This window comes from Phyllobates terribilis, unplaced genomic scaffold, assembly GCF_046119375.1.
Source record: "Phyllobates terribilis strain yellow unplaced genomic scaffold, ASM4611937v1 Scaffold_7__3_contigs__length_470593459, whole genome shotgun sequence".
Taxonomy (NCBI): Eukaryota; Metazoa; Chordata; class Amphibia; order Anura; family Dendrobatidae; genus Phyllobates; species Phyllobates terribilis.
In genome coordinates, this window is record NW_027362767.1 from 396,645,620 (window position 1) to 397,222,335 (window position 576,716).

Genomic DNA, 576,716 nt, shown 5'->3' on the forward strand with positions numbered 1-576,716 from the left:
TTCCCATTCTTCAAGAACAAGGTCTTTTAGAGCCTGGATGCTGAATGGAGAGTGATGACAACTTGTCTCTTCAGAATTCCCCATAGATGTTTGGTTAGGTTCCGATCAGGAGACACCGGATCACTGAATCCCTTTTGCACTGTTTTTCTTCAGAGATGCAACAGAACTGTGTTTTCGATCATTGTCATGTTGGAAAAGTGTAAGGTCACAGAGTGATGATGCAACTTCACTTTCACTATAAAGCAATATATCTGTAAATTCATGATACCATCAAAGAAATGTAGCCCGCGACACCAGCAGCACTCATGCCTCCTCAAATAAGGATACTGCCTTCACCCTGTTTTACTGTCGGCACCATGTATTTGTAAGGCAGGTAACTAGATGCAACATCAGAGGCACCAAGTGAAAACAACTATTTATTTCTTGAATTAACAATATGAAATGGGAGCAGAGATACTGAAATTGACAAATAACAAAAGGACAATATTTGCAGAGTATTTGACAAGCAATTAAATAACAGAGGTATTTGGGTTTGTATACAATAAGGAATGCCTAAATCAGCTCCAAGTTTTTAATTCAAACAACTTCTAATGGGGGAGGAGCAAGCACAGTATTTAGCGGGAACAGTCTTTAGAAGTTGCTGCGGCTTCCTGGGCCTTGACTAGGGCCACTGCTCCGTCTCGCTAGCCGCAAATCTTCCTTACAAAGTCTATCAATGCTCTCTGGGCTGCTCTAGTATCATCCGGACAGAATCAGGTCCGTAGCCCTCCGTCTGCTGGCGCCCGGTATCATAAGTTCAAGCAGGAAGTGATGACCTGTCTCACACATCTCCTTTGATCACTGGTCCAGGCTGGAGTCCTTGGCCAGGTGTTCTTAGGGCCTCTTCGATGCTTTACTGTTTACAAGCATCTCCTCAGTCCGTATCAGTGTGGGCTGGTCTTAGACTGTTGCCCAGTGTTGTCTAGGTCGAGAACCTTGATCGGCGTAGTTAAAAAAAAAATATTTAGAAAAATGTATGATGCCAACAATGAAACATTGTGGAAGAAGTGTCCTTATGTAGGGCAACCTTTTGGAAGAAGCCCTTTTTAAGAAAATATTTAAACTCTTCTAAATATTATCTATGAAAATGCTGGCAATGATGTAGACATAGGCTATTTTGCTGTGTACCTGACAGCTCCACATCATGTTCTTTTACATACTTTCTAGCTGCCTGTTTGAGAATGAAGATGCTAGATGAATTTTTTTTTTTTTTGTTTATTTGACTATCCAAAAACTAACATGACTATGAATAATAGAGGATTATTATGGTCTGAAATGGACATCTATTTATTTAACAAGAGTTGTTCAAGATGAGACCATTTTCATCTGCTTAAATATTAGGGGAAATATCATCATGATTCACCCCTTCCAAACATACATTAATTTCTACCAGTACAAACTCCTTGTCCCAGCCCTGCCAAAACCAGGCCATACTTGTTAGATTACAGGGGTACAGGGGTTCCCTGCTTTCAGAAACCCTAATTTCCAAAGCCACAGTTTGTTTTAAACAAATAAATTATTCTTTGCCCACCTTCCCTGTGTCCAGCACTGTGTTTCCGCTGCCGCTCTCAGAGTCTGCTATTATCTGCATTGCTGACATCATGTTGACTGTGCTGCAGCCAATCACTCAGCTCAGTAGCTTTACCCACGTAGACACTCAGCCTCTGAGTTCACTGATTGGCGGCAGCATGGTTGACATTAGAGATGAGCGGTGTTCGACTAGAACTGTTCGCCAATCTCAAATTCGAGCTGTTTTGGGCGGTGTTCGAGTTGTTCGACGAACCCGAACGATTTGCAAAAAATTCGGCTGTTCGAGGTTATGTTCGATAACTGTTCGTGCACCAAAAGCTTGTCCTGCATGTCTGGCGCTATTTAGAGCACCAATCATGCAGGGATTGTCTGCCACTCACTGTAATGCCACAGCCATGGTGGTTGTGGCATTACAGTGATTGCCCAAATCGATGGGAACAGTGTCAACAGTGAAACATGAAAAGCCGGCAATTCAGCAGCGGCATACACCGGTACCCGACAATTTAGAACCGAAAGAATAGAGCATCACACATAGATTAGATAGATATAAACATGTCAGCCACATATATACGAAGTACAGTGACAGTGCTGCTTACTGTACTTGTCATTTAGTGTAAAGGATTTATCAAAAAAAATAATAGTGTTTTCATGCACCGTCTCTTTAAAAAAGCCGGCCGGCAATTCAGCAGCGGTACCCGACAATTTATAACAGACAGAATAGAGCTTCACACATAGATTAGATAGATAGAAACATGTCAGTCACATATATATGAAGTACAGTGATAGTGTTGGTTACTGTACTTGTCATTTAGTATTAAAATAAAGGATTTATTATTAAAAAAAAATGGCGTGGGGTTCCCCTTAATTTTAGGCTCTAGCGGAGGTTAAGCAGACGGCTGGGGCAGATGTTTGAAGCCTGGGAAGGGGGTAATACCCACGGAGCTTCCCAGGCTACTAATATCAGCCCCCAGCTGAATACCTAGCCTTTACTAGCTATTAAAATGGAGGACCCCCCCCAAAAAAATGACGTGGGGTCCCCCCTAATTTAATAGCTAGCAAAGGCTAGGCAGACAGCTGGGGGCTGATATTAGTAGCCCAGGAAGGGAGCCATGAATATTGGCCCCCTCCCAGGCTAGAAACACCAGCCGTCAGCCGCCCCAGAAATGGCGCATCCATAGGATGCGCCAATTCTGGCACTTAGCCTCGCTCTTCCACGCTGCCCTGGTGCGGTGGCAGGGGGTAATAGGGTTGGGGTTGATGTCAGCTTATAATGCCAGCTGACATCAAGCCCAGGTTAGTAATGGAGAGGCGTCTATAAGACACCCCCATTACTAACCCCATAGTCAAAGTTAAAAAAAACACAAACACCCAGAATAAAGTCCTTTAATTGAAATAAAGACACAATCCTTTATTGTTCTAAATTAAACCATACTTACCGTCACGCCCATTCCAGCTGAAGCCAACGATCTCCTGCAATAAAAGAAAAATAATAAAGCAACCTCATCCTTACCTTTCCATGGTTCCCACGACAGCTTCAGCTCTGCTACATCGAGATGACAGGCTGGACCGCAGCAGAACGCTGCCATCCAGCCTCTCATCCCGCAGACACTGAGAAGCGCAGGCTTACTTGCGCTGCTCAGCGTCTCTCTGTGACGACATCCAGATGAGCCGAGTTCATGTCCAATGAACTCGGCTCACCTCATGCACGTCACTGACAGCGTGGGAAAATTCTCACGCTGAAGCGGTGAGTGCAGGAGAATTCTCCCACGCTGTCAGTGACGTGCATAAGGTGAGCTCATGTCCAATGAACTCAGCTCACCTCCTGCACGTCACTGACAGCGTGGGAGAATTCTCCTGCACTCAGCGCTTCAGCGTGAGAATTCTCCCGCTGAAGCGCTGAGTGCAGGAGAATTTTCCCACGCTGTCAGTGACGTGCATAAGGTGAGCTCATGTCCAATGAACTCAGCTCACCTCCTGCACGTCACTGACAGCGTGGGAGAATTCTCCTGCACTCAGCGCTTCAGTGTGAGAATTCTCCCACGCTGAAGCGGTGAGTGCAGGAGAATTTTCCCACGCTGTCAGTGACGTGCATGAGGTGAGCCGAGTTCATTGGACATTAACTCGGCTCATCTGGATGCCCTCACAGAGAGACACTGTGGAGCGCAAGCAAGCCTGCGCTTCTCAGTGTCTGCGGGATGACAGGCAGGATGGCAGCGTTCTGCTGCGGTCCAGCCTGTCATCTCGATGTAGCAGAGCTGAAGCTGTCATGGGAACCATGGAAAGGTAAGGATGATGTTGCTTTATTATTTTTCTTTTATTTCAGGAGATCGTTGGCTTCAGCTGGAATGGGCGTGATGGTAAGTATGGTTTAATTTAGAACAATAAAGAATTGTGTGTTTATTTCAATTAAAGGACTTTTTTCTGGGTGTTTGTGTTTTTTTTAAATACTTTACTAGAAATTCATGGTGGTCATGTCTAATATTGGCGTGACCCCATGAATTTCGGGCTTAGGGCCAGCTGATAATGCCAAGCTGGCCCTAACCCCTTTATTACCCAGTGAGCCACCGCATCAGGGCCCTGGATGAGTTGGGTACAGCGCCAGAAGATGGCGCTTCTATGAACGCGCCATTTTCCGGGGTGGCTGCGGACTGCAATTTGCAGCGGGGGTGGCCCAGAAAGCTTGGGCCTCCCTGCGCTGCGGATTCCAGCCCCCAGCTGCCTAGTTGTACCTGGCTGGACACAAAAACAGGGCGAAGCCCCACGTCAATTTTCTTTAAATTATTTCATGAAATAATTAAGAAAAAAAGGGCTTCCCTATATTGTTGTGTCCGGCCAGGTACAAATAGGCAGCTGGTGGTTGGGGGCAGCCCGTTCCTGCCTGCTGTACCTGACTGGACACAAATATAGTGCGAAGCCCCACGTCAATTTTTTTTAAATTATTTCATGAAATAATTAAGAAAAAAGGGCTTCCCTATATTGTTGTGTCCGGCCAGGTACAAATAGGCAGCTGGTGGATGGGGGCAGCCCGTTCCTGCCTGCTGTACCTGGCTGGACACAAATATAGTGCGAAGCCCCACGTCAATTTTTTTTAAATTATTTCATGAATTTCCTGAAATAATTTAAAAAAATTGAAGTGTGGCTTCGCACTATATTTGTGTCCAGCCAGGTACAGCAGGCAGGAACGGGCTGCCCCCATCCACCAGCTGCCTATTTGTACCTGGCCGGACACAACAATATAGGGAAGCCCTTTTTTTCTTAATTATTTCATGAATTTCATGAAATAATTAAAAAAAATTGAAGTGGGGCTTCGCACTATATTTGTGTCCAGCCAGGTACAGCAGGCAGGAACGGGCTGCCCCCATCCACCAGCTGCCTATTTGCACCTGGCCGGACACAACAATATAGGGAAGCCCTTTTTTTCTTAATTATTTCATGAATTTCATGAAATAATTAAAAAAAATTGAAGTGGGGCTTCGCACTATATTTGTGTCCAGCCAGGTACAGCAGGCAGGAACGGGCTGCCCCCAACCACCAGCTGCCTATTTGTACCTGGCCGGACACAACAATATAGGGAAGGCCTTTTTTTCTTAATTATTTCATGAATTTCATGAAATAATTAAAAAAAAAGTACGTGGGGCTTCGCCCTATTTTTGTGTCCAGCCAGGTACAACTAGGCAGCTGGGGGCTGGAATCTGCAGCGCAGGGAGGCCCAAGCTTTCTGGGCCCCCCCCCGCTACAAATTGCAGTCCGCAGCCACCCCGGAAAATGGCGCGTTCATAGAAGCGCCATCTTCTGGCGCTGTACCCAACTCATCCAGGGCCCTGGTGCGGTGGCTCACTGGGTAATAAAGGGGTTAGGGCCAGCTTGGTATTATCAGCTGGCCCCAAGCCCAAAATTCATGGGGTCACGCCAGTATTAGACATGACCGCCATGAATTTCTAGTAAAGTATTTAAAAAAAACACAACACCCAGAATAAAGTCCTTTAATTGAAATAAAGAGACAATTCTTTATTGTTCTAAATTAAACCATACTTACCATCACACCCATTCCAGCTGAAGCCAACGATCTCCTGCAATAAAAGAAAAATAATAAACCAACCTCATCCTTACCTTTCCATGGTTCCCACGACAGCTTCAGCTCTGCTACATCGAGATGACTGGCTGGACCGCAGCAGAACGCTGCCATCCAGTCTGTCATCCCGCAGACACTGAGAAGAGCAGGCTTGCTTGCGCTCCTCACTGTCTCGCTGTGACGGCATCCAGATGAGCCGAGGTCATGTCCAATGAACTGGGCTCACCTCATGCACGTCACTGACAGCGTGGGAAAATTCTCACGCTGAAGTGCTGAGTGCAGGAGAATACTCCCACGCTGTCAGTGATGTGCATGAGGTGAGCTCATGTCCAATGAACTCAGCTCACCTCCTGCACGTCACTGACAGCGTGGGAAAATTCTCCTGCAATCAGCGCTTCAGCGTGAGAATTTTCCCACGCTGTCAGTGACGTGCATGAGGTGAGCCGAGTTCATTGGACATGAACTCGGCTCATCTGGATGTCGTCACAGAGAGACGCTGAGCAGCGCAAGCAAGCCTGCGCTTCTCAGTGTCTGCGGGATGACAGGCTGGATGGCAGCGTTCTGCTGCGGTCCAGCCTGTCATCTCGATGTAGCAGAGCTGAAGCTGTCGTGGGAACCATGGAAAGGTAAGGATGAGGTTGCTTTATTATTTTTCTTTTATTGCAGGAGATCGTTGGCTTCAGCTGGAATGGGCGTGATGGTAAGTATGGTTTAATTTAGAACAATAAAGGATTGTGTCTTTATTTCAATTAAAGGACTTTATTCTGGGTGTTTGTGTTTTTTTTAACTTTGACTATGGGGTTAGTAATGGGGGTGTCTTATAGACGCCTCTCCATTACTAACCTGGGCTTGATGTCAGCTGGCATTATAAGCTGACATCAACCCCAACCCTATTACCCCCTGCCACCGCACCAGGGCAGCGTGGAAGAGCGAGGCTAAGTGCCAGAATTGGCGCATCCTATGAATGCGCCATTTCTGGGGCGGCTGACGGCTGGTGTTTCTAGCCTGGGAGGGGGCCAATATTCATGGCTCCCTTCCTGGGCTATTAATATCAGCCCCCAGCTGTCTGCCTAGCCTTTGCTAGCTATTAAATTAGGGGGGACCCCACGTCATTTTTTTTGGGGGGTCCCCCAATTTAATAGCTAGTAAAGGCTATGTATTCAGCTGGAGGCTGATATTAGTAGCCTGGGAAGCTCCGTGGGTATTACCACCTTCCCAGGCTTCAAACATCTGCCCCAGCCGTCTGCTTAACCTCCGCTAGAGCCTAAAATTAAGGGGAACCCCACGCCAATTTTTTTAATAATAAATCCTTTATTTTAATACTAAATGACAAGTACAGTAACCAACACTATCACTGTACTTCATATATATGTGACTGACATGTTTCTATCTATCTAATCTATGTGTGATGCTCTATCTTTCTGTTCTAAATTGTCGGGTACTGCTGCTGAATTGCCGGCCGGCTTTTTTAAAGAGACAGTGCATGAAAACACTATTATTTTTTTAAATAAATCCTTTACACTAAATGACAAGTGCAGTAAGCAACACTGTCACTGTGCTTCTTATATGTGTGACTGACATGTTTCTATCTATCTAATCTATGTGTGATGCTCTATTCCTTCTTGTCTAAATTGTCGGGTACCGGTGTATGCCGCTGCTGAATTTGCCGGCCGGCTTTTTTAAAGAGAGTGTCTTCTGAGCAGTTTGTCAGCTTTTGGACACCTTTGCAGGTGTTTTCTATGTGTTTCTATGTGTTTTTGTTTGCCTGCCATTGGTTTTAACGGTGTTCGACGGTGTTCTAAGGTGTTCGACGAACAGTTCGACGAACAGTTCCTCGAACATCCCGGTGTTCGACGAACCGAACCGAACCCGAACACTACGGGGGTGGCTCAACACTAGTTGACATGATTTCAGAGCTGCAGACAATAACAAGCACCGGGAGCAGCAGCAGAGTCATGGAGACTCAGCCACCGATCTGGGAAGGGGAGAGTAAAGTGCACTTTTTTTGCTTTTTTTATGAAGAAACTGTGGCTTTGCAAAGGTGTTTTTTAAAAGCAGAAAAACCCTTTCATATTAGATAATATGTTAAAGGGATTATTCAGGAATTTTTTTAATGTATTTTTTATTTTTTTACAAATTATGTACAACATAAAAGAAAATAGACACAATTCAGTCCAATATTTTCATAAACATAAAATGATTGCAGATGTTGAAATTTATATTATATTGTGTAGAATACTATTGTGGCAGGACAGTACTAAAAAATACAACAAAAAATATATCTGATTTATTGTACAAACAAGTCTTTGTAGTGTTTTATCACTTGATATCCTTTGAACATTAGAGCAGCCATCCTATTTTGTAAGTCCTTGAGCTTGTAGGTTTTCTTTTTGCAAGAAGCTCATCTTCAGCTAAAAATGAGATGTGAAGACTCGGGGGTCTTCCGTGAGTGTAATACTACTAATACTAACAATATTTTGTTGAACCACAAAACAGGCAATAAATAGATAGAACAGTCCAAGCGAATACCCAAGATGGCACAACATTATACAGGCTCACCATTCCATTGACCCACCTGGGATAGAACAGTGAGATATGTGGCTAGGTGACCTGAGTGTCCCAAACTGGATTTATTCATAATGTCTCTAAGAGTTTAGTGATATTCACTGGAGCAGATCTGTATTCCTCATGATGTTCTGCTTGCTGTCCTCAAGTTTCCTTTGGTTGTGTTTTTGTAAAAAGACTCTGATACAGAGGCAGAGAACCCTTTTATAATTCACAATTGTCCTTTTAGACATTATCCACAGGTCAGAGGGGAGGTGAGATAAGTTTAACTTACATTGTTAGAACATCTAATTGATCTGCAGTTGTTCTCCTGTGTAGCTAGTCAATAAGGTAGCTGGCCTAGGACAATATGTAATCAGCATTTTAGTAAACATCATTTTTTCATGACCCTCAGTCCCTGTCACAAGAGATAACAGACCATAAGTTTCAGTAAATATCAGCTCAAGAGTCAACATGCAGGCTTACACAAACAATAGTATGTCCTTCTTGACCAACCAAAAAAAACACATAAATTCAAAGTCAACATAATGATAATAGTGTATTTCTCATGAATTTATATGTCTGGGTGATTAAAAGAAATGCTGTGTTTTCACACGAGGTACTTTATTCATCTGGTATGACTGAGGTCTTAAAGCATTAGTGTTGGGCTTGTGTTTTTGCTCAGATTTTTTCTTACTACAGTGGGCTCCAAGGTGAACTTCTGCAATATGGTGGTCAGGAAGAGGAAGAGCTCCATGCAAGTCAGGCCTTTTCCCATACACTTAATAACAGAAATCCCAGATACATAATGGCTGGAGGCACATCAACACTCATAAGTGAGAGTGTGCCACAGCAGCAACATCACTCCAAAAAGCATGTAAAAACAGGAGAAAAATAGAGTTTTTGGAAGTAATTAGAATGAAAAAATCTTTGTTAAATACATATTTTACATATAAAAAACATGTGAAATGCACTAAAATACAGTGTGCTAAGAACAGAACAAACACCCAAAAGAGTAACCAGCCAAGGGTAGTAAGGATATAAAACTATTAAGGTACAAAGTAATATTTAAATTCATGATTACACAAGCCCAAACATATAAAAGACTGGCACAGGGATAACCTTTAAATTATATAGGATTAATATTCCATAAAGTTTTTTTAGCCCAAAAATTTAAAGAGCACTTCCATATAAAGCATTATAAACCTATAAACGACTGGAAGATTAGCACCAGTATAATAAAAATGGAATTTTTATTGACATATACTTAAAATACAACATAAAATAAATAAAAAGTAGGAGGGAAACTAGAACAGAAAAGAACTACACAAGCCAGTCATAACATGATATATCCACCATATAGAGCAAGTACTCAAAATCACAAAAATTACTGAACCATAATTATGTTGATTAAATATATCAAATTATAAGAATTGAGGAATATACCAATATGAATATTTAGAAAGATCAAATCACATAAAGTGCCATTCACTATAGTGCAAATCTGCTACCATTTAAATAGAGTACAAATTAATAGTGCAAAGAGAATAAGCACCACCTAGAGGCCACAAATACTGCAAGTGCAGAAAAAATCACAAAAAGTGCATATGGGAAAATGTGCAAAAAAGCTACAATTATAAGGTGCAAGTAATGCAAGCACCTTCTCAAGGCCACAGATATTACAAGTGCAGAATATAATTCATATTAAGAGCATATGAACCAATGTGCAAATAAGCTGCCATACATATAAAGTGCAATCAATAGAATCACAAAAATGCTAGCACCTCCATAAGACCAAAGAATAATGTAAAAAACTTTAACTGTGATCAAAAAATGGTGGAGGGAATAATATAAGTTAATCATCAATAATTAATAATTATATGACCTGGCTGATGAAAAGACCTCGACCACACGTTTCGCGGCTTGCTTCTTCTTAGGGGATGAATATAGAAAGCGGAGATCGCATCCATCTTATATATACACAATACCAGGAAACAATCCATTTAATCAATAGGTGGCGTACCCCATGTGACCGGAAGTTGCGTCACAGAGTGCGTTCCAAGCCTCAATGTGGGGGCTGGAACGCAGGCGCACAGCATACCCAGGTGCAGCATGCAGCGTCAGTGTATGGTGCACTCCAAGCCTCACTGTGGCATTCCTGTTTAGCATCTCCGGTATCCAGATCTCCCAGCACCAATGGTGAGCATCCTGGGTCACGCATCCACACACCCGTCCGATGTCAGGACGGAGGTGCGGTCTGCATAAGGCTAGTGGAGCATCTCCATGGTAAGATATGAAGCAGGACAATAGTGATATACTATAGAAGAGTGCTTAGTAAAGAACTGATCCCAAATAATGGAAATATTAGGTATAGTATGTGATCATCCATAATGAGATGAACTAAATACTTGAGTAAAAGTGAAAATAAATATAAATGAAAATAAATATAAATAAAAATAAATGTAAACTAATAATAACCAAAAATATGTGACAATTAATAAGATAAGTAAAAATTAATAGAAGGGGTGCAACAATGATAATTATATAATGGTATATAACAAAGAATATTAAAGTGAACAATCAAGATTATATGAATAAACATATATAATAAGTGAAAAAAATATATCAAATTTGACAAGTATTTAAATAAGGATTACAGAACAAGTGATGAACCATACAGTGCTGAAATTAGAAAAAAATAAATGGGGATTTTTTTTTTAAATATAATAAATAGTAAATATAAATATATATAAATAATAATAAATATAAAAGGATAGGAGAATTCATTCATTACACCAAAGATAAAGGAATCATATGGATAGATTCACCATAGCACCTAAGTTTGGAAAAAATTACAAAGACCACTGTCAAATATAAAATGACAATCTTTATTAATGAATGAAGATTAAAAATTCATTATCAAATGATCACAAGGTTTTAAAATTGTTTAAAAGAGGAAAAGGATGAAACACAAACAAATAGGCACACATGGACAAATATAATAATGTAATTTATGGTTAATTTCAGTTCCCATGGGTAATGCTGCCTACAAGGAGGGACTAAATGGGATAACAAAAATAGTATCTCCCATATTGTTTAATGACAAATAGATATATAGACTGTCGCAGTGCGCATGCGCCTGTCGGCGCCATTTTGTAGAAGTCCGTTCTACATCCTCAGAGCGTAGACAAACGAAAGCATAGTGCTTATCCACCCCTAGAGCCACCAACAAGTAATCAGAAGGTAAAAACACCCCTATCGATACAATTCACGAGAGAGTATATGACCCCGAAGAAGCCCACAGGAAATCCCTATCGCGGAGAGACGTGTCCCCGTATAGTATCTCCCGCTATAGAATATCATGTGATATAATGTAAATAATCTAGAAAAACAGGGAAAAACAAATAAAGGGGTAATGAGGCAAAAATTGTGAAATGGTACCAGCAGAAATGTATTAACATGTTAAATTTACATCCATGTCCATCATAAAATACAATAGACCCATACAGTATATATCATTTATGCAGTAGGTACACATCAAAAGTAAAGGGGTATCCATTGATGTAAAGATGACACTTCCAATCTACTGATTCATTGTTGGGGTTCAGATGGATGGGGGGTCCAGATAGAAAAAAGCCCAAGGCACATTGAATTCAGATGCTTCCCATATATCGATCAGTCCATGTTATCACAAAGTGGAAATGGGTCATTATTGCTCAAGTATAGAGGCATAAAGAGGAAAAAGTTAAAACCACACCAAACAAGAATGCTTTTTAAAAAAACAGAATTAAAAATATAGAGATTATAAGAAAGGCGAGAAACTGATTTTCTCATTTAATCCAAATTGTGACATGGTCCCCAGATTGGTGATCCACTTAAGCTCAAGTTGAGCTAAGGCTTTTTTTACATCGCCCCCCTCTGATCCTGCAGTGGATTCGATCAATCCCCCTTATTTTGAAACCCCGGGGGTCTGAGTTATGACAGATCTTAAAATGTTTCGCAATGGTCTTCATGGTCATTAGTTCCTCAACCTCTCTTGCCGCAATGATGTCCCTAATGTGCTCCCGAGTTCGGATGCGCAACTCCCTGGATGTTAGTCCGACATAAATCTTCCCACATGTGCATACCCCATAGTACACCACATAGGATGTACTGCAGGATATGTAGCTGGTGACCGCAAAGGTCGAGTCCCATCTGCTGTATCGAAAGAAGTGGCTCTAACGATATTGCCCCTTGTACAAGCAAGGCAGTCACCGCAGGGAAAGCATCCCCATCTCTGTTTAGTAGTCCCAAAGTGATTTTTCACTTTCGCCACAAACTGGCTTTTGACTAGATGATCCCGAAGGTTTTTACTGCGTCTTGCCGTCATAAGTGGGACCTCAGGGATATCCTTCTTCAAGACCGGGTCAGTGAGTAAGATAGGCCAATGCCTCATAAGAATGTCTTTCATAGAGTACCACTCACAATTAAAGGTGGAAATAAATCTTATTTTCGGAGTGTCTGATTTTTTCTTAGTGGTCATGAGAAGTCTCTCCCGCGGTACTGCCCTTGCCCGATTAAAGCCCTTCTTAATCATTCTGCGGCTATAGCCCCTATCTAGGAAATGATCCTTCAAGTCATGGGCCTGTTGTGTAAATGCAGTGATTGTGGAGCAAGTTCTTTTAGCCCTCATGAATTGTCCAGTGGGGATAGCCCTGATGGTTGATGGTAAATGCGCAGAAGAAGCATGCAATACAGAATTTACAGATGTGGTCTTGCGATAGATGCTAGTCTGGATCAGGCCCATCTGATCAACCGACATCGCAATATCCAGGAAATCAATCTCTTTTCTGCTATATTTATATGTTAATTTGATATTGTAATTATTTGTGTTTAGTTCTTCAAAGAAGGCATTCAATTCAAATGTAGTTCCCTGACAAATTATCAAAAGGTCATCTATATATCGGAACCAGTGCTGCACATGGCTAACGGCACGCGCCCCGTCATCGCAAAAAAATCTCCCTTTCCCAAAGGCCGAGGAAGAGATTTGCGTACGACGGGGCACATGCTGCGCCCATGGCAGTACCTCGTCTCTGCAAATAAAACCGATCTTTGAAAACAAAAAAATTATGTTTGAGAATGAACTCCAATAATTCCAAAATCAGGTTGACCATGGGCCTGTCCAGACTGCTTGTCTCCAAAAAGAAGCGGGTAGCTCTAATTCCGTCCCTATGATCTATACAGGTGTATAGGGACTCCACATCTGCGGTCACCAGCCACATGTCCTCATCCAGGGAGCTACCATCTATTTTCCCCAGGACGTCCGAAGAGTCCCTGATATAGGAGGGTAGTGTCTCGACCAGTGATTTCAAGTAATGGTCGATAAATTTGCATACTGGTTCACATAAACCTCCAATGCCAGAGACTATCGGACGCCCCGGGGGGTCCACTGGATCTTTGTGAATTTTTGGAAGTAAATATAGTGTAGGTAACTTTGTAAATTTAACTGTTAGACCCTCCAATACTTTTTTTGGGATGATTCCTGCCTCATATGCCATAGTCAGAATTCTCTGAAGTTCACAGCCAAATTGAGATGTTGGATTGCTAGGGAGGATAGAGTAGTTCTCTTTAGCCCTGAGCTGTCTATATACCTCCTTCTCGTATTGATTAACAGGCCAGATCACGACATTTCCTCACTTGTCGGCTGCCTTTATGACCACATCGTCGAAGGCTTTTAGTTCTTTCAAGGCTTTTCTCTGTAATGGATGTAAATTATCTCTCCTAATCCCACATGGGATTTTCTTAAAGTCTTCCATAACCATTTTGGAGAATATTTCAATTGGTGAGCAAACCGACAAGGGGGGAAAAGTGGTTGATCTGGGCATGATTGTTTTAGGAAAATCAGTATTCGGACCTTGTTCTAAGAAAAGATCCTAAATGCATCCAGTGCCTCCAGTTCCCTGTCATTTATAGAACTCGAATCATGCTCAGGCCTATGGTGTAATTTCTTCAAAATTAGTTTGGGGCAAAAGAGGTGGAGATCCTTGACCGCCAGAAAGTAGTCGAATCCACTAGCGGGTGAGAAGGACAAACCCAGTTTCAATAATTCATAAAGTATGGGAGACAATTCATGCTTGGAGAGATTAATTACCTCCATATTGTTGCTCCTGGTTTTCTTAGTGTATTGGTATGAAGGAGTAATTTTTCTCTTCGAGTAAGATTTGGTCCTGTTTCTTAATTCCCTTGTGATGCCCATATTAACAGTGTTCTCAGATTGAGAGTCACTGGTAGTGGGACGTGCTTCATCCATTGAGGTATGGGATGAGACTGAACCAGAACGGGACCTGATCATAGATCCCTTTCTAGATACCCTGTTACTCCACCGGTACATCATGTTATTCTGGAGATCTGTCATATCTCTCTAGAACTTTTTAGTTTTTGCCGTACATACTTCGTTTTCCCATTTAGCAAAATTGAGTTACAGCTCCTTATTAATTTCTTCCAGGGCCTTATCAGGAAGGTCCTTTTTGATAATGCTTTGAATTTCCTCAATTTCCTTCTCAACATCTTTGAGGATTTTTTCATCCAGCTGTATCAAAATCTCCATAAAGCCGCAGGAGCAATCCCCAGCAATTTTTTCCCATCTCAATCTTAATGTCACCAGTTGGTTTAAATGAGAAAATCAGTTTCTCGCCTTTCCTATAATCTCTATATTTTTAATTCAGTTTTTTTAAAAAGCGTTCTTGTTTGGTGTGGTTTTAACTTTTTCCTCTTTATGCCTCTATACTTTAGCAATAATGACCCATTTCCACTTTGTGATAACATGGACTGATCGATATATGGGAAGCATCTGAATTCAATGTGCCTTGGGCTTTTTTCTATCTGGACCCCCCATCCATCTGAACCCCAACAATGAATCAGGAGATTGGAAGTGTCATCTTTACATCAATGGATACCCCTTTACTTGTGATGTGTACCTACTGCATAAATGATATATACTGTATGGGTCTATTGTATTTTATGATGGACATGGATGTAAATTTAACATGTTAATACATTTCTGCTGGTACCATTTCACAATTTTTGCCTCATTACCCCTTTATTTGTTTTTCCCTCTTTTTCTAGATTATTTACATTATATCACATGATATTCTATAGCGGGAGATACTATACGGGGACACGTCTCTCCACGATAGGGATTTCCTGTGGGCTTCTTCGGGTTCATATACTCTCTCCTGAATTGTATCGATAGGGGTGTTTTTACCTTCTGATTACTTGTTGGCGGCTCTAGGGGTGGATAAGCACTATGCTTTCGTTTGTCTACGCTCTGAGGATGTAGAACGGACTTCTACAAAATGGCGCCGACAGGCGCATGCGCACTGCGACAGTCTGTCCTTTGTCGGGCGAAGGCCTCCGTCATTTCCGGCACGCACATATGACGTCAAACGGGGATTTCCCTAATGCGTGCTGGAAAGGAGAGCGGGACCCCGCACTTCCGGTTTCTCTGTCGCAGCGCTGGCGTACGGCGCATTAATTGGTGGACAATGGATGTGAACGGGTACAAATATGGTGAGGCATACACAGTCTTTATCACACTCCCCTTGAGAAAGCACTGGGTGTGTGAAACGCGCATTGGGGCGCTATCTATTGGCACGGGACTTTGTTCAGGGATAATCCTCATGGGTAAGTTCAATGACTCTGGTCAGTAACTTTGATGTTAATAATTTATCATTGACTCTTTTGTGAGTTTGATTATTTGACAATATGGTGCCTTGATCTATGATCTGACCTATATATCTATTTGTCATTAAACAATATGGGAGATACTATTTTTGTTATCCCATTTAGTTCCTCCTTGTAGGCAGCATTACCCATGGGAACTGAAATTAACCATAAATTACATTATTATATTTGTCCATGTGTGCCTATTTGTTTGTTTGTTTCATCCTTTTCCTTTTCTAAACAATTTTAAAACCTTGTGATCATTTGATAATGAATTTTTAATCATCATTCATTAATAAAGATTGTCATTTTATATTTGACAGTGGTCTTTGGATTTTTTTCCAAACTTAGGTGTTATGATTGGGTATCCACTGCATAGTTTTGCCTATGTTAATCAAATGGTGAGATATGATGCTTCTATCTCTAGCCAATATGTACTACTTATGTCTTTGGAATAGTTTTCTGTATAGATTCACCATAGGTAGTACCAACACAGAAGATACACCGTCCCATAGAATATAAAAGTATATAAATAAATTTTATTTATTTATTTTACTCACTTATATAGCGCCATTAATTCCACAGCGCTTCACAGACATTATTGGCACTGTCCCCATTGGGGCTCACAATCTAGATTCCCTATCAGTATGTCTTTGGAATGTGGGAGGAAACTGGAGAACCCGGAGGAAACCCACGCAAACACTGGGAGAACATACAAACTCCTTGCAGATGTCGTCCTTGGTGTGATTTGAACCTAGGACCCCAGCGCTGCAAAGCTACAGTGCTAACCACTGAGCCACCATGCTGCCCTAAATATACAGTAAACATAAATAATTAATAATAGGAAGGCTATAATATAAAGAGTGTCCATGATTATATGAATATGCATAGCTCCGCAATGTCCATAATTAGAAAAGTATGTCCAAAATAATCCAGGGGTTGTATCCAGAGTATTTCTTATCCTTGTGAGGATCAACACGGAAAACACCACCAAATCCATCCACATCAGAGTCACCCAACACCGGAGATACCAACGGTCCACATCAAAGACCCAGGTAAGTAGGGAAACGATACTTCAGCATTTCTAAAACTCTAAAATCGGAGAGAGGTATTAAAAACATATAAACACACACACTTAAAAATATATATAAGCATATATATAAACAATTACAAGAAAGGGGCAAAACTCAATATCTCATTAAGGCCTCGTGGTTGAACTGATCCAATTTTATAAATCCATTTAGCTTCCAATTGTGCCAAATCTCTTTTCCAATTGCATCCTCTTTTGGTCACGTTGACCTTATCAATCCCTTTGACCTTCAGTAGTTTTGCATTGGAATTATGATGAATTTTGAAATGTTTAGGTATTGGCTTAAGTAGATACAGGTCATTAACCTCAATCGCATTCAGAATGTCACGAACATGTTCACAAACTCTTATTTTCAAAGGGCGTGAAGTCAATCCAATATAAATTTTGTTACATGGACACACAGCATAGTAAACCACCCCAGTTGTATGACAGGTGATGTGCTGTGTGATCACAAATCTCTTCGTCCCATCGCTTGAGTCAATCTCTGATGCACAGGTCATGTTGGGACATGCTATACATCCACTGCAGGGAAAGAAACCCCATTTCGGGCCCTTAGATCCAAAGGTGTTATCAAAATTACGTCCAGCATGATAACTATGAGTCAGTTGATCCTTGAGATTTTGTGATCTCCTGTAAGTCACTGATGGATAATTACGCATATATTTCAATAAAGTGTCATCCACTCTTAGGATCTGCCAATATTTCTGCAGTGCATTTCTGACTTCATGCCACTTTTAATGATAGGTGGAGATGAACCTCACCTGTGCTTTCAAGGGGGTCTTTTGTTGTTTAGGTTGTAGCAGTTCAATACGTCTAGTCGACAATGCTCTCTGGTAGACTTTTTTGATACTTCGTCTCGAATAACCCCGTTCCAGGAATCTGGTTGTCATGTCACGGGCCTGTGTGCGAAATGTACAATCAGTAGAACATATTCTACGTGCCCTGAGGAATTGTCCAGTTGGTATCCCATTCAACAATGGTTGTGGGTGAGAAGAGGTAGCATGGAGTAGGGAATTTACTGCTGTTGCTTTCCGAAAAATATCAGCCTGTAGATATCCATCGTTTCCCCTGAATATACGTATATCCAGGAAATCGATGGAGATCTGACTGTATAAACAGAACAATTTGATATTTAAATTGTTAGTATTCAGAATCTTCACAAATGATAAAAGTTCCACCATTTTTTTTTTTAGTCACAGAAATGATTCCCAATTTAAATATAGGAGGACCAGAGGGTTCAATGAGAATGCTGCCACATCGTCTAAATTAGAGGTGATAAACCTCTGTGATGTAGAATTAACTGAATCTCAAAATGAGGTACTGAGTCTTGGTCTTACATTTTCCCCTACCGCCCCTTTTGATTTATTTACAGCAGTAAAGGATCTACAGTCGTGACGGGGGAGGGTGTACAGGGCTGAAGGGATGTACAAGCCGCTCTCCTACTGCTGATTTCCAAGGTCAGGACTCCCCCACTGCTGCCACTGGATAAATGCTGATGAAGAGAGTAAGATAAAAGTTCCCGATCAGACGATGCTTCTCAGCGGTCGGACCCCACGATCGAATCCAGCTGACGCACACAGCAGTCACATCATACCGAGCAAAAAATCCAGCATAATGTGAAACTGCCGATTCTGAAATGATGAATTCATCCTAGAAAGCATGATACATATCAATTTGTGAGAAAAAATAGTAGACCCTGCATAATCAGTAACAACATTTACTAGATCGCAGAGGCATATGGGAAAAGAAGAATAGTCTGTGTATGGGTATATGTTTTTCACTCCTTGTGTGATCTATCCTGAAAACTGCCTTGTATTTCCATGCAATGCTCTGCAGCCTATCACTGGTATATATTTTTTCACTCCTCTACGTTGTTTAATCCATGATACTTTAAGGTCATCACACTTACTTTAAGAGTTTATGATCCATGTTGAGTTTGCCATTTTTTTTTTTCTGCAGTTTTATTGTCTCCTGTTGTCTTAAGCTAGTGATTGATTGCTAACAAGTTAAATCTGTGTAGATCTAAGCAGATACGTCCCTATATATTAAGACATAGTCAAGGGGCAGCATTTATGCGGGGACATTTATGCATATAGCATTTATGCATACTTTATCAAAGTGTCATAATTTATCAAAGTGCCCCGGCAGTTAGAAAATGGCAGTTGGACAGGGCAGGAGACAGGTAAGACATGCAAGACAATTAAACAAACTTGCTTCCAGGTCATCTTTTTGGCAAACAGTATTCACCATTTGTATCTGTGCCATTTATATTCTGACTGCTACAATCATCCACATTCACCGTTCTCCCACTGATTCGGCACACTTCATCCATATTAACCCCTCTCTCCTCTCTTCTCCTATGTACAGTTGTCATGCTCTCTTCACAATGTTATACCACGCAGATGCATTCATTCCCACCATACAACACAGGAAACGCTCTCACAAATCACTCAACCATCTGCTCACTCTCTGTATCTTCCTTCTATTAGTCGCATGTGATATTTCTCCCAACCCAGGACCCTCCAGTAATAATAACACTAACTCTTTCCCTGTTACATTCAGAAACTCTGCTAATCTCATTAATATTCCCTGCATATCTTCTGTCTCATTCAACTGTGCCCTTTGGAATGCGCGCTCAGCTTGTAATAAACTCTCTTACATCCATTACTTTTTCCTCTCTAATTCCCTCAACCTTCTGGCTCTCACTGAAACCTGGATCCAGAAGTCGGACACCACCGCCACTGCAGCTCTATCCTATGGTGGCCTACATTTCTCTCATACCCCGCGACCTGACAACAGATCAGGTGGAGGTGTTGGTCTGCTTCTTTCAACAAAATGTACTTTTCAGGTTATCCCCCCTGTACCCTCCCTTATCTTCCCGTCTTTTGAGACCCACACAGTCAGACTCTACCGACCCTTTTCCCTGCGAGTGGCGGTTGTCTATCGCCCTCCAGGTCCCCCCCCCGTCAATTCCTGGATCACTTTGCTGCCTGGCTTCCAAATTTTCTATCCTGCGACATCCCCACGATAATCTTGGGAGATTTTAACATCCCAATTGGCGATCCTCTTTCCCCATCTGCCACTCATCTTTTATCACTAATAGTGTTGAGCCACCCCCGTAGTGTTCGAGTTCGGTTCGGTTCGTCGAACACCCGTGTGTTCGCCGAACTGTTCGTCGAACTGTTCGTCGAACACCTTCGAACACCGTTAAAACCAATGGCAGGCAAACAAAAACACATAGAAACACATAGAAAACACCTTCAAAGGTGTCCAAAAGCTGACAAACTGCTCAGAAGACATAACTAACACATGGAAAAGTGACAAGTACATATAGTCATGCGAAAATAAAAGAGGTGGAGGAGTAAAAGGAGGGGGAGACACAGATATAGGCATGTCATGCCCTTCTAAAATCCAAAAAGTGAGAAGCCGACACGGCCAGTCCGCTCCTGCCCGTGCCACCTCCGTGTCGCCGGGTTTGTGCCAGAGCCGCGGTGAACCCTGATGGCCAGCCCCCCTCTCCCAATACTGGTGCCTGTCCGCTGGTGGGTCGAGCGAGCCCCCCTGTGGTGGCGGCAGCTCTAAGCTTTTTAATTTAAATTGTCTCTCTAATTTGAATGAATACACTTTAAATCCATTTACAAGGATCTATTGGAGGGCAAGTCTCATGCCAGCAGCCGCGTAATTCCAGCTCCAGTAGCGTCCACTAAAGCTGCTGCAGTTAAAAAGCTTTTATAAGGATCAAGCTCGGCTGTCCACCGCAAGGCATCCTACTGCCAGTCCCAGCCCCTATGCCTTGGGGTGCCTCCTGATGCTCTTCACTGAGTATCCCATGGTCCCGAAGCATTTCCTTTGAAAAAATTAAGTGTCTAAACTACAGGTGGTGTAGCTTGCTTAACAGCCGGGATAATCCCCTGACTAGCAGACACTGCTACTAGGCACAAAGTATTTCCTGGGCTAGATGCAGTTAAAAATTTGTAATTAGATACTCTCGTTGGATGCTGAGAAAGCATTCCATAGAGTCTCCTGGCACGCCATATATGATTCTCTTAAAAAGCTTGGGGTAGGGGTCTAGGGGACCCTTTTATAGCCAAAATCATTGCCCTGTATCGCAATATGTCACCTAGGCTGAAGATAAATGGAACTGTAGCACCCTGAGGGCTCGGTTGCTACAGAGGTATTGCACCTCACCCAGAGGTGTGATATCTCACTCTCAGGTAAGGATAGAGTGTGGATCAGGACCTGACACCTGCAGGCATTACACCACATTGCCGTAGGGCAGGGCGACCAATATGCCTCTGAGATGGGCACGACAGTCCCTGTCCCTGGCTGGAGTGGGGGGAGGGAACACTGAGGAAGGGGAACCCTGTAGTGCAGGAGCAGGGAGGAAGCAGTTCCTGGGTGCATTGAGAAGGGAGTATAAAAGGTGGGCACCATCTTAGTTCAGTGCAGAGAAGTCTGAGCAGAAGTGGCAGGGAGCAGGGGCTCTGCATGAGCTCTGCTCCGGAGGCGGGCCTAGTAACAGAGGCCCAGGCCTGGAAGAGGGAGAAGGAAGGAAGAGGAGCGGAGAAGGCTCCAGGAACGAGGAATGAAGGGATCCCAGGGGTGCGGACGGGCGAGTCGCCACCGCACGCCCGAATCCACCTGCGTGGAGGGGTCAGGCCAAAGGGGGAGACCGGTCCCCGAAACTAGTGGAGGCAGGAAACGACCCTCAGCTAGAAACCGGAGGCTGTGACATTTTATGTGGCGCAGCCCCTCGCTACACCCGCTAGGAAGGCACCACATAGGGTCAGGGAAACTGGCGCCAAGTTTACCAAGAGGAGGCCCGAGGTAGCCGGACAGAAGGGTTGGTAAGAAAGGCCAGACAAAGGACACACAAAGGGGGTCCTGTGAAGCGCTCCAAAGTTATCTGGGAGTTGTCTGAGCCCCTCACCTGGTGAGCACAGTACGACGTGGGCAGCCGTTACCTGCAGACGTGGTCTGGATAATAAGAACTGTGAGTAAAGGCCCTGGACTGCATCACTGACTCTGTGTCGTTACTGCTGCTGCCCTGCACCATCACCCCCATCCTCCGCATACACTGCCCTGAGGCTATACTCCTCCCGTGGGGAGTTATGCTACGCTCTGCTGCACCCACAACACCAGCCTCAGCGGTCTGCCCTGCAGCGGCGGTTCACTCTGACCGCAATCTACGGGTGGCGTAGTCGGACATTTAAACATCAAAACCACATAAATAGTTCCGCCACTGGTTTGACCACCCTGAGCCACGGAAGCGGGTCGCCGCCACGAAGACTACAACCACCAGCATCCACCAAAAAGGGTCCGGCTCCGGTTGTCCCAAGGCCCAGGGGGTGCATCAGAACATTTTCATCACCTTTCACAATCACCAATGGGACAAGGCAGGGATGTCCTCTGTCCCCTCTCTTATACATCCTAGTGACGGAGCACCTGCTCTCATCAATTCGCCATAACCCCAATATTAGGTGGATTGAGGTGGGAGGCACCGAGTACAAGTGCTCTCTATTTGCTGATGATGTCCTAGTATATATCACTCAATCACATATTGCTGTTATGGCTGAAATAGATCACTTTGTTACATGGTCAAATTTTAAAATCAATGCAGCGAAGTCTGAGGCCCTCGATGTCTCCCTCCCCAAATCCATATAGGATTCCATCCAGTCCAACTTTCCCTTTGCCTGGCCCTCACAGGGTATCAAATACTTAGGAATTCCTATTCATAGAGACCTCTCCCATCTATGTTATCTTAATTTTGGGCCCTTTATTGAACAACTCCATACAGACCACGGTTGGCAAGTTAGAACTGTAAGATTCACTATGTGAACCACTGGTGTTTTGTCGAAAAGCACATGTACACTGCGTTCCAAATTATTATGCAAAAAGTGTTTAGGAGTGATAAGGGAAGAATTTGTTTGTTAGTCAGTTAAACTCATTGATGGTGATGTGTGTCAGGGCTCTTTATATCACTGTAAGCAATTGCAGACACCTGTGCTAATTAGTTTGGCAGGTCTGTCCAATGAAAGGCAAGACTACTTAAGAAGGCTGTCTCACATTATTAAGCAGCCTACATTTTCTGCCAAAATGGGAAAGAAAAAGGATGTGTCGGCTGCTGAGAAGCAACAAATTGTGGAGTGTTTAGGTCAAGGCATGACTACAATCAACATTGTGCGATGATCAGGATGAAGTGTCTTGGCAATCAAGAAGTATGTAGCTGATTCACAGTACACACGTGTGCGTGCTGATAAGGGCAAATTGAGGACTCTTTCCTACAGGCAATTACGTCAGGTTGAAAGAGCAGCGGCAAAAAAGCCTTGTCATAGCAGCAGACAAGTTTTTGAAGCTGCTTGTGCCTCCAACGTCCCCCGAACAACAAGATGCAGGGTCCTTCAGAGGTTTGCAGCTGTGCATACGCCATCCTGTCGACCTCCTCTATCCACTTCACACAAGCAGAAACGGCTCCAGTGGGCCAAACATTACATGAAGACTGATTTCAAATCTGTTTTGTTCACGGATGAGTGCTGTGCAGCGCTCGATGGTCCAGATGGATGGAGTGGAGGATGGCTGGTTGATGGACACCCCACGCAAACACGGCTACAGCACCAACAAGGAGGAGGTGGAGTAATGTTTTGGGCTGGAATCATGGGGAGAGAGATTGTCAGCCCCTTTAGGATCCCTGAAGGCGCTAAAGATGAACTCCATAATGTATGTGGATTTTCTCAAACAGCACTTCCTGCCATGGTTCAAGAAGAAGAACCGTGTATTTCACAGCAAGATCATTTTTCTGCATGATAATTCACCATCTCATGCTGCACATAAAACATCTGCATCTCTGGCTGATATGGGCATAAAAGGGGACAAACTTATGGTGTGACCCCCATGCTCCCCTGACCTGTACCCCATTCAGAACCTTTGGAGCATCATTAAAAGGAGTGTCTATGATGGCGGGAAGCAGTTCACATCTAAGCAACAGCTCTGGGAGGGTATTCTGTCCTCATGCAAAACAATTGAAGCAGAAACCATCCAAAACCTGACAAATTCAATGGACGAGAGAGTTCAGAAGCTCCTTTCGAACAAGGGGTCCTATGTGAAAATGTAACATCACCTAGAATAAAGTTTTGAGTTGAAAACTGTTTGATTTCAGTTTCTAACAACCTGCTAATGCTTATAATTTCAAAAATGACCATTTTTTTGGTCTTTATTAAAATGAAAAGGTTGATCGAAAAGTTTGGGGGATCTAAGAGTGTGGCAACCCAGTCGTCATGATTAGTTCGAATTCTGACAATATGAGGGTCATGCTGCAGGTAGTGCAGCAAGAAGGCACTTATGTGTCTTGCGCATCTCGGAGCCCCAAAATTATTTTCCGGGCTAGATGCAGCTAAAAATTATTATTAATTTTAAATCTGGTGAAGCTTTAGTATAGATGGCCTAATAGGATCAGTGCTGCACACTGCTACAAAGCCCAAATTATTTTCCAGTCAAGATACAGATAAACATGATTAGTAATTTTAAATCTGGTGGAGCTTATTATAGATGGCCTAATAGAATCAGTGCTGCACACTGCTACAAAGCCCACATTATTTTCCAGCCAAGATACAGATAAACATGATTAGTAATTTGAAAGCTTAAAACGGTTGGTAGGGTGATTTTAACCAATCATCAAGCTTTTACTCTCCCCAGGATGACACAGGGGTAGAAAAGTCTTTTCGGATCCATGATTTGTTCATCTTTATGAACGTGAGTCTGTCTACATTATCAGTGGAGAGCCGCGTGCGCTTATCTGTCAGCACACCACCAGCAGCGCTGAACACACGTTCAGACAGAACGCTGGCTGCGGGGCATGACAAGATCTCCAAGGCGTAAGTGGCTAGCTCCGGCCATTTATCCAGATTGGAAGCCCAAAAAGAGCAAGGGTCCAGTGACACAGTCGTGGCTTCAATGTTTACTTGGAGATACTCCTGTACCATCGTCTCTAGGCGTTGACTATGTGTCAGACTTCTTGTCTCCTGTGGCCTTGCAAAGGATGGGCTAAAAAAGTGGTGAAATGATTCTGCAAAATTGATGTTACCAGCAGATACTGTGGTTCTGTTACGGTTTGAGTGCTGAACACTTGACGGTCCCACGGTTGGCAAGTTGGAACTGTGAGATTCACGACGTGCACCACTGGTATTTTGTGGAAAAGCACATGTAAGATTCTGCAACAGTCTCTGCTGATACTCCTGCATGCGTGCATCCCTTTCTATGGCAGGAATAATTTCTGCAAATTTACTTTTGTACCGGGGATCTAACAGTGTGGCAACCCAGTAGTCAGGATTATTTCTAATTCTCACAATTCGAGGGTCATGTTGCAGGTAGTGCAGCAAGAAGGCACTCATGTGTGTTGCGCATCCAGGAGCACCAAGTCCCTGTTGTGTTGGTGGCGAGGTAACAATCATGCTTCCTTCCTCTGTCCTCTCCCCCCAACCTCGCACAACAGAAATGTGATCAAGGTCTCCCTCATCTGATGAGTCTTCCATCAGTTCGTCCTCCACTTCTTCCTGGGCTCCTGCACCTTCCTCACTAGTTTGGCTGCTACCATGCGCCCTGGTAAAACCATCTCCCCCACCCTCACATGCCTGCCGCCTTGGTGCTGCCGACCGTCTGGACCTTGCAGATGTTAGCCCTTCCGCATACAACTCCTCCTCCTCTACTTCCTCCACCTCCTCTTGTGCCACCACCTGACTCCGAATTCTGTTTAACATGTGCTCCAGCATGTAAATCACCGGAATAGTCATGCTGATAATGGCATCATCAGCACTAAACATCTTCGTCGCCATTTCAAAACTGTGCAGAAGGGTGCATAGGTCCCTGATCTGAGACCACTCCTCCAGCGTGATTTGCCCCACCTCTGAATCTCGTTGGCCCAGGCTATACGTCAGAACGTATTGCACCAGGGCTTGTCGGTGCTGCCACAGTCGCTGCAACATGTGCAGAGTTGAATTCCACCGGGTAGGCACATCGCATTTTAGCCGGTGAAGTGGCAGGCCCAACGACTTCTGTAGAGATGTAAGTCGCTGAGCTGCGGGATGCGAACGGCGGAAGTGAGCACACAGCGACCGTGCCCTCTGCAGAAGGCCATCTAGTCTGGGATAGTGGGCTAAAAATTGCTGGACAACCAGGTTCAACACGTGAGCCATACAAGGCACGTGTGTGACATTGCCCCGGCGAAGGTCCGCACCCAGGTTTGCAGCATTGTCGCACACGGCCCTCCCTGGTTTCAGGTCCAGTGGAGACAACCATTCATGAAATTGGTTCTCCAGAGCTGACCACAACTCCTCAGCTGTGTGACTCACATTTCCCAGACATTTCAATGTAAAAACCGCCTGATGACGTTGAGCCCTACTGCCAGCAAAGTAAGGAGGTGTGCAGGATCCCTTCTGCGCAGTTAGAAAGCTTGTGGCATGACCAGACAGGCTTTGGGTGCAGGTGGAAGACCGAGAGGAGGTTGAGGAGGCAGAAGCAGTGGAGGAACTTTGACATAAAGAGGATTGACGCACAACTCGTGCGGACGGCGAGACTTGGACAGCAGCCCCTTGTCCTGCTGTCACCATAGTTACCCAGTGCCCAGTCAGCGACATGTAACGCCCCTGTCCATGCCTACTCGTCCAAGTGTCTGTGGTGAAATGCACCCTGTCACACACAGAGTTTCTCAAAGAAGCGGTGATGTTGTGTGCGACATGCTGGTGGAACGCAGGCACACCTTTCTTTGAGAAGTAGTGCCGACTGGGCATCTGGTACTGGGGCACTGCGACGGACATAAGGTCTCGAAAATCCTCTGTGTCCACCAGGCGGAAAGGCAGCATTTCTGTAGCCAAGAGCTTGCAGATGGTGAAATTCAACCTCTTAGCTTTCTCATGGCTAGGAGGAAATGGTCTTTTACTTGTCCACATCTGAGGGACCCAGGGCTGGCTATTGTGCTTAGACGGGGTTGATAAGGGTGTCCCCGGCAAAATGCCCTTTGTGAGGAAGATGCAGGCGGACATGTTAGGCTGCCTTGATCCAAAGGTGGTGCTATCGATGTCGGACAGCGCTCAACACCAGCTGGTGTTACCACCTCCAAAGAAAATGATGACCTGCCAATCACGCTGGCTGTTGCGGGTAAAGAGGTGGCAGGTCTGCGCCCCAAAACAGGTGTGACTGCTGTCCCCCCAGTCACAGAGGATGAAGAGGCCGCGGATGCACAAGATATGGCAGACGGTGGTTGGCCCGGCCGGCTAGGCCGCATTGTAGCACACTGAGCTTCCCACTGCAACTTATGCTTCATGTCCATGTGCCGGTTCATGCATGAAGTACTCAAACTATGTATTTTTTGGCCTCTACTTAGCTTTTGCTGACAAATGATACAGATAACACGAGTTGGGTCATCTTTATCGATCTGAAAAAATGCCCAGGCTATGCAAGGCTTAGCACCCATGCGACCTGAAGAGCCACCACGACTTGTGGTGAGAGGCAGAGTTGTGTTTGAGGATGCAGTTGTTGACGTGCTTCCAGTACTACGTCTCTGTCCAGGAAGGCGCAACCTGACCTCGTCGTCACTAGCATCTTCCTCCACCTCCTCTGCTGACCTCATCTCTTGGCTGACTGTGGGTTGACAGTAAGTGGGATCTCCAACCTCATCATCATCACCCTGTGCGTTATCACACCCGTCGTCCTCAGAGCCAACCTGTTCCTGCCCTGACAAAAAACTAAAGTTGTCGCTCCAATCAGGTATTTGAGTCTTATCATCGTCTTCCTCATTGTCTCCACCAACAGGAGTTACAGTTTGGGAATGAGGGTCTACATTATGGTCAGAACCTTCTGCGTCTGGTCCTGGATCCGACTCATAAAGATTCTGGGCATCAGTGCAGATCATTTCCTCGTCTGGATTCACAGAAGCGCTGGAGTCGACCTCTGATTCCCAGGCTATAGTATGAGTAAACAGCTCTGCAGACTCAACCATCTGTTCTACCTCATACTCAGACGGGCAGCTGGAGATTTGGGAGCTGTGAGGAAGCAAGTGCGATTGGGGTGACACCTTTGAGGACTGGAGTATTTGTGATGTTGAAGTTGATGTGGAGGAGAGCCCACTTAAAGGAGCACTTGATATTCGTTGAAGCACCTGCTGTTTTTGTGCCTCATCTGGAATTTGTAGCGATTGGCGTGGCTGTAAGAAAGGGATCTTATCACATTGTCCGCTAAAAGAAGTAGACATTATAGTTTGGCTGGAAGATGGTCTTTCTTCTGCAGATGTTACTATTGCTTTAACACCTACCCCACGGACACAACCTTTTTTCCCCTTCCCAACACGCCTATTCCCCTTTCCACCAGCAGCAGGCCTTTTTCCACTCATTTTGGTGGTTAACTAATTCACAACTCTGGAGTTGTTTGCACAAAAAAACAATGGATGGGAACCGAGCAGAGCTGAGTGGCCAAACTGTGGTATTAGGCAAAAACTATTGGCTGGGTTAGATGCAGAAAAAAATTATATTCAATTTGCAACCTGATGGAGGTCAGTATAGATGGACTAATACAACAAGTCCCACACACAGCTAGAAGCCCAATATTTTTTCAGAGGTAGATGCAGAAAAAAATATATTCAGTTTGCAACCTGATGGAGGTCAGTATAGATGGACTAATACAACAAGTCCCACACACAGCTAGATGCCGAATATTTTTTCAGAGGTAGATGCAGAAAAAAATATATTCAGTTTGCAACCTGATGGAGGTCTGTATAGATGGATTAATAGAACAAGTCCCACACACAGCTAGAAGCCCAATATTTTTTCAGAGGTAGATGCGGAAAAAGATATATTCAGTTTGCAACCTGATGGAGGTCTGTATAGATGGATTAATAGAACAAGTCCCACACACAGCTAGAAGCCCAATATTTTTTCAGAGGTAGATGCAGAAAAATATATATTCAGTTTGCAACCTGATGGAGGTCTGTATAGATGGATTAATAGAACAAGTCCCACACACAGCTAGAAGCCCAATATTTTTTCAGAGGTAGATGCAGAAAAAAATATATTCAGTTTGCAACCTGATGGAGGTCTGTATAGATGGATTAATAGAACAAGTCCCACACACAGCTAGAAGCCCAATATTTTTTCAGAGGTAGATGCAGAAAAAAATATATTCAGTTTGCAACCTGATGGAGGTCAGTATAGATGGACTAATACAACAAGTCCCACACACAGCTAGAAGCCCAATATTTTTTCAGAGGTAGATGCAGAAAAAAATATATTCAGTTTGCAACCTGATGGAGGTCAGTATAGATGGACTAATACAACAAGTCCCACACACAGCTAGAAGCCCAATATTTTTTCAGAGGTAGATGCAGAAAAAAATATATTCAGTTTGCAACCTGATGGAGGTCAGTATAGATGGACTAATACAACAAGTCCCACACACAGCTAGAAGCCCAATATTTTTTCAGAGGTAGATGCAGAAAAAAATATATTCAGTTTGCAACCTGATGGAGGTCTGTATAGATGGATTAATAGAACAAGTCCCACACACAGCTAGAAGCCCAATATTTTTTCAGAGGTAGATGCAGAAAAAAATATATTCAGTTTGCAACCTGATGGAGGTCTGTATAGATGGATTAATAGAACAAGTCCCACACACAGCTAGAAGCCCAATATTTTTTCAGAGGTAGATGCAGAAAAAAATATATTCAGTTTGCAACCTGATGGAGGTCTGTATAGATGGATTAATAGAACAAGTCCCACACACAGCTAGAAGCCCAATATTTTTTCAGAGGTAGATGCAGAAAAAAATATATTCAGTTTGCAACGTGATGGAGGTCTGTATAGATGGATTAATAGAACAAGTCCCACACACAGCTAGAAGCCCAATATTTTTTCAGAGGTAGATGCAGAAAAAAATATATTCAGTTTGCAACCTGATGGAGGTCTGTATAGATGGATTAATAGAACAAGTCCCACACACAGCTAGAAGCAAAATATTTTTTTCAGAGCTAGATGCAGAAAAAAATTATATTCAATTTGCATCCTGATGGAGGTCAGTATAGATGGACTAATAGAATGATGCTATGCCCAAAAGATTTTACTTCACTAGGTGCAGTAAAAAAATTGGTATTCTATACACAGGTGGTATATCTTGCAACACAGATAGGCTACTCCACTGACTAACACACTCTGCAATAGGCCAAAAAGGATTAGCTTTGCTAGATTCAGCCAAATGCTGTGAAAAAAACTTGCACAGTACTGGCACAGACCTTATTGGCAAAAACTGATAGGAACTGATGTAACCTAGTCCTGAAAAGGACTCCAATTACAATTAGTCTTTACTCCCACAATCTATCTATTTAAGAGCACAGACCTGCCTGATAAAAGTCGTAGGAAATGCTGTAACCTAGTCCTTAAAAGGACTGCAATCACAACTATTCCCTACTCCCAAGCTATCTGTAGATTTGTGCAAAAATTGGCTTGAAATTAACAAGGTATAGCACACACAGCAACAGCGGTGCCGTCTAACACGCAGCTGCAGCAGTGAGAAAATGGTGGCGACGGGGAAAATGGCTTGGTCTTATAGGGCAAGGACATGTGACATACACTGCCAATGACACATGCCCTTGCTTGTGTGAAAAAAAGCACTTCGCTCCGTGTGTGCGCTGCTGATAGGCTGACAGATTGCACCTCCCCACTGCAAATGCGGGAAAGAGAAAAAAAAATGGAGATCTTCATTGTTCCTGCAGAGATCCATCCCCTGCACCTCCCCCCACCCCGCTGTACACTCAAACTGCGCATTAACATTAATTTTCATCATTACTGAGAAAAAATCCAGTTATGATTTTGGTGCACGAACAGTTATCGAACATAACCTCGAACAGCCGAATTTTTCTCAAATTGTTCGTGTTCGCCGAACGGCTCGAACACCGCCCAAAACAGCTCGAATTTGAGATTGGCGAACAGTTCGAGTAGAATAACGCTCATCTCTAATCACTAACCTCCTCCTTCGGCCTTTCACAGCTTGCTAACTCTCCTACACATGAGGACGGTAACACATTGGACCTGATCTTCTCCCGGCTTTGCTCAGTACATGGCTTTACTAACTCTCCCCTTCCACACTCTGACCATAATCTTCTTTCATTCGCTGTCAAGAACTGTGACTCTACTCAAGACACTCCCACCGTCAACACTTATAGAAATTTACGCGCCATTAACACCCAGAAATTTATAAAAAAGTGGCAATCATCATTGGCCCCAATCTCCTCCCTCTCATGTCCCGACTCTGCATTGAAGCATTATAACGAAATAATGCTATGCGCCCTGGATGAAGCCGCACCTTCTACACAATGAACAATTCGGCATAGATGGCGACAACCCTGGCACAAACCTCTAACACGTTTCCTCCAGCGGTGCTCCTGGTGCGCTGAAAGGCTGTGGAGAAAATCAAATCTGCCCGAAGATTTCCTCCATTAAAAATTTATGCTGAAAACATATAACTCCTCCCTTCACCTCTCCAAACAAACCTACTTTAACAACCTCATCATCTCACTTTCCAATAATCCTAAACGACTCTTTGACACGTTTCATTCTCTCCTCAATCAAACAACACAGGCCCCGACCACCGACCTCAGCGCTGACGATCTGGCCTATTATTTCAAAGAAAAAATTGACCATATCCGACAGTAAATTTTCTCCCAATCCCCAAATGTTATGCATGCTCTCCCCTGCCACATTGTATCTTGCTCACTTTCTGACTTCGAAACAGTCACGGAAGATGAAGTGATCAGGCTCCTTGCATCTTCTCGCCCTACCACCTGCACCAGTGACCCTATTCCCTCACATCTCCTTCAGTCCCTTTCTCCAGCTGTCACCACTCACCTAACTAAAATTTTCAACCTTTCCCTCTCATCTGGTATCTTTCCCTCTTCTTTTAAACATGCCAGCATACAACCATTACTTAAAAAACCATCCCTTGACCAGAACTGCACGGCCAACAACAGACCTGTTTCCAATCTTCCCTTTATCTCTAAACTCCTGGAACACCTGGTCCACTCCCGTCTCATCTGCTATCTCTCAGACAACTCTCTTCTTGACCCTCTACAATCTGGTTTCCGCTCTTTACATTCTACTGAAACTGCCCTCATTAAAGTCTCTAATGATCTACTAACAGCTAAATCCAATGGTCACTACTCCCTGCTGATTCTCCTGGATCTCTCTGCAGCATTCGACACTGTGAATCACCAGCTCCTCCTCACTATGCTCACTGTTGGCCTCAAGGACACTGTTCTCTCCTGGTTCTCCTCCTATCTCTCTGACCGCTCCTTCTCTGTGTCTTTTGCCGGCTCTCCCTCCTCCCTACTTCCCCTTACTGTCGGGGTTCCTCAAGGATCAGTCCTAGGCCCCCTTCTTTTCTCCTTATACACCGCTCTTATTGGCAAACAATCAGTAGATTCGGTTTTCAGTACCATCTCTATGCTGATGACACCCAATTATACACCTCTGCTCCGGACATCACCCATGCATTACTGCAAAAGACCAGTGATTGTCTTTCTGCCGTGTCTAATATTATGTCCTCCCACTACCTAAAACTTAATCTGTCAAAAACTGAACTACTCGTCTTTCCTCCCTTCACTAACCTACCTGTGCCCGATATTGCCATTTCTGTTTGTGGCTCAACCATTACTCCCCAGCAACAAGCCCGCTGTCTTGGGGTCATTATTGATTCAGATCTTTCTTTCACTCCTCACATCAAATCACTCGCTCGTTCATGTCATCTACACCTCAAAAACATCTCAAGAATCAGGACTTTTCTCACCTTTGACTCAGCAAAAACTCTTACTGTAGCTCTTATTCATTCTCGTCTTGACTATTGCAACGCTCTACTAATCGGTCTCCCTCTTACTAAACTCTCCCCTCACCAATCCATCCTTAACGCAGCAGCCAGGATCATATTCCTCGCCAACCGCTACACCGATGCCTCTTCCCTGTGCCAGTCATTGCATTGGTTGCCCATCCAATATAGAGTTCAATTTAATCTTATCACGCTTACCCACAAAGTGCTCCATGCTTCAGTACCCCCCTACATCTCCTCCCTTGTCTCAGTCTACCACCCTACACGTGCCCTCCGTTCTGCAAATGACTTAAAACTAAAATCCTCCATAATCCGAACTTCCCACTCCCGTCTCCAAGATTTCTCGCATGCTGCGCCAATTCTTTGGAATGCACTACCCAGGACAGTTCGATTAATTCCCAATACCCACAGTTATAAGCGAACCCTAAAAACACATTTCTTTAGACTGGTGTATCGCCTAAGCACACTCTGTCCATCCCAGTTTTCCCGAATATTAAAATCTTCTTCAACTTCAGGTTCATACCAACCATGCACTCAATAGCCTCTGTCAGGATGGTACACATACTGGCAGGCGACCAGTCCATGTATTATTTATCCTATTTAGTATATCAAGGCTGCATTATACAATATATGTACATTCTACCTTTTGTGTCTCCCCCATTTCTTCATAGACTGTAAGCTTGCGAGCAGGGCCCTCACTCCTTTTGATATGAGATGTGCTTATTCTGTACTGTCTGTATATGTCCCCCCTAAAATTTATAAAGTGCTGCGGAATATGTTGGCGCTATAAAAATAAAAACTATTATTATTATTATTATTATTATTACATCTTTTTGCCCGTAATCTTGTGTTAAAGAAGTTACATGACAAGACAGATAAGGGTATGATGTGAACAGAAAGAGAACGTGAGGCTTTGTCCATTTTGGAAGAGTTGGGCGGTGAAATGTTCAATCAGATGTTCAGGGTAAGTTTAAAATCGCAACCCCAAAAAAATTTCCCCCGCTGAATTTATATCCTGACATAGAACTATTTGTGAAACTAGTTACCAGTGAATTTGAAAAGATATCTACCAGAGTGTCTAATGACAATTTATCTCCTCAACAGAGAGAAGCTCTATTAGAGTTGAAACGCAATAAGGAGATAGAGATAAAGTCAGCAGATAAAGGAGGAAATATAATGATTAGTGTTGAGCGAGCACAAAAATGCTCGGGTGCTCGAAGCTCGGGCCGAGCTCACCGTGTTACTCGGTTGCTCGACCCGAGCAACGAGCCCAATGTTAGTCTATGGGAGACCCTAGCATTTCTGCGGCAGCACCCCCGGCAGTCTGTAGAAAGCCTAAAAAGTGCTCAAAACGATAGTGACAGTGCTCAAATTACATGGGGACAGCATGGGTATCGCCCCAGGAAGCATTTTTGACCCCCATGTCACTGATGTCAACAACGTGGTTAGAGGTATTTAGCCACTTTTACGGGCTCACAATAAAACGTTCAAAAACGAAACTGAAAGTGCTTTCCTGTGTAATATGTTAAGGAACATCCTTTCCAGGGAAAAGACTTGTGTATAAAGTAAAATAAATAACAAAAAACAAAAATACTCCTCTACACCTTGGGCTATGTTCACAAGTAGCAGTTTTTATGCGTTTTTGCACTTTTGTATTGCTTTCAACCGTGACAAATGCATTCACCGGGAAATGTCATTTTAACATTTTACAACCTTATCTGGCCATGTGCTGTGTGACACATGCATACAGTGCTGAAAAGACATGGGAACAGCATGGGGAAGACCCCTGGAAGCATCTCTGACACCCAGGTCATTGCCTAAAAGTGTGCCCATCAGAAGTGATCCTTGCCACATCAGAAGATGCAGACTTGCAACTATCCCCGTGCAAGTCCTTGTCCCAGGGCAGTGTTCAATTGTACCTCCCCCATTCCTTGCAATGCAAGCGCAAGTATGCAGCCTGCGACCCACCCACCCCCAGGCTGCAATACCATACTGCTTGCTTGCTTGCACTTGAAATTGGGCCTTTTAGGCATGTGGAGGCGGAATCTGGCCACCACGTCATGGCTGCGTCAGCGGCCAGGTATCCATACTCAGTCCCCAGCCGCCCGGCGGCCGGGTGTCCACGCTTGGTCCCCAGGGACCAGGGGGCGGCCGGGTGTCCATACTCGGTCCCCAGCCACCCCTATTTGTCCCAGTAACCTTCCCCACACTTTTCTTAGCCTGGCCTGCTTTAGAGCAGCACTGGCTGAGCCCACCTGACAACCAGACTCCTCCGGTGGGCCCTGGCTTCTCCATCAGTGGAGTTGAGAGTGCGAAGGTGAGGAAGTTAGCATCTGCTTTGTTTTTTTGGAATGCAAGCGTAAGTATGCAGCCTGCCTCCCACCCACCCCCAGGTTGCAATACCATACTGCTTGCTTGCACTTGAAATTGGGCCTTTTAGCCATGTGGAGGCAGAATCTGGCCACCACGTCATGGCTGCATCGGCGGCCTGGTATCCATACTCAGTCCCCAGCCGCCCCTATTTGTCCTGGTAACCTTCCCCACACTTTTCTTAGCCTGGCCTGCTTTAGGGCAGCATTGGCCGAGCCCAACAGACAACCAGCCTCCTCCGGTGGGCCCTGGCTTCTCCATCAGGGGAGTTGAGAGTGCCAAGGTGAGGAGCATGATGATGATGATAGAAGTTAGCATCTGCTTTGTTTTCTTGGAATGCAAACGTAAGTGTGCAGCCTGCCACCCACCCACCCCCAGGCTGCAATACCATACTGTTGCTTGTACTTGAAATTGGGCCTTTTAGGCATGTGGAGGCGGAATCTTGCCACCACATCATGGCTGCGTCGGCGGCCTGGTTTCCATACTCAGTCCCCAGCCGCCTGGCGGACGGGTGTCCAAGCTTGCTCCCAAGCTGCCAGGGGGCGGCCGGGTGTTCGTAAACAGTCCCCAGCCGCCCCTATTTGTCCCGGTAACCTTCCCCACACTTTTCTTAGCCTGGCCTGCTTTAGGGCAGCATTAGCCGAGCCCACCAGACATCCAGGCTCCTCCGATGGGCCCTGGCTTTTCCCTCAGGGTAGTTGACAGTGCCAAGGAGAGGAGCATGATGATGATGATAGAAGTTAGCATCTGCTTTGTGTTCTTGGAATGCAAGTGTAAGTGTGCAGCCTGCCACCCACCCAACCCCAGGCTGCAATACCATACTGCTAGCTTGCTTGCACTTGAAATTGGGCCTTTTAGGCATGTGGAGGCGGAATCTGGCCACCAAGTCATGGCTGCGTTGGCGGCCTGGTATCCATAATCAGTCCCCAGCGCCCAGCGGCCGTGTGTCCACGCTTGGTTCCCAGCCGCCAGGGGGCGGCCGGGTGTCCATACTCGGTCCCCAGCCGCCCCGTGGCCGGGTGTCCACACTCGGTCCCCAGCCGCCAGGGTGCCGGGTGTCCACGCTTGGTCCCCAGCCACCAGGGGGTGGCCAGGTGTCCATAAACGGTCCCCAGCTGCCCCTATTTGAAGGACAGCATAACCACAAACACGTGGACAAGTGAATGTGGCTAGGGATGGTCCATCTCACTGACACCTTCACACTGGGTTATTGTTGTGGAAGCCGGGACACAGTTGGATACTGGGATGCAACACGTCATCCAGACATAGAGGATTGCGGCTCCTGGGTCAATCAGGCTTCAACACAAAGTTCAGAAGGTAGGCAGCAGCAGTGGTCGGCCTCCTACACAACGAGTAAATTATTCATGATCATGAGACCATCCATCTCCTTAGCTTTCTGTTCCTTGGAATGCAAGCACATGTATGTAGTAGCGGCTAGGCATGAGGTGGTCAGCGTTTTGGCGCATATCCTACCTCCTCCGAGGATTGCTGGATGCTTTCCTGCTACTATCCCAGTTCTATGACTCCCGTTAAAACAAAGCTTCAGGTGATGTGATGAGGTGGTGGCAAAGGAGAAAGAGCAGGAGTAACAGGGACCATTCACATCAATATCAGGCCAGTCAACCACACATGTCTTGTAGGATATGTTTCTGTACCAAAAGGAGCGGTTCGGCAACACAGTTATAGGGCACACAGTGAGTGCAATGCCTACCAAAAATTTCGAGGCACTCCAATGCCCCTTGGAAGTGACATGGAGGTCAGAGGGCCTTAACTAAAATGTTTTTTCCATTTAAGCAACTGGGTCTCCTGTACACTGTTGGCCTAAGCAGTGAATGGAAGGCTTTCCAAAAATTGAGGAACTGAAATGCCCCTTGAAACAGACGTGGATTACAGCGTACTAAAAACCTTCTACCCATTATTGGGGAATGGGTCTCCCTTAGTGTTCGCCTATGCATTGAAAAGCAAAAGCTGACTAAAATTAGGAGGAAATGCAATGCCCATTGGAAGAGTCGTGGAGGTTAGAGGTACTTAAAAACAACATATCAATGCCATCATTGGAAGAGCTGTGGAGTTCAGAGTGGTTTAACAAGACGGTTTTAATGCCCCTTGGAAGAAATGTGGAGGTCACAGTAGCTTAACAAGACAGTTTTAATGCCCCTTGGTAGAGCGGTTGAGGTTGCAGTAGCTTAACAAGATGGTTTTAATGCCCCTTGGAAGAGAGATGGAGGTCGCAGTAGCTTAACAAGACGGTTTTAATGCCCCTTGGAAGAGCGGTGGAGGTCGCAGTAGCTTAAAAAGACGGTTTTAATGCCCCTTGGAAAAGTGGTGGAGGTCACAGTAGCTTAACAAGATGGTTTTAATGCCCCTTGGAAGAGTGGTGGAGGTCGCAGTGGAATAAAAACACAACATAAATGCCCCTTGGAAGAGGGGTGGACGTCACAGTAGCTTAACAAGACGGTTTTAATGCCCCTTGGAAAAGTGGTAGAGGTCGCAGAAGCTTAACATGAATGTTTTAATGCCCCTTGGAAGAGTGGTGGAGGTCGCAGTGGAATAAAAACACAATATCAATGCCCCTTGGAAGAGTGGTGGAGGTCGCAGTAGCTTAACATGATGGTTTTAATGCCCCTTGGAAAAGTGGTGGAGGTTGCAGTAGCTTAACAAGACGGTTTTAATGCCCCTTGGAAGAGCGGTGGAGGTCGCAGTGAAATAAAAAGACAACATCAATGCCCCTTGGAAGAGTGGTGGAGGTCGCAATGGAATAAAAAGACAATATCAATGCCCCTTGGAAGAGTGGTGGAGGTCGCAGTGGAATAAAAAGACAATATCAATGCCCCTTGGAAAAGTGGTGGAGGTCGCAGTAGCTTAACATGACGGTTTTAATGCCCCTTGGAAAAGTGGTGGAGATCGCAATTGTTAGAACCCTCCTGTTAGTTTTTCCTATTTTGTGGTCACGTGACCTTCTGCCTATTTACTCCAGCTCCGCCCTCCTGGCTATGTTGGACTTCAGTGTTACTTTGACTCTTAATCTAGCCAGGTGCTTTGTACCTATCTCTAAAGTTTGCTTGGTCCTTGGACCTCTAGTACTTTTTGTCTGTTTTTCTTTTTGCTCCGCTACAACTTCGCTAGGAGGTGTCCAATTTTGTCCCAGTCCTTAGTTCTTTTAAGGACCCCTCCCTTATATCTACAGGTCTGCATTCAGACTAGCTGAGGACGAAGGTGGGTCTGTTCACAAGGAACAGGTTGCCCGCAGCATCGTAGGGAATCAGCTTAGTCCTATTGTAGGGACAGTTTTCCCTTCTTTCCTTAGTTCTTGTAGCAGATCATAACAGTAAGTCCAGCCCAAAACAAAAGAAACTCTTAGGAAAGAAATCCAGAGATCTGCATGGTGTCTGTTCAGGAATTGGCTCAACACCTGCAGGGATTGTCTCTAGAGGTGGCCGATCTCCAGCAACACGTGAGTAGCTGTCCTGGAGCGCATTTTGTGGAACCGAAGGTAGGACTGCCTGATTTTTTTTATGGTAAACAACAAGATTTTTTTCCATTTAAAAATGCTTGTTTATTATATTTTTGTTTGAGACCCAGGTCCTCTGGGAATGAATCACAGCGCATTGGGTTTATCATGTCACTTTTGTGCAAGGAACCACAGGGCTGGGCCTTTTCTCTCCAACCTAATGATCCATGTTTTAGATCAGTGGAGGATTTTTTTTCTGCTATGGGGTTGTTGTATGACGATCCTGATCGAGTCTCATCTGCTGAGACAGAACTGAGACAATTGAAGCAGGGGTCAGGTGATGTTGAAAATTATTGTACACACTTCAGAAGGTGGTCTTCTGAAGTGGAATGGAATGATTCGGCGTTAAAATGTTCATTTCTTGCTGGTCTAAGTGAAAGGGTTAATGATCTGCTGATTGCTTTCCCTGCACCTGGAACCTTGCAAGAAGCCATGCAATTAGCTATACGTGTGGACAGGAGAATGCGTGCCAGGGTTAATGAGGAGAAAACTCCTGCTATAGCAGCTCCTAGTAATCAGAGGGTCTGCTCGGACGACAGAGAACCGATGGAGGTTGGGGCGATGTCACTCCACTCTCAGGAAAAAGACCACAGGTTTTCCAAAGGATTGTGTTTTTATTGTGGTAAATCTGACCATTTTATTAAGAACTGTGAGCTTCGGTTAAACAAAGAAAAAAAAAAGGTCAGTTACGCCAGTATTGCTTGTTTAAACTCTAAGGGAGTATTTCTTTCAGGGAGTACCTCAGTGCAGGAGGAGTTGATTTAATATCAGGTATTTGTGGATTGTGGTTCAACACTGAATGTGATTGATAAGGGATTTTTGGAAAAACTTAAATTAGAATCCAAACCTTTGTCATCTCCTATTTCTGTGGTTGCTGTTAATAACACTCCTTTGAAATGTATTACTCGCAAGGTTGCTGAATTTCCCCTCAATATTAATGGTATTCATCAAGAGAATTTGGATTTGGTGGTATTGGATAATTTACCTTCTCCAGTAGTTTTAGGTTTGCCTTGGTTAAAACTGCACAATCCTTTACTAGACTGGTCTACTAATGAGATTAAGTCTTGGAGTCCTAAGTGTTATGATAAATGTTGTAATGGTCGCATTGCTGCTGTGGAAAAAGGGGAATAACCTGTACCCATTCAGGATTTTTGGAAGTTTTTTTCAGAGGAGGAGTCAGAAATTTTACCTCCTCATAGGGATTATGATTGCACCATTGAGTTTATTCCGGGAGCTACTCTTCCCAAGAGTCGTTTATTTAATCTGACTATCCCTGAAAGAAAGGCCTTGAAGGAATACATGCAGGCGAGCTTGGCTGCTGGTCATATCAGACATTCTAAGTCACCTGTGGCTGTTGGATTTTTTTTTGTAGAAAAAAAGGACGGCGGTTTACGTCCATGTCTGGACTTTCGCGAAATTAATAAAATTACCGTATGCAATTGTTACCTACTGCCGTTAATTCCTGATTTGTTTAACCAGTTAGTGGGGACCAAGTGGTTCTCTAAAATTGATCTCCGGGGGGGCATAAAATTTGTTGCGAATGAAGGAGGGTGATGAATGGAAAACTGCTTTTAACACTCCGGTGGGTCATTTTGAGAATCTGGTTATGCCTTTTGGTCTTACCAATGCACCAGCGTTTTTTCAGAACCTTATTAATGACATCCTGAGACCTTTGATTGGTAAGAATGTGGTTGTGTATTTGGATGACATTTTGATTTATTCTCCGGATCTGGAGTCTCATTGGCAGAGCATACGTGAGGTATTGCAGTTATTAAGTGACAATTCACTTTTTGCTAAGCTGGAGAAATGCGAGTTCGCTGTGCAGAGGATTAGTTTTTTGGGCTAAATTATCTCCAGCGAGGGCTTTGAGATGGACCCGGTGAAGGTTCAGGCTGTGCAGGAATGGCCTAGGCCTATTGGTTTGAAATCGATACAGAGATTTTTGGGTTTCGCCAATTATTACAGAAAATTCATTAAGAATTTTTCTATAATTGTTAAGCCACTGACTGATCTCACCAGGAAAGGTGTGAATACGGTCCAGTGGACTACTGAGGCCATTGAAGCTTTTGTGTATCTCAAGGAGAGGTTCAGTTCTGCCCCCATCCTTATGCAGCCTGATGAGACCAAGCCTTTTTTGGTCGAGGTTGATGCTTCTTCGGTGGGGGTCGGTGCGGGTTTGTCTCAGGAGAACAAGGATGGAGTTCATCCCTGTGCCTTTTTTTCGAAAAAATTTTCTGAAACTGAACTTAATTACGAAGTTGGTAATCGGGAATTGCTCTCTATTAAACTCGCATTTGAACATTGGCATCATTTCTTGGAAGGTGCTAAATTTCCCATTCAGGTTTTCACTGATCATAAGAATCTGATCTTTCTAGATGCTGCCAAGCGCTTGAATGCCCGTCAGGCTAGGTGGGCACTTTTTTTTTCGCGGTTTAATTTTTCCGTTGCTTACATCCCGGGTACTAAGAATGTTAAAGCCGATGCTTTATCTCGCAGCTTTTCTCCCATGGTTGGTACCGAGGAGGAGGAGAGCATTTTACAGGAAGCCGCATCTAACACTCCCCATGGGAGGTTGTTTGTGCCTAGAACCTTTAGGAGAGATTTGTTTGTTGAGTATCATGAGTCTCGGTTGGCAGGTCATCCAGGAATTTCTGAGACTAAGAGACTTGTATGTCGCAGTTTTTGGTGGTCTGGGTGGCAGAAGGAAGTCATTAAGTGGGTGCGTCAATGTACTTGTGTTTGCTAGATCAAAGGCTTCATATGCTCCTGCTGCGGGGTTGCTATGCCCTCTGGAGGTTCCTAGTGCACCTTGGACACATCTTGCAATGGATTTTATTACTGACCTTCCTGTGTCTGAGGGTTTCACTGTCATCTGGGTGGTTGTGGACCGTTTTAGCAAGATGTGTCACTTGGTTCCTTTCATTAAACTACCCTGCGCTAAGACACTCGCTAAGGCTTTTGTTAAGGAAATTGTCAAACTCCATGGCGTTCCCACCGACATTGTTTCTGATAGCGGACCCCAGTTTGTGGCTCGTTTTTGTCGTGTCTTTTGTGACAGGTTGGGAGTCCAGTTGTCATTTTCGTCTGGTTATCATCCTGAGTCTAATGGACAGACTGAAAGAAAGAACCAGGATGTTGAACAGTTTTTGCTTTGTTTTGTGGCAGACAATCAAGAGGGGTGGTCTGAGCTTCTGCCACTTGCTGAATTTGCTCTTAACAACCATACATCCTCTTCTGCTGGGTGTTCTCCGTTTTATTGTTGCACTGGGAGACATCCGTCGTTTAGTTCGTTCTTCAAATTGGTGTCGGCTGTGCCGGAGGATGAGAATTTTTCTGGTGATTTGGAGAGAGTTTGGACTGATGTACGTTGTAACCTTCAAGAGGCTAACAAAAAGTCCAAGAAGTATTTTAACAGGAAACGTCAAGAGGTGTTGTTTACGGTTGGTGACATGGTTTTGTTGTCCTCAAAGAATCTGTGGTTGAGGATTCCTTCTAAGAAATTGGTTCCGAAGTTTGTGGGACCATTTAAGGTGCTTCAGGTGGTGAATAGTGTTGAGCCACCCCCGTAGTGTTCGGGTTCGGTTCGGTTCGTCGAACTCCTTAGAACACCGTCGAACACCGTTAAAACCAATGGCAGGCAAGCAAAAACACATAGGAACACATAGAAAACACCTTCAAAGGTGTCCAAAAGCTGACAAACTGCTCAGAAGACGCTTTCTTTAAAAAAGCCGGCCGGCAATTCAGCAGCGGCATACACCGGTACCCGACAATTTAGACATGAAGGAATAGAGCATCACACATAGATTAGATAGATAGAAGCATGTCAGTCACATATATATGAAGTACAGTGACAGTGTTGCTTACTGTACTTGTCATTTAGTGTAAAGGATTTATTAAAAAATATAATAGTGTTTTCGTGCACCGTCTCTTTAAAAAAGCCGGCCGGCAATTCAGCAGCGGTACCCGACAATTTATAACAGACAGAATAGAGCTTCACACATAGATTAGATAGATAGAAACATGTCAGTCACATATATATGAAGTACTGTGACAGTGTTGCTTATTGTACTTGTCATTTACTGCAAAGGATTTATTAAAAAAAATAATAGTGTTTTCATGCACCGTCTCTTTAAAAAAGCCAGCCGGCAATTCAGCATCTGTACCCGACAATTTATAACAGACAGAATAGAGCTTCACACATAGATTAGATAGATAGAAACATGTCAGTCACATATATAATAAGTACAGTGACAGTGTTGGTTACTGTACTTGTCATTTAGTATTAAAATAAAGGATTTATTATTAAAAAAAATTGGCGTGGGGTTCCCCGTAATTTTAGTCTCTAGCGGAGGTTAAGCAGACAGCTGGGGCAGATGTTTGAAGCCTGGGAAGGGGGTAATACCCACGGAGCTTCCCAGGCTACTAATATCAGCCCCCAGCTGAATACCTAGCCTTTACTAGCTATTAAAATGGAGGACCCCCCCCAAAAAAATGACGTGGGGTCCCCCCTAATTTAATAGCTAGCAAAGGCTAGGCAGACAGCTGTGGGCTGATATTAATAGCCCAGGAAGGGAGCCATGAATATTGGCCCCCTCCCAGGCTAGAAACACCAGCCGTCAGCCGCCCCAGAAATGGCGCATCCATAGGATGCGCCAATTCTGGCACTTAGCCTCGCTCTTCCACGCTGCCCTGGTGCGGTGGCAGTGGGTAATAGGGTTGGGGTTGATGTCAGCTTATAATGCCAGCTGACATCAAGCCCAGGTTAGTAATGGAGAGGCGTCTATAAGATACCCCCATTACTAACCCCATAGTCAAAGTTAAAAAAAAACCACAAACACCCAGAATAAAGTCCTTTAATTGAAATAAAGACACAATTCTTTATTGTTCTAAATTAAACCATACTTACCATCACGCCCATTCCAGCTGAAGCCAACGATCTCCTGCAATAAAAGAAAAATAATAAAGCAACCTCATCCTTACCTTTCCATGGTTCCCAGGACAGCTTCAGCTCTGCTACATCGAGATGACAGGCTGGACCGCAGCAGAACGCTGCCATCCAGCCTGTCATCCCGCAGACACTGAGAAGCGCAGGCTTGCTTGCGCTACTCAGTGTCTGGCTGTGACGGCATCCAGATGAGCCGACAATGAACTCGGCTCACCTCATGTACGTCACTGACAGCGTGGGAAAATTCTCCTGCACTCAGCGCTTCAGCGTGAGAATTTTCCCACGCTGTCAGTGACGTGCATGAGGCTTCGCACTATATTTGTGTCCAGCCAGGTACAGCAGGCAGGGACGGGCTGCCCCCAACCACCAGCTGCCTATTTGTACCTGGTTGGACACAACAATATAGGGAAGCCCTTTTTTTCTTAATTATTCCATGAATTTCATGAAATAATTTAAAAAAAAAATGCGTGGGGCTTCGCCCTATTTTTGTGCCCAGACAGGTACAACTAGGCAGCTGGGAGCTGGAATCCGCAGCGCAGGGAGGCCCAAGCTTTCTGGGCCCCACCCGCTGCAAATTGCAGTCCGCAGCCGCCCCAGAAAATGGCGCGTTCATAGAAGCGCCATCTTCTGGCGCTGTACCCAACTCATCCAGGGCCCTGGTGCGGTGGCTCACTGGGTAATAAAGGGGTTAAGGCCAGCTTGGCATTATCAGCTGGCCCTAAGCCCGAAATTCATGGGGTCACGCCAATATTAGACATGACCACCATGAATTTCTAGTAAAGTATTTAAAAAAACACAACACCCAGAATAAAGTCCTTTAATTGAAATAAACACACAATTCTTTATTGTTCTAAATTAAACCATACTTACCGTCACGCCCATTCCAGCTGAAGCCAATGTCTTCTGCAATAAAAGTAAAATAATTAAGCAACCTCATCCTTACCTTTCCATGGTTCCCACGACAGCTTCAGCTCTGCTACATCGAGATGACAGGCTGGACCGCAGCAGAAAGCTGCCATCTAGCCTGTCATCCCGCGGACACTCAGAAGCGCAGGCATGCTTGCGCTCCTCAGTGTCTCGCTGTGACGGCATAAAGATGAGACAAGCTCATGTCCAATGAACTCGGCGCACCTCATGCACGTCACTGACAGCGTGGGAGAATTCTCCTGCACTCAGCACTTCAGCGTGAAAATTCTCCCACGCTGTCAGTGACGTACATGAGGTCAGCTGAGTTCATTGGACATGAATGAGCTCACCTCATGCACGTCACTGACAGCGTGGGAAAATTCTCACGCTGAAGCGCTGAGTGCAGGAGAATTTTCCCACGCTGTCAGTGACGTGCATGAGGTGAGCTCATTCATGTCCAATGATCTCAGCTCACCTCATGCACGTCACTGACAGCGTGGGAAAATTCTCTTGCACTCAGCGCTACAGCGTGAGAATTCTCCCACGCTGTCAGTGACGTGCATGAGGTGAGCTCATTCATGTCCAATGAACTCAGCTGACCTCATGCACGTCACTGACAGCGTGGGAGAATTCTCACGCTGAAGTGCTGAGTGCAGGAGAATTCTCCCACGCTGTCTGTGACGTGCATGAGGTGCGCCGAGTTCATTGGACATGAACTCGTCTCATCTTTATGCCGTCACAGCCAGACACTGCAGAGCGCAAGCATGCCTGCGCTTCTCAGTGTCTGCGGGATGACAGGCTGGATGGCAGCGTTCTGCTGCGGTCCAGCCTGTTATCTCGATGTAGCAGAGCTGAAGCTGTCGTGGGAACCATGGAAATGTAAGGATGAGGTTGCTTTATTATTTTTATTTTATTGCAGGAGATCGTTGGCTTCAGCTGGAATGGGCGTGACGGTAAGTATGGTTTAATTTAGAACAATAAAGGAATGTGTCTTTATTTCAATTAAAGGACTTTATTCTGGGTGTTTGTGTTTTCTTTTAACTTTGACTATGGGGTTAGTAATGGGGATGTCTTATAGACGCCTCTCCATTACTAACCTGGGCTTGATATCAGCTGGCATTATAAGCTGACATCAACCCCAACCCTATTACCCCCTGCCACCGCACCAGGGCAGCGTGGAAGAGCGAGGCTAAGTGCCAGAATTGGCGCATCCTATGGATGCGCCATTTCTGGGGCGGCTGACGGCTGGTGTTTCTAGCCTGGGAGGGGGCCAATATTCATGGCTCCCTTCCTGGGCTATTAATATCAGCCCCCAGCTGTCTGCCTAGCCTTTGCTAGCTATTAAATTAGGGGGGACCCCACGTCATTTTTTTTGGGGGGGTCCTCCATTTTAATATCTAGTAAAGGCTAGGTATTCAGCTGGGGGCTGATATTAGTAGCCTGGGAAGCTCCGTGGGTATTACCCCCTTCCCAGGCTTCAAACATCTTCCCCAGCCGTCTGCTTAACCTCCGCTAGAGACTAAAATTACGGGGAACCCCACGCCAATTTTTTTTAATAATAAATCCTTTATTTTAATACTAAATGACAAGTACAGTAACCAACACTGTCACTGTACTTCATATATATGTGACTGACATGTTTCTATCTATCTAATCTATGTGTGAAGCTCTATTCTGTCTGTTATAAATTGTCGGGTACAGATGCTGAATTGCCGGCCGGCTTTTTTAAAGAGACGGTGCATGAAAACACTATTATTTTTTTTAATAAATCCTTTGCAGTAAATGACAAGTACAGTAAGCAACACTGTCACAGTACTTCATATATATGTGACTGACATGTTTCTATCTATCTAATCTATGTGTGAAGCTCTATTCTGTCTGTTATAAATTGTCGGGTACCGCTGCTGAAATGCCGGCCGGCTTTTTTAAAGAGACGGTGCACGAAAACACTATTATATTTTTTAATAAATCCTTTACACTAAATGACAAGTACAGTAAGCAACACTGTCACTGTACTTCGTATATATGTGGCTGACATGTTTCTATCTATCTAATCTATGTGTGATTCTCTATTCTTTCTGTTATAAATTGTCGGGTACAGATGCTGAATTGCCAGCCGGCTTTTTTAAAGAGACGGTGCATGAAAACACTATTATTTTTTTTGATAAATCCTTTACACTAAATGACAAGTACAGTAAGCAACACTGTCACTGTGCTTCTTATATGTGTGACTGACATGTTTCTATCTATCTAATCTATGTGTGAAGCTCTATTCTTTCGGTACTAAATTGTCGGGTACCGGTGTATGCCGCTGCTGAATTGCCGGCTTTTCATGTTTCACTGTTGGCACTGTTCCCATCGATTTGGGCAATCACTGTAATGCCACAACCACCATGGCTGTGGCATTACAGTGAGTGGCAGACAATCCCTGCATGATTGGTGCTCTAAATAGCGCCAGACATGCAGGACACGCTTTTGGTGCACGAACAGTTATCGAACATAACCTCGAACAGCCGAATTTTTTGCAAATCGTTCGGGTTCGTCGAACAACTCGAACACCACCCAAAACAGCTCGAATTTGAGATTGGCGAACAGTTCTAGTCGAACACCGCTCATCTCTAGTGGTGAACCAGTCTGCTGTTAGGTTGGAGGTTCCCACCTCCTGAAAGATTAATCCGGTGTTTCATGTTTCCTTGTTGAAAAAAGCTGATGTATCGGATAGGGATGCCACTGTCACAGTTCTTCCGGTGGTGGAAGACGGTGAATATGAAATTTCTCGTATCCTGAATTCCAGAAGGCATAGAGGGAGATTGCGGTATCTCATCGCTTGGAAAGGTTTCGGTCCTGAGGATAACTCCTGGGTAAGGGCAGATGATGTCTACTCCTAGACTTATCAGAGCGTTTCACAGGAGGTTTCCTGATCGACCTGGGCCTGGAGGATCCAGAGGATCCTCATAGAAGAGGGGATACTGTTAGAAACCTCCTGTTAGTTTTTTCTATTTTGTGGTCACGTGACCTTCTGCCTATTTATTCCAGCTCCGCCCTTCTGGCTTTGCTGGACTTCAGTGTTACTTTGACTCTTAATCTAGCCAGGTGCTTTGTAACTATCTCTATAGTTTGCTTGGTCCTTGGACCTCTAGTACTTTTTGTCTGTTTGTCTTTTTGCTCCACTACAACTTCTGCTAGGAGGTGTACAATTTTGTCCCAGTCCTTAGTTCTTTTAGGGACCCCTCCCTTATATATTTAGGTCTGCGTACAGACTAGCTGAGGACGAAGGCGGGTCTGTTCACAAGGAACAGGTTGCCCGCAGCATCGTAGGAAATCAGCTTAGTCCTATTGTAGGGACAGTTTTCCTTTCTTTCCTTAGTTCTTGTAGCAGATCATAACAGCAGTAGCTTAACAAAATGATTTTAATGCCCCTTGGGAAAGTGGTGGAGGTCGCAGTAGCTTAACAAGATGGTTTTAATGCCACTTGGAAGAGCGGTGGAGGTCGCAGTGGAATAAAAAGACAATATCAATGCCCCTTGGAAGAGTGGTGGAGGTCGCAGTGGAATAAAAAGACAATATCAATTCACCTTGGAAGAGTGGTGGAGGTCACAGTGGAATAAAAAGACAATATTAATGCCCCTCGGAAGAGTGGTGGAGGTCGCAGTAGCTTAACAAGATGGTTTTAATGCCCCTTGGAAAAGTGGTGGAGGTCGCAGTAGCTTAATAAGACGGTTTTAATGCCCCTTGGAAAAGTGGTGGAGGTTTCAGTAGCTTAACAAGACAGTTTAAATGCCCCTTGGAAGAGTGGTGGAGGTCGCAGTAGCTTAAAAAGATGGTTTTAATGCCCATTGGAAAAGGGGTGGAGGTCGCAGTAGCTTAACAAGACGCTTTTAATTCCCCTTGGAAGAGTGGTGGAGGTCGCAGTGGAATAAAAAGACAATATTAATGCCCCTTGGAAGAGTGGTGGAGGTTGCAGTAGCTTAACAAGACAGTTTTTATGCCCCTTGGAAGAGTGGTGGGGGTCGCAGTGGAATAAAAAGACAATATCAATGCCCCTTGGAAGAGTGGTGGAGGTCGCAGTAGCTTAACAAGATGGTTTTAATGCCCCTCGTAAAAGTGGTGGAGGTCTCAGTAGCTTAACAAGACGGTTTTAATGCCCCTTGCAAGAGCGGTGGAGGCTGCAGTAGCTTAACAAGACAGTTTTCATGACCCTTACAAGAGCCATGCAGTACAGCATATTCAAAACATTATTCCCATTATTGAGGAGTGGTTCTCCCATAGTCTTTGTCTATGCCTTCCAAGCAAAAGGTGCCAAAAATTAGGACGGAGGAACTTGCAGTGCTGGCAAAACGGACCAACGGTCATCCTTGTGGTATAGTGGTGGTGGAGGCTAAGGATAAGGAGAAGAGCAAAGTACAGCCGAAATGAGGAAGCGTATACCCATGTGTGGGTGTGAAGCGGTGCATGGGAATACACCTCCCGAAACAACACAGTGGATTTGACTTTATGTTACTCTGCTGTCATTTGGTGGTGATGAGAAGTCTGGCCCAATCCAGCCCTTGTTCATTTTGATAAGGGTCAGCTTGTCAGCATTGTCAGTTGACAGGCGAGTGCGCTTATTAGTTATAATTCCCCCAGCGGCACTAAAAACACGCTCCAATAACACGCTAGCGGCAGGGCAGGCCAGGACCTCCTAGGTGTACAGAGCGAGTTCATTCCAAGTGTCCAACTTGGATACCCAATAATTAAAAGGCACAGAGGAATCACGGAGGACGCTGATAAGGTCGGCAAGGTACTCCCTCACCATCTTTTGAAACTTCCCTCTCCTTGTGAGAGTACCCCGCACCTCAGGGCCTGTAAGCTGGGCGGGTTTCAGAAAACTGTCCCAGAATGTTGACAGTATTCCCCTGCCTCTGCTGAATTGGAGTTGCGTCTCTCTTGCTTGCATGCCTTGGTTGGGCAACGAACTGTGACCTCTGACGCTAGCGTGTTCCGATGGGAATTTTTTTAACAGTTCTGCAGCAAAGGCCTTCAGGTACTGCCACATTTTTGTAGACCTCTCCACCTCAGGAATAAGAGAGTGAAAGTTCTCCTTGTAGCGGGGGTCTAAAAGTGTCACCAACCAGTAATGACTGTCACCCAACACTTTGACAATGCGAGGGTCACGGTTAAGGCAGCGTAACATAAATTCAGCCATGAGTGCCAGACTGGTACCGGGCAAGACTTCCCTGTCCTCACCAAGATGACGACTGACCATGCTCTCCTCCTCCTCCTCCCCCATGTCCTCAGGCCACACACGCTGAACCGACGGTGTGACAGTTGTTCAGGTACTACCGTCTACAGCGCATGATACCAGCTCCTGTTCTTCCACCTCCTCCTCTCCCTCATTGTACCCCAATGCACGTTGGGATGAGATGAGGCTGGGCTGTGTGTAATCACCCATTACGGCATCTTGATCCATCTCATCATACTCTGACTGCAATGCCTCCTCTTTAATTCTCTGCAGAGAGCATTGCAAAAGACCGACAAGAGGGATGCTGATGCTAATGATGGCATCATCACCACTCACCATCTTGGTGGACTCCTCAAAGTTTGTCAGGATGGTGCATATGTCAGACATCCAGGTCCACTCCTGAGGTCTTATGTGTGGAGTCTGACCTGAATATCGACGGCCTTGTTGCAGCTGGTACTCCACAACTGCTCTCTTCTGCTCACAAATCCTTTGCAACATGTGGAGGGTAGAGTTCCAACGTGTGGGGACATCACACACTTGTCAGTGTGCTGAAAACTGCAAACGCTGCTGCAACACACCAAAAGCAGCGGAAGTTGTAGCCGACTTGCGAAAATAAGCTGACAGGTGGCGTACTTTGACGAGCAGATCTGGCAACTCGGGGTACGATTTAAGAAACCGCTGAACCACGAGGTTAAGCACATGAGCCAGGCATGGTACGTGTGTGATCTCGCCTCGCCTCAGAGCTGCCACCAAGTTACGGCCATTGTCACTCACGACCATGCCTGGATGTAGGTTCAGTGGTCTCAGCCACAGATCTGCCTGCTCTTTCACAGCTGTCCACAACTCAAAAGCAGTGTGAGGTTTATCACCTAAGCTTATGAGTTTCAGCACAGCCTGTTGCCGCTTGGCTGAGGCAGTACTGCAGTGCTTCCAGCTTGTAACTGATGTGGTGATTTCTGAGAAGGAGGCTGAACATGAGGAGGAGGAGGAGGATGATGTGCTGGAGCTGTACACTGTGGGGGCAACTCTGACTGACATAGGGCCCGCAATCCTCGGTGTGGAGAGGATGTGTTCCGTCCCAAGGTCCGACTGGGTCCCGGCTTCCACTATGTTTACCCAGTGTGCCGTCAGGGAGATGTACCGTCCCTGGCCACAAGCACTTGTCCACGTGTCCGTTGTCAGGTGGACTCTCCCAGTAACTGCGTTGTTGAGGGCACAGCAGATGTTTTGGGACACGTGCTTGTGTAGTGCGGGGATGGCACACCGGGCAAAATAGTGTCTGCTGGTGACTGAGCACCGAGGGATGGCCACCGCCATAAGGTTGCGGTAGGATTCCGTCTCCACCAGCATAAATGGCAGCATTTACAACGCAAGCAGTCGTGAACTGTGCGAATTTAGGGCTGTGGTCTGTGGGGCGTTGGCAGCAAATTTTTCGCTTTCATTCAAAGGTCTGGGATATGGACAATTAAATGCTGCGTTGTGACGTGGACGTGGACGTTGATGCTGTTTCTAGAGAAACTGAAATAACAAGTGAAGACTGAGAGGAGGGTGCATCTTTGCATGCAGTATGGACAGGGGATTGCCTTGCACGCACAACAGGGGTTTCTCTTACACGCATAACAGCGGAAGAAGCATTGGTGACACTGGCTGACACTGGTCGTGTACCCTGGGATTCTCCCCACGAAGTCGGGTGCTTTGCTGACATGTGCCTGATCATGCTGGTGGTGGTCAGGCTGGTAGTTTTTTCACCCCTGCTGATGCTGGCATGGCAGGTGGTACAAATGGCCTTTTTGGGGTTATCAGCAGAGTCTTTAAAAAAATTCCAGACTATGGAAGACCTACCGGTTGTACTGGCAGCGTCCCTCGTGTTGGTGTTACGCAGAACTGTTGCCCGCCTTCTATGTGCGGCCACCACACTGCTTCTTCCTGCCTGTTGGGGCACTCTGCCTCCCTCCCCCTGTGTGCTGCTGGCCTCGCTCTGCGTGTCCTCCTGCCACGTTGGGTCAGTTACTAGATCATCCACCACCTCCTCCTCTTCCACTTGCGCACCACGATCCTCCTCCTCACTTCGTGGCAATTGTGTCTCGTCATCATCCACCTCTTGTGACAAATTGCCAACGTCGACTTCCTGTGGCCGTGGCTGTTCAAATATTTGGGCATCGCTACTTGGGATCTCCTGTTCCACCACTTCAAGCAGAGCAGGCGAGGGGCACAAATATGGAAATGGACCAGTGAACAGCTCTTCAGAGTGTCCAACTGTGGGATCAGTTGCTGTCTGACGACACTCGGCATGGTGAGAGGAAGGAGCATCAGGGTGAGGACGAGTATGCGGTCGAGACTCACGGCTACTAAAACTTGACCGTGTGGAAGACAGACCGGAGGTGGTGGTGCCCTGGTAACTGGAAGTATTATCTGCTATACAATTAATAACCTGTTCACACAGATCAGTTCACAATACTGGTGTTGTAGTGTGCTTCCCTAGTAATTCGGTCAAGAAGTGGGAGCGAGAATATGTGGCTGTTGGTTGTGGCACATTTTCACCTTGGCCATGGCCCCGTCCTCTACACGCACCATCACCAGAATGTCTAGTTCCACGTCCCTTGCCACACGCCTTGCCTATTGTGAATGAAGTAAAATAGCTTACACTCGCACTATCAATGGAAAAAGGGTAAAAAAAAGGAGATTAGAACCGTGGAAGAGGAATACTACAGTTCTATTTCTCTGGCCTACACCAGAATCTATTAAACAGAAATATTTCTGTCTGAACAGTCAGGGAGACACTATTACTGTTTTTTTTATGGAAAAAAGGCCAAAAGCAGGATAATACAGAGATTTGAACCGTGGAACAGCGAAACCACAGTTATAGTTATCTGGCCTACACCAGAATATTTTAAACAGATATATTTGTGTCTGAACAGCCAGGGAGACACTATTACTGTTTTTTTTTATGTAAAAAAGGCCAAAAGCTGCATAATACAGAGATTTGAACCGTGGAACTGCAAAACCAAACTTCTAGTTATCTGGCCTACACCAGAATATTTTAAACAGATATATTTGTATCTGAACAGTCAAGGAGACACTATTACTGTTTTATTTATGTAAAAAAGGCCAAAAGCTGGATAATACAGAGATTTGAACCATGCAACTGGAAAACCAAACTTCTAGTTATCTGGCCTACACCACAATATTTTAAAAATATATATTTGTGTCTGAACAGTCAGGGAGACACTATTACTGTTTTTTTTTTATGTAAAAAAGGCCAAAAGCTGGATAATACTGAGATTTGAACCGTGGAACTGCAAAACCAAACTTCTAGTTATCTGGCCTACACCAGAATATTTTAAACAGATATATTTGTGTCTGACCTGTCAGGAACACACTATTACTGTTTTTTTATATGTAAAAAAGGCCAAAGGCTGGATATTGCTGAGATATGAACTGTGGAACTGCAAAACCAAACTTCTAGTTATCTGGCCTACACCAGAATCTTTTAAACAGATATATTTGTGTCTGAACAGTCAGGGAGACACTATTACTGTTTTTTATATGTAAAAAATGCTAAAAGCTGGATAATACTGAGATTTGAACCGTGGAACTGCAAAAGCAAACTTCTAGTTATCTGGCCTACACCAGAATATTTTAAACAGATATGTTTGTGTCTGAACAGTCAGGGAGACACTATTACTGTTTTTTTTTATGTAAAAAAGGCCAAAAGCTGGATAATACTGAGATTTGAACCCTGCAAGTGCAAAACCAAACTTCTAGTTATCTGGCCCACACCAGAATATTTTAAACAGATATATTTGTGTCTGAACAGTCAGGGAGACACTATTGCTGCTTTTTTATTTAAAAAAGGCCAAAAGCTGCATAATACAGAGATTTGAACTGTGGAACTGCAAAACCAAACTTCTAGTTATCTGGCCTACACCAGAATATTTTAAACAGATATATTTGTGTCTGGACATTCAGGGAGACACTATTACTGTTTTTTATGTAAAAAATGGCCAAAAGCTGCATAATACAGAGATTTCAACCGTGGAACTGCAAAACCAAACTTCTAGTTATCTGGCCTACACCAGAATATTTTAAACAGATATATTTGTGTCTGAACAGTCAAGGAGACACTATTACTGTTTTTTTTTATGTAAAAAAGGCCAAAAGCTGGATAATACTGAGATTTGAACCCTGCAAGTGCAAAACCAAACTTCTAGTTATCTGGCCCACACTAGAATATTTTAAACAGATATATTTGTGTCTGAACAGTCAGGGAGACACTATTCCTGTTTTTTTTTATATAAAAAAGGCCAAAAGCTGCATAATACAGAGATTTGAACTGTGGAACTGCAAAACCAAACTTCTAGTTATCTGGCCTACACCAAAATATTTTAAACAGATATATTTGTGTCTGAACAGTCAGGGAGACACTATTAGTGTTTTTTATGTAAAAAAAGGCCAAAAGCTGCATAATACAGAGATTTGATCCGTGCAACTGCAAAACAAAACTTCTAGTTATCTGGCCTACACCAGAATATTTTAAACAGACATGGGGGGGGGCAAATACCATAAGATAAATAAGACGCGTATTTGTACAGTCTGACAGAGGAAAAAAAAATACAGGATTTAGATGAAAAAAAAAGGATTTTTCCTGGCCCCTGAGACTGGGGGATAAGTCAAACAATTTGACCAGCAGGAGCTCACAGGACTGTAATGCAGTGTTTGTTGGTATAACCACTGCGTCTCCTATACAGCCTGCCTGCCTGCTTGCCTGATATCTGGGATGGATATTAGTCCTGAGAAAGACTGTTTGTTTGATTTGGTAGGCTTTAGAGACCCTACACTAACTATTTTGCAGTATAAATCTCTCCCTAGCTCTGCAGCACTGACCCTACACTGTCTGATCCAGAGCGACTGTGTCCAAGATGGCGGCGCCCGGTTTTAAATACTCGAGGTGACGCTGTGCGGCCAGCCAATCACTGTAATGCCCACAAACAACATGGCTGCGGCGTTACAGTGACTGGCTGGCAATCCCTGCATGTTCATTGGCTCTGTAAAGAGCGCCAAACGTGCAGGGCGGAGACCCGAGCTCCCACCCGAGTAACCCGGAAATGCTCGGTGCTCGCCGAACATCCCGAGTAGCGAGATGCTCGGGCAAGTACCGAGCAGTGCCGAGCATGCTCGCTCAACACTAATAGTGATATGGCCAGTTCTCAAGTACGAAAAGGAATCATTCAGACAGCTGAGGGATCCCATTTGTTATAAAAAACTTACTTTTAATCCCACGATAGCTTTTTGGAATGAACTTATTGAATTCTTAGATGAAGCCTTTGAAATGGGAACTATTACAAATGAATTGAGGGAAAATTTGGTCCCTGAATATCCAAAAATTGCCTATATTTACTTCCTCCCTAAAATTCACAAAGACCCCAAAGTACCACCGGGGAGACTTATTGTTTCTGAGAATAGTAATTTGTGTGAAGGAATAAGTAAATTCCTTGATTTCCATCTGAAACCTTTGGTTCAGGATCTACCCTCTCATCTAAAAGACACCGGGATGTTTTGAGGAAAATTGATGGGATTCCCATGAACATATAGGAAATTGCTTACCCAGAGTCTGGAGACCCCCAAAAAGGATAAAGAAAGGTGCTGTTGAGGGTTCCCAACCCTCGTTTCACGTTGACCGTGCGTTGCTTTTTCAAGGGAAGGTACTGAGATTGCCCCTCCAGGACCTTTAAGAAGCCATAGCAACCGATCACATGGGAAGTCATGTGATCGGCGGTGGGCCACTGGTGCTGCTCAGACTTGTGCATGCGCGTCCGGCAGGCTACGCCCCCCCCGCCGCATGCATGGCAGTCAAAACCACTGAGAGCGCGCACCGCAGACAGCCCACAAAGATTTTTTTCATTCTTATTACATCCAAAAACTCCATTTGTCTCCTGTTTTAACATACTTTTCCCATACACGTACATTTGCCTGAGAAAACAGAACAAGAGTACACAATAGGAAATCAAGCTGAAAGTAAAGGGGTCTTCTCAAGTTTGAAATATATCTCTTATCCATGAGATAAGGACAAACTTTTCGAAATCTGGGAGTCAAACCGCCATGGCCTCCATGAGATCTCATAAATGGGCTCCAATGAGCCCTGTGTGAAGAAGCAGTGGTTGATCATGTGCACTACTGCTCCATTCACTCTTAATTATAGAACCAAAAATTGTCAGGTATTGCGCTCGGGTCATCATCGATACTCCCATTAGAATGAACAGAGCGACAGTGCACATAATCGACCAATAGTTCATGATGAAGAGCACCAGTTAACTGTATTATCGGGGGGGAGCACCGATCAGAAAATTATCCCATATCCCACAGATAGAGGATAACTTTCAAATTTGAGCATACCCCTTTAAAGAGTAACCAATATTTTATTTTCCTATAAATGAATAGTTCACATGAACCTTTGTAATATATCTTATTTGAGAGGATGTTTTTGTTGTGGGTGAGAGAGAATTGAGTTGTAACTGGCTGCTAATCCTCGGTAATCATAATTGTGGTGGTTGTTTTTTTTTCACCCAGTTGGATAAAAATTACATTTGGGCGAACCACTATACAGATGAAAGAATTAATTGCCTTTAATTCTACCTTCGTGGTAAATGTTTTTATGTGTTCATGTTATTTTTTTATAATGGAGGAACCATCAGATCTATGGTTTTCAGTGGCTTATCTGTCTGTCGAAAAAATAAATGGAAACCGCACAATCTTTATCTTCCTTGATATCATGGCTTGGAAGAATTAGAAGGCCTCCATACATATTAGATGGTTGGTGGGCTTTAATATAATAGGGCTTTAAGCTGGCTACTGATAAGATTGCTATCGTTAGAACATTACCTCTCTTGACTCCACCATACAGCTGAGCATTCACGTGTTTTCAATGGAGAAAGAGACAAAGCATCTGCCACACATCACTTGTTGAGGCTTATCTTCCCTGTAAATTAAAAGATTGATTGTTGAAGTTCCATCTGCCCGATCCTTCTTTCTCCCTGACATTATCTGCTGGAGGATAGATGTGATGACTTTATGCACATCAGATGGTAGGACAGTCCACTGAAATCAGTCGGTTTGGCCGACTTTGTTCTAAAGCTTTTAGTATTGTGTCTTTCTTCAAAGAATAAAAGCTCAGACCTGTTCTAAGATGTTATACAAATATTGCACATGCTCAGTCTCTAGCCATGACTTTTTAAAAAGAACAAAACATAGGCTGTACCTTAAAATTCGGCTGTTTCATTTATTATATTTGTAAGAACAAGATAAAAAAAATAATTCCTAAGTCTTATCAAGTTGTGTTATTGGTCTTCCTAATCCCAGCCTATATCTAGTGGCAGCCAAATCAAATTAGCAAATTGTCATATTCTAAAGACTAATTAATCGTATTACATTAGTCAACAATTGCACAAGGAGCTGCCAGGATCTTGATGATTTGTCCAAGTACATTAAAAGTGGCGAAACATTTTATGTATAGCACCCTTCATCCCTGTATGTATGGCCCTCCTCATCCCGGTATGTATGGCCCCCCCTCATCCCTCTTCCTAGTATGTATGGCACTCTTCATCCCTCTTCCTGGTATGTATGGCCTTCCTCATCCTGGTAAGCTTGGCACCCCCTGATCCCCATCACGTTGCACCGAAAAAAAATAAAGAATTATACTCGCCTCCTCTGTCCTCCAGCTCTGTGTCCCACTCTGTGCCGGAATAGTCACTGCTCCTCACGCCAGGACTGAGTGCATGGGGAGTAGTGACCATTCATTCTTCCAAATAGCGCGCACACTGTAGCCGCAGCGTGGCTCCTGCTGCGCTTGGCTGTCAGCGTGCCAGCTATTAAAGGCCATGAATATTCACCACACCCATGGGAGTGGCCTTTGGAGTATAATTGTTTATTTTTTTCTGTGCAGCGTGACAGAGATCATGGGGTGCCAAGCATACCAGGATGAGGGGGGGGTATACATACAGGGATGAAGGGTGCCATACATACCAGCAAGAGGAATGAGGGGGGCCATACATACCGTGATGAGTGGGGCCATACATACCGGGATGAGGGGGGCAATGCATACAGGCATGAAGGGTGCCATACGTACCAGGAGCTGTGCTGCAGGCACAGTGTGCTGGCAATAAAGGAAAATGAATATTCACTGCTCCCCACACCTATGAATAAATGAAATATTCATTTTCTTTAGAAGTGGGCATAGTGTAGGCTGCAGCAGGCGGCTGCTGCCTTCTGTGTCCCGCTACTTAGCCGCTGTCGCTTCCCCCATATCCCCCACCACCCACAGTATTTATGTATATCGGACTATAAGACGCACCCCCCACTTTCCTCCAAAATTTTGGAGAAAAAAAGTGCTTCTTATAGTCCAAAAAATACGGTAAATAGTAGTCTACTACCATCCAGCTATTGTATATATTTTATTAGAATTGTATGGCATGAATATATCATTATAGCATAATTCACAGTGAAATTATCAATTTATTCTAATCACTCATTTAACCCCTTCATGCCATGGCTATTTTCCCTTTTATCATTTTGTTTTTTTTCCTACCCTTCTTCCAAGAGCCATAACTTTTTTTATTTACGTCAATATAGCCATATGAGGGCTTGTTTTTGCATGACGAGTTGTAATTTTGAATGGCACCATTACCATAAAGAGTACTAGAAAATGGGAAAAAAATTCCAAGTGCGGTGAAATTTATAAAAAGGTGCAATTCCATGATAGTGTTTCGAGTTTTTTATTTACCATGTGTAGCGTCGGCGTCCCTGCCTCCTGCCAGACAGGGACGCCGTTCCCCTCACCTCTCTGCTCCGTGCCCGGCGGCTTCCTCCCGCTCTGCTGGCAGTGCGCGCTGCTTCCCAGCCTCTGTGCTTAGGGCGCGCGCTCCCCCTCTCTAAAAGGGGCCGCGCGCGCCGTCCTAAGGAGTCCCCGGCCAATGGCCGGAGGACCTCACCATATATAAGGCACCTCCTCCAAAATGGAGGTGCCCGAGCAATGTTTTTGCAAAGCCTTTCAACTCTGCTTCAGCCCTCAGGTCCCGTTACCAGTTACCTGCCAGTCACCTGCCAGATTCCTGCTTGATACCTGCCTGATATCTGCTTACCTGCTTGCTATCCTGTGGTCCGACAGTCTGCCTACCAGCACCTGCCAGTCTGTCTATGGATCAGTCCGCCTGCGGACCAGGAAGTACCTGCCAGATACCTGCCTGCTAGCCTACCTGGAGGCTTTGCCGTCACTTGCTGTGACCACCTGCCTGTCCAGAGACTCTTACTCACTCACCTGGGAGCGCTTACCTGCTACCTACCTGCTAGCCTACCTGGAGGCTTAGCCGTCACTCGCTGGGACCACCTGCCTGTCCCGAGACTCTTGCCCGCTCACCTGGGAGCGCTCACCTGCTACCTGCCAGATAGACTACCTGGAGGCTCTGCCGTCACTTGCCGTGACCACCTGCCTGTCCTGAGACTCTTGCCCGCTCACCTGGGAGCGCTCACCTGCTAGCTAGCCTACCTGGAGGCCCTGCTGTCACTTGCCGTGACCACCTGCCTGTCCTGAGACTCTTGCCCGCTCACCTGGGAGCGCTCACCTGCTAGCTAGCCTACCTGGAGGCCCTGCCGTCACTTGCCGTGACCACCTGCCTGTCCAGAGACTCTTGCCCGCTCACCTGGGAGCGCTCACCTGCTACCTGCCTGCTAGCCTATCTAGAGACTCTTCCCTGCTGTCACTTGCCGTGACCAACTGCCCGTCTAGAGACTCTTTCCCTGCTGTCACTTGCCGTGACCACCTGCCCGTCTAGAGACTCTTACCCTGCTGTCACTTGCCGTGACCATCCGCCTGCCTAGAGACTGTCCCCGTGACTTGCCGTGACTTCCTGCCCCTTCTACCCAGAGACTGTCCCTGTCACTTGCCGTGACTACCTGCCCGCCTTCCCTGGGAGCCACCCGCTTCCTTACAAGGACTGCCCCTTTGTATAGTTGCTCAGAGGTTCCACCTCCCAGACCCGTTACAGTTTGCTCGGGCCATGGAACCCGGTGGCACCCAAGCTCCCTCGCTCTCAGACCTTTGCCATGAACTGTCCCGTCAGAGGTCCCAACAGGAGTCCATCCTGAGCCACCTGCATAGTGTTAACTCACGCCTGGACACACTGACTACATCTTCGAGACCGGCTTCCAGTCGCACGACTCCTACCCCGGCAGCGCCGCTCCCCATCAATTCCATGGCATCTCTTCCCGGTCCCCGCCTCACCACCCCGCCTCGTTTTGGCGGAGATCCCGGTCAGGCACGGGGCTTCATTAACCTGTGCACTCTGCACTTCGAACTGTTGGCACACCAGTTTTCCACCGACCGAGCCAAAGTAGTCTTCATCATATCCCATCTCACGGGGGAGGAGCTGGCTTGGCTAAATCCTCTATGGGAGAGAGGAGACCCCCTGGTGTCCAATCTGCCAGCCTTTCTCTCGGCTTTCCTGAAGGTCTTCGACGAACCAGGACGGAGGTCCTCATCCGCCTCATCTCTGCTACGCCTCCGCCAAGGAAGTCTCACCGTGGGCCAATATGCCATACGGTTCCGTACCCTTGCTTCGGAGCTTGCCTGGGATAACGACGCCCTGGTCTCTGTCTTCTGGGAGGGTCTGTCCGGCCGTATTAAAGATGAACTCGCCGGTCGGGACATTCCTACCACTCTCGACGACTTAATTTCACTTGCCACCCGGATTGACATCCGGTTCCAGGAGCGCACCAAAGAGGTCACCCGTGAGAGGAGGTTTCCACGCCTTGCCCCTACCTTCCAGAGATCCGTCACTTCCTCCGTTACTCCTCCGGCGCACTCACCCGAGCCTATGCAGGTCGACCAGACCAAGATGGTCAAGACCCGTCAGGAATTACGCCGTGCCGAGGGGAGCTGCTTCTACTGTGGCAGTAAGGAGCACCGGATCCGTTCCTGCCCAGAGAGGTCGGGAAACACCTGTGTCTAGGATCGCTCAGAGAGGTCACCCTAGACAGAAATAAACCCTCTCCATCTCTAATGCTGTCAGTCTCTATCATCTGCAGGGAGAACCGTTATTTTGAACTGGCTCAACTTGACTCTGGTGCTGCCGGAAATCTCATTTCTCAGTCCCTGGTAGAGAAATACCGCATTCCCACCAAATCTCTGGCTGTACCCTTGTCTGTCGCCGCCGTGGATGGGGGCCTCTTACCACATCCCATCCAACTTATCACCGAATCCATAACTCTGCAGGTGGGAATGCTGCACTCTGAGAGCATCTGCTTCCATGTTCTGCCTGGGCTCTCTCACGCCCTCTTGCTAGGCCTACCTTGGCTCCAGAAACACGCACCCGTGCTTGATTGGCAGACCGGAGAAGTTCTTCGCTGGGGACATGACTGCCATAAGACTTGTTTAGTTCCCGTTCATCCTGCTCGTCCTTCTCCTACCCCAGCCAATCTACCCGGCCTACTGGCTCCCTATTGGTCTTTTACGGACGTCTTTAATAAAAGAGAAGCAGAGACATTACCCCCTCATAGACCATACGACTGCCCAATTGACCTGATGCCCTGCGCTACTCCTCCCCGTAGGCGTATTATCCCTTTGTCCGCTGCTGAGACCCGGTCCATGTCTGAATATATTGAGGAGAATCTGGCCCGGGGATTTATCCGGAAATCTACCTCCCTGGCGGGAGCAGGCTTCTTCTTCGTCAAAAAGAAGGACGGCTCACTCCGTCCCTGTATAGACTATAGAGGCCTTAACCTGATCACAGTGAAGAATAAATACCCCCTTCGGCTCATTCCTGAATTATTTGACCGTCTGAGGGGGGCTAGAATCTTCACCAAGCTGGACCTCCGTGGGGCGTATAATCTGGTCCGTATCCGTCAGGGGGATGAATGGAAGACGGCATTCAACATCCGGGACGGCCACTATGAATATCTTGTAATGCCCTTCGGTCTCTGTAACGCTCCCGCCGTCTTTCAAGAATTGGTCAATGACATCTTCCGTGACCTTCTCTACTCCTGCGTGGTGGTGTACCTGGACGACATCTTGGTCTTCTCTCCGGATCTTCTCACTCACCGGAGGGACGTTCGTCAGGTCCTGCTCAGGCTCAGGCAGAACCACCTCTACGCTAAATATGAGAAGTGCCTCTTTGAGCAGACCTCGCTTTCGTTTCTGGGCTACATAATCTCTCAGACCGGCCTACAAATGGACCCTGAGAAACTGTCTGCCATCGAGAAGTGGCCCCGACCAGAGGGGTTGAAGGCTATTCAGCGGTTCCTGGGCTTCGCCAACTACTACCGCCTCTTCATTCCGCACTTCTCTTCCCGGACTGCCCCTATCTCGGCGCTCACCCGTAAGGGCGCTAATCCCAGAGAATGGCCGCCCGAAGCAGAGGAGGTCTTCCTTTCTTTAAAACGAGCTTTTTCCTCCGCCCCTGTGCTGCATCGTCCGGACGGCAACAAACAATTCTTTCTAGAAGTCGACGCTTCCTCCTCCTCCGGAGCGGTACTTACCCAAAAGTCGTCTCCGGAAGAATGGTAACCTGCGGCTTCTTCTCCAAACTCTTCTCCTCATCTGAGCGCAACTATTCTATAGGAGACCGAGAATTGTTGGCCATTAAGCTGGCACTGGTGGAGTGGCGTTACCTGCTCGAGGGGGCTCTTCACCCGGTAATAATTTACACGGACAACAAGAACTTGGCTTACCTCCAGAGTGCCCAGAGACTTAACCCGCGCCCAGCCCGGTGGTCCTTGTTCTTCGCCCGCGTTAATTTCATTCTACATTTTCGCCCGGCTGACAAGAACATCAAAGCTGATGCCTAATCCCGATCCTTTTTGGTCTCTGGCGGGGTCGATGATGTGTTTAGGCTCCTCCTCAAGATCAAAGTAATGCAGGTGGCCCCCGTGAATCTAAATCGTCTTCCACCCGGTAAGACATTCGTAACTGTTCCTGATCGTGAGAAGGTTCTACACTGGGGACACTCGTCCAAGCTAGCTGGCCACATTGGTCAGAAAAAGACCCTCCAGCTTATTTCCCGGCATTATTGGTGGCCTACCCTGCACAAGGATGTAATAGACTTTGTTTCAGCCTGTGTGTCCTGCGCCCGCAACAAGGTTCCGAGACATCTGCCAGCTGGCCGTCTCCTTCCTCTTCCTGTACCTGCTGCCCCATGGCAGCATATAGCTATGGACTTTTTAACGGACCTCCCTGTCTCTGCCGGTTGTACGGTCATATGGGTGGTCGCTGACCGCTTTTCCAAAATGGCTCACTTTTTTCCCTTGCCGGGTCTCCCGTCTGCATCAGAGTTAGCTAAAGACTTTATCCATCATGTCTTCCGTCTACACGGTCTTCCTCTCCACATCGTATCCGACCGAGGGGTTCAGTTCACCTCTCGTTTTTGGCGAGCCATGTGTAAACTGCTGGGGGTCACCTTGGACTTTTCTTCTGCATATCACCCACAGTCCAATGGCCAAGTAGAATGGATCATCCAAATTTTAACCAGTTACCTCCGGCACTTTGTTAATGCTCACCATTCCGACTGGGTGGATCTTTTACCGTGGACCGAATTTTCTTACAATAATCACGAGAGCGAATCTTCCTCCAAATCCCCGTTTTTTGTAGTCTTCGGTCAGCATCCTCGGATCCCGTTTCCCGTCTCCACCTCGGTGGACAATCCGGCTGCGGAATCTCTCATTAACGAATTTTCCTCCATTTGGGAAAGTACCAGATCCGCACTTCTTCAGTCATCCGAGCGGATGAAAAAACAGGCTGACAAAAGACGTCTGGATTGACCACAATTCCGTCCTGGAGATAAGGTCTGGCTCTCGTCCAAGTATGTCCGGCTCAAGATTCCTTCCTACAAGTTAGGGCCTCGGTTCATCGGCCCACTGGAAGTTATCAAACAAATCAACCCGGTGGCCTATAAATTGAAACTCCCAGCCAACTTGCGGATTCCTAACTCCTTCCATGTATCTCTACTCAAACCCGTACTTAACTCTTTTTCCAAGTCTACAGGTACGCCTCCTGCTCCGGTTTCCGCTGAAAACGAGTTTGAGGTAGAGAACATTCTGGCCACCAAAAGGTAAGAGGAAAGTCCTTTTTCTAGTGGATTGGAAGGAGTTTGGTCCTGAGGAGAGAACATGGGAGCCCCAGGAGAACATCCATGCCCCACTCATCCTTGATAAATTTCTCTCTGGCCTAAAAAATGGGGGGCCTAAAGGGGGGGGGGTACTGTAGCATCGGCGTCCCTGCCTCCTGCCAGACAGGGACGTCACCACAACTCTCCGCTCCGTGCCCGGCGGCTTCCTCCCGCTCTGCTGGCAGCGCGCTGCTTTCCGGCCCCTGTGCTTAGGGCGCGTGCGCGCTCCCCTTCTGTTAAAGGGGCCGCACGCGCCGTCCTAAGGAGTCCACGGCCAATGGCCGGAGGACCTCACCATATATAAGGCACCTCCTCCAAAATAGAGGTGCCCGAGCAATGTTGTTGCAAAGCCTTTCAACTCTGCTTCAGCCCTCAGGTCCCGTTACCAGTTACCTGCCAGTCACCTGCCAGATTCCTGCTTGATACCTGCCTGATACCTGCCTGATATCTGCTTACCTGCTTGCTATCCTGTGGTCCGACAGTCTGCCTACCAGCACCTGCCAGTCTGTCTATGGATCAGACCGCCTGTGGACCAGGAAGTACCTGCCAGATACCTGCCTGCTAGCCTACCTGGAGGCTTAGCCGTCACTTGCTGTGACCACCTGCCTGTCCAGAGACTCTTACTCGCTCACCTGGGAGCGCTTACCTGCTACCTACCTGCTAGCCTACCTGGAGGCTTAGCCGTCACTCGCTGGGACCACTTGCCTGTCCAGAGACTCTTGCCCGCTCACCTGGGAGCGCTCACCTGCTACCTGCCAGCTAGCCTATCTAGAGATTCTTCCCTGCTGTCACTTGCTGTGACCACCTGCCCGTCTAGAGACTCTTACCCTGCTGTCACTTGCCGTGACCATCCGCTTGCCTAGAGAATGTGGCCCCGTCACTTGCCGTGACTTCCTGCCCCTTCTACCCAGAGACTGTCCCCGTCACTTGCCGTGACTTCCTGCCCCTTCTACCCAGAGACTGTCCCTGTCACTTGCCGTGACTACCTGCCCGCCTTCCCTGGGAGCCACCCGCTTCCTTACAAGGACTGCCCCTTTGTATAGTTGCTCAGAGGTTCCACCTCCCAGACCCGTTACACCATGTTCACTATATTGTTAAACTGACCTAGCAGTGTGATTCTCCAGGTCAGTACGAGTATGCAGATACCAAACATGTATAGCTTATTTTTTATTTAAGTGGTGAAAAAAAATCCCAAATTTGTATGAAAAAAATGTTTTTGACTTTGTCTCCTTTTTTTCCGAAACCTGTAGCGTGTATTCTTTCGGGATCTGGGGCCGTGTGAGGGCGTTTTGTCTTGTGCCTTCAGCTGATGTTTTTACTGATACCATTTTGGGGTAGATACAATGTTTTGATCGCTTCTTATTGCATTATATTTCAATGTTGCGGCGACCAAAAAAATGTAATTCTGGTGTTTCGACTTTTTTTCTTGTTACGTCGTTTACCGATCAGATTAATTTAATTTATATATTGATAGTTTGGACTTTTATGAACAAAGCAATACCAAATACGCCTATTTTTTAATTGCTTTATTTTGAAAGGGGGAAAAGGGGTAATTTCAACTTTTAGGTTTTTTTTTTTTTTTCATATTTTTAAAAACTTTTTTTAATCTAGTAAAAGTACTTCAGGAGACTTGAAGCGGCGATCATTTGATTGCCTGTGCTAGACACAGCAAGGCTTCAGCGCTGCTATTTGTAGCAGAAATTACAATCTCCTATGAACGCCGGCCATGAGCTGGCATTCACAGGGGATTCACAATGACAGGCACAGGGGTCTTTTGCAGACATATGGCTGTCATGGCAACCTATTGGCAGCTCGTGATCATGTGACAGGGGCGCCAATGTGCTGCCGGAAAGACGCGCTTCCGGTAGGCATGTGCTAAACCTCGTTGTCAGAGATTGACAGTGAGATTTAACTTTTTATCAGCCACTGGTTATTCTAAGATCTAGTGAATAAAATTAACTTTTGTTTGTGGGACAACCCCTTTTATGGCTGTCTTTTTTTCAGCAAATTGTACAGCTGGTATAAACTGTTATAAATTATGTAACCTTACCTTAACTAATGACTGTGGGGGATCCATGTTGCTGATTTGAGGAATATTTCCAAAGAAGGGCAGAGATGTAGGTTCTGGGGGCAGGACCTTTTGATTGACCCCACGATTTAATGAGATAAATAAGGAGAGTGACTCCAGTCGCCGGGAGAAGCGCTTCTGCGATGATCAGAGCCATCCTGAGCCCCAACCCTACAGCTCGGGCTGTACTGTGTCCCTGTGTATTATGTTCGGTTGGGCGTAAGAAGGTCAACATTCCAACTTGTCATTGGTGAGAACAGGCTGGACAAGTGGAGTGCACGGTGCAGATTTACAGCACTATTGTGCAATAGGTTGTAAAAACTGCAATAATTGCTTAGATTAATTTCAGGCACTGAAGAGAGAATTTCTAATGGCACATTTAGACGAACCTATACTGATTCATCTATATATGCAAGCAATCACACAACAAACGAGAAAAATGTTTGTATGTGAGGTCACTAGATTGTTTACACTAGTATAAAATTCAGGAGTACATTTCCACATATAACCAATGGATGTGCTGCCAGTAACATGATACGGGGTATGGTTACAAAATTATCGTTGTAACGATCTTTATGTTCCAATTAGTTTGTATAGGCTTGTAATCGATAGTCAAAGTGCAACCATATTCTAAGTAGATTATAAAAAGAGCTGTTTATATAGTTCTTAAAGTTATTAAACCTCTAAAGAAAAATTACCCATGCCATAAATAGTTTAAGACCACTAAGGGACAAAAGTTATAAAACAAAAAACATAGTAAAGCTGGATCAAGCTAACTGCATCACCTCATGTGTCTGTGCCTGATGTGCGTTTCGCCGTTGCTTCATCAGGGGGCAGATACCAAATAATTCTTCATGCGCCCACACACACTAGAGCAAAGTTGGTCAGATCTCAGAATTTCAGCAGGACCAGCTGACTAACCCATGTGTAAGGTGGCCTCCCAAGTTTGCCCCAACAGATGATGGTAAATGATTAGATAAAACTCCAGCACCTTCTCCGTATCCATCACAAGAAATATTAAATTAAAATGTCCATTTTATTAGTTCCATTAAAAAAACACATGAAAACATGTGTCAGGCAAACCTTACGCGTTTCGAACCAGGCAAGGGTCCTTAATCACAGGGGGAATTTCTATGACAGTTTTTTTTTTGTTTTCAGGGAAACTGTCACATCTCTACCAGGACCTGTTCCTACGACATCTTCTTCTGTTACCAGGCACTGCCATATTCATTCTGCGGGAGCTACTGGTGATAGATGAGATGTTGGACCCAGATGTTCAGCTCTGTCAAGTACTTTAGATTAAGGTGGTTGGGACCTGCAGTGCCATCCAGTTTGACATAATGGGTGTGTGTGCTGTCCAGCTGGAGTTATCAGCTCCTTGATCCAGCCAATTGGAAAGCACCACACTCTACTTAAGCTTCCAGAGGCTGCAAGATATAGTCTTGTTTTTATGTTTATCTGGTTTAGTCCTGCCTGTTTAACTCCTTGTTGCATCATTGTTCCTTGTTTTGACCTCGGCTGGTGTTTCTGACTATTCCGATTTTGTAGATTTCCTGCCCTTTTAGTTCTGACTCAGCTACCTGCCCACTCCTGCCAGTCTGCTCCACAGAACAGCAGCTTAACCACCATGAATGAGGAGGGCACCATCTAATGAGCGGGATCTACCTACAGCATCTCACAAACTAGCAAGTATGAAAAACAACAAAGAAAGAGGAGATGCTAACTGGCAGTGATAACCCAAATAATCAAGAGTAACCAAATAATTATCAATGGCAATAATGATCTATAAAAATATATCAATTTATTAAACACAAATAATTCCTGACACATATGCACATAATGACAAACCAACAAACAAATAAAACACCATTAAAAATAGTGGGAAAAGACCACTATCAAAGGGGCATGTGCCCCTGATGAAGCCAACGTGAGTGGCGACACGCGTCGGGCACTGCGGCACCAGCTGTTCTCTCTTACGCACAGGCTCCCACTATATGGTATTACCTTCTCTCTTGTTTCAGGCCCCGCTGCAGACATGTGTACATGTTAGCTTTGGGGGCAAATTTGGCCACCCACAGCGACTGTGCATCTATTTATGCGGGGGCACTTTCCAGTGTGGGGTAAAAGATATTGCTCTATTGGATTATTTATTTATGCATTATCATTTCACTGGCTTGGCTCCCTGTAATTGGTAATGGTTGCATCAGTCTGTCTGTAGGCACCTTATGCTACATCTCGCTTTTCCAGCCATTGGTGTATTTTACACGCCTTCTGTTAGTTACTCTCTTTTCTGATACATGCATTGCAGGGTCTGGGTAGTATTGACCATCACAGATATTGTGTTGAGCCTGTGCGCTCTGTATTACGCATTTCTGCCTTATTTTTGTATTATTATATATTGCATCATTATATACTATATTTCATTTTAGTGCATCAGCTGGCTCCTTTGATAGTGGTGTTTTCCCACTATTTTTAATGGTGTTTTATTTGTTTGTTGGTTTGTCATTATGTGCATATGTGTCAGGAATTATTTGTGTTTAATAAATTGATATATTTTTATAGATCATTATTGCCATTGATAATTATTTGGTTACTCTTGATTATTTGGGTGATCACTGCCAGTTAGCATCTCCTCTTTCTTTGTTGTTTTTCATACAGAACAGCAGCTTCTTCCGTGGCCCCAGCCCAGGGGTCCACGTTTAAGTTCAGATCCATGTAAAGGGATTAAAGGTTGAAGGTCAGAAAACCCTTGGAATATGGTAAGCTGAGTAGCTTGTGCTACGTCTTTCCGGAGAAGCCATTTTAGAGTTGCCAGGCGACCACTGACAGAAAGTCCTTACAGAAGCTTAACTACCACCAGAGGAGCCTTGCAGCAACTTATTCCCCTCTACTCAGTTAAAATACCTACATTCATTCAAACCTAACATGAATGTGTAGCATTTTCCAAATGTTTTTTGAGATTATGTAAAAGAACAGTCAGGATATCATCAGGGGACAATAAATAGCATTCAACTCTAAATCAAATGTAATGTGATAATGAGATGGCTTAGAATTAGTTTTCCTTTATCCCTGCTGTTCTGTTCATATTGGCTATACACTTGTACTGTTTGGGTCAATATGACTCGACTTATTAAAGTTTATTAATTTTAATATTTAGCTGTATCTAACTGTATGTGAACATGGTTGGTCAAAAACAAATGAAAAATAAAAATCAAAACTTCAGTTTTCTAAAGAAAATAAAGCTAAGTGTTGTACAGGTTCAGTTATTGCTATATTCAAACATTCTTACATTCTGCACAGAAATAACTCACATGTTCTTTACATAAATATTTACTACAACTAGAACATGCAATATTTGTTTTATCACATGAAGATGGACAAAGGCTGCATTTTCCCTTTTTAGGATTTTTCCAGTGCTGGTGGAGGCCGTGGGTTCGCTTTGTTGAGCTGCTGGATACGGTTTACTATGGCTGCGGCTTCTTCACTTCGGGGTTGTTCTTCCTAAAATAGATGGCAAAACATCTTCAAGAAAGAGTCTTCATTTATGCAGTTTATTCGTGTTACGATCGGGGTTTATTTCAGGCATTAAAACAAATGCATTATAGGCAGATACATCAAAAATGTTATAAAATAAAACCATTGGCCACCGATTGGTTTTGCGTTTACTTGTGTACGTAGCTATTAGATGATCTAGTGTATCAACTGCCCCTTTGGTGGAATTATAATCTAATGTCATCAGTAATATCATCGATACTACTTACTGCATTGTCATGGTGCATCGTGCTCATCTGAATCACCTGTTAGTTTTTTTGGGGAATATAAGAATCCATTGATGTATCTACAGTGAAATAAAACGTTGGAACTATCTTCTTTTACCAAGAATACCTTGCGGCAGTTCAGGCTTTTCCTTACAGTGCCCATAATTGGAAGTTTTTAGCAACAGCTGCCCCAGTTGGTGCAATGTAAAAAAGTTGTCAAATATCACATTTTGTCCTCTTAGTCCATATGTCAAATCTGAAACAAGTCGCATTCCCTGACTCTTTTCAGGTTTTTCTCCAGGCTTCTTTCCTGTATATACCTGAGCATTTAGAGAGTTTGAACTGCTGCTGTCACAAAGTGTCCATATCTTGATGCCGTACTTTGCTGGCTTACTCAGTATACATTGTGTGAACGGGGACCTACCTGGGAATGCCAAAAGTTGTTCATCCACAGTGACATTTTCACCAGTTTTGTATAATTTTGGAAGAATCTCTATACATTTATTCCAAACTTCTCTAATAGCAGCTAGTTATTAGAGAATTCTCTGAAGTTAGCAAAGGACAATTTTCCTGCCTCGTCTGAAGGCTGCAAGTTCCAAATTACATTTTTGTTTTTAGACTGAATTGCTTACCTCGGACTAGTTGTTTGGGTATCGTGCCTCATCAAATTCAACTTCAAAATCAGAATTCTCATAATCATTTCCCCCCCACATATTTGGTCCTCATCTTTGGACACTTTCTTCAGTTGGATATCTTCTTCAGAATCTGGGGCGCTGGCAAGGTTTTACAACTCAGCTTCACTCAATGGACGTCTTTACCACATTTTTATCCAACTTTCCAAATAATGGACACTCACGACTTTCAAGAGGTGAAATCACCATTGTGGAATACAATAGTACTAGATAAATAAACAATAATGATATTGCAACAAACACTAACCAGTTTAGTAACAATAATAGCTTATATACTGCAGCAAAAAAAGACCTGTACTCAAAGCCCCTGCATAAAAATGTATCGAGCGCACTGACCGGCAGGAACTGGAGAAGTCGATAAACAATAGTAGATGCAATTGATAATCCCCAATTATACTATAAATTGTTTATGTGACTGAAAATATGGCGGGAGATCTGTAAACAACACTATCGGGTCATATTGACCTGAACTGTACATATGTAACAATTAATATTTCATACAGAAAAAGATAAATAATAAAAAAAACTCATAATAACAACACCAATCCATAATCAAACTCACCTAACCACGATTTGCAGATCCTCTTAATAAGTAATTTGCAGCTTTCCAAACTTTTTTTTCAGGTCAAATAGACCCATACAGTACAGCAGGGTTAGAGGGGCTATCCTATTATTTTAATTCACACAGTATATTGAGGAAATAATTTTGTGGCACATATTATAGGTTCAGTGCCAATTTACCCCTTTGTGGAGCACTGCCTACTTCTTAAAGCTGATACAGATTGTAATGTCTTCCTGATCTCAAAAAGGCAGTCAATGCATTGGTTAAAGTTATCCATTAGCATCTTCGGATTAAAAATTAGAAAAACAATTTTCCCATGTGCATTTTTATTCTTGATTTCCTGAACTGGTCATATGCTTTTTCATCTGCTGCCTTATGGGAATAGAAAAGCTGTCTATGAGGAAAGCTGGATAAGATAGCCGAGATTCTCATAGGAGAGCTTGTAGTACCACAAATTCATATCCTCAATAGGGATGAGCAAATTGTTTCATAACTAATCAAATATATTACAAATTTCCCCCCAAATTTTAATTTGCAAGAAATCTTATTTTTTGGTGGGTGTGGGGAGGTGAGGGTGGGGGGTGAGGGTGGGGAGTGGGGGGTGAGGGTGGGTGGTGGGGCAATGCAGATTGCACTAATCCAGCAAAATAGAATTTATCCCGCCTTTATTTTGCTGTATTCTATTAATGCCAGCAATGGGTTAACATAATTAAAATAAAAATCTTTTTAATCACTTTTCCTCACTTGTTCTTGTGCACCACCGCAGCTTCCCTGTCCACAACATGTGTTGTCCCCACCTTCAAGTATCAACAAAAGGCTCCTAATAGGCCTCAGTTTGGCCTTAGCACTGGAATGGAGTGATGGGTGAACAGAAGACCATTGCGGAGGACCGGGGAATTATGGCAGCCCAAAGGCTGCCTCTTCACAACAATCAGGGCATTTTCGACCAAATCTATTCAGACTGAATCAAACCTGCTTGCCAAATTCGATGGAATTGATCCAAATCAAATTTAAGAAGATTCACATATGATAAAAAGGACCATGTATATTAATATATTCCTGGCCCTCACCAGTCACTACGTGCAGCTACTGGCCTGTCCTCTTCTATATGTCTTCAGTCCTCATCAAGATATCTCCAGTCCTCTTCTAGACATCTCAACTTCTTTTTGTCGGTGCTCTAGTAGATGTCTCCAGTTCTTTTCTAGATGCCTCCTGCCCTCTTCCATCTTCACAATGGTTTTTGGCACCAACAGACCTCTGGCGTTGACTTGACCTAAAAACATCATGAATTTGCAGAGCGACTCATGTCATGATGTTGCCTAGTCATGATGTTGCGCTGATGATAACTATGAAGATGTTATGCTCTGGAGTCTCTAGAAATCTCAAAGAATCTTATGGCACATTTCATTCACTTTGAATAAATTCGATGCAAGTCACATTTACCTGTCAAAAGTGAATTTCAGCAGATTCACTCATCTTTAAACAGTACCTCTACTTTTAGCTTTATCTCAACTAGTGTTGAGTGAATTTGTTCGACATTTCAAATTTGGGTTCGTGTGTGGGGTTCCGGCTTGATCACGCCAAAAAATCGACTCCGCCCATGAACATCCCTGATTTGCCACGCTGTCACGCAAATGTTATCTGCGTGACAGAGTGGCAAATCAGGGATGTTTGTGGGTGGAGTTGATTTTTTGGCGCGAACAAGCCGAAACCCACGCTGTCACGCAGATGTTATCTGCATGACAGCGTGGCAAATCAGGGATGTTCATGGGCGGAGTCGATTTTTTGGCATGAACAAGCCGGAACCCTGAACACGAACCCGAATTTGAAATGCCGAACAAATTTGCTCAACACTAATCTCAACTCTATCAGTTTTCTCTTTCTGTACATTATTAGTGATTTTGCCAAAGAATTAAATGGAAAAGGTTAGAGAAGGCAAGCTATTTGTGGCTGCTTTGGTTGTGAGATTGGAAAGTAATTTTCATGGCCAGGGAGATGAAAGTTGATAATGAGGTAAGGACTCATTGACTGTATTATGAGCTTGTTGAGAAATAAAAGTTACGTTTTTCTATTTTTACATTTCTATATACATAATAGGTTGCTAACGCCAAAAAGAAAAACAACTGATTACTCTGAGTACAACTAATCTTTTAGGGTGTGATATATACTCAATGATGCCGTATGCACAGTGCTCAACAATGCTAAATACACAGTACCACTAACTGATACTCATTTCTGTATAACATAAAAAACATTAATTTCCATCATGTGGCAATTAATATTTTTTTTTATTCTTCTTTTATTCTAATAGTTTAGTTGTTTTCTTTAGGGGAGACAATCTGTAATTGTATTAGCAAAAAAAAAAAAGACTACCAAAATGTTACACTATATACGTTCTTCTAGAAGGGGCTGAATTCATTCAAAGCAGAAGCTATAATTGATGACTATAAAAGAAATGGAAAGAAATATCTGTGTTAGTGATGAGCGAGTATGTTCTGTTAACTCTTTCGGCAAGCATGCTCAGGTGCTTGCCGAGTATCTTCAGCGTGCTCGAGTGTTATGTTTCAGGCATTCCTCACATGTATTAAAGCTGTCAAATAGTCGCAAATCATACACACGGAGTGACTGAAACATAACACCGAGCATGCTGAAGATACTCGGCAAGCACCTGAGCATGCTCATAAATCTCGAGTAACAAGCATGCTCGCTCATCACTAATCTGTGGTCATTAAAAAGGGTTCAATGTATGTTATTTTGTATAATATTATTACAGCAATTTCATCCTGTTTTTACATTTTACTACTTGCTTGTATGTAGTGGAATTTCAAGTCAAGTACTAGTGAACCTTAAAGGGGTTGAACTGGATTAAAACAACAAAGCTTCCCCTTTCCAAGAACGGCCACATCTGGATAAAGGCTGTGCTAGGTGTACCGGCATTGTCAGTGGCATAATTAAAGTCCTATGGTCTCCAGTGCAAAATTTGGACCTGGACCCCCACCAGCATGTTGGTCAGATGTAATAATATCTTTGTTCTGGCCCTTGTACTATAATTAAGTCTCCGATCCTGGCACCTATTATGTAATAATGTGGCCAATCCTGTTATAATGTCCAATGTCCTAGACCCCGTCCTGTAATAATATCCTCTGTCCTTGCCCCCATCCTGTAATAATGTTCTTCATCCTGGGAGACATTTAAGCCCTGCCACCCAGGACCATCCAAGAATGTCCCAAAAATGACCATTTTTTGGCATAGTTTTACTAAGTATTGCCCCTTTGCGACCCATTTCATAGAACTTTCTTGGAAAAGTGGGACCATTAGCAAATGTAAGGGACCGAATTCTGGGAACCCCATCATTCTTTTGAAGGAAAAAATGAATTCTGCAGCTCTCTACCTATTGAATGGTGTATCAGTTCCCTGAACAACAGGTGCACAGGTGAGCTGTTGTGCAGGAGTTAAAGCCAAAGAACCTTTGGCTGCTTTGTTTTGAGGAACCACATGGTGATCCACATGGATTCCAGAAGGTGGAATCTGTTTTATATATTACAGACCCCTATGACATGGAAGTGGAGGCATTTCTTAATGAAAAGTCAACAAAATGTTTTATCATGGGAAGCCCATATTATCATGGGGTCAGACTCATTTACATTCAATTGTTTATGTATTAAGTATTCTGGTTAATAAATATAAATTATTGTAGGAAGTTCTCCAAAAAGTATAAATGTGAATGGTCATCTGAGGACAGCACACATCTCATAGGGCCGAGGTCTAGTTCCATTGCTGTTGGGTTCTGGAGTGATCTCTATATTCTTCTTGTCCACGGTGGGTATCAATGTAAACTTCTGCAGTATGGTGGTAAGGAAAAGGAAGACCTCAGTACGTGCCAGACCTTCTCCCATACATACACGTTTACCTGGAAAGACAGAAGATAAGAAGGCTACTTCATTAAAGTGTTACGCTGGAAAAGCTCATAAAATACTTTGAAAAGTCACATAATTTTTATGCAATTTTGCGACTTTTAATATTTTTGTGCCATTTAAGGACAGATCCACTAAAATGAGTGGAGGAACCACTCATGAAAAGTTGCGGCGTTTCTTGTGCCAGAATTATTACTCCATTCCCTGGAGTAAGGAACCTATCTTAAGGATAGGCCATCAATAAAAAAGACATGGACAACTCCTTTAAGATAAATCTAGCCCATTGATCAGCTGATTGGCCATAATCTCACTCCAGAAAGCCCTGAAGATCAGTTGTGGCCATTACCCCCCCTCTATGACATTTATTTGCCCTAATGCGGTAATCCTAGTGGACAGTGGCTCATGAGTAATCAGTATAAAATGTGTATATAAATACCTGTTGAAAATGGGATGAAGGCATCATTCTTTTTAAAATTTCAATTCTCATCAAGAAAATGGGATCCTTTAAGACGGAAGATAACACAGAAATGATCAGGGTTCCCTGAAACAAGGAAAAAAATACTTTTTATATTTTATTAATTATTCACAAAGGATATGGATATGAGATATAAAACGGTCCAGGCTGGGAGTTAACAGCAGAAACGTATTATAGAGAGATGGAGAAAAAACAGCATACTGCAAAATCCTGCACCACAATCTCTTTGGTTTTAAAAGTGGAGGTAGATTTCAAGATTTGGACATCTTTGGGGACAATTTTTTTTATTTACTTAAATGCATGTTTTTATTAATTTTTGGACTAAGGCTATGTGCCCACGATGCAGAAATACTCCAGATTATTCCTGAGCATTTCTGCATCTCCCTGGCAGAAAAAACGCATGCGGATTGTACATGCGGATTGTACATGTGGATTGTACATGCGTTTTTCCTGCCAGGGACAAGCGGATGTGAAGCGCTCTTCACTTGCATTTCCGCATGCGGGTTGTCAAGCACTTTCCAAACGATTTTAGCATCACTTGGAAAGTGCTTGACAACTTGGTCACACTATATAAATCCATGCAACCGGCATGGATTTATATAGTGTGACCGTAAAGAATGTTAAAAAATAAAAAATAAATATTATACTTTTTTCTGATTGTCCCCGATGTCCTTGTCTCGGCTTACCAGCAGCTCGCGGTAGATTAAAGGACCTACCGACGTCAGTGGTCGCGTGACCCGTCACATGACTAAATGATGGCACCACAGGTCCTTTTAGTCTACCGCGACCGGCCGGCAAGCCGAGACGCATTGCTAAGGACACCCGGGGGCCATCAGAAGGTAAGTATAATATTTATTTTTTATTTTATTCTTTCTTTTAGAGGTACTATGGTACTCGGGTCCGGAGGAGAGTCTCCTGTCCTCCACACCCGGGTACCATCTGCACATTTAAATGTTTGGATTCCACATGTACAGATGCAGTGATGCGGAATCCAAGCGTTCCAATGCAAGTCAATGGCGGCGAAAACACAGCGCTTCCTCAAAATAATTGGTAGTGCTGCGGATTTTTCAGCAATGATAATCCGCAGCGGAAATTTCTGCAGTATGTGCACAGCACATGCTGATTATCATTGGGAACATGGCAGGCCTTCTACCATGTGTTTTTTAAGCGTTTCTGAAGCCGGATTGCGGCTGCGGAAATGCTTAAAAAACGCATCGTGGGCACACAGCCTAATTCGTAAGAGTCCTGGAGAAGGAACCACCCACTTTAAAACTCTCAATTGAGCATATTTTGTTTATTAATAGATGTACTTTTAACAGTTAGTAATGTCCATTAATGGTTCCCTGATGATTAGAGTTGACTGTAATCTTAGTCGTGTAATTCACTCATTGTCAGTGGGCTTTAATAGAAGGATTATTTGAGTTTATATTGTGGAGTTGGGGGTTAAAAAATAAGTTTTTAATTAGGATTCAATAAATTTCTTTCACTATTTGACTTTTTATGGACTTTTTAATTCCCTGCACACTGCTGGCCCGATTAAAAACATATTTTTTTAACCCCAAGTCCACAATATAAATTCACATAATCCTTCTATTAAAGCTCACTGACAATGAATCAATTGCACGACTAAGTTTATGACCACAAATCTCATCAAATTTGAACTGAACCTTAGGGCTCAGAATATTCAGATGTCTGCTTTCCGTATGTGCCACCATCTGCACACAGAGTGCACACACACCCATTATAGCCAATGTGCCAGTACACATGTACAATTTATCACATGGACCAATGGTCTACATAGAAAAAATCACAGCATGCAATATTATGGTCCAGACTAGTGCGTGTAATAGGAGGTAGCTCCAGTGTCTGTCCACAATGTAGACGAGCACACGAAAATGAACACAGAGCTAGTTACTAGTGATGGGTGAGTATGCTCGGCACTGCTCGATACTCAATTGAACATCGGAATACTCTAACAGTTCCGAGTATTGTGTGGTACTCTGGTGCCCGTAAGCTTAGCGCACCGCACTGAAGCCTGGTCAGCTGGACTTTTTGTATGCGTGCTCTGCTGATCTCTCTCTCTCTCTCTCCCTTGGCCTCACAAGACCATGAGTCAGGAGCCTCCGGAAAAACTGCTCAAGTTCCCCCTTTGACTTCAATTATGTTCGCTACTCGAATCGAGCATATCCGAGTCTTCAACATGCTCGATTCGATTAACGAGCGCTCAAGCATTTCACTGCTCGATCATCACTACTAGTCACATCTGCAATTGCAAACCTAAGTGCTCCAAATTTTCATATGGCCACCTGAACCCAGCATTAATGTGATCTTAAATCAGCTGAGAGGTGTTCAGAAAAAGACAGATAAAACAGTTATTCCCTCATCAGAACAAGTTCCCAAACAGATCACTTTTGATCACTCATTATAGTTTTCTCTACTGCAGTTCTAGCAGAGCTTGGAATACTGAGCCCTGTATAACCCCGCCCACTCCACTGATTGGTAGCTTTATGTATACAACTTACATTGACAGAAAGTTGCTAATCAGTGGTGGGAGCAGGGTTGGCAAGGAGGCACTAGACAACTAGTCTTGTGTTGATAATCTCCTGCTGATAAAACATTGCTTTTATTGAAACAGCAAAACAAATCCCAGTAAGTGACACAACACTGGAATAAGCGTCTCTCCTACTACATCATGCTCCTTTCAGATTGTATAGCAAAAATTTGCTGCCAGCTTTCGTTTAATAAAGAACAAACTTGATGATAAAGATGTTAAGTAGCTGAAGTTTCCATGTGCGCGCCCTCTAAGCCTGTTCCCGGATGGTGGTTATTAACTAGTTACAGCAATATATTCTATAAATATTTTATTTAAAAGATCTCAAGTGGTCGACGCTACCCTATTGTTCCTCTTGGACATTGGGTATGTATAGCTTCAATAGAGCAGTGGTGGATACACAACATCAGTCTTCCAAAGGAGATACAATAATCAAGGCAGTGCGAAAGCTCCACATGGTGTGAAACGATCGTCGGCTTTCTGTGCTTTTCGCTCTCCTGCCATTGTATGTGCACGAAATAAAGAGGACTTTTATGAATTGAAAGCAAATGGAGGAATGCCACATATTATTTTTTACTGTTGGAATATACTACAGTATAACATACTGGGAACATCCTCCTCAGAAATTAAATTCATCCTGAACCTAATAAAAAAGAAAATCTGATTCCAGACTAAAAATATCCAACAAACTTGAATATAAATCTTGTAAACTGTTACAAAATAACTCACTACTTTATTAAGTCCACATAAACTTCATGTAAACTATATTGGTACTGGCAGAGCTCCATTTCAGACAGCACAACACATTCTCCTCGGATGACCCAGTGAACCATCGACAGCCAAAACAAACATGTGCTAAAGCCGAACCTACTGGATATAATATGATGATATTGTAATAATTCTTTTATATTGTTATAAATTGTTATAAATCCTCATCAGGAGTCAAAGTTCTACATTGCAAACTCTGTTGATCCCTTCTGTAAATCTTGTTGACAGCGAGGAAATTGCATGACTAAGGCTACAGGCAACTTGGGTCACCTTAAGAGCCATTCATGGCCAAGATAACAGCTGGCAATGAAGGAAAAATACTCGATAAAATATTTCACTAACTTAAAGGGAATGTCTTTACATTTTAAACACCCTTTTATGGAATTGTGAGTTTTAGAGGGAGAACAGTGCCTCCTGAGACAGATTTGCCAGATAATGACTATAAAAAGTGTTTTGGAGGACCCAGCAGTACACTACAGTACACAGACTGCCCAGTTATTTCAGTAAAAATAAATGTGTAATACTCCATCTTTCCTGTAGGAGCACTGCTGGTAAATCAAACACTTATTGTAGTTGATAAACAGAGGTCGTAGCAGAAAAACTCTGCCGAGGTCAGTTTATAAAGGGATAGTTTTAAGCCTACAACACCTTTAAGGGGATTTATCCAGTAATGTTATTTTGTTACAAAATAAAGTAAAATAATGTTATCATCAGGAAATGATCTGTTGTTTCAATTAGGTTTTTGTGTCATATGTATTATTAAAAATAAAAAAAAACAAGATTATACAACTTGCGATTTTCACACTGGTCACTTGGGATTTTTAATCTCATACTTCGTGTCCTTCCAAGAAGAGTTTTCAGCAGGCTCATCATCACAGGCAGGATTAGAATAAAAGGCCACACCTCTATACAAGTCTTATAGCACAGGATGAAACAACCAATCATAAAAGGCGATGTCATGGCTCCTCTTCCCTTCACAATGATATTTTCATATGCTCATTAGATGCTTTAATACAAAAAAGTTATCGTCTGAGTCAGTTTCTTGCTGCTAACGTACTTGTGAATTTCCTGAAATCACACTAAGTTAAAGTTTAAAAAAGCCCTACAGGCCAGTGTGAAAATTTCAAGATTTCTAATTTTTATTTTTTTAATATAAATTGTAACATAGAAAAGTAAAAATTGCCAAAAAAAATTATTTAACCCCCCAAAAAACTAATTTAAGCAATGGGTCAATTTCTTCACTTTCACTTTTTATGCTAAAAAACTCTAGATTGCAGTATTTGGATATTTTTCTTTTATTTCCACCAGATTTTTAAAAATGTTTTAGATGACCCAGCAAGTCATAGGAAAAAAAACAATAGTTTCCAGTGATTTTTGCCGACCTTTGGAATGTGATATCCTCTGAATGTTGTATCTCTGCTGGCAGCGTGTAATAATCCTAGTGGTGCTATATCAGCAAATCTGTGGATTTCATGACAAACAGCATCTGTATACGGCATCTTGGACCTGTCTTCTGTCGACGGTATACGTTCTTGGCCAATGACATGGTCAATCTCTCTTTGGACCTTTTCTGCAAGTTAAGTTAGTAAGTTGTAGGAAGACTGCGTGAAAATAACAGTGAATATAACAGGAACGTAAAACAACTGGCAGTCAACTGGTAAAAGATTGAGCTCTGAAGTTTTACCCTGTCCTTATTAGAGATGAGCGTTGTTCTACTCGAACTGTTCGCCAATCTCAAATTCGAGCTGTTTTGGGCGGTGTTCGAGCCGGTCGGCGAACACGAACAATTTGAGAAAAATTCGGCTGTTCGAGGTTATGTTCGATAACTGTTCGTGCACCAAAATCATAACTGGATTTTTTCTCAGTAATGATGAAAATTAATGTTAATACGCAGTTTGAGTGTACAGCGGGGCGGGGGGAGGGGCAGGGGATGGATCTCTGCAGGAACAATGAAGATCTCCATTTTTTTTTCTCTTTCCCGCATTTGCAGTGGGGAGGTGCAATCTGTCAGCCTATCAGCAGCGCACACACGGAGCGAAGTGCTTTTTTTCACACAAGCAAGGGCATGTGTGATTGGCAGTGTATGTCACATGTCCTTGCCCTATAAGACCAAGCCATTTTCCCCGTCGCCACCATTTTCTCACTGCTGCAGCTGCGTGTTAGACGGCACCGCTGTTGCTGTGTGCGCTATACCTTGTTAATTTCAAGCCAATTTTCGCACAAATATACAGATAGCTTGGGAGTAGGGAATAGTTGTGATTGCAGTCCTTTTAAGGACTAGGTTACAGCATTTCCTACGACTTTTATCAGGCAGGTCTGTGCTCTTAAATAGATAGATTGTGGGAGTAAAGACTAATTGTAATTGGAGTCATTTTCAGGACTAGGTTACATCAGTTCCTATCAGTTTTTGCCAGGCAGGTCTGTGCCAGTGCTGTGCAAGTTTTTTTCACAGCATTTGGCTGAATCTAGCAAAGCTAATCCTTTTTGGCCTATTGCAGAGTGTGTTAGTCAGTGGAGTAGCCTATCTGTGTTGCAAGATATACCACCTGTGTATAGAATACCAATTTTTTTACTGCACCTAGTGAAGTAAAATCTTTTGGGCATAGCATCATTCTATTAGTCCATCTATACTGACCTCCATCAGGTTGCAAACTGAATATAATTTTTTTCTGCATCTAGCTCTGAAAAAATATTTGGGCTTCTAGCGGTGTGTGGGACTTGGTCTATTAGTCCATCTATACTGACCTCCATCAGGTTGCAAATTAAAAATAATTTTTTTCTGCATCTAGCTCTGAAAAAATATTTGGGCTTCTAGCAGTGTGTGGGACTTGGTCTATTAGTCCATCTATACTGACCTCCATCAGGTTGCAAATTAAAAATATTTTTTTTCTGCATCTAGCTCTGAAAAAATATTTGGGCTTCTAGCAGTGTGTGGGACTTGGTCTATTAGTCCATCTATACTGACCTCCATCAGGTTGCAAATTAAAAATAATTTTTTTCTTCATTTATCTCTGAAAAAATATTTGGGCTTCTAGCAGCGTGTGGGACTTGTTCTATTAGTCCATCTATACTGACCTCCATCAGGTTGCAAATTAAAAATAATTTTTTTCTTCATTTATCTCTGAAAAAATATTTGGGCTTCTAGCAGCGTGTGGGACTTGTTCTATTAGTCCATCTATACTGACCTCCATCAGGTTGCAAATTAAAAATAATTTTTTTCTGCATCTAGCTCTGAAAAAATATTTGGGCTTCTAGCAGTGTGTGGGACTTGGTCTATTAGTCCATCTATACTGACCTCCATCAGGATGCAAATTAAAAATAATTTTTTTCTGCATCTAGCTCTGAAAAAATATTTGGGCTTCTAGCAGTGTGTGGGACTTGGTCTATTAGTCCATCTATACTGACCTCCATCAGGTTGCAAATTAAAAATAATTTTTTTCTTCATTTATCTCTGAAAAAATATTTGGGCTTTTAGCAGCGTGTGGGACTTGTTCTATTAGTCCATCTATACTGACCTCCATCAGGTTGCAAATTAAAAATAATTTTTTTCTGCATGTAGCTCTGAAAAAATATTTGGGCTTCTAGCAGTGTGTGGGACTTGGTCTATTAGTCCATCTATACTGACCTCCATCAGGTTGCAAATTAAAAATAATTTTTTTCTGCATCTAGCTCTGAAAAAATATTTGGGCTTCTAGCAGTGTGTGGGACTTGGTCTATTAGTCCATTAATACTGACCTCCATCAGGTTGCAAATTGAATAAAAAATTTTTCTGCATCTAGCTCTGAAAAAATATTTGGGCTTCTAGCAGTGTGTGGGACTTGGTCTATTAGTCCATCTATACTGACCTCCATCAGGTTGCAAATTGAATAAAAAAATTTTCTGCATCTAGCTCTGAAAAAATATTTGGGCTTCTAGCGGTGTGTGGGACTTGGTCTATTAGTCCATCTATACTGACCTCCATCAGGTTGCAAATTAAAAATAATTTTTTTCTGCATCTAGCTCTGAAAAAATATTTGGGCTTCTAGCAGTGTGTGGGACTTGGTCTATTAGTCCATCTATACTGACCTCCATCAGGTTGCAAATTAAAAATAATTTTTTTCTTCATTTATCTCTGAAAAAATATTTGGGCTTCTAGCAGCGTGTGGGACTTGTTCTATTAGTCCATCTATACTGACCTCCATCAGGTTGCAAATTAAAAATGATTTTTTTCTTCATTTATCTCTGAAAAAATATTTGGGCTTCTAGCAGCGTGTGGGACTTGTTCTATTAGTCCATCTATACTGACCTCCATCAGGTTGCAAATTAAAAATAATTTTTTTCTGCATCTAGCTCTGAAAAAATATTTGGGCTTCTAGCAGTGTGTGGGACTTGGTCTATTAGTCCATCTATACTGACCTCCATCAGGTTGCAAATTAAAAATATTTTTTTTCTGCATCTAGCTCTGAAAAAATATTTGGGCTTCTAGCAGTGTGTGGGACTTGGTCTATTAGTCCATCTATACTGACCTCCATCAGGTTGCAAATTAAAAATAATTTTTTTCTTCATTTATCTCTGAAAAAATATTTGGGCTTCTAGCAGCGTGTGGGACTTGTTCTATTAGTCCATCTATACTGACCTCCATCAGGTTGCAAATTAAAAATAATTTTTTTCTGCATGTAGCTCTGAAAAAATATTTGGGCTTCTAGCAGTGTGTGGGACTTGGTCTATTAGTCCATCTATACTGACCTCCATCAGGTTGCAAATTAAAAATAATTTTTTTCTGCATCTAGCTCTGAAAAAATATTTGGGCTTCTAGCAGTGTGTGGGACTTGGTCTATTAGTCCATCTATACTGACCTCCATCAGGTTGCAAATTGAATAAAAAAATTTTCTGCATCTAGCTCTGAAAAAATATTTGGGCTTCTAGCAGTGTGTGGGACTTGGTCTATTAGTCCATCTATACTGACCTCCATCAGGTTGCAATTTGAATAAAAAAATTTTCTGCATCTAGCTCTGAAAAAATATTTGGGCTTCTAGCGGTGTGTGGGACTTGGTCTATTAGTCCATCTATACTGACCTCCATCAGGTTGCAAATTAAAAATAATTTTTTTCTGCATCTAGCTCTGAAAAAATATTTGGGCTTCTAGCAGTGTGTGGGACTTGGTCTATTAGTCCATCTATACTGACCTCCATCAGGTTGCAAATTAAAAATAATTTTTTTCTTCATTTATCTCTGAAAAAATATTTGGGCTTCTAGCAGCGTGTGGGACTTGTTCTATTAGTCCATCTATACTGACCTCCATCAGGTTGCAAATTAAAAATAATTTTTTTCTTCATTTATCTCTGAAAAAATATTTGGGCTTCTAGCAGCGTGTGGGACTTGTTCTATTAGTCCATCTATACTGACCTCCATCAGGTTGCAAATTAAAAATAATTTTTTTCTGCATCTAGCTCTGAAAAAATATTTGGGCTTCTAGCAGTGTGTGGGACTTGGTCTATTAGTCCATCTATACTGACCTCCATCAGGTTGCAAATTAAAAATATTTTTTTTCTGCATCTAGCTCTGAAAAAATATTTGGGCTTCTAGCAGTGTGTGGGACTTGGTCTATTAGTCCATCTATACTGACCTCCATCAGGTTGCAAATTAAAAATAATTTTTTTCTTCATTTATCTCTGAAAAAATATTTGGGCTTCTAGCAGCGTGTGGGACTTGTTCTATTAGTCCATCTATACTGACCTCCATCAGGTTGCAAATTAAAAATAATTTTTTTCTGCATCTAGCCCAGCCAATAGTTTTGGCCTAATACCACAGTTTGGCCACTCAGCTCTGCTCGGTTACCATCCATTGTTTTTTTGTGCAAACAACTCCAGAGTTGTGAATTAGTTAACCACCAAAATGAGTGGAAAAAGGCCTGCTGCTGGTGGAAAGGGGAATAGGCGTGTTGGGAAGGGGAAAAAAGGTTGTGTCCGTGGGGTAGGTGCAGAAGAAAGACCATCTTCCAGCCAAACTAAAATGTCTACTTCTTTTAGCGGACAATGTGATAAGATCCCTTTCTTACGGCCAAGCCAATCGCTACAAATTCCAGATGAGGCACAAAAACAGCAGGTGCTTCAACGGATATCAAGTGCTCCTTTAAGTGGGCTCTCCTCCACATCAACTTCAACATCACAAATACTCCAGTCCTCAAAGGTGTCACCCAAATCGCACTTGCTTCCTCACAGCTCCCAAATCTCCAGCTGCCCGTCTGAGTATGAGGTAGAACAGATGGTTGAGTCTGCAGAGCTGTTTACTCATACTATAGCCTGGGAATCAGAGGTCGACTCCAGCGCTTCTATGAATCCAGACGAGGAAATGATCTGCACTGATGCCCAGAATCTTTATGAGTCGGATCCAGGACCAGACGCAGAAGGTTCTGACCATTATGTAGACCCTCATTCCCAAACTGTAACTCCTGTTGGTGGAGACAATGAGGAAGACGATGATAAGACTCAAATACCTGATTGGAGCGACAACTTTAGTTTTTTGTCAGGGCAGGAACAGGTTGGCTCTGAGGACGACGGGTGTGATAACGCACAGGGTGATGATGATGAGGTCGGAGATCCCACTTACTGTCAACCCACAGTCAGCCAAGAGATGAGGTCAGCAGAGGAGGTGGAGGAAGATGCTAGTGACGACGAGGTCAGGTTGCGCCTTCCTGGACAGAGACGTAGTACTGGAAGCACGTCAACAACTGCATCCTCAAACACAACTCTGCCTCTCACCACAAGTCGTGGTGGCTCTTCAGGTCGCATGGGTGCTAAGCCTTGCATAGCCTGGGCATTTTTTCAGATCGATAAAGATGACCCAACTCGTGTTATCTGTAACATTTGTCAGCAAAAGCTAAGTAGAGGCCAAAAAATACATAGTTTGAGTACTTCATGCATGAACCGGCACATGGACATGAAGCATAAGTTGCAGTGGGAAGCTCAGTGTGCTACAATGCGGCCTAGCCGGCCGGGCCAATCACCGTCTGCCATATCTTGTGCATCCGCGGCCTCTTCATCCTCTGTGACTGGGGGGACAGCAGTCACACCTGTTTTGGGGCGCAGACCTGCCACCTCTTTACCCGCAACAGCCAGCGTGATTGGCAGGTCATCATTTTCTTTGGAGGTGGTAACACCAGCTGGTGTTGAGCGCTGTCCGACATCGATAGCACCACCTTTGGATCAAGGCAACCTAACATGTCCGCCTGCATCTTCCTCACAGACCGGCAGTTTGCCGGGGACACCCTTATCAACCCCGTCTAAGCACAATAGCCAGCCCTCGGTCCCTCAGATGTGGACAAGTAAAAGACCATTTCCTCCTAGCCATGAGAAAGCTAAGAGGTTGAATTTCACCATCTGCAAGCTCTTGGCTACAGAAATGCTGCCTTTCCGCCTGGTGGACACAGAGGATTTTCGAGACCTTATGTCCGTCGCAGTGCCCCAGTACCAGATGCCCAGTCGGCACTACTTCTCAAAGAAAGGTGTGCCTGCGCTCCACCAGCATGTCGCACACAACATCACCGCTTCTTTGAGAAACTCTGTGTGTGACAGGGTGCATTTCACCACAGACACTTGGACGAGTAGGCATGGACAGGGACGTTACATGTCGCTGACTGGGCACTGGGTAACTATGGTGACAGCAGGACAAGGGGCTGCTGTCCAAGTCTTGCCGTCCCCACGAGTTGTGCGTCAATCCACTTTATGTCAAAGTTCCTCCACTGCTTCTGCCTCCTCAACCTCCTCTCGGTCTTCCACCTGCACCCAAAGCCTGTCTGGTCATGCCACAAGCTTTCTAACTGCGCAGAAGGGATCCTGCACACCTCCTTACTATGCTGGCAGTAGGGCTCAACGTCATCAGGCGGTTTTTACATTGAAATGTCTGGGAAATGTGAGTCACACAGCTGAGGAGTTGTGGTCAGCTCTGGAGAACCAATTTCATGAATGGTTGTCTCCACTGGACCTGAAACCAGGGAAGGCCGTGTGCGACAATGCTGCAAACCTGGGTGCGGCCCTTCGCCGGGGCAATGTCACACACGTGCCTTGTATGGCTCACGTGTTGAACCTGGTTGTCCAGCAATTTTTAGCCCACTATCCCAGACTAGATGGCCTTCTGCAGAGGGCACGGTCGCTGTGTGCTCACTTCCGCCGTTCGCATCCCGCAGCTCAGCGACTTACATCTCTACAGAAGTCGTTGGGCCTGCCACTTCACCGGCTAAAATGCGATGTGCCTACCCGGTGGAATTCAACTCTGCACATGTTGCAGCGACTGTGGCAGCACCGACAAGCCCTGGTGCAATACGTTCTGACGTATAGCCTGGGCCAACGAGATTCAGAGGTGGGGCAAATCACGCTGGAGGAGTGGTCTCAGATCAGGAACCTATGCACCCTTCTGCACAGTTTTGAAATGGCGACGAAGATGTTTAGTGCTGACGATGCCATTATCAGCATGACTATTCCGGTGATTTACATGCTGGAGCACATGTTAAACAGAATTCGGAGTCAGGTGGTGGCACAAGAGGAGGTGGAGGAAGTAGAGGAGGAGGAGTTGTATGCGGAAGGGCTAACATCTGCAAGGTCCAGACGGTCGGCAGCACCAAGGCGGCAGGCATGTGAGGGTGGGGGAGATGGTTTTACCAGGGCGCATGGTAGCAGCCAAACTAGTGAGGAAGGTGCAGGAGCCCAGGAAGAAGTGGAGGACGAACTGATGGAAGACTCATCAGATGAGGGAGACCTTGATCACATTTCTGTTGTGCGAGGTTGGGGGGAGAGGACAGAGGAAGGAAGCATGATTGTTACCTCGCCAGCAACACAACAGGGACTTGGTGCTCCTGGATGCGCAACACACATGAGTGCCTTCTTGCTGCACTACCTGCAACATGACCCTCGAATTGTGAGAATTAGAAATAATCCTGACTACTGGGTTGCCACACTGTTAGATCCCCGGTACAAAAGTAAATTTGCCGAAATTATTCCTGCCATAGAAAGGGATGCACGCATGCAGGAGTATCAGCAGAGACTGTTGCAGAATCTTACATGTGCTTTTCCACAAAATACCAGTGGTGCACGTAGTGAATCTCACAGTTCCAACTTGCCAACCGTGGGACCGTCAAGTGTTCAGCACTCAAACCGTAACAGAACCACAGTATCTGCTGGTAACATCAATTTTGCGGAATCATTTCACCACTTTTTTAGCCCATCCTTTGCAAGGCCACAGGAGACAAGAAGTCTGACACATAGTCAACGCCTAGAGACGATGGTACAGGAGTATCTCCAAGTAAACATTGAAGCCACGACTGTGTCACTGGACCCTTGCTCTTTTTGGGCTTCCAATCTGGATAAATGGCCGGAGCTAGCCACTTACGCCTTGGAGATCTTGTCATGCCCCGCAGCCAGCGTTCTGTCTGAACGTGTGTTCAGCGCTGCTGGTGGTGTGCTGACAGATAAGCGCACGCGGCTCTCCACTGATAATGTAGACAGACTCACGTTCATAAAGATGAACAAATCATGGATCCGAAACGACTTTTCTACCCCTGTGTCATCCTGGGGAGAGTAAAAGCTTGATGATTGGTTAAAATCACCCTACCAACCGTTTTAAGCTTTCAAATTACTAATCATGTTTATCTGTATCTTGACTGGAAAATAATTTGGGCTTTGTAGCAGTGTGCAGCACTGATCCTATTAGGCCATCTATAATAAGCTTCACCAGATTTAAAATTAAAAATAATTTTTAGCTGCATCTAGCCCGGAAAATAATTTTGGGGCTCCGAGATGCGCAAGACACATAAGTGCCTTCTTGCTGCACTACCTGCAGCATGACCCTCATATTGTCAGAATTCGAAGTAATCATGACTACTGGGTTGCCACACTCTTAGATCCCCCAAACTTTTCGATCAACCTTTTCATTTTAATAAAGACCAAAAAAATGGTCATTTTTGAAATTATAAGCATTAGCAGGTTGTTAGAAACTGAAATCAAACAGTTTTCAACTCAAAACTTTATTCTAGGTGATGTTACATTTTCACATAGGACCCCTTGTTCGAAAGGAGCTTCTGAACTCTCTCGTCCATTGAATTTGTCAGGTTTTGGATGGTTTCTGCTTCAATTGTTTTGCATGAGGACAGAATACCCTCCCAGAGCTGTTGCTTAGATGTGAACTGCCTCCCGCCATCATAGACACTCTTTTAATGATGCTCCAAAGGTTCTGAATGGGGTAGAGGTCAGGGGAGCATGGGGGTCACACCATAAGTTTGTCCCCTTTTATGCCCATATCAGCCAGAGATGCAGATGTTTTATGTGCAGCATGAGATGGTGCATTATCATGCAGAAAAATGATCTTGCTGTGAAATACACGGTTCTTCTTCTTGAACCATGGCAGGAAGTGCTGTTTGAGAAAATCCACATACATTATGGAGTTCATCTTTAGCGCCTTCAGGGATCCTAAAGGGGCCGACAATCTCTCTCCCCATGATTCCAGCCCAAAACATTACTCCACCTCCTCCTTGTTGGCGCTGTAGCCGTGTTTGCGTGGGGTGTCCATCAACCAGCCATCCTCCACTCCATTCATCTGGACCATCGAGCGCTGCACGGCACTCATCCGTGAACAAAACAGTTTTGAAATCAGTCTTCATGTAATGTTTGGCCCACTGGAGCCGTTTCTGCTTGTGTGAAGTGGATAGAGGAGGTCGACAGGATGGCATATGCACAGCTGCAAACCTCTGAAGGACCCTGCATCTTGTTGTTCGGGGGACGTTGGAGGCACAAGCAGCTTCAAAAACTTGTCTGCTGCTATGACAAGGCTTTTTTGCCGCTGCTGTTTCAACCTGACGTAATTGCCTGTAGGAAAGAGTCCTCAATTTGCCCTTATCAGCACGCACACGTGTGTACTGTGAATCAGCTACATACTTCTTGATTGCCAAGACACTTCATCCTGATCATCGCACAATGTTGATTGTAGTCATGCCTTGACCTAAACACTCCACAATTTGTTGCTTCTCAGCAGCCGACACATCCTTTTTCTTTCCCATTTTGGCAGAAAATGTAGGCTGCTTAATAATGTGAGAGAGCCTTCTTAAGTAGTCTTGCCTTTCATTGGACACACCTGCCAAACTAATTAGCACAGGTGTCTGCAATTGCTTACAGTGATATAAAGAGCCCTGACACACATCACCATCAATGAGTTTAACTGACAAACAAACAAATTCTTCCCTTATCACTCCTAAACACTTTTTGCATAATAATTTGGAACGCGGTGTACATGTGCTTTTCCACAAAACACCAGTGGTTCACGTAGTGAATCTTACAGTTCTAACTTGCCAACCGTGGTCTGTATGGAATTGTTCAATAAAGGGCCCAAAATTAAGATAACATAGATGGGAGAGGTCTCTATGAATAGGAATTCCTAAGTATTTGATACCCTGTGAGGGCCAGGCAAAGGGAAAGTTGGACTGGATGGAATCCTATATGGATTTAGGGAGGGAGACATCGAGGGCCTCAGACTTCGCTGCATTGATTTTAAAATTTTACCATGTAACAAAGTGATCTATTACAGCCATAACAGCAGGGATGGATATATGTGATTGAGTGATATATACTAGGACATCATCAGCAAATAGAGAGCACTTGTACTCGGTGCCTCCCACCTCAATCCACCTAATATTGGGGTTATGGCGAATTGATGAGAGCAGGTGCTCCGTCACTAGGATGTATAAGAGAGGGGACAGAGGACATCCCTGCCTTGTCCCATTGGTGATTGTGAAAGGTGATGAAAATGTTCTGACGCACCCCCTGGGCCTTGGGACACCCGGAGCCGGACACTTTTTGGTGGATGCTGGTGGTTGTAGTCTTCGTGGCGGCGATCCGGTTCCGTGGCTCAGGGCGGTCAAACCAGTGGCGGAACTATTTATGTGGTTTTGATGTTTAAATGTCCGACTACGCCACTCGTGGATTGCGGTCAGAGTGAACCGCCGCTACAGGGCAGACCGCTAAGGTTGGTGTTGTGGGTGCAGCAGAGCGTAGCATAACTCCCCACGGGAGGAGTATAGCCTCAGGGCAGTGTATGCGGAGGATGGGGGTGATGGTGCAGGGCAGCAGCAGTAACGACACGGAGTCAGTGATGCAGTTCAGGGCCTTTACTCACAGTTCTTATTATCCAGACCACGTCTGCAGGTAACGGCTGCCCACGTCGTACTGTGCTCACCAGGTGAGGGGCTCAGACAACTCCCAGATAACTTTGGAGCGCTTCACAGGACCCCCTTTGTGTGTCCTTTGTCTGGCCTTTCTTACCAACACTTCTGTCCGGCTGCCTCGGGCCTCCTATTGGTAAACTTGGCGCCAGTTTCCCTGACCCTATGTGGTGCCTTCCTAGCGGGTGGAGCAAGGGGCTGCGCCACATAAAATGTCAGAGCCTCCGGTTTCTAGCTGAGGGTCATTTCCTGCCTCCACTAGTTCGGGGACCGGTCTCCCCCTTTGGCCTGACCCCTCCACGCAGGTGGATTCGGGCGTGCGGTGGCGACTCGCCCGTCCGCACCCCTGGGATCCCTTCATTCCTCGTTCCTGGAGCCTTCTCCGCTCCTCTTCCTTCCTTCTCCCTCTTGCAGGCCTGGGCCTCTGTTACTAGGCCCGCCTCCGGAGCAGAGCTCATGCAGAGCCCCTGCTCCCTGCCACTTCTGCTCAGACTTCTCTGCACTGAACTAAGATGGTGCCCACCTTTTATACTCCCTTCTCAATGCACCCAGGAACTGCTTCCTCCCTGCTCCTGCACTGCAGGGTTCCCCTTCCTCAGTGTTCCCTCCCCCCACTCCAGCCAGGGACAGGGACTGTCGTGCCCATCTCAGGGGCATATTGGTCGCCCTGCCCCACGGCAATGTGGTGTAATGCATGCAGGTGTCGGGTCCTGATCCACACTCCATCCTTATCTGAGAGTGAGATATCACACCTCTGGGTGAGGTGCAATACGTCTGTAGCAACCGAGCCCTCGGTGCTACAGTTCCATTTATCTTCAGCCTAGGTGACGTATTGTGATACAGGGCCGTGATTTTGGCTATAAAAGGGTCCCCTAGACCCCTACCCCAAGCTTTTTAAGAGAATCATATATGGCGTGCCAGGAGACTCTATGGAATGCTTTCTCAGCATCCAACGAGAGTATCTACTTACAAATTTTTAACTGCATCTAGCCCAGGAAATACTTTGTGCCTAGTAGCAGTGTCTGCTAGTCAGTGGATTATCCCGGCTGTTAAGCAAGCTACACCACCTGTAGTTTGGACACTTAATTTTTTCAAAGGAAATGCTTCGGGACCACGGGATACTTAGTGAAGAGCATCAGGAGGCACCCCAAGGCATAGGGGCTGGGACTGGCAGTAGGATGCCTTGCGGTGGACAGCCAAGCTCGATCCTTATAAAAGCTTTTTAACTGCAGCAGCTTTAGTGGACGCTACTGGAGCTGGAATTACGCGGCTGCTGGCATGAGACTTGCCCTCCAATAGATCCTTGTAAATGGATTTAAAGTGTATTCATTCAAATTAGAGGGACAATTTAAATTAAAAAGCTTAGAGCTGCCTCCACCACAGGGGGGCTCTCTCGACCCACCAGCGGACAGGCACCAGTATTGGGAGAGGGGGGCTGGCCGTCAGGGTTCACCGCGGCTCTGGCACAAACCCGGCGACACGGAGGTGGCACGGGCAGGAGCGGACTGGCCGTCTCGGCTTCTCACTTTTTGGATTTTAGATGGGCATGACATGCCTATATCTGTGTCTCCCCCTCCTTTTACTCCTCCACCTCTTTTCTTTTCGCATGACTATATGTACTTGTCACTTTTCCATGTGTTAGTTGTATCTTCTGAGCAGTTTGTCAGCTTTTGGACACCTTTGAAGGTGTTTTCTATGTGTTTCTATGTGTTTTTGTTTGCCTGCCATTGGTTTTAACGGTGTTCGAAGGTGTTCGACGAACAGTTCGACGAACAGTTCGGCGAACACACGGGTGTTCGACGAACCGAACCGAACTCGAACACTACGGGGGTGGCTCAACACTAGTCCTTATGCCCTTAAGTCCTCAACTTGTAACCTCTCTTCATGTGCAAGAATGGATAGCCCATATAGTGAACCTGGCACTGTAGAAGAATGTATGACTAGACAACAGTAATCGTCAAGTTGGACTTGACTTATGGCAAAAAAGAGGTCATCTTCATTAGACAACAGCTTTATGGAGTCTATTTGAGGAACGTTTTTTGTTAACCAGTACAATAAATGATAAGGATTTAAGGAGTTCACTTGTTTTGAGAATTATCATTACATTCCAAAATTCAAGGTGCCCAACTCAATCCATGTACATCTCACGTAGTATATATTGCCCTCTTCTTTGAGAGAAATGTCCCAATGCTTTTCATACAGGTTTCACTGTTTATGATTATGAACTGATAGGTTACCTTGTATTTCAGGGTACTTGAGCAGGATCAGGAAAGCATATGTCATGGTCATACTTATAGTCTCCGTCCCAGCAAAGACAGGTCAGTAACCGTCCCCTGTAAGTTGTCCTCATGAAACTCGGTTTTTGGAGTATTTTTTTCCTGGAAGTTGCAAACATTTGGTTATTTATTTCTTCCCACCATCTAAAATGCACCAAAACATAAAAGCCTATCTCTAAATAACCTATAAGATATAAGAATTCTTCTACATGTCGTGATTTAAATTATTGTCTTTAAGGGGTAAAATTATTAAAGAAAGTCCTGTTAAAAATACTCAACTTTTCAAAAAAGCTTGAAAGCGGCTAAAAAACTATATAAGGCTATGTGCCCACGATGCAGAAATGAAGCAGAAATTTTCTGCTTCATTTCTGCATCTCCTTGCCCTGAAAAACGCGTGCGGAATTTGACACGCGTTTTTCGCGCATTTTGCACATGCGGAATTGCCATGCGTTTTCTAATGCAGAGTAGATGGCATGCGTAAACGCACAAATAATGGACATGCTGCGGATTTCTGAGCGTATCAAAAATGCTGCGGAAAAATCCGCAGCATGGGCATTGAAAGTGTGGAATTCCATTGGGGACCATGGGGGAAGGATTACCAAGCGTTTCCCAAGCATTTACGCTGCAAAAATTCCGCAGCATAAACGCTTGAAAAATGCATTGTGTGCACGGACCCTAAAATCCCAGAATAGTTCTCAATTTCCTTCTATCCTTCTGCTTGCCAGCTTGCTTTTCTCAGCAATAGGTGCAGCTAAGGAAGAAGTTAGCAGAATAGTTTGTTAAAGAATAGAGCAGTCACATATTTTGCAAGACGAGGATTGTTTAGGTTGTTTCGCCTTCTTTCTACTTGTCTCCGTAAATCTAAATTTGCCTGAAATTGTTTGTTGCGGTATGCCAAGGTGAGGAGACTTTTAAGCCTTGCAGTGCTCCTCTGGGAAATTAAATATGCAAATTTTATCTTCAGACTTTAGGATTGCTACTTCTAATTGGTGGCACTAGAGTACTAGTCCTCTTCCTCTCTGAAGAGACAACTTGCATATTTAATTTCCCAGACGAGCATTGCAAGGCTTAAAAGTCTCCTCATCTTGGCATGCCAGGCTTGATATATCACTCTCTGCAATGGGAAACGTTACCACTTCGATCATGTTCAGACACCTCTCACCAAGTCAAACCAGATCTCGCACTTTGTACTGATGAGGGCGGTACCCTGAAACACAGTGTCTGAAAATTGAGATTCTGGTTTGACTTTTATCCTAAGTCATGTGACAAGACTTGTTAAAGGGTCAATATTGACTTTTAGGATTGCTACTTCCAATATTGACACTAGAGTTCTAGTCCTTTTCCTCTCTGAAGAGACAATTTGCATACTTCTTATGAAAGCTCTCAAGCATACAGAGGAAATGATTATGCAGCCGCATCCCCCTCCTTCCTCTCCTCCATTGGATCTTTGATGGAGAATTAAGATTTTCTAGATTTTTAGAGGAACTAAGGTTTAATTTGTATTTCATTTTTTGTTTTACACCTAATGTAAAATGTTAAATCTATTTTATATTTTATCCAAAATCTGAACCACTCAGTCAGTACAGATTTTGTTGCTGCAGATTTTCCTCTGCTGAAAAACAGCAATAGATATAGAGTATATCATGTGGATGTTCTCTTAAGGTTAGATTATAAACTCACCTCCTCCATCTTTATGAGAAAGCAGTCAATAAAGTCCCTCGGACAGTTCTTGTCTAGTGTAGTTTGATGAGATTTGATTATTTCCTTAACAAAATCTTTTAGCTTTTGAAAAATTACAAATAAATTCTGATGTGGTCCGGGAAGGATTTTCATTACATCTGGATATATATTGAGCAGCTTATATAACACAAAAGTATCTATAGAATTACAATATGAATGTTGTGCTTCTATGAAGCTTTTTTATATGCAGCGTGTTGGAAAGGAATTGTAAAGTGGAAAGTCGACTCTATTCTTCACTATCATACTTATTTTCAGTAGTTACCATTAGAGATGAGCGTTGTTCTACTCGAACTGTTCGCCAATCTCAAATTCGAGCTGTTTTGGGCGGTGTTCGAGCCGTTCGGCGAACACGAACGATTTGAGAATAATTCGGCTGTTCGAGGTTATGTTCGATAACTGTTCGTGCACCAAAATCATAACTGGATTTTTTCTCAGTAATGATGAAAATTAATGTTAATACGCAGTTTGAGTGTACAGCGGGGTGGGGCAGGGGATGGATCTCTGCAGGAATAATGAAGATCTCCATTTTTTTTCTCTTTCCCGCATTTGCAGTGGGGAGGTGCAATCTGTCAGCCTATCAGCAGCGCACACACGGAGCGAACTGCTTTTTTTCACACAAGCAAGGGCATGTGTCATTGGCAGTGTATGTCACATGTCCTTGCCCTATAAGACCAAGCCATTTTCCCCGTCGCCACCATTTTCTCACTGCTGCAGCTGCGTGTTAGACGGCACCGCTGTTGCTGTGTGCGCTATACCTTGTTAATTTCAAGCCAATTTTCGCACAAATCTACAGATAGCTTGGGAGTAGGGAATAGTTGTGATTGCAGTCCTTTTAAGGACTAGGTTACAGCATTTCCTACGACTTTTATCAGGCAGGTCTGTGCTCTTAAATAGATAGATTGTGGGAGTAAAGGCTAATTGTAATTGCAGTCCTTTTCAGGACTAGGTTACATCAGTTCCTATCAGTTTTTGCCAGGCAGGTCTGTGCCAGTGCTGTGCAAGTTTTTTTCACAGCATTTGGCTGAATCTAGCAAAGCTAATCCTTTTTGGCCTATTGCAGAGTGTGTTAGTCAGTGGAGTAGCCTATCTGTGTTGCAAGATATACCACCTGTGTATAGAATACCAATTTTTTTACTGCACCTAGTGAAGTAAAATCTTTTGGGCATAGCATCATTCTATTAGTCCATCTATACTGACCTCCATCAGGTTGCAAATTGAATATATTTTTTTTCTGCATCTAGCTCTGAAAAAATATTTGGGCTTCTAGCAGTGTATGGGACTTGTTCTATTAGTCCATCTATACTGACCTCCATCAGGTTGCAAACTGAATATAATTTTTTTCTGCATCTAGCTCTGAAAAAATATTTGGCCTTCTAGCAGTGTGTGGGACTTTCTCTATTAGTCCATCTATACTGACCTCCATCAGGTTGCAAATTAAAAATAATTTTTATCTGCATCTAGATCTGAAAAAATATTTGGCCTTCCAGCAGTGTGTCGGACTTTCTCTATTAGTCCATCTATACTGACCTCCATCAGGTTGCAAATTAAAAATAATTTTTATCTGCATCTACCTCTGAAAAAATATTTGGCCTTCTAGCAGTGTGTGGGACTTTCTCTATTAGTCCATCTATACTGACCTCCATCAGGTTGCAAACTGAATATATTTTTTTTCTGCATCTACCTCTGAAAAAATATTGGGCTTCTAGCTGTGTGTGGGACTTGTTCTATTAATCCATCTATGCAGACCTCCATCAGGTTGCAAACTGAATATATATTTTTTTTGCATCTACCTCTGAAAAAATATTGGGCTTCTAGCTGTGTGTGGGACTTGTTCTATTAATCCATCTATACAGACCTCCATCAGGTTGCAAACTGAATATAATTTTTTTTCTGCATCTAGCTCTGAAAAAATAGTTGACCTTCTAGCAGTGTGTGGGACTTTCTCTATTAGTCCATCTATACTGACCTCCATCAGGTTGCAAATTAAAAATAATTTTTATCTGCATCTAGCTCTGAAAAAATATTTGGCCTTCTAGCAGTGTGTGGGACTTTCTCTATTAGTCCATCTATACTGACCTCCATCAGGTTGCAAATTAAAAATAATTTTTATCTGCATCTACCTCTGAAAAAATATTTGGGCTTCTAGCTGTGTGTGGGACTTGTTCTATTAGTCCATCTATACTGACCTCCATCAGGTTGCAAACTGAACATAATTTTTTTCTGCATCTAGCTCTTAAAAAATATTTGGCCTTCTAGTAGTGTGTGGGACTTTCTCTATTAGTCCATCTATACTGACCTCCATCAGGTTGCAAATTAAAAATAATTTTTATCTGCATCTAGCTCTGAAAAAATATTTGGCCTTCTAGCAGTGTGTGGGACTTTCTCTATTAGTCCATCTATACTGACCTCCATCAGGTTGCAAATTAAAAATAATTTTTATCTGCATCTACCTCTGAAAAAATATTTGGGCTTCTAGCTGTGTGTGGGACTTGTTCTATTAGTCCATCTATACTGACCTCCATCAGGTTGCAAACTGAACATAATTTTTTTCTGCATCTAGCTCTGAAAAAATATTTGGCCTTCTAGTAGTGTGTGGGACTTTCTCTATTAGTCCATCTATACTGACCTCCATCAGGTTGCAAATTAAAAATAATTTTTATCTGCATCTAGCTCTGAAAAAATATTTGGCCTTCTAGCAGTGTGTGGGACTTTCTCTATTAGTCCATCTATACTGACCTCCATCAGGTTGCAAATTAAAAATAATTTTTATCTGCATCTACCTCTGAAAAAATATTTGGGCTTCTAGCTGTGTGTGGGACTTGTTCTATTAGTCCATCTATACTGACCTCCATCAGGTTGTAAACTGAATATAATTGTTTTCTGCATCTAGCTCTGAAAAAATATTTGGCCTTCTAGCAGTGTGTGGGACTTTCTCTATTAGTCCATCTATACTGACCTCCATCAGGTTGCAAATTAAAAATATTTTTTTTTCTGCATCTACCTCTGAAAAAATATTGGGCTTCTAGCTGTGTGTGGGACTTGTTCTATTAATCCATCTATACAGACCTCCATCAGGTTGCAAACTGAATATATTTTTTTTCTGCATCTACCTCTGAAAAAATATTGGGCTTCTAGCTGTGTGTGGGACTTGTTCTATTAATCCATCTATACAGACCTCCATCAGGTTGCAAACTGAATATAATTTTTTTCTGCATCTAGCTCTGAAAAAATATTTGGCCTTCTAGTAGTGTGTGGGACTTTCTCTATTAGTCCATCTATACTGACCTCCATCAGGTTGCAAATTAAAAATAATTTTTATCTGCATCTACCTCTGAAAAAATATTTGGCCTTCTAGCAGTGTGTGGGGACTTTCTCTATTAGTCCATCTATACTGACCTCCATCAGGTTGCAAATTAAAAATAATTTTTATCTGCATCTAGCTCTGAAAAAATATTTGGCCTTCTAGCAGTGTGTGGGACTTTCTCTATTAGTCCATCTATACTGACCTCCATCAGGTTGCAAATTAAAAATAATTTTTATCTCCATCTAGTTCTGAAAAAATATTTGGCCTTCTAGCAGTGTGTGGGACTTTCTCTATTAGTCCATCTATACTGAACTCCATCAGGTTGCAAATTAAAATTAATTTTTATCTGCATCTACCTCTGAAAAAATATTTGGGCTTCTAGCTGTGTGTGGGACTTGTTCTATTAGTCCATCTATACTGACCTCCATCAGGTTGCAAACTGAATATAATTTTTTTCTGCATCTAGCTCTGAAAAAATATTTGGCCTTCTAGCAGTGTGTGGGACTTTCTCTATTAGTCCATCCATACTGACCTCCATCAGGTTGCAAATTAAAAATAATTTTTATCTGCATCTAGATCTGAAAAAATATTTGGCCTTCTAGCAATGTGTGGGACTTTCTCTATTAGTCCATCTATACTGACCTCCATCAGGTTGCAAATTAAAAATAATTTTTATCTGCATCTACCTCTGAAAAAAATATTTGGCCTTCTAGCAGTGTGTGGGACTTTCTCTATTTGTCCATCTATACTGACCTCCATCAGGTTGCAAATTAAAAATAATTTTTATCTGCATCTAGCTCTGAAAAAATATTTGGCCTTCTAGCAGTGTGTGGGACTTTCTCTATTAGTCCATCTATACTGACCTCCATCAGGTTGCCAATTAAAAATAATTTTTATCTGCATCTACCTCTGAAAAAATATTTGGGCTTCTAGCTGTGTGTGGGACTTGTTCTATTAGTCCATCTATACTGACCTCCATCAGGTTGCAAACTGAATATAATTTTTTTCTGCATCTAGCTCTAAAAAAATATTTGGCCTTCTAGCAGTGTGTGGGACTTTCTCTATTAGTCCATCTATACTGACCTCCATCAGGTTGCAAATTAAAAATAATTTTTTTTCTGCATCTACCTCTGAAAAAATATTGGGCTTCTATCTGTGTGTGGGACTTGTTCTATTAATCCATCTATACAGACCTCCATCAGGTTGCAAACTGAATATAATTTTTTTCTGCATCTACCTCTGAAAAAATATTTGGGCTTCTAGCTGTGTGTGGGACTTGTTCTATTAGTCCATCTATACTGACCTCAATCAGGTTGCAAACTGAATATAATTTTTTTCTGCATCTAGCTCTGAAAAAATATTTCCTTCTAGCAGTGTGTGGGACTTGTTCTATTAGTCCACCTATACTGACCTCCATCAGGTTGCAAATTCAAAATAATTTTTTGTCTGCATCTAGCTCTGAAAAAATATTTGGCCTTCTAGCAGTGTGTGGGACTTTCTCTATTAGTCCATCTATACTGACCTCCATCAGGTTGCAAACTGAATATATTTTTTTTCTGCATCTACCTCTGAAAAAATATTTGGGCTTCTAGCTGTGTGTGGGACTTGTTCTATTAGTCCATCTATACTGACCTCCATCAGGTTGCAAATCGAATATAATTTTTTTCTCCATCTAACCCAGCCAATAGTTTTGGCCTAATACCACAGTTTGGCCACTCAGCTCTGCTCGGTTCCCATCCATTGTTTTTTTGTGCAAACAACTCCAGAGTTGTGAATTAGTTAACCACCAAAATGAGTGGAAAAAGGCCTGCTGCTGGTGGAAAGGGGAATAGGCGTGTTGGGAAGGGGAAAAAAGGTTGTGTCCGTGGGGTAGGTGTTAAAGCAACAGTAACATCTGCAGAAGAAAGACCATCTTCCAGCCAAACTAAAATGTCTACTTCTTTTAGTGGACTATGTGATAAGATCCCTTTCTTACGGCCACGCCAATCGCTACAAATTCCAGATGAGGCACAAAAACAGCAGGTACTTCAACGGATATCAAGTGCTCCTTTAAGTGGGCTCTCCTCCACATCAACTTCAACATCACAAATACTCCAGTCCTCAAAGGTGTCACCCCAATCGCACTTGCTTCCTCACAGCTCCCAAATCTCCAGCTGCCCGTCTGAGTATGAGGTAGAACAGATGGTTGAGTCTGCAGAGCTGTTTACTCATACTATAGCCTGGGAATCAGAGGTCGACTCCAGTGCTTCTGTGAATCCAGACGAGGAAATGATCTGCACTGATGCCCAGAATCTTTATGAGTCGGATCCAGGACCAGACGCAGAAGGTTCTGACCATAATGTAGACCCTCATTCCCAAACTGTAATTCCTGTTGGTGGAGACAATGAGGAAGACGATGATGAGACTCAAATTCCTGATTGGAGCGACAACTTTAGTTTTTTGTCAGGGCAGGAACAGGTTGGCTCTGAGGACGACGGGTGTGATAACGCACAGGGTGATGATGATGAGGTTGGAGATCCCACTTACTGTCAACCCACAGTCAGCCAAGAGATGAGGTCAGCAGAGGAGGTGGAGGAAGATGCTAGTGACGACGAGGTCAGGTTGCGCCTTCCTGGACAGAGACGTAGTACTGGAAGCACGTCAACAACTGCAACCTCAAACACAACTCTGCCTCTCACCACAAGTCGTGGTGGCTCTTCAGGTCGCATGGGTGCTAAGCCTTGCATAGCCTGGGCATTTTTTCAGATCGATAAAGATGACCCAACTCGTGTTATCTGTAACATTTGTCAGCAAAAGCTAAGTAGAGGCCAAAAAATACATAGTTTGAGTACTTCATGCATGAACCGGCACATGGACATGAAGCATAAGTTGCAGTGGGAAGCTCAGTGTGCTACAATGCGGCCTAGCCGGCCGGGCCAACCACCGTCTGCCATATCTTGTGCATCCGCGGCCTCTTCATCCTCTGAGACTGGGGGGACAGCAGTCACACCTGTTTTGGGGCGCAGACCTGCCACCTCTTTACCCGCAACAGCCAGCGTGATTGGCAGGTCATCATTTTCTTTGGAGGTGGTAACACCAGCTGGTGTTGAGCGCTGTCCGACATCGATAGCACCACCTTTGGATCAAGGCAACCTAACATGTCCGCCTGCATCTTCCTCACAGACCGGCAGTTTGCCGGGGACACCCTTATCAACCCCGTCTAAGCACAATAGCCAGCCCTCGGTCCCTCAGATGTGGACAAGTAAAAGACCATTTCCTCCTAGCCATGAGAAAGCTAAGAGGTTGAATTTCACCATCTGCAAGCTCTTGGCTACAGAAATGCTGCCTTTCCACCTGGTGGACACAGAGGATTTTCGAGACCTTATGTCCGTCGCAGTGCCCCAGTACCAGATGCCCAGTCGGCACTACTTCTCAAAGAAAGGTGTGCCTGCGTTCCACCAGCATGTCGCACACAACATCATCGCTTCTTTGAGAAACTCTGTGTGTGACAGGGTGCATTTCACCACAGACACTTGGACGAGTAGGCATGGACAGGGGCGTTACATGTCGCTGACTGGGCACTGGGTAACTATGGTGACAGCAGGACAAGGGGCTGCTGTCCAAGTCTTGCCGTCCCCACGAGTTGTGCGTCAATCCTCTTTATGTCAAAGTTCCTCCACTGCTTCTGCCTCCTCAACCTCCTCTCGGTCTTCCACCTGCACCCAAAGCCTGTCTGGTCATGCCACAAGCTTTCTAAGTGCGCAGAAGGGATCCTGCACACCTCCTTACTATGCTGGCAGTAGGGCTCAACGTCATCAGGCGGTTTTTACTTTGAAATGTCTGGGAAATGTGAGTCACACAGCTGAGGAGTTGTGGTCAGCTCTGGAGAACCAATTTCATGAATGGTTGTCTCCACTGGACCTGAAACCAGGGAAGGCCGTGTGCGACAATGCTGCAAACCTGGGTGCGGCCCTTCGCCGGGGCAATGTCACACACGTGCCTTGTATGGCTCACGTGTTGAACCTGGTTGTCCAGCAATTTTTAGCCCACTATCCCAGACTAGATGGCCTTCTGCAGAGGGCACGGTCGCTGTGTGCTCACTTCCGCCGTTCGCATCCCGCAGCTCAGCGACTTACATCTCTACAGAAGTCGTTGGGCCTGCCACTTCACTGGCTAAAATGCGATGTGCCTACCCGGTGGAATTCAACTCTGCACATGTTGCAGCGACTGTGGCAGCACCGACAAGCCCTGGTGCAATACGTTCTGATGTATAGCCTGGGCCAATGAGATCCAGAGGTGGGGCAAATCACGCTGGAGGAGTGGTCTCAGATCAGGGACCTATGCACCCTTCTGCACAGTTTTGAAATGGCGACGAAGATGTTTAGTGCTGACGATGCCATTATCAGCATGACTATTCCGGTGATTTACATGCTGGAGCACATGTTAAACAGAATTCGGAGTCAGGTGGTGGCACAAGAGGAGGTGGAGGAAGTAGAGGAGGAGGAGTTGTATGCGGAAGGGCTAACATCTGCAAGGTCCAGACGGTCGGCAGCACCAAGGCGGCAGGCATGTGAGGGTGGGGGAGATGGTTTTACCAGGGCGCATGGTAGCAGCCAAACTAGTGAGGAAGGTGCAGGAGCCCAGGAAGAAGTGGAGGACGAACTGATGGAAGACTCATCAGATGAGGGAGACCTTGTTCACATTTCTGTTGTAAGAGGTTGGGGGGAGAGGACAGAGGAAGGAAGCATGATTGTTACCTCGCCACCAACACAACAGGGACTTGGTGCTCCTGGATGCGCAACACACATGAGTGCCTTCTTGCTGCACTACCTGCAACATGACCCTCGAATTGTGAGAATTAGAAATAATCCTGACTACTGGGTTGCCACACTGTTAGATCCCCGGTACAAAAGTAAATTTGCCGAAATTATTCCTGCCATAGAAAGGGATGCACGCATGCAGGAGTATCAGCAGAGACTGTTGCAGAATCTTACATGTGCTTTTCCACAAAACACCAGTGGTGCACGTAGTGAATCTCACAGTTCCAACTTGCCCACCGTGGGACCGTCAAGTGTTCAGCACTCAAACCGTAACAGAACCACAGTATCTGCTGGTAACATCAATTTTGCGGAATCATTTCACCACTTTTTAGCCCATCCTTTGCAAGGCCACAGGAGACAAGAAGTCTGACACATAGTCAACGCCTAGAGACGATGGTACAGGAGTATCTCCAAGTAAACATTGAAGCCATGACTGTGTCACTGGACCCTTGCTCTTTTTGGGCTTCCAATCTGGATAAATGGCCGGAGCTAGCCACTTACGCCTTGGAGATCTTGTCATGCCCCGCAGCCAGCGTTCTGTCTGAACGTGTGTTCAGCGCTGCTGGTGGTGTGCTGACAGATAAGCGCACGCGGCTCTCCACTGATAATGTAGACAGACTCACGTTCATAAAGATGAACAAATCATGGATCCGAAACGACTTTTCTACCCCTGTGTCATCCTGGGGAGAGTAAAAGCTTGATGATTGGTTAAAATCACCCTACCAACCGTTTTAAGCTTTCAAATTACTAATCATGTTTATCTGTATCTTGGCTGGAAAATAATTTGGGCTTTGTAGCAGTGTGCAGCACTGATTCTATTAGGCCATCTATAATAAGCTCCACCAGATTTAAAATTACTAATCATGTTTATCTGTATCTTGGCTGGAAAATAATTTGGGCTTTGTAGCAGTGTGCAGCACTGATCCTATTAGGCCATCTATACTAAGCTCCACCAGATTTAAAATTAATAATAATTTTTAGCTGCATCTAGCCCGGAAAATAATTTTGGGGCTCCGAGATGCGCAAGACACATAAGTGCCTTCTTGCTGCACTACCTGCAACATGACCCTCATATTGTCAGAATTCGAACTAATCATGACTACTGGGTTGCCACACTCTTAGATCCCCCAAACTTTTCGATCAACCTTTTCATTTTAATAAAGACCAAAAAAATTGTCATTTTTGAAATTATAAGCATTAGCAGGTTATTAGAAACTGAAATCAAACAGTTTTCAACTCAAAACTTTATTCTAGGTGATGTTACATTTTCACATAGGATCCCTTGTTCGAAAGGAGCTTCTGAACTCTCTCGTCCATTGAATTTGTCAGGTTTTGGATGGTTTCTGCTTCAATTGTTTTGCATGAGGACAGAATACCCTCCCAGAGGTGTTGCTTAGATGTGAACTGCCTCCCGCCATCATAGACACTCCTTTTGATGATGCTCCAGAGGTTCTGAATGGGGTAGAGGTCAGGGGAGCATGGGGGTCACACCATAAGTTTGTCCCCTTTTATGCCCATATCAGCCAGAGATGCAGATGTTTTATGTGCAGCATGAGATGGTGCATTATCATGCAAAAAAATGATCTTGCTGTGAAATACACGGTTCTTCTTCTTGAACCATGGCAGGAAGTGCTGTTTGAGAAAATCCACATACATTATGGAGTTCATCTTTAGCGCCTTCAGGGATCCTAAAGGGGCTGACAATCTCTCTCCCCATGATTCCAGCCCAAAACATTACTCCACCTCCTCATTGTTGGCGCTCTAGCCCTGTTTGCGTGGGGTGTCCATCAACCAGCCATCCTCCACTCCATCCATCTGGACCATCGAGCGCTGCACGGCACTCATCCGTGAACAAAACAGTTTTGAAATCAGTCTTCATGTAATGTTTAGCCCACCGGAGCCGTTTCTGTTTGTGTGAAGTGGATAGAGGAGGTCGACAGGATGGCGTATGCACAGCTGCAAACCTCTGAAGGACCCTGCATCTTGTTGTTCAGGGGACGTTGGAGGCACCAGCAGCTTCAAAAACTTGTCTGCTGCTATGACAAGGCTTTTTTGCCGCTGCTTTTTTAACCTGACGTAATTGTCTGTAGGAAAGAGTCCTCAATTTGCCCTTATCAGCACGCACACGTGTGTACTGTGAATCAGCTACATACTTCTTGATTGCCAAGACACTTCATCCTGATCATCGCACAATGTTGATTGTAGTCATGCCTTGACCTAAACACTCCACAATTTGTTGCTTCTCAGCAGCCGACACATCCTTTTTCTTTCCCATTTTGGCAGAAAATGTAGGCTGCTTAATAATGTGAGACAGCCTTCTTAAGTAGTCTTGCCTTTCATTGGACACACCTGCCAAACTAATTAGCACAGGTGTCTGTAATTGCTTACAGTGATATAAAGAGCCCTGACACACATCACCATCAATGAGTTTAACTGACAAACAAACAAATTCTTCCCTTATCACTCCTAAACACTTTTTGCATAATAATTTGGAACACAGTGTACATGTGCTTTTCCACAAAACACCAGTGGTTCACGTAGTGAATCTTATAGTTCTAACTTGCCAACCGTGGTCTGTATGGAGTTGTTCAATAAAGGGCCCAAAATTAAGATAACATAGATGGGAGAGGTCTCTATGAAAAGGAATTCCTAAGTATTTGATACCCTGTGAGGGCCAGGCAAAGGGAAAGTTGGACTGGATGGAATCCTATATGGATTTGGGGAGGGAGACATCGAGGGCCTCAGACTTCGCTGCATTGATTTTAAAATTTGACCATGTAACAAAGTGATCTATTTCAGCCATAACAGCATGGATGGATATATGTGATTGAGTGATATATACTAGGACATCGTCAGCAAATAGAGAGCACTTGTACTTGGTGCCTCCCACCTCAATCCACCTAATATTGGGGTTATGGCGAATTGATGAGAGCAGGTGCTCCGTCACTAGGATGTATAAGAGAGGGGACAGAGGACATCCCTGCCTTGTCCCATTGGTGATTGTGAAAGGTGATGAAAATGTTCTGATGCACCCCCTGGGCCTTGGGACACCCGGAGCCGGACCCTTTTTGGTGGATGCTGGTGGTTGTAGTCTTCGTGGCGGCGACCCGGTTCCGTGGCTCAGGGTGGTCAAACCAGTGGTGGAACTATTTATGTGGTTTTGATGTTTAAATGTCCGACTACGCCACCCGTGGATTGCGGTCAGAGTGAACCGCCGCTGCAGGGCAGACCGCTGAGGCTGGTGTTGTGGGTGCAGCAGAGCGTAGCATAACTCCCCACGGGAGGAGTATAGCCTCAGGGCAGTGTATGCGGAGGATGGGGGTGATGGTGCAGGGCAGCAGCAGTAACGACACGGAGTCAGTGATGCAGTCCAGGGCGTTTACTCACAGTTCTTATTATCCAGACCACGTCTGCAGGTAACGGCTGCCCACGTCGTACTGTGCTCACCAGGTGAGGGGCTCAGACAACTCCCAGATAACTTTGGAGCGCTTCACAGGACCCCCTTTGTGTGTCCTTTGTCTGGCCTTTCTTACCAACCCTTCTGTCCGGCTGCCTCGGGCCTCCTATTGGTAAACTTGGCGCCAGTTTCCCTGACCCTATGTGGTGCCTTCCTAGCGGGTGTAGCGAGGGGCTGCGCCACATAAAATGTCAGAGCCTCCGGTTTCTAGCTGAGGGTCGTTTCCTGCCTCCACTAGTTTCGGGGACCGGTCTCCCCCTTTGGCCTGACCCCTCCACGCAGGTGGATTCGGTCGTGCGGTGGCGACTCGCCCATCCGCACCCCTGGGATCCCTTCATTCCTCGTTCCTGGAGCCTTCTCCGCTCCTCTTCCTTCCTTCTCCCTCTTCCAGGCCTGGGCCTCTGTTACTAGGCCCGCCTCCGGAGCAGAGCTCATGCAGAGCCCCTGCTCCCTGCCACTTCTGCTCAGACTTCTCTGCAATGAACTAAGATGGTGCCCACCTTTTATACTCCCTTCTCAATGCACCCAGGAACTGCTTCCTCCCTGCTCCTGCACTACAGGGTTCCCCTTCCTCAGTGTTCCCTCCCCCCACTCCAGCCAGGGACAGGGACTGTCGTGCCCATCTCAGAGGCATATTGGTCGCCCTGCCCCACGGCAATGTGGTGTAATGCATGCAGGTGTCGGGTCCTGATCCACACTCCATCCTTACCTGAGAGTGAGATATCACACCTCTGGGTGAGGTGCAATACCTCTGTAGCAACCGAGCCCTCAGGGTGCTACAGTTCCATTTATCTTCAGCCTAGGTGACGCATTGTGATACAGGGCCGTGATTTTGGCTATAAAAGGGTCCCCTAGACCCCTACCCCAAGCTTTTTAAGAGAATCATATATGGCGTGCCAGGAGACTCTATGGAATGCTTTCTCAGCATCCAACGAGAGTATCTAATTACAAATTTTTAACTGCATCTAGCCCAGGAAATACTTTGTGCCTAGTAGCAGTGTCTGCTAGTCAGCGGATTATCCCGGCTGTTAAGCAAGCTACACCACCTGTAGCTTGGACACTTAATTTTTTCAAAGGAAATGCTTCGGGACCACGGGATACTCAGTGAAGAGCATCAGGAGGCACCCCAAGGCATAGGGGCTGGGACTGGCAGTAGGATGCCTTGCGGTGGACAGCCGAGCTCGATCCTTATAAAAGCTTTTTAACTGCAGCAGCTTTAGTGGACGCTACTGGAGCTGGAATTACGCGGCTGCTGGCATGAGACTTGCCCTCCAATAGATCCTTGTAAATGGATTTAAAGTGTATTCATTCAAATTAGAGAGACAATTTAAATTAAAAAGCTTAGAGCTGCCTCCACCACAGGGGGGCTCGCTCGACCCACCAGCGGACAGGCACCAGTATTGGGAGAGTGGGGCTGGCCGTCAGGGTTCACCGCGGCTCTGGCACAAACCCGGCGACACGGAGGTGGCACGGGCAGGAGCGGACTGGCCGTGTCGGCTTCTCACTTTTTGGATTTTAGAAGGGCATGACATGCCTATATTTGTGTCTCCCCCTCCTTTTACTCCTCCACCTCTTTTCTTTTCGCATGACTATATGTACTTGTCACTTTTCCATGTGTTAGTTGTGTCTTCTGAGCAGTTTGTCAGCTTTTGGACACCTTTGAAGGTGTTTTCTATGTGTTTCTATGTGTTTTTGTTTGCCTGCCATTGGTTTTAACGGTGTTCGAAGGTGTTCGACGAACAGTTCGATGAACAGTTCAGCGAACACACGGGTGTTCGACGAACCGAACCGAACTCGAACACTACGGGGGTGGCTCAACACTAGTTACCATACTCAAGACTCATTACATATTTCCAAAAAAATATTAGTTAAACATTAGCATTTATGGCACTGGAAACAAGCGGCTAATGACTAGCGGCCGGCACTATAAGGCTGTGTGCCCACGATGCGTTTTTTAAGCGTTTCCGCAGCGGCAAAAACGCTGCAGAAATGCTTAAAAAACACATGGTAGAAGACCTGCCATGTTCCCCAATGATAATCCGCATGTGCTGTACACATGCTGCGGAAATTTCTGCTGCGGTTTATCATTGCGGAAAAAAACGCAGCACTACCAATTATTTAGCAGAAGTGCTGCGGTTTCACCGCCACTGACTAGCATTAGAATGCATGGATTATGCATCACTGTATATGTAGATGCGTAATCCACGCGTTCTAATGTGCGGATGGTACCCGGGTGTGGAGGAGAGGAGACTCTCCTCCGGACCCTGGTACCATAGAACCAGTAAAAAAAAAAGAATAAAATAAAAAATAAATATATACTTACCTTCTGGTGGCCCGCGGTGCGCTCCTCCTCGCATGCCGGCAGTTTGCGATGGAATGAAGGACCTGCGCTGACGTCATAGTCATGTGACGGGTCAAGCGACGCTGACGTCGGCAGGTCCTTCAGTGTACCGCTGCTGGCAAGGGAGAACGGAGGGAAGCAAGACAGTGCGGGCCCTCAGAGGGTAAGTATATATTTATTTTTTATTTTTTACCATTCTTTCGGTCACACTATATAAATACATGCTGTTTGCATGGATTTATATAGTGTGACCAAGTTGACAAGCACTTTCCAAGTGATGCTAAAATATCTAGGAAAGCGCGTGTCAACCCGCATGCGGAAATGCAAGTGAAGAATGCTTCACATCCGCATGTCCCTGGCAGGAAAACGCATGTACAGTCCGCATGTACAATGCGCATGTGTTTTTTCTGCCAGGGAGAAGCAGAAACGCTCAGGAAAAAATCCTGAGCATTTCTGCATCGTGGGCACATAGCCTAAAGGTATGGCATAGTGTCAACACTGGTAAAGGAGCGCTACCTACAACATCACCCATAGGAGGACGACTAGAATGATTGCTGCCAACCAACAGGTACTTGGAAGGTAATTCTGATCCCAGTCTCTTCATGCCTTAGATGCAGCTGTACATACAACTATTGCATCTCAGCTATGTAATTAGTGAGTGAGGATTTCCTTAAAGCGCACCTGTCAGCAGGATTGTGCTTAATAAACCACATACACTGTCAGGTTGGTGACATTACACTGAGTAAAATGATACCTTTGTTGATGAAATCCGTCCTGTGATTCCTGCACCCAAATTATTTTTCCAAAAGCAAAATGGCGCCTCTGTGTGCACAGTAGCATATCTCAGCAATCTCCACTGATCATAGAAATACAGAGACTGTCAGACATTATTACTGTTATCATGCACGATACCTGATTAGATATAAAATCCGATGGTCATGGTAATCATAACTGGATGAAATATTTGCCTTAAACTGACGCTCAAAATATTTTGACATTTTTCTTTGTGTGACCATAGTCATGAAGTTATAAGTGACTGTCATAAAAATATTAAGAAAATATTAAGGGTTTCTATCTCCCACTGAAATTCCTCACCCCCCCCTCCTCCTTACCATTTGTCAGAGCGGTAGTGGTATCTATTTTACATCTTTTAATTCAATAAACTTCTACCTTTTAATTGAACTTTGTTGTATCTTTAGTCCTGGCAGTTTTTTATATTTTTGGATCTAATTCTAAATTGGGCAGCGCTATTTGGTATTACTAAGAAGGATTGTGCATGTTCAAATCCAGTATGCCTGACCCTTCTTCTCCTAACATCTGTCATTTGGGAAGAATTAGAGCACCCACATACACATTAGATGGCAGCCAGTTTGGGCAACATTCATCTAATGTTTATGACTCCCTAAAAATGTCAGCATGGAAAAGGTGGTACACTTGCATCTACTTAGGGCATTAGGTTTGAGATGAGGCAAGTGACGAGCCCCCTGGGCCTGTGTTGTGCAGGGGAACCCAGAATCAGGCCTGTTGTAGAATGCTGGGGGTTGTAGTCTCCGTGTGGTGGTGACCCGGTCCGTGCCCAGGGTGGTCAAACCAGTGGCAGTCTTAATGTATAGCAAATGTCCGACTACGCCACCCGTGGATTGCGGTCAGTAGGGACCGCCGCTGCGCTGCCGACCACTGAGGCTGATGTTGTTTGCGCAGCCGAGTATGGGATAACTCCCCACGGGAGAAGTATTGCCTCAGGGCAGCTAATGTGAGAGATGATGGGAGTGATGGTGTGAGGGTCCCAGTGCTAATGGTGCTGGTGCGGCAAGTAATCACAGAGACGTGAGGTGCAGTTCAGGGTCTTTACTGATGGTACAAGGCAGACCCTCCCGGGAGTACTGGCTAGTATAAGGGGCCTGGTCAGTCTGCGAGCAAGCAGGAGTTCCCCTTGCCAGGTGGAGTTGTAGGCCTCCCCGTTTATCTGCACTCTTCCTGGCTACCTTGCTGTCAGCGGTTACAAGTAGCCCACGTCCCTGAGTATACCGTGTGGTGCTCACCCGTATGGCTGGTGACTTGGGGCCTTCTGTTAGCCTCCGCTCCTGGATGGCGGCGCTGGTCCCTTCTTTGTGACTGAGCCTCCGGGCTTCTATGGCCAGAGGACCTGGAATCCCCTGCCGGTTGGTTTCTGCTGCTGGGTATATATCAGTCCCCACAGCCTCGGACTCCTGTGTCCGGTTTTAGTAACTTCAGCCAGGGCGAGCTATATCTCTGCTCAAAGCCCCTGGCCTTCAGCTGCTGCTCCTACAGAGCTCCTGTTCTCACTTTCCCTCTCCAGGCTCTGACTGCTCTGCTTGTTCTGCAGGCTCTGTCTCACCTAATCCCGCCCCAGACCCAGTTTATAAGGGCAGATTCCTCCCCTCCCAGGTCTGGGTGGGCCGTGTTGCATGCTTAGGGCTCATGACCAGAGAAACCTCCCACTTGCTCTCAGACATAATATCTCTATTACTGTGGCAACCAGACCCCTGGGGTGTCACATTCCCCCCTAGTAAATTTTAGTACTCCGGGACTAAACACATTTTTAAAACATAATAACAGGGTATAAACAATAATACGATAACATATTTACAAGAAGCTTTAGTTCTTTAAAGGTCACGGCGTGTCCGCAACCGGGTGTCCATATCACCCAAGGTGAAGTTTTTGAAACAAGAGGGTGTCCATGTCACCCAAGGTGAAACTTTAAGCGAAGTACGGGACCTGTCCAAAGCAAACCCCTTGCGTTGTCCTTGGGCGTGGCTGCAAGGGTAGACTAACTACTTTGGGCCGCTTGGAGGCCACGCCAGACAGGTTTTCTCTTCCGCGGCCGTCTTCGCAAGAGGCACCAAGGTGCAACTATCTACAAAACTGTTCCGGTTATCCAGCGTCCATAACCTGTTAGTCCATAAAAATCTGCAGGGTAACTGAGAAACCTAATTAATAACAGGCAACAAACATAAACCATAAACAGTTAACAGATAAATTCGCAGTGCATTAGTTTAGATTCTCCAGCGAGCGGGCATCTGACCTCTAGTGACTCTAGTGGACCTACGGAGCTCACTAACTGGTTCTGCACTACAGGGTGTAGGAGGTGTTATGGGTAAGCTGGGCAGCTGTCTGCGCACTCTTTGGCTCACTAGGGGCACGGCAGGCTCACTACTAGCAGAGGGTTGATCCTCCTGTACTGCTGGTGTGGACTCTTCTGCCTCTTGGGCCGGCTGCTCTTCCAGCTCTACCGGTTCCTCTGTAGGCACTCGCGGGGCTGGCTGGAGAAAGGTGAGGACGGGTACCACGACAGCGCCGTTTACTTGTGTCCAAGACCGGGGGAAGTCTCCGAGTACGGTACTGATCATTTCTTCCCTTTCCTCTGCGGGTTGAGGGTTTCCTTGATCTTCTTCAGGGCTTTGCAGCTGCTCGGGACACTTCTTCAGGTGGTCTCTGGAGACAATGGCTGTGGTTTCTCCTCCATCCTTACTGATTACGCAGATTTTTGGGTTCTCATGGCTTGATGGCAGTACGGTGTACGGGTCCTTCTCCCACTGGTCGTCCAACTTGTGGAGCCGCCTCTTCCTCTTCAAGACCTGCTCTCCAGGTACCAGGGGAACAGCGGGAGCATACTGGTTATAAGCCTTCTCTTGCCTTTCTCTAGCTTGAGACAGACTTCGCTCGACGCTCTCCTGTACTTTCCGATACTGCTGCTGCCGTTCTGTATCCCAGTCTGCCTCTGGCGAGGTGTCCTCAGGCGTCAGGACTCCCATATCCAGGTCAATAGGCAGCTTACCAGGTCTTGCTCTCATTAGGTAAGCCGGGGTACAGTTGGTGGAACCTACAGGGATGTGGTTATACAGGTCCACCAGATCGGGCAGTTTCTCAGGCCACAGACTGCGTTCTTCCAGGGGCAATGTTTTTAGCAGATCTATCACCACCTGGTTCATCTTCTCGCAGAGTCCATTGGTTTGAGGGTGATAGGGCATGGTTCTTATCTTCTTGCAGCCATACAGGTTGCAGAACTCCTGGAAGACCTCCGCTTCGAAGGCTGGTCCTTGGTCTGTCAACACTTGGTCCGGGTACCCGTGTGGACGGCAGAAGTGCTGCTGGAAGGCTCTAGCTGCTGTTTGAGCCGTTAAGTCCTTGACCGGGACCACCACCAGGAACCGGGAGTAATGATCTACGATTGTGAGGGCGTAGACATACCCAGATCTGCTTGGAGCCAGTTTCACATGGTCCAGGGCTACCAGTTCCAGTGGCTGTCTGGTGATGATGGGCTGCAGGGGGGTCTTCTGGCTGGCTCGGTCTTTTCTTCTCAGGTGGCACGGGCCACAGTCTCTGCACCACCTCTCGATGGCTCCTCTCATGCCTACCCAGTAGAACCGTTCACGCAACAAGAACTCCAGCTTCTTCCATCCGAAATGCCCTGCTCCGTTGTGGTATGCCTCCAGAACCATAGCCGCGTCTCGTCTTGGGACCACTACCTGCCAGGTCAACTCATGTGTTCGAGAGTTAACCATTCTCTGGCACAGCTTCTCCCTGTAGAGGAACAGCTTACTTTTCTCCTTCCACAGTTGCTTGGTCTCCTCCGGAGCATCTGGGTCAAGACGGGCATCGGCCTGGGTCAGCATTTCCTTCACCAAATGGACTGCGGGATCACTGTCTTGCGTCTCCGCCCAGTTGTAGTGGGGCAAGGGATTGAACGTCACGGAGCGCCTGTCCTTCACACGGTGGGAATACAGGGTAATCCCATGACGGTGGAACGCAGGGAGCTCAACTTCTTCCAGATCTTCTGGATCTTCCCCTACGTCCGGTAAGTTCGGCATTCTAGACAGGGCATCCACGTTGGCATTTGAGCGTCCTGCCCGGTATTTGATGGTGAATTCAAAGTTGGACAGGCGGGCCATCCATCTCTGTTCCAGGGCACCGAGCCTTGCAGTGTCCAGGTGTGTCAACGGGTTGTTATCCGTGTACACAGTGAATTTGGAGGAGGCAAGGTAATGCTTGAAACGTTCGGTCACTGCCCACACTACTGCTAGGAACTCCAGCTTGAATGAGCTATAATTCTCAGGGTTCCTCTCCGTGGGCTGTAGCTTTCGGCTGGCGTAAGCGATTACCTGTTCTTTCCCTTGCTGGATCTGGGACAGTACGGCTCCTAGCCCGATGTTGCTTGCGTCCGTGTGGAGGATAAAGGGCTGGCTGTAGTCTGGATATGCCAGGATTTCATCCCCCGTGAGGGCCATCTTCAGCTGGCAGAAGGACTCCTCTTCCAGCTTTTCCCACCTAAAGGGCGGCTTCTGGTTTTTGGCTTTCCGAGATTGACCTATCAGGAGATCCTGCATAGGGGCTGCCATTTTGGTGAAACCGGGAATGAATCTTCGGTAGTAGCCTACCAACCCGAGGAACTGCCGCACTTCCTTTATGCTGGAGGGTCTTGGCCAGTCCTTAATCACGGTGATCTTATCAGGGTCAGGAGCCACTCCGTCAGCACTCACCACGTGTCCCAGGTATTGCACCTTTGGTTTCAGGAGGTGACACTTGGAGGGTTTCACCTTTAGGCCGTAGTTTGCCAGAGCTTCGAACACTTCTGCCAGGTGTTTCAGGTGGTCCTCGTAGGTCTTGGAATAGACGATGACATCGTCCAGGTATAACAGGACCGTCTCGAAGTTCCGGTGTCCCAGACAGCATTCCATCAACCGTTGGAAGGTTCCTGGTGCGTTGCAGAGCCCGAACGGCATACAGTTAAATTCGCTGAGACCCATCGGGGTGGTGAATGCGGTCTTCTCCCGGTCCGCCTCTGCTACAGGAACCTGCCAGTACCCGCTAGTGAGATCCAAAGTAGAGAAGAAGTTAGCAGATTTTAATGCAGCTAAGGACTCTTCTATCCTTGGTAACGGGTACGCATCTTTGTGTGTGATACGGTTGACCTTCCTGTAGTCTACACACATTCTCATGGTGTTGTCTTTCTTTTTCACTAAGACTAGTGGAGCTGCCCAGGGGCTACAGCTGTCCCTGATTACCCCAGCCTCCTTCATGTCTCTAAGCATCCCCTTGGCGTGTTGGTAGTGTGCCGGGGGTACGGGTCGGTATCTCTCCTTTATGGGAGGATGGTCTCCCGTTGGGATGTGATGTTCTACCCCCTTTACTCGCCCAAAGTCTAGCGGGTGTTTGCTAAACACTCTCTCGTACTCTCGAACCACCCGATAGACTCCCTGTTTCTGGTGTGAGGGAGTGGAGTCAGTACCCAAATGTAGTTGCTGACACCAGTCCTCCATTGGTTTCTTAGAGCCGTTACCTTCCTCTGGTTGAGATGGAGGCAAGGGTTCCAGGGCCTGTACAGAATTCTGGTTTATGGTGAACAATTTGGCTAGCGTGGCATACCGGGGCAGGTATACTTCTCTCTCCCCGATATTTATGATGCGAACGGGCACCCTCCCATGGTGTACATCAACCACCCCCCATGCCGTCAAAATGGTGGGCCTACTGTCTGAGTAGACGGGTTCTACCATTGCTTGGTAGTCTCTACCTCTTAGACCAATAGCTGCCCGGCACCAAATCATCATCTCACTTTTTGGGGGCATGGCAATAGGGAACGGGTCACACATTCTCACGCTACCTATCTCACCACCAGATAGTTCCACCTGTTGCCGCTTCATCAGTGCCTGGATCTCTTTTTGGAGCACACGCTGCTGGCCGGAACTGGCGTTCTTGGCAACCTGCTGTAAAATGAGAATCACCTCTGCAAGACAATTTTCAATCACATTAGTTCCCAAGGTTATTCTAGGGTGACTCTCATGACGGTCTATGTCCACTATAATCAGTCCTTGTGCCGCCAGTTCGACTTTACCGATCTTAATGGTCACCTCTTTGAATCCCACCTGCGGCACGGGCTGAACATTGCTGGCGATGATACTCAGGTCATCATCTGGGTAGCGGGTTATGTCCGAGTCATTCCAGTACTGTTTAAAGAGCACGTACGGGATGGTGGTCACCTGTGACCCAGTGTCTAGTAGGGCACTCATAGGAATGCCATCCAGTACCACAGGCAAGATTGAACGTCCCCCTACGTATTTATCACGCCAGTTTGATGGGCCTGATGGTCTTATGCCTCGGGGTTGGCCCTCTACCCCAGGTTGTGCCCATTTAAATGACAGTACCTTGCCACATGTCCAGGTTGATTGCAGCGGCGGCAGATGGGTCGTCCGTCCTCGTTGTATCTGTCGCTGGGTCTTCCTCTGGCCGGTGGGGTCCTCCTCAGTCGGCGCCACGGGACGTCCTCCGGTCCGGATGCCAGCTGGATCTTTCCTGAAGAAGAGACCTGTAAAGACTGCACAGTTCTGGTTAGCGCGGCAACGCTCTTAGTCAGCTCTTGGACCTGATGGTGCAGGTCTGTAGCCTGGTCACTGTTTAAAGCCTGCGCATCAGCTCCCACAGGCCCTGCAGACAAGGGCGCCGTCTCCTGGTGGTAAGTGATAGCAGGGCGCCTGTGGGTCACAGCGCCACCTGGTGCCGGTTCTCGGAGCACCCGGATGGCTCTGTCCTTGAACTGTGCAAAGTCCAGGTCAGGGTCCTGTAAGGCCATTGCCCGCAACTGGGTTCGGTGGGCATTGCACAGTAGACCCTCAATAAATTGTTCAGTCAACAGCTTATCTTCATTTCCCACGCTGTTAGGGTCTGCCTGCTTAATGGCTCTCAGGGCCTCTTGTAGGTTTAGAGCATAGTCTCTTATACTCTCATGTGCCCGCTGTTTACACCCGTAAAATCTGAGCTTTATTTCGGCTGAAGTGCGGGTATCAAATGTGTCTTTCAGCCGGGCTAGTATTTCTCTGACAGTCCTCTTCCTCCCAGGTGGCCAGGACTTTACCTCCCTTTGGGCTGCCCCGATTAATTGGGCCACCAGGATGCTCACTTTGTGCTCTTCTGTGAGGTGGTACACCTGGAAGAGGCTATCCAGTCTTTCTCTAAAGTCATTTAGAGTATGTGACTCCCCTGAGTACTGGGGTAGCCAGGTTGCCCCCGGGATATAGGGCATGGTGAATGGCATGACTGCTGCAGCGGTTGCGCTGGCGGTGGCTGTGGCAATGGAGCTCCCCTCGGTATCCGGCATCCTCCTCCCCCCTAGTGGACCGTGGCCTACCTTGCGATGCTCTTCTTCCGTAGGCCGCGGCTCCGCAGTCGATCGTCGGGGTTGAGGACCTGGCGTCGCGCTCCGATGACGTCAGCGTCGCTCTTTCTCCCTTCCAGGACCTTGCGCAGCGTCAGAGCGTGGGGCGGAGCTTCGTATCTCGCTCGCTTTCGGCGTCCACGCCCCTCTTCTTCCCGTGCGGCGTCCCGAAGATGGCATCCGAAGGCGGGAAGCAGCTGCGGATGGCGGGAAGAAGGCAGAAGACTGCGGGAAACGGTCCAAGATGGCGTCTGATGGCGGGAAACAACTCCGGACGGCGGGAAACTTCACCACAGGTAAGTATAAAAGTCTCTTTTTCAGACACGCAGTACCCGGTGGTTGCGGGCACGAAATCCTGCCGACTACGCCAAAGTTGACGCGCCCCCTGGGCCTGTGTTGTCCAGGGGAACCCGGAACCGGGCCTGTTGTAGAATGCTGGGGGTTGTAGTCTCCGTGTGGCGGTGACCCGGTCCGTGCCCAGAGTGGTCAAACCAGTGGCAGTCTTAATGTATAGCAAATGTCCGACTACACCACCCGTGGATTGCGGTCAGTGGGGACCGCCGCTGCGCTGCCGACCGCTGAGGCTGATGTTGTTTGCGCAGCCGAGTATGGGATAACTCCCCACGGGAGAAGTATTGCCTCAGGGCAGCTAATGTGAGAGATGATGGGAGTGATGGTGTGAGGGTCCCAGTGCTAATGGTGCTGGTGCGGCAAGGAATCACAGAGACGTGAGGTGCAGTTCAGGGTCTTTACTGATGGTACAAGGCAGACCCTCCCGGGAGTACTGGCTAGTATGAGGGGCCTGGTCAGTCTGCGAGCAAGCAGGAGTTCCCCTGGCCAGGTGGAATTGTAGGCCTCCCCGTTTATCTGCACTCTTCCTGGCTACCTTGCTGTCAGCGGTTACAAGTAGCCCACGTCCCTGAGTATACCGTGTGGTGCTCACCCGTATGGCTGGTGACTTGGGGCCTTCTGTTAGCCTCCGCTCCTGGATGGCGGCGCTGGTCCCTTCTTTGTGACTGAGCCTCCGGGCTTCTATGGCCAGAGGACCTGGAATCCCCTGCCGGTTGGTTTCTGCTGCTGGGTATATATCAGTCCCCACAGCCTCGGACTCCTGTGTCCGGTTTTAGTAACTTCAGCCAGGGCGAGCTATATCTCTGCTCACAGCCCCTGGCCTTCATCTGCTGCTCCTACAGAGCTCCTGTTCTCACTTTCCCTCTCCAGGCTCTGACTGCTCTGCTTGTTCTGCAGGCTCTGTCTCACCTAATCCCGCCCCAGACCCAGTTTATAAGGCAGATTCCTCCCCTCCCAGGTCTGGGTGGGCCGTGTTGCATGCTTAGGGCTCCTGACCAGAGAAACCTCCCACTTGCTCTCAGACATAATATCTCTATTACTGTGGCAACCAGACCCCTGGGGTGTCACACAAGCACCCAAAGATTTGGCTTTGCCCACTCTTCTACCTTAAGTAATTTCTTAAAAAGAGGCTGTTATATGGAATAATTTCAAAATACTCCTTTTTTGTCATAGGATAGGGAGAAAATGGTAGTGTGTAATTAGCTCTGGAAACAGTGCTGAAGCCTGATATTGGCATATAAGCACATAGGCTTTTGACATCCAGCGTCTGCCTGTGCACATAACCCTGTTGAGCAGATGAAAATTCTCTATGGAAAAATCAAACAATGCAAAAGAAAACTTCTAAAAAATCTCAGTAAATGGCTAAAATATGTCTATGGGGTCCAATGGGTGCTGACAATATCCGTGTTTTGAAAGATCCATCAAAAAGTTGAGTTTCCATAAAAAGCGACATGAGTAGCGCATTACATAGTATATCTATGCTCCTTAACATTGAGATAGTAACACCAAGAAGAAAAAAAGTTGCGGAATTATGTAAATCAGAGGATGGATAGACATGGTAATGGTCTGAAAATCATGAAAAAATGGAAATTACATTTTCAAAACATCTCGATTTATTCAGTATTGATTATGATTGCCACAATCAGAAATCCCTGCACTTAGAATCTTGGCAGTCTTGTACAATCTTTATATTCCCCCTACACACCTTTGTACTTCATGAATCTCTCAGCCAGACATTGAGTCTCTTCTTGGATCCTCTCCTCAACGCTCCTTTTGCCCATACCAAAACTCCCCAAGGTAATAAGAGAGAATCGTCGTATTGTTTTCCACCTCTCTCCATTACTCAGGGAGATACCTACAACAAGATGCAGAAGAAAGGTGTCATGACTCTGTTGCGGGTATCCCGGGGCCAGGGTCTCCTTCCCTGTCCCTAACTCTAGAGGCGCTCTAGCTGGCCCTGTAACCCGGATTACTTCTGAAGGTGTAGATGCTGGGGCCATGTACCTTGTCTGAGCGCCTCAATCCACCCTCAGTCTGATCCCTTCCCCCACCCAGGGAAGTGTGGAGTAGTAGTGTATGGCGGGACACCAACCAGACTAACAAGGTAATACAAACCGGGCTAAAGGAAAATACCAATCATACTAATATATGCACACAAACAATAGAGGTTAACACCGGGGAGTTGAGGATTGGGAAAAAAAAAATAGGAGAAGAAGAGGATTACACACAACCTAAACTACACAACAGTCTTCGCTTAAATCCTCCAAACGTCTTCTGAAACAAACAACTCTCCACCACACTCCTAGCACCATTCAGCAGAAGCTAGATCTGGCAATGACTCCAAGCCAAAGCCCACAATATATAGGATAGGGGAGTGGCTAACACTGGACAGCTGAGAGCCTTAATGCAGGTAAGCTTCCAGGAGCTCACAACTGAGCAGATTAAACTCTGCCCTGCTTAAAGAAACCTGCACCATTAAATATGAAAGTGAAAGTCTTCTAGTGAGTGTAGGAGTGGGGGGAATCAGAGGCTGCTGTCTTCTGGCTCCTCTCTGTCACGGTAAACTCGTGATAAAAGGCAACTGAGCCATAAACCTTGCAGGCACTTTCCAGTGATGGTGACATCTCACGTTCTGCTCCCTATTCCCTCTATCTTTACAAATCACCAAATATGTCCAAAATACATGTCCAGACAAATGAAGCAATGGATTGTGTACTTTTTAGCTTACCATAATCTTTAAACAATATTTTGTTCATTTTTAAGTTTCCTCGGTCACTAAATACATCACTATGGTCCACCAGGGCCTCTCTAAAAGTGTTGTAACCAATAAGTATGATCCCACGGTAGTTGGCGAGATAGGTGGTGTACACGGGTCCATAGATCTTGCTTAGCTGTAGAGAGAGATGAAATGATAGTAAAAACAGCGTGTCCCTGTAATGTAAATGACACCGTCTTTTCATTTTGGAAATTTAGTGAGTCTGTAATAAGCTTTATGCTGGGGAAGATTCGGAAGACTTCTATGCACATGTAGTTTTGTGATGCAGTTTTCGGCCGTGCCTTTTTTACAGATGACTTTTAAAAATTTACATTTGTAAACCATAAAACCACAGCAAATCACAGTAAAACAAAATGGAGTTTAGGATGAAGTATTGATGGTGCTGTCAAATACCTGTCATTTAACTATTCCCTTATACCGATGGCAGAACTACCATACAAGCATACCTGCCAACAGTCCCAATATTGCCACTGTCTCAGTTTGTTTTATATTCAATGCCAGAAAATTTAGAGTAAAAAAGGGACAGCGTTCATGTGAACCCCAGCAAAAATTGGGCATTCTGTAGCCCTATGGGAGAAATCACAACTTGACAAGGGAGATCAGTTCTCCAAGTTCACTTGGTTTCCTCTATAAGAAGGCACAACCTCTACACTACAAAATCAGAAGAAAGAATAGAAGAACAGTCTCTCAAAAGTTTTGAGATCTCCTTTTCACAGATGTGCTTGCCCAAGTGTCAGCTCTTTGACTCGGTATCTCACAAGTTCATTCAGGTCATCCTCAGTTATCACTTAACTCTCAATTCCTCACAAACATTGGTTCTTCTGCTTCAGTAACTCACTCCTTTGCAGTATCCTTTCTTACAGCAACCTCACATACAGACTGTCTGGGGGCTCTGTCAGTGGTAGGCTGGCAGCACCTAAAAGGGCTTCCATGGACAGGCTTTGCTCTGGTGACTTCATCTAACAGATCCAAGTCGTATCCTTTATGGATCTTGACTTAACAAGGGCCTCTAGGCTGACTCCATGAAGTGGCTGTGGGCAGTGGAGTAAACTGTCAGAGGATGGTCAGAAAGCCAAGTCAGTGTCAAGAGGTCATAAATAGGGACAGAGTCATCAGGCAGAAGATTAATCAAAACACAAGCGAAGGTCAGGAACAGGAATTAAACGGATTAAACAGGAGTCGGGAAATGGGAGCAGGATAAGTAGAATTTATAACTGGCAGCTTAAAGCGGGGAGCTAGGGGTTTATATAATGAATAGCCCAGACCAAGGCTCACAAAAGAGAGTACATGAGAAGACCAAGTTGAGGAATTAACCCCTTCGCTCTCTGCCTGGATGGCACTACAAGGTCCAGAATCTCAAACAGAACTCCTACATCGTGATCCCATGTCACCAGCAATGAAGACCCAATGCTGCCCAGCGACAGAAGTAGAGGGAGTGGCTACATAAATGGGTGCTGTGGATAGGCATTCACATCTTGAGAACTCACTTTGTATTCCTTTACTGTCACAGAATGGTAGTCACTCTCTTCTTACAGACACTCAGTGTTCTTCACCCACTACAATCACAAGTACAATCTCTTCTCCAGTGACATAGTCTGGGGCTGCACACTGTAAACTACTAATGTGCCTGTCTTCCACCTACATTGCACATGCTATTCAGGATGCGGATCTCCAAACTGCTGAAAATGCCCTCTGAGACTGACCCCAAGTGGCAGGAAATGGAGGCCTTTATATCTCCTGACATACTTGGAGCGTTCTGACGTTTACTGCCTCACTCGTCTAACATACATCAACACCGATCAGCATTTACTCACAACATACAGGCAACGTGTTACTACAACCACTAATTGAGAAGTTCACAGAGCCACTTTTGCCCTCCCATGGGATAGCAGTCTGGAGCCACATGGCTGAATACCATCCCTGCACACTTCCCAATTGGCATCCACTACAGTTGAGCAAAAGCCTTAGCCTGGAATTCAGTCTAGTCATCTGTGGTAGCTGAACAGGTGGAGTCTTCACTTTTGTGGCCAACAACCTGGTCCAGGCGTCCTCCTGGCGCCTCGGGCATCTATAAGCCCCCGTGACAATGTACATTTTGACTTTGTGGGGTTTAGTAAATATCTAGTATGCAGAAGTAAAGAACTCCTGTGATACAAGGATGACCAGGGAAGCACAAAAGGTATTGCTCAGCTCTGCTGCCCACTCATACATATCATAAATGCAACAAGGCAAATTTAATAAGTATGCAGAGAGTTTGGTTTGCCCATTCACTAACACGGAGGAAGCATCATTTAAATGTAACAACAGTGAGTGGGAGAAAGACGGCCCAACGACAACATCACAAGCTGTCTCTTGTGAGAGAATTTTGAGTCTGGGAAGACCACCAGGCCATTGAAGCTGCGATCTTAATCAACTAATGTTTGGTCAAAAGCATCTACTGGGGCATCATATTGTGGTCATTTCAGCGAATGTTCATAAATACATCTTGTAGCATTACTGTATGAACCTCTAGCGCCCTCTAGTGGTCACCTTATGACAATGGAGCTAATAGCGCTAAATTTAATCAAGTCCTATGACATTAACCAGTCAGGGTGAGATATTGACCCCAAGAGCATACAAGTCATTCGGAGCATTACAGCTACAGAGAGGACTGGGAATATAATACTTATAGTACTCAACAAGAAATGTCTCATGGCTAATGTCTTTCCTGTATTAACTAAACGTGAAATGATAAAAATATGGAAATTTACCTTAATGAAGCACTTTGGCATTTCTGTGGTGCTGATCTGTAAGGTATTCCCCAGGACGGGTACAGGGATGGGACCAGGGGGCAGGTTCTTCACATTTACCCTTTTCCACCATTTTAGCAGGTAGATAATCAGGGTGACCACTGTGGTCAGGATCAGAGTAGATGCAATATTCAGCACCATGATCACACAAAATACAAATACTAAGAGAGAGAGAGCGCAAAGCCCAATAGGGTTACACCTATAGGCATAGGGAATAATAGTAAAATGGTGGTTCTCACCTGGTTGGGTTGTGTGAGGACACAACTACCATAACATATAAAAGGCAGCTGCAGCGGATCTCCAATAGGTGTCCCACTGGACCAGAATAAATCCAAAGGCGGTGAAGGTAGAGATATACGTCCGCGCCGCTGAATAATCCTCAAATCAGGAACATATAATAAAATCCATGTTTATTGGTAAATGCCTACGCGTTTCTGGGTGTTCTACACCCCTTTATCAGGGCAGATATATCTGTTGGTGCCCTGATGAAGGGGTGTGGAACACCCAGAAACGCGTAGGCATTTACCAATAAACAAGGATTTTATTATATGTTCCTGATTTGAGGATTTTTCAGCGGCGCAGACGTATATCTCTACCTTCACCGCCTTTGAAAATACAAATACTGGAAGGTCATGGAGTTGTTTCCGTACAGTTGCACGTGACCGAAAAGAGTAGACAATGATCTTTGCAACAAGGAGCAAGCCTCTTTAACATGTAGCTATTGTAAACCGGTCAGGTCTGGGATCATATTACACTTGGATTGCATAAGACCAGGCAGCCTCAGCTATTATGTGTAGTAGTAATGCAGTGTCTCATTTATTCAGGTGCGGACACAGATAGAAGAGGCCACTGTGCAAGAACAATATATGGGCCCTTTGCAGTCCAATAGGTCATTATGCGCAATGCCACCTGCTTTGGAGATGGTACTGGTCCTCCTTACCTCTTGGACCACTGTGCAGCTGCACAGGTTGCACCAATGGTGTATCTGCCCCTACATTTAGTGCTATACATTATAGGTGGTGTTTACATGTGCCCCCCATAACAGTAGTCTGCATTATCTGGAGCACAGCTAGGCTTAAAATACTTCCGTTCTTGAGAAGAGAGTGGATATGATAAATTGCAAAGTTTGTTTTTAAAAACACTTTGCAATTTTACCCATTGGAGACCTTGACAATAAGAGGTGATTCAGACGTCAGTGATTTTTCATAGGTGTTTGAAGGCCAAAATCAGGAGTGGAACATATAGAGAAAAACTATAATTGAAAGATTGACACCTGTTCTGTGTTTTGGAGACTCTCCTGGTTTTGGCACAAAAACATTGATGAAAAATTACTGACTTCTGAATGAGCCCTAACCCTTTATTAAACTTTAAGAAAAGTGCAGACGGCCGTAGATTCTCCTCATCCGAGATAATTGGGCCGATTATGCAAATCACACTCTGACCGGAGTTTGATCAGAGTGTCAGCACAGTGTGATCCGATTTTTTTGAATGAGGAGAAGATGGAGAAAAAAAATTCATCATCTTCTCCATTCTGTCAGTCCATGGAAATCGGATTGCACTCAGATGTCATTTCAGTAAAGTCTGATGTTTTCCACGCACTCATTGACTTGCATGGTCAAGTGCGATAAGAATATCAGATCAAACTTGGGCATGAAGCGACAAAGACAAGGATAAAATTTGACATGTGCATGGCCCCATAGACTACCATTGGTCCAAGTGCGATCCGATGTTTTGTCGGATGGAACTCATACAGCAAAAATGCTTGCCTGCGCCTGCTCTAATGTGAAATAACGATTTAATTAAACCCCAATAACTTTACATAATAAAGTGTGTTGCTGAATTAAGCAAGCTTTCTTGTTGAGTGCAGCGCTGCATCTCATTGTGTGTGTAGAAAGCAGTCACACTGTTATTATGAAGCAGACTTCCTGTCCTGTCTACTCGTGACCTACTAAGGCTGCCAAGATGGATCTGAGAATGCAAAGAATGCTTCCAAAAAAATAGAGAGACTATGAGAAGCCAAAGTGTTTACTGGAGCAGGGCTAGGACTGCAGTCTGAATATCAGTTGGGTAAAAGGAATGTCCAGCAAAACAACTTTCTTGCCCCTGGCAATAGGAAGATCACAAACTGTCCTGCTGCTTTGACACCCGGGAATGAAGTGTCTGGAATCTAATAACACTGCTCTTCACATAATCTTTATGTATATTTCAATGTAATTGATACATGGATCTTCTGGGTACTTCATTACTTAATGCTCTTATCTCTCGTTATACTGTCCTTTTACAGTTCTGAATTGGTCACATTAATAGCTGCTCAACCTGTGCTGTAAGTACTCATAGAGAATGGTCTCTCAGCAGATATTTCAGATATCTACTCTAAAGGCAGAATAGACTAGAGGGGGAGTGTGGCGCCCCTGAGAGTTCGGTCACCACAGAGGTACTGCACCTCTCCCAGAGGTGTGGTGTCTCCCTTCTCTCAGGTAAGGAGGGAGTGCTGCATGGAACCCCAACACCTGCATCCAACACTACACTACCCTAGGCCAGCAGGAGGGGCAAGACGCAATGTAGTTTTCTGCTGAGCCCTGACCTGGGCTGGGGTGGGGGGAACCCAATGTTAGGGGGAACCAGTAGTGTGTGTGGGTGAAGGAAGAAGTTCATGGGAGCGCTCATACAGTAAAGATATAAAATAGGGAAGCCATCTTAGGGTGGCAGTCTAGTAGTTGGTGAGCAGCTTGGGAGCAGAGTCTCTCTAGGAGCTCTGCTCCATTTCAATGGCCCGGGACTGAGGCCCAGGAGGGGAGCAGGGAGTAGGCTCCAATCTACTGAAGGGATCCTAGGGGGTACGGCTAGTGCAGGCGGCACCCGTACACCCCGAACCTGCCAAGTGTCAGGAGGATATAGGCCGCAAGAAGGGGACCAGCCCCTGGCCCAGTTGTGCAGCTTCAAGCCTCGGCTGGAAAAACCGGAGACTTCAGACTTCTATAGCAGAAGCCAAACCTCTCACTTCAATCCAAAGTAAGGTCGAGAAGGTCTGAGCAACTCCGACGGACAGGGGGACCCCGCAGCACCCGAATAGGATTCACAGTGAGAAGCGCAGGGCAGGAGGGAGTAAAGACCCAGCGTGAAGTCGGTCTAGGAAGGTACATATGAAAGTGGGGTTCTGCCAGGTACACCCGAGCTGCCTGAGAAAGGACTGAACCCCTACCTGGTGAACGCAGCGAGACGTGGGAGGCTAGCACCAGTACTGTACACCTGAGGAACTTGAACAGAACTGTGAGTAAACTCAGATGACTGCACTGAACTGCCTCCGTTCCTTCATTTCGCCGGTACCTTTTCCCTCCCTGCACTACAACGCCCAGCGCACCTCCTCCATTTTCTATTTTACACTGCCCTGAGGCCCGCTCCGCCTGTGGGGAGCCGTACCATCCTTTAGCTGCCCTGACATCTGCCTCAGAGGACTGTTGCAGCGCTGGTGATCCACACCAGACACCAGAGGTGGCGTCACGAACTCTCTGAACTTTCTACTAATAAGTGATACCCCTTTGTGCACTGACCGCCCTGGGCCAGCCACCGTGATCTCTCCCAAAGAGTACTCCACGGCCCTGGGGGCGAGTCATCTAACTGGCGTCACCAACAGGATACGTGACCAACCCGCCATCTGCGGGTATTGTGCGCCTAAAGGAGTGTTTTCCGTTCTGAATGTGGCGCCCGCCCCAGAAGAACGGGCGCCATTATGGGCGTGTTAAAGGACAACAAAATGGAGCCTCCCATCGTGGGCCGGGTCCCAGAATGGCGCCAAAAGCAGGCCCTGCCCCTTGCAACAGTGACTGTCCGCCTAGATGTGTCCGTCAAAGCGGGTGGGCCGTCACAGTGAGTGACCGACAGCAGATAGCCATGGGGCCGCCCCCAAAAGAGTAGAGGAGGCGGAGAGAAAGAATGGAGACAGGGGGTGGTCTCCACCTGTCTGGTCAGACCGCACCCAGCAGCCGAGATGGAAGCACGTGAAAGCTTAGCCTCCGCCTCAGGCCTGCCACGGCAACAAGCGACCCCCCTCACCAAGGAGGGAGAGAAGGAGAAGCTGTCCCTGGAGGACATGGAGTTCCTCGAAAATGAGGTTCTCGAGCTGGGCCAGCAGGTCGAGAGGGCCCAGCAGGCAGCGGTCGCCAAATGGAAAGGCGAGCTGCTGGAGAAGCTAAAAGCACGGCGGAAGGCAGCACCGGAAGTCAGCAGTGACGTTCCAGCCCCAGCGGAGAGCCAAGAGGCCGTGAAGAATACAGGCGTGCAAAAAGATAGTGGTCAATGGGGGTCGCCTGAGACTGCAAAAAGCACAACATATTGAATAAAGAGGTTAATTTTCTTTTAATAATCCTCCCAGGTGCTTTTTGCAGTCTCTGGCGCCCCCCATTGACCACTCTCTTTTTGCACACATATTATCGTTCCCAATTGGAGTCGTGGCTCGGGGCTGCAGGGAACTGCATGCACTCGTTATAACCAGGACCTTGATGATGTCATCGCCCATGTGATCGGATCTGCACCACGTGATCGGCAACCCGGCAACGATCATCATATACTACACATTGGGCACGGTGGCCATCACCTCCAGCACCAGAGGCTTCCAAACCTGGGTTGTGCGGTGTGCACAACCCATTCAAGGTGAGCAGCCCATTGTTATTTATACAAGCACTGCATTGTATATACAGGTTCACACAGGCACAGCGCTTCTCCTCCCCACCCCCTTTGTTTTTACGTGAAGAATACAGGAGCAGGTAGGAGAGAATCCCCAGTCCCGGACGCTGCCAGCGCCGACCTGCTCCTGGGCCTCTTCCACCCGCCTTCGCCATATACTGCCGTGCCCTGGTGGGAACAGGTGTGCCGCCTGGAACCTTCACCCCCGTGCGCGGAACCAGAGGGCTACCCACCTGAAGCTGTCCTGGAACTGCCGCCCACGGGCGCTGCACTGGAAGATCACATGCATAACGCCCGTCCGGAACCTCTGATCCCGGGCGCTGAAACTGCGGGCCTATTGCTGGGAGCCCTCCCGCCACCTCCTCCTCCGGCGCTGGAGTGGATCTATGGCGCGCCAGTCTTCGACTGGTCCACCCGCTACGAGGACCAGCAGCCGTGTCCACTCCTCCCGATGCCAGCGCCCCCGGTTGCCTGCCCTGGCGGAGAATAGATGTGCTGGGACAACCGGGGGGGGGACCTGATGGGGTTCTCCCAGGAAACCGAGACCGCCGCCCGGCAGAGGAAGGAGTTCTGTCGGCGGGAGCTCAGGCAGCTCGAAAAAGAGTGACGCGTGCGGGAGGTGCGCAGTGAGCGCCTGGAAGACCGAGACAAGGCCGCCAAGGCGCAAGCCCGTCAGGCGGAGACAGCCCACCCCAGCCCCGGTGAGGAAGGCCTCATCGTAAAATTTAATCTCAAGGCTGGGTGGGGCTTCATCCGTAGTCCCGAGTTTGACAGGGACATTTTCGTTAACCGGCTGGATGTGGAGCCCGAGTTGGAAGAAGGCCATCCCGACCGGAACCTGCATCTGGGAGATCATGTCACATTCACCCGGGATCATGGTGAACGTGACTGGTATGCCCTGCAGGTGTACCACGTCAACAAGGATACACCCCTGAAGGAAGTCCCTCATGACCCGGCTGGGTCAGGGAAAGTGTTATGATCTGCAAAATAAACTAAGGAAAGATAGGGGAAAGCTATCCCTACAGTAAGACTAAGCTGAATACCTACGATGTAGCGGGCTGCCTGTTCCTTGTGAACAGTCCCGCCTTAGTCCTCGGCTAGTCTGAACGAAGACCTATAGAGTTAAGGGAGGGGTCCCTAAAAGAACTAAGGACTGGGACAAAAAAGGGACACCTCCTAAACAGAAGTAGATGCAAAGCACAAAAGACAAACAGACAAAACGTACTAGAGGTCCCAGAGGACCAAGCGAAATAGGCACCGAAGCACCTGGCTAGAGAGACAGTCAAAAAACACAGAAGTCCAGCAAAGCCAGAAGGGCGGAGCTGGAATAAATAGGCAGATGGACACGTGACCGCAAAACACAAGATAGCAAAAACTAACAGGAGGGTTCTAACAGTACCCCCTCTTCTATGAGGATCCTCCAGAACCTCCATGCCCAGGCCTATGAGGAAACCTCCTGTGGAAAGCTTTAACAAGCCTAGGAACAGAGACATCATCCATCCTTACCCAGCAGTTGTCTTCGGGACCAAAACCCTTCCAGGAGACAAGATACTGTAATTTCCCTCTATGCCATCTAGAATTCAAAATACCACAAATTTCATATTCGCCGTCTTCCACCACAGGAGGAACTGAGACAGTGGCGTCTCTATCAGATACGTCAGCCTTTTTCAACAAGGAAACATGAAACACAGGATTAATCTTCCAGGAAGTAGGGACATCCAACCTAACAGCAGACTGGTTAACAACTTGAAGCACTTTAAATGGACCCACAAACTTAGGACCCTGTTTTTTTAGAGGGAATCCTCAACGCAGGCTCTTCGTTGACAACCAAACCATGTCACCCACAATAAACAAAACCTCTTTACGTTTCCTGTCAAATTACTTCTTGGACTTCTTGTTAGCCTCTTGCAGTTTACAACGTACATTAGTCGAAACTCTCTCCAAATCACCGGAAAAATTCTCCTCCTCCGGCACCGCTGACCCCAATTTGGAGAACGAACCAAAAGACGGATGTCTCCCAGTACAACAAAAAAAGGAGAACACCCAGCAGAGGAGGATGTATGATTGTTAAGAGCAAATTCTGCAAGAGGCAGAAACTCAGACCACACCTCTTGATTGTCAGCCACAAAACATCGCAAAAACTGTTCTACATCCTGGTTCTTTCTTTCAGTCTGTCCATTCGACTCAGGATCATAACCAGACGAAAATGACAAATGGACTCCCAACCTGTCACAAAAAGCACGCCAAAAGCGAGCCACAAACTGAGGTCCTCTATCAGAAACAATATCCGTGGGAACGCCATGAAGCTTGACAATCTCCTTAACAAACGCCTTAGCGAGTGTTTTGGCGCAGGGCAACTTAATGAATGGAACCAAATAACACATCTTACTAAAACGGTCCACGACCACCCTGATGACAGTAAAACCCTCGGACACAGGAAGATCAGTAATAAAATCCATAGTGAGATGCGTCCAAGGCACACTAGGAACCTCCAGAGGGCAAAGCAACCCCGCAGCAGGAGTATGTGAAGCCTTTGACCTAGCACATACAGTACACTGACGCACCCACTTGATGACTTCCTTCTGCCATCCAGGCCACCAAAAACTGCGACTGATAAGTCTCTTAGACTCCGAAACTCCTGGATGACCTGCCAACCGAGACACATGACACTCCACAAACAAATCTCTCCTAAAGGCTCTAGGCACGAACAACCTCCCATGGGGAGTGTTAGATGGAGAATCATCTTGAGCATTCAGAATCCCATTCTCCAAAACGGAGTCCAAAGCCGCCACCACAACTCCTTTCTGCAAAATGCTCTCCTCCTCGGCACCGACCGTAGGAGAGAAGCTGCGAGATAAAGCATCGGCTTTAACATTCTTAGTACCAGGGATATAGGTAACAGAAAAGTGAAACCGAGAAAAAAAAAGTGCCCACCTAGCTTGACGGGCATTCAAACGCTTGGCAGCATCCAGATAGATCAAATTCTTATGATCTGTGAAAACCTGAATAGGAAATCTAGCGCCTTCCAAAAAATGACGCCAGTGTTCAAACGCAAGTTTAATAGCCAGCAACTCCCGATTTCCAACATCATAATTCAGTTTGATTTCCGAAATTTTTTTCGAAAAAAAGGCACAAGGATGTACTCCACCCTTGTTCTCTTGAGACAAAACGGCTCCGACCCCCACTGATGAAGCATCGACCTCGACCAAAAAAGGCTTAGTCTCATCAGGCTGCTTAAGGATAGGGGCAGAACTGAACCTCTCCTTGAGATACTCAAATGCTTCAATGGCCTCAGTAGTCCACTGGGCCGTATTCGCACCTTTCCTGGTGAGATCGGTTAGAGGTTTAACAATTACAGAAAAATTCTTAATGAATTTCCTGTAATAATTGGCAAAACCCCAAAATCTCTGTATAGATTTCAAACCAATAGGCCTAGGCCATTCCTGCACAGCCTGAACCTTCACAGGGTCCATCTCAAAGCCCTCGCTGGAGACAATGTAGCCCAAAAAACTAATTTTCTGCACAGCGAATTCACATTTCTCCAGCTTAGCAAAGAGTGAATTATCAATCAAAAACTGCAAAACTTCACGTACACTCTGCCAATGGGACTCGAGATCTGGTGAATAAATCAAAATGTCATCCAAATGCACAACCACATTCTTACCAATCAAAGGTCTCAGGATGTCATTAATAAGGTTCTGAAAAAATGCAGGTGCATTGGTAAGACCAAAAGGCATCACCAGACTCTCAAAGTGACCTACCGGAGTGTTAAAAGCAGTTTTCCATGCATCACCCTCTTTCACACGTAACAAATTGTATGCCCCCCGGAGATCAATTTTGGAGAACCACTTGGCCCCCACTAACTGGTTAAACAAGTCAGGAATTAACGGCAATGGGTAGGAATTGCATACTGTAATCTTATTAATTTCACGAAAATCCAGACATGGACGTAAACTGCCGTCCTTTTTTTTAACAAAGAAGAATCCAACTGCCACAGGTGACTTAGAAGGTCTAATGTGACCAGCAGCCAGGCTAGTGTGTATGTACTCCTCCAAGGCCTTTCTTTCAGGGATAGTCAGATTAAACAAGCGACTTTTGGGAAGAATAGCACCCAGAACATACTCAATGGCACAATCATAATCCCTATGAGGAGGTAAAACTTGCGACTCCTCCACCGAAAAAACCCTCCAAAAATCTTGAATAGGTACAGGTAATTCTCCCTTTTCCACAGCCGCAATGCGACCATTACAACATTTATCATAGCACTTCGGACTCCAAGACTTAATCACAGTAGTAGACCAGTCCAATAAAGGATTGTGCAGTTTTAACCAAGGCAATCCTAGAACAACTGGAGAAGGCAAATTATCCAAAACAACCAAGTCCAAAATTTCTTGGTGATCTCCATTGATAGTGAGAGGAAATGCAGCAGTTTTGTGAGTAATACATTTCAAAGGAGTGTTATCAACTGCAACCACAGAAATAGGTGATGACAAAGGTTTGGATTTCAATTTAAGGTTTTCCAAAAACCCTTTATCAATCAAATTAAGCGTTGAACCACAATCCACAAATACCTGAAATTCAATCAAATTTCCCTGCAGAGTAGTACTCCCAGAAAGAAAGACTCCTGCAGAGCGTAAACAAGCTACACGGGCGTAACTGACCTTTTTTTTTTCTTTACTTAAACGACACTCACAATACTTAAGCAAATGATCATCTTTACCACAATAAAGACACAAACCTTCGGCGAATCTCCGATCTCTTTCCTGAGAGCAGAGTGACATTGCCCCCACCTCCATTGGTTCTCCGCTGTCAGAGCAGATTTTCTGGGAACTAGGACCTGAAGTTACAGGAGTTTTTACATCATTAGCCCTGGACCTCAGTCTCCTGTCCACAGGAACAGCTAACTGCATAGCGTCCTGCAGAGTCTCAGGTGCAGGGAATTCAATTAGCAAATCCTTAACCCTTTCACTCAGACCAGCAAGAAATAAACATCTTAGTGCAGAATCATTCCATTTAACTTCTGAAGCCCATCTCCTGAAGTGTGTGCAATAATTTTCAACATCATCTGACCCCTGATTCAAACGTCTAAGTTCTGATTCAGCAGATGAGATTCGATCAGGATCGTCATATAATAGCCCAATAGCAGAAAAAAATTCTTCAACAGAACTTAAACACGGATCATTAGGCTAGAGAGAAAAGGTCCAACCCTGTGGTTCTTTGCGCAAAAGTGATATAATAAAACCAATGCGCTGTGATTCATTCCCAGAGGATCTTGGTCTCAAACAAAAATATAACGAACATGCATTTTTAAAGGAAAAAAAATCTTGCTGTTTACCATAAATAAAATCAGGCAGTCCTACCTTGGGTTCAACAAAATGCGCTCCAGGACAGCTACTCATGTGTTGCTGATGTTCGGCCACCTCCAGAGACAATCCCTGTGGGCGTTGAGCCAACTCCTGGATGGAAACCATACTGATCCCCGAATTTCTTTCCTTTTAGTTTTTTTTTTTTTTTGGGCTGGACTTACTGTTATGATCTGCAACATAAACTAAGGAAAGAAAAAGGAAAGCTGTCCCTACAGTAAGACTAAGCTGAATCCCTACGATGCAGCGGGCTGCCTGTTCGTTGTGAACAGTCCCGCCTTAGTCCTCGGCTAGTCTGAATGAAGACCTATAGAGTTAAGGGAGGAGTCCCTAAAAGAACTAAGGACTGGGACAAAATAGGGACACCTCCTAAACAGAAGTAGATGCAGAGCACAAAAGACAAACAGACAAAACGTACTAGAGGTCCCAGAGGACCAAGCGAGCTGGACAGAGATAGGCACCGAAGCACCTGGCTAGAGAGACAGTCAAACAACACTGAAGTCCAGCAAAGCCAAAAGGGCGGAGCTGGAATAAATAGGCAGATGGTCACGTGACCGCAAAACACAAGATAGCAAAAACTAACAGGAGGGTTCTAACAGAAAGATGAGGAGTACCCCAGGTGGGGATCACATTATTAATAGCCTTTGGACTAAATGTGTGTAGTCACCCGTGAGGGTGCAGTGTTCTAGTTGTGTTATATAGTGTAAAAGTTTAAAAATTTTTCTCAAAAAGTGTGTGTTTCTACCATTACCCATCAGGGTATACAGGCTGAGGACTGTGAGCAGCCGGACATTGACATTGTACATAGTTTAGCACTTCTTAAAGTGCACCTTCTTGGTTTTATACTTGAAACATAGTACCTCAGAACAAAAACCCGTTTGGCGTGGCGGAAGACGAGGTCCAGTATCTGGATCATCTATGCCCTGCAGCCACGCCCAGGGCCTACGTTGGGGGTTTGCGGACGGGTCCCTCATGCTGCTACTGTTGCACCCTGGTGCAGGAACTCTCTTTAAAATGTTTCATATGAAAAGTGCTCTTATAATCTTGTATAAAGGGAAGAAATGTTATGTGTTTGTGATCTTATATGCGGATGCATCTTAAAAAATTTTGCATGTTATTTATTCTTTGTTTTGCTTTGTTCCAGCCCGCGGACGTGCTGTGTTTCACCGGGGGGGGGGTGTGGCGCTCCAGGCCAGCAGTAGGGGCAAGACGCAATGTAGTATTCTGCTGAGCCCTGGCCCTGGCTCGAGTAGGGGGGAACCCCAAAATAGGGGGAACCAATAGTGGGTGTGGGTGGAGGATGCAGACCAGGAAGCACTTTTACAGTAGATATAAAAGGGAAGCCATTTTAGGGGGGAGTTCAGTAGTGGAGTGAGTCGAGTTTAGTGAGGGCTGTTCAGAGGAACAGTCCTGGAGCAGAGGCTCATCAGGAGCTCTGCTCCACAAGTTTGGGCCCAGGATAGAGGCCCCGGGGGGGAGCAGGGAGTAGTCTCCGTTCTAAGGAAAGGATCCAAGGGGGTACGGCGCGTGCAGGACGTCACCCGTACGCCCCACTCCTGCCAGGTGTCAGGAGGGATCAGTTGCTTCATTCTAATCTCCAGGGGGTCATGTTGGTCTCGGATCCAACGTACAGGAAGGACTTCAGCATACCCAAGTGGGATTGAGAGTGGGCAGCGTAGAGAAGGACCAAGTGTGAAGATGGTTAAAGTAGGAACAAGAGAAAGTGGGGTTCCGCCAGGCATTCCTAAGCTGCTTGAAGAAGGATTGAACCCCTGTCCGGTGGACGCGGCGCGACGAGGGAGACCTTCACCTGTAAAGTGAACTGTAAGTAAAATCTTGGATGACTGCATCGAACAGCCTCTGACTGTTTCTTCACCGGCAGCATTCTTCCTCCCCCACACTACAACGCCCAGCGCACCATTCATCTATTTTACACTTCCCTGAGGCCCTCTCCGCCTGTGGGGAGCCGTACCATCCTTTAGCTGCCCTGACATATGCCTCAGAGGACTGTTGCAGCGCTGGTGATCCTCACCAGACACCACAGGTGGCATCACAAACTCTCTGAACTTTCTACTAATAAGTGATACACCTTTGTGCACTGACCGCCCTGGGCCAGCCACCGTGATATCTCCCAAAGAGTACCCCACGGCCCTGGTGTCGAGTCATCCAACTGCCGTCATGAACAGGATACGTGACAAGCCCGTTATTAGCGGGTATTGTGTGCCTAAAGACTGTTTTACTACATTGAATGTGGCGCCCGCCCCAGAAGAACGGGCGCCATTACGTGCGTGATCAAAGACAACAATATGGAACCTCCCATCGTGGGCCGGGTCCTATAATGGCGCCAAAAGCATACCCTGCCCCGTGCAACTGTGATTGTCCGCATAGATGTGTCCGTCAAGGCAGGAAGGCCATCACAGGGAGTGACCGACAGCAAATCGCCATGGGACCGCCCCCAAAAGAGGAGAGGAGGAGGAGAAAAGGAATGGAGACAGGGAGTGGCCTCAACCAGTCTAGCCAGACTGCACCCATCAGCTAAGATGGAAGGGAGCAAAAACCAAGCCTCTGCCTCTGGCCTGCGGCTGCACCAAGCCACCCCCTCCACCATGGAGGAAGATATAGAGAAGCTGTCCCCGGAGGATGTGGAGTTCCTCGAGAGCGAGGTCCTTGAGCTGGGCCAGCAAGTGGAGCGAGCCCAGCAGGCAGCGGTCGCCAGGTGGAAAAGTCAGCTGCTGGAGAAACTAGCCGCCAGCCGGAGAGTGAGACCGGACGTCAGCAGCCGCACACCAGCCGCGGCGGAGTTCGCAGGAGACCAGGAGGCCGTGTGGGACACAGGAGCAGGTAGGAGAGAGTCCCCAGCCCCAGGCATTGCCAGCGCCGACCTGCTCCTGAGCCTCCTGCCCCAGCCCCCGCCATATGCTGCCGCACTCTGGCCAGTACCGCTACGCAGCCCGGAACCTCCACCCCCGGGGGTGGAACCCAAAAGCTCGCCACCAAGGGCCTTCCCAGAACCCCCACCTCTGAGCGCTGCACCGGAGGGTTCCCCATACAGCGTCCTTCCGGAACCTCTAATCCCGGGCACTGAAGCTGCGGGCCTGTTGCTGGGAGCCCTCCCGCCACCTCTGCGTCCGGCGCTGGAGCGGATCTATGGCGCGCCGGTCTTTGACTGGTCCGCCCGCTTCGATGATCAGCAGCCGTGCCCGCTCCTCCCAATACCAGCGCCCCCGGTTGGCTGCCCCGGCGGAGAGGAGTTATGCTGGGACAACCGGGGGGGAATCTGATGGGGTTCTCCCAGGAGACCGAGGCAGCCGCCCAGCAGAGGAAGGAATTCTGCCGGCGGGAGCTCAGGCAATTGGAGAGGGAGCGACGCACGCGGGAAGCATGCAGTGAACGCCTGGAAGCCCGTGACAAGGCCACCAAGGCGCAAGTCCGCCAGGGGGAGACAGCCAACCCCAGCCCCTGTGAGGAAGGCCTCATTGTCAAGTTTAATCTTAAGGCTGGGTGGGGCTTCATCCGTAGTCCCGAGTTCAACAGGGACATCTTCGTAAACTGGCGGGATGTGGAGCCTGAGCTGGAGGATGGCCATCCCGACCGGAACCTGTATCCGGTAGACCAAGTCACGTTCACCCGGCATCATGGTGAGCGTGGCTGGTATGCCCTGCAAGTCTACCATGCCAGCAAGGACGCACCGCTGCAGGAAGTCTCTCATGACCCGGCTGGGTCAGGGAAGAATGAGGAGTACCCCAGGAGGGGTCCCCAGTACTAGGAGTAGTACTGGGACTGCACATAACTGAATATAGTCACCCGTCCGGGTGCTGAGTTTATCATGTTGTTGTTGTAATATGTTTCCTTAGGTACCCGTAAGGGCATAAAGACAATAGGGAAGAGGACAGTGATCTCCCTACAAACTTTCCATTGTAAATAAGTTTAGCACTTCTTAAAGTGCACCCTATTGGTTTAATAAGAGCAATCGTTACCTCAGAACAAAAACCCGTTTGGCGTGGCAGAAGACGAGGTCCAGTATCTGGATCATCTATGCCCTGCAGCCACGCCCAGGGCCTACGTTGAGGGTTTGCGGACGGGTCCCTCATTCTGCTGCTGTTGCACCCTGGTGCAGAAACTCGCTTGAAAATGTTTTATATGAAAAGTGTTTTATAGGAATAAGTGCTTTTAAGATATTTTATATTCCATAATGTAACATTTAAAGTGATGTGCCTCCCATAAAGGGAAGAATGTTTTTACAGTCTTACATGCGAATGCATTCTAAAAACTTTGTATGTCATATATCCCTGCTTTTGCTTTGTTCCAGCCCGCGGACGTGATGTGTTTTACCGGGGGGGAATGTGGCACCCCTGAGGGTTCGGTCGCCACAGAGGTACTGCACCTCACCCAGAGGTGTGGTGTCTCCCTTCTCTCAGGTAAGGAGGGAGTGCTGCACGGAACCCCAACACCTGCATCCAACACTACACTACCCCAGGCAAGCAGGAGGGGCAAGACGCAATGTAGTTTTCTGCTGAGCCCTGACCCTGGCTGGGGTGGGGGAAACCCAAAGTTAGGGGAAACCAGTAGTGGGTGTGGGTGGAGGAAGAAGTTCATGGGAGCACTCATACAGTAAAGATATAAAATAGGGAAGCCATCTTAGGGTGGCAGTCTAGTAGTTGGTGAGGAGCTTGGGAGCAGAGTCTCTCTTGGAGCTCTGCTCCATTTCAAGGGCCCTGGACTGAGGCCCAGAAGGGGAGCAGGGAATAGGCTCCAATCTACTGAAGGGATCCTAGGGGGTACGGCGAGGGCAGGCGGCACCCATATACCCCGAACCTGCCAAGTGTCAGGAGGATCTAGGCCGCAAGAAGGGGACCGGCCCCTGGCCCAGTCGTGCAGCTTCAAGCCTAGGCTTCTGACTTCTGTAGCAGAAGCCAAACCTCTCACTTCAATCCAAAGTAAGGTCGAGCAGGTCTGAGCAACTCCGACAGACAGGGGGGACCCCGCAGCACCCGAATAGGATTCACAGTGAGAAGCGCAGGGCAGGAAAGAGTAAAGACCCAGAGTGAAGTCGGTCTAGGAAGGTACATATGAAAGTGGGGTTCTGCCAGGTACACCTGAGCTGCCTGAGGAAGGACTGAACCCCTACCTGGTGAACACAGCGTGACGTGGGAGGCTAGCACCAGTACTGTACACCTGAGGAACTTGAACAGAACTGTGAGTAAACTCGGATGACTGCACTGAACTGCCTCCGTTCCTTCATTTTGAGGTACCTTTTCCCTCCCTGCACTACAACGCCCAGCGCACCTCCTCCATTTTCTTCTACGCTGCCCTGAGGCCTGCTCCACCTGTGGGAAGCCGTTCCATCTTAAGCTGCCCTATCATCTGCCTCAGAGGACTGCCGCAGCGCTGGTGATCCTCACCAGACACCACAGGTGGCGTCACAACAAATCCCCTATAAATATCCCCTTTTTGCACTGACCGCCCTGGGTCACGGACCAGGCCAGCCACCGTGATATTCCCCTGAAAGCAGCCAGAGGCCCGGCTGCCGAGTACCCCACGGCCCTGGGGGCGAATCTGGAGACTTTGAGATTTTTTTAATTAAATATTAAATCTTGCTTCCTCCTCCCACTCATAAAGAAAGTCTGTGAGTCCTTCTTCCTCCGCCCTTTCATAAAGAAAGTCTGTGAGTCCTGCTTCCTCCGCAAACTCATAAAGAAAGTCTGTGAGTACTGCTTTCTCCATCCACTCAGAGAGAAATCTTGTGAGTCCTGCTTCCGTCACCCTCTCATAAAGAAAGTCTGTGAGTCTTGCTTCTCCCACCCACTCATAGAGAAAGTCTGTGAGTCCTGCTTTCTCCTCCCACTCATGGATAAAGCCAGGGAGTCCTGCTTCCTCCACCCACTCATAGTTTGCTGTGCGCGCGCGCCCGGTGCATTCAGTTCCCCGGCCTGGACATTCGGCGCTCTTCTCGTCCGTGTGTGTGCAGCCCTTTGCTGCGCGCTCCCGGATGTGACCGCCGGGTGTCATGTGCCGGGACTGCTCTGCCCCGTGCGCGTGCGCCGTACACGCGATCCTATTGGCTGGTTTCCGATCACGTGGTGCACCACGTGACCGGTAACCTAGATACTTTAAGGTCCTGTCACGCAGTCAATTTACCTTCCCTTGAGAAAGCTGTTTGGTACTCCACGCGAAACGCGCGTCGGGAAGCCAGTACCACCCACACTACTCTTTGGAGGCGCATCACTGATAAGGGGTAAGCGGCACCGAGGTTTACTAAGCTTGTGTGTTCATGTTATTGGTTTTTAGGGTATTACCCCTGATTATATTGCCACTGCCTGTGCAGCTTACTATATTGCAATATATATATATTAATTGTCTACTCTCTCAGCTGTTTCAGGAAGTGTGGCTTTAACAAAGGCTTGTGCACACGGGTACCTCTTATTTTAAATTTTCCAAGGTGCTGTCATTTCCTTTTCCCTTATCATTGTTTTGCGCCTCTTGCTGCTATTTTTCATCCCCCTCCTACTCAGATCTTGTCTAATTTTACAATTTTGTACTAAAATAACTATATGTATTAATAAAGTTGAATTTATCTTTATAGTAAAATTGAAAAAGACTCCGTGTTGTTCGCTTTTTGTAACTGTCTTGTGGAGTTTCTTGTTTGTATTGGTGCACAGTTGGTCCAGACGGATTCATGTGCCCACAAACAATATGCGTTTGGGATTATTTGTTACCACTCATAGAGAAACCTGGGAGTCCTGCTTCCTCCACCCACTCATAGAGAAAGCCTGGAAGTCCTGCTTCCTCCTCCCATTCATAGAGAAAGCCTGGGAGTCATGCTTTCTTCACCCACTCATAGAGAAAGTCTGTGAGTCCTACTTTCTCCACCCACTCATAGAGAGAGCCTGGGAGTCCTGCTTCCTTCACTCACTCATAGAGAAAGCCTGGGAGCCCAGGTTCCTCCACCAACTCATAAAGAAAGTGTGAGAGCCCTGTTTCCTCCACCCACTCATAAAGAATATCTGTGAGTCCTGCGTCCTGTGTAGTTTCTCAGAACTGTACCGAGAATTAGGAGGAAAATTCAGGGGTCATTTAGATTTCTCTTTTGTTCATTCACTTTGCATTTTGTCAATTGATGAAAATAAACTATTGACATTCCTATGGGCAGCATGGTGGCTCAATGGTTCGCATTGTTGCTTTGCAGTGCTGGGGTTCTGGGTTCAAATCCCACCAAAACTTTTGAACTTTTGCACAGTACTGTATGTCAGTGAACTCTTTAACTCATTGGGAAAAATTGCTTTCCTAGAGTCATGTATCAGGCATTTGTAGAGAGATGGACAAGAGAGATTAAGTAACTGTAAGCAAACATCACCCCTTGCTGGATTAAACTGAAAGTGAAACAAAGAATTGTGTTAGCAGGAACCAAATGTTGTGTAGCAGATTGGCAGGGGGAGAGACTTTGTGGCTGGACCTGATCCTGTGACCCAGAGGGTTTCCTGCGTATAAACGCCCTGTGTGCCAGATTGCAGGGGTCATTTGGCACCAAGAGAGCGCAGGATGCGGATGTGTACCGGAGGAGACGCTGCATCCAGAGATTTGGCACCAGGCTGCAGAGCGGAGCAGACATGCTCCAGAGGGACAGAAGAGCCCAGCGCGACAGGCCTAAGCTGGAGGGCTGTGCTACACCAGAGTTTGACATTGCCTGAGAGGCTCCACACTCCTCATAGAATCGCCCTGAGCCCTGCGCATGTTGATCAGAGTCTGGACCTGCGCCCCACACTAAGTTCCCGGGATCCGACGCCGCCTGGCAAGAGCCGAGGTCGAGACCACATTCCCCCAAGCGTGAGAGACTATCGTAGATGGTCAAGCTGAGAAAAGCTGAGAGAGGACTGCGACAGGAAAGACGCGCCAGCAGCAGTGGAGGAACTGCGCAAGTGAACAGAGCCATCACTTACAACTCTCACCTACGGTACAGGGAACAGTTGGTATTAGGATCTCAGGTTAGGTGGGGGCTGTTTGGTGCGTGGGATGCTAAACGGGCTCTAAATAGACTTTATATGGAAGAGACTTGCGGTCAAGCGGGAAGAACCGGTGACCCCCGCTATGGCCTTATAAAGAGAAAGAGAACTCACGTGGTGTCTCCCACGACTGGGTGCATCACACTGTTGCAAAGAACTGTGCTGTTATTCACTGAAATATTTCTCATTGTTATTCCAAGTTGCTGTTCATTACGCTTGCTACTAACCCCCTTTGTAGAATAGTTGCTATATATATAAAGTGGTCATATCAACCTTTGACTGTTCTCGTCTTGTGTCTCTGTGCGTTGCAATTCGGTACTTGCATCTCACATTGACTGTAGGGTTTCAACCAGGTATGTTTGACTCTGCAAGACTATAGCCGGGGACAAGGCTGCATGACAGACTACTCAGACAGGTTGGTCCCTGGTGGCTTTTCCCTGCCTTCTGCCCTGGATTGACAGGTCTCTCCCTATACACGCATGTAGCGCAGTAGTCAAACATATACAGTACAGCATCTCTGAAATCGCACAACCAGTGCCTAATCCATACTGCCTCTGGATCTTCAGCATATAAATCAGCTGTCAGTTTCCTTTTAAAAGATGACTCAGTTTATCATGAGATCAGAAACATCCATTTGTAAGACAGCACAGTTTCCAAGTTTTAAATACTCATCAGTATTGCGTAGCGGCTTCCACACATGTTAGCCAAGAGTCTATTGTTCTGGGCAGCATAAGCTGCCACCAGAAGAGTCTGATAGTGGCTCTCTTGCAGAGAACACAGGAGCACTTGGCAGAGTGATTGCTCCTGTGTATGGAGTTGTTGGGAGAGATAGCTGCCAACCAATCCATCGTATGGCCCACAGCTATCTATTGTGTAGGGGCCCCTAGGACTCGGGTTGACTGTATCTGTGGCGCCCCTGCGGGTTCAGTCGCCAGAGAGGAACTGCATCTCACCCAGAGGTGTGGTATCTCACTCTCAGGTAAGAATAGAGTGCTGCCCGGGACCCTAACACCTGCATCCAACATTACACTACTCCAGACCGGCAGGAGGGGCAAGATGCGCTGCTCCTCTGCTGAGCCCTGTCCCTGGCTGGAGTGGGGGGAACGAAAGTAGGGGGAACCATGTAGTGGGTGTGGGTGAAGGAAGTAGTTCAGGGGAGCTCAGTAAGAAGTGATATAAAAGTGAGGGTGGAACATTCTAGAGGGAGTCTGAGTCTGAGGAGATTGAGTCAGAGGAGGAGTTGGGAGCAGGAGCTTTGCAGGAGCACTGCTCAGGGAAGCGCAGGCCTGAGTGAGAGAGGCCCAGGAGAAGGAGAGGAGGAAGGAACGAGAGCAGAGGGAAGGCTCCAGGAGTGAAGAAGGGATTCCAGGGGTAAGGGCAGTGCTGGAAGCAGCCCATATGCCTGAATCTGCCAGGCGGTGGAGGGATTGAGCCGCAGAAGGGGACCGGCCCCTAACTAGTGAGAATTACAACGTTTAACTAGGAACCAGAGGCTTCTACTCTTTCAGGCTGAGAAAGACATCTACTGTAGAACGGGGTCCTGTCAGGCACCCTGGAATTACCTGAGGGATTGCTGAACCCCTGCCCGGTGAACGCAGCACGATGTGGGGGGTTATAAGCTGTCAGTTGTAACCAGGAGCAAAGAGAGAACTGTGAGTAAACCCTGAAGACTGCACCCCACTGTCTCTGTGAATTATTGCTGCGCCATCACCCCCTGCACTACACTGCCCAGCATCATCTACCTTATACAACATCTACACTGCCCTGGAGCTAAGCTCTGCCTGTGGAGAGCTGAACCAACTCTGCTGCATTAACAACAGCTCCAGAGGACCTGCTCCGCAGCGGCGGCTCCCTTTAGCCGCATACCCCAGGTGGCGTCACGAACGTTATACAAAAACTATAATCCCCTTTCCCAAATAACCATTTTATTGACCGCCCTGGGTCACGGACCGGGTCACCGCCACTGTGACATCTCCTCTAGCAACGACTGGCCCGGCTACCGAGTACCCCACGGCTCAGGGGGCGCGTCATATCAGTCTCTGACATGGCTGGTAACCAACTCCATGAATGGTCAAACATTGACTTGGTTGCAACCTATACAGTAAGTGGTACTAGAGAGACAATTTCTTTTCAAAGTCAGTGAAGGTTTTTTTCACATGGATGGATCAAGAACTAAGCACACTATCGTTCAGATATGTAAGTAACCTGGATGATATGTAATTTGCTCAAGCTGAATGAATTTTTGGGGTAGTTAAAAAACCACAAGTTGTCCAGCAGAAACCGCTTTAGGAAACTCTCATCTTTGGGGAGTTTTTCTTTTCCTGAAGTTATTTTGCAGAAGTTTTGAAGAGTTTTTTTCCTGAAGAGTTTTTTGCAGCCTTTTCATTGGACAGTGCCTATTTTGAAGAGGTTTCCTTTAGGATCTACTTCACAGTAATGACATGCAAGTTATTTTTACCCACAGGAATATTTCAAAATTTCTTGAGTAAAAAAAGTTAAAAAAAAAAAAAAGTGATTTCCCACAGAAATTACATCGTTTTCTAAGATTTTTTTGAAGAAAATTTTTTAGGACTATTTTATGGTCAAACAACTCTTGAAAAAGAACTTCAGTATAAATACAGCCTAAGGGTATTTGCAAACTTCACGTTTTTGAGGATTTTTTTTTACTTTTTAAGGGACATTTCCAGAGTTTCAGCTTAGCTTCTACTCCCAAAAATCCCCAAAATAGGATGTGTAAACATGTCCAAGGAATGTCAAACTTTTTTCCCCATATAATCATTTGTAGAACAGGAATCATCACTTCAATTGTAATAAAAGTTTATTTAACCTCTTCATAAAAATTACAATAACTTCAAAGACTTATGCAGACACTCCTACTGTTTACGCTATACACCTAAGCATATAATAGTTATCTAGTAAGCCCAACAGATCACCAAAAGAAAACCTTTTGATATAAAGAGGTAGTCTCATCTCCAAGATTCTATTCCAATATGTAGATATGTAGTAGGTGTAATTATAACAACATTACAAACATTACATTAGCAAATACCTCGATGGATGCTACTGTAATTCCCTGCACATGGGGTAAGCGAAATAGCTAATCAGAAGAACTATACGACATTTCCAATTGGTGGTATGGTATTTTCTCATATTATTATTATACCTATTACATACTGTGATCGGATTTTAATTAATCTTAATATTTACATGATGGGATCAATTTATGATGAAATTACTAAGATTAGGTTGGGATGAGGTTGGAATGAGATTGGGTTGGGGGTTTGCTTTGCACTTTTTGGGGGGCTGGCAGACTTGCTCTTTTTAATAGCAATAACAGCAATGGTTGTGACAAAAGTAGGAGGGAAGACTTAGACATAGAAGTGAACTAGTAAGCCAGCCCCCCTTCAGACACCACTGATGATGTTCCAACACAGGAAACACTATCCTGTGTCGGGACATAAATTAGAAGTAAAGCTGCCGATATCTTCAGATCTTGGCTAAATGAAATATATTAGTACAGTAAATTGTGTAACCTGCTAACTTTAGCATGTATAAAGCAGACTGTATTTAATGGAAAAAAATCCTATAGCTCTATAGGCCTTATTTATCAAAAAAGTCTTTGCTGCCCCTAGCAGCTAATTAAAGATTTTCTTTCATTTCTGAAACTTCTCTGGTAAAATGAAAGCTGAATTATTATTGGTTGCTGAGGACAACAAAGTATTTATGCCCTCAGCATGAGTAAAAAATGTAAAAACAAAGTTAACACTTACCCAGCCAATGACCTTCTTTTGGTCCGGTCATTGGTGTGGTCTTCACTTGGCCATCTTTGGTCCTTCTGTCACCCTTTATCTTTTGCATCTCCTACATTGACTAGGCCACAATATGTTGACGTCACGTGATGTCATGACTTGCGTTGCGTGACATCAAAACATTGCAGACTGGTTAGTGCAGAAGATGCCAAAGGTGAAAAGATGCTGAAGATGGCCTAGTGAACACTGCATCGGGGACTGAACAGAAGATGACGACTAAACCAGATTGGGCAGGTGATGGCAGGGTGAGTTTTTCTATTTTATTTATTCTTTATATTTATTATAATCCTGGGTCTTGATAGACCTTAGACCTTAATAATGTACTTTTTGATTTGCATCAAATAAATTTCTTGGCCAAATTAGAGCAAATTTCTGAATTCAAATTTCTTGGCCAAATACAAGCAAACTGTTTTGTTCAAATTTCGGCAAATTCATCATCACTATTTAGGTTTCATCTCCACATCTGTGTTCATTACATTGTTTCTGCTACTATTCAATCATGTGTGTTATGTATGTTTTCTAACAGTAACCCACGAAGAGTAATTAGCGAGGGACAGCAAACATCTCATAGTCATGAGGTTGAGAACCATTGGTTTTGGGTACTGGTCGGATGTCAATGAGCTCTCTGTCCACAGTAGGCTTCAGAGTGAACTTCTGCAGTAAAGTCGTGATGAATAAGAAGATTTCCATGCGGGCCAGAGTCATGCCCATACACATTCGTTTGCCTGGAAGGAGGAAAATATTGTGTGTTAGATGTTGTATAATGGTCATCGTGGACCATCTCTGTCCATTTCTAAATCATCTGCAAGTGAAGTAGTTCAAAAACTCTTGACCAACAAGCAGAATGCTTGCTGCCATGAATTGAGAGAGACATGGATTTGAGAACCTAAGCTAGATTGTATTATGAATCCATGAGCAATAATGGCCATTAGTAACTGAATTCCTTGGTATTTCTCCATGATGCTGGTCTTATGGCTACTTTGTCCAATGAGCATTACACTCAAATAGACAAAACTTCACTGCAACAAGCAACACCACTGCCTAGAGTCCTTGTATAATGCTTTACTTGATGGCACTATTCATGCAACATTATTGTGGCCTAGTTATCAACTGGGGGCATCAGGAACCAGAATTCAGTTTTGTAAGTGTTTTTTCTGAAATTCTATTTTCTAATTTCCATAGGTTGGTCAGGTATTTATGATTCCTCAGCGGAAAAGATTCCTGGTCCGTTACCAAGGCTGCGAACCGTCCAGAAATTCCTAGTCAGTCAATAAAAATAGGACACTTTTTTCCCCTTTCGATAAAAAAAAATTAAGGTGTCCATGATTTTTTTTCTGAAGTTGGGGAAACGTCGGTAACCGTTCCAGGTACAATAGCAAAGTAGATGAGAACAGCAAGTAGACTAGGCCCCTTTCATCAAAGATCCATTAGCAAGTCCATAGTCTACTTCTATGGTATGTACATCCTTGGGTTGTACATGGTGGACATGCATAAAAATCTCCTATGAGTATCAGAGCCACTTTAAAAGAAACAACCAAAAGGAAGAACTGATATATAGTGCCATGCCTAGTGCAGGACCTGTGGGGGTAGAGTATGACTAAAAGAAAAAGTCATGTTCCACTTCTTCAGGCCCAGCACTAGACATAATATAGCTGTTCCTGGAGTATTCCTTTGAAAAGTGGATCAGGTGTGGAAAATAATGTACAGTCATGGATTCACTAAAATTTATAATAGCATTTAATCATGTTTTATTAAAAGCTAAGAAACCCTTGAAGGGACGGTACCTGCAGAAAATACCATAAAGGCTTCACTCTTCTTAAAGCCACCATTCTCATCAAGGAAGTGTCCAGGATCAAACTCTTCCGGGTTCTTAAAATGATTTGGGTCCTTCAGAACGGATGTTAGCATAGGAACCATCATCATTCCCTTGGGGAATACATTTCAAATCAGCTGCTGAATATAGAAGATATGGAAGTATGTTATAATGTTCCACTATTGACAATTTACCTTCGGTATGTGATATCCCTTTAAAGTTGTGTCTTGCTGTGCTGCACGGGTCAGTCCTATAGGGAAAATATCTGCAAATCGCTGAATTTCATGGATGACCGCATCTGTATATGGCATTTGAGCCCGGTCCTCTGCTGATGGACATCGGTTTTGGCCAACTACGCGGTCAATCTCCTCATGAACCTTCTCTGTAGAATGGAAACGAACTAAGGTAAATTACAGTCGCCAATTGGAGAAAATCGAAGGGGTTTTCTAAAAATCACATTATTTACACATGCTTATACTCATGTGCATTTACTTGCACTCTCCAAATGCTGCAATAAAGTAGCATTGGTGTGAATGTACATAAGCTCTTAAGTCCACATTTCTGATGCTAGAATTCATCGTATGCTTGTTAAGCTCAGCCCAATGGATAGAAGAGACTAGCTATTGAACCGTTCTACGCCCAGGTGGCAAGCATTTTTTTTGGTATATGATCCACTATCCTGGTATATGCTCCTCCATCCTGGTCCCCCATCCTGGTATATGCTCCCCCATCCTGGTCCATGCTTCCCAATCCTGGTCCCCCATCTTGGTATGTGCTGCCCGCCATTCTGGTCCCCCATCCTGGTCTCCCATCCTGGTATATGCTCCTCCATCCTGGTCCCCCATCATGGTATATGCTCCCCCATCCTCGTATATGCTACCCCATTCCAGTTATATGATCTCCCATCCTGGTATATGCTCCCACATCCTGGTCCCCCATCATGGTATATGCCCCCTCATCCTGGTATATGCTCCCCCATTCCGGTATATGATCCCCAATCCTGGTCCCCCATCCTGGTATATGCTACCTCATCCTGGTTCCCCATTCTGGTCCATGCTCCCTCATCTTGGTATATTCTCCCTCCCATCCTGGTCCCCCATGTTCCCCAATCCTGGAATATGCTCTTCCATCCTGGTATATGCTTTCCCCCATCCTGTATATGCTCCCACATCCTGGTATATGTTCCTTTATCCTGATCTCCAATCCTGCTATATAATCGCCCGGTCCTGGTCCCCCATCCTGGTATATGTTCTTCCATCCTGGTCCCCTATCCTGGAATATGCTCCCCCATCCTGGTATATGATCCCCATTCCTGGTATATATAGAAGGACACATCCCTGGTTATATTATAGATTGTAAGAGTCTATCCTGGGGTTGTGATCTCCCTTTGGATAAATCCAAAATTCAGTGCAGGGGATTAAGGTAAAGAACTGTTAATCCCTGGGACTTCACTCTTTGACTTGGTGTTATGCAAAATCTATAAGTGATCCAGTGAGTCTACATCCACCATTGTTGCATTACAGAAAAAGAATAATGAGACAAATATACTGTAGTTTAATGAAAAAGTTCTTTAAGTTGAGACTAGTGTTGAGCGAGCACTAAAATGCTCGGGTGCTCGAAGCTCGGGCCGAGCTCGCCGTGATACTCGGGTGCTCGACCCGAGCAACGAGCCCAATGTTAGTCTATAGGAGACCCGAGCATTTTTGCGGCGGCACCCCCGGCAGTCTTTTAAAAGCCTAACAAGTGCCCAAAACGTTAGTGACAGTGCTCAAATGACATGGGGACAGCATGGAGATCGCCCCAGGAAGCATTTCTGACCCCCAGGTCACTGCTGTCAACAACGTGGTCAAAGGTATTAAGCCACTTTTAAGGGCTCACAATAAAACGTTCAAAAACGAAACTGAAACTGCTTTCCTGTGAAATATGTTAAGGAAGTTCCTTTCCAAAGTAAAGACTTGTGTATAAGGTAAAATAAGTAACCAAAAAAAAAATACTCCTCCACACCTTGGGCTATGTTCCCAAGTAGCCTTTTTTATGCGTTTTGCACGTTTGTATTGCTTTCAACCGTGACAAATGCGTTCACCAGGAAATGTCATTTTAACATTTTACAACCTTATGTGGCCATGTGCTGTGTGACACATGCATACAGTGCTGAAAAGACATGGGAACAGCATGGGGAAGACCCCTGGAAGCATCTCTGACACCCAGGTCACTGCCTAAAAGTGTGCCCATCAGAAGTGATCCTTGCCGCATCAGAAGAGGCAGACTTGCAACTATCCCCATGCAAGTCCTTGTCCCAGGGCAGTGTTCAATTGTACCTCCCCCATTCCTTGCAATGCAAGCGCAAATATGCAGTCAACCACCCACCCACCCGCAGGCTGAAATACTATACTGCTAGCTTGCACTTGAAATTGGGCCTTTTAGTTTGGAGGAGGCCGAAGCTGGCCACTACCTCATGGCTGCTTCGGCAGCGAGGTATCCATACTCAGTCCCCAGCCGCCCGGCGGCCAGGTGTCCACACTCGGTCCCCAGCCGCCAGGGGGCGGCTGGGTGTCCATACTCGGTCCCCAGCCGCCCCGCGGCAGGGTGTCCACACAGTCCCCAGCCGCCTGGGGGCAGCCGGGTGTCCATAAACGGTCCCCAGCCACCCCTATTTCTCCTGTCATCTTCCCCCCACACACTTTTCTTAGACCGGCCTGCTTTAGGGCAGCATTGGACGAACCCATCAGAGAACCAGACTCCTCTGGTGGGCCCTGGCTTCTCCATCAGAGGAGTTGAGAGTGCCAAGGTGAGGAGCATGATGATGATGATAGAAGTTAGCATCTGCTTTGTTTTCTTGGAATGCAAGCGCATGTATGTAGTAGCGGCTAGGCATGAGGTGGTCAGCGTTTTGGCGCATATCCTACCACCTCCGAGGATTGCTGGATGTTTTCCTGCTACTATCCCAGTTCTATGACTCCCATTAAAACAAAGCTTCAGGTGATAAATGATGGATGAGGTGGTGGCAAAAGAGAAAGAGCAGGAGGAACAGGGACCATTCACGTAAATATCAGTCCAGTCAACCACATATGTCTTATAGGATATGTTTCTGTAACAAAAGGAGTGGTTCGGCTACACAGTTATAGGGCATACAGTGAGTGCAATGCCTACCAAAAATTTCGAGGCACTCCAATGCCCCTTGGAAATGACATGGAGGTCAGAGGGCAATAACTAAACCATTTTTTCCATTTATAGCAACTGGGTCTCCTGTGCACTGTTGGCCTAAGCAGTGAATGGTAGGCTTTCCAAAAATTATGAGGAACTGCAATGCCCCTTGAAACAGACGTGGATTACAGCGTCCTAAAACCTTCTACCCATTATTGGGGAGTGGGTCTCCCTTAGTTTTCGCCTTTGCATTGAAAAGCAAAAGCTGACTAAAATTAGGAGGAAATGTAATGCCCGTTGGAAGGGACGTGGAGGTTAGAGGTAATTAAAAACAACATTTCAATGCCCCTTGGAAGAGCTGTGGAGTTCAGAGTGGCTTAAGAAGACGCTTTTAATGCCCCTTTGAAGAGACGTGGAGGTCACAGTAGCTTAACAAGACCGTTTTAATGCCCCTCGGAAGAGACGTGGAGGTCACAGTAGCTTAACAAGACGGTTTTAATGCCCCTAGGAAGAGACGTGGAGGTCCCAGTAGCTTAACAGGAAGGTTTTAATGCCCCTCGGAAAAGTGGTGGAGGTCGCAGTAGCTTATCAAGACTGTTTTATTGCCCCTTGGAAAAGTGGTGGAGGTCACGGTAGCTTAATAAGACGGTTTTAATGCCCCTCGGAAAAGACGTGGAGGTCCCAGTAGCTTAACAAGACGGTTTTAATGCCCCTCGGAAAAGTGGTGGAGGTCGCAGTAGCTTAACAAGACGGTTTTAATGCCCCTTGGAAAAGGGGTGGAGGTGGCAGTAGCTTAACAAGACGGTTTGAATGCCCCTTGGAAAAGTTGTGGAGGTCGCAGTAGCTTAACAAGACGGTTTGAATGCCCCTTGGAAGAGACGTGGAGGTCCCAGTAGCTTAACAAGACGGTTTTAATGCCCTTCGAAAGAGACGTGGATGTCACAGTAGCTTAACTAGACGGTTTTAATGCCCCTCAGAAAAGTGGTGGAGGTCGCGGTAGCTTAACAAGACGGTTTTAATGCCCCTTGGAAGAGACGTGGAGGTCCCAGTAGCTTAACAAGACGGTTTTAATGCCCCTTGGAAAAGTGGTGGAGGTCACAATAGCTTAAAAAAACGGTCTTAATGCCCCTCGGAAGAGAGGTGGAGGTCCCAGTAGCTTAACAAGACGGTTTTAATGCCTCTCGGAAAAGTGGTGGAGGTGGCAGTAGCTTAACAAGACGGTTTTAATGCCCCTCGGAAAAGTGGTGGAGGTTGCGGTAGCTTAACAAGATGGTTTTAATGCCCCTTGGAAGAGACGTGGAGGTCCCAGTAGCTTAACAAGATGGTTTTAATGCCCCTTGGAAAAGTGGTGGAGGTCACAGTAGCTTAACAAGACTTTTTTAATGCCCCTTGGAAGAGAGGTGGAGGTCCCAGTAGCTTAATAAGACGGTTTGAATGCCCCTTGGAAAAGTGGTGGAGGTCGCAGTAGCTTAACAAGATGGTTTGAATGCCCCTTGGAAGAGACATGGAGGTCCCAGTAGCTTAACAAGACAGTGTTAATGCCCCTCGAAACAGACGTGGAGGTCACAGTAGCTTAACAAGACAGTTTTAATGCCCCTTGGAAAAGTGTTGGAGGTCGCAGTAGCTTAGTGAGACGGTTTGAATGCCCCTTGGAAGAGACATGGAGGTCCAAGTAGCTTAACAAGATGGTTTTAATGCCCCTCGGAAGAGAGGTGGAGGTCCCAGTAGCTTAACAAAATGGTTTTAATGCCCCTCGGAACAGTGGTGGAGGTGGCAGTAGCTTAACAAGATGGTTTTAATGCCCCTCGGAAAAGTGGTGGAGCTCGTGGTAGCTTAACAAGACGGTTTTAATGCCCTTGGAAGAGACGTGGAGGTCCCAGTAGCTTAGCAAGACGGTTTTAATGCCCATTGAAAAAGTGGTGGAGGTCACAGTAGCTTAACAAGACGGTTTTAATGCCCCTCGGAAAAGTGGTGGAGGTCGCAGTAGCTTAACAAGATGGTTTTAATGCCCCTCGGAAAAGTGTTGGACGTCGCAGTAGCTTAACAAGACGGTTTGAATGCCTCTTGGAAAAGTGGTGGAGGTCGCAATAGCTTAACAAGATGGCTTGAATGCCCCTTGGAAGAGACATGGAGGTCCCAGTAGCTTAACAAGACAGTGTCAATGCCCCTTGAAACAGACGTGGAGGTCACAGTAGCTTAACAAAATGGTTTTAATGCCCCTTGGAAAAGTGTTAGAGGTCACAGTAGCTTAACGAGACGGTTTGAATGCCCCTTGGAATAGATATGGAGGTCCCAGTAGCTTAACAAGACGGTTTTAATGCGCCTTGGAAGAGACGTGGAGGTCCCGGTACCTTAACAAGACAGTTTGAATGCCCCTTGGAAGAGACGTGGAGGTCACAGTAGCTTAACTAGACGGTTTTAATGCCCCTTGGAAAAGTGGTGGAGGTCGCAGTAGCTTAACAAGACGGTTTTAATGCCCCTTGGAAAAGTGGTGGAGGTCACAGTGGCTTAACAAGACTGTTTTAATGCCCCTCGGAAAAGTGGTGGAGGTCGCAGTAGCTTAACAAGATGGTTTGAATGCCCCTTGGAAAAGTGGTGGAGGTCGCAGTATCTTAAGAATACGGTTTGAATGCCCCTTGGAAAAGTGGTGGAGGTCGCAGTAGCTTAGCAAGACGGTTTGAATGCCCCTTGGTAGAGACGTGGAGGTCCCAGTAGCTTAACAAGACGATTTTAATGCCCCTCGATAAAGTGTTGGAGATCGCAGTATCTTAACAAGACGGCTTTAATGCCCCTTACAAGAGCCATACACTACAGCATCTTAAAAATATTATTCCGATTATTGGGGAGTGGGTCTCCCACAGTCTTTGCTTATGCCTTCCAAGCAAAAGCTGACAAAAATAAGGATGGAGGAACTTTCAATAATAGCAACACGGACCACGGTCACCCTTTTGGTATAGTGGTGGTGGAGGCTGAGGATAAGGAGAAGAACATGAAACAGCCGAAATGAGGAAGCGTATACCCATGTGTGGGTGTGAAGCAATACATGTGAATACACCTCCCGAAATAACACAGTGGATTTGACTTTATGTTACTCTGCTGTCATTTGGTGGTGATGAGAAGTCTGGCCCAATCCAGCCCTTGTTCATTTTGATAAGGGTCAGCTTGTCAGCATTGTCAGTTGACAGGCGAGTGCGCTTATCAGTTATAATCCCCCCAGCGTCACTAAAAACACGCTCCGATAACACGGTAGCGGCAGGGCAGGATAGGACCTCCAAGGCGTACAGAGCGAGTTCATTCCAAGTGTCCAGCTGGGATACCCAAAAATTAAAAGGCACAGAGGAATCACGGAGGACCCAGGTACGGTCGGCAAGGTACTCCCTCACCATCTTTTGAAACTTTCCACTCCTTGTGAGAGTACCCCGCGCCTCAGGGTCTGTCCGAAGGGAGGGTCTGAGAAAACTGTCCCAGAACGTTGACAGTGTTCCCCTGCCTCTGCTGGATTGGAGTTGCGTCTCTCTCGCATGTACGCCTTGGTTGGGCAACGAACTGTGACCTCTGCCGCTAGCGTGTTCAGATGGGAATTTTTTTAACAGTTTTGCAGCAAGGGCCTTTTGGTACTGCCCCATTTTTGTAGCCCTCTCCACCTCAGGAATAAGAGAGTGAAAGTTCTCCTTGTAGCGGGGGTCTAAAAGTGTCACCAACCAGTAATGACTGCCAACCAACATTTTGACAACGCGAGGGTCACGGTTAAGGCAGCGTAACATAAAGTCAGCCATGCGTGCCAGACTGGTAACGGGCAAGACTTCCGTGTCCTTACCAAGATGATGACTGACCATGCTCTCCTCCTCCCCCCTGTCCTCAGGCCACCCACGCTGAACCGACGGTATGACAGTTGTACAAGTACTACCGTCTACAGCGCATGATACAAGCTCCTGTTCTTCCTCCTCCTCCTCTCCCTCATTGTCCCCCAATGCACGTTGGGATGAGATGAATCTTGGCTGTGTGTAATCGACCGCTATGGCTTCTTGATCCATCTCATCATACTCTGGCTGCAATGCCTCCTCTTTATTTCTCTGCAGAGAGCTTTGCAAAAGACAGAGTAGTGGAATGCTGACGCTAATGATGGCTCCTGACGTCTTATGTGTGGAGTCTGACCTGAATATCGACGACCTTGTTGCAGCTGGTACTCCACAACTGCTCTCTTCTGCTCACAAACCCTTTGCAACAAGTGGAGGGTAGAGTTCAAACATGTGGGGACATCACATACCAGTCGTTGTGACGGAAGCTGCAAACGCTTCTGCAACACAGCAAGGGCGGCGGAAGCTGTAGCCGACTTGCGAAAATGAGCTGACAGGTGGCGTACTTTGATGAGCAGATCTGGCAACTCGGGTATGATTTAAGAAACTGCTGAACCACGAGGTTAAGCACATGAGCCAGGCATGGTACGTGTGTGATCTCGCCTCGCCTCAGAGCCGCCACCAGGTTACGGCCATTGTCACACACGACCATGCCTTGATGTAGGTTCAGCAGCGTCAGCCACAGATCTGCCTGCTCTTTCACAGCTGTCCACAAGTCACAAGCAGTGTGAGGTTTCTAACCTAGGCTTATGATTTTTAGCACACCCTGTTGCCGCTTGGTGGAGGCAGTACTGCAGTGCTTCCAGCTTGTAACTGATGTGGTGATATCTGAGATGGAGGCTGAACATGAGTAGGAGGAGGAGGATCATGCACAGGAGCTGTACACTGTGGGGGCAACTCTGACTGAGATAGGGCGCGCAATCCTCGTGTGGGGAGGATGTGTTCCGTCCCAAGGTCCGACTGGGTCCCGGCTTCCACTATGTTTACCCAGTGTGCCGTCAGGGAGATGTACCATCCCTGGCCACAAGCACTTGTCCACGTGTCCACTGTCAGGTGGACTCTCCCAGTAACTGTGTTGTTGAGGGCACGGCAGATGTTTTGGGACACGTGCTTGTGTAGTGCGGGGATGGCACACTGGGCAAAATAGTGTCGGCTGGGGACCGAGCACCGAGGGACGGCCACCGCCATAAGGTTGCGGAAGGATTCCGTCTCCACCAGCCTAAAAGGCAGCATTTCCAACGCAAGCAGTCATGAAATGTGCGAATTTAGGACTGTGGCCTGTGGGGCGTTAGCTCCAAATTTCCGCTTTCGTTCAAAGGTCAGGGATATGGACAATTGAATGCTGGGGTGGGACGTGGACGTAGACGTTGATGCTGTTTCTTGAGAAACTGCCATAACGAGTGAAGACTGAGAGGAGGGGGCATCTTTGCATGCAGTATGGATAGGGGATTGCCTTGCACACACAACAGGGGGTTCTATTGCACGCACAACAGTGGAAGAAGCAGTGGTGACACCCGCTGACACTGGTCGTGGACCCTGGGGGTCGCCCCACAAAGTCTGGTGCTTTGCTGCCATGTGCCTGATCAAGCTGGTGGTGGTCAGGCTGGTAGTTTTGTCACCCCTGCTGATGCTGGCATGGCAGGTGGTACAAATGGCCTTTTTGGGGTTATCAGCAGAGTCTTTAAAAAAATTCCAGACTCTGGAAGACCTACAGGTTGTACTGGCAACGTCCCTCGTGTTGGTGTTATGGGGAACTGTTGACTGCCTTCTGTGTGTGGCCACCACACTGCTTCTTCCTGCCTGTTGGGGTACTCTGCCTCCCTCACCCTGTGTGCTGCTGGCCTCACTCTGCGTGTCCTCCTGCCACGTTGGGTCAGTTACTAGATCATCCACCACCTCCTCCTCTTCCACTTGCGCACTACGATCCTCCTCCTCACTTCCTGGCAATTGTGTCTCGTCATCATCCACCTCTTGTGACAAACTGCCAGTGTCGACTTCCTGTGGCCGTGGCTGTTCAAATATTTGGACATCGCTACATGGAATCTCCTTTTCCACCACTTCAAGCGGAGCAGGCAAGTGGCACAAATCTGGAAATGGACCAGTGAACAGCTCTTCAGAGTGTCCAAGTGTGGGATCAGTTGCTGTCTGACGACACTCGGCATGGTGGAAGGAAGGAGCATCAGGGTGAGGAGGAGTATGCGGCCGAGACTCACGGCTACTAAGAGTTGACCGTGTGGAAGACAGACCGGAGGTGGTGGTACCCAGGTAACTGGAAGTATTATCTGCTATCCAATTAATAACCTGTTCACACTGATCAGTTATCAATACTGGTTTTATTCTGTGCTGCCCTAGTAATTCGGTCAAGAAGTGGGAGCGAGAAGATGTGGCTGTTGGTTGTGGCACATTTTCACCTTGGCCACAGCCCCGTCCTCTGCACGCACCATGACCAGAACGTCCAGTTCCACGTCCCTTGCCACGTGCCTTGCCCATTGTAAAGGAAGTAAAATAACTTACACTCGCACTATCAATGGAAAAAGGGTAATAAAATGTAGATTAGAACCGTGGAAGAGGAAAACCACAGTTCTATTTCTCTGGCCTACACCCGACTCTTTTAAACAATCTGAAAAATCAGGGAGACGCTATTAGTTATTTTTTTACGGCAAAAAAGCCAAAAGCAGGTTAATAGAGATTTTTTTACCGTGGAACAGCAAAACCACAGTTATAATTTACTGGTGTATACCAGACATTTTTAAATATATATATTTGCGGCTGAACAGTGAGCGACTCACTCAAACTGTTTTTTTTTAGATACAAATGGCCCAAAAGTAGATAATACAGAGGTTTGAACCGTGGAACTGCAAAACCACACTTCTGTTTCTCTGGCCTACTCCAGACTATATTCAACAGATATATTTGTGTCTGAAAAATCAGGGAGACACTATTAGTTTTTTTTTATGGCAAAAAATGACAAAAACAGGATAATGGAGATTTTTTACCGTGGAACAGCAAAACCACAGTTATAATTTACTGGTGTATAGCAGACTTTTTTAAATATATATATTTGTGGCTGAACTGTGAGTGACACACTCAAACTGTTTTTTTTTAGATACAAATGGCCAAAAGTGGATAATACAGAGGTTTGAACAGTGGAACTGCAAAACCACACTTCTGTTTCTCTAGCCTACACCAGACTATTTTCAGCAGATATATTTGTGTCTGAAAAATCAGAGACACACTTTTTTTTTTTTGGGGGGGGGGAGACACCAAAAGATTAATAGGATGTGTATTTGTACAGTGTGAAGGAGGAAAAAAAAAAAGAGGATTTAGATGAAAAAAAAAGGATTTTTCCTGGCCCCCGAGACCTGGAGCTAAGTCCATCAATTTCAGCAACAGGAGCAGACAGGACTGTAATGCAGCATTTGCTGGTATTACCACTGCGTCTCCTATATAGCGTGCCTGCCTGATATCTGGGATGGATATAAGTCCTGAGAAGGACTTTTTGTTTGATCTGGCAGCCTTTACAGACCCTACACTAACTATTTCGCAGTATATATCTCTCCCTAAATCAGCAGTGCTTTCCCTACACTGGCTGATCCCAGTCGTCTGTGTCCAAGATGGCGGCGACCGGTTTTACATACTCGAGGTGACGCTGTGCGGCCAGCCAATCACTGTAATGCCAACAACCAACATGGCTGCGGCATTATAGTGACAGGCTGGCATTCCCTGCATGTTCATTGGCTCTGTAAAGAGCGCCATACATGCAGGGCGGAGACCCGAGCTCCCGCCCGATTAACCCGGAAATGCTCGATGCTCGCCAAACATCCCGAGTAGCGTGATGCTCGGGCGAGTACCGAGCAGTGTCAAGCATGTTCGCTTAGCACTAGTTGAGACACATCTTACCTTGTACCTCTGGGTGTTTAAGAAGTATTAGGAAACTGTATCTCAATGTCATAGTTGTAGACTCAGTCCCAGCAAAAAACAAATCAATTACAGTCCCGACTAAGTTATCTTCACAGAATTCAGTTTCTGGATTATTTTTCTCCTGTAAAAACAATTTGAACAGAAATCATTATGTGACATATTTTAGATAGTTTATTCAAATCCAATGTGATTAGATAATATAAATTGGTTGAGATTATTTATGGTCTTGGCTATCCAACATATGACTACTTCTAATCAAAATGAATATCAGGTTCTTGCTGCACAACTTTCCAAACCATCTCTCATTCATAAGTAGTTTGACAAGTCATCTTGTGTTAAGCAGATCCATAACTTAGTTTTCCATCAACCAGGAAGAAGATTCCCAGTAGAGAAGACTTTAGATGGCTTAAGTACCTTATACCTAAGCCATCTAAACCTTATGCTCTGGCCAAGTGGATTGACTTCACCTAGTACCAAGGGCACATTCTTCCTGTTGTAGACCTCTGTAGAAATAGTCAACATGTTCTGACCTACCTCTTCTATTTTCCGGAAGAATAAGTCAATGAGATCCCGTGGGCAATTCTCATCAAATGTGTCTTTGTGTGCTTCTACCATGTCCTTGACAAACTTTTTCAACTTGATATTATTTGATAAGATCTTCTGGTGTGGCCCAGGAAGACATTTCATCAATCGTGGAAACATTCCAAGAAGCTGTAGAATAATATATCAATCATCTCCTGTTATGGTTTATAAAATGAAAAAGGAACATCTTCAACTTTTTAAAAACATATATCTTTAAATAATCCCTTTTTAGAATAAATGTGATTTTAGTCTGCCAAGATATTTCTACAGAAAGATTGGACAAACAATATGAATATTGGTTCTAGACCCAAATTATGCATTGTGGCTGTTCTCTATGAATCTAGCTCTGCCCATTTAGCATCTGGTTTTGCTTACTTTACACTATTTAGCTTGTATTTTTCCCAGAATAACAAAGGATAACAAAAATCATCATCCCCTTACTAACCAATACAGCCATGATTGGTCTAGAACCATCAATAAAGAAATTGTCCACATTAAATAAGTTGTCCATTGAATAGGAGGCGGATGTATAGTACCCTGCGGCGGCCACTACAGTTAGACGGCCAAGCATCGCAAGTATGTACTTCCGGCCGGCAGCTGCTGCCGGCACCAGTAACAGCTGATCGGCGGGGGTGTCGGGTGATCAGACATTGATGCCCTATCCTACGGATGGGACATCAATGCAAAAAGTGTGGACAACTTCTTTAATCTTTTTTATTTTCTTAACAGGTCCATCACTTAAACTTTCACAAGTTCTGTAAATGGCCAATAATTTATGGCATCCTTATGGAGACTTTCATGAGGACACTAAATTTTCAAGAACCCATGGACCCCTTGTGGTAAAAGGCCCTTAAGTACTGTCCAAATGCCTAATAACCAACCTAGTATTGCCAGCTTCTCTAAAAAAAGCAGATCGAGAATAACTTTAATCTCATGGAGCCCGATTTAATATTGCAATGGCACCTTTTTTGTCTAGTTTTTGTTGTTTATAGCCTATTTTTGATTTGCACCAACATTTTTTGATTTCCTCTTCACTAAAAATGTATTTTATATGTACCGGTATTTACCTGCTTTTTTATGTTTCTGCCATTAAGGTTATGGTTTTCATTTTCCAAATGTTTCCAAATAATTCATCAACTATGACTTTTTAACAATTTTTGAGCAAATGTAACCCAGTCGCCATGGAGTGATTTTACGTACGTCTGAAAGTTTTGTACACATTTTGCAACATCTAAGCTCTAAAAAGTCACATAAAGGATGAAAGACAAAAATAAACACCATTTTTGATTTTGCGCAAAAATTTTTAAATTAAAAATAAACAGTAAATAATGAATTGAGCCCTCAGTCTGCTGTAACCCAACAAGAGTCACTAATTCTATTGCTCTTTTTGTGGCAGTAAAGACATATTGCAATATTACCCATGAAGGTGGGAGGTTGTGAATCATAAAAAATATGTACCTGGCCAGCGAAAGAATTCAGTCGTTTGAAGATTTCTCTGTTATAAGATAAAAGCTTCAGAAATTTCTTGTCCTCATAGTCATATCGCTCACCAAACACAATAGAACATATAACATTAGAAACAGCAAGTCCAAGAATGTAAGTTGGGTTGAATGACGTATCTGCAATTAAAGTAATTAATAAAAGCATACAGGGTATCAATATTTTGATTGTGACTGTAAAAACATGTTTATTTTTTACCTACCATTGTTTTGCATAATTCTTTCTCTAAGACACTGGGCCTCCTCTTGGATCCTCATTTCAACACTTCTCTTGCCCATTCCTAAATTTCTCAAGGTCATCAGGGAGAATCGTCTCATCGCTTTCCACCTCTCTCCATTGCTCATAACAATCCCTAGAACATGGCAGAGAAAGATCAAGACCCAGAACTCACAGAATCACCACTAGTTTTAGACTAGCTCCTTATTAGCTTCAAGTTTTGGATACAAATATTTCATTTTGTCGAAAAATAACAAATTTGTCCAAGTTGCCTGCCAAAATATTACGGGAACATGTTGAGTTGCCAGGCTGCGACATAACGTTATGCTACAAGGTGCAGTAACAGGATGTCCCTTCCTGGGAAGTACCCATTTGGTCAGCCCCATAGTTCTTTTGTTGATCAGCCAATAATCATTTGCTGGAGAATTTTATCAGCAGTGATCACTATTGATTGACAATGACCACTTTATTAGACAAGAGACAAAGGACCACTCCTTATGAGCATGTTTCTGATTCTTACATGTGTGTATTAGCAAATAAATACAGGCATTTTCCATGCATATGGAAAACATATCTCCCCTCCAGTATTCTGCCAGTGACTTTGTCACATATCCACCCCCCTTCTGCCCAAAGCCGGGAATTTTGGCACCTTTAGTTGTTAAACATGGAAATCTGGACAGGGCATCTGCATTATCATGTATTTTTCCAGGGTTGTGCTCTACAGAAAAACTAAAGTTCTGGAGTAGTAGAAACCACCTAGTCACCCGTGCATTCTTCCCCATCTTTTCCCTCATCCATCTCAGGGGAGCATGACCTGACACTAGTCTGAACTTCCAGCCTAATAAGTAATATCTCAGGGTGTCAATTGCCCACTTGATGGCCAGGCACTCTTTTTCCACAATAGCATAGTTCTTTTCGCAGGCCGAGAGTTTTCTGCTTAGATAAAGAATGAGATGTTCCTCCCCATTTACTTCTTGGAATAAGACGGCTTCTGTGACGATCTCTGAGGCGTCCATCTGGACCTCAAACTCTTTATTGAGGTCAGGCGCTATCAAGACCATCTGATTATGTGTGACGCTCGCAAGCCCTACCCTGGGAGATGGGGACTCGGAGCCGGGTCCTGTTGTTGTAGATGGGGTGCAGCCATGGCCCGGACCCGCTCCGTGCCCAGGGCCGTCGCACTAATAAAAAAGGATGGTATGGGCTTATCCGGTTTGAGTGGCTGATCTCGACTACACCACCTGTGGCACCTGGTGAAGGCCACCAGCGCTGCTGCAGTCCGCCGAGGCATGGTGTTATGGCAGCCGTTGTTGTTACTACTCCCCACAGGCGGAGCCGGGCCTCGGGGCAGAAGGACAGGATGACGGGGGTAGTAGTCTAGGAGGTCTGGTGCAGCGTAGCGCGGTGCAATGCAGAATAAAGAGTCCGGAGGCCATAGGGGTTAACTTTCAAGGTTTTTACTTACGGTGGAGATGGCATTAGGAAGGCATCTCCCTGCTCCTCGCGGAGTGCTGCGGTCACCAGCGACGGGGGAGGGGTCCGACAACCTCCGAGTAAGTCCAGTATTCAATCAGGACCCCACACCAGAGTGTTCCTAGACTTCAGACAGGGTCCTTTCCTGTCTGTGTGTGTGTAGATAGGCCAGGTCTCCCTCTGAACTTCTCTCAGAAAAAGGGTACGGGTGGCAGCTCCGCTCCTTCCGATACCCGGTGGGATCCTCAAGGCCTACCGGGCTTTCCCGACCAGGACCTGGAGTAGCAAGGTGAGTAACTGTCCTGGAGCACATTTCTTGGAGCCTAAGGTATGTTTGCCGGTTTTATTTTTTGGTGAACACCGAGAATTTTTTTTCATTTAAAAATGCTTGCTTATTGTATTTTCGTTTGAGACCCAAGTCCTCTGGGGATGAATCCCAGCGCATAGGGTTCATAATGTCACTTTTGCGCAAAGAGCCTCAGGAGTGGGCCTTTTCTTTGCAACCTAGTGATACATGCTTCAGATCAGTGGATAGTTTTTTCTCTGCTTTGGGACTATTATATGATGATCCTGACCGTGTCGCATCAGCTGAGACTGAGTTGAGACATTTGAAACAGGGATCAGGTAATGTGGAAAAATATTGTACTCATTTCCGTCGTTGGTCTACTCAAACAGGGTGGAACGATTCTGCTCAGAAAAGTCTATTTCTTGCTGGGCTCAATGAAAGGGTTAAAGACCTGCTAATTGCTTATCCTACACCTGAAGATTTGCAACAGGCTATGCAATTAGCTATACGGGTGGATAGGAGACTGCGTGCAAGGGTTAATGAGAGCAAATCCTCTGCTATGTCAGTTTCTGGTTATGAGGATGTGTGTACTAACAGTGGTGAACCGATGGAGATTGGATCGGTGGCACCTCGCTCTCAAGAAAAAGACCGTAGATTTTCTGAAGGCTTGTGTTTCTATTGTGGAAAATCTGGTCATTTGATTAAAGGCTGTGAGCTTCGTATGAAGAAAGAAAAAAAAATGGTCAGTCATGCCCGTATTGCCTGTTTAAATTCCAAGGGTGTATTTTTAGCTGCTTCCACGATTGCTCAGGAAAAATTAATGGAATTTCGGGTGTTTGTTGATTGTGGGTCTACTCTGAATGTAATTGATGGGGGATTCTTGGAAAGACTCAATTTAAAACCCGAACCTTTATCATCCCCCATTGCTGTGGTTTCTGTGGATGGTTCCCCTTTGAAGAATATTACTCTCACTATTAATGGTGTTCACCATGAGAAATTGGATTTGGTAGTTTTGAATAACTTGCCTTCTCCAGTAATATTGGGATTGCCCTGGTTAAAATTTCACAATCCTGTACTGGATTGGTCTACCAGTGAAATTAAATCCTGGAGCCATAAATGTTATGACAAGTGTTGTAACGGGCGTATTGCAGCTTTGGATAGGGGAGAATTGCCTGTTCCTATTCAGGATTTTTGGAGAGTTTTTTCTGAGAAGGAATCGCAGGTTTTGCCTCCCCATAGAGACTATGATTGTTCTATTGAATTTGTCCCTGGAGCGACTCTTCCTAAAAGTCGTTTATTTAACCTTACTATTCCTGAGAGGAAGGCTTTGGAGGAATACATACAGACAAGTTTGGCCGCCGGTCACATTAGGCCCTCTAAGTCTCCTGTGGCGGTTGGATTTTTCTTTGTGGAAAAAAAGGACGGCGGTTTACGTCCTTGTCTGGATTTTCGTGAGATTAACAAAATTACTGTACGCAATCCTTACCCACTGCCATTGATTCCTGATCTGTTTAACCAGTTAATGGGGGCCAAGTGGTTCTCTAAAATTGACCTTAAGGGGGCATACAATCTGTTGCGCATGAAGGAGGGTGACGAATGGAAGACTGCTTTTAACACTCCTGTGGGTCATTTTGAGAATCTGGTTATGCCTTTTGGTCTTACTAATGCTCCTGCATTTTTCCAGAATCTTATTAATGACATCCTTAGACCTTTGATCGGCAAAAATGTGGTTGTGTATTTGGATGACATTTTGATTTATTCGCCGGATCTGGAGTCTCATTGGCGGAGCGTACGTGAGGTTTTACAGTTATTAATGGACAATTCGCTTTTTGCTAAGCTGGAGAAATGTGAGTTCGCTGTACAGAGAATTAGTTTTTTGGGTTACATTATCTCCAGCGAAGGTTTTGAGATGGACCCGGTTAAAGTTCAAGCTGTACAGGAATGGCCTAGGCCTATTGGTTTGAAATCGATACAGAGGTTTTTAGGTTTCGCCAATTATTACAGAAAATTCATAAAAAATGTTTCTAGTATTGTCAAACCTCTGACCGATCTCACCAGGAAAGGTGCTGATGCGGTTCAGTGGTCTTCTGAGGCCATTGAAGCTTTTGTGTATCTCAAGGAGAGGTTCACCTCTGCTCCCATCCTTATGCAGCCTGATGTGACTAAGCCGTTTTTGGTTGAGGTTGATGCTTCCTCTATGGGGGTTGGCGCAGTATTGTCTCAGGATAACGGGGATGGATTACATCCCTGTGCCTTTTTTTCAAAAAATTTTTCGGAGACTGAACTGAATTACGATATTGGTAATCGGGAATTATTGGCTATTAAACTCGCATTTGAACACTGGCGCCACTTCTTGGAAGGTGCGGAATTTCCCGTTCAGGTTCTTACGGATCATAAAAATCTGATCTATCTTGATGCTGCCAAGCGCCTGAATGCCCGTCAGGCTAGGTGGGCACTGTTTTTCTCGCGGTTTCATTTCTCCGTTACTTACATCCCTGGTACTAAGAATGTTAAGGCGGATGCCTTGTCTCGCAGTTTTTCTCCCATAGTCGGTGCTGAGAAAGAGGAGAACATTTTACAAGAAGGTGTTGTGATAGCTGCTTTGGACTCCGTTTTGGAAGATGAGATTCTTAAAGCACAGGAGAATGCCCCATCTAACACTCCTCATGGGAGGTTGTTTGTGCCTGGGACCTTTAGGAGAGATTTGTTTGCTGAGTGTCACGAATCTCGGTTGGCAGGTCATCCCGGAATCTCTGAGACCAAGAGACTGGTGGGTCGCAGTTTTTGGTGGCCTGGATGGCAGAAGGAAGTCATTAAGTGGGTGCGTCAATGTACTATATGTGCTAGATCTAAGTCCTCACATACTCCTGCTGCGGGGTTGCTTTGTCCTTTGGAGGTTCCCAGTGCTCCTTGGACACATTTGGCTATGGACTTTATAACTGACCTTCCCCCCTCTGAGGGTTTTACTGTCATCTGGGTGGTCGTGGACCGTTTTAGCAAGATGTGTCACTTGGTTCCCTTCGTCAAACTGCCCTGCGCTAAAACTCTCGCTAAGGCCTTTGTCAAGGAAATTGTCAGACTTCATGGCGTTCCTACTGACATTGTTTCTGATAGGGGTCCTCAGTTCGTGGCTCGTTTTTGGCGTGCCTTTTGTGACAGGTTGGGAGTTCATTTGTCGTTCTCGTCCGGATATCATCCTGAATCTAATGGCCAGACAGAAAGGAAAAACCAGGATGTTGAGCAGTTCTTGCGTTGTTTTGTGGCAGACAATCAAGAGGGGTGGTCTGAGTTTCTGCCACTTGCTGAATTTGCTCTGAACAAACATACATCTTCTTCTGCTGGTTGTTCGCCTTTTTTTTGTTGTTCTGGGAGACATCCGTCGTTTGGGTCGTTCTCCAAGTTGGGATCTGCCGTGCCTGAGGAGGAGAATTTTTACGGTGATTTGGAGAGAGTTTGGACGGAAGTGCGTGGTAATCTTCAGGAGGCCAACAGAAAATCTAAAGATTACTTTGATAGGAAACGACAGGAGGTTTTGTTCGCTGTTGGTGACATGGTTTGGTTGTCCTCTAGGAATCTGCGGTTGAGGATTCCTTCTAAGAAATTGGGTCCCAAGTTTGTAGGGCCCTTTAAGGTGCTTCAGGTTGTCAACCAATCTGCTGTTAGGTTGGAGGTTCCTACCTCCTGGAGAATTAATCCGGTATTTCATGTCTCTCTGTTAAAAAAAGCTGTTGTGTCGGATGGTGACGCCTCTGCCTCTGTTCCTCCGGTGGTGGAGGACGGGGAATATGAAATTTCTCGCATCCTTAACTCTAGACGGTATAGAGGTAGTTTGCAGTATCTTGTGGCCTGGAAAGGTTTCGGACCCGAGGATAACTCTTGGGTGAGGTCAGATGATGTTTCCGCGTCCAGACTTATCAGAGCGTTTCACAGGAGATTTCCTGATAAGCCTGGTCCTAGTGGATCCGGAGGATCCTCTTAGAAGGGGGGGTACTGTTAGAACCTTGCTCTTAGGTTTTTTCCTTTGCTGGTCACATGACCTTGTTGGCCTATTTAATCCTGCTCCGCCCTTCTGGCTTTGCTGGACTTCATTGTATAACTACTTTCTAGCTAGCCTGTGCTCTGTATCTAACTCTGTTAGTTTGCTTGGTCTACGGACCTCTATGTTCTATATATTTTGTTTGTTCGTCTGTCTGCTACTATTTCTGTTAGGAGGTGTCCCATTTTCCTCCCAGTCCTTAGTACTTGTAGGGATTCCTTCCCCACATCTATAGGTCTCCGTACAGACTAGCTTAGGACTTTAGCAGGTCTGATCGCAGGATCAGGTCCCCTGTTACATCGTAGGGATTCAGCTGAGTTCTATCGTAGGGACAGATCTCCTCTCTTTCCTTAGCTCTGGTAGCAGAACATAACAGCCTGCCCCTCGACCCAAGGTCAGGGAGCGAGGGCCGTGTCTCCCTCCGCTGCAGGCCCATACAGGATCCACGTTCAGCGTCGGAGATCACAATACAAAAGACAGTCAAAGAGCCAAGAACCAAAATGGCTTTGTATTAAATATGAAATTTACAGTGTCACTAAAATGTGAGTCCTCCACCCTCACCCACTAAATGGTTCCCCTATCTCTTGGTTCCCCAGTCTCCCTATTACCAGGAGGGGCAGCACCTAGTGCATTCTAGCCCCCTCTGGTGGGAGAAGTGTGGTGTTGGATGTAGAGGTGGGGTCCTGACCATCACACTGTTCTTACCTCTGAGGAGGAACACTACACTCCATTAGAGAAGTGCAGCATCCCTGTGGCGGTCGAACCCTCAGGGGCGCCACACTTACAAAGGGCAAGCTTCAATTCTTGGAATGTCTCTACCTTAGAAGACCATTTGGCCATTGCCATCTTCGTACCTTTAAGCAGGTCGGTCAGGGATGTCGCTATCACGATGAAATTCAGGATAAATCGCCCATAGTATCCCAGAAATGCTCAAACCTGTTTCTTGGAGGCCTGTTGCGGGCAATTCTGGATTACTTCCACCTTGTTCACTTGAGGCTTTATTTCTCCCCTTCCAACAACATAGCCCAAGTATTTTGCCTCTTCTTTTCCTAAGGCACATTTTCTTGGGTTTATGGTAAACCTGGCCTTTCTTAGTGCCCCCATTACCACCTGGACCTTCTGCAGGTGACTTCCCCAATCTAGGCTGAAGATCACAATGTCATCCAGGCAAGCTGTGGCATACTTCTTGTGTGAGGCTAGGATCCCCTCCATGGCCCTCTGGAAGGTAGTTGGGGCTCCCTGTAGACCGAATGGCATCCTGGTGTACTTAAAACACCCGTTGGGTATAGAGAAAGCAGTCTTCTCCTTGGGACCAGGGGACAAAAGAATTTGCCAGTACCCTTTTGTTAGTTCCAGGGTAGTGATGTACCAGGTAGGCCGCCTTTCAATAATTTCATCGACCCAGGGCATCGGATAGGCATCAAACTTAGACACTTTGTTTAGTTTTCTGTAATCGTTACAGAAGCGCCATTCTCCATCTGGCTTTGGTACAAGAACAATGAGGTTGGACCAGCCACTCTTAGACTCCTTGATGACTCCCAGGCTCAACATTCTCCACACCTCTTTGGAAATCACCTTGCAGCAGGCTTTGGAGATTCGATATGGCCTCTGGTTCACCCATACATGTGGTTCCGTCAAGATCTCATGCTCCACAAACTGCGTACATCCGGGCAACTCTGAGAACAGGTCTCAGTTTCTCTGCAGCAGTTCATGGCACTGTTGTGTTTGGGCCGGTGATAGTGTCTCTGCCATTGTGACATCCTCGACCCTGGCTTCAGGATTGGCCCCCAGAAACATAGCTTCAACCGATTCCCTGTCCCACCATGGCTTAAGCAAGTTAATGTGGTAGATCTGGCACGGTTTTCTTCTTCCTGGCTGGTGGATTTTATAATTGACTTCACTCAACTTCTTGCCACTTGTCCAGAAATTTACTTTCGACCGTGAGTACTAATACTAATACCCAGTCTCCAGAGCTGAATTTTCTCAGCCTTGCGATCCGATTGTAGACCCTCGCCTGCGCTTCTTGTGCCTGTATGAGGTGCTTCTTCACAATTGGCATCACCCTCGTGATCTGGTCACGCATTTGGGCCACATGCTCTATGACGCTCCAATAGGGTGAGAATCCCGTAGAGCTCTGGGGAACTTCCCTAATGGAGAACAGCAAGTATGGCAATAGGCAATCCCTGTCTCGCCCATCCTTCTCCACGACCTTCTTCATCATAGACTTCAAGGTCTTGTTGTATCTCTCCGCCAGGTCATCTGTCTGCGGATAGTGTACAGATGTTCTGAGTTGTGTAATCTGGAGGCCTTACACAACTCCCTCATCACTTTAGACATAAAAGGAGTTCCCTGGTCCATCAGGATCTCCTTTGGCAGGCCTGTCAGGGAGAAAAATGCCCAAACTCTCTGGCGATATTCCTGGCGGAGGAGTTTCTTAATGGTACCGCCTCCGGATACCGAGTTGCAGAGTCCAACACTACCAGGATGTATTGGTAACCCCTGGCGGACTTGACCAGGTGCACCGACAAGGTCCATGGCAATCCTGTCAAATGGGATGTCTATAATAGGCAACGGTACTAGGGGGCTGCGGAAGTGGGATACGGGAGTAGCTAGCTGAAAGGTGGGGCAGGACAAGCAGTAATTCACAAACTCTCTGTGACATCCAGGCCAGTAGAACCTCTGCAGGACCTAGTCCTGAGTTTTTTCTACCCCTAGATGCCTACCCAAGATAAGAGAATGGGTCAGGTCTAATACATTACGCCTAAAGTGACCCGGACCCACCAACTGCTCTATTACGTCCCATTTTAGCTTAGTGGCCCGATAAAGAAGTTCCCCATTGAGTTTAAAATATGGGAACCTGTTGTCAGCCCCCGGCTCTTGAGAAACCCCATTAATTACAGGCACATTATCAAATGCATTCTTCAAGGTAAGATCCTGCATTTGAGCAGTACCAAAATTCCCCTCAGAAACTCCCAATTTAGGAATCTTGGCCTCTTGGGTCAACGTCTCATTCTCATCAATGGCAAGGACACACAGGGGGAATGCATCCGCCTCTGACTGCATTGGGAATTCATCATGGTGGAAACGGCTTCTTTCTGAGTCACATAGTACGTCTGCTTTCCGCCATAAGTCCCAGAACAAGCTAAAGTCCCTCCCTATTATTACTGGATGTAGCAGGTCCTTAACCACCCCAACCTCATGGGACTCATCCCCACAGTTAGTTTGTATGATTACTCTGGCCACAGGGTAATCTTTGGTGTCCCCGTGAATACATCTTACCCCCACGTGTTTCCCGGGGATCAACTGGTGTGGGAGTGTGGCCCTTATCAGAGTCACCAAACTCCCCGAGTCCAAGAGTTCTGACACCAGTACCCCATTTATGGTCACAGGACATGACTGTGGCCCCTCAGCGGGCTGATAGTCCACACTGCAAGCGGGGTAGGCATAGTAAGAACACCGGCATCCCAGGCTACAATCCATTTGCTTGGGGGTCAGGGGGCAGCGGGCGGTTATATGGCCTGGGCCACGACATCTCCAGCAAATAATATCTCCCACAGGGACCTTTGACATTACCTCCCCCACCCATTTCGACCTTGAACGTTCTACCCCTTTTTGAGCCTCTGTCCCCTGGTGAGACCACCAATATGGAAACACTGTCTCTTTAAATTACTTGGTGGTTTGTTATAAGAAGCAGCATAAATCACAGCCAAGTGCATAACATAAACATGGCCTTTCTGGCCTAACAGGAAACAAAAAGGAAAAAAAGGCACAGAACCATCCTTACTTCAGCCAAGGTCTGGCCACTCAGGGTCAGCAATAGCACACGGTCCATCTTAGCACACAAACACAAACTCCTCTCTCTCAGGAGCTTGCTTCGACACACTGAACAACACCTGAATGAAAGGACTGGCTATTTAAGGCCCAGACCAAACCCTAGGGTGGAGATATGGTGAATGACCTCCCGCCCGCACTATGGTCATTCACCTATAAAACATGCCCTTTTAAATGGCTAATTAACCCTCTCTGCACCTACTATGCAGGAAAAGACTTCCACGTTTCACATCACTACTGTAAAGCTAACAGCCTCAGTGAAGCATATCTCCCCTCCACTATTCTGCCAGTGACTTTGTCACATAGGGTTCTGGAAAGTAGCAAAGCCCTTAGAATCTACTAGTACACCTGATGTCAACTGTGTGGGACGATGGCCAAGAAGGGGCGAGTTCTGAGTGGAAAATTGGTTGCCTGGTCACCTGGATGGTTCAGTCCTATTATGTAGGAGAGGTCAGTCACATTAGATTATTCCATTGGGGGTTTTCCAAACAAAATTGCTTTACTAACCCTCCCTGGGTCCAGTGCTGAGTCTTCACTACTGCTCCCAGCATCTGTTATAGACTTCCATGCTGACGTTATATTGAAAGTGCAGCATGCAATTAGTGAGCTCGGCCACTGAGCTCACTAATTGGCTGCAACACTGTTGACCTGACATCAGCTGACCATAACATACACTTGAAGTAGCAGTGGAAGACTCAGTGCTTCACCTAGAGAGGGTGATGTTTTTTTAAAGATAACAGAAGCCAGGAGAAAAGGGTTTTCCAAAACCAGAAAACCTTTTAAGACTTTATAGTCTGTGTGAAAGTCACACTAACTTAAGGACTCTGTAAAGTTAACATTTGCTAGACTGAAGTCAAATGGTTTGTATGTGTGAAAGTTTGTGGTGTGAAGTTCTAGAATGTTTAAGTGTTCTTCCAACAAATTGTGACCAGAAAGTGCCAACACTGCCACCGCCCCGAGGTTCACCTACTACCACCAAGCATAAACCTTACAGTCTGCAACTATTTCTTTAAAAGGGGACCTAACAACCTCTACCACAACCTTACAGGCACTCAAACTGCTGGCATGGATTGTGTGTGGTTTTGACAGGCACACCCCTGAGGAACACAGCCAGAAGTTGTGCAAGCATAAGGCGTTTGGCCTACAGACCTATGTCAAAGCCAAAAATGTCTGATGCTCATAGAGCCTGTGGGGTTCAGAGAGTTATTCAGTCAATCTAACAAAATTAAAACAGTAGTAAAAAGCAATACTAACCAATCTACATGGCAAAAACTGGCCAAAATTGTTGAATACATGTACAAACATTTCATAGACAACATATGTCCTACTCACCATAGTCACCGAACAGAACAGAGATAATCTCAATTATTCCCCTGTCATTAAATGCATCCCCACAGTCGACGAGAGCTTCCTTTACTGTGTCATATCCCACTATTACAACTGATTTGAGGTTAACAACTTGGAACGTGTACACGGGGCCATATTTCTCACTCAGCTGCAAAAACAAAGAAAATAGAGTGAGATGAGAAGATGAAAAGACTCAGAATAAAAATGAAGAGTAAAAATGAAAAGTAATTATTATTAATATTTAATGGCCTTCAGCGTGATCTGGAGCCATGGCGACTTGATGGATGGATAATTTGTAAAAAGATCGATCTTGTGCAGCCTAGATAAGTCCATCAGGGTTTTCTCCGCCATTATCTTGACTGTATCGAGCCATTGGGTTGCTGGTCTTCTTCTTCACCAAAAAATGCCAAAGTACACAATGTAAAGCCAAAATCATCAAAGTTCCAAAAAAGTCTTCAGAACCCAGAAGTCACTGAATCAAATTAGCGATCATTTATATAAGAAAAATTGGAAATAGTAGGGGTAAAATCAGAAAAAAATGAGTTGTATATGATAATATGATGATGTCAAATAGTTTTTCTGCTTTCGGGAATCCACTGTTGCTTCTGCTGTGGTTTAATAACAAACAAATTGCGCTTTACCCCTCCTTCCCGGGTCCAACACTGATTCTCTGCTGCTGCTCTCAGTGTCTGTTATTGTGTGCTGTTCTCATATCACCTCAATAACGCTGGAGCCAATCAGGGAGCTCATTGGCTCTGGGCTATTCATGACGTCAACTTGATCAAAGACACAAAGCTCACTGACTGGCTACAGTGCTATCAACATGACATCAGCGCTGCAGACAATAGCAAACACCAGGAGCAGCAGAGACTCAGACCTGGACCAGGGGAGAGTGAGTAGATTACTTTTTTTTTTTTTTTAAACAAGCTGCAGCCGGGAAGAGATTTTCCAAAACTGGAAAACTCCTTTAAATGCTTCTATACAGGAGAGATGGAAGCAGTGTGTCTGTAGGTTCAGATTATACATGTTTAATTTGTAGAAGGAAACCATGGGGACAGATAGTTCTGCACGGGAACTGTGGACACAAAATGGTAGGAGATTTTAAATCAAAATTATTGGCAAAGATTAGTGATGAGAGAGCACTAAAATGCTCAGGTACTCGTTGCTCGGGTCGAGCAAATTGGAATACTCGGGTGCTCGACCCGAGTAACGAGCCCAATGTAAGACTATGGGAAACTCGAGCATTTTTCAGGTGGCTCACCCCGGTGGTCAGCAGAGGGCCTAAAAATTGCCCAAATTGATGGAAACAGTGCTCAAATGACATGAGAACAGCATGGGGAAGACCCCTGGAAGCATTTCTGACTCCCAGGTCACCGATGTCAACAACGTTGTCAGAGTACTACGCCAATTTTACGGACTCACAATAAAACATACAAAAACTAAATCAAAATGGATTTTCCTGGGAAATATGTTAAGGAACATCCTATCCAGAGTAATGACTTGTATATAAGGCAAAATAAATAACCAAAACCAAAAATACTCCTCCACACCTTGGGCTATGTTCACATGTAGGGTTTTTGATGCGTTTTTGCACTTTTGCATTGCTTTCAACCAAGACAAATGCATTCACCAGGAAATGTAATTTTAACGTTTTACAACCTTATCTTGCCATGTGGTGTGTGACACATCATCAAAAACATGCATACAGTGCAGAAAAGACAGGGGAAGACCTCTGGAAGCATTTCTGACTCCCAGGTCACTGCCTAAAAGTGTGCCCATCATAAGTGATCCTTGGCGCATACGAAGATGCCTCCCGCCATTCACCTGTCATTGCAGACTTGCAACAATCACCGTCCACGTCCTTGTCCCAGTGCAGCATCCAGTTGTCCCTACCCCATTCCTTGGAATGCAAACGCAAGTATGCAGCCAGCCACCCACCCACCGGCTGAAATACTATACTGCCAAATTTTTGACAGCTGCTTGCACTTGAAATGTGGCCTTTTAGGCTCGTGGAGGCAGAAGCTTTTCACAACCTCATGCCGGCGGCGGCCGGGTGTCCTTACTCGGTCCTCAGCCGCCACTATTTCTCCCGGTATAGTGTCCGCCTTCCACAAGCACGGGTCCCACAACATTACCCGTGCCCTCCCCAGTGCACTTACTGGGATGGACTGCCTAACCACAAACACGTGGACAGGTGAATGTGGCCAGGGACGGTACGGAGCCAGTCCACAGCTTTTCTTGCTGAGTTGTATTTCACCAGAGCCATATTCTTTAGCTTGGTGAATAGACTTGGGAAACGATATCTACCCAGCTGTCATTTCTCCCAGGAAGTCCTCTAAAGCTGCTTTCAATTGAAATGTGGCCTTTTAGACTCTTGGAGGCGGAAGCTCTTCATAACCTCATGCCAGCGGTGTCCGGGTGTCCATACTTGGTCCCCAACCTCCACTATTTCCCCCAGTATCGTCTCCGCCTTCCACAAGCACGGGTCACACAACATTACTCGTGCCCTCTCCAGTGCACTTACTGGGAAGGACCGCCTAACCACAAACACGTGGACAGGCGAATGTGGCCAGGGACGGTACGGAGCCAGTCCACAGCTTTTCTTGCTGAGAGTTGTATTTCACCACAGCCATATTCTTTAGCTCAGTGAAAGGACTGGCATAGAGGGAAACCGTATCTACTCTGGGTGTCATTTCTCCCAGGAAGTCCTCTAATGCAGCTTGTTGCAGAAGCAATGGCAGCCCGTCCAACATCAACTCGCACTTCTCGGTGGTGCTTTGACACACAAACATCTTTCTTTGCGCATTTAATTTCATGACTACAGCGTTGGGCAATGGCCTGATCTGCAATGCGGTTTGAGAAATAACAAGCATAAGCACGTCCGATCTACATTAAAAAAGCAGCCATATAGTGTCCGGGAACCTTCCCCCACACTTTTCTTAGCCAGGGCTGCTTCTCGGCAGGGTTGGACGGACCCACAAGAAAACCAGAAACTCCTCCGGTGTGCCCTGGCTTCTCCTTCAGGAGAGTTCATAGTGCCGAGGTGAGGCCATGATGATGATAGAGGCCACGATCTGCTTAGTTTTCTGTTACCCACCCACAGGCTGCAATACTAAACTGCCACATTTCTGGGCAGCTGCTTGCACTTGAAATGTGGCCTTTTAGGCTCGTGGTGGCGGAAGCTTTTCACAACCTCATGCCTCGTGTCCATACTCGGTCCCCAGCGGTCACTATTTCTCCCGGTGTTGTCTCCGCCTTCTACAAGCACGGGTCCCTGAACATTACTGCTGGTACTTTTCTGTGGGAATTTGCTTGTCTCCTACCAGCCTGGAATATTTCCAGTAAACTATGGTACGACGCCATGGTATTAGCACTGCCCCCAGTACCAGTAGTGAAGCCATCCCCAATTTCCTTCTCAGGAATTTTATTTGGTATACTGAGTGGCTGCCCAAATACATTAGTTTCTCACAAAGGAGCGGAAGATAAAGTGGCAGTAGGTGGAAGTTTCTTCCTCCTGTTAGATATTAGAGGGTGAACGGCAGCACATTGGATCAGTGGTTAGCACTGAAGCCTTGCAGCGCTGGGATACTGGGTTCAAATCCCAGCAAGGACAACATCTGCAAGGACTTTGTATGTTCTCCCCGTGTCTGCGTGGGTTTTCACCCCAGTAAAAAAGCAGCCATAGAGTATCAGGGAACCTTCCCACACACTTTTTTTAGCCAGGACTGCATCTCGGCAGGGTTGGACGGTCCCACCAGAGAATCCTCAGGTGTGCCCTGGCTTCTACATCAGGAGAGTTCATGATAGCGCTAACTTTGCAGCTGCTAATGGGCTCTTGGGCAGGGGAGAAAGGTGAGCCATCAGAATCAAATCCTCTGGTGGCACAATCTAAAACAGCTTCTCAGTGGGAGATGTATTTCACCACAGCCATATTCTTTAGCTCGGTAAAAGGACTGGCATAGAGGGAAACCATATCTACTCCGGTTGTCATTTCTCCATCACCAGGTTCCGCCCATTGTCACACACGACCATGCCTGGCTGTATGTTCAGCGGTGAGAGCCACAGATCAGGCTGCTGTGTTACAGCTTTCAACAACTCTGCAGCGCTAGGCGGTTTGTCAACTAAGCATTAAGCATGTTATCTTCAGCAAAGCTTGTTGCCACTTGGCCAAGACAGTGCTGCAGTGCTTTCAGCTTGTGACTGATGTGGTCATTTCGGAGATGGAGGAGGAGGTGCAGGAGCTGAACAATGTGATTACATTGAGGTTACGTTACATCTGTTTTTATACTAAAAAAAGATACTACTGTTTTGTTTTTTTACGTTATTTTTTAAGACAAATGCATTCACCGGGAAATGTCATTTTAACTAGTGATGAGTGAGCATGCTCGTTACTGCTCGGTGCTCGCCCGAGCAGCTCACTGCTTGAGATGCTCGACGCTCGCCGAGTATTTCAGGGTTGCTCGGGTGGGAACTCGGGTCCCCTCCCTGCATGTTTGGCACTCTTTAGAGAGCCAATGAACATGCAGTAATTGCCTGCCATGCACTGTAATGCCGTAGCCATGTTGGTTGTGGGCATTACAGTGATTGGCTGGCCGCACAGCGTCATCAGGTCTATATCAGACCTGGCGCCGCCATGCTCGTCACACTCTCTGGATCAGACAGTGTAGGGAGAGATGCTGCTGCATCAGGGACAGATTTGATTGTGTATTTGGTAGTGTAGGGAGAAAAAACGTACATTACACATATCAGTTCTTCTGAGGACTAATCCATCTGCAGAGATATCAGGCAGGCAGGGCGTATAGGCAGGCAGTGTATATAGCAGACTGCAGTGCATATAGCACAAGAGGCTCCATTCCAATTCTCCCTTCTGCTGCTGTTAGATATTTCTATACAAAGGCCCAGGTCTCAGGGGCCAGGAGTACTTTTCTTTGGATCTTAATCCTCATTATATGATTAAAAAAAAATCCACAGAACACCATTTTTTCTGCGCCATTTGCTTGTTGGCACTGCAGAAGACAGCCAGGTCCTTTCCGTATTAGAGCACTACACTGTGTGCCGAATTATTAGGCAAGTTGTATTTTAGAGGATTATTTTTATTATTGATCCAAGCTTAATATTTTTGGAAGTTGGAGTGGTTTTTTTTTAGATTTGGCTATCTTAGGAGGATATCTGTTTATGCAGGTAACTATTACTGTGCAGAATTATTAGGCAACTTAATAAAAAACAAATATAATCCCATCTCACTTGTTTATTTTCACCAGGTAAACCAATATCAGTGCACAAAATTTAGAAATAAACATTTCTGACATGCAAAAACAAAAAACAAAAAAATTAGTGATCAATATAGCAACCTTTCTTTATGATGACACTCAACAGCCTTCCATTCACAGATTCTGTCAGTTGCTTGATCTGTTTTCGATCAACATTGCGTGCAGCAGTCACCACAGCCTCCCAGACACTGTTCAGAGAGGTGTACTGTTTTCCCTCCCTGTAGATCTCACATTTTATGATGGACCACAGGTTCTCTATGGTGTTCAGATGAGGTGAACAAGGCAGCCATGTCATTATTTTTTATTCTTTTAGACCTTTACTGGCCAGTCACGCTGTGAAGTAGTTGGATGCATGTGATGGCGCATTGTCCTGCATGAAAATCATATTTTTCTTGAACGATACCGACTTCTTACTTACCACTGTGTAACATACCTGGCGGCGTCCTTGCATAGTGGTCCATCTCCTACTGTGCAAGAGGGCGCACTTGATCTCCAGTCCAGTTTGCTAGCCTGGCTTCCCTCCATGCTGTCTGTTTGCCTCTGTGTCTGCTGCTTAAGGGCGGCGCCCGATCACTTCCTGCTTTTTGTACCTGCTGCAGACACACCCCTTGTGCGTCCCCAGCCTATTGCTGTCTGCCATCTGGTATTTAACCCAGCTGCTCCAATGAATCCCTGCCTGAGCAATGTGTTCTGTCAGTTGGCCTTTGGTCACTGATATGCCAGGTCCCGTTTATGTTTCCTGCCTTCGGTATCAGTTCCCGTGTCTGAACTGTGTCCTGTCTGTATTATCTTCTAGCCTGTTGTCTTCTGCCTATCCTGGAGGCTGTATTTCCAGGCCTGTGTGAACCCGCTCCTGTATCTTGCTGCTGTGTCTGTTCTTGTCTGAATACTCTCCTAGCCTGTTTTGTTTTTCTCTATGTCCTTACTTTCCCTTTTTCTGCAGAGTCTGAACTCGTACCTAACTCCTGCTCGTTGTCACTGTACTTCCGTTTGTGAGTTTGTGGTCCACTCGCTACTTCTCTGCAAGTACCCTGTGGGTATCTGGTTCTGCCTTTCCCTTCTAGTCTGTTCCGTGTGTACAGAGCCCTGTCCCCACCTGACCTTGAAGTCTCTACTGAAGCTTAATCTCCCTGTATCCCGGAGAAGCCCCAACGGGTAATGTGCGTGGGTAGTGCACCAGTTCTCCTGCCCGAAGAGACTGCTGCCCACCCAGAATCCACACCGGAGGACCCCCTGTTGCCTCCTGAATCCCCTGGGATACCACTTGATGACTATTGGAGAGAGACTTCCCTATAGTCTGCACCTGTTACCTCGCCCGCTTCATCCAGTGAGTCCGACCTAGTGTACTCCGAAGCAGAGGTTACCCATGAGTCTCTTCACCCCTCCGACCTGGCGGAGGACCTCCAGTTGTCTCCTGAGCCCTTCGGGGTGCTACCTGGTAGCGAAAGGACAGAGACTCTCCTATACTCTGTACCTGATACCTTGCTCGCTTCGTCCAGTGAGTCCAACCTAGTGTACTCCGAAGCAGAGGTTACCCCCGAGTCTCTACACCCCTCCGACCAGGCGGAGGACCTCCAGTTGTCTTCTGAACCCTTCGGGGTGCTACCTGGTAGCGAATGGACAGAGACTTTTCTATACTCTGCACCTGATACCTCGCCTGCTTCGTCCAGTGAGTCCAACCTAGTGTACTCCGAAGCAGAAGTTACCCCCGAGTATCTACACCCTTCCGACCAGGCGGAGGACCTCCAGTTGTCTCCTGAACCCTTTGGGGTGCTACCTGATAGCGAATGGACAGACACTCTCCTATACTCGGTACCTGATACCTCGGCTGCTTCATCCAGTGAGTCCGACCTAGTGTACTCCGAAGCAGAGGTTATCCCCGAGTCTCTACACCCCTCCGACCAGGCGGAGGACCTCCAGTTGTCTCCTGAACCCTTCGGGGTGCTACCTGATAGCGAATGGACAGAGACTCTCCTATACTCGGTACCTGATACCTCGCCCGCTTCTTCCAGTGAGTCCGACCTAGTGTACTCCGAAGCAGAAGTTACCCCCGAGTCTCTGCACTCTTCCGACCCGGCGGAGGACCCCCAGTTGTTTCCTGAATCCTCCGGGGTACCACCTGATAACAAAGAGACAGTGACTTTTCTACACCTTGTACCTGATACCTCGCCCATTTCATCCTGTGAGCTTGACAAGATGTACCCCGAAGCAGAGGTTACCCTCGAGTCTCTGCACCCCTCCAACCCATTGGAGGGCTTTCAGTTGTCTCCTGAACCCTCTGGGGTGCTATCTGATAATAAGTGGAGAGAGACTTCCTTGTGTGCTATTCCTGGTACTCCACACGTTTCGTCTGTTGCTGAGGATGGCTGGATAGGAGGTAGCATCCTAGCTAACCAGAGGAGACCAGTTTTTCCGGTGGACAGTGGAAGTGATCTCCTTGAAGTAAAGGATTGGCCCTCGAATTCCCTGCGGAACATTCTGGCAGGCCTGAAGAAGAGGGGGCGTAAGGGGGGGGTACTGTAACATACCTGGCGGCGTCCTTGCATAGTGGTCCATCTCCTACTGTGCAAGATCGCGCACTTGATCTCCAGTCCAGTTTGCTAGCCTGGCTTCCCTCCATGCTGTCTGTTTGCCTCTGTGTCTGCTGCTTAAGGGCGGCGCCCTATCACTTCCTGCTTTTTGTACCTGCTGCAGACACACCCCTTGTGCGTGTGTATGTCTGTACTTTCCCTTTTTCTGCAGAGTCTGAACTCGTACCTAACTCCTGCTCGTTGTCACTGTACTTCCGTTTGTGAGTTTGTGGTCCACTCGCTACTTCTCTGCAAGTACCCTGTGGGTATCTGGTTCTGCCTTTCCCTTCTAGTCTGTTCTGTGTGTGCAGAGCCCTGTCCCCACCGCGCCTGCAGTTTTCGCTTTGCTCAGCTCTGTCCACCGCGTCTGCGGTTTTCGCTTTGCTCAGCTCTGTCCACCGCGTCTGCGGTTTTCGCTTTGCTCAGCTCTGTCCACCGCGTCTGCGGTTTTCGCTTTGCTCAGCTCTGTCCACCGCGTCTGTGGTTTTCGCTTTGCTCAGCTCTGTCCACCGCGTCTGAGGTTTTCGCTTTGCTCAGCTCTGTCCACCGCGTCTGCGGTTTTCGCTTTGTTCAGCTCTGTCCACCGCGTCTGCGGTTTTCGCTTTGCTCTGCCCTGTCCACCGCGTCTGCGGTTTCGAATTTGTCTCCCAGTCTGTACTGGACCCTACCCAGCCTGCGCTCTAGTCTGCCTGTTCCTGTATTCCCCGGTGTGGGTCAACAGCCGTGTCTGGAGTCTGACCTGGAGTAGACCCTGGTTCCTCTGCTCAGTTCCTCCCTGGTGCACTGGCGTCGTATGCCGTCGTGCGACCTTGGTCTGATTGGGCAGATACTTAGTTACGCCCCTCCAGGCACTCTCCGGTTCATTGCACAGTGGAATTACTACATAAACACGCACACGCCAGTCAGTCCGGGCGTGTGCATTACACACTGCTTGAAGAAGTTGTCTTCCAGAAATTGGCTGTAGGTCTGGGAGTTGAGCTTCACTCCATCCTCAACCCTTAAAGGTCCCACAAGTTCATCTTTGATGATACCAGCCCATACCAGTACCCCACCTCCACCTTGCTGGCGTCTGAGTCGGAGTGGAGCTCTCTGCCCTTTATTGATCCAGGCTCTGGCCCATCAAGAGTCACTCTCATTTCATCAGTCCATAAAACCTTTGAAAAATCAGTCTTAAGATATTTCTTGACACATTCTTTTATCTTATGTTTCTTGTTCAAAGGTGGTCGTTTTTCAGCCTTCCTTACCTTGGCCATGTCCCTGAGTATCGCACACCTTGTGCTTTTTGATACTCCAGTAACGTTGCAGTTCTGAAATATGGCAAAACTGGTGGCGAATGGCATCTTGGCAGCTTCACGCTTGATTTTCCTCAATTCATGGACAGTTATTTTGCGCCTTTTTTGGCCAACACGCTTCTTGCAACCCTGTTGGCTATTTGCCATGAAACGCTTGATTGTTCGGTGATCACGCTTCAAAAGTTTGGAAATTTCAAGACTGCTGCATCCCTCTGCAAGACATCTCACAATTTTGGACTTTTCAGAGCCCGTCAAATCTCTCTTCTGACACATTTTGCCAAAGGAAAGGAAGTTGCCTAATAATTAAGCACACCTTATATAGAGTGTTGATGTCATTAGTCAACACCCCTCCTCATTACAGAGATTCACATCACCAGATTTACTTAATTGGTAGTTGGCTCTCAAGCCTATGCAGCATGGAGTAGGACAACATGTATAAAAAGTATCATGTGATCAAAATACTCATTTGCCTAATAATTATGCACGCGGTATAGAAATCGAGCTATTTAAAACTGTGTTTTCTCCGTCAAACGGATCACATATACGTTGTCAGAAAATACTGCCATTTCTGGCATCCATTAAAAATTTATTTCAGTGTGTCAGAGAAGTAATTCACCCCAGTTTGCTGTTCAAACTACTTACCTACAGGCCCGGTATCTAAAACTCTGTTTTCTCCATCACACGAATCACATATAAGTTTGCTCCAAACTCAGTAATTTGTAGTGAGCGTGGAAGATACTGTCCTCCATTTAAAATGGGCAAGGCACGTGGCAAGGGACGGGGAACTGGACGTGATGGTAACGGTGCATGCAGAGGCCGAGGACAAGGCCGTGGGCAAGCCGACCTTCCTGTCCCAATTTCTAGGGGACCGCAGCACACCACTATTGAACCCAGAGCAGTGTCAAAAGGTTGTTGGTTGGATAGCGGATAATGCTTCCAGTCACTTAGCCATCACTACCACCACCCTGTCTTCCACACGGTAAAGTCTCAGTAGCCGTGAGTCTGGACCGCATATTCCTCACCTGATCCTCCTTCCTTCCACCATGCCGAGTACCCATAGACAACTGATCCCACACTTGGACACTCTGAAAAGCTGTTCACTTTTCCATTTATAGATTCAGGTCTCTCGCCCGGTCCACTTGAAGAGGGGCAAGAGGAGATTGCGTGCAGCAATGCCCAAATATTTGAGCAGCCACGGTCACATGAAGGCGAAGGTGGGAAAGTGTCACAAGAGGTGGACAATGATGAGACACAGTTGTCAGAAAGGCAGGAGGAGGACCAGGGTGCGGAAGTGGAAGACGAGGTGGTGGATGATATAATAACTGAGCCAACCTGGCAGGAGGACATGCAGAGCGAGAACAGCAGCACATGTACCATGCCTGGCCCATGTGCTTAACCTTGTGGTTCAGCGGTTTCTCAAATTCTACCCGGAGCTGCCGGATCTGCTTGTTAAAGTACGACGCCCTTGTGCCCATTTTAGAAAGTCAGCTCCAGCTTCCGCCGCCCTTGCCGTGCTTCAGCAGCGTTTGCAGCTTCCAGCTCACAGACTGATGTGTGATGGCCCCATGCGTTGGAACTCTACACTGCAGATGTTGGGAAGGATTTTTGAGCAGAAGAGGGGAGTTGTTGAGTCCCAGCATCAACAAGTCCGTCGGTATTCAGTTCAGACTCCACACATAAGACCTCAGGAGTGGACATGGATGTCAGACATATGTACCATCCTCCAAAACTTTGAGGACTCCACCAAGATGGTGAGCGGCGATGATGCCATAATTAGCGTCACCATCCCGCTTCTCTGTCTTCTGAAATGCTCTCTGCTCACAATCAAAGAGGATGCATTGCAGGCGGAGCACAATGAGATGGAGCAAGTAACCATACAGGTTGATTACACACAGCCAAGCCTCACCTCATCCCAACGTGGAATGAGGAAGATGAAGAGGAGGAGGAACGACAGGAGCTAGTTTCATGCACTATAGATGGTACTACCTGCACAGCTGTCATACCGACTGTTCAGTGTATATGGCCAGAGGACAGAGAGGAGGAGGAGGAGGAGAGCATGGTCAGTCATCCTCCTGGTGAGGACACTGAAGTCTTGCCTGTTAGTAGTCTGGCATACATGGCTGAGTTTATGTTATGCTGCCTTTCCCATGACCCTCGCGTTCTCCAAATTTTGGGTGACAGTCATTACTGGTTGGTGACACTTCTAGACCCACACTACAAGGAGAACTTTCTATCTCTTATTCCTGAGGCGGACAGGTCTACAAAAATGGGGCTGTACCAGAAGGCCCTTGTTGCGGAACTATTAAAGAAATTCTCATCTGAAAACGCTGGTGGCAGAGGGCACACTTCGTTGGACAACCAAGGAGTACAAGCAAGAGAGACACAATTTCCATCCATCAGAGGCAGGGGAACACTGTCAAAGTTCTGGGAGAGTTTTCTCAGACCCTCCCATTGCACGGGCCTTGAGGCGCGGGGTACTTTCACAAGGAGTGCAAAGTTTGGGAAGATGCTGAGGGAGTACCTTGCCGACTGTACCAACGTCCTCCGTGATTCCGCTGTGCCTTATAATTATTGGGTATCCAAGCTGGATACGTGGAATGTACTGGCTCTCTATGTCTTGGAGGTCCTGGCCAGCCCTGCCGCCAGCGTTTTATCAGAGAGGGTTTTTAGTGCCGCTGGTGGAATTATAACTGATAAGCGCATCCGCCTGTCAACTGAAAATGCTAACAGGCTGACTCTTATAAAAATGAACAAGGGCTGGATTGGGCCAGACTTCTCAATACCACCGAATGATAGCAGCGTAACATAAACTCAAATCCAGTGTCTTTTCTTGGGAGGTGTATTCCCACGCTTTATGATTTTGGCTATTTGCTCTTGTCCTCCTCCTTCTCCTCATCCTCCATCACCATTTCATCAGGGTGACCGTGGTCCGTGATGCAACACCCACATAATTTTTTTAAAGGGTGTTTATGATGCCCATAAAAAAAAATTTTTATACAGTATGTTCATGTATGTCCCCCAGGGGTAAATGTTTGTCAGTCCATACACTTAGTGCATGGGCATTACAAGTATAGGAGGCCCGCTCCTTTCTAATGGGAACATTTGTTTATGAGGCCCTCCTCCACGTCTCTTCCAAGGGTCATTAAAGTGCCTCCAAATTTTTGGCAGCCCTTGCATTCACTGCATAGGCCAACACTATGGGAGACTCTCTCCTTTCTAATGTGAATTTGTCATTACTGTGGCCTTGCTCTATGTGTCTTTAAATTCTTAGTGGGGTTTTATCTAAAATTGGTTAGTCGTTGGACTCACTGCATATCCTAGAACTGTATAGCGGACCCTCTCCTTTCTAATGGGAACATGTCTTACCTTGTTACTGTGGCCCTGCTCTATGTGTCTTTAAATTCATAGTGGGGTTTTTCTTAAAATTGGTCAGCCGTTGGACTCACTGCATACCCTATAACTGTATAGCAGACCCTGTCCTTTCTAATGGGAACATGTCGTACTTGTTACTGTGGCCCTGCTCTGTGTGTCTTTAAATTCTTAGTGGAGTTTTTCCTAAAATTGGTCAGCTGTTAGACTCACTGCATACCCTATAACTGTATAGCAGACCCTCTCCTTTCTTAATGGAATTTGTCGTTACTGTGGCTCTGCTCTGTGTGTCTTTAATTTCTTAGTGGGGTTTTTCCTAAAATTGGTCAGCCGTTGGACTCACTGCATACCCTTTAACTGTATAGCAGACCCCCTCCTTTCTAATGGGAACATTTCGTACCTTGTTACTGTGACCCTGCTCTGTGTGTCTTTAAATTCTTAGTGGGGTTTTTCCTAAAATTGTCAGCCGTTGGACTCACTGCATACCCTATAACTATATAGCAGACTCTCTCCTTTCTTAATGGAATTAGTTGTTACTGTGGCCCTTCTCTATGTGTCTTTAAATTCTTAGTGGGGTTTTTCCCAAATTTTGGCAGCCCTTGCAGTCACAGCATGGGCATTACCACCTTCTCCTTTATAGTGGGAACATTTTTTTTACTGAGACCCTCCTCTATGTCTCTTCAAAGGGGTATTGGGTTGCGTCCAAGTGATGCTAAAATCGCTTGGAAAGCGCTTGACAAGCCGCTTGCGGAAATGCATGTGAAGAACGCTTCACATCCGCATGTCCCTGGCAGGAAAAACGCATGTACAATCCGCATGCGTTTTTTCTGCCAGGGAGATGCAGAAATGCTCAGGAAAAAATTTGGAGCATTTCTGCACCGTGGGCACATAGCCTTAGAGGACTTCCTGGGAGAAATGACAGCTGGGTAGATATGGTTTCCCAAGTTCTTTCACCAAGCTAAAGAATATGACTGTGGTGAAATACAACTCAGCAAAAAAAGCTGTGGACTGGCTCCGTACCGTCCCTGGCAACATTCACCTGTCCACGTGTTTGTGGTTAGGCGGTCCTTCCCAGTAAGTGCACTGGGGAGGGCACGGGTAATGTTGTGGAACCCGTGCTTGTGGAAGGCGGAGACAACACCGGGAGAAACAGTGGTGGCTGGGGACCGGGTTTGGACACCTGGCCGCCGCCGGCATGAGGTTCTAAAAAGCTTCCGCCTCCACGAGCCTAAATTGCCATATTTCAAGTGCAAGCAGCTGCCCAGAAATCTGGCAGTTTAGTGTTGCGGCCTGTGGGTGGGTGGCTGGCTGCATACTTGCACTAGCATTCCAAGTAATAGAAAACTAAGCAGATGGTGGCCTCTATATTCATCATAGCCTCACCTCGGCACTATGAACTCACCTGAAGGAGAAGGCAGGGCTCAACGGAGGAGTCTCCAGTTCTCTGGTGGGCCCGTCCAACCCTACAGAGAAGCAGCCCTGGCTAAGAAAAGTGTGGGGGAAGGTTCCCGGAAACTCTATGGCTGCTTTTGTAATGTGGATCGAACATGCTTATGCATGTTATTTCTTAAACCGCATTGCAGATCAGGCCATTGTCCAACTCCGTATTCATGAAATTAAATGCTCAAAGAAAGATGTTTGTGTGTGAAAGCACCACCGACAAGTGCGAGTTGATGTTAGATGGGCTGCCATTGCTTCTGCAGCAAGCTGCATTAGAGAACTTCCTGGGAGAAATGACACCCAGAGTAGATACGGTTTCCCTCTATGCCAGTCTTTTCACTGAGCTAAATACAACTCTCAGCAAAAAAAGCTATGGACTGTCTCCGTAACATCCCTGGCCACATTCATCTGTCCATGTGTTTGTGGTTAGGCGGTTCTTCCCAGTAAGTGCGCTGGGGAGGGCACGGGTCATGTTGTGGGACCCGTGCTTGCGGAAGGCAGAGACGATACCGGGAGAAATAGTGGCGGCTGGGGACCAAGTATGGACTCCTGGCCGACGCCGGCATGATGTTATGAAAAGCTTCCGCCTCCACGAGCCTAAAAGGCCACATTTCAAGTGCAAGCAGCTGTCAAACATTTAGCAGTATAGTATTGCAGCCTGTGGGTGGGTGGGTGGCTCGCTGCATACTTGCACTTGCATTCCAAGGAATGGGGTAGGGACAACTGAACGCTGCACTGGGACAAGGACGTGGACGGTGAATGTTGCAAATCTGCAATGACAAGTGCATGGCGGGAGGCATCTTTGTATGCACCAAGGATCACTTATGATGGACACACTTTTAGGCAGTGACCTGGGAGTCAGAAATGCTTCCAGAGGTCTTCCCCATGCTGTTCCCATGTCTTTTCAGCATTGTATGCATGTGTCTGATGATGTGTCACACACCACATGGCCAGATAAGGTTGTAAAGTGTTAAAATTACATTTCCCAGTGAATGCATTTGTTACGGTTGAAAGCAAGGCAAAAGTGAAATAACGCATCAAAAAGGCTACGTGAGAACATAGCCCAAGGTTTGGAGGAGTATTTTTGGTTTTGGTTATTTATTTTGCCTTACTTACAAGTCATTACCCTGGAAAGGATGTTCCTTAATATATTTCCCAGGAAAATCCATTTTGGTTTAGTTTTTGTATGTTTTATTGTGAGTCCGTAAAATTGGCGCAATACTCTGACAACGTTGTTGACAGCAGTGACCTTGGAGTCAGAAATGCTTCCAGGGGTCTTCCCCATGTTGTCCCCATGTCATTTGAGCACTGTTCCCATCGATTTTGGCAATTTTTAGGCCCTCTGCAGACCGCCAGGGGTAGCCGCTTGAAAAATGCTCGAGCTTCCCATAGATTTAGATTGAGCTCGTTGCTCGGGTCGAGAACCCGAGTATTCCAATTTGCTCGACCCGAGCAATGAGTACCCGAGCATTTTAGTGCTCGCTCATCACTAGTGGGGACATCACATACCAGTCGGTGAGCTGGAAGCTACAAATGCTGCTGAAACACGGCAAGGGCGGCGGAAGCTGGAGCTGATGTTCTAAAATGGGCACATAGGTGGCGTACTTTAACATGCAGATCCGGCAGCTCCAGGTAGGATTTGAGAAACCGCTGAAGCACGAGGTTAAGCACATGGGCCAGACATTGTAAGTGTGTGAGCTCGCCTCGCCTCAGAGCACCCACCAAGTTCTGGCCATTGTCACACACGACCATGCCTGACTGTAGGTTCAGCAGTGTGAGCCACAGATCTGCCTGCTCTTTCAGAGCTGTCCACAACTCTTCAGCATTGTGCGTTTTGTCACCTAAGCATATTAGCTTCAGCACAGCCTTATGCCGTTTGGCCGAGGCAGTGCTGCAGTGCTTCCAGCTTGTGACTGATGTGGTCATTTCGAAGATGGAGGCTGAAGAGGAGGAGGCTGAGGAGGATGAGATGCAGGAGCTGTAGACTGTGGAGGCAACCCTGATTGAACTAGGGCCCGCAATCCTTAGCCCTAGAAATAATTGAGCATTGCTTTATGCGATCTCCTCTTGCACCGCTTCAAGTGGACCGGGCGAGAGGCCCAAATTTATAAATGGAAAAGTGAACAGCTCTTCGGAGTGTCCAAGTGTGGGCTTAGTTGTCTCTGGGCACTCGGCATGGTGGGAGGAAGGAGTTTCATTGTGAGGAATATGCGGTCCAGACTCACAGCTACTGAGACTTGACTGTGTGTTAAACAAGGTGGTGGTGGTGGTGGCTAAGTGACTGGAAGCATTATCTGCTATCCAACCAATAACCTGTTCACACTGCTCTGTGTTTGCTAGTGGTGTTCTGTGGTCCCCTATTAATTTGGACAGGAATTTCGAGCTAGAAGATGTGGGTCTTTGTTGTGGTACAATTTCAGCTTGCCCACGGCCTCGGCCTCTGCATGCACCATCATCAACATCACGTCCAGTTCCCCGTCCCATGCCACGTGCATTGCCCATTTTAAATGGAAGACAATATCTTCCACGCTCACAACAAATGACTGAATTTGGAGCAAACTTATTTGTCATCTGTGTGATGGACAAACCACAGTTTTAAATACCTGGACTTTAGGTAACTATTTTGAACAGGAAACTTGTGTCAATTGCTTCACTGACACACTGTAAAAAATTTTAATGGAGGTCAGAAATGGCAGTATTTTCTGAAAACATGTATGTGATCCGTGTGATGGAGAAAACAGAGTTTTAAATACCTGGCCTGTAGGTAACTATTTTGAACAGCAAACCGGTGTCAAAAACTTTGCTGACACACTGAAAAAAAAATTAATGGATGCCAGAAATGGCAGTATTTTCAGCGCAATTATATGTGATCCGTGTGACGGACAAACCACAGTTTTAAATTGCTGGATTTCTAGCGCTCTAATATGGAAAGCACCTGGCTGTATTCTGCAGTGCCAACAAGCAAATGGCGCAGAAAAACTGTCTCCTCTGGATTGCTTTTTAAGCAAATAATAAGGATTAAGATCCAAAAAAAAATTATTCCTGGCCCCTGAGACCTGGGGCTATTTCTAGAAATATCTAACAGCAGCAGCAGACAGAACTGGAATGGAGCCTCTTGTGCTATATGCACTGCAGTTTGCTATATACACTGCCTGCCTGATATTTCTGAGGAGGGATTAGTCCTGAGAAGGACTGTTTGTTGAGATGGATATGTGTCTCTAATATAGTTTAGAACACTTACACTAACTAGAAACAAGCGAATCTCTCCCTAGCTCAGCAGCACCTCTCCCTACACTGTCTGATTCCGGAGTGACTGTGATGAGCATGGCGGTGCCAGGTCAGATATACACCTGATGACGCTGTGCGGCCAGCCAATCACTGTAATGCCACAACTTACATGACTACGGCATTACAATGAGTGGCAGCCAATCCCTGCATGTTCATTGGCTCTCTAAAGAGCGCCAAACATGCAGGGAGGAGACCCGAGTTCCCGCCGAGCAACCCCATAAATACTCGGCGAGCACCGAGCATCTCGATCAGTGAGATGCTCAGGCGAGCACCGAGCAGTAGCGAACATGCTCGCTCATCACTAGCAAAGATGTTTTATTTTAAATACATTGGAGCAATAGAAATTTTTAAGTGAATATTTGCAAAACGTTTTAAGCAGGTCCCAAATAACATTTTCATCAATTTTGAAACTTATATGATCCATGAATGCAGAACGTGGCCATTAGTGTGCACTTCTGGAATAGGAGCCTTAAAGGTAAGCTGTCAGTACATTATTATACATGGAACTAGCAGTATGGCTGTCTGGGCACTCATTACCCAATAAAAATGAGTCATTTTATATAGAGATCTGATGTGCCTGTCATGAGAAATCTAGCATTAATGTCCTATGGAAATCAAGCTGGAAGTGCACTGGGGCGGGTCAATAAAGCCATCCAAGAATAATGATCCGCCCCCAGTGCACTTCCATCTTGATTTGCTACTTATTATGTAATGACCTGACCAGCAGTACTAGACACAGCCCATGGACAGGGGTGGCACTGTTTCTGAAAAGAGTAGCATTGGTTTTCTATTTCTTCCCAACTCCTTCAGTCTCATTGTCACTAGAAGCTACAATCCACTTTACCTTAACCAAATCCTTGTGCAGTTCTGTGAGGTTGACTTGCAAGATATTCCCCAGTAGCGGCAGAGGTCGGGGTCCCGGGGGGAGATTTTTTTGCTCATTCTTCTTCCAGATTTTATAAAGGTAAATCAGGAGAGTTACAGCAGTAGTAAGGAGAAGCGTCACCCCTATGCTCATCCCCATCCTGAGGGCCCCAGCTTCAGTGGTCTCGGCTCTATTCTGATCCATGCTGGAGAGAGAACAGTCTGGGAAAATAATTTCAGTGTTTTGTTTGCTCGGTGTCTCGTTTCAGGATTCTGAGCTCCAAGGACAATAGTGTTATGTAACATACAGGGGCCTTTTACTCGAAAGAGGGGGGCGGCTTCCGAACATTAACAAGAGCTGCATTCAGAAAAGCGACAAAGAGACTCCAAAAGACCAAATAATAATAATAGCACAAAAGTGCAGAATAGACAACTGTATACTAGTGCAAAGAAACAAAAATAAGTAGTGTAAACATGGGGAGAAATGTGGAATGAGAACTGAAGAAAGAGATAGATAGATAGATAGATAGATAGATAGATAGATAGATAGATAAAAAAGGCAAGCAGCACTCCAATTGTTCTTTAGTGAAAAAATTAGGACTTTATTAGCCCATGTGGTGTGGCAACGTTTCGGAGGCATATACTGCCTTTATCGAGCAGTGGTAAGGTACATTTACTAGGTATTTATAACAAAGGTCCATCATTAAACGATACTCATCAATACATTCATATATAAATACTAGCTATTGAACCCATTCTACGCCTGGGTGGCAAGCATTTTTACTGGTATATGGTCTCCCATGCTGGTTTGTGCTGCCCCCATCCTGGTGTTTGTGCTGCCCCCATCCTGTCCCCACCATCCTATCCTGGTAAGCATGGCACCCCTCATCCCAAATCCTGGTATGCATGGCACCCCTCATCCCTATCCTGGTATGCATGGCACCCTCATCCCCATCCTGGTATACATGGCAACCCTCATCCCTATCCTGGTATGCATGGCACCCCTCATCCCCAATCCTGGTATGCATGGCACCCCTCACCCCCAATCCTGGTATACATGGCACTCCTCACCCCCAATCCTGGTATGCATGGCACTTCTCAACCCCAATCCTGGTATACATGGCACTCCTCACCCCCAATCCTGGTATGCAAGGCACTCCTCATCCCCAATCCAGGTATGCATGGCACCCCACAGCCCCAATCCTGGAGGGCATGGCACCCCTCACCCCCAGTCCTGGTATGCATTGCACCCCTGACCCCCAATCCTGGTTTGTATGGCACCCCTCATCCCCATTCCTGGAATACATGGCACTCCTCACCCCCAATCCTGGTATGCATGGCACCCCTCAGCCCCAATCCTGGAGGTCATGGCACCCCTCATCCCCAATCATGGTATGCATGGTACCCCTCACCCCCAATCCTGGTATGCATGGCACACCCTCATCCCCAGTCCTCGTATGTGTGGTACTCCTCATCCCTATCCTGGTATGTGTGGTACCCCATCTCTCATCCCTATCCTGGTATGTATGGTATCCCTCATCCTGGTATGCATGGGCCCATCACCCACATCCTGGTATGCATGGCACCCCTCACCCCCATCCTGGTATGCATGGCACCCCTCATCCCCAATCCTGGTATGCATGGCACCCCTCATCCCAAATCCTGGTATGCATGGCACCCCTCATCCCCCATCCTGGTATGCATGGCAAACCTCACCCCTATCCTGGAATGCATGCACCCCTCATCCCCAATCCTGGTATGCATGACACCCCTCATCCCCAATCCTGGTATGCATGGCTCCCTCATCTGCAATCCTGGTATGCATGGCTCCCTCATCCCCAATCCTGGTATGCATGGCACCCGTCATCCCCAATCCTGCTATGCATGGCACCAATCATCCCCAATCCTGGTATGCATGGCACCCCTCATGCCCAATCCTGGTATGCATGGCACCCCTCATGCCCAATCCTGGTATGCATGGCACCTCTCATCCCCAATCCTGGTATGCATGGCACCTCTCATCCCCAATCCGGGTATGCAGGGCACCCCTCATCCCCAATCCTGGTTTGCATGGCACCCCTCATCCCTATCCTGGTATGCATGGCACTCCTCATCCCTATCCTGCTATGCATGGCTCTCCTCATCCCTATCCTGGTATGCATGGCACTTTTCATCCCCAATCCTGTTATATATGGTACCCCTCATCCCCAATCCTGGAATGCATGGCTCCCTCATCCCCAATCCTGGTATGCATGGCTCCCTCATCCGCAATCCTGGTATGCATGGCTCCATCATCACCAATCCTGGTATGCATGGCACCCCTCATCCCCAATCCTGCTATGCATGGCACCAATCTTCCCCAATCCTGCTATGCATGGCACCCCTCATCCCAAATCTTGGTATGCATGGCACCCCTCATGCCCAATCCTGGTATGCATGGCACCCCTCATCCCCAATCCTGGTATGCATGGCACCTCTCTTCCCGAATCCGGGTATGCATGGCACCCCTCATCCCTATCCTGGTATGCATGGCACTCCTCATCCCTATCCTGGTATGCATGGCACTCCTCATCCCTATCCTGGTTTGCTTGGCACTCCTCATCCCCAATCCTGTTATACATGGTACCCCTCATTCCTATCCTGGTATACATGGTACCCCTCATGCTGGTATGCATGGCACCCCTCATCCCTATTCTGGTATGCATGGTACCCCGCATTGCTATCAAGGTACAGTACAGACCAAAAGTTTGGACACACCTTCTCATTTAAAGATTTTTCTCTATTTTCATGACTATTAAAATTGTACATTCACATTAAGGGCATCGAAACTATGAATTACACATGTGGAATTATATAGTTAACAAAAAAGTGTGAAATAACTGAAAATATGTCTTATATTCTAGGTTCTTCAAAGTAGCCACCTTTTGCTTTGATGACTGCTTTGCACACTCTTGGCATTCTCTTGATGAGCTTCAAGAGGTAGTCACCAGAATTGGTCTTCCAACAATCTTGAAGGAGTTCCCAGAGATGCTTAGCACTTGTTGGCCCTTTTGCCTTCACTTTGCGGTCCAGCTCACCCCAAACCATCTCGATTGGGTTCAGGTCTGGTGACTGTGGAGGCCAGGTCATCAGGAGTAGCACCCCATCACTCCCCTTCTTGGTCAAATAGCCCTTACACAGACTGGAGGTGTGTTTGGGGTCATTGTCCTGTTGAAAAATAAATGATGGTCCAACTAAACGCAAACCGGATGGAATAGCATGTCGCTGCAAGATGCTGTGGTAGCCATGCTGGTTCAGTATGCCTTCAATTTTGAATAAATCCCCAACAGTGTCACCAGCAAAGCACCCCCACACCATCACACCTCCTCCTCCATGCTTCACAGTGGGAACCAGGCATGTAGAGTCCATCCGTTCACCTTTTCTGCGTCGCACAAAGACATGGTGGTTGGAACCAAAGATCTCAAATTTGGACTCATCAGACCAAAGCACAGATTTCCTCTGGTCTAATGTCCATTCATTGTGTTCTTTAGCCCAAACAAGTCTCTTCTGCTTGTTGCCTGTCCTTAGCAGTGGTTACTTAGCAGCTATTTTACCATGAAGGCCTGCTGCACAAAGTCTCCTCTTAACAGTTGTTGAAGAGATGTGTCTGCTTCTAGAAGTCTTTGTGGCATTGACCTGGTCTCTAATCTGAGCTGCTGTTAACCTGTGATTTCTGAGGCTGGTGACTCGGATAAACTTATCCTCAGAAGCAGAGGTGACTCTTGGTCTTCCTTTCCTGGGGCGGTCCTCATGTGAACCAGTTTCTTTGTAGCTCTTGATGGTTTTTGCAACTGCACTTGGGGACACTTTCAAAGTTTTCCCAATTTTTCGCACTGACTGACTTTCATTTCTTAAAGTAATGATGGCCACTCGTTTTTCTTTACTTAGCTGCTTTTTTCTTGCCATAATACAAATTCTAACAGTCTATTCAGTAGGACTATCAGCTGTGTATCCACCAGACTTCTGCACAACACAACTGATGGTCCCAACCCCATTTATACAGCAAGAAATCCCACTTATTAAACCTGACATGGCACACCTGTGAAGGGAAAACCATTTCCGGTGACTACCTTTTAAAGCTCATCAAGAGAATGCCAAGAGTGTGCAAAGCAGTCATAAAAGCAAAAGGTGGCTACTTTGAAGAACCTAGAATATAAGACATATTTTCAGGTGTTTCACACTTTTTTGTTAACCATATAATTCCACATGTGTAAATTCATAGTTTTGATGCCTTCAGTGTGAATGTGCAATTTTCATAGTCATGAAAATACAGAAAAATCTTTAAATGAGAAGGTGTGTCCAAACTTTTGATTCTGTACTGTATGTATGGTACCCCTCATCCCTATTCTGGTATGCATGGCACCCCTCACCCCGCAATCCTGGTATGCATGGTCCCCTCACCCCACAATCCTGGTATGTGTGGTACTCCTCACCCCACAATCCTGGTATGTGTGGCGCCCCTCATCCCCCCAATCCTGGTATGTGTGCCACCCCCACCCCCAATCCTGGTATGTATGGCCCCCTCACCCCACAATCCTGGTATGTGTGGTACTCCTCACCCCACAATCCTGGTATGTGTGGTACTCCTCACCCCACAATCCTGGTATGTGTGGCACCCCTCATCCCCCCAATCCCGGTATGTGTGCCACCCCCATCCCCAATCCTGGTATGTGTGGCCCCCTCACCCCCCAACCCTGGTATGTGTGGCCCCCTCACCCCCCTATCCTGGTATCTGTGGCCCCCTCATCCCTTTTACGCTATACACACATACAAAAAAATAAACACTTATACTCACCTTTCTTCCCTGTGCTCCAGCGCTGCTAGGTCCTGTTCTGCCAGAGGCCGGGGGAGGAGTGTGGCGCCGAAGTATGCCCATGCCCATACTGCGCTGTCTGGCGCCATTTTGGTGCAGACACACTGCAAATGTGTCTTCAGTAAAATGGCGCCGTATAGGGCTATTCACATGCGCCGATCCGACGCCTTACTCCAGCCTCGGTCTCCGGCGAAGAGAGGTGCCGCGGCAATGCTCCTCACAGCCAGGTAAGTTTGTAATTATGGCACCGGAGATCGCGGTATGCGTTCAGTGACTACTCATACCGTGACCTCCGGCGCCATACACTCCTCTTACCTGTAACGGCTCCATGCATGCTTCTGTCTGGAGGCAGACTGATCGTCGCGCATGCGCAGTCTCTAAAGGCTTCAGACACGCTTCCCCGGTTATATTATAGATTCCAAATGTACAATTTCAAATACATCATAAATCACAATGTGCAAAAGAGCATAATAATATAGCATAAAACCATTTACTTATTACTATGAATGCTCCACATTAATATAAAGTGCTTTGTGCTTAATTATATAAATAACAAGATCATGTGCTGCTTAAATAATACAGGGGTTTGACTCACCCATTTCATAATAACAACTCCACATGTACAATACACTCTGCCGATAACGGCGCCCGGATACATCCTATTGCGCATGTCCGTTGACGTCATTATCCGAGAGCCAATCACATGGTGCAGGGTCCCGGCCAGACCTCGAGCATGCGCAGTATGCGCTACAAGAATACAGGCACCATCTTCGTTCAGGGAAAGCTCCCACTACACCCGTTTATATTAAACATTGCGCATCTATTTTTTACTAACAAGGTAATTGGGAACTCCAACATCTGACAGGTGTGGTAAGGTTTCACAGGGGTACGTATATTGGTATACTTTATAGCATATACGTCCATGAGACCAAGATTATATGAAACTTTACCCTCTAGTGGAAAACAATTACAGAATCAAAGGCACTTTAATACAGGCTATGTCCTCATTGGTCCAAAACTCCAAAAAGAACCACTGGAGTTAAATAAGGCACCACAAGGCCATTTTGCAAAGTCTTGCAACTTCAACACCATAAATTCTTTGCACCTCAATGATAACCTTATATATTATGGATTGGCTCAAGGAATATAACAAAAATAGAAAACTTAATTTTAATACAAAAATTCTTTAGTAAACTCTATTATTAATAGTGTTGAGCGAGTATGTTCTGTCCGAGTATACTCGGGCCGAGCTCCGAGTATTTATAGCTGCTCGGTGATATGGTTGAATCGCTCCCGTGTGCATGATTTGCAACTGTTTGACAGTTTTATTATTAGTTTTGGGAGGAATGTGTAAGAAATAGACATTCCTCCCATGTAATAAAAGCTGTCAAACAGTCGCAAATCATGCACACGGGAGCGATTCAACCATATCACCGAGCAGCTATAAATACTCGGTGCTCGGCCGAGCATACTCGCCGAAAGGGTTAATAGAACATACTTGCTCAACACTATTATTAATGTAAATGTTTTTTTACATAGATGAGTCCTTCCCCTTCAGTGAATTCATATAACATGGTCTGTGAAAATAAAAAAATAATATAGTTAAAATCTTCATAAAATATTTTGAAGAAACCTAGCCTTATTATGCTGAGAGGTTACAGGTTAATATATTGATAATTATAGAATAGCATTAATTTTGAACTCCACATTTAGGCCATTTGCCTTAAGGGTTTTCAGTCTATGGATCCATTCCAATTCTTTTCGTTTAAGGAGACATATCCTATTTCCTCCCCTTGTTTGTGGTGGGATAGTATCTAGGATCATAAATCTTAGCTGTCTTTCCATGTGTCCCATCTCCACAAAATGCTTAGACACCGGGAGATCAAGCCTCTTTTTCCTTATGGTATATCGGTGATGGTTGTCCTAGATAGATAGATAGATAGATAGATAGATAGATAGATAGATAGATAGATAGATAGATAGATAGACAGACAAAAAAACGAGTTTTCAGCAAACCCTTTATCAGTAGAGGCAGGATTAAAATAATAATAATAATAATTTTATTTATAGATCACCAACATATTCCGCAGCACTTTACAATTACATGATTAAAATCACCTCTATACACAGCTGATAACATGGGATCCACCAATCACATCAGTAGACATCATAGCTTCCTCTGATCCTCTTCCCTTCACGATAACATTTGCGCACACTAATTAGACACTTCAATACAAAAGAAATATAAATGTGTTGTTTCCAGAAAAAAAGGATGTCAGAGGCTAAAAAAGCTTCAGTGACCAGTGTGAAACTTGAAAGATTTCTATTTTTTTTATTTTTAATACAGGAAGTGTAAAAAATTGCTAAAAATATATATTAAAAAAAATGCATTTGAGACGAAAAAACAGATTTAAGCAATCGGTCATTTTTTTTTTAATGAAAGCTTTCCTTTAAAGGTAATCTGTCAGTAGCTGATTGTTATGTAATCTGACAGCATTTTGATGTAGAGACAGAGATCCTAATTCCATTGAGGTATCACTTAGTTTACTGGGTTGCAGCTGTTGTGATAGAATCACAGTTTTCTTTGCTGCAGATCTAGCAGAGCTCAGAATGCTGAGCCCAGTATAACCCCTCCTACATCACTGATTGGCTGCTTTCTGTGTACACTGTATATTGACAGAGAGCTGCTAATCAGTGCTGGGGGCGTGTACCTGGAAGCATGAGACACCAAGTCTTGTAGTGATAATCTTCTGCTGATAAAACACTGATGCTATTGAAACATCAAAACATATCCTAGTAAGTGACACATCACTGGAATCAGAGTTTCACCATGGTGCTCTCATATTAATATAGTGAAGAAGTGTAAATTGTACCCAATAAATTCATATTTGCTGCTGTACTAGGGGATGGAAACTAGTGATGAGCGAATATGTTCGTAATCCGATATCTAAACTTAAGTTCAACACGAATGTGGCACATTCGGATTTGTGATCGGAATGGTAATAAAGGTAGTAATATACATTTGATTGGCATCAAATACATTTCCTGACTAAATTAGAGCATATTTCCAAATTCAAATATCCTAGCCAAATACGAATAAACTGTTCTGTTCAAATTTTGGCAAATTTATCACATGTTAAAGGGGCTTCTGGACTTTTAAGATTCCTAAAGGCTCACAGTATTAATAAACTTGATTGTCATTATTGCAAATATCAGCCAATCATTTTTAATCTATATTTTTTGGAATTGCATTAGGAAAATGGATCTGAGAAACCAAGTTGATTTTACAATTTGAAATGAATGAATAGTTTTAAGACAAATCAAATTTGCCTAGAAATTCACAAAAAAATTGGATTCACCAGAATATTTTTGTATTTTGATTAGCACCAATCCGCCATTTTGCTGGACTGAAAAATTCCACGATTTAACTAAAAACATACAAACAAAATTAACATTTACCCAGCCATTCACCTGCTTTTGGTCCGGTGATTGGTGTGGTCTTCACTTGGACATCCTTGGTCCTCCTGTCCCCCTGTATCTTTGGTGTCTCCAGTGCTGACCAGGCCACAATTTGTTGACATCATTTGATATCATGACTTGCGTTGCGTGACGTCATAACGTTGCAGTCTAGTCAGCGCAGAAGATGTCAAAGAGACTGAAGATGGGCAAGTGAACGCCACACCAGTGACTGGACAGAAGAGGACAGTTGAACCAAACTGGAGTGGCACAGCTGAATAGATGAGGGCAGGGTGAGTATAATTTTTGGGGGTTTTTTTTATGCTTATTATACTTCTGGGTCTTCAGAGACCTCAGAGCATAATAATGTACATTTGATCTTCATGAATTAAATTTCCTGGCCAAATTAGAGCAAATTTCAGAATCCAAATTTCCTAGCCAAATACAATCAACTTGCTTTTGCTCAAATGTTGGTAAATTCATCATCACTATTTAGGATCCATCTCCACATCTGTGTTCATTACATTGTGTCTGCCACTATTCAATCATGTGTGTTATGTATGTTTTTTGACAGTAACCCACGAAGAGTATTCATCGAGGGATTGCAAGCATCTCATAGTCTTGAGGTTGAGAACCATTGGTGTTGGGTACTGGTCGGATGTCAATGAGCTCTCTGTCCACAGTAGGTTTCAGAGTGAACTTCTGCAGTAAAGTCGTGATGAATAAGAAAATTTCCATACGGGCCAGAGTCATGCCCATACACATCCGTTTGCCTGGAAGGAGGAAAACATTGTGTGTTAGATGTTGTATAATGGTCATCATGGACCATCTTTGTCCGCTTCTAAATCATCTGCAAGTGAAGTAGTTCAAAAACTCTTGACCAACAATTTTAAAAATGGCCATCCTGGTTTTGAACCTTCTCCAGCAGAATGCTTGCTGCCATGAACTGAGAGGGACCTGGATTTGAGAACCTAGGCAAGATTGTATTATGAATCCATGAGCAATAATGGCCATTAGTAAGTGAATTCCTAGGTATTTCTCCATGATGCTGGTCTTATGGCTGCTTTGTCCAATGAGCATTACACTCATATAGACGAAACTTCACTGCAACAAGCAACACCACTGCCTATAGCCCTTGTATAATGCTTTACTTGATTCCACTATTCATGCAACATTATTGTGTCCTAGTTATTGACTGCAGGTATCAGGAACCAGAATTCAGTTTTGGAAGTATTTTTTTCTGTAATTCTATTTTCTAATTTCCATAGGTTGGTCAGGTATTTATGATTCCTCTGTGGAAAAGATTCCTAGTCCGTTACTAAAGCTGCCGACAGTCCAGAAATTTGAGGTCAGTCAATAAAAATAGGACACTTTTTTCCCCGGTCCATAAAAAAATTAATGTGTCCATGATTTTTTTTCTGAAGTTGGAGAAACTTGTCATTACTTGTTATTACAGTCAGATTATTGTAATGTCATTTTACAGTTCACAATGAAGCAGCTAATGTCTTTATATCAGAATTATGGGCTGTAGACATATGTCACTTAGAACCGTAGTAACATAGTAACATTGTTTTTAAGGTTGAAGGATGACTAAGTTCATCTAGTTCAACCCATAGCCTAACATGTTGATCCAGAGGAAGGCAAAAAAAAACCATGTGGCAAACACTAAGCTCCACATTGGGGAAAAAAATTCCTTCCCGACTCCATAAGACAATCAGACTAGTTCCCTGGATCAACGCCCTATCAAGGAATCTAGTATATATAACCTGTAATATTATACTTTTCAAGAAAGGCATCCAGGCCCTTCTTAAATTTTAATAGTGAATCACTCATTACAACATCATGCGGCAGAGATTTCCATAGTCTCACTGCTCTTACAGTAAAGAATCCGCGTATGTGATTATGATTAAACTTTCTTTCCTCCAGACGTAGAAGATGCCCACTTGTCCCCGTCTCTGGCCTCAGAGTAAAAAGATCAGTAGAAAGGTCTTTGTACTGTGCCCTCATATACTTGTACATAGTAATAAGATTTATTGTGATTTATTATAGTTTTCTAATGTGTCCGTAAAAAAATGTTGGTTGTCCATTATTTTTTGAGAAGCTGCCCAGGAAAAAAAAATCAAATCGGCAACCTTTCCAGGTACAATAGCAAAGCAGATGTGAACAAAAAGTAGACTGTGCCCCTTTCCTCAAAGACCCATTAGCAAGTACATAGTCTACTTCTATGGTATGTACATCCTTGGGTTGTACATGGTGGCCATGCGTGATAGTCTGCTATGAATATCAGAAGCACTTAGAAAGAAACACACAAAGAGGAAGAACTGATATATAGTGCCATGCCTAGTGCAGGACCTGTGGGGGTGGAGTATGACTAAAAGAAAAAGTCATGTTCCACTACTTCAGGCCCAACTCTAGACATAATACAGCTTTCCCTGGAGTATTCCTTTGAAAAGTGGATCAGATATGGAAAATAATATACAGTCATGGATTCACTAAAATTTATAATAGCTTTTAATAAAACATGATTAAATGCTAAGAAACCCTTGAAGGGACGGTACCTGCAGAAAATACCATAAAGGCTTCACTCTTCTTAAAGCCACCATTCTCATCAAGAAAGTGTCCAGGATCAAACTCTTCCGGGTTCTTAAAATGATTTGGGTCCTTCAGAACTGATGTTAGCATAGGAACAATCATCATTCCCTTGGGGAATACATTTCAAATTAGCGGCTGAATACAGAAGATATGGAAGTATATTATAATGTTCTACTATTGACAATTTACCTTCGGTATGTGATATCCCTTTAAAGTTGTGTCTTGCTGTGCTGCACGGTTCAGTCCTATAGGGAAAATATCTGCAAATCGCTGAATTTCATGAATGACCGCATCTGTATATGGCATTTGAGCCCGGTCCTCTGCTGATGGACATCGATTTTGGCCAACTACGCGGTCAATCTCCTCGTGAACCTTCTCTGTACAATGGAAATGAACAAAGGTAAATTACAGTCACCAATTGGAGAAAATCTAAGGGGTTTTCTAAAATATCACATTAATTACACGTGCTTATACTCTTGTGCATTTACTTGATGTCTCCAAATACTGCAATAAAGTAGCACTGGTGTGAGTGCACAGAAGCTCTTAAGTCCACATTTCTGATGCTAGAATTTATCGTATGCTTGTTAAGCTCAGCAGTACACATAGAAAAGACTAGCTATTGAACCCATTATATGTCTGGTTGGTGAGCATTTTTTATTGATATATGGTCCACTATCCTGGTATATGCTCCTCCATCCTGGTCTCTTATCCTGGTATATGCTCCCCAATCCTGGTCCCCCATCCTGGTAGATTATCCCCCATCCTGGTCCCCCATCCTGATCCATGCTCCCCCATCCAGGTATATGCTCCCACATAATGGTCCCCCATCCTGGTCCTTGCTCCCCTATCCAAGTATATGCTCCCCCATAATGGTCCCCCATCCTGGTCCATGCTCCCTAATCCTGGTATATGCTTCCCCCATCCTAGTCCCCCATCCTGGTATATGCTCCCCCATCCTGGTATATGATCCCCGATCCTGAAATATGCTCCCTCATCCTGATATATGCTCCCCCATCCTGGCATACGCTCCCCCATCCTAGTATATGCTCCCCCATCCTATTATATGCTCCCCCATCCTGGTCCACCATCCTGATATATGCGCCCCCATGCTGGTGTAAGCTCCCCCTTCCTGGTAAATGCTCCCCCATCCTGGAATATGCTCCCCCATCCTGGTATATGCTCCCCCCATCCTAGTCCCCCATCCTGGAATATTCTCCCGAATCCTGGTATATGCTCCCCCCATCCTGTTTACCCATCCTGGTATATGCACCCCCATCCTGGCATATGCTCCCCAATCCTGGTCGCCCATCCTGGTATATGCTCCCTCATCCTTGTCCCCCATCCTGATATATGATCCCCCACCCTGGTCCATGCTCCCCATCCTGGTATATGCTTTCCCCCATCTTCATATATGCTGCCCAATCCTGGTCCCCCATCCTGGTGTATGCTCCCCCATCTTGGTCCCCATCCAGGTGCATGCTCCCCCCACCCTGGTATATGCTATCCCCCATCCTGGTATATGATCCGCAATCATGGTCCCCCATCCTGGTATATGCTCCCCATCCTGGTCCATGCTCCCCATTCTGATATATGCTTTCCCCCATCTTGATATATGCTCCCAAATCCTGGTCCCCCATCCTGGTGTATGCTCCCCCATCCTGGTCCAAACTCCCCATCCTGGTATATGCTTTCCACCATCTTGATATTTACTCCCCAATCCTGGCCCTGGTGTATGCTCCCCCATCTTGGTCCCCATCCTGGTACATGCTCCCCCACCCTGGTATATGCTCTCCAATCCTGGTCCCCCATCCTGTTACATGTTAACCCATCCTGGTCCCCCATCCTTGTATATGCACTCTAATCCTGGTCTCCCTTCCTGGAATATGCTCCCTATCCATCCATAAATAAAAAAACACTCCTACTCCCCTTTCCACCACTCCCCTGCAGCACGTCACCTTCGTTATTTGAATAAAATGGAGCTGGAATCAGCGCCTGAGCATAACGCGATCTTCGGCGCCATTTTGTTAAATACAAATTTGCAGCGTCTTAAATGGTGCCAGATAGCAAGGTATGTGCATGGGCTGATTCCGGTGCCATTCTATTTTTATTGCCGGCACTATGCACAAGTGGGGATTCCAGCGCCACTCTCCTGCTCCGGCCTCTCTGAAGATCACGGTATGTCCCCACTGGTGCCGGAGATTGCAGTATGTGGTCAGATCCTACGCATACCACTATCTCCGGCGCCACACTCCTCCTCCAGCATCATCTTCCCTGTCTGGGATGTATCTTTCTGTCTTCAGCCACACTGCGCAGTCGCAGTATGCTTGCCCAGTCTATAGAGACTTCGGACAGAAGGACACATCCCTGGTTATATTATAGATTGTAAGGCTAAGTGCCCACGATGCAGAAATGCTGCATATTTTTTCCGCTTCTCCATGGCAGGAAAAACGCATGCGGTTTTAAAATGCATTTTTCCCTTCCAGGTAGAAGCGTTTGTCAAGTGTTTTTGCATGCATTTCTGCATGCGGGTTATCAAGCGCTTTTCCAAGCGATTTTAGCATCACTTGGAAAAGTGCTTGACAACTTGTTCACACTATATAAATCCATGCAACCGGCATGGATTTATAGTAGTGTGACCAAGTTAGTTAAAAAAAAAAAGAATAAGAATGGTAAAAATAAAGATTATACTTACCTTCCGATGTCCTCCCGTGTTTTCTCTGCTGTGTCCGGTGTTTGGGCGGCTCGCGGTGGTGTGAAGGACCTGCGGTGACGTCATTAAGTCATGTGACAGGTCACATGACTCAATGACATCATGGCAGGTCCTTCACAACACAGCGTCCCATACAGCAGACTAGACGGAGGGGAGGAAACACCGGGAGGACATCGGAAGGTAAGTATAATCTTTATTTTTTATTTTAAATTCTTTTTTTAACTGGTACCATGGTACCCAGGTCTGGATGAGAGTTTCCTCTCCTCCAGACCTGGGTACCATCCGCACATTGAACCGTGTGACACCCGCATGTGCAGATGCAGTGATGCGGATGTCACACGGTCAAATGTTAGTCAATGGCGGCGATTACGCTGCGTGTCCGCAAAATTAATGGACATGCTGCGTATTTTTCCGCAATGATAATCCGCAGCGGAAATTTCCGCAGCATGTGCACACCACATGTGGATTATCATTGGGGACCATGGGGTACGTATTACCAAGCATTTTTTAAGCGTTTTTGCTGCGGAAATTCCGCTGCAAAAATGCTTGAAAAACGCATAGTGGGCACGCAGCCTAAGAGTCTATCCTGGGATTGTGATCTCCCTTTGGATAAATCCAATAGTCAACGCAGGGGATTAAAGTAAAGAACTGTCAATCCCTGGGACTTCACTCTTTGATTTGGTGTTAAACAAAATCCATAAGTGATCCAGTGAGTCTACGTCCACCATTGTTGCATTACAGAAAAAGAATAACAAAACAAATATACTGTAGCTTAATGAAAAATTTCTTTAAGTAGAGACACATCTTACCTTGTACCTCTGGGTGTTTAAGAAGTATTAGGAAGCTGTATCTCAATGTCATAGTTGTAGACTCAGTCCCAGCAAAAAACAAATCAATTACGGTCCCCACTAAGTTATCTTCACGGAATTCAGTTTCTGGGTTATTTTTCTCCTGTAAAAACAATTTGAACAGAAATCATATTTTAGATAGTTTATTCAAATCCAATGTGATTAGATAATATAAATTGGTTGAGATCATTTATGGTCTTGGCTATCCAACATATGACTACTTCTAATCAAAATGAATATCAGGTTTTGCTGCACAACTTCCCAAACCATCTCTCATTCATAAGTAGTTTGACAAGTCATCTTGTGTTAAGCAGATCCGTAGCTTAGCTTTCCATCAACCAGGAAGAAGATTCCCGGTAGAGAAGAGTTTAGATGGTTTAAGTATCAGAACCCTATACCTAAGCCATCTAAACCTTATGCTCTGGCCAAGTGGATTGACCTCAGTACCGAGGGCACATTCTCCCTTTTGTAGACCTCTGTAGAAATAGTCAACATGTTCTGACCTACCTCTTCTATTTTCAGGAAGAATAAGTCAATGAGATCCCGTGGGCAATTCTCATCAAAGGTGTCTTTGTGTGCTTTTACCATGTCCCTGACAAACTTTTTCAACTTGATATTATTTGATAAGATCTTCTGGTGTGGCCCAGGAAGACATTTCATCAAACGTGGAAACATTCCAAGAAGCTGTAGAATAATATATCAATCATATCCTATTATGGTTTATAAAATGAAAAAGGAACATCTTCAACTTTTTAAAAACATATATCTTTAAGTAATCCCTTTTTAGAATAAATGTTATTTTGATCTCTGCCTAGATGTTTCTACAGAAAGATTCGACAAACAATATGAATATTGGTTCTAGACCCAAATAATGCTTTGTGATTGTTCATCTCTGCGAATCCAGTTCTGCCCATTTATCTGTCTGGTTTTGCTTACCTTACACTATTTGGCTTGTCTTTTCCCCAGAAATGTGGAGACTGAAGTGATCTTATCCACAAGATAGCAAAGATCATCATCCCCTTACTAACCAATACAGCCATGATTGGTCTAGAACCATCATTAAAGAAGTTGTCCACTACTTTTACATTGATGCCCCATACATAGGAAGGGGCATCGATGTCTGATCGGCCGTGGTCCAGCTCCCGGCACCCCCGCCGATCAGCTGTTATCGGTGCCGGCGGTGGTCGCTGGCCGGAAGTACTTGCTTTCGGTTCTGGGGCGTCTAGTTGTAGTGGCCATTGAGGGATACTACACATCCGCCACCCATTGATTTGAAAAGGAGGCGGATGGGTGGTACCCCGCGACAGCCACTACAGCTAGACGGCCAAGCACCGCAAGTAAATACGTCCGGACGACGGCCGCTACCGGCACCGATAACAGCTGTTCGGCGGAGGTGCAAGGTGATCAGACATTGATGCCTTATCCTATGGATGGGGCATCAATGCAAAAGTAGTGGACAATTTCTTTAATCTGTTTTATTTTTTTAACAGATCCATCACTTAACCTTTTGCAAGTGCTCTAAATGGTCAACGATTTATGGCATCCTTGTGGAAACTTTCATGAGGGCACTAAATTATCAAGAACCTATGGACCCCTTGTGGTAAAAGGCCCTTAAGTACTGTCCAAATGCCTAATAACCAATCTAATATTGCCAGCTTTTCTAGAAAAAGCAGATCAAGAATAACTTTTTAATCTCATGGATCCTGATTTAATATTGCAATTGCACCTTTTTTGTCTAGTTTTTGTTGTCTTTAGCCTATTTTTGATTTGCGTCAAAATCTTTTAATTTCCTTTTTGCTAAAAATCTATTTTATATATATTTGCCTGCTTTTTTATGTTCGCCATTATGGTTATGTTTTTCTGTTTTCCAGATGTTTCCAAATACTTCAACTGTGACTTTTAACAATTTTTGAGCAAATGTAACCCAGTCCCCATGGAGTGATTTTATGTTGGTCTGAATATTTTGTGCACATTTTGCAACATCTTAGCATAAAGACTTTTTACTCTAAAAAGTCACACAGAGGATGAAAGACAAAAATAAACAATCTTTGATTTTGCGCAAAATCTTTGAACTTAAAAGTAAACGGCAAATAAAGAAGTCTGCAATAATCCGATAAGACATATTTCAATATTTCAGAAGAAGGTGGGTGGCTGTGAATCATAAAAAACATGTACCTGGCCAGTGAGAGTATTCAGTCTTTTGAAGATTTCTCTGTTATAAGATAAAAGCTTCAAAAATTTCTTGTCCTCATAGTCATATCGCTCACCAAACACAATAGAACATATAACATTAGAAACAGCAAGTCCAAGAATGTAAGTTGGGTTAAATGACGTATCTGCAATTAAAATCATTAATGAAAGTATATCAATAAGTTGACTGTGACTGTAAAAACATAAGTTTATTTTTTACCTACCATTGTTTTGCATAATTCTTTCTCTAAGACACTGGGCCTCCTCTTGGATCCTCATTTCAACACTTCTCTTGCCCATTCCTAAATCTCTCAAGGTCATCAGAGAGAATCGTCTCATCGCTTTCCACCTCTCTCCATTGCTCATAACAATCCCTAGAACATGGCAGAGAAAGATCAAGACCCAGAACTCAAAGAATCAGGACTAGTTTTAGGCTGGCTTCTTATTAGCTTCATATTTTGGATACAAATATTTTGTTTTGCCAAAAAATTACAAATATCTCCTATCTGCCTGCCAAAATATTACAGGAATATGTCGAGTGGCCAGGCTACGATCTATAGTACAATTAGAGAAGAAAGGTTGAACTTGATTGACCTATATCTTTATTCAACCTACGTTACTATGTTACTATGTTATGCTACAAGGGGCTGTAATACCCATTTGGACCGCCCCATAGTTCTTTTGTTGATCACCCAATCATCTTTTGCTGGAGAATTTTATCAGCAGTGGCCACAATTGATTGTCTCTTGTCTAATAGAGGGGTTATTGTCAAAGGACCACTACTTATGACATCTAAATGCCCTACCCCGAACCCTAAAAAGAGCATATTTCTGATTCTGACATGTTTGTATTAGCAAATAAATACATGAATTTTCCATGAAATAACTACTTTGTATAATGTTTTATTGACCTCTCCATTGTGCCTTTTCTTTTTTATTCCTCCTATAAATTTGTAAGTAAACTAAAACTTTCTTGCTCCTACATAATCTGTCATCACTGGCTAGACAGCTTCACAATGAGTAGGGACACAGATCAATTGGTAACACCTAGTGATGAGCGAGCACTAAAATGCTCTTGTGCTCGATGCTCGGGTCGAGCAAGTCGTAATGCTCGGGTGCTCGATCCAAGCAGCGAGCGCAATGTCAATGGGAAACGTGAACATTTTTCCAGCGGAACCCCCCGGAGGTCTGCAAGGGGCCTAAAAATTGCCCAAATCGATGGGAACAGTGCTCAAATGACAAGGGAACAGCATGGGGAGGACCCCTGGAAGCATCTCTGACTCCCAGGTCACTGCTGTTAACAATTTTGTCAGAGTATCACGCCAATTTTACGGACTCACAATAAAACATACGAAAACAAAAACAAAATGGATTTTCCTGGAAAAAAGTGTTAAGGAACATTCTTTCCAGGGTAATGACTTGCATAAAAGGCAAAATAAATAACCCCCCCCCCCAAAAAAATGCTCCTCCACACCTTGGGCTATGTTCACACATAGCATTTTTGATGCGTTTTTGAACTTTTGCATTGCTTTCAACTGTGAAAAATACATTGACCGGTATTTGAGATCCTCATTAAAAAAATTGTTACCATTGTTAAGGAATGAGTCTCCTATACTGGTAATGCCCAGGCACTAAGTGCATAGGCTGAAAACCATTTACCCCTAGGGAATATACATGAACATACTGTGTAACATAAAGAATGTTAGAGGTAGGTCTCTAAAATTTTTTCTACGGGCATCATATATACCCTGATGATATAGAGATGGAGGATGAGGAGAAGGAAGAGAAACAGAAAATAAACAAAAACAGGAAGCGTATACCCATGTCTCGGTTTGAAGAGATGCATGGGAATAGACCCTCCCCTTAAAAAGCCACTGGATTTGTCTTTATGTTCCTCTGCTGTCATCCGATGGCGTTGACAAGTCTGTCCCATTCCTTTGTTCCCCTGCCTCTGCTGCATTCTATTTGTGTATCCTCGCCTTTACTCCTTGGTTGTCCAAGAAAGTGTGACCTCTGCCGCCATCGTTTTCAGATGGGAATTTTTTAAATAATTCCTCCACAAGGTTCTTCTGGTACTGAAACATTTTACTATACCTCTCTGCCACAAGAAGGAGAGATACAAAGTTTTCCTTGTAGCGTGGGTCTAGAAATGTGACCAACCAGTCATTGCTGTCGGCCAAAATGTGAATGACGTGAGGGTCACAGGAAAGGCAGAGGAACATAAAAGCAGCCTTGTGTGCCAGACTGGTAACAGCCAAGTCTTCTCTGTCCTGACCAAGAGGATGACTGTCCATGCTCTGTTCCTCATCCTCCACCTCCTCGTTCTCCCTGTCCTCAGGCCATCTACGTTGAACAGACTGTATGACAGTTGTGTGTTTAGTACTGCCTGAAGGGCAGGAAAAAAGCTCCTGTTCCTTCTATTCCTCCTCCTTTTCCTCCTTCTCATTATCACCCAATCCGCATTGGGATGAGATGAGGCTCGGCTGTGTGGCATCATCCTGTATGGTTCCTTGCCCCATTTCATCGTGCTGCGCCTGCAATGCCTTCCTACTTTGCCTGTCTGAAGGGTAGACTGTGACAAGCATAGGGTCACCAGGTCTTATATACCGTATTTTTTGGACTATAAGACGCATTTTTTTCCTCCAAAATTTTGGAGGAAAGTGGGGGGTGCGTCTTATAGTCCGAATACTATCTCCCTGTATATTCTATGGCTCTGCGTGGTAGGAGGTCTGGGGGAGCAGCAGCGGGGGATCAGCAGGGCACAGGAGGCAGCAGCCTACTGCTGCAGCCTGCGCTGTGCCCGCTACTAAAGAAAATGAATATTCCCTGCTCCCCACGCCCATGGACATGGGGAGCAGGGAATATTCATTTTCCTTAACAGCCGGCACACTGTACCGCAGCGCGGCTCCTTCTGCGCTCTGCGGTGTGTGTGCCCACTATTAAAGCTCATGAATATTCCCTACAACCCATTCCCATGGGTTGTAGTGAATATCCATGGTCTTTAATAGCAGGTACACTGACCGCAGAGCACAGCAGGAGCCGCGCTGCGATACAGTGTGCGTGCTCTCACACTGTGTGAGGGTGCATGGCAGGGACGCCATGCGCGCCCTGCCATGCTCGGCTCACACAGTGAGAATGTCAGCAGCAGAGTGGGACAGCTCTGGAGGAGAAAGGAGGTGAGTATGATTGTTTATTTTTTTTGTGGGCAGCAGGATGGGGGCTCAAGGGGTGCAAGGCATACCAGGATGGGGGCTCAAGGGGTACCAAGCATACCAGGATGGGGGCTCAAGGGGTACCATGCATACTAGGATGGGTGATCAAGGGGTGCCATGCATACCAGGATGGGGGCTCAAGGGGTGCCAAGCATACCAGGATGGGGGCTCAAGGTGTGCCAAGCATACCAGGATGGGGGCTCAAGGGGTGCCAAGCATACCTGGATGGGGGGCTCAAGGGTTGCCATGAATACTAGGATGGGGGATAAAGGGGTGCCATGCATACCAGGATGGGAGCTCAAGGGGTGCCATACATACCAGGATGGGTGATCAAGGGGTGCCATACATACAAGGATGGGGATCAGGGGGGTGCCATGCATACCATGATGGGGTATCAAGGGGTGCCATGCATACCAGGATGGGAATGAGGGGGGCCATACATACCAGGATGTGTGATCAAGGGGTGCCATGAATACCTGGATGGGGGATCAAGGGTTGCCATACGTACCAGAATGGGGGATCAAGGGGTGCCATGCATACCAGGATGGGTGATCAAGGGGTGCCATGCATACCAGGATGGGTGATCAAGGGGTGCCATGCATAGCAGGATGGGTGATCAAGGGGTGCCATGAAAACTAGGATGGGGATCAGGGGGTGCCATGCATGCCAGGATGGTAGATCAAAGGGGTACCATGAATACCAGGATGGGGAATCAAGGGGTGGCATGCATTCTAGGATGGGGATGAGGGCCAGGTATACCAAAATTGGATGGGGGCCACATATACCAGGAAGGAGGGACCATACATACCAGGATGGAGGATATTAACAGAATTGGGGGACATTACACCAATACCAGTGTCAGCAGCAGACTCCCTGCCCTATAACAGGGCATACATGACCACATTTTTTTATTAAATTTTTTTTCCTATTTTCCTCCTCTAAAACCTAGGTGCGTCTTATGGTCCGGTGCATCTTATAGTCTGAAAAATACAGTAGACCTGATGACGCTATGCGGCCAGCCAATCACTGTAATGCCACAACCAGCATGGCTAAGGTATTACAGTAAGTGGCAAACAATGGGGGCGACAGCCTGCATGTTAATTGGCTGTCAAAGAGCTCCAAACATGTGGGACAGGGACCCGAGTTTTCCCCCGAGCATCCTGGAAATACTCGCCGAGCACCGAGCATGTTGAGCAGTGAGATGCTCGGGAGAGTACTGAGCAGTAGTGAGCATGATCGCTCATCACTATCCCCAACATTAGGAGTCTGTGACCGCTGAAGTTTCTGCTGAACCCCTAATCGAAGTCAGTCGCCTCAAGGGACAAACTCCAAAGCTGCTCTGCCAGCACCAAAACTGGATCCATAATAACCTGGAAAAAAAAACACACAAAAAAAAACAAAAAGTCAGTTTTTTTTTTCTTTAAATAGCTGGTGATAATGTCATGCTAGGTATGGGAAGAGCCCAGCATATGATGGGAAAAGGGGGGAAGTCCAGAAACTAGGGAAAGTGGGGAGTGGAGACCCCTAAGGAGTTCTAATAAAACCCTGCCTCCCCTATCGTCCCTAAATAGGTTCTGCACTTATTGCCGAGCAGAATACATTAGCCCTGGCTGACCCTAGAGCTAGGCCCTAGGTAGGGAGGGGGAGAGGTGAGAACTAGTCAGCCTCACTGCAACTAAAGATAAACTAAGGTAACAGACAAAGGGATACACTTTTAGAAGACACCAGAGAGATCACAACCACAATCCACAAAAGATCTCCAAGGAGAATCCAGCTGACCGCCAGAACTTCAGACCTGAACAGAGGATTTTACTATATCACCAGCAACTCTCTGGAGAAAGTAAGTGTATTTAAAGATCCAGCAAGGTTGTGCCAATTAGCAGCAGCAGGTAGAGAGCACCGCTGGGTCCTAGAGAGAGAGGGATGATTAAAGGATCAACAAGGTGTCGGTAAGGCCAAGCGCAGCCACCTTCTACAGCTGGATCCAAAATGACTGACTGTTAAACCTGACACACCTGTGACAATGGTTCAGTCCTATTGTGTAGGAGAGGTCAGTCAAGTTAGATTATTCCATAGGGATTTTTCCAAACAAAATTACCCTCCCTGGGTCTAGTGCTGAGTCTACACTGCTACTCCCAGTCTCTCTTATAGATTTACACGCTGACGTCATATTGAAAGCGCAGTAGCCAATCAGTGAACTCGGCTGCTGAGCTTACTAATTGTCTGCAATGCTGTTGACATGATGTCAGCTAACCATAACATACACAGGAAGTGTCTTTGGAGACTCAGTGCTTCACCTAGAGAGGGTGATGTTTTTTTTAAGCTAACAGCAGCCAGGAGAAAAGGGTTTTCAAAAATCCGAAACTTTTTTAAGACTTTATAGTCTATGAAAGTCACACTAACAGTAACATCCCTGGCGGCTTGCTGGCATGGCTTACCACCTCCCACCATGCAAGACCGCCATCTTACCTATCAGTCCAGCCTGCACACTTTGCTGCAGTACCTGCTGTGTGAATGTCTCTTGTCTGATTGCTTAGGGCGGCTGCGCGGTTACTGCCTGTAACTTATAGTTACTGTGTGCACAGTCCTAATGCGTTCCCAGCCTATTGCTGTGAGTCACTGAATACTTAAACCCCCTCCACCCAGTAGGAGGTGCCTGAGCAACACTTTCTTTCAGTGTGCTCTGTGCAACTGAGTTGCCAGGTCCTGTCCTGTATCTTGTCTGTTTCCGCCACCCTGGGGGCTGTATACAGAGGCCCGTTACCTGTATCTGTGACTTCTTGTCTGTTTTCGCCACCCTGGGGGCCAAGTTCCCAGGCTCGTTCCTGTATCTTGTTCCTGGTTCAGTTCCTGTCTGAACAGTTTCCTAGCCCGTTACTTGTTTGTCTCTATGTCCGTATCTTCCCTTTTCCTGCAGTGTTTTAAACTGCACCTAACTCCAACTCGTTGTCTCTGTACTTCTGTTTGTGAGATTAGTGTCCACTCGCTACTTCATTGTAAGTACCTTGTGTGTATTTGCTCTGCTCTGCTTGTCTATCGTACTTGCGGGTTTTGCTCTGCTCTGTTTGTCTACCGCACCTGTTGGTTTTGCTCTGCTCTGCTTGTCTACTGCACCTGCGGGTTTTGCTCTGCTCTGCTTGTTTACTGCACCTGCGGGTTTTGCTCTGCTCTGCTTGTCTATCGCACCTGTGGGTTTTCCTCTGCTCTGCCTGTTTATCGCACCTGTGGGATTTGCTCTGCTCTGCTTGTCTACTGCACCTGTGGGTTTTGCTCTGATCTGCTTGTCTACCGCACCTGTGGGTATTGCTCTGCTCTGCTTGTCTACCGCACCTGCAGGTTTTGCTCTGCTCTGCTTGTCTACCACACCTGTGGGATTTGCTCTGCTCTGCTTGTCTACCGCACCTGCGGGTTTTGCTCTGCTCTGCTTGTCTACCGCACTTGCGGGTTTTGCTCTGCTCTGCTTGTCTACCGCACCTGCGGGTTTTGTTCTGCTCTGCTTGCTTACCACACCTGCGGGATTTGCTCTGGTCTGCTTGTTTACCCCATCTGCGGGTTTTGCTCTGCTCTGCTTGTCTAATGCACCTGCGTGTTTTGCTCCGCTCTGCTTGTCTACCACACCTGCTGGTTTTGCTCTGCTCTGCTTGTCTACCGCACCTGCGGCTCTGTTCCTGTATCCCAGTCTGTACTGGTCCCTATCCTGCCTGCTTTCCTACCTGCCAGTACCCACCGGTCGGCATACCAGCCATGCCTGCCGGTACCCACCTGTCTGCATACCAGCCGTGCCTGCCAGTACCCACCTGTCTGCATACCAGCTGTGCCTGCCAGTACCCACCAGTCTGTATGCCAGCCTAACCTGCCTGCTCCTGCATTCCCCGGTGTGGGTCAACAACTGTGACCGGGGTCTGACCTGGAGTAGCACTTGGTCCCTCTGCTCGGTTCCTCCCTGGTTCACGTAGTCGACTGAGCCGCCGTGCGACCTTGGTCGGACCGAGTTGATACTTAGTCACACCCCTCCAGGCACTCCTCGGTTTATAGTCCAGTGGGATCACTAACCACACTCACACAAGTCAGTCTGGGCGTGTGCGCAACACTAACTTATGCACTCTGTAAATTTAACATTTGCTAGACTGAAGTCAAATGGTTTGTATGTGTGTAAGTTTGTGGTGTGAAGTTCCAGAATGTTTATGTGTTCTTCCAACAAATTGTGACCAGAAAGTGCCATCACTGCCACCGCCCTGAGGTTCACCTACTACCATCAAGCATAAACCTTAGAATCTGCAACTATTTCTTTAAAATGGGACCTAACAACCTCTACCACAACCTTACAGGCACTAAAACTGCTGGCACGTATTGCGTGAAGTTTTGTCAGGCACACCCCTGAGGAACACAGCCAGAAGTTGTTCAAGCATGAGGTGTTTGGCCTACAGACCTATGTCAAAGCCAAAAATGCCTGAAGCTCATGGAGCCTGTTAGCCAATATAACAAAATTAAAACAGTAGTAAAAAACTATACTACCCAATCTACATGATAAAAACTGGCCAAAATTGCATTGTTGAATACATGTACATACATTTACATACATTTTAAAGACGACATATGTCCTACTCACCATAGTCACCAAACAGAACAGAGAAAATCTCAATTATTCCCCTGTCATTAAACACATCCCCGCAGTCGACGAGAGCTTCCTTTACTGTGTCATATCCCACTATTATAACAAAGTTGAAATTAACAATTTGGAACGTGTACACGGGGCCATATTTTTCACTCAGCTGCAAAAACAAAGAAAATAGAGTGAGATGAGAAGATGAAAAGACTCAGAATAAAAATGAAGAGTAAAAAGGAAAAGTAATTATTATTATTATTATTATTATTAATTAATGGCCTTCAGCGTGATCTGGAGCCATGGCGACTTGATGAAAGGACAATTTGTAAAAAGATCAATCTTGTGCAGCCTAGATAAGTCCATCAGGGTTTTCTCCGCCATTATCTTGACTGTATCGAGCCATTGGGTTGCTGGTCTTCTTCTTCACCAAAAAATGCAAAAGTACAAAATATAAAGCTAAAATCATCAAAGTTCCTAAAAAGTCATCAGAACCCAGGAGTCACTGAATCAAATTAGCGACCATTAATATAAGAAAAAGGGCAAATAGTAGGGGTAAAATCAGAAAAAAATTTAGTTATTTATGATAATATGACGATGTACAGTATGTCAAATAGGTTTTCTGGTTTCGGGAATCCACTGTTCCTTCTGCTGCAGTTTAATAACAAACAAATTGGGCTTTACCCCTGCTTCCCGGGTCCAACATTGATGCTCTGCTGCTGCTCCCAATGTCTGTTATCGTGTGCAGCGCTCACTTCACCTCAACAGCGCTGCAGCCAATCATGGAATGAGCTGACGTCAACTTGATCAAAGACACTAAGCTCACTGACTGGCCACAGTGCTATCAACATGACATCAGCGCTGCAGACAATAGCAAACACCAGGAGCAGCAGAGACTCCGAACTGGACCAGGGGAGAGTGAGTAGATTTTTTTTTTTTTAACAAACTGCAGCTGGGAAGGGATTTTCCAAAACTGGAAAACTCCTTTAACCCCTGTATGACGTGGAACGTAATAGTACGCCCCACGTCATTACCCCCTGTTCAGTGCAGGCTCTGGCGCTGAGCCCGCACTAAACCAGGCACATGAATCGCGATCCATCCATGGCTATTAACTTGTTAAATGCCGCTGTCAATCTCTGACAGAGGCATTTAACGCGCGCAAACAGGATGCGCACCACTTACTCTTACTCACATCACTGCCTGTTTGCTATGAGGGCCGCCCAGTGGTCGGCGCTCGTAGCAAGTGAGCAAATCTGCTACACACAGGCGATCTGTTCATCTCCTGTATGTAGCAGAGGCGATCAGATAAGTGCTGCTTCTAGTATCCCATGGAGACTATTGGAGCAAGCAAAAAGTGAAAAAAATGTTTTTAAAAATATAAAAAAAATATAAAAGTTTAAATCACCCCCCTTTCTCCCCATTCAAAATAATAATAAAAAAAAACCTCACACATACATTTATTTGATATCGCCGCGTTCAGAATCGCCCGAAAAGAATTAATCCGATCGGTAAAGGGCGTAACGAGAAAAAAATTCTAAACGCCAGAATTCAATTTTTTAGGTCGTTGCAACATTGCAATAAAATGCAATAACGGGCGATCAAAGCATCGGAGCTACCCCAAAATGGTATTAATAAAAATGTCAGCTGGGCGCGCAAAAAATAAGCCCATACCCAACCCCAGATCCCGAAAAATGGAAATGCTATGGGTCTCGGAAAAAGGCACACCATATTTTATTTTTGTAGCAAACGTTTAATTTTTTTTTCACCACTTAAATAAAAAAGAACCTATACATTCTTGGGATCTATGAACCCATAATAACCTGGAGAATCATAATGGCAGGTCAGTTTTAGCATTCAGTGAACGTGGTAAAAAAAAATCCAAAAAACAACTATGGTATTGCACTTTTTTTGCAATTTCTCCGCACTTGGAATTTTTTTCCTATTTTACAGTACACGATATTGTAAAAGCAGTGATGTCTTTCAAAAGTACAACTTGTCCCTCAAAAAATAAGCCCCGACATGGCCATATTGACTGAAACATAAAACATTTATGGCTCTGGGAAGAAGGGGAGCAAAACATGAAAGCTCAAAAACAGAAAATGCTCCGGTCATGTAGGGGTTAAAGCCTTCTATCCAGGAGGGCTGGAATCTGTGTGACTGTAGGTTCGGATTATACATGCTTAATTTGTAGAAGGAAACTGTGGTGCCACTGAGGATTCAGTCGCCACAGAGGTACTGCACCTTACCTAGAAGTGTGGCATCTTCTTCTTTCAGGTAAGGATGGAGTACTGCCCGGGACCCCCAACACCTGCACTCAATACTACACTACTCCAGGCCGGCTGGAAGGGCACTATGCACTTCTTCTGCTGCCCTGTCCCTGGCTGGAGTGGGGGAAACCAAAGAGAGGGGGAACCAGTAGTGGGTGTAGGTGGAGGACGTAGTAAAGGGGAGCACTTAGAGAATAGATATAAAAAGGGAAGCCATCTTAGTTAGGGAGAGTGCAGTGGGTGCAGTACAGCCAGTGAGTAGTAAGGAGAGGAGGGGAGCAGAGTCTCTTCAGGAGCTCTGTTCCACTGTGGGCCTAGTGAGAGAGGCCCAGGAAAGGAGTGGGAGCAAGGGAGGAATGCTCCGGGAACGGAAGGGATCCCAGGAGGTACGGTGAGTGCAGGACAGCACCCGTACGCCCGAATCTGCCAAGAGTCAGAGGGATCTGGTCGCAGGAAGAGAACCGGTCCCTGGACCAGCCGTGTTACTCCAGGTCTCGGCTGGAAAAACCGGAGGTTTCTGCACTTTCATGGTGCTGTTGCCACAGCCTCACCCTAGTTGCCGTGAAGGGCATCAAGTAGGTCCGGGAACTCCAGGTTGCCCAGAAGGGACTTCAGAGCACCCAATCGGGACTGTGTGTGGGGAGCGCAGGGCAGGAGGGAGAAGTCCCAGTGCCGGAAGTCGCCAAAGGAAGGAACATAAGAAAGGGGGTCCCGTTAAGTGCTTCTAATCTACCTGAAGGAGTGCTGAACCCCTACCTGGCAAAAACAGTGTGACGCGGGAGTCTGACACCTGGACAGTGTACCCAAGGAACCTAAAAAGAACTGTGAGTAAACTCGGATGACTGCACTCCACTGTTTCTGTCAGTTTTTTCCATCACGCTACCGCGCCTGCACTACAACACCCAGCATTACCTTCAATCCTGCCCCGGGGGCCTGCTCCGCCTGTGGGGAGCAGAATCATCCCTGCTGCCATCCCATCACCCCCGGAGGTCTGCAGCAGCGCTGGTCACCATTACCAGACACCACAGATGGCGTCACGAGACAAAAACTGTTAACAAAACCCCTTTTAAAGAGTGACTACAGAGGACGGGCCCGGGAGCTGACTGCCGTGACATCCCACAGAAGGTCAAAGCCCGGGTACCGAGTTTCCCCCATATCCCCCTTGGCGAGTCACATTCTTCCTGGTGTCACAAACAGGATTTCGTGCCCGTTATCACCGGGTACTGTGTGCCATATTTGAACTGTTTTTGCTTCACCGAATTTGGCGCCCGCCCCAGAAGAACGGGCGCCATTATGTGCTTACTCAAAGAAAACAAGGAATCGCCTCCCATTGTGGGCCGGCTCACAAAATGGCGCCAAAAGGGAGGCCCGCCACAAGCAACCGTGACCATGTATGTAGATGTGTCTATCAAAGTGGGGGGGCCGCTCCTAGGAGTGACTGACAACAGGCTGCCATGGAACCGCCCCCGAAATGGGAGAGGAGGAGGAGAAAAGCAGTGGAGAAAGGGTGTGGTCTTAACCAATCTAGACAGACTGCACCCAGCAGCTAGAATGGAAGGAATCCGGTATCAAGCCTCCACCTCTGGCCTGCAGCAACATGTGCCCCCCCCTCACCATGGAGGGAGAAACAAGCAAGCTGTCCCCGGAGGATGCCGAATTCCTCCAGAGTGAAGTACAGGAGTTGACCCAGCATGTAGAGAAGGCCCAGCAAGCAGCGATCACATTGTGGAAGGAGGAGCTGCTCTTGAAAATCACAGCCCGGCGGCAGTCAGTGCTGTGTGCCACCAGCGGCACCCCAGCCCCGGCGGAGCCTGATGAGCGCCAGGAGGCCGCGTCCAGCACAGGAGCAGGTAGGAGAAGTTCCCCTGTCCCGGGTGCTGAAGGCGCCAACCTGCTCCTGGGCCTCCTGCAGCACTTTCTGTCCCCGGCCGCGTACGCCCTGGAGCTACTCTTGAGCCAGGAACCTCCACCCCCGGGCGCAGACTCTGCGGACCTGCTGCTCGGCTCTCTCCCGAAACTGCCAGCCCGGCACCTGAGTGGGTGTATGGAGCTCCCTCGTTTGACTGGTCTGCCAAGTACAAGGTCCAGCAACAACGCCCTCTACTCCCCTCAGCAGTGCCCCCGGCTGCCCACCATGAAGGAGATGAATATAGGTGTGACAACCGGGGGGACGACCTGATGGGGTTCCCACAGGAGACCCAAGCTCAAGCTCTGCAGAGGGAGGAGTTCTGCAGACATGAGCTCCTGCAGCTGGCAAGGGAACGGTGCACTCGGCGGGTGCGCAGGGAACAAATGGAGGCCAGGAACTAGGCCGCCAAAACCCAAGTCCGACAAGAACAGTCCGCCTGGCCTAGTCCCCATGCAGAGGGATTAATAGTCAAGTTTGATTTAGAGGCCGGATGGGGCTTTATCCGCGACCCACAGTTTGACAGAGACATTTTTGTAAATTGGCGGGATGTCGAGCCCCACCTGGAACAGGGCCATCCCGACCGGAACTAGTACCCTGATGACCGTATCACCTACACCAAGCACTACGGGGAACGCGGGTGGTATGCCCTACAAGTGCATCGAGTGGTCGAGGAGGAGGAGGACATGCCCCTGCAGCCTGAGGCTGATGACTCGGCTGGGTCAGTCGGCAAAAATCAGGCGTACCCCCGGCGAGGACACCACCACTAAGTCAAAGTGGGTGGACATACTGTACCATAGTTATCTGTAAGGGTGCAGTGAAGAAAATTTGGTTTTGTGTGAACTAAAAAAATAATTATGTGTACATTAAGTTACCCGTAAGGGTATAGAGACTTCTAGGCAGAGGACTGTGAGCAGCCAAAAACTTTCCATTGTATATAGTTGCACTTATTAAAGTGCCCTCTATTGGTTTTATCCTAAAAAGACCACAGAACAAAAACCCGTTTGGCGTGGCCGAAGACGTGGTCCAACACCAGAATCACTTATGCCCTGTAGCCAAGCCCAGGGCCTACGTTGAGGGTTTTCAGGCAGGTCCCTCATGCTGCTCAAATTGCGCCGTTACCAGTAAAATGGACACCTGGTATTGGGACTCACCGTAACCTTAAGAAAATGTTCTATAAGTGTAAAGGAAAATGTTATTTAAAAAGTTTTATAATGTTTCTGAAGAATGTAACCAGTAGTGTTGAGCCACCCCCGTAGTGTTCGAGTTCGGTTCGGTTCGTCGAACACCCGTGTGTTCGCCGAACTGTTCGTCGAACTGTTCGTCGAACACCTTCGAACACCGTTAAAACCAATGGCAGGCAAACAAAAACACATAGAAACACATAGAAAACACCTTCAAAGGTGTCCAAAAGCTGACAAACTGCTCAGAAGACATAACTAACACATGGAAAAGTGACAAGTACATATAGTCATGCGAAAATAAAAGAGGTGGAGGAGTAAAAGGAGGGGGAGACACAGATATAGGCATGTCATGCCCTTCTAAAATCCAAAAAGTGAGAAGCCGACACGGCCAGTCCGCTCCTGCCCGTGCCACCTCCGTGTCGCCGGGTTTGTGCCAGAGCCGCGGTGAACCCTGATGGCCAGCCCCCCTCTCCCAATACTGGTGCCTGTCCGCTGGTGGGTCGAGCGAGCCCCCCTGTGGTGGAGGCAGCTCTAAGCTTTTTAATTTAAATTGTCTCTCTAATTTGAATGAATACACTTTAAATCCATTTACAAGGATCTATTGGAGGGCAAGTCTCATGCCAGCAGCCGCGTAATTCCAGCTCCAGTAGCGTCCACTAAAGCTGCTGCAGTTAAAAAGCTTTTATAAGGATCGAGCTCGGCTGTCCACCGCAAGGCATCCTACTGCCAGTCCCAGCCCCTATGCCTTGTGGTGCCTCCTGATGCTCTTCACTAAGTATCCCATGGTCCCGAAGCATTTCCTTTGAAAAAATTAAGTGTCTAAACTACAGGTGGTGTAGCTTGCTTAACAGCCGGGATAATCCGCTGACTAGCAGACACTGCTACTAGGCACAAAGTATTTCCTGGGCTAGATGCAGTTAAAAATTTGTAATTAGATACTCTCGTTGGATGCTGAGAAAGCATTCCATAGAGTCTCCTGGCACGCCATATATGATTCTCTTAAAAAGCTTGGGGTAGGGGTCTAGGGGACCCTTTTATAGCCAAAATCACGGCCCTGTATCACAATACGTCACCTAGGCTGAAGATAAATGGAACTGTAGCACCCTGAGGGCTCGGTTGCTACAGACGTTTTGCACCTCACCCAGAGGTGTGATATCTCACTCTCAGGTAAGGATGGAGTGTGGATCAGGACCCGACACCTGCATGCATTACACCACATTGCCGTGGGGCAGGGCGACCAATATGCCCCTGAGATGGGCACGACAGTCCCTGTCCCTGGCTGGAGTGGGGGGAGGGAACACTGAGGAAGGGGAACCCTGTAGTGCAGGAGCAGGGAGGAAGCAGTTCCTGGGTGCATTGAGAAGGGAGTATAAAAGGTGGGCACCATCTTAGTTCAGTGCAGAGAAGTCTGAGCAGAAGTGGCAGGGAGCAGGGGCTCTGCATGAGCTCTGCTCCGGAGGCGGGCCTAGTAACAGAGGCCCAGGCCTGGAAGAGGGAGAAGGAAGGAAGAGGAGCGGAGAAGTCTCCAGGAACGAGGAATGAAGGGATCCCAGGGGTGCGGACGGGCGAGTCGCCACCGCACGCCCGAATCCACCTGCGTGGAGGGGTCAGGCCAAAGGGGGAGACCGGTCCCCGAACTAGTGGAGGCAGGAAGCGACCCTCAGCTAGAAACCGGAGGCTCTGACATTTTATGTGGCGCAGCCCCTCGCTACACCCGCTAGGAAGGCACCACATAGGGTCAGGGAAACTGGCGCCAAGTTTACCAAGAGGAGGCCCGAGGCAGCCGGACAGAAGTGTTGGTAAGAAAGGCCAGACAAAGGACACACAAAGGGGGTCCTGTGAAGTGCTCCAAAGTTATCTGGGAGTTGTCTGAGCCCCTCACCTGGTGAGCACAGTACGACGTGGGCAGCCGTTACCTGCAGACGTGGTCTGGATAATAAGAACTGTGAGTAAAGGCCCTGAACTGCATCACTGACTCCGTGTCGTTACTGCTGCTGCCCTGCACCATCACCCCCATCCTCCGCATACACTGCCCTGAGGCTATACTCCTCCCGTGGGGAGTTATGCTACGCTCTGCTGCACCCACAACACCAGCCTCAGTGGTCTGCCCTGTAGCGGCGGTTCACTCTGACCGCAATCCACGGGTGGCGTAGTCGGACATTTAAACATCAAAACCACATAAATAGTTCCGCCACTGGTTTGACCGCCCTGAGCCACGGAACCGGGTCGCCGCCACGAAGACTACAACCACCAGCATCCACCAAAAAGGGTCCGGCTCCGGGTGTCCCAAGGCCCAGGGGGTGCGTCAGAACATTTTCATCACCTTTCACAATCACCAATGGGACAAGGCAGGGATGTCCTCTGTCCCCTCTCTTATACATCCTAGTGACGGAGCACCTGCTCTCATCAATTCGCCATAACCCCAATATTAGGTGGATTGAGGTGGGAGGCACCGAGTACAAGTGCTCTCTATTTGCTGATGATGTCCTAGTATATATCACTCAATCACATACATCCATCCATGCTGTTATGGCAGAAATAGATCACTTTGTTACATGGTCAAATTTTAAAATCAATGCAGCGAAGTCTGAGGCCCTCGATGTCTCCCTCCCCAAATCCATATAGGATTCCATCCAGTCCAACTTTCCCTTTGCCTGGCCCTCACAGGGTATCAAATAATTAGGAATTCCTATTCATAGAGACCTCTCCCATCTATGTTATCTTAATTTTGGGCCCTTTATTGAACAACTCCATACAGACCACGGTTGGCAAGTTAGAACTGTAAGATTCACTACGTGAACCGCTGGTGTTTTGTGGAAAAGCACATGTACACTGCGTTCCAAATTATTATGCAAAAAGTGTTTAGGAGTGACAAGGGAAGAATTTGTTTGTTTGTCAGTTAAACTCATTGATGGTGATGTGTGTCAGGGCTCTTTATATCACTGTAAGCAATTGCAGACACCTGTGCTAATTAGTTTGGCAGGTGTGTCCAATGAAAGGCAAGACTACTTAAGAAGGCTCTCTCACATTATTAAGCAGCCTACATTTTCTGCCAAAATGGGAAAGAAAAAGGATGTGTCGGCTGCTGAGAAGCAACAAATTGTGGAGTGTTTAGGTCAAGGCATGACTACAATCAACATTGTGCGATGATCAGGATGAAGTGTCTTGGCAATCAAGAAGTATGTAGCTGATTCACAGTACACACGTGTGCGTGCTGATAAGGGCAAATTGAGGACTCTTTCCTACAGGCAATTACGTCAGGTTGAAAGAGCAGCGGCAAAAAAGCCTTGTCATAGCAGCAGACAAGTTTTTGAAGCTGCTTGTGCCTCCAACGTCCCCCGAACAACAAGATGCAGGGTCCTTCAGAGGTTTGCAGCTGTGCATACGCCATCCTGTCGACCTCCTCTATCCACTTCACACAAGCAGAAACGGCTCCAGTGGGCCAAACATTACATGAAGACTGATTTCAAAACTGTTTTGTTCACGGATGAGTGCCGTGCAGCGCTCGATGGTCCAGATGGATGGAGTGGAGGATGGCTGGTTGATGGCTACAAACACGGCTACAGCGCCAACAAGGAGGAGGTGGAGTAATGTTTTGGGCTGGAATCATGGGGAGAGAGATTGTCGGCCCCTTTAGGATCCCTGAAGGCGCTAAAGATGAACTCCATAATGTATTTGGATTTTCTCAAACAGCACTTCCTGCCATGGTTCAAGAAGAAGAACCGTGTATTTCACAGCAAGATCATTTTTCTGCATGATAATGCACCATCTCATGCTGCACATAAAACATCTGCATCTCTGGCTGATATGGGCATAAAAGGGGACAAACTTATGGTGTGACCCCCATGCTCCCCTGACCTCTACCCCATTCAGAACCTTTGGAGCATCATTAAAAGGAGTGTCTATGATGGCGGGAGGCAGTTCACATCTAAGCAACAGCTCTGGGAGGGTATTCTGTCCTCATGCAAAACAATTGAAGCAGAAACCATCCAAAACCTGACAAATTCAATGGACGAGAGAGTTCAGAAGCTCCTTTCGAACAAGGGGTCCTATGTGAAAATGTAACATCACCTAGAATAAAGTTTTGAGTTGAAAACTGTTTGATTTCAGTTTCTAACAACCTGCTAATGCTTATAATTTCAAAAATGACCATTTTTTTGGTCTTTATTAAAATGAAAAGGTTGATCGAAAAGTTTGGGGGATCTAAGAGTGTGGCAACCCAGTAGTCATGATTACTTCGAATTCTGACAATATGAGGGTCATGCTGCAGGTAGTGCAGCAAGAAGGCACTTATGTGTCTTGCGCATCTCGGAGCCCCAAAATTATTTTCCGGGCTAGATGCAGCTAAAAATTATTTTTAATTTTAAATCTGGTGAAGCTTTAGTATAGATGGCCTAATAGGATCAGTGCTGCACACTGCTACAAAGCCCAAATTATTTTCCAGTCAAGATACAGATAAACATGATTAGTAATTTGAAAGCTTAAAACGGTTGGTAGGGTGATTTTAACCAATCATCAAGCTTTTACTCTCCCCAGGATGACACAGGGGTAGAAAAGTCGTTTCGGATCCATGATTTGTTCATCTTTATGAACGTGAGTCTGTCTACATTATCAGTGGAGAGCCGCGTGCGCTTATCTGTCAGCACACCACCAGCAGCGCTGAACACACGTTCAGACAGAACGCTGGCTGCGGGGCATGACAAGATCTCCAAGGCGTAAGTGGCTAGCTCCGGCCATTTATCCAGATTGGAAGCCCAAAAAGAGCAAGGGTCCAGTGACACAGTCGTGGCTTCAATGTTTACTTGGAGATACTCCTGTACCATCGTCTCTAGGCGTTGACTATGTGTCAGACTTCTTGTCTCCTGTGGCCTTGCAAAGGATGGGCTAAAAAAGTGGTGAAATGATTCCGCAAAATTGATGTTACCAGCAGATACTGTGGTTCTGTTACGGTTTGAGTGCTGAACACTTGACGGTCCCACGGTTGGCAAGTTGGAACTGTGAGATTCACTACGTGCACCACTGGTATTTTGTGGAAAAGCACATGTAAGATTCTGCAACAGTCTCTGCTGATACTCCTGCATGCGTGCATCCCTTTCTATGGCAGGAATAATTTCTGCAAATTTACTTTTGTACCGGGGATCTAACAGTGTGGCACCCCAGTAGTCAGGATTATTTCTAATTCTCACAATTCGAGGGTCATGTTGCAGGTAGTGCAGCAAGAAGGCACTCATGTGTGTTGCGCATCCAGGAGCACCAAGTCCCTGTTGTGTTGGTGGCGAGGTAACAATCATGCTTCCTTCCTCTGTCCTCTCCCCCCAACCTCGCACAACAGAAATGTGATCAAGGTCTCCCTCATCTGATGAGTCTTCCATCAGTTCGTCCTCCACTTCTTCCTGGGCTCCTGCACCTTCCTCACTAGTTTGGCTGCTACCATGCGCCCTGGTAAAACCATCTCCCCCACCCTCACATGCCTGCCGCCTTGGTGCTGCCGACCGTCTGGACCTTGCAGATGTTAGCCCTTCCGCATACAACTCCTCCTCCTCTACTTCCTCCACCTCCTCTTGTGCCACCACCTGACTCCGAATTCTGTTTAACATGTGCTCCAGCATGTAAATCACCGGAATAGTCATGCTGATAATGGCATCGTCAGCACTAAACATCTTCGTCGCCATTTCAAAACTGTGCAGAAGGGTGCATAGGTCCCTGATCTGAGACCACTCCTCCAGCGTGATTTGCCCCACCTCTGAATCTCGTTGGCCCAGGCTATACGTCAGAACGTATTGCACCAGGGCTTGTCGGTGCTGCCACAGTCGCTGCAACATGTGCAGAGTTGAATTCCACCGGGTAGGCACATCGCATTTTAGCCGGTGAAGTGGCAGGCCCAACGACTTCTGTAGAGATGTAAGTCGCTGAGCTGCGGGATGCGAACGGCGTAAGTGAGCACACAGCGACCGTGCCCTCTGCAGAAGGCCATCTAGTCTGGGATAGTGGGCTAAAAATTGCTGGACAACCAGGTTCAACACGTGAGCCATACAAGGCACGTGTGTGACATTGCCCCGGCGAAGGGCCGCACCCAGGTTTGCAGCATTGTCGCACACGGCCTTCCCTGGTTTCAGGTCCAGTGGAGACAACCATTCATGAAATTGGTTCTCCAGAGCTGACCACAACTCCTCAGCTGTGTGACTCACATTTCCCAGACATTTCAATGTAAAAACCGCCTGATGACGTTGAGCCTTACTGCCTGCATAGTAAGGAGGTGTGCAGGATCCCTTCTGCGCAGTTAGAAAGCTTGTGGCATGACCAGACAGGCTTTGGGTGCAGGTGGAAGACCGAGAGGAGGTTGAGGAGGCAGAAGCAGTGGAGGAACTTTGACATAAAGAGGATTGACGCACAACTCGTGGGGACGGCAAGACTTGGACAGAAGCCCCTTGTCCTGCTGTCACCATAGTTACCCAGTGCCCAGTGAGCGACATGTAATGCCCCTGTCCATGCCTACTCGTCCAAGTGTCTGTGGTGAAATGCACCCTGTCACACACAGAGTTTCTCAAAGAAGCGGTGATGTTGTGTGCGACATGCTGGTGGAGCGCAGGCACACCTTTCTTTGAGAAGTAGTGCCGACTGGGCATCTGGTACTGGGGCACTGCGACGGACATAAGGTCTCGAAAATCCTCTGTGTCCACCAGGCGGAAAGGCAGCATTTCTGTAGCTAAGAGCTTGCAGATGGTGAAATTCAACCTCTTAGCTTTCTCATGGCTAGGAGGAAATGGTCTTTTACTTGTCCACATCTGAGGGACCTAGGGCTGGCTATTGTGCTTAGAAGGGGTTGATAAGGGTGTCCCCGGCAAACTGCCGGTCTGTGAGGAAGATGCAGGCGGACATGTTAGGTTGCCTTGATCCAAAGGTGGTGCTATCGATGTCGGACAGCGCTCAACACCAGCTGGTGTTCCCACCTCCAAAGAAAATGATGACCTGCCAATCACGCTGGCTGTTGCGGGTAAAGAGGTGGCAGGTCTGCGCCCCAAAACAGGTGTGACTGCTGTCCCCCCAGTCACAGAGGATGAACAGGCCGCGGATGCACAAGATATGGCAGACGGTGGTTGGCCCGGCTGGCTAGGCCGCATTGTAGCACACTGAGCTTCCCACTGCAACTTATGCTTCATGTCCATGTGCCGGTTCATGCATGAAGTACTCAAACTATGTATTTTTTGGCCTCTACTTAGCTTTTGCTGACAAATGTTACAGATAACACGAGTTGGGTCATCTTTATCGATCTGAAAAAATGCCCAGGCTATGCAAGGCTTAGCACCCATGCGACCTGAAGAGCCACCACGACTTGTGGTGAGAGGCAGAGTTGTGTTTGAGGATGCAGTTGTTGACGTGCTTCCAGTACTACGTCTCTGTCCAGGAAGGCGCAACCTGACCTCGTTGTCACTAGCATCTTCCTCCACCTCCTCTGCTGACCTCATCTCTTGGCTGACTGTGGGTTGACAGTAAGTGGGATCTCCAACCTCATCATCATCACCCTGTGCGTTATCACACCCGTCGTCCTCAGAGCCAACCTGTTCCTGCCCTGACAAAAAACTAAAGTTGTCGCTCCAATCAGGTATTTGAGTCTTATCATCGTCTTCCTCATTGTCTCCACCAACAGGAGTTACAGTTTGGGAATGAGGGTCTACATTATGGTCAGAACCTTCTGCGTCTGGTCCTGGATCCGACTCATAAAGATTCTGGGCATCAGTGCAGATCATTTCCTCGTCTGGATTCACAGAAGCGCTGGAGTCGACCTCTGATTCCCAGGCTATAGTATGAGTAAACAGCTCTGCAGACTCAACCATCTGTTCTACCACATACTCAGACGGGCAGCTGGAGATTTGGGAGCTGTGAGGAAGCAAGTGCGATTGGGGTGACACCTTTGAGGACTGGAGTATTTGTGATGTTGAAGTTGATGTGGAGGAGAGCCCACTTAAAGGAGCACTTGATATCCGTTGAAGCACCTGCTGTTTTTGTGCCTCATCTGGAATTTGTAGCGATTGGCGTGGCCGTAAGAAAGGGATCTTATCACATTGTCCGCTAAAAGAAGTAGACATTTTAGTTTGGCTGGAAGATGGTCTTTCTTCTGCAGATGTTACTATTGCTTTAACACCTACCCCACGGACACAACCTTTTTTCCCCTTCCCAACACGCCTATTCCCCTTTCCACCAGCAGCAGGCCTTTTTCCACTGATTTTGGTGGTTAACTAATTCACAACTCTGGAGTTGTTTGCACAAAAAACCAATGGATGGTAACCGAGCAGAGCTGAGTGGCCAAACTGTGGTATTAGGCCAAAACTATTGGCTGGGTTAGATGCAGAAAAAAATTATATTCAATTTGCAACCTGATGGAGGTCAGTATAGATGGACGAATACAACAAGTCCCACACAAAGCTAGAAGCCCAAATATTTTTTCAGAGGTACTGTAGATGCAGATAAAAATTATTTTTAATTTGCAACCTGATGGAGGTCAGTATAGATGGACTAATAGAGAAAGTCCGACACACTGCTAGAAGGCCAAATATTTTTTCAGAGCTAGATGCAGAAAAAAATTATATTCAGTTTGCAACCTGATGGAGGTCAGTATAGATGGACTAACAGAGAAAGTCCCACACACTGCTAGAAGGCCAAATATTTTTTCAGAGCTAGATGCATACAAAAAATTATTTTGAATTTGCAACCTGATGGAGGTCAGTATAGGTGGACTAATAGAACAAGTCCCACACACTGCTAGAAGGCCAAATATTTTTTCAGAGCTAGATGCAGAAAAAAATTATATTCAGTTTGCAACCTGATGGAGGTCTGTATAGATGGATTAATAGAACAAGACCCACACACAGCTAGAAGCCCAATATTTTTTCAGAGGTAGATGCAGAAAAAAATATATTCAGTTTGCAACCTGATGGAGGTCAGTATAGATGGACTAATACAACAAGTCCCACACACAGCTAGAAGCCCAATATTTTTTCAGAGGTAGATGCAGAAAAAAATATATTCAGTTTGCAACCTGATGGAGGTCAGTATAGATGGACTAATACAACAAGTCCCACACACAGCTAGAAGCCCAAATATTTTTTCAGAGGTTCTGTAGATGCAGATAAAAATTATTTTTAATTTGCAACCTGATGGAGGTCAGTATAGATGGACTAATAGAGAAAGTCCCACACACTGCTAGAAGGCCAAATATTTTTTCAGAGCTAGATGCAGAAAAAAATTATATTCAGTTTGCAACCTGATGGAGGTCAGTATAGATGGACTAATACAACAAGTCCCACACACAGCTAGAAGCCCAAATATTTTTTCAGAGGTACTGTAGATGCAGATAAAAATTATTTTTAATTTGCAACCTGATGGAGGTCAGTATAGATGGACTAATAGAGAAAGTCCGACACACTGCTAGAAGGCCAAATATTTTTTCAGAGCTAGATGCAGATAAAAATTATATTCAATTTGCAACCTGATGGAGGTCAGTATAGATGGACTACTACAACAAGACCCACACACAGCTAGAAGCCCAATATTTTTTCAGAGGCAGATGCAGAAAAAAATATATTCAGTTTGCAACCTGATGGAGGTCAGTATAGATGGACTAATACAACAAGTCCCACACACAGCTAGAAGCCCAAATATTTTTTCAGAGGTACTGTAGATGCAGATAAAAATTATTTTTAATTTGCAACCTGATGGAGGTCAGTATAGATGGACTAATAGAGAAAGTCCGACACACTGCTAGAAGGCCAAATATTTTTTCAGAGCTAGATGCAGAAAAAAATTATATTCAGTTTGCAACCTGATGGAGGTTAGTATAGATGGACTAATAGAATGATGCTATGCCCAAAAGATTTTACTTCACTAGGTGCAGTAAAAAAATTGGTATTCTATACACAGGTGGTATATCTTGCAACACAGATAGGCTACTCCACTGACTAACACACTCTGCAATAGGCCAAAAAGGATTAGCTTTGCTAGATTCAGCCAAATGCTGTGAAAAAAACTTGCACAGCACTGGCACAGACCTGCCTGGCAAAAACTGATAGGAACTGATGTAACCTAGTCCTGAAAAGGACTCCAATTACAATTAGTCTTTACTCCCACAATCTATCTATTTAAGAGCACAGACCTCCCTGATAAAAGTCGTAGGAAATACTGTAACCTAGTCCTTAAAAGGACTGCAATCACAATTATTCCCTACTCCCAAGCTATCTGTATATTTGTGCGAAAATTGGCTTGAAATTAACAAGGTATAGCGCACACAGCAACAGCGGTGCCGTCTAACACGCAGCTGCAGCAGTGAGAAAATGGTGGCGACGGGGAAAATGGCTTGGTCTTATAGGGCAAGGACATGTGACATACACTGCCAATGACACATGCCCTTGCTTGTGTGAAAAAAAGCACTTCGCTCCGTGTGTGCGCTGCTGATAGGCTGACAGATTGCACCTCCCCACTGCAAATGCGGGAAAGAGAAAAAAAAATGGAGATCTTCATTGTTACTGCAGAGATCCATCCCCTGCCCCTCCCCCCACCCCGCTGTACACTCAAACTGCGTATTAACATTAATTTTCATCATTACTGAGAAAAAATCCAGTTATGATTTTGGTGCACGAACAGTTATCGAACATAACCTCGAACAGCCGAATTTTTCTCAAATTGTTCGTGTTCGCCGAACGGCTCGAACACCGCCCAAAACAGCTCGAATTTGAGATTGGCGAACAGTTCGAGTAGAACAACGCTCATCTCTAGTAACCAGTAACGTTCAAGAGAAAGAACCTCCCATAAAGGGAAGAAATGTTTTGTTTATAGTCTTATATGCGAATGCATTCTAAAAATTTGCAAGTCTGTAATGTACCGTGTTTAACTCTGTTCTAGCCCGCACACGTGCTGTACTTTGCCGGGGGATAATGTGGCGCCCCTGAGGGTTCAGTCGCCACAGAGGTACTGCACCTAACCCAGAGGTGTGGCATCTCCTTCTTTCAGGTAAGGATGGAGTACTGCCCGGGACCCCCAACACCTGCACTCAAAACTACACTACTCCAGGACGGCTGGAAGGGCACTATGCACTTCTTCTGCTGCCCTGTCCCTGGCTGGAGTGGGGGGAACCAAAGTGAGGGGGAACCAGTAGTGGGTGTGGGTGGAGGACGTAGTACAGGGGAGCACTTAGAGAATAGATATAAAAAGGGAAGCCATCTTAGTTAGGGAGAGTGCAGTGGGTTCAGTTCAGTCAGTGAGTAGCAAGGAGAGGAGGGGAGCAGAGTCTCTTCAGGAGCTCTGCTCCATTGTGGGCCTAGTGAGAGAGGCCCAGGAGAGGAGTGGGAGCAAGGGAGGAATGCTCCGGGAACGGAAGGGATCCCAGGGGGTACGGTGAGTGCAGGACGGCACCCGTACGCCCGAATCTGCCAAGAGTCAGAGGGATCTGGCCGCAGGAAGGGAATCGGTCCCTGGACCAGCCGTGTTACTCCAGGTCTTGGCTGGAAAAACCGGAGGCTTCTGTACTTCCATGGTGCAGTTGCCACAGCCTCACCCTAGTTGCCGTGAAGGGCATCAAGTAGGTCCGGGAACTGCAGGTTGCCCAGAAGGGATTTCAGAGTACCCGATCGGAACTGTGTGTGGGGAGCGCAGGGCAGGAGGGAGAAGTCCCAGCGCGGGAAGTCGGCCAAGGAAGGAACATAAGAAAGGGGGTCCCGTTAAGTGCTTCTAATCTACCTGAAGGAGTGCTGAACCCCTACCTGGCAAATGCAGTGCGACGCGGGAGTCTGACACCTGGACAGTGTACCCGAGGAACCTAAAAAGAACTGTGAGTAAACTCGGATGACTGCACTCCACTGTCTCTGTCAGTTATTTCCATCACGCTACCGCGTCTGCACTACAATGCCCAGCATTACTATCAATCCTGCCCCGGGGGCCCGCTCCACCTGTGGGGAGCAGAAACATCCCAGCTGCCATCCCATCACCCCCGGAGGTCTGCAGCACCACTGGTCACCATTACCAGACACCACAGGTGGCGTCACGAGACAAAAACTGTTAACAAAACCCCTTTTAAAGAGTGACCCCAGAGGACGGGCCCGGGAGCCGACTGCCGTGACATCCCACAGAAGGTCAAGGCCCGGGTACCGAGTTTCCCCCATATCCCCCTGGGCGAGTCAAAACCATGGGGACAGATAGTTCTGCACGGGAACTCTAGACACAAAATGGTAGGAGATTTTAAATCAAAATTATTGGAAAAGATGTTTTATTTTAAACACATTGGAGCAATAGAAATCTTTAAGTGAATCTTTGCAAAATGTTTTAAGCTGCTCCCAAATAACACTTCCATCAATTTTGAAACTTATATTATCCATCAATGCAGAACGTGGCCATTAGGCCACGGCCCCACTATCAGTATTTGGTCAGTATTCGGTCAGTATTTTTCTCAGGAGTCGCAGCCAGAACCAGGTAAGCAACAATCCGAGAAAAGGTATAATAGAAACAAGTCACCAATTCTGCATTTATCACCCACTCCTGGTTTTGGCTCCCACTCCTGAGAAAAATACTGACCAAATAAAGACCAAACACTGATAGTGGGGCCGTGGCCTTTTTGTTCACTACTGGAACTTGTTTTTCTATTTCTTCCCAACTCCTTCAGTCTCATTGTCACTAGAAGCTACAATCCACTTTACCTTAACCAAATCCTTGTGCAGTTCTGTGAGGTTGACTTGCAAGATATTCCCCAGTAGCGGCAGAGGTCGGGGTCCCGGGGGGAGATTTTTTTGCTCATTCTTCTTCCAGGCTTTAAATAGGTAAATCAGGAGAGTTACAGCAGTAGTAAGGAGAAGCGTCACCCCTATGCTCATCCCCATCCTGAGGGCCCCAGCTTCAGTGGTCTCGGCTCTATTCTGATCCATGCTGGAGAGAGAACAGTCTGGGAAAATAATTTCAGTGTTTTGTTTGCTCGGTGTCTCGTTTCCGGATTCTGATTTCAAAGTACACTAGTGTTATGTAATATTCAGGGGCTTTTTATCTGAAAGAGGGGGGCGGCTTCCGAACATTAACAAGAGCTGCATTCAGAAAAGCGAAAAAGAGACTCCAAAAGACCAAATAATAATAATAGCACAAAAGTGCTGAATAGACAAATGTATACTAGTGCAAAGAAACAAAAATAAGTAGTGTAAACATGGGGAGAAATGTGGACTGAGAACTGAAGAAAGAGACAGATAGATAGATAGATAGATAGATAGATAAATAGATGGATAGATAGATAGACAGATAGATAGATCGATCAATAGATAGATAGAAAGAAAGATAGGGGATAGATAGATAGATAGATAGATAGATAGATAGATAGATAGATAGATAGATAGCGGGATAGATAGATATAAATAGATAGATTGAAAGGCAGATACATAGAAAGATAGATAATAGATAGATAGTTAGATAGACAGATGTGAGATAGATAGATAAATGGATAGATATAGATAGATAGATAGATAGATAGATAGATAGATAGATAGATAGATAGATAGATAGATAGATAGATAGATAGATAGTGGGATAGATAGATAGATAGATAGATAGAAATTGATAGATATAGATAGATAAATATAAATTGATAGATAAGATAGATAGATAGATAGATAGAAATTGATAGATAAAATAGATAGATATAAATAGATAGATAGAAATAAATAGATATAGACAGATATATGGATAGATTGAGATTGAAAGATAGATAGATAGAGGGATAGAGATAGATAGATAGATAGATAGATAGAATATAGATAGATAGATAGATAGATAGATAAAAAGGAGATAGATAGATAAATGGATAGATATAGATAGATAGATAGATAGATAGATAGATAGATAGATAGATAGATAGATAGATAGATAGATAGATAGCGGGATAGATAGATATAAATGGATAGTTAGATAGAAAGGCAGATACATAGAAAGATAGATAATAGATAGTTAGATAGACAGACATGAGATAGATAGATAAATGGATAGATATAGATAGATATATGGATAGATAGATAGATAATAGATAGATAGATAGATAGATAGATAGTGGGATAGATAGATGAATGGATAGATAGATAGATAGATAGATATAGATTGATAGAAAGATAGCAATAGATAGATAGTGGGATAGATAGATATAAAGAGATAGATATAGATAGATAGATAGAAATTGATAGATAAAATAGATAAATAGATATAAATAAATAGAAATAAATAGATATAGACAGATATATGGATAGATAGAGATTGGTAGATAGATACATAAATAGATAGAGGGATATAGATAGATGGATAGAAATAGATAGATAGATAATTAGATAGATAGAAATAGATAAATAGATAGATAGCGTGATAGATAGATAAATAAATAGATAGATATAGATATATCCAAGAAAGAGAATGGAGGCATCACACAAACCGATGATGAAAAAATTGAAAAATTGAAGCTTGAAAAAGGTCCATATCCTGGGACGAAACGTTGCTACAGCCACATGGGCTATTAAAAGACTATTTTTTCATCATCGGTTTGTGTGCTGCCTCCATTCTCTTTCTTGGATATATATAGGACTGGTGTGTACCTGGGGGACTTTGCACCCTTTTCTAATTTTTTTGTGCTCCTTTTGATCTATTTTTTTAGATATAGATAGATAGATAGATAGATAGATAGATAGAGGGATAGATATAGATAGAGGGATAGATAGATGGATAGATAGATAGATAGATAGATAGAAGGATAGATGGATAGATAGATAGATGGATAGATAGATAGATAGATAGATAGATAGATAGATAGATAGATAGATAGATAGATAGAGGGATAGATAGAAATAGATAGATATAGATAGGGAGATAAATAGATAGAAATAGATACTGTAGATAATTAGATAGATAGATAATAGATAGATTGATAGATAGATATAAATAGATAGATAGATTTATAGATCGATAGGTAGATAGATAGAAAGATAGAAATAGATAGATAGAGATAAATAGATATAGACAGATAGATGGATAGATAGAAATAGATTGATAGATATACATATATTGATAGACAGATATAGATAGATAGATAGAAATTGATAGATAAAATAGATAAATAGATAGATATAAATAGTAAGATATAAATTTATAGATAAAATAGATAAATAGATAGATAGAAATAGATAGATAGAAATAAATAGATATAGACAGATATATGGGTAGATAGAGATTGAAAGATAGATAGATAGATAGATAGATAGATAGAGAGATAGATAGATAGATGGATAGATATAGATAGAAAGATAGATAGATAATTAGATACATAGATAGATAATAGATAGATAGATAGATAGATAGATAGAAATAGATAGCAGGATAGATAGATATAAATAGATAGATAGAGAGATCGATAGATATACAGTACAGACCAAAAGTTTGGACACACCTTCTCATTTAAAGATTTTTCTGTATTTTCATGACATTGAAATTTGTACATTCACACTGAAGGCATCAAAACTATGAATTAACACATGTAGAATTATATACTTAACAAAAAAGTGTGAAACAACTGAAAATATGTCTTATATTCTAGGTTCTTCAAAGTAGCCACCTTTTGCTTTGATAACTGCTTTGCACACTCTTGGCATTCTCTTGATGAGCTTCAAGAGGTAGTCACCGGAAATGGTCTTCCAACAATCTTGAAGGAGTTCCCAGAGATGCTTAGCACTTGTTGGCCCTTTTGCCTTCACTCTGCGGTCCAGCTCACCCTAAACCATCTCGATTGGGTTCAGGTCTGGTGACTGTGGAGGCCAGGTCATCTGGCGTAGCACCCCATCACTCTCCTTCTTGGTCAAATAGCCCTTACACAGTCTGGAGGTGTGTTTGGGGTCATTATCCTGTTGAAAAATAAATGATGGTCCAACTAAACGCAAACCGGATGGAATAGCATGCCGCTGCAAGATGCTGTGGTAGCCATGCTGGTTCAGTATGCCTTCAATTTTGAATAAATCCCCAACAGTGTCACCAGCAAAGCACCCCCACACCATCACACCTCCTCTTCCATGCTTCACGGTGGGAACCAGGCATATAGAGTCCATCCGTTCACCTTTTCTGCGTCACAGAAAGACACGGTGTTTGGAACCAAAGATCTCAAATTTGGACTCATCAGACCAAAGCACAGATTTCCACTGGTCTAATGTCCATTCCTTGTGTTCTTTAGCCCAAACAAGTCTCTTCTGCTTGTTGCCTGTCCTTAGCAGTGGTTTCCTAGCAGCTATTTTACCATGAAGGCCTGCTGCACAAAGTCTCCTCTTAACAGTTGTTGAAGAGATTTGTCTGCTGCTAGAACTCTGTGTGGCATTGACCTGGTCTCTAATCTGAGCTGCTGTTAACCTGTGATTTCTGAGGCTGGTGACTCGGATAAACTTATCCTCAGAAGCAGAGGTGACTCTTGGTCTTCCTTTCCTGGGGCGGTCCTCATGTGAGCCAGTTTCTTTGTAGCGCTTGATGGTTTTTGCAACTGCACTTGGGGACACATTCAAAGTTTGCCCAATTTTTCGGACTGACTGACCTTCATTTCTTAAAGTAATGATGGCCACTCGTTTTTCTTTACTTAGATGTTTTTTTCTTGCCATAATACAAATTCTAACAGTCTATTCAGTAGGACTATCAGCTGTGTATAGACCTGACTTCTGCACAAAACAACTGATGGTCCCAACCCCATTTATAAGGCAAATAATCCCACTTATTAAACCTGACAGGGCACACCTGTGAAGTGAAAACCATTTCCGGTGACTACCTCTTGAAGCTCATCAAGAGAATGCCAAGAGTGTGCAAAGCAGTCATCAAAGCAAAAGGTGGCTACTTTGAAGAACCTAGAATATAAGACATATTTCCAGTTGTTTCACACTTTTTTGTTAAGTATATAATTCCACATGTGTTAATTCATAGTTTTGATGCCTTCAGTGTGAATGTACAATTTTCAAAGTCATGAAAATACAGAAAAATCTTTAAATGAGAAGGTGTGTCCAAACTTTTGGTCTGTACTGTAGATAGATAGATAGATATAAATTGATAGATAAAATACATAAATAAGATAGATAGATAGATAGAGATAAATAGATATAGACAGATATATGGATAGATAGAAAGATACATATAGATAGATAGATATAGATAGAGAGATAGATATAGATAGAGAGATAGAGAGATAGATATATAGATATTGATAGATGATAGATATAGGTAGATAGATAGATATAAATTGATAGATAAAATACATAGATAAGATAGATAGATAGATAGAAATAGATAGAAAGATATAGATAGAGAGATAGATAGATAGATAGATATAGAGAGATATATAGATAGAGGGATAGATATAGATAGAGAGATAGATTGATAGATAGATAGATAGATATAGATAGAGAGATAGAGAGAGAGATAGATAGATATAGATAGATAGATGATAGATATAGGTAGATAGATATAAATTGATAGATAAACTACATAGATAAGATAGATAGATAGAGAAATAGATATAGACAGATATATGGATAGATAGAGATAGATAGATAGATAGATAGATAGATAGATAGATAAAGGGATAGATATAGATAGATAGAAATAGATAGATATAGATAGATATAGATAGATAGATAGATAATAAATAGATAGATAGATGATAGATGGATAGATAGAGGGATAGATAAATAGATAGATAGGTAGATAGATAGATAAAGGGATAGATATAGATAGATAGAAATAGATAGATAGATATAGATAGATATAGATAGAGAGATAGATTGATAGATAGATATAGATAGATAGATAGATAGATAGATAGATAGATAGAGAGATAGATAGATATAGAGAGATATATAGATAGAGGGATAGATATAGATAGATAGAAATAGATAGAGAGATATAGATAGATATAGATAGAGAGATAGATTGATAGATAGATAGATAGATATAGATAGAGAGATAGAGAGAGATAGATAGATATAGATAGATAGATGATAGATATAGGTAGATAGATAGATATAAATTGATAGATAAAATACATAGATAAGATAGATAGATAGAGAAATAGATATAGACAGATATATGGATAGATAGATAGATAGATAAAGGGATAGATATAGATAGATAGAAATAGATAGATATAGATAGATAGATAGATAGATAGATAGATAGATAATAAATAAATAGATAGATGATAGATGGATAGATAGAGGGATAGATAGATAGGTAGATAGATAGATATAAATTGATAGATAAAATACATAGATAAGATAGATAGATAGAGAAATAGATATAGACAGATATATGGATAGATAGATAGATAGATAGATAAAGGGATAGATATAGATAGATAGAAATAGATAGATATAGATAGATATAGATAGAGAGATAGATTGATAGATAGATATAGATAGATAGATAGAGAGAGAGAGATAGATAGATAGATAGATAGATAGATAGATAGATAGATAGAGAGATAGAGGGATAGATAGATAGATAAATATAGATAGATAGATATCTGTATGTCAGTTTACTGTACTAGAAACTCAGTTTCTTTCCGTGACTTATGTTTCCTGCAACACTACAAACTTTACTTCCTGTCTCCTGCTTTCACTATTATGGGCTTGTGCTGCCATCTTGTGGTTTCCCACTGTAACTTTTAATGTTATGTGTCTAAGTTTGTTGATTCTTTGTATTTAATAAAATATTCTACTTTTTATATCTTGATTCTTGAGTACTTTATTTTTATATGAATTGACATGCTACATACAGTAGATAGATAATAGATATAATAGATAGATGATACATACAGTAGATAGATAGATAGATGATAGATACAGTACAGACCAAAAGTTTGGACACACCTTCTCATTTAAAGATTTTTCTGTATTTTCATGATGTACATTCACACCGAAGGCATCAACACTATGAATTAACACATGTGGAATTATATACTTAACAAAAAAGTGTGAAACAACTGAAAATATGTCTTATATTCTAGGTTCTTCAAAGTAGCCACCTTTTGCTTTGATGGCTGCTTTGCACAATCTTGGCATTCTCTTGATGAGCTTCAAGAGGTAGTCACCGGAAATGGTCTTCACTTCACAGGTGTGCCCTGTCAGGTTTAATAAGTGGGATTTCTTGCCTTATAAATGTGTTTGGGACCATCAGTTGTGTTGTGCAGAAGTCTGTTGGATACACAGCTGATAGTCCTACTGAATAGACTGTTAGAATTTGTATTATGGCAAGAAAAAAGCAGCTAAGTAAAGAAAAACGAGTGGCCATCATTACTTTAAGAAATGAAGGTCAGTCAGTCCGAAAAATTGGGCAAACTTTGAAAGTGTCCCCAAGTGCAGTTGCAAAAACCATCAAGCGCTACAAAGAAACTGGCTCACATGAGGACCGCCCCAGGAAAGGAAGACCAAGAGTCACCTCTGCTTCTGAGGATAAGTTTATCCGAGTCAACAGCCTCAATAATCGCAGGTTAACAGCAGCTCAGATTAGAGACCAGGTCAATGCCACACAGAGTTCTAGCAGCAGACACATCTCTACAACAACTGTTAAGAGGAGACTTTGTGCAGCAGGCCTTCATGGTAAAATAGCTGCTAGGAAACCACTGCTAAGGACAGGCAACAAGCAGAAGAGACTTGTTTGGGCTAAAGAACAGAAGGAATGGACATTAGACCAGTGGAAATCTGTGCTTTGGTCTCATGAGTCCAAATTTGAGATCTTTGGTTCCAACCAACATGTCTTTGTGCGACGCAGAAAAGGTGAACGGATGGACTCTACATGCCTGGTTCCCACCGTGAAGCATGGAGGAGGAGGTGTGATGGTGTGGGGTTGCTTTGCTGGTGACACTGTTGGGGATTTATTCAAAATTGAAGGCATACTGAACCAGCATGGCTACCACAGCATCTTGCAGCGGCATGCTATTCCATCCGGTTTGCGTTTAGTTGGACCATCATTTATTTTTCAACAGGACAATGACCCCAAACACACCTCCAGACTGTGTAAGGGCTATTTGACCAAGAGGGAGAGTGATGGGGTGCTACGCCAGATGACCTGGCCTCCACAGTCACCAGACCTGAACCCAATCGAGATGGTTTAGGGTGAGCTGGACCGCAGAGTGAAGGCAAAAGGGTCAACAAGTGCTAAGCATCTCTGGAAACTCCTTCAAGATTGTTGAAAGACCATTTCCGGTGACTACCTCTTGAAGCTCATCAAGAGAATGCCAAGAGTGTGCAAAGCAGTCATCAAAGCAAAAGGTGGCTACTTTGAAGAACCTAGAATATAAGACATATTTTCAGTTGTTTCACACTTTTTTGTTAAGTATATAATTCCACATGTGTTATTTCATAGTTTTGATGTCTTCAGTGTGAATGTACAATTTTCATAGTCATGAAAATACAGAAAAATCTTTAAATGAGAAGGTGTGTCCAAACTTTTGGTCTGTACTATAGATAGATAGATAGATAGATAGATAGATAGATAGATATATGAGCTTAATACTCTCAGGCCTGGAGGGCTTAATATTGACTTTAAATGACATACAATAGTATAAATCCCTCCTTGATATGGGAGCCGGTTGCTCTAATTCTCTGTATATGAGGTTGTGGATTATATTTTGTAAAATGTTTTATGATGTATTCTATGACATATATTAACACGTTTTTATTTTTTATGTTTTCAGATATGTGAAAAAGAAAATATCCATGGAAGTATGGCGGGTACTATTATTATGTATATAATTCATTAATATTGAAAAATAATTTTTCTATGAAGATTTTTTTTGGACATTCCCAGGCTGCCTTATGCGGTTGCAGTTTTGTTGTCTTAAGGGCCATGATATGTGGAAAGCTTTGGAGTGGAGTATACTTGCTTTGGAGGCTTTTGCTCATCTGATTATACTGTGCATAAGGCTGCTGGGAGATGTGGAGGGAGTTTGGATGTAATCCATCCATAACGTCCTATCCTGTACTCCTAGGGGCTAGTTGCACTCTTAACATGACCCATGTGGTCTAATTGATCTATATTGATATTTATTTCAAATGTTTAACCCTCAGTATGCTTGTATTGTGAGCCTGAATGTTGTGGGCAAGTTTGCCCTTAAGTAAAATGGCACAAGCAAAAAGTGCAGGTACAGGCACTAGTCCACCAACTTTACTTGCTTTTGAGCCAAAATGTTGTGACCTGTTCACATGGGCAAGGCAAGTAAAGGAAGTAATCATCAGAAATACTACATATTTATTTTTTTTTGTAATACATATATATATATATATATATATTTTTTTTTTTAAAATGGTCATCTAATGATTTTTATTAAAAAAAAATATAGTAATCCTGTAATTTTCACACTGGCCATTGTGTTTTTTTTTTAGCTTCATACTTCTTGTCCTTTAAGGAAGCGCTTTCAGTGGACACTTTATCAGCAGAGGCAGGATTAAAATAATAATAATAATAGTAATAATAATAATTTTATTTATTGATCACCAACATATTCTGCAGCACACTACTGGTAGGGTCACACAACCATTTTCTTCACATCTTAGAAAAACGGTCCGATTATTATGATCAGAGTCTCATCAGAGTCGAAAAAAGCTTTTCTAAAAAATGTAGAAAAAAAAAAAGTATCTACACCTTCTCCATTCTGTTAGTCCTTAAAACTGGACTGCACTTGAATGTTGTCTGATTGTGGTCCAATTTTTTTCACGGATCTATAGACTTGCATTGCTGATTTTGATCCGACACTCAAATCAAAATTGGATGTGTCTCATTGAGAGAAAGTGGGAGAGAGCAGAGGAAGGATGTCAGCAGAAGGAGGTCTAAGAGATTTGTAATATTATGGAGGAGCAGTGAGCCAGATAAAGGACTTATAGACAGTCTACAGCACCAACATGGTAAAAAATATTTAATGAAGACTATTTAGAAATGTGTTATACTTTGTGTATAGTAAGTAAATGAACAATAAAAAAAAGTCATGTACTACTAATATCCCAATTTTAGTAATTTTTTTGCAGCCCTGGAATTGTGATATCTTAACACAATCCCTAGTTGTATAACCAGATCCACAGATGTTTGACCCTATCAGTTTCGTTTTTGATGAGACACCAAAGTAACCACAAGTGTCCATCAGGCTTATAAGCTGGTAAAAACATAGGTGGCCATTGCCCTCAAAAGAACCAGTGAAGGACACAGACATGGGGAGAGTAATTTGGTTTATTTAAGTGTTGGTTACAGTCTCTTATGGAGGGCAAAAACTTACAGGTTACACAGCATTATTTGTACAGTTCTTGTTGGTTACACATCAATATTATAGGCACTGAGCTTGGTGGTTACACAATAACAGGTACAGTCATTAAGCTTGTACAGTCTATGGAAAAAATGAAGGGGTGTCAATAATGATGAGCAGCACTGTAATTCATCATTAGTGACTTTTCAATAGTTTTTTGCAAACTTAATTTTGCCGCAGTTGAAGACAAATGTGAAACATTCCAAAAGATAGTGCAACATTTTACTCTAAAAGGTGCAAGGAAGGCATTAGGTTAGGATTAGAGCATCTTTGATTTTGCACAATATTCATAAACCCAGTTGCACCATTTTCAAGAATTTGGTGCAAATGAGTACAGAATTAGAAAATATTAAGCCTTTAGAAAGAATTTCCTATTGTGTTAGCGAGGAATAAAAGCCATTTTATAGGGTTTAGGAAAGTTCCCCAGTCCAGATACATTTGGAGTAATGTCAAGTTCTTCTGGAGGTACCGGAGATTTCAAATCAAAGTTTTGCAGAATAGACACAAGGAAAAGGAATAACTCCATCCGTACCAAGGCTTCCCCAAGGCAAATCCTCTTTCCTACAACAAAAAATGCATGAAAATAGAAGACATTTGGAAACTAAATTGATTCTTGAGACCACAAATTCATTTAGATGAAGAACACAAGAATTACTTTCTGTGTCCAGTTTTGGTCACCATATCCAAAAGATATTTGAAAAAAATGTATACATTTTATTAAGTGCATGTCACAGAACAAAACAAAAATGTTAAGACACAAGTGGTAGCCCATCCAACATCAGACTATACAGGCAAAATATATGTGAATGATACAGATAGAATACACATACGCTGTTTCTGATGATCAAAGATCCTTTTGATACTAAACTCCCCACACTAAATAAAAAAAACAATAAATCCTGTAGTTATGGGGCAACAACGTCAACTTAGTGCCAGATGGATGAGCACAGACCTGCAAAACTAATGCAAACATAGGTTGCATGTCTGTGCACAACAAGGACTGTTCAGCAATACATACCCAGCAGAGACCCACCAAATGCAGGTGTATCTTGTAAACTAGAACCCTGTTCAGGATACCTGGTCAGCCCATGATAGACGGTCTCAGCTGGACAGGCAGTTGCATTGACCAAAATGCCCCATAAAATCGTAAAGATGTAATCAAGTAAGGAGAAAAAAAAATTACAAGTGGATGTGGATGGGCAGACAACCCTCCCTACGTGTGTCGCCACATAATTGGCTTTATCTGGGGCCTGTGAGGTAAGTTCCATTGCACCCCTATATACAGTTGTGTTCAAAAGTTTACATATCCTGGCAGAATTTTTCCTTTCTTGGCCATGTTTCAGAGAATATGAATGATAAGAAAAAAAGCTTTTTTTCCACTCATGGTTATTGGTTGGGTGAAGCCATTTATTGTCAAACTACTGTGTTTTCTCTTTTTAAATCTTAATGACAACCAAAAACATCCAAATGACCATGATTAAAAGTTCACATACCCTGGTGATTTTGGCCTGATAACATGCACAGAATTTGAAACAAATGGGTTTGAATGGCTACTAAAGGTAATAGCCCCACCTGTGACCTGTTTTCTTGTAATCAGTGTGTGTGTGCATAAAAGCTGAGTGAGTTTCTTGGATATAGACAGAATCTTGCATCTTTCATCTAGCCAGTGATGTTTCTGGATTGTGAATCATGGAGAAAGCAAAAGAATTGTCAATGGATCTACGGGAAAAGGTAGTTGAACTGTTTAACACAGGAAAGGAATACAAAAAGATATCCAAGGAATTGATAATGCCAGGAAGCAGTGTTTAAACTGTGATTAACAAATGGAAAATCAGGGCTCTGTAAAAATCAAACCACAGTCAGGTAGACCAACAAAAATTTTGGACAAAACTGCCAGGAAAAGTTCGGGATGCAAAGAAAAACCCACAAATAACATCAGCTGAAATTCAGGACTCTTTGAAAACTAGCAGTGTGGCTGTTTCAACATGCACAATAAGGAGACGCTTGAAGAAAAATGGGCTGCATGGTCGAGTCGCCAGAAGAAAGCAATTACTGTGCAAATGCCACAAAGTATCTCACCTACAATATGCCAAACAGCACAGAAACAAGCCTCAAAACTTCTGGAACAAGCTAATTTGGAGTTATGAGACCAAAATTTAACTTTTGGCCACAACCATAAACGTTACGTTTGGAGAGAGGTCAACAAGGCCTATGAAGAAAGGAACACCATTCCTAAAGTAAAGCACGGAGGTGGAACAATGATGTTTTGGGGATGTGTGAACTACAAAGGCACAGGAAACTTGGTAAAAGTTGAAGGAAAGATGAATGCTGCACGTTATCAGCAAATACTGGAGGCAAATTTACATTTATCAGCCCGGAAACTGGGCATGGGACGTACGTGGACGTTCCAACATGACAACGATCCAAAACAGAAGGCCAAGTCGACCTGTAATTGGCTACAGCAGGACAAAGTGAAGGTTCTGGAGTGGCCTTCTCAGTCTCCTGACCTCAATATCATTGAGCCACTCTGGGGAGATCTTAACGCGCAGTTCATGCTAGACAGCCCAGGAACTTACAGGAACTGGAGGCGTTTTTCCAAGAAGAATGGGCAGCTTTACCATCTGAGAAAATAAAGAACCTCATCCACAGCTACCACAAAAGACTTCAAGCTGTCATTGATGTTAGAGGGGGCAATACACGGTATTAAGAACTGGGGTATGTGAACTTTTGATCAGGGTTATTTGGATGTTTTTGGTTGGCATTAAGATATAAAAAGACAAAACACAGTAGTTTGACAATAAATGGCTTCACCCAACCAACAACCATGAGTGGAGAAAAAGTTTTTTCATTATCATTTATATTCTCTGAAACAAGGGCGAGAAAGGAAAAATTCTGCCGGGGTATGTAAACTTTTGAGCACAACTGTATATATGTGTCTTGCTTAATTTAATTAAAAAAAAATCCTCACCAGCTGGAGGGAGCAGTCCAGAGCTACGTGCAGCAGAGGCAGGAGGCGTGGAAGTGTTTGACTTGTGCTTGTCAGTACAGACTCAGCGCATGTGTGCAGGCTTCCACCGTAATGGTGACACAGGCTTGTTGTTGCCGATGTACTCATGTTGTATCTGCTGCAATTCGTAGAATGGTGGCCACATAATCATTATAAAGAAAATCCCCCAATGCTGCACAAAGATGGTCCCTATAGATTCCTCTTAGATGCCCAGCAACTCAGAGAAACAGTATATATTAACCACAAACATATTAGAAATTCCATAAGAGTGCACAGCATGGTGTGCTATAGTAAATATACTAGATGAGACAACAGGTAAGTATTCTGAGTCTGACTAGGGGCAGGGATATCGTATAAGTATATAAGTATAAGATATAAGTATTCTGAGTCTGAATAGGGGCAGAGATATCACACTATCCAATATACCAACAGGTATATTTCAAAGGGCTGAGCAAGGGTAACAGATGAGAGAAAAAAGTTCAATGTGAACCACGTCAAAGTCAGGTCCAGTACATCAAGTTAAAAGGTCCAAGTCCATATATTCTGTACCAAGTGTTGAACCGCAGTAGTCTAAAAATATGTGTGCGATGGGTATCTCGCCCACACACATATATTGAAGAAACCCCTGGCTAAATAGGCCAAAGAAAAAAAAGAAAGAAAAAGTTCCGCAACCTAATATAATGAACAAATCAGAGGTGACTGTCAACAAGATTATTCGAGCAAATAAAATCCAAGTTGGCAAACTCTCAAGGTGGACGAGTGGTAAGTAAATACCCTGGATAGCCCCCCACCACCCATCTGGATAGGTCGGGCATATGGGGCTGAGAGTCATGCTCAATAGTCCATATCTTGGTTACCGCTCAATATGAGGTAAACAGTGGTCATGATCATGCCCCAGCACTGACCACAATACGTAAGAGCTCGGTGGGTTGTCACCACTGATGGAAGAGAAAAACAAACACTTTTTCTTCTTCTTGCTTATTTTCAGTCTCTTTGTGGATGTATGTGGATCCCATTGATTAGATGGTGCCCTCCGCTTGTGCATGCTAGTACTCTGTGTCCAGTTTTACTCCCAATGATTTAGCAGTTAGTTTGTTCTGTGAGGCATTAATGATGAGCGAGCACAAAAATGGTTGAGTGCTCAGTACTCGAATCGAGCAGGACAGGTTTGACTTGGGTAAAGAGTATAATGGAAGCCTATGGGAAGCAGAGAACGAAGCTTCATAGGCCATTCCCAGTCAGACTGCGCTCTGTGTGACCCGGCAATAACAGTGAAGTCAGTAACATTACTGACATCATCACCGCTGTCACCGGATCTCACAGAGCGCCGGGAGTGACCTATGAAGTTTCATTATCAGAACGAGGCTCCATAGTTTGTACTACAGAATCCGTGGACTTAGTGAGAATGCCATGGACTACGTCGGAGCTGTCGGGTGAACGAGGGACTGTCTCTTGCCTTTATTTATTTAATTCTCTCTTATTATGGTCTCTTTCTGGTTGCCATTCTTGGACTACATCGGAATTCTTGGACTATTTCGCACCAGCATGGCTTTTTTATTATTTTTTTTTATTAATAAATTGGTGAACCGGGGAGCGTTTTTTTTTTTAAATATATTTTTGTGTGTGTTTTTTTCTTTTAACTTACTAGGTTAGTAATGAGGGTGTCTGAAAGATGCCTCTTCATTACTAACCTCTGGGCTTTAGGCCAGCTGACACTACACAGCTGACATCAGCCTCAAAAAAATAGTCCCCCAATTGCTCTGAATTGGTGCATCTAATGTGATGCACCAATTCTTTACTTGCCTCGGGCTTGTATTTTTAGGCTGGGAAGGGCCCAATAACCAGGGATCTTCCGAGCCTGATAATATCAGTCTGCCGCTTTCTGCTTTATCTTGGCTTGTTATCAAAATGGGGGAGACCCCACCTCATTTTTTTTTTCATTATTTATTTAAAATGTATAAAAAAGGTTATAAACACTCTTTAGGCTGCGTGCCCACTTTGCGATTTTCAAGCGTTATTGATGCGGAATTTCCGCAGAAGAAACGCTTTAAAAATGCTTGGTAATACGTGCCCCATGGTCCCCAAAGAAAATCCACATGTGCTGTGCACATGCTGCGGAATTTTCCGCTGCGGAAAGATCAGCAGCATGTCCATTATTTGTGCGTTTCCGCATGCGGATTTGAGGTCACAATGCATTTGAAAAACGCAAGTCAAATCCACATGTAAAAACGCTGCAAAAACGCTTAAAAAACACGTGTAAAATCCGCAAGCATTTTTACTGGCAAGGACATGCAGAAACGCTGCAGAAATTTTCTGCTTCAATTCTGCATCGTGGGCACATAGCCTAAGTGCCACATGAAAGGCACTAAAAGGTACAACTTTATAACATTAATCTAAGCTCTCCCTCCTATAACAACTCTTCCTGAACTGCTTCCAGAGGAGAGTATGTCGAGTATCGCATCACCGGGTCAGAACGGGGACTCCAGCATGGTGCTCCAGCACCCGTGATACGGACTCGACACGCTCGCTCATCACTATGAGGCACCATACACTTTCTTAGACCAAATTTAGTTTTTTTTTCTCTTACATAAAAACAAACAAAAAAAACTGAATGTTTTTCATTAATGTTCTGGATCCCATTATCATCTCTTTTAGGAGCAATCAATTTTTACAATGCAGTTTTTAGCAGATCCATTCATTTGAATGGGTGAATTTGATCTGCAAATCAGATGAAACTCCCGACGAGCTGTGAATGGGACCATAGACTTTACTATCCACTAAAACAAAAAACATATTTAAAAAAATGTATGCAAAAAGCTGAATGTGAATGGGTTCTGAGTAGAAATGTTTCCAGTGGAGAATACCTGTGTAATAAAGCATGCCACCATTATTTCCTCATAGGTTAAATATAGAGTTAATGGAAACATCCTCTGCATGAAACTAAAGTCATATATGAAAAGTAATAGTATAGCTGTAGGACGCAGATCCATAATGTACAGATATATAAGATTTACCTAAGGCGAGAGGCATGAATGCATCATTCTTCTTAAATTCTCCTTTCTTATTGAGGAAATTCTCTGGGTTAAATTCTTTGGGGTACTTAAAACAGGTGGGGTCTTTTAGAACTGATGTCAGCATTGGGTAGATTTGGGTACCCTGAAATTTTCCAAAAATTCAATAGTGAGAATACAGAAGTAAGATAAACAGAATATTTAATGCTAATGAAAATAATTTTATAAATAGTAGAATATACGAGAGTGAGTCAAAAATTATTCGCACTCTATTTTAATCAACTCTCAGAAAAAGACAAATGCATCATTTGTTGACATTGTCTCCCTGATTTTCAGTGTACTTTGTCCATCTATCAACAAGCTTTCATATTACTTCATTAAAAATATCTTAGGCTTAGGTGAGAGCCATGAAGACACCACAGTCTTCTCCTGCTCATCAGGCTTCATTCAGGGAACCAAACTGTCTGTCGTCTACCCATCAAAATCAGCTCACGTGCATGTGGCTCAGTCTTGTCATCAGTTGTGGACGGGCGTCTAACTCTTTTTTCATGGCTGGCACTTGTGCCACCTTCCTTGAACTTCTCCATCTATTCATGCATAATTTCTTCACGACAAATCACTTTCTTCATACTGTGCACCAAGCCTTTGATAAATATTGGCACCAGACACCCTCAGATCACAAAAGACAAAAAGAACGAATCTCAGTATTTTGTGAAAATCACAAGCCATTGTTTTTTGCACAATGAACTGACATACCATGTTCACACCTCCATAGCAGTGTCCTGGGAGCAGTATCATATCAAAATTGATGATAAGACAGTGTATTCAACAGAAGTTTTAATGTAACCAGAGTGCAGAAAATGTTTGACTCACCCTCATATATTGTTTGTTTGTAAACTGGTATTACAACAAAATATTATTAACAAAAGATCGCATACCCACTGGACCCTTTGCTGGGACCCCTATTGACTATCAGAACTCTGGTTGAATGGTGCGGCAGGTTGGACATGCCTTCAGGGGTTTCATTCATGTCTGGTCTCCAGTATCTTCAGAGGCCAAAATTCACCTCCACTTGCAACCAGATGCGAACAGGGATCATTACACCACCATTCTTTTGATCATGGGGTACCAATGGTGTGACTCAGACCAATCTACCATTTATCAAACATCCACTGGATACATACTAGCTTATTTAAGCTGTAATACCCCTTAAAGTAAAATTTTCAGAGTTACATGGCATAACTTATTACCGAATAAGCCTGTAGTTTAATCCAGAGCTGCTTTCATAAGTCTGTTTTTTAATTTTGGTTAATTATTTGGAAAGAGTTAAAAAGCTTGTTTTCAGACAGTACCTTCACCTATCTCCAGAACTGGGCTCCCTTGATCCCCTGTTCTGGCCAGCATCTGACTGTGGAGCCCCTGTGGGTTCAGCCGCCACAGGTGTACTGCACCTCAGATAGAGGTGTGGTATCTCCTCTTCCAGGTAAGGATGGAGCATCTCACGGGACCCACTTCACCACTCAACACTACACCACTCCTGTCCTGTAGGGGCCTAAATGCACCAGGGTGCTGCCCCAGTCCGGGATAGAGGAGATGGGGGAACCAAAGATAGGGGGAACCAGGTAGTGGGTGAGGGTGGAGGACACACTTAAAGGAAGCACATATAGAATCTATATAATTCACGGCCATCTTAAGTTCAAGGTCTTTTGATCGTGGTCTTCTGTCAGGGTCCAGCAAGAGTCTGTAGCTGGCTGAAGATTCACGGTCCTCGTACTGTGGCCTTGAGATGAGGAGCGGGTCAGAGTTAACCAGAGTCTCTGCTCGGTCAGGGTCTTGTTCTAAGAAGGCCTTGGAAGGGAGCAGAGGAGTTAGGCTCCACAGGCAAAAGGATCCCAGGGGGATACAGACGGAGCAGAGTTGCCACCTGTATTCTTCACTCTGGCTTAGCCAGAGGGATTCCTGCTACAAGAGGGGTGACCAGCCCCCGATATCTGACTGTGTACTTCATGTCACTGTTGGAAAAGCCTGGCGGCTTAGTGGATCCCAGGGAGGAACACAAGAGAGAGGAGATAAGAAGGAGAGGAACACACCAGCGGGGTCTTGACAGGTGCTCTGGACCTACCTGGGAAGTGCTGAACCCCCTACCCGGTGGCCCAGTACGCCGTGTGTAGCAGAGAGAAGCTTTGCGGCTGAAAGTTCATCTAAAGTGAGTTAAGACCCGGATGACTTCATACACCGACTCCGCTTGTTTTTTCCTGCGCGGCACTGCACCCACCATTCCTCCACACTGATTGTTCATTTATTACTGCCCTGAGGCCTACTCCGCCTGTGGGGAGTAGTACCAGCTGTGCTGCTAGAACATCGGCCTCAGAGGACTGTCGCAGCGCTGGTGGCCATCACCAGGAACCGCAGGTGGCATAGTCGAATAACCACTCATCCCTGAAAGCCCAATTTTTTATGTGACAGCCCTGGGCACGCAACAGGTCAAGGCCACGACTGCTTTCCCCCCACACAATCCACAAGGCCCGGCTCCGAGTATCCCTCATAGCCCAGGGAAGGCGAGTCATGACCACCAGTAAATAGAGAGCTGGAGGCACATGTGACATCTTTCTTCATTTGTTACAATAGGAGCAAAAAATTTTCCACGGCAAATAATGGAGAGCACTGGCACATGCACCACCACCCAGACTCAACTCACTGGTGATCGAGACGTGGGATCAGAGTGGAGGCTCTGGAGATAGATGCATCTCCCATGGGTATAATCTGCATCTATTGGATATTGAATATGTCAATGTCAATGTGACTGTTTTTTCTTTATTAGACAATGCCAAGTGTAAATATGACTCTGAAGGTTAATAACCAGAGAAAACTTTATGTAGCTAATGAACCAGAAAGGAATGATGGGAGCCTGCAGAATTGTGAATGCAGCTCAGGACTACAATACAGGCAGTTGTAGAAAAAGCTAACGGTTTCTTAATTTACTCCTCCTGTAACCTACATAGACTATAAGGGAAAGAAAGGCATGCATCTCAGTCAGTAGCTAGAAGATATATGCATGTAAGTGAGATATCTCATATACCTGTGGTAAAGTGTAACCCTTCAGTGTGACCTCTTTTGTAGTTCTCCGGGGCAATCCCATTGGAATCAGGTCTATAAATCTTTGCATTTCATGGACCATTGCTTCGGTGTAGGGCATGTGATTCCTGTCCTGTAATGTTGGTTCGCGATTTCGGCCAATGATTTGGTCGATCTCTTTGTGCACTTTGGCTGTGGTGCAAGAAACATTCAAGTTGAGATTAGCAAATCCATTGACCAATATGAACCTACCGGGTCTTTTCTATTCCTGCTACTGTATGTTATAGCTGCGATGAGTTAAAGGAATATGCCCTACTTGTGTTTTTTTAAAATAGAAATGACTTTATCCCTTCACTTACCTAAGACATCTGGGTATTTCATGAGAACGAGTAGAGAATAGGTTGTGGTTGTACTCATGGTCTCCACTGCGGCGAAAAAGATCTGAAGGGTGGAAGCTATTAAATTCTTCATGTTAAATTCACTGTCAGGCTTTATTTTCTCCTGGAGATGTAAAAAAAATCTATAATTAAATGTAAATCAACATAACGGTGGAGTAGACCCTGTTTGACCTATTAAGGCTTGCACAAGATCGATCATCCTACAAATCGTTCATCCATCATGTCAACATTAGTGATGAGCGAGCTTGCTCTATACTGCTCGGTGCTCACCCGAGCATCTCACTGCTCGAGATGCTCGGCGCTCGCCGACTATTTCAGGGTTGCTCGGGTGGGAACTCGGATCCCCTCCCTGCATGTTTGGCGCTCTTTAGAGAGCCAATAAACATGCAGGGATTGCCTGCCATGCACTGTAATGCCATAGCCATGTTGGTTGTGGCCATTACAGTGATTGGCTGGCCGCACAGTATCATCAGGTCTTTATCAGACCTGGCCTCGCCATGCTCGTCATAGTCACTCCGGATCAGACAGTGTAGGGAGAGCTGCTGCTGTGTCAGGGAGAGATCTGATCATGTATTAGGTAGTGTAGGGAGAAAAACTGTACATTACACATATCCATCTTAACAAACAGTCTGTCTGAGGACTAATCAATCTGCAGAGATATCAGGCAGGCAGGGAGTATAGGCAGGTGGTGTATATAGCAGACTGCAGTGCACATAGCACAAGAGGCTCCTTTCCAATTCTGCCTTCTGCTGCTGTTAGATATTTCTATACAAAGGCCCAGGTCTCAGGGGCCAGGAATGCTTTTCTTTGGATCCTAATCCTCATTATTTGCTTAAAAATCAATCCAGAGAACACCATTTTTCTGCGCCATTTGCTTGTTGGCATTGCAGAATACTGCCAGGTCCTTTCCATATTAGAGCACTAGAAATCCAGATACTTAAAACTCTGTTTTCTCCATCAAACGGATCACATATGCGTTGTCTGAAAATACTGCCATTTCTGGCCTCTATTAAAAATTTCCTTTAGTGTGCCATTGAAGCAATTGACTGCAGTTTACTGTTCAAACTACTTACCTACAGGCCAGGTATTTAAAACTCTGTTTTCTCTATCACACGGATCACATATAAGTTCGCTCCAAACTCAATCATTTGTAGTGAGCGTAGAAGATAGTGTCCTCCATTTAAAATGGGCAAGGCACGTGGCAAGGGACGGGGAGCTAGTCGTGAGGGTACTGGTGCATGCAGAGGCTGAGGATAAGGCCGTGGGCAAGCCAAAATTGTGGCACAACAAACACCCACATCTTCTCGCTTGACCTTTCTGTCCCAATTTCTAGGGGACCGCAGCACACCACTATTGAACCCAGAGCAGTGTCAAAAGGTTGTTGGTTGGATAGCAGATAATGCTTCCAGTCACTTAGCCACCACCACCACCCTGTCTTCCACATGGTCAAGTCTCAGTAGCCATGAGTCTGAACCGCATATTCCTCACCCTGATCCTCCTTCCTCCCACCATGCCGAGTACACAGAGACAACTGATCCCACACTTGGACACTCTGAAGAGCTGTCCACTTATCCATTTAAAGATTCGGGCCTCTCGCCCGGTCCACTTGAAGCAGGGCAAGAGGAGATCACGTGTAGCGATGCCAAAATAGTTGAGCAGCCATGGTCACACGAAGGAGACGGTGGGAAAGTGTCATAAGAGGTGGACGATGATGAGACACAATTGCCAGAAAGTCAGGAGGAGGACCAGGGTGGAAGTGGAAGACGAGGTGGTGGATGATATAGTAACTGACCCAACCTGGCAGGAGGGCATGCAGAGCGAGGACAGCAGCACACAGTGGGAGGAAGTCAGAGCACCCCAACAGGCAGGAAGAACAAGTGTGGTGGCCGCAGAAAGAAGGCAAGCAACCATTTCCCGTAACACCTACTCGAAGGAAGTTGCCAGTACATCTGTTAGGTCTTCCCGAGTCTGGTTGTTTTTTAAAGACTCTGCCGATAACCCCAAAAAGGCCATTTGCACCACCTGCTAGGCCAGCATCAGCAGGGGTGGCAAAACGACCAGCCTGACCACCACTAGCATGATCAGGCACATGGCAGCAAAGCACCCGACATTGTGGGCCGAACCCCAAGGTCCAGGAACAGTGTCTGCGGGTGGCACCATTGCTTCTTCCGCTGTTGTGCATGCTAGTCAATCCCCTGTCCATGGTGCATGCAAAGACGCCTCCTGCCCTGCACCTGTCGTTGCACACTCTCAAGTAGCAGCATCAGGAAGCACGTCTATGTCCTTGTCCCAGCGCAGCGTTCAGTTGTCCATACCCCAGTCCTTGGAAAGCAATCGCAAATATGCAGCTAATGCCCAACAGGCCATACTACTAAATTCTCACATTTCACAACTGCTTGCTCTCGAAATGTTGCCTTTTAGGCTCGTGGAGACGGAAGCATTCTGCAACCTGATGACGGCGGCCATCCCTCGGTACTTGGGCCCCAGACGCCACTATTTCTCCCGTTGTGCCGTCCCCGCATTACACAAGCATGTGTCCCAAAACATTAGCCATGCTCTCAACAACGCAGTTACCGGTAAAGTCCACCTAACCACGGACACGTGGACAAGTGCTTGTGGGCAGGGATGGGATATCTCACTGATGGCACACTGGGTTAACATAGTGGAAGCCGAGACCCAGTCAGACCTTGGGACAGAACACGTCCTCCCGACTCAAAGGATTGGGGGCTCTAGGTCAATCAGGGTTGCCCAAATGGTCTACAGCTTCTGCACCTTATCATCCTCAGCCTCCTCCTCCTCTTCAGCCTCCATCTCCGAAATGACAACATCAGTCACAAGCTGGAAGCACTGCAGCACTGCCTCGGCCTAGCGGCAACAGGCTGTGCTGAAGCTAAAATGCTTAGCGGAAAAACTGCACATTGCTGAAGAGTTGTGGACAGCTCTGAAAGAGCAGGCAGATCTGTGGCTCACACTGCTGAACCTACAGCCAGGCATGGTCGTGTGTGACAATGTCCGGAACCTGGTGGCGGCTCTGAGGCGAGCTCACACACGTACCATGCCTGGCCCATGTGCTTAACCTCGTGGTTCAGCGGTTTCTCAAATCCTACTCGGAGCTGCTGGATCTGCTTGTTAAAGTACGCAGCCTGTGTGCCCATTTTAGAAAGTCAGCTACAGCTTCCGCCGCCCTTGCAGTGTTTCAGCAGTGTTTGCAGCTTCCGGCTCACAGACTGGTGTGTGATGTCCCCACGTGTTGGAACTCTACACTGCAGCTGTTGGGAAGGATTTGTGAGCAGAAGAGGGCAGTTGTTGAGTACCAGCATCAACAAGGCCGTTGGTATTCAGTACAGACTCCACACATAAGACCTCAGAAGTGGACATGGATGTCAGACATATGTACCATCCTCCAAAACTTTGAGGACTCCACCAAGATGGTGAGCGGCGATGACGCCATAATTATTGTCACCATCCCGCTTCTCTGTCTTCTGAAACGCTGTCTGCTCACAATCAAAGAGGATGCATTGCAGGCAGAGCACAATGATATGGAGCAAGGAACCATACTGGGTGATTACACACAGCCAAGCCTCATCTCATCTCAACGTGGATTGAGTGACAATGAGGAAGAGGAGGAGGAAGGACAGGAGCTAGTTGCATGCACTATGGATGGTACTACCCGCACAGCTGTCATACCGTCTGTTCAGCGTAGATGGCCAGAGGACAGAGAGGAGGAGGAGAGCATTTTCAGCCATCCTATTGGTGAGGACACGGAAGTCTTGCCTGTTAGTTGTCTGGCACGCATGGCTGAGTTTACGTTACGCTGCCTTTCCCATGACTCTTGCGTTCTCAAAATTTTGGGTGACAGTCATTACTGGTTGGTGTCACTTCCAGACCCACGCTACAAGGAGAACTTTATATCTCTTATTCCTGAGGCGGACAGGTCTACAAAAATGGGGCAGTACCAAAAGGCCCTTGTTGCGGAACTATTAAAAAATTTCCAATCTAAAAACGCTGGTGGCAGAGGGCACACTTCGTTGGACAACCAAGAAGTATAGGCGAGAGAGACACAACTTCAATCCAGCAGAGGCAGGGGAACACTTTCAAATTTCTAGGAGAGTTTTCTCAGACCCTCCCATCGCAAAGGCCCTGAGGCGCAGGGTACTCTCACAAGGAGTACAAAGTTTGGGAAGATGCTGAGGAAGTACCTTGCCGACCATACCAACGTCCTCCGTGATTCCTCTGTGCCTTATAATTATTGGGTATCCAAGCTGGATACGTGGAATGAACTGGCTCTCTATGCCTTGGAGGTCCTGGCCTGCCCTGCTGCCATCGTTTTATCAGAGCGGGTTTTTAGTGCCGCTGGTGGAATTATAACTGATAAGCGCATCCGCCTATCAACTGAAAATGCTGACATGTTGACTCTTATAAAAATGAACAAGGGCTGGATTGGGCCAGACTTCTCAACACCACTGAATGATAGCAGCATAACCTGAACTCAAATCCAGTGTCTTTTCTTGGGAGGTGTATTTCCATGCACCTTTTCACACCCACACATGGGTATACGCTTCCTCATTTTGTCTATTTGCTCTTGTCCTCCTCCTTCTCCTCATCCTCCACCACCATATCACCAGGGTGACCGTGGTCCGTGATACAACACCCACATAATTTTTTTAAAGGGTGTTTATGATGCCTGTGAAAAAAATTTTTTATACTGTATGTTCATGTATACCCCCCAAGGGGTAAATGTTTGTCAGCCCATACACTTAGTGCATGGGTATTACAAGTATAGGAGGCCGCTCCTTTCTAATGGAAATTTTTTTTATGAGGCCCTCCTCCACGTCTCTTCCAAGGGGCATTCAAGTGCCTCCAAATTTTTGGCAGCCCTTGCATTCAATGCATAGGCCAACACTGTGGGACACTCTCTCCTTTCTAATGGGAATTTGTCGTTACTGTAGCCCTGCTCTGTGTATCTTTAAATTCTTAGTGGGGTTTTTCCTAAAATTGGTCAGCCGTTGGACTCACTGCATACCCTATAACTGTATAGCAGACCCTCTCCTTTCTAATGGGAACATGTCGTACCTTGTTACTGTGGCCCTGCTCTATGTGTCTTTAAATTCTTAGAGGATTTTTTCCTAAAATTGGTCAGCTGTTGGACTCACTGCATACCCTATAGCTGTATAGCAGACTCTCTCCTTTCTAATGGGAACATGTCTTACCTGTTGCTGTGGCCCTGCTCAGTGTGCCTTCAAATTCGTAGTGGGGTTTTTCCTAAAATGGGTCAGCCATTGGACTCACTGCATACCCTATAACTGTATAGCAGACCCTCTCCTTTCTAATGGGAACATGTCGTACCTTGTAACTGTGGCCCTACTCCGTGTGTATTTAAATTCTTAGTAGGGTTTTTCCTAAAATTGGTCAGCTGTTGGACTCACTGCATACCCTATAACTGTATAGCAGACTCTCTCCTTTCTATTGGGAACATGTCTTACCTGTTGCTGTGGCCCTGCTCAGTGTGCCTTCAAATTCGTAGTGGGGTTTTTCCTAAAATGGGTCAGCCATTCGACTCACTGCATACCCTATAACAGTATAGCAGACCCTCTCCTTTCTAATGGGAACATGTCGTACCTTGTCACTGTGGCCCTGCTCCATGTGTCTTTAACTTCTTAGTGGGGTTTTTCCTAACATTGGTCAGCCGTTGGACTCATTGCATACCCTATAACTGTATAGCAGACTCTCTCCTTTCTAATGGGAACATGTCATACCTTGTCATTGTGGCCCTGCTCTATGTGTCTTTAAATTCTTAGTGGGGTTTTTCCTAACATTGGTCAGCCGTTGGACTCACTGCATACCTTATAACTGTATAGCAGACTCTCTCCTTTCTAATGGGAACATGTCATACCTTGTTACTGTGGCCCTGCTTTATGTGTCTTTAAACTCTTAGTGGGGGTTTTCCCAAATTTTGGCAGCCCTTGCAGTCACTGGATACGCAATAACAGTATAAGAGACCCACTTGTTAATAATGGGAACAACAAAGCATAGCCGGCAGATGGCTCTCTAACAATAGCTAGGGCCGACTGCTGGCCTTTTAAGAATAGTAAGGGCCGTCTGATGTCCCTGTAAAAATAGACTTTATGACTTTCAGAGTCCCTCCTTCATAAATAAAAAAGGATGTGTCTGATGATGTGTCACACACCACATTGCCAGATAAGGTTGTAAAATGTTAAAATTACATTTCCCGGTGAATTAATTTGTCTTAAAAAGTAACGTAATAAAAACAAAACAATAGGATCTTTCTTTAGTATAAAAAACAGCGTCACCAATTTAACCTCAATGTAATCACATTGTTCAGCTCATGCACCTCCTCCTCCATCTCCAAAATGATCACATCAGTCAAAAGTTGACAGCACTTCCTTGGCCAATTGGCAACAGGCTGTGCTGAAGATAACATGCTTAATTGACAAACCGCCCAGCGTTGCAGAGTTGTTGAAAGCTGTAACACAGCAGCCTGATCTGTGACTCTCACCACTGAACATACAGCCAGGCATGGTCGTGTGTGACAATGGGCGGAACCTGGTGACGGAGAAATGACAGCCGTGGTAGATACGGTTTCCCTCTATGCCAGACCTTTCACCGAGCTAAAGAATATGGCTGTAGTGAAATACAACTCCCACTGAGAAGCTGTTTCAGATTGAAAAACATTGTGCCCACCAGAGGATTTGATTCTGAGGGTTAACCTTTCTCATCCGCTCAAGAGCCCCATTGCAGCTGCAAAGTTAGCACTATCATGAACTCTCCTGAGGCAGAAGCCAAGGCACACCAGAGGATTCTCTGGTGGGACCGTCCAACCCTGCTGAGAAGCACTCCTGGCTAAGAAAAGTGTGTGGGAAGGTTCCCGGACACTCTATGGCTGCTTTTTACTAAGGAGGAAACACACGCAAACACGGGGAGAACATACAAAGTCCTTGCAGATGTTGTCCTTGCTGGGATTTGAACCCAGGATCCCAGCGCTGCAAGGCTTCAGTGCTAACCACTGATCCAATGTGCTGCCGTTCACCCTCTAATATCTAACAGGCTGGAGAAACTTGCACCTACTGCCACTCTATCTTAAGCTCCTTTGTGAGAAAATGTATTTGGGCAGCCACTCAGTCTACCACATAAAATTCCTGAGAAGGAAATTGGGGATAACTTTGCAACTGGTACTGGGGACAGTGCTAATGCCATGGCGTCGTATCATAGTTTGCTGGAAATATTCCAGGCTGGTAGGAGGCAAGCAAATTCCCACAGAAAAGTACCAGCAGTAATGTTCATGCCACATTTCAAGTGCAAGCAGCTTTAGAGAACATCCTGGGAGAAATGATATGCAGGGTAGATAGGGTTTCCCTCTATGCCAGTCCTTTCACCAAGCTAAATACAACTCGCAGCCAAAAAACTTGTGGACTGGATCCGTACTGTCCCTGGCCCATTCACCTGTCCATGTGTTTGTGGTTAGGCGGTCCTTCCCAGTAAGTGCACTGGGGAGGGTACGGGTAATGTTGTGGGACCCGTGCTTGTGGAAGGCGGAGGCGATACCGGGAAATATAGTGGCAGCTGCGGACCGAGTATGGAAACCAAGCCTTTGCCGGCATGAGGTTGTGAAAAGCTTCCGCCTCCACGATCTTAAAAGGCCATATTTCAAGAGCAAAGAGCTGCCCAGAATTCTGGCATTTTAGTGTTGCGGCCTGTCGGTGGGTGGGTGGCTGGCTGCATACTTGCACTTGCATTCCAAGTAACAGAAAACTAAGCAGATGGTGGCCTCTATCATCATCATGGCCTCACCTCGGCACTATGAACTCTCCGGTTCTCTGGTGGGCCCGTCCAACCCTGCCGAAAAGCTGCCCTGGCTAAGAAAAGTGTGGGGGAAGGTTCCCGGACACTCTATGGCTGCTTTTTTAATGTGGATCGGCCATGCTTATGCATGTTATTTCTAAAAACCCATTACAGTTCAGGCCATTGTCCAACTCTGTATTCAAGAAATTAAATGTGCAAAGAAAGATGTGTGTGTCAAAGCACCACCGACAAGTGCGAGTTGATGCTGGACTGGCTGCCATTGCTTCTGCAACAAGCTCAATTACAGGACTTCCTGGGAGAAATGATACGCAGGGTAGATACGGTTTCCCTCTATGCCAGTCCTTTCACCGAGCTAAATACAACTCTTAGCAAAAAAAGTTGTGGACTGGCTCCGTACCGTTCCTGGCCACATTCACCGGTCCACGTTTTTGTGGTTAGGCGGTCCTTCCCAGTAAGTGCACTGGAGAGGGCACGGGTAATGTTGTGGGACCCATGCTTGTGAAAGGCGGTGGCGATACCGGAAAATATAGTGGTGGCTGGGGACCGAGTATGGACACTCGGCCGCAGACGGCATGAGGTTGTGAAAAGCTTCCACCTCCACGAGCCTAAAAGGCCACATTTCAAGTGCAAGCAGCTATCAAAAATTTGGCAGTATAGTATTGCAGCCTGTGGGTGGGTGGTTGGCTGCCTGAATACTTGCACTTGCATTCCAAGGAATGGGGTAGGGACAACTGAACTCTGCAGTGGGACAAGGACGTGGACGGTGATTGTTGCAAGTCTGCAATCACAGGTGCATGGCGGGAGGCATCTTCGCATGCGCCAAGGATCACTTATGATGGGCACACTTTTAGGCAGTGACCTGGGAGTCAGAGATGCTTCCAGAGGTCTTCCCCATGCTGTTCCCATGTCTTTTCAGCACTGTATGCATGTGTCTGATGATATGTCACACATCACATGGCCAGATAAGGTTGTAAAATGTTAAAATGACATTTCCTGGTGAATGCATTTGTCTTGGTTGAAAGCAATTCAAAAGTGCAAAAATGCATCAAAAACGCTACGTGGGAACATAGCCCAAGTTGTGGAGGAGTATTTTTGTTTTTGGTTATTTATTTTGCCTTATATACAAGTCATTACCCTGGAAAGGATGTTTCTTAACATATTTCCCAGGAAAATCCATTTTGATTTTGTTTTTGTATGTTTTATTGTGAGTCTGTAAAAGTGGTGTAATACTCTGACCACGTTGCTGACAGCAGTGATCTGGGAGTCAGAGATGCTTCCAGAGGTCTTCCCCATGCTGTTCCCATGTCTTTTCAGCACTGTATGCGTGTGTCTGATGATGTGCCACACACCACATGGCCAGATAAGGTTGTAAAATGTTAAAATGACATTTCCTGGTGAATGCATTTGTCTTGGTTGAAAGCAATTCAAAAGTGCAAAAATGCATCAAAAACGCTACGTGGGAACATAGCCCAAGTTGTGGAGGATTATTTTTGTTTTTGGTTATTTATTTTGCCTTATATACAAGTCATTACCCTGGAAAGGATGTTTCTTAACATATTTACAAGGAAAATCCATTTTGGTTTTGTTTTTGTATGTTTCATTGTGAGTCCGTAAAAGTGGTGTAATACTCTGACCACGTTGCTGACAGCAGTGATCTTGGAGTCAGAGATGCTTCCAGGGGTCTTCCCCATGCTGTTCCCATGTCATTTGAGCACTGTTCCCATTGATTTGGTCAATTTTTAGGCCCTCTGCAGATCACCGGGGGGAGCCGCCTGAAAAATGCTCGAGTTTCCCATAGACTTACATTGGGCTCATTGCTCTGGTCGAGCACCTGAGTATTCCAATTTTCTCGACCCGAGCAACGAGTACCCGTGCATCTTGGTGCTCGCTCATCACAAGTCACCATCATGACATCGAGCCGAAAGTCGTTAAATAACAACTAGCTATTGAACCCGTTCTATGCCCGGATGACGAGCATTTTTATTGGTATATGGTCCCACGTCCTGTTATGTGCTGCCCCCATCCTGTTATTTGGTGTCCCCATCCTGTGCCCCCATCCTGTTATCTGCCATCCCCATCCTGGTATTTGTGCTGCCCCCATCCTGATATTTGTGCTACCCAATCCTGTTCCCCATCCTGTTATGTGCTGTCCCCATCATATCCTGGTATGCATGGCACCCCTCATCCCTATCTCCCTATCATGGTATGTATGGCATCCCTCATCCCCAATGTTGCTATGCATGGCCCCTCATCCCTATCATGATATGCATTGTACCCCTTCATCCCTATCCTGGTATGCATGGTACCCCCTCATCCCTATCTTGGTATACATGGTACCCCCTCCTCCCTATCCTGGTATGCATGGTACCCCCTCATGACCAATCCTGGTATGGATGGCACCCATCATCCCCAATTGTGGTATGCTTTGCACCCCTCATCCCCAATCCTAGTATGCTTGGCACCCCTCATACCCAATCCTGGTATGCATAGCCTCCTCATCCCCAATCCTGGTATGCATGGCACCCCTCAACCCAAATCCTGACATGCATTGCACCCCTCCTCCAAATACTGGTATGAATGGCACCCCATCCCTCATCCTGGTATGCATGGCCCCCTCATTCCCAATCCTGGTATGCATGGCACCCCTCATCCCAAATCTGGCATGCATGTCACTCCTCATATCAATCCTGGTATGCATGGCTCCCTTATCCCCAATCCTGGTATGTATGACCCCCTCAGCCTTATGCTGGTATGCATGGAACCCCTCATCTGCATCCTGGTATGCATAGCACCCCATCCCTCATCCTGGTATGCATGGTACCCCATCCCTCATCCTGGTATGCATGGTATCCCATCCCTCATCCTGGTATGCATGGTACCCCCTCACCCCATTCCTGGTATGTATGGTACCCCTCATCCTTATCCTGGTATGTAAGATACCCCTCATCCCCAATCCTTTTATGAATGGTACCCCATCCCTCATACTGGTGTGCATGGTACCCCATACCTCATCCTGGTATGTATGGTACCCCTCATCCCTATCCCGGTATGAATAGGAAAACTCATCCCCAATCCTGGTATGCATGGTATCCCCCCATCCCTATCCTGGTATACATAGCACCCCATCCCTCATCCTGGTATGCATGGTACCCCATCCTGGTATGCATGGTACCCCGCCATCCCTCATCCTGGTATGCATGGTACCCCTCACCCCATTCCTGGTATGTATGGTACCCCTAATCCTTATCGTGGTATGCATGGCACCCCTCATCCCCAATCCTGGTATGCATGGTACCCCATCCCTCATGCTGTTATGCATGGTACCCCCTCATCCCTATCCTGGTATGCATTGCACCCCTCATAACTATCCTGGTATGCATGGTACCCCTCATCACAAATCCTGGTATGCATGTTACCCCTCATTCCTCATCCTGGTATGCATGGTACCCCATCCATCATCCTAGTATGGATGGGACCCCATACCTCATCCTGGTATGCATGGTACCCCATCCCTCATTCTGGTATGCATGGCACTCCATCCCTCATCCTGGTATGCATGGCACCTCACCATCCCTATCCTGGTATGCATGGTACCGCATCCCTCATCCTGGTATGCATGGTACCCCCTCATCCCATTCCTGGTATGTATGGTACCCCTCATCCCTATCCTGGTATGCATGGTACCCCTCATCCCTATCATGCTGCACACTCAAAAAAATAAACACCTATACTCACCTTTCTTCCCTGTTCTCCAGGGCTGGTTCCTGATAGCGCGCTATGCGCATGCGCCGATTCCGACGTTGCGCTCCTATCCCGGTCTCCGGTCAGAACAGAGGCGTCGCGGCAACACTCCTCAGGGTCAGGTAAGTATGTAAGTATGGCGCTGGAGATCGCGGCATCCGTTCAGTGTCTAAGCATACCGCGATCTCTGGCGCCATACACTCCTCTTACTTGTAATGGCTTGATGCATTCTTCTGTCTGGAGCCAGACTGTGCAGGTGTGTCGCGCTTGTGCAGTCTATAAAGGGTTTGGACAGAGAGACGCATCTACGATTATACAGTGGGTATGGAAAGTATTCAGACCCCTTTAAATGTTTCACTCTTTGTTTCATTGAAGCCATTTGGTAAATTCTAAAAACTTCATTTTTTTCTCATTAAAGTACACTCTGCGCTCCATCTTGACTGAAGAAAAACAGAAATGTAGAAATTTTTGCAAATTTATTAAAAAAGAAAAACTGAAATGTCACATGATCATAAGCATTTAAACCTTTGCTCAGACACTCATATTTAAGTCACATGCTGTCCATTTCCTTGTGATCCTCCTTGAGATGGTTCTACTCCTTCATTGGAGTCCAGCTGTGTTTAATTAAACTGATAGGATTTGATTTAGAAAGGCACATACATGTCTATATAAGACCTCACAGCTCACAGTGCATGTCAGAGCAAATGAGAATCATGAGCTCAAAGGAACTGCCCAAGGAGCTCAGAGACAGAATTGTGGCAAGGCACAGATCTGGCCAAGGTTACAAAAGAATTTCTGCATTAGTCAAGGTTCCTAATAGCACAGTGGCCTCCATAATCCTTAAATGGAAGAAGTTTGGGACCACCAGAAGACTTCCTAGACCTGGCCGTCCAGCCAAACTGAGCAATCGTGGGAGAAGAGCCATGGTGAGAAAGGTAAAGAAAAACCCCAAGATCACTGTGGCTGAGCTCCAGAGATGCAGTAAGGAGATGGGAGAAAGTTCCACAAAGTCAACTATCACTGCAGCCCTCCACCAGTCGGGCCTTTATGGTAGAGTGGCCCGACGGAAGCCTTTCTTTCAGTGTGTCCTGTGCAACTGAGTTGCCAGGTCTTGTCCTGTATCTTGTATGTTTCCGCCACCCTGGGGGCAGTATTACCAGGCCTGTTTCCTGTATCTTTGACACCTAGTCTGTTCCGCCACCCTGGGGGCTGTGTTCCCAGGCTCGTTCCTGTATCTTGTTCCGGGTTCAGTTCCTGTCGGAACTGTGTCCTAGCCCGTTACCTGTTTGTCTCTATGTCCGTACCTGCCCTTTTCCTGCAATGTGTGAACCTGCACCTAACTCCAACTCGTTGTCTCTGTACTTCTGTTTGTGAGTTTTGTGTCCACTCGCTACTTCATTGTAAGCACCTTGTGTGTATCTGGTTCTGCTTGTCCCATTTCCCTGCCTCCGTATCTACCTCCTGTGTTCTAACTATCTTCCTGTGTTTCCAAGTCAGTTCCATGTGAACAGAGCCCTGTCCTGTCTGCCTGCACTTTTTGCTCTGCTCTGCTTGTCTACCGCACCTGCGAGTTTTGCTCTGCTTTGCTTGTCTACTGCACCTGTGGGTTTTGCTCTGCTCTGCTTGTCTACCGCACCTGCGGGTTTTGCTCTGCTTTGCTTGTCTACCGCACCTGCAGGTTTTGCTCTGCTCTGTTGTCTGGCGCACTTGTGGGTTTTGCACTGCTTTGCTTGTCTACTGCACTTGCGGGTTTTTCCTCTGCTTTGCTTGTCTACCGCACCTGCAGGTTTTGCTCTGCTCGTTTACCACACCTGTGGGTTTTGCTCTGCTCTGCTTGTCTGCCGTACCTGCGGCTCTGTTCCTGTATCCCAGTCTGTACTGGTCCCTATCCTGCCTGTTTTAATACCTGCCAGTACCCACCTGTCTGCATACCAGCCGTGCCTGCCAGTACCCACCTGTCTGCATACCAGCCATGCCTGCCAGTACCCACCTGTCTGCATACCAGCCGTGCCTGCCAGTACCCACCTGTCAGTATGCCAGTCTAACTTGTCTGTTCCTGCATTCCCCGGTGTGGGTCAACAGCTGTGACCGGGGTCTGACCTGGAGTAGCACCTGGTCCCTCTGCTCGGTTCCTCTCTGGTTCATGGAGTCGACTGAGCCGCCGGGCGACCTTGGTCAGACCGAGTTGATACTTAGTCACGCCCCTTCAGGCACTCCTCGGTTCATGGTCCAGTGGGATCACTAACCAAGCTCACGCCAGTCAGTCCGGGCGCGAGCGTAACAGCAGCATCATGCTATGGGGGTGTTTTTTCAGCTGCAGGGACAGGATGACTGGTTGCAATTGAAGGAAACATGAATGCGGCCAAGGACAGAGATATCCTGGATGACACCTCTTCCAGAGTGCTTTGGACATCAGACTTGGCCGAAGGTTTACCTTCCAACAAGTCAATGACCCTAAGTAAACAGCTAAAATAACAAAGGAGTGGCTTCAGAACAACTCTGTGACAATTCTTGACTGGCCCAGCCAGAGACCTGACCTAAACCCAATTGAGCATCTCTGGAGAGACCTGAAAATGGCTGTCCACCAACATTCACCATCCAACCTGACGGAACTGGAGAGGATCTGCAAGGAAGAATGGCAGAGGATCCCCAAATCCAGATGTGAAAAACTTGTTGCGTCATTCCCCAGAAGACTCATGGCTGTACTAGCTCAAAAGGGTGCTTCTACTCAATACTGAGCAAAGAGTCTGAATACTTATGACCATGTGATATTTAAATTTTTCTTTTTTAATAAATTTGCAAACATTTCTACATTTCCGTTTTTTTTCAGTCAAGATGGAGTGCAGAGTGTACTTTAATGAGAAAAAATGAACTTTTTAGAATTTACCAAATGGCTGAAATGAAACAAAGAGTGAAAAATTTAAAGGGGTCTGAATACTTTCTGTACTCACTGTATTATAGATAACTGTCTTTACTACTTAAAGTTTTCCAATTGGAACATGTCTACTATACACTGTAACTTCCATATCGGTGGAGGTCCAACCACTAGGAGCCCTATCAATGTCTAGAATGGGGCACTTTTATTCCACCTTAGAACAAAGTGGAAGCACTCATGATTGACTTCTGCTTCATTTATTCTCTTTGTGATTGTCGAACAAAGACTAAGGCTATGTTCACATGTGGTGTGTTTGCAGCATTTTTTTCCACAACCAAAACCTTCACTCCAGGCAGTAAAAGTGATAAATATGAAACGTATACATATGAAATGCAGCTCTACTGAATTTTTGTTCCGTTTTTTGCACTTAAATTTTTTGGGGTGTGTTTTTCAGGTGGATAAGAGGACCTTTTAATAAATAATAAATTAATATTCTAGAAAATAGTATCAAAGTTTTATTCACCAAAATCGCTGCTAAAATACAACACAAATAGTATGCTGCATTTTTTCAGCATTTTTCACTTTAGATTACCTTCAATTGGTTAAAAACGGCAAAAACGCTAAAAGAATTTTCAAAAGTGCTGCAATGCTCAAATTCAGTCAGTAAAAATAAAGCTGCATGTGCATGAGATTTCTGAATCTGATCCAGCTTTTGCTGGAACCGTAAAACACAGCTTATTTTCTGCAGGAAAAAAATGCCGCAAAAAAAGTCTGCAAAAACACTACATGTGAACATAGACTAATACTAATTAATGAATAATTATTAAAAACTAATACAGAGGTAATTCCTAAAATGGACTATATGTATCAGATACACCTTCTTCAGGTGTGATAGCCAAACTCTTTTTGAGAGGGCACTGACAGGTTTATCCCACAGGTGACAGCTGACTACTACGGGGCCCAACAGAGGGACACTGTAATTATGCTAATGTCAAAGAATCCTTTTAACAAAGAGGAAGTTTCTAAAGGGGACAATTTCTCCAACAAGGACATTTCACAAGTAGTGATGGGTGAACCCGTGGATGTTCGGGTAAGATTGGTTCGGCCAAACATCAAAAAAGTTCAGTTCGAGTACCAGAATGGTACCCGAACTCGAGCCCGAACCTAGGCCCCATTCAGATGAAAAGGTGGCGCAAACAGCAGTGGTTTTGCACGCTGTTTTCTGCATTGTAATCTAACAATCTTTCCACTGGTAAGAGCGCTGCATTTCCCACGCTGTCAGATGACAAGCATATGAGCCAGTAGCTGGAATCGGCGATAAACAAACATTACCGCCGGTCACAGGCATCGGATGATGAGAGTACTACTCTCATCAGCGTATGCCTAGTTTCGCTAATAGCAGCGTGAGCAGGCGCCACTGATGAGAGTATTCATCAGCCAGCGCATGTGTAATAAATAATTGAAAAAAAATGGCGAGGTTCCCCCTATATTTTTGATAACCAATGCAGGTAAAGCTGACAGCTGCGGGCTGCAACCCCTAGTTGTCAGCTTTATAATGGCTGTTTATCAAAAATAGAGGGGTCCCCACACCATATTTTTTAATCACTTAAATAAATAAGAAAAAAAAAAACGGCGTGGGGTTCCCCCTTTTTTGACAACCAGCCAAGCTAAAGCAGACAGCTGGGGCTGGTATTCTCAGGCTGGGAAGGGCCGCGAATATTAGCCCTCCCCTTCCTAAAAATAGCAGCCTGCAGTCACCCCAGCGAAGGTTCTCATGCAGCCAGCGATGACGTAAGTGAGGTGACCAGGTTCATCAGCTGTGAACTCCGGTGACCTTTCTCATGGCACTGCTATACACTGCAGAAGCATTCTCATGCTCCTGTCTCAGTGTGTTCCGGCTTGCACAGGGAACAGTCACATTAGTGACTGCTGTCCAAATCATCTAGATTTGTCATGGGACATGTCCATTAATGGACAAACGTTAGATAGGTGAAGAATACGGTGGTTTATTATTTTTTGCCTTTTACAGGGGACATGGGCTTCAATGTATTAGGCGTAAAGATGAGTATAACTTTGCTTTTTTATTTTTATTTCAAGTAAAGATGTCAGTGTCTTTATTTCAATTAAAGGACTTTATTCTTGCTGTGTTTTTTTTTAAATCTAACTATAGGGTTAGTAATGGGGACGTCTTATAAACACCTTTCCATTACTAACCCTCTGGGCTTGATGTCAATGGCCATAAAATAGCTGACATATACCCCAAACCTATTACCCCACTTGCTACTGCTCCAGGGCAAATGGGAAGAGCCGGGGAAAGTGCCAGAATTAGCACATCTAATATATGTGCCTTTTCTTGATCAGCTGCGGGTTGCTGTTTTTTAGATTTGGGAGGGCCAATATCCATGGCCACTTCCCTGTCTGAGAATACCAGCCCCCAGCTGTCTGCTTTAGCTTGGCTGGCTGTAAAAAATGGGGGGGACCCCATGCCGTTTTTTTAAATTATTTATTTAAATAATTTGAAAATATAATGTGAGGAACCCTCTATTATTGATTGCCAGCCAAGATAAAGCTGACAGCTGGGGGCTTCAGCCCGCAACAGTCAGTTTTGCCTGTTGTAGTTGTCAAAAATAGAAGAGACCTCATGTCATTTTTTTTATTTATTTACAGCACAGTCCCCAACTGATGAATGCTCCCATCAGTGGCGCCGGCTCTCACTGCTATCAGTGACAGTAGGCTTATGCTGATGAGAGTAGTACTTTCATCAGCCGATTCCTTTTAGCGGCGGTAACCTTTTTCACCACTCGTCACAGCTGCTAGCTTACATGCTTGTCAACTGATACTTGGGTGATACTGATACTGGTATTTTTTCTGATACTTGGGTTATTTCTTCATCTGATACCTGCCCAAGAAGGGCCAAATGTCGCTGTGCTAAATAAGAAGACACCAATATTGTTTATGGCACATAGTATGTGGTGTCCTCGTACTGAAATTGCATTGGGACAATTAGCGTCAAGTTACATCTCTGCAGATTGGCCTTTGGGGAATTTTTCTCAAGGAACATATCCAGCCTACCAGATATCGGTTTGTGGCAGCTTGTAGTCTTAAATTAAACTTATTTAGTTGTCTGCTTGATGAGAAGAGGCTTTAAATGTCAGATGGCTAAGATCAGAGAAGGATGTGACTGCTGCCTTGGCCATTCAACTTATCTTTCAGCTGATGCAAGGTCTCCTGTTTCAAAAGATTTTCCATGTAAATGCTCACCAAAAGAAAAGAAATGATACATAATTAGTGATACAATATTTTTATTTTTTTATTTTTACCATTTTACCTTTTCTATTTTGATGAGAAAAGCATCAACATAGTCTCGAGGATTATTAGGGTCTAATGTCTTCTGATTCATTTTCACCCTACTATCAACATACTGGGAAAGTTTTCCTAGAAGTTTATTGATCTTCTGGTGAGGCCCTGGGATATAACTCATTAAGGATGGAAACAACTCAAATACCTGAGATGAAAAAAAAAAAAAGTAATAAGTAGTAGTAAAATAACAATATACTGGTACAGCTGAGAAAATGTCTGTTTCTAAGGGGATTGAAAAATGAGACCACCACTACAAACCTAAGAACTCAAACCAGTTGCTGTAGAGGTTCCACCAGGTTACTTAAAAGGAATCTGTCAGCAAGTTTTTGTTACCCCATCTGAGAGCACCATTATGCAGGGGCTGAGACCCTGATTTCAGTGATGTGTCACTTATAAGGCTGTTTGTTACTGTTTCAATAAAATCTGTGCTTTATCAGCAGGAAATTATCACTACAGGACTAGGTGTCTCAGGCCTCCTGGTCCAACCTCGCCCTCGTTACTGATTAGCAGATTTCTGTCAATATACAGTGCATACTGAAAGCAGCCAATCAGTGATGTAGGCGGGGTTATACTGGCCTCCGCATTCTGAGCTCTGCTAGATCTGCAGCAGAGAAAACTATGATACTATCACAACAGCTGCATGCAGTAAATTAAGTGATACATCACTGTAATCAGGGGTCTCTGCTCCTGCATCATGATGTTGCCAGATTACATAGAAAAAAAACCTGTTGACAGATTCCCTTTAAATAGGTCTTACTGTAAATTATATGTTAATTCATATTATATGCAATTATAACGTCACGTGCAATATTCTGTTGCATGTGCTGCGTATTGTCTAGAAAGGGTATCATTTTGCAGTAGTTTGAATGTATGAGATCCTGCAATTAGACGTAAGGTTTTGCCCTCTCCTTAAAGATGTAATATGCATTAAGTTCCTAGTGACATAATTATAAGGCAGCTTGGAGTTTGAATTAGTATGGGTGCTGTGACGCCAGAGCTTCTAATCATAATTACCCAGACTTCTAGATTTGTTAATCCAGGAGAAATACACTATTATCTTTGTGTTGACGTTTGAATTTATGTGTTTTTTTGGTGGGTCAAGAAGGACAAACTAATATTTGTATAACCCTGAATGTTGTCAATTGAGTTGATATTTACTGCAACTTATTGTATGGAGGACAGCGACTGAGGGTTGGGAAACAATGATATTTGTTAATATGCTAATTACATATTATACTATGCCAGCTAGTTTATTTTATACAGAGCAGGGGGATACGAACTATGTAAATTAATTAAATGCTTAAACAATGAGACATGAGCCCTGCACCTTCCCCCCTGACTGGTGAATGATGACCTCAGCCACTGATGTACATGTAAACAGGGATTTATATAGTGCTTGAAAGAGAATCAAAGAGACTCTTCAGGACCGCAGCTTGGTAGCATGGCTCCATCCAGAGAGACATAGATTTAGATTCTACAGGATTAGCGATGAAAAATTAAAATTAATTAAAATGCTCGGGTACTCATTGCTGGAGTTGAGCAAATTGGAATGCTTGAGTGCTCGACCCGAGCTAAGAGCCCAATGTAAGTCTATGGGAAACTCGAGCATTTTTCCGGCGGCCCACTCCGAAGGTCTGAAGGGGGGCCTAAAAATTGCCAAAATCGATGGGAACAGTGCTGAAATGACATGGGAAGAGCATGGGCAAGACCCCTGGAAGCATTTCTGACTCCCAGGTCACTGCTGTGAACAATGTTGTCAGAGTATTTCACAACTTTTATGGACTCACAATAAAATATACAAAACCGAAAACAAAATGGATTTTCATGGGAAAAATGTTAAGGAACATCATTTCCAGGGTAATGACTTGTATATAAGGGAAAATAAATAACCAAAACCAAACATGATCCTCCACACCTTGGGCCATGTTCACACATAGTATTTTTAATTTGTTTTTGCATTTTTGCATTGCATTTAACAGTAGAAAATACATTCACTGAAAAATTTCATTTTAACATTTTACTACCTTATCTTCCCATGTGGTGTGTGAGACATGATCACATACATCCTGTTAAATTTTGTGAAGGAGGGACTCTGAAAGTAACAATGCCTAATTTTATAGGGCACTCAGGCGGCCATTACTATTCTAAAAGGGCCAGCAGTTGGTCCTCACTATTGTGAGAGGGCCAACAGCCGGCTATGCTTTGTTGTTCCCATTATTGAAGAGCGGGTCTTCTATACTGTTATTGAGTATGCAGTGACTGCAAGAGCAACCAGAAATTTGGACTCACCCCAATACTCCTTTGAAGAGACATAGAGGAGGGCCTCAGTAAAAAAAATGTCTCCATTATAAAGGAGTGGGTCTCCTATAGTGGTAATGCCCATGCAGTGATTGCAAGGGCTACCTAAATTCGTGAAACACCCGAATACCAATTTGAAGACACATAGATGTGGGACTCAGTAACAACATGTTCCCATTAGAAAGGAGCAGTTCTATACAGTTATTGAGTATGCAGTGACTGCAACAGCTGCCTAAATTTAGGAGGACATGAATGTGGTTGTGGTTACAGATGGTGGTAGATGCAAGTGTGCAATGATAGGTGCAGGGTGGAAGGCATCTTTGCATGCTCCATGGACAGGGGATTGGCATGCACGCACAACAGTGGAACAAACAGTGGTGTCACCCGCAGACACTATTTCTGGACACTGGCGTACGGCCCACTTTGTCGGGTGATTTTCTGTCATGTGCCTGAACATGCTGGTGGTGGTCAGGCTGCTAATTTTGCTACCCCTTCTGATGTTGGCGTGGCAGATGGTGCAAATGGCCTTTTTGGGATTATCTGCAAAATCTTTAAAAAACAACCAGATTCGGGAAGACCTAACAGTTGTACTGGCAACTTCCGTTTTGTTGGTGTTCCAGGGAATGGTTGCCAGCCTTGTGTCTGTGGCCACCATACTGCTTCTTCCTGCCTGTTGTGGTGCTATGCCTCCCTCCCCCTGTGTGCTGCTGTCCTCGCTCTGCATGTCACCTTGCCAGGTTAGGTCAGTGACTTCATCGTCTACCACCTCGTCTTCCACTTCTGCACCCTGGTCCTCCTCCTGACTTCTGGCAATTGTGTCATATCATCATCCACCTCTTGCAATGGTAATTGCACTTTCCCAACATTGCATCGCCACACACGTTCTCCTTTTGCCCAGCTTGCAGCTGGCCAGGCGAGAGACCAGAATCAATAAATGGAAAAGGGAACAGTTCTTCGGAGTGTCCAAGTCTGGGATCAGTTGTCTCCGGGCACTCGACATGGTGGAAAGAAGGAGGATCAGGGTGAGGAATATGCGGTCTAGACTCATGGTTACTGAGACTTGACCATGTGGAAGACAGGGTGGTGGTGGTGGTAAAGTGACTGGAAGCATTATCTGCTATTCATCCAACAACCTTTTGACACTGCTCTGGGTTCAATAGTGGTGTGCTGTAGTCTCTTAGTAATTGGGTCAGGAAGGTAGGGTGACATGATATGGGTGCTTGTTGTGGCACAATTTCAGCTTGCCCATGGCCTCCCCTCTGAATAATCGTCATGTCCACTTTCCCGTCCTTTGCCACATGCCTTGCCAATAATATCTTTAACTTCCTCTACAAATTGCTGGATTTGTACTGCAGTAATATCTGAAACATGTTACGGGACGCCCATGGTTTTAAGCACTGCCCTTCTAGTTTAGTATTGCTGAGCAACCACATGTGAATAGGTTCACTACCACACTGCTGACAAACTGTAAATGGAGTATAATATCTTGAAAGTCCCCTTCAATTGGCTGGATTTGTACCGCAGTTATGTGTGATACTTCTGACAGACACCCATGGTTTTAAATAGCGGGCTTGTAGCAAATGGAGCAGTAAAATGTTGGACTCTATTACTTTTTTAGAAAATAATCAGGATTAAGATAAAAAAAAATCGTCCTGGCCCCTGATATCTGGGGCTATGTGTACATATATCTGTAACAGCAGGAGCAGGCAGAACATGCAATGCACTCTATTGTGCTGTATAGTGTTCACAATCCCTGCCTGCTTAACTCCTGCTATCACCACTGAATATGTTCAGCTGGATTAGTCCTCAGAAGGACTGTTAGTTCAGATGGATATACTGTATATATACTCCTGGAGTACCTATATCTACCTATTACACCTCCAATTCAATCCCTCACACAGCAGTACCCCGCCCTACTCTGCCTGCCTGAAGGTTAGACTGTGATGAGCCTAGCATCACTAGGTCTTATATAGACCTGATGATGCTATGCGGCCAGCAAATCACTGCAATGCCACAACCAACATGGTAACGGCATTACAGTGCCTGGCAAGCAATCCCTGCATGTTCATTAGCTCTCTAAAGAGCATCAAACAAGCCGGGCAGGGACCCTAGCTCACGCTCTAACATCCCGGAAATACTCGCCTAGCGCTGAGCATCTAGAGCAGTGAGATTCTCAGGCAAGTATCAAGCAAGTGGGGAGCCTGCTCGCTAATCACTATACAGGATGCCAGCCTAGGAAATCACTGCCCTGGCTGGAAGGATACAGATCTGCTCCATCGACCATCACTGACCCTATAGAGACTTTTGGGGAAACCAGGTTTGTGACTCTTCAGTTATATGGTCCCATGGATATGTTCTGAGATGCCAAGTTTCGACCATCTGGTCTCCTGGTCCCATGGAGACATTTGGGAAAAGCCAGAATTGTGACCCTCCGGTCACCTGGTCACATGGATATGTTTGGGTTAGCAAGGATGGGACCATCCAGTCACCTGGAACCCATGGATACACCCAGAGAAATCCACGTTGGGACCATCCGGTCACCTGGATCCATGGAAATGTTTGGAGAAAGCCAGGGTGGCATCTTCGGGTCTCCTGGCCACATACCTTAATGGACTGTTAGCTCCCTAAGCTTGCCGCTGTCTCCTCTCTGTGGGTGCCTACCAAAAATGGGGGGGGGGCACTGGTTGAGGTAGTTGACCTTGGAAGTCCAAAAATCGCAGTTACTCTGTTCCTGTTGGGCCAGCGACAAGGTGAGACTGTGTAATTTTGCACCATCTTGGGTATTTTCTGGGACTGTTCTATATGTCATTGTCTGTTTGGTGGTTCAGTAAAGTATTGCCACTCGGTCTGATCCTCACCCTGTGTTGTCTGAGTAGTATTATGCCCACGGAAGACCCCGTGTCTTCACATGTGCTCATGACCTTGGCAACATGTTCGAATCATTAAAGGAATCTGTCACCTGTTTTTTACTACCCCATCGGTTGTAAGGGCAGGGACCCTAATTCCAATGATGTAATAATGACTGTGCTGCTTGTTTCAGGTTTGATAAAAACACTGCTTTATCTTCTGCAGATCTAGCAGTTGTCTGAATGCTGAGCTCTATATAACCCAGCCCACTCCACTGATTGACAGCTTTAGTTGTACACTGTGCATAGGCAGAGATCTGGCAACCAGTGGAGGGAGCTTGGTTATACAGAGTTCATGAATATGGTGGACAACATGGCAGCTGATTTACTAGTCTTGTAGTGATAATCTCCGGCTGATAAAACAGTGATTTTATCAAAATTACAGCAAGCAGGCCAGTAAGTGACACATCAGAGTTTCTGTCTCTACATTAAGATGCACTCAACAATTTTGGCAAAAAAACTGATGACAGATTACATACTAGTACTTTCTCAGCAAGAGAGCTCAGATACATGTAGAGTGCACAGTCACACAGATAGCTAGCGAGCAAGTAGAGGTGAGTAGCACTTGCTTTTAAGGTACAACACCACAGTCCATGAGTTGCAGATTGAGTAGTCTGTCCAAGTATTTCACAGCCGAGGGGAGCTATGATATTTATTCATGAAGTTGAAGACAGGATTTGCTCATCTGAGGGGCTGTGAAAGTCACAACCCCTTTGTTAGCTTGTAAGTAGTGTTGAGCCACCCCCGTAGTGTTCGAGTTCGGTTCGGTTCTTCGAACACCCGTGTGTTCGCCGAACTGTTCGTCGAACTGTTCGTCGAACACCTTCGAACACCATTAAAACCAATGGCAGGCAAACAAAAACACATAGAAACACATAGAAAACACCTTCAAAGGTGTCCAAAAGCTGACAAACTGCTCAGAAGACACAACTAACACATGGAAAAGTGACAAATACATATAGTCATGCGAAAAGAAAAGAGGTGGAGGAGTAAAAGGAGGGGGAGACACAGATATAGGCATGTCATGCCCTTCTAAAATCCAAAAAGTGAGAAGCCGACACGTTCAGTCCGCTCCTGCCCGTGCCACCTCCGTGTCGCCGGGTTTGTGCCAGAGCCGCGGTGAACCCTGACGGCCAGCCCCCCTCTCCCAATACTGGTGCCTGTCCGCTGGTGGGTCGAGCGAGCCCCCCTGTGGTGGAGGCAGCTCTAAGCTTTTTAATTTAAATTGTCTCTCTAATTTGAATGAATACACTTTAAATCCATTTACAAGGATCTATTGGAGGGCAAGTCTCATGCCAGTAGCCGCGTAATTCCAGCTCCAGTAGCGTCCACTAAAGCTGCTGCAGTTAAAAAGCTTTCATAAGGAACGAGCTCGGCTGTCCACCGCAAGGCATCCTACTGCCAGTCCCAGCCCCTATGCCTTGGGGTGCCTCCTGATGCTCTTCACTGAGTATCCCGTGGTCCCGAAGCATTTCCTTTGAAAAAATTAAGTGTCCAAACTACAGGTGGTGTAGCTTGCTTAACAGCCAGGATAATCCGCTGACTAGCAGACACTGCTACTAGGCACAAAGTATTTCCTGGGCTAGATGCAGTTAAAAATTTGTAATTAGATACTCTCGTTGGATGCTGAGAAAGCATTCCATAGAGTCTCCTGGCACGCCATATATGATTCTCTTAAAAAGCTTGGGGTAGGGGTCTAGGGGACCCTTTTATAGCCAAAATCACGGCCCTGTATCACAATACGTCACCTAGGCTGAAGATAAATGGAACTGTAGCACCCTGAGGGCTCGGTTGCTACAGAGGTATTGCACCTCACCCAGAGGTGTGATATCTCACTCTCAGGTAAGGATGGAGTGTGGATCAGGACCCGACACCTGCATGCATTACACCACATTGCCGTGGGGCAGGGCGACCAATATGCCTTTGAGATGGCACGACAGTCCCTGTCCCTGGCTGGAGTGGGGGGAGGGAACACTGAGGAAGGGGAACCCTGTAGTGCAGGAGCAGGGAGGAAGCAGTTCCTGGGTGCATTGAGAAGGGAGTATAAAAGGTGGGCACCATCTTAGTTCAGTGCAGAGAAGTCTGAGCAGAAGTGGCAGGGAGCAGGGGCTCTGCATGAGCTCTGCTCCGGAGGCGGGCCTAGTAACAGAGGCCCAGGCCTGGAAGAGGGAGAAGGAAGGAAGAGGAGTGGAGAAGGCTCCAGGAACGAGGAATGAAGGGATCCCAGGGGTGCGGACGGGCGAGTCGCCACCGCACGCCCGAATCCAACTGCGTGGAGGGGTCAGGTCAAAGGGGGAGACCGGTCCCCGAAACTAGTGGAGGCAGGAAACGACCCTCAGCTAGATACCGGAGGCTGTGACATTTTATGTGGCGCAGCCCCTCGCTACACCCGCTAGGAAGGCACCACATAGGGTCAGGGAAACTGGCGCCAAGTTTACCAAGAGGAGGACCGAGGCAGCTGGACAGAAGGGTTGGTAAGAAAGGCCAGACAAAGGACACACAAAGGGGGTCCTGTGAAGCGCTCCAAAGTTATCTGGGAGTTGTCTGAGCCCCTCACCTGGTGAGCACAGTACGACGTGGGCAGCCGTTACCTGCAGACGTGGTCTGGATAATAAGAACTGTGAGTAAAGGCCCTGGACTGCATCACTGACTCCGTGTCGTTACTGCTGCTGCCCTGCACCATCACCCCCATCCTCCGCATACACTGCCCTGAGGCTATACTCCTCCCGTGGGGAGTTATGCTATGCTCTGCTGCACCCACAACACCAGCCTCAGTGGTCTGCCCTGCAGCGGCGGTTCACTCTGACTGCAATCCACGGGTGGCGTAGTCGGACATTTAAACATCAAAACCACATAAATAGTTCCAACACTGGTTTGACCGCCCTGAGCCACGGAACCGGGTCGCCGCCACGAAGACTACAACCACCAGCATCCACCAAAAAGGGTCCGGCTCCGGGTGTCCCAAGGCCCAGGGGGTGCATCAGAACATTTTCATCACCTTTCACAATCACCAATGGGACAAGGCAGGGATGTCCTCTGTCCCCTCTCTTATACATCCTAGTGACGGAGCACCTGCTCTCATCAATTCGCCATAACCCCAATATTAGGTGGATTGAGGTGGGAGGCACCGAGTACAAGTGCTCTCTATTTGCTGATGATGTCCTAGTATATACAGTCATATGAAAAAGTTTGGGCACCCCTATTAATCTTAAGCTTAATGTTTTATAAAAATTGGTGTTTTTGCAACAGCTATTTCAGTTTGATATATGTAATAACTGTTGGACACAGTAATGTTTCTGCCTTGAAATGAGGTTTATTGTGCTAACAGAAAATGTGCAATCTGCATTCAAACAAAATTTGCCCTGTGCATAAGTATGGGCACCCTTATTTTCTTGTTTTAAATACTCCTGCCTACTTTTTACTGACTTACTAAAGCACTTTTTTTGGTTTTGTAACCTCATTGAGCTTTGAACTTTATAGCCAGGTGTATGCAATCACGAGAAAAGCTACTTAAAGTGGCCACTTGCAAGTTGTTCTCCTGTTTGAATCTCCTCTGAAGAGTGGCATCATGGGCTCCTCAAAACAACTGTCAAATGATCTGAAAACAAAGATTATTCAACATAGTTGTTCAGGGGAAGGATACAAAAAGCTGTCTCAGAGATTTAACCTGTCAGTTTCCACTGTGAGGAACATAGTAAGGAAATGGAAGAACATAGGGACAGTTCTTGTTAAGGCCAGAAGTGTCAGGACAAGAAAAACATCAGAAAGGCAGAGAAGAAGAATGGTGAGATCAGTCAAGGACAATCCTCAGGCCACCTCCAGAGAGCTGCAGCATCAACTTGCTGCAGATGGTGTCACTGTGCATCGGTCAACTATACAACGCACTTTGCACAAGGAGAAGCTGTATGGGAGAGTGATGCGAAAGAAGCCGTTTCTGCAAGTACGCACAAACAGAGTCGGCTGAGGTATGCAAAAGCACATTTGAAGAAGCCTATTTCTTTTTGGAAGAAGGTCCTGTGGACTGATGAAACCAAGATTGAGTTGTTTGGTCATACAAAAAGGCGTTATGCATGGTGGCAAAAAAACACAGCATTCCAAGAAAAACACTTGCTACCCACAGTAAAATTTGGTGGAGGTTCCATCATACTTTGGGGCTGTGTGGTCAATGCCGGCACTGGGAATCTTGTTAAAGTTGAGGGACGCATGGATTCCACTCAGTATCAGCAGATTCTTGGCAATAGTGTTCAAGAATCAGTGATAAAGTTGAAGTTACGCAGTGGATGGATCTTTCAGCAAGACAATGATCCAAAACACCGCTCCAAATCTACTCAGGTATTCATGCAGAGGAACAATTACAATGTTCTGGAATGGCCATCCCAGTCCCCAGACCTGAATATCATTGAACATCTGTGGGATCATTTGAAGAGGCTGTCCATGCTCGGCGACCATCAAACTTAACTGAACTGGAATTGTTTTGTAAAGAGGAATGGTCAAAAATACCTTCATCCAGGATCCAGGAACTCATTAAAAGCTACAGGAAGCGACTAGAGGCTGTTATTTTTGCAAAAGGAGGATCTACTAAATATTAATGTCACTTTTCTGGTGAGGTGCCCATACTTATGCACCTGTCAAATTTTGTTTGAATGCAGATTGCACATTTTCTGTTAGCACAATAAACCTCATTTCAAGGCAGAAACATTACTGTATCCAACAGTTATTACATATATCAAACTGAAATAGCTGTTGCAAAAACACCAATTTTTATAAAACATTAAGCTTAAGATTAATAGGGGTGCCCAAACTTTTTCATATGACTGTATCACTCAATCACATATATCCATCCATGCTGTTATGGCTGAAATAGATCACTTTGTTACATGGTCAAATTTTAAAATCAATGCAGCGAAGTCTGAGGCCCTCGATGTCTCCCTCCCCAAATCCATATAGGATTCCATCCAGTCCAACTTTCCCTTTGCCTGGCCCTCACAGGGTATCAAATACTTAGGAATTCCTATTCATAGAGACCTCTCCCATCTATGTTATCTTAATTTTGGGCCCTTTATTGAACAACTCCATACAGACCACGGTTGGCAAGTTAGAACTGTAAGATTCACTACGTGAACCACTGGTGTTTTGTGGAAAAGCACATGTACACTGTGTTCCAAATTATTATGCAAAAAGTGTTTAGGAGTGATAAGGGAAGAATTTGTTTGTTTGTCAGTTAAACTCATTGATGGTGATGTGTGTCAGGGCTCTTTATATCACTGTAAGCAATTGCAGACACCTGTGCTAATTAGTTTGGCAGGTGTGTCCAATGAAAGGCAAGACTACTTAAGAAGGCTGTCTCACATTATTAAGCAGCCTACATTTTCTGCCAAAATGGGAAAGAAAAAGGATGTGTCGGCTGCTGAGAAGCAACAAATTGTGGAGTGTTTAGGTCAAGGCATGACTACAATCAACATTGTGCGATGATCAGGATGAAGTGTCTTGGCAATCAAGAACTATGTAGCTGATTCACAGTACACACGTGTGCGTGCTGATAAGGGCAAATTGAGGACTCTTTCCTACAGGCAATTACGTCAGGTTAAAAGAGCAGCGGCAAAAAAGCCTTGTCATAGCAGCAGACAAGTTTTTGAAGCTGCTGGTGCCTCCAACGTCCCCCGAACAACAAGATGCAGGGTCCTTCAGAGGTTTGCAGCTGTGCATACGCCATCCTGTCGACCTCCTCTATCCACTTCACACAAGCAGAAACGGCTCCAGTGGGCCAAACATTACATGAAGACTGATTTCAAAACTGTTTTGTTCACGGATGAGTGCCGTGCAGCGCTCGATGGTCCAGATGGATGGAGTGGAGGATGGCTGGTTGATGGCTACAAACACGGCTACAGCGCCATCAAGGAGGAGGTGGAGTAATGTTTTGGGCTGGAATCATGGGGAGAGAGATTGTCGGCCCCTTTAGGATCCCTGAAGGCGCTAAAGATGAACTCCATAATGTATGTGGATTTTCTCAAACAGCACTTCCTGCCATGGTTCAAGAAGAAGAACCGTGTATTTCACAGCAAGATCATTTTTTTGCATGATAATGCACCATCTCATGCTGCACATAAAACATCTGCATCTCTGGCTGATATGGGCATAAAAGGGGACAAACTTATGGTGTGACCCCCATGCTCCCCTGACCTCTACCCCATTCAGAACCTCTGGAGCATCATCAAAAGGAGTGTCTATGATGGCGGGAGGCAGTTCACATCTAAGCAACAGCTCTGGGAGGGTATTCTGTCCTCATGCAAAACAATTGAAGCAGAAACCATCCAAAACCTGACAAATTCAATGGAAGAGAGAGTTCAGAAGCTCCTTTCGAACAAGGGGTCCTATGTGAAAATGTAACATCACCTAGAATAAAGTTTTGAGTTGAAAACTGTTTGATTTCAGTTTCTAATAACCTGCTAAAGCTTATAATTTCAAAAATGACCATTTTTTTGGTCTTTATTAAAATGAAAAGGTTGATCGAAAAGTTTGGGGGATCTAAGAGTGTGGCAACCCAGTAGTCATGATTACTTCGAATTCTGACAATATGAGGGTCATGTTGCAGGTAGTGCAGCAAGAAGGCACTTATGTGTCTTGCGCATCTCGGAGCCCCAAAATTATTTTCCGGGCTAGATGCAGCTAAAAATTATTATTAATTTTAAATCTGGTGGAGCTTAGTATAGAAGGCCTAATAGGATCAGTGCTGCACACTGCTACAAAGCCCAAATTATTTTCCAGTCAAGATAAAGATAAACATGATTAGTAATTTTAAATCTGGTGGAGCTTATTATAGATGGCCTAATAGAATCAGTGCTGCACACTGCTACAAAGCCCAAATTATTTTCCAGCCAAGATACAGATAAACATGATTAGTAATTTGAAAGCTTAAAACGGTTGGTAGGGTGATTTTAACCAATCATCAAGCTTTTACTCTCCCCAGGATGACACAGGGGTAGAAAAGTCGTTTCGGATCCATGATTTGTTCATCTTTATGAACGTGAGTCTGTCTACATTATCAGTGGAGAGCCGCGTGCGCTTATCTGTCAGCACACCACCAGCAGCGCTGAACACACGTTCAGACAGAACGCTGGCTGCGGGGCATGACAAGATCTCCAAGGCGTAAGTGGCTAGCTCCGGCCATTTATCCAGATTGGAAGCCCAAAAAGAGCAAGGGTCCAGTGACACAGTCATGGCTTCAATGTTTACTTGGAGATACTCCTGTACCATCGTCTCTAGGCGTTGACTATGTGTCAGACTTCTTGTCTCCTGTGGCCTTGCAAAGGATGGGCTAAAAGAGTGGTGAAATGATTCCGCAAAATTGATGTTACCAACAGATACTGTGGTTCTGTTACGGTTTGAGTGCTGAACACTTGACGGTCCCACGGTTGGCAAGTTGGAACTGTGAGATTCACTACGTGCACCACTGGTGTTTTGTGGAAAAGCACATGTAAGATTCTGCAACAGTCTCTGCTGATACTCCTGCATGCGTGCATCCCTTTCTATGGCAGGAATAATTTCTGCAAATTTACTTTTGTACCGGGGATCTAACAGTGTGGCAACCCAGTAGTCAGGATTATTTCTAATTCTCACAATTCGAGGGTCATGTTGCAGGTAGTGCAGCAAGAAGGCACTCATGTGTGTTGCGTATCCAGGAGCACCAAGTCCCTGTTGTGTTGGTGGCGAGGTAACAATCATGCTTCCTTCCTCTGTCCTCTCCCCCCAACCTCGCACAACAGAAATGTGAACAAGGTCTCCCTCATCTGATGAGTCTTCCATCAGTTCGTCCTCCACTTCTTCCTGGGCTCCTGCACCTTCCTCACTAGTTTGGCTGCTACCATGCGCCCTGGTAAAACCATCTCCCCCACCCTCACATGCCTGCCGCCTTGGTGCTGCCGACCGTCTGGACCTTGCAGATGTTAGCCCTTCCGCATACAACTCCTCCTCCTCTACTTCCTCCACCTCCTCTTGTGCCACCACCTGACTCCGAATTCTGTTTAACATGTGCTCCAGCATGTAAATCACCGGAATAGTCATGCTGATAATGGCATCGTCAGCACTAAACATCTTCGTCGCCATTTCAAAACTGTGCAGAAGGGTGCATAGGTCCCTGATCTGAGACCACTCCTCCAGCGTGATTTGCCCCACCTCTGGATCTCGTTGGCCCAGGATATACGTCAGAACGTATTGCACCAGGGCTTGTCGGTGCTGCCACAGTCGCTGCAACATGTGCAGAGTTGAATTCCACCGGGTAGGCACATCGCATTTTAGCCGGTGAAGTGGCAGGCCCAACGACTTCTGTAGAGATGTAAGTCGCTGAGCTGCGGGATGCGAACGGCGGAAGTGAGCACACAGCGACCGTGCCCTCTGCAGAACGCCATCTAGTCTGGGATAGTGGGCTAAAAATTGCTGGACAACCAGGTTCAACACGTGAGCCATACAAGGCACGTGTGTGACATTGCCCTGGCGAAGGGCCGCACCCAGGTTTGCAGCATTGTCGCACACGGCCTTCCCTGGTTTCAGGTCCAGTGGAGACAACCATTCATGAAATTGGTTCTCCAGAGCTGACCACAACTCCTCAGCTGTGTGACTCACATTTCCCAGACATTTCAAGGTAAAAACAGCCTGATGACGTTGAGCCCTAGTGCCAGCATAGTAAGGAGGTGTGCAGGATCCCTTCTGCACACGTAGAAAGCTTGTGGCATGACCAGACAGGCTTTGGGTGCAGGTGGAAGACCGAGAGGAGGTTGAGGAGGCAGAAGCAGTGGAGGAACTTTGACATAAAGAGGATTGACGCACAACTCGTGGGGATGGCAAGACTTGGACAGCAGCCCCTTGTCCTGCTGTCACCATAGTTACCCAGTGCCAAGTCAGCGACATATAACGCCCCTGTCCATGCCTACTCGTCCAAGTGTCTGTGGTGAAATGCACCCTGTCACACACAGAGTTTCTCAAAGAAGCGGTGATGTTGTGTGCGACATGCTGGTGGAGCGCAGGCACACCTTTCTTTGAGAAGTAGTGCCGACTGGGCATCTGGTACTGGGGCACTGCGACGGACATAAGGTCTCGAAAATCCTCTGTGTCCACCAGGCGGAAAGGCAGCATTTCTGTAGCCAAGAGCTTGCAGATGGTGAAATTCAACCTCTTAGCTTTCTCATGGCTAGGAGGAAATGGTCTTTTACTTGTCCACATCTGAGGGACCGAGGGCTGGCTATTGTGCTTAGACGGGGTTGATAAGGGTGTCCCCGGCAAACTGCCGGTCTGTGAGGAAGATGCAGGCAGACATGTTAGGTTGCCTTGATCCAAAGGTGGTGCTATCGATGTCGGACAGCGCTCAACACCAGCTGGTGTTACCACCTCCAAAGAAAATGATGACCTGCCAATCACGCTGGCTGTTGCGGGTAAAGAGGTGGCAGGTCTGCGCCCCAAAACAGGTGTGACTGCTGTCCCCCCAGTCACAGAGGATGAAGAGGCCGCGGATGCACAAGATATGGCAGACGGTGGTTGGCCCAGCCGGCTAAGCCGCATTGTAGCACACTGAGCTTCCCACTGCAACTTATGCTTCATGTCCATGTGCCGGTTCATGCATGAAGTACTCAAACTATGTATTTTTTGGCCTCTACTTAGCTTTTGCTGACAAATGTTACAGATAACACGAGTTGGGTCATCTTTATCGATCTGAAAAAATGCCCAGGCTATGCAAGGCTTAGCACCCATGCGACCTGAAGAGCCACCACGACTTGTGGTGAGAGGCAGAGTTGTGTTTGAGGATGCAGTTGTTGACGTGCTTCCAGTACTATGTCTCTGTCCAGGAAGGCGCAACCTGACCTCGTCGTCACTAGCATCTTCCTCCACCTCCTCTGCTGACCTCATCTCTTGGCTGACTGTGGGTTGACAGTAAGTGGGATCTCCAACCTCATCATCATCACCCTGTGCGTTATCACACCCGTCGTCCTCAGAGCCAACCTGTTCCTGCCCTGACAAAAAGCTAAAGTTGTCGCTCCAATCAGGTATTTGAGTCTCATCATCGTCTTCCTCATTGTCTCCACCAACAGGAGTTACAGTTTGGGAATGAGGGTCTACATTATGGTCAGAACCTTCTGCGTCTGGTCCCGGATCCGACTCATAAAGATTCTGGGCATCAGTGCAGATCATTTCCTCGTCTGGATTCACAGAAGCGCTGGAGTCGACCTCTGATTCCCAGGCTATATTATGAGTAAACAGCTCTGCAGACTCAACCATCTGTTCTACCTCATACTCAGACGGGCAGCTGGAGATTTGGGAGCTGTGAGGAAGCAAGTGCGATTGGGGTGACAACTTTGAGGACTGGAGTATTTGTGATGTTGAAGTTGATGTGGAGGAGAGCCCACTTAAAGGAGCACTTGATATCCGTTGAAGCACCTGCTGTTTTTGTGCCTCATCTGGAATTTGTAGCGATTGGCGTGGCCGTAAGAAAGGGATCTTATCACATTGTCCGCTAAATAAGTAGACATTTTAGTTTGGCTGGAAGATGGTCTTTCTTCTGCAGATGTTACTGTTGCTTTAACACCTACCCCACGGACACAACCTTTTTTCCCCTTCCCAACACGCCTATTCCCCTTTCCACCAGCAGCAGGCCTTTTTCCACTCATTTTGGTGGTTAACTAATTCACAACTCTGGACTTGTTTGCACAAGAAAACAATGGATGGGAACCGAGCAGAGCTGAGTGGCCAAACCGTGGTATTAGGCCAAAACTATTTGCTGGGTTAGATGCAGAAAAAAAATATATTCAATTTGCAACCTGATGGAGGTCAGTATAGATGGACTAATAGAACAAGTCCCACACACAGCTAGAAGCCCAAATATTTTTTCAGAGGTAGATGCAGAAAAAAATTGTATTCAGTTTGCAACCTGATGGAGGTCAGTATAGATGGACTAATAGAACAAGTCCTACACACAGCTAGAAGCCCAAATATTTTTTCAGAGGTAGATGCAGAAAAAAAATATATTCAGTTTGCAACCTGATGGAGGTCAGTATAGATGGACTAATAGAGAAAGTCCCACACACTGCTAGAAGGCCAAATATTTTTTCAGAGCTAGATGCAGACAAAAAATTATTTTTAATTTGCAACCTGATGGAGGTCAGTGTAGATGGACTAATAGAGAAAGTCCCACACACTGCTAGAAGGCCAAATATTTTTTCAGAGCTAGATGCAGAAAAAAAATATATTCAGTTTGCAACCTGATGGAGGTCAGTATAGATGGACTAATAGAACAAGTCCCACACACAGCTAGAAGCCCAAATATTTTTTCAGAGGTAGATGCAGAAAAAAATTGTATTCAGTTTGCAACCTGATGGAGGTCTGTATAGATGGACTAATAGAACAAGTCCTACACAAAGCTAGAAGCCCAAATATTTTTTCAGAGCTAGATGCAGACAAAAAAATATTTTTAATTTGCAACCTGAAGGAGGTCAGTATAGATGGACTAATAAAGAAAGTCCCACACACTGCTAGAAGGCCAAATATTTTTTCAGAGCTAGATGCAGACAAAAAATTATTTTTAATTTGCAACCTGATGGAGGTCAGTATAGGTGGACTAATAGAGAAAGTCCCACACACTGCTAGAAGGCCAAATATTTTTTCAGAGCTAGATGCAGATATAAATTATTTTTAATTTGCAACATGATGGAGGTCAGTATAGATGGACTAATAGAGAAAGTCCCACACACTGCTAGAAGGCCAAATATTTTTTCAGAGCTAGATGCAGAAAAAAATTATATTCAGTTTGCAACCTGATGGAGGTCAGTATAGATGGACTAATAGAACAAGTCCCACACACAGCTAGAAGCCCAAATATTTTTTCAGAGGTAGATGCAGAAAAAAATTCTATTCAGTTTGCAACCTGATGGAGGTCTGTATAGATGGATTAATAGAACAAGTCCCACACACAGCTAGAAGCCCAATATTTTTTCAGAGGTAGATGCAGAAAAAAAATATATTCAGCTTGCAACCTGATGGAGGTCAGTATAGATGGACTAATAGAGAAAGTCCCATACACTGCTAGAAGGCCAAATATTTTTTCAGAGCTAGATGCAGACAAAAAATTATTTTTAATTTGCAACCTGATGGAGGTCAGTGTAGATGGACTAATAGAGAAAGTCCCACACACTGCTAGAAGGCCAAATATTTTTTCAGAGCTAGATGCAGATATAAATTATTTTTAATTTGCAACCTGATGGAGGTCAGTATAGATGGACTAATAGAGAAAGTCCCAAACACTGCTAGAAGGCCAAATATTTTTTCAGAGCTAGATGCAGAAAAAAATTATATTCAGTTTGCAACCTGATGGAGGTCAGCATAGATGGACTAATAGAACAAGTCCCACACACAGCTAGAAGGCCAAATATTTTTTCAGAGATAGATGCAGATAAAAATTATTTTTAATTTGCAGCCTGATGGAAGTCAGTATAGATGGACTAATAGAGAAAGTCCCACACACTGCTAGAAGGCCAAATATTTTTTCAGAGCTAGATGCAGACAAAAAATTATTTTGAATTTGCAACCTGATGGAGGTCAGTATAGATGGACTAATAGAGAAAGTCCCACACACTGCTAGAAGGCCAAATATTTTTCAGAGCTAGATGCAGACAAAAAATTATTTTTAATTTGCAACCTGATGGAGGTCAGTATAGATGGACTAATAGTGAAAGTCCCACACACTGCTAGAAGGCCAAATATTTTTTCAGAGCTAGATGCAGATAAAAATTATTTTTAATTTGCAACCTGATGGAGGTCAGTATAGATGGACTAATAGAGAAAGTCCCACACACTGCTAGAATGCCAAATATTTTTTTCAGAGCTACATGCAGAAAAAAATTATATTCAGTTTGCAACCTGATGGATGTCAGTATAGATGGACTAATAGAACAAGTCCCACACACAGCTAGAAGCCCAAATATTTTTTCAGAGGTAGATGCAGATAAAAATTATTTTTAATTTGCAACCTGATGGAGGTCAGTATAGATGGACTAATAGAGAAAGTCCCACACACTGCTAGAAGGCCAAATATTTTTTCAGAGCTAGATGCAGACAAAAAAATATTTTGAATTTGCAGCGTGATGGAGGTCAGTATAGATGGACTAATAGAACAAGTCCCACACACTGCTAGAAGGCCAAATATTTTTTCAGAGCTAGATGCAGAAAGAAATTATATTCAGTTTGCAACCTGATGGAGGTCAGTATAGATCGACTAATAAAACAAGTCCCACACACTGCTAGAAGCCCAAATATTTTTTCAGAGCTAGATGCAGAAAAAAATTATATTCAATTTGCAACCTGATGGAGGTCAGTATAGATGGACTAATAGAATGATGCTATGCCCAAAAGATTTTACTTCACTAGGTGCAGTAAAAAAATTGGTATTCTATACACAGGTGGTATATCTTGCAACACAGATAGCTACTCCACTGACTAACACACTCTGCAATAGGCCAAAAAGGATTAGCTTTGCTAGATTCAGCCAAATGCTGTGAAAAAAACTTGCACAGCACTGGCACAGACCTGCCTGGCAAAAACTGTTAGGAACTGATGTAACCTAGTCCTGAAAAGGACTGCAATTACAATTAGTCTTTACTCCCACAATCTATCTATTTAAGAGCACAGACCTGCCTGATAAAAGTCGTAGGAAATGCTGTAACCTAGTCCTTAAAAGGACTGCAATCACAACTATTCCCTACTCCCAAGCTATCTGTAGATTTGTGCGAAAATTGGCTTGAAATTAACAAGGTATAGCGCACACAGCAACAGCGGTGCCGTCTAACACGCAGCTGCAGCAGTGAGAAAATGGTGGCGACGGGGAAAATGGCTTGGTCTTATAATGCAAGGACATGTGACATACACTGCCAATGACACATGCCCTTGCTTGTGTGAAAAAAAGCACTTCGCTCCGTGTGTGCTCTGCTGATAGGCTGACAGATTGCACCTCCCCACTGTAAATGCGGGAAAGAGAAAAAAAAATGGAGATCTTCATTATTCCTGCAGAGATCCATCCCCTGCCCCTCCCCCCACCCCGCTGTACACTCAAACTGCGTATTAACATTAATTTTCATCATTACTGAGAAAAAATCCAGTTATGATTTTGGTGCACGAACAGTTATCGAACATAACCTCGAACAGCCGAATTTTTCTCAAATCGTTCGTTTTCGCCGAACAGCTCGAACACCGCCCAAAACAGCACGAATTTGAGATTGGCGAACAGTTCGAGTCGAACAACGCTCATCTCTACTTGTAAGTTAAGACACTGTTGCAGATAAACCAAACAGATAGTCAGCAAACTTAGAGATAAAAGTGAATGTAAAGCTGCGTTCACACATTGCGTATTTCCCTGCGTTTTTTTCCCTGAGTTTTTTTAAGCAGGTAAAAAAAGCACCTCCATTCACACACTGCGTAAAAAAGCGCAGCAAAAAACGCAGTGTGAAAATGAAGGGTGACATGTGTACTGTCTGTGTGTTGTGTGTGTACTGTCTGTGTCTGTGTGTCTATGTGTTGTGTGTGTGTGTCCTGTGTATCTATGTGTCGTGTGTGTGTCCCTAGCAGTGTATGTACAGATTATGGATACTCACCTACCAGATGGATGAGAGACGCGTCTGCTCCGTCCCGCGCTTGAAGCATCTGCCGTGAAGCGATCAGCTGACTGTCAGCTGACCGGCTTGAAATCAGCTGACCGGAAGCCGGTTACAAGCCGGTTAGCTAACAGCTGATCGGCTCACCGGCAGATGCTGGAAGCGTGGGATTGGAGCGGACCGGACCGGACGCCTCTCCCTTGACATCGGGTAGGTGAGTATCCATCCTGCGCCTCCTTAAAAAAGCGATGGAATTATGCAGTGTGTGAACACCGCTGCGTAATTCCATCGCTTATAATGGGCACAATAGAGAGAAAGCGCAGGACGCAGCTGCGTAAAGAATTGACATGCCAAAATTAAAAGTAAAATTACACAGTGTCTGAACGGCAAAGTGAATTTCCCATTCACTTTGCTGGCAGACACAAAGCACATTGCGTATTTTCAAAAAGCGCAATGTGTGAACGCAGCCTAAAACTGCCCTGTCGAAAATCCAGTGTACACTAGGAGACCAGATGTAGTATTTATTTGGTTTTATTTGTCAACATGTTTTGAGGTCATCATAGTGGTTTGTCCTGATGGAGAGGTATGATGACCTCGAAACGTGTTAACAAATAAAACCACATCCATTCCACATCTGGTCTTCTATTGTACATTAGATTTTCGGCAGTGCAGTTTTACATCCACTTTCATCTCCAAGTTTGATAGACTGTTAGGTGATACCATAAGATAGTACAATTATCAATAAAACTGTAGGAAATTGATGACAAAGAGCGGTGATCACAAGAAGGGTTATGACAAGTACTGGCAATGTGTGCTAATTTGCACTGACACAGATATTGTGCTTGTTATGATCTGCTGCAAGCAATAAGGAAAGACAGGAGATCTGTCCCTACAATAGAACTACGCTAGATCCCTACAATGTAACGGGGAACCTGATCCTGCGATCAGACCTGCTAAAGTCCTCAGCTAGTCTGAATGAAGACCTATAGATGTGAGGGAGGGATCCCTACAAGAACTAGGGACTGGGAGAAAGATGGACACCTCCTAGCAGAAATTGTAGCATTAAAAAGACAAACAAACAACATAGAACACAGAGGTCAAAAGACCAAGCTAAACTGACTGAGAAAGGTAACAAAGCACCTGGATAGCTTAAGAGTAGAAATTACAATGAAGTCCAGCAAGGCTAGAAGGGCGGAGCAGGATTAAATAGGCAAAAAGGTCATGTGACCAGCAAAATAGAAAAAACCTAACAGGAGAGTTCTAACAGTACCCCCTCTTCTATGAGGATCCTCCGGATCCCCTAGGCCCAGGCTTATCAGGAAACCTCTTGTGAAACGCTCTGACAAGTCTGGAAGCAGAAACATCATCCACCCTCACCCATGAGTTATCCTCGGGACCGAAACCCTTCCAAGCAACGAGATACTGCAAACTCCCACTATACCGTCTAGAATTAAGGATGCGGGAAATCTCATATTCCCCGTCCTCCACCACCGGAGGAACAGTGGCAGTGGCGTCTCTATCTGATACATCAGCTTTTTTCAAAAGAGAAACATGAAACACCGGATTAATCTTCCAGGAGGTGGGAACCTCCAACCTAACAGCAGATTGGTTAACTACCTGAAGCACCTTAAAGGGCCCTACAAACTTGGGACCCAATTTTTTAGAAGGAATCCTCAACCGCAGATTCTTAGAGGACAACCAAACCATGTCACCAACCATAAACAAAACCTCTTGACGTTTTCTGTCAAAGTACCTCTTAGATTTTTTGTTAGCCTCCTGAAGATTATCACGCACATCCGTCCAAACTCTCTCCAAATCACTGGAAAAACTCTCCTCCTCAGGCACAGCCGATACCAATTTGGAGAATGACCCAAAAGACGGATGTCTCCCAGAACAACAAAAAAAATGCGAACACCCAGCAGAAGAGGATGTATGGTTGTTAAAAGCAAATTCAGCAAGCGGCAGAAACTCAGACCACCCCTCTTGATTGTCTGCCACAAAACAACGCAAGAACTGCTCAACATCCTGATTCTTCCTTTCTGTCTGGCCATTAGACTCAGGATGATATCCAGATGAAAACGACAAAAGAACTCCCAACCTGTCACAAAAGGCACGCCAAAAACGAGCCACAAACTGAGGTCCCATATCAGAAACAATGTCAATAGGAACACCATGAAGTCTGACAATTTCCTTAACAAAGGCCTTAGCGAGTGTCTTAGCGCAGGGCAGTTTGATGAAGGGAACCAAGTGACACATCTTGCTAAAACGGTCCACGACCACCCAGATGACCGTGAAACCCTCAGAGGAGGGAAGGTCAGTAATAAAGTCCATAGCCAGATGTGTCCAAGGTGCACTAGGAACCTCCAGAGGGCAAAGCAACCCCGCAGCAGGAGTATGAGAAGACTTAGATCTAGCACACACAGTACATTGACGCACCCACTTAATGACTTCCTTCTGCCATCCAGGCCACCAAAAACTGCAACCCCCAAGTCTCTTGGTCTCAGAAATTCCTGGATGACCTGCCAACCGAGACTCATGACACTCATCAAACAAATCTCTCCTAAAGGTCCTAGGCACAAACAACCTCCCATGGGGAGTGTTAGATGGGGCATTCTCCTGTGCTTTAAGAATCTCATCTTCCAAAACGGAGTCCAATGCAGCAATCACAACACCTTCTTGTAAAATGCTCTCCTCCTCCTCAGCACCGACCATGGGAGAAAATCTGCGAGACAAAGCATCAGCTTTAACATTCTTGGTACCCAGGATGTAAGTAACGGAAAAATTAAACCGCGAAAAAAAAAGTGCCCAATGACGGGCATTCAAGCGCTTGGCAGCATCAAGATAGATCAGATTTTTATGATCAGTGAAAACCTGAATGGGAAATTCAGCACCTCCCAAGAGATGATGCCAGTGTTCAAATGCGAGTTTAATAGCCAGCAATTCCCGATTACCAATATCGTAATTAAGTTCAGTCTCAGAAATTTTTTTAGAAAAAAAGGCACAGGGATATTCTCCATCCTTGTTTTCCTGAGACAACACGGCACCGACCCCCACAGAAGAAGCATCAACCTCAACCAAAAACGGCTTAGTCACATCAGGCTGCATAAGGATGGGGGCAGAGCTGAACCTCTCCTATAGAAACACAAAAGCTTCAATGGCCTCAGAAGTCCACTGAACCGTATTAGCACCTTTCCTGGTGAGATCGGTCAGTGGTTTAACAATAATAGAAAATTTTTTAATGAATTTTCTGTAATAATTGGCGAAACCCAAAAAACCTCTGTATCAATTTCAAACCAATAGGCCTAGGCCATTCCTGCACAGCTTGAACTTTCACCGGGTCCATCTCAAAACCCTCGCTGGAGATAATGTAGCCCAAAAAACTAATTCTCTGTACAGCGAACTCACATTTCTCTAGCTTAGCAAAAAGCGAATTGTCAATTAATAACTATAATACCTCACGTATGCTCCGCCAATGAGACTCCAGATCAGGCGAATAAATCAAAATGTCATCCAAATACACAACCACATTTTTGCCGATCAAAGGTCTAAGGATGTCATTAATAAGATTCTGAAAAAATGCTGGTGCATTGGTAAGACCAAAAGGCATAACCAGATTCTCAAAATGACCCACAGGAGTGTTAAAAGCAGTCTTCCATTCATCACCCTCCTTCATGCGCAACAAATTGTATGCCCCCCGGAGATCAATTTTAGAGAACCATCTGGCCCCCACTAACTGGTTAAACAAATCAGGAATCAATGGCAGTGGGTAGGGATTGCGTACAGTAATTTTATTAATCTTGCGAAAGTCCAGACAAGGACGTAAACCGCCGTCCTTTTTTTTAACAAAAAAAAATCCAACAGCCACAGGTGACTTAGAGGGTCTGATATGACCGGCGGCCAAGCTCGTCTGTATGTATCCTCCAAAGCCTTTCTCTCAGGAATAGTAAGATTAAATAAATGACTTTTAGGAAGAGTCGCTCCAGGGACAAATTCAATGGTACAATCATAGTCTCTATGGGGAGGCAAAATTTGCGACTCCTCCTCAGAAAAAACTTTCCAAAAATCCTGAATAGGTACAGGTAATTCCCCTTTATCCACAGCAGCAATGCACCCGTTACAACACTTGTCATAACTCTTAGGGCTCCAGGACTTAATTTCATTAGTAGACCAATCCAGTACAGGATTGTGCAATTTTAACCAGGGTAACCCCAAAACTACTGGAGAAGGCAAATTATTTAGTACCACCAAATCCAAATTTTCTAGGTGAATAACATTAATAGTGAGGGGAAATTCATAAACCTTGTGAGTAACACATTTCAAGGGAGAGTCATCGACAGAAACCACGGCAATAGGGGATGACAAAGGTTTGGGTATTAATTTAAGTTTTTCCAAGAATCCCCCATCAATCACATTCAGAGTAGAACCACAATCCACAAATACCGGAAATTCAATTAATTCTTCCTGAGCTGCAGTAGAAGCAGAAAGAAATACCCCCTTAGTGTTTAAACAGGCTATAGGGGCGTAACTGACCTTTGTTCATACGAAGCACACAGTTCTTAATGAAATGGTCAGATTTTCCGCAATAAAAGCACAAACCTTCAGCAAACCTGCGGTCTTTTTCCTGAGAGGAGGGGTGACATCTCCCCAATCTCCATCGGCTCTCCAATGTCAGTACAGACCCTCTCAAGACTCGGAGCTGACATGGCAAAGGATTTACTCTCATTAACCCTAGCACTCAGTCTCCTGTCCACCCGTATAGCTAATTGCATTGCCTCCTGCAAGTTTCCAGGTGTAGGATAAGCAATCAGCAGATCCTTAACCCTTTCACCTAGCCCAGCAAGAAACAAACTTTTCAGAGCTGAATCGTTCCACCGCACCTGAGCCAATCACCGACGGAAGTGAGTACAATAATTTTCCAGATTACCTAATCCCTGCCTCAAAAGTCTCAATTCCGTCTCAGCTGATGAGACACGATCAGGATCATCAAACAACAACTCCAAAGCAGAAAAAAAACTATCCACTGATCTAAAGCACGGATCACTAGGTTGGAGAGAAAAGGCCCATCCCTGAGGTTCTTTGTGCAAAAGTGACATTATGAACCCTATGCGCTGTGATTCATCACCAGAGGATCTGGGTCTGAAACGAAAATACAATAAACAAGCATTTTTAAAGGAAAAAAAAATCTTGTTGTTCACCAAAAAATAAATCAGGCAATCGTACCTTTGGCTCCATAAAATGCGCTCCAAAACAGCTACTCACGTGTTGTTGGAGCTCAGCCACCTCCAGAGAGAGTCCCTGCAGTCGTTGAGCCAAATCCTGAACCGACACCATGATGGAAACTGGAGGTCTTTCCTTAGAGATATTTTTTTGGCTGGACTTACTGTTATGATCTGCTACAAGCACTAAGGAAAGACAGGAGATCTGTCCCTACAATAGAACTACGCTAGATCCCTACGATGTAACGTGGAACCTGATCCTGCGATCAGACTCGCTAAAGTCCTCAGCTAGTCTGAACGAAGACCTATAGATGTGAGGGAGGGATCCCTACAAGAACTAGGGACTGGGAGAAAGATGGACACCTCCTAGCAGAAATTGTAGCAGTAAAAAGACAAACAAACAACATAGAACATAGAGGTCAAAAGACCAAGCTAAACTGACTGAGAAAGGTAACAAAGCACCTGGCTAGCTTAAGAGTAGAAATTACAATGAAGTCCAGCAAGGCCAGAAGGGCGGAGCAGGATTAAATGGGCAAAAAGGTCATGTGACCAGCAAAATAGAAAAAAACCTAACAGGAGAGTTCTAACAGTGCTACAGTGAAGGGCTAGCTGCTGAAGAGATTACCAGTAGACTTGTGCGAGTTTAATAAATCATTGCAATTACAAACTGTCAAACCTGTTGCCTCTAGCGATACTATAGAAACCATAAAGCTTAAAGAGGTTGCTCACTACATTTAAATTGATGCCCCATCTGTAGGATAGGTCAGCAATGTCTGATCGGCCTGGGTCCCGTACCCGGCACTGTCGCCGATCAGCTGCTATCGGTGCTGGTGGCGGCGGCTGCCGGCCGGCAGTGCTTACTTGTGGAGCTTGGCCATCTAGCTGTAGTGGCTTCAACACGGCCAAGCTTCACAAGTAAGCACTTCCGGTCGGAGACTGCTGCTGCCGACACCAATAGCAGCTGATCGGCGGGAGTGCTGGGTGCGGGACTCTGGCCAATTAGACATTGGTGTCCCATCCTACGGATGGGGCATCCATGTAAAGCAGTGGACAACTTCTTTAATGCCTTCTTATACTGTATTTAAGCTCTTGATGTGTCACCTGTATATGTGTAAAGTAACAATATGAATCTAAATATTTTAATGGGGGTGTATTGACTTTAAAAGGAGTCTGTCTGCAGGTTTTTATGAGTATTGTAATGTAGGGGCTAATACCCTGATTCCAGTTATGTTTCTCTTACTAGGCTGTATGTTGTAGTTTCAATAAAATCAGTGTTTTATCAGCAGGTGATTATCACTAAAGGACTAGGTGTTTTTGTGCCATTTAGTCCCCCTGCTCTACATGGACACCCCCCCAGCACTGATTGGCCGCCTTCTGCCTCTGTACAGTGTATAAAGAAAGCTGCCAATCAGTAGTTTGGACGTGGTTATACACAGCTGAGAATTCTGAGCTCTGTTAGATCTGCATAAGAGGAAGCTGTGATTGTATCAAAATGACAACACACAATCCAGTAAGTGATACATTGCTGGAATCAGGGTCTCTGTCCCTACATCATGCTGCTCTGGGATTACATAGCAAAAATCTAGTGACAGATTCCCTTTAATCACATGTTTACATGCTTTATTCCACTCTGATAGAAATTTGCATGCTTTAAAAACAATCCTGTGGAAGTCATTGAATGGTGAATGGGTGGGATTTCATGATCCTTTTTCTAATTAAAAATGATTGTCTAGTCTATTTTCCATTTCCAGCTGCCATTAAAAGGGGTTGTTAGCAGAGATTAGTGAATCGATTTGCGAGACTGCAGTCCCGTGTCCAGTTCTGTAGTACCTGGCAGATAGATGGGAGACTGGCAAATCACTTACCTTCCAAGGTAAGGCTGAGTTCACACGATGCGTATTTAATGCGTTTCCGCGGCGTTTTTGCAGTTGCGTAAACGCCGTGGAAACGCATTAAAAACGCATGGTAGAAGGGCAGCAATGTTCCCCAATTGAAATCCGCATGTGCTGTGCCCATGATGCGGATTTTTCCGCAGAGTAAACGCGGCGCTCAAAAATTCGCAGCATGTCAATTAATTTTGCGTAAACGCAGCGTTTTCGCCGCCAATGACTTGCATTAGAACGCGCCAATTCCGCAAGACTGCATCTGTACTTGCGTAATTGGTGCGTTCTAATGTGCGGATGGTACCCGGGTGTAGAGGAGAGGAGAGTCTCATCCACACCCAGGTACCATTAAAAAAGCTGTAAAAAAAGAATAAAATAAAAAATATACAGTACAGACCAAAAGTTTGGACACACCTTCTCATTTAAAGATTTTTCTATATTTTCATGACTTTGAAAATTGTACATTCTTACTGAAGGCATCAAAACTATGAATTAACACATGTGGAATTATATACTTAACAAAAAAGTGTGAAACAGCGGCAAATATGTCTTATATTCTAGGTTCTTCAAAGTAGCCACCTTTTGCTTTGATGACTGCTTTGCACACTCTTGGCATTCTCTTGATGAGTTTCAAGAGGTAGTCACCGGAAATGGTTTTCACTTCACAGGTGTGCCCTGTCAGGTTTAATAAGTGGGATTTCTTGCCTTATAAATGGAGTTGGGACCATCAGTTGTGTTGTGCAGAATCAGGTGGATTCACAACTGATAGTCCTACTGAATAGACTGTTAGAATTTGTATTATGGCAAGAAAAAAACAGCTAAGTAAAGAAAAATGAGTGGCCATAATTACTTTAAGAAATGAAGGTCAGTCAGTGCGAATAATTGGGAAAACTTTGAATGTGTCCCCAAGTGCAGTTGCAAAACCATCAAGCGCTACAAAGAAACTGTCTCACATGAGGACCGCCCCAGGAAAGGAAGACGAAGAGTCACCTCTGCTTCTGAGGATAAGTTTATCCGAGTCACCAGCCTCAGAAATTGCAGGTTAACAGCAGCTCAGATTAGAGACCAGGTCAATGCCACACAGAGTTCTAGCAGCAGACACATCTCTACAACAACTGTTAAGAGAAGACTTTGTGCAGCAGGCCTTCATGGTAAAATAGCTACTAGGAAACCACTGCTAAGGACTGGCCCAAACAAGTCTCTTCTGCTTGTTGCCTAAGAACACAAGGAATGGACATTAGACCAGTGGAAATCTGTGCTTTGGTCTGATGAGTCCAAATTTGAGATCTTTGGTTCCAACCACCGTGTCTTTGTGCGACGCAGAAAGGGTGAACGGATGGACTCTACATGCCTGGTTCCCACCGTGAAGCATGGAGGAGGAGGTGTGATGGTGTGGGGGTGCTTTGCTGGTGACACTGTTGGGGATTTATTCAAAATTGAAGGCATACTGAACCAGCATGGCTACCACAGCATCTTGCAGCGGCATGCTATTCCATCCGGTTTGCGTTTAGTTGGACCATCATTTATTTTTCAACAGGACAATGACCTCAAACACATCTCCAGGCTGTGTAAGGGCTATTTGACAAAGAAGGAGAGTGATGGGGTGCTACGCCAGATGACCTGGCCTCCACAGTCACCAGACCTGAACCCAATCCAGATGGTTTGGGGTGAGCTGGACCGCAGAGTGAAGGCAAAGGGCCAACAAGTGCTAAGCATCTCTGGGAACTCCTTCAAGATTGTTGGAAGACCATTTCTGGTGACTACCTCTTGAAGCTCATCAAGAGAATGCCAAGATTGTGCAAAGCAGCCATCAAAGCAAAAGGTGGCTACTTTGAAGAACCTAGAATATAAGACATATTTTCAGTTGTTTCACACTTTTTTGTTAAGTATATAATTCCACATGTGTTAATTCATAGTTTTGATGCCTTCATTGTGAATGTACAATTTTCAAAGTCATGAAAAAACAGAAAAATCTTTAAATGAGAAGGTGTGTCCAAATTTTTGGTCTATACTGTATATATACTTACCATCTGTCGGCCTGCGCAGCGCTCCTGCTTGGTTCCCGGCACTTGCAGTGAGTTGAAGGACCTGCGCTGACGTCAGAGTCATGTGACGGGTCACGTGACGCTGACGTCGGCAGGTCTTTCAATTCAAAGTTGCCGGGAGAACGGAGTGAGCAGGACAGCGCGGGCCATCAGAGGGTAAAGTATACATGTATTTTTTATTTTTACCATTCTCTCGGGACACACTATATAAATCCATGCTGTTTGCATGGATTTATATAGTGTGACCTAGTTGTCAAGCACTTTCCAGGTGATGCTAAAATCGCCTGGAAAGCGCTTGTCAATCCACATGCGGAAACGCATGTGGAAACGCATGTGAATCCGCATGTATTCCGCAGGAAAAACGCATGCACAATCTGCATGCGTTTTTTCTGCCAGGGAGATGCAGAAATGATGCAGAAATTTTCTGCTTCATTTCTGCATTGTGTGCACATACCCTAAGGGATTCAAGGGGAACCCATCTAGCCACCAGGTGCCATTGACCTGCATGATCCATTAATATCTGGTTAGAATTGCAAAAACATAACTGCTTTCCACAAGTTGTGTTTGGTTATGCAACTTAGATCATTAACCCCTTTACCCCCGTGAGTGGTTTGCACGTTAATGACCAGTTCATAAAAACACATAAGAAACAATGATACACTTGGGACATCTTTGTTGCACTCTGCACTTTACCCAAATGATGGTTTCCATATGTGTCTTTACCTTAGGCTGGCTATGGTCATTGTGTTTTTGTACATGGTTTTAAATATCGATTTATGCTTCTACCTACCCTCAGATGCCCATTTTTCTGTTAACTTTTTTCCTCTTTTGTATCATTGTTTCTTATGTGTTTTCATGAATTTTTCAATAAATGTTTATTTTATACTGACCATGAGTCACATTTATAGGTTCTTTATTCAATAAGGGATATCTGGTCACCATTTATTTTGTTCTTTTGGATTTATTTACGTTAATGACCAGGCCAATTTTTACAATTCTGACCACTGTCACTTTATGAGGTAATTACTCTGGAACTCTTCAACGGATCCCCCTGATTCTGAGAGTGTTTTTTCAAGACATATTGTACTTCATAAATGTGGTAAAATATCTTCGATATCACTTGTGTTTATTTGTTAAAAAAACGTAAATTTGGCGAAAATTTTGAAAATTTTGCAATTTTCAAAATTTGAATTTTTATGCCCTTAAATCAGAGAGATATGTCACACAAAATAGTTAATAAAAACATTTCCCACATGTCTACTTTTACATCAGCACAACTCTGGAACCAAAATTTTTTTTTGTTAGGGAGTTATAAAGGTTAAAAGTTGGCTAGCGATTTCTCATTTTTCCAACAAAATTTACAAAATCATTTTTTTAGGGACCACATCACATTTGAAGTCACTTTAAGAGGTCTTTATGAGAGAAAATACCCAAAAGTGACACCATTCAAAAAACTGCACCCCTCACGGTGCTCAAAACCACATTCAAGAACTTTATTAACCCTTCAGGTGCTTCGCAGGAATTTTTGGAATGTGGAAGAAAAAAATGAACATTTAACTTTTTTCACAAAAATGTTACTTTAGACCCAATTTTTTTTATTTTTGCAGGGGTAACAAGAAAAAATGGACCCCAAAATTTGTTGTGCAATTTCCCCTGGGCACGCAGATACCCCATATATTGGGAAAAAACACTATTTGGGCGCACGGCAGGGCTCGGAAGGGAAGGAGCGCCATTTGACTTTTGATTGTAAAATTTGCTTGAATAATTAGCGGACGCCATGTTGCGTTTGGAGAGCCCCTGATGTGCTTAAACAGTGGAAACCCCCCACAAGTAACCCCATTTTGGAAACTAGACCCCAAAAGGCACCTGTCTAGATGCATAGTGAGAATTTGGAACCCCTAGGTGCCTCACAAATTGATTTGTAAAAATGAAAAAGTATTTTTTTTTCCACTTTTTCATTTTTATGAATCAATTTGTGAAGCACCTGAGGGTTCCAAGTGCTCACTATGCATCTAGATAGGTGCCTTGGTGGGTCTAGTTTCCAAAATGTGGTCACTTGTGAGGGAGCTCCAATGTTTAGGCACACAGGGGCTCTCCAAACGCAACATGGTGTCCGCTAAAAAATTGAATGGAAAATCGACTCAAATTGTTAGCGGACACCATGTTGCATTTGGAGAGCCCCTGTATGCCTAAACATTGAAGCTCCCCCACAAGTGATCCCATTTTGGAAACTAGACCCCCCAAGGCACCTATCCAGATGCATAGTGAACACTTGGAACCCCCAGGTGCTTCACAAATTGATTCGTAAAAATTAAAAAGTGTTTTTATTCCACTTTTTCACTTTTACGAATCAATTTGTGAAGCACCTGGGGTTTCCAAGTGCTCACTATGCAACTAGATAGGTGCCTTTGGTGGTCTAGTTTCCAAAATGGGGTCACTTGTGGAGGAGCTCCAATGTTTAGGCACACAGGGGCTCTCCAAACGCAACATGGTTCCAATTTGTTAGCGGACACCATGTCGTGTTTGGAGAGCCCCTGTGTGCCTAAACATTAGAGCTCTCCCACAAGTGACCCCATTTTGGAAACTAGACCACCCAAGGCACCTATCTAGATGCATAGTGAGCACTTGGAACAACAAAGAATTTGATAACATTAGGTCATCAAATTGAATAAGTTGTCATTACTCTTGAGCGCAAGTGCTCGCTACTTGAGTTTGCATCGGGTACTCAGGTATGCACCATGTATCACGGCTGCACGAGTGACATGCTCGAGTCCCCGCCCACATGTTTCACGGTTATTAGACACAGCCCAAAAAACATGCGGGGATCGCTCAGGCATGGCAGGCAATCCCCGCAAGGTTTTTTTGGCCACGAAGCATATGGGGCGGAGACTCGAGCACCCGCGATACTCAATGCATACCCGAGCACCTGATGCAAACTCAAGTAGTGAGCACTTGCATTCAACACTAGTTGCCATATCATCATCTTTTTTTTTTTTTTTTACTTTTGAAAAAAAAACAACCCCAACCCTAACATTAGCACAACCCCAACCACAGCCCTAGCATTTATTTTTTACGCTGTTCCTCGTGCGGTATGAGTGATGATATTACTTTATTCTTCGGGTCGGTGCGATTACAGTGATACCAGAATCATATCGGGTTTTTATGATTGACAGCTGTCACACACTAAAAGACACATATTTTGAAAAATCTAGTTTTTGCATCGCTTTATTCTGAGAGCTATAACTTTTAGATTTTTTGGATGATGGAGCTGTGTGGTGGCTTCTTTTTTGCGGGAAAAGATGACGTTTTCAGCAGTACCATTTTTATTTATATTCGTTTTTTTGATCGTGTGTTATTCCATTTTTTGTTTGGCAGTATGATGATAAAGCATTGTTTTTTCCTTCGTTTTTTTTTTTTTTTTTTACCGTGTTCACTGAAGGGGTTAACTAGTGGAACAGTTATCTAGGTCAGGTCGTTACGGATGCACCAATACCAAATACGTGTATTTTTATTGTTTTTTTGCTTTTTTTTCATAATAAAATTTATTGATGGGTACATTATATTTTTATTTTTAGTGGATTATTTTTTTTATTTATTTTTTTTCATATTTTTACAATTTTTTTTTTTTTCACTTTCTGGGAGTTTTTACACTTTTTTACTTTGTCCCACTGTGGGGCTTTCACTTTTTTTATTCTGATCGCCTGCATAGCATAGGGATGGAGCACGATCCCGGTACCATGCAGGCAGTCAGCGCTGCACAGTGATAAGATTGTTTTGTCATGCACTGCGCATGTCCAAACAATCTTACTCCTGTCTGGTGACCCGGATGTTGTCATGACGACATCGAGTCGTCATGGCAACACCTGGGAAGCCGCGGCAGACAGAGCTGGAGGCCGGAAGAGGAGGTGAATATACCGATCACCTCCCCTTGCCACCGCAATGCTGCGATCAACTTCAATCGCAGCATTGCGGGGGTTAATGTGCCGGGAGCGGTGTGGGACCGCTCCCTGCACATAGTACCGGGTGTCAGCTGTGACAATCAGCTGAAACCTGGCGGCGATCGCGCCCGCACAGCCAGTGTGCACGCGCGATCGCGATGACGTACTAATACGGGTCTGGCTCTTAAGTCCCAGGTCACAGACGCGTATTAGTATGCCTAATGTTGTTAAGGGGTTAAAGGCAATAAAGCTTAGCACCATTTCCAATTTTGGAGGAACAGGCATGATGTTTAAGTCCAATATTGTTGTGTCCCATGAATGGAAATTTTGCAGACCGCCCTGGACATTTTACATGCTGTGTTGCATGTCTTGCAGTTTTCATATATTGCTGGTTGTTGCTATTCAATAATGTTTACCTTCTTTGTGTGTGTCCCCTCTCTCTCCCTGTCTTCCGCTCATGTGACTGTGTTGTGGCTAACCCCTCCATTCTTCTTCCTGTCTTTCCTCATTCTCCATCTTGGCTCCATCAGAAGCTCATGCGCTCTCAGCCTGTCTGAGGAAAGTTCCTTTTTACCTGCTGTTGTGTATGCATTCTACAAGTTTCCTGAAAGAAAATAAACCCCTCTTCTGGATTTTTCTCAACGTGTGTGCCTGCAGCAGAGTTAAACTATCTGTGACCATTGCCAATTGTAAGTACAGTTGAAATAGATCCAGAATCTCACAGAGCCATATTTACAGCCACAGGCCATGGGGACAGAATAGTAAAAAGGAACTTCTTAGATTTATCTGTAAAGCCAGCCACATCTTCTATAAAGCTACAGAACTTTCAGCAGAGCATCTGCTCTCATCATATAAGAGACTATACAGCTTCCCTTCTCCCTGTGAGTTAAGATGGCTGAGGGAATGACTACACGGTCTCTGCCAGACCCATTGTTAGAGAAAGAATGTGTAATGCAGGTGCCGGAATGCAACGCACAGAGACACAAGGTGAGAACAGTCACAGATGATTATAAACAGTTTTATACAACAGATATACTGAAACAAGGGATTAGCAACAAGGGTAATGAACAGTGGTTTGAAATATCAGAAAAATACGAAATTTCTCAAAGTAAGGCACAGTCCCTTAAAATAAGGCGCAGTCTCTTAAAGTAAGGTGATGCCCTCAAGCATGAGAAGCACCACACAAGTTCTTTAACCGTGAATTTGGCCCTAGCGGGGGTCACCGGTTATTCCAGCTAGACCGTGAGTCTCTTTCCGGATGAATTCAATTAAATCACGTTGTGCTACTTTAGCCCCAACCTTCCCCCTCCCAACCTGAGTACTTAAACCCAATTGTCCCCGGTACCGTGGGTGAGCAGTGGAAGTGACGGCCCTGCTCACGTATGCAGCTCCTCTCTGCTTGGCTGTTGGGGGCAGTCTCTCGAGCCTTGGATAGGGGGGTCCAGGCCTCGTCTGTCGGCATCCGACTTCGGGTTCCGCGAACTCACTCAGCACCGCAATCAGGTTCCTAGTATCCTCAGCAGGCACAGCACTCGAGTCACAACTGTGAGGGATCCGGAGCTCATTTACCGGTGCCCGGCTGGAGCACCTCTCAGGCCTCTGGATTTGGCCTGTCACGCGGGGTTTCTCAGGATGCAGGGAGCACGTCTGCTCCTTTCTGCTGCTTGGCGCCAAAGACCCCTCAGGTTTGGCGCGCTGGCCTCTTATCTCTCTGAACTCCTTCCTGAAAGTCACCTGATCGGGTCCAGTGTCTGAATCTGCCCTCCCTGCAACTTCTCTTGTATATTTTGGTTCCGCTTGACTGTCTCTGGCCAGTAGATGGCAGTCTCGCTCCATCCTTGAAACGTCATGTTGAAGTTCTTTTACAAGCTTTTTTGCTCGTTCTACATTCCTCCCTCCTTTTTGCTCGCCAGTCCTCGGGCGAGTGGACTTCTCGCAGAATTGATGTCTCCTTCCAGGCAGTGCAAGCTCAGACAGGAGTTGGGCACACTCCTGCGTTTTCTGTTGGATTCAAGACCAGATAAACTCTTCCTGAGCATACTGGTTAGGAGGAATTCCGGCATTAGCCCGCTCAGTTCTGCAGGGCTCTTCTTGCGGAGGAGACTCCGGGAGATCTGAGGAATCAACTACTGGGGATTGCAAATCATTTCCTGACTCATTCTGACTTCCACTCGGGAGTGGCACCAACTGTTCTGACGGGCCCAACTGCATTGTGGCCCACCCTTCTTCATCCCTCAAGGTTCCTGAATGTGGCACTTCAGCCAACACGTCTGAGAGCCCAGCCCTGTTACAGACTTCTGCTTCAGAGGAGCAAGGTCGCAACATATTACGGTGCAACACACTGGATGTCGTGGCGTCATCCCCTTCGGGCCTAACCTCGTAGACGGGGTTGCCTGGGTGAACCTTCTTCACCACCCGATATGGTATTGCCTCCCAATGAAGGTCCAGCTTACTCCCAAATCGTTTAGCCCTCACCATCACTCGGTCTCCTGGCTGAAGCGATCCACCTGTGGTCGGGGGCCGAACTGCATGCTCTACTTCCTGAAACTTCTGAGCAATCAGTCTTCTCACAGTATGGAGTCGACGCTGGTGTTCTCGAATCCAGGTACTTGGGCTACTGCCCAGACAGGGGTCTTCTGAGTCTAGCTCCAGTTTGGTGATTTCTCGGTCACTTCTTCCAAACAGCAACATGTAGGGGGTGTAGCCGGTGGTTGCATGAACTCGATTATTATACACCCACACCAACTCGGACACGAATTCGGGCCACTTCATCTTTTTGTCCGCATCCAGTGTTCGCAAAATTTGCAACAGGGTTCGGTTAAAGCGCTCGCATGCACCGTTCCCTTGCGGGTGGTAGGGCATTGTCCGGGAATGGTCGATCCCATAGATGCGGTATAGCTCATCCATCACTCGTCCTTGGAAGCAGGCCCCCTGGTCAGAATGTATTCGCTTCGGGCACCCATAAATCCAGATGAAATCTTGACAGATGGCCTTGGCTGCGGCTTCTGCCGTCTGATCTTTGGTGGGCGTCACTACTGCAAACTTGGTGAAGTGATCAGTCATGACTAAACAGTGTCCATAACCGTTGTATGAAGTTCCTACCATCAAGTAGTCAATCATCAAGACTTCCAAGGGGGCAGAAGTTCGGATGGTCTGAATGGGAGCTCTTTGCTCCGGGGGCTTGTTCAACTCACACTGGCGACATGTTCGGCAGACCCCCTCAACTTCTTGTCGCAGTTGAGGCCAATACACCAGCCGTTGCAACAACCGGAAGGTCTTTTCTACTCCGAAGTGAGAACCTCTTCTATGTGCTTCTTGGGCTAGCTGTGTTACTAGCACTCCTGGAACTACCACTTGCCAGGTAACATCAAACTCTCGAGGCAGCTGGATTCTTCGGCATAGCAAGCCGTCCTTCAGGAGGAACCTCTCCCACTGGCCTAGGATTTGTAGGGTAGTTGGAAGTGAAGGGGCTCTGGTTTCCTGGTCGGGTCTCTGATTAAGGGCGACCCATTCTCTCAACTTTGCTAGCTCCGGGTCGGATTGCAACAGATGTATCCATTCGTCTCTTGAACGGCCCAGAATCTGAGTGGGCCTCGGCTCCTCTCTGGTCTCTTGGGCGTCGACCACAGCAGCGGCGAACTGGCTGAAATCCGGGATCTCATCGCCTTCGAGCTCCTCATCTCTGTCCTTCTTCGGCCCCGCCTGAGTGACCCGGGACAGGGCATCTGCGTGTGTGTTCAGGGCCTTGGACCGATAGGCGATTTTATACTGGAATTTGGACATCCTTGCGACCCACCGCTGTTCTAACGCGCCCAGTTTGGCGCTCTCCAATTGGGCCAAAGGGTTGTTATCTGTCCGCACTTACACTTCTGACCCTGACAGGTACTCAGAAAACTTCTCGGTCATGGCCCACACCAGTGCCAGTAGCTCCAGCCTAAACGAACTGTAGTTGTCCGGATTCTTCTCCGTATCTCGGAGTGACCTGCTGGCATACGCGATCACTCGCTCTTTCCCTCCTTGTACTTGAGCCAGCACTTCTCCCAGCCCATGCAAGCTTCCATCAGTGTACAACATGAAAGGCTGTGAAAAGTCAGCGTAGGCCAGAATCGGGGCATCTGTTAGCGCCATTTTCAATGCACGGAATGCCTCTTCTTGTCGTGGGCCCCACTGAATGGGCTGCCGCTTGGCTCCCCCGGCTGTTCCTCTCAGAAATTCATTGAGCGGGTTCGCAATCTTAGCGAAGTCTTTAATGAATCTGCGGTAGTATCCAGCGAGCCCCAGGAATGCCCTTAGTTCCCTTAGATTGGCGGGCGTGGGCCACTTCTGCACGGCAGCTACTTTCTCCGCAGTGGGGTGCACCCCTGCACTGGACACAGTGTGCCCCAGATATTCAATTTCTCGTTTGAAGAGACGACACTTACGAGGCTTAATTTTCAGGCAGTGCCTTTGTAGCCGTTCTAACACTTGTTCCAATCGGCGGAGATGATCCTCAAACGTTGCGGAATAGATAATTATATCGTCCAGATATATTAAAGTGGCTTCAAAGTTGAGGTCCCCCAAGCATCTCTCCATCAGCCGTTGGAAGGTTCCTGGCGCATTTGTTAGTCCGAACGGCATTCGATTGAACTCAAACAGGCCCATAGGGAGAACAAAAGCTGTCTTCGGACGATCCTTCTCAGCTACTGGGACCTGCCAATAGCCACTGGCCAGGTCGAGGGAGGAGAAGAATTTGGCGCTCCCTAGTGCAGATAGAGACTCTTCGATTCGGGGGAGTGGATAGGAGTCCCGTACTGTACAGGCATTCAGCTTCCGATAGTCTACGCAGAATCTCAGGGTACCGTCCTTCTTTCGGACCAGCATGATCGGCGCCACACAGGGGCTCTGGCTTTCACGGATCACACCGTTCCGCAACATGTGGGCCAACAGCTCTTTCACCTCCTGGTACATTTGAGGCGGGATCTGCCGATATCTCTCTCGGATGGGAGCAGTATTTCCGGTGGGTATTTCGTGCTGAATGTCCCGAGTGCACCCGAAATCATCTTCATGCTGTGCAAACACTCCCTGATATCGCTGTAGAAGTTGTTCGATCTGCCTTACTTGTCCAGCAGAAAACTCAGTCAGGTTAGCTTCCATTTCTTCCAGGAGGTGGCGTCCAGCCAATGGTTCTCTTCCATGTTCCTGGCTATTGAGAGACACCTCTAGGGTCCATGGTTTTCCTTCCACAGGTGCCAGCCCTATAGCGTCAGCTCTAGTAAGGGCCTCCGGCATTACGCACACTCGCACCACCTCTTGTCAGGGCAACAACAGTAAACTGGTGCCACTTAAATTGATGCAGCGCACGGGCACTCGACCGTGCCACACGGTGGCCAGAGTTCGAGCAATCAGGAGTCCAGAGGGCGCTTCTTCTCCCTCCATTGGTTCAACTTGAATGTCCACGCCCTCTAAGGACACATGTGCCAGCACCGGCAAAGTGAGTACAGTCTGTCCCACCGGCAGTGTCATTGTGGCTTCGGGCGGTATCGATACCGTACCAAGGTACTGGGAGGTAGTGGGCAACTTTTGAATCTGACTGACCAGCACGAGGTGCTGGAACACTCTCTTGTTAGCTGGGTCTCGAGTGGCGCGGGTCCAGTTGTTTTTGCTACAGCCCTCAGCCAGGAACTCTCTGACTTCTTTCAGCACATTCATGCCCAGGGTTACAATGGGCCCATCGCCTCCGGGCCCGGTGGTCAGTAAAATCCCTTTTCGACCGAGGTCCTTTCCACATGCCCGCACGGACATCCATACTACTCCCGCTACTGGGATAGGTAGTTGATTAGCCGCCACCAGTTTGACTGTGGGTTCCCAGTAGGAACGAGCGACTTCAGGAAAGTGACTTTGGAAGTACGTCTCAGGCATAGTGGTCACTTGAGACCCGGTGTCCATCAAACAGCGGATCCGCTGCCCATTCAATTCAGCCCAGATAATGGGCCTCTTGGAGACAATGTCTTCAGAGCTCCCTCTTCTACTCTCTGAAGCTCGAGGCCCCACGGTATGCTCCACAACCGTGGGGCATTTTAGTTTAACGGCTGTCCCCTCCTCCTCCTTTCTCGGTTGGGACAGTCTTTGGAGATATGCCCCCTACCTCCGCAGGTCCAGCACTCCGGTCCTCGTTCTGCCGATAAATCGGGTACATGTCGTGCTGGGGCTGGATAGGAACGTCTTTCTCGTTCTGGTCTCCGTCCGCGTTGAGCAGTACGGTCCGTCGGCAAGGGGGCAGTAGGAGTCTTCCTAATAGAATTCAGCTCACCCCGAATGACTCGAATTTCCTGACGTATTTCCCGTACCCAATCAGGCTCTTGGTTGGTGAATCCAGGAGCAATTGCCTCATCACTTCTAACTGTGGCTTTGAGAACAGGAACGTCTCTCTCCAGGACTCTAGCTTCAGCCCCTACCACCAGGAAGCCCATATTAGGGCTCAATCGCAGCCGTTCCTTAATGATCTGCCTCAGGGAAGGGTCTTTCAAGCCTGCAATCAGTTGGTAACGCAACACCTCATCCAATGGTCCCAGTCCTCGGTTCCCATCTCGAAACAACCGTAAGCGCAAGTGTCCCAAATCTGTAGTGTCACCGTGCATGTCCTCTAGAATTTTTATCACTTTATCCACGGTGTCACGGTCCCCAGGCGGGCGGTACATCACAGTCTGTCGGGCCTCTCCATCAAGGGTTAGGAGGGCCAGCTCCGCCTGGGCTAGAGGGTCAAGGGGATACATACGTAGCATACGTCTCAGTCTTTCTGCCCAGTCCTAAAGTGACATGCCATCCCCTGTAAACTTGGGAAGATGGCTGAGCATAGCCCACAGGGGTATATGGCTCCGGCCGGACCCAGCCACAGACTGATCCGCCATCTCTGCATCTGAATGTTGCATCCTGCCGACTACGCCAAATGTAATGCAGGTGCCGGAATGCAACATACAGAGACACAAGGCGAGAACAGTCATAGATGATTATAAACAGTTTTATGCAACAGATATACTGAAACAAGGGATTAGCAACAAGGGTAATGAACAGTGGTTTGAAATATCAGAAAAATATGAAATTTCTCAAAGTAAGGCGCAGTCTCTTAAAATAAGGCGCAGTCTCTTAAAGTAAGGTGATGCCCTCAAGCATGAGAAGCACCACACAAGTTCTTTAACCGTGAATTTGACCCTAGCGGGGGTCACCGGTTATTCCCGCTAGGCCGTGAGTCTCTTTCCGGATGAATTCAATTAAACACGTTGAGCTACTTTAGCCCCAACCGTCCCCCTCCCAACCTGAGTACTTAAACCCAATTGTCCCCGGTACCGTGGGTGAGCAGTGGAAGTGACGGCCCTGCTCACGTATGCAGCTCCTCTCTGCTTGGCTGTTGGGGGCAGTCTCTCGAGCCTTGGATAGGGGGGTTCAGGCCTCGTCTGTCGACAGCCGACGTCGGGTTTCGCGAACTCACTCAGCACCGTGATCAGGTTCCTAGTATCCTCAGCAGGCACAGCACTCAAGTCACAACTGTGAGGGATCCGGAGCTCTTTTACCGGTGCCTGGCTGGAGCACCTCTCAGGCCTCTGGATTTGGCCTGTCACGCGGGGTTTTTCAGGACGCAGGGAGCACGTCTGCTCCTTTCTGCTGCATGGCGCCAAAGACCCCTCAGGTTTGGCGCGCTGGCCTCTTATCTCTCTGAACTCCTTCCTGGAAGTCACCTGATCGGGTCCAGGGTCTGAATCTGCCCTCCCTGCAACTTCCCTTGTATATTTTGGTTTCGCTTGACTGTCTCTGGCCAGTAGATGGCAGTCTCGCTCCATCCTTGAAACGTCATGTTGAAGTTCTTTTACAAGCTTTTTTGCTCGTTCTACAAATGCATAGAACTTGATCCACTGTCTAGTGAGAAGGCTAGACATCCCACAAAGCCCACATGGAAGATCAGAGAAACCTTGAAATCAGTAAACATGAACTGTCCTGTCTTATAGCAGACTTATGGCAAAAACTGCTGAGTTACATAGACAGCCTGTCTCAGCCTGCTTCTCTCAAACTACCACAAGAGGGACCCCTTGTACAACTGTGTTCAGATTATCAACTGTATGTAAAAACAACAGATGAATATACCACCATTTTACAAAAACTTAACCCTTTGGCTCCCTGTAAAGAGCTGCAAGCTTTCCAATAACATAACTCTGAGAGAGAAAGCATGGTGCGTGATATTAAAGTCAAGACAGAGGCAAGAGTTGCACTAATGGTTGAGATTTCATCTTGCATTTCTGGTTCAGCCAGGCAGTCAAAGCGAACATCTAAGTCACGCTGTTCAAAATCTTCAACCCTCAGCGAACAGCTTATAAGAGCACGTGCAGAAGCTGAAGCCACTAAGGTACAATCTGCCTTTGCTCAAAAGAAACCTGAGATGGAAGCCAGCACAGTAGCCAAAGCAGCACATAAAAAGGCAGAAATACAGGTAATAGAGAAGGAATGTGAACATGCCACAGCCATGGCAAGGTAAAAGGTCCTGGAACAAGCCATCTGTGGGAGCCAAAGAGACAGCATCAGTTTAAGGGATTTTGATACTGAAGACCCTCTTAAACTTACCAGAGACTACATACAAAGCCAGAATAGTGCACCCCCGGCTCCAACAATCGTTCCTGATGCCACAGACGTTCTTCTAAGGCAACAGGACCCAGAGTGTTTATCAGCATCCTGCTTTCAAGATCAGTACAATACGCTGCCAACCCTGCATCCTGATCCTCCTTCGTGCACCGTAATGTACCAGGCACCCGCACCTCACCAAACCCTATACACAGAAGCACACTTGTGGGCCAATATGCAGGCAAGTCATCACATTCCGGTCAGCCACACAGTTCCAATCCCATGTGTGGTAGAAAATAAACACATTTATCCAGTTATTGGACTGAATGCCTATGCTGCACCATATTTTCCTAGGTCAAAACACCACAGACTGTATGAACAATGCTACCCAGAAAGTAGCGGTTCTTTCGAAATCAGAGAATGCTGATATGTCTGGCTTTGCAAGTTACATGATTCGCCGTGATCTAACTAAAACCGGTCTTACAAAGTTTGACGATCAACCTGAAAACTACAGGTGTTGGAAATGTACCTTTAAATCCACAATTAGCGACCTCGGCATCATCACTGCTGAAAAGGTAGCTCGGGCCACAATCCACAGAACGGATCAAGAGACTTTAATCTGTCCACATCAGTAATCCAATCGCTGGCCTCACCACTGCATGGAAGAGACTAGAAAGAAGCTATTGCAGTCCCGAGGCCATAGAAAAGTCCCTGTTCAAGCGACTAGAGGATTTTCCAAAGTTATCCGGCAAGGACAGTGAAAAATTCCAAGAACTCAGTGACCTCCTTTTAGAGATTCAGCTGGCCAAAGCAGACCCGTACCTGCCTGGCCTCAGCTACTTGGACACTGCTCATGGGGTAATACCAATAGTTTCTAAGCTACCATCCAATATCCAAGATAGGTGGGCCATGCTCGGATCAAAATACAAAAGGGAAAACCAAGCCTCCTTCCCTTCATTTTCCTAAATCTGCGAGTTTATCAAAAATATTGCAGAGTGTAATACTGACCCAAGTTTTCCCATGGCAAACCCAGTGGTCCTGTTTTATCTCCTAGATATGAGAGTCCACGTCCTAACTACAGGAATTGCCGAGCTCCAATGTCCGTCAAGAAGTCTGACGTTCTTCCCACGCCTACATCATCAACAGACAAACGCAACAAAGGTGAGAAGGTTGAAAATTCAAATCGTATGTGTCCCATTCATAAGAAACCACATCCCTTACAGAAGTGCATCGGCTTCAGAAAAAAAACGCTCCAGGAACGCAAAGAGCTTCTAAAGAACTTTGTGGTAAGTTATAGGTGTTGTGCTTCTACTGAACACCAAAGAAAAAAGAAAAGGGTGGGCACTGCTTAACATACATGTAACGGGGTGCTACAGTAACCCGACAAGGTTAAGGCATATTAAAAGGAGAGCAAGACACAGGATATAAGAACTGTGCACACCCAAGATAGAAAAATATCAAAAATGTTTTATTTAGCACAATTATGCAAATGACCACAGACACAGAAGGATAAAAACATTTAGAAATAGTCAAAACATTGCACTGCACCATTGCAAAATATGGGTGCCGGTATAATAGTCAAAATCAGCAAACCCCTTAAGGTAAGTTAGACATAATAAATCAAGTATCCCAAGGTACAAGGCAAATATGACTGCCAAAGTAGCATGATATTTAGATTATAAACAGGGTAGTAAACATAGCTATTAGTGTTGAGCGAGCATGCTCGACACTGCTCGATGCTCGCCCGAGCATCTCACTACTCGGGATGTTCGGCGAGCACCGAGCATTTCCGGGTTACTCGGGTGGGAGCTCGGGTCTCCACGCTGCATGTTTGGTGCTCTTTACAGAGCCAATGAACATGCAGGGATTGCCAGGAAGTCACTGTAATGCCGCAGCCATATTGGTTGTGGGCATTACAGTGGTTGGCTGACCGCACAGCGTCACCTCGAGTATTTAAAACCGGGTGCCACCATCTTGGACACAGTCGCCCGGTATCAGACAGTGTAGTGTCAATGCTGCTGAGTTAGGGAGAGATATATAGTGCGAAATAGGTAGTATAGGGTCTCTAAAGCCTGCCAAATCAAACAAACAGTCCTTTTCTGGACTAATATCCATCCCAGATATCAGGCAGGCAGGCTGTATAGGAGACGCAGTGGTTATACCAGCAAATACTGCATTACAGTCCTGTGTGCTACCGCTGCTCAAATTGCTAGACTTAGCACCAGGTCTCAGGGGCCCGGAAAAATCCTTTTTTTTCCATCTAAATCCTCTTTTTTTTTTTTTCCTCGGTCAGACTATACAAATACCCGTCTTATAAACCTTTTGGTATCCCCCCCGCAAAAAAAAAAAAAATTGAGTGTGTCAGTGAGTGTTCAGACACAAATATATCTGTTTAAAATGGTTCAAATCTCTGTATTATCCACTTTTTTGCATAAAAAAACATTTTGAGTGTCTCGCTGACTGTTCAGACACAAATATATCTGTTTAAAAGAGCCTGGTGTAGGCCAGATAACTAGAACTGTGGTTTTGCAGTTCCACGGTTCAATCTCTGTATAATACACTTTTTTGCCTTTTTTGCATAAAAAAAAGCATTTTGAGTGTCTCGTTGACTGTTCAGACACAAATATATCTGTTTAAAAGAGTCTGGTGTTGGCCAGATAAATAGAACTGTGGTTTTCCTCTTCCGCAGTTCAAATCTCCTTTTTATTACCCTTTTGCCATTGATAGTGCGAGTGTAGGCTATTTTACTTCATTTACAATGGGCAAGGCGCGTAGCAAGGGACGTGAAACTGGACGTTCTGGTGATGGTGCGTGCAGAGGACGGGGCCGTGGCCAAGGTGAAAATGTGTCACAACCAACAGCCACATCTTCTCGCTCCCAGTTCTTGACCGAATTGCTAGGGAAGCACACAACAGCACCACTATTGCAAACTGATCAGTCTGAACAGGTTATTAATTGGATAGCAGATAATACTTCCAGTCACCTGGGCACCACCACCTCCAGTCTGTCTTCCACATGGTCAAGTGTTAGTAGCCGTGAGTCTCGACTGCATATTCCTTCTCACCCTGATGTTCCTTCCTCCCACCATGCCGAGTGTCGTCAGACAGCAACTGATCCCACAGATGGACACTCTGAAGAGCTGGTCACTGGTCCATTTCCATATTTGGGCCCCTCGCCTGCTCCGCTTGAAGTGGTGGAAGAGGAGATCCCATGTAGCGATGGCCAAATATTTGAACAGCCACGGCCACAGGAAGGCGACGCTGGCAATTTGTCACAAGAGGTGGACGATGACGAGACACAATTGCAACGAAGTGAGGAGGAGGATTGTGGTGCAGAAGTGGAAGAGGAGGAGGTGGTGGATGATCTAGTAACTGACCAAACGTGGCAGGAAGACACGCAGGGCGAGGCCAGCAGCACACGGGTAGGGAGGCAGAGTACCCCAACAGGCAGGAAGAATCAATGTGGTGGCCGCAGACAGAAGGCGGGCAACCGTTTCCCGTAACACCAACAGGAGGGACGTTGCCAGTACAACTGGTAGGTCTTCCAGAGTCTGGAATTTTTTTAAAGACTCTGCTGATAAACCCAAAAAGGCCATGTGTACCACCTGCCAGGCCAGCATCAGCAGGGGTGGCAAAACTACCAGCCTGACCACCACCAGCATGATCAGGCACATGTCAGCAAAGCACCTGACTTTGTGGGGCGAACCCCAGGGTCCAAGACCAGTGTCAGTGGGTGTCACCACTGCTTCTTCCGCTGTTGTGCGTGTAAGAGAACCCCCTGTTGTGCGTGCAAGGCAATCCCCTATCCATACTGCATGCAAAGATGCCCCCTCCTCTCAGTCTTCACTTGTTATGGCAGTTTCTCAAGAAACAGCATCAACGTTCACGTCCACGTCCCACCGCAGCGTTCAATTGTCCATATCCCAGACCTTTGAACAAAAGCAAAAATTCGCAGCTAACGCCCCACAGGCCACAGTCCTAAATTTGCATATTTCATGACTGCTTGCATTGGAGATGCTGCCTTTTAGGCTGGTGGAGACGGAATCCTTCTGCTACCTTATGGCGGTGGCCATCCCTCGGTACTCGGTCCCCAGCTGATACTATTTTTCCCGGTGTGCCATCCCTGCACTGCACAAGCACATGTCCCAAAACATCTGCCGTGCCCTCAACAACGCAGTTACTGGGAGAGTCCACCTGACAACGGACACATGGACAAGTGCTTGTGGCCAGGGACGGTACATCTCCCTGACCGCACACTGCGTAAACATAGTGGAAGGCGGGACCCAGTCGGACCTTGGGACAGAACACATCCTCCCCACACCGAGGATTGCGGGCCCTATGTCAGTCAGAGTTGCCCCCACAGTGTACAGCTCCTGCGCATCATCCTCCTCCTCCTCCCCATGTTCAGCCTCCATCTCAGATATCACCACATTACAAGCTGGAAGCACTGCAGTACTGCCTCCGCCAAGCGGCAACAGGCTGTGCTGAAACTCATAAGCTTAGGTGAGAAACCTCACACTGCTTGTGAGTTGTGGACAGCTGTGAAAGAGCAGGCAGATCTGTGGCTGAGACCACTGAACCTACATCCAGGCATGGTCGTGTGTGACAATGGCCGTAACCTGGTGGCGGCTCTGAGGCGAGGCGAGATCACACACGTACCATGCCTGGCTCATGTGCTTAACCTCGTGGTTCAGCAGTTTCTTAAATCATACCCCGAGTTGCCAGATCTGCTCGTCAAAGTACGCCGCCTGTCAGCTCATTTTCGGAAGTCAGCTTCCGCCGCCCTTGCTGTGTTGCAGCAGCGTTTGCAGCTTCCGGCACACTGACTGTTGTGTCATATCCTCACACGTTGGAACTCTACTCTTCACAAGTTGCAAAGGATTTGTGAGCAGAAGAGAGCAGTTGTGGTTACCAGCTGCAACAAGGCCGTCGATAGTCAGGTCAGACTCCACACATAAGACCTCAGGAGTGGACCTGAAAGTCTGACAAGTGTACCACCCTGACAAACGTTGAGGAGTCCACCAAGATGGTGAGTGGCGATGACGCCATCATTAGTGTCAGCATCCCACTTGTCTGTCTTTTGCAATGCTCTCTGCAGAGAATTAAAGGGGAGGCATTGCAGCCAGAGTATGATGAGATGGATCAAGAAGCCGTAACGTGCGATTACACACAGCCCAGCCTCTACTCATCCCAACGTGCATTGGGGGACAATCAGGGAGAGGAGGAGGAGGAGGAGGGGGAGGAAGAACAGGATCTCGTATCATGCGCTGTAGACGGTAGTACCTGTACAACTGTCATACCGTCGGTTCAGCGTGGGTGGCCTGAGGACAGGTGGGAAAGAGGAGGAGCAGAGCATGGTCAGTCATCATCTTGGTGAGGAAACGGAAGTCTTGCCCGTTACCAGTCTGGCCCGCAAGGCTGACTGTATGTTACGCTTCCTTAACCGTGATCCTCACGTTGTCAAAATGTTGGGTGACAGTCATTACTGGTTGGTGACACTTTTAGGCCCCCGCTACAAGGAGAACTTTCACTCTCTTATTCCTGAGGTGGAGAGGTCTAGAAAAATGGGGCAGTACCAGAAGGCCCTTGCTGCAGAACTGTTAAAAAAATTCCCATCTGAACACGCTAGCGGCTGAGGTCAAAGTTCGTTGCCCAACCAAGGCGTACAGGCGAGAGAGACGCAACTCCAATCCAGCAGAGGCAGGGGAACACTGTCAACATTCTGGGACAGTTTTCTGAGACCCGTCCAGCTTACAGGCCCTGAGGCGCGGGGTACTCTCACAAGGAGTGGAAAGTTTCAAAAGATGGTGAGGGAGTGCCTTGCCGACCGTACCAGCATCCTCCATGATTCCTCTGTGTATTTTAATTATTGGGTATCCAAGCTGGACACTTGGAATGAACTGGCTCTGTACGTCTTGGAGGTCCTGGCCTGCCCTGCCACTAGTGTGTTATCGGAGCGTGTTTTTAGTGCAGCTGGGGGAATTATAACTGATAAGCGCACTCGCCTGTCAACTGACAATGCTGACAAGCTCACCCTTATCAAAATGAACAAGGGCTGGATTGGGCCAGACTTCTCATTACCACCAAATGACAGCAGAGTAACATAAAGTCAAATCTACTGTGTTATTTTGGGAGGTGTATTCCCATGCACCGCTTCACACCCACACATGGGTATATGCTTCCTCATTTTGGCTGTTTTTTGCTCTTCTCCTTATCCTCAGCCTCCACCACCACTATACCACCAGGGTGACTGTCGTCCATGTTGCCAGCATTGCAAGTTCCTCCGTCCTAATTTTTGGCAGCTTTTGCTTGGAATGCATTGGCAAAGACTATGGGAGACCCACTCAGCAATAATGGGAATAATGTTTTTAATATGCTGTACTGCACAGGTTTTGCAAGGGGCATTAAATCCGTCTTGTTAAGCTACTGTGACTTCCATGTCTCTTCCAAGGGACAATAAAACCGTCTTGTTAAACCACTCTGGACTCCATGTCTCTTCCAATTGACATTAAAACCATCTTGTTAAGCTACTGTGACCTCCACGTCTTTTCCAAGGGACATTAAAACCGTCTTGTTAAACCACTCTAACCTCCACGTCTCTTCAAAGGGGCATTAAAACCGTCTTGTTAAGCTACTGTGACATTCACGTCTCCTCCAAAGGGCATTAAAACAGTCTTGTTAAACCACTCTGAACTCCACGACTCTTCCAAGGGGCACTAAAACCGTCTTGTTAAACCACTGTGAACTCCACGGCTCTTCCAAGGGGCATTAAAAACCATCTTCTTAAGCTACTATGACCTTCACGTCTCTTCCAAGGGGCATTAAAAACGTCTTGTTAAGCTACTGTGACCTCCACTTCTCTTCCAAGGGGCATTAAAACCGTCTTCTTAAGATACTGTGACCTTCACACCTCTTCCAAGGGGCATTAAAACCATCTTGTTAAGCTACTGTGACCTCCACGTCTCTTCCAAGGGGCGTTAAAACCATCTTGTTAAACCACTCTGAACTCCACCACTCTTCCAAGGGGCATTAATACCGTCTTGTTAAGCTAATGTGACCTCCATGTATCTTCCAAGGGGCATTAAAACCATCTTGTTAAACCACTCTGACCTACACGTCTCTTCCAAGGGGCATTGAAACCGTCTTGTTAAGCTACTGTGACGTCCACGTATCTTCGAAGGGGCATTAAAACCATCTTGTTAAGCTACTCTGACCTCCACGTCTCTTCCAAGAGGCATTAAAACCATCTTGTTAAGCTACGGTGACCTCCACGTCTCTTCCAAGGGGCATTAAAACTGTTTTGTTAAGCTACTGTGACCTCCATGTCTCTTCCAAGGGGCATTAAAACCATCTTGTTAAACCACTCTGTCCTCCATGTCTCTTTCAAGGGGCATTAAATCTGTCTTTTTAAGAAACTGTAACTGCCACGTCTCTTCCATGGGGCATTAAAACCATCTTGTTAAGCTACTGTGAGCTCCACATCTCTTCCAAGGGGCATTAAAACTATCATGTTAAGTTACTGTGACTTCCACGTCTCTTCCAAGGGACATTAAAACCGTCTTGTTAAACCACTCTGTACTCCACATCTCTTCCAAGGGGCATTAAAATCGTCTTGTTAAGCTACTGTGACCTCCATGTCTCTTCCAAGAGGCAGTAAAACCGTCTTGTTAAGCAACTGTGATCTCCATGTCTCTTCCAAGGGGCATTAAAACCGTCCTGTTGAACCACTCTGACCTCCACGTTTCTTCTAAGGGGCATTAAAACCGTCTTGTTAAGCTACTGTGACCTCCACATCTCTTCCAAGGGGCATTAAAACCATCTTGTTAAACCACTCTGTCCTCCACATCTCTTCCAAGGGGCATTGAAACTGTCTTGTTAAACCACTCTGAACGCCACGTCTCTTCCAAGGGGCATTAGAACTGTCTTGTTAAACCACTCTGAATTCCATCTCTCTTCCAAGGGGCATTAAAACCGTCTTGTTAAGCTACTGTGACCTCCACGTCTCTTCCAAGGGGCATTAAAACCGTCTTGTTAATCCACTCTGAATTCCACGTCTATCCCAAGGGGCATTAAAACCGTCTTGTTAAACGACTCTGAACTCCACAGCTCTTCCAAGGGGCATGGAAATGTTGTTTTTAATTGCATTTAATTCCATGGGGCATTAAAACCATCTTGTTAAGCTACTGTGAGCTCCACATCTCTTCCAAGGGGCATTAAAACTATCATGTTAAGTTACTGTGACTTCCACGTCTCTTCCAATGGGCATTAAAACCGTCTTGTTAAGCTACTGTGACCTCCACATCTCTTCCATGAGGCACTAAAACCATCTTGTTAAGCTACTGTGACCTCCATGTCTCTTCCAAGGGGCATTAAAACTGTCTTGTGAAGCTACTGTGACCTCCACATCTCTTCCAAGGGGCATTTAAACCGTCTTGTTAAACAACTCTGAACTACACGTCTCTTCCAAGGGGCATTAAAACCATCTTGTTAAGCTACTATGACCTCCACGTCTCTTTCAAGGGGCATTAAAACCGTCTTGTTAATCCACTCTGACCTCCACATCTCTTCCAAGGGGCATTGAAACTGTCTTGTTAAACCACTCTGAACGCCACGTCTCTTCCAAGGGGCATTAGAACTGTCTTGTTAAACCACTCTGAATTCCATCTCTCTTCCAAGGGGCATTAAAACCGTCTTGTTAAGCTACTGTGACCTCCACGACTCTTCCAAGGGGCATTAAAACCGTCTTGTTAATCCACTCTGAATTCCACGTCTATCCCAAGGGGCATTAAAACCGTCTTGTTAAACGACTCTGAACTCCACAGCTCTTCCAAGGTGCATGGAAATGTTGTTTTTAATTGCATTTAACCTCCACAACTCTTCCAACGGGCATTGCATTTCCTCCTTATTTTAGTCAGCTTTTGCTTTTCAATGCATAGGCGAACACTAAGAGAGACCCACTCCCCAATAATAGGTAGAAGGTTTTTAGTATGCTGTAATCCACGTCTGTTTCAAGGGGCATTGCAGTTCCTCATAATTTTTGGAAAGCCTTCCATTCACTGCTTAGGCCAACAGTGTACAGGAGACTGTAACGGGTCTGGGAGGCGGAACCTCTGGGCTACTATACAAGGGAGCGGTCCTTGTAAGGGAGCGGGTGGCGACCAGGCAGGCAGTCACAGCAGGTGACCGGGACAGTCTCTGGGTGTACGGGCAGGAGGTCACGGCAAGTGATCAGGGCAGTCTCTGGAAGAACGGGCTGGAGGTCACGGCAAGTGACCGGGGCAGTCTCTGGAAGAACGGGCTGGAGGTCACGGCAAGTGACCGGGGCAGTCTCTAGGTAAAGGGTAGGTACGACCTGTGATGGCTGAACCTCCAGGTAGGCTAGCAAGGCAGATGGAGGATGTGTGCTCCCAGGTGAGCAAGCGAGAGTCTCTGGAATAGCAGGTGGTCACAGCACGTGACGGCGGAGCCTCCAGGTAGGCAAGCAGGCAGGTAGCGGAGAAGCGCTCCCAGGTGAGCGGGCAAGAGTCTGGAATAGCTGGTGGTCACAGCACGTGACAGCGGAGCCTCCGGGCAGGCAAGCAGGCAGGTAGCGGAGAAGCGCTCCCAGGTGAGCGGGCAAGAGTCTGGAATAGCTGGTGGTCACAGCACGTGACAGCGGAGCCTCCGGGCAGGCAAGCAGGCAGGTAGCGGAGAAGCGCTCCCAGGTGAGCGGGAAATCTGGTCCATAGACAGACTGACCGGAGTTGTAAGGCAGACCGTCGGACCTCAGGCAAGCAGGCAGGTAGCTGATGTGCGCTCCCAGGTGAGCGGGCAAGTTGGTCCTTAGACAGACTGACCGGAGTTGTAAGGCAGACCGTCGGACCTCAGGCAGGCAGGCAGGTAACAGGAAATCAGGCAGGATTAGGACAGCAAGCTGGCAGGAATCTGGCAGGTAACTGGCAGGTAACTGGCAACGGGACCTGAGGGCTGAAGCAGAGTAGAACGGTGCAACAACATTGCTCGGGCACCTCCATTTTGGAGGAGGTGCCTTATATATGGTAAAGTCCTCCGGCCATTGGCCGGGGACTCCTTAGGACGGCGCGCGCGGCCCCTTTAAGAGGGAGGGACGCCGGCACTACAGTACCCCCCCCTTTAGGCCCCCCCTTTTTTAGGCCAGATAGAAATTTAGCTAGGATGAGAGGGGCATGGATGTTCTCCCGGGACTCCCACGTTCTCTCCTCAGGACCAAACCCCTTCCAATCTACCAGAAAAAAGGTCTTTCCTCTTACCCTTTTGGTGGCAAGAATGTTCTCTACCTCAAACTCGTCCTCAGCAGAAACCGGAGCAGGAGGCGTACCTGTAGACTTGGAAAAAGAGTTAAGCACCACGGGTTTGAGGAGAGATACATGGAAGGAGTTAGGGATCCGTAAGTTGGCCGGGAGTTTCAATTTATAGGCCACCGGGTTGATCTGACTGATGACCTCCAGAGGACCGATGAACCGAGGCTCTAACTTGTAAGAAGGTATCTTTAGTCGAACATATTTAGATGAGAGCCAGACTTTATCTCCTGGACGAAATTGTGGAGGATCCAGGCGTTTTTTGTCAGCGTGTCTTTTCATACGCTCGGATGACAGAAGGAGTGCGGACCGGGTACTCTCCCATATGGAGGAAAATTTGCTAACGAGAGATTCCGCGGCCGGGTTGTCCACAGAGGTGGAGACAGGAAAAGGAATCCGAGGATGCTGACCAAAGACTACAAAAAACGGGGATTTGGAGGAGGATTCGCTCTCGTGATTATTATAAGAGAACTCGGCCCATGGTAGGAGATCCACCCAGTCAGAATGGTGGGCATTAACGAAGTGCCGGTGGTAACTGGTCAGGTTCTGATTGATCCGCTCCACTTGACCATTGGACTGTGGGTGGTAAGCGGAAGAGAAGTCCAGGTTGATGTCTAGTAGTTTACAAGTGGCTCTCCAGAAACGTGAGGTGAACTGTACCCCACGATCCGACACGATGTGGAGGGGCAGGCCATGAAGACGGAAGATGTGGCGGATAAAGTCTTTAGCCAGCTCGGGTGCAGACGGAAGGCCTGGCAGGGGAATAAAGTGAGCCATCTTGGAAAAGCGGTCAGCGACCACCCAAATGACCGTACAACCGGCAGAGACGGGGAGATCAGTTATAAAGTCCATTGCTATATGCTGCCAGGGGGCAGCAGGTACAGGAAGCGGAAGGAGGCGTCCGGCTGGCAGATGTCTCGGGACTTTGTTGCGGGCGCAGGACACACAGGCAGAAACAAAGTCTATTATGTCCTTGTGCAGGGTAGGCCACCAATAGTGCCGGGCAATAAGCTGGAGGGTCTTTTTCTGACCGGCGTGGCCAGCTAGTTTAGACGAATGGCCCCAGTGTAGGATCTTCTCCCGATCAGGTACTGAAACAAACGTCTTACCGGGAGGGAGACGATTTAGACTCACGGGAGCCACCTGCATTACTCTGGCGGGATCGATGATATGTTTAGGTTCTTCCTCGAGATCGGACACCAGAAAGGATCGGGACAAGGCGTCTGCTTTGACGTTTTTGTCAGCCGGGCGAAAATGAAGAACAAAATCAAAGCGAGCAAAAAACAAGGACCACCGGGCTTGGCGCGGGTTAAGTCTCTGGGCATGCTGGAGGTAAGCCAAGTTCTTGTGGTCAGTGTAAATTATTACCGGATGAAGAGCCCCCTCGAGTAGGTAACGCCACTCCTCCAACGCCAGCTTGATGGCCAATAACTCTCGGTCTCCTATGGAATAGTTGCGCTCAGAAGAGGAGAAGAGTTTGGAGAAGAAGCCACAAGTTACCATTCTCCCGGAAGATGATTTTTGAGTAAGTACCGCTCCGGCTCCAGAGGAGGAGGCGTCAACTTCCAGGAAGAACTGCTTGTTGCCGTCCGGGCGATGCAGCACCGGGGCGGAAGAGAAGGCCTGTTTTAGGGAAAGAAAGGCCTCCTCTGCTTCGGGCGGCCACTCTTTGGGATTAGTGCCCTTACGGGTGAGCGCGGAAATTGGGGCAGTCCGGGAAGAGAAGTGCGGGATGAAGAGGCGGTAATAGTTGGCGAAGCCCAGGAACCGTTGAATAGCCTTCAACCCCTCTGGTCGGGGCCATTTCTCGATGGCAGACAGTTTCTCAGGATCCATTTGTAGGCCGGTCTGAGAGATAATGTAGCCCAGAAACGGAAGCGGGGTCTGCTCAAAGAGGCACTTCTCATATTTAGCGTAGAGATGGTTCTGCCTGAGCCTGAGCAGGACCTGACGAACATCCCTCCGGTGAGTCTGGAGATCCGGAGAGAAGACCAAGATGTCGTCCAGGTACACCACTACGCAGGAGTAGAGAAGGTCCTGGAAGATGTCATTGACCAACTCTTGAAAGACGGCAGGAGCGTTACAGAGGCCAAAGGGCATTACCAGATATTCATAGTGGCCGTCCCGGGTGTTGAATGCCGTCTTCCATTCATCCCCCTGACGGATACGAACCAGGTTGTACGCCCCACGGAGGTCCAGTTTGGTGAAGATTCTAGCCCCCCTCAGACGATCAAATAACTCCAGAATGAGCGGAAGGGGGTACTTATTCTTCACCGTGATCTGGTTAAGGCCTCTATAGTCTATACAGGGACGGAGAGAGCCGTCCTTCTTTTTGACGAAAAAGAAGCCTGCTCCCGCCGGGGAGGTAGATTTCCGGATGAATCCCCTGGCCAGATTCTCCTCAATATATTCGGACATCGACCGGGTCTCAGCAGCGGATAATGGATAAATACGCCCACGGGGAGGAGAATTACCAGGTAACAGGTCGATAGGGCAGTCGTATGGTCTATGAGGGGGTAGTGTCTCTGCCTCCTTTTTATTAAAGACATCAGCATAAGACCAATAAGGAATCGGAAGTCCAGGTAGATTAGCTGGGGTAGGAGAAGGACGGACGGGATGAACGGGAACCAGACAGGTCTTATGGCAGCCCTGTCCCCAGCGAAGGACTTCTCCGGTCTGCCAGTCAAGAACGGGTGCATGTTTCTGGAGCCAAGGTAGGCCTAGCAAGAGTGCGTGAGAGAGTCCAGGCAGAACATGGAAGGAGATACTTTCAGAATGCAGCATTCCCACCTGCAGAGTAATGGATTCGGTGATGAGTTGGATGGGGCGTGGTAAGAGCCCCCATCCACGGCAGCAACAGACAAGGGTACAGCCAGAGGTTTGGTGGGGATGCGGTATTTCTCTACCAGGGACTGTGAAATAAGATTCCCGGCTGCTCCAGAGTCCAGTTGGGCTAGTTCGAAATAACGGTTCTCCCCGTAGACGATTGAAACTGACAACAGCAGGGATGGAGAGGATTTATTCTTGTCTAGGTGGACCTCTCTGAGCGAACCTAGACACAGGCGTTTCCCGACCTCTCCGGGCAGGCACGGATCCGGTGCTCCTTACTGCCACAGTAGAAGCAGGTCCCCTCGGCACGGCGTAAATCCTGACGGGTCTTGACCATCTTGGTCTGGTCGACCTGCATAGGCTCAGGAGGGTGTACCTGGTTAGAGACAGAAGGAGTGACGGGTTTCTGAAAAGTAGGAGCTAGACGTGGTAACCTCCTCTCACGGGTGACCTCTCTGGCACGCTCCTGGAACCGTAGGTCAATCCGGGTGGCAAGAGTTATTAAGTCATCGAGAGTGGTAGGAATGTCCCGACCGGCAAGTTCATCTTTAATACGGCCGGACAGACCCTCCCAGAAGACGGAAACCAGAGCGTCGTTATCCCAGGCCAGCTCCGAGGCAAGGGTACGGAACCGTATGGCATATTGGCCCACGGTGAGACTGTCCTGACGGAGGCGTAGCAACGATGATGCGGATGAGGTCTTCCGTCCGGGTTCGTCGAAGACTTTCCGGAAAGCCGTGAGAAAAGCAGGCAAGTTGGACACCAGGGGGTCTCCTCTCTCCCATAGAGGATTTAGCCAGGCCAGGGCCTCCCCGGTGAGATGGGACATGATGAATGCAATTTTGGCTCGGTCGGAGTTAAACTGGTGGGACAATAGTTCAAAGTGCAGGGTGCACTGATTTATGAAGCCCCGAGCCTGGGCTGAGTCGCCTCCGAAACGAGGAGGTGCAGAAAGCCGAGGTCCGGGGTAGGATATCATGGTGTTAGTGGACAGCGGAGCTGCCGGATTGCGAGACATGGCACTGGCGGAGGTTGTTGGTGGAGCAGTCAGAGTGTCCAGGCGAGTATTGACATTCCGCAGGTGACCCAGGATGGACTCCTGTTGGGACCTTTGACGGGACAGTTCATGACACAGGTCCGAGAGCGAGGGAGCTTGGGTGCCACCGGGTTCCATGGCCCGAGCAAACTGTAACGGGTCTGGGAGGCGGAACCTCTGGGCTACTATACAAGGGAGCGGTCCTTGTAAGGGAGCGGGTGGCGACCAGGCAGGCAGTCACAGCAGGTGACCGGGACAGTCTCTGGGTGTACGGGCAGGAGGTCACGGCAAGTGATCAGTGCAGTCTCTGGAAGAATGGCTGGAGGTCACGGCAAGTGACCGGGGCAGTCTCTGGAAGAACGGGCTGGAGGTCACGGCAAGTGACCGGGGCAGTCTCTAGGTAAAGGGTAGGTACGACCTGTGATGGCTGAACCTCCAGGTAGGCTAGCAAGGCAGATGGAGGATGTGTGCTCCCAGGTGAGCAAGCGAGAGTCTCTGGAATAGCAGGTGGTCACAGCACGTGACGGCGGAGCCTCCAGGTAGGCAAGCAGGCAGGTAGCGGAGAAGCGCTCCCAGGTGAGCGGGCAAGAGTCTGGAATAGCTGGTGGTCACAGCACGTGACAGCGGAGCCTCCGGGCAGGCAAGCAGGCAGGTAGCGGAGAAGCGCTCCCAGGTGAGCGGGCAAGAGTCTGGAATAGCTGGTGGTCACAGCACGTGACAGCGGAGCCTCCGGGCAGGCAAGCAGGCAGGTAGTGGAGAAGCGCTCCCAGGTGAGCGGGCAAGCTGGTCCATAGACAGACTGACCGGAGTTGTAAGGCAGACCGTCGGACCTCAGGCAAGCAGGCAGGTAGCTGATGTGCGCTCCCAGGTGAGCGGGCAAGTTGGTCCTTAGACAGACTGACCGGAGTTGTAAGGCAGACCGTCGGACCTCAGGCAGGCAGGCAGGTAACAGGAAATCAGGCAGGATTAGGACAGCAAGCTGGCAGGAATCTGGCAGGTAACTGGCAGGTAACTGGCAACGGGACCTGAGGGCTGAAGCAGAGTAGAACGGTGCAACAACATTGCTCGGGCACCTCCATTTTGGAGGAGGTGCCTTATATATGGTAAAGTCCTCCGGCCATTGGCCGGGGACTCCTTAGGACGGCGCGCGCGGCCCCTTTAAGAGGGAGGGAGGGCGCGCGCGCCCTAAGCACAGTGGCCGGGAAGGAGCGCGCGCTGCCAGCAGAGCGGGAGAGGGACGCCGGGCACGGAGCAGAGCGGTGAGGGGAACAGCGTCCCTGCCTAGCAGAGGGCAGGGACGCCGGCACTACAGTGACCCAGTTGCTATAAATGGAAAAAGCGGTTTAGTTAAGGCCCTCTGACCTCCATGTCACTTCCAAGGGGCATTGGAGTGCCCCTATAACTGTGCAGATGAACCGCTCCTTTTGGTACAGAAACATATCCTACAAGACATGAGTGGTTGACTGTCCTGATATTGATGTGAATAGTCCCTGTTCCTCCTGCTCTTTCCCCTTTGCCACCACCTCATCCATCATTCATCACCTGAAGCTTTGTTTTAACGGGAGTCATAGAACTGGGATAGTAGCAGGAAAACATCCAGCAATCCTCAGAGGAGGTTGGATATGAGCCAAAAAGCTGACCACCTCAGGCTTAGCCGCTAATACATACATGCACTTGCATTCCAAGGAACAGAAAGCTAAGGAGATGGATGACCTCATTATCATGAATAATTTACTCATTGTGTAGGAGGCTGACAACTGCTGCTGTCTACCTTCTGAACTTTGTGTTGAAGCCTGATTGATCCAGGACCCGCAATCCTCTATGTCTGGAGGACGCTTGGTATGCGCGCTTGTGTATAAGGTGCACCGAGACAAATAGGGGTGGCTGGGGACCGTTTATGGACCCCTGGCCACCCCCAGGCGGCTGGGGACCGTTTGTGGGCACCCGGCCGCGGGGCGGCTGGGTACCGAGTATGGATACCAGGCCGCCGACGCAGCCATGACGTGGTGGCCAGATTCCACCTCCACATGCCTAAAAGGCCCAATTTCAAATGCAAGCAAGCTAGAAGTATGGTATTGCAACCTGGGGAATGGGAGGGTGGCAGGCTTCATATTTGTGCTTGCATTGCAAGTAATGGGGGAGATACAATTGATCACTGCCCTGGGACAAATACTTGCACGGGGATAGTTGCAAGTCTGCATCTTCTGATGCGGAAAGGATCACTTCTTATGGGCACACTGTTAGGTAGTGACCTGAGTGTCAGAGATGCTTCCACGGGTCTTCCACATGCTGTTCCCATGTCTCTTCAGCACTGTATGCATGTGTCACACAGCACATGGCCAGATAAAGTTGTAAAATGCTAAAATGATATTTACCGGTGAATGCATTTGTCAGGGTTGAAAGCAATACAAAAGTGCAAAAACGCATAAAAAATGCTACTTGTGAATATAGCCCAAGGTGTGGAGGAGTATTTTTGTTTTTGGTTATTTATTTTACGTTATACACAAGTCTTTACGCTGGAAAGGATGTTCCTTAACATATTCACAGGAAAGCAGTTTCAGTTTTGTTTTTGAACATTTTATTGTGAGCCCGTAAAAGTGGCTTAATACCTCTGACCACGTTGTTGACCACAGTGACCTTGGGGTCAGAAATGCTTCCTGGGGCGATCCCCATGTTGTCCCCATGTCATTTGAGCACTGTCACTATCGTTTTGGGCACTTTTAGGCTTTCTACAGATTGCCGGGGGTGCCGCCGCAAAAATGCTCGGGTCTCCCATAGACTAACATTGGGCTCGTTGCTTGGGTCAAGCACCCGAGTATCACGGTGAGTTCGGCCCGAGCTTCGAGCACCCGAGCATTTTAGTGCTTGCTCAACACTAATAGCTATATATAACAATGAGAAACTCCCTTGATAGTCATGTATTTATTCTAGTTATAATAGAGGAAATGAATTAGGATAATTACCTGCTGGTAGTGAGGACTCTTCACCTGTATGTTCTCCTTGGCGCTAGCTTCAAAAAATTCAAACCCAAAATAACTTCTACATTGTCCCAGGAGTAGGTCTTTATCTGTGTAGCCCAGTCCTGCACAGCATTACACGACTCTTCATTGGCCCTCTATAATATGCCGTGATGATAGTTTGGTATCTTTTCTGTCCAGCTGTGTCCCAGATCTGTGGCTTCACTCTCTTATCATTTCGATACACCGTCTTCACCTTAAAGTCATTTCCCACAGTACTGATGAAAGCCGACGTGAAGATGTCATCCACATACCGGAACAGAAAGGAGGTTTTCCTCACGCTGCTGTTCCCTATGATCAGCAGTTTGAACATATAATCAACAATGGAAAGTTGTGTCCAAGACAATGGCCAGAGCTGAGAGCTGAGATGCTGGAAAAAGGAGGGCAGACCAAGGAAGAGAAGGAAGGGTTAATAGCGACTCCAAGGGAATCAGGTTCCTGAAGGTGCCTCCCAGCAGACAGAGATGGCCTCCACCGCTGATCCAAAGAATGGACATCGAGATGCTTCGGACCAGAATTTTGATTATATGTTCAAACTGCTGATCATAGGGAACAGCAAGCGTGGTGAACACCTCCTTTCTCTTCTGGTATGCGCATGACACCTTCACGTCGGCTTTCGTCAGTAGTGTGGGAATTGACTTCAAGGCGAAGATGGTGTATTGAAATGATTAGAGAGTGAAGCTACATATCCGGGACACAGATGGACAGGAAAGATACCGGTCTATCACCACGGCATATTGTAGAGGGGCAATGGGGTTCATACTGATGTATGACGTCGCCAATGAGGAGTCGTATAATGCTGTGCAGGACTGGGCTACACAGATACTACTCCTGGGACAACGCTCAAGTTATTTTGGGTTTGAATTTTTTGAAGCAAGTGCCAAGGAGAACATACAGGTGAAGGGTCCTCACTACCAGCAGTTAATTATCCCAATCAGTAGCGTAGCTACCGGGGGTGGCACACTTGGCGGTCATCCCTGGCCCTGCGCTCTGATGGGACCCACCCGGAGCTACGCTACTGTAACTGTATTGGCGTGCACGGCATGCCTTTACAGTTACATTCCGTGCAGTGCAGGGAGACTGGATGTCTTTGCACTGCCCGATGGTCGATATGTGGCCCTTGAGCAGGAGGGGGGGGGGGGCCCGGTGCCAGCATCGAGCTACCCCACCCCTCACCGCCGCAGGTAAACTGATGAGAGAAGGAGCGCGACGCTCCCTCTCCCATTAGTCCCCCCTCTGTGTCTGACGTCAATGACGTAATCACCTGGCGCCTGGCCACTGTGCTGAAGATGTGTTCGGGCCGGATGCTTGGAGCAATGAGGGAATGAGGAAGAGAGGTGAGTACTGTGTTTATTTATTTATTTTTCCGATGGGGGTTATTATGCTACATACTTTGCTTATGGGGGGAGAAGATTATACTACAGACTGCCTATGGCACGGGGAGATTATACTACAGACTGCCTATGGGAGGGGGATTATGCTACAAACTGCCTATGGATGGAGATTATGCTACAGACTGCCTATGGGGGGAGTAGATTATACTACAGACTTCCTATAGGGGGGAGATTATGCTACAGACTGCCTATGGGGGGGGGGAGATTATACTACAGATTGCCTATGGGGGGGATTATACTACAGACTGCATATGGCGGGATTATGATACAGACTGCCTATTGGGGGAGATTATGCTGCAGACTGCCTATGGGGGGATTATACTACAGACTGCCTATGGGGGGGAGGAGATTATACTACAAACTGCCTTTGGGGGGGGAGATTATGCTACAGACTGCCTATGGGGGGATATTTTACTACAGACTGCCCATGGGGGGGGATTATGCTACAGACTCTGCCTATGAGGGGATTATACTATATGAAGGACTATCTGGTGCATTGTACTACATGTAGACTATTTATACAGTGTGGGAGATAATGTGAGGTCTTTGCACAGTGTGGGAGCCATCATACAGTGTGGGAGATAATGTGGGGTCTTAGCAGAGTGTGGGGGCTGTCATACAGTGTGGGAGATAATGTGGGGTCTTTGTATAGTGTGGGGGCCATCATACAGTGTGGGAGGTAATGTGGGGTCTTTGCATAGTGTTGGGGCCATCATACAGTGTGGGAGATAATGTGGGGTCTTTGCAAAGTGTGGGGGCCATCATACAGTGTGGGAGATAATGTGGCGTCTTTGTGCAGTGTGCTGCCATCATACAGTGTGGGAGATAATGTAGGGTCTTTGTGCAGTGTGGGGGCCATCATACAGTGTTGGAGCCATCAGTTTGGAGGCTACTAAGGTGTCAGTATACTGTGTGGAGTACTATACAGTGAGGGAGCATTATACTGTGTATAGGAAAGCATCATACTGTGTAGAGGGGAGACTCAAGACATTTTTTAATGTTAAGTGGGCAGTTATCATTATAGGGAACTCAGGTTATTATGACTGTCAAAGGGGCACACAGAGGGCATTATTACTTTCTAGGGAGGCAAAATGTGGGCACTGTTTTCTAAGGCACTTGCACACGGCATTACTATATTCTAGAGGTTTGTTTACCCATCTAGAGGGCGCACAGTAGGTGCAGTAATAGGGACACATATAGCAACAGAGGCTCAGTATTGGGGTATCAGCAGGATGAGGAGTTTGTGCTGGTTGGGAATAGATGGGGACGGGGCCTGAAATGTAAGGAGTCAAATGTGTCTTTGTTGCGATCTCTGCCGACCTGAGACTCTGAGTCCTGGAGGGAGGAGTTGTCGTGTCGGTCTGGGCCAGATGGAAAAGACAGGAAAAATTAATAATTTAATCAGAAAGAACGTCAGTTGTAAGTTACAATATATAACTGTGCTGTGATCTCTTATATGTTCTGCAGGACTGGTACGGTATCTACCAATATAAGTCACGATATGTCAGCAGTGTCAGAGCTGGTCTTTGTATAGAGATTTATTTTTAGTAACAGCGCCGTCATCTGCTGAGGATTTCCTACATCCACTATCTGGGTGCGCCACCATAGCTGTAATCAGGGTTACCTGCTAAGGGGCCCACTCAGAAGTTTCGCCCCCCCTGAAGCAAAAGCCTAGCATCTGATCCCAATTAATTTCCTCTATTATATCTAGATTAAATACATGACTATCAAGGGAGTTTCTCATTGTTATCTATAGCTATGTTTACTACCCTGTTTATAATCTAAATGTCATGATACTTTGGCAGTCATATTTGCTTTGTACCTTGGGATACTTGATTTATTATGTCTAACTTACCTGCGGTTTTAAGGGGTTTACTGATTTTGGCTACTATACCGGCACCCCTATTTTGCTATATTTTTCTATCTTGGGTGTGCACAGTTCTTATATCCTGTGTCTTGCTCTCCTTTTAATATGCTTCTACTGAACACTTCGCTTAGGACTGTAATATCTCTATTGAGGCTGCCCACTATGCATTTTTTAAGCATTTCCGCAGAGGCAATTCCGCTGCAGAAACGCTTAAAAAACGCATGGTAGAAGGCCTGCCATGTTCCCCAATGATAATCCGCATGTGCTGTGCACATGCTGCGGGAATTTCCGCTGCGGATTATCATTGCGGAAAAATCCGCAGCAATACCAATTATTTTGCTTAATCGCAGCATTTTCGCTGCCATTGACTACATGTGCACATGCGGATATTAAGCGATTCAATGTGCGGATGGTACACTGGTCTGGAGAAGAGGAGACTCTCCTCCAGACCCGGGTACCATAGTACCTGTAAAAAAAAAGAATTAACATAAAAAATATACAGTATAAAAAATACTCACCTTCTGATGGCCCCCGGTCTCCATAGCGATGCGCCCTGGCTCCCCAGCAGCTTGCGATGGTCTAAAAGGACCTGCCATGACATCATTTAGGCGGTCGCGTGACCTGTCACATAACTAAATGATGTCATGGAAGGTTCTTTTACACAACCGCGAAACACCGGGAAGACCGGACGCATCGGATAAGGAGACCGGGGGCCATCGGAAGGTGAGTATATGTTTTTTTTCTATTTTTTACCATTTTTATTCTTTTTTTTAACTAACTTGGTCACGCTATAAAAAATCCATGCCAGTTGCATGGATTTATATAGTGTGACCAAGTTGTCAAGCACTTTCTAAGTGATGATAAAATCGCTTGGAAAGTGCTTGACAACCCGCATGCGAAATCGCATGATCCAAACGCTTCACTTACGCTTGTCCATGGCAGTAAAAACGCATGTAAAATTCGCATGCGTTTTTTCTGACAGGGAGATGCAGAAACGCTCAGGAAAAATCCGGAGCATTTCTGCATCGTGGGCACTTAACCTAAGTGTCTGGAATGTGACAGTGAGGACCATGTGCAAGCGCTCCATCCATCTCAATCTAACGCTGCACAGCCTAAGCCTTCCCCCACCACAAGGCAAGGCGGGGAGAATGCTGATCAAACAGTGAGTCCTATCACAATATCTTCTTCATAAACAGAAGTCTGCAGAGAAAGCCTCTGGGACAAGTCGTGTGCGAAGATATGCCTGGTGAACCAGGGTCAACCAGAGAAAACCGTAAAGGTGTATGTTATCCTGGACGATCAGAGCAACCGATCACTCGCAAGGTCAGAACTCTTTGATCTATTTGATATAAAAGGAAATGCTCACCCCTACACCTTGGGCACTTGTGGTGTTACAGAGGTCTCTGGGAGAAGAGCCAATGGACTCATGGTGTCTTCTCTTGAGAAAAATGTGGAGATACCCCACAGAGGAAATCCCAACTCCAGAGGCTGCACTCCATCACCCTCATCTAAGGTATTTCGGCTCCGGGTGGTTGAACCTCTGTGCTTTGATGCAAGGAGGGACCAGAGGGGCATAACTAAGTGCCTACTCGGACTGACCCAGGTCACACGGTGGTTTAGTCGACTCCGTGAACCAAGGAGGGACCGGGCAGGTGAACCAGGTGCCACTCTGAGACCAACCTTGTGTGAGAACAGGTGACTCCCATGGGTCAGATGACAGGAGCTGACCGGTACAGCGGATGAGCACGACAGGTAGGCTGGCGGGTGATCCGGGTAGACAACAGGCGGGTACGGCGGAGAGCCAGACAGGTACTCTGGGTAAACGAGCAGACGGGTATGGCAGGTAACTTGGCTGGTGCTCTGGGTAGGCAGGCTGGCGGGCACAGCAGGTAACTGGCAGGTGCTCCGGGTAGGCAGGCTGGTGGGCACGGCTGATAGACAGACTGATTGTCAGGACTGTTAGAGAGACTGGCGGGCAGGACTGTTATACAGACAGGTGGGCAGGACTGTTAGACAGACTGGCGGGCAGGACTGTTAGACAGACTGGCGGGCAAGGAACCTGAGGGCTGAGGAGAGTGTTAGCACAAAAACAACAACCTTGCACAGGCACCTCCATTTTGGAGGAGGTGCTTAATATAGGGGCAGACCTCTGGCCATTGGCCGGGGACTCTTTAGGACGGCACGTTTGGCCCCTTTAAGAGGGAGGGAGCACGTTCGCGTGCGCCCTAAGCACAATGCTCGGGAAGCTGCGTCAGTGCATGCCTCAGCAGCAGGAGAACAGGAAGACCATGGCGGTGAGGGGAATGGCGTCTCTGCCGAGCTGGAGGCAGAGACGCCGATGCTACAGTATCCCCCCTTTACGCCCCCTCTTCTTTAAGCCCACGAGAAATTTTTCTAGAAGATGAGGGGCATGAATGTTCTCCCTGGGCTCCAAAGACCTCTCCTCAGGGCCAAATCCTTCCAATCCACAAGAAAGAAAGTCTTTCCTCTTACTCTCTTCGTGGCCAAAACGTTTTCTACCTCAAAGACGTGCTCAGTGGAGACTGGAGCTGGTGTGGTACCTAGATCGTCAGAGAAAGAATTAAGGACGACCGGTTTGAGGAGAGACACGTGAAAGGAGTTGGGAATCCATAATGAGGCCAGGAGTTTCAGCTTGTAAGCCACAGGATTAATTTGGTACAGAACCTCAAACAGACCGATGAACCACGGACCCAACTTGTAAGATGCTATCTTAAGACGAACATATTTGGAGGAAAGCCAGACCTTGTCTCCCAGACGGAATAGAGGCGGATCCAGAGGTCTCTTATCAGTATGCTTCTTCATCTGCTCTGAGGACTGAAGAAGTGCAGATCTAGTGTCTTCCGAAATTGCAGAAAATTCTCTGACGAGAGACTCTGTGGCAGGATTGTCCACTGAAGAGGAGACGGGAAACGGAATCTAGGGGTGTTGACCGTAGACCACAAAAAACTGTGTTTTAGCAGAAGACTCGCTCTCATGGTTGTTATAGGAAAAATTGGCCCAGGGCAGGAGCTCAACCGAATCGCTATGATGAGAGTTGACAAAGTGTTGATGAAAACTGGTGAGGATTTGATTGATGCGTTCCACTTGGCCATTGGACTGAAGATGATAGGCCGAAGAAAAATCCAAGGAGACATCTTGCACGTGGCTCTCCAGAAGCGCAAAGTGAATTGAACTCCGCGACCCGAGAAAATGTGGAGGGGTAGGCCGTGAAGACGGAAGATGAGATGGCTGAAGTCCTTAGCCAGCACTGGTGCAAACAGAAGACCAGGCAGGGGAATGAAGTGGGGCATCTTAGAAAAGTGGTCAGCGACTACCCAAATGACAGAACAACCGGCAGAAACAGGGAGATCCATGATCAAGTCCATTGCAATATGTTGCCATGGACCGGAAGGCACGGGAAGAGGAAGAAGACGGCCGGCTGGGAGGTGCCTAGATATCTTGTTACGGGCACAAGGGGAACAAGCTGCGACAAATTCCGCAACATCCTTGCGCATGGTGGGCCACTAATAATGTCGGGCAATGAGCAGAAATGTCTTCCTCTGGCCAGCTTGACCAGCCAGTTTGGACGAATAACCCCCCAGTAAAACCTTCTTCCGACCCTGAACCGCTACAGAGGTCTTACCGGGAGGTAGATGAGACAGGTCAAACGGAGCAACAGTCATTATTTTGGAGGGGTCAATGATATGTAGAGGCTCCTCCTCCTGGTTGGTAGACAAAAATGAACGGGATAGTGCGTCGGCTTTAATGTTCTTGTCTGCCTGGCGGTAGTGAAGAGTAAAGCAGAATCGAGGGAAGAAGTGTGACCATCTGGCCTGACATAGATTTAGTCTGTAGCATCGGCGTCTCTGCCCCCTACCAAGCAGAGACGCCGTCTCCCTTACTGCCGCGGCCCTGCTCCGGCGTCTTCCGGCCTCCCTGCTGCTGCTGGTACACGCAGCTTCCCTGGCACTCTGCTTAGGGCGCTCTCGCACTTCCTCCCTCTTAAAGGGGCCACGTGAACTGTCTGAAAAAGTCCCCGGCCAATGTCCAGAGGACTTTCTCTATAAAAGGCACCTCCTCCAATATGCAGGTGCCCGTGCAAGGTTGTTGCTCTGTTATACTTACTTTGCTTCAGCCCTCAGGTCCTCTGCAAGTCAGTCCTGTCCGACAGTCTGTTCTTCAGCCAAGTCCACCAGTCTGACTACTTTCCAGCCCGACAGCCTGCCTACAGTTCAGTCCACCAGTCTGTCTATGGGCTCTGCCCTCCTGCTTACCTGGAAGCACCTGCCTGTTACCTGCCGTTCCCGCTTGCCTGCTTACCTAGAAGCACCAGCTTGTTACCTGCCGTGCCCACCAGCCTGCTTACCTGGAAGCACCTGCCTGTTTCCTGCTGTGCCCGCTTACCTGGAAGCACCTGCTTGTTACCTGTTGTGTCCGCCAGCCTGCTTACCTGGAAGCACCTGCCTATTACCCGCCATGCCCACTTGCCTGCTTACCTGGAAGCACCTGCTTGTTACCTGCCGTGCCTGCCAGCCTGCTTACTTGGAAGCACCTACCTGTTACCTGCCGTGCCCGCTTACCTGGTTACCTGGAAGCACCTGCTTGTTACCTGCTGTGTCTGCCAGCTTGCCTACTAGGAGCACCCATCTGGCTATCAGCTGAATCAGCCTGCTGGCCTACCCGGACCACCCATCAGCCTGCCTGCCATGCTCATCCGCTGTACCGGTCAGTTCCTGCCTTCTGACCCGTAGGAGTCACCTGCTCTAATACAAGGTCGGTACCAGAGTGGCACCTGGTCCCTCTGCTCGGTCCATCCCTAGTTCATGGAGTCGACTGAGCCACTGTGCGACCTTGGTCAGGCCTAGTAGATACTTAGCCACGCCCCTCTGGTCCCTCCTTGCACCGCAGCACAGAGGTTCCACCACCCGGATCCGTAACATAGTCTTTGGGCATTCTGCAAATAAACGAGGTTTTTATGGTCAGTGTAGATGACCACCAGGTGCAGAGCCCCCTCCAGCAAGTAGCGCCACTCCTCTAATTTGATGGCCAGCAGCTCTCAATGTCCTATGGATTAGTTGTGCTTGGACGAGGAGAAGAGCTTGGAAAAGAAACCGCAGGTTACCATTCTCTCGGATGAGGATTTCTGGGTGAGCACCTCTCCAGCCCCGGAGGAGAAGGCATCAACCTCCAGGAAGAACTGCTTGTTGCAATCCGGACGGTGTAGCACTGGAGCGGAGGAGAAGGCTTGTGTTAGGGAGATGAAGGCTTTCTCTGCCTCGGAAGACCACTCCCTGGGATTTGCTCCTTTACGGGTGAGAGCAAAGATGGGAGCTGTCAGTGAGGAAAAATGAGGAATGAAGAGGCTGTAATAGTTTGCGAAACCCAGAAACCGTTAAATTGCCTTAAATCCCTCCGGTCGGTGCCACTTTAAGACAGCAGACATCTTCTCAGGATCCATCTGCAGACCGGTCTCAGAAATGATGTAACCAAGAAATGGCAAGGAGGTCTGCTCAAAGAGGCATTTCTCGTATTTAGCATACAAGCGATTCTTCCAGAGCCTCAACAAAACCTGACAAACATCCCTCCGGTGAGAGGGCAGATCCAGGGAGAACATCAAGATGTCATCCAGGTACACCACCATGCAGGAATACAGGAGATCTCGGACTATGTCATTAACTAGCTCCTGGAAGATGGCTGGAGCATTACAGAGACTGAAGGGCATCACGCGGTATTCGTAGTGACCGTCCCAGGTGTTGAATGCCGTCTTCCACTTGTCTCCCTGGTGAATCCAGCCCAGATTGTATGCTCCCCGAAGATTGAGCTTGGTGAAGATCTTCACGTCTTTTAAGTGGTCAAACAACTCCGAGATGAGAGGCAGGGGGTACTTATTTTTGATGGTCATCTGGTGTAGACCCCTAAAGTGAACACAAGAGAGCTGTCTTTCTTCTTGACGAAGAAGAATCCTGCTCCAGCCGGAGAGGTGGATTTCCGGATAAATCCCCTAGCAAGATTCTCCTCAATGTACTCAGACATAGCATGGGTCTCGGCCAACGAGGGGTAGATTCGCCCATGAGGAGGTGAAGCACCAGGTATTAGGTCGATGGGGCAAACATACGGCCTATGAGGTGGTAGTGTCTCAGACTCCTTTTTGTCAATGACGTCTACATAGGACCAGTAGGGTGCCGGAAGGCTAGGTAGGTTAGCCGGCGTAGATGGGGGTCGACCAGGACAACCCAGAACCAGACAGGATTCATGGCATTCCTGATCGCAATGGAGCACTTCACCAGATCTCCAATTCAGGACGGGCTCATGTCTCTGTGACGCTCACAGCCCTAACCCTGGGAAGATGGGGGATTACTCGGAGCCAGGTCCTATGTTTTGGTGGGGTGCAGCCGTGGCCCGGACCCGCTCCGTGCCCAGGGCCGTCACATTAAAAAGGGTGGTACGGGCTATCAGGGTTGAGTGGTTGCTATCGACTACGCCACCTGTGGTACCTGGTGAAGGCCACCAGCGCTGCTGCGGTCCTCTGAGGCGGGATGTTTTGGCAGCCGACATTGATACTACTCCCCACAGGCAGAGCAGGACCTCAGGGCAGAGACAAGGATGGAGGGGGTTGTAGTGTAGGAGGTCTGGTGCTACGTGGTGTGGTGCAGGGCAGAAATGAAGAGTCTGAAGGCCATAGGGGTTGACTTCCAGGGTTTTTACTCACGGTGGAGAGTACAGCTGCAAGGCTTCTCCCTGCTTCTCGCGGAGTTCTGCGGTCACCAGGAACGGGGGTCCGACAACCTCCGAGTAATTCAAGTGCTTAAGCAGGACCCTGAACCAGAGTGTTCCTAGACTTCAGACCGGGTCCTTTCCTGTCTGTGTGTGTGTAGATAGGCCAGGTCTCCCTCTGGACATCGCTCAGAAAAAGGGTACGGGTGGCAGCTCCACTCCTTCCGTTACCCGGTGGGATCCTCTGGGCCTACCGGGCTTCCCTGACCAGGACATAGAGTAGCAAAGTCAGGTGTCAGAAGCCGGTACCCCTCTTGCAGCCGGAATCCCTCTGACTAGGCCAGAACAGCGAGGACAGGTGGCATATACTGCTCCGTCTGTATCCCCCTGGGATCCTTTTGCAGTGGTGCTACACTCCTAAGCTCCGGGCCTTCTTGGTCATGGTCCTTGACCGGGTTGAGACATACGTTAACTCCAACCTGCCCCTCGACCCAAGGCCAGGGTATGAGGACCGTGTCTCCATCCGCTGCAAGTTCACCCAGAAGCCACGGTCAGGCATGGAGATCACAATCATAGAACTATGAGCCAAGATGGCTGTTTATTAAATATGAAATATTAAGTGTAACTACAGTAGATGTGGGTCCTCCACCCTCACCCACTACATGGTTCCCCCCTATCTTGTGGTTCCCCAGTCTCCCATTTTAACAGTAAGGGCAGTACCCTAGTGCCTACTAGCCCCCTCTGGTGGGAGAAGTGTGGTGTTGGATGTGGAGGTGGGGTCCTGACCATTGCACCGTTCTTACCTCAAAGGAGGAACACCACACCCTATTGAAGAGGTGCAGCATCCCTGTGGCGGTCGAACCCTCAGGGGCACCACATCTCTGTAACCAGGGCAGACCAAGCAAGAGGGGATGAGAGAAACCGGACAGCACATGAAAGGAGATCTTCTACGAGTGCAGCATTCCCACGTGAAGAGTTACAGACTCAGTGACTAGCAAGATGGTTTCCGGAAGAAGCTTCCCATCCACTGAGGAAACCGCCAAAGGTTCAACCAGATGTATAGTATGAATCTGGTAATGCTCCACAACGGCCTGTTGAATGAGATTCCCTTCGGCTCCGGAATCCAGAAAGGCAGTCTCGAAGAAGGGGGTCTCACTACTGGTGACAGAAACGGACAGAGTCAAGGATGGAGAAGAAGAACTCTTGCCTAGGACGACCTCTCTGAGCGGTGCTAGACACTGAAGTTTCCCGGTCTCTCCGGGCAGGAATGGATCAGATGCTCTATACTGCCACAGTAGAAGCAACTCTCCTCGGCGTGGCATGTCTCCGGGCGAGACTTGACCATCTTTGCTTGGTCAATTTGCATTGGCTCTGGAGAAGACACCCGGGGGATGGATAGTTGCGAGACAGGCCTTTGGAAGGTTGGAGCGAGATACAGAGGTCTTATCTCCCGGGTCGTGTCCTTAGCACGTTCCACAAAGCGGATGTCGATCCGGATAGCTAAAGACACCAGGTTGTCCAGGGCGGGAGAAATGTCTCAGCCAGCTAGCTTATCCTTGATCCGTCCAGAAAGGCTCCCCAAAAGGTGGACACCAGTGGCTCATTATTCCTGGCCAGTTCAGATGCTAGGGTGCGGAAACGCACTGCATACCATCCCACAAAAAGACTTCCTTGATGGAGTCGAAGAAGTGAGGAGGCAGTTGAAGATCTTCGTTCAGGTTCATCGAACTCCTTCCGGAAAGCCGTGAGGAAGGCCTGGAGATTGGACACCAGAGGATCTCGTCACTCCCACTGAGGGTTAAGCCACGCCAACGCCTCTCCGGTGAGGTGAGACATAATGAATGCCACCTTGGCCCAGTCGGAGATGAACTGGTGTGCCAGAAGTTTAAAGTGCAGTGTGCACTGATTTATGAAGCCCCGACATAGGACAGGGTCACCATCGAAATGTGGAGGCGCAGAAAGCCGTGGTCCAAAGCCAGGTGCCACTGCGCCACCGGGTAGAGGTGCCGCTTGATTAGAGACGGACACCGTCGAAGTAGACAGCGTGTCCAGGCAGGAGTGGACTGGCCGCAGATAGGACAGGATAGTCTCCTGTTGGGATCTCTGACGAGAGACCTCCTGGTACAAGTCATAGAGCTAAGGAGCCTTGGAGCCACTGGATTCCATGCCCCGTGCAAACTGTTAAGGATCCGAGTGGTGGAACCTCTGTGCTTTGATGCAAGGAGGGACCAGAGGGGCATAACTAAGTGTCTACTCGGACTGATCCAGGTCACACGGCGGCTTAGTCGACTCCGTGAACCAAGGAGGGACCGGTCAGGTTAACCAGGTGCCACTCTGGGACCGACCTTGTGTGAGAGCAGGTGACTCCCACGAGTCAGATGACAGGAGCTGACCGGTACAGCGGATGAGCACGGCAGGTAGGCTGGTGGGTGATCCGGGTAGGCAAGCAGGCGGGTACAACGGATAGCCAGACAGGTACTCCGAATAAATGAGCTGGAGGGTATGGCAGGTAACTTGGCAGGTGCTCCGGGTAGGCAGGCTGGCGGGCACGGCAGGTAACTGGCAGGTGCTCCGAGTAGGCAGGCTGGCGGGCACGGCAGGTAACTGGCAGGTGCTCCAGGTAGGCAGGCTGGCAGGCACGGCAGGTAATTGGCAGGTGCACAGGGTAGGCAGGCTGGCGGGCACGGCTGATAGACTAGCTGGCAGGACTGTAAGACAGACTGGCGGGCAGGACTGTTAGACTGGCGGGCAAGGAACCTGAGGACTGAGGAGAGTGCTAGCACACAAACAACAACCTTGCACAGACACCTCCATTTTGGAAGAGGTGCTTAATATAGGGGCAGTCCTCCGGCCATTGGCCGGGGACTCTTTAGGACCGCGCATGTGGCCCCTTTAAGAGGGAGTGCGCGTCCTAATCACAGTGCCCGGGAAGCTGCACGCAGTGCGCGCCACAGCAGCAGGAGAACAGCAAGATGCCAGACCGGGACCGTGACGGTGAGGGAAACGGCGTCTCTCCCCAGCAAGAGGCAGAGAAGCCCATGCTACATAAGGCCTTTAACAAACAAGTCACCAGCTCTTGACAATAGTGCAAACATCTTGATTCTGCTCGGCAGAGAAGTTCTATGGCTACACAAGGTACGTCAGCAAATCAACAGGCCACATGACGCTTTGATATAAGATGGGTTATCATAGGCAATGTTTGTATAGAAAAGATGATGAGACCTACGAGGATTTCATCATTTAAGACTCACGTCCTACCAAACGTTCGCAGCACTCACTTTCAACCATGCCCACATCATTACTGGGTGAAAGAGAAGATAAGCGACAGTAAGTGGCAGTAAGAAACCTTTGAGAACACGAACATATTCTTGTCCCGTGATGACGACCTCGGGTCAACAGTGTTCAAATCTACAAGATAAGACAACCAGTTAGCACCTGCAAGAGAGGACAAAATAATCATAAAGATTATGGAAAAGGAATTCGCCCAAGATGATTCAAATAGCTGGGTAGCACCTTTGCCTTTTCGTTCTCAAAGAACAAGGTTACCTAATAATCTTCAACAAGCAACGGCAAGGTTTACATATCTAAAACGTACCTTAAAGAAAAGGCCGGAGATGTAGAAACATTTTGTTGACTTCATGCATAATATCTTCGACAGAGGTCACGCAGAACCCGCACCTCTGCTAAACGAAGGAGAAGAAAGCTGGTATCTCCCATCCTTTGGTGTCTACCACCCTTGCAAACCCAACCAAATTTGAGTGGTGTTTGAATCCAGCGCTCAGTATGAAGGCATCGCTCTCAATAGCCTGCTCCTCACTGGCCCTAATCTATACAGCAGCCTTATAGGCATACTGATTCGCTTTAGACAATAACCTGTCACAGTAATGACCGACATTCAACAAATGTTTCATTGTTTTATCGTGATAGAAGACAGCAGAAACTACCTCAGGTTCCTATGGCACACAGACAAAGACGTCCGCAACAAGGTCATAGACTACAGGATGAAAGTGCACGTCCTTGGGAACAGCCCCTCGCCTGCCATGGCAATCTACGTACTAAGACGGAAAGCACAGGAAGGTGAGAGAGAGTATGGGCCTGACGTTCGTCTATTTGTGGAAAGAAACTGCTTCGTAGATGATGGGCTTAAGTCTGTGCCCACAAGCGAAGAGACAATTGATCTGCTCTCTAGAACACAGGAAATTCTGTTGACAGCAAACCTTAGACTCCACAAGATAATCTCCAACAATAAGGAAGTAATGAAAACATTTCCATCTGAGGATCACGCAGCAAGAGTAAGGGATCTTGTTCTGGGTTCTGACGTTCCTCCTAATCATCGTAGCCTCTGTCTGCTTTGGGATACTAAGCAGGAGGCGTTCACATTCCAGGTGTCAACTTGTGATAATCCTTTCACTAAACGTGGAGTCCTATCTGTTGTGTACAGCATCTACGATCCTCTCGGGTTTATTGGACCCATCACCATTCAAGGCAAAATACTATTGAGACAGTTAACCGCCGAGAGCATGGATTGGGACACTCTGCTACCATCCCAGCAACAACAAAGGTGGGAGACATGAAAGAAGTCTCTGAAAGTCTTAGAGCATCTCCAAGTCCCACGTTATTATTCCCTAAGCACCCTTTCAGTCAGCACCAGAATAGAAGTCCACATTTTTTCCGATGCTTCTACAGAGGCCATAGCTGCAGTAGCCTACCTGAAGAACTCAGAAGCCAACAACAAGGTACAATATGGATTCATCCTCGGTAAGGTAAAACTAACCTCGAAACCTTCTCACTCTGTACCGAGACTCGAACTTTGTGATGCCGTACTGGCAGTGGAATTAGCTGAAGCTATAAAGGGCGAAATGAACATTGCTATTGATTCATTTACATTCTACACAGACAGTAAAGTAGGACTTCATTACATTTACAACCAAACCAAACAATTTTATGTCTAAGTCAGCAATAGAGTAGAGCATATCAGAAGTTTTTCTATCTCTGAGTAGTCGCACTACCTCTCTACTGACCTGAACCCAGCTGACCGAGGGACAACACTCACAGCCGCGTCTAAACTCAATGACAACATGTGGCTGTCGCCTCCAAGGCTCTTATATGAGGATTCCAGTTCAAAGGACTGCAACAACACTTATGAGCTGGTGGAACCGGAGACTGACAAAGAGATTAGACCAATAATTTCTACTCGCTACACTTCTGTGATGCCAAAATTGAAACAAAGATCTCACCGCTTTGAAGGCTTCTCAAGATGGTCAGTGGTTGTGCGGGCCATAGCTTTTCTTATTCATGTCGCTCATTCCTTTGCCAGTGACAAAACATGAGAGTGTTGAGGCTGGCATACAGTACAGACCAAAAGTTTGGACACACCTCTCATTTAAAGATTTTTCTATATTTTCATGACTTTGAAAATTGTACATTCACACTGAAGGCATCAAAACTATGAATTAACACATGTGGAATTATATACTTAACAAAAAAGTGTGAAACAATTGAAAATATGTCTTATATTCTAGGTTCTTCAAAGTAGCCACCTTTTGCTTTGATGACTGCTTTGCACACTCTTGGCATTCTCTTGATGAGCTTGAAGAGGTAGTCGCCGGAAATGGTCTTCCAACAATCTTGAAGGAGTTCCCAGAGATGCTTAGCACTTGTTGGACCTTTTGCCTTCACTCTGCGGTCCAGCTCACCCCAAACCATCTCGATTGGGTTCAGGTCTGGTGACTGTGGAGGCCAGGTCATCTGGCGTAGCACCCCATCACTCAACCTCTTGGTCAAATAGCCCTTACACAGCCTGGAGGTGTGTTTGGGGTCATTGTCCTGTGGAAAAATAAATGATGGTCCAACTAAACGCAAACCGGATGGAATAGCATGCTGCTGCAAGATGCTGTGGTAGCCATGCTGGTTCAGTATGCTTTAAATTTTGAATAAATCCCCAACAGTGTCACCAGCAAAGCACCCCACACCATCACACCTCCTCCTCCATGCTTCACGGTGGGAACCAGGCATGTAGAGTCCATCCATTCACCTTTTCTGCGTCGCACAAAGACACGGTGGTTGAAACCAAAGATCTCACATTTGGACTCATCAGACCAAAACACAGATTTCCACTGGTCTAATGTCCATTCCTTGTGTTCTTTAGCCCAAACAAGGCTCTTCTGCTTGTTGCCTGTCCTTAGCAGTGGTTTCCTAGCAGGTATTTTACCATGAAGGCCTGCTGCACAAAGTCTCCTCTTAACAGTTGTAGACATGTGTCTGCTGCTAGAACTCTGTGTGGCATTGACCTGGTCTCTAATCTGAGCTGCTGTTAACCTGCAATTTCTGAGGCTGGTGACTCAGATAAACTTATCCTGAGAAGCAGAGGTGACAGTTGGTCTTCCTTTCCTGGGGCGGTCCTCATGTGAGCCAGTTTCTTTGTAGCGCTTGATGGTTTTTGCAACTGCACTTGGGGACACATTCAAAGTTTGCCCAATTTTTCGGACTGACTGACCTTCATTTCTTAAAGTAATGATGGCCACTCGTTTTTCTTTACTTAGCTGCTTTTTCTTGCCATAATACAAATTCTAACAGTCTATTCAGTGGGACTATCAGCTGTGTATCCACCTGACTTCTAAACAACACAACTGATGGTCCCAACCCCATTTATAAGGCAAGAAATCCCACTTATTAAACCTGACAGGGCACATCTGTGAAGTGAAAACCATTTCTGATGACTATCTCTTGAAGCTCATCAAGAGAATGTCAGGAGTGTGCAAAGCAGTCATCAAAGCAAAAGGTGGCTACTTTGAAGAACCTAGAATATAAGACATATTTTCAGTTGTTTCACACTTTTTTGTTAAGTATATAATTCCACATGTGTTAATTCATAGTTTTGATGCCTTCAGTGTGAATGTACAATTTTCAAAGTCATGAAAATATAGAAAAATCTAGAAATGAGAAGGTGTGTCCAAATTTTGGTCTGTATTGTATATGTAGAGGACATTTTACTGTTGCTAATATCAGACAAGCCGAGCAATTCATCATCCGATGTGTGCAACAAGAAGAATATGGTCATGAGATCGACAGTATCACAAAGGGTACCAGCCTGTCTAAGAACAGTTCACTGCTTGAAATGAACCCAGTGGTCGATCGTCATGGACTGTTAAAGGTGGGTGGTCATATAGAGAAGTCTGATCTATGTGATAAGGAGCAGAATCCTATCATCATTCCGGGTCGGCACTGCATTGCTACGCTATGGGTCCATCACTATCATGAACGAGTGCAGAACCAAGGAAGACAGTTTACCGAAAGCGCCATAAGGTCCGCTGGCCTATGGATCGTGGGGAGGAAGAGATGTGTCTCTTCAGTGCTCCATAAATGCATTAAGTGTCAAAAATTAAGAGGAAAACAACAACATCAACACATGGCAAATCTTCCAGCAGATCGGCTAAACACAGACCAGCCATTCACATACGTCGGTGTAGATGTTTTTGGCCCATGGTTGGTCGTTACTAGGGTTGAGCGAGTATGTTCTGTCCGAGTATACTCGGGCTGAGCTCCGAGTATTTACAGCTGCTCGGTGATATGGTTGAATCGCTCCCGTGTGCATGATTTGCAACTGTTTGACAGCTTTATTACATGTGAGGAATGTGTAAGAAATACACATTCCTCACATGTAATAAAACTGTCAAACAGTTGCAAATCATACACACGGGAGCAATTCAACCATATCACCGAGCAGCTATAAATACTCGGAGCTCGGCCCGAGCGTACTCGGTGAAAGGGTTAATAGAACATACTCGCTCAACACTAGTCGTTACAAAAAGGACCCGTGGTGGAGCCGCAAACAGTAAATGGTGGGCTGTGCTGTTAATCTGTCTTAGCATCTGAGCAGTTCACATCAAGGTAATTGAATCCATGGATTCCTTTTGCTTCATTAATGCCCTCAGAAGATTCTTTTCTATCCGGGGACCTGCTAAGCAGCTCAGATCTGACTGTGGCACTAACTTTGTGGGAGCGTGCAAGGAACTACAGTTAGACAACTTTTTGACTGACAACGGGTGCACTTGGGTGTTCAACCCTTCACATTCATCGCATATGGGAGGATCCTGGGAACATATAATTGGCATTGCTTGAAGAATCCTTGATTCAGTGTTGATGGATCATAAGTTACCTCTCACCCATGAAGTCTTAGTTACCTTCCTGGCTCAAGTGTCTGCCGTGATAGACGCAAGTCCATTGGTACCAGTATAATCTGACCCTGATGCACCAATGATCCTTACTCAGAAGGTTGGAGCTGTCGCAATCCCTCCAGGGAAGTTTATGGATGGGGACATTTACAGACGTCAGTGGAAACAAGTACAACACTTGTCTAATGTCTTTTGGCACCGCTGGAAGACTGAATACTTGCACTTGCTTCAAAGCCGTCACAAATGGCAGACTGCAAAACCTAATTTTCAAGAGGAAGACCTTGTTCTCCTTAAGGATAAAAAATCTCATCACAATGACTGACTAATGGGTCTTATCACCAAGGTTACACCAAGCAACGATGTAAAGACCCATAAGGTAGAAGTCAAAGTTACGAAAGGCAGTTCACCTCATATTTTCTTCCATCCAGTCACTGATCTTGTACTGGTTTTACCAAAGGAGGACATCACATGAAGGGCATTGTCTCTGGACATAGCTTACGGCGGGGAGCCTACCGCCATAATGCCTCCAGCTGTGTTGGGACATTTAACTTTCTCCAGCGGATTGTTCGGTTGGTGGGAGTGTTTGCACGTTGCGCTTCCCCAATCCGAAGATGGGTTTCAATTTCGTCTGGGACTATTCCGCTGTTGAAGACTTCAGGCTTCCAATGGAAAATTGGACTACGCCAAATGGACTACAACTGTTATTGTTATTGTTGCATCCCTGTGTGATTTTCTTTTGTCTTTTAGGTCGATGTTAACACCATCAAAAGACATCACGTCAATAATTGTGAAATCTAAAGATTTCAGACGGGGACTGTTATGTCCCATGAATGAGAAATTTTACAGACTGCCCTGGACATTTTACATGCTGTGTTGCATGTTTTGCAGTTATCATATATTGCTGGTTGTTGCTATTCAATAATGTTTACCTTCTTTGTGTATGTCCCCTCTCTCTCCCTGTCTTCCGCTCATGTGACTGTGTTGTGGCTAACCCCTCCATTCTTCTTCCTGTCTTTCCTCATTCTCCATCTTGGCTCCATCAGAAGCTCATGCGCTCTCAGCCTGTCTGAGGAAAGTTCCTTTTTACCTGCTGTTGTGAATGCATTCTTCAAGTTTCTTGTAAGAAAATAAACCCTCTTCTGGATTCTTCTCAACGTGTGTGCCTGCAGCAGAGTTAAGCTATTTGTGACCATTGCCAATTGTAAGTACAGGTGAAATAGATCCAGCGTCTCACAGAGCCATATTTACAGCCACAGACCATGGGGACAGAATAAATACCATTCCTTACATAAAATAAAAATGACTCACTCACATGAACAAACACCACCTGCCAGCCAGATGTCAATCATGAGACATTTCTCCCTTCTATGCACTTGTCACTTTCTTACCTGTCCCCAGGATGAGCAGATAGTCACAAATGCTTCATGTATATAAGCCATATTAGTAACCATTTCCTTTTCCTCATAGTCATGGCGATGTCCAAACATCATGGAGAAGATAACGTTGTAAAAGGCTTTGCTAAGAGTATGTTGTGGATCAATAAATGACTCTAGAAAGGATGTTAGTCAATAGAAAATTATATTATTTCTAATTACTTATATACTTCTAAAAATGTTAAAGGGGTTACTCTGATACAAATATTTTAGCTCATATAGACTTAGCTTTACTTCCCAGGTCCAGTGCTGCCTCTCTGCCGCAGCTCCGGTTTTTGTTGATGTTGCAGCAATGATATCGCATTGACAGCACTGTAGTCAGTCACTGAGCTTAGCGCCCAGTGCTAGCTACATAGAGTGCTTATGTCTATATAGAACAGAACTATATGAACTACATGGACCAATTACTGCTGTGTACAAGAACTATAAGGACTACATGCACTGATCACTGCTGTGTGCATGAACTATCGGGACAGAGGCTTAATGGTCACAATCGCAGAGGGTGCAACCATGACCTGGCATATGCAGAAGGAGGTTCCGCCAATGGTAATCTCATCTGAATGTGCTTCACTGTGCTGCGATATATGCCGCCGGCCAATGAGAGGCTGGCAGCAGATGTTGGCTTGCCAGTAATGTGCAGCGTATGGCAATGGCATTATGTGCTGCCTGTATGGGCATACTAAAGTAATCTGCCAACTCCTGCATTTGTTCCTTTTTAAAATGTGAATAGAAGGGGTCCAGGATGGGGGCATTATACAATATATGAGAATGGGGACAGGATTGGAACATTATACCAGGATGGGGGATATTATATCAGAATGGAGACATTAAATCAGAATGGAGATCATTATATCAGAATTGCAGACATTAATTATACAATATTATACAAGAATGGGGACATTATACCAGAATTTGGGCTATTATACTAGGATGAGGGACATTACACTAAGATGGGGGACATTATACCAAAATAAGGATTATGCCAGCATGAGGTATATTACGCCAGAATGGGGACATTATACACAAATAGGGGACATTATACCTGCATGGAGTAGATTATACCTGCATGGGGGACATTATACCAGTATGGGGGACATTAGACAAGAATTGGGGCAATGATACTAGGAATGGAGAGCATTATATCAAGATGGGGGACATTATACCAATACGGGGGACATTATACAAGAATTGGTGCTATTATACTAAGATGGAGGACATTATTCCAAGATAGGGACGTTATGCCAGAATAAGGACATTACACCAGCAAGAGGTACATTATACCAGAATGGGGACATTATACCAGAATTGGGGCTATTATAATAGGATGAAGGACATTACACCAAGATGGGGGTCATTATACCAAAATAAGGATTATGCCAGCATGAGGTATTTTACACCAGAATGGAGACATTATACACAAATAGGGGACATTATACCTGCATGGGGGACATTATACCTGCATGGAGTAGATTATACCTGCATGGGGGACATTATATAAGTATGGGGGACATTAGACGAGAATTGGGGCAATGATACCAGGAATGGAGAGCATTATATCAAGATGGGGGACATTATACCAATATGGGGGACATTATACAAGAATTGGTGCTATTATACTAAGATGGAGGCCATTATACCAAGATGGGGACTTTATGCCAGAATAAGGACATTACACCAGCAAGAGGTACATTATACAAGAATGAGGACATTATACCAGAATGGGGGACATTATACCAGGATGGGAGACATTATACCAGGATGGGAGACATTATACCAGAATAAGAACATTATACCAGCATGAGGTAAGTATATGGGGATGGGGAAAATGTTATAATGTTATAGCATGGGGTCCAGGATGGGAGAGACTATTACATGGAGAAGCCTGGACATTATTACAAAGGAGGAAAGAACATGTATGTCTTTATAGGATCTAGAACACTACTAGGTTTCTTACATCTGACCAATATGCAGGTGGGGGCCCGGGTCCAAGTTTTGCACCTGAGCCCATCAAACTTTGATTATGCCACTGTATAGGGAATACATGCACCAGTCTCTGCTGCTGTGTACAAGAACTATAGAGACTACATGTACCGATCGCTGCTGTGTACAAGAAGTATAGGAACTACATGCACCATTATCTGCTGTGTACAAGAACTATAGGGACTACATGCACCAGTATTTGCTATGTACAAGAGCTATATGCACCAATATCTGCAGTGTACAAGAACTATAAGGGCTACATGCACCAGTATCTGCTGTGTACAAGAACTATAGGGACTACATGCACTGATCACTGCTGTGTGCATGAACTATCGGGACAGAGGCTTAATGGTCACAATCGCAGAGGGTGCAACCATGACCTGGCATATGCAGAAGGAGGTTCCGCCAATGGCAATCTCATCTGAATGTGCTTCCCTGTGCTGCGATATATGCCGCCGGCCAATGAGAGGCTGGCAGCAGATGTTGGCTTGCCAGTAATGTGCAGCGCATGGCAATGGCATTATGTGCTGCCTGTATGGGCATACTAAAGTAATCTGCCAACTCCTGCATTTGTTTATTTTTAAAATGTGAATAGAAGGGGTCCAGGATGGGGGCATTATACAATATTCCAGAATGGGGACAGGATTGGAACATTATACCAGAATGGGGGATATTATATCAGAATGGAGACATTAAACCAGAATGGAGATCATTATATCAGAATTGCAGACATTAATTATACAATATTATACAAGAGTGAGGTCATTATACCAGAATTTGGGCTATTATACTAGGATGAGGGACATTACACTAAGATGGGGGACATTATACCAAAATAAGGATTATGCCAGCATGAGGTATATTACGCCAGAATGGGGACATTATACACAAATAGGGGACATTATACCTGCATGGGGGACATTATACCTGCATGGAGTAGATTATACCTGCATGGGGGACATTATATAAGTATGGGGGACATTAGACGAGAATTGGGGCAATGATACTAGGAATGGAGAGCATTATATCAAGATGGGGGACATTATACCAATATGGGGGACATTATACAAGAATTGGTGCTATTATACTAAGATGGAGGACATTATTCCAAGATAGGGACGTTATGCCAGAATAAGGACATTACACCAGCAAGAGGTACATTATACCAGAATGGGGACATTATACCAGAATTGGGGCTATTATAATAGGATGAAGGACATTACACCAAGATGGGGGTCATTATACCAAAATAAGGATTATGCCAGCATGAGGTATATTACACCAGAATGGGGACATTATACACAAATAGGGGACATTATACCTGCATGGGGGACATTATACCTGCATGGAGTAGATTATACCTGCATGGGGGACATTATATAATATGGGGGACATTAGACGAGAATTGGGGCAATGATACTAGGAATGGAGAGCATTATATCAAGATGGGGGACATTATACCAATATGGGGGACATTATACAAGAATTGGTGCTATTATACTAAGATGGAGGCCATTATACCAAGATGGGGACTTTATGCCAGAATAAGGACATTACACCAGCAAGAGGTACATTATACAAGAATGGGGACATTACACCAGAATGGGGGACATTATACCAGGATGGGAGACATTATACCAGGATGGGGGACATTATACCAGAATAAGAACATTATACCAGCATGAGGTAGGTATATGGGAATGGGGAAAATGTTATAATGTTATAGCATGGGGTCCAGGATGGGAGAGACTATTACATGAAGAAGCCTGGACATTATTACATGGGAGGAAAGAACATGTATGTCTTTATAGGATCTAGAACACTACTAGGTTTCTTACATCTGACCAATATGCAGGTGGGGGCCCGGGTCCAAGTTTTGCACCTGAGCCCATCAAACTTTGATTATGCCACTGTATAGGGAATACATGCACCAGTCTCTGCTGCTGTGTACAAGAACTATAGAGACTACATGTACCGATCGCTGCTGTGTACAAGAAGTATAGGAACTACATGCACCATTATCTGCTGTGTACAAGAACTATAGGGACTACATGCACCAGTATTTGCTATGTACAAGAGCTATATGCACCAATATCTGCAGTGTGCAAGAACTATAAGGGTTACATGCACCAGTATCTGCTGTGTACAAGAACTATAGGGACTACATGCACCAGTATCTGCTGTGTACAAGAACTATAGGGACTACAGGCACCAGTATCTACTGTGTACAAGAACTATAGGGACAACATGCACCAGTATCTGCTATGTACAAGAGCTATATGCACCAATATCTGCAGTGTACAAGAACTATAAGGGCTACATGCACCAGTATCTGCTGTGTACAAGAACTATAGGGACTACATGCACCAGTATCTGCTGTGTACAAGAACTATAGGGACTACATGCACCAGTATCTACTGTGTACAAGAACTATAGGGACTACATGCACCAGTATCTACTGTGTACAAGAACTATAGGGACTACATGCACCAGTATCTACTGTGTACAAGAACTATAGGGACAACATGCACCAGTATCTGCTATGTACAAGAGCTATATGCACCAATATCTGCAGTGTACAAGAACTATAAGGGCTACATGCACCAGTATCTGCTGTGTACAAGAACTATAGGGACTACATGCACCAGTATCTGCTGTGTACAAGAACTATAGGGACTACATGCACCAGTATCTACTGTGTACAAGAACTATAGGGACTACATGCACCAGTATCGACTGTGTACAAGAACTATAGGGACAACATGCACCAGTATCTACTGTGAACAAGAACTATAAGGGCTACATGCACCAGTATCTACTGTGAACAAGAACTATAGGGACTACATGCACCAGTATCTACTGTGAACAAGAGCAATAGGGACTACATGCACCAGTATCTGCTATGTACAAGAGCTATATGCACCAATATCTGCAGTGTACAAGAACTATAAGGGCTACATGCACCAGTATCTACTGTGTACAAGAGCTATAGGGACAACATGCACCAGTATCTGTTATGTACAAGAGCTATATGCACCAATATCTGCAGTGTACAAGAACTATAAGGTCTACATGCACCAGTATCTGCTGTGTACAAGAACTATAGGGACTACATGCACCAGTATCTGCTGTGTACAAGAACTATAGGGACTACATGCACCAGTATCTACTGTGTACAAGAACTATAGGGACTACATGCACCAGTATCGACTGTGTATAAGAACTATAGGGACAACATGCACCAGTATCTACTGTGAACAAGAACTATAGGGACTACATGCACCAGTATCTACTGTGAACAAGAACTATAGGGACTACATGTGACGCGCCCCTGGGCCTGCTGTGTCGCGCAGCGTCTCGCGCACGGGGGCTTACCCGGAACCGGATCAGACGAGGGTTGTAGTCTCCGAGTGGCGGGGACCCGGTCCGTGCCCAGGGAGTCAAACTCAGTGTGTGGCAGTCTTGATAGGTGTTATTTGAGTGTCGACTACGCCACCCGTTGATTTGCAGCTATGGAGCTGCCGCTGCAGGGCAGACCGCTGAGGCCGGTGTAGAATTGTGCAGCGTGATAGTATAACCCCCAACGGCAGGGGTATGGCCTCAGGGCAGCCGACGTGGAAGATCGGGGTAGCAGGAACCACTCAGAGACGGTGCGGTGTAATTCAGGGTCTTTACTGGTAACAACGATAGACCCTCCCGGAGTACTTGCTAGCGAACGGGGCCTGGTCAGTCCTTGAGCAGATGGGATCTCCCCTGGCCAGGCGGAGTTGTAGGCCTCCCAAACTGACTGTACTCTTCTGGCTACCTTGCTAGAAGCGGATATAAGTAGCCCACGTCCCTGAGTGTGCCGTGTGGTGCTCACCCGTATGGCCGGTGACTCGGGGCCTTCTAATGGCTTCCGCTCCACGATGGCGGTGCTGGTCCCACGCGTGTGACCTTGCCTTCGGGTTTTGAGGGCCTGAGGACCTGAAATCCCCTGCCGGTCGGCTTCTGCTGCTGGGTAAGAGTTAGTCCCCACAGCCTCGGACGCCGGGTCCGGTAAGAAAGCTTCTCAGTCAGGGCGAGCTCTGCAGCTGCCTGCCCCTGACTCGTAGTAGTATTGCTCCCACTGAGCTTCTGCTGTTTCTTCCTATGACTGTTTCTCTTCTCTACTCTCCTTGACTCCTCACCCTGCCTCAGCCCCGGGTTTATATAGGGGAAGTTCTTCCCCTCCCAAGACTGGGCAGGAGGTGTGGCATGCACAGGATCCCTGACCAAAGGACCTCCCACCTGCTCTCAGACATAACATTACATTACTGTGGAAACCAGACCCCTGGGGTGCCACATTCCCCCCTAGTGAAATTTAGTACTCCGGGACTAAACATATTTTAGAAAAACATAACAAGATATAACAACAATAATAGTACAATAAGAAGAAACACATAAAGGTGGTCACGGAATGTCCGTAACCGGGTGCAGTCTTTGAAGAAAAGCAAGGTGTCCATTTCACCAAAACAGGGAGACGTAACCAGGTAGGGGTTTGTCCTGCCCCGAGTCCTTAACAGTCTTTAGTCCGTCCTGGGTTACGCTCCAACTATGTACAAAGGATTCCCGGTAAATCCACCAAGGACTCCTACAAATAACTAGAAACACAAAATTATACACAAGCAACAATACACAGGTAAACATAAATAAAACAATTTATACACTTCAAATCCTCCAACGTGCGGGTAACTGGCCTCTAGTGGCCCTAGTGGACCTACGGAGCTGACTGTCTAGCCCTGAACTACAGGGTGTAGGAGCTGTCAAGGGTAAACTGGGCAGCTGTCTACCGGCTCTTTGGCTCACTAGGGATATGGCAGGCTCACTGCAAGCAGAGGGTTGATCCTCCTGGTCTGCGGGTGTGGGGTCTTCTGCCTCCTGGACCGGCTGTTCTTCCAGCTCTACCTGTTGCTCCGTAGCTGCTTGGGATGCTGGTTGGAGGAAGGTGAGTACGGGTACCACAACTGCACCATTGACTTGAGTCCAAGACCGAGGGAAGTCCCCGAGCACAGTACTAACCATATCTTCCCTTTCCTCTACGTGTCGATGGTCTTCTTGTTCCCCTTCAGGGTTCCTCAGTTGTTCGGGACACTTCTTCAGGTGGTCCCGGGATACAATGGCTGTGGTTTCCCCTCCGTCTTTACTGATGGTACAAACCTTCGGGTTCTCGTGGCTTGAGGGCAGTACGGTGTACGGGTCCTTCTCCCACTGGTCATCCAACTTGTGGAGCCGTCTCTTCCTCTTCAAGACCTGCTCTCCGGGTACCAGGGGAACAGCGGGAGCATACTGGTTGTAAGTTTTCTCTTGTCTTTCCCTAGCCTGACAGAGACTTCGCTCCACGCTCTCCTGTACTCTCCGGTACTGCTGCTGCCTCTCTGTGTCCCAGTCTGCTTCTGGTGAAGTGTCCTCGGGTGTCAGGACTCCCATTTCCAGGTCAACAGGTAACTTACCAGGTCTTGCCCTCATTAGGTAAGCCGGGGTACAGTTGGTGGAACCTACCGGGATGTGGTTGTATAGGTCCACCAGATCGGGCAACTTCTCAGGCCACAGACTACGTTCTTCCAGGGGCAACGTTTTTAGAAGATCCATTACCACCTGGTTCATTTTCTCACAAAGTCCATTAGTTTGCGGATGGTAGGGTGTCGTCCTTATCTTCCGGCAGCCATACAGAGTGCAGAATTCTTGGAAGACCTCCGCTTCAAAGGCAGGTCCCTGGTCTGTCAACACTTGGTCCGGGTACCCGTGTGGACGGCAGAAATGCTGCTGGAAGGCTCTAGCTGCTGTTCGAGCTGTTAAGTCCTTGACGGGGACGACAACCAAGAACCGGGAGTATTGATCCACGATGGTTAGTGCGTAGACGTAGCCACTTCTGCTTGGGGTCAGTTTTACATGATCCAAGGCTACCAGTTCCAACGGCTGCCGGGTGACGATGGACTGCAGGGGAGTCTTCTGGCTGGCACGGTCCTTCCTTCTTAGGTTGCACGGGCCACAGTCTCTGCACCACCTCTCGATGGTTCCCCTCATGCCTACCCAGTGGAACCGCTCGCGCAGCAGGAACTCCAGCTTCTTCCATCCGAAGTGTCCAGCCCCGTCGTGGTATGCCTCCATCACCATGGCTGCGTCTCTTCGTGGCACCACTACTTGCCAGATTAGTTCATGCGTCCGGGAGTTAACCATTCTGCGGCACAACTTCCCCTTGTAAAGGAACAGTCTACTCTTTTCTGCCCACAGTTGCTTGGCTTCCTCCGGAGCGTCTGGGTCAAGGCGAGCCTCTGGCCGAGTCAGCATCTCCTTTACCAGCCGGACGGCAGGGTCGCTGTCTTGCGTTTCCGCCCAGTTGTAGTGAGGCAAGGGGTTAAACGTAGCGGCTTGCTTACTCCCTACCCGGTGGGAACACTGGATAGTCCCATGACGGTGGAACGCAGGGAGTTCGACTTCTTCCAGTTCCTCTGGATCTTCTCCTAGCGTTATCTTTGAGTGACTCTCGTGTTTGTCAATGTCTACAATAATCAGTCCCTGTGCTGCCAGTTCGACTCTACCAATTTTAATGGTCGCCTCTTTAAATCCGATCTGTGGCACGGGCTGACCATTGCTGGCGATGATACTCAAGTCGTCGTCAGGGTAGCGGGTTATATCCGAGTCATTCCAGTACTGCTTGAAGAGCACGTACGGGATGGTGGTGACCTGTGACCCGGTGTCCAGTAGGGCACTCATAGGGATGCCATCCAGTACCACAGGCAAGACTGGACGCCCTCCGACATATTTGTCGCGCCAGTTCGATGGGCCTGGTGGTCTTTTTCCTGGGGGTTGGCCCTCTACCCCCAGGTTGTGCCAGTTTAAAGGACAGTACCTTGCCATATGTCCGGGTTGATTGCAGCGGCGGCAGATGGGTCGTCCGTCCTCGTTGTACCGGTCACTGGGTCTTCCTCTGGCCGGTGGGGTCCTCCTTGGTCGACGCCACGGGATGTTCTCCGGTCCGGATGCCAGCTGGATCTTCCCTGGAGTGGAAGCCTGTAAAGACTGCACAGTTCGGGTTAACGCAGCAACGCTTTTAGCTAGCTCTTGGACCTGATGGTGCAGGTCTGGAGCCGGGTCATTGTTCAAAGCCTGCGCATCAGCCCCTACAGGCCCTGCCGACAATGGCGCCGCCTCCTGGTGGTAAGTGATAGCTGGGCGCCTGTGGGTCACAACGCCATCCGGTGCCGGTTCTCGGAGCACCCGGATGGCTCTGTCCTTGAACTGTGCAAATCCCAGATGAGGGTCCTGTAGGGCCATTGCCCGCAACTGGGTTCGGTGGGCATTGCAATATAAACCCTCTATAAATTGTTCAGTCAACAGCCTGTCCTCGTCTCCCACGCCGTCAGGGTCGGTCTGCTTAACGGCTCTCAGGGCCTCTTGTAGGTTCAGGGCATAGTCCCTTATACTCTCATGGGCCCGCTGTTTGCACCCGTAGAATCTAAGCTTGATCTCGGCTGAGGTGCGGGTATCAAAGGTGTCCCTCAGCCGGGTTAGTATCCCTGCGACAGTCCTCCCCCCAGGTGGACAGGACTTTACCTCCCTTCGGGCTGCTCCGGTTAATTGGGCCACCAGGATGCTCACTTTTTGCTCTTCTGTGAGGGGGTACACCTGGAAGAGGCTATCCAGCCTTTCTCTAAAGTCCTGCAGGGTATGTGACTCCCCTGAGTACTGGGGTAGCCAGGCTGCCCCCGGGATATAGGGCATGGTGAAAGGCATGACCGCGACAGCGGTGGCGCTGGCGGGGGTTGAAGCGGTGAAGCTCTCCTCCGTATCCGACATCCTTCTCCCCCCTAGTGGACCGTGGCCTACCTTGCGATGATCCTCTTCCGTAGGCCGCGGCTCCGCAGTGGATCGTCAGGGTTGAGGACCTTCCGTCGCGCTCCGGTGACGTCGGCGTCTGCTGGGCTCCTTCCAGGACCTTACGCAACGTCCGGACGTGAGGCGGGGCTTCAGTTCTCGCGGGCTTTTTCGGAGTCCACGCCCCTCTTCTTCCCGCGCGGCGTCCTCAAGATGGCGTCCAACGGCGGGAAAACTCCACGGATGGCGGGAAGAAGGCTGAAGATGGCGCCGGATGGCAGGAATCTTCACAGATGGCGGGAAGAAGGCTGAAAATGGCGCCGGATGGCGGGAATCTTCACCACAGGTGAGTTTGAAAGTCTCTTTTTCAGGCACGCGGTACCCGGTGGTTGCGGGCACGAAATCCTGCCGACTACGCCAAAGTTGACGCGCCCCTGGGCCTGCTGTGTCGCGCAGCGTCTCGCGCACGGGGGCTTACCCGGAACCGGATCAGATGAGGGTTGTAGTCTCCGAGTGGCGGGGACCCGGTCCGTGCCCAGGGAGTCAAACTCAGTGTGTGGCAGTCTTGATAGGTGTTATTTGAGTGTCGACTACGCCACCCGTTGATTTGCAGCTATGGAGCTGCCGCTGCAGGGCAGACCGCTGAGGCCGGTGTAGAATTGTGCAGCGTGATAGTATAACCCCCAACGGGAGGGGTATGGCCTCAGGGCAGCCGACGTGGAAGATGGGGGTAGCAGGAACCACTCAGAGACGGTGCGGTGTAATTCAGGGTCTTTACTGGTAACAATGATAGACCCTCCCGGAGTACTTGCTAGCGAATGGGGCCTGGTCAGTCCTTGAGCAGATGGGATCTCCCCTGGCCAGGCGGAGTTATAGGCCTCCCAAACTGACTGTACTCTTCTGGCTACCTTGCTAGAAGCGGATATAAGTAGCCCACGTCCCTGAGTGTGCCGTGTGGTGCTCACCCGTATGGCCGGTGACTCGGGGCCTTCTAATGGCTTCCGCTCCACGATGGCGGTGCTGGTCCCACGCGTGTGACCTTGCCTTCGGGTTTCTGGGCCTGAGGACCTGAAATCCCCTGCCGGTCGGCTTCTGCTGCTGGGTAAGAGTTAGTCCCCACAGCCTCGGACGCCGGGTCCGGTAAGAAAGCTTCTCAGTCAGGGCGAGCTCTGCAGCTGCCAGCCCCTGACTCGTAGTAGTATTGCTCCCACTGAGCTTCTGCTGTTTCTTCCTATGACTGTTTCTCTTCTCTACTCTCCTTGACTCCTCACCCTGCCTCAGCCCCGGGTTTATATAGGGGAAGTTCTTCCCCTCCCAAGACTGGGCAGGAGGTGTGGCATGCACAGGATCCCTGACCAAAGGACCTCCCACCTGCTCTCAGACATAACATTACATTACTGTGGAAACCAGACCCCTGGGGTGCCACACATGCACCAGTATCTGCTGTGTGCAAGAACTATAGGGACTACATGCACCAGTATCTGCTGTGTGCAAGAACTATAGGGACTACATGCACCAGTATCTGCTGTGTACAAGAACTATATGCACCGATATCTGCTGTGTACAAGAACTATATGCACCGATATCTGCTGTGTACAAGAACTATAGGGACTACATGCACCAGTGTCTGCTGTGTACAAGAACTATATGCACCGATATCTGCTGTGTACAAGAACTATATGCACCAATATCTGCTGTGTACAAGAACTATATGCACCAATATCTGCTGTGTACAAGAACTATAGGGACTACATGCACCGGTTTCTGCTGTGTACAAGAACTATATGCACCGATATCTGCTGTGTACAAGAACTATATGCACCGATATCTGCTGTGTACAAGAACTATATGCACCAATATCTGCTGTGTACAAGAACTATAGGGACTACATGCTCCAGCATCTAACAACAAAGGTTTGCCATAAATAACAATTAATAAAAAAGAAGTGGGCAGTACCCTGTGGAGTAAACAGAAGGCTGTCCACATGCAAGCTGAGAAAAAACTTGTTGAAGAAAGGAGTACAGCACAGCAAAATTTTCTTGCATACAAATAACAATGTTTTATTGATATAAAACACACAATATAGATAAATTCCATACAAGGAGATAGTACCGGATGATGTATTGCATCACGGTAGGGTAAGTAAAATATATAAATTCAAGGTACTAGGAGGCGACATAATTGCACAATGCCCATAAAGGCCACATTGTAATTCTTAGGTTGTAAACCAATCAGCATCAGAGTAACAGGCTAAGATCTCAATACATGCCATAAATGCCCCAAAATATTACTGGAAAAATCCACCCTCCCCTACAGCCCCATCAGAGAAAGCAATGATAGTCACAGTGAGTAATAGAAGTCATAGCCTATGGCTCATACAGACCCACATATCAAAAAACTAGAAGTGGCATAAGGAGAGATAGCCTACCTATGAAGCACCAATGGTCACAAGGGGAGCATAGAAGTGAAGAAAGGAATGCCATGCACCAATCTCTGCAGTGTACAAGAACTATAAGGACTACATGCACCGGTATCTGCTGTGTACAAGAACTATAGGGACTACATGCACCGATCGATGCCGTGTACAAGAATAATAGGGACTACATGCACCAGTATCTGCTGTGTACAAGAATTATAGGGACTACATTCACCGATCGATGCCGTGTACAAGAATAATAGGGACTACATGCACCGATATCTGCTGTGTACAAGAACTATAGAAACTACACGCACCATTCTCTGTTGTATACAAGAACTATAGGGACTACATGCACCGATCGATGCCGTGTACAAGAATAATAGGGACTACATGCACCAGTATCTGCTGTGTACAAGAATTATAGGGACTACATTCACCGATCGATGCCGTGTACAAGAATAATAGGGACTACATGCACCGATATCTGCTGTGTACAAGAACTATAGAAACTACACGCACCATTCTCTGTTGTATACAAGAACTATAGGGACTACATACACCGATCTCTGCTGAACTATAAGGACTACATGCACCAAATTCTGCTTTGTACAAGAACTATAGAGACTACAAGCATTGATCGCTGCTGTGTACAAGAACTATAGGGACCTCATTGATTGGTCTTTGTTGTATACAAGATGATATATTAACATTCTGGTTACTTTATTCTTCAAATATTGTTTTTCTCGTTGCTGATTTGGGACTTTCTATACTATCATTTGTAATTTTTGAAAGCTTCAATCACGTGGTTGGTTTCCTCATGAATTACAAGATGGGGGACATTATACCAGAATAAAGACATTATACCAGCATGAGGAACATTATACTAGTATGGGGACATTATACCAGAATTGGGGACATTATACCAGAACAAGTGACATTATACTACGATGTGGACATTATACCAGCATGGGGGATACTACTGTATACCAGAATGGGGGACATTATACCAGAATGAGGGACATTATAACAGGATGGGAAAAAATATACCATGATAAGTGCCATTATACCAGGATGGGCCCAGGATGGGGAAAAATGTTATTGCATGGGGCCCAGGATGGTAGAGACTATTACAAGAAGAAACCAGGACCGGAGATATTATTATATGGGGGGAAAGAACACGTATGTCTTTATAGGATCTAGAACACTACTACGTTTCTTATGACTCGCCCCCCTGGGCCATGGGGTACCCGGAACTGGGCCTTCTGGTGTATGGTGCTGATGGGGGTAGCAGTGGCAACCCGGTCCCATGGCTCAGGGCGGTCAGACCAATGTTGTGGAAGTCTATTTATAGATTTGTGAATGTCCGACTACGCCACCCGTGGATTGCGGTCAGAGATAACCGCGCTGCGAGGCAGACGGCTGAGGCTGGTGTTAGTGGGCAGCACAGGGGTAGGATAACTCCCCACGGGGAGAGTGTAGCCTCAGGGCAGTGTAAATGGATGCTGGGGGTGATGGTGCAGGCGCAGCAGAAATCACACAGAGTCCAATGATGCAGTCCAGGGTCTTTTATTCACAGTTGTTATCCAAGTCACTTCAGTCAGCAAGGACTGCCCGAGCCGTGCTGCGTCCACCAGGTGAGGAGCTCGGTCAACCCCCAGGCAATTCAGGAGTATGGCACAGGACCCCCTTCTGTCCTTTCTCTGGCCTCTCGTGCCCCACCAGTGTCCTGACTTCTGTCCGGCTACCGCGGACCGTGTCGGGTAAGCGTTGGCCTTCACTTCCCGCTATCCTATATGGTGCCTTCCTAGCAGGTTTAGCGGGGGGTCACACCAATAAATGGTCACAACCTCCGGTTCTTGGCTGAGGGTAGATTCGCCTCCACCAACTTAGGGATCCAGTACATTTCCACAGCCTGACCCTTCCACCCAGTATAATGGGGTATGCAACTGTTGCTGGCCGTTCTGCTCTCTTAGGGTCCCTTCTGCCTTCTTGTTTCTGGAGCCCCTCCACTCCTCTGTCTCTTCTCCTCCCTTCCTTCTCCTTCTCCTCTTCTCCTTTCTGGCGCCGGCCTTCTCTCTAGGCCTGCCTCGTGGAGCTGAGATCAGCCTGAGCCGCTGCTCCCTGTCAGCTCTCTCTCCCTTCTGCTCTGACTGAACTACTCCATGACTTAAGATGGCTCCCACCTTTTATCTGCTTCTCCGTGCCTGAGCTCAGGTGACCTGCACCCAATGAGCTCCTTCCTGAGCTCCCAGAAACCGCCCCCTTTCTGCTCCTACACCACTAGGTTCTCTCCCCCCTCCCCACTCCAGCCAGGGACATGGTCAGTTGTACCCACAGCTGGGAGCACCGTCGAGCTGTCCCCCGGAAATGGGGAGTGTGTATGTGTGCAGCTAACTGAGCCCTGGTCCACACTCCATCCTTACCTGGGAGTGGAATATCAAACCTCTGGTTGAGGTGCAATACCCCTGTAGCAACCGAGCCCTCGGGGAGCTACAATTACATCTAATCAACATGCACGTGGGGGCCCACATCTAAATTTTGCACCTGGGCCCATCAGGCTGTAGTTATGCCACGGTATAGGGAGTACATGCATCAGTCTCTGCTGCTGTGTACAAGAACTATAGGAACTACATGCACTGATCTCTGCTGTGTACAAGAACTATAGGGACCGCATTGATTGGTCTTTGTTGTGTACAAGATGATATATTAACGTTCTGGTTACTTTATTCTTCAAATATTGTTTTTATCGTTGCTGATTTGGGACTTTCTATACTAACCTTTGTAATTTTTGAAAGCTTCAACCACGTGGTTGGTTTCCTCACGAATTACATCTTCACTGCTCCTTTTACCAAAACCAAAATCTCGCAGGGCCGAGAGAGAAAAGCGTCTGATGTCTCTCCACCTCTTCATATTAAAGTTGAAGACGAAACCTGTATTACAAATTGAAAATGAATTTTACTCTATAAACTAATAAACGATTATAATAATATAAATTATTTTATCGGTATCATGAAAAAAACAACAACAAAAAAGCTTTAATAGTGCTCAGTGTGTACTGGTTTTTACTCACCGGAGTCCTTATAGAAGTAATTAAAGGCCGGCATATCTCCTCTGTTTAAGAATTCATCACCTTTGTCCAGGTAGATTTCTCTGACAAGCTTGTACCCAGTGACCACAACGACTGGACGAGAGCCCAGGTAGACTGTGAACACATCACCGTACTTCTCACTGAGCTGAAACGAAAAATGGTGGAACCTTAATAAGCTTTATAGAAAATTCACCAAACAGTTGTCCTTGACTCTGATAACTAGTCTACCTCCAGTATCTTCCATTCCTAATTGCAAGCAAAAAATGCTACAAGTAACACTTCAGAGGTGGGAGACACTAAATGTCCGGTCGGTTAGGTATGAGGAGCTCCAAGATAAGGCCAAGTCTGTGATGCTGAGACAGCGGTGCGCTTTGTTGATGAGTAGTGTTGAGCCACCCCCGTAGTGTTCGAGTTCGGTTCGGTTCGGTTCGTCGAACACCCGTGTGTTCGCCGAACAGTTCGTCGAACACCTTCGAACACCGTTAAAACCAATGGCAGGCAAACAAAAACACATAGAAACACATAGAAAACACCTTCAAAGGTGTCCAAAAGCTGACAAACTGCTCAGAAGACACAACTAACACATGGAAAAGTGACAAGTACATATAGTCATGCGAAAAGAAAAGAGGTGGAGGAATAAAAGGAGGGGGAGACACAGATATAGGCATGTCATGCCCTTCTAAAATCCAAAAAGTGAGAAGCCGACACGTTCAGTCCGCTCCTGCCCGTGCCACCTCCGCGTCGCCGGGTTTGTGCCAGAGCCGCGGTGAACCCTGACGGCCAGCCCCCCTCTCCCAATACTGGTGCCTGTCCGCTGGTGGGTCGAGCGAGCCCCCCTGTGGTGGAGGCAGCTCTAAGCTTTTTAATTTAAATTGTCTCTCTAATTTGAATGAATACACTTTAAATCCATTTACAAGGATCTATTGGAGGGCAAGTCTCATGCAGGCAGCCGCGTAATTCCAGCTCCAGTAGCGTCCACTAAAGCTGCTGCAGTTAAAAAGCTTTTATAAGGATCGAGCTCGGCTGTCCACTGCAAGGCATCCTACTGCCAGTCCCAGCCCCTATGCCTTGGGGTGCCTCCTGATGCTCTTCACTGAGTATCCCGTGGTCCCGAAGCATTTCCTTTGAAAAAATTAAGTGCCCAAACTACAGGTGGTGTAGCTTGCTTAACAGCCGGGATAATCCGCTGACTAGCAGACACTGCTACTAGGCACAAAGTATTTCCTGGGCTAGGTGCAGTTAAAAATTTGTAATTAGATACTCTCGTTGGATGCTGAGAAAGCATTCCATATAGTCTCCTGGCACGCCATATATGATTCTCTTAAAAAGCTTGAGGTAGGGGTCTAGGGGACCCTTTTATAGCCAAAATCACGGCCCTGTATCGCAATACGTCACCTAGGCTGAAGATAAATGGAACTGTAGCACCCTGAGGGCTCGGTTGCTACAGAGGTATTGCACCTCACCCAGAGGTGTGATATCTCACTCTCAGGTAAGGATGTAGTGTGGATCAGGACCCGACACCTGCATGCATTACACCACATTGCCGTGTGGCAGGGCGACCAATATGCCCCTGAGATGGGCACGACAGTCCCTGTCCCTGGCTGGAGTGGGGGGAGGGAACACTGAGGAAGGGGAACCCTGTAGTGCAGGAGCAGGGAGGAAGCAGTTCCTGGGTGCATTGAGAAGGGAGTATAAAAGGTGGGCACCATCTTAGTTCAGTGCAGAGAAGTCTGAGCAGAAGTGGCAGGGAGCAGGGGCTCTGCATGAGCTCTGCTCCGGAGGCGGGCCTAGTAACAGAGGCCCAGGCCTGGAAGAGGGAGAAGGAAGGAAGAGGAGCGGAGAAGGCTCCAGGAACGAGGAACGAAGGGATCCCAGGGGTGCGGATGGGCGAGTCGCCACCGCACGCCCGAATCCACCTGCGTGGAGGGGTCAGGCCAAAGGGGGAGACCGGTCCCCGAAACTAGTGGAGGCAGGAAACGACCCTCAGCTAGAAACAGGAGGCTGTGACATTTTATGTGGCGCAGCCCCTCGCTACACCCGCTAGGAAGGCACCACATAGGATCAGGGAAACTGGCGCCAAGTTTACCAAGAGGAGGCCCAAGGCAGCCGGACAGAAGGGTTGGTAAGAAAGGCCAGACAAAGGACACACAAAGGGGGTCCTGTGAAGCGCTCCAAAGTTATCTGGGAGTTGTCTGAGCCCCTCACCTGGTGAGCACAGTACGACGTGGGCAGCCGTTACCTGCAGACGTGGTCTGGATAATAAGAACTGTGAGTAAAGGCCCTGGACTGCATCACTGACTCCGTGTCGTTACTGCTGCTGCCCTGCACCATCACCCCCATCCTCCGCATACACTGCCCTGAGGCTATACTCCTCCCGTGGGGAGTTATGCTACGCTCTGCTGCACCCACAACACCAGCCTCAGCGGTCTGCCCTGGAGCGGCGGTTCACTCTGACCGCAATCCACGGGTGGCGTAGTCGGACATTTAAACATCAAAACCACATAAATAGTTCCGCCACTGGTTTGACCGCCCGAGCCACGGAACCGGGTCGCTGCCACGGAGACTACAACCACCAGCATCCACCAAAAAGGGTCCGGCTCCGGGTGTCCCAAGGCCCAGGGGGCGCGTCAGAACATTTTCATCACCTTTCACAATCACCAATGGGACAAGGCAGGGATGTTCTCTGTCCCCTCTCTTATACATCCTAGTGACGGAGCACCTGCTCTCATCAATTCGCCATAACCCCAATATTAGGTGGATTGAGGTGGGAGGCACCGAGTACAAGTGCTCTCTATTTGCTGATGATGTCCTAGTATATATCACTCAATCACATATATCCATCCATGCTGTTCTGGCTGAAATAGATCACTTTGTTACATGGTCAAATTTTAAAATCAATGCAGCGAAGTCTGAGGCCCTCGATGTCTCCCTCCCCAAATCCATATAGGATTCCATCCAGTCTAACTTTCCCTTTGCCTGGCCGTCACAGGGTATCAAATACTTAGGAATTCCTATTCATAGAGACCTCTCCCATCTATGTTATCTTAATTTTGGGCCCTTTATTGAACAACTCCATACAGACCACGGTTGGCAAGTTAGAACTGTAAGATTCACTACGTGAACCACTGGTGTTTTGTGGAAAAGCACATTTACACTGTGTTCCAAATTATTATGCAAAAAGTGTTTAGGAGTGATAAGGGAAGAATTTGTTTGTTTGTCAGTTAAACTCATTGATGGTGATGTGTGTCAGGGCTCTTTATATCACTGTAAGCAATTGCAGACACCTGTGCTAATTAGTTTGGCAGGTGTGTCCAATGAAAGGCAAGACTACTTAAGAAGACTGTCTCACATTATTAAGCAGCCTACATTTTCTGCCAAAATGGGAAAGAAAAAGGATGTGTCGGCTGCTGAGAAGCAACAAATTGTGGAGTGTTTAGGTCAAGGCATGACTACAATCAACATTGTGCGATGATCAGGATGAAGTGTCTTGGCAATCAAGAAGTATGTAGCTGAATCACAGTACACACGTATGCGTGCTGATAAGGGCAAATTGAGGACTCTTTCCTACAGGCAATTACATCAGGTTGAAAGAGCAGCGGCAAAAAAGCCTTGTCATAGCAGCAGACAAGTTTTTGAAGCAGCTGATGCCTCCCCTGACCTCTACCCCATTCAGAACCTTTGGAGCATCATTAAAAGGAGTGTCTGTGATGGCGGGAGGCAGTTCACATCTAAGCAACAGCTCTGGGAGGGTATTCTGTCCTCATGCAAAACAATTGAAGCAGAAACCATCCAAAACCTGACAAATTCAATGGACGAGAGAGTTCAGAAGCTCCTTTTGAACAAGGGGTCCTATGTGAAAATGTAACATCACCTAGAATAAAGTTTTGAGTTGAAAACTGTTTGATTTCAGTTTCTAACAACCTGCTAATGCTTATAATTTCAAAAATGACCATTTTTTTGGTCTTTATTAAAATTAAAAGGTTGATCGAAAAGTTTGGGGGATCTGAGAGTGTGGCAACCCAGTAGTCATGATTACTTCGAATTCTGACAATATGAGGGTCATGCTGCAGGTAGTGCAGCAAGAAGGCACTTATGTGTCTTGCGCATCTCGGAGCCCCAAAATTATTTTCCGGGCTAGATGCAGCTAAAAATTATTATTAATTTTAAATCTGGTGAAGCTTTAGTATAGATGGCCTAATAGGATCAGTGCTTCACACTGCTACAAAGCCCAAATTATTTTCCAGTCAAGATACAGATAAACATGATTAGTAATTTTAAATCTGGTGGAGCTTATTATAGATGGCCTAATAGAATCAGTGCTGCACACTGCTACAAAGCCCAAATTATTTTCCAGCCAAGATACAGATAAACATGATTAGTAATTTGAAAGCTTAAAACGGTTGGTAGGGTGATTTTAACCAATCATCAAGCTTTTACTCTCCCCAGGATGACACAGGGGTAGAAAAGTCGTTTCGGATCCATGATTTGTTCATCTTTATGAACGTGAGTCTGTCTACATTATCAGTGGAGAGCCGCGTGCGCTTATCTGTCAGCACACCACCAGCAGCGCTGAACACATGTTCAGACAGAACGCTGGCTGCGGGGCATGACAAGATCTCCAAGGCGTAAGTGGCTAGCTCCGGCCATTTATCCAGATTGGAAGCCCAAAAAGAGCAAGGGTTCAGTGACACAGTCATGGCTTCAATGTTTACTTGGAGATACTCCTGTACCATCGTCTCTAGGCGTTGACTATGTGTCAGACTTCTTGTCTCCTGTGGCCTTGCAAAGGATGGGCTAAAAAAGTGGTGAAATGATTCCGCAAAATTGATGTTACCAGCAGATACTGTGGTTCTGTTACGGTTTGAGTGCTGAACACTTGACGGTCCCACGGTTGGCAAGTTGGAACTGTGAGATTCACTACGTGCACCACTGGTATTTTGTGGAAAAGCACATGTAAGATTCTGCAACAGTCTCTGCTGATACTCCTGCATGCGTGCATCCCTTTCTATGGCAGGAATAATTTCTGCAAATTTACTTTTGTACCGGGGATCTAACAGTGTGGCAACCCAGTAGTCAGGATTATTTCTAATTCTCACAATTCGAGGGTCATGTTGCAGGCAGTGCAGCAAGAAGGCACTCATGTGTGTTGCGCATCCAGGAGCACCAAGTCCCTGTTGTGTTGGTGGCGAGGTAACAATCATGCTTCCTTCCTCTGTCCTCTCCCCCCAACCTCGCACAACAGAAATGTGATCAAGGTCTCCCTCATCTGATGAGTCTTCCATCAGTTCATCCTCCACTTCTTCCTGGGCTCCTGCACCTTCCTCACTAGTTTGGCTGCTACCATGCGCCCTGGTAAAACCATCTCCCCCACCCTCACATGCCTGCCGCCTTGGTGCTACCGACCGTCTGGACCTTGCAGATGTTAGCCCTTCCGCATACAACTCCTCCTCCTCTACTTCCTCCACCTCCTCTTGTGCCACAACCTGACTCCGAATTCTGTTTAACATGTGCTCCAGCATGTAAATCACCGGAATAGTCATGCTGATAATGGCATCGTCAGCACTAAACATCTTCGTCGCCATTTCAAAACTGTGCAGAAGGGTGCATAGGTCCCTGATCTGAGACCACTTCTCCAGCGTGATTTGCCCCACCTCTGGATCTCGTTGGCCCAGGCTATACGTCAGAACGTATTGCACCAGGGCTTGTCGGTGCTGCCACAGTCGCTGCAACATGTGCAGAGTTGAATTCCACCGGGTAGGCACATCGCATTTTAGCCGGTGAAGTGGCAGGCCCAACGACTTCTGTAGAGATGTAAGTCGCTGAGCTGCGGGATGAGAACGGCGGAAGTGAGCACACAGCGACCGTGCCCTCTGCAGAAGGCCATCTAGTCTGGGATAGTGGGCTAAAAATTGCTGGACAACCAGGTTCAACACGTGAGCCATACAAGGCACGTGTGTGACATTGCCCCGGCGAAGGGCCGCACCCAGGTTTGCAGCATTGTCGCACACGGCCTTCCCTGGTTTCAGGTCCAGTGGAGACAACCATTCATGAAATTGGTTCTCCAGAGCTGACCACAACTCCTCAGCTGTGTGACTCACATTTCCCAGACATTTCAATGTAAAAACCGCCTGATGACGTTGAGCCCTACTGCCAACATAGTAAGGAGGTGTGCAGGATCCCTTCTGCGCAGTTAGAAAGCTTGTGGCATGACCAGACAGGCTTTGGGTGCAGGTGGAAGACCGAGAGGAGGTTGAGGAGGCAGAAGCAGTGGAGGAACTTTGACATAAATAGGATTGACGCACAACTCGTGGGGACGGCAAGACTTGGACAGCAGCCCCTTGTCCTGCTGTCACCATAGTTACCCAGTGCCCAGTCAGCGACATGTAACGCCCCTGTCCATGCCTACTCGTCCAAGTGTCTGTGGTGAAATGCACCCTGTCACACACAGAGTTTCTCAAAGAAGCGGTGATGTTGTGTGCGACATGCTGGTGAAGCGCAGGCACACCTTTCTTTGAGAAGTAGTGCCGACTGGGCATCTGGTACTGGGGCACTGCGACGGACATAAGGTCTCGAAAATCCTCTGTGTCCACCAGGCGGAAAGGCAGCATTTCTGTAGCCAAGAGCTTGCAGATGGTGAAATTCAACCTCTTAGCTTTCTCATGGCTAGGAGGAAATGGTCTTTTACTTGTCCACATCTGAGGGACCGAGGGCTGGCTATTGTGCTTAGATGGGGTTGATAAGGGTGTCCCCGGCAAACTGCCGGTCTGTGAGGAAGATGCAGGCGGACATGTTAGGTTGCCTTGATCCAAAGGTGGTGCTATCGATGTCAGACAGCGCTCAACACCAGCTGGTGTTACCACCTCCAAAGAAAATGATGACCTGCCAATCACGCTGGCTGTTGCGGGTAAAGAGGTGGCAGGTCTGCGCCCCAAAACAGGTGTGACTGCTGTCCCCCCAGTCACAGAGGATGAAGAGGCCGCGGATGCACAAGATATGGCAGACGGTGGTTGGCCCGGCCGGCTAGGCCGCATTGTAGCACACTGAGCTTCCCACTGCAACTTATGCTTCATGTCCATGTGCCAGTTCATGCATGAAGTACTCAAACTATGTATTTTTTGGCCTCTACTTAGCTTTTGCTGACAAATGTTACAGATAACACGAGTTGGGTCATCTTTATCGATCTGAAAAAATGCCCAGGCTATGCAAGGCTTAGCACCCATGCGACCTGAAGAGCCACCACGACTTGTGGTGAGAGGCAGAGATGTGTTTGAGGATGCAGTTGTTGACGTGCTTCCAGTACTACGTCTCTGTCCAGGAAGGCGCAACCTGACCTCGTCGTCACTAGCATCTTCCTCCACCTCCTCTGCTGACCTCATCTCTTGGCTGACTGTGGGTTGACAGTAAGTGGGATCTCCAACCTCATCATCATCACCCTGTGCGTTATCACACCCGTCGTCCTCAGAGCCAACCTGTTCCTGCCCTGACAAAAAACTAAAGTTGTCGCTCCAATCAGGTATTTGAGTCTTATCATCGTCTTCCTCATTGTCTCCACCAACAGGAGTTACAGTTTGGGAATGAGGGTCTACATTATGGTCAGAACCTTCTGTGTCTGGTCCTGGATCCGACTCATAAAGATTCTGGGCATCAGTGCAGATCATTTCCTCGTCTGGATTCACAGAAGCGCTGGAGTCGACCTCTGATTCCCAGGCTATAGTATGAGTAAACAGCTCTGCAGACTCAACCATCTGTTCTACCTCATACTCAGACGGGCAGCTGGAGATTTGGGAGCTGTGAGGAAGCAAGTGCGATTGGGGTGACACCTTTGAGGACTGGAGTATTTGTGATGTTGAAGTTGATGTGGAGGAGAGCCCACTTAAAGGAGCACTTGATATCCGTTGAAGCACCTGCTGTTTTTGTGCCTCATCTGGAATTTGTAGCGATTGGCGCGGCCGTAAGAAAGGGATCTTATCACATTGTCCGCTAAAAGAAGTAGACATTTTAGTTTGGCTGGAAGATGGTCTTTCTTCTGCAGATGTTACTGTTGCTTTAACACCTACCCCACGGACACAACCTTTTTTCCCCTTCCCAACACGCCTATTCCCCTTTCCACCAGCAGCAGGCCTTTTTCCACTCATTTTGGTGGGTAACTAATTCACAACTCTGGAGTTGTTTGCACAAAAAAACAATGGATGGGAACCGAGCAGAGCTGAGTGGCCAAACTGTGGTATTAGGCCAAAACTATTGGCTGGGTTAGATGCAGAAAAAAATTATATTCAATTTGCAACCTGATGGAGGTCAGTATAGATGGACTAATAGAACAAGTCCCACACACAGCTAGAAGCCCAAATATTTTTTCAGAGGGAGATGCAGAAAAATTTTTTATTCAGTTTGCAACCTGATGGAGGTCTGTATAGATGGATTATTAGAACAAGTCCCACACACAGCTACAAGCCCAATATTTTTTCAGAGGTAGATGCAGAAAAAAAATATATTCAGTTTGCAACCTGATGGAGGTCAGTATAGATGGACTAATAGAGAAAGTCCGACACACTGCTAGAAGGCCAAATATTTTTTCAGAGCTAGATGCAGAAAAAAATTATATTCAGTTTGCAACCTCATGGAGGTCTGTATAGATGGATTAATAGAACAAGTCCCACACACAGCTAGAAGCCGAAATATTTTTTCAGAGGTAGATGCAGATAAAAATTATTTTTAATTTGCAACCTGATGGAGGTCAGTATAGATGGACTAATAGAGAAAGTCCCACACACTGCTAGAAGGCCAAATATTTTTTCAGAGCTAGATGCAGATAAAAATTATTTTTAATTTGCAACCTGATGGAGGTCAGTATAGATGGACTAATAGAGAAAGTCCCACACACTGCTAGAAGGCCAAATATTTTTTCAGAGCTAGATGCAGATAAAAATTATATTCAATTTGCAACCTGATGGAGGTCAGTATAGATGGACTAATAGAACAAGTCCCACACACAGCTAGAAGCCCAAATATTTTTTCAGAGGTACTGTAGATGCAGATAAAAATTATATTCAATTTGCAACCTGATGGAGGTCAGTATAGTTGGACTAATACAACAAGTCCCACACACAGCTAGAAGCCCAATATTTTTTCAGAGGTAGATGCAGAAAAAAATATATTCAGTTTGCAACCTGATGGAGGTCAGTATAGATGGACTAATAGAGAAAGTCCCACACACTGCTAGAAGGCCACATATTTTTTCAGAGGTAGATGCAGAAAAAAATATATTCAGTTTGCAACCTGATGGAGGTCTGTATAGATGGATTAATAGAACAAGTCCCACACACAGCTAGAAGCCCAATATTTTTTCAGATGTAGATGCAGAAAAAAATATATTCAGTTTGCAACCTGATGGAGGTCAGCATAGATGGACTAATACAACAAGTCCCACACACAGCTAGAAGCCCAATATTTTTTCAGAGGTAGATGCAGAAAAAAATATATTCAGTTTGCAACCTGATGGAGGTCAGTATAGATGGACTAATACAACAAGTCCCACACACAGCTAGAAGCCCAATATTTTTTCAGAGGTAGATGCAGAAAAAAATATATTCAGTTTGCAACCTAATGGAGGTCTGTGTAGATGGATTAATAGAACAAGTCCCACACACAGCTAGAAGCCCAATATTTTTTCAGAGGTAGATGCAGAAAAAAATTATATTCAATTTGCAACCTGATGGAGGTCAGTATAGATGGACTAATAGAATGATGCTATGCCCAAAAGATTTTACTTCACTAGGTGCAGTAAAAAAATTGGTATTCTATACACAGGTGGTATATCTTGCAACACAGATAGGCTACTCCACTGACTAACACACTCTGCAATAGGCCAAAAAGGATTTGCTTTGCTAGATTCAGCCAAATGCTGTGAAAAAAACTTGCACAGCACTGGCACAGACCTGCCTGGCAAAAACTGATAGGAACTGATGTAACCTAGTCCTGAAAAGGACTCCAATTACAATTAGTCTTTACTCCCACAATCTATCTATTTAAGAGCACAGACCTGCCTGATAAAAGTCGTAGGAAATGCTGTAACCTAGTCCTTAAAAGGACTGCAATCACAACTATTCCCTACTCCCAAGCTATCTGTAGATTTGTGCGAAAATTGGCTTGAAATTAACAAGGTATAGCGCACACAGCAACAGCGGTGCCGTCTAACACGCAGCTGCAGCAGTGAGAAAATGGTGGCGACGGGGAAAATGGCTTGGTCTTATAGGGCAAGGACATGTGACATACACTGCCAATGACACATGCCCTTGCTTGTGTGATAAAAAGCACTTCGCTCCGTGTGTGCGCTGCTGATAGGCTGACAGATTGCACCTCCCCACTGTAAATGCGGGAAAGAGAAAAAAAAAATGGAGATCTTCATTGTTCCTGCAGAGATCCATCCCCTGCCCCTCCCCCCACCCCGCTGTACACTCAAACTGCGTATTAACATTAATTTTCATCATTACTGAGAAAAAATCCAGTTATGATTTTGGTGCACGAACAGTTATCGAACATAACCTCGAACAGCCGAATTTTTCTCAAATTGTTCGTGTTCGCCGAACGGCTCGAACACCGCCCAAAACAGCTCGAATTTGAGATTGGCGAACAGTTCGAGTAGAACAACGCTCATCTCTATTGATGAGGGCCAGAAAGAACATGCGCTCCAGTAGATGACAAGTTCTGCATCAAGTGGCCTCTGCTCCTCTTCTTCCATCTTAACATCTCACACAGTACAGGTCTCAGAGGTGGCACCCTAATTAAACTTGATTTCTCCTGCATCACAACTATCCAACCACCCAACTGGCTGTGGAAACCACAGATGGGCGAGTCTGCAGAGCTGTTCACACACTCTAGTCCAGAGAATCAGAGGTCTGTTTCAAAGCTTCACAGACTCAAGAGGGAAAAAGCATGCGTAGCAATGCCCCCAAATTTTTTCTGTTGACAAAGTAGGGTCCAAGCAGAATCCAAACCCTCATCACCTGACGTTAACCCCTGGGGGTGTGCATGGATGGGTTGGAGAATGAAACAAATACACACCAGAATATGGAGAGCTAAACTAATAGACAACAGGGGTTGGAAAACTAAACTAATAAACAGCTAGGGTTGGAGAACTAAACTACTACACATCAGGGAATTTAGAACTAAACCACTAGACACCAAGTCTTGACATCCCCAAGGCTTGCGGGACATACCTCTGTATCTAACAGTTCCTCCAGTGTTTATGCCTCCTCCACCTCCTCTAGGGTCTCCCCCTGAGCCCTCAACCTCTGCCTTAATGAGACACATGTTCCAACAGTGCAGTTGAATCCCCTCATCTCCATACTGAGCAGCCAGGGCTCACTGCAATCAGGCAGTGTTTCAATTAATATGAATTGGATATTGCAGTCAAACTGATCAAGAGTTGACCCAAGGAAAGCTCAACTTAAATGTGTTTATTTGCACAACCAGCATCAGCGGTCAGCTGATGCTGGTTGGTGCCACTCCCACTTCCCTTTAAATAGCCTCATGATCCATTAGCTGATCACCGGTTATAGTTCATTCTGTGCTGACCTTTTTGAAGTAGCCAGTCTCTGGAGAACCTGTGGTGTTCGTTGCTTTTGCAGCGGTGAAGTTTTCTGTTGGAGAGATGCGCATTTTATGGTGTTATTGACTCGCCCCCTGGGCCGTGGGGCACGCGGATCCGGGCGATAGCGAGATGCTGGGAGTAGTAGTGGCGGCCCGGTCCCGCGGCTCAGGGTGGTCAGACCAATGGTAGTCTGCTACGTGCTTCAGATAATGTCCGACTACGCCACCCGTGGATTGCGGCTATTAGGAACCGCCGCTGCAAGGCAGTCCGCTGGGGCTGATGATGAATGCAGCTGGGATGGTGTGACTCCCCACGGGAAGAGTGCGGCCCCAGGGCAGTGTAGTGGATGGTGGGAGTGATGGTGGTGAGCGTCCCAGTACCGGTAGTGCTGGAGGCGTGAAGGAGCACACAGACAACAAGTTACAGTCCAGGGTCTTTACTCACAGTTCATTTGTTCTGGGTCACTTCTGTCAGCAGTGACCGCCCGAGCCGTGCTGCGTCCACCAGGTGTGGGGCTCGGTCAACTCCCAGGCAGTTCAGGAGCATGGCACAGGACCCCCTTTAATCCCTTCTCTGGCCTGCCTCACCAGTGACCCACTTTTGTCCAGCTGCCGCGGACTTGTGCGGTTAAACGTGGGCCCTGTCCTCCGCTGTCCTATATGGTGCCTTCCTAGCAGGTTTGATGAGGTGTCGCACCAATAGATGATCACGACGACCGGTCTTTGGCTGAGGGTAGTTTCTCCTCCACCAACTTGGGATCCGGTACCCTTAATCTGCCTGACCCTTCACCCTGGATTCTCGTGGGTTCTTAGGGTCCCTTCCACCTTCTTGTTCCTGAGCCCTTCTGTTTCTCTGTCTCTCCTTCTCTTTCTCTGTTCCTTTCTGTTCCTTTCTCGTGGAGCTGGGATGAGACTTAATCACAGCTCCCTTTCACCTCCTCTCTCTCTCTTCTCCGGCCTCTCTCTAGGCCCGCTCCTGAGTGGAGCTCCTACAGAGCCTCCACTCCCGGTCTTCTCCTCTGACTGAATGAACGAACGAACCTAGATCTAAGATGGTGCCCACCTTTTATACCTCCCTCTGACCATGAGCCCAGGTGACCAGCAACCAATGGGCTCCTTCCTACGCTCAGGAACCAACCCCTATCTGCCCCTACAGCACTAGGTGTTCCACCCCCCTCCCCACTCCAGGCAGGGACATAGTCGGTCGTGCCTGCACTTCTGTCTAGTGGGAGCACCGTTGATCTGTCCCTCGGAAATGGGGTGTGTGTGCTGTATGCAGCTAACTGAGCCCTGGTCCATACTCCATCCTTACCTGGGAGTGGAATATCACACCTCTGGCAGAGGTGCAATACCCCTGTAGCGGCCGAGCCCTCGGGGTGCTACATTATCTTCTCATTGTTTGTCTTCCCCTCCTTGTCTTGTCCTATTGTAGTGGTGAGACTAGTATCTTGCTGGCCTGCGCACTAGCCACATTAAGTCCAGGGCCAGCGAGGGCTTAGGTACGTGATCGCGCACAGGGGGAAGTACCCATCCAGGGACGATAGGGGAGCTTAGAGACAGACACAGGTTTGTGTCAGGAGGTGTCCCTTCCCTTGTTCCCTACTGCTAGGGCCCTCTTAACCTCTCTATCTCCCGTTCCATCTGTGTGTTGACAATGGTACTTTTCTTTGGGAATGAGCTTGTTTCCAATCAGCCAGGAATATTTCCAGTAAATTATGGCATGCTATGGTTTGGTATTAGCACCCAGTAACAAAAGCGAAGCCATCCACATTTTCCTTCTCAGGAATTATATGTGGAAGCCGTATTTGTGTGGGTTTGCCCCGGGTTCTCCTGTTCCCTCCCACACTCCAAAGACATACTGATAAGGAATGTAAATTGTGAGCCCCAATGGGGACAGTGCCGATAATGTCTGTAAATTGTCTGAGTTGTAAAGTGCTGTGGAATATGTTGGCACTATATAAATAAAAAGATTATTATTATTACTGCTATTATTATTGTGCTTTGCCAAGGTGCCAGATTATAGATCTTAAGTCTTATAGATTGCTGATCCAGTCTGCAGTAAAAAAGCAAATCATCCGGTGGGCGCTGGCTTCTCTTTCAGGAGAGTTTATATTGCAAATCTTGCAGCTGCTATGGGGCTTTTGAGTGGGGGAGAAAGGTGGGCCCTCAGAACCAAATCCTCTGGTGTGCACAATGTTCTTCAGTCTGACACTGCATCTCAATGAGAGTTGAATTTCTCTACAGCCATATTTTTTAGCTCGGTGAAAGAACTGGCATAGAGGGAAACCGTATCTACTCCGGCAGTCATTTCTCCCAGGAAGTCCTCTAATGCAGCTTTTTACATAAACAATGGCAGCCCATCCAACATCAGCGCACACTTCTCGGTGGTGCTTCGTCACACAAAGATCTTTTCTTTACGCCTTGAATTTCATGACTACAAAGTTGGGCAATGGCCTAATATGCAATGTGTTTTGAGAAATAATGTGCATAAGGAAAGCCACGGTTTAGTTCAAGGAAACCAATTTCAATTGTACCATGTGTTCCTTTGTAGAGAACAATATCTACACCAAAGAATTAAAAGATGAAATATAACTAGTGTTGAGCGAGTATGTTCGGCCGAGCACAGAGTATTTATAGAATGCTCGGGCTTTAAATTTTCGTCACTCCGTGAACATGATTTGCAACTCTTTGACAGATTAAATAGATGTGAGGAATGCTGGATAAACAGGCATTCCTCACATGTATTAAATCAGTCAAACAGTTGCAAATCATGTTCACAGAGCGACGAAAACTTAAAGCCCGAGCATTCTATAAATACTCGGTGCTCGGCCGAGTATACTCGGCGAAAGGGTTAACCGAACGTACTTGCTCAACCTAAATATAACCTGTTTTATACCAAGGAAGTAAGAAAACCAATTTTGATTTTTTCATGTGTACCCCTGTGATAACAATATCTGCACCAAAGAATTAATTTCACTAGAGTATTACTATTATAATGGGGATCAACACCTCTTCCACTACAGCCAACCCAGCAAATGGAGACCAAGCCAGGAGTGTTCACATTTCCCTAAATTAGGGCCTGACCCCACCAAATTGGCATCAATTTTAGTAGAGTACAACTAGTATATTGGGGACCGACAACTCTTAGACTACAGCCAATCCAGCAGATGGATTCCCAATAAGGTGTCTTCAAATGTTAAAAAAATACGGCCTGACACCACCATTTCTGTAGCCAACAGATTGGAGATGGTGGAGTTCAATCTCTTAGCTTTGTCATGTGTAGGAGGAAACAATTTTTTACGTGACCACAACTGCAGGGCCGAGGACTGGCTTCAGTGCTGAGAGATGGAGGAGTACAGTGAACCAGATAAACTACTTGACTATAAGTGAGGTGCAGGCAGAGATGTTACGATGGATTGATAAAGTTGTGGAGTGCTCGTTCTCTGAAATTGGTCAAAAGCAGCAGACATGTTCGCTTCCATTACAGCTGATGGGCTCTCACTCAGCCTGACTGGAGTGGGTAAAGAATTGGAGGTTCTGCGGTCAGAGACCTGCGTGACAATACTTGGCATGGTAACAGAGGAGGAGGAAGAAGCAGCATATTTGGTTGACGGGGCAGCTATTGGTGTTTGAGGTCCTCTGGTCCGCATTTTATCGCAGTGAGATTTCCAGAGTAACGCATGTTGATTGCACATGTGAAGGTTCATGCATGTAGAAGTCAAATTATTGCACTTTTTCCCTCTACTGAGTTTTTTCTTGCAAAGTTGCCAGATAATGTGAGTTGACTCATTCTTTGCAGTATCAAAAAGGCCCAGGCTAGGCAAACCTTGCTTCCCCTGCGAGCTGCAGACCCGCGACCTGTGCTGGTTGTGGCTAAGGATGCAGTGCTCGTTGTGGCATTACTCCATGTCTGCGTCATAGGGCGCAATGTAACCTCCTCATCTTCTTCCTCCTCCCCCTCCTCAGATGAGCTACTCAGCTGCTTGCCTCTGGGTTCACACTAGTGATGAGCAAACGCGCTCGTCACTACTCGGTACTCGCCCGAGCATCATGGTGCTCGACAAGCTCGGCCCTCGGCGAGTATTTTCGGGTTGCTCGGGGGGGAACTGGGGTCCCCTTCCTGCATGTTTGACGCTCTTTAGAGAGCCAATGAACATGCAGGGATTGCCTGCCATGCACTGTAATGCCGTAGCCATGATGGTTGTGGGCATTACAGTGATTGGCTTTCCACACAGCGTCATCAGGACTATATAAAACCTGGCACCGCCATGCTCGTCTCACTCCTGATCAGACAGTGTAGGGAGAGCTGCTGCTGTGTCAGGGAGAGATTTAAACATGTATTAGGTAGTGAAGGGAGAAAAAATGTACATTACACATATCCATCTAAACAAACAGTCCTTTTGAAGACTAACTAATCCATCTGCAGAGATATCAGGCAGTCAATGTATATAGGAAGGCAGGTAGGGTATATAACAGACTGCAGTGCACATGGGACAAGAGGCTCTATTCCATTTCTGCCTTCTGCTGCTGTTATATTTCTAGAAATAGGCCCAGGTCTCAGGGGCCAGGAATAATTTTTTTTGCACCTTAATCCTCATGATTTGCTTAAAAATCAATCCAGAGAACACCGTTTTTCTGTGCCATTTGCTTGTTGGCACTGCAGAATACAGCCAGGTTCTTTCCATATTACAGCGCTAAAAATCCAGCTATTTAAAACTGTGTTTTCTCCATCACACGGATTACATATGCGTTTTCAAAAAATACTGCCATTTCTGGCCTCCATTGAAAAAAAAATTCAGTGTGTCAGTGAAGCAATTGACACCAGATTGCTGTTCAAAATAGTTACCTACAGGCCCGGTATTTAAACCTGTGTTTTCTCCATCACACGGCTCACATATACGTTGTCAGAAAATACTGCCATTTCTGGCCTCCATTAACAATTTCTTCAGTGTGTCAGCAAAGTTTTTGACACTGGTTTGCTGTTCAAAACAGTTACCTACAGGCCAGGTATTTAAAACTGTGTTTTCTTCGTCACATGGATTACATATATAAGTTTTCAGAAAATACTGCCATTTCTGGCCTCCATTAAAAAAAAATTTCAGTGTGTCAGAGAAGCAATTCACAGCAGTTTGCTGTTCAAACTACTTACCTACAGGCCAGGTATTTAAAACTGTGTTTTCTCCGTCAAATGGCTCACATATAAGTTCGCTTCAAACTCAGTCATTTGTAGTGAGCGTGGAAGATACTGTCCTCCATTTAAAATGGGTAAGGCACGTGGAAAGGGATGGGGAACTGGACGTGATGGTAATGGTGCATGCAGAGGCCGAAGACAAGGCTGTGGCAAGCCGAAATTGTGCCACAACAAACACCCACATCTTCTCGCATGACCTTCTTGTCCCAATTTCTAGGGGACCGCAGCAGACCGCTATTGAACCCAGAGCAGTGTCAAACGGTTGTTGGTTGGATAGCGGATAATGCTTTCAGTCACTTAGCCACCACCATCAGCACCTTGTCTTCCACACGGTCAAGTCTCAGTAGCCATGAGTCTGGACCGCATATTCCTCACCCTGATCCTCCTTCCTCCCAACATGCAGAGTACCCAGAGACAACTGATCCCACACTTGGACACGCTGAAGAGTTGTTCACTTTTTTATTTATAGATTCAGGCCTTTCGCACAGTCTACTTGAAGTGGGGCAAGAGGAGATCGCGTGTAGTGATGCCCAAATATTTGAGCAGCCACGGTCACACGAAGGAGACGGTGGAAAAGTGTCACAAGAGGTGGACAATGATGAGACACAATTGCCAGAAAATCAGGAGGAGGACCAGGGTGCGGAAGTGGAAGACGAGGTGGTGGACAATATAGTAACTGACCCAACCTGGCAGGAGGACATGCAGAGCGAGGACAGCAGCACACAGGGGGAGGGAGTCAGAGCACCCCAACAGGCAGGAAGAACCAATGTGGTGACCGCAGACAGAAGGCAGGCAACCGCTCCCCGTAACACCAACACGAAGGAAGTTGCCAGTACAACTGTTAGGTCTTCCCGAGTCTGGTTGTTTTTTAAAGACTCTGCCAATAACCCCAAAAAGGCCATTTATACCAGCTGGGGTGGCAAAACGACCAGCCTGACCACGACCAGCATGATCAGGCACATGGCAGCAAAGCACCCGACTTTGTGGGCTGAACCCCAGGGTCCAGGAACAGTGTCTGCAGGTGGCACCATTGCTTCTTCCGCTGTTGTGGATGCAAGCCAATCCCCTGTGCATTGTCCATGCGAAGATGCCTCCTGCCCTGCACCTGTCGTTGCACACTCTCAAGTAGCAGCATCAGGAAGTACGTCCATGTCCTTGTCCCAGCGCAGCATTCAGTTGTCCATACTCCAGTCCTTGGAATGCAGGCGCAAATATGGAGCCAACGGTACTCGGTTCCCAGCCACCACTATTACTCCCAGTGTGCCGTCCCCGCATTACACAAGCATCACAAAACATTAGCCGAGCTCTCAACAGTGCAGATACTGGGAAATTTCACCTAACCACCGACACATGGATAAGTGCTTGTGGTCAGGGACAGTACATCTCGCTGACGACACACTGGGTTAACATAGTGGAAGACGGGACCCATTCGGATCTTGGGACGGAACACGTCCTCCCGACGCCAAGGATTGCGGGCCCTAGGTCAATCAGGGTTGCCCCCACGGTCTACAGCTCCTGCACCTCATCCTCCTCAGCCCCCTCCTCCTCTTCAGCATCCATATCCGAAATGACCACATCAATCACAAGCTGGAAGTGCTGCAGCATTGACTTGGCCAAGCTGCAACAGGCTGTGCCGAAGCTAATGTGCTTAGGTGAAAAAACGCACAATGTTGAAGAGTTGTGGACAGCTCTGAAAGAGCAGGCTGATCTGTGGCTCACACCGCTGAACCTACAGCCAGGTATGGTCGTGTGTGACATTGGCCAGAACCTGGTGGCTGCTGTGAGGCGAGGCGAGCTTACACACATACCATGCCTGGCCCATGTGCTTAACCTACCTGGAGCTGCCGGACCAGCTTGTAAAAGTACGCCGCCTGTGTGCCCATTTTAGAAAGTCAGCTACAGCTTCCGCCGCCCTTGCAGTGTTTCAGCAGAGTTTGCAGCTTCGGGCTCAAAGACTGGTGTGCGATGTCCCCACACATTGGAACTCTACATTGCAGATGTTGGGAAAGATTTGTGAGCAGAAGAGGGCAGTTGTTGAGTACCAGCAGCAACAAGGCAGTCGGTATTCAGTTCAGACTCCACACATAAGACCTCAGGAGTGGACATGGATGTCAGACATATGTACCATCCTCCAAAACTTTGAGGACTCCACCAAGATAGTGAGCGGCAATGACGCCATAATTAGCATCACCATCTCACTTCTCTGTCTTCTGAAACGCTCTCTGCTCACAATCAAAGAGAATGCATTGCAGGTGGAGCACGATGAGATGGAGCAAGGTACCATACAGGGTGATTATACACAGCCAAGCCTCATCCAATCCCAATGTGGATTGGGTGACAATGAGGAAGAGGAGGAGTAGGGGGAAGGACAGGAGCTAGTTTCATGCACTATAGACAGTAATACCTGCACAGCTGTCATACCGTCTGTTCAGTGTGGGTGGCCAGAGGACAGAGAGGAGGAGGAGGAGGAGGAGGAGAAGGAGAGCATGGTCAGTCATCCTCTTGGTGAGGACACCGAAGTCTTGCCTGTTAGTAGTCTGGCATGCATGGCCGAGTTTATGTTACGCTGCCTTTCCCATGATCCTAGCGTTCTCAAAATTTTGGGTGACAGTCATTACTGGTTGGTGACACTTCTAAACCCACGCTACAAGGAGAACTTTATACCTCTTATTCCTGAGGCAAACAGGTCTACAAAAATGGGGCTGTACCAGAAGGCGCTTTTTGCGAAACTATTAAAAAAATTCCCATCTGAAAACGCTGGTGGCAGAGGGCACACTTCGTTGGACAACCAAGAAGTACAGGCGAGAGAGACACAACTTCAATCCAGCAGAGGCAGGAGAACACTGTCAAAGTTCTGGGAGAGTTTTCTCAGACCCTCCCATCGGACAGGCCCTAAGGCGCGGTGTACTCTCACAAGGAGTGCAAAGTTTGGGAAGATGCTGTGGGAGTACCTTGCCGACCGTACCAACGTCCTCCGTGATTCCGCTGTGCCTTATAATTATTGGGTATCAAAGCTGGATGCGTGGAATGAACTGTTCTCTATGCCTTGGAGATCATGGCCTGCCCTCCACAAGCGTTTTATCAAAGCGGGTTTTTAGTGCAGCTGGTGGAATTCTAACTGATAAGTGCATCTGTCTGTCAACTGAAAATGCTGACAGGATGACTCTTATAAAAATGAACAGGGCTGGATTGGGCCAGACTTCTCAACATCACCGAATGATAGACGCGTAACATAAGCTCCAATCCATTGTGTTTTCTTGAGAGGTGTATTCCCATGCACCTTTTCACACCCACACATGGGTGTACGCTTCCTGATTTTGGAAATTTGCTCTTGTCCTCATCCTCCACCACCATATCACCAGGGTGACCGTGGTCTGTGATGCAACACCCACCTAACTTTTTTAAAGGGTGTTTATGATGCCCGTGATAATTTTTTTTGATACACTATGTTCATGTATACCCCCCAGGGGTAAACGTTTGTCAGACCATACACTTTGCGCATGGGCATTACAAGTATAGAAGGTCCGCTCCTTTCTAATAGGAACATTTTTTCATGAGGCCCTCCTCCACGTCTCTTCCAAGGGGCATTGGAGTGCCTCCAAGTTTTTGGCAGCCCTTGCATTCACTGCATAGGCCAACACTATGGGAGACTCTCTCTTTTCTAATAGGAATTTGTCTTTACTGTGTCCCTGCTCTATGAGTCTTTAAATTATTAGTGGGGTTTTTCCTAAAATTGTCAGCCATTGGACTCACTGCATATCCTATAGCTGTATAGCAGACCCTCTCCTTTCTAATGGGAACATGTCGTACCTTGTTACTGTGGCCCTGCTCCATGTGTCTTTAAATTCTAAGTGGTTTTTTTCCTAAAATTGTAAGCCGTTGGACTCACTGCATACCCTATAACTGTATAGCAGACTCTCTCCTTTCTAATGGGAACATGTCGTACTTGTTACTAGTGTTGAGCCACCCCCGTAGTGTTCGAGTTCGGTTCGGTTCGTCAAACACCCGTATGTTCGACGAACTGTTCTTCGAACTGTTCGTCGAACACCTTCGAACACTGTTAAAACCAATGGCAGGCAAACAAAAACACATAGAAGCACATAGAAAACACTTTCAAAGGTGTCCAAAAGATGACAAACTGCTCAGAAGACACAACTAACACATGGAAAAGTGACAAGTACATATAGTCATGTGAAAAGAAAAGAGGTGTAGGAGTAAAAGGAGGGGGAGACACAGATATAGGCATGTCATGCCCTTCTAAAAAAAAAAGTACGAAGCTGAAACGGCCAGTCCGTTCCTGCCCGTGCGACCTCCGTGTCGCCAGGTTTGTGCCAGAGCCACCGTGGACCCTGACGGCCAGCCCCACTCTCTCAATACTGGTGCCTGTCTGCTGGTGGGTCAAGCGAGCCCCCCTGCGGTGGAGGCAGGTCTAATCTTTTTAATTTAAATTGTCTCTCTAATTTGAATGAGTACATTTTAAATCCTTTTACAAGGATCTATTGAAGGGCAAGTCTCTTGCCAGCAGTCGTGGTAATTCCAGCTCCAGTAGCGTCCACTAAAGCTGCTGCAGTTAAAAAGATTTTATAAGGATTGAGCTTGGCGGTCCACCACAAAGCGTCCTACCGCCAGTCCCAGCCCCTGTGTCTTGGGGTGCCTCCCCGATGCTCTTCACTGAGTGTCCCGGGGGCCCGAACCATTTCCTTTGAAAAAATTAAGCGTCCAAACTACAGGTGGTGTAGCTTGCTTAACAGCTGGGTTAATCCGCTGACTAGCAGACACTGCTACTAGGCACAAAGTATTTCCTGGGGTAGATGCAGTTAAAAGTTTGTAATTAGATACTCTCAATGGATGCTGAGAAATCATTCCATAGAGTCTCCTGGCACGCCATATATTATTCTTTTAAAAAGCTTGGGGTAGGGGTCTAGGGAACCCCTTTATAGGCAAAATCACGGCCCTATATCGCAATACGTCACCTAGTCTGAAGATAAATGCAACATTTTCATCACCTTTCATAATCACCAATGGGACAAGGCAGGGATGTCCTCTGTCCCCTCTCTTATACATCCTAGTGACGGAGCACCTGCTCTCATCAATTCGCCATAACCCCAATATTAGGTGGATTGAGGTGGGAGGCACGGAGTACAAGTGCTCTGCATTTGCTGATGATGTCCTAGTGTATATCACTCAATCACATATATCCATCCCTGCTGTTATGGCTGAAATAGATCACTTTGTTACATGGTCAAATTTTAAAATCAATGCAGCGAAGTCTGAGGCCCTCGATGTCTCCCTCCCCAAATCCATACTGGATTCCATCCAGTCAAACTTTCCCTTTGCCTGGCCCTCACAGGGTATCAAATACTTAGGAATTCGTATTCATAGAGACCTCTCCCATCTATGTTATCTTAATTTTGGGCCCTTTATTGAACAACTCCATACAGACCACGGTTGGCAAGTTAGAACTGTAAGAAACATTACGTGAACCAGTGGTGTTTTGTGGAAAAGCACATGTACACTGTGTTCCAAATTATTATGCAAAAAGTGTTTAGGAGTGATAAGGGAAGAATTTGTTTGTTTGTCAGTTAAACTCATTGATGGTGATGTGTGGCAGGGCTCTTTATATCACTGTAAGCAATTGCAGACACCTGTGCTAATTAGTTTGGCAGGTGTGTCCAATGAAAGTCAAGACTACTTAAGAAGGCTGTCCCATATAATTAAGCAGCCTACATTTTCTGCAAAAATGGGAAATAAAAAGGATGTGTCGGCTGCTGAGAAGCAACAAATTGTGGAGTATTTAGGTCAAGGCATGACTACAATCAACATTGCCAAGACACTTCATCCTGATCATCGCACAATCAAGAAGTATGTAGCTCATTCACAGTACACACGTGTGCGTGCTGATAAGGGAAAATTGAGGACTCTTTCCTGCAGGCAATTATGTCAGGTGAAAAGAGCAGCGGCAAAAAAGCCTTGTCATAGCAGCAGACTAGTTTTTGAAGCTGCTGGTGCCTCCAACGTCCCCCGAACAACAATATGCAGGGTCCTTCAGAGGTTTGCAGATGTGCGGAAGCCATCCTGTCGACCTCCTCTATCCATTGTACACAAGCAGAAATGGCTCCAGTTGGCCAAAGAATACATGAAGACTGACTTCAAAACTGTTTTGTTCACGGATGAGTGCCGTGCAACGCTCTATGGTCCAGATGGATGGAGTGGAGGATGGCTGGTTGATGGACACCCCATGCAAACACGGCTACGGCGCCAACAAGGAGGAGGTGGAGTAATGTTTGGGCTGGAATCATGGGGAGAGAGATTGTCGGCCACTTTAGGATCCCTGAAGGGGTAAAGATGAACACCATAATGTATGTGGAGTTTCTCAAATAGCACTTCCCGCCATGGTTCAAGAAGAAGAACCGTGTATTCCGCAGCAAGATCATTTTCATGCATGATAATGCACAGTCTCATGCTGTACATGAAACATCTGCATCTCTGGCTGATATGGGCATAAAAGGGGACAAACTTATGGTGTGACCCCCATGCTCCCCTGACCTCAACCCCATTGAGAACCTCTGGAGCATCATCAAAAGGAGTGTCTATGATGGCGGGAGGCAGTTCACATCTAAGCAACAGCTCTTGGAGGGTATTCTGTCCTCATGCAAAACAATTGAAGCAGAAAACATCCAAAACCTGACAAATTCAATGGACGAGAGAGTTCAGAAGCTCCTTTCGAGCAAGGGGTCCTAGGTGCAAATGTAACATCACCTTGAATAAAGTTTTGAGTTGAAAACTGTTTGATTTCAGTTTGTAATAACCTGCTAATGCTTATAATTTCAAAAATTACCATTTTTTTGTTCTTTATGAAAATGAAAAGGTTGATCGAAGAGTGGGGGGATCTATGAGTGTGGCATCCCAGTAGTCAAGATTATTTCGAATTCTGACAATCTGAGGGTCATGTTGCAGGTAGTGCAGCAAGAAGGCACTCATGTGTCTTGCGCATCTAGGAGCCCCAAAATTATTTTCTGGGCTAGATGCAGCTAAAAATTATTATTAATTTTAAATTTGGTGGAGCTTAGTATAGATGGCCTAATAGAATCAGTACTGCAAACTGCTACAAGGTCCAAATTATTTTCCAGCCAAGATACAGATAAACATGATTAGTAATTTTAAATCTGTTGGAGTTTAGTATAGATGGCCTAATAGAATCAGTACTGCACACTGCTGCAAGGCCCAAATTATTTTCCAGCCAAGATACAGATAAACATGATTAGTAATTTTAAATCTGGTGGATTTTAGTATAGATGGCCTAATAAAATCAGTACTGCACACTGCTACAAGGCCCAAATTATTTTCCAGCCAAGATACAGATAAACATGATTAGTAATTTGAAAGATTAAATCGGTTGGTGAGGTGATTTTAACAAATCATCAAGCTTTTACTCTCCCCAGGATGACACAGGTTAGAAAAATTGTTTTGGATCCATGATTTGTTCATCTTTATGAACGTGAGTCTGTCTACATTATCAGTGGAGAGCCGCGTGCGCTTATCTGTCAGCACACCACCAGCAGCGCTGAACACACGTTCAGACAGAACGCAGGCTGCAGAGCATGACAAGATCTCCAAGGCGTAAGTGGCGAGCTCCGGCCATTTATCCAGATTGGAAACCCAAAAAGAGCAAGGGTCCAGTGACACAGTCATGGCTTCAATGTTTACTTGGAGATACTCCTGTACCATCGTCTCTAGGCGTTGACTATGTGTCAGACTTCTAGTCTCCTGTGGCCTTGCAAAGGATGGGCTAAAATAGTGGTGAAATGATTCCGCAAAATTGATGTTACCAGCAGATACTGTGTTTCTGTTATGTTTTGAGCGCTGAACAGTCGACGGTCCCACTGTTGGCAAGTTGGAACTGTGAGATTCACTACGTGCACCACTAGTGTTTTGTGGAAATGCACATGTAAGATTCTGCAACAGTCTCTGCCGATACTCCTGCATGCGTGCATCTCTTCCTATGGCAGGAATAATTTCTGCAAATTTACTTTTGTACCGAGGATCTAAGAGTGTGGCAACACAGTAGTTAGGATTATTTCTAATTCTCACAATTCGAGGGTCATGTTGCAGGTGGTGCAGCAAGAAGGCACTCATGTGTCTTGTGCATCCAGGAGCACCAAGTCCCTGTTGTGTTGGTGGCTAGGTAACAATCGTGCTTCCTTCCTCTGCCCTCTCCCCCCAACCTCGCACAACAGAAATGTGATCAAGGTCTCCCTCATCTGATGAGTCTTCCATCAGTTCATCCTCCACTTCTTCCTGGGCTCCTGCACCTTCCTCACTAGTTTGGCTGCTACCATGCGCCCTGGTAAAACCATCTCCCCCACCCTCACATGCCTGCCGCCTTGGTGCTGCCGACCGTCTGGACCTTGCAGATGTTAGCCCTTCCGCATACAACTCCTCCTCCTCAACTGCCTCCACCTCCTCTTGTGCCACCACCTGACTCCGAATTCTGTTTAACATGTGCTCCAGCATGTAAATCACCGGAATAGTCATGCTGATAATGGCATCGTCAGCACTAAACATCTTCGTCACCATTTCAAAACTGTGCAGAAGGGTGCATAGGTCCCTGATCTGAGACCACTCCTCCAGCGTGATTTGCCCCACCTCTGGATCTCGTTGGCCCAGGTTATACGTCAGAATGTATTGCACCAGGGCTTGTCGGTGCTGCCACAGTCGCTGCAACATGTGCAGTGTTGAATTCCACCGGGTAGGCACATCGCATTTTAGCCGGTGAAGTGGCAGGCCCAACGACTTCTGTAGAGATGTAAGTCGCTGAGCTACGGGATGCAAACGGCGGAATTGAGCACACAGCGACCGTGCCCTCTGCAGAACACCATCTAGTCCGGGATAGTGGGCTAAAAATTGCTGGACAACCAGGTTCAACACGTGAGCCATACAAGGCACGTGTATGACATTGCCCCGGCGAAGGGCCACATCCAGGTTTGCAGCATTGTCGCACACGGCCTTCCCTGGTTTCAGGTCCAGTGGAGACAACCATTCATGAAACTGGTACTCCAGAGCTGACCACAACTCCTCAGCTGTGTGACTCATATTTCCCAGACATTTCAAAGTAAAAACCGCATGATGACGTTGAGCCCTGCTGCAAGCATAGTAAGGAGGTGTGCAGGATACCTTCTGCGCAGTTAGAAAGCTTGTGGCATGACCTGACAGGCTTTGGGTGCAGGTGGAGGACCAAGAGGAGGTTGAGGAGGCAGAAGCAGTGGAGGAACTTCGAGATAAAGAGGATTGATGCACAACTCGTGGGGACAGCAAGACTTGAACAGCAGCCCCATGTCCTGCTGTCACCATAATTACCCAGTGCCCAGTCAGCGACATGTAACACCCCTGTCCATGCCTACTCGTCCAAGTGTCTGTGGTGAAATGCACCCTGTTACACACAGAGTTTCTCAAAGAAGCGGTGATGTTATGTGTGACATGCTGGTGGAGAGCAGACACACCTTTCTTTGAGAAGTAGTGCCGACTGGGCATCTGGTACTGGGGCACTGCGATGGACATAAGGTCTCGAAAATCCTCTGTGTCCACCAGGCAGAAAGGCAGCATTTCTGTTGCCAAGAGCTGGCAGATGGTGAAATTCAACCTCTTAACTTTCTCATGGCTAGGAGGAAATGGTCTTTTACTTGTCCAGATCTGAGGGACCGAGGGCTGGCTGTTGTGCTTAGACGGGGTTGAGAAGGGTGTTCCCGGCAAACTGCCGGTCTGTGAGGAAGATGCAGGGGGACAAGTTAGGTTGCCTTAATCCCAAGGTGGTGCTATCAATGTCGGACAGCGCTGAACTCCAGCTGGTGTTTCCACCTCCAAAGAAAATGATGACCTGCCAATCACGCTGGCTGTTGCAGGTAAAGAGGTGGCAGGTCTGCGTCCCAAAACAGGTGTGACTGCTGTCCCCCCAGTCACAGAGGATGAAGAGGCCACGGATGCATAAGATGTGGCAGACGGTGGATGGCCCGGCCGGCTAGGCCGCAATGTAGCACAGTGAGCTTCCCACTGCAACTTATGCTTCATATCCATCTGCCGGTTCATGCATGAAGTACTCAAACTATGTATTTTTTAGCCTCTACTTAACTTTTGCTGACAAATGTTTCAGATAACATGAGTTGGGTCATCCTTATCGATCTGAAAAAATGCCCAGGCTATGCAAGGGTTAGCACCCATATGACTTGAAGAGCCACCACGACTTGTGGTCAGAGGCAGAGTTGTGTTTGAGGATGCAGTTGTTGACGTTCTTCCAGTACTACGTCTCTGTTCAGGAAGGCGCAAACTGACCTCGTCGTCACTAGCATCCTCCTCCACCTCCTCTGCTGACCTCATCGACTGGCTGACTGTGGGTTGACAGTAAGTGGGATCTCCAACCTCGTCATCATCACCCTGTGTGTTATCACACCCGTCGTCCTCAGAGCCAACCTCTTCCTGCCCTGACAAAAAACTAAAATTGTCGCTTCAATCAGGTATTTGAGTCTCATCATCGTCTTCCTCATTGTCTCAACCAAGAGGAGTTACAGTTTGGGAACGAGGTTCTACATTATGGTCAGAACCTTCTGCGTCTGTTCCTCGATCCGACTCATAAAGATTCTGGGCATCAGTGCAGATCATTTCCTCATCTGGATTCACAGCAGCTCTGGAGCCGACCTCTTATTCCCAGGCTATAGTATGAGTAAACAGCTCTGCAGACTCAACCATCTGTTCTACCCAATACTCATACGGGCAGCAGGAGACTTGGGAACTGTGAGGAAGCAAGTGCGATTGGGGTGACACCTCTGAGGACTGGAGTATTTGTGATGTTGAAGTTGAGGTGGAGGAGGGCCCACTTAAAGGAGCATTTGATATCTGTTGAGGCACCTGCTGTTTTTGTGCCTCATCTGGAATTTGAAGCGATTGGCGTGGCCGTAAGAAAGGTATCTTTTCACATTGTCAGCTGAAAGAAGTAGACATCTTAGTTTGGCTGGAAGATGGTCTTTCTTCAGCAGATGTTACTGTTGCTTTAACACCTAACCCACGGACACAACCTTTTTTTCTATTCCCAACTCGCCTAATCCCCTTTCCACCAGCAGCAGGCCTTTTTCCACTCATTTTGGTGGGTAACTAATTCACAACTCTGGAGTTGTTTGCACAAAAAACAATGGATGGTAACCGAGCAGAGCTGAGTTGCCAAATTGTGGTATTAGCCCAAAAGTATTGGCTGGGCTAGATGCAGATAAAAATTATTTTGAATTTGCAACCTGATGGAAGTTAGTATAGATGGAATAATAGAAAAAGTCCCACACACTGCTACAAGCCGAAGCCCAGATATTTTTTCAGAGCTAGATGCAGATAAAAATTATTTTGAATTTGCAATCCGGTGGAGGTTAGTATAGATGGACTGATAAAACAAGTCCCACACACTGCTACAAGCCCAAATATTATTTCAGAGCTAGATGCAGATAAAAATTATTTTGAATTTTCAACCTGGTGAAGGTTATTTTAGATGGACTAATGGAACAAGTCCCACACACTGCTACAAGCCGAAGCATAAATATTTTTTCCGAGCTAGTTGCAGATAAAAATTATTTTGAATTTGCAACCTGGTGGAGGTTAGTATAGATGGACTAATAGAAAAAGTCCCACACACTGCTACAAGCCCAAGCCCAAATATTTTTTCAGAGCTAGATGCAGATAAAAATTATTTTGAATTTGCAACCTGGTGGAGGTTAGTATAGATGGACTAATAGAACAAGTCCCACACACTGCTACAAGCCGAAGACCAACTATTTTTTCAGAGCTAGATGCAGATAAAAATTATTTTGAATTTGCAACCTGGTGGAGGTTAGTATAGATGGACTAGTTGAGCAAGTCCCACACACTGCTACAAGCCCAAGCCCAAATATTTTTTCAGAGCTAGATACAGATAAAAAATATTTTGAATTTGCAACCTGGTGGAGGTTAGTATAGATGGACTAATAGAACAAGTCCCACACACTGCTACAAGCCGAAGCCTAAATATTTTTTCAGAGCTAGATGCAGATAAAAATTATTTTGAATTTGCAACCTGGTGGAGGTTAGTATAGATGGACTAATTGAACGATACTATGCCCAAAAGGTTTTACTTCACTAGATGCAGTAAATAATTTGTATTCTATACACAGGTGGTAAGCTTCCAACACAGATAGGCTACTCCACTGACTAACACACACTGCAAGGGGCCAAAAAGGATTTGCTTAGCTAGATTTAGCCAAATGCTGTGAAAAAAACTTGCACAGCACTGGCACAGACCTGCCTGGCAAAAAGTGATAGGAACTGATGTAACCTAGCCATCATTCTTAGCAGGCTAGGTTACATGAAATATAGCCTGCTTTATACACAGTACCACGGTAGTAAGAAAAAAAAATTATTTCATTGGGTTTATCCATGTTTGGAGAACAATATCTGCACCAGAAAATGTAAAGCTGAGATGTAGCTTGCTTTATATACCACGGTAGTAAGAAAACCAATTTTGATTTCATCTTGTCTGTGTACCCCTGTGTGAACAATATCTGCACCAAAGAATTTAAAACTGAGATGTAGCCTGCTTTATATACCACAATAGTAAGAAAAACAATTTCAATTTCATCATCTGTGTACCCCTGTGAGAACAATATCTTCACCAACGAATTTAAAGCTGAGATGTAGCATGCCTTATATACCATGTTAGTAAGAAAACCAATTTTTATTTTATCATGTCTGTGTGCCCCTGTGTGGAGAACAATATCCACACCAAAAAACGTCTTTCACTATAGTATAACTATTATAATGGATACTGACACCTCTTCCACTACAGGGAACTTAGCTGATGGAGACCAAATCAGGAGTGTTCACAATAAAAAAATTAGCGCCTTACACCACTGAAGTGGCATCAATTTCACCAGAGTATAACTAGCATAATGGAGACCGACACTTCTTACACTACAGCCAACCTAGCAGATGGCGACACAATTATTAGTATTCAAATTTGAAAAAATTAGGGCCTAACACCACCAAAGTGGCATCAATTTCACCAGAGTAGAAATATTATAAGGGAGATCGACACCTCTTCCACTACAGCCAACCCAGCAGAAGGAGACCCAGTCTGAAGTCTTCAAATTTAAAAAATTAGGGCCTGACACCACCGAAGAGGCATCAATTTTACCAGAGTAGAAATATTATAATTAGAGATGAACGGTGTTCGACTCAAACTGTTCGCCAATCTCAAATTCGAGCTGTTTTGGGTGGTTTTCGAGCCGTTTGGCGAACACGAACGATTTGAAAAAAATCCGGCTGTTCGAGGTTATGTTCGATAACTGTTTGTGCACCAAAATCATAACTGGATTTTTTCTCAGTAATGCTGAAAATTAATGTTAATACGCAGTTTGATTGTACAGCGGGGTGGGGGGAGGGGCAGGGGATGGATCTCTGCATAAATAATGAAGATCTCCATTTTTTTTCTTTTTCTCGCATTTACACTGGGGAGGTGCAATCTGTCAGCCTATCAGCAGCGCACACACGGAGCAAACTGCTTTTTTTTTCACATAAGCAAGGGCATGTGTCATTGGCAGTGTATGTCACATGTCCTTGCCCTACAAGACCCAGCCATTTTCCACGTAGCCACAATTTTCCCACTGCTGCAGCTGCGTGTTAGACGGCACCGCTGTTGCTGTGTGCGCTATACTTTGAGTGTTCATTTCAAGCCAATTTTCGCACAAATCTACAGATAGCTTGGGAATAGGGAATAATTGTGACTGCAGTCCTTTTGAAGACTAGGTTACATAATTTCCTACGACTTTTATCAGGCAGGTCTGTGCTATTAAATAGATAGGTTGGTAGTAGGGTCTAATTGTAATTGCAGTCCTTTTCAGGACTACATTACAGCATTTCCTAGGACTTTTTGCCAGGCAGGTCTGTGTCAGTGCTGTGCAAGTTTTTTTCACAGCATTTGGCTAAATCTAGCTAAGCAAATCCTTTTTGGCCTCTTGCAGTGTGTGTTAGTCAGTGAAGTAGCCTATCAGTGTTGCAAGCTACACCACGTGTGTATAGCATACAATTTTTTTTACTGCACCTAGCTAAGTAAAACCTTTTGGGCATAGCATCATTCTATTAGTCCATCTATACTAACCTCCACCAGGTTGCAAATTAAAAATAATTTTTATCTGCATCTAGTTCTGAAAAAATATTTGGGCTTGTAGCAGTGTGTGGGAGATGTTCTATTAGTCCACCTATACTAACCTCCACCAGTTTGCAAATTCAAAATAATTTTTTCTGCATCTAGCTCTGAAAAAAAATTTGGGCTTGTTGCAGTGAGTGTGACTTGTTCTATTAGTCCATCTATACTAACCTCCACGAGGTTGCAAATTAAAAATAATATTTATCTGCATCTAGCTCTGAAAAAAAATTTGGGCTTGTAGCAGTATGTGTGACTTGTTCTATTAGTCCATCTATACTACGCTCCACCACCTGTGTATGTAATAAAATTGTTTTACTGCATCTAACCCAGCCAATGCTTTTGGGCTAATACCACAATTTGGCCTCTCAGCTCTGCTCGGTTCCCATCGATTGTTTTTTGTGCAAGCAACTCAAGAGTTGTGAATTAGTTAACCACCAAAATGAGTGGAAAAAGGCCTGCTGCTGGTGGAAAGGGGAATAGGCGTGTTGGGAAGGGAAAAAAAGGTTGTGTCCGTGGGGTAGGTGTTAAAGCAACAGTAACATCTGCAGAAGAAAGACCATCTTCCAGCCAAACTAAAATGTCTACTTCTTTTAGCGGACAATGTGATAAGATCCCTTTCATATGGCCATGCCAATCGGTACAAATTCCAGATGAGGCACAAAAACAGCAGGTGCTTCAACGGATATCAAGTGCTCTTTTAAGTGGGCTCTTCTCCACCTTAACTTCCACAACACAAATACTCCAGTCCTCACAAGTGTCACCCCAATCGCACTTGCTTCCTCACAGCTCCCAAGTCTCCAGCTGCCCGTCTGAGTATGGGGTAGAACAGATGGTTGAGTCTGCAGAGCTGTTTACTCATACTATAGCCTGGGAATCAGAGTTCGGCTCCAGAGCTACTGTGAATACAGACGAGGAAATGATCTACACTGATGCCCAGAATCTTTATGAGTCAGATCCAGGAACGGGCGCAGAAGTTTCTGATAATAATGTAGTCCCTCGTTCCCAAACTGTAACTCCTGTTGGTGGAGACAATGAGGAAGACGATGATGAGACTCAAATACCTGATTGGAGCGACAACTTGAGTTTTTTGTCAGGGCAGGAAGAGGTTGGCTCTGAGGACGACGGGTGTGATAACACACAGGGTGATGATGACGAGGTTGCAGATCCCACTTACTGTCAACCCACAGTCAGCCAGTCGATGAGGTCAGCAGAGGAGGTGGAGGAGTATGATAGTGACGAAGATGAGGTCAGGTTGTGCCTTCCTGGACAGAGACTTAGTACTGGAAGCACGTAAACAACTGCATCCTCAAACACAACTCAGCCTCTGACCACAAGTCGTGGTGGCTCTTCAAGCCGCATGGGTGCTAAGCCTTGCATAGCCTGGGCATTTTTTCAGATCGATAAGGATGACCCAACTCGTGTTATCTGTAACATTTGTCAGCAAAAGCTAAGCAAAGGCCAAAAAATACATAGTTTGAGTACTTCATGCATGAACCGGCACATGGATATGAAGCATAAGTTGCAGTGGAGAGTTCACTGTGCTACAATGCGGCCTAGCCGGCCGGGCCAACCACCGCCTGCCACATCTTGTTCATTCGCGGCCTCTTCATCCTCTGTGACTGGGGGGACAGCAGTCACACCTGTTTTGGGACACAGACCTGCCACCTCTTTACCCGCAACAGCCAGCGTGATTGCCAGGTCATCATTTTATTTGGAGGTTGGAACACCAGCTGGTGTTGAGCGCTCTCTGACATCGATAGCACCACCTTTGGATCAAGGTAACCTAACATGTCCGCCTGCATCTTCCTCACAGACCGGCAGTTTGCCGGGGACACCCTTCTCATCCCCGTCTAAGCACAACAGCCCAGCCCTCGGTCCCTCAGATGTGTACAAGTAAAAGACCATTTCCTCCTAGCCATGAGAAAGCTAAGAGGTTGAATTTCACCATCTGCAAGCTCTTGGCTACAGAAATGCTGCCTTTCCGCCTGGTGGACAAAAAAGATTTTCGAGACCTTATGTCCGTCGCAGTGCCCCAGTACCAGATGCACTACTTCTCAAAGAAAGGTGTGCCTGCGCTCCACCAGCATGTCGCACACAACATCACCGCTTCTTTGAGAAACTCTGTGTGTGACAGGGTGTATTTCACCACAGACATTTGGATGAGTAGGCATGGATAGGGGAGTTACATGTCGCTGACTGGGCACTGGGTAACTATGGTGACAGCAAGACAAGGGGCTGCTGTCCAAGTCTTGCCGTCCCCATGAGTTGTGCGTCAATACTCTTTATCTCGAAGTTCCTCCACTGCTTCTGCCTCCTCATCGTCCTCTCGGTCCTCCACCTGCACCCAAAGCCTGTCTGGTCATGCCACAAGCTTTCTAACTGCGCAGAAGGGATCCCGCACACCTCCTTACTATGCTGGCAGCAGGGCTTAACGTCATCAGGCGGTTTTTACTTCGAAAAGTCTGGGAAATGTGAGTCACACAGCTGAGGAGTTGTGGTCAGCTCTGGAGAACCAGTTTCATGAATGGTTGTCTCCACTAGACCTGAAACCAGGGAAGGCCTTGTGTGACAATGCTGCAAACTTGGTGTGGCCCTTGGCAGGGGCAATGTCACACACGTGCCTTGTATGGCTCACGTGTTGAACCTGCTTGTCCAGCAATTTTTAGGCCACTATCCCAGACTAGATGGCCTTCTGCAGAGTGCACAGTCACTGTGTGCTCACTTCCGCCGTTGGCATCCCGCATCTCAGCGACTTACATCTCTACAGAAGTCGTTGGGCCAGCCACTTCACTGGCTAAAATGCGATGTGCCTACCCAGTGGAATTCAACTCTGCACATGTTGCAGCGACTGTGGCAGCACCGACAAGCCCTGGTGCAATTTGTTCTGACGTATAGCCTGGGCCAACGAGATCCAGAGGTGATGCAAATGACGCTGGAGGAGTGATCTCAGATCAGGGACCTATGAACCCTTCTGCACAGTTTTGAAATGGCGACGAAGATGTTTAGTGCTGACGATGCCATTATCAGCATGACTATTCCGGTGATTTACATGCTGGAGCACATGTTAAACAGAATTCGGAGTCAGGTGGTGGCACAAGAGGAGGTGGAGGAAGTAGAGAAGACATAGTTGTATGCGGAAGGGCTAACATCTGCAAGGTCCAGATGGTCGGCAGCACCAAGGCAGCAGGCATGTGAGGGTGGGGGAGATGGTTTTACCAGGGCGCATGGTAGCAGCCAAACTAGTGAGGAAGGTGCAGGAGCCCAGGAAGAACTGGAGGACGAACTGATGGAAGACTCATCAGATGAGGGAGACCTTGATCACATTTCTGTTGTGCGAGGTTTGGGGGGAGAGGGCAGAGGAAGGAAGCATGATTGTTACCTTGCCACCAACACAACAGGGACTTGGTGCTCCTGGATGCGCAAGACACAAGAGTGCCTTCTTGCTGCACTACCTGCAACATGACCCTCGAATTGTGAGAATTAGAAATAATCCTGATTACTGGGTTGCCACACTGTTAGATCCCCGGGACAAAAGTAAATTTGCAGAAATTATTCCTGACATAGAAAGGGATGCACGCATGCAGGAGTATCAGCAGAAACTGTTGCAGAATCTTACATGTGCTTTTCCACAAAACACCAATGGTGCACATAGTGAATCTCACAGTTCCAACTTGCCAACCATGGGACCGTCGAGTGTTCAGCACTCAAAACTCAACAGAAACACAGTATCTGCTGGTAACATCAATTTTGCGGAATCATTTCACCACTTTTTTAGCCCATCCTTTGCAAGGCCACAGGAGACAAGAAGTCTGACACATAGTCAACGCCTAGAGACGATGGTACAGAAGTATCTCCAAGTAAACATTGAAGCCATAACTGTGTCACTGGACCTTTGCTCTTTTTGGGCTTCCAATCTGGATAAATGGCCGGAGTTCGCCACTTACACCTTGGAGATCTTGTCATGCCCCACAGCCAGCATTCTGTCTGAACGTGTGTTCAGCGCTGCTGGTGGTGTGTTGACAGATAAGCTTATGCGGCTCTCCACTGATAATGTAGACAGACTCACGTTCATAAAGATGAACAAATCATGGATCCAAAAGGACTTTTCCACCCCTGTGTCATCCTGGGGAGAGTAAAAGCTTGATAATTTGTTAAAACACCTCACCAACCGTTTTAAGCTTTCAAATTACTAATCATGTTTATCTGTTTCTTGCCTGTATAATAATTTTGGCCTTGTAGCACTGTGCAGTACTGATTCTATTAGGCCATCTATACTAATCTCCACCAGATTTAAAATTACACTGGTCAGCGCAATTTTTCTGTCAAATGGTTTTTAAATATATTTTAAGTCAATTTTGGCTGATGATTACTAATACAAACTTCGTTTTTGGCTATCACATCAGGATTTCGAGATATTTTTGATGGAAATTACTCCTATCGAATGTTTTTTGATAAAAATCTCATGATTTTCGTTACTACATTTTGTATATTTTTAATCAAGGAATAACAAAAATTACAAAGTCTGTGTACAGCAAATCAAATATACTTACAAAATTAAACTACAAAATATAAAAACACATATATATGGCACACCGATGAATGGCAAATGGCAGTTATTTGAACCTTCTTTTCTTGGCTGATCTGTGATGTACAGCTTCTGGGTTGTCTCTCATCAAGCTCCAGCAATAGTCAGCCATCATATGCTAGTCCCACCGGCCTTGATACCATTCTTCCTTTTTTTTAATGTCCTGATGAAAACGCTCCCCTTGTTCCTCACTCACATCCCCAAGGATCTCTGGAAAAAAGTCCAAATGGCTGTTTAAATAGTGAATCTTGATACTCATTCTACATCCAAGATTTTGCAGACTCATTAGTAGCTCTTCCACAATCTCTTCATAGTTGTCTGCTTTCTTATTCCCTAGAAAATTATGCACCACATTACAAAATGCATTCCAAGCTCTTTCTTCTGTCTCATTCATTGATGTGATAAAGTTTGGGTCTCTCATAAGTGTTCTTATTTGAGGTACATCAAATATTCCAGCCTTTTTCCTTTCTTCACTAAGACCAGGAAAAGTTGAACATATATAGTTAAAGCATTCTCCACTGTGATTGAGAGCTTTGACGAACTGCAATCCAAGTTTTATGTGCAAGGGAGGAAAGATAATGTTCTTCCTATCCACTAGAGGATCATGGATGACATTCTTATCGCCAGATGCCAAACTCTGTCGCTGAGGCCATTCAGTTTTCACCCAATGCTGTGCTGTAGCTCTACTATCCCAGTAGCACAGAAAAGAAGGGTGTTTGAAAACTGTTTTTTTACTTTCTTATCATAACAAATGGGTACTATGCATGTTCAAAGAAAACAAAGATATTCTCACATTTATTGGGAGACTAAATGAAAACTAAATTTACCTTAGTGAACCGTATAAACCGGTACTTTTCATACATTACTTATATTTTTTTTGGAATTATTGAAAATGGGCTATATACCTATAGCCCAAAAACGTGATGTGATAGAGAAATTATAAGATCAGATTTGAATTCAGCACCCTCAAATTAGTCTAAAACTGTTCTTAAAGTCCTTGGCAGAATTTTTTTTTTTTTGTTATTAATAATCATGTTGATCTGTATGTTGCCTGTAAAATAATTTTGGCCATGTAGCAGCTTGCAGTATTGATTCTATTAGGCCATCTATACTAAGCTCCACCAGATTTAAAATTATTACTAATCATTAGTGTTGAGCCACCTCCGTAGTGTTCGAGTTCGGTTCGGTTCGTCGAACACCCGTGTGTTCGCCAAACTGTTCGTCGAACTGTTCGTCGAACACCTTCGAACACCGTTAAAACCAATGGCAGGCAAACAAAAACACATAGAAACACATAGAAAACACCTTCAAAGGTGTCCAAAAGCTGACAAACTGCTCAGAAGACACAACTAACATGGAAAAGTGACAAGTACATATAGTCATGCGAAAATAAAAGAGGTGGAGGAGTAAAAGGAGGGGGAGACACAGATATAGGCATGTCATGCCCTTCTAAAATCCAAAAAGTGAGAAGCCGACACGGCCAGTCCGCTCCTGCCCGTGCCACCTCCGTGTCGCCGGGTTTGTGCCAGAGCCGCGGTGAACCCTGATGGCCAGCCCCCCTCTCCCAATACTGGTGCCTGTCCGCTGGTGGGTCGAGCGAGCCCCCCTGTGGTGGAGGCAGCTCTAAGCTTTTTAATTTAAATTGTCTCTCTAATTTGAATGAATACACTTTAAATCCATTTACAAGGATCTATTGGAGGGCAAGTCTCATGCCAGCAGCCGCGTAATTCCAGCTCCAGTAGCGTCCACTAAAGCTGCTGCAGTTAAAAAGCTTTTATAAGGATCGAGCTCGGCTGTCCACCGCAGGGCATCCTACTGCCAGTCCCAGCCCCTATGCCTTGGGGTGCCTCCTGATGCTCTTCACTGAGTATCCCATGGTCCCGAAGCATTTCCTTTGAAAAAATTAAGTGTCTAAACTACAGGTGGTGTAGCTTGCTTAACAGCCGGGATAATCCGCTGACTAGCAGACACTGCTACTAGGCACAAAGTATTTCCTGGGCTAGATGCAGTTAAAAATTTGTAATTAGATACTCTCGTTGGATGCTGAGAAAGCATTCCATAGAGTCTCCTGGCGCGCCATATATGATTCTCTTAAAAAGCTTGGGGTAGGGGTCTAGGGGACCCTTTTATAGCCAAAATCACGGCCCTGTATCGCAATACGTCACCTAGGCTGAAGATAAATGGAACTGTAGCACCCTGAGGGCTCGGTTGCTACAGACGTATTGCACCTCACCCAGAGGTGTGATATCTCACTCTCAGGTAAGGATGGAGTGTGGATCAGGACCCGACACCTGCATGCATTACACCACATTGCCGTGGGGCAGGGCGACCAATATGCCCCTGAGATGGGCACGACAGTCCCTGTCCCTGGCTGGAGTGGGGGGAGGGAACACTGAGGAAGGGGAACCCTGTAGTGCAGGAGCAGGGAGGAAGCAGTTCCTGGGTGCATTGAGAAGGGAGTATAAAAGGTGGGCACCATCTTAGTTCAGTGCAGAGAAGTCTGAGCAGAAGTGGCAGGGAGCAGGGGCTCTGCATGAGCTCTGCTCCGGAGGCGGGCCTAGTAACAGAGGCCCAGGCCTGGAAGAGGGAGAAGGAAGGAAGAGGAGCGGAGAAGGCTCCAGGAACGAGGAATGAAGGGATCCCAGGGGTGCGGACGGGCGAGTCGCCACCGCACGCCCGAATCCACCTGCGTGGAGGGGTCAGGCCAAAGGGGGAGACCGGTCCCCGAACTAGTGGAGGCAGGAAACGACCCTCAGCTAGAAACCGGAGGCTCTGACATTTTATGTGGCGCAGCCCCTCGCTACACCCGCTAGGAAGGCACCACATAGGGTCAGGGAAACTGGCGCCAAGTTTACCAAGAGGAGGCCCGAGGCAGCCGGACAGAAGTGTTGGTAAGAAAGGCCAGACAAAGGACACACAAAGGGGGTCCTGTGAAGTGCTCCAAAGTTATCTGGGAGTTGTCTGAGCCCCTCACCTGGTGAGCACAGTACGACGTGGGCAGCCGTTACCTGCAGACGTGGTCTGGATAATAAGAACTGTGAGTAAAGGCCCTGGACTGCATCACTGACTCCGTGTCGTTACTGCTGCTGCCCTGCACCATCACCCTCATCCTCCGCATACACTACCCTGAGGCTATACTCCTCCCGTGGGGAGTTATGCTACGCTCTGCTGCACCCACAACACCAGCCTCAGCGGTCTGCCCTGTAGCAGCGGTTCACTCTGACCGCAATCCACGGGTGGCGTAGTCGGACATTTAAACATCAAAACCACTTAAATAGTTCCGCCACTGGTTTGACCGCCCTGAGCCACGGAACCGGGTCGCCGCCACGAAGACTACAACCACCAGCATCCACCAAAAAGGGTCCGGCTCCGGGTGTCCCAAGGCCCAGGGGGTGCGTCAGAACATTTTCATCACCTTTCACAATCACCAATGGGACAAGGCAGGGATGTCCTCTGTCCCCTCTCTTATACATCCTAGTGACGGAGCACCTGCTCTCATCAATTCGCCATAACCCCAATATTAGGTGGATTGAGGTGGGAGGCACCGAGTACAAGTGCTCTCTATTTGCTGATGATGTCCTAGTATATATCACTCAATCACATATATCCATCCATGCTGTTATGGCTGAAATAGATCACTTTGTTACATGGTAAAATTTTAAAATCAATGCAGCGAAGTCTGAGGCCCTCGATGTCTCCATCCCCAAATCCATATAGGATTCCATCCAGTCCAACTTTCCCTTTGCCTGGCCCTCACAGGGTATCAAATACTTAGGAATTCCTATTCATAGAGACCTCTCCCATCTATGTTATCTTAATTTTGGGCCCTTTATTGAACAATTCCATACAGACCACGGTTGGCAAGTTAGAACTGTAAGATTCACTACGTGAACCGCTGGTGTTTTGTGGAAAAGCACATGTACACCGCGTTCCAAATTATTATGCAAAAAGTGTTTAGGAGTGATAAGGGAAGAATTTGTTTGTTTGTCAGTTAAACTCATTGATGGTGATGTGTGTCAGGGCTCTTTATATCACTGTAAGCAATTGCAGACACCTGTGCTAATTAGTTTGGCAGGTGTGTCCAATGAAAGGCAAGACTACTTAAGAAGGCTCTCTCACATTATTAAGCAGCCTACATTTTCTGCCAAAATGGGAAAGAAAAAGGATGTGTCGGCTGCTGAGAAGCAACAAATTGTGGAGTGTTTAGGTCAAGGCATGACTACAATCAACATTGTGCGATGATCAGGATGAAGTGTCTTGGCAATCAAGAAGTATGTAGCTGATTCACAGTACACACGTGTGCGTGCTGATAAGGGCAAATTGAGGACTCTTTCCTACAGGCAATTACGTCAGGTTGAAAGAGCAGCGGCAAAAAAGCCTTGTCATAGCAGCAGACAAGTTTTTGAAGCTGCTTGTGCCTCCAACGTCCCCCGAACAACAAGATGCAGGGTCCTTCAGAGGTTTGCAGCTGTGCATACGCCATCCTGTCGACCTCCTCTATCCACTTCACACAAGCAGAAACGGCTCCAGTGGGCCAAACATTACATGAAGACTGATTTCAAAACTGTTTTGTTCACGGATGAGTGCCGTGCAGCGCTCGATGGTCCAGATGGATGTGACGCGCCCCCTGGGCCAGTGCTGTTTTGGGATTACCCGGAGCCGGATCAGATGGGGGTTGTAGTCTCCGAGTGGCGGCGACCCGGTCCGTGCCCAGGGTGTCAAACTCAGTGTGTGGCAGTCTTTACAGATGTTGTTAAATGTTCTTAGTGTCGACTACGCCACCCGTTGATTTGCGGTCAAAAGGCCGCCGCTGCAGCAGGGTCCGCTGAGGCTGTTGGTATGTGTGCAGTTGTGGTAGTATAACCCCCAACGGGAGGGGTATAGCCTCAGGGGGTCAGATGTAGAGGATGGTGGTTGTGAAGGTGCAGGATGATCAAGCAAGAAGACTCAGAGTCGGGCTGTGCAGTTCAGGGGTTTTTACTTACGGGTGTTCTTATGGTCACTCTGGCCTGAAGCGACCACCCGAGCCGTGCTGCGTCCACCAGGTCCTGGACTCGGCCAACCCCCAAGCAATTCTGGAGCGTGGTCCTGAGCTCCTGTCTGACTTTCCCTCTCTTCTGGCCGTTCTCACCAGGGATCCACTTATGTCCGGCTCCCTCGGGTCTCTTGGTGGGTACACCTCTTCTGGGTTCCCTGACCCTATACTTGGTATGCCTTCCTAGTGGATTTAGTGAGGGTCGTGGCAGATCCTGCCCACGACCTCCGGTCTCTGGCTGAGGATTAGTGGCCTCCACCAGCTTGGGATCCGGTACCCTGGGTGCCAACCCTTCACCCTGCTGTTTGTATTCTGGGGTCTTGGGGTTCCTTCTTCTTCTCTCTGGGTCCTTCTGACTCCTCTCTCTCTCTCTCAGACTTGGCCTTGGAGCTGGGCCCAGCCGGAACCACAACTCCCTGTCAGCCCTTCTGGCTGAGCTTCTCTGCTCTGCTCCTCAGGCTAAACTCTGACAGACTGACTCACTCTACAAAAGACCCTGTCCTAAGATGGTGCCCACCTTATATACTCCCTCTATGTGTGAGTTCAGGTGACCAGCACCCAATGAGCTCCTAGCATTACCCAGACTGCTCCCCCTATCTGCCCCTACACTACTGGGATGTTCCACCCCCCTCCCACTCCAGCCAGGGACAGACACTATCGTACCTGCACATATATTGGTGGGAGTACCGTCGATCTGTCCCCCGGAAATGGGATGTGTGTAGTGTATGCAGCTATCTGAGCTCAGTTCCACACTCCATCCTTACCCGGGAGTGGAATATCACACCTCTGGCTGAGGTGCAATACCCCTGTAGCAGCCGAATCCTCAGGGTGCTACATTCCCCCCTGGTAAATCACAGCACGTCCTCGGGCTGTAAGATATAAACATCCACAAACATACATTTTTTTTTCATAAAACATAAACATATAAAACATATAAACATTATCAGCAGCATAAACTTTTCATATCCATAACATTCTTGTTTCTGGTTCCTCTGGTCACGGTGCAACTTGTGACCGGGTAAAGTGCGACAGTCTCTTGTAGTAAAAACAACAGTTTCCTATAAAACCGGTAGGGGGCGCTTTAGGAAGCGCAACTATATACAAAAGGGAAGGTGGCCGCTCTCAGTCCTCGGCAAGGTTATGGATAGGGGACACACGGGTTAACAGTTCAATTCGCTGGTCCCAACGGGGACTATAATAGCAGCAACAGTTTTTGGTACCCTTACGGGTAACTATATACAGTCTCTTCACTACCGTACTCAACGACGGCGTCCTCCTGCTCTTTCTTTGTGGACAGTTTCAGTTTCAGACCCGTCCGGGTCCTCTTGCTCCTCCTCACACCGCAGCTCCTCCTCCGTCAGGCGATGCACATGGAGGGCGTAGGGTCCCTTGGCACACTTGTGCCGGGTGAAGGTGACCTCGTCCCCTAAATACAGGTCACGACCTCTGTGTCCCTCCGGTAGGTGGGACTCAACGTCTCTCCTGGTCACGAAGACGTCGCCTGGGGTGCGGTGATCCCTGATGAAACCCCACCCATGCTGCAGATTGAACTTTATCACAGTCCCGATGGTACGGGGACCATGCGCTGCACGGGGGTTTCTCCTGGTCCGGCTCTTCTGCTCCGCGCTCCTTATTTGGACTTGTTGTTCCCGGACCCGCCTCTCTCTCCGCTCCCTCTCAAAGACCTCGAGCTGCTGGCGGCAGCACTCTGCACGCTCCGCTGCGGCTGCCCGAGTCTCCTGAGTGAACCCCATGAGGTCTTCTCCGGTGGGATCCCACTCAAACTGGGTCTCTTCTAGCGGGGGCGAGATCCTCTTCATGGGCTTTGGAGCCGGGATCAGGGGTTCGCACATGGCCCTTGATTTTTGAAGCTCCAGCTGGATGTATTCCTGGGGCCATACGAAGGGCTGCCCATCCGGGCACGTATGCTGGGCGAACAGGTCCTCACCCAGGTGCGGTACTTTAGGTGTTATGGGCGCCGTGGTGGTAGCGGCGCCCGGGTTAACCAGGCCTTGCGACCAGGCCTGGGGCACCTTGAAAATAAAGGGCACCGTAAGAACGGCGGCGCCCTGTGTTACTTGGCCCTGCGACCAGGCCGGGGGCTCCGCGGAGGTAGGGGGCGCTGTTGGTATTGCGGCGCCCGGGGGTACTAGGCCTTGCGACCAGGCCGATGGTACTTCCTGCTTGGCCACGCTCGGGGTCGAGGCGTGTGACGTCACAGGGGTCGCGGCTTCCGTTTGAGGCCTAGTCTGCGGCGGTGACGTTGCAGCGACGGGCACGGCAGGGGGTACTTCGGGCTCTGCGACGGGGAGCTGGGGCAGGCACGCGGTTTCCTGGCTCGGGGTAGTGACGTCCCCTTTACCTGCCTCCATTCGTTCGGCTCCCTTCTCGGCGCCGTCTCCGGCCTTCAGTCCTCCTGCGCCATCCTCAGAGGCGGTCTGTCTCCTCGTCTCGGGTGGCATGCTCCGCTGACGAGTCTCGGTCTGCTGGGCCATCTCTCGGCTCCACTCCGCCAACGTCTCTCGTTGCACCCGGGCCAACCTCTGTGCGAGGCCCTCCAGCGCAGTCTGTGCACACTCCCGATCTCGGGGGAGCTGTGCAAGGATCTCCAGCAGGCCTTCTGGAGTGGCGACCTGCAACAGGCTCCTGACCACTGGGTCGGTGCTGCCTGACTCTCCCTCCATCTCCGGGTAGGCTCTCTCTGGACTCTCTTCCAGACGTCTTGTCTCCGGGTGCGCTCTCTCCAGACTGCTCCAGGCGACACCCATCTTTGTTCTCTTCTTCTGTCTCCGCCCACATTTAGGGTGGTCCCGGGGCAACTTAGTGATTGTCAGTTCCAGGGGCAGTTCTCTCACGCTGATGGACACTTCCAGCATCACAGTCTCTGTTGGTGGGCGCGGTTTCCGCTTTTGGCGCCATTCTTCGACCTGGCCCACGATGGGAGGTGGCCTCTTGCCACCCTCTGGCACGCCCACAATGGCGTCCACTCCTCCAAGGCGGGAAATCCTTGGAAATGGCGGGAATCGTCTCCCAGTGGCGGGAAACTCCATGGATGGCAGGAAAAAGCTGCAAATGGCGGACAACCGGCGGGAAACGACCTGTGATGGGGCCCGATGGCGGGGACCCTCCGGAACCGGCAGGAGACTTCTTTTTAAGGTAACGATGAACTTTTCTTCAGGCACGCAGTACCCGGTTGTTGCGGGCACGTTATCCTGCCGACTACGCCAAAGTTGACGCGCCCCCTGGGCCAGTGCTGTTTGGGGATTACCCGGAGCCGGATCAGATGGGGGTTGTAGTCTCCGAGTGGCGGCGACCCGGTCCGTGCCCAGGGTGTCAAACTCAGTGTGTGGCAGTCTTTACAGATGTTGTTAAATGTTCTTAGTGTCGACTACGCCACCCGTTGATTTGCGGTCAAAAGGCCGCCGCTGCAGCAGGGTCCGCTGAGGCTGTTGGTATGTGTGCAGTTGTGGTAGTATAACCCCCAACGGGAGGGGTATAGCCTCAGGGGGTCAGATGTAGAGGATGGTGGTTGTGAAGGTGCAGGATGATCAAGCAAGAAGACTCAGAGTCGGGCTGTGCAGTTCAGGGGTTTTTACTTACGGGTGTTCTTATGGTCACTCTGGCCTGAAGCGACCACCCGAGCCGTGCTGCGTCCACCAGGTCCTGGACTCGGCCAACCCCCAAGCAATTCTGGAGCGTGGTCCTGAGCTCATGTCTGACTTTCCCTCTCTTCTGGCCGTTCTCACCAGGGATCCACTTATGTCCGGCTCCCTCGGGTCTCTTGGTGGGTACACCTCTTCTGGGTTCCCTGACCCTATACTTGGTATGCCTTCCTAGTGGATTTAGTGAGGGTCGTGGCAGATCCTGCCCACGACCTCCGGTCTCTGGCTGAGGATTAGTGGCCTCCACCAGCTTGGGATCCGGTACCCTGGGTGCCAACCCTTCACCCTGCTGTTTGTATTCTGGGGTCTTGGGGTTCCTTCTTCTTCTCTCTGGGTCCTTCTGACTCCTCTCTCTCTCTCTCAGACTTGGCCTTGGAGCTGGGCCCAGCCGGAACCACAACTCCCTGTCAGCCCTTCTGGCTGAGCTTCTCTGCTCTGCTCCTCAGGCTAAACTCTGACAGACTGACTCACTCTACAAAAGACCCTGTCCTAAGATGGTGCCCACCTTATATACTCCCTCTATGTGTGAGCTCAGGTGACCAGCACCCAATGAGCTCCTAGCATTACCCAGACTGCTCCCCCTATCTGCCCCTACACTACTGGGATGTTCCACCCCCCTCCCACTCCAGCCAGGGACAGACACTATCGTACCTGCACATATATTGGTGGGAGTACCGTCGATCTGTCCCCCGGAAATGGGATGTGTGTAGTGTATGCAGCTATCTGAGCTCAGTTCCACACTCCATCCTTACCCGGGAGTGGAATATCACACCTCTGGCTGAGGTGCAATACCCCTGTAGCAGCCGAATCCTCAGGGTGCTACAGATGGAGTGGAGGATGGCTGGTTGATGGACACCCCACGCAAACACGGCTACAGCGCCAACAAGGAGGAGGTGGAGTAATGTTTTGGGCTGGAATCATGGGGAGAGAGATTGTCGGCCCCTTTAGGATCCCTGAAGGCGCTAAAGATGAACTCCATAATCTATGTGGATTTTCTCAAACAGCACTTCCTGCCATGGTTCAAGAAGAAGAACCGTGTATTTCACAGCAAGATCATTTTTCTGCATGATAATGCACCATCTCATGCTGCACATAAAACATCTGCATCTCTGGCTGATATGGGCATAAAAGGGGACAAACTTATGGTGTGACCCCCATGCTCCCCTTACCTCTACCCCATTCAGAACCTTTGGAGCATCATTAAAAGGAGTGTCTATGATGGCGGGAGGCAGTTCACATCTAAGCAACAGCTCTGGGAGAGTATTCTGTCCTCATGCAAAACAATTGAAGCAGAAACCATCCAAAACCTGACAAATTCAATGGACGAGAGAGTTCAGAAGCTCCTTTCGAACAAGGGGTCCTATGTGAAAATGTAACATCACCTACAATAAAGTTTTGAGTTGAAAACTGTTTGATTTCAGTTTCTAACAACCTGCTAATGCTTATAATTTCAAAAATGACCATTTTTTTGGTCTTTATTAAAATGAAAAGGTTGATCGAAAAGTTTGGGGGATCTAAGAGTGTGGCAACCCAGTAGTCATGATTACTTCGAATTCTGACAATATGAGGGTCATGCTGCAGGTAGTGCAGCAAGAAGGCACTTATGTGTCTTGCGCATCTCGGAGCCCCAAAATTATTTTCCGGGCTAGATGCAGCTAAAAATTATTTTTAATTTTAAATCTGGTGGAGCTTATTATAGATGGCCTAATAGGATCAGTGCTGCACACTGCTACAAAGCCCAAATTATTTTCCAGTCAAGATACAGATAAACATGATTAGTAATTTGAAAGCTTAAAACGGTTGGTAGGGTGATTTTAACCAATCATCAAGCTTTTACTCTCCCCAGGATGACACAGGGGTAGAAAAGTCGTTTCGGATCCATGATTTGTTCATCTTTATGAACGTGAGTCTGTCTACATTATCAGTGGAGAGCCGCGTGCGCTTATCTGTCAGCACAACACCAGCAGCGCTGAACACACGTTCAGACAGAACGCTGGCTGCGGGGCATGACAAGATCTCCAAGGCGTAAGTGGCTAGCTCCGGCCATTTATCCAGATTGGAAGCCCAAAAAGAGCAAGGGTCCAGTGACACAGTCGTGGCTTCAATGTTTACTTGGAGATACTCCTGTACCATCGTCTCTAGGCGTTGACTATGTGTCAGACTTCTTGTCTCCTGTGGCCTTGCAAAGGAAGGGCTAAAAAAGTGGTGAAATGATTCCGCAAAATTGATGTTACCAGCAGATACTGTGGTTCTGTTACGGTTTGAGTGCTGAACACTTGACGGTCCCACGGTTGGCAAGTTGGAACTGTGAGATTCACTACGTGCACCACTGGTATTTTGTGGAAAAGCACATGTAAGATTCTGCAACAGTCTCTGCTGATACTCCTGCATGCGTGCATCCCTTTCTATGGCAGGAATAATTTCTGCAAATTTACTTTTGTACCGGGGATCTAACAGTGTGGCAACCCAGTAGTCAGGATTATTTCTAATTCTCACAATTCGAGGGTCATGTTGTAGGTAGTGCAGCAAGAAGGCACTCATGTGTGTTGCGCATCCAGGAGCACCAAGTCCCTGTTGTGTTGGTGGCGAGGTAACAATCATGCTTCCTTCCTCTGTCCTCTCCCCCCAACCTCGCACAACAGAAATGTGATCAAGGTCTCCCTCATCTGATGAGTCTTCCATCAGTTCGTCCTCCACTTCTTCCTGGGCTCCTGCACCTTCCTCACTAGTTTGGCTGCTACCATGCGCCCTGGTAAAACCATCTCCCCCACCCTCACATGCCTGCCGCCTTGGTGCTGCCGACCTTCTGGACCTTGCAGATGTTAGCCCTTCCGCATACAACTCCTCCTCCTCTACTTCCTCCACCTCCTCTTGTGCCACCACCTGACTCCGAATTCTGTTTAACATGTGCTCCAGCATGTAAATCACCGGAATAGTCATGCTGATAATGGCATCGTCAGCACTAAACATCTTCGTCGCCATTTCAAAACTGTGCAGAAGGGTGCATAGGTCCCTGATCTGAGACCACTCCTCCAGCGTGATTTGCCCCACCTCTGAATCTCGTTGGCCCAGGCTATACGTCAGAACCTATTGCACCAGGGCTTGTCGGTGCTGCCACAGTCGCTGCAACATGTGCAGAGTTGAATTCCACCGGGTAGGCACATCGCATTTTAGCCGGTGAAGTGGCAGGCCCAACGACTTCTGTAGAGATGTAAGTCGCTGAGTTGCGGGATGCGAACGGCGGAAGTGAGCACACAGCGACCGTGCCCTCTGCAGAAGGCCATCTAGTCTGGGATAGTGGGCTAAAAATTGCTGGACAACCAGGTTCAACACGTGAGCCATACAAGGCACGTGTGTGACATTGCCCCGGCGAAGGGCCGCACCCAGGTTTGCAGCATTGTCGCACACGGCCTTCCCTGGTTTCAGGTCCAGTGGAGACAACCATTCATGAAATTGGTTCTCCAGAGCTGACCACAACTCCTCAGCTGTGTGACTCACATTTCCCAGACATTTCAATGTAAAAACCGCCTGATGACGTTGAGCCCTACTGCCAGCATAGTAAGGAGGTGTGCAGGATCCCTTCTGCGCAGTTAGAAAGCTTGTGGCATGACCAGACAGGCTTTGGGTGCAGGTGGAAGACCGAGAGGAGGTTGAGGAGGCAGAAGCAGTGGAGGAACTTTGACAAAAAGAGGATTGACGCACAACTCGTGGGGACGGCAAGACTTGGACAGCAGCCCCTTGTCCTGCTGTCACCATAGTTACCCAGTGCCCAGTCAGCGACATGTAACGCCCCTGTCCATGCCTACTCGTCCAAGTGTCTGTGGTGAAATGCACCCTGTCACACACAGAGTTTCTCAAAGAAGCGGTGATGTTGTGTGCGACATGCTGGTGGAGCGCAGGCACACCTTTCTTTGAGAAGTAGTGCCGACTGGGCATCTGGTACTGGGGCACTGCGACGGACATAAGGTCTCGAAAATCCTCTGTGTCCACCAGGCGGAAAGGCAGCATTTCTGTAGCCAAGAGCTTGCAGATGGTGAAATTCAACCTCTTAGCTTTCTCATGGCTAGGAGGAAATGGTCTTTTACTTGTCCACATCTGAGGGACCGAGGGCTGGCTATTGTGCTTAGACGGGGTTGATAAGGGTGTCCCCGGCAAACTGCCGGTCTGTGAGGAAGATGCAGGCGGACATGTTAGGTTGCCTTCATCCAAAGGTGGTGCTATCGATGTCGGACAGCGCTCAACACCAGCTGGTGTTACCACCTCCAAAGAAAATGATGACCTGCCAATCACGCTGGCTGTTGCGGGTAAAGAGGTGGCAGGTCTGCGCCCCAAAACAGGTGTGACTGCTGTCCCCCCAGTCACAGAGGATGAAGAGGCCGCGGATGCACAAGATATGGCAGACGGTGGCTGGCCCGGCCGGCTAGGCCGCATTGTAGCACACTGAGCTTCCCACTGCAACTTATGCTTCATGTCCATGTGCCGGTTCATGCATGAAGTACTCAAACTATGTATTTTTTGGCCTCTACTTAGCTTTTGCTGACAAATGTTACAGATAACACGAGTTGGGTCATCTTTATCGATCTGAAAAAATGCCCAGGCTATGCAAGGCTTAGCACCCATGCGACCTGAAGAGCCACCACGACTTGTGGTGAGAGGCAGAGTTGTGTTTGAGGATGCAGTTGTTGACGTGCTTCCAGTACTACGTCTCTGTCCAGGAAGGCGCAACCTGACCTCGTCGTCACTAGCATCTTCCTCCACCTCCTCTGCTGACCTCATCTCTTGGCTGACTGTGGGTTGACAGTAAGTGGGATCTCCGACCTCATCATCATCACCCTGTGCGTTATCACACCCGTCGTCCTCAGAGCCAACCTGTTCCTGCCCTGACAAAAAACTAAAGTTGTCGCTCCAATCAGGTATTTGAGTCTTATCATCGTCTTCCTCATTGTCTCCACCAACAGGAGTTACAGTTTGGGAATGAGGGTCTACATTATGGTCAGAACCTTCTGCGTCTGGTCCTGGATCCGACTCATAAAGATTCTGGGCATCAGTGCAGATCATTTCCTCGTCTGGATTCACAGAAGCGCTGGAGTCGACCTCTGATTCCCAGGCTATAGTATGAGTAAACAGCTCTGCAGACTCAACCATCTGTTCTACCTCATACTCAAACGGGCAGCTGGAGATTTGGGAGCTGTGACGAAGCAAGTGCGATTTGGGTGACACCTTTGAGGACTGGAGTATTTGTGATGTTGAAGTTGATGTGGAGGAGAGCCCACTTAAAGGAGCACTTGATATCCGTTGAAGCACCTGCTCTTTTTGTGCCACATCTGGAATTTGTAGCGATTGGCGTGGCCGTAAGAAAGGGATCTTATCACATTGTCCGCTAAAAGAAGTAGACATTTTAGTTTGGCTGGAAGATGGTCTTTCTTCTGCAGATGTTACTGTTGCTTTAACACCTACCCCACGGACACAACCTTTTTTCCCCTTCCCAACACGCCTATTCCCCTTTCCACCAGCAGCAGGCCTTTTTCCACTCATTTTGGTGGTTAACTAATTCACAACTCTGGAGTTGTTTGCACAAAAAAACAATGGATGGTAACCGAGCAGAGCTGAGTGGCCAAACTGTGGTATTAGGCCAAAACTATTGGCTGGGTTAGATGCAGAAAAAAATTATTTTGAATTTGCAACCTGATGGAGGTCAGTATAGATGGACTAATAGAGAAAGTCCGACACACTACTAGAAGGCCAAATATTTTTTCAGAGGAAGATGCAGAAAAAAATATATTCAGTTTGCAACCTGATGGAGGTCAGTATAGATGGACTAATACAACAAGTCCCGCACACAGCTAGAAGCCCAAATATTTTTTCAGAGGTACTGTAGATGCAGATAAAAGTTATTTTTAATTTGCAACCTGATGGAGGTCAGTATAGATGGACTAATAGAGAAAGTCCCACACACTACTAGAAGGCCAAATATTTTTTCAGAGGTAGATGCAGAAAAAAATATATTCAGTTTGCAACCTGATGGAGGTCAGTATAGATGGACTAATACAACAAGTCCCACACACAGCTAGAAGCCCAAATATTTTTTCAGAGGTACTGTAGATGCAGATAAAAATTAGTTTTAATTTGCAACCTGATGGAGGTCAGTATAGATGGACTAATAGAGAAAGTCCGACACACTACTAGAAGGCCAAATATTTTTTCAGAGCTAGATGCAGAAAAAAATTATATTCAGTTTGCAACCTGATGGAGGTCAGTATAGATGGATTAATAGAACAAGACCCACACACAGCTAGAAGCCCAATATTTATTCAGAGGTAGATGCAGAAAAAACTATATTCAGTTTGCAACCTGATGGAGGTCAGTATAGATGGACTAATAGAACAAGTCCCACACACTGCTAGAAGCCCAAATATTTTTTCAGAGGTACTGTAGATGCAGATAAAAATTAGTTTTAATTTGCCACCTGATGGAGGTCAGTATAGATGGACTAATAGAGAAAGTCCGACACACTATTAGAAGGCCAAATATTTTTTCAGAGGTAGATGCAGAAAAAAATATATTCAGTTTGCAACCTGATGGAGGTCAGTATAGATGGATTAATAGAACAAGACCCACACACAGCTAGAAGCCCAATATTTTTTCAGAGGTAGATGCAGAAAAAAATATATTCAGTTTGCAACCTGATGGAGGTCAGTATAGATGGACTAATAGAACAAGTCCCACACACTGCTAGAAGCCCAAATATTTTTTCAGAGGTACTGTAGATGCAGATAAAAATTAGTTTTAATTTGCAACCTGATGGAGGTCAGTATAGATGGACTAATAGAGAAAGTCCGACACACTACTAGAAGGCCAAATATTTTTTCAGAGGTAGATGCAGAAAAAAATATATTCAGTTTGCAACCTGATGGAGGTCAGTATAGATGGACTAATAGAACAAGTCCCACACACTGCTAGAAGCCCAAATATTTTTTCAGAGGTACTGTAGATGCAGATAAAAATTAGTTTTAATTTGCAACCTGATGGAGGTCAGTATAGATGGACTAATAGAGAAAGTCCGACACACTACTAGAAGGCCAAATATTTTTTCAGAGGTAGATGCAGAAAAAAATATATTCAGTTTGCAACCTGATGGAGGTCAGTATAGATGGACTAATAGAACAAGTCCCACACACTGCTAGAAGCCCAAATATTTTTTCAGAGGTACTGTAGATGCAGATAAAAATTAGTTTTAATTTGCAACCTGATGGAGGTCAGTATAGATGGACTAATAGAGAAAGTCCGACACACTACTAGAAGGCCAAATATTTTTTCAGAGGTAGATGCAGAAAAAAATATATTCAGTTTGCAACCTGATGGAGGTCAGTATAGATGGACTAATACAAGTCCCACACACAGCTAGAAGCCCAAATATTTTTTCAGAGGTACTGTAGATGCAGATAAAAATTAGTTTTAATTTGCAACCTGATGGAGGTCAGTATAGATGGACTAATAGAGAAAGTCCGACACACTACTAGAAGGCCAAATATTTTTTCAGAGCTAGATGCAGAAAAAAATTATATTCAGTTTGCAACCTGATGGAGGTCAGTATAGATGGATTAATAGAACAAGACCCACACGCAGCTAGAAGCCCAATATTTTTTCAGAGGTAGATGCAGAAAAAAATATATTCAGTTTGCAACCTGATGGAGGTCAGTATAGATGGACTAATAGAACAAGTCCCACACACTGCTAGAAGCCCAAATATTTTTTCAGAGGTACTGTAGATGCAGATAAAAATTAGTTTTAATTTGCAACCTGATGGAGGTCAGTATAGATGGACTAATAGAATGATGCTATGCCCAAAAGATTTTACTTCACTAGGTGCAGTAAAAAAATTGGTATTCTATACACAGGTGGTATATCTTACAACACAGATAGGCTACTCCACTGACTAACACACTCTGCAATAGGCCAAAAAGGATTAGCTTTGCTAGATTCAGCCAAATGCTGTGAAAAAAACTTGCACAGCACTGGCACAGACCTGCCTGGCAAAAACTGATAGGAACTCATGTAACCTAGTCCTGAAAAGGACTCCAATTACAATTAGTCTTTACTCCCACAACCTATCTATTTAAGAGCACAGACCTCCCTGATAAAAGTCGTAGGAAATGCTGTAACCTAGTCCTTAAAAGGACTGCAATCACAACTATTCCCTACTCCCAAGCTATCTGTATATTTGTGCGAAAATTGGCTTGAAATTAACAAGGTATAGCGCACACAGCAACAGCGGTGCCGTCTAACACGCAGCTGCAGCAGTGAGAAAATGGTGGCGACGGGGAAAATGGCTTGGTCTTATAGGGCAAGGACATGTGACATACACTGCCAATGACACATGCCCTTGCTTGTGTGAAAAAAAGCACTTCGCTCCGTGTGTGCGCTGCTGATAGGCTGACAGATTGCACCTCCCCACTGTAAATGCGGGAAAGAGAAAAAAAAATGGAGATCTTCATTGTTCCTGCAGAGATCCATCCCCTGCCCTCCCCCCACCCCGCTGTACACTCAAACTGCGTATTAACATTAATTTTCATCATTACTGAGAAAAAATCCAGTTATGATTTTGGTGCACGAACAGTTATCGAACATAACCTCGAACAGCCAAATTTTTCTCAAATTGTTCGTGTTCGCCGAACGGCTCGAACACCGCCCAAAACAGCTCGAATTTGAGATTGGCGAACAGTTCGAGTAGAACAACGCTCATCTCTACTAATCATGTTTATCTCTACCTTGCCTGTAAAATAATTTTGGCCTTGTAACAGTTTGCAGTACAGATTCTATTAGGCCATCTATACTAAGCTCCACCAGCTTTCAAATTAATAATAACTTTTAGCTGCATCTAGCCCGGAAATTAATTTTGGGGCTCCTAGATGCGCAAGACACATGAGTGCCTTCTTGCTACACTACCTGCAACATGACCCTCAGATTGTCAGAATTTGAAATAATCCTGACTACTGGGTTGCCACACTCTTATATCCCCCACACTCTTCGATCAACATTTTCATTTAAATAAAGAACAAAAAAATGGTTATTTTTGAAATTATAAGCATTAGCAGGTTATTACAAACTGAAATCAAACAGTTTTCAACTCAAAACTTTATTCTAGGTGATGTTATATTTGCACATAGGACCCCTTGTTCGAAAGTAGCTTCTGAACTCTCTCGTCCATTGAATTTGTCAGGTTTTGGATGTTTTCTGCTTCAATTGTTTTGCATGAGGACAGAATACCCTCCCAGAGCTGTTGCTTAGATGTGAACTGCCTCCCGCCATCATAGACACTCCTTTTGATGATGCTCCAGAGGTTCTCAATGGGGTTGAGGTCAGGGGAGCATGGGGGTCACACCATAAGTTTGTCCCCTTTTATGCCCATATCAGCCAGAGATGCAGATGTGTTATGTGCAGCATGAGACGGTGCATTATCATGCATGAAAATGATCTTGCTGAGGAATACACGGTTCTTCTTCTTGAACCATGGCAGGAAGTGCTGCCACATACATTATAGAGTTCATGTTTACCCCTTCAGGGATCCTAAAGAGGCCGACAATCTCTCTCCCCACAGCCATCCTCCACTCCATCTATCTGGACCATCGAGCGTTGCACGGCACTCATCGGTGAACAAAACAGTTTTGACGTCAGTGTTCATGTATTGTTTGGCCCACTGGAGCCGTTTCTGCTTGTGTACAGTGGATAGAGGAGGTAGATAGATGGCTTACGCACAGCTGCAAACCTCTGAAGGACCCTGCATCTTGTTGTTCGGGGGACGTTGGAGGCACCAGCAGCTTCAAAAACTTGTCTGCTGCTATGACAAGGCTTTATTGCCGCTGCTCTTTTAACCTGACGTAATTGCCTGTAGGAAAGAGTCTTGTGTACTGTGAATCAGCTACATGCTTCTTGATTGTGCGATGATCAGGATGAAGCGTCTTGGCAATGTTGATTGTAGTCATGCCTTGACATAAACACTCCACAATTTGTTGCTTCTCAGCAGCCAACACATCCTTTTTCTTTCCCATTTTGGCAGAAAATATAGGTTGCTTAATAATGTGGGACAGCCTTCTTAAGTAGTCTTGCCTTTCATTGTACACACCTGCCAAACTAATTAGCACAGGTCTCTGCAATTGCTTACAGTGATATAAAGAGCCCTGACACACATCACCATCAATGAGTTTAACTGACAAACAAAAAAATTCTTCCCTTATCACTCCTAAACACTTTTTGCATAATAATTTGGAACACAGTGTACATGTGCTTTTCCACAACACACCAGTGGTTCACATAGTGAATCTTACAGTTCTAACTTGCCAACCGTGGTCTGAATGAAGTTGTTCAATAAAGGGCCCAAAATTAAGATAACATAGACGGGAGAGGTCTCTATGAATACGAATTCCTAAGTATTTGATACCCTGTGAGGGCCAGGCAAAGGGAAAGTTGGACTGGATGGAATCCTGTATGGATGTGGGGAGGGAGACATCGAGGGCCTCAGACTTCGCTGCATTGATTTTAAACTTTGACCATGTAACAAAGTGATCTATTTCAGCCATAACAGCAGGGATGGATATATGTGAATGAGTGATATATACTAGGACATCATCAGCAAATGCAGAGCACTTGTACTCGGTGCCTCCCACCTCAATCCACCTAATATTGGGGTTATGGCGAATTGATGAGAGCAGGTGCTCCGTCACTAGGATGTATAAGAGAGGGGACAGAGGACATCCCTGACTTGTCCCATTGGTGATTATAAAGGGTGATGAAAATGTTCTATTTATCTTCAGCCTAGGTGACGTATTGCGATACAGGGCCGTGATTTTGGCTATAAAAGGGTCTCCTAGACCCCTACCCCAAGCTTTTTAAGAGAATAATATATGGCATGCCAGGAGACTCTATGGAGACTCTAAGTTAGCAACTGAAAAAAATAGACTTTTAAAGGTGTACTCATGCATGGAGCACAATAGAAGCAATACACCATAGAGTTCTATGACATGTGCCCTGCTGTCTTTGTGTGGACCTCAATAATGGCACAAAAAAAATCTACTGGAAGGTCCATTTCACAGCCACACAGCAGGACATTAGCTACCTAAACTTTCCGACTTAGAAGCAACCGCCTATCTAACTAACTAAAATCTCTCAGTATGCCGGAGTACCATCAGCAACAGCCTCCGTGAAATGTTATAATCACAAAACGGCGCTTACACAACATGTCCGCTCTTTATATAGAGAGGACATGTCATTTCAGCAGCCAATGGCACAAGCCCTTGTGTCTGGACAGTGTGGATGTTTCCTGAGCCTTGATTGGCTAGCCGCAATTTGCACACATAACGTTAGGGAAAAAAATAGACTTTTAAAGGTGTACTCATGCATGGAGCACAATAGAAGCAATACACCATAGAGTTCTATGACATGTGCCCTGCTGTCTTTGTGTGGACCTCAATAATGGCACAAAAAAAATCTACTGGAAGGTCCATTTCACAGCCACACAGCAGGACATTAGCTACCTAAACTTTCCGACTTAGAAGCAACCGCCTATCTAACTAACTAAAATCTCTCAGTATGCCGGAGTACCATCAGCAACAGCCTCTGTGAAATGTTATAATCACAAAACGGCGCTTACACAACATGTCCGCTCTTTATATAGAGAGGACATGTCATTTCAGCAGCCAATGGCACAAGCCCTTGTGTCTGGACAGTGTGGATGTTTCCTGAGCCTTGATTGGCTAGCCGCAATTTGCCCACATAACGTTAGGGAAAAAAAAAATTACAAGCACGCCGCTGCTCTGAGCTACTCTGAGCTGTCCCCAGCCGCTCCCCTCATGAAACACGCCCCCCCCGCTCATCATACACAACCACTATGCTAGCCAAAGTGTTAAAGATACTTTATTGCAACGCAATAATTTCCTGCACTTTTTCACTGTATTTTACAGATTTTTGCCAGTTTTAAGAAAAAATGCTTGTGTTTCCAATCACGAATCTGAATGTGCTATATTTGTGCCGAATTTGAAACTTGCAATCATTTATCGAACGTATTCAGTCATCACTAGTTGTGATGCCAATTTCCTGGTGATGAATTGAAAGTGCATGAAGATGTCATCATACAAGACCTTAATTTTAACCAAAATGCTTTTGAATATACTGTAGATTATTCATTTATTAATTAAATTAAAGAAAAATGTTTTACATTTACTATTTATTGATCACAAGATAGAGAGTAATTCATTGTTTACAATGCCACAACTTAGTATTTTGTAGCATAACCTTTTGCTTTAATTACCGCACCACACCGATGGGGCATTGAAGCCACTAGGGTAAATCAGGTGATTGGCTCGGCCATTGCAACAGGCGAACACTTTTCTTTGCTAAACAATTTTTAACTAAATTAGATGTGTGCTTAGGATCATTGTCTTACTGGAATTTCCATCCCCTTCATACTTTGGTTTTACCATGTGGCAGCATTACATTCTCCAGTGTATCCTTGTACATGGTAGCATGTATATTTCCATCAATTCTATCCATAGGGCCAATGGCAAATGCGGAAAAGCAGCCCTAAACCATGACATTGCCACCCTAATGGTTCATGGAGGTGTTTGGTAACTTACATCATTACGTTTTCCAATTGGGTGTTATATATAGTGATTGCCATCACTACCAAACAGATTGAACTTGGATTCATCCGACCACAACACCTTAGACCAACCTGTCTCTTTCTATTGGCTGTGTTCTTCATCAAACTCAAGTCAGACCTTCTGGTTCTTTGCAGAAATGAAAGGCTTCTTGACTGGGACTCATGCATTCCACCCTACTGCTTTTAGCTGTCGCACCACAGTTTGGCGACTCACTTTGTCCCCATATTCTTAATTTATTTTGTGTGAAATCTGTACAGAACTTTTTTGGACATCAAATACTGACTTTTTCTTAATATTGTGAGCAACTTTGGAGGAAGTTTTCCATGGTCGTCCACTTCTAGGTTTGTCAGCAGTTCAATAACCTTCTTTTTCTTTCTTTAATATACCGTACTTGAGACTTGACTCTCAGAACAGTTGAATTCCAAAGCTACCTCTTTTTGGCTTTTCCCTGACTTCACTCTCAGAATAACAAGCTTCCTAACATCTGGTGATAAATTAGTCTTTGTCTTTGCCATGTTTTAACCTCACACACACACACACACACACACACACACAAATTATGGCAAAGTTCGACTACCTATGACAAAATTTGGGAAAACACATGGCCCAGCAAATGTTGAAAACTATCACATAAAAGTATAAAACAATGTCAAACACAATTTTCTTCCTTATAGCTGACCACCATTTGCTTCCGGTTTACTAAAATCACCAGTAAAATGGCGTCACAACAACCAGACAGAAATAATCACACTATTAAAAAACATGCAAAACTTTTGGTTTTGGTTCCAAGGAAGAATGGCAGAGGATCCCCAAATCCAGGTGTGACAAACTTGTTGCATCATTCCCAAGAAGACTCATGGCTGTACTAGCTCAAAAGGGTGCTTCTACTCAATACTGAGCAGAGGGTCTGAATACTTATGACTAGTGTTGAGCGAGCACTAAAATGCTCGGATGCTCGAAGCTCGGGCCGAGCTCAACGTGATACTCGGGTGCTCGACCCGAGCAACGAGCCCAATGTTAGTCTATGGGAGACCAGAGCATTTTTGCGGCGGAACCCCCGGCAGTCTGTAGAAAGCCTAAAAAGTGCCCAAAACGATAGTGACAGTGCTCATATGACATGGGGACAGCATGGGAATCGCCCCAGGAAGCATTTCTGCCCCCCCAGGTCACTGCGGTCAACAAAGTGGTCAGAGGTATTAAGCCACTTTTACGGGTTCACAATAAAACTTTCAAAAACAAAACTGAAACTGCTTTCCTGTGAAATATGTTAAGGAACATCCTTTTCAGGGTAAAGTCTTGTTTATAAGGTAAAATAAATAACCACAAACAAAAATACTCCTCCACACCTTGGGCTATGTTCATAAGTTGCATTTTTTATGCGTTTTTGCACTTTTGTATTGCTTTCAACCGTGACAAATGCATTCACCGAAATGTAATTTTAACATTTTACAACCTTATCTGGCCATGTGCTGTGTGACACATTCATACAGTGCTGAAAAGACATAGGAACAGTATGGGGAAGACCCCTGGAAGCATCTCTGACTCCCAGGTCACTGCCTAAAAGTGTGCTCATCAGAAGTGATCCTTGCTGCATCAGAAGATGCAGACTTGCAACTATCCCTGTGCAAGTCCTTGTCCAAGGGCAATGTTCAATTGTACCTCCCCCATTCCTTGCAATGCAAGTGCAAATATGCAGCCAACCACCCACCCACCCGCAGGCTGCAATACGATACTGCTAGCTTGCACTTGAAATTGGGCCTTTTAGTTTTGAGGAGGCCGAAGCAGGCCACTACCTCATGGCTGCTTCGGCAGGAGGAGGAGAATTTTTCCGGTGATTTGGAGAGAGTTTGGACTAATGTACATTGTAGCCTGCAAGAGGCTAACAAGAAGTCCAAGAAGTATTTTGACAGAAAATGTAAAGAGGTTTTGTTTACTGTGGGTGTCATGGTTTGGTTGTCCTCGAAGAACCTCCAGTTGAGGATTCCGTCTAAAAAACTAGGTCCTAAGTTTGTGGGTCCATTTAAAGTGCTTCAGGTTGTTAACCCATCTGCTGTCAGGTTGGATGTCCCTACTTCCTGGAAAATTAATCCTGTGTTTCATGTTTCCTTGTTGAAAAAGGCTGACGTTTCTAATAGGGACGCCACTATCACAGTTCCACCTGTGGTGGAAGACAGTGAATATGAAATTTCTCGTATTTTGAATTCAAGATGGCATAGAGGGTAATTACAGTATCTTGTCTCCTGGAAGGGTTTCGGTCCCGAAGACAACTCCTGGGTAAGGACGGAAGATGTCTCTGCTCCTAGGCTTGTTAAAGCTTTCCACAGGAGGTTTTCTGATAGGCCTGGGCCTGGAGGATCCGGAGGTTCCTCATAGAAGAGGGGGTACTGTTATAACCCTCCTGTTAGTTTTTGCTATCTTGTGTTTTGCGGTCACGTGACCAGCTGCCTATATATTCCAGCTCTGCCCTTCTGGCTTTGCTGGACATCAGTGTTTTTTGCCTGTCTCTCTAGCCAGGTACTTCGGTGCCTAACTCTGTCTAGTTTGCTTGGTCCTCTGGGACCTCTAGTATTTTTAATCGGTTTATCTTTTTGCTCTGCAACAACTTCTGTTAGTAGGTGTCCCATTTTTGCCCCAGTCCTTAGTTCTTTTAGGGACCCCTCCTTTTATTCTATAGGTCTCCGTTCAGATGAGCCGAGGACAAAGGCGGGTCTGTTCACAAAGAACAGGCTGCCCGCTACAGCGTAGGGATTCAGCTTAGTCTTACTGTAGGGACAGCTTTTCCCATTCTTTCCTTAGTTTATGTTGCAGATCATAATACATGCAGTACAGCATATTAAAAACATTATTCCCATTATTGGGGAGTGGGTCTTCCATAGTCTTTGCCTATGCCTTCCAAGCAAAAGCTGCCAAAAATTAGGACGGAGGGACTTGCAATCCCCCTTACAAGAGCCAAGCAGTACAGCATATTAAAAACATTATTCCCATTATTTGGGAGTGGGTCTCCCATAGTCTTTGCCTATGCCTTTCAACAAAAGCTGTCAAAAATTAGGACGGAGGAACTTGCAATGCCCCTTTCAAGAGCCATGCAGTACAGCATATTAAAAACATTATTCCCATTACTGGGGAGTGGGTCTCCCATAGTCTTTGCCTATGCCTTCCAAGCAAAAGCTGCCAAAAATTAGGATGAAGGAGCTTGCAATGCCCCTTACAAGAGCCATGCAGTACAGCATATTAAAAACATTATTCCCATTATTGGGGAGTGGGTCTCCCATAGTCTTTGCCTATGCTTTCCAAGCAAAAGCTGCCAAAAATTAGGACGGAGGAACTTGCAATGCTGGCAACATGAACCACGGTCACCCTGGTGGCATAGTGGTGGTGGAGGCTGAGGATAAGGAGAAGAGCAAAAAACAGCCGAAATTAGGAAGCGTATACCCATGTGTGGGTGTGAAGCGATGCATGGGAATACACCACCTGAAATAACACAGTGGATTTGACTTTATGTTACTCTGCTGGCATTTGGCGGTGATGAGAAGTCTGGCCCAATCCAGCCCTTGTTCATTTTGATAAGGGTCAGCTTGTCAGCATTGTCAGTTGACAGGCGAGTGTGCTTATCAGTTATAATTCCCCCAGCGGCACTAAAAACATGCTCCAATAACATGCTAGTGGCAGGGCAGGCCAGGACCTCCAAGGCATACAGAGCGAGTTCATTCCAAGTGTCCAGCTTGGATACCCAATAATTAAAAGGCACAGCGGAATCATGGAGGACGCTGGTACGGTCGGCAAGGTACTCCCTCACAATCTTTTGAAACTTTCCACTCCTTGTGAGAGTACCCCGCGCCTCAGGGCCTGTAAGCTGGGTGGGTCTCAGAAAACTGTCCCAGAACGTTGACAGCGATCCCCTGCCTCTGCTGGATTGGAGTTGTGTCTCTCTCGCCTGTATGACTTGGTTGGGCAACGAACTGTGACCTCTGCCACTAGTGTGTTCAGATGGGAATTTTTTTTAACAGTTCTGCAGCAAGGACCTTCTGGTACTGCCCCATTTTTGTAGACCTCTCCACCTCAGGAATAAGAGAGTGAAAGTTCTCCTTGTAGCGGGGGTCTAAAAGTGTCACCAACAAGTAATGACTGTCACCCAACATTTTAACAACTCGAGGGTCATGGTTAAGGCAGCGTAACAAAGTCAGCCATGCGTGCCAGACTGGTAACGGGCAAGACTTCCGTGTCCTCACCAAGATGACAACTGACCATGCTCTTCTCCTCCTCCTCCTCCTCCTCCTCCTCCCCCCTGTCCTTAAGCCACCCACGCTGAACCAACGGTATGACAGTTGTACAGGTACTACCATCTACAGCGCATGATACCAGCTCCTGTTCTTCCTCCTCCTCCTCCCCCTCTGCCTCATTGTCCCCCAATGCACGTTGGGATGAGATGAGGCAAGGCTGTGTATAATCGCCCACTATGTCTTCTTGATCCATCTCATCATACTCTGGCTGAAATGCCTCCTCTTTAATTCTCTGCAGAGAGCATTGCAAAAGTCAGACAAGAGGGATGCTGACGCTAATGATGACACAATTCTTTATTGTTCTAAATTAAACCATACTTACCATCACGCCCATTCCAGCTGAAGCCAACGATCTCCTGTAATAAAAATAAAATAATAAAGCAACCTCATCCTTACCTTTCCATGGTTCCCACGACAGCTTCAGCTCTGCTACATCGAGATGACAGGCTGGACCACAGCAGAACGCTGCCATCCAGCCTGTCATCCCGCAGACACTGAGAAGAGCAGGCTTGCTTGCGCTCCACATTGTCTCTCTGTGACGGCATAAAGATGAGCCGAGGTCATGTCCAATGAACTCGGCTCACCTCATGCACGTCACTTACAGCGTGGGAGAATTCTCACGCTGAAGCGCTGAGTGCAGGAGAATTTTCCCACGCTGTCAGTGAGGTGCATGAGGTGAGCTGAGTTCATTGGACATGAGCTCACCTCATGCACGTCACTGACAGCGTGGGAGAATTCTCCTGCACTCAGCACTTCAGCGTGAGAATTTTCCCACGCTGTCAGTGACATGCAGGAGGTGAGCTGAGTTCATTGGACATGAGCTCACCTTATGCACGTCACTGACAGCGTGGGAAAATTCTCCTGCACTCAGCGCTTCAGCGTGGGAGAATTCTCACGCTGAAGCGCTGAGTGCAGGAGAATTCTCCCACGCTGTCAGTGACGTGCAGGAGGTGAGCTGAGTTCATTGGACATGAGCTCACCTTATGCACGTCACTGACAGCGTGGGAGAATTCTCCTGCACTCAGCGCTTCAGCGTGAGAATTTTCCCACGCTGTCAGTGACGTGCATGAGGTGCGCCGAGTTCATTGGACATGAACTCGTCTCATCTTTATGCCGTCACAGCCAGACACTGCAGAGCGCAAGCATGCCTGCGCTTCTCAGTGTCTGCGGGATGACAGGCTGGATGGCGGCGTTCTGCTGCGGTCCAGCCTGTCATCTCGATGTAGCAGAGCTGAAGCTGTCGTGGGAACCATGGAAAGGTAAGGATGATGTTGCTTTATTATTTTTCTTTTATTGCAGGAGATCGTTGGCTTCAGCTGGAATGGGCGTGATGGTAAGTATGGTTTAATTTAGAACAATAAAGGATTGTGTCTTTATTTCAATTAAAGGACTTTATTCTGGGTGTTTGTGTTTTCTTTTATCTTTGACTATGGGGTTAGTAATGGGGGTGTCTTATAGACGCCTCTCCATTACTAACCTGGGCTTGATGTCAGCTGGCATTATAAGCTGACATCAACCCCAGCCCTATTACCCCCTGCCACCGCTACAGGGCAGCGTGGAAGAGCGAGGCTAAGTGCCAGAATTGGCGCATCCTATGAATGCGCCATTTCTGGGGCGGCTGACGGCTGGTGTTTCTAGCCTGGGAGGGGGCCAATATTCATGGCTCCCTTCCTGGGCTATTAATATCAGCCCCCAGCTGTCTGCCTAGCCTTTGCTAGCTATTAAATTAGGGGGGACCCCACATCATTTTTTTGGGGGGGTCCCCCATTTTAATAGCTAGTAAAGGCTATGTATTCAGCTGGGGGCTCATATTAGTAGCCTGGGAAGCTCCGTGGGTATTACCCCCTTCCCAGGCTTCAAACATCTGCCCCAGCTGTCTGCTTAACCTCCGCTAGAGACTAAAATTAAGGGGAACCCCACGCCAATTTTTTTTAATAATAAATCCTTTATTTTAATACTAAATGACAAGTACAGTAACCAACACTATCACTGTACTTCATATATATGTGACTGACATGTTTCTATCTATCTAATCTATGTGTGAAGCTCTATTCTGTCTGTTATAAATTGTCGGGTACCGATGCTGAATTGCCGGCCGGCTTTTTTAAAGAGACAGTGCATGAAAACACTATTATATTTTTTAATAAATCCTTTACACTAAATGACAAGTACAGTAAGCAACACTGTCACTGTACTTCATATATATGTGACTGACATGTTTCTATCTATCTAATCTATGTGTGAGGCTCTATTCCTTCTTGTCTAAATTGTCGGGTACCGGTGTATGCCGCTGCTGAATTGCCGGCCGGCTTTTTTAAAGAAAGCGTCTTCTGAGCAGTTTGTCGGCTTTTGACACCTTTGAAGGTGTTTTCTATGTGTTTCTATGTGTTTTTGTTTGCCTGCCATTGGTTTTAACGGTGTTCGACGGTGTTCTAAGGTGTTCGACGAACAGTTCGACGAACAGTTCGACGAACATCCCGGTGTTCGACGAACCGAACCGAACCCGAACACTACGGGGGTGGCTCAACACTACTCTACAACTGCTCTCTTCTCCTCACAAATCCTTTGCAAAATGTGTAGGGTAGAGTTCCAACGTGTGGGGATATCACACACCAGTCAGTGTGCTGGAAGCTACAAACACTGCTGCTACACCGAGAGGGCGGCGGAAGCTGTAGCCGACTTTCTAAAATGAGCTGACAAGCGGCGTACTTTGACGAGTAGATCTGGCAACTCGGAGTATGATTTAAGAAATCGCTGAACCACGAGGTTAAGCACAAGAGCCAGGCATGTGATTTTGCCTCGCCTCAGAGCCGCCACCAGGTTACGGCCATTGGCACACAAGACCATGCCTGGATGTAGGTTCAGCGGTCTCAGCCACAGATCTGCCTGTTCTTTCACAGCTGTCCACAACTCACAAGCAGTGTGAGGTTTATCACCTAAGCTTATGAGTTTCATCACAGCCTGTTGACACTTGGCTGAGGCAGTACTACAGTGCTTCCAGCTTGTAACTGATGTGGTGATATCTGAGATGGAGTCTGAACATGAGGAGGAGAAGGATAATGATGCGCAGGAGCTGTACACTGTTGGGGCAACTCTGACTGACATAGGGCCCGGCATGTGATTTTGCCTCGCCTCAGAGCCGCCACCAGGTTACGGCCATTGGCACACAAGACCATGCCTGGATGTAGGTTCAGCGGTCTCAGCCACAGATCTGCCTGTTCTTTCACAGCTGTCCACAACTCACAAGCAGTGTGAGGTTTATCACCTAAGCTTATGAGTTTCATCACAGCCTGTTGACACTTGGCTGAGGCAGTACTACAGTGCTTCCAGCTTGTAACTGATGTGGTGATATCTGAGATGGAGGCTGAACATGAGGAGGAGGAGGATAATGATGCGCAGGAGCGGTACACTGTGGGGGCAACTCTGACTGACATAGGGCCCGCAATCCTCGGTGTGAGGAGGATGTGTTCCATCCCAAGGTCCAACTGGGTCCCGGCTTCCACTATGTTTACCCAGTGTGCCATCAGAGAGATGTACTGTCCCTGGCCACAAGCATTTGTCCACGTGTCCGTTGTCAGGTGGACTCTCCCAGTAACTGCTTTGTTGAGGGCACGGCAGATGTTTTGGGACACGTGCTTGTGTAGTGTGGGAATGGCACACCGGGCAAAATAGTGTCGGCTGGGGACCGAGTACCGAGGGATGGCCACCGCCATAAGGTTGCGGAAGGATTCCGTCTCCACCAGCCTAAAAGGCAGCATTTCCAATGCAAGCAGTCATGAAATGTGCGAATTTAGGACTGTGACCTATGGGGCGTTGGCTGCGAATTTGCGCTTACGTTCAAAGGTCTTGGATATGGACAATTGAACGCTGCGGTGGGACGTGGACGTGGACGTTGATGCTGTTTCTTGAGAAACTGCCATAAAAAGTGAAGACTGAGAGGAGGGGGCATCTTTGCATGCAGCATGGACAGGGGATTGCCTTGCACGCACAACAGGGGGTTCTCTTACACGCACAACAGCGGAAGAAGCAGTGGTGACACCCGATGACACTGGTCACGGACCCTGGGGTTCGCCCCACAAAGTCTGGTGCTTTGCTGACATGTGCCTGATTATGCTGGTGGTGGTCAGGCTGGTAATTTTGTCACCCCTGCTGATGCTGGCCTGGCAGGTGGTACAAATGGCCTTTTTGGAGTTATCAGAAAAGTCTTTAAAAAAATCCAGAATCTGGAAGACCTACTGGTTCTACTGGCAACGTCCCTCGTGTTGGTAGAAAGGTTGCCCGTCTTCTGTCTGCGGCCACCACACTGCTTCTTCCTGCCTGTTGGGGCATTCTGCCTCCCTCCCCCTGTGTGCTGCTGGCCTCGCTCTACGTGTCCTCCTGCCTCGTTAGGTCAGTTACTAGATCACCCACCACCTCCTCCTCTTCCTCTTCCGCACCACGGTCCTCCTCCTCACTTCGTGGCAATTGTGTCTCGTCATCGTCCACCTCTTGTGACAAATTGCCAGCGTCGCCTTCCTGTGGCCGTGGCTGTTCAAATATTTGAACATCGCTACATGGGATCTCCTCTTCCACCACTTAAAGTGGAGCAGGCGAGGGGCCCAAGTATGGAAATGGACCACTTAACAGCCCTTCCGAGTGTCTAACTGTGGGATCAGTTGCTGTCTGACGACACTCACCATGGTGGGAGGAAGAAGCATCAGGGTGAGGAGGAGTATGCGGTTGAGACTCACGGCAACTAAGACTTGACCGTGTGGAAGGTGGTGGTGCCCATGTGACTGGAAGTATTATCTGCTATCCAATTAATAACCTGTTCACACTGATCAGTTCGCAATAGTGGTGTTGTTGTGTGCTTCCCTAGTAATTCGGTCAAGAACTGGGAGCAAGAAGATGTGGCTGTTGGTTGTGGCACATTTTCACCTTGGCCACAGCCCTATCCTCTGCACGCACCATCACCAGAACGTCCAGTTCCACGTTTTTTGCCACGCGCCTTGCCCATTGTAAATGAAGTAAAACAGCTTACACTCGCACTATCAAAGGCAAAAGGGTAATATAAAGGAGATTAGAACTGTGGAAGAGGAAAACCACAGTTCTAGTTCTCTGGCCTACACCAGAATCTTTTAAACAGACATATTTGTGTCTGAACAGTCAGCGAGACAATCAAACTGTACATTTTCATGTAAAAAAGGCAAAAAGATGGATTACACCCAGATTTGAACCGTGAAAGAGGAAAACCACAGTTCTAGTTCTCTGGCCTACACCAGAATCTTTTAAACAGATATATTTGTGTCTGAACAGTCAGCGAGACACTCAAACTGTTTTTTTTTTTAATGGAAAAAAGGCAAAAAGTTGGATTACACCCAGATTTGAACCTTGGAAGAGGAAAACCACAGTTCTAGTTCTCTGGCCTACACCAGAATCTTTTAAACAGATATATTTGTGTCTGAACAGTCAGCGAGGCACTCAAACTGTATTTTTTATGGAAAAAAAGGCAAAAAGGTGGATAACACCCAGATTAGATCCGTTGAAGAGGAAAACCACAGTTCTAATTTCCTGGTGTATACCAGACTTTTTAAAATAGATATATTTGTGTTTGAACAGTCAGCGAGACAATCAAACTGTACATTTTCATGTAAAAAAGGCAAAAAGATGGATTACACCCAGACTTGAACCGTGGAAGAGGAAGACCACAGTTCTAGTTCTCTGGCCTACACCAGAATCTTTAAAACAGATATATTTGTGTCTGAACAGTCAGCGAGACACTCAAACTGTTTTTTTATGGAAAAAAAGGCAAAAAGGTGGATAACACCCAGATTAGATCAGTGAAAGAGGAAAACCACAGTTCTAATTTCCTGGTGTATACCAGACTTTTTAAAATAGATATATTTGTGTTTTAACAGTCAGCGAGACAATCAAACTGGTTTTTTTTTATGGAACAAAGGCAAAAAAGTGGATAATACAGAGATTTGAACCGTGGAACTGCAAAACCTCAGTTCTAGTTATCTGGCCAAAACCAGACTCTTTTAAACAGATATATTTGTGTCTGAACACTTACAGACACAATCTTTTTTTTTGGGGGGGGAGGGGATACCAAAAGGTTAATAAGATGGGTATTTGTACTGTCTCACTGAGGGAAAAAAAAAAGAGGATTTAGATGAGAAAAAAAGGATTTTTCCTGGCCCCTGAGACCTGGGGCTAAGTCTAGCAATTTGAGCAGCAGCACACAGGACGGTAATGCAGTGTTTGCTGGTATAACCACTGCGGCTCCTATACAGCCTGCCTGCCTGCCTGCCTGATATCTTGGATGGATATTAGTCCTCAGAAGGACTGTTTGTTTGATTTTGCAGGCTTTAGAGACCCTACACTACCTATTTCACAGTATAAATCTCTCCCTAGCTCAGCAGCACTCTCCCTACACTGTCTGATCCGGAGCGACTGTGTCCAAGATAGCGGCGCCCGGTTATAAATACTCGAGGTGACGCTGTGCAGCCAGCCAATCACTGTAATTCCCACAACCAACATGGCTGCGGTATTACAGTGACTGGCTGAAAATGCTCGGTGCTCGGGCTCGGGAAAATGCTCCTGAGTAGTGAGATGCTCGGGCGAGTACCGAGCAGTGTCGAGCATGCTCGCTCAACACTACTTATGTGATATTTCAGTTTTTCTTTTTAATAAATTTGCAAAAATTTCTACATTTCATTTTTTTTCAGTCAAGATGGGGTGCAGAGTGTACTTTGATGAGAAAAAAAATTAACTTTTTAGAATTTACCAAATGACTGCAATGAAACAAAGAGTGAAAAATGTAAAGGGGTGTCTGAATACTTTCCGTACCCACTATTTATATACATATATATATATAGTGTGTGAGTGTGTGTTCCTTTAATTCTCAACATGTCATCACCAGTTCACTCTCTAGGTGCCACTAAGCAACTATGATTTGTGATATCAGTGTAATATATTACCATAGATTTTAAGCTAAATATTAAAATGTATTCTAAGTAAAAGGAAATGTATGAAAAGGTAATTAATAATGTTTTAAGGTGTCATGTAGTTATTTCTCCATACTGTACAAAAATGCACTCTGAGCTTTTCCAACCTTGCAGGTTTATTTTACTAGGTAACTGGGAATAAACCGCTACCTAAAACTTGAAGATACTGACCTTACCTTCATTAGAGAATTTGCTATATCAGATCCTACTTTCAGGGCATTGCCCAGCAATGGAAGAGGAGTGGGTCCAGGTGGCAATTTTCCACGACTCCAAAAAGTTTTTAAACTTGAAAATAAGATAATACATGAGACAAACAAAGCAAGAAAAAGTGTCAGATCTTGAGGTAAGTCCATCCCTAGCTCATTCGTAGAAAATCGTCAAATACTTCTACCGTGATCGGTTATCATTTATATATCCAAATTTCTGGAATGAGACTAAGTAGGACGAGCCTGACAATCATTTACTTTCTTTGGCCTGAAAGTCATCTGTTTTTCAGAGAATATATTGTTGAATGTAGAAGATTTGTTTGTCTTCACTTCATAGTTTAACATTTTGTAATAATGTCAAAGAGTTTAAAAATGCATAGAAATCAGCAAAATATTCTTAATTAAGAGGCCAAATGCATCAATTTCCTATTGCCTTACCATGTGACTATAGGAAAGGAACAGTAAACATAAAATATAAAAAACCCAATAAAGTTTAAAATATTCCAGCAATTCCTCCCTTAATCTGGTGCTTTTTCTTCATCATATTTTACCTCATCTTACAGTTAAAAGTGATAAATATCCCAGATAAAGAATTTTTTGGGTCTCTGTAGCACAGTCATGTGCCCTCTTCTCCTCTTCTTTCTCCTCACCGTCCTTTGTGTGACTGAAAGAAAAATGGTTGCAGCAGAAATGTTCTATGTCAGGCAAGAAATAAAGTAAGCTTCACTCCCTTAGTTAAGGATGTAAGGCTTCAGTTGGCCACCAACTAAAGATGGAGCTGACCTACAGGAGAATTACCCTTTTACCAAATTCTAGGTCTGCTGCGCCTAAAAAAAGGGTTGACCTATTAGCACAATTCCTTAGCGGATTATAGTACATGGGTGTTCTTAGGGGGTGGTGCTGGATTTTTAGCCCCTTCTATTAGTCAAAGTAAAGAGCCAAATAGATCAGTAATCTGTGACCACTGAATGGGAAACCTTCTTGCCTCCAGACATTTCCAGCTCTTCTTTTGTTCTGATATGACGTGAATCAAAATGAAATGATGGCTGTTACAGATACGGGTGGTGGAACCTCTGTGCTGTGATACAAGGAGGGACCAGAGGGACGTAACTAAGTGCCTATTCGGACTGACCCTGGCCACACGGCGGCTTAGTCGACTTCGTGAACCAAGGAGGGACTGGGAAGGTGAACCAGGTGCCACTCTGGGACCAACCTTGTGTGAGAGCAGGTGACTCCCATGGGACTGATGGCCGAAGTCGACAGGCACAGCAGATGAGCACGGCTGGTAGACAGGCAGGTGATGTGGGTAGGCAAGCAGGTGGGCGTGGCTGATAGGGAGGCGGGAGTGGCTAATTGAAAGGCAGGCGAGCACGGCTGATAGGCTGGCAGGCATGGCCATTTTGAAGGAGGTGCCTTATATAGGAGCAGTCCTCCGGCCATTGGCCGGGGGTTCTTTAGGATGGTGCACGTAGCCCCTTTAAGAGGGAGGGAACACAAACACGCGCGGCCTAAGTACAGTGCCCGGGGAACTGTGGGTGGTGCGTGCAGTTCCCCGGGCAGATGCAGCAGGGGAGCCAGAGGACGCCGGACTGGGACCCCGGCAGTGAGGGGATCAGCGTCTCTGCCCGGCAGGAGGCAGAGACGCCGACGCTACAGTACACCTTCCTTTACACCCCGTCTTCTTTAGGCCCGCAAGAAATTATTCTAGAAGACGAGGAGCATGAATGTTTTCCCTGGGCTCCCAAGTAGAGATGAGCGGTGTTCGAATCGAACTGTTCGCCAATCTCAAATTCGAGCTGTTTTGGGCGGTGTTCGAGCAGTTCGGCGAACCCGAACGATTTGAAAAAAATCCGGCTGTTCGAGGTTATGTTCGATAATTGTTCGTGCACCAAAATCGTAACTGGATTTTTTCACAGTAATGCTGATAATCAATGTTAAAACACAGTTTGAGTGTACAGCGGGGCGGGAGGATGGGCATGGGATGGATCTCTGCAGAAATAATGAAGATCTCCATTTTTTTTTCTCTTTCCCAAATTTACAGTGGGGAGGTGCAGTCTGTCAGCCTATCAGCAGCGCACACACGGAGTGAAGTGCTTTTTTCACACAAGCAAGGGCATGTGTCATTGGCTGCGTATGTCATATGTCCTTGCCCTATAAGACCCAGCCATTTTCCCCGTCGCCACCATTTTCTCACTGCTGCAGCTGAGTGTTAGACGGCACTGCTGCTGCTGTTAGCACTATATTGTGGAACTGAATTGCAAGCGAATTTTCTCTTAAATAGACAGAAAGCTTTAGGGAGTAGGGACTAGTTTGTAATTGCAGCCCATTTGAGGGCTAGGTTTCAGCAGTTCCTATCACTTTTAGCAGGCAGGTCTGTGCTCTTAAATAGACAGATAGGTTGGGAGTAGAGATGAGCGTTGTTCTACTCGAACTGTTCGCCAATCTCAAATTCGAGCTGTTTTAGGCGGTGTTCGAGCCGTTCGGCGAACACGAACAATTTGAGAAAAATTCGGCTGTTCGAGGTTATGTTCGATAACTGTTCGTGCACCAAAATCATAACTGGATTTTTTCTCAGTAATGATGAAAATTAATGTTAATACGCAGTTTGAGTGTACAGCGGGGTGGGGGGAGGGGCAGGGGATGGATCTCTGCAGGAACAATGAAGATCTCCATTTTTTTTTCTCTTTCCCGCATTTGCAGTGGGGAGGTGCAATCTGTCAGCCTATCAGCAGCGCACACACGGAGCGAAGTGCTTTTTTTCACACAAGCAAGGGCATGTGTCATTGGCAGTGTATGTCACATGTCCTTGCCCTATAAGACCAAGCCATTTTCCCCGTCGCCACCATTTTCTCACTGCTGCAGCTGCGTGTTAGACGGCACCGCTGTTGCTGTGTGCGCTATACCTTGTTAATTTCAAGCCAATTTTCGCACAAATATACAGATAGCTTGGGAGTAGGGAATAGTTGTGATTGCAGTCCTTTTAAGGACTAGGTTACAGCATTTCCTACGACTTTTATCAGGGAGGTCTGTGCTCTTAAATAGATAGGTTGTGGGAGTAAAGACTAATTGTAATTGGAGTCCTTTTCAGGACTAGGTTACATGAGTTCCTATCAGTTTTTGCCAGGCAGGTCTGTGCCAGTGCTGTGCAAGTTTTTTTCACAGCATTTGGCTGAATCTAGCAAAGCTAATCCTTTTTGGCCTATTGCAGAGTGTGTTAGTCAGTGGAGTAGCCTATCTGTGTTGCAAGATATAACACCTGTGTATAGAATACCAATTTTTTACTGCACCTAGTGAAGTAAAATCTTTTGGGCATAGCATCATTCTATTAGTCCATCTATACTGACCTCCATCAGGTTGCAAACTGAATATAATTTTTTTCTGCATCTAGCTCTGAAAAAATATTTGAGCTTCTAGCAGTGTGTGGGACTTGGTCTATTAGACCATCTATACTGACCTCCATCAGGTTGCAAATTAAAAATAATTTTTTTCTTCATTTAGCTCTGAAAAAATATTTGGGCTTCTAGCAGTGTGTGGGACTTGTTCTATTAGTCCTTCTATACTGACCTCCAGCAGGTTGCAAATTGAATATAATTTTTTTCTGCATCTAGCTCTGAAAAAATAGTTGGGCTTCTAGCGGTGTGTGGGACTTGGTCTATTAGTCCATCTATACTGACCTCCATCAGGTTGCAAATTAAAAATAATTTTTTTCTGCATCTAGCTCTGAAAAAATATTTGGGCTTCTAGCAGTGTGTGGGACTTGGTCTATTAGTCCATCTATACTGACCTCCATCAGGTTGCAAATTAAAAATAATTTTTTTCTGCATCTAGCTCTGAAAAAATATTTGGGCTTCTAGCAGTGTGTGGGACTTGGTCTATTAGTCCATCTATACTGACCTCCATCAGGTTGCAAATTAAAAATAATTTTTTTCTTCATTTAGCTCTGAAAAAATATTTGGGCTTCTAGCAGTGTGTGGGACTTGTTCTATTAGTCCTTCTATACTGACCTCCAGCAGGTTGCAAATTGAATATAATTTTTTTCTGCATCTAGCTCTGAAAAAATAGTTGGGCTTCTAGCGGTGTGTGGGACTTGGTCTATTAGTCCATCTATACTGACCTCCATCAGGTTGCAAATTAAAAATATTTTTTTTCTGCATCTAGCTCTGAAAAAATATTTGGGCTGCTAGCAGTGTGTGGGACTTGGTCTATTAGTCCATCTATACTGACCTCCATCAGGTTGCAAATTAAAAATAATTTTTTTCTGCATCTAGCTCTGAAAAAATATTTGGGCTTCTAGCGGTGTGTGGGACTTGGTCTATTAGTCCATCTATACTGACCTCCATCAGGTTGCAAATTAAAAATAATTTTTTTCTGCATCTAGCTCTGAAAAAATATTTGGGCTTCTAGCAGTGTGTGGGACTTGGTCTATTAGTCCATCTATACTGACCTCCATCAGGTTGCAAATTAAAAATAATTTTTTTCTTCATTTAGCTCTGAAAAAATATTTGGGCTTCTAGCAGTGTGTGGGACTTGTTCTATTAGTCCTTCTATACTGACCTCCAGCAGGTTGCAAATTGAATATAATTTTTTTCTGCATCTAGCTCTGAAAAAATAGTTGGGCTTCTAGTGGTGTGTGGGACTTGGTCTATTAGTCCATCTATACTGACCTCCATCAGGTTGCAAATTAAAAATAATTTTTTTCTGCATCTAGCTCTGAAAAAATATTTGGGCTTCTAGCAGTGTGTGGGACTTGGTCTATTAGTCCATCTATACTGACCTCCATCAGTTTGCAAATTAAAAATAATTTTTTTCTGCATCTAGCTCTGAAAAAATATTTGGGCTTCTAGCGGTGTGTGGGACTTGGTCTATTAGTCCATCTATACTGACCTCCATCAGGTTGCAAATTAAAAATAATTTTTTTCTGCATCTAACCCAGCCAATAGTTTTGGCCTAATACCACAGTTTGGCCACTCAGCTCTGCTCGGTTACCATCCATTGTTTTTTTGTGCAAACAACTCCAGAGTTGTGAATTAGTTAACCACCAAAATGAGTGGAAAAAGGCCTGCTGCTGGTGGAAAGGGGAATAGGCGTGTTGGGAAGGGGAAAAAAGGTTGTGTCCGTGGGGTAGGTGTTAAAGCAACAGTAACATCTGCAGAAGAAAGACCATCTTCCAGCCAAACTAAAATGTCTACTTCTTTTAGCGGACAATGTGATAAGATCCCTTTCTTACGGCCACGCCAATCGCTACAAATTCCAGATGAGGCACAAAAACAGCAGGTGCTTCAACGGATATCAAGTGCTCCTTTAAGTGGGGTCTCCTCCACATCAACTTCAACATCACAAATACTCCAGTCCTCAAAGGTGTCACCCAAATCGCACTTGCTTCCTCACAGCTCCCAAATCTCCAGCTGCCCGTGTGAGTATGAGGTAGAACAGATGGTTGAGTCTGCAGAGCTGTTTACTCATACTATAGCCTGGGAATCAGAGGTCGACTCCAGCGCTTCTGTGAATCCAGACGAATAAATGATCTGCACTGATGCCCAGAATCTTTATGAGTCGGATCCAGGACCAGACGCAGAAGGTTCTGACCATAATGTAGACCCTCATTCCCAAACTGTAACTCCTGTTGGTGGAGACAATGAGGAAGACGATGATAAGACTCAAATACCTGATTGGAGCGACAACTTTAGTTTTTTGTCAGGGCAGGAACAGGTTGGCTCTGAGGACGACGGGTGTGATAACGCACAGGGTGATGATGATGAGGTCGGAGATCCCACTTACTGTCAACCCACAGTCAGCCAAGAGATGAGGTCAGCAGAGGAGGTGGAGGAAGATGCTAGTGACGACGAGGTCAGGTTGCGCCTTCCTGGACAGAGACGTAGTACTGGAAGCACGTCAACAACTGCATCCTCAAACACAACTCTGCCTCTCACCACAAGTCGTGGTGGCTCTTCAGGTCACATGGGTGCTAAGCCTTGCATAGCCTGGGCATTTTTTCAGATCGATAAAGATGACCCAACTCGTGTTATCTGTAACATTTGTCAGCAAAAGCTAAGTAGAGGCCAAAAAATACATAGTTTGAGTACTTCATGCATGAACCGGCACATGGACATGAAGCATAAGTTGCAGTGGGAAGCTCAGTGTGCTACAATGCGGCCTAGCCGGCCGGGCCAATCACCGTCTGCCATATCTTGTGCATCCGCGGCCTCTTCATCCTCTGTGACTGGGGGGACAACAGTCACACCTGTTTTGGGGCGCAGACCTGCCACCTCTTTACCCGCAACAGCCAGCGTGATTGGCAGGTCATCATTTTCTTTGGAGGTGGTAACACCAGCTGGTGTTGAGCGCTGTCCGACATCGATAGCACCACCTTTGGATCAAGGCAACCTAACATGTCCGCCTGCATCTTCCTCACAGACCGGCAGTTTGCCGGGGACACCCTTATCAACATCTAAGCACAATAGACAGCCCTCGGTCCCTCAGATGTGGACAAGTAAAAGACCATTTCCTCCTAGCCATGAGAAAGCTAAGAGGTTGAATTTCACCATCTGCAAGCTCTTGGCTACAGAAATGCTGCCTTTCCGCCTGGTGGACACAGAGGATTTTCGAGACCTTATGTCCGTCGCAGTGCCCCAGTACCAGATGCCCAGTCGGCACTACTTCTCAAAGAAAGGTGTGCCTGCGCTCCACCAGCATGTCGCACACAACATCACCGCTTCTTTGAGAAACTCTGTGTGTGACAGGGTGCATTTCACCACAGACACTTGGACAAGTAGGCATGGACAGGGGCGTTACATGTCGCTGACTGGGCACTGGGTAACTATGGTGACAGCAGGACAAGGGGCTGCTGTCCAAGTCTTGCCGTCCCCACGAGTTGTGCGTCAATCCTCTTTATGTCAAAGTTCCTCCACTGCTTCTGCCTCCTCAACCTCCTCTCGGTCTTCCACCTGCACCCAAAGCCTGTCTGGTCATGCCACAAGCTTTCTAACTGCGCAGAAGGGATCCTGCACACCTCCTTACTATGCTGGCAGTAGGGCTCAACGTCATCAGGCGGTTTTTACATTGAAATGTCTGGGAAATGTGAGTCACACAGCTGAGGAGTTGTGGTCAGCTCTGGAGAACCAATTTCATGAATGGTTGTCTCCACTGGACCTGAAACCAGGGAAGGCCGTGTGCGACAATGCTGCAAACCTGGGTGCGGCCCTTCGTCAGGGCAATGTCACACACGTGCCTTGTATGGCTCACGTGTTGAACCTGGTTGTCCAGCAATTTTTAGCCCACTATCCCAGACTAGATGGCCTTCTGCAGAGGGCACGGTCGCTGTGTGCTCACTTCCGCCGTTCGCATCCCGCAGCTCAGCGACTTACATCTCTACAGAAGTCGTTGGGCCTGCCACTTCACCGGCTAAAATGCGATGTGCCTACCCGGTGGAATCAACTCTGCACATGTTGCAGCGACTGTGGCAGCACCGACAAGCCCTGGTGCAATACGTTCTGACGTATAGCCTGGGCCAACGAGATTCAGAGGTGGGGCAAATCACGCTGGAGGAGTGGTCTCAGATCAGGGACCTATGCACCCTTCTGCACAGTTTTGAAATGGCGACGAAGATGTTTAGTGCTGACGATGCCATTATCAGCATGACTATTCCGGAGATTTACATGCTGGAGCACATGTTAAACAGAATTCGGAGTCAGGTGGTGGCACAAGAGGAGGTGGAGGAAGTAGAGGAGGAGGAGTTGTATGCGGAAGGGCTAACATCTGCAAGGTCCAGACGGTCGGCAGCACCAAGGCGGCAGGCATGTGAGGGTGGGGGAGATGGTTTTACCAGGGCGCATGGTAGCAGCCAAACTAGTGAGGAAGGTGCAGGAGCCCAGGAAGAAGTGGAGGACGAACTGATGGAAGACTCATCAGATGAGGGAGACCTTGATCACATTTCTGTTGTGCGAGGTTGGGGGGAGAGGACAGAGGAAGGAAGCATGATTGTTACCTCGCCACCAACACAACAGGGACTTGGTGCCCCTGGATGCGCAACACACATGAGTGCCTTCTTGCTGCACTACCTGCAACATGACCCTCGAATTGTGAGAATTAGAAATAATCCTGACTACTGGGTTGCCACACTGTTAGATCCCCGGTACAAAAGTAAATTTGCAGAAATTATTCCTGCCATAGAAAGGGATGCACGCATGCAGGAGTATCAGCAGAGACTGCTGCAGAATCTTACATGTGCTTTTCCACAAAATACCAGTGGTGCACGTAGTGAATCTCACAGTTCCAACTTGCCAACCGTGGGACCGTCAAGTGTTCAGCACTCAAACCGTAACAGAACCACAGTATCTGCTGGTAACATCAATTTTGCGGAATCATTTCACCACTTTTTTAGCCCATCCTTTGCAAGGCCACAGGAGACAAGAAGTCTGACATATAGTCAACGCCTAGAGACGATGGTACAGGAGTATCTCCAAGTAAACATTGAAGCCACGACTGTGTCACTGGACCCTTGCTCTTTTTGGGCTTCCAATCTGGATAAATGGCCGGAGCTAGCCACTTACGCCTTGGAGATCTTGTCATGCCCCGCAGCCAGCGTTCTGTCTGAACGTGTGTTCAGCGCTGCTGGTGGTGTGCTGACAGATAAGCGCACGCGGCTCTCCACTGATAATGTAGACAGACTCACGTTCATAAAGATGAACAAATCATGGATCCGAAACGACTTTTCTACCCCTGTGTCATCCTGGGGAGAGTAAAAGCTTGATGATTGGTTAAAATCACCCTACCAACCGTTTTAAGCTTTCAAATTACTAATCATGTTTATCTGTATCTTGACTGGAAAATAATTTGGGCTTTGTAGCAGTGTGCAGCACTGATCCTATTAGGCCATCTATACTAAAGCTTCACCAGATTTAAAATTAAAAATAATTTTTAGCTGCATCTAGCCCGGAAAATAATTTTGGGGCTCCGAGATGCGCAAGGCACATAAGTGCCTTCTTGCTGCACTACTTGCAGCATGACCCTCATATTGTCAGAATTTGAAGTAATCATGACTACTGGGTTGCCACACTCTTAGATCCCCCAAACTTTTCGATCAACCTTTTCATTTTAATAAAGACCAAAAAAATGGTCATTTTTGAAATTATAAGCATTAGCAGGTTGTTAGAAACTGAAATCAAACAGTTTTCAACTCAAAACTTTATTCTAGGTGATGTTACATTTTCACATAGGACCCCTTGTTCGAAAGGAGCTTCTGAACTCTCTCGTCCATTGAATTTGTCAGGTTTTGGATGGTTTCTGCTTCAATTGTTTTGCATGAGGACAGAATACCTTCCCAGAGCTGTTGCTTAGATGTGAACTGCCTCCCGCCATCATAGACACTCCTTTTAATGATGCTCCAAAGGTTCTGAATGGGGTAGAGGTCAGGGGAGCATGGGGGTCACACCATAAGTTTGTCCCCTTTTATGCCCATATCAGCCAGAGATGCAGATGTTTTATGTGCAGCATGAGATGGTGCATTATCATGCAGAAAAATGATCTTGCTGTGAAATACACGGTTCTTCTTCTTGAACCATGGCAGGAAGTGCTGTTTGAGAAAATCCACATACATTATGGAGTTCATCTTTAGCGCCTTCAGGGATCCTAAAGGGGCCAACAATCTCTCTCCCCATGATTCCAGCCCAAAACATTACTCCACCTCCTCCTTGTTGGCGCTGTAGCCGTGTTTGCGTGGGGTGTCCGTCAACCAGCCATCCTCCACTCCATCCATCTGGACCATCGAGCGCTGCACGGCACTCATCCGTGAACAAAACAGTTTTGAAATCAGTCTTCATGTAATGTTTGGCCCACTGGAGCCGTTTCTGCTTGTGTGAAGTGGATAGAGGAGGTCGACAGGATGGCGCATGCACAGCTGCAAACCTCTGAAGGACCCTGCATCTTGTTGTTCGGGGGACGTTGGAGGCACAAGCAGCTTCAAAAACTTGTCTGCTGCTATGACAAGGCTTTTTTGCCGCTGCTCTTTCAACCTGACGTAATTGCCTGTAGAAAAGAGTCCTCAATTTGCCCTTATCAGCACGCACACGTGTGTACTGTGAATCAGCTACATACTTCTTGATTGCCAAGACACTTCATCCTGATCATCGCACAATGTTGATTGTAGTCATGCCTTGACCTAAACACTCCACAATTTGTTGCTTCTCAGCAGCCGACACATCCTTTTTCTTTCCCATTTTGGCAGAAAATGTAGGCTGCTTAATAATGTGAGAGAGCCTTCTTAAGTAGTCTTGCCTTTCATTGGACACACCTGCCAAACTAATTAGCACAGGTGATATAAAGAGCCCTGACACACATCACCATCAATGAGTTTAACTGACAAACAAACAAATTCTTCCCTTATCACTCCTAAACACTTTTTGTATAATAATTTGGAACGCAGTGTACATGTGCTTTTCCACAAAACACCAGTGGTTCACGTAGTGAATTTTACAGTTCTAACTTGCCAACCGTGGTCTGTATGGAGTTGTTCAATAAAGGGCCCAAAATTAAGATAACATAGATGGGAGAGGTCTCTATGAATAGGAATTCCTAAGTATTTGATACCCTGTGAGGGCCAGGCAAAGGGAAAGTTGGACTGGATGGAATCCTATATGGATTTGGGGAGGGAGACATCGAGGGCCTCAGACTTCGCTGCATTGATTTTAAAATTTTACCATGTAACAAAGTGATCTATTTCAGCCATAACAGCATGGATGGATATATGTGATTGAGTGATATATACTAGGACATCATCAGCAAATAGAGAGCACTTGTACTCGGTGCCTCCCCCTCAATCCACCTAATATTGGGGTTATGGCGAATTGATGAGAGCAGGTGCTCCGTCACTAGGATGTATAAGAGAGGGGATAGAGGACATCACTGCCTTGTCCCATTGGTGATTGTGAAAGGTGATGAAAATGTTCTGACGCACCCCCTGGGCCTTGGGACACCCGGAGCCGGACCCTTTTTGGTGGATGCTGGTGGTTGTAGTCTTCGTGGCGGCGACCCAGTTCCGTGGCTCAGGGCGGTCAAACCAGTGGCGGAACTATTTATGTGGTTTTCATGTTTAAATGTCCGACTACGCCACCCGTGGATTGCGGTCAGAGTGAACCGCCGCTACAGGGCAGACCACTGAGGCTGGTGTTGTGGGTGCAGCAGAGCGTAGCATAACTCCCCACGGGAGGAGTATAGCCTCAGGGCAGTGTATGCGGAGGATGGGGGTGATGGTGCAGGGCAGCAGCAGTAACGACACGGAGTCAGTGATGCAGTTCAGGGCCTTTACTCACAGTTCTTATTATCCAGACCACGTCTGCAGGTAACGGCTGCCCACGTCGTACTGTGCTCACCAGGTGAGGGACTCAGACAACTCCCAGATAACTTTGGAGCACTTCACAGGACCCCCTTTGTGTGTCCTTTGTCTGGCCTTTCTTACCAACACTTCTGTCCGGCTGCCTCGGGCCTCCTCTTGGTAAACTTGGCGCCAGTTTCCCTGACCCTATGTGGTGCCTTCCTAGCGGGTGTAGCGAGGGGCTGCGCCACATAAAATGTTAGAGCCTCCGGTTTCTAGCTGAGGGTCGTTTCCTGCCTCCACTAGTTCGGGGACCGGTCTCCCCCTTTGGCCTGACCCCTCCACGCAGGTGGATTCGGGCGTGCGGTGGCGACTCGCCCGTCCGCACCCCTGGGATCCCTTCATTCCTCGTTCCTGGAGCCTTCTCCGCTCCTCTTCCTTCCTTCTCCCTCTTCCAGGCCTGGGCCTCTGTTACTAGGCCCGCCTCCGGAGCAGAGCTCATGCAGAGCCCCTGCTCCCTGCCACTTCTGCTCAGACTTCTCTGCACTGAACTAAGATGGTGCCCACCTTTTATACTCCCTTCTCAATGCACCCAGGAACTGCTTCCTCCCTGCTCCTGCACTACAGGGTTCCCCTTCCTCAGTGTTCCCTCCCCCCACTCCAGCCAGGGACAGGGACTGTCGTGCCCATCTCAGGGGCATATTGGTCGCCCTGCCCCACGGCAATGTGGTGTAATGCATGCAGGTGTCGGGTCCTGATCCACACTCCATCCTTACCTGAGAGTGAGATATCACACCTCTGGGTGAGGTGCAATACGTCTGTAGCAACCGAGCCCTCAGGGTGCTACAGTTCCATTTATCTTCAGCCTAGGTGACGTATTGCGATACAGGGCCGTGATTTTGGCTATAAAAGGGTCCCCTAGACCCCTACCCCAAGCTTTTTAAGAGAATCATATATGGCGTGCCAGGAGACTCTATGGAATGCTTTCTCAGCATCCAACGAGAGTATCTAATTACAAATTTTTAACTGCATCTAGCCCAGGAAATACTTTGTGCCTAGTAGCAGTGTCTGCTAGTGAGCGGATTATCCCGGCTGTTAAGCAAGCTGCACCACCTGTAGTTTAGACACTTAATTTTTTCAAAGGAAATGCTTCGGGACCATGGGATACTTAGTGAAGAGCATCAGGAGGCACCCCAAGGCATAGTGGTTGGGACTGGCAGTAGGATGCCTTGCGGTGGACAGCCGAGCTCGATCCTTATAAAAGCTTTTTAACTGCAGCAGCTTTAGTGGACGCTACTGGAGCTGGAATTACCGCGGCTGCTGGCATGAGACTTGCCCTCCAATAGATCCTTGTAAATGGATTTAAAGTGTATTCATTCAAATTAGAGAGACAATTTAAATTAAAAAGCTTAGAGCTGCCTCCACCACAGGGGGGCTCGCTCGACCCACCAGCGGACAGGCACCAGTATTGGGAGAGGGGGGCTGGCCGTCAGGGTTCACCGCGGCTCTGGCACAAACCCGGCGACACGGAGGTGGCACGGGCAGGAGCGGACTGGCCGTGTCGGCTTCTCACTTTTTGGATTTTAGAAGGGCATGACATGCCTATATCTGTGTCTCCCCCTCCTTTTACTCCTCCACCTCTTTTATTTTCGCATGACTATATGTACTTGTCACTTTTCCATGTGTTAGTTATGTCTTCTGAGCAGTTTGTCAGCTTTTGGACACCTTTGAAGGTGTTTTCTATGTGTTTCTATGTGTTTTTGTTTGCCTGCCATTGGTTTTAACGGTGTTCGAAGGTGTTCGACGAACAGTTCGACGAACAGTTCGGCGAACACACGGGTGTTCGACGAACCGAACCGAACTCGAACACTACGGGGGTGGCTCAACACTAGTTGGGAGTAGTGACTAGTTGTAATTCTAGCCCTTTTGAGGGCTAGGTTACATCACTTCCTATCACTTTTTGCCAGGCAGGTCTGTTTTAGTGCTGTGCAAGTGTTTTTCACAGCATTTGGCTAAATCTAGCTAAGCAAATCCTTTTGGGCCTCTTGCAGTGTGTGTTAGTCAGTGGAGTAGCGTATCTGTGTTGCAAGCTACACCACCAGTGTATGTAATACAATTTTTTTACTGCACCTAGCCAAGTAAAACCTTTTGGGCATAGTAGCAGTGTGTGGTACTCATTGTATTAGGCCATCTATACCAAGCTCCACCAGTTTTGAAATTAATGATAATTTTTAGCTGCATCTAGCCCAGAAAATAATTTTGGGCATAGTAGTAGTGTGTGGTACTCATTGTATTAGGCCATCTATACCAAGCTCCACCAGCTTTTAAATTAATAATAATTTTTTGCTGCATCTTGCCTGTAAAATAATTTTGGGCATATTAGCAGTGTGTTAGGGGGAGCGGTTGCAGACAACTTTATTTAATGGAACGCAACCGACCCCGGGGTCCGCGATGCAGCCTAGAGGACTGCTGCCGAACACTTCCCGGGTGGAAAGGCAAACGACAACTAAATGATAAACCCTTCCATGTTAACTTCACACCGGACAGGGTATAGCGGTGCGCTCTATCTCCGTTTACTGCACGGAGGAGAGAGCGACCGGCGACGCACCTAACAATAATCTTATCCCTTCGTGTTAACGCACACGGAAGGGTAAGATGGTACGCACAATCTCCAAGAACCGCAGGGAGACGTGCGTCCGTGGGAACAGCAGTAGCCCTGTCTTTGATACAGGCGCTACGCTATGGGGATTGGCGCTAAAGCGGTTCACACAATCTCCAAGAACCGCAGGGAGACGTGTGACCGGACTATGAGCAGTAGCCCTGTCTTCGGTACAGGCGCTACGCTATAGGAGACGGCGCTAGCTTGCGGGTGATTCCCGACGGGTATTCGTCACTCAGCCGGCTTGCTACCGGACTGAGCAAACCCGCTCTATTAAACTCACAGGCGGCTCGGGGTGTAAGGGCGAACCCCCTGATCTGAGCCAGTCAGCGAAGCTACCTGCCTCTATGGAGCTAAACCTGCCTAGCGGCAACTATGGCTCTTTGAGCCCGGAGTCAGCGTGCACACCACACACAGCTAGCTCAAATGATCTGAGCACACCGCCATGTTTGTGGGCGGGCCTTTTAAAGATTAAGCCCTGCCCTACTGTCGCACCATTGGTGACGACACCCGTGACCAATCAGGAGGTGCCAGGTCACCGGGTCAGGTGGGTGCCAAACCACCAATCATGATCCGCCAGGTCACGGACATGCTCAGTGCGGCGAATCCTGAACTTAGACTCCACTAGCCCTGTCTCCCTCTGCAGCCTATGCTTAACACTGCTAGGCACAAATAACTAGGAGACAATCTGCAGGGCTTGTGGACCAGCTAGGTGTTGAGGCTGACAACAATGCTGAGCAGTATCAGCCCTGGCTGGCCTGGAATGGGAGACCTCAGAAGGTCTTGGACTCATTTCAAATCCAGCCCCAGACTGACACCTAACACAGTGTGTGGTACTCATTCTATTAGGCCATCTATACTAAGCTCCACTAGCTTTCAAATTACTAATAATTTTTAGCAGCATCTTGCCTGGAAAATAATTGCGGGGCCTGTAGCAGTGTGTGGTACTCAGTGTGTGGTACTCAATGTATTAGGCCATCTATACCAAGCTCCACCAGCTTTCAAATTACTAATAATTTTTAGCTGCATCTAGCCCGGAAAATAATTTTGGGCTTAGTAGCAGTGTGTGGTACTCATTTTATTAGGCCATCTATACCAAGCTCCACTAACTTTGAAATTAATAATAATTTTTAGCTGCATCTTGCCTGTAAAATAATTTTGGGTGTATTAGAAGTGTGTGCTACTCATTCTATTTGGCCATCTATACCAACCACCACCAGCTTTGAAAATAATAATAATTTATAGCAGCATCTTGCCTGTAAAATAATTTTGGGCATATTAGCAGTGTGTGGTACTCACTGTATTAGGCCATCTATACCAAGCTCCACCAGCTTTGAAATTAATAATAATTTTTAGCTGCATTTCCTGTAAAATAATTTTGGGCATATTAGCAGTGTGTGGTACTCATTCTATTAGGTCATCTATACTAAGCTCCACCAGCTTTCAAATTATTAAAAATTTTTAGCTGCATCTTCCCTAGAAAATGATTTTGGGCATAGTAGCAGTGTGTGGTACACATTGTATTAGGCCATCTATACCAAGCTCCGCCAGCCTTGAAATTAATAATAATTTTTAGCTGCATCTTGCCTGTAAAATAATTTTGGGCATATTAGCAGTATGTAGTACTCATTCTATTAGGCCATCTATACTAAGCTCCACCAGATTTCAAATTACTAATAATTTTTAGCTGCATCTTGCCTGGAAAATAATTTTGGGCATAGTAGCAGTGTGTGGTACTCATTGTATTAGGCCATCTATACCAAGCTCCACCAGCTTTGAAATTAATAATAGTTTTTAGTTGCATCTAGCCCGGAAAATAATTTTAGGCATAGTAGCAGTGTGTGGTACTCATTGTATTAGGCCATCTATACCAAGTTCCACCAGCTTTGAAATTAATAGTAATTTTTAGCTGCATTTAGCCCAGAAAATAATTTTGGGCTTAGCAGCAGTGGGTGGTTCTCATTGTATTAGGCCATCTATACCAAGCTCCACCAGCTTTGAAATTAATAATAATTTATAGCTGCATCTAGCTCGGAAAAAAAATTTGGACTTAGTAGCAGTGTGTGGTACTCATTGTATTAGGCCATTTATACCAAGCTTCACCAGCTTTGAAATTAATAATAATTTTGAGCTGCATTTCCTGTAAAATAATTTTGGGCATATTAGCAGTGTGTGGTACTCATTCTATTATGTCATCTATACTAAGCTCCACCAGCTTTCAAATTACTAATTATTTTTAGCTGCATCTTCCCTGGAAAATAATTTTGGGCATAGTAGCAGTGTGTGGTACACATTGTATTAGGCCATCTATACCAAGCTTCGCCAGCTTTGAAATTAAGAATAATTTTTAGCTGCATCTTGCCTGTAAAATAATTTTGGGCATATTAGCAGTGTGTGGTACTCATTCTATTAGGCAATCGATACTAAGCTCCACCATCTTTCAAATTACTAATAATTTTTAGCTGCATCTTGCCTGGAAAAAAATTTTGGGCATACTAGCAGTGGGTGGTACTCATGGTATTAGGCAATCTATACCAAGCTCCACCAGCTTTGAAATTAGTAATAATTTTTAGCTGCATCTTGCCTGTAAAGTCATTTTGGGCATATTAGCAGTGTGTGGTACTCATTCTATTAGGCCATCTATACTAAGCTCCACCAGCTTTCAAATTACTAAAACATTTTAGCTGCATCTTGCCTGTAAAATAATTTTGGGCATATTAGCAGTGTGTGGTACTCATTGTATTAGGCCATCTATACCAAGCTCCATCAGCTTTGAAATTAATACTAGTTTTTAGCTGCATCTAGCCCGGAAAATAATTTTAGGCATAGTAGCAGTGTGTGGTACTCATTGTATTAGGCCATCTATACCAAGCTCCTCCAGCTTTGAAATTAATAATAATTTTTAGCTGCATTTCACCCGGAAAATAATTTTGTGCTTAGCAGCAGTGGGGGGTTCTCATTGTATTAGGCCATCTATACCAAGCTCCACCAGCTTTGAAATTAATAATAATTTTGAGCTGCATTTCCTGTAAAATAATTTTGGGCATATTATCAGTGTGTGGTACTCATTCTATTATGTCATCTAAACTAAGCTCCACCAGCTTTCAAATTACTAATAATTTTTAGCTGCATGTTCCCTGGAAAATAATTTTGGGCATAGTAGCAGTGTGTGGTACACATTGTATTAGGCCATCTATACCAAGCTTCGCCAGCTTTGAAATTAATAATCATTTTTAGCTGCATCTTCCCTGGAAAATAATTTTGGGCATAGTAGCAGTGTGTGGTACACATTGTATTAGGCCATCTATACCAAGCTTCGCCAGCTTTGAAATTAATAATAATTTTTAGCTGCATCTTGCCTGTAAAATAATTTTGGGCATATTAGCAGTGTGTGGTACTCATTCTATTAGGCCATCTATACAAAGCTCCACCAGCTTTTAAATTACTAATAATTTTTAGCTGCATCTAGCCCGGAAAATAATTTTGGGTTTAGTAGCAGTGTGTGGTACTCATTGTATTAGGCTATCTATACCAAGCCCCACCAGCTTTTAAATTACTAATAATTTTTAGCTGCATCTTGCCCGGAAAATAATTTTTGGCTTAGTAGCAGTGTGTGGTACTCATTGTATTAGGCCATCTATACCAAGCTCCACCAGCTTTGAAATTAATAATAATTTTTTGCTGCATCTTGCGTGGAAAATAATTTTGGGCATGAGAGCAGTGTGTGGTACTCATTGTATCAGGCCATCTATACCAAGCTTCACCAGCTTTCAAATTAATAATAATTTTTAGCTGCATCTTGCCAGTAAAATAATTTTGGGCATATTAGCAGTGTGTGGTACTCATTCTATTAGGCAATCTATACTAAGCTCCACCAGCTTTCAAATTACTAATAATTTTTAGCTGCATCTAGCCTGGAAAATAATTTTGGGCATAGTAGCAGTGTGTGGTACTCATTGTATTAGGCCATCTATACCAAGCTCCACCAGCTTTGAAATTAATAATAATTTTTAGCTGCATCTAGCCCAGAAAATAATTTTGGGCTTAGTAGCAGTGTGTGGTACTCATTGTATGAGGCCATCTATACCATGCTCCACCAGCTTTTAAATTACTAATAATTTTTAGCTGCATCTAGCCCGGAAAATAATTTTGGGCTTAGTAGCAGTGTGTGGTACTCATTGTATTAGGCCATCTATACCAAGCTCCACCAGCTTTTAATTTACTAATAATTTTTAGCTGCATCTAGCCCAGAAAATAATTTTGGGCTTAGTAGCAGTGTGTGGTACTCATTGTATTAGGCCATCTATACCAAGCTCCACCAGCTTTGAAATTAACAATAATTTTTTGCTGCATCTTCCTGTAAAATAATTTTGGGCATAGTAGCAGTGTGTGGTACTCATTGTATCAGGCCATCTATACCAAGCTCCACCAGCTTAGAAATTAATAATAATTTTTAGCTGCATCTTGCCTGTAAAATAATTTTGGGCATATTAGCAGTGTGTGGTACTCATTCTATTAGGCAATCTATACTAAGCTCCACCAGCTTTCAAATTACTAATAATTTGTAGCTACATCTTGCCTGGAAAATAATTTTGGGCATAGTAGCAGTGTGTGGTACTCATTGTATTAGTCAATCTATACCAAGCTCCACCAACTTTGAAATTAATAATAATTTTTTCCTGCATCTTGCCTGTAAAATAATTTTGGGCATATTAGCAGTGTGTGGTACTCGTTCTTTTAGGCCATCTATACTAAGCTCCACCAGCTTTCAAATTACTTAAAATTTTAAGCTTCATCTTGCCTGTAAAATAATTTTGGGCATAGTAGCAGTGTGTGGTACTCATTGTATTACGCCATCTATACCAAGCTCCACCAGCTTTGAAACTAATAATAATTTTTAGCTGAATCTAGCCCGGAAAATAATTTTGGTCTTAGTAGCAGTGTGTGGTACTCATTGTATTAGGCCATCTATACCAAGCTCCACCAGCTTTGAAATTAATAATAATTTTTAGCTGCATCCAGCACCGGAAAATAATTTTGGGCATAGTAGCAGTGTGTGGTACTCATTGTTTCAGGCCATCTATACCAAGCTCCACCAGCTTTGAAATTAATAATAATTTTTTAATGCATCTTGCCTGTAAAACAATTTTGGGCATATTAGCAGTGTGTGGTACTTATTCTATTAGGCAATCGATACTAAGCTCCACCATCTTTCAAATTACTAATAATTTTTAGCTGCATCTTGCCTGGAAAAAAATTTTGGGCATAGTAGCAGTGGGTGGTACTCATTGTATTAGGCAATCTATACCAAGCTCCACCAGCTTTGAAATTAGTAATAATTTTTAGCTGCATATTGCCTGTAAAGTCATTTTGGGCATATTAGCAATGTGTGGTACTCATTCTATTAGGCCATCTATACTAAGCTCCACCAACTTTCAAATTACTAAAACATTTTAGCTGCATCTTGCCTGTAAAATAATTTTGGGCATATTAGCAGTGTGTGGTACTCATTCTATTAGGCCATCTATACCAAGCTCCATCAGCTTTGAAATTAATACTAGTTTTTAGCTCCATCTAGCCCGGAAAATAATTTTAGGCATAGTAGCAGTGTGTGGTACTCATTGTATTAGGCCATCTATACCAAGCTCCTCCAGCTTTGAAATTAATAATAATTTTTAGCTGCATTTCACCCGGAAAATAATTTTGTGCTTAGCAGCAGTGGGTGGTTCTCATTGTATTAGGCCATCTATACTAAGCTCCACCAGCTTTGAAATTAATAATAATTTTGAGCTGCATTTCCTGTAAAATAATTTTGGGCATATTATCAGTGTGTGGTACTCATTCTATTATGTCATCTATACTAAGCTCCACCAGCTTTCAAATTACTAATAATTTTTAGCTGCATGTTCCCTGGAAAATAATTTTGGGCATAGTAGCAGTGTGTGGTACACATTGTATTAGGCCATCTATATAAAAGCTTCGCCAGCTTTGAAATTAATAATCATTTTTAGCTGCATCTTCCCTGGAAAATAATTTTGGGCATAGTAGCAGTGTGTGGTACACATTGTATTAGGCCATCTATACCAAGCTTCGCCAGCTTTGAAATTAATAATAATTTTTAGCTGCATCTTGCCTGTAAAATAATTTTGGGCATATTAGCAGTGTGTGGTACTCATTCTATTAGGCCATCTATACAAAGCTCCACCAGCTTTTAAATTACTAATAATTTTTAGCTGCATCTAGCCCGGAAAATAATTTTGTGCTTAGTAGCAGTGTGTGGTACTCATTGTATTAGGCTATATATACCAAGCCCCACCAGCTTTTAAATTACTAATAATTTTTAGCTGCATCTAGCCCGGAAAATAATTTTGGGCTTAGTAGCAGTGTGTGGTACTCATTGTATTAGGCCATCTATACCAAGCTCCACCAGCTTTGAAATTAATAATATTTTTTTGCTGCATCTTGCGTGGAAAATAATTTTGGGCATGAGAGCAATGTGTGGTACTCATTGTATCAGGGCATCTATACCAAGCTCCACCAGCTTTCAAATTAATAATAATTTTTAGCTGCATCTTGCCTGTAAAATAATTTTGGGCATACTAGCAGTGTGTGGTACTCATTCTATTAGGCAATCTATACTAAGCTCCACCAGCTTTCAAATTACTAATAATTTTTAGCTGCATCTTGCCTGGAAAATAATTTTGGGCATAGTAGCAGTGTGTGGTACTCATTGTATTAGGCCATCTATACCAAGCTCCACCAGTTTTGCAATTAATAATAATTTTTAGCTGCATCTAGCCCAGAAAATAATTTTGGGCTTAGTAGCAGTGTGTGGTACTCTTTGTATTAGGCCATCTATACCAAGCTCCACCAGTTTTTAAATTACTAATAATTTTTAGCTGCATCTAGCCCGGAAAATAATTTTGGGCTTAGTAGCAGTGTGTGGTACTCATTGTATTAGGCCATCTATACCAAGCTCCACCAGCTTTTAATTTACTAATAATTTTTAGCTGCATCTAGCCCAGAAAATAATTTTGGGCTTAGTAGCAGTGTGTGGTACTCATTGTATCAGGCCATCTATACCAAGCTCCACCAGCTTAGAAATTAATAATAATTTTTAGCTGCTTCTTGCCTGTAAAATAATTTTGGGCATATTAGCAGTGTGTGGTACTCATTCTATTAGGCAATCTATACTAAGCTCTACCAGCTTTCAAATTACTAATAATTTGTAGCTACATCTTGCCTGGAAAATAATTTTGGGCATAGTAGCTGTTTGTGGTACTCATTGTATTAGTCAATCTATACCAAGCTCCACCAACTTTGAAATTAATAATAATTTTTACCTGCATCTTGCCTGTAAAATAATTTTGGGCATATTAGCAGTGTGTGGTACTCGTTCTTTTAGGCCATCTATACTAAGCTACACCAGCTTTCAAATTACTTAAAATTTTAAGCTGCATCTTGCCTGTAAAATAAGTTTGGGCATAGTAGCAGTGTGTGGTACTCATTGTATTAGGCCATCTATACCAAGCTCCACCAGCTTTGAAACTAATAATAATTTTTAGCTGAATCTAGCCCGGAAAATAATTTTGGTCTGAGTAGCAGTGTGTGGTACTCATTGTATTAGGCCATCTATACCAAGCTCCACCAGCTTTGAAATTAATAATAATTTTTAGCTGCATCTAGCACCGGAAAATAATTTTGGGCATAGTAGCACTGTGTGGTACTCATTGTTTCAGGCCATCTATACCAAGCTCCACCAGCTTTGAAATTAGTAATAATTTTTAGCTGCATCTTGCCTGTAAAGTCATTTTGGGCATATTAGCAGTGTGTGGTACTCATTCTATTAGGCCATCTATACTAAGCTCCACCAGCTTTCAAATTACTAAAACATTTTAGCTGCATCTTGCCTGTAAAATAATTTTGGGCATATTAGCAGTGTGTGGTACTCATTGTATTAGGCCATCTATACCAAGCTCCATCAGCTTTGAAATTAGTACTAGTTTTTAGCTGCATCTAGCCCGGAAAATAATTTTAGGCATAGTAGCAGTGTGTGGTACTCATTGTATTAGGCCATCTATACCAAGCTCCTCCAGCTTTGAAATTAATAATAATTTTTAGCTGCATTTCACCCGGAAAATAATTTTGTGCTTAGCAGCAGTGGGTGGTTCTCATTGTATTAGGCCATCTATACCAAGCTCCACCAGCTTTGAAATTAATAATAATTTTGAGCTGCATTTCCTGTAAAATAATTTTGGGCATATTATCAGTGTGTGGTACTCATTCTATTATGTCATCTATACTAAGCTCCACCAGCTTTCAAATTACTAATAATTTTTAGCTGCATGTTCCCTGGAAAATAATTTTGGGCATAGTAGCAGTGTGTGGTACACATTGTATTAGGCCATCTATATAAAAGCTTCGCCAGCTTTGAAATTAATAATCCTTTTTAGCTGCATCTTCCCTGGAAAATAATTTTGGGCATAGTAGCAGTGTGTGGTACACATTGTATTAGGCCATCTATACCAAGCTTCGCCAGCTTTGAAATTAATAATAATTTTTAGCTGCATCTTGCCTGTAAAATAATTTTGGGCATATTAGCAGTGTGTGGTACTCATTGTATCATGCCATCTATACCAAGCTCCACCAGCTTAGAAATTAATAATAATTTTTAGCTCCTTCTTGCCTGTAAAATAATTTTGGGCATATTAGCAGTGTGTGGTACTCATTCTATTAGGCATTCTATACTAAGCTCTACCAGCTTTCAAATTACTAATAATTTGTAGCTACATCTTGCCTGGAAAATAATTTTGGGCATAGTAGCTGTGTGTGGTACTCATTGTATTAGTCAATCTATACCAAGCTCCACCAACTTTGAAATTAATAATAATTTTTACCTGCGTCTTGCCTGTAAAATAATTTTGGGCATATTAGCAGTGTGTGGTACTCGTTCTTTTAGGCCATCTATACTAAGCTCCGCCAGCTTTCAAATTACTAAAAAATTTTAGCTGCATCTTGCCTGTAAAATAATTTTGGACATAGTAGCAGTGTGTGGTACTCATTGTATTAGGCCATCTATACCAAGCTCCACCAGCTTTGAAATTAAAAATATTTTTTAGCTGAATCTAGCCCGGAAAATAATTCTGGGCTTATTAGCAGTGTGTGGTACTCATTGTATTAGGCCATCTATACCAAGCTCCACCAGCTTTGAAATTAATAATAATTTTTAGCTGCATCTAGCACCGGAAAATAATTTTGGGCATAGTAACAGTGCGTGGTACTCATTGTTTCAGGCCATCCATACCAAGCTCCACCAGCTTTGAAATTAATAATAATTTTTAAATGCATCTTCCCTGTAAAATAATTTTGGGCATATTAGCAGTGTGTGGTACTCATTCTATTAGGCAATCTATACTAAGCTCCATCATCTTTCAAATTACTAATAATTTTTAGCTGCATCTTGCCTGGAAAATAATTTTGGGCATAGCAGCTGTGGGTGGTACTCATTGTATTAGGTAATCTATACCAAGCTCCACCAGCTTTGAAATTAGTAATAATTTTTAGCTGCATCTTGCCTGTAAAGTCATTTTGGGCATATTAGCAGTGTGTGCTACTCATTCTATTAGGCCATCTATACTAAGCTCCACCAACTTTCAAATTACTAATAATTTTTAGCTGCATCTTGCCTGGAAAATAATTTTGGGCATAGTAGCAGTGTGTGGTACTCATTGTATTAGGCAATCTATACAAAGCTCGCCAGCTTTGAAATTAATAATAATATTTAGCTGCATCTTGCCTGTAAAATAATTTTGGGCATATTAGCAGTGTGTGGTACTCATTCTATTAGGCCATCTATACTAAGCTCCACCAGCTTTCAAATTACTAAAAAATTTTAGCTGCATCTTGCCTGTAAAACAATTTTGGGCATATTCGAAATGTGTGGTACTCAGTGTATTAGGCCATCTATACCAAGCTCCCCCAGCTTTGAAATTAATAATAGTTTTTAGCTGCATCTAGCCCGGAAAATAATTTTAGGCATAGTAGCAGTGTGTGGTACTCATAGTATTAGGCCATCTATACCAAGCTCCACCAGCTTTGTAATTAATAATAATATTTAGCTGCATTTAGCACGGAAAATAATTTTGTGCTTAGCAGCAGTGGGTGGTTCTCATTGTATTAGGCCATCTATACCAAGCTCCACCAGCTTTGAAATTAATAATAATTTATAGCTGCATCTAGCCGGGAAAAAAAATTTGGACTTAGTAGCAGTGTGTGGTACTCATTGTATTAGGCCATCTATACCAAGCTCCACCAGCTTTTAAATTAATAATAATTTTTAGCTGCATCTAGCCCGGAAAATAATTTTGGGCTTAGTAGCAGTGTGTGGTACTCATTGTATTAGGCCATCTATACCATGCTCCACCAGCTTTGAAATAAATAATAATTTTTAGCTGCATCTTGCCTGTAAAATAATTTTGGGCATATTAGCAGTGTGTGGTACTCATTCTATTAGGACATATATACCAAGCTCCACCAGCTTTGAAATTAATAATAATTTTTAGCTGCATCTTGCGTGGAAAATAATTTTGGGCATAGTAGCAGTGTGTGTTACTCATTGAATTAGGCTATTTATACCAAGCTCCACCAACTTTGAAATTAATAATAATTTTTAGCTGTATCTTGCCTGTAAAATAATTTTGAGCATATTAGCAGTGTGTGGTACTCATCCTATTAAGTCATCGATACTAAGCTCCACCAGCTTACAAATTACTAATAATTTTTAGCTTCATCTTGCCTGGAAAATAATTTTGGGCATAGTAGCAGAGTGTGGTACTCATTGTATTAGGCCATCTATACAAAGCCCCACCAGCTTTGAAATTAAAAATAATTTTTGGCTGCATCTAGCTCGGAAAATAATTTTGGGCTTAATAGCAGTGTGTAGTACTCATTGTATTAGGCCATCTATAAAAAACTCCACCAGCTTTGAAATTAATAATAATTTTTAGCTGCATCTAGCCCGGAAAATAATTTTGGGCATAGTAGCAGTGTGTGGTACTCATTGTATAAGGCCATCTATACCAAGCTCCACCAGCTTTTAAATTAATAATAATTTTTAGCTGCATCTAGCCCGTAAAATAAATTTGGGCTTAGTAGCAGTGTGTGGTACTCATTGTATTAGGCCATCTATACCAAGCTCCACCAGCTTTGAAATTAATAATAATTTTTAGCTGCATCTAGCTCGGAAAATAATTTTGGGATTAGTAGCAGTGTGTGGTACTCATTGTATTAGGCCATCTATACCAAGCTCCACCAGCTTTGAAATTAATAATAATTTTTAGCTGCATCTAGCCCGGAAAATAATTTTGGGCATTGTAGCAGTGTGTGGTACTCATTGTATTGAGCCATCTATACCAAGCTCCATTAGCTTTGAAATTAATTATAATTTTTAGCTGCATCTTGCCTGTAAAATAATTTTGGGCATATTAGCAGTGTGTGGTACTCATTCTATTAGGCCATCAATACTAAGCTCCACCAGATTTCAAATTAATAATAATTTTTAGCTGCATCTAGCCCGGAAAATAATTTTGGTCATAGTAGCAGTGTGTGGTACTCATTGTATTAGGCCATCTATACCAAGCTCCACCAGCTTTGAAATAAATAATAATTTTTAGCTGCATCTTGCCTGTAAAATAATTTTGGGCATATTAGCAGTGTGTGGTACTCATTCTATTAGGACATATATACCAAGCTCCACCAGCTTTGAAATTAATAATAATTTTTAGCTGCATCTTGCGTGGAAAATAATTTTGGGCATAGTAGCAGTGTGTGTTACTCATTGAATTAGGCTATTTATACCAAGCTCCACCAACTTTGAAATTAATAATAATTTTTAGCTGTATCTTGCCTGTAAAATAATTTTGAGCATATTAGCAGTGTGTGGTACTCATCCTATTAAGTCATCGATACTAAGCTCCACCAGCTTACAAATTACTAATAATTTTTAGCTTCATCTTGCCTGGAAAATAATTTTGGGCATAGTAGCAGAGTGTGGTACTCATTGTATTAGGCCATCTATACAAAGCCCCACCAGCTTTGAAATTAAAAATAATTTTTGGCTGCATCTAGCTCGGAAAATAATTTTGGGCTTAATAGCAGTGTGTAGTACTCATTGTATTAGGCCATCTATAAAAAACTCCACCAGCTTTGAAATTAATAATAATTTTTAGCTGCATCTAGCCCGGAAAATAATTTTGGGCATAGTAGCAGTGTGTGGTACTCATTGTATAAGGCCATCTATACCAAGCTCCACCAGCTTTTAAATTAATAATAATTTTTAGCTGCATCTAGCCCGTAAAATAATTTTGGGCTTAGTAGCAGTGTGTGGTACTCATTGTATTAGGCCATCTATACCAAGCTCCACCAGCTTTGAAATTAATAATAATTTTTAGCTGCATCTAGCTCGGAAAATAATTTTGGGCTTAGTAGCAGTGTGTGGTACTCATTGTATTAGGCCATCTATACCAAGCTCCACCAGCTTTGAAATTAATAATAATTTTTAGCTGCATCTAGCCCGGAAAATAATTTTGGGCATTGTAGCAGTGTGTGGTACTCATTGTATTGAGCCATCTATACCAAGCTCCATTAGCTTTGAAATTAATTATAATTTTTAGCTGCATCTTGCCTGTAAAATAATTTTGGGCATATTAGCAGTGTGTGGTACTCATTCTATTAGGCCATCAATACTAAGCTCCACCAGATTTCAAATTAATAATAATTTTTAGCTGCATCTAGCCCGGAAAATAATTTTGGTCATAGTAGCAGTGTGTGGTACTTATTGTATTAGGCCATCTATACCATCTCCACCAGCTTTGAAATTAATAATAATTTTTAGCTGCATCTTGCGTGGAAAATAATTTTCGACATAGTATCAGTGTGTGGTACTCATTGAATTAGGCTATCTATACCAAGCTCCACCCGCTTTGAAATTACTAATAATTTTTAGCTTTATCTTGCCGGTAGAATAATTTTGGGCATATTAGCAGTGTGTGGTACTCATCCTATTAAGTCATCGATACTCAGCTCCACCAGCTTACAAATTACTAATAATTTTTAGCTTAATCTTGCATGGAAAATAATTTTGGGCATAGTAGCAGTGTGTGGTACTCATTGTATTAGGTCATCTATACCAAGCTCCATCAGCTTTGAAATTAATAATAATTTTTAGCTGCATCTTGCCTGTAAATTAATTTTGGGCATATTAGCAGTGTGTGGTACTCATTGTATTATGCCATCTATACCAAGCTCCCCAGCTTTGAAATTACTAATAATTTTTAGCTGCATCTAGCCCCGAAAATAATTTTGGGCTTAGTAGCAGTGTGTGCTACTCATTGTATTAGGCTATCTATACCAAGCCCCACCAGCTTTTAATTTACTAATAATTTTTAGCTGCATCTAGCCCGGAAAATAATTTTGGGCTTAGTAGCAGTGTGTGGTACTCATTGTATTAGGCCATCTATACCATGCTCCACCAGCTTTGAAATTAATAATAATTTTTTGCTGCATCTTGCGTGGAAAATAATTTTGGGCATGAGAGCAGTGTGTGGTACTCATTGTATCAGGCCATCTATACCAAGCTCCACCAGCTTTCAAATTAATAATAATTTTTAGCTGCATCTTGCCTGTAAAATAATTTTGGGCATACTAGCAGTGTGTGGTACTCATTCTATTAGGCAATCTATACTAAGCTCCACCAGCTTTCAAATTACTAATAATTTTTAGCTGCATCTTGCCTGGAAAATAATTTTGGGCATAGTAGCAGTGTGTGGTACTCATTGTATTAGGCCATCTATACCAAGCTCCACCAGTTTTCCAATTAATAATAATTTTTAGCTGCATCTAGCCCAGAAAATAATTTTGGGCTTAGTAGCAGTGTGTGGTACTCTTTGTATTAGGCCATCTATACCAAGCTCCACCAGTTTTTAAATTACTAATAATTTTTAGCTGCATATAGCCCGGAAAATAATTTTGGGCTTAGTAGCAGTGTGTGGTACTCATTGTATTAGGCCATCTATACCAAGCTCCACCAGCTTTTAATTTACTAATAATTTTTAGCTGCATCTAGCCCAGAAAATAATTTTGGGCTTAGTAGCAGTGTGTGGTACTCATTGTATCATGCCATCTATACCAAGCTCCACCAGCTTAGAAATTAATAATAATTTTTAGCTGCTTCTTGCCTGTAAAATAATTGTGGGCATATTAGCAGTGTGTGGTACTCATTCTATTAGGCAATCTATACTAAGCTCTACCAGCTTTCAAATTACTAATAATTTGTAGCTACATCTTGCCTGGAAAATAATTTTGGGCATAGTAGCTGTGTGTGGTACTCATTGTATTAGTCAATCTATACCAAGCTCCACCAACTTTGAAATTAATAATGATTTTTACCTGCATCTTGCCTGTAAAATAATTTTGGGCATATTAGCAGTGTGTGGTACTCGTTCTTTTAGGCCATCTATACTAAGCTCCGCCAGCTTTCAAATTACTAAAAAATTTTAGCTGCATCTTGCCTGTAAAATAATTTTGGACATAGTAGCAGTGTGTGGTACTCATTGTATTAGGCCATCTATACCAAGCTCCACCAGCTTTGAAATTAATAATATTTTTTAGCTGAATCTAGCCCGGAAAATAATTTTGGGCTTAGTAGCAGTGTGTGGTACTCATTGTATTAGGCCATCTATACCAAGCTCCACCAGGTTTGAAATTAATAATAATTTTTAGCTGCATCTAGCACCGGAAAATAATTTTGGGCATAGTAGCAGTGTGTGGTACTCATTGTTTCAGGCCATCCATACCAAGCTCCACCAGCTTTGAAATTAATAATAATTTTTAAATGCATCTTCCCTGTAAAATAATTTTGGGCATATTAGCAGTGTGTGGTACTCATTCTATTAGGCAATCTATACTAAGCTCCATCATCTTTCAAATTACTAATAATTTTTAGCTGCATCTTGCCTGGAAAATAATTTTGGGCATAGCAGCTGTGGGTGGTACTCATTGTATTAGGTAATCTATACCAAGCTCCACCAGCTTTGAAATTAGTAATAATTTTTAGCTGCATCTTGCCTGTAAAGTCATTTTGGGCATATTAGCAGTGTGTGCTACTCATTCTATTAGGCCATCTATACTAAGCTCCACCAACTTTCAAATTACTAATAATTTTTAGCTGCATCTTGCCTGGAAAATAATTTTGGGCATAGTAGCAGTGTGTGGTACTCATTGTATTAGGCAATCTATACAAAGCTCGCCAGCTTTGAAATTAATAATAATATTTAGCTGCATCTTGCCTGTAAAATAATTTTGGGCATATTAGCAGTGTGTGGTACTCATTCTATTAGGCCATCTATACTAAGCTCCACCAGCTTTCAAATTACTAAAAAATTTTAGCTGCATCTTGCCTGTAAAATAATTTTGGGCATATTAGCAATGTGTGGTACTCAGTGTATTAGGCCATCTATACCAAGCTCCCCCAGCTTTGAAATTAATAATAGTTTTTAGCTGCATCTAGCCCGGAAAATAATTTTAGGCACAGTAGCAGTGTGTGGTACTCATAGTATTAGGCCATCTATACCAAGCTCCACCAGCTTTGAAATTAATAATAATTTTTTGCTGCATTTAGCACGGAAAATAATTTTGTGCTTAGCAGCAGTGGGTGGTTCTCATTGTATTAGGCCATCTATACCAAGCTCCACCAGCTTTGAAATTAATAATAATTTATAGCTGCATCTAGCCGGGAAAAAAAATTTGGACTTAGTAGCAGTGTGTGGTACTCATTGTATTAGGCCATCTATACCAAGCTCCACCAGCTTTTAAATTAATAATAATTTTTAGCTGCATCTAGCCCGGAAAATAATTTTGGGCTTAGTAGCAGTGTGTGGTACTCATTGTATTAGGCCATCTATACCAAGCTCCACCAGCTTTGAAATAAATAATAATTTTTAGCTGCATCTTGCCTGTAAAATAATTTTGGGCATATTAGCAGTGTGTGGTACTCATTCTATTAGGACATATATACCAAGCTCCACCAGCTTTGAAATTAATAATAATTTTTAGCTGCATCTTGCGTGGAAAATAATTTTGGGCATAGTAGCAGTGTGTGTTACTCATTGAATTAGGCTATCTATACCAAGCTCCACCAACTTTGAAATTAATAATAATTTTTAGCTGTATCTTGCCTGTAAAATAATTTTGAGCATATTAGCAGTGTGTGGTACTAATCCTATTAAGTCATCGATACTAAGCTCCACCAGCTTACAAATTACTAATAATTTTTAGCTTCATCTTGCCTGGAAAATAATTTTGGGCATAGTAGCAGTGTGTGGTACTCATTGTATTAGGCCATCTATACAAAACCCCACCAGCTTTGAAATTAATAATAATTTTTGGCTGCATCTAGCTCGGAAAATAATTTTGGGCTTAATAGCAGTGTGTAGTACTCATTGTATTAGGCCATCTATACCAAACTCCACCAGCTTTGAAATTAATAATAATTTTTAGCTGCATCTAGCCCGGAAAATAATTTTGGGCATAGTAGCAGTGTGTGGTACTCATTGTATAAGGCCATCTATACCAAGCTCCACCAGCTTTTAAATTAATAATAATTTTTAGCTGCATCTAGCCCGGAAAATAATTTTGGGCTTAGTAGCAGTGTGTGGTACTCATTGTATTAGGCCATCTATACCAAGCTCCACCAGCTTTGAAATTAATAATAATTTTTAGCTGCATCTAGCTCGGAAAATAATTTTGGGCTTAGTAGCAGTGTGTGGTACTCATTGTATTAGGCCATCTATACCAAGCTCCACCAGCTTTGAAATTAATAATAATTTTTAGCTGCATCTAGCCCGGAAAATAATTTTGGGCATAGTAGCAGTGTGTGGTACTCATTGTATAAGGCCATCTATACCAAGCTCCACCAGCTTTGAAATTAATAATAATTTTTAGCTGCATCTAGCCCGGAAAATAATTTTGGGCTTAGTAGCAGTGTGTGGTACTCATTGTATTGAGCCATCTATACCAAGCTCCATTAGCTTTGAAATTAATTATAATTTTTAGCTGCATCTTGCCTGTAAAATAATTTTGGGCATATTAGCAGTGTGTGGTACTCATTCTATTAGGCCATCAATACTAAGCTCCACCAGATTTCAAATTAATAATAATTTTTAGCTGCATCTAGCCCGGAAAATAATTTTGGTCATAGTAGCAGTGTGTGGTACTTATTGTATTAGGCCATCTATACCATCTCCACCAGCTTTGAAATTAATAATAATTTTTAGCTGCATCTTGCGTGGAAAATAATTTTGGGCATAGTAGCAGTGTGTGTTACTCATTGAATTAGGCTATCTATACCAAGCTCCACCAACTTTGAAATTAATAATAATTTTTAGCTGTATCTTGCCTGTAAAATAATTTTGAGCATATTAGCAGTGTGTGGTACTAATCCTATTAAGTCATCGATACTAAGCTCCACCAGCTTACAAATTACTAATAATTTTTAGCTTCATCTTGCCTGGAAAATAATTTTGGGCATAGTAGCAGTGTGTGGTACTCATTGTATTAGGCCATCTATACAAAACCCCACCAGCTTTGAAATTAATAATAATTTTTGGCTGCATCTAGCTCGGAAAATAATTTTGGGCTTAATAGCAGTGTGTAGTACTCATTGTATTAGGCCATCTATACCAAACTCCACCAGCTTTGAAATTAATAATAATTTTTAGCTGCATCTAGCCCGGAAAATAATTTTGGGCATAGTAGCAGTGTGTGGTACTCATTGTATAAGGCCATCTATACCAAGCTCCACCAGCTTTTAAATTAATAATAATTTTTAGCTGCATCTAGCCCGGAAAATAATTTTGGGCTTAGTAGCAGTGTGTGGTACTCATTGTATTAGGCCATCTATACCAAGCTCCACCAGCTTTGAAATTAATAATAATTTTTAGCTGCATCTAGCTCGGAAAATAATTTTGGGCTTAGTAGCAGTGTGTGGTACTCATTGTATTAGGCCATCTATACCAAGCTCCACCAGCTTTGAAATTAATAATAATTTTTAGCTGCATCTAGCCCGGAAAATAATTTTGGGCATAGTAGCAGTGTGTGGTACTCATTGTATAAGGCCATCTATACCAAGCTCCACCAGCTTTGAAATTAATAATAATTTTTAGCTGCATCTAGCCCGGAAAATAATTTTGGGCTTAGTAGCAGTGTGTGGTACTCATTGTATTGAGCCATCTATACCAAGCTCCATTAGCTTTGAAATTAATTATAATTTTTAGCTGCATCTTGCCTGTAAAATAATTTTGGGCATATTAGCAGTGTGTGGTACTCATTCTATTAGGCCATCAATACTAAGCTCCACCAGATTTCAAATTAATAATAATTTTTAGCTGCATCTAGCCCGGAAAATAATTTTGGTCATAGTAGCAGTGTGTGGTACTTATTGTATTAGGCCATCTATACCATCTCCACCAGCTTTGAAATTAATAATAATTTTTAGCTGCATCTTGCGTGGAAAATAATTTTGGACATAGTAGCAGTGTGTGGTACTCATTGAATTAGGCTATCTATACCAAGCTCCACCAGCTTTGAAATTACTAATAATTTTTAGCTGTATCTTGCCGGTAAAATAATTTTGGGCATATTAGCAGTGTGTGGTACTCATCCTATTAAGTCATCGATACTAAGCTCCACCAGCTTACAAGTTACTAATAATTTTTAGCTTCATCTTGCATGGAAAATAATTTTGGGCATAGTAGCAGTGTGTGGTACTCATTGTATTAGGTCATCTATACCAAGCTCCATCAGCTTTGAAATTAATAATAATTTTTAGCTGCATCTAGCCCGGAAAATAATTTTGGGCTTAGTAGTAGTGTGTGTTACTCATTGTATTATGCCATCTATACCAAGCTCCCCAGCTTTGAAATTACTAATAATTTTTAGCTTAATCTTGCCCGGAAAATAATTTTGGGCTTAGTAGCAGTGTGTGATACTCATTGTATTAGGCCATCTATACCAAGCTCCACCAGCTTTGAAATTAATAATAATTTTTAGCTGCATCTAGCACGGAAAATAATTTTGGGCATAGTAGCAGTGTGAGGTACTCATTCTTTTAGGCCATCTATACCAAGCTCTACCAGCCTGAAATTAATAATAATTTTTAGCTGCATCTTGCCTGTAAAATAATTTTGGGCATAGTAGCAGTGTGTGGTACTCATTGTATTAAGCCATCTATACCAAGCTCCACCAGCTTTGAAATTAATAATAATTTTTAGCTGCTTCTAGCTCGGAAAATAATTTTGGGCTTAGTAGCAGTGTGTGGTACTCATTGTATTAGGCCATCTATACCAAGCTCCACCAGCTTTGAAATTACTAATAATTTTTAGCTGCATCTAGCCCGGAAAATAATTTTGGGCTTAGTAGCAGTGTGTGGTACTCATTGTATTAGGCCATCTATACCAAGCTCCTCTAGCTTTGAAATTACAAATAATTTTTAGCTGCATCTAGCCCGGAAAATAATTTTGGGCTTAGTAGCAGTGTGTGGTACTCATTGTATTAGGCCATCTATACCAAGCTCCAACAGCTTTGAAATTACTAATAATTTTTAGCTGCATCTTCCTGTAAAATAATTTTGGGCATATTAGCAGTGTGTGGTACTCATTCTATTAGGCCATCTATACTAAGCTCCACCAACTTTCAAATTACTAAAAAATGTTAGCTGCATCTTGCCTGTAAAATAATTTTGGGCATAGTAGCAGTGTGTGGTACTCATTGTATTAGGCCATCTATACTAAGCTCCACCAGCTTTGAAATTAATAATAATTTTTAGCTGCATTTAGCCCGGAAAATAATTTTGGGCTTAGTATCAGTGTGTGGTACTCATTGTATGAGGCCATCTATACCAAGCTCCACCAGCTTTGAAATTACTAATAATTTTTAGCTGCATCTAGCCCGGAAAATAATTTTGGGCTTAGTAGCAGTGTGTGGTACTCATTATATTAGGCCATCTATACCAAGCTCCACCAGCTTTGAAATTAATAATAATTTTTAGCTGCATCTTGGCTGTAAAATAATTTTGGACATATTAGCAGTGTGTGGTACTCATTATATTAGGCCATCTATACTAAGCTCCACCAGCTTTCAAATTACTAAAAAATTTTAGCTGCATCTTGCCTGTAAAATAATTTTGGGCATAGTAGCAGTGTGTGGTACTCATTGTATTAGGCCATCTATACCAAGCTCCACCAACTTTTAAATTAATAATAATTTTTAGTTGCATCTAGCCCGGAAAACAATTTTGGGCTTAGTAGCAGTGTGTGGTACTCATTGTATTAGGCCATCTATACCAAGCTCCACCAACTTTGAAATTAATAATAACTTTTAGCTGCGTCTAGCTCGGAAAATAATTTTGGGCTTAGTAGCAGTGTGTGGTACTCATTGTATTAGGCCATCTATACCAAGCTCCACCAGCTTTGAAATTACTAATAATTTTTAGCTGCATCTAGCCCGGAAAATAATTTTGGGCTTAGTAGCAGTGTGTGGTACTCATTATATTAGGCCATCTATAAGAAGCTCCACCAGCTTTGAAATTAATAATAATTTTTAGCTGCATCTAGCCCGGAAAATAATTTTGGGCATAGTAGCAGTGTGTGCTACTCATTGTATTAGGCCTACTTTAATAAGCTCCAACAGCTTTCAAATTACTAAAAAATTTTAGCTGCATCTTGCCTGTAAAATAATTTTGGGCATAGTAGCAGTGTGTGGTACTCATTGTATTAGGCCATCTATACCAAGCTCCACCAACTTTTAAATTAATAATAATTTTTAGCTGCATCTAGCCCGGAAAACAATTTTGGGCTTAGTAGCAGTGTGTGGTACTCATTGTATTAGGCCATCTATACCAAGCTCCACCAACTTTGAAATTAATAATAACTTTTAGCTGCGTCTAGCTCGGAAAATAATTTTGGGCTTAGTAGCAGTGTGTGGTACTCATTGTATTAGGCCATCTATACCAAGCTCCACCAGCTTTGAAATTACTAATAATTTTTAGCTGCATCTTGCCTGTAAAATAATTTTGGACATATTAGCAGTGTGTGGTACTCATTATATTAGGCCATCTATACTAAGCTCCACCAGCTTTCAAATTACTAAAAAATTTTAGCTGCATCTTGCCTGTAAAATAATTTTGGGCATAGTAGCAGTGTGTGGTACTCATTGTATTAGGCCATCTATACCAAGCTCCACCAGCTTTGAAATTAATAATAATTTTTAGCTGCTTCTAGCTCGGAAAATAATTTTGGGCTTAGTAGCAGTGTGTGGTACTCATTGTATTAGGCCATCTATACCAAGCTCCACCAGCTTTGAAATTACTAATAATTTTTAGCTGCATCTAGCCCGGAAAATAATTTTGGGCTTAGTAGCAGTGTGTGGTACTCATTGTATTAGGCCATCTATACCAAGCTCCTCTAGCTTTGAAATTACAAATAATTTTTAGCTGCATCTAGCCCGGAAAATAATTTTGGGCTTAGTAGCAGTGTGGGGTACTCATTGTATTAGGCCATCTATACCAAGCTCCAACAGCTTTGAAATTACTAATAATTTTTAGCTGCATCTTCCTGTAAAATAATTTTGGGCATATTAGCAGTGTGTGGTACTCATTCTATTAGGCCATCTATACTAAGCTCCACCAGCTTTCAAATTACTAAAAAATTTTAGCTGCATCTTGCCTGTAAAATAATTTTGGGCATAGTAGCAGTGTGTGGTACTCATTGTATTAGGCCATCTATACTAAGCTCCACCAGCTTTGAAATTAATAATAATTTTTAGCTGCATCTAGCTCGGAAAATAATTTTGGGCTTAGTAGCAGTGTGTGGTACTCATTGTATTAGGCCATCTATACCAAGGTCCACCAGCTTTGAAATTAATAATAAATTTTAGCTGCATTTAGCCCGGAAAATAATATTGGGCTTAGTAGCAGTGTGTGGTACTCATTGTATTAGGCCATCTATACCAAGCTCCTCCAACTTTGAAATTACAAATAATTTTTAGCTGCATCTAGCCCGGAAAATAATTTTGGACTTAGTAGCAGTGTGTGGTACTCATTGTATTAGGCCATCTATACCAAGCTCCAACAGCTTTGAAATTAATAATAATTTTTTGCTGCATCTTCCTGTAAAATAATTTTGGGCATATTAGCAGTGTGTGGTACTCATTCTATTAGGCCATCTATACTAAGCTCCACCAGCTTTCAAATTACTAAAAAATTTTAGCTGCATCTTGCCTGTAAAATAATTTTGGGCATAGTAGCAGTGTGTGGTACTCATTGTATTAGGACATCTATACCAAGCTCCACCAGCTTTGAAATTAATAATTATTTTTAAGCAGCATCTAGCTCGGAAAATAATTTTGGGCTTAGTAGCAGTGTGTGGTACTCATTGTATTAGGCCATCTATACCAAGCTCCACCAGCTTTGAAATTAATAATAATTCTTAGCTCTATCTTGCCTGTAAAATAATTTTGGGCATATTAGCAGTGAGTGGTACTCATCCTATTAAGTCATCGATACTAAGCTCCACCAGCTTACAAATTACTAAAAAATTTTAGCTTCATCTAGCCCGGAAAATAATTTTGGGCTTAGTAGCAGTGTGTGGTACTCATTGTATGAGGCCATCTATACCAAGCTCCACCAGCTTTGAAATTACTAATAATTTTTAGCTGCATCTAGCCCGAAAAATTATTTTGGGCTTAGTAGCAGTGTGTGGTACTCATTATATTAGGCCATCTATACCAAGCTCCACCAGCTTTGAAATTACTAATAATTTTTAGCTGCATCTTGCCTGTAAAATAATTTTCAACATATTAGCAGTGTGTGGTACTCATTATATTAGGCCATCTATACTAAGCTTCACCAGCTTTCAAATTACTAAAAAATTTTGGCTGCATCTTGCCTGTAAAATAATTTTGGGCATAGTAGCAGTGTGTGGTACTCATTGTATTAGGCCATCTATACCAAGCTCCACCAGCTTTGAAATTAATAATAATTTTTAGCTGCATCTAGCTCAAAAAATAGTTTTGGGCATAGTAGCAGTGTGTGCTACTCATTTTATTAGGCCATCTATAATAAGCTCCACCAGCTTTCAAATTAATAAAATTTTTTAGCTGCATCTTGCCTGTAAAATAATTTTGGGCATAGTAGCAGTGTGTGGTACTCATTGTATTAGGCCATCTATACCAAGCTCCACCAACTTTTTAATGAATAATAATTTTTAGCTGCATCTAGCCCAGAAAACAATTTTGGGCATAGTAGCAGTGTGTGGTGCTCATTGTATTAGGCCATCTTTACCAAGCTCCACTAGCTTTGAAGTTAATAATAATTTTTAGCTGCATCTTGCTTTTAAAATAATTTTGGGCACATTAGCAGTGTGTGGTACTCATTCTATTAGGCCATCTATACCAAGCTCCACCAGCTTTCAAATTAATAATAATTTTTAGCTGCATCTAGCCCGGAAAATAATTTTGGGCATAGTAGCAGTTTGTGGTACCTATTGTATTAGGCCATCTATACCAAACTCCACCAGCTTTGAAATTAATAATAATTTTTAGTGGCATTTCCTGTAAAATTATTTTGGGCATAGTAGCAGTGTGTGGTACTCATTGTATTAGGCCATCTATACCAAGCTCCACCAGCTTTGAAATTATTAATAATTTTTAGCTGCATCTAGCTCAGAAAATAATTTTGGGCTTAGTAGCAGTGTGTGGTACTCATTGTATTAGGCCATCTATACCAAGCTCCACCAGCTTTGAAATTAATAATAATTTTAAGCTGCATCTAGCTCGGAAAATAATTTTGGGCTTAGTAGCAGTGTGTGGAACTAATTGTATTAGGCCATCTATACCAAGCTCCACCAGCTTTGAAATTAATAATAATTTTTAGCTGCATATAGCCCGGAAAATAATTTTGGGCATAGTAGCAGTGCGTGGTACTCATTGTATTAGGCCATCTATACCAAGCTCCACCAGCTTTGAAATTAATAATAATTTTTATCTGCATCTTGCCTGTATATTAATTTTGGGCATAATAACAGTGTGTGGTAGTCATTCTATTAGGCATCTATACTAAGCTCCACCAGCTTTCAAATTAATAAAAAAATTTAGCTGCATATAGCACGGAAAATAATTTTGGGCTTAGTAGCAGTGTGTGGTACTCATTCTATTAGGCCATCTATACCAAGCTCTACCAGCTTTGAAATTAATAATAATTTTTAGCTGCATCTTGCCTGTAAAATAATTTTGGGCTTAGTAGCAGTGTGTGGTACTCATTGTATTAGGCCATCTATACCAAGCTCCACCAGTTTTGAAATTACTAATAATTTTTAGCTGCATCTTCCTGTAAAATAATTTTGGGCATATTAGCAGTGTGTGGTACTCATTCTATTAGGCCATCTATACTAAGCTCCACCAACTTTCAAATTACTAAAAAATTTTAGCTGCATCTTGCCTGTAAAATAATTTTGGGCATAGTAGCAGTGTGTGGTACTCATTGTATTAGGCCATCTATACCAAGCTCCACCAGCTTTGAAATTAATAATAATTTTTAGCTGCATCTAGCTCGGAAAATAATTTTGGGCTTAGTAGCAGTGTGTGGTACTCATTGTATTAGGCCATCTATACCAAGCTCCACCAGCTTTGAAATTAATAATAATTTTTAGCTGCATCTAGCCAGGAAAATAATTTTGGGCTTAGTAGCAGTGTGTGGTACTCATTGTATTAGGCCATCTATACCAAGCTCCTCCAGCTTTGAAATTACAAATAATTTTTAGCTGCATCTAGCCCGGAAAATAATTTTGGACTTCGTAGCAGTGTGTGGTACTCATTGTATTAGGCCATCTATACCAAGCTCCACCAGCTTTGAAATTAATAATAATTTTTAGCTGCATCTTCCTGTAAAATAATTTTGGGCATATTAGCAGTGTGTGGTACTCATTCTATTAGGCCATCTATACTAAGCTCCACCAGCTTTCAAATTACTAAAAAATTTTAGCTGCATCTTGCCTGTAAAATAATTTTGGGCATAGTAGCAGTGTGTGGTACTCATTGTATTAGGCCATCCATACCAAGCTCCACCAGCTTTGAAATCACTAATAATTTTTAGCTACATCTTGCCTGTAAAATAATTTTGGGCATAGTAGCAGTGTGTGGTACTCATTGTATTAGGCCATCTATACCAAGCTCCACCAGCTTTGAGATTAATAATTATTTTTAAGCAGCATCTAGCTCGGAAAATAATTTTGGGCTTAGTAGCAGTGTGTGGTACTCATTGTATTAGGCCATCTATACCAAGCTCCACCAGCTTTGAAATTACTAATAATTTTTAGCTGCATCTAGCCCGGAAAATAATTTTGGGCTTAGTAGCAGTGTGTGGTACTCATTATATTAGGCCATCTATACCAAGCTCCACCAGCTTTGAAATTACTAATCATTTTTAGCTGCATCTTGCCTGTAAAATAATTTTGGACATATTAGCAGTGTGTGGTACTCATTCTATTAGGCCATCTATACTAAGCTCCACCAGCTTTCAAATTACTAAAAAATTTTAGCTGCATCTTGCCTGTAAAATAATTTTGGGCATAGTAGCAGTGTGTGCTACTCATTGTATTACGCCATCTATAATAAGCTCCACCAGCTTTCAAATTAATAATAATTTTTAGCTGCATCTTGCTTTTAAAATAATTTTGGGCACATTAGCAGTGTGTGGTACTCATTCTATTAGGCCATCTATACCAAGCTCCACCAGCTTTCAAATTAATAACAATTTTTAGCTGCATCTAGCCCAGAAAATAATTTTGGGCATAGTAGCAGTGTGTGGTACCTATTGTATTAGGCCATCTATACCATACTCCACCAGCTTTGAAATTAATAATAATTTTTAGTGGCATTTCCTGTAAAATTATTTTGGGCATAGTAGCAGTGTGTGGTACTCATTGTATTAGGCCATCTATACCAAGCTCCACCAGCTTTGAAATTAATAATAATTTTTAGCTGCATCTAGCTCGGAAAATAATTTTGGGCTTAGTAGCAGTGTGTGGTACTCATTGTATTAGGCCATCTATACCAAGCTCCAGCAGCTTTGAATTGAATAATAATTTTTAGCTGCAAATAGCCCGGAAAATAATTTTGGGCATAGTAGCAGTGCGTGGTACTCATTGTATTAGGCCATCTATACCAAGCTCCACCAGCTTTGAAATTAATAATAATTTTTATCTGCATCTTGCCTGTATATTAATTTTGGGCATAATAACAGTGTGTGGTAGTCATTCTATTAGGCATCTATACTAAGCTCCACCAGGTTTCAAATTAATAAAAAAATTTAGCTGCATCTAGCACGGAAAATAATTTTGGGCATAGTAGCAGTGTGTGGTACTCATTCTATTAGGCCATCTATACCAAGCTCTACCAGCTTTGAAATTAATAATAATTTTTAGCTGCGTCTTGCCTGTAAAATAATTTTGGGCATAATAGCAGTGTGTGGTACTCATTCTATTAGGCCATCTATACTAAGCTACACCAGATTTCAAATTACTAAAAAATTTTAGCTGCATATTGCCTGTAAAATAATTTTGGGCATAGTAGCATTGTGTGGTACTCATTGTATTAGGCCATCTATACCAAGCTCCACCAGCTTTTAAATTAATAATAATTTTTAGCTGCATCTAGCCCGGAAAATAATTTTGGGCTTAGTAGCAGTGTGTGGTACTCATTGTATTAGGCCATCTATACCAAGCTCCACCAGCTTTGAAATTAATAATAATTTTTAGCTGCATCTAGCCCGGAAAATAATTTTGGGCTTAGTAGCAGTGTGTGGTACTCATTGTATTAGGCCATCTATAACAAGCTCCACCAGCTTTGAAATTACTAATAATATTTAGCTGCATCTAGCTCGGAAAATAATTTTGGGCTTAGCAGCAGTGCGTGGTACTCATTGTATTTGGCCATCTATACAAAGGTCCACCAGCTTTGAAATTAATAATAATTTTTAGCTGCATCTAGTCCGGAAAATAGTTTTGGGCATAGTAGCAGTGTGTGGTACTAATTGTATTAGGCCATCTATACCAAGCTCCACCAGCTTTGAAATTAATAATAATTTTTAGCTACATCTTGCCTGTAAAATAATTTTGGGCATAATAGCAGTGTGTGGTAGTCATTCTATTAGGCCATCTATACTAAGCTCCACCAACTTTCAAATTAATAATTATTTTTAGCTGCATTTTGCCTGTAAAATAATTTTGGGCATATTAGCAGTGTGTGGTACTCATTCTATTAGGCCATCTATACAAAGCTCCACAAGCTTTCAAATTACTAATAATTTTTAGCTGCATCTAGCCCGGAAAATATTTCTGGGCATTGTAGCAGTGGGTGGTACTCAATCTATTAGGCAATCTATACCAAGCTCCACCAGCTTTTTAATTACTAATAATTTTTAGCTGCATCTTGCCTGGAAAATAATTTTGGGCCTGTAACAGTTTTTGGTACTCATTCTATTAGGCCATCTATATCACTCTCCACCACCAGTGTATCTAATAAAATTGTTTTACTGCTTCTAACCCAGCCAATCCTTTTGGGCTAGTACCACAATTTGGCCACTCAACTCTGCTCGATTTCCATCCATTGTTTTTTGTGCAAACAACTTTAGAGTTGTCAATTAGTTAACCTCCAAAATGAGTGGCAAAAGGCCTGCTGCTGGTGGAAAGGGGAATAGGCGTGTTGGGAAGGGAAAAAAGGTTGTGTCCGTTGGGTAGGTGTTAAAGCAACAGTAACATCTGCAGAAGAAAGACCATATTCCCGCCAAACTAAGATGTCTACTTCTTTTAGTGGACAATGTGATTCGATCCCTTTCTTACGGCCACGCCCATCACTACAAACTCCAGATGAGACACAAAAACAGCAGGTGCTTCAACGGATATCAAGCGCTCCTTTAAGTGGGCTCTCCTCCACCTCATCTTCAACATCACAAATACTCCAGTCCTCAGAGGTGTCACCCCAATCGCACTTGCTTCCTCACAGCTCCCAAGTCTCCAGCTGCCTGTCTGAGTATGGGGTAGAACAGATGGTTGAGTCTGCAGAGCTGTTACTCATACTATAGCCTGGGAATCAGAGGTCGGCTCCAGAGCTTCTGTGAATCCAGACGATGAAATGATCTGCACTGATGCCCAGAATCTTTATGAGTCGGATCCAGGACCAGATGGAGACGGTTCTGAGCATAATGTAGACCCTCGTTCCCAAACTGTAACTCCTCTTGGTGGAGACAATGAGGAAGACGATGATGAGACTCAAATACCTGATTGGAGCGACAACTTGAGTTTTTAGTCAGGGCAGGAAGAGGTTGGGTCTGAGGACGACGGGTGTGAGAACACACAGGGTGATGATGACGAGGTTGCAGATCCCACTTACTGTCAACTAGTGTTGAGCCACCCCCGTAGTGTTCGAGTTCGGTTCGTCGAACACCCGTATGTTCGCTGAACTGTTCATCGAACTGTTCATCGTACACCTTCGAACACTGTTAAAACCAATGGCAGGCAAACTAAAACACATAGAAACACATAGAAAACACCTTCAAAAGTGTCCAAAACCTGACAAACTGCTCAGAAGACACAACTAACACATGGAAAAGTGACAAGTACATATAGTCATGCGAAAAGAAAAGAGGTGGAGGAGTAAAAGGAGGAGGAGACACAGATATAGGCATGTCATGCCCTTCTAAAACCAAAAAAGTGCGAAGCCGAAACGTCCAGTCTGTTCCTGCCCGTGCGACCTCCGTGTCGCCGGGTTTGTGCCAGAGATGCGGTGGACCCTGGCGGCCAGCCCCCCTCTCCCAATACTGGTGCCTGTCCGCTGGTGGGTCGAGCGAATCCCCTTGTGATGGAGGCAGGTCTAAGCTTTTTAATTTAAATTGTCTCTCTAATTTTAATGAATACACTTTAAATCCTTTTACAAGGATTTATTGGAGGGCAAGTCTCATGCCAGCAGCCGCGTAATTCCAGCTCCAGTAGCGTCCACTACAGCTGCTGCAGTTAAAAATCTTTTATAAGGATCGAGCTCGGTTGTCCACCACAAGGTGTCCTACCGCCAGTCCTAGCCCCTATTCCTTGGGGTGCCTCCCGATGCTCTTCACTGAGTATCCCGGGCGCCCGACGCATTTCCTTTGAAAAAATTATGTGTCCAAACTACAGGTGGTGCAGCTTGCTTAACAGCTGGGATAATCCGCTGACTAGCAGACACTGCTACTAGGCACAAAGTATTTCCTGGGCTAGATGCAGTTAAAAATTTGGAATTAGATACTCTCGTTGTCTCGTTGGATGCTGAGAAAGCATTCCATAGAGTCTCCTGGCACACCATATATTATTCTCTTAAAAAGCTTGGTGTAGGGGTCTAGGGGACCCTTTTATAGCCCAAATCATGGCCCTGTATCGCAATACGTCACCTAGGCTGAAGATAAATGGAACTGTAGCACCCTGAGGGCTCGGTTGCTTCAGAGGTATTGCACCTCACCCAGAGGTGTGATATCTCACTCTCAGGTAAGGATGGAGTGTGGATCAGGACCCCGACACCTGCATGCATTACACCACTTTGCCGTGGGGCAGGGCGACCAATCTGCCCCTGAGATGGGCACGACAGTCCCTGTCCCTGGCTGGGGTGGGGGGAGGGAACACCGAGGAAGGGGAACCCTGTAGTGCAGGAGCAGGGAGAAAGCAGTTCCTGGGTGCATTGAGAAGGGAGTATAAAAGGTGGGCACCATCTTAGTTCAGTGCAGAGAAGTCTAAGCAGAAGTGACAGGGAGCAGGGGCTCTGCATGAACTCTGCTCCAGAGGTGGGCCTAGTAACAGAGGTCCAGGCCTGGAAGAGGGAGAAGGAAGGAAGAGGAGCGGAGAAGGCTCCAGGAACCAGGAACGAGGAATGAAGTGATCCCATTGGTGCGGACGGGCGAGTCGCCACCGCACACCTGAATCCACCTGCGTGGAGGGGTCAGGCCAAAGAGGGAGACCGGTCCCCGAAACTAGTGGAGGTGGGAAACGACCCTCAGCTAGAAACCGGAGGCTGTGACATTTTATGTGGCGCAGCCCCTCGCTACACCCGCTAGGAAGGCAACACATAGGCTCAAGGAAACTGTCGCCAAGTTTACCAAGAGGAGGCCCGAGGCAGCCGGACAGAAGCGTTGGTAAGAAAAGCTAGACAAAGGACACGCAAAGGGGGTCCTGTGAAGCACTCCAAAGTTATCTGGGAGTTGTCTGAGCCCCTCACCTGGTGAGCACAGTACGACGTGAGCAGCCGTCACCTGCAGAGGTGGTCTGGATAATAAGAACTGTGAGTAAAGGCCCTGAACTGCATCACTGACTCCGTGTCGTTACTGCTGCTGCTCTGCACCATCACCCCCATCCTCCGCATACACTGCCCTGAGGCTATACTCCTCCCATGGGGAGTTATACTACATTCTGCTGCACCCACAACACCAGCCTCAGCGGTCTGCCCTGCAGCGGCGGTTCACTATGACCGCAATCCACGGGTGGCGTAGTCGGACATTTAAACTTCAAAACCACATAAATAGCTCCGCCACTGGTTTGACCACCCTGAGCCACGGAACCGGGTCGCTGCCACGGAGACTACAACCACCTGCATCCACCAAAAAGGTCCGGCTCCGGGTGTCCCAAGGCCCAGGGGGCGCGTCAGAACATTTTCATCACCTTTCATAATCACCAATGGGACAAGGCAGGGATGTCCTCTGTCCCCTCTCTTATACATCCTAGTGACGGAGCACCTGCTCTCATCTATTCGCCATGACCCCAATATTAGGTGGATTGAGGTGGGAGGCACCGAGTACAAGTGCTTTGCATTTGCTGATGATGTCCTAGTATATATCACTCAATCACATATATCCATCCCTGCTGTTAGGGCTGAAATAGATCACTTTGTTACATGGTCAAATTTTAAAATCAGTGCAGCGAAGTCTGAGGCCCTCAATGTCTCCCTCCCCAAATCCATACAGGATTCCATCCAGTCTAACTTTCCCTTTGCCTGGCCCTCACAGGGTATCAAATACTTAGGAATTCCTATTCATAGAGACCTCTCCCGTCTATGTTATCTTAATTTTGAGCCCTTTATTGAACAACTCCATACAGACCACGGTTGGCAAGTTAAAACTGTAAGATTCTTTAGGTGAACCACTGGTGTTTTGTGGAAAAGCACATGTACACTGTGTTCCAAATTATTATGCAAAAAGTGTTTAGGAGTGATAAGAGAAGAATTTGTTTGTTTGTCAGTTAAACTCATTGTTGGCGATGTGTGTCAGGGCTCTTTATATCACTGTAAGCAATTGCAGACACCTGTGCTAATTAGTTTGGCAGGTGTGTCCAATGAAAAGCAAGACTACTTAAGAAGGCTGTCCCACATTGTTAAGCAGCCTACAGTCATGGCCAAAAGTATTGAGAATGAGACAAATAGTAATTTTCCAAAGTTTACTGCTTCATTTTTTGTAATGGCAATTTGCATATACTCCTGAATATCAAAGAGTGATCAGCTTAACAGCAATTACTGTACTTGCAAAGTCAATATTTGCCCAGAAAATGAACTTTAACCCCCAAAACACATTTCAGCATAATTGCAGTCCTGCCTTAAAAGGAGCAGCTACCATCGTTTTAGTGATTGCTCCATTATCACAGGTGTGGGTGTTGATGAGGACAGGGCTGGCGATCAATCAGTCAAGATTAAGTAAGAATGACATCACTGGACACTTTAAAAGGAGGCTGGTTCTTGGTATCATTGTTTCTCTTCAGTTAGCCATGGTTATCTCTAAAGAAACACGTGCAGCCATCATTGCACTGCACAAAAATGGCCTAACAGGGAAGAGTATCGCAGCTACAAAGATTGCACCTCAGTCAACAATCTATCGCATCATCAAGAACTTCAAGGAGAGAGCTTCCATTTTTGTCAAAAAGGCTCCGGGGCACCCAAGAAAGACCAGCAAGCGCCAGGACCGTATCTTAAAACTGTTTCAGCTGCGGGATCGGACTACCAGCAGTGCCGAGCTTGCTCAGGAATGGCAGCAGGCTGGTGTGAGTGCTTCTGCACGCACTGTGAGGCGGAGACTCTTTGAGCAAGGGCTTGTTTCAAGGAGGGCAGCAAAGAAGCCACTTCTCTCCAGAAAAAACATCAGGGACCGACTGATATTCTGCAAAAGGCACAGGGAGTGGACTGCTGAGGACTGGGGTAAAGTAATTTTCTCTGATGAATCCCCTTTTCGATTGTTTGGGACATCTGGAAAACAGCTTATTCGGAGAAGAAGAGGTGAGCGCTACCACCAGTCTTGTCTCATGCCAACTTTAAAGCATCCTGAAACCATTCATGTGTGGGGTTGCTTCTCAGCCAAGGGAATCGGCTCACTCACAGTCTTGCCTAAAAACACAGCCATGAATAAAGAATGGTACCAGAATGTCCTAAAAGAGCAACTTCTCCCAACCCCTCCAAGAGCAGTTTGGTGCCCAACAATGCCTTTTCCAGCATAATGGAGCACCTTGCCATAAAGCAAAGGTGATAACTAAATGGCTCATGGAACAAAACATAGAGATTTTGGGTCCATGGCCTGGAAACTCCCCAGATCTTAATCCCATTGAGAACTTGTGGTCAACCATCAAGAGACGGGTGGACAAACAAAAACCAACAAATTTTGGCAAAATGCAAGCATTGATTATGCAAGAATGGACTGCTATCAGTCAGGATTTGGTCCAAAAGTTGATTGAGAGCATGCCAGGGAGAATTACAGAGGTCTTGAAGAAGAAGGGGTAACACTGCAAATATTGACTTGCTGCATTAACTCATTCTAACTGTCAATATAACCTATTGGTACTCATAATATGATTGCAATTATATTTCTGTATGTGATATAAACATCAGACAAACACTAATAAAAACCAGAGGCCAGCAGATAATGTGAAAATATAATTTTGGTGTCATTCTCAAAACTTTTGGCCATGACTGTACATTTTCTGCCAAAATGGGAAAGAAAAAGGATGTGTTTCGGCTGCTGAGAAGCAACAAATTGTGGAGTGTTTAGGTGAAGGCATGACTACAATCAACATTGCCAAGACACTTCATCCTGATCATCGCACAATCAAGAAGTATGTAGCTGATTCACAGTACACACGTGTGCGTGCTGATAAGGGAAAATTGAGGACTCTTTCCTACAGGCAATTACGTCAGGTTAAAAGAGCAGCGGCCAAAATGCCTTGTCATAGCAGCAGACAAGTTTTTGAAGCTGCTGGTGCCTCCAACGTCCCCCGAACACCAAGATGCAGAGTCCTTCAGAGGTTTGCAGCTGTGGGTAAGCCATCCTGTCGACCTCCTCTATCCACTGCACACAAGCAGAAATGGCTCCAGTGGGCCAAACAATACGTGAAGACTGACTTCAAAACGGTTTTGTTCACCGATGAGTGCCGTGCAACGCTTGATGGTCCAGATGGATGGAGTGGAGGATGGCTGGTTGATGGACACCACACGCAAATACGGCTACAGCGCCAAAAAGGAGGAAGTAGAGTAATGTTTTGGGCTAGAATCATAGGGAGAGAGATTGTCGGCCCCTTTAGGATCCCTGAAGGGGTAAAGATGTACTCCATAATGTATGTGGAGTTTCTCAAACAGCACTTCCTGCCATTGTTCAAGAAGAAGAACCGTGTATACCACAGCAAGATCATTTTCATGCATGATAATGCACCGTCTCATGCTGCACATAACACATCTGCATCTCTGGCTGATATGGGCATAAAAGGGGACAAACTTATGGTGTGACCCCCATGCTCCCCTGACCTCAACCCCATTCAGAACCTCTGGAGCATCATCAAAAAGAGTGTCTATGATGGCGGGAGGCAGTTCACATCTAAGCAACAGCTCTGGGAGGGTATTCTGTCCTCATGCAAAACAATTGAAGCAGAAACCATCCAAAACTTGACAAATTCAATGGACGAGACAGTTCAGAAGCTCCTTTCGAACAAGGGGTCCTATGTGCAAATGTAACAAATAAAGTTTTGAGTTGAAAACTGTTTGATTTCAGTTTCTAATAACCTGCTAATGCTTATAATTTCAAAAATGACCATTTTTTTGTTCTTTATTAAAATGATAAGGTTGATCGAAGAGTGTGGGGGATCTAAGAGTGTGGCAACCCAGTAGTCAGGATTACTTTGAATTCTGACAATATGAGGGTCATGTTGCAGGTAGTGCAGCAAGAAGGCACTCATGTGTCTTGCGCATCTAGGAGACCCAAAATTATTTTCCGGGCTAGATGCAGCTAAAAATTATTATTAATTTCAAAGCTGGTGGATCTTGTCTCCTGTGGCCTTGCAAAGGATGGGCTAAAAAAGTGATGAAATGATTCCGCAAAATTGATATTACCAGCAGATACTGTTTTTCTGTTACGGTTTGAGTACTGAACATTTGACGGTCCCACGGTTGGCAAGTTGGAACTGTGAGATTCACTACGTGCACCACTGGTGTTTTGTGGAAAAACACATGTAAGATTCTGCAAGAGTCTCTGCTGATACTCCTGCATTCGTGCATCCCTTTCTATGTTAGGAATAATTTCTGCAAATTTACTTTTGTACCGCGGATCTAACAGTGTGGCAACCCAGTAGTCAGGATTATTTCTAATTCTCACAATTCGAGGGTTATGTTGCAGGTAGTGCAGCAAGAAGGCACTCATGTGTGTTGCGCATCCAGGAACACCAAGTCCCTGTGTTATTGGTGGTGAGGTAATAATCATGCTTCCTTTCTCTGTCCCCCCCCCCCCGACCTCGTAAAACAGAACTGTGATCAAGGCCTCCCTCATCTGATGAGTCTTCCATCAGTTCGTCCTCCACTTCTTCCTGGGCTCCTGCACCTTCCTCACTAGTTTGGCTGCTACCATGCGCCCTAGTAAAACCATCTCCCCCACCCTCACATGCCTGTCGCCTTGATGCTGCCGACCGTCTGGACCTTGCAGATGTTAGCCCTTCCGCATACAACTCCTCCTCCTTCACTTCCTCCACCTCCTGTTGTGCCACCATCTGACTCCGAATTCTGTTTAACATGTGCTCCAGCATGTAAATCATTGGAATAGTCATGCTAATAATGGCATCATCAGCACTAAACATCTTCGTCGCCATTTCAAAACTGCGCAGAAGGGTGCATAGGTCCCTAATCTGAGACCACTCCTTCAGCGTGATTTCCCCCACCTCTGGATCTCGTTGGCCCAGGCTATACGTCAGAACGTATTGCACCAGGGCTTGTCGGTGCTGCCACAGTCGCTGCAACATGTGCAGAGTTGAATTCCACCGGGTAGGCACATCACATTTTAGCCTGTGAAGTGGCAGGCCCAATGACTTCTGTAGAGATGTAAGTCACTGAGCTGCGGGATGCGAATAGCGGTAGTGAGCACACAGCGACCGTGGCCTCTGCCGAAGGCCATCTAGTCCAGTATAGTGGGCTAAAAATTGCTGGACAACCAGGTTCAACACGTGAGCCATACAAGGCACGTGTGTGACATTGCCCCGGCAAAGGGCCGCACCCAGGTATGCAGCATTGTCGCACACGGCCTTCCCTGGTTTCAGGTCCAGTGGAGACAACCATTCATGAAACTGGTTCTCCAGAGCTGACCACAACTCCTCAGCTGTGTGACTCACATTTCCCTGACATTGCAAAGTAAAAACCGCCTGATGACGTTGAGCCCTGCTGCCAGCATAGTAAGGAGGTGTGCAGGATCCCTTCTGCGCAGTTAGAAAGCTTGTGGCATGACCAGACAGGCTTTGGGTGCAGGTGGAGGACCGAGAGGAGGTTGAGGAGGCAGAAGCAGTGGAGGAACTTTGAGATAAAGAGGATTGACGCACAACTCGTGGGGACGGCAAGACTTGGACAGCAGCCCCTTGTCCTGCTGTCACCAAAGTTACCCAGTGCCAAGTCAGCGACATGCAACGCCCCTGTCCATGCCTACTCATCCAAGTGTCTGTGGTGAAATGCACCTTGTCACACACAGAGTTTCTCATAGAAGCGGTGATGTTGTGTGCGACAAGCTGGTGGAGCGCAGGCACATCTTTCTTTGAGAAGTAGAGCCGACTGGGCATCTGGTACTGGGGCACTGCGACGGACATAAGGTCTCAAAAATCCTCTGTGTCCACCAGGAAGAAAGGAAGCATTTCTGTAGCCAAGAGCTTGGAGATGGTGAAATTCAACCTCTTTGCTTTCTCATGGCTAGGAGGAAATGGTCTTTTACTTGTCCACATCTGAGGGACCGAGGACTGGCTGTTGTGCTTAGATGGGGTGGAGAAGGGTGTCCCCGGCAAACTGCCGGTCTGTGTGATCCAAAGGTGGTGCTATCGATGTCGGTCAGCGCTGAACACCAGGTGGTGTTTGCACCTCCAAAGAAAATGATGACCTGCCAATCACGCTGGCTTTTGCGGGTAAAGAGGTGGCAGGTCTGCGTCCCCAAACAGGTGTGACTGCTGTTCCCCCAGTCACAGAGGATGAAGTGGCCGCAGATGCACAAGATGTGGCAGACGGTGGCTGGCCCGGCCGGCTAGGCCGCATTGTAGCACAGTGAGCTTCCCACTGCATCCTATGCTTCATGTCCATGTGCCGGTTCATGCATGAAGTACTCAAACTATGTATTTTTTGGCCTCTACTTAGCTTTTGCTGACAAATGTTACAGATAACATGAGTTGGGTCATCTTTATCGATCTGAAAAAATGCCCAGGCTATGCACAGCTTAGCACCCATGCGACCTGAAGAGCCACCATGACTTGTGGTCAGAGGCAGAGTCGCTGTTATGCACACGCCCGGGCTGAGCGGCGTGTGCGTGTGATTGTAGTGATTCCACTGGACCGTGCCGGAGAGTGAATGCCTGGAGGGGCTTAACTAGGTATTCACCCGATCCGACCAGGGTCGCACGACGGCATACGACGCCAGTGCACCAAGGAGGAACCGAGCAAAGGGACCAGGTGCTACTCCAGGACAGACCCCCGACACGGCTGTTGACCCACACAGGGGAATACAGGAACAGACTGGTAGGCTGGCACACAGACTGGTGGGTATAGGCAGGCACGACTGGTATGCAGGCAGGCGGGTAAGCAGGCAGGGGGGTACAGGCAAGCACAGCTAGAGTGCAGACAGGGAGGCACTAGCAGGTAGGGACACTGGCGGGATAGGACCCAGTACACACTGGGACTCAGGAACAGAGCCACAGATGTGGCGGACAAACACAGCAGAGTGAGGCCGCCCAGAGAAGTGAGCGAGAACAGGGCAGGACAAGGCCGCCAGGAGCGGTGAGCAAGAGTAGAGCAGGACAAGGCTGCCAGGAGCGGTGAACAAAGGATCAAAGCTGAGCGAGACTGCAGGAGCAGTGAGCAAGAGTAAAGCAGGACGAGGCCGCCTGGAGCGGAGAGCAAGAGTGGAGCGAGACTGCCGGAGCAGCGAGCAAAAGGGTCAGAGCGGAGCAAGGCTGCCGGAGCAGCGAGCAAAGGAGTCAGAGCAGGCTAGAACCGCCGGAGCGGTAAGCAAAGGAGTCAGAGCAGACTAGAACCGCCGGAGCGGTGAGCAAAGGAGTCAGAGCAGAATAGAACCGCCGGAGCGGTGAGCAAAGGAGTCAGAGCAGACTAGAACCGCCGGAGCGGTGAGCAAAGGAGTCAGAGCAGACTAGAACCGCCGGAGCGGTGAGCAAAGGAGTCAGAGCAGGCTAGAACCGCCGGAGCAGTGAGCAAAGGAGTCAGAGCAGGCAAGGCTGAGTAGGGGGGACAGGGCTCTGTTCACACGGAACAGACAGGAAGGGAAAGGCAGAGCCAGACACCCACAGGGTACTTGCAGTGAAGTAGCGAGTGGACCACAAACTCACAAACGGGAGTACAGAGACAACAGGCAGGAGTTAGGTACGAGTTCAGACTCTGCAGAAAAAGGAAAGGAACGGACATAGAGAAAAGACAGATGAAAGATAGGAGAGAGTACAGACTGGAACTGAGTGTACGGACGAGACCGACACAGGAGCGGGACACAGGAGCGGGTCTGGGAATACGGCCCCCAGAGAGGCAGGACGAACAGGCAAGGAGCGTGTTCAGACAGAACAGACAAGATACAGGAGCAGGTCTGGGTAATCGGCCCCCAGAGAGGCGGGACAAACAGGCAAGGAGCGTGTACAGACAGGACATACAAGATACAGGAACGGATCTAGGTAATCGGCCCCTAGAAGGCGGGAGGAACAGGCTAGGAGCGTGTTCAGACAGGACAGACAAGATACAGGAACGGATCTAGGTAATCGGCCCCTAGAAGGCGGGAGGAACAGGCTAGGAGCATGTTCAGACAGGCCTGGAAATACAGCCTCCAGGAAAGGCAGCAGCCAAGAGTACACAGACAGGACTCAGTTCAGACACGGGAACTGATACCGCAAGGCAGGAGACATAGAACGGGACCTGGCATCTTCAGAGTGAAGGCACACACTGAATGAAACACTATGCTCAGGCAGGGATAGATGGGAGCAGCTGAGCTATATACCAGGTGACAGACAGCAATAGGCTGAGGACGCACAAGGGGTGTGACCCACAGCAGGTACAAAAAGCAGGAAGTGATCGGGCGCCGCCCTTAAGCAGCAGAAACAGACACAAACAGACAGCATGGAGGGAAGCCAGAGAGACATTCTGGACTGGAGATCAAGTGCGCGCCCTTGCACAGTGGGAGATGGACCACCATGCAAGGACGCCGCCAGGTATGTTACAGTACCCTCCCCTTACCCCCCCTCTTCTTCAGGCCTGCCAGAATCTTCCGCAGGGAATTCGAGGACCAGTCGTTCACTTCAAGGAGATCACTTCCACTGTCCACAGGAAAAACTGATCTCATCTGGTTAGCTAGGATGCTACCTCCTATCCAGCCATCCTCAGCAACAGACGAAACGGGTGGAGTACCAGGAACAGCACACAAGGAAGTCTCTCTCCACATATTTTCAGGTGGCACCCCAGAGGGTACAGGAGACAACTGGAAGTCCTTCACCGGGTTGGAGGGGGACAGGGACTTGGGGGTAATCTCTGCTTCGAGGTACATCTTGTCAAGCTCACGGGAAGAAATAGACGGGTTATCAGGTACATAATGAGGAAAAGTCACTGTCTCTTTGTTATCTTGTGGTACCCCGGAGGATTCAGGAAACAACTGGAGGTCCTCCGCCGGGTCAGAAGAGTGCAGAGGCTCAGAGAAAACATCTGCTTCAGAGTACACTAGGTCGGACTCACTGGACGAAGCAGGCGAGGTATCGGGTACCGAGTATAGGAAAGTCTCTGTCCATTCACCACCAGGTGGCACCCCGAAGGGTTCTGGAGACAACTGGCGGTCCTCCGCCTGGTCAGAGGGGTGTAGAGACTCACGGGTAACCTCTGCTTCAGAGTACACTAGGTCGGACTCAGTGGACGAAGCAAGCGAGGTATCAGATCTAGGATATAGGAGAGTCTCTGTCCATTCACCACCAGGTGGCACCCAGAAGGGTTCTGGAGACAACTGGAGGTCCTCCGCCTGGTCGGAGGGGTGTAGAGACTCGGGAGGAACCACTGCTTCGGAGTACACTAGGTTGGACTCAGTGGACGAAGCGAGCGAGGTATCAGGTACAGAGTATAGTAGAGTCTCTGTCCTTTCGCTACCAGGTAGCACCCCGAAGGGTTCTGGGGACAACTGGAGGTCCTCCGCCTGGTCGGAGGGGTGTAGAGACTCGGGAGTAACCACTGCTTCGGGGTACACTAGGTTGGACTTAGTGGACGAAGCGAGCGAGGTATCAGGTACAGAGTATAGGAGAGTCTCTGTCCTTTCGCTACCAGGTAGCACCCCGAAGGGTTCTGGAGACAACTGGAGGTCCTCCGCCTGGTCGGAGGGGTGTAGAGACTCGGGGTAACTACCACTTTGGGGTACCCATTGTCAGGCTCACAGGACGAAGCGGACAAAGTATCGAGTACCGGGTGTAGAGAAGTCTCTCTCCATTTGTCATCGAGTGGTATCCCTGAGGATTCAGGAGGCAACAGGGGGTCCTCCACCAGGTAGTAGAGGTGCACAGACTCTGAGGTAACCACAGCTTTGGAGCATCCTTGGACATGCACACCGGTTAAAGTGGGTGAAGCATCTGATGCCGGGTGCAGGAAGTTCTCCTATGTGGAGTCTGGATGGGCAGAAGTCTCTTCGGGCAGGAGAACTGGCGCACTACCCACGCACATTATCCGTTGGGGCTTCTCCGGGATACAGGGAGATGAAGCTTCAGTAGGGACTTCAAGGTTGGGGTCAGGAGGTCTCAGGGAGGACAGACCCTGGCGTGACGGCTTGCCTCTACGTCTAGCACGTCTGGACTGCCTCTTGAGGTTGGGAGAAGTATTCCGGAAAGCGTAGTCACCCTGTGAGGATTCTGGGTGGGCAGTAGTCTCATTGGGCTGGAGGACTATTGCGCTACCCACACACATTACCCGTCGGGGCTGCTCCGGGATATTGGGAAGTGAAGCTTCAGCAGGGGCTTCAGGGTTAGGGTCCTCGAAGACCATACGAAAGGCCACCAGGAAGGCCTGCAGGTCAAGGACGACAGGATCCCATGCTTCCCATAGGGGGGTGACCCATTTCAAGGCATCACCCGCTAGGTAGTCAATCATAAAGGCCACTTTAGCCCAATCGGAAGGAAAATAGAGAGGGTAGGCCTTAAAGTGTAGCATGCATTGCTCCACAAATGCACGACACTGTCTTGGATCCCCATAGTAACGTGGCGGATCCGCAGGAACGAGAGCTGATAGATCCATCTGGACGGTGCGTAATTCGCCTGGAACTCAGCTAAGGAAAAAAAAATGTGTTTATTTATTTTAATGAATGTATTCGCTGGAAAACTTCTCAGAGAGCGAAGGCCGTGGGGCTCAACGGGAACCATGGCCTGAGCATGCTGTTATGCACACGCCCGGGCTGAGCGGCGTGTGCGTGTGATTGTAGTGATTCCACTGGACTGTGCCGGAGAGTGAATGCCTGGAGGGGCTTAACTAGGTATTCACCCGATCCGACCAGAGTCGCACGACGGCATACGACGCCAGTGCACCAAGGAGGAACCGAGCAAAGGGACCAGGTGCTACTCCAGGACAGACCCCGGACACGGCTGTTGACCCACACAGGGGAATACAGGAACAGACTGGTAGGCTGGCACACAGACTGGTGGGTATAGGCAGGCACGACTGGTATGCAGGCAGGCGGGTAAGCAGGCAGGGGGGTACAGGCAAGCACAGCTAGAGTGCAGACAGGGAGGCACTAGCAGGTAGGGACACTGGCGGGATAGGACCCAGTACACACTGGGACTCAGGAACAGAGCCACAGATGTGGCGGACAAACACAGCAGAGTGAGGCCGCCCAGAGAAGTGAGCGAGAACAGGGCAGGACAAGGCCGCCAGGAGCGGTGAGCAAGAGTAGAGCAGGACAAGGCTGCCAGGAGCGGTGAACAAAGGATCAAAGCTGAGCGAGACTGCAGGAGCAGTGAGCAAGAGTAAAGCAGGACGAGGCCGCCTGGAGCGGAGAGCAAGAGTGGAGCGAGACTGCCGGAGCAGCGAGCAAAAGGGTCAGAGCGGAGCAAGGCTGCCGGAGCAGCGAGCAAAGGAGTCAGAGCAGGCTAGAACCGCCAGAGCGGTAAGCAAAGGAGTCAGAGCAGACTAGAACCGCCGGAGCGGTGAGCAAAGGAGTCAGAGCAGACTAGAACCGCCGGAGCGGTGAGCAAAGAAGTCAGAGCAGACTAGAACCGCCGGAGCGGTGAGCAAAGGAGTCAGAGCAGGCTAGAACCGCCGGAGCAGTGAGCAAAGGAGTCAGAGCAGGCAAGGCTGAGTAGGGGGGACAGGGCTCTGTTCACACGGAACAGACAGGAAGGGAAAGGCAGAGCCAGACACCCACAGGGTACTTGCAGTGAAGTAGCGAGTGGACCACAAACTCACAAACGGTAGTACAGAGACAACAGGCAGGAGTTAGGTACGAGTTCAGACTCTGCAGAAAAAGGAAAGGAACGGACATAGAGAAAAGACAGATGAAAGATAGGAGAGAGTACAGACTGGAACTGAGTGTACGGACGAGACCGACACAGGAGCGGGTCTGGGAATACGGCCCCCCAGAGAGGCAGGACAAACAGGCAAGGAGCGTGTTCAGACAGAACAGACAAGATACAGGATCAGGTCTGGGTAATCGGCCCCCAGAGAGGCGGGACAAACAGTCAAGGAGCGTGTACAGACAGGACAGACAAGATACAGGAACGGATCTAGGTAATCGGCCCCTAGAAGGCGGGAGGAACAGGCTAGGAGCGTGTTCAGACAGGACAGACAAGATACAGGAACGGATCTAGGTAATCGGCCCCTAGAAGGCGGGAGGAACAGGCTAGGAGCATGTTCAGACAGGCCTGGAAATACAGCCTCCAGGAAAGGCAGCAGGCAAGAGTACACAGACAGGACTCAGTTCAGACACGGGAACTGATACCGCAAGGCAGGAGACATAGAACGGGACCTGGCATCTTGAGAGTGAAGGCACACACTGAATGAAACACTATGCTCAGGCAGGGATAGATGGGAGCAGCTGAGCTATATACCAGGTGACAGACAGCAATAGGCTGAGGACGCACAAGGGGTGTGACCCACAGCAGGTACAAAAAGCAGGAAGTGATCGGGCGCCGCCCTTAAGCAGCAGAAACAGACACAAACAGACAGCATGGAGGGAAGCCAGAGAGACATTCTGGACTGGAGATCAAGTGCGCGCTCTTGCACAGTGGGAGATGGACCACCATGCAAGGACGCCGCCAGGTATGTTACAGTTGTGTTTGAGGATGCAGTTGTTGACGTGCTTCCAGTACTACGTCTCTGTCCAGGAAGGCGCAACCTGACCTCGTCGTCACTAGCATCCTCCTCCACCTCCTCTGCTGACCTCATCTCTTGGCTGACTGTGGGTTGACAGTAAGTGGGATCTCCAACTCATCATCATCACCCTATGTGTTATCACACCCGTCGTCCTCAGAGCCAACCTGTTCCTGCCGTGACAAAAAACTAAAGATGTCGCTCCAATCAGGTATTTGAGTCTCATCATCGTCTTCCTCATTGTCTCCACCAACAGGAGTTACACTTTGTGAACGAGGGTCTACATTATGGTCAGAACCTTCTGCGTCTGGTCCTGGATCTGACTCATAAAGATTCTGGGCATCAGTGCAGATCATTTCCTCGTCTGGATTCACAGAAGCTCTGGAGCCAACCTCTGATTCCCAGGCTATAGTATGAGTAAAGAGCTCTGCAGACTCAACCATCTGTTCTACCCCATACTCAGACTGGCAGCTGGAGACTTGGGAGCTGTGAGGAAGCAAGTGCGATTGGGGTGACACCTCTGAGGACTGGAGTATTTGTGATGTTGAAGTTGAGGTGGAGGAGAGCCCATTTAAAGGAGCACTTGATATCCGTTGAAGCACCTGCTGCTTTTGTGCCTCATCTGGAATTTGTAGCGATTGGCATGGCCGTAAGAAAGGGATCTTATCACATTGTCCGCTAAAAGAAGTAGACATTTTAGATTGGCTGGAAGATGGTCTTTCTTCTGCAGATGTTACTGTTGCTTTAACACCTACTCCATGGACACAACCTTTTTTCCCATTCCCAACACGCCTATTCCCCTTTCCACCAGCAGCAGACCTTTTTCCACTCATTTTGGTGGTTAACTAATTCACAACTCTGGAGTTGTTTGCACAAAAAAACAATGGATGGGAACCGAGCAGAGCTGAGTGGCCAAACTGTGGTATTAGGCCAAAAGAATTGGCTGGGTTAGATGCAGAAAAAAATTATATTGAATTTGCAACCTGATGGAGGACAGTATAGATGGACTAACTGAACAAGTCCCACACACTGCTACAAGCTGAAATATTTTTCAGAGCTAGATGCAGAAAAAAAATATTTTTCATTTGCAACCTAGTGGAGTTTAGTATAGATGAACTAATAGAACAAGTCCCACACACTGCTAGAAGCCTAAATATTTTTTCAGAGCTAGATGCAGAAAAAAATTATATTGAATTTGCAAACTGATGGAGGTCAGTATAGATGGACTAATAGACCTAGTCCGACACACTGCTAGAAGCCTAAATATTTTTTCAGAGCTAGATGCAGAAAAAAATTATATTGAATTTGCAAACTGATGGAGGTCAGTATAGATGGACTAATAGACCAAGTCCCACACACTGCTAGAAGCCTAAATATTTTTTCAGAGCTAGATGCAGAAAAAAATTATATTGAATTTGCAACCTGATGGAGGTCAGTATAGATGGACTAATAGAACAAGTCCCACACACTGCTAGAAGCCTAAATATTTTTTCAGAGCTAGATGCAGATAAAAATTATTTTTAATTTGCAACCTGGTGGAGGTTAGTATAGATGGACTAATAGACCAAGTCCCACACACTGCTAGAAGCCTAAATATTTTTTCAGGGCTAGATGCAGAAAAAAAATATTGTAACGGGTCCAAACCTTGTCTCCCGGACGGAATTGAGGTGGATCCAGACGTCTCTTATCAGCATATCTCTTCATCCGCTCAGAGGACAGAAGAAGAGCGGACCTGGTACTCTCCCAAATAGTAGAAAATTCGCTGACAAGAGACTCCGCAGCAGGGTTGTCCACAGAAACGGAGACAGGAAGTGGAATCTGGGGATGTTGGCCACCGACTATAAAGAACGGGGATTTGGAAGAGGATTCGCTCTCATGGTTATTGTAAGAGAACTTGGCCCATGGTAGGAGATCCACCCAGTCCGAATGGTGTGCATTAACGAAGTGCCGGAGGTAACTGGTCAGGATCTGATTGATCTGCTCCACTTGACCATTGGACTGTGGGTGGTAAGCGGAGGAGAAGTCCAGGGTGATGTCTAGCAGCTTACATGTGGCTCTCCAGAAGCGTGAGGTGAACTGAACCCCACGATCCGACACAATGTGGAGGGGCAGGCCATGGAGACGGAAGATGTGGCGGATAAAGTCTTTAGCCAGCTCGGGTGCAGATGGGAGACCAGGCAGGGGAATGAAGTGGGCCATCTTAGAAAAGCGGTCAGCGACAACCCAAATGACTGTACAACCGGCAGAAATAGGAAGATCGGTGATAAAGTCCATAGCAATGTGCTGCCAAGGAGCAGCATGTACGGGAAGGGGCAGGAGATGGCCGGCTGGTAGATGTCTGGGAACTTTGTTACGGGCACAGGATGAGCAGGTCGCGACGAAGTCTACCACGTCCTTATGCAGGGTAGGCCACCAGTAATGCCAGGTAATGAGTTGGAAGGTCTTCTTTTGGCCAGCATGGCCAGCTAGCTTAGAAGAATGTCCCCAGCGAAGAACCCTCTCCCGATCTGGTACAGCTACAAACGTCTTACAGGGTGGGAGACGAGTCAGATCCAAGGGGGCCACATTCATCACCTTGGAGGAGTCGATGATGTGCGTAGGCTCCTCCTCTTGATCGGAGGACAGGAAGGACCAGGACAAGGCATCAGCTTTGACGTTCTTGTCCGCCGGACGGAAATGAAGAATGAAGTCGAAGCGGGCAAAAAACAATGACCACCGGGCCTGGCGAGGATTGAGAGGGCATTTTGGAGATATGCCAGGTTTTTGTGATCCGTGTAGATAATTACCGGGTAGAGAGCCCCTTCAAGCAGATAGCGCCACTCCCCCAGTGGCAATTTCATGGCTAACAATTCACGGTCTCCTATGGAGTAGTTGCGCTCAGACGAGGAGAAGATTTTGGAGAAGAAGCCGCAGGTTACCATTCTCCCGGTAGAAGATTTTTGGGTGAGTACCGCTCCGGCTCCGGAGGAGGAGGCATCAACCTCCAGGTAGAATTGTTTATTACAGCCCGGACGGTGCAGCACGGGAGCAGAGGCGAAGGCTTTCTTTAAGGAAAGGAAGGCCTCCTCGGCTTCAGGCGACCATGTCCTGGGATTAGCCCCCTTACGGGTAAGTGCAGATATGGGAGCAGTCCGAGACGAGAAGTGTGGGATGAAAAGACGATAGTAATTAGCGAAGCCCAGGAATCGCTGTATCGCCTTCAAACCTTCAGGACGAGGCCATTTTAGAACGGAAGAGAGCTTCTCGGGATCCATTTGCAGACCTGTCTGGGAGATGACATAGCCCAAGAACCGTAGGGAGGTCTGGTCGAAGAGGCACTTCTCGTATTTGGCATAGAGGTGGTTCTGCCGAAGCCTAAGCAGGACCTGACGAACATCCCTTTCGGTGTGTGGGGAGATCCGGAGAGAAGACCAAGATATCGTCCAGGTATACCACTACGCAGGAGTACAGGAGGTCGCGGAAGATGTCATTGACTAGTTCTTGAAAGACAGCGGGAGAATTACAGAGACCGAAGGGCATCACAAGGTACTCATAGTGACCGTCCCGGGTATTGAATGCCGTCTTCCACTCGTCTCCTTGACGGATACGGACCAGGTTATATGCTCCTCGTAGATCCAGCTTGGAGAAGATCCTGGGGCCCTTGAGACGGTCAAACAATTCAGAGATGAGCGGCAGGGGGTATTTGTTTTTTACTGTGATGAGATTGAGTCCTCTGTAGTCAATACGGGGACGTAGCGTGCCGTCTTTCTTTTTGACAAAGAAGAATCCGGCTCCAGCCGGGGAGGTAGATTTTCGGATAAATCCCCTAGCCAGATTCTCTTCAATGTACTCAGACATGGCCCGGGTCTCGGCTGCAGACAACGGGTAGATACGCACACGGGGAGGAGTGGTGCCAGGTACCAGGTCGATCGGGCAGTCATATGGCCTATGGGGTGGCAACGTCTCTGCTTCCTTCTTACCGAAGACGTCCGCATAGGGCCAGTAAGGAGCCGGGAGACCTGGTAAATTAGCTGGAGTAGGCGGAGGGCGAGCTGGGCGGACCGGAACCAGGCAGGTCCTATAGCAGTCTGGACCCCATCAAAGTACTTCACCGGATCGCCAGTTCAATAGGGGTTCGTGTGTCTGGAGCCAAGGTAGACCTAGCAACAGGGAGTGAGAAAGTCTGGACAGCACATGGAATGAGATTTCCTCAGAGTGCAGCATTCCCACCTGCAGGGTTATGGGTTCAGTGACGAGCAGGATGGTCTCCGAGAGAAGTCTTCCATCCACGGAGGCGACTGACAATGGTTCAGCCAGGGACTTGGTGGGAATACGGTATCTCTCTACCAGAGACTGGGAGATGAGGTTTCCAGCAGCTCCAGAATCCAGGTGGGCGAGTTCCAAGTGACGGTTTTCTCCCCAAGCAATAGAGACCGGTAAATTCAGAGATGGAGAGGGCTTACTTTTGTCTAGGACGACCTCTCCGAGCGGTCCTAGACACTGGCATTTCCCGGCTTTTCCGGGCAGGAACAGATGAAGTGCTCCATACTGCCACAATAGAAACAGCTTCCCTCGGCTCGGCGAGATTCTTGGCGAGATCTGACCATCTTGGTCTGGTCGATCTGCATAGGTTCAGGCGAGAGCGCCCGCGGAGTGACTGGTTGAGAGGCAGGTCTCAGGGAAGTAGGAGCAGAGCAAGAAAAGTCTTTCTCCCAGGCAGTCTCTTTGTCACATTCTTGGAACCGGATGCCAATCTGGGTAGCTAGTGACACCAGGTCATCCAGAGTGGTAGGAATGTCCCGACCAGCTAACTCGTCCTTAATCCGACCGGAAAGACCCTCCCAGAAGACGGACATCAGAGCCTCATTTTCCCAGCAAGCTCAGAAGCGAGGGTGCAGAACCGTATGGCATATTGGCCCACGGTGAGACTCCCTTGGCGGAGACGTAGCAGAGAGGAGGCAGAAGAGGTTTTCCGTCCAGGTTCATCGAAGACTTTCCGGAAAGCAACGAGGAAAGACGGCAGGTCGAACACCAGGGGATCCCCTCTCTCCCACAGGGGATTTAGCCATGCCAGTGCCTCCCCAGTGAGATGGGACATGATGAAGGCCACCTTGGCCCGGTCGGAGATGAACTGGTATGCCAATAGCTCAAAGTGCAGGGTGCACTGGTTTATGAAACCCCGAGCAAAAGTAGGTTCGCCGGCAAAGCGTGGAGGTGCCAGAAGCCGAGGTCCATAGTCTGGTACCATGAAGGGACTGGATTGCGGTACCGCAGGAATGGGCACGGCTGGACCAGAGGTAGACATAGACGAGTCACACAATGCGCCTAGACGAGAGTTAACGGACCGTAGATAGGACAGTACCACCTCCTGCTGAGTTTTCTGACGTAAGACTTCCTGGTGCAGATCGGATATCTGGGGGCCACCGGGTTCCATGGCCCGAGCAAACTGTAACGGGTCAGGGAGGTGGAACCTCTGAGCAACTATACAAGGGGGCAGTCCTTGTAAGGAAGCGGGTGGCTCCCAGGGAAGACGGGCAGGTAGTCACGGCAAGTGGCAGGGACAGTCTCTGGGTAGAAGGGCAGCAGGCTGGTGGCTGGTGAGCGCTCCCAGGTGAGCGGGCGAGAGTCTCTGGACAGGCAGGTGGTCACGGCAAGTGACGGCAGAACCTCCAGGTAGACGAGCAGACAGGTAGCGGGTGGACGCTCCCAGGTGAGCGGGCAAGAGTCTCTGGACAGGCAGCTGGTCACGGCAAGTGATGGCACAGCCTCCAGGTAGGCTAGCAGGCAGGTAACAGGTGAGCGCTCCCAGGTGAGTGGGCAGGCTGGTCCATAGACAGACTGACAGGTGTCGGAGGGCAGACCGTCGGACCGCAGGCTTGCAAGCAGGTAAGCGGATATCAGGCAGATATCAAGCAGGAATCTGGCAGGTGACTGGCAGGTAACAGGCAGGAATCTGGCTGGTGACTGGCAGGTAAAAAGCAGGAATCTGGCAGGTGACTGGCAGGTAACTGGTAACGGGACCTGAGGGCTGAAGCAGAGTGAAGGCTTTGCAACAACATTGCTCGGGCACCTCCATATTGGAGGAGGTGCCTTATATATGGGAGGTCCTCCGGTAATTGGCCGGGGACTCCTAAGGACGGCGCGCGCGGTCCCTATAAGAGAGGGGGAGCGCGCGCGCGCCCTAAGCACACTGCCGGGGGAAGGAGCGCATGCCGGAAGCAGCAGGGAGAGAAGCGCTGGAGGACGCCGCGCCAGGAGCGGGGAGGTGAGAGGGACGGCGTCTCTGCCTAGTACGGGGCAGAGACGCCGATGCTACAAATATATTGAATTTGCAACCTGATGGAGGACAGTATAGATGGACTAATAGACCAAGTCCCACATACTGCTAGAAGCCTAAATATTTTTTTCTGAGCTAGATGCAGAAAAAAATTATATTGAATTTGCAACCTGATGGAAGTCAGTATAGATGGACTAATAGACCAAGTCCCACACATTGCTAGAAGCCTAAATATTTTTTCAGAGCTAGATGCAGAAAAAAATGATATTGAATTTGCAAACTGATGGAGGTCAGTATAGATGGACTAATAGAACATGTCCCACACACTGCTAGAAGCCTAAATATTTTTTTCAGAGCTAGATGCAGATAAAAATTATTTTTAATTTGCAACCTGGTGGAGGTTAGTATAGATGGACTAATAGACCAAGTCCCACACACTGCTAGAAGCCCAAATATTTTTTCAGAACTAGATGCAGAAAAAAATTATATTGAATTTGCAAACTGATGGAGGTCAGTATAGATGGACTAATAGACATAGTCCCACACACTGCTAGAAGCCTAAATATTTTTTCAGAGCTAGATGCAGAAAAAAATTATGTTGAATTTGCAACCTGGTGGAGGTTAGTATAGATTGACTAATAGACCAAGTCCCACACACTGCTAGAAGCCTAAATATTTTTTCAGAGCTAGATGCAGAAAAAAATTATATTGAATTTGCAAACTGATGGAGGTCAGTATAGATGGACTAATAGACCAAGTCCCACACACTGGTAGAAGCCTAAACATTTTTTCAGAGCTAGATGCAGAAAAAAATTATATTGAATTTGCCAACTGATGGAGGTCAGTATAGATGGACTAATAGACCAAGTCCCACACATTGCTAGAAGCCTAAATATTTTTTCAGAGCTAGATGCAGAAAAAAATTATATTGAATTTGCCAACTGATGGAGGTCAGTATAGATGAACTAATAGAACAAGTCCCACACACTGCTAGAAGCCTAAATATTTTTTCAGAGCTAGATGCAGAAAAAAAATTATATTGAATTTGCAACCTGATGGAGGTCAGTATAGATGGACTAATAGACCAAGTTCCACACACTGCTAGAAGCCTAAATATTTTTTTAGAGCTAGATGCAGTAAAAAATTATATTGAATTTGCAACCTGATGGAGGTCAATATAGATGGACTAATAGAACAAGTCCCACACACTGCTAGAAGCCTAAATATTTTTTCAGAGCTAGATGCAGAAAAAATTATATTGAATTTGCAACCTGATGGAGGTCAGTATAGATGGACTAATAGACCAAGTCCCACACACTGCCAGATGCCTAAATATTTTTTCAGAGCTAGATGCAGAAAAAAATGATATTTAATTTGCAACCTGGTGGAGGTTAGTATAGATGGACTAATAGATCAAGTCCCATACACTGCTAGAAGTCTTAATATTTTTTCAGAGCTAGATGCAGAAAAAAATTATTTTGAATTCGCAGCCTGATGGAGGTCAGTATAGATGGACTAATAGAACAAGTCCCACACACTGCTAGAAGCCTTAAAAAATTTTCAGAGCTAGATGCAGAAAAAAATTATATTGAATTTGCAACCTGATGGAGGCCAGTATAGATGGACTAATAGACCAAGTCCCACACACTGCTAGAAGCCTACATTTTTTTTCAGAGGTAGAGGCAGAAAAAAATTATATTGAATTTTCAACCTGCTGAGGGTCAGTATAGATGGACTAATAGTACAAGTCCCACACACTGCAAGAAGCCTAAGTATTTTTTCAGAGCTAGATGCAGAAAAAAATTATATTGAATTTTCATCCTGTTGGAGATCAGTATAGATGGACTAATAGACCAACTCCCACACACTGCTAGAAGCCTAAATATTTTTTCTTAGCTAGATGCAGAAAAAAATGATATTTAATTTGCAACCTGATGGAGGTCAGTATAGATGGACTAATAGACCAAGTCCCACACACTGCTAGAAGCCTAAATATTTTTTCAGAGCTAGATGCAGAAAAAAATTATATTGAATTTGCCAACTGATGGAGGTCAGTATAGATGAACTAATAGAACAAGTCCCACACACTGCTAGAAGCTTAAATATTTTTTCAGAGCTAGATGCAGAAAAAAAATTATATTGAATTTGCAACCTGATGGAGGTCAGTATAGATGGATTAATAGAACAAGTCCCACACACTGCTAGAAGCCTAAATATTTTTTCAGAGCTAGATGCAGAAAAAATTATATTGAATTTGCAACCTGATGGAGGTCAGTATAGATGGACTAATAGACCAAGTCCCATACATTGCTAGAAGCCTAAATATTTTTTCAGAGCTAGATGCAGAAAAAAATTATTTTGAATTTGCCAACTGATGGAGGTTAGTATAGATGGACTAATAGACCAAGTCCCACACACTGATAGAAGCCTAAATATTTTTTCAGAGCTAGATGCAGAAAAAAATTATATTGAATTTGCAACCTGATGGAAGTCAGTATAGATGGACTAATAGACCAAGTCCCACACACTGCTAGAAGCCTAAATATTTTTTCAGAGCTAGATGCAGAAAAAAATGATATTTAATTTGCAACCTGGTGGAGGTTAATATACATGGACTAATAGATCAAGTCCCACACACTGCTAGAAGTTTTAATATTATTTCAGAGCTAGATGCAGAAAAAAATTATTTTGAATTCGCAGCCTGATGGAGGTCAGTATAGATGGACTAATAGAACAAGTCCCACACACTGCTAGAAGCATAAAAAAATTTTCAGAGCTAGGTGCAGAAAAAAATTATATTGAATTTGCAACCTGATGGAGGCCAGTATAAATGGACTAATAGACCTAGTCCCACACACTGCTAGAAGCCTACATTTTTTTTCAGAGGTAGATGCAGAAAAAAATTATATTGAATTTTCAACCTGCTGAAGGTCAGTATAGATGGACTAATAGTACAAGTCCCACGCACTGCAAGAAGCCTAAATATTTTTTCAGAGCTAGATGCAGAAAAAAATTATATTGAATTTTCATCCTGTTGGAGAGCAGTATAGATGGACTAATAGACCAAGTCCCACACACTGCTAGAAGCCTAAATATTTTTTCAGAGCTCGATGCAGAAAAAAATGATATTTAATTTGCAACCTGGTGGAGGTTAGTATAGATGAACAAATAGAACAAGTCCCAAACAATGCTAGAAGCCTAAATATTTTTTGAGAGCTAGCTACAGAAAAAAATTATATTGAATTTGCAAACTGATGGAGGTCAGTATAGATGGACTAATATAACAAGTAACACACACTGCTAGAACCCTAAATATTTTTCCAGAGCTAGATGCAGAAAAAAATTATATTGAATTTGCAACCTGATGGAGATCAGTATAGATGGACTAATAGAACAAGTCCCACACAGTGCTAGAAGCCTAAATTTTTTTTTTAGAGGAAGATGCAGAAAAAAATTATATTGAATTTTCAACCTGCTGAAGGTCAGTATAGATGGACTAATAGAACAAGTCCCACACACTGCTAGAAGCCTAAATATTTTTTCAGAGCTAGATGCAGAATAAAATTATATTGAATTTTCAACTTGTTGGAGGTCAGTATAGATGGACTAATAAAACAAGTCCCACACACTGTTAGTAGCCTAAATATTTTTTCAGAGCTAGATTCAGATAAAAATTATTTTTAATTCGCTCTGGTGGAGGATAGTATAGACGGACTAATAGACCAAGTCCCACACACTGCTAGAAGCCTAAATATTTTTCCAGAGCTAGATGCTGAAAAAAATTATATTGAATTTGAAATCTGATGGAGGTCAGTATAGATGGACTAATAGACCAAGTCCCACACACTGGTAGAAGCCTAAATATTTTTTCAGAGCTAGATGCAGAAAAAAATTATATTGAATTTGCCAACTGATGGAGGTCAGTATAGATGGACGAATAGAACACGTCCCACACACTGATAGAAGCCTAAATATTTTTTCAGAGCTAGATGCAGGAAAAAAATTCTATTGAATCTGCAACCTGATGGAGGTCAGTATAGATGGACTAATAGACCAAGTCCCACACACTTCTAGAAGCCTAAATATTTTTCAGAGCTAGGTGCAGAAAAAAATTGTATTGAATTTGCAACCTGATGGAGGTTAGTAAAGATGGACTAATAGACCAAGTCCCACACACTGCTATAAGCCTAAATATTTTTTCAGAGCTAGATGCAGAAAAAAATTATATTGAATTTGCAACCTGATGGAGGTCAGTATAGATGGACTAATAGACCAAGTCCCACACACTGCTAGAAGTCTAAATATTTTTTCAGAGCTAGATGCAGAAAAAAATTATATTGAATTTGCAACCTGATGGAGGTCAGTATAGATGGACTAATAGACCAAGTCCCACACACTGCTAGAAGCCTAAATATTTTTTCAGAGCTAGATGCAGAAAAAAATTATATTGAATTTGCCAACTGATGGAGGTCAGTATAGATGAACTAATAGCACAAGTCCCACACACTGCTAGAAGCTTAAATATTTTTTCAGAGCTATATGCAGAAAAAAAATTATATTGAATTTGCAACCTGATGGAGGTCAGTATAGATGGATTAATAGACCAAGTCCCACACACTGCTAGAAGCCTAAATATTTTTTCAGAGCTAGATGCAGAATAAAATTATATTGAATTTTCAACTTGTTGGAGGTCAGTATAGATGGACTAATAGAACAAGTCCCATACATTGCTAGAAGCCTAAATATTTTTTCAGAGCTAGATGCAGAAAAAAATTATTTTGAATTTGCAACCTGATGGAGGTTAGTATAGATGGACTAATAGACCAAGTCCCACACACTGATAGAAGCCTAAATATTTTTTCAGAGCTAGATGCAGAAAAAAATTATATTGAATTTGCAACCTGATGGAAGTCAGTATAGATGGACTAATAGACCAAGTCCCACACACTGCTAGAAGCCTAAATATTTTTTCAGAGCTAGATGCAGAAAAAAATGATATTTAATTTGCAACCTGGTGGAGGTTAATATAGATGGACTAATAGATCAAGTCCCACACACTGCTAGAAGTTTTAATATTATTTCAGAGCTAGATGCAGAAAAAAATTATTTTGAATTCGCAGCCTGATGGAGGTCAGTATAGATGGACTAATAGAACAAGTCCCACACACTGCTAGAAGCCTAAAAAAATTTTCAGAGCTAGGTGCAGAAAAAAATTATATTGAATTTGCAACCTGATGGAGGCCAGTATAAATGGACTAATAGACCTAGTCCCACACACTGCTAGAAGCCTACATTTTTTTTCAGAGGTAGATGCAGAAAAAAATTACATTGAATTTTCAACCTGCTGAAGGTCAGTATAGATGGACTAATAGTACAAGTCCCACGCACTGCAAGAAGCCTAAATATTTTTTCAGAGCTAGATGCAGAAAAAAATTATATTGAATTTTCATCCTGTTGGAGAGCAGTATAGATGGACTAATAGACCAAGTCCCACACACTGCTAGAAGCCTAAATATTTTTTCAGAGCTCGATGCAGAAAAAAATGATATTTAATTTGCAACCTGGTGGAGGTTAGCATAGATGGACTAATAGAACAAGTCCCAAACAATGCTAGAAGCCTAAATATTTTTTGAGAGCTAGCTACAGAAAAAAATTATATTGAATTTGCAAACTGATGGAGGTCAGTATAGATGGACTAATATAACAAGTAACACACACTGCTAGAACCCTAAATATTTTTCCAGAGCTAGATGCAGAAAAAAATTATATTGAATTTGCAACCTGATGGAGATCAGTATAGATGGACTAATAGAACAAGTCCCACACAGTGCTAGAAGCCTAAATTTTTTTTTTAGAGGAAGATGCAGAAAAAAATTATATTGAATTTTCAACCTGCTGAAGGTCAGTATAGATGGACTAACAGAACAAGTCCCACACACTGCTAGAAGCCTAAATATTTTTTCAGAGCTAGATGCAGAATAAAATTATATTGAATTTTCAACTTGTTGGAGGTCAGTATAGATGGACTAATAGAACAAGTCCCACACACTGTTAGTAGCCTAAATATTTTTTCAGAGCTAGATGCAGATAAAAATTATTTTTAATTCGCTCTGGTGGAGGATAGTATAGACGGACTAATAGACCAAGTCCCACACACTGCTAGAAGCCTAAATATTTTTCCAGAGCTAGATGCTGAAAAAAATTATATTGAATTTGAAACCTGATGGAGGTCAGTATAGATGGACTAATAGACCAAGTCCCACACACTGGTAGAAGCCTAAATATTTTTTCAGAGCTAGATGCAGAAAAAAATTATATTGAATTTGCCAACTGATGGAGGTCAGTATAGATGGACGAATAGAACACGTCCCACACACTGATAGAAGCCTAAATATTTTTTCAGAGCTAGATGCAGGAAAAAAATTCTATTGAATCTGCAACCTGATGGAGGTCAGTATAGATGGACTAATAGACCAAGTCCCACACACTTCTAGAAGCCTAAATATTTTTCAGAGCTAGGTGCAAAAAAAAATTGTATTGAATTTGTAACCTGATGGAGGTTAGTAAAGATGGACTAATAGACCAAGTCCCACACACTGCTATAAGCCTAAATATTTTTTCAGAGCTAGATGCAGAAAAAAATTATATTGAATTTGCAACCTGATGGAGGTCAGTATAGATGGACTAATAGACCAAGTCCCACACACTGCTAGAAGTCTAAATATTTTTTCAGAGCTAGATGCAGAAAAAAATTATATTGAATTTGCAACCTGATGGAGGTCAGTATAGATGGACTAATAGACCAAGTCCCACACACTGCTAGAAGCCTAAATATTTTTTCAGAGCTAGATGCAGAAAAAAATTATATTGAATTTGCCAACTGATGGAGGTCAGTATAGATGAACTAATAGCACAAGTCCCACACACTGCTAGAAGTTTAAATATTTTTTCAGAGCTATATGCAGAAAAAAAATTATATTGAATTTGCAACCTGATGGAGGTCAGTATAGATGGATTAAGAGACCAAGTCCCACACACTGCTAGAAGCCTAAATATTTTTTCAGAGCTAGATGCAGAATAAAATTATATTGAATTTTCAACTTGTTGGAGGTCAGTATAGATGGACTAATAGAACAAGTCCCACACACTGTTAGTAGCCTAAATATTTTTTCAGAGCTAGATGCAGATAAAAATTATTTTTAATTCGCTCTGGTGGAGGATAGTATAGACGGACTAATAGACCAAGTCCCACACACTGCTAGAAGCCTAAATATTTTTCCAGAGCTAGATGCTGAAAAAAATTATATTGAATTTGAAACCTGATGGAGGTCAGTATAGATGGACTAATAGACCAAGTCCCACACAGTGGTAGAAGCCTAAATATTTTTTCAGAGCTAGATGCAGAAAAAAATTATATTGAATTTGCCAACTGATGGAGGTCAGTATAGATGGCCGAATAGAACACGTCCCACACACTGATAGAAGCCTAAATATTTTTTCAGAGCTAGATGCAGGAAAAAAATTCTATTGAATCTGCAACCTGATGGAGGTCAGTATAGATGGACTAATAGACCAAGTCCCACACACTTCTAGAAGCCTAAATATTTTTCAGAGCTAGGTGCAGAAAAAAATTGTATTGAATTTGCAACCTGATGGAGGTTAGTAAAGATGGACTAATAGACCAAGTCCCACACACTGCTATAAGCCTAAATATTTTTTCAGAGCTAGATGCAGAAAAAAATTATATTGAATTTGCAACCTGATGGAGGTCAGTATAGATGGACTAATAGACCAAGTCCCACACACTGCTAGAAGTCTAAATATTTTTTCAGAGCTAGATGCAGAAAAAAATTATATTGAATTTGCAACCTGATGGAGGTCAGTATAGATGGACTAATAGACCAAGTCCCACACACTGCTAGAAGCCTAAATATTTTTTCAGAGCTAGATGCAGAAAAAAATTATATTGAATTTGCCAACTGATGGAGGTCAGTATAGATGAACTAATAGAACAAGTCCCACACACTGCTAGAAGCTTAAATATTTTTTCAGAGCTATATGCAGAAAAAAAATTATATTGAATTTGCAACCTGATGGAGGTCAGTATAGATGGATTAATAGACCAAGTCCCACACACTGCTAGAAGCCTAAATATTTTTTCAGAGCTAGTTGCAGAAAAAAATTATATTGAATTTGCAACCTGATGGAGGTCAATATACATGGACTAATAGAACAAGTTCCACACACTGCTAGAAGCCTAAATATTTTTTCAGAGCTAGATGCAGAAAAAATTATATTGCATTTGCAACCTGATGGAGGTCAGTATAGACGGACTAACAGACCAAGTCCCATACATTGCTAGAAGCCTAAATATTTTTTCAGAGCTTGATGCAGAAAAAAATTATTTTGAATTTGCAACCTGATGGAGGTTATTATAGCTGGACTAATAGACCAAGTCCCAGACACTGCTAGAAGCCTAAATATTTTTTTAGAGCTAGATGCAGAAAAAAATTATATTGAATTTGCCAACTGATGGAGGTCAGTATAGATGGACTAATAGAACAAGTCCCACACACTGCTAGAAGCATAAATATTTTTCAGAGCTAGATGCAGAAAAAATTGTATTGAATTTGCAACCTGATGGAGGTCAGTAAAGATGGACTAATAGACCAAGTCCCACACACTGCTAGAAGCCTAAATATTTTTTCAGAGCTAGATGCAGAAAAAAATTATATTGAATTTGCAATCTGATGGAGGTCAGTATAGATGGACTAATAGACCAAGTCCCACACACTGCTAGAAGTCTAAATATTTTTTCAGAGCTAGATGCAGAAAAAAATTATATTGAATTTGCAACCTGATGGAGGTCAGTATAGATGGACTAATAGACCAAGTCCCACACACTGCTAGAAGCCTAAATATTTTTTCAGAGCTAGATGCAGAAAAAAATTATATTGAATTTGCAACCTGATGAAGGTCAGAATAGATGAACTAATAGAACAAGTCCCACACACTGCTAGAAGCTTAAATATTTTTTCAGAGCTATATGCAGAAAAAAAATTATATTGAAGTTGCAACCTGATGGGGGTCAGTATAGATGTATTAATAGACCAAGTCCCACACACTGCTAGAAGCCTAAATATTTTTTCAGAGCTAGATGCAGAAAAAAATTATATTGAATTTGCAACCCGATGGAGCTCAATATAGATGGACTAATAGAACAAGTCCCACACACTGCTAGAAGCCTAAATATTTTTTCAGAGCTAGATGCAGAAAAAATTATTTTGAATTTGCAACCTGATGGAGGTTATTATAGATGGACTAATAGACCAAGTCCCACACACTGCTAGAAGCCTAAATATTTTTTTAGAGCTAGATGCAGAAAAAAATTATATTGAATTTGCAACCTGATGGAAGTCAGTATAGATGGACTAATAGACCAAGTCCCACACACTGCTAGAAGCCTAAATATTTTTTCAGAGCTAGATGCAGAAAAAAATGATATTTAATTTGCAACCTGGTGGAGGTTAGTATAGATGGACTAATAGATCAAGTCCCACACACTGCTAGAAGTCTTAATATTTTTTCAGAGCTAGATGCAGAAAAAAATTATTTTGAATTCGCAGCCTGATGTAGGTCAGTATATATGGACTAATAGAACAAGTCCCAAACACTGCTAAAAGCCTAAAAAATTTTTCAGAGCAAGATGCAGAAAAAATTATATTGAATTTGCAACCTGTTGAAGGTCAGAATAGATGGACTAATAGAACAAGTCCCACACACTGCTAGAAGCCTAAATATTTTTTCAGAGCTAGATGCAGATAAAAATTATTTTTAATTTGCAACCTGGTGGAGGTTAGTATAGATGGACTAATAGACCAAGTCCCACACACTGCTAGAAGCCTAAATATTTTTTCAGAGCTAGATGCAGAACAAAATTATATTGAATTTGCAACCTGATGGATTTCACTATAGATGGACTAATAGACCAAGTCCCACACACTGCTAAAAGCTTAAATATTTTTTCAGAGCTAGATGCAGAAAAAAATTATATTGAATTTGCAACCTGATGGAGGTCAGTATAGATGGTCTAATAGAACAAGTCCCACACACTGCTAGAAGCCTAAAAAAAATTTCAGAGCTAGATGCAGAAAAAAATTATATTGAATTTGCAACCTGATGGAGGTCAGAATAGATGGACTAATAGAACAAGTCCCACACACTGCTATAAGCCTAAATATTTTTTCAGAGCTAGATGCAGAAAAAAATTATATTGAATTTGCAACCTGATGGAGGTCAGAATAGATGGACTAATAGAACAAGTCCCACACACTGCTAGAATCCTAAATATTTTTTCAGAGCTAGATGCAGAAAAAAATTATATTGAATTTGCAAACTGATGGAGGTCAGTATAAATCGACTAATAGACCAAGTCTCACACATTGCTAGAAGCATAAATATTTTTTCAGAGCTAGATGCAGAAAAAAATTATATTTAATTTGCAACCTGATGGAGGTCAGTATAGATGGACTAATAGAGCAAGTCCCATACACTGCTAGAAGCCTAAATATTTTTTCAGAGCTAGATGCAGATAAAAATAATTTTTAATTTGCAATCTGGTGGAGGTTAGTAAAGATGGACTAATAGTCCAAGTTCCACACACTGCTACAAGCCTAAATATTTTTTTCAGAGCTAGATGCAGAAAAAAATTATATTAAATTTGCAACCTGATGGAGGTCAGTATAGATTGACTAATAGACCAAGTCCCACACACTGCTAGAATCCTAAATATTTTTTCAGAGCTAGATGCAGAAAAAAATTATATTGAATTTGCAAACTGATGGAGGTCAGTATAGATGGACAAATAGACCAAGTCCCACACACTGGTAGAAGCCTAAATATTTTTTCAGAGATAGATGCAGATAAAAATTATATTGAATTTGCCAACTGATGGAGGTCAGTATAGATGGACGAATAGAACAAGTCCCACACACTGATAGAAGCCTAAATATTTTTTCAGAGCTAGATGCAGGAAAAAAATTCTATTGAATCTGCAACCTGATGGAGGTCAGTATAGATGGACTAATAGACCAAGTCCCACACACTGCTAGAAGCCTAAATATTTTTCAGAGCTAGATGCAGAAAAAAATTGTATTGAATTTGCAACCTGATGGAGGTCAGTAAACATGGACTAATAGACCAAGTCCCACACACTGCTAGAAGTCTAAATATTTTTTCAGAGCTAGATGCAGAAAAAAATTATATTGAATTTGCAACCTGACGGAGGTCAGTATAGATGGACTAATAGACCAAGTCCCGAACACTGCTAGAAGCCTAAATATTTTTTCAGAGCTAGATGCAGAAAAAAATTATATTGAATTTGCCAACTGATGGAGGTCAGTATAGATGAACTAATAGAACAAGTCCCACACACTGCTAGAAGCTTAAATATTTTTTCAGAGCTATATGCAGAAAAAAAATTATATTGAATTTGCAACCTGATGGAGGTCAGTATAGATGGATTAATAGACCAAGTCCCACACACTGCTAGAAGCCTAAATATTTTTTCAGAGCTAGATGCAGGAAAAAATTATATTGAATTTGCAACCTGATGGAGGTCAGTATAGATGGACTAATAGAGCAAGTCCCATACACTGCTAGAAGCCTAAATATTTTTTCAGAGCTAGATGCAGATAAAAAAAATTTTCAATTTGCAACCTGATGGAGGTTAGTAAAGATGGACTAATAGACCAAGTCCCACACACTGCTACAAGCCTAAATATTTTTTTCAGAGCTAGATGCAGAAAAAAATTGTATTAAATTTGCAACCTGATGGAGGTCAGTATAGATTGACTAATAGACCAAGTCCCACACACTGCTAGAAGCCTAAATATTTTTTCAGAGCTAGATGCAGAAAAAATTATATTGAATTTGCAAACTGATGGAGGTCAGTATAGATGGACTAATAGACCAAGTCCCACACACTGGTAGAAGCCTAAATATTTTTTCAGAGCTAGATGCAGAAAAAAATTATATTGAATTTGCAAACTGATGGAGGTCAGTATAAATGGACTAATAGACCAAGTCTCACACATTGCTAGAAGCCTAAATATTTTTTCAGAGCTAGATGCAGAAAAAAATTATATTGAATTTGCAACCTGATGGAGGTCAGTATAGATGGACTAATAGAGCAAGTCCCATACACTGCTAGAAGCCTAAATATTTTTTCAGAGGTAGATGCAGATAAAAATAATTTTTAATTTGCAACCTGGTGGAGGTTAGTAAAGATGGACTAATAGACCAAGTCCCACACACTGCTACAAGCCTAAGTATTTTTTTCAGAGCTAGATGCAGAAATAAATTATATTAAATTTGCAACCTGATGGAGGTCAGTATAGATTGACTAATAGACCAAGTCCCACACACTGCTAGAAGCCTAAATATTTTTTCAGAGCTAGATGCAGAAAAAAATTATATTGAATTTGCAAACTGATGGAGGTCAGTATAGATGGACTAATAGACCAAGTCCCACAAACTGGTAGAAGCCTAAATATTTTTTCAGAGATAGATGCAGAAAAAAATTATATTGAATTTGCCAACTGATGGAGGTCAGTATAGATGGACGAATAGAACAAGTCCCACACACTGATAGAAGCCTAAATATTTTTTCAGAGCTAGATGCAGGAAAAAAATTCTATTGAATCTGCAACCTGATGGAGGTCAGTATAGATGGACTCATAGACCAAGTCCCACACACTGCTAGAAGCCTAAATATTTTTCAGAGCTAGATGCAGAAAAAAATTATATTGAATTTGCAACCTGATGGAGGTCAGTATAGATGGACTAATAGACCAAGTCCCACACACTGCTAGAAGTCTAAATATTTTTTCAGAGCTAGATGCAGAAAAAAATTATATTGAATTTGCAACCTGATGGAGGTCAGTATAGATGGACTAATAGACCAAGTCCCGAACACTGCTAGAAGACTAAATATTTTTTCAGAGCTAGATGCAGAAAAAAATTATATTGAATTTGCCAACTGATGGAGGTCAGTATAGATGAACTAATAGAACAAGTCCCACACACTGCTAGAAGCTTAAATATTTTTTCAGAGCTATATACAGAAAAAAAATTATATTGAATTTGCAAGCTGATGGAGGTCAGTATAGATGGATTAATAGACCAAGTCCCACACACTGCTAGAAGCCTAAATATTTTTTCAGAGCTAGATGCAGAAAAAAATTATATTGAATTTGCAACCTGATGGAGGTCAGTATAGATGGACTAATAGAACAAGTCCCACACACTGTTAGTAGCCTAAATATTTTTTCAGAGCTAGATGCAGATAAAAATTATTTTTAATTCGCTCTGGTGGAGGATAGTATAGACGGACTAATAGACCAAGTCCCACACACTGCTAGAAGCCTAAATATTTTTTCAGAGCTAGATGCTGAAAAAAATTATATTGAATTTGAAACCTGGTGGAGGATAGTATAGACGGACTAATAGACCAAGTCCCACACACTGCTAGAAGTCTAAATATTTTTTCAGAGCTAGATGCAGAAAAAAATTATATTGAATTTGCAACCTGATGGAGGTCAATATACATGGACTAATAGAACAAGTTCCACGCACTGCTAGAAGCCTAAATATTTTTTCAGAGCTAGATGCAGAAAAAATTATATTGCATTTGCAACCTGATGGAGGTCAGTATAGATGGACTAACAGACCAAGTCCCATACATTGCTAGAAGCCTAAATATTTTTTCAGAGCTTGATGCAGAAAAAAATTATATTGAATTTGCAACCTGATGGAGGTTATTATAGCTGGACTAATAGACCAAGTCCCAGACACTGCTAGAAGCCTAAATATTTTTTTAGAGCTAGATGCAGAAAAAAATTATATTGAATTTGCCAACTGATGGAGGTCAGTATAGATGGACTAATAGAACAAGTCCCACACACTGCTAGAAGCCTAAATATTTTTTCAGAGCTAGATGCAGGAAAAAAATTATATTGAATTTGCAACCTGATGGAGGTCAGTATAGATGGACTTATAGACCAAGTCCCACACACTGCTAGAAGCATAAATATTTTTCAGAGCTAGATGCAGAAAAAATTGTATTGAATTTGCAACCTGATGGAGGTCAGTAAAGATGGACTAATAGACCAAGTCCCACACACTGCTAGAAGCCTAAATATTTTTTCAGAGCTAGATGCAGAAAAAAATTATATTGAATTTGCAATCTGATGGAGGTCAGTATAGATGGACTAATAGACCAAGTCCCACACACTGCTAGAAGTCTAAATATTTTTTCAGAGCTAGATGCAGAAAAAAATTATATTGAATTTGCAACCTGATGGAGGTCAGTATAGATGGACTAATAGACCAAGTCCCACACACTGCTAGAAGCCTAAATATTTTTTCAGAGCTAGATGCAGAAAAAAATTATATTGAATTTGCAACCTGATGAAGGTCAGTATAGATGAACTAATAGAACAAGTCCCACACACTGCTAGAAGCTTAAATATTTTTTCAGAGCTATATGCAGAAAAAAAATTATATTGAAGTTGCAACCTGATGGGGGTCAGTATAGATGTATTAATAGAACAAGTCCCACACACTGCTAGAAGTCTAAATATTTTTTCAGAGCTAGATGCAGAAAAAAATGATATTTAATTTGCAACCTGGTGGAGGTTAGTATAGATGGACTAATAGATCAAGTCCCACACACTGCTAGAAGTCTTAATATTTTTTCAGAGCTAGATGCAGAAAAAAATTATTTTGAATATGCAGCCTGATGTAGGTCAGTATATATGGACTAATAGAACAAGTCCCAAACACTGCTAAAAGCCTAAAAAATTTTTCAGAGCAAGATGCAGAAAAAATTATATTGAATTTGCAACCTGTTGAAGGTCAGAATAGATGGACTAATAGAACAAGTCCCACACACTGCTAGAAGCCTAAATATTTTTTCAGAGCTAAATGCAGAAAAAAATTATTTTTAATTTGCAACCTGATGGAGGTTATTATAGCTGGACTAATAGACCAAGTCCCATACACTGCTAGAAGCCTAAATATTTTTTTAGAGCTAGATGCAGAAAAAAAATTATATTGAATTTGCCAACTGATGGAGGTCAGTATAGATGGACTAATAGACCAAGTCCCACACACTGCTAGAAGCCTAAATATTTTTCAGAGCTAGATGCAGAAAAAAATTGTATTGAATTTGCAACCTGATGGAGGTCAGTAAAGATGGACTAATAGACCAAGTCCCACACACTGCTAGAAGCCTAAATATTTTTTCAGAGCTAGATGCAGAAAAAAATTATATTGAATTTGCAATCTGATGGAGGTCAGTATAGATGGACTAATAGACCAAGTCCCACACACTGCTAGAAGCCTAAATATTTTTTCAGAGCTAGATGCAGAAAAAAATTATATTGAATTTGCCAACTGATGAAGGTCAGTGTAGATGAACTAATAGAACAAGTCCCACACACTGCTAGAAGCTTAAATATTTTTTCAGAGCTATATGCAGAAAAAAAATTATAATGAAGTTGCAACCTGATGGGGGTCAGTATAGATGTATTAATAGACCAAGTCCCACGCACTGCTAGAAGCCTAAATATTTTTTCAGAGCTAGATGCAGAAAAAAATTATATTGAATTTGCAACCCGATGGAGCTCAATATAGATGGACTAATAGAACAAGTCCCACACACTGCTAGAAGCCTAAATATTTTTTCAGAGCTAGATGCAGAAAAAAATATATTGAATTTGCAACCTGATGGAGGTCAGTATAGATGGACTAATAGACCAAGTCCTATACATTGCTAGAAGACTAAATATTTTTTCAGAGCTAGATGCAGAAAAAAATTATTTTGAATTTGCAACCTGATGGAGGTTATTATAGATGGACTAATAGACCAAGTCCCACACACTGCTAGAAGCCTAAATATTTTTTTAGAGCTAGATGCAGAAAAAAATTATATTGAATTTGCAACCTGATGGAAGTCAGTATAGATGGACTAATAGACCAAATCCCACACACTGCTAGAAGCCTAAATATTTTTTCAGAGCTAGATGCAGAAAAAAATTATATTTAATTTGCAACCTGGTGGAGGTTAGTATAGATGGACTAATAGATCAAGTCCCACACACTGCTAGAAGTCTTAATATTTTTTCAGAGCTAGATGCAGAAAAAAATTATTTTGAATTCGCAGCCTGATGGAGGTCAGTATAGATGGACTAATAGAACAAGTCCCAAACACTGCTAAAAGCCTAAAAAATTATTCAGAGCAAGATGCAGAAAAAATTATATTGAATTTGCAACCTGTTGAAGGTCAGAATAGATGGACTAATAGAACAAGTCCCACACACTGCTAGAAGCCTAAATATTTTTTCAGAGCTAGATGCAGAAAAAAATTATATTGAATTTGCAACCTGATGGATTTCACTATAGATGGACTAATAGACCAAGTCCCACACACTGCTAAAAGCTTAAATATTTTTTCAGAGCTAGATGCAGAAAAAAATTATATTGAATTTGCAACCTGATGGAGGTCAGTATAGATGGACTAATAGAACAAGTCCCACACACTGCTAGAAGCCTAAAAAATTTCAGAGCTAGATGCAGAAAAAAATTATATTGAATTTGCAACCTGATGGAGGTCAGAATAGATGGACTAATAGAACAAGTCCCACACACTGCTAGAAGCCTAAATATTTTTTCAGAGCTAGATGCAGAAAAAAATTATATTGAATTTGCAACCTGATGGAGGTCAGAATAGATGGACTAATAGAACAAGTCCCACACACTGCTAGAAGCCTAAATATTTTTTCAGAGCTAGATGCAGAAAAAAATTATATTGAATTTGCAAACTGATGGAGGTCAGTATAAATGGACTAATAGACCAAGTCTCACACATTGCTAGAAGCCTAAATATTTTTTCAGAGCTAGATGCAGTAAAAAATTATATTGAATTTGCAACCTGATGGAGGTCAGTATAGATGGACTAATAGAGCAAGTCCCATACACTGCTAGAATCCTAAATATTTTTTCAGAGCTAGATGCAGATAAAAATAATTTTTAATTTGCAACCTGGTGGAGGTTAGTAAAGATGGACTAATAGACCAAGTCCCACACACTGCTACAAGCCTAAATATTTTTTTCAGAGCTAGATGCAGAAAAAAATTATATTAATTTTGCAACCTGATGGAGGTCAGTATAGATTGACTAATAGACCAAGTCCCACACACTGCTAGAAGCCTAAATATTTTTTCAGAGCTAGATGCAGAAAAAAATTATATTGAATTTGCAAACTGATGGAGGTCAGTATAGATGGACTAATAGACCAAGTCCCACACACTGCTAGAAGCCTAAATATTTTTCAGAGCTAGATGCAGAAAAAAATTGTATTGAATTTGCAACCTGATGGAGGTCAGTAAACATGGACTAATAGACCAAGTCCCACACACTGCTAGAAGCCTAAATATTTTTGCAGAGCTAGATGCAGAAAAAAATTATATTGAATTTGCAACCTGATGGAGGTCAGTATAGATGGACTAATAGACCAAGTCCCACACACTGCTAGAAGTCTAAATATTTTTTCAGAGCTAGATGCAGAAAAAAATTATATTGAATTTGCAACCTGATGGAGGTCAGTATAGATGGACTAATAGACCAAGTCCCGAACACTGCTAGAAGCCTAAATATTTTTTCAGAGCTAGATGCAGAAAAAAATTATATTGAATTTGCCAACTGATGGAGGTCAGTATAGATGAACTAATAGAACAAGTCCCACACACTGCTAGAAGCTTAAATATTTTTTCAGAGCTAGATGCAGAAAAAAATTATATTAAATTTGCAACCTGATGGAGGTCAGTATAGATTGACTAATAGACCAAGTCCCACACACTGCTAGAAGCCTAAATATTTTTTCAGAGCTAGATGCAGAAAAAAATTATATTGAATTTGCAAACTGATGGAGGTCAGTATAGATGGACTAATAGACCAAGTCCCACACACTGGTAGAAGCCTAAATATTTTTTCAGAGCTAGATGTAGAAAAAAATTATATTGAATTTGCCAACTGATGGAGGTCAGTATAGATGGACAAATAGAAAAAGTCCCACACACTGATAAAAGCGTAAATATTTTTTCAGAGCTAGATGCAGGAAAAAAATTCTATTGAATCTGCACCCTGATGGAGGTCAGTATAGATGGACTAATAGACCAAGTCCCACACACTGCTAGAAGCCTAAATATTTTTCAGAGCTAGATGCAGAAAAAAATTGCATTGAATTTGCAACCTGATGGAGGTCAGTAAATATGGACTAATAGACCAAGTCCCACACACTGTTAGAAGCCTAAATATTTTTTCAGATCTAGATGCAGAAAAAAATTATATTGAATTTGCAACCTGATGGAGGTCAGTATAGATGGACTAATAGACCAAGTCCCACACACTGCTAGAAGTCTAAATATTTTTTCAGAGCTAGATGCAGAAAAAAATTATATTGAATTTGCAACCTGATGGAGGTCAGTATAGATGGACTAATAGACAAAGTCCCACACACTGCTAGAAGCCTAAATATTTTTTCAGAGCTAGATGCAGAAAAAAATTATATTGAATTTGCCAACTGATGGAGGTCAGTATAGATGAACTAACAGAACAAGTCCCACACACTGCTAGAAGCTTAAATATTTTTTCAGAGCTATATGCAGAAAAAAAATTATATTGAATTTGCAACCTGATGGAGGTCAGTATAGATGGATTAATAGACCAAGTCCCACACACTGCTAGAAGCCTAAATATTTTTTCAGAGCTAGATGCAGAAAAAATTATATTGCATTTGCAACCTGATGGAGGTCAGTATAGATGGACTAATAGACCAAGTCCCATACATTGCTAGAAGCCTAAATATTTTTTCAGAGCTAGATGCAGAAAAAAATTATATTGAATTTGCAACCTGATGGAGGTCAGTATAGATGGACTAATAGACCAAGTCCCACACACTGCTAGAAGCATAAATATTTTTTCAGAGCTAGATGCAGAAAAAAATTATATTGAATTTGCCAACTAATGGAGGTCAGTATAGATGAACTAACAGAACAAGTCCCACACACTGCTAGAAGCTTAAATATTTTTTCAGAGCTATATGCAGAAAAAAAATTATATTGAATTTGCAACCTGATGGAGGTCAGTATAGATGGATTAATAGACCAAGTCCCACACACTGCTAGAAGCCTAAATATTTTTTCAGAGCTAGATGCAGAAAAAATTATATTGCATTTGCAACCTGATGGAGGTCAGTATAGATGGACTAATAGACCAAGTCCCATACATTGCTAGAAGCCTAAACATTATTTCAGAGCTAGATGCAGAAAAAAAATAATTTGAATTTGCAACCTGATGGAAGTCAGTATAGATGGACTAGTAGACCAAGTCCCACACGCTGCTAGAAGCCTAAATATTTTTTCAGAGCTAGATGCAGAAAAAAATGATATTTAATTTGCAACCTGGTGGAGGTTAGTATAGATGGACTAATAGATCAAGTCCCACACACTGCTAGAAGTCTTAATATTTTTTCAGAGCTAGATGCAGAAAAAATTTATTTTGAATTCGCAGCCTGATGGAGGTCAGTATAGATGGACTAATAGAACAAGTCCCAAACACTGCTAAAAGCCTAAAAATTTTTTCAGAGCAAGATGCAGAAAAAATTATATTGAATTTGCAACCTGTTGAAGGTCAGAATAGATGGACTAATAGAACAAGTCCCACACACTGCTAGAAGCCTAAATATTTTTTCAGAGCTAGATGCAGATAAAAATTATTTTTAATTTGCAACCTGGTGGAGGTCAGTATAGATGGACTAATAGACCAAGTCCCACACACTGCTAGAAGCCTAAATATTTTTTCAGAGCTAGATGCAGAAAAAAATTATATTGAATTTGCAACCTGATGGATTTCACTATAGATGGACTAATAGACCAAGTCCCACACACTGCTAAAAGCTTAAATATTTTTTCAGAGCTAGATGCAGAAAAAAATTATATAGAATTTGCAACCTAATGGACATCAGTATAGATGGACTAATAGAACAAGTCCCACACACTGTTAGAAGCCTAAAAAAATTTTCAGAGCTAGATGCAGAAAAAAATTATATTGAATTTGCAACCTGATGGAGGTCAGAATAGATGGACTAATAGAACAAGTCCCACACACTGCTAGAAGCCTAAATATTTTTTCAGAGCTAGATGCAGAAAAAAATTATATTGAATTTGCAACCTGATGGAGGTCAGAATAGATGGACTATTAGAACAAGTCCCACACACTGCTAGAAGCCAAAATAGTTTTTCAGAGCTAGATGCAGAAAAAAATTATATTGAATTTGCAACCTGATGGAGGTCAGTATAAATGGACTAATAGACCAAGTCTCACACATTGCTAGAAGCCTAAATATTTTTTCAGAGCTAGATGCAGAAAAAAATTATATTGAATTTGCAATCTGATGGAGGTCAGTATAGATGGACTAATAGAGCAAGTCCCATACACTGCTAGAAGCCTAAATATTTTTTCAGAGCTAGATGCAGATAAAAATAATTTTTAATTTGCAACCTGGTGGAGGTTAGTAAAGATGGACTAATAGACCAAGTCCCACACACTGCTACAAGCCTAAATATTTTTTTCAGAGCTAGATGCAGAAAAAAATTATATTAAATTTGCAACCTGATGGAGGTCAGTATAGATTGACTAATAGACCAAGTCCCACACACTGCTAGAAGCCTAAATATTTTTTCAGAGCTAGATGCAGAAAAAAATTATATTGAATTTGCAAACTGATGGAGGTCAGTATAGATGGACTAATAGACCAAGTCCCACACACTGGTAGAAGCCTAAATATTTTTTCAGAGCTAGATGCAGAAAAAAATTATATTGAATTTGCCAACTGATGGAGGTCAGTATAGATGGACTAATAGAACAAGTCCCACAAACTGCTAGAAGCCTAAATATTTTTTCAGAGCTAGATGCAGGAAAAAATTCTATTGAATTTGCAACCTGATGGAGGTCAGTATAGATGGACTAATTGACCAAGTCCCACACACTGCTAGAAGCCTAAATATTTTTCAGAGCTAGATGCAGAAAAAAATTGTATTAAATTTGCAACCTGATGGAGGTCAGTAAAGATGGACTAATAGACCAAGTCCCACACACTGCTAGAAGCCTAAATATTTTTTCAGAGCTAGATGCAGAAAAAAATTATATTGAATTTGCAACCTGATGGAGGTCAGTATAGATGGACTAATAGACCAAGTCCCACAAACTGCTAGAAGTCTAAATATTTTTTCAGAGCTAGATGCAGAAAAAAATTATATTGAATTTGCAACCTGATGGAGGTCAGTATAGATGGACTAATAGACCAAGTCCCACACACTGCTAGAAGCCTAATATTTTTTCAGAGCTAAATGCAGAAAAAAATTATATTGAATTTGCCAACTGATGGAGGTCAGTATAGAAGAACTAATAGAACAAGTCCCACACACTGCTAGAAGCTTAAATATTTTTTCAGAGCTATATGCAGAAAAAAAATTATATTGAATTTGCAACCTGATGGAGGTCAGTATAGATGGATTAATAGACCAAGTCCCACACACTGCTAGAAGCCTAAATATTTTTTCAGAGCTAGATGCATAAAAAAATTATATTGAATTTGCAACCTGATGGAGGTCAATATACATGGACTAATAGAACAAGTCCCACACACTGCTAGAAGCCTAAATATTTTTTCAGAGCTAGATGCAGAAAAAATTATATTGCATTTGCAACCTGATGGAGGTCAGTATAGATGGACTAATAGACCAAGTCCCACACATTGCTAGAAGCCTAAATATTTTTTCAGAGCTAGATGCAGAAAAAAATTATTTTGAATTTGCAACCTGATGGAGGTTAGTATAGATGGACTAATAGATCAAGTCCCACACACTGCTAGAAGTCTTAATATTTTTTCAGAGCTAGATGCAGAAAAAATTTATATTGAATTTGCAACCTGATGGAAGTCAGTATAGATGGACTAATAGACCAAGTCCCACACACTGCTAGAAGCCTAAATATTTTTTCAGAGGTAGATGCAGAAAAAAATGATATTTAATTCGCAGCCTGATGGAGGTCAGTATAGATGGACTAATAGAACAAGTCCCACACACTGCTAGAAGCCTAAAAAAAATTTCAGAGCTAGATGCAGAAAAAAATTATAATGAATTTGCAACCTGATGGAGGCCAGTATAGATGGACTAATAGACCAAGTCCCACCCACTGCTAGAAGCCTACATTTTTTTTCAGAGGTAGATGCAAAAAAAATTATATTGAATTTTCAACCTGCTGAAGGTCAGTATAGATGGACTAATAGTACAAGTCCCACACACTGCTAGAAGCCTAAATATTTTTTCATATCTAGATGCAGAAAAAAATTATATTGAATTTTCAACCTGTTGGAGATCAGTATAGATGGTATAATAGAACAAGTCCCACACACTGCTAGAAACCTAAATATTTTTTCAGAGCTAGATGCAGATAAAAATTATTTTTAATTTGCAACCTGGTGGAGGTTAATATAGATGGACTAATTGACCAAGTCCCACACACTGCTAGAAGCCTAAATATTTTTTCAGAGCTAGATGCAGAAAAAAATTATATTGACTTTGCAACCTGATGGAGGTCAGTATAGATGGACTAATAGACCTAGTCCCACACACTGCTAGAAGCCTAAATACTTTTTCAGAGCTAGATGCAGAAAAAAATGATATTTAATTTGCAACCTGGTGGAGGTTAGTATAGATGGACTAATAGACCGAGTCCCACACACTGCTAGAAGCCTAAATATATTTTCAAAGCTAGCTGCATAACAAAATTATATTGAATTTGCAAACTGATGGAGGTCAGTATAGATGGACTAATATAAGAAGTAACACACACTGCTGGAAGCCTAAATATATTTTCAGAGCTAGATGCAGAAAAAAATTATATTGAATTTGCAATCTGATGGAGGTCAGTGTAGATGGACTAATAGAACAAGTCCCACACATTGCTAGAAGCCTAAATTTTTTTTCAGAGGAAGATGCAGAAAAAAATTATATTGAATTTTCAACCTGCTGAAGGTCAGTATAGATGGACTAACAGAACAAGTCCCACACACTGCTAGAAGCCTAAATATTTTTTCAGAGCTAGATGCAGAATACAATTATATTGAGTTTTCAACCTGTTGGAGGTCAGTATAGATGGACTAATAGAACAAGTCCCACACACTGCTAGAAGCCTAAATATTTTTTCAGAGCTAGATGCAGAAAAAAATTATATTGAATTTGCAACCTGATGGAGGTCAGAATAGATGGACTAATAGAACAAGTCCCACACACTGCTAGAAGCCTAAATATTTTTTCAGAGCTAGATGCAGAAAAAAATTATATTGAATTTGCAAACTGATGGAGGTCAGTATAAATGGACTAATAGACCAAGTCTCACACATTGCTAGAAGCCTAAATATTTTTTCAGAGCTAGATGCAGTAAAAAATTATATTGAATTTGCAACCTGATGGAGGTCAGTATAGATGGACTAATAGAGCAAGTCCCATACACTGCTAGAATCCTAAATATTTTTTCAGAGCTAGATGCAGATAAAAATAATTTTTAATTTGCAACCTGGTGGAGGTTAGTAAAGATGGACTAATAGACCAAGTCCCACACACTGCTACAAGCCTAAATATTTTTTTCAGAGCTAGATGCAGAAAAAAATTATATTAATTTTGCAACCTGATGGAGGTCAGTATAGATTGACTAATAGACCAAGTCCCACACACTGCTAGAAGCCTAAATATTTTTTCAGAGCTAGATGCAGAAAAAAATTATATTGAATTTGCAAACTGATGGAGGTCAGTATAGATGGACTAATAGACCAAGTCCCACACACTGCTAGAAGCCTAAATATTTTTCAGAGCTAGATGCAGAAAAAAATTGTATTGAATTTGCAACCTGATGGAGGTCAGTAAACATGGACTAATAGACCAAGTCCCACACACTGCTAGAAGCCTAAATATTTTTGCAGAGCTAGATGCAGAAAAAAATTATATTGAATTTGCAACCTGATGGAGGTCAGTATAGATGGACTAATAGACCAAGTCCCACACACTGCTAGAAGTCTAAATATTTTTTCAGAGCTAGATGCAGAAAAAAATTATATTGAATTTGCAACCTGATGGAGGTCAGTATAGATGGACTAATAGACCAAGTCCCGAACACTGCTAGAAGCCTAAATATTTTTTCAGAGCTAGATGCAGAAAAAAATTATATTGAATTTGCCAACTGATGGAGGTCAGTTTAGATGAACTAATAGAACAAGTCCCACACACTGCTAGAAGCTTAAATATTTTTTCAGAGCTATATGCAGAAAAAAAATTATATTGAATTTGCAACCTGATGGAGGTCAGTATAGATGGATTAATAGACCAAATCCCACACACTGCTAGAAGCCTAAATATTTTTTTCCGAGCTAGATGCAGAAAAAAATTATATTGAATTTGCAACCTGATGGAGGTCAGTATAGATGGACTAATAGAGCAAGTCCCATACACTGCTAGAAGCCTAAATATTTTTTCAGAGCTAGATGCAGAGAAAAAAAATTTTGAATTTGCAACCTGGTGGAGGTTAGTAAAGATGGACTAATAGACCAAGTCCCACACACTGCTACAAGCCTAAATATTTTTTTCAGAGCTAGATGCAGAAAAAAATTATATTAAATTTGCAACCTGATGGAGGTCAGTATAGATTGACTAATAGACCAAGTCCCACACACTGCTAGAAGCCTAAATATTTTTTCAGAGCTAGATGCAGAAAAAAATTATATTGAATTTGCAAACTGATGGAGGTCAGTATAGATGGACTAATAGACCAAGTCCCACACACTGGTAGAAGCCTAAATATTTTTTCAGAGCTAGATGTAGAAAAAAATTATATTGAATTTGCCAACTGATGGAGGTCAGTATAGATGGACAAATAGAAAAAGTCCCACACACTGATAAAAGCGTAAATATTTTTTCAGAGCTAGATGCAGGAAAAAAATTCTATTGAATCTGCACCCTGATGGAGGTCAGTATAGATGGACTAATAGACCAAGTCCCACACACTGCTAGAAGCCTAAATATTTTTCAGAGCTAGATGCAGAAAAAAATTGCATTGAATTTGCAACCTGATGGAGGTCAGTAAATATGGACTAATAGACCAAGTCCCACACACTGTTAGAAGCCTAAATATTTTTTCAGATCTAGATGCAGAAAAAAATTATATTGAATTTGCAACCTGATGGAGGTCAGTATAGATGGACTAATAGACCAAGTCCCACACACTGCTAGAAGTCTAAATATTTTTTCAGAGCTAGATGCAGAAAAAAATTATATTGAATTTGCAACCTGATGGAGGTCAGTATAGATGGACTAATAGACAAAGTCCCACACACTGCTAGAAGCCTAAATATTTTTTCAGAGCTAGATGCAGAAAAAAATTATATTGAATTTGCCAACTGATGGAGGTCAGTATAGATGAACTAACAGAACAAGTCCCACACACTGCTAGAAGCTTAAATATTTTTTCAGAGCTATATGCAGAAAAAAAATTATATTGAATTTGCAACCTGATGGAGGTCAGTATAGATGGATTAATAGACCAAGTCCCACACACTGCTAGAAGCCTAAATATTTTTTCAGAGCTAGATGCAGAAAAAATTATATTGCATTTGCAACCTGATGGAGGTCAGTATAGATGGACTAATAGACCAAGTCCCATACATTGCTAGAAGCCTAAATATTTTTTCAGAGCTAGATGCAGAAAAAAATTATATTGAATTTGCAACCTGATGGAGGTCAGTATAGATGGACTAATAGACCAAGTCCCACACACTGCTAGAAGCCTAAATATTTTTTCAGAGCTAGATGCAGAAAAAAATTATATTGAATTTGCCAACTGATGGAGGTCAGTATAGATGAACTAACAGAACAAGTCCCACACACTGCTAGAAGCTTAAATATTTTTTCAGAGCTATATGCAGAAAAAAAATTATATTGAATTTGCAACCTGATGGAGGTCAGTATAGATGAATTAATAGACCAAGTCCCACACACTGCTAGAAGCCTAAATATTTTTTCAGAGCTAGATGCAGAAAAAATTATATTGCATTTGCAACCTGATGGAGGTCAGTATAGATGGACTAATAGACCAAGTCCCATACATTGCTAGAAGCCTAAATATTATTTCAGAGCTAGATGCAGAAAAAAAATAATTTGAATTTGTAACCTGATGGAAGTCAGTATAGATGGACTAGTAGACCAAGTCCCACACACTGCTAGAAGCCTAAATATTTTTTCAGAGCTAGATGCAGAAAAAAATTATATTGAATTTGCAACCTGATGGATTTCACTATAGATGGACTAATAGACCAAGTCCCACACACTGCTAAAAGCTTAAATATTTTTTCAGAGCTAGATGCAGAAAAAAATTATATAGAATTTGCAACCTAATGGACATCAGTATAGATGGACTAATAGAACAAGTCCCACACACTGTTAGAAGCTAAAAAAATTTTCAGAGCTAGATGCAGAAAAAAATTATATTGAATTTGCAACCTGATGGAGGTCAGAATAGATGGACTAATAGAACAAGTCCCACACACTGCTAGAAGCCTAAATATTTTTTCAGAGCTAGATGCAGAAAAAAATTATATTGAATTTGCAACCTGATGGAGGTCAGAATAGATGGACTATTAGAACAAGTCCCACACACTGCTAGAAGCCAAAATAGTTTTTCAGAGCTAGATGCAGAAAAAAATTATATTGAATTTGCAACCTGATGGAGGTCAGTATAAATGGACTAATAGACCAAGTCTCACACATTGCTAGAAGCCTAAATATTTTTTCAGAGCTAGATGCAGAAAAAAATTATATTGAATTTGCAATCTGATGGAGGTCAGTATAGATGGACTAATAGAGCAAGTCCCATACACTGCTAGAAGCCTAAATATTTTTTCAGAGCTAGATGCAGATAAAAATAATTTTTAATTTGCAACCTGGTGGAGGTTAGTAAAGATGGACTAATAGACCAAGTCCCACACACTGCTACAAGCCTAAATATTTTTTTCAGAGCTAGATGCAGAAAAAAATTATATTAAATTTGCAACCTGATGGAGGTCAGTATAGATTGACTAATAGACCAAGTCCCACACACTGCTAGAAGCCTAAATATTTTTTCAGAGCTAGATGCAGAAAAAAATTATATTGAATTTGCAAACTGATGGAGGTCAGTATAGATGGACTAATAGACCAAGTCCCACACACTGGTAGAAGCCTAAATATTTTTTCAGAGCTAGATGCAGAAAAAAATTATATTGAATTTGCCAACTGATGGAGGTCAGTATAGATGGACTAATAGAACAAGTCCCACAAACTGCTAGAAGCCTAAATATTTTTTCAGAGCTAGATGCAGGAAAAAATTCTATTGAATTTGCAACCTGATGGAGGTCAGTATAGATGGACTAATAGACCAAGTCCCACACACTGCTAGAAGCCTAAATATTTTTCAGAGCTAGATGCAGAAAAAAATTGTATTAAATTTGCAACCTGATGGAGGTCAGTAAAGATGGACTAATAGACCAAGTCCCACACACTGCTAGAAGCCTAAATATTTTTTCAGAGCTAGATGCAGAAAAAAATTATATTGAATTTGCAACCTGATGGAGGTCAGTATAGATGGACTAATAGACCAAGTCCCACAAACTGCTAGAATTCTAAATATTTTTTCAGAGCTAGATGCAGAAAAAAATTATATTGAATTTGCAACCTGATGGAGGTCAGTATAGATGGACTAATAGACCAAGTCCCACACACTGCTAGAAGCCTAATATTTTTTCAGAGCTAGATGCAGAAAAAAATTATATTGAATTTGCCAACTGATGGAGGTCAGTATAGAAGAACTAATAGAACAAGTCCCACACACTGCTAGAAGCTTAAATATTTTTTCAGAGCTATATGCAGAAAAAAAATTATATTGAATTTGCAACCTGATGGAGGTCAGTATAGATGGATTAATAGACCAAGTCCCACACACTGCTAGAAGCCTAAATATTTTTTCAGAGCTAGATGCATAAAAAAATTATATTGAATTTGCAACCTGATGGAGGTCAATATACATGGACTAATAGAACAAGTCCCACACACTGCTAGAAGCCTAAATATTTTTTCAGAGCTAGATGTAGAAAAAATTATATTGCATTTGCAACCTGATGGAGGTCAGTATAGATGGACTAATAGACCAAGTCCCACACATTGCTAGAAGCCTAAATATTTTTTCAGAGCTAGATGCAGAAAAAAATTATTTTGAATTTGCAACCTGATGGAGGTTAGTATAGATGGACTAATAGATCAAGTCCCACACACTGCTAGAAGTCTTAATATTTTTTCAGAGCTAGATGCAGAAATAATTTATATTGAATTTGCAACCTGATGGAAGTCAGTATAGATGGACTAATAGACCAAGTCCCACACACTGCTAGAAGCCTAAATATTTTTTCAGAGGTAGATGCAGAAAAAAATGATATTTAATTCGCAGCCTGATGGAGGTCAGTATAGATGGACTAATAGAACAAGTCCCACACACTGCTAGAAGCCTAAAAAAAATTTCAGAGCTAGATGCAGAAAAAAATTATAATGAATTTGCAACCTGATGGAGGCCAGTATAGATGGACTAATAGACCAAGTCCCACCCACTGCTAGAAGCCTACATTTTTTTTCAGAGGTAGATGCAAAAAAAATTATATTGAATTTTCAACCTGCTGAAGGTCAGTATAGATGGACTAATAGTACAAGTCCCACACACTGCTAGAAGCCTAAATATTTTTTCATATCTAGATGCAGAAAAAAATTATATTGAATTTTCAACCTGTTGGAGATCAGTATAGATGGTATAATAGAACAAGTCCCACACACTGCTAGAAACCTAAATATTTTTTCAGAGCTAGATGCAGATAAAAATTATTTTTAATTTGCAACCTGGTGGAGGTTAATATAGATGGACTAATTGACCAAGTCCCACACACTGCTAGAAGCCTAAATATGTTTTCAGAGCTAGATGCAGAAAAAAATTATATTGACTTTGCAACCTGATGGAGGTCAGTATAGATGGACTAATAGACCTAGTCCCACACACTGCTAGAAGCCTAAATACTTTTTCAGAGCTAGATGCAGAAAAAAATGATATTTAATTTGCAACCTGGTGGAGGTTAGTATAGATGGACTAATAGACCGAGTCCCACACACTGCTAGAAGCCTAAATATATTTTCAAAGCTAGCTGCATAACAAAATTATATTGAATTTGCAAACTGATGGAGGTCAGTATAGATGGACTAATATAAGAAGTAACACACACTGCTGGAAGCCTAAATATATTTTCAGAGCTAGATGCAGAAAAAAATTATATTGAATTTGCAATCTGATGGAGGTCAGTGTAGATGGACTAATAGAACAAGTCCCACACATTGCTAGAAGCCTAAATTTTTTTTCAGAGGAAGATGCAGAAAAAAATTATATTGAATTTTCAACCTGCTGAAGGTCAGTATAGATGGACTAACAGAACAAGTCCCACACACTGCTAGAAGCCTAAATATTTTTTCAGAGCTAGATGCAGAATACAATTATATTGAGTTTTCAACCTGTTGGAGGTCAGTATAGATGGACTAATAGAACAAGTCCCACACACTGTTAGTAGCCTAAATATTTTTTCAGAGCTAGATGCAGATAAAAATTATTTTTAATTTGCAACCTGGTGGAGGATAGTATAGACGGACTAATAGACCAAGTCCCACACATTGCTAGAAGCCTAAATATTTTTTCAGTGCTAGATGCAGAAAAAAATTATATTGAATTTGCAATCTGATGGAGGTCAGTATAGATGGACTAATAGAGCAAGTCCCATACACTGCTAGAAGCCTAAATATTTTTTCAGAGCTAGATGCAGATAAAAATAATTTTTAATTTGCAACCTGGTGGAGGTTAGTAAAGATGGACTAATAGACCAAGTCCCACACACTGCTACAAGCCTAAATATTTTTTTCAGAGCTAGATGCAGAAAAAAATTATATTAAATTTGCAACCTGATGGAGGTCAGTATAGACTGACTAATAGAACAAGTCCCACAAACTGCTAGAAGCCTAAATATTTTTTCAGAGCTAGATGCAGGAAAAAATTCTATTGAATTTGCAACCTGATGGAGGTCAGTATAGATGGACTAATATACCAAGTCCCACACACTGCTAGAAGCCTAAATATTTTTCAGAGCTAGATGCAGAAAAAAATTGTATTAAATTTGCAACCTGATGGAGGTCAGTAAAGATGGACTAATAGACCAAGTCCCACACACTGCTAGAAGCCTAAATATTTTTTCAGAGCTAGATGCAGAAAAAAATTATATTGAATTTGCAACCTGATGGAGGTCAGTATAGATGGACTAATAGACCAAGTCCCACAAACTGTTGGAAGTCTAAATATTTTTTCAGAGCTAGATGCAGAAAAAAATTATATTGAATTTGCAACCTGATGGAGGTCAGTATAGATGGACTAATAGACCAAGTCCCACACACTGCTAGAAGCCTAAATATTTTTTCAGAGCTAGATGCATAAAAAAATTAAATTGAATTTGCAACCTGATGGAGGTCAATATACATGGACTAATAGAACAAGTCCCACACACTGCTAGAAGCCTAAATATTTTTTCAGAGCTAGATGCAGAAAAAATTATATTGCATTTGCAACCTGATGGAGGTCAGTATAGATGGACTAATAGACCAAGTCCCACACATTGCTAGAAGCCTAAATATTTTTTCAGAGCTAGATGCAGAAAAAAATTATTTTGAATTTGCAACCTGATGGAGGTTATTATAGATGGACTAATAGACCAAGTCCCACACACTGCTAGAAGCCTAAATATTTTTTTAGAGCTAGATGCAGAAAAAAATTATATTGAATTTGCAACCTGATGGAAGTCAGTATAGATGGACTAATAGACCAAGTCCCACACACTGCTAGAAGCCTAAATATTTTTTCAGAGGTAGATGCAGAAAAAAATGATATTTAATTTGCAACCTGGTGGAGGTTAGTATAGATGGACTAATAGATCAAGTCCCACACACTGCTAGAAGTCTTAATATTTTTTCAGAGCTAGATGCAGAAAAAATTTATATTGAATTTGCAACCTGATGGAAGTCAGTATAGATGGACTAATAGACCAAGTCCCACACACTGCTAGAAGCCTAAATATTTTTTCAGAGGTAGATGCAGAAAAAAATGATATTTAATTCGCAGCCTGATGGAGGTCAGTATAGATGGACTAATAGAACAAGTCGCACACACTGCTAGAAGCCTAAAAAAAATTTCAGAGCTAGATGCAGAAAAAAATTATAATGAATTTGCAACCTGATGGAGGTCAGTATAGATGGACTAATAGAGCAAGTCCCATACACTGCTAGAAGCCTAAATATTTTTTCAGAGCTAGATGCAGATAAAAAAAATGTTGAATTTGCAACCTGGTGGAGGTTAGTAAAGATGGACTAATAGACCAAGTCCCACACACTGCTACAAGCCTAAATATTTTTTTCAGAGCTAGATGCAGAAAAAAATTATATTAAATTTGCAACCTGATGGAGGTCAGTATAGATTGACTAATAGACCAAGTCCCACACACTGGTAGAAGCCTAAATATTTTTTCAGAGCTAGATGCAGAAAAAAATTATATTGAATTTGCCAACTGATGGAGGTCAGTATAGATGGACAAATAGAAAAAGTCCCACACACTGATAAAAGCGTAAATATTTTTTCAGAGCTAGATGCAGGAAAAAAATTCTATTGAATCTGCACCCTGATGGAGGTCAGTATAGATGGACTAATAGACCAAGTCCCACACACTGCTAGAAGACTAAATATTTTTCAGAGCTAGATGCAGAAAAAAATTGCATTGAATTTGCAACCTGATGGAGGTCAGTAAATATGGACTAATAGACCAAGTCCCACACACTGTTAGAAGCCTAAATATTTTTTCAGAGCTAGATGCAGAAAAAAATTATATTGAATTTGCAACCTGATGGAGGTCAGTATAGATGGACTAATAGACCAAGTCCCACACACTGCTAGAAGTCTAAATATTTTTTCAGAGCTAGATGCAGAAAAAAATTATATTGAATTTGCAACCTGATGGAGGTCAGTATAGATGGACTAATAGACAAAGTACCACACACTGCTAGAAGCCTAAATATTTTTTCAGAGCTAGATGCAGAAAAAAATTATATTGAATTTGCCAACTGATGGAGGTCAGTATAGATGAACTAACAGAACAAGTCCCACACACTGCTAGAATCTTAAATATTTTTTCAGAGCTATATGCAGGAAAAAAATTATATTGAATTTGCAACCTGATGGAGGTCAGTATAGATGGATTAATAGAACAAGTCCCACACACTGCTAGAAGCCTAAATATTTTTTCAGAGCTAGATGCAGAAAAAATTATATTGCATTTGCAACCTGATGGAGGTCAGTATAGATGGACTAATAGACCAAGTCCCATACATTGCTAGAAGCCTAAATATTTTTTCAGAGCTAGATGCAGAAAAAAATTATATTGAATTTGCAACCTGATGGAGGTCAGTATAGATGGACTAATAGACCAAGTCCCACACACTGCTAGAAGCCTAAATATTTTTTCAGAGCTAGATGCAGAAAAAAATTATATTGAATTTGCCAACTGATGGAGGTCAGTATAGATGAACTAACAGAACAAGTCCCACACACTGCTAGAAGCTTAAATATTTTTTCAGAGCTATATGCAGAAAAAAAATTATATTGAATTTGCAACCTGATGGAGGTCAGTATAGATGGATTAATAGACCAAGTCCCACACACTGCTAGAAGCCTAAATATTTTTTCAGAGCTAGATGCAGAAAAAATTATATTGCATTTGCAACCTGATGGAGGTCAGTATAGATGGACTAATAGACCAAGTCCCATACATTGCTAGAAGCCTAAATATTTTTTCAGAGCTAGATGCAGAAAAAAATTATTTTGAATTCGCAACCTGATGGAGGTTATTATAGATGGACTAATAGACCAAGTCCCACACACTGCTAGAAGCCTAAATATTTTTTTAGAGCTAGATGCAGAAAAAAATTATATTGAATTTGCAACCTGATGGAAGTCAGTATAGATGGACTAGTAGACCAAGTCCCACACGCTGCTAGAAGCCTAAATATTTTTTCAGAGCTAGATGCAGAAAAAAATGATATTTAATTTGCAACCTGGTGGAGGTTAGTATAGATGGACTAATAGATCAAGTCCCACACACTGCTAGAAGTCTTAATATTTTTTCAGAGCTAGATGCAGAAAAAATTTATTTTGAATTCGCAGCCTGATGGAGGTCAGTATAGATGGACTAATAGAACAAGTCCCAAACACTGCTAAAAGCCTAAAAATTTTTTCAGAGCAAGATGCAGAAAAAATTATATTGAATTTGCAACCTGTTGAAGGTCAGAATAGATGGACTAATAGAACAAGTCCCACACACTGCTAGAAGCCTAAATATTTTTTCAGAGCTAGATGCAGATAAAAATTATTTTTAATTTCCAACCTGGTGGAGGTCAGTATAGATGGACTAATAGACCAAGTCCCACACACTGCTAGAAGCCTAAATATTTTTTCAGAGCTAGATGCAGAAAAAAATTATATTGAATTTGCAACCTGATGGATTTCACTATAGATGGACTAATAGACCAAGTCCCACACACTGCTAGAAGCCTAAATATTTTTTCAGAGCTAGATGCAGAAAAAAATTATATTGAATTTGCAAACTGATGGAGGTCAGTATAGATGGACTAATAGACCAAGTCCCACACACTGGTAGAAGCCTAAATATTTTTTCAGAGCTAGATGCAGAAAAAAATTATATTGAATTTGCCAACTGATGGAGGTCAGTATAGATGGACTAATAGAACAAGTCCCACAAACTGCTAGAAGCCTAAATATTTTTTCAGAGCTAGATGCAGGAAAAAATTCTTTTGAATTTGCAACCTGATGGAGGTCAGTATAGATGGACTAATAGACCAAGTCCCACACACTGCTAGAAGCCTAAATATTTTTCAGAGCTAGATGCAGAAAAAAATTGTATTAAATTTGCAACCTGATGGAGGTCAGTAAAGATGGACTAATAGACCAAGTCCCACACACTGCTAGAAGCCTAAATATTTTTTCAGAGCTAGATGCAGAAAAAAATTATATTGAATTTGCAACCTGATGGAGGTCAGTATAGATGGACTAATAGACCAAGTCCCACAAACTGCTAGAAGTCTAAATATTTTTTCAGAGCTAGATGCAGAAAAAAATTATATTGAATTTGCAACCTGATGGAGGTCAGTATAGATGGACTAATAGAACAAGTCCCACACACTGCTAGAAGCTTAAATATTTTTTCAGAGCTATATGCAGAAAAAAAATTATATTGAATTTGCAACCTGATGGAGGTCAGTATAGATGGATTAATAGACCAAGTCCCACACACTGCTAGAAGCCTAAATATTTTTTCAGAGCTAGATGCATAAAAAAATTATATTGAATTTGCAACCTGATGGAGGTCAATATACATGGACTAATAGAACAAGTCCCACACACTGCTAGAAGCCTAAATATTTTTTCAGAGCTAGATGCAGAAAAAATTATATTGCATTTGCAACCTGATGGAGGTCAGTATAGATGGACTAATAGACCAAGTCCCACACATTGCTAGAAGCCTAAATATTTTTTCAGAGCTAGATGCAGAAAAAAATTATTTTGAATTTGCAACCTGATGGAGGTTATTATAGATGGACTAATAGACCAAGTCCCACACACTGCTAGAAGCCTAAATATTTTTTTAGAGCTAGATGCAGAAAAAAATTATATTGAATTTGCAACCTGATGGAAGTCAGTATAGATGGACTAATAGACCAAGTCCCACACACTGCTAGATGCCTAAATATTTTTTCAGAGGTAGATGCAGAAAAAAATGATATTTAATTTGCAACCTGGTGGAGGTTAGTATAGATGGACTAATAGATCAAGTCCCACACACTGCTAGAAGTCTTAATATTTTTTCAGAGCTAGATGCAGAAAAAATTTATATTGAATTTGCAACCTGATGGAAGTCAGTATAGATGGACTAATAGACCAAGTCCCACACACTGCTAGAAGCCTAAATATTTTTTCAGAGGTAGATGCAGAAAAAAATGATATTTAATTCGCAGCCTGATGGAGGTCAGTATAGATGGACTAATAGAACAAGTCCCACACACTGCTAGAAGCCTAAAAAAAATTTCTGAGCTAGATGCAGAAAAAAATTATAATGAATTTGCAACCTGATGGAGGCCAGTATAGATGGACTAATAGACCAAGTCCCACCCACTGCTAGAAGCCTACATTTTTTTTCAGAGGTAGATGCAAAAAAAATTATATTGAATTTTCAACCTGCTGAAGGTCAGTATAGATGAACTAATAGTACAAGTCCCACACACTGCTAGAAGCCTAAATATTTTTTCATATCTAGATGCAGAAAAAAATTATATTGAATTTTCAACCTGTTGGAGATCAGTATAGATGGTATAATAGAACAAGTCCCACACACTGCTAGAAACCTAAATATTTTTTCAGAGCTAGATGCAGATAAAAATTATTTTTAATTTGCAACCTGGTGGAGGTTAATATAGATGGACTAATTGACCAAGTCCCACACACTGCTAGAAGCCTAAATATTTTTTCAGAGCTAGATGCAGAAAAAAATTATATTGACTTTGCAACCTGATGGAGGTCAGTATAGATGGACTAATAGACCTAGTCCCACACACTGCTAGAAGACTAAATACTTTTTCAGAGCTAGATGCAGAAAAAAATGATATTTAATTTGCAACCTGGTGGAGGTTAGTATAGATGGACTAATAGACCGAGTCCCACACACTGCTAGAAGCCTAAATATATTTTCAAAGCTAGCTGCATAAAAAAATTATATTGAATTTGCAAACTGATGGAGGTCAGTATAGATGGACTAATATAAGAAGTAACACACACTGCTGGAAGCCTAAATATTTTTTCAGAGCTAGATGCAGAAAAAAATTATATTGAATTTGCAATCTGATGGAGGTCAGTGTAGATGGACTAATAGAACAAGTCCCACACATTGCTAGAAGCCTAAATTTTTTTTCAGAGGAAGATGCAGAAAAAAATTATATTGAATTTTCAACCTGCTGAAGGTCAGTATAGATGGACTAACAGAACAAGTCCCACACACTGCTAGAAGCCTAAATATTTTTTCAGAGCTAGATGCAGAATACAATTATATTGAGTTTTCAACCTGTTGGAGGTCAGTATAGATGGACTAATAGAACAAGTCCCACACACTGTTAGTAGCCTAAATATTTTTTCAGAGCTAGATGCAGATAAAAATTATTTTTAATTTGCAACCTGGTGGAGGATAGTATAGACGGACTAATAGACCAAGTCCCACACATTGCTAGAAGCCTAAATATTTTTTCAGAGCTAGATGCAGAAAAAATTTATATTGAATTTGCAATCTGATGGAGGTCAGTATAGATGGACTAATAGAGCAAGTCCCATACACTGCTAGAAGCCTAAATATTTTTTCAGAGCTAGATGCAGATAAAAATAATTTTTAATTTGCAACCTGGTGGAGGTTAGTAAAGATGGACTAATAGACCAAGTCCCACACACTGCTACAAGCCTAAATATTTTTTTCAGAGCTAGATGCAGAAAAAAATTATATTAAATTTGCAACCTGATGGAGGTCAGTATAGATGTACTAATAGACCAAGTCCCACACACTGCTAGAAGCCTAAATATTTTTTTAGAGCTAGATGCAGAAAAAACTTATATTGAATTTGCAACCTGATGGAGGTCAGTACAGATGGACTAATAGACCAATTCCCACACACTGCTAGAAGCCTAAATATTTTTTCAAAGCTAGATGCAGAAAAAAATTATATTGAATTTGCAACCTGATGGAGGTCAGTATAGATGGACTAATAGACCAAGTCCCACACACTGCTAGAAGCCTAATTATTTTTTCTGAGCTAGATGCAGAAAAATATATTGAATTTGCACCCTGGTGGAGGTTAACATAGATGGTCTAATAGAATGATGCTATGCCCAAAAGGTTTTACTTCACTAGGTGCAGTAAAAAAAATTGTATTCTATACAAAGGTGGTGTAGCTTGCAAAACAGATAGGCTACCCCACTGACTAACACATTCTGCAATAGGCCAAAAAAGATTTGCTTTGCTAGATTTACCCAAATGCTGTGAAAAAAACTTGCACAGCACTTGCATAGACCAGCCTGGCAAAAAGTGATAGGAACTGATGTAACCTACCACTGTAAAGGATTGCAATTACAATTAGTCTTTACTCCCAACCTATCTATTTAAGAGCACAGACCTGCCTGATAAAAGTCGTATGAAATGATGTAACCTAGTCCTTAAAAGGACTGCAATCACAACTATTCCCTACTCCCAAGCTATCTGTAGATTTGTGCGAAAATTGGCTTGAAATTAACAAAGTATAGCACACACAGCAACAGTGGTGCCGTCTAACACGCAGCTGCAGCAGTGAGAAAATGGTGGCGACGGGGAAAATGGCTGGGTCTTATAGGGCAAGAACATGTGACATACACTGCCAATGACATATGCCCTTGCTTGTGTGAAAAAAAGCACTTTGCGCCATGTGTGCGCTGCTGATAGGCTGACAGACTGCACCTCCCCACTGTAAGTGCGGGAAAGAGAAAAAAAAATGGAGATATTCATTATTCCTGCAGAGATCCATCCCCTGCCCCTCCCCCCGCCCCACTGTACACTCAAACTGCGTATTAGCATTAATTTTTAGCATTACTGAGAAAAAATCTAGTTATGATTTTGGTGCACGAACAGTTATCGAACATAACCTCGAACAGCGAATTTTTTTCAAATCGTTCGTGTTCGCCGAACGGCTCGAACACCACCCAAAACAGCTCGAATTTGAGATTGGCGAACAGTTCAAGTCGAACACCGCTCATCTCTACTGTCAACCCACAGTCAGCCAATAGATGAGGTCAGCAGAGGAGGTGGAGGAGGATGCTAGTGACGACGAGGTCAGGTTGCTAGTGACGACGAGGCCCAGATGACATACACCCCCGGGTACTAAAAGAATTAAGTAATGTGATAGACAGGCCGCTGTATCTTATATTCAAGCACTCTTTATGGACAGGGACTGTCCCACTAGACTGGCGCCAAGCAAATGTGGTACCAATATTCAAAAAGGGGTCTAAAAGTGACCCTGGGAACTATAGACCAGTCAGCTTAACGTCTGTTGTGGGTAAATTGTTTGAAGGATTTCTTAGAGATGCTATTGTAGAATATCTTAATGATAATAACTGTCTAACTCCATATCAACATGGATTCATGAGGGATCGCTCCTGCCAAACAAGCCTGATGGCCTTCTACGAGGAGGTGAGCTCACAGCTGGACCGGGGATAGTCAGTGGATGTTGTATACCTTGACTTCTCCAAAGCGTTTCATACCGTGCCACACAAAAGGTTGGTATATAAAATGAGAATGCTTGGTCTAGGGGATAATGTGTGCAAGTGGGTGAATAGCTGGCTGAGTGATAGAAAGCAGAGGGTGGTTATCAATGGAGTAAGCTCAGGGGGTGTCAGGGTTACTAGCGGGGTGCCTCAAGGGTCTGTCTTGGGCCCTATATTATTTAATATATTTATTAATGATCTAGTGGAAGGGTTGCATAGTAAAATAGCAATATTTGCAGATGATACTAAACTTTGTAAAGTAGTTAATACAGATGAGGATAGGGCACAGCTACAGGAGGATTTAGATAAATTGGGGAGTTGGGCCAAAAAATGGCAAATGGGGTTCAATGCCGATAAATGTAAGGTCATGCACATGGGAAAGAAAAACAGCAGTCACCCATACATATTAAATGGGAAACCGTTGGGGAAATCTGACATGGAGAAGGACCTGGGCGTCTTGGTTAATAGCAAATTAAATTGGAGTGCCCAGTGTCAGGCAGCAGCTGCGAAGGCAAATAGAGTCATGGCATGCATCAGAAGAGGAATAGGGGCATATGATGAGAACATTGTTCTTCCTCTGTATAAAGCGCTGGTAAGGCCGCACTTAGAATATTGTGCACAGTTCTGGGCTCCGGTGCTCAGGAAAGACATATTGGAGCTAGAGAGGGTACAAAGGAGGGCGACTAAGGTAATAAAGGGAATGGAGGGACTAGAATACCCAGAGAGGTTGTCAAAATTAGGCCTATTTACGTTGGAAAAGAGAAGGCTTAGGGGAGACCTCATAAACATGTATAAATACATCAGGGGGCAGTACAGAGATCGTTCCCATGACCTGTTTATACCAAGGATGGTGACAAAGACGAGGGGGCACACTATGCGTCTGGAGGAAAGGAGGTTCCTGCACCAGCATAGAAGGGGATTCTTTACGGTCAGAGCCGTGAGACTCTGGAACTCTCTGGGAGAGGAAGTGGTGATGTCCAACTCCCTTAAAGAGTTCAAGAGAGGCCTGGACGCCTTTCTTGAGAACAATAAAATTACATCTTAAACTTAGTTAATTAATCCAGGGATTTAATCTGACTGCCAGATTGGTGTCGGGAAGTGAATTTTTCCTCAATGATGTAAATTGGCCTATACCGCATGGGTTTTTTTTGCCTTCCCCTGGATCAATGCTGCGGAATAGCTGCAGTGCACAAGAAATAGGCTGAACTGGATGGACGCTTGTCTTTTTTCGGCCTTATAAACTATGTAACTATGTAACTATGTAACTTCCTGGACAGAGACGTAGTACTGGAAGCACGTCAACAACTGCATCCTCAAACACAACTCTGCCTCTGACCACAAGTCGTGGTGGCTCTTTAGGTCACATGGGTTCTAAGCCTTGCATAGCCTGGGCATTTTTTCAGATCGATATGGATGATCCATCTCATGTTATCTGTAACATTTGTCACCAAAAGCTAAGTAGAGGCCAAAAAATCCATAGTTTGAGTACTTCATGCATGAACCGTCACATGGATATGAAGCATAAGATTCAGTGGAAAGCTCAGTGTGCTACAATGCGGCCTAGCGGGTCGGGCCAACCACCGTCTGCCCCATCTTGTGCATCCACGGCCTCTTCATCCTCTGTGACTGGGGGGACAGCAGTCACACCTGTTTTGAGATGCAGACCTGCCACCTCTTTACCTGCAACAGCCATTGTGATTGGCAGGTCATCATTTCATTTGGAAGCGGAAACATCAGCAGGTGTTGAGCTCTCTCCGACATCGAGAGCACCACCTTTGGATCAAGGCAACCTAACTTTTCCACCTGCATCTTCCTCACAGACCGGCAGTTTGCCGGGGACACCCTACTCAACCCCGTCTAAGCACAACAGCCAGCCCTCGGTCCCTCAGATGTGGACAAGTAAAAGATCATTTCCTCCTAGCCATGAGAAAGCTAAGAGGTTGAATTTCACCATCTGCAAGCTCTTGGCTACAGAAATGATGCCTTTCCGCCTGGTGGACACAGAGGATTTTCGAGACCTTATGTCCGTCGCAGTGCCCCAGTACCAGATGCTCAGTCGGCACTACTTCTCAAAGAAAGGTGTGACTGCGCTACACCAGCATGTCGCACACAACATCACCGCTTCTTTGAGAAACTCTGTGTGTGACAGGGTGCATTTCACCACAGACACTTGGATGAGTAGGCATGGACAGGGGCGTTACATGTCGCTGACTGGGCACTGGGTAACTGTGGTGACAGCATGACAAGGGGCTGCTGTCCAAGTGTTGCCGTCCCCACGAGTTGTGCGTCAATCCTCTTTATCTCGAAGTTCCTCCACTGCATCTGCCTCCTCAACCTCCTCTCCGTCCTCCACCTGCACCCAAAGCCTGTCTGGTCATGCCACCCGCTTTCTAACTGCGCAGAAGGGATCCTGCACACCTCCTTACTATGCTGGCAGCAGGGCTCAACATCATCAGGCGGTTTTTACTTTGAAATGTCTGGGAAATGTGAGTCACACAGCTGAGGAGTTGTGGTCAGCTCTGGAGAACCAGTTTCATGAATGGTTGTCTACACTGGACCTGCAACCAAGGAAGGCCGTGTGCGACAATGCTGCAAATCTGGGTGCGGCCCTTCGCCGGGGCAATGTCACACACGTGCCTTGTATGGCTCACGTGTTGAACCTGGTTGTTCAGCAGTTTTTAGCCCACTATCCCGGTCTAGATGTCCGTCTGCAGAGGGCACTGTCTCTGTGTGCTCACTTCCGCCATTCGTATCCCGCAGCTCAGCGACTTACATCTCTACAGAAGTCGCTGGGCCTACCACATCACCGGCTAAAATGCGATGTGCCAACACGGTGGAATTCAACTCTGCACATGTTGCAGCGTCTGTGGCAGCACCAACAAGACCTGGTGCAATACGTTCTGACTTATAGGCTTTGCCAATGAGATCCAGTGGTCGGGCAAATCACGCTGGAGGAGTGGTCTCAGATCTGGGACCTATGCACCCTTCTGCACAGTTTTGAAATGGCGACGAAGATGTTTAGTGCTGACGATGCCATTATCAGCATGACTATTCTGGTGATTTACATGCTGGAGCACATGTTAAACAGAATTCGGAGTCAGGTTGTGGGACAAGAGGAGGTGGAGGAAGTAGAGGAGGAGGAGTTGTATTCGGAAGGGCTAACATCTGCAAGGTCCAGATGGTCGGCAGCACCAAGGCGGCAGGCATGGGAGGGTAGGCGAGAGGGATTAACCAGGGCGCATGGTAGTGTGACACCCCAGGGGTCTGGTTGCCACAGTAATAGAGATATTATGTCTGAGAGCAAGTGGGAGGTTTCTCTGGTCAGGAGCCCTAAGCATGCAACAATGCCCACCCAGACCTGGGAGGGGAGGAATCTGCCCTTATAAACTGGGTCTGGGGCGGGATTAAGTTAGACAGAGCCTGCAGAACAAGCAGAGCAGTCAGTGCCTGGAAAGGGAAAGTGACAACAGGAGCTCTGTAGGAGCAGGAGCGAGTGCCAGAGGCTGGAAGCTAGAAGGCTCGCCTTGGCTGAAGACACTAACCCGGACACGGAGTCCGAGGCTGTGGGGACATCCAGGTCCAGCAGCAGAATCCAACCGGCAGGGGATTCCATGTCCTCTGGCCTTAGAAACCCGAAGGCACGGTCACAAGCAAGGGACCAGCACCGCCATCGTGAAGCGAAGGCTAATGGAAGGCCCCAAGTCACCGGCCATACGGGTGAGCACCACACGGTATACTCAGGGACGTGGGCTACTTCTACCCCCATAGAGCAAGTTAGCCAGGAAAGAGTGCAGATAGTCGGGGAGGCCTACAACTCCACCTGGCCAGGGGAGATCCTGCTTGCTCACAGACTGACCAGGCCCCTACTGCTAACCAGTACTCCCGGGAGGGTCTGCTTTATACCATCAGTAAAGACCCTGAACTGCACCACACGTCTCTGTGATTCCTTGCAGCACCAGCACCATTACTACTGGGACGCTCACACCGTCACTCCCATCATCCACATTAGCTGCCCTGAGGCAATACTTCTCCCGTGGGGAGTTATCCCATACTCGGCTGCGCAAACAACATCAGCCTCAGCGGTCTGCAGCGCAGCGGCGGTCCCCACTGACCGCAATCCAGGGGTGGCATAGTCGGACAATTACAATACCAATAGACTGCCACTGGTTTGACCGCCCTGGGCACGGACCGGGTCACCGCCACATTGAGACTACAACCCCCAGCGATCCGGCTCCGGGTATCCCCCTGCACAGCACAGGCCCAGGGGGCGCGTCAGTAGCAGCCAAACTAGTGAGGAAGGTGCAGGAGCCCAGGAAGAATTGGAGGACGAACTGGCAATGGGCATGGAAGACTCATCAGTTGAGGGAGACCTTGATCACGTTTCTGTTGTGCAAGGTTGGGGAGAGAGGGCAGAGGAAGAAAGCATGATTCTTACCTCGCCACCAACACAACAGGGACTTGGTGCTCCTGGATGCGCAAGACACATGAGTGCCTTCTTGCTGCACTACCTGCAACATGACCATGAAATTGTCGGAATTCGAAATAATCCTGACTACTGGGTTGCAACACTCTTAGATCCCTGGTACAAAAGTAAATTTGCCGAAATAATACCTGCCATAGAAAGGGATTCACGCATGCAGGAGTATCAGCAGAGACTGTTGCAGAATCTTACATGTGCTTTTCAACAAAACTCCAGTTGTGCACATAGTGAATCTCACAGTTCTAACTTGCCAACCATTGGACTGTCGAGTCTTCAGCACTCAAACCGTAACAGAAACACAGCATCTGCTGGTAACAGCAATTTTGCGGAATACTTTCACCACTATTTTAGCCCATCCTTTGCAAGGCCACAGGAGACAAGAAGTCAGACACATAGTCAACGCCTAGAGACGATGGTACAGGAGTATCTCCAAGTGAACATCGAAGCCATAACTGTGTCACTGGACCCTTGCTCTTTTTGGGCTTCCAATCTGTATAAATGGCCGGAACTTGCCACTCACGCCTTGGAGATCTTGTCATGCCCCACAGCTAGCGTTCTCTCTGAACGTGTGTTCAGCGCTGCTGGTGGTGTGCTGACAGATAAGCGCACGCGGCTCTCCACTGATAATGTAGACAGACTGACGTTCATAAAGATGAACAAATCATGGATCCGAAAGAACTTTTCTACCCCTGTGTCATCCTGGGGAGAGTAAAAGCTTGTGGATTTGTTAAAATCACCTCACCAACCGTTTTAAGCAACTCTGATGAAATTGATGCCACTTAAGTGGTGTCTGTGCCACAAATTTTTGGAAAAAATGGAGACTCTTTTTGGAGTCCCCTTGCTATGTTTTACGTGACATTGGCATCATCAATTACAGGTGGGTTGGTTCTCCCCCCTCCCCCCTTTTAACCGTAAGAAACTACATACACTATGGCTTGGGGTAACACAGATGGTTGAGTCTGAAGAGCTGTTTACTCAGAGGTCTGCTCCAAAGCTTCAGTGTCTGCTAGTCAGCGTAGTAACCCAGCTGCGAAGCAAGCTGCACAGCCTGTGTATCTAATAATGATTTTTAACTGCGTCTAGCCTAGGCAAACTGTGGTGACCCCCAACCAAACCCAGATGCTCAGCCCCCTACCGCCCCCCTTTCATTGACAATACAATCATGTAACTCTTACAACTGGATGGGTGAGGATCGGTCACAGCTTTATTAACTGTTTATACTCATTACATTAGAAAGATATTTTATTTCTAAAATAATTCAGCTTGTTGCAGCATGCCCTGCGTCTCCAGTCTCCACAACGGCAAGTTGGCCAACAAGTGTAACTCTCCAACATGTCCTTTCTATTTCCAGGCCACGGAGGATCCTGCGTACTCGTATGCAGGACTCTTACCCCCATCCATCACTCTTAAAGCTTGTTCCACTCCGTTCTGGAGTCCTGACAGGAATATGTCCAGTCCAATATCCATTAAGTGAACTCCGTCGGGCCGAATGAGGCCTGCTTTATCTCCTTCCAGTTGTCCGCCTCTGTCTCTTATAAATTTTGGCATCCAAATATTTATTAGCCGCCTTGTCCGTTCGATAGCCATGATGTCTCGGGCACCTTGCCATACCGCGCTCGGCACAATCTCTGACTATTTTTGTGAAAAATTGTCTGAAGCGCTCAGTGTCTAGTTTCATTATTGCCATTAGTTATGCGCTCTTGTGATAACCTAGGTCGTTTCCCCCGGCCTGTATAACTAAGATGACCGGACCTCTTGCCTCTCTCCCTACCTTGATTACCTCCATTAGTACCTGTGGCCATTGCAGGCCTCTAATACCTCTCCAGTTGAAATATGTGTTATGAAACTCAAATTTCCTCCCGCCTGGGTGGACTTTCACCCTTTTTTCTGCACAATATATATTCGAGTGGCCTATCACCCACACTGTTGGCTTAGCGTCACCTGTAAAAGAAACAAACCACGTTAGGATAACTAGTCCGGTCTTAGGTATCTCGCCAAACACGTGGATCGCCATCTCCCTATCCTCTGAACTTCCGTTTGTGACAGTCCTGCTCTTGCTGCTTCTGTGGCCGCACCTATGCGGAATGAGTGTGTCCCATAATCTTTGGGGTGGTTCCCTGCCGATGTTATGCATTTATTAAATATAGCTTGGACCTGGTATCTTGATAATGGCGTTCCATCAATGTGTGATAGGAAGAAATTACTTTGTGATCTGATGGTTATATATGTTTTTACTATTGTTACCCGACTCAGCGTACCATTTGTGGGTTGTAGAAGTACCCAAGTGCCCCTGCCCGCTGGAACCGTTTTCGATTTTCGTATGCGTAGACATATTGAATTATTGGCTATGACTATGTCCTGGTGTAATAAGCCTTCACTGGTGTTAATTTTGGATTGAGGGACTAATTCGCTTATGCATAGCGCCCCGAAGAAGGCGATCGCAAATACAGTAGACATTAGTGTTGCTTAGAATTGTGAGTATCATGTTAAAGGTGTTAGGGATATGATGTGAGAAATCAGTTTTAGTGACACGGGACCTGACGTCTACACTCCGGACTTGGCTGACCCCTTTTCCAACCTTTTATGGATTGTTTGATGATGAATCTCTTTGACACATGTCCCCAATTCAGTAGTTGGAAGTGAAATGCTACTCCGGTCAGACACCGCTGCGCAGACGCCCCTGATATGCCCCTCATCATTAGCTGGTGGAGAAATTCTATGGTGACTTGTAATCTGGCTTGTTCACATTGGTCAACCCGTCTGCCTGATACTAGTCGTGTCCACTGTTCCCATGCCTTACCGTACGCTTGCCACGTCGACGGGGCAACTGACGCTCTGATTAATGGCATCAACTATTCTCCACTAGATCCCATAGCGAGGCTGGTCAACTGTTGCCCGATGGGTGGGCGTTGGGGAGGAGCTCTGTGAAAATCTGCCAATTGATTTGTGATAAAGCATTAGCAGCAGCGTTAGATCCCTCAGCATCGTGGCTAGCGCGGACCCATACATTGTGTTTTAGGCACAGGAATGCTAGCCGGCGTAGAAGGCCTAGCACTGGGAGAGACGATGATGCCATATTATTAATGAAGTGCGCTAGGCTGGTGTTTTTTGTTGTGAAGAGTATATTTTTGTTAGCCAGGCACGCGCCCCATATTTCTATTGCTACCACTATTGGAAACAGTTCCAGGACTGTCTGTTTTTTTGTCAGCACTTGTTCTGCCCAATACGGAGGCCATAAGCTTGTACACCATTGTTTATTTAGTATCGCTGCATATCCGCCTGATTCTGTCGCCCCGGTGAATAATCTTAGTTGAATGTTGGACTGTTCTGCTGACATAAATAACGTGTGACCATTGAATGATTATAAGAAGGTTTTCCACACCTCTAAGTCCGCCCGTAGCTGCCTGCTGATTCTGATTGTATGACTCGGTTTAGATGCCCCTTTTGTTGCGGGCGATAAATGAAGAGAAAAAAACCCTTCCGACTGGCATCACCCGGCTCAAAAACACGAGGAGACTAGAGATGAGCGGTGTTCGACTCGAACTGTTCGCCAATCTCAAATTCGAGCTGTTTTGGGCGGTGTTCGAGCCGTTCGGCGAACACGAACGATTTGAAAAAAATTTGACTGTTCGAGGTTATGTTCGATAACTGTTCGTGCACCAAAATCATAACTGGATTTTTTCTCAGTAATGCTGAAAATTAATGTTAATACGCAGTTTGAGTATACAGCGGGGTGGGGGGAGGGGCAGGGGATGGATCTCTGCAGGAATAATGAAGATCTCCATTTTTTTTTTCTCTTTCCCGCATTTACAGTGGGGAGGTGCAATCTGTCAGCCTATCAGCAGTGCACACATGGAGCGAACTGCTTTTTTTCACACAAGCAAGGGCATGCATCATTGGCAGTGTATGTCACAAGTCATTTTCCCCGTCGCCACCATTTTCTCACTGCTGCAGCTGCTTGTTAGACGGCACCGCTTTTGCTGTGTGCGCTATACCTTGTTAATTTCAAGCCAATTTTCGCACAAATCTACAGAAAGCTTGGGAGTAGGGAAGAGTTGTGATTGCAGTCCTTTTAAAGACTAGGTTACATCATTTCATACGACTTTTATCAGGCAGGTCTGTGCTCTTAAATAGATAGGTTGGGAGTAAAGACTAATTGTATTTGCAGTCCTTTTCAGGACTAAGTTACATCACTTCCTATCAGTTTTTGCCAGGCAGGTCTGTGCCAGTGCTGTGCAAGTTTTTTCGCAGAATTTGGTTAAATCTAGAAAAGCAAATCCTTTTTGGCCTATTGCAAAGTGTGTTAGTCAGTGGAGTAGCCTATCTGTGTTGCAAGCTACACCACCTTTGCATACAATACCAATTTTTTTACTGCACCTAGTGAAGTAAAACCTTTTGGGCATAGCATTATTCTATTAGTCCATCTATACTAACCTCCACCAGGTTGCAAATTCAATATAATATTTTTCTGCATCGAGCTCTGAAAAAATATTCTGGCTTCTAGCAGTGTGTGGGACTTGTTCTATCAGTCCATCTATACTGACCTCCATCAGGTTGCAAATTCAATATAATTTTTTTCTGCATCTAGCTCTGAAACAATATTTCGGCTTCTAGCAGTGTGTGGGACTTGGTCTATTAGTCCATCTATACTGACCTCCATCAAGTTGCAAATTCAATATAATTTTTTTCTGCATCTAGCTCTGAAAAAATATTTGGGCTTCTAGTAGTGTGAGGTACTTGGTCTATTAGTCCATCTATACTAACCTCCACCAGGTTGCAAATTAAAAATTATTTTTATCTTCATCTAGCTCTGAAAAAATATTTGGGCTTCTAGCAGTGTGTGGAACTTGGTCTATTAGTCCATCTATAATAACCTCCACCAGGTTGCAAATTAAAAATAATTTTTTTCTGCATCTATCTCTGAAAAAATATTTGGGCTTCTAGCAGTGTGTGGGACTTGGTCTATTAGTCCATCTATACTGACCTCCATCAGGTTGCAAATTCAATATAATTTTTATCTGCATCTTGCTCTGAAAAAATATTTCAGCTTCTAGCAGTGTGTGGGACTTGTTCTATTAGTCTATCTATACTGACCTCCATTAGGTTGCAAATTCAATATAATTTTTTTCTGCATCTAGCTCTGAAAAAATATTTGGGCTTCTAGCAGTGTGCGGGACTTAGTCTATTAGTCCATATTTACTAAGCTCCACCAGGTTGCAAATTAAAAATAATTTTTATCTGCATCTAGCTCTGAAAAAATATTTGGGCTTCTAGCAGTGTGTGGGACTTGGTCTATTAGTCCATCTATACTAACCTCCACCAGGTTGCAAATTAAAAATAATTTTTATCTGCATCTAGCTCTGAAAAAATATTTGGGCTTCTAGCAGTGTGTGGGATTGGTCTATTAGTCCATCTATACTGACCTCCATCAGGTTGCAAATTCAATATAATTTTTTTCTGCATCTAGCTCTGAAAAAATATTTGGGCTTCTAGCAGTGTGTGGGACCTGGTCTATTAGTCCATCTATACTAACCTCCACCAGGTTGCCAATTCAATAAAATATTTTTCTGCATCGAGCTCTGAAAAACTATTTCGGCTTCTAGCAGTGTGTGGGACTTGTTCTATTTGTCCATCTATACTGACCTCCATCAGGTTGCAAATTCAATATAATTTTTATCTGCATCTAACCCAGCCAATACTTTTGGCCTAATACCACAGTTTGGCCACCCACCCCTGCTCGGTTCCCATGCATTGTTTTTTTGTGCAAACAACTCCAGAGTAGTGTTGAGCCACCCCCGTAGTGTTCGAGTTCGGTTCGGTTCGTCGAACACCCGTGTGTTCGCCGAACTGTTCGTCAAACTGTTCGTCAAACACCTTCGAACACCGTTAAAACCAATGGCAGGCAAACAAAAACACATAGAAACACATAGAAAACACCTTCAAAGGTGTCCAAAAGCTGACAAACTGCTCAGAAGACACAACTAACACATGGAAAAGTGACAAGTACATATAGTCATGCGAAAAGAAAAGAGGTGGAGGAGTAAAATGAGGGGGAGACACAGATATAGGCATGTCATGCCCTTCTAAAATCCAAAAAGTGAGAAGCCGACACGGCCAGTCCGTTCCTGCCTGTGCCACCTCTGTGTCGCCGGGTTTGTGCCAGAGCCGCGGTGGACCCTGACGGCCAGCCCCCCTATCCCAATACTGGTGCCTGTCCACCGGTGGGTCGAGGCCCCCCACGGTGGGGGGGGGTAACATCTGCAGAAGAAAGACCATCTTCCAGCCAAACTAAGATGTCGACTTCTTTTCGTGGACAATGTGATACGATCCCATTCTTACGGACACGCCCATCGCTACAAATTCTAGATGAGGCACAAAAACAGCAGGTGCTTCAACGGATATCAAGTGCTCCTTTAAGTGGGCTCTCCATCACCTCAATTTCAACATCACAAATACTCCAGTCCTCAGAGGTGTCACCTCAATCGCACTTGCTTCCTCACAGCTCCCAAGTCTCCAGCTGCCCGTCTGAGTATGGGGTAACACAGATGGCTGAGTCTGCCCAGCTGTTTACTCATACTATAGCCTGGGAAATGGAGGTCTGCTCCAGAGCTTCTGTTAATCCAGATGAGGAAATGATCTGTTCAGATGCCCAGAATCTTTATAAGTTGGATCCAGGACCAGATGAAGAAGGTTCTGAGCATAATGTAGACCCTTGTTCCCAAACTGTAACTCCTGTTGGTGGAGACAATGATGAAGACGATGATGAGACTCAAATACCTGATTGGAGCGACAACTTGACTTTTCGGTCAGGGCAGGAAGAGGTTGGCTCTGAGGGCGACGGGTGTGATAACACACAGGGTGATGATGACGAGGTTGGAGATCCCACTTACTGTCAACCCACAGTCAGACAGTCGATGAGGTCAGCAGAGGAGGTGGAGGAGGATGTGACTAGCCCTGGGGATGGGGATGACTCGGTACCCGGGCATTTGCCTGGCCTTGGGGATGTCGCGGTGGTCGGCTCCCTGGCCCGTACCCTGGGGTCTCTCTTTAAAAGGGTGGATAATTGTTAATTTTATAAGAGTTCATGACGCCACCTGTGGTATCTGGTGACAAGCACCAGCGCTGCAGCAGTCCACTGAGGCCGGTGATAAGGCAGCTCGATGGTATAGCTCCCCACAGGTGGAGCTAGGTCTCAGGGCCGCGTATGCAGGGGGAATGCAGGACAGGCGAGACCCAGCTGGGTCAGAGCAAGAACGGGAACGGACACGGTAGTCACTTCAGTATCTTTTACTGGTGGAAATTCAGGCACATCCCGGAGCACTGTAGGGTGAAGGGTGCATATCAGGATCCTCCCCAATGAGCGGGTGTAGGGCCTCCTGTTTCTTGCCTCTGCGTAGTAAGTTTCTGACCTGCCTGGAGCTAGGCCTAACTTTGTCTCTGTCCTGCGCTGGCTGACCTTGTGGTAGGGCCTTCTCTTGGAGTTCACGCTCCCAGTATGCGGGGCCTAAGCGTCTCCTGGCTCTGTTACATATCAGCACCTTAGCGATCCTGGGACTTGTAGTTCTCCAGGGATTCCGGTTATGCCTTACTGGGTCATAGAGATACTGGTAAGCTCGGATCCTGTGTCCGGTAAATGCTTCGGGGTGAGCTGGTTAAGCTCCTCTGCCCCTTATGTACTAACTCGCCACTCGCCTTCAGCCTACTCGGGCCCTCACTAGGCTATACACACTAACGGCAGCTTGCCGCGCTTCACTGATCTTACGGCACCGGCACACCTTAAGCTCTATCTGGGCTCCCTGAATCTAGCAAGCAGGAGCCTCGTGCTCCACTGCTGAACTATTAACTGCGTTCTCTAGACTAGACTGAGCTCCACTGCAGACTGACCTCTCTTAGGCTTCTCTACTGCAGGAACTCTTCAGAGGAACTGAACTGCCTAGCTCCACCTTCCCTATTTATATCCCTAACGGGCTCCCTCTGCTGGTCTGAGGTGGAAGGTGGAGATGTGTGAATGTTTATGGGGGCCTCTTGTGGAGGATTCCATCAATGCACTCTTGTAGGATCTGTGATACCAAGCGCAGCGGGGCATCACAGATGCTATTGACGACGAGGTTAGGTTGCGCCTTCCTGAACAGAGACGGAGTACTGGAAGCACGTCAACAACAGCATCCTCAACCACAACGCTGCCTCTGACCACAAGTCGTAGTGGCTCTTCAGGTCACATGGGCTCTAAGCCTTGCATAGCCTGGGCATTTATTCAGATCGATAAGGATGACCCAACTCGTGTTATCTGTAATATTTGTCAGCAAAAGCTAAGTAGAGGCCAAAAAATACATAGTTTGAGTACTTCATGCATGTAACGTCACATGGATATGAAGCAAAAGTTGCAGTGGGAAGCTCACTGTGCTACAATGCGGCCTAGCCGGCTGGGCCAACCACCGTCTGCCCCATCTTGTGCATCCGCAGCCTCTTCATCCTCTGTGACTGGGGGGACAGCAGTCACACATGTTTTTGGATGCAGACCTGCCACCTCTTTACCCGCAACAGCCAGTGTGATTGGCAGGTCGTCAGTTCATTGGGAAGTGGAAACACCTGCTAGTGTTGAGCGCTCTCCGACATCGAGAGCACCACCTTTGGATCAAGGCAACCTAACATGCCCGCCTGCATCTTCCTCACAGACCGGCAGTTGCCGGGGACACCCTACTCAACACCGTCTAAGCACAACAGCCAGCCCTCGGTCCCTCAGATGTGGAAAAGTAAAAGACCATTTCCTCCTAGCCATGAGAAAGCTAAGAGGTTGAATTTCACCATCTGCAAGCTGTTGGCTACAGAAATGCTGCCTTTCCACCTGGAGGACACAGAGGATTTTCAAGACCTTATGTCCGTCACAGTGCCCCAGTACCAGATGCCCAGTCGGCACTACTTCTCAAAGAAAGGTGTGCCTGCGCTCCACTAGCATGTCGCACACAACATAACCGCTTCTTTGAGAAACTCTGTGTGTGACAGGGTGCACTTCACCACAGACACTTGGACGAGAAGGCATGGACAGGGGCGTTACATGTCGCTGACTTGGTACTGGGTAACTATGGTGACAGCAGGACAAGGGGCTGCTGTCCAAGTCTTACCGTCCCCACGAGTTGTGTGTTAATCCTCTTTATCTCGAACTTCCTCCACTGCTTCTGCCTCCTCAACCTCCTCTCGGTCCTCCACCTGCACCCAAAGCCTGTCTGGTAATGCCACCTGCTTTCTAACTGCGCAGAAGGAATCCTGCACACCTCCTTACTATGCTGGCAGCAGGGCTCAACGCATCAGTGTTTACTTTGAAATGTCTGGGAAATGTGAGTCACACAGCTGAGGAGTTTTGGTCAGCTCTGGAGACCCAGTTTCATGAAAGGTTGTCTCCACTGGACCTGCAACCAGGGAAGGCCATGTGCGACAATGCTGCAAACCTGGGTGCGGCACTTCGCCGGGGCAATGTCACACACGTGCCTTGTATGGCTCACGTGTTGAACCTGGTTGTCCAGCAATTTTTAGCCCACTATCCCGGACTAGATGGCTTTCTGCAGAGTGCACGGTCGCTGTGTGCTCACTTCCGCCGTTCGCATCCCGCAGTTCAACGACTTACATCTCTACAGAAGTCGTTGGGCCTGCCAGTTCACCGGCTGAAATGCGATGTGCCGACACGGTGGAATTCAACTCTGCACATGTTGCAGCGACTGTGGCAGCACCGACAAGCCCTGGTGCAATACGTTCTGACGTATAGCCTGGGCCAACGAGATCCAGAGGTGGGGCAAATCACGCTGGAGGAGTGGTCTCAGATCAGGGACCTATGCACCCTTCTGCACAGTCTTGAAATGGCGACGAAGATGTTTAGTGCTGACGATGCCATTATCAGCATGACTATTACGGTGATTTACATGCTGGAGCACATGTTAAACAGAATTCGGAGTCAGGTGGTGGGACAAGAGGAGGTGGAGGAAGTAGAGGAGGAGTCGTATGCGTTAGGGATAACATCTCCAAGGTCCAGACGGTTGGCAGCACCAAGGCGGCAGGCAAGGGAGGGTGGGGGAGAGGGATTAACCAGGGCGCATGGTAGCAGCCAAACTGTTGAGGAAGGTGCAGGAGCCGAGGAAGAAGTGGAGGACGAACTGGCAATGGGCATGGAAGACTCATCAGATGAGGGAGACCTTGATCACATTTCTGTTGTGCGAGGTTGGAGGGAGAGGGCAGAGGAAGGAAGCATGATTCTTACCTCGCTACCAACACAACAAGGACTTGGTCCTTCTGGATGCGCAAGACACATGAGTGCCTTCTTGCTGCACTACCTGCAACATGACCCCCGGATTGTCAAAATTCGAAGTAATCCCGACTACTGGGTTGCCACACTCTTAGATCCCCGGTACAAAAGTATATTTACCGAAATAATTCCTGCCATAAAAAGGTATTGACGAATGCAGGAGTTTCTGTTGCAGAATCTTACATGTGCTTTTCCACAAAACACCAGTGGTGCACGTAGTGAATCTCACAGTTCTAACTTGCCAACGGTGGGACTGTCGAGTCTTCATCACTCAAACAGTAACAGTAACACAGTATCTGCTGGTAACAGCAATTTTGTGGAATCGTTTCACCACTTTTTTAGACCATCCTTTGCAAGGCCACAGGAGACAAGAAGTCTGACACATAGTCAATGCCTAGAGAGGATGGTACAGGAGAATCTCCAAGTGAACATCGAAGCCATGACTGTGTCACTGGACCCTTGCTCATTTTGGTATTCCAATCTTGAAAAATCGCCGGAGCTCGCCACTCACGCCTTGGAGATCTTGTCATGCTATGCAGCCAGCGTTCTCTCTGAACGTGTGTTCAGCGCTGCTGGTGGTGTGCTGACAGATAAGCGCACGCGGCTGTCCACTGAGAATGTAGACAGACTCACGTTCATAAAGATGATCAAATCATGGTGGTGGGTTGGGTCGCACCCCCCCCTTTTAACTGTAAGAAACTACATACACTATGGCTTGGGGTAACACAGATGGTTGAGTCTGAAGAGCTGTTTACTCAGAGGTCTGCTCCAAGTCTTCAGTGTCTGCTAGTCAGCGTAGAATTTTTAACTGCATCTAGCCTAGGCAATACTTTGGGCGTAGTAGCCCAGCTGCGAAGCAAGCTGCACCGCCTGTGTATCTAATAAGAATTTTTAAATTAATCTAGCCTAGGCAGACTGTGGGGACCCCCAACCAAACCCAGATGCTCAGCCCCCCTACCGCCCCCCTTTCATGGACAACCCAATAATGTAACTCTTACAACTGGATGGGTGAGGATCGGTCACAGCTTTATTAACTCTTTATACTCATTCCATTAGAAAGGCATTTTATTTCTAAAATAATTCAGCTTGTTGCAGCATGCCCTGGGTCCCCACTCCGGCAAGTTGGCCAACAAGTGTAACTCTCCAACATGTCCTTTCTATTTCCAGGCCACGGAGGATCCAGCGTACTCGTATGCAGGACTCTGAGCCCCACCCATCACTCTTAAAGCTTGTTCCACTCCGTCCTGGAGTCCTGACAGGAATATGTCCAGTCCAATATCTATTAAGTGAACACCGTCGGGCCGTATGAGGCCTGCTTTATCTCCTTCCAGTTGTCGGTGTCGTATCACTACACCACCTCTATCTCTTCTAAATTTTGCCATCCGAATATTTATTACCCGACTTGTCCATTCGATGGCCGTGATGTCTCGCGCACCTTGCCATACCGCTATCGGTACAATCTCTGACCATACTATAGCTAATTTTGTGAAAAATTCTCTGAAGCGCTCAGTGTCTAGTTTCATTATTGCCATTAGTTATGCGCTCTTGTGATGACCTAGGTTGTTTCCCCTGGCCTGTATAACTAAGAAGACCGGACCTCTTGCCTCTCTCCCTACCTTGATTACCTCCATTAGTACCTGTGGCCATAGCAGGCCTCTAATACCTCTCCAGTTGAAATATGTGTTATGAAACTCTAATTTCCTCCCGCCTGGGCGGACTTTCGCCCTTTTTTGTGCCCAATATATATACGAGTGGCCTATCACTCACACTGTTGGCTTAGCGTCACCTGTAAAAGAAACAAACCACGTTAGGATAACAAGTCCGGTCTTATGTATCTCGCCAAACACGTGGATCGCCATCTCCCTATCCTCTGAACTTCCATTTCTGACAGTCCTGCTCTTGCTGCTTCCGTGGCCGCACCTATGCGGAATGAGTGTGTCCCGTAATCTTTGGGGTGGTTCCCTGCCGATGTTATGCATTTATTAAATATAGCTTGGAACAGGTATCTTGATAATGGCGTTCCATCAATGTGTGATACGAAGAAATTACTTTGTGATCTGGTGGTTAGATATGTTTTTACTATTGTTACCCGACTCAGTGTACCGTTTGTGGGTTGTAGAAGTACCCAAGTACCCCTGCCCGCTGGAACCGTTTTCGATTGGTGTATGCGTACACGTATTGCATTATTGGCTATGACTACTTCCTGGTTTAATAAGCGTCCACTGGTGGTAATTTTGGATTGAGGGACTAATTCGCTTATACATAGCGCCCCGAAGAAGGCGATCACAAATGCAGTAGACATTAGTGTTGCTTCAAATTGTGAGTGTCATATTAATGGTGTTAGGGATAAGATGTGAGAAATCAGTTTTAGTGACACGGGACGGGACGTCTACATTCCTGACTTGGCTGACCCCTTTTCCACCCTTTTATGGATTGTCTGATGATGAATCTTTGTCACATCTCCCCAATTCAGTAGTTGGAAGTGAAATGCTACTCCGGTCAGACACCGCTGCGCTGACGCCCCTGATATGCCCCTCATCATTAGCTGGTGGAGAAATTCTATGGTGACTTGTGATCTGGCTTGTTCACATTGGTCAACCCGTCTGCCTGCTACTAGTCGTGTCCACTCTTCCCATGCCTTACCGTATGATTGCCACGTTGACGGGGCAACTGACGCTCTGATTAATGGCATCAACTATTCGCCACTAGATCCCATAGGGAGGGTGGGCAACTGTTGCCCGATGGGTGGGCGTTGTGGAAGAGCTCTGTGAAAATCTGCCAATTGAATTGTTATAAAGCGTTAGCAGCAGCTTTATACCCCTCAGCATAGTGGCTAGCGCGGACCCATACATTGTGTTTTAGGCACAGGAATACTAGCCTGCGTAGTAGGCCTAGCACTGGGAGAGACGATGATGCCATCTTATTAATGCAGAGCGCTAGGCTGGTGTTTTGTGTTATGAAGCGTATATTTTTGTTAGCCAGGCGCGCGCCCCATATTTCTATTGCTACCACTATTAGGAAAAATTATTTTCAGGGCTAGATGCAGCTAAAAATTATTATTAATTTCAAAGCTGGTGGAGCTTGGTATAGATGGCCTAATATAATGAGTCCCACACACTGCTAGAAGCCCAAATATTTTTTCAGAGCTAGATGCAGATAAAAATTATATTCAATTTGCAACCTGATGGAGGTCAGTATAGATGGACTAATAGAGAAAGTCCCACACACTGCTAGAAGGCCAAATATTTATTCAGAGCTAGATGCAGATAAAAATTATATTCAATTTGCAACCTGATGGAGGTCAGTATAGATGGACTAATAGAACAAGTCCCACACACAGCTAGAAGCCCAAATATTTTTTCAGAGGTAATGTAGATGCAGATAAAAATTATTTTTAATTTGCAACCTGATGGAGGTCAGTATAGATGGAATAATAGAGAAAGTCCCACACACTGCTAGAAGGCCAAATATTTTTTCAGAGCTAGATGCAGATAAAAATTATATTCAATTTGCAACCTGATGGAGGTCAGTATAGATGGACTAATAGAGAAAGTCCCACACACTGCTAGAAGGCCAAATATTTATTCAGAGCTAGATGCAGATAAAAATTATATTCAATTTGCAACCTGATGGAGGTCAGTATAGATGGACTAATAGAACAAGTCCCACACACAGCTAGAAGCCCAAATATTTTTTCAGAGGTAATGTAGATGCAGATAAAAATTATTTTTAATTTGCAACCTGATGGAGGTCAGTATAGATGGACTAATACAACAAGTCCCACACACAGCTAGAAGCCCAATATTTTTTCAGAGCTAGATGCAGACAAAAAATTATTTTGAATTTGCAACCTGATGGAGGTCAGTATAGATGGACTAATAGAGAAAGTCCCACACACTGCTAGAAGGCCAAATATTTTTTCAGAGCTAGATGCAGAAAAAAATTATATTCAGTTTGCAACCTGATGGAGGTCAGTATAGATGGACTAATAGAGAAAGTCCCACACACTGCTAGAAGGCCACATATTTTTTCAGAGTTAGATGCAGAAAAAAATATATTCAGTTTGCAACCTGATGGAGGTCTGTATAGATGGATTAATAGAACAAGTCCCACACACAGCTAGAAGCCCAATATTTTTTCAGATTTAGATGCAGAAAAAAATATATTCAGTTTGCAACCTGATGGAGGTCAGTATAGATGGACTAATACAACAAGTCCCACACACAGCTAGAAGCCCAATATTTTTTCAGAGGTAGATGCAGAAAAAAATATATTCAGTTTGCAACCTGATGGAGGTCTGTATAGATGGATTAATAGAACAAGTCCCACACTCAGCTAGAAGCCCAAATATTTTTTCAGAGATAGATGCAGATAAAAATTATTTTTAATTTGCAACCTGATGGAGGTCAGTATAGATGGACTAATAGAGAAAGTCCCACACACTGCTAGAAGGCCAAATATTTTTTCAGAGCTAGATGCAGATAAAAATAATATTCAATTTGCAACCTGATGGAGGTCAGTATAGATGGACTAATAGAACAAGTCCCACACACAGCTAGAAGCCCAAATATTTTTTCAGAGGTAATATAGATGCAGATAAAAATTATTTTTAATTTGCAACCTGATGGAGGTCAGTTTAGATGGACTAATACGACAAGTCCCACACACAGCTAGAAGCCCAATATTTTTTCAGAGGTAGATGCAGAAAAAAATATATTCAGTTTGCAACCTGATGAAGGTCTGTATAGATGGATTAATAGAACAAGTCCCACACACAGCTAGAAGCCCAATATTTTTTCAGAGGTAGATGCAGAAAAAAATATATTCAGTTTGCAACCTGATGGAGGTCAGTATAGATGGACTAATACAACAAGTCCCACACACAGCTAGAAGCCCAATATTTTTTCAGAGCTAGATGCAGAAAAAAATTATATTCAATTTGCAACCTGATGGAGGTCAGTATAGATGGACTAATAGAATGATGCTATGCCCAAAAGATTTTACTTCACTAGGTGCAGTAAAAAAATTGGTATTCTATACACAGGTGGTATATCTTGCAACACAGATAGGCTACTCCACTGACTAACACACTCTGCAATAGGCCAAAAAGGATTAGCTTTGCTAGATTCAGCCAAATGCTGTGAAAAAAACTTGCACAGCACTGGCACAGACCTGCCTGGCAAAAACTGATAGGAACTGATGTAACCTAGTCCTGAAAAGGACTCCAATTACAATTAGTCTTTACTCCCACAACCTATCTATTTAATAGCACAGACCTGCCTGATAAAAGTCATAGGAAATGCTGTAACCTAGTCCTTAAAAGGACTGCAATCACAACTATTCCCTACTCCCAAGCTATCTGTAGATTTGTGCGAAAATTTGCTTGAAATTAACAAGGTATAGCCCACACAGCAACAGCGGTGCCGTCTAACACGCAGCTGCAGCAGTGAGAAAATGGTGGCGACGGGGAAAATGGCTTGGTCTTATAGGGCAAGGACATGTGACATACACTGCCAATGACACATGCCCTTGCTTGTGTGAAAAAAAGCACTTCGCTCCGTGTGTGCGCTGCTGATAGGCTGACAGATTGCACCTCCCCACTGTAAATGCGGGAAAGAGAAAAAAAAATGGAGATCTGCATTGTTCCTGCAGAGATCCATCCCCTGCCCCTCCCCCCACCCCGCTGTACACTCAAACTGCGTATTAACATTAATTTTCATCATTACTGAGGAAAAATCCAGTTATGATTTTGGTGCACGAACAGTTATCGAACATAACCTCGAACAGCCGAATTTTTCTCAAATTGTTCGTGTTCGCCGAACGGCTCGAACACCGCCCAAAACAGCTAGAATTTGAGATTGGCGAACAGTTCGAGTAGAACAACGCTCATCTCTACTCCAGAGTTGTGAATTAGTTAACAACCAAAATGAGTGGAAAAAGGCCTGCTGCTGGTGGAAAGGGGAATAGGCATGTTGGGAAGGGGAAAAAAGGTTGTGTCCGTGGGGTAGGTGTTAAAGCAACAGTAACATCAGCAGAAGAAAGACCATCTTCCTGCCAAACTAAAATGTCTTCTTCTTTTAGCGGGCAATGTGATAAGATCCCTTTCTTACGGCCACGCCAATCGCTACAAATTCCAGATGAGGCACAAAAACAGCAGGTGCTTCAACGGATATCAACTACTCCTTTAAGTGGGCTCTCCTCCACCTCAACTTCAACATCACAAATACTCCAGTCCTCAGATGTGTCACCCCAATCGCACATGCTTCCTCACAGCTCCCAAATCTCCTGCTGCCCGTCTGAGTATGGGGTAGAACAGATGGTTGAGTCTGCAGAGCTGTTTACTCATACTATAGCCTGGGAATCAGAGGTAGGCTCCAGAGCTTCTGTGAATCCAGACGTGGAAATAATCTGCACTGATGCCCAGAATCTTTATGAGACGGATTCAGGACCAGACGCACAAGGTTCTGACTATAATGTAGACCCTCATTCCCAAACTGTAACGCCTGTTGGTGGAGACAATGAGGAAGACGATGATGAGACTAAAATACCTAATTGGAGCGACAACTTTAGTTTTTTGTCAGGGCAGGAACAGGTTGGCTCTGAGGATGACTGGTGTGATAACACACAGGGTGATGATGATGAGGTTAGAGATCCCACTTACTGTCAACCCACAGTCAGCCAAGAGATGAGGTCAGCAGAGGAGGTGGAGGAGGATGCTAGTGAAGACGAGGTCAGGTTGCGCCTTCCTGGACAGAGACGTAGTACTGGAAGCACGTCAACAACTGCATCCTCAAACAGAACTCTGCCTCTCACCACAAGTCGTGGTGGCTCTTCAGGTCGCATGGGTGCTAAGCCATGGGCATTTTTTCAGATCGATAAAGATGACCCAACTCGTGTTATCTGTAACATTTGTCAGCAAAAGCTCAGTAGAGGCCAAAAAATACATAGTTTGAGTACTTCATGCATGAACTGGCACATGGACATGAAACATAAGTTGCAGTGGGAAGCTCACTGTGCTACAATGCGGCCTAGCCGGCCGGGCCAACCACCGTCTGTCACATCTTGTGCATCCGCGGCCTCTTCATCCTCTGTGACTGGGGGGACAGCAGTCACACCTGTTTTGGCACGCAGACCTGCCACCTCTTTACCCGCAACAGCCAGCGTGATTAGCAGGTCACCATTTTCTTTGGAGGTGGTAACACCAGCTGGTGTTGAGCGCTGTCCGACATTGATAGCACCACCTTTGGATCAAGGCAACCTAACATGTCCGCCTGCATCTTCGTCATAGACCGGCAGTTTGCCGGGTACACCCTTATCAAACCCGTCTAAGCACAACAGCCAGCCCTAGGTCCCTCAGATGTGGACAAGTAAAACACCATTTCCTCCTAGCCATGAGAAAGCTAAGAGGTTGAATTTCACCATCTGCAAGCTCTTGGCTACAGAAATGCTGCCTTTCCGCCTGGTGGACACAGAGGATTTTCGAGACCTTATGTCCGTCGCAGTGCCCCAGTACCAGATGCCCAGTCGGCACTACTTCTCAAAGAAAGGTGTGCCTGCGCTCCACCAGCATGTTGCACACAACATCATCGCTTCTTTGAGAAACTCTGTGTGTGATAGGGTGCATTTGACCACAGACACTTGGATGAGTAGGCATGGACAGAGGCGTTACATGTCGCTGACTGGGCACTGGGTAACTATGGTGACAGCAGGACAAGGGGCTGCTGTCCAAGTGTTGCCGTCCCCACGAGTTGTGCGTCAGTCCTCTTTATCTCAAAGTTCCTCCACTGCTTCTGCCTCCTCAACCTCCTCTCGGTCCTCCACCTGCACCCAAAGCCTGTCTGGTCATGCCACAAGCTCTCTAACTGCACAGAGGGGATCCTGCACACCTCCTTACTATGCTGGCAGTAGGGCTCAACGTCATAAGGCGGGTTTTACTTTGAAATGTCTGGGAAATGTGAGTCACACAGCTGAGGAGTTGTGGTCAGCTCTGGAGAACCAATTTCATGAATGGTTTTCTCTACTGGACCTGAAACCAGGGAGGGCCGTGTGCGACAATGCTGCAAACCTGGGTGCGGCCCTTTGCCGGGGCAATGTCACACACGTGCCTTGTATGGCTCACGTGTTGAACCTGGTTGTCCAGCAATTTTTAGCCTACTATCCCGGACTAGATGGCCTTCTGCAGAGGGCACGGTCGCTGTGTGCTCACTTCCGCCGTTCGCATCCCGCAGCTCAGCGACTTACATCTCTACAGAAGTCGTTGGGCCTGCCACTTCACCGGCTAAAATGCGATGTGCCTACCCAGTGGAATTCAACTCTGCACATGTTACAGCGACTGTGGCAGCACCGACAAACCCTGGTGCAATACGTTCTGACGTATAACCTGGGCCAACAAGATCCAGAGGTGGGGAATATCACGCTGGAGGAGTGGTCTCAGTTCAGGGACCTATGTACCCTTCTGCACAGTTTTGAAATTGCGACGTAGATGTTTATTGCAGACGATGCCATTATCAGCATGACTATTCCGGTGATTTACATGCTGGAGCACATGTTAAACAGAATTCAGAGTCAGGTGGTGGCACAAGAGGAGGTGGAGGAAGTAGAGGAGGAGGAGTTGAATGCGGAAGGGCTAACATCTGTAAGGTCCAGACGGTCGGCAGCACCAAGGCGGCAGGCATGGGAGGGTGGGGGAGATGGTTTTACCAGGGTGCATGGTAGCAGCCAAACTAGTGAGGAAGGTGCAGGAGCCCAGGAAGAAGTGGAGGACGAACTGATGGAAGACTCATCAGATGAGGGAGACCTTGATCACATTTCTGTTATGCGAGGTTGGGGGGAGAGGACAGAGGAAAGAAGCATGATTGTTACCTCGCCACCAACACAACAGGGACTTGGTGCTCCTGGATGCGCAACACACATGAGTAGTGTTGAGCCACCCCCGTAGTGTTCGAGTTCGGTTCGGTTCGTCGAACACCCGTGTGTTCGCCGAACTGTTCGTCGAACCATTCGTCGAACACCTTCGAACACCATTAAAACCAATGGCAGTCAAACAAAAACACATAGAAACACATAGAAAACACCTTCAAAGGTGTCCAAAAGCTAACAAACTGCTCAGAAGACATAACTAACACATGGAAAAGTGACAAGTACTCATAGTCATGCGAAAAGAAAAGAGGTGGAGGAGTAAAAGGAGGGGGAGACACAGATATAGGCATTTCATGCCCTTCTAAAATCCAAAAAGTGAGAAGCCGACACGGCCAGTACGCTCCTCCCCGTGCCACCTCCGTGTCGCCGGGTTTGTGCCAGAGTAGTGGTGAACCGCCAGCCCCCCTCTCCCAATACTGATGCCTGTCCGCTGGTGGGTCGAGTGAGCCCCCCTGTGGTGGAGGCAGCTCTAAGCTTTTTAATTTAAATTGTCTCTCTAATTTGAATGAATACACTTTAAATCCATTTACAAGGATCTATTGGAGGGCAAGTCTCATGCCAGCAGCCGCGTAATTCCAGCTCAAGTAGCGTCCACTAAAGCTGCTGCAGTTAAAAAGCTTTTATAAGGATCGAGCTCGGCTGTCCACCGCAAGGCATCGTACTGCCAGTCTCAGCCCCTATGCCTTGGGGTGCCTCCTGATGCTCTTCACTGAGTATCCCGTGTTCCCGAAGCATTTCCTTTGAAAAAATTAAGTGCCCAAACTACTGGTGGTGTAGCTTGCTTAACAGCCGGGATAATCCGCTGACTAGCAGACACTGCTACTAGGCACAAAGTATTTCCTGGGCTAGATGCAGTTAAAAATTTGTAATTAGATACTCTCGTTGGATGCTGAGAAAGCATTCCATAGAGTCTCCTGGCACGCCATATATGATTCTCTTAAAAAGCTTGGGGTAGGGGTCTAGGGGACCCTTTTATAGCCAAAATCACGGCCCTGTATCGCAATACGTCACCTAGGCTGAAGATAAATGGAACTGTAGCACCCTGAGGGCTCGGTTGCTACAGAGGTATTGCACCTCACCCAGAGGTGTGATATCTCACTCTCAGGTAAGGATGGAGTGTGGATCAGGACCCGACACCTGCATGCATTACACCACATTGCCGTGGGGCAGGGTGACCAATATGCCCCTGAGATGGGCACGACAGTCCCTGTCCCTGGCTGGAGTGGGGGGAGGGAACACTGAGGAAGGGGAACCCTGTAGTGCAGGAGCAGGGAGGAAGCAGTTCCTGGGTGCATTGAGAAGGGAGTATAAAAGGTGGGCACCATCTTAGTTCAGTGCAGAGAAGTCTGAGCAGAAGTGACAGGGAGCAGTGGCTCAGCATGAGCTCTGCTCCGGAGGCGGGCCTATTAACATAGGCCCAGGCCTGGAAGAGGGAGAAGGAAGGAAGAGGAGCGGAGAAGGCTCCAGGAACGAGGAACAAAGGGATACCAGGGGTGGGGACGTGCGAGTCGCCACCGCACGCCCGAATCCACCTGCGTGGAGGGGTCAGGCCAAAGGGGGAGACCGGTCCCCAAAACTAGTGGAGGCGGGAAACGACCCTCAGCTAGAAACCGGAGGCTGTGACATTTTATGTGGCGCAGCCCCTCGCTACACCCGCTAGGAAGGCACCATATAGGGTCAGGGAAACTGGCGCCAAGTTTACCAAGAGGAGGCCCGAGGCAGCCGGACAGAAGCGTTGGTAAGAAAGGCCAGACAAAGGACACACAAAGGGGGTCCTGTGAAGCGCTCCAAAGTTATCTGGGAGTTGTCTGAGCCCGTCACCTGGTGAGCACAGTACGACGTGGGCAGCCGTCACCTGCAGGCGTGGTCTGGATAATAAGAACTGTGAGTAAAGGCCCGGGACTGCATCACTGACTCCGTGTCGTTACTGCTGCTGCCCTGCACCATCACCCCCATCCTCCGCATACACTGCCCTGAGGCTATACTCCTCCCGTGGGGAGTTATGCTATGCTCTGCTGCACCCACAACACCAGCCTCAGTGGTCTGCCCTGCAGCGGGGGTTCACTCTGACCGCAATCCACGGGTGGCATAGTCGGACATTTAAACATCAAAACCACCACTGGTTTGACCGCCCTGAGCCACGGAACCGGGTCGCCGCCACGGAGACTACAACCACTAGCATCCACCAAAAAGGGTCCGGCTCCGGGTGTCCCAAGGCCCAGGGGGCGCGTCAGAACATTTTCATCACCTTTTATAATCACCAATGGGACAAGGCAGGGATGTCCTCTGTCCCCTCTCTTATACATCCTAGTGACGGAGCACCTGCTCTCATCAATTCGCCATAACCCCAATATTAGGTGGATTGAGGTGGGAGGCACCGAGTACAAGTGCTTTCTATTTGCTGATGATGTCCTAGTATATATCACTCAATCACATATATCCATCCCTGCTGTTATGGCTGAATTAGATCACTTTGTTACATGGTCAAATTTTAAAATCAATGCAGCGAAGTCTGAGGCCCTCGATGTCTCCCTCCCCAAATACATACAGGATTCCATCCAGTCCAACTTTCCCTTTGCCTGGCCCTCACAGGGTATCAAATACTTAGGAATTCCTATTCATAGAGACCTCTCCCATCTATGTTTTCTTAATTTTGGGCCCTTTATTGAACAACTCCATACAGACCACGGTTGGCAAGTTAGAACTGTAAGATTCACTACGTGAACCACTTGTGTTTTGTGGAAAAGCACATGTACACTGTGTTCCAAATTATTATGCAAAAAGTGTTTAGGAGTGATAAGGGAAGAATTTGTTTGTTTGTCAGTTAAACTCATTGATGGTGATGTGTGTCAGGGCTCTTTATATCACTGTAAGCAATTGCAGACACCTGTGCTAATTAGTTTGGCAGGTGTGTCCAATGAAAGGCAAGACTACTTAAGAAGGCTGTCCCACATTATTAAGCAGCCTACATTTTCTGCCAAAATGGGAAAGAAAAAGGATGTGTCGGCTGCTGAGAAGCAACAAATTGTGGAGTGTTTAGGTCAAGGCATGACTACAATCAACATTGTGCGATGATCAGTATGAAGTGTCTTGGCAATCAAGAAGTATGCAGCTGATTCACAGTACACACTTGTGCGTGATGATAAGGGCAAATTGAGGACTCTTTCCTACAGGCAATTACGTCAGGTTAAAAGAGCAGCGGCAAAAAAGTCTTGTCATAGCAGCAGACAAGTTTTTGAAGCTGCTGGTGCCTCCAACGTCCCCCGAACAACAAGATGCAGGGTCCTTCAGAGGTTTGCAGCTGTGCATACGCCATCCTGTCGACCTCCTCTATCCACTTCACACAAGCAGAAACGGCTCCAGTGGGCCAAACATTACATGAAGACTGATTTCAAAACTGTTTTGTTCACGGATGAGTGCCGTGCAACGCTCGATGGTCCAGATGGATGGAGTGGAGGATGGCTGGTTAATGGACATCCCACGCAAACACGGCTACAGCGCCAACAAGGAGGAGGTGGAGTAATGTTTTGGGCTGGAATCATGGGGAGAGAGATTGTCGGCCCCTTTAGGATCCCTGAAGGGGTAAAGATGAACTCCATAATGTATGTGGAGTTTCTCAAACAGCACTTCCTGCCATGGTTCAAGAAGAAGAACTATGCATTCCACAGCAAGATCATTTTTATGCATGATAATGCACCGTCTCATGCTGCACATAACACATCTGCATCTCTGGCTGATATGGGCATAAAAGAGGACAAACTTATGGTGTGACCCCCATGCTCCCCTGACCTCTACCCCATTCAGAACCTCTGGAGCATCATCAAAAGGAGCGTCTATGATGGCGGGAGGCAGTTCACATCTAAGCAACAGCTCTTGGAGGGTATTCTGTCCTCATGCAAAACAATTGAAGTAGAAACCATCCAAAACCTGACAAATTCAATGGACGAGAGAGTTCAGAAGCTCTTTTCGAACATGGGGTCCTATGTGCAAATGTAACATCACCTAGAATAAAGTTTTGAGTTGAAAACTGTTTGATTTCAGTTTCTAATAACCTGCTAATGCTTATAATTTCAAAAATGACCATTTTTTTGGTCTTTATTAAAATGAAAAGGTTGATCGAAGAGTGTGGGGGATCTAAGAGTGTGGCAACCCAGTAGTCAGGATTACTTCAAATTCTGACAATCTGAGGGTCATGTTGCAGGTAGTGCAGCAAGAAGGCACTGATGTGTCTTGCGCATCTCGGAGACCCAAAATTATTTTCTGGGCTAGATGCAGCTAAAAATTATTATTAATTTTAAATCTGGTGGAGCTTAGTATAGATGGCCTAATAGAATCAGTACTGCACACTGCTATAAAGCCCAAATTATTTTCCAGCCAAGATACAGATAAACATGATTAGTAATTTTAAATCTGGTGGAGCTTAGTATAGATGGCCTAATAGAATCAGTACTGCACACTGCTACAAAGCCCAAATAATTTTCCAGCCAAGATACAGATAAACATGATTAGTAATTTGAAAGCTTAAAATGGTTGGTGAGGTGATTTTAACCAATCATCAAGCTTTTACTCTCCCCAGGATGACACAGGGGTATAAAAGTCGTTTCGGATCCATGATTTGTTCATCTTTATAAACGTGAGTCTGTCAACATTATCAGTGGAGAGCCGCGTGCGCTTATCTGTCAGCACACCACCAGCAGCGCTGAACACACGTTCAGACAGAACGCTGGCTGCGGGGCATGACAAGATCTCCAAGGCGTAAGTGGCTAGCTCTGGCCATTTATCCAGATTGGAAGCCCAAAAAGAGCAAGGGTCCAGTGACACAGTCATGGCTTCAATGTTTATTGGAGATACTCCTGTACCATCGTCTCAAGGCGTTGACTATGTGTCAGACTTCTTGTCTCCTGTGGCCTTGCAAAGGATGGGCTAAAAAAGTGGTGAAATGATTCCGCAAAATTGATGTTACCAGCAGAAACTGTGTTTCTGTTACGGTTTGAGTGCTTTACACTCGACGGTCCCACGGTTGGCAAGTTGGAACTGTGAGATTCAGTACGTGCACCACTGGTGTTTTGTGGAAAAGCACATATAAGATTCTGCAACAGTCTCTGCTGATACTCCTGCATGCGTGCATCCCTTTCTATGGCAGGAATAATTTCTGCAAATTTACTTTTGTACCGGGGATTTAACAGTGTGGTAACCCAGTAGTCAGGATTATTTCTAATTCTCACAATTCGAGGGTCATGTTGCAGGTAGTGCAGCAAGAAGGCACTCATGTGTGTTGCGCATCCAGGAGCACCAAGTCCCTGTTGTGTTGGTGGCGAGGTAACAATCATGCTTCCTTCCTCTGTCCTCTCCCCCCAACCTCGCACAACAGAAATGTGATCAAGGTCTCCCTCATCTGATGAGTCTTCCATCAGTTCGTCATCCACTTCTTCCTGGGCTCATGGACCTTCCTCACTAGTTTGGATGCTACCATGTGCCCTGGTAAAACCATCTCCTCCACCCTCACATGCCTGCCGCCTTGGTGCTGCCGACCGTCTGGACCTTGCAGATGTTAGCCCTTCAGCATACAACTCCTCCTCCTCTACTTCCTCCACCTCCTCTTGTGCCACCACCTGACTCTGAATTCTGTTTAATATGTGCTCCAGCATGTAAATCACCGGAATAGTCATGCTGATAATGGCATCGTCAGCACTAAACATCTTCGTCGCCATTTCAAAACTGTGCAGAAGGGTGCATAGGTCCCTGATCTGAGACCACTCCTCCAGCCTGATTTGCCCCACCTCTGGATCTCGTTGGCCCAGGTTATACGTCAGAACGTATTGCACCAGGGCTTGTCGGTGCTGCCACAGTCGTTGCAACATGTGCAGAGTTGAATTCCATAGGGTAGGCACATCGCATTTTAGCCGGTGAAGTGGCAGGCCCAACGACTTCTGTAGAGATGTAAGTCGCTGAGCTGCGGGATGCGAACGGCAGAAGTGAGCACACAGCGACCATGCCCTCTGTAGAAGGCCATCTAGTCCGGGATAGTGGGCTAAAAATTGCTGGACAACCAGGTTTAACACGTGAGCCATACAAGGCACGCATGTGACATTGCTCCGGCGAAGGGCCGCACCCAGGTTTGCAGCATTGTCGCACACGGCCTTCCCTGGTTTCAGGTCCAGTGGAGACAACCATTCATGAAATTGGTTCTCCAGAGCTGACCACAACTCCTCAGCTGTGTGACTCACATTTCCCAGACATTTCAAAGTAAAAACCGCCTTATGACGTTGAGCCCTATTGCCAGCATAGTAAGGAGGTGTGCAGGATCCCTTCTGCGCAGTTAGAAAGCTTGTGGCATGACCAGACAGGCTTTGGGTGCAGGTGGAGGACCGAGAGGAGGTTGAGGAGGCAGAAGCAGTGGAGGAACTTTGAGATAAAGAGGATTGACGCACAACTCGTGGGGACGGCAAGACTTGGACAGCAGCCCCTTGTCCTGCTGTCACCATAGTTACCCAGTGCCCAGTCAGCAACATGTAACGCACCTGTCCATGCCTACTCATCCAAGTGTCTGTGGTGAAATGCACCCTGTCACACACAGAGTTTCTCAAAGAAGCGGTGATGTTGTGTGCGACATGCTGGTGGAGCGCAGGCACGCCTTTCTTTGAGAAGTAGTGCCGACTGGGCATCTGGTACTGGGGCACTGCGACGGACATAAGGTCTCGAAAATCCTCTGTGTCCACCAGGCGGAAAGGCAGCATTTCTGTAGCCAAGAGCTTGCAGATGGTGAAATTCAACCTCTTAGCTTTCTCATGGCTAGGAGGAAATGGTCTTTTACTTGTCCACATCTGAGGGACCAAGGGCTGGCTATTGTACTTAGACGGGGTTGATAAGGGTGTCCCCGGCAAACTGCCGGTCTGTGAGGAAGATGCAGGCGGACATGTTAGGTTGCCTTCATCCAAAGGTGGTGCTATCGATGTCGGACAGCGCTCAACACCAGCTGGTGTCACCACCTCCAAAGAAAATGATGACCTGCCAATCACGCTGGCTGTTGCGGGTAAAGAGGTGGCAGGTCTGCGCCCCAAAACAGGTGTGACTGCTGTCCCCCCAGTCACAAAGGATGAAGAGGCCGCGGATGCACAAGATATGACAGACGGTGGTTGGCCCGGCCGGCTAAGCCGCATTGTAGCACAGTGAGCTTCCCACTGCAACTTATGCTTCATGTCCATGTGCCAGTTCATGCATGAAGTACTCAAACTATGTATTTTTTGGCCTCTACTTAGCTTTTGCTGACAAATGTTACAGATAACACGAGTTCGGTCATCTTTATCGATCTGAAAAAATGCCCAGGCTATGCAAGGCTTAGCACCCATGCGACCCGAAGAGCCACCACGACTTGTGGTGAGAGGCAGAGTTGTGTTTCCGGATGCAGTTGTCTACGTGCTTCCATTACTACGTCTATGTCCAGGAAGGCGCAACCTGACCTCGTCGTCACTAGCATTCTCCTCCACCTCCTCTGCTGACCTCATCTCTTGGCTGACTGTGGGTTGACAGTAAGTGGGATCTCCAACCTCATCATCATCACCCTGTGCGTTATCACACCCGTCGTCCTCAGAGCCAACCTGTTCCTGCCCTGACAAAAAACTAAAGTTGTCGCTCCAATCAGGTATTTGAGTCTCATCATCGTCTTCCTCATTGTCTCCACCAACAGGAGTTACAGTTTGGGAATGAGGGTCTACATTATGGTCAGAACCTTCAGAGTCTGGTCCTGGATCCAACTCATAAAGATTCTGGGCATCAGTGCAGATCATTTCCTCGTCTGGATTCACAGAAGTGCTGGAGCCGACCTCTGATTCCCAGGCTATAGTATGAGTAAATAGCTCTGCAGACTCAACCATCTGTTCATACTCAGACTGGCAGCTGGAGATTTGGGAGCTGTGAGGAAGCAAGTGCGATTGGGGTGACACCTTTGAGGACTGGAGTATTTGTGATGTTGAAGTTGATGTGGAGGAGAGCCCACTTAAAGGAACACTTGATATCCGTTGAAGCACCTGCTGTTTTTGTGCCTCATCTGGAATTTGTAGCGATTGGCGTGGCCGTAAGAAAGGGATCTTATCACATTGTCCGCTAAAAGAAGTAGACATTTTAGTTTGGCTGGAAGATGGTCTTTCTTCTGCAGATGTTACTGTTGCTTTAACACCTACCCCACGGACACAACCATTTTTTCCCCTTCCCAACACGCCTATTCCCCTTTCCACCAGCAGCAGGCCTTTTTCCACTCATTTTGGTGGTTAACTAATTCACAACTCTGGAGTTGTTTGCACAAAAAAACAATGGATGGTAACCGAGCAGAGCTGAGTGGCCAAACTGTGGTATTAGGCCAAAACTATTGGCTGGGTTAGATGCAGAAAAAAATTATTTTGAATTTGCAACCTGATGGAGGTCAGTATAGATGGACTAATAGAACAAGTCCCACACACAGCTAGAAGCCCAAATAAATTTTCAGAGGTAGATGCAGAAAAAAATTATATTCAGTTTGCAACCTGATGGAGGTCAGTATAGATGGACTTATAGAACAAGTCCCACACACTGCTAGAAGGCCAAATATTTTTTCAGAGCTAGATGCAGATAAAAATTATTTTTAATTTGCAACCTGGTGGAGGTCAGTATAGATGGACTAATAAAACAAGTCCCACACACTGCTAGAAGCCCAAATATTTTTTCAGAGGTAGATGCAGAAAAAAATTATATTCAGTTTGCAACCTGTTGGAGGTCAGTATAGATGGACTAGTAGAACAAGTCCCACACACTGCTAGAATTACAAATATTTTTTCAGAGCTAGATGCAGATAAAAATTATTTTTAATTTGCAACCTGATGGAGGTCAGTATAGATGTACTAGTAGAACAAGTCCCACACACTGCTAGAAGGACAAATGTTTTTTCAGAGCTAGATGCAGAAAAAAAATTGTTTTGAATTTGCAACCTGATGGAGGTCAGTATAGATGGACTAGTAGAACAAGTCCCACTCACTGCTAGAAGGACAAATATTTTTTCAGAGCTAGATGCAGAAAAAAATTATATTCAATTTGCAAGCTGATGGAGGTCAGTATAGATGGACTAATAGAACAAGTCCCACACACTGCTAGAAGGCCAAATATTTTTTCAGAGCTAGATGCAGATAAAAATTATTTTTAATTTGCAACCTGATGGAGGTCAGTATAGATGGACTAATAGAACAAGTCCCACACACTGCTAGAAGCCCAAATATTTTTTCAGAGAGAGATGCAGATAAAAATTATTTTTAATTTGCAACCTGATGGAGGTCAGTATAGATGGACTAATAGAACAAGTCCCACACACTGCTAGAAGGCCAAATATTTTTTCAGAGCTAGATGCAGACAAAAAAATATTTTTAATTTGCAACCTGATGGAGGTCAGTATAGATGGACTAATAGACCAAGTCCCACACACTGCTAGAAGGCCAAATATTTTTTCAGAGCTAGATGCAGACAAAAAAATATTTTTAATTTGCAACCTGATGCAGGTCAGTATAGATGGACTAATAGAACAAGTCCCACACACTGCTAGAAGCCCAAATATTTTTTCAGAGCTAGATGCAGACAAAAAGTTATTTTGAATTTGCAACCTGATGGAGGTCAGTATACATGGACTAGTAGAACAAGTCCCACACACTGCTACAAGGACAAATATTTTTTCAGAGCTAGATGCAGAAAAAAATTATATTCAGTTTGCAACCTTATGGAGGTCAGTATAGATGGATTAATAGAATGAGGCTATGCCCAAAAGGTTTTACTTCACTAGGTGCAGTAAAAAAATTGGTATTCTATACACAGGTGGTGTAGCTTGCAACACAGATAAGCTACTCCACTGACTAACACACTCTGCAATAGGCCAAAAAGGATTAGCTTTGCTAGATTCAGCCAAATGCTGTGAAAAAAACTTGCACTGCACTGGCACAGACCTGCCTGGCAAAAACTGATAGGAACTGATGTAACTTAGTCCTGAAAAGTACTGCAATTACAATTAGTCTTTACTCCCACAACCTATCTATTTAAGAGCACAGACCAGCCTGATAAAAGTCGTAGGAAATGCTGTAACCTAGTCCTTAAAAGGACTGCAATCACAACTATTCCCTACTCCCAAGCTATCTTTAGATTTGTGCGAAAATTGGCTTGAAATTAACACAGAAACAGCGGTGCCGTCTAACACGCAGCTGCAGCAGTGAGAAAATGGTAGCGACGGGGAAAATGGCTGGGTCTTATAGGGCAAGGACATGTGACATACACTGCCAATGACACATACCCTTGCTTGTGTGAAAAAAAGCGCTTCGCTCCGTGTATGTGCTGCTGATAGGCTGACAGATTGCACCTCCCCACTGTAAATGCGGGAAAGAGAAAAAAAAATGGAGATCTTCATTATTCCTGCAGAGATCCATCCCCTGCCACTCCCCCCACCCCGCTGTACACTCAAACTGCGTATTAACATTAATTTTCATCATTACTGAAAAAAAATCCAGTTATGATTTTGGTGCACGAACAGTTATCGAACATAACCTCGAACAGCCGAATTTTTCCAATATCGTTCGTGTTCGCCGAACGGCTCGAACACCGCCCAAAACAGCTCGAATTTGAGATTGGCAAACAGTTCGAGTCGAACAACGCTCATCTCTACACATGAGTGCCTTCTTGCTGCACTACCTGCAACATGACCCTCGAATTGTGAGAATTAGAAATAATCCTGACTACTGGGTAGCCACACTGTTAGATCCCCGGTACAAAAGTAAATTTGCAGAAATTATTCCTGCCATAGAAAGGGATGCACGCATGCAGGAGTATCAGCAGAGACTGTTGCAGAATCTTACATGTGCTTTTCCACAAAACACCAGTAGTGCACGTAGTGAATCTCACAGTTCCAAATTGCCAACAGTGGGACCGTCAAGTGTTCATTACTCAAACCATTATAGAAACACAGTATCTGCTGGTAACATCAATTTTGCGGAATCATTTCACCACTTTTTTAGCCCATCCTTTGCAAGGCCACAGGAGACAAGAAGTCTGACACATAGTCAACGCCTAGAGACGATGGTACAGGAGTATCTCCAAGTAAACATTGAAGCCATGACGGTGTCACTGGACCCTTGCTCTTTTTGGGCTTCCAATCTGGATAAATGACCGGAGCTCGCCACTTATGCCTTGGAGATCTTGTCATGTCCCGCAGCCAGCGTTCTGTCTGAACGTGTGTTCAGCGCTGCTGGTGGTGTGCTGACAGATAAGCGCACACGGCTCTCCACTGATAATGTAGACAGACTCACATTCATAAAGATGAACAAATCATGGATCCGAAACGACTTTTCTACCCCTGTGTCATCCTGGGGAGAGTAAAAGCTTGATGATTGGTTAAAATTACCTCACCAACCATTTTAAGCTTTCAAATTAATAATCATGTTTATCTGCATCTTGGCTGGAAAATAATTTGGGCTTTGTAGCAGTGTGAAGTACTGATTCTATTAGGCCATCTATACTAAGCTCCATCAGATTTAAAATTAATAATCATGTTTATCTGTATCTTGGCTGGAAAATATTTTGGGCTGTGTAGCAGTGTGCAGTACTGATTCTATTAGGCCATCTATACTAAGCTCCACCAGATTTAAAATTAATAATAATGTTTAACTGCATCTAGCCCGGATAATAATTTTGGGGCTTCTAGATGCGCAAGACACATGAGTGCCTTCTTGCTGCACTACCTGCAACATGACCCTCAGATTGTCAGAATTCGAAGTACTCCTGACTACTGGGTTGCCACACTCTTAGATCCCCCACACTCTTCGATCAACCTTTTCATTTTAATAAAGACCAAAAAAATGGTCCTTTTTGAAATTATAAGCCTTAGCAGGTTATTAGAAACTGAAATCAAACAGTTTTCAACTCAAAACTTTATTCCAGGTGATGTTACATTTGCACATAGGACCCCTTGTTCGAAAGGAGCTTCTGAACTCTCTCGTCCATTGAATTTGTCAGGTTTTGGATGGTTTCTACTTCAATTGTTTTGCATGAGGAGAGAATACCCTCCCAGAGCTGTTGCTTAGGTGTGAACTGCCTCCCGCCATCATAGACACTTCTTTTGATGATGCTCCAGAGGTTCTGAATGGGGTAGAGGTCAGGGGAGCATGGGGGTCACACCATAAGTTTGTCCCCTTTTATGCCTATATCAGCCAGAGATGCAGATGTGTTATGTGCAGCATGAGATGGTGCATTATCATGCATGAAAATGATCTTGCTGTGGAATACACGGTTCTTCTTCTTGAACCATGGCAGGAAGTGCTGTTTGAGAAACTCCACATACATTATGGAGTTCATCTTTACCTCTTCAGGGATCCTAAAGGGGCCGACAATCTCTCTCCCCATGATTCCAGCCCAAAACGTTACTGCACCTCTTCCTTGTTGGCGCTGTAGCCGTGTTTGCGTGGGGTGTCCATCAACCAGCCATCCTCTACTCCATCCATCTGGACCATCGAGCGTTGCACGGCACTCATCCGTGAACAAAACAGTTTTGAAGTCAGTCTTCGTGTATTGTTTGGCCCACTGGAGCCTTTTCTGCTTGTGTACAGTGGATAGAGGAGGTCGGCAGGATGTCTTACGCACAGCTGCAAACCTCTGAAGGACCCTGCATGTTGTTGTTCGGGGGACGTTGGAGGCACCAACTTGTCGGCTTCTATGACAAGGCTTTTTTGCCGCTGCTCTTTTAACGTGACGTAATTTCCTGTAGTAAAGAGTCCTCAATTTGCCCTCATCAGCACGCACACGTGTGTACTGTGAATCAGCTACATACTTCTTGATTGCCAAGACACTTCATCCTGATCATCGCACAATGTTGATTGAAGTCATGCCTTGACCTAAACACTCCACAATTTGTTGCTTCTCAGCAGCCGACACATCCTTTTTCTTTCCCATTTTGGCAGAAAATGTAGGCTGCTTAATAATGTGGGACAGCCTTCTTAAGTAGTCTTGTCTTTCATTGGACCCACCTGCCAAACTATTTAGCACAGGTGTCTGCTATTGCTTACAGTGATATAAAGAGCCCTGACACACATCACCATCAATGAGTTTAACGGCCAAACAAACAAATTCTTCCCTTATCACTTCTAAACACTTTTTGCATAATAATTTGGAACACAGTGTACATGTGCTTTTTCACAAAACACCAGTGGTTCACGTAGTGAATCTTACAGTTCTAACTTGCCAACCGTGGTCTGTATGGAGTTGTTCAATAAAGGGCCCAAACTTAAGATAACATAGATGGGAGAGGTCTCTATGAATAGGAATTCCTAAGTATTTGATACCCTGTGAGGGCCAGGCAAAGGGAAAAGTTGGACTGGATGGAATCCTGTATGGATTTGGGGAGGGAGACATCGAGGGCCTCAGACTTCGCTGCATTGATTTTAAAATTTGACCATGTAACAAAGTGATCTATTTCAGCCATAACAGCAGGGATGGATATATGTGATTGAGTCATATATACTAGGACATCATCAGCAAATAGAGAGCACTTGTACTCGGTGCCTCCCACCTCAATCCACCTAATAATGGGGATATGGCGAATTGATGAGAGCAGGTGCTCCGTCACTAGGATGTATGAGAGAGGGGACAAAGGACATCCCTGCCTTGTCCCATTGGTGATTATGAAAGGTGATGAAAATGTTCTGATGTGCCCCCTGGGCCTTGGGACAGCCGGCGCCGGACCCTTTTTGGTGGATGCTGGTGGTTGTAGTCTCCCTGGCGGCGACCCGGTTCCGTGGCTCAGGGCGGTCAAACCAGTGGCGGAACTATTTATGTGGTTTTGATGTTTAAATGTCTGACTACGCCACCCGTGGATTGAGGTCAGAGTGAACCGCCGCTGCAGGGCAGACCGCTGAGGCTGGTGTTGTGGGTGCAGCAGAGCATAGCATAACTCCCCACGGGAGGAGTATAGCCTCAGGGCAGTGTATGCGGAGGATGGGGGTGATGGTGCAGGGCAGCAGCAGTAATGACACGGAGTCAGTGATGCAGTCCAGGGCCTTTACTCACAGTTCTTATTATCCAGACCATTTGTGCAGGTAATGGCTGCCCACATCGTACTGTGCTCACCAGGTGACGGGCTCAGACAACTCCCAGATAACTTTGTAGCGCTTCACAGGACCCCTTTTGTGTGTCCTTTGTCTGGCCTTTCTTACCAACGCTTCTGTCCGGCTGCCTCGGGCCTCCTCTTGGTAAACTTGGTGCCAGTTTCCCTGACCATATGTGGTGCCTTCCTAGCGGGTGTAGCGAGGGGCTGCGCCACATAAAATGTCACAGCCTCCGGTTTCTAGCTGAGGGTAATTTCTCGCCTCCACTAGTTTTGTGGACCGGTCTCCCCCTTTGGCCTGACCCCTCCACGCAGGTGGATTCGGGCGTGCGGTGGCGACTCGCCCGTCCGCACCCCTGGGATCCCTTCGTTCCTCGTTCCTGGAGCCTTCTCCGCTCCTCTTCCTTCCTTCTCCCTCTGTTACTAGGCCCGCCTCGGGAGCAGAGCTCATGCAGAGCCCCTGCTCCCTGTCACTTCTGCTCAGACTTCTCTGCACTGAGCTAAGATGGTGCCCACCTTTTATACTCCCTTCTCAATGCACCCAGGAACTGCTTCCTTCCTGCTCCTGCACTACAGGGTTCCCCTTCCTCAGTGTTCCCTCCCCCCACTCCAGCCAGGGAGAGGGACTGTCGTGCCTATCTCAGGGGCATATTGGTCGCCCTGCCCCACGGCAATGAGGTGTAATGCATGCAGGTGTTGGGGTCCTGATCCACACTCCATCCTTACCTGAGAGTGAGATATCACACCTCTGGATGAGGTGCAATACCTCTGTAACAACCGAGCCCTCGGCGTGCTACAGTTCCATTTATCTTCAGCCTAGGTGACGTATTGCGATACAGGGCCGTGATTTTGGCTATAAAAGCGTCCCCTAGACCCCTACCCCAAGCTTTTTAAGAGAATAATATATGGCGTGCCAGGAGACTCTATGGAATGCTTTCTCAGCATCCAACGAGAGTATCTAATTACAAATTTTTAACTGCATCTAGCCCAGGAAATACTTTGTGCCTAGTAGCAGTGTCTGCTAGTCAGCGGATTATCCCAGCTGTTAAGCAAGCTACACCACCTGTAGTTTGGACACTTAATTTTTTCAAAGGAAATGCTTCGGGATACTCAGTGAAGAGCATCAGGAGGCACCCCAAGGCATAGGGGCTGGGACTGGCGGTTGGACGCCTTGCGGTGGACCGCCGAGCTCGATCCTTATAAAAGCTTTTTAACTGCAGCAGCTTTAGTGGGCGCTACTGGAGCTGGAATTACGCGGCTGCTGGCATGAGACTTGCCCTGCAATAGATCCTTGTAAAAGGATTTAAAGTGTATTCATTCAAATTAGAGAGACAATTTAAATTAAAAAGCTTAGACCTGCCTCCACCACAGGGGGGCTCGCTCGACCCACCAGCGGACAGGCACCAGTATTGGGAGAGGGGGGCTGGCCGTCAGGGTCCACCGCGGCTCTGGCACAAACCCGGCGACACGGAGGTGGCACGGGCAGGAACGGACGGGCCGTGTCGGCTTCTCACTTTTTGGATTTTACAAGGGCATGACATGCCTATATCTGTGTCTCCCCCTCCTTTTACTCCTCCACCTCTTTTCTTTTCGCATGACTATATGTACTTGTTACTTTTCCTTGTGTTAGTTATGTCTTCTGAGCAGTTTGTCAGGTTTTGGACACCTTTGAAGGTGTTTCTATGTGTTTCTATGTGTTTTTGTTTGCCTGCCATTGGTTTTATCGGTGTTCGAAGGTGTTCGATGAACAGTTTGACGAACAGTTCGACGAACACAAGGGTGTTCGACGAACCGAACCGAACTCGAACACTACGGGGGTGGCTCAACACTAGAGGAGACCTAGTAATACTTGCATCTGCTGTAGTGTTACTTTCCATACTGTACAAAAAAATCTAGATCAGGTGTAAAGTTTTGGTATTTTTTCCCATGGGAGGTGGAACAACCTTGCTGTGGTGTCGATTTCGATGCCTAAGAACGATTTTTTTTAGTTGTGGGGCTTATGTTTTTGGTTGGGCATAATGGGACTCCAAACCGACGGGAGATGTTTGTGAATTCGTTGAGTAAGGGGCAGCGAAAGTGGATGACCAATCACCACATGGCAGAAAAAGAAAGGAAAAAATCAGCTCACCCACCTAGAAGATCAACAGCACGGAGCCAGGAGTGCTACCAGACGAACATGAGGAACCAGGAAGATCCAGCTGAACAAATCTTCTAAAATCCACTTTTTATTGGGTCATACAAAAAATATTTTAAAAGTTCACCTTGGAGAAGAACAGCAAACGCTTTTCGAACTAAAGGTTCTTAATCATTGCATAGCAAAAAAACAGCAAGGAAGTGGTATTTATATGTCATGTCCTGCTATGCACCTGTTCAAGGCTGAGTTAATCAGAAATTTAAACACACATACCATGTTAAAATCATATAGCATAGAAGCAATGCTTATAAATGTAAATAATCCAAAAGAAAAAGAAAAGAAGAAAAAAGGAACATATATATAATAATAATCTATAAATGAACATTCATAATGATGCATCAAATCATGTCTGATGTTTAAACCCGCTGGTACACGTGTATTTAAAGTATAAATCCACCAACTTTCTCTATTAAGGAGCTTTCTCCTATAATCATCCACCAAATCTCCACCTATTGGCACGGCCCACGGAGGGGACAGCACAGTCAGTGAATCCTTCCTTATTTAGTATAGAGTCCACCAATACTTTGGGCGTATTAGCCCCACTGCAAAGCAAGCTGCACCGCCTGTGTATCGAATAATAATTTTTAACTGCATCTAGCCTAGGCAGACTGTGGAGACCCCCAACCAAACCCAGACGCTCTGCATCTAACCCAGCCAATCATTTGATAGTATTGCTAGTAGCAGAGCTGCATGGGCTCTAAACCTTGCATAGCCTGTGCTTTTTTTCACATCGATAAGGATAACCCAACTCTTGTTATCTGTAACACTTGTCACCAAAAGCTAAGTAGAGGCCAAAAAATCCATAGTTTGAGTACTTCATGCATGAACCGTCACACGGATATGAATCATAAGTTGCAGTGCGAAGCTCACTGTGCTACAATGCAGCCTAGCGTGCCGGGACAACCACCATCTGCCCCACCTGTGTCATTCTGGGGAGACTAAAAGCTTGAGGATTTTGGAAAATCACCTCACCAACCATTTTAAGCAACGCTGGGACAATTGATGCTACTTAAGTGGTGTCTGTGCCACAATTTTGGGAAAAAATGGAGACGCTTTTTGGAGTCCCCTTGCAGTGTTTTACATGACATTGCCACCGTCAATTCCAGGTGGGTCGGGTCTCCCCCCCACCTTTTAACCGTAAGAAACTACATACACTATGGCTTGGGGTAACACAGATGGTTGAGTCTGAAGAGCTGTTTACTCATACTATAGCCTGGGAATCAGAGGTCTGCTCCAAAGCTTCAGTGTCTGCTAGTCAGTGGAGTACAATTTTTTTTTTCAAATTCAAGTTTTTTTTTATTTTTGTGTTGAAAATGTACATGAAAATACAATATACATAGTAAAAGGGGTAGTATAACTATAAATCTATGCATAACGACAGTACATTGGGGGGTACAGGGAGGGTTTTCCATCGATATCCAGATCAAGCATGTATTTTTCCATATGAAAGATAGAGAGAGAGGGAGCGGACCACGGCAGACCACCAATCAATAGAGTGCGATTATGATCATTGTTGTACCGATATCACGGATATCTTTCGTTGGGGGCTAGATGGTAGGCGTCAGAGTTTTGCAAATCAATCCAATCCCTCCAAATCACACAGTATCTATCAACATCAGCCGGTGAGATGGCAATCAGATGCTCCATCCTATTAAGGAGGGAGATCTCCGCAAACCATTCCTCCACAGTGGGTGGGTCTCTGCTTTTCCAGTGTCGTGGAATGACATTCTTAGCCGCCTGTATTAGGTAGCCTGTTGATGACCTTTTATAACTACGTTTACTTATTGGTAACATTAATAAAAGGAGGGCTCCTGGCATATTAGGGATAGTAAAACCAGTTATTTTCTCAATCATGGGAACCACCTTTGCCCAAAATGCATTTATTATAGGGCACGCCCACCATACGTGTGACATTGTCCCTTCCCCCTCCCCACATCTCCAATATCTATCTGAGACCACTGGATACCATCTATGAAGGACTGCTGGTACCCGGTACCATCTAGAGATAGTTTTGAAGGAGGTTTCCTGAGCTTTGGACCCTATTGAGGTTTTATGTGTTAGGAAGAAACATTTATCCCATTGTGAGTCAGAGAAGGACTTCCCCAGTTCCCTTTCCCATGCACCGCAGAATCCTGGCCTATTGTCAGTTACCTGGGCAATGAGGAGATTATACAGTAGGGAGATGGAGTGTGTAGGGGGTGACAATGATAGGCTCAATTTTTTAAAGTTTGTGAGATCTCTATGAAGATGTGTGCGCTTCTTCACAGTTGAATAGAAGTGTTGTAACTGGCTATATTCAAAATTATTGACAATATAGCAGGGAGGAGGGAGAGGGGAAGAAAAATAAGCCCACCCGTAAGTAGACAGCTGGAGGCTCTGTGCTAATGGTGATCCGACAGCGGAATAGCCTTGGTTCCAGGCAATCACTTGGAATATAGAACAAGGAAGAAGAAAGCACCAGGTATCCAGCGGATCTTCATTAAAATGTAGCTTTTATTGGGACTACCATGTTCTGTGGATTAGTATTCTGAGTTTTGTCCTTGTGACATGGCTGCTTTTATATGTTTCCAATAAAAGCTACATTTTAATGAAGATCCGCTGGATACCTGGTGCTTTCTTCTTCCTTGTTCTATATTCAAAATTAGCCTTCGGGGAAGTGGCTCTTCCCTGTAACAAGTCATTGAGGGGGAGCAGCGAAGTATTGGAGATGACATGAGAAAATAATATCGGATAGGATTTATTTGAACTGAGAAATCTATTTGCAGATAGTCCTGGTGGGAAATCTGGATTATCTGAAATCGGGAGCAAGGGGCCCTGGGGGTCGATTGAGGATAAGCTTTTTTTGGGGGGGATCTCAAAGCCAAAGCAGTGGCATAAGTACTATACAACATGAGGCCAAGAGAGGGGACAATTAAACTGGCACACCATGGGAGAGTGGTAAGAGCTTTAGGACAAATGGATTGAGCTATTTTGACCCACAATTTCCCCTCCGAATGATGGAAGAAGTCCAGGATTCTAGCGTGTACTGCTGCCATGTAATGTCTTCTACAATCCGGAAGGTTAAGGCCCCCCTTTTGTTTGTGTCTGATCAGAACGTCCCCCCGAATGCGTGGATGCCCACTTGCCCAGATAGATCTGCAAAAGGTACTGCGTAGTCTTTTCCAAAAATTTGAGGGAATTACCACGGGAATGGTTTGGAAGAGGTATAAGAGTTTAGGTAGGACGTTCATTTTTAGTATATTTATTCTGCCGAACCAGGAAAAATCCTTCACCAGCCAAGAAGTAAGATCTCTATGGAATTGTTCAATAAAGGGCCCAAAATTAAGATAAAATAGACAGGAGAGGTCTCAATGAATACGAATTCCTAAGTATTTGATACCCTGTGAGGGCCAGGCAAAGGGAAAGTTGGACTGGATGGAATCCTGTATGGATTTGGGGAGGGAGACATAGAGGGCCTCAGACTTCGCTGCATTGATTTTAAAATTTGACCATGTACCAAAGCGATCTATTTCAGCCACAGCAGCAGTGATGGATATATGTGGTTGAGTGATATATACTAGGACATCATCAGCAAATGCAGAGCACTTGTACTCGGTGCCTCCCACCTCAATCCACCTAATATTGGGGTTATCGTGAATTGATGAGAGCAGGTGCTCCATCACTAGGATGTATAAGAGAGGGGACAGAGGACATCCCTGCCTTGTCCCATTGGTGATTATGAAAGGTGATGATAATGTTCTATTTATCTTCAGCCTAGCTGACGGATTGCGATACAGGGCCATGATTTTGGCTATAAAAGGGTCCCCTACCCCAAGGTTTTTAAGAGAATAATATATGGAGTGCCAGGAGACTATGGAATGCTTTCTCAGCATCCAACGAGAATATCTAATTACAAGTTTTTAACTGCATCTAGCCCAAGCAATACTTTGGGCCTAGTAGCAGTGTTTGCTAGTCAGCGGATTAACTCAGCTGTTAAGCAAGTTACAACACCTGTAGTTTGGACACTTAATTTTTTCAAAGGAAATGGTTCGGGCCCCCGGGACACTCAGTGAAGAGCATCGGGGAGGCACCCCAAGGCACAGGGGCTGGGACTGGCGGTAGGACGCCTTGTGGTGGACCGCCAAGCTCGATCCTTATAAAATATTTTTAACTGCAGCAGCATTAGTGGACGCTACTGGAGCTGGAATTACCGTGGCTGCTGGCATGAGACTTGCCCTCCAATAGATCCTTGTAAAAGGATTTAAAGTGTACTCATTCAAATTATAGAGACAATTTAAATTAAAAAGATTAGACCTGCCTCCACCGCAGGGGGGCTCGTTCGACCCACCAGCGGACAGGCACCAGTATTGGGAGAGGGGGGCTGGCCGTCAGGGTCCACCGCACATCTGACACAAACCCGGCGACACGGAGGTCGCACGGGCAGGAACGGACTGGCCGTGTCGGCTTCTCACTTTTTTGGCTTTAGAAGGGCATGACATGCCTATATCTGTTTCTCCCCCTCCTTTTACTCCTCCACCTCTTTTCTTTTCGCATGACTATATGTACTTGTCACTTTTCCATGTGATAGTTGTGTCTTCTGAGCAGTTTGTCAGCTTTTGGACACCTTTGAAGT

The 576,716-nt window shown here is 45.2% G+C and overlaps 3 protein-coding genes, 1 long non-coding RNA gene and 1 pseudogene across 7 annotated transcripts; all 5 read right to left on the minus strand.

Moving 5' to 3' along the window:
• Positions 1 to 16,407: 16,407 nt before the first annotated feature.
• On the minus strand, positions 16,408 to 66,206 carry LOC141153260 (uncharacterized). The gene is made up of 3 exons (XR_012247274.1): positions 65,985 to 66,206; positions 17,738 to 17,875; positions 16,408 to 16,978 (listed from the first exon to the last, which is right to left on the minus strand). It is a non-coding gene; the product is annotated as an uncharacterized lncRNA (long non-coding RNA).
• Positions 66,207 to 73,633: 7,427 nt separating this feature from the next.
• Positions 73,634 to 123,104, minus strand: LOC141155536 (cytochrome P450 2B9-like; annotated as a pseudogene).
• Positions 123,105 to 143,755: 20,651 nt separating this feature from the next.
• Positions 143,756 to 189,162, minus strand: LOC141154994 (cytochrome P450 2H1-like). Its single transcript, XM_073641583.1, has 9 exons — positions 188,844 to 189,162; positions 170,756 to 170,918; positions 159,784 to 159,933; positions 159,540 to 159,700; positions 158,034 to 158,210; positions 157,479 to 157,620; positions 146,772 to 146,959; positions 146,549 to 146,690; positions 143,756 to 145,489 (listed from the first exon to the last, which is right to left on the minus strand). Exons 1-9 carry the CDS (start codon positions 189,066 to 189,068, stop codon positions 145,308 to 145,310), a joined length of 1,530 nt encoding a protein of 509 aa, XP_073497684.1. The 5' UTR covers positions 189,069 to 189,162; the 3' UTR covers positions 143,756 to 145,307.
• Positions 189,163 to 196,021: 6,859 nt separating this feature from the next.
• On the minus strand, positions 196,022 to 231,681 carry LOC141154995 (cytochrome P450 2H2-like). The gene is made up of 9 exons (XM_073641585.1): positions 231,366 to 231,681; positions 213,332 to 213,494; positions 205,736 to 205,885; positions 205,497 to 205,657; positions 203,829 to 204,005; positions 203,283 to 203,424; positions 199,953 to 200,140; positions 199,730 to 199,871; positions 196,022 to 197,944 (listed from the first exon to the last, which is right to left on the minus strand). The coding sequence occupies exons 1-9, from the start codon at positions 231,588 to 231,590 to the stop codon at positions 197,763 to 197,765; spliced, it is 1,530 nt and encodes a 509-aa protein (XP_073497686.1). The 5' UTR covers positions 231,591 to 231,681; the 3' UTR covers positions 196,022 to 197,762.
• Positions 231,682 to 240,912: 9,231 nt separating this feature from the next.
• On the minus strand, positions 240,913 to 430,533 carry LOC141154996 (cytochrome P450 2A5-like). 4 transcript variants are annotated; one of them, XM_073641587.1, is made up of 9 exons: positions 430,265 to 430,533; positions 361,875 to 362,037; positions 361,582 to 361,734; positions 340,309 to 340,370; positions 268,260 to 268,436; positions 250,456 to 250,597; positions 250,101 to 250,288; positions 247,025 to 247,166; positions 240,913 to 241,564 (listed from the first exon to the last, which is right to left on the minus strand). In XM_073641587.1, exons 1-9 carry the CDS (start codon positions 430,439 to 430,441, stop codon positions 241,383 to 241,385), a joined length of 1,386 nt encoding a protein of 461 aa, XP_073497688.1. In that variant the 5' UTR covers positions 430,442 to 430,533; the 3' UTR covers positions 240,913 to 241,382. The 4 variants fall into 4 exon arrangements, with proteins under 4 accessions (XP_073497688.1, XP_073497687.1, XP_073497690.1 ...); XM_073641586.1 differs by lacking the exon at positions 340,309 to 340,370 and adding an exon at positions 346,525 to 346,685 and having other exon boundaries at positions 430,265 to 430,531; XM_073641589.1 differs by lacking the exon at positions 268,260 to 268,436 and having other exon boundaries at positions 430,265 to 430,532.
• Positions 430,534 to 576,716: the final 146,183 nt, after the last annotated feature.

Coding starts and splice junctions, on each gene's coding strand:
- LOC141154996 (XM_073641586.1), bottom strand. CDS start 430,441: ATGGACTTACCTCAAGATCTGACACTTTTTCTTGCTTTGTTTGTCTCA. Junction 361,735..361,874: donor TTACTTCTATAAGGACTCCG/GTGAGTAAAAAC, acceptor TTTGTAATACAG/GTTTCGTCTTCAACTTTAAT. Junction 247,167..250,100: donor AGGGTTACACTTTACCACAG/GTATATGAGATA, acceptor GGAAAATTTCAG/GGTACCCAAATCTACCCAAT.
- LOC141154995 (XM_073641585.1), bottom strand. CDS start 231,590: ATGGATCAGAATAGAGCCGAGACCACTGAAGCTGGGGCCCTCAGGATG. Junction 203,425..203,828: donor TCTTCCTGAAAATAGAAGAG/GTAGGTCAGAAC, acceptor TTGTTTTTACAG/GAGAAAAATAACCCAGAAAC. Junction 199,872..199,952: donor AGGGATATCACATACCGAAG/GTAAATTGTCAA, acceptor GTATTCCCCAAG/GGAATGATGATTGTTCCTAT.
- LOC141154994 (XM_073641583.1), bottom strand. CDS start 189,068: ATGGATCAGAATAGAGCCGAGACCACTGAAGCTGGGGCCCTCAGGATG. Junction 159,701..159,783: donor AAGAATTATGCAAAACAATG/GTAGGTAAAAAA, acceptor CTTTAATTGCAG/ATACGTCATTCAACCCAACT. Junction 146,691..146,771: donor AGGGATATCACATACCGAAG/GTAAATTGTCAA, acceptor GTATTCCCCAAG/GGAATGATGATGGTTCCTAT.